The sequence below is a fragment of the Stegodyphus dumicola genome, chromosome 10 (genome assembly GCF_044657685.1).
Source record: "Stegodyphus dumicola isolate Sdum_Otavi_A_Nest chromosome 10, ASM4465768v1".
Taxonomy (NCBI): Eukaryota; Metazoa; Arthropoda; class Arachnida; order Araneae; family Eresidae; genus Stegodyphus; species Stegodyphus dumicola.
This window is the reverse complement of record NC_140777.1, coordinates 155,356,574-155,933,289: the sequence shown is the minus strand read 5'-3', so window position 1 is coordinate 155,933,289 and position 576,716 is coordinate 155,356,574. Positions and strand designations below refer to the sequence as shown.

The following is a 576,716-nucleotide window of genomic DNA, read 5'->3' as shown; positions in this document are numbered from 1 at the left end:
AAAGAACGCTAATCCGCGAATTCGCTACAATCAACAAGAGCAGTTTTCTAAACAACAATAAATTAAGCAACTCCTACAAACTGAGATGTTTTCCTCCTTTTATAAGATTTTAAAATCACGCGCTAGAATTTTCCAGCACTTTCTCGAAATCAAAAAGAGATATTTATTTATTCAACGCACGCGCTCTTGTATTTTTAATTTTTCCGGCTTAGCTTTCTTTTAATATTCGTCACGCGCTGCACTGCGCGAGAAATAAAACCATTTAATTTATAATTGAACTAACATTAGCTTTTTAAATACCAAATTCGTAACAATATATATATTATAGGATACTAGATATAATGATACTATGCTAAGGTACTATATATATATAAATATTCATTACAATATAATTCACTTAGATCTTAGGAAACACTGTTGTGCCACAAAATAGATGATGTTATAATTTGCTATGTACTGAATTATTTTGTTACGTAGCGTTACACAGTTCCTCTCTGCGTTGGGAGAGTAAGCACATCCATTATCTTGCAGATTCCCTGTATTAGATGTTACGCTTTAATAAGATATCTGCTAAATGCTTGCGGCCTGTTGTTCGGGAAAACTTTATGAAAAAGTCCTTCCGTTATTTGAAAATAATAGCTTAAAGACTTTGGTAGTAAGTAGACTGTTTTATTATACTTGACTGTGGATATGTTTAAAATGAATGCAATTTACCATACAATTATTTTACGCATTCTAGGTTGTACAAGTAATTAATGAATATATTAAGAATGTATGTATTTATGTATGTGTATATATGTGTGTATACACGCATACACATACGTACAAACTTACATACATATATGCACGCATGCGTATATACATACACTCATGCATACATACATACATTTCTGAATCCTGTACCGATAACAGAAGATACCCAAAATCACTGTTCCACTTAATTATAAGTGGGTATATCAGATAATGTTTGTCATAAGTTCTAAAGACAAAGAAAATTTAAAGAATTTAAAGCTATTAAATGATAAACTTCTTTTCATGTGAAAGGTTAAACTGGGTAACTGGAGTATTAAATTAATCTTTGAGCACACATATAAGAGTTAAAAACTTAATTTTACAACTTTGTATTATTATGATATAAATTATAAACCTTTAATAAATTTAATAATACTAGGAATTTGTGAGTCTAGACACCTAAAAAAATTATTACAGAAAAAAGAAATATATAACAATTTTAAGAGTCCAATACGTGTAATTTCATAAAACCATTTAATGTTTTTAATTATACATATAATGACTCAAATGAATTTTATTTTAAAAAATCCCATAAAAAATTAAAAACTCTATTTATTGCTTTTAACTATTTTGTTTGTTAGTTAATAATAGAATAAATTTTTAATTTAAATAGCGCACGCTTTGCGGAATGGCAACACACTTGAAAAAGGAAGAAAAGAGTATTTTATTTCTGTCAGTGGCAATATATTGATTGATTAAATTTAAATGCTTAATTTATCACTTTTTGCCGAATGTAAACACTCTTTGGCGCGACAAAGATAAGAATGGGATAAAATGCCGAAGATAAAAATTTCGTGCAATGGCAAACACATCGCTTTTTTTAAATCGCTGAGTTTGTTACTAAAATTTCATTAAATTCAAACAAATTTGAAATTAAAAAATTCAACATGCACATATTTAGATAGAAGAATACGGATATTAAAAATCTGCTGGTTCTAGGTGTCACAGATTTTATAGATAACCAGAAACATACACACATACATACTGCACATTTACCATTATTTTTAATCCTTTACTGCCTTCACAAATTTGTTATAGTCTGGTCTAGACGATAATATTTGCGCAGTATAGTAAATTTGCAGTAAACTCTTTCTGTAACTATTTTAATGCTATTTTAATGGGGATAAGCAACTTTCAAGCTAAAGCCGAAGTTCTTAGAGGTACTAAGCCCTTTTATTTACAATGGAAAGTAGTGGAGCGTAAACTTCCAGACAGTTGGTCCCTAATCCATCTTCTCGAAATTAGACAAGAAAAAGTGCTGTTAGTCTTGAAAAGACTAATAGTGTAGATCAGAGCGACATAATACACGAAATAAGGCTTGAAAGGAATGGAACTTGTAATTGGTGCCTGGATGGAGAAAAGAATAAGATTTCGCCCCACCTAGCGGAGTTGTGATGTTCGACTGGATACAAAACAAATAAAAGAAGCTTCTAACAAGAACAGAATCACACCAGGGGGAATGGGTATCATTCACAAATTAATACTTTTACGGTGTTTGTTTTTTCCAGTTTTGCTTCACATCGTTCAAAAAATAGAGATGATTGGTTACGTTACTGAATATTTTTCATGTGTAAATGCATGTCTTTGAATCCTCCATTGCGTAATTTGCGCTATGAAGTAGGAATATAATTTAATGAAGAAAAAATCTGAAAGGTTTCATATTTTAAATTATGTCCAAAGGGGCGTTTTTTTAACTTTTTGTGTGTTATCTTTATTTATTAAATACTAGCAGCTTCGCTGCCAGCATTCGTCTGACTTTTAAATGTACCGGAAAAATGGCTGAAGGGAACACCAAACGTTAAATTTAAGAACTGCGTAGAATTTTGCTCTGCAGAATAACTTCATAAAAAAGTTATTACGTATAAGAAAATTACAATGAAATAAGCAATATCCCTTAATACAAATATTAATTATCCTAATAAATAAATTAACCAACTTCCCTTTGCAAAATCTTAAGAACTCAAAATGGTATAAAGGAGGTTAAGAACTTTGTTTAAAAAAAAAAAAAAAAAAAAAAAAACTTTTGAATAGCTTAAAGACAGTGAAATGAGCAATGAATAACATAAAAGAATACACAAAACAAAAAATTCTGAAAAGCAAAGTATAATTAATGATATTTTATCTTATATTTTCAAGAGAAAAAAATTACAATGAAATAACCTATATCCCTTAATACAAATATTAATTATCCTAATAAAAAAAATTAACCAACTTTCCTTTAAAGAAAAAAAAAATCATGCAAAACTTTTCGATATCTTACAAACAGCGAAATAAGCAAAAAATAACATGAAAGCAACACAAAATATAAAATTCCGTACAGAATTTTACTCTGCAGAACAACTTTATAAAAAAAATTAAAAAAAAAAAATAAAAAATAAAAAAAATGTGTTATATATATATAAAAATCTGATGTGTACACCACATGACTTCCTCGTATTGGAATATTAAATTATACGCATTTTTTCTTGCATTTCATTTAAACTTATTGGATTGAATTAAATCTACTTCGCCGACAGCGCATAAACCACAATAGAATAAATGCATTCAGTAAAATTCACTCTAGTATTTGTTTACCATAGCGACACTCTGGCGCTAGATTCACTTAACAGTATTAATAATTATATAAGAGTTAACTTATATAATAATTATATAACGGAAACTAAGTTAACTGTTATATAATCCAATAATTATATGACAGTTAACGTATATATTTCGTTCATATTATAACTCATAATGCACAAAATTTATATCATTTAAAGAATAGAATTATCTAATCGTTGCCACATGTTCTATTCAAATACTATAATAAAGCTAAAATGATGTATAAAAGAAATTAAGCAAACAAAACAAAAAAGAAACAGTTTTTCACAGACGATTGAATATTTCTCATTCAATTAATTCCGTTCTCACTTCGCAAGAATACAGAAAAACTCAAAATATCTATAATAAAAATTACGAAGTAAATTTCAAACACTTATTTCCTCGAAAAAATTCCAGAAAGAATTAAGCATGATTTAATTGGCAATAATAAATGAATGCGTTATCTTTGTTGTTGCGAAGCTAAATGTCTCTAGATTGGCAACAAATCCACTAGTCTCCTGTTTCAAATGTAAACATCAATGGCCGCATTAAAAACAGGATTAGCGGCAATTAAACAACTTTAAAATTGCTGATAATTCTAAAAATATTGCACACAGATTTACTAAAGTCATAAAATCCTTAACCGGAAGATAAAAACAACAAAATTCAATCATTTTTAAAGCAAAAAAAATGTACAATTTACAAACATATAAACTGAGTAAAGAAACTGAGATCACTGAGCCGGGTATCAGAGTGGATACATATATAAATATATTTATATACGTTTGGTGCGGCCGATTGCAACCAAAATACGAGGTGCACATCTACATGTTATAGCAGTCCTATATACAAAATTTCAACGTTCTGAGGCTACTCGTTTTTGAGTTATGCGAGATACGTACGTACGCACGTACGCACGTACATACGTTCGTACAGACGCCACGAAAAATTCTCTTCAGAATTAATTTTAAAGCAGTTTTATAATTTTTTTGGAGGAAGCGAGTATTTTATTCTGTCCTTACGTACAGATATCACGCAAAAACATCGTTAAATTGCATTCGAAAGCGGTCAAAATGGATATTTTCGTTGAAATATGCTGCCTGAAACTTTTCGCGATTAGAATACTTCTTTTTTACTTCGTACAAGGAAGTAAAAATGACAATGAAATATGCCAATCTCTTAAAAGCAGTGACATAAGAAATACGATCAAAAGTTGTTGTCAAACCAATATTTCTAAAAGAATGAAACTATTTAAAATGATGCGATTTTATCAAAAATCCATCAACAACAATCAGACAGGAACTGCCAAAATCACATTTTTAAAGATGTGAGAAGTGTACTCGGAAGCTTCATTAAAAAAATTCTTTAAAACAACAAAATACTCGTATTATCATTTTTCCAAAATTCGTTTTGCAAAGCCGTCGCAAGGATGAAAGTTGTCCAAAAAAAAAAAAAAAAAAAAAAAATATATATATATATATATATATATATATATAAACTGTACATTTTTAAAAATAAAATTTTTTAGAAAAAATCCCGTTGAAAAGGTGTTAACCTTCCTTTGTTAAATAAAGTCGTATTTAATCGATTTATTGAAACACGAAATTTATTTTAATTTCGTAAAATAGCTAGGTGCCTACGTTTCATGACGATGTGAAAATGGAGTGTGTAGAGTAAAATCTCGCTTTCCTGCAGCCCATTATGTCTCAAAATGACGCGATTTCGTCACAAAACATAAAATAAAAAAAATTCTAATTCGAACTTCGAAAAAATCGCTTCGAGGTGCACTGGCTCTTGTCTAGATGCACCTATGTACCAAATTTCGTAGCCTTACGCGCAGCGCAAACGAAAGACGCACATACACACACACAGACAGACTCTTTCTTTTATTATGTGTAGAGATCATGTTCTTTGCACTTAAACCGTAAAACTCAGTTCAACAACAATATCGCAAAATAGTTTTAAAACGAGCATGTCTTTAGAATTTCCGATACAGAGACTCACGCGGTGGAGGCTGGAGTTTTTTTTTTTTTTTTTTTTAGAACATTGCCATTGCTCGCTTTGAAATCCTTGAGTTTGTTAATCAAAAATTCGTTAAAGTTTTACAAAATAGGAAATCGATAATAAAACAAATTCCAAATTTCAAATTTGGTCTTTCACATGCCCATATTCGTAGGAGGATAACGTGATTCAAAATTCGATGGCTCTATGTATCGTTGTTTTATTAAGATGCGAGAAATAGACCTACATTTATGCAGATTTTTCATTATTTAATTTCTTCAAGCATAATGCAGGACTCTCACATTTGGTGGCAACAGTTTTAAAAGTGAAACGGACATTTATAGTGATTCAACGCAAAATCGCAAAACGAAAACAATAGACCTTCAGGGACAAAGCCCCTTTGGACTAATACACAGATGACATAAAATATTCTAAAATGATAAATCAATTATGAGATTAATCCATTTCAGAATTAGCATTCTGACCAGAGAAATTTAAGAAATTCTCTCTCTTCTATTTTTCAAAAGTAAAAAATTATTAGCTGCGTATACGTTTATAAAGGGATGAAAAACCAAACACATTAAGAGTATAAGGCTTCTGTATGTTTATTAACAAATTATTTTATGTTATGAATCTTTACTGTCACTTCTCCCTTCCATTTTCCAGCTAGAATGCAAATTTAGTTTGCGAGCATTTACAGTGATGTTTCTAGATTGTAAGATAGATTGTGTTCTGCCTCTCGAGGCCACGTTACTTGGATTGCTAGATAAGATAATATTTGCAGTCATTAGCTTTGCATTATAATTGCCGATAGATGATACCCATGTCGGTTAAATTTTGAGCAAACTTCGCGATACATTTATTTGTGTAGCCATCTGCTACTAGCTCATTTGAAATTAAATTTTGCATTTGACTTACTGTAAGTTACTAGTTTGTCGCCCTAGTGATTGGCTGAGTTGTAAGCGAAAGGTTTGCCATCTGTTCTAATTTAGTTTTAAGTAAAGCTCCTTTTACACCCTTCTCAAATGTATGTGATTACTTTAGAGTTAGCGATAATTCCCTTAACGTCTACCAAGAGTTTGAACACTTTGAATGATTGCAAAGCACACTAAGCTCTACTGTGAGGCGCGAACAAAAGTCTAGATCACGTCTCAAGTAAGTTCAATGTTAAGATTGCCCTCCCCCCGCAACATCGCAGACTCCTCCGGCATCTATAAGTCCTTGGATAAATTGTGTACACGACGATGAGAGATACCATGAAATCCGCAGTGACTTTTGAAGGCAGGAGTTCCGTAATGATATTTTTGAAACAGCTGGACTCACATTTTTAGCTTTATCTAGTTGGAAAAATATAGGAAGTTACCATAGCAAATGCAGCACTGGAGAAGCAGGACAGAGACTGAGTTGGTACAAATGCATCGGTAAACTTCTGTTAGGAGAACCAGGCAGCAAGAATTTTAAACTCAAAGTATTTAAAACTGTCCTGGTAAAAACTTATCCTATGGCGAAGGAATTCATATTACGAAAAATACAATTGATAAACTTTATGAGGAAAAGCCCGATGTTGAAGTCATTCAAATTATACTGTCTATTGCTGCTAATCCAGCTTTCTTTTCGAATTGAAAAACCCGAGCACGCTTGAGTGCATGTTTGAACTCATACTAAAGTTTGAAAATAAGAGTGTTTCAGAAAGTACGCGCAGAACAGGATATAGCCAGAGATCGAACGGACAGTGTTATAAACCTGTAGCGCAAGAGAGACTTTGAAGGTAATAAGCATTTTCAAAGTAGAAAAAAAAATAACCGCCAGTGGCAATCGCCAAGAAAATCACAAAAGAGAAAACAGCAATAAGAAAGCAATAAAAATTTAAACTGATAAAAAGTACTGAAAGTAATTAACCAGGAAACAAGAAAATCTTTCTAGAATTCAAATGAATACGGTAGTTATAAAAAATTTATCTTCGTCTGTAATACGAATCTTGTTAAATAGTGTGCCAGCCGACGAACTATTTGACACAGGAGCTCAAAGCAGTGTTTTGGCAAAAATTTTGTTTTTTTTTTTTAAATATTTTAAAGCGTATAGAATGTTTGGGGTTTATGGAGCAGAAGGTATTACCGCCCATGACAAACAAAGTTCATGTACAGGAAAAATCGCATAACAAGTCCAAGTAAGAAATGAGCAACAGAAAGTAGCTTGTATCGTTGTGATAAATCAATATACAGGCTCCAGTAATTTTAGAAGTTGATTTTTTTAAAGGCTGCAGCGGCTAAAATTAATTTTCAAGAAGCCATGGTACAGCTCAAAAAGAATGCAGTTGAGGAAAGAGAAATGCACCTTCCTGCCATTGAGTTGAATCACCTAATGGCTGAGGAGAAGCACGAACTCGAACTGTTGGTGACAAAATTAAAGAATAAATAATTGAAAAGCACATGCAGTTGCAATAAATGTTAAAGAACTAGGTAATAATTCCCATAAGTAGCCCTTGTGTTAGTCTGGTAGTAAATATTATGCTGAAAAAAGTACGACCATATGGCGTGGCGTTTTGCAGTGGAGTACTGAAAATTAAATTAGCATTACTAAATATCCCGTTTATCCACTGCCCATAATCGAAGAAGTAATTAGGAAGACTGTTGATGGTTAAAGGCACTTGTTCTCCCTCATTTCAGAGGACTGTAAATTTTTTAAGCATATATTATTTATTTTCATTTGAAACACTCACAAAATGTTTTTAACACTAAATTCTACTAATTTATCAGAATCCAAATTTTTCGTATGAAAGCCACTCTCAACGTCCAGGGTAACTCAACATTTTCCGAGAACAGCATCGCCACTTAACATTTTGCGATAACAGTATTTTTCTTCTTAATGCCAGATGGCGCTGCTACAACAGAGCTTATAGTCAGGTACGGAACACTCAGCCTACGTTGCAATGGTTACATTCAACCTTTAAATCATGCAGTTATTTTAAATGTAAATATAAAATAAACATAAAATAAAATAATAATAACATTAAATCGTATAAAAACACTAATATAAGATTACTGAACAATAGGTAAAAAAGCGATTTTTGAAATGGATTGTTTGCAAACTCCAGGTTGAATTTTTATTTTAACTGCTTTGACCCGTTTGTCTTCGCGAAGATGAAGCTCAGCTATTCTACCTAAAGCCCATTTTGAGGCTGTAGATTTTCATCCTTGAGAAGCACCAACTCATTTATTTTCAAATTATCTTTCTCTACGATCCACTTAAACCTCTCTCATAAATTGTTAAGAATTGTACATGACATTTCTTCCAAAAACCTTGAATTATTTTTGCCAATTTTTTTCCAATCAGACAATCGATTGTCTTTAACCTCAATTAAATTTGGATCTACAATAGTTTTTACGAGTCTTCAAATTAAGAAATTGGCAGGAGTTAATGCATCATAACACACATTATCTCCTCCGAAACGGAAGCGAGTTCGAGAGTAGTATACCCCCCTGACTCCAAAAACTCATGAAAGCTAGTTTGATTATTCTCATCTTCGTACGACCTTAGTCAGAAGAAATATTAATTTAAAACTCTGAAAACACTAATTTTAGTAGTCATTTTTCCGAGTGGCTACAGTCTCGCGCGTTCGAGATAATTTTTTTTTTTTTTTTCCGAAAACTGTTGCAACTGCTCGCTTTCAAATCTTAGAGTTTGCTAATCAAAATTTGTATGTTTCACAAAATATAAAATAAAAATAGCATTGTCAAACATTAAACATATTATTATAAGGTCATATTCTGACGTTGAAGAAAGCACGCAATTGCATATGACGTCAGTGCATGTTGAGAATTTTTCTTTAATGTTAGTATTTTAAATAAATAGCTGCTGCTGGAAACGTTTACTTCCAAGTTAGTATAATTGACACGATATGTTACTGCCACGTTAATTATTTTATTGGTATTGAGAAAATGTTGTTATATTACATTAAATTTAAATCATGACTTCATACGTATTAAACTGAAGTGTCAAAAGTTTTTGTTTCCTGGTTTGGCAATAAGAAAATTATTTATGAATTGATTGTTGCTTGGAAAGAATGAACTGATTTCTTTCATATTGAAATGATGTTTTACATTCGATTTTCAGGAATGCATAAAACATAAATTTTGCTTTGGAGAAAAAATTTTGCTTTGGAAAACGAGACGGAAAGAAATTTTTTAAATATTTTTTATTCAAATAATATGATTGATAATAATGACTATCCTAATACTCTTTAAAAACATACTATATTCTAACAAGAGTTTCTTTCTAAACTAAAGTAAGTTCGCTTACTTTAATTCAGTTACTTTTTCTGTTTAAATAATTAGCATGATTTTTTTATTAATTCAATTTAAAACTTTCTGTAATATAGCTAATTTTATTACTTTGTATTTTTAACTTTTTAAAATCGGAAATTTATTTGAATGCTGAAGAAAATATACTTATATCATTAAGCCTTAAAAAATCTAAATGGTAAACAAAACTTTTTTTTATTATGTAGGCTGTTTTGGGCGCAGTAAAAAGAACATATTCACTTTTCCATTAAAGATATGTCTTATTTATTTTCTTCCTTCATCGATATCAACGAAGTATTGGAAGGCATGATAGACACTAAACACGTGCAAGGCCAGAGAGATAGCGAAAATTCGTTTAGGAAGCGAAACAAAATTAAATTGGAACGTCTGTGTGTCTTTGATACACATCAAAGATTCGTGAAATGCATAGAAAATGGATCCTTTTAAAATGCAGTTCCGTTATTCTCATACATTCGAGGAAAAACTTTTCGAAATTTTTTTCCTTTTTAAAAAGATTACAAAATTAAAAGGAAAAAAGAAAACACGAAGTTTCTTTTACTAGCTTCAAGGCTTTCAGGCACATTTTTTCCCCTTTAGTAAAGTATTTATTCTCCATATGTATTCTTTTAGGATTATATTTTTTCTTTACTCAAATAAGTTTTGTTTAATGTAAATAAAGCGAATGTTTGAGCGCACGCTATCGAACAAAAGAATCGAGCCATTGAAAAATAATTCTATCTATTAAAACGGCTGAAGCAGAAAAATTTGTGCGGGTTGACAAACATGCATGTAATAAAGAAAGTAGAAATATGATTATGAAATATACAGATTCACAATAGAATAATTGATAACATATTGAAAATACCCGTAGTTCAGTGTACTATGTATCGATTTTGAGTATCGATATTACTTACCCGATATTATTGAGATGTTAGAGATCAACAAATAGTATTGATACTTGATTTCCAATGCAGACGTTTTAATAATGATGTTGTTAAATCTGTTTAGCGATTTTAATATTGTTAATCTATAATCTGTGTTAGTGGTATCTACATATAAATAGCGTATCAATATGCCTTTGTCAATGATCTTGACATATATCTGTGAGTATATCTCAATTCAGGTTAAGGGCTCTGGAGTAGTGACACGATGACACGATCTCTCCCCCCCCCATCCAATGAATCATAGACTGGGATCATTCAAAGGTTATAAACGTGGTTGATTTTCGTGTGTTTACCCATGTTAAACATAAATAAGAACCATATTTTTTAGGAAATATTTTTTAGGAAACACGAAGGCATCCCTTTTCTTAGCCAACTAATCCTTTGAATATTTAGCTATAATCGAATAACCTAGTTTAACATCTTTTAATATGCTTTATTTTTTCAAACAGTACGTTCTTTTTGAGTGTAACGCACTGTACAATTCCTTCGAATTGGTGATGAAATGAGATTCATTGTAATAATAACGGAGAGAAAGGTACCGTACGAGGCCAGAGAATGATATACTTAGTATTTATATTAATTTTTAAGTTACTCGGACGTAAAACCTGGTTTCTTGCGGGCAGTTATGAATTAAATTGCAATTTAATTATTTTACTGAATTAGGTTTATTCGGGGTATGGTCGGGTCGCCATCATCCGCATTTATTGTTGGAACAAGCGTTGCCCTTTATAGTCATAGGGTGAGTTTCATTCCGTAGAGGAACCGGCTTTGGCCTCCATTCTAACCACTCTAGTTTTAATACTTAGTATTTATTAAATTATAATATTTATTATTATATTATATTTATTATGTAATAAGTTTAATTGTAAATTAAATATAATATCCTAGCATTTTACCTATTAAGTATGATACCCGAATACTTATATAATTGATGCTTTAAGGTTTAAACACATCACTGAACATACATAGACCTATGTGTAAATGAATTATCATTTTAGTGAAAATAATATCATTATCCTGAATGCAATTCTTTCAGTATTTTTGAAGGAAAGTATTTACGTTTTCCTTCGAGTATTATTTTCAAAAGAAGTCCTGAATAGTTTATACGTTTGTAGTTTGTAGTGTATGTAGTAAATTAAGAGCAATTCACTCTAGTGACTGAGCGGTAAAAAGCTGCTGAGTACTGGTAGTTCGTCCTGGGTTCGAACCCAGGTGAACAGGCTGCTACAAGGCTAATTTCCGCTTTTTTCTCTCGCGTGTAACGTGAAATCCAGCTAGTTTCCCTCAGAGTGTATTCTACAAAGGCATCCATTTCCTTTAGACAGATAGCCCTTTTGTGCTTTGCAATATTCAAAATACCTAACATAACCTTAGAATAATTCAGAAAACAAAAAATTTGCGAAATATGCTAAAATTTAATGTATTTTTTACTCAAACGCAACTGGTTGGAAAATGAACTAAACTATAAGTTTTCCAGTGTTTGCAATACGTCTCAAACACAGCAACTATTGTGAACTGGTGTAAGCATCGGGACAACATAGTCGTCTGAAAAGCATTCTTATTCGATTATGCTAATACTTTTCCAACTCTGGTGACAAGTGGTCCTAAAACACATGGGAACTTTACAGCAGTTTTCACTTAATCTAATCACGTAACGAAGTTTAATCCTTTGTGCGAGAAAAATTATTGATTTATGTTACGTACTTAAAACAACAATTCCTCAGCAGTATCGTTCAAAACAGCAGTTGTTTTGATGCACCGGAAACTATTTAAATTCCCTACTTGAATATAAGTTATCGAAATTTTCTTTAACAAAAGAATAAACTGTTTGAAATATTTTAAGAGCTTGTTGCTCGGGAAAGTTAAGTCTGGTTGCCGAAACTAAGACATAAGTACGCGAGAGAACCTCATACTTCACGAGAGTTCGGATTTCTCAAAGTTAATGACGAAATTATACAGTTTTGAAAGCTATAAAGTTCCGTCACGCCAACTTGCTGAAAACTGTGGATGGGTCATATTTCCTTTTGCGGGTGTTCTGGTTACTTTCACCGTCGTCTTGAGACCCTGATTAACTGGTTAAAATTTCGCTTAACTTCATTAAGATTCTTTAATAGACTGTGATTTATTCGGCGTGAAAATAAATATCCCGATGTTTATTTCGCCACGGCCGACTTATTACTTCTTCCGAACTGGCAACGGTGATTTATTTGTTGACACAGGCATGAAAGTTTAGGGTCTTGTAAGTAGAAATGTTTGGTTTAAAATTTATCCCGCTTTCTCACTTGTGAGGTATTATATGAAATAGAGATGATTCATAAGCTAGAATGGGCTGTTGGTTTCTCTCAGCAAATAAAAGCTACAAGGAGAGGATAACTTTACAATAAAAAATATTAATTTTTTTATTGAGATATGTGGCTATTGTTTCTGTTTTAAATGGCCAAACTCTTGCAGTTTTAATGCATTCACCGGGAGTGTCCAATACCCATCGGTAATTTAACAACTGATCACCGAAAACGTTGCCCAAGGTACACTACAGGGGGCTTGAGATTTTACACGCACGATAATGAGAAATTTCCGTCTCAGTTCCGTACGGTGGACGGAAATGAGGGCTTCCTACTTCGCTACCATCAAAACTCTTCAGAATATTTTTAGAATGGCAGTATTTTTAAGTGCCTACATGCCACAGAGACCTTGTACACTTACTTTAATCCGAAGCTCTTTGGGATTTGAACCTAGGTCTAATGACATAACGGGAAACAGCACTAATCATTGAATTAATCAAAGCAACAATTTTCACTACTACTACTATCAATAATTATTATATTAAACTATATTAAACAGAGCGTATTGCTATTTGAGAGACATTTATATTGCAATAATATTGCGCAAGCATTCCAGTGAAATTATTGCTAAGTGACGCGGTTGAATAGCAAAGATTTTTCTTAATTAAATATGCTAAGAAGTCCTCATGTGGCATTAATGCACGCTGAAATAATACCATTGTAAAAGTAATTTTTATACCACTTCGTTTGTCATTTTGAACAGCTCATTTTAAACACAAGATTTTATGTTGTATACCCGTAGTTTTGGGAGGACTTATTTCTTAAACTAAGAAGCTTGTCATAACTGCTCAGCTTTCAGCTATATCAGGTATTAAAATGAGATTCGTATACCAAGATTAGTTTGTTGTTTTTTTTTAATTGTGCTCTTTTTCTTAATTGTACATTTCTTGAATCTTTTTAAAGTTTTAGCACTAAATTTTCCAACTTCCTAGATTGTAATCTAAAGCTTTTAGATAAAGGTCATATTTTTCTTTCTTTATTTATTTATTCATTAAAAATTATTTTTGCACCAGAAGCATGGTTGGACATGCAACAATGGTTCTACGGTAAATTATCTAAAGTGCCAGCCGATTATCAAAACCGAAACTATTTGCGAAAAATTAACGAGGAAAAGGCCAAGGCTGCTACCAAAAAGCAACCACGGGCTATTAGGTGCTGAATTTCACTGATGTTATCATTGGGTTTATTTGATTAAACACGCGAGATCTACGAAACGGAACTATCTACGTAACGGAAAGAATGCCTGCGTGGAGGATTTTTTAAGGAAAGCTGACTCCCATCTACGTTTTATTTATAGGAAAAACCATGAAAATGTGTATGCAGTCATCCCGTTCACCTGGAATCGAACCAAGGTTGAACTACCAATGTTCAGCGACTTTACCGTTCGGCCTCTGGTGGAAAATAAAAGTAAACTGATTTATTCTGTTTAAGAAGATACTGATGCTATCGCGTTTCGCATCATATCTTTTTAATGAAAACCTTTTCATAAATGATTTAAATGATACTGTAGACATAAGGTATTAGGTATTTTTTTGGACATTAGGTATTTTTTTAGCAGGCAAGATGAAAAATTAGCAACATCTTCACCGGGAATCGAACCGCGGACTTCTGCAATACGCGCCCAGCATGCAGACCACAACACCACAAAGGCACGCTACCAAGGCAAGAGAAATACCTTATATACTCCCCCTTTTAAAGGGTGACTGTGGTTTTTTAGGGGACCCAATCTCCAAATCCCGGGTGTCGAGAATCATAATCTAACACCCTTTTGGTTCGGGCGCCACTGTAGAGACATTAGGCATACTTTTGGGAGCAGGCAAGATGAAACATTAGCAACGCCTTCGACGGTAATCGAACCGCGGACCTCGAAATCGAAAGCGTGCAGACCACCACACCACGAAGACACGCCAAGAAGGCGGGAGGAAAAACTTATAATAATTTACCTAAATAGATATTTTCTTTTATATAATGATTAGGTGTTACATAAATGCTTAAGGAAAGTATGTATAATATTAAAATAATTCAGATACTTCGTACCTTGACAAAATATGCCAGGCATCCTCTATATTACTTAGATATTCTATTAAAATGCATGTTTTACATACGTTGTGAGTAACATGTATTTCACAACAGAAGCTGTTTTCTTGCTAATTCTTTCATTTGGGCCAAAGTCTTCCAGAAACGTAAACTGTAGTCATAAATTTTATTTTTATACCTCCCCTTAATATTTACAGCTCTTTCTGAGTTCCATAATATTCTGATTCAGTCACCATAGCGACGAACTCAAGAATAGGTAGAAGTAAAACTGGGGTTAAGAGTGCAAGTTAAGACATCCAAGATAAAAGAAATCCCACAGTACCTTATCGCGTGTCCGTGTCCAAATACGACTGTCAACACTAACTTCTCAGTGGTCGGGATAAGTGAGGGGCCTCTTCACACTTGAAGTCGAGAGGAAAAGAAAAACGAAAATTTGACTAAAGAAGGTTTAAACAAAGAGTAAAAATCAATGCGTTCGAATGGAACTTCCAACAGCGTTATTTTTACTGTACGCTATGTAATTATTCTTCTTCTTCTATTTCATTTTTTTTTTTTACATTTTTTTTTATTTCGGGAATGTTTATGAAAGCATGAAGAAAAATTCTGAATTATTGCATCAAGTAGAAAATGAATATATTTTTTACTTGTGGTCCACTTTTCTCGCCTTCAATTATAAGATTTCATTCTAAGTGACCAGTTAAAGTTTTGAGTATTGCCCATTCCTTACTGATGCTTTTTGAAGTACTCAATCCCACCAGTATCCGAGGGCTTAAAGACTGCTGAATATTGGTAGTAATTCGAAGATTAGAACCCAAGTGAAAGGGCTGACAGCATGGTATATTATTTTTGTGGCTTTTCTCCATGTGCGACGTAAATACAAGCTAGATTTCCTTAAAATGTTGGCCTGATTAGTGGCCGAATGGTTATGACCCCTGAGTACGAGTAATCTGACCTAGATTCAAAGCCATGCGAATGGACTGGATGCATTGTTTGTGAATGTAAAGTGAATACAAGCCGATTTTCGTTAGAAAGTTCTCCACGAAGATATCATTTTTCTTAGGCAGACAGCCCTTGTGTGCTCTGCTGTCTTCAAATCACCTGACTTAACCTAATCCTAAAAATATCGTACATATAGGTATCCATCTCTTTAGGCAAAGAGCCTTCGTGTGCTTTACCATATTCATATAACTAACCTTCTAAAGTACTCAAGATATATGACAGGCCTACTAGCGGCGGATTGGGTTAACAGAACGGAACGCTGGTAATGGACTCGAGTTTAAATTCCAGCGAATGGTCTATTTGCTTAGGAATTTTCGTGAGTTTCTACATATATGTAAATGTAAACATGTAACGTAAACACATGCCAGTCTGTGCACATTAATTAAAAGTGTATTATAAATGGAAGCCAGTTTTCTTTAGGCAATCCTCCACGAAGGAATTCATTTGTTAGTTATTTGCTCTTATTTGCTGAACTTAAGATTTTGTATATATGATAGCAGGAACTTTGCTGCATTAAAAGGCTAGCTAATAAGAGATACGACTAAGAACTGGTGACGCTTGAATAAAAAATCGCCTTTCATATAACTAAAATTAAATGAATCCTGATATCTTGACGCAGTGTTGATATATGCATATAACTGTAATAATTCCGAATATGAGCAAAAATTACAAAGAAGCTAAATTTATTTATATGGTAATATTTTGGCACTAGCTTTAGTTCTGATTTCAGAATCTGAGAAATAAACTGAATCAGAATATTCATTTTGCTTTTGTCATAATACTTCTAATATAGAAAATTTATGACTAAATTAGGTTAGCTTAGTTAATTAAAGCAAAGCAACTCGAGGGCTATCTGTCTATTTGGCATAGCTTATTGAGGAAGGTGCAGATATTTGTCATATATGTGCGGTTAGCTTACCTAAATGTGGCAAAGCACACGAGGGCTATCTCTTAAAAAAGAAAAAGGCCTTCCTAGAGGATTTTTAAGGCATAATGGCTCGCATTCACTTCATATATGGGGTAAACCACTAAAAATATCTATGCAATCAGTGCAACATCTGCTTATAGGGGAGATACATTCGTGAAGAATAATTTATGTGAAACTACCTCGTATTCACGTTGCATACGCGGAAAACCACGAAAGCTTCCATACAGGTGACAGGTGAGAACAGGGTATGGACACTCGGGCGGCTTTCACTGACTATTCGGATCCCGCAACAGTCCAGAAAAATAATATTGCAAACAGGGGCAGACGGTGGAAGACAGGTATATTGCGGATTCCTACAATACCAATGCTTATTATACAATATATGACAATATAAAGATACTTACATCAAAAAGTGCTGTTACTATGTTGAATTACCACAGTAGTAATTATTGGAAAGCAATCCAGTGCGCATTATGCAACTTATAGCTGTATACATTATACATTAATAACACATGCATACGTCCATTACATTGATACATACATAACATAAAAGGTACATTCGATATATCAGTGCACTATACATAATACATAAATAGTGCACCCGATATATTAACACATACAATAATAAAATTTGCTAAATTTTACAGACATATTGCAGAGCAGTACCAGTGCCCATTATGTAGCTTATAGCTATGTACATTATACATTAATAATACATACATACATAAATAACATTAATACATACGTTACTTAAAAGGTGCATTCGCTATATTAACACATTATACATTAATAGTGCAAAAGCTCCCATACAGCCAACCCATTCGCCAGGCGATTTTACAGCTTGGCTAAAGGTCCAACAATTTTAGCGCTCGACTTGAAGTTTCAAGACAGGAGAGTATAAATTAATTGTCAAAAACAGTATCCAAATTTCAGGTTCTGTTTGTGAAAATAATTGAAATAATATTGCATGAAACAGAATGCATCTTGTAATCATGCATTATTCCAAAGTGATTTTTTTATTCTGACAGATCCAGAATAACAAAGAAAGCAGTTTCTTTATTTAATTTTAAAGTTCAGCAAACGTACTGTATTTGTAAACGAATTGTATTTTTAACAAACGTACTGTATTTCAAGCTACGTAATCTTCTTCGCAGTGTTCAAATATAAACGTTTCGTTACGTGTCGCTGCATTGATCTGAACTGATGACTGAAGATTCTCCACTTCGTAAATCAACAAAATAATATTTCGTAAACTTTTGAGTACCTCAGGCTGTCACTAATTTGCACTTTGTTTCGCGAAAATGTGATTCTAGTAAAATAAAGATAACTGATACTTCAGTATCGCGTTTAATAATGCCGCACGGCACTTAATGTTTTTTCAAATCAAATTAAATGCTAGAAGAGAGAAAATATAGTTATTGTTGACTTTTTCCATTTTCTTTAATTACCAAACGCCATCGAATTAATTCATTTCCCAGACGATAAACCGCGAAATTTTTCTCCCTCCGCTGATGCCAATAGGAAGCTAATAAATACTTTGTTATGATCACTGCTGTCTTCTTCGAAAGATTTTGATGCAAATTTTAATTCTACCTCCGGGATATTTTTCGAAAAGTATATATATGTAAGTGGCTACTTTCTTTCTATTTTTCAACAAGGGAAAAAAGAAATATTAATTAGGTGCCTTCTCGAAATGTTCCTGCTCGTTCTGATTATTGGTTTGCAAATGTAGGAATGCATAATTTTCTTCGTCATTACTATGCTTGTTAATGCAACTTTTTAACTTTTAATGCGGCTTCTTCCTGAGATTTTTGGAAAATATGAAATTACTTTGTTTTCCCTTTAATTAGCATTGTATTCTTCCCATGGCAATCTGTAGAGGGTTTAAATTCATAAATTCTTAGAGAAGAAACTTATACACATGGATTTTCAGCTAATTTAGTGAAAAAGTTTAGAATGAGTGCCGTGTAATTAAAAAATTAGGAGTTACACTGTTTTAAATACATATTTCTGTTAATGGAAGAATAAATTTAAAACTTTTTAACCGCATCCATGATTTTATATCTTTAAGTAGGAATATACGGTGCAAATTCCCAGGGTTTCATTTCTAATTAAAATGCACTGCATTTTTTGTTTCAAAAGCTAATACTTCAAAAAATATTTAAATATATAACCCAATGGAATGCATTCGTTGAAGCTATTTTTTAAATTTAACGTTTCTTTATTTAATTTGTTTGTTTATTTAAAATAGAAAGGAAATAAGGAAAATGCATTTTTTGTCTTAGGGAAATGTTTGTTTATTGCTTTTACTATTTGGTACAGGAATGGCAAAACTGTGGCGCTTAGCTTTGCAAATTCAAAAGTCGATTATGTATGTGATTAGTATACACAAACAAACATAACATATGTATTTACGTGTGTATAGCGCAAGTCATAGGCTTTTTAACTTACTTTTAATTACTTTTATTTTAAATATGTATATAGTATATAAGTACGAATACAAGTGTGTATATGTTACGGTGAAACGCCGAAATCTGGAGAATGTCGACTTTCACCGGTGAATGTCAATATTCACATAGTCTCCTGGTGTATGTCCGAAATATTTTCCAAATACTCTTATTTCTGACTTACACCGGTCAATGCCGACATTCACCATGTACTAAAGGTGAATGTTGAACATATAACAATATTATATTTTCTTCTCCGTAATTCAGTCGCGAATAAACGCACTTGAAACTTGAAATAAGAACTTAAGAACATGAGAACCTAAAACACACAATAAATTCAAAATGAGAAAGGAAAATAATACAAGTTAAAAACTTACTTAATTATACAGTACGTTCTAAATGAGAAAATAAAATAACAGTAATAAAAAACTTACTAAATTATGTGATTCAAATTTTTTTATTGCAACAACTTAAACTATTATGGCACTCTTTTCGACTTTCACCAGAGCATATCTGTGATTGTCGACATACACCGGTGAGGGTGCGAATATACAAGAATGTAGTGAAATATTCGGTCTTTCACCGACATATTTGGTGAATGTTGATATTCTCCGGTGAAGTCGAAATTTTCCAATTTCGGTCTTTCACGGTAACATATACATATATACATATATACATACACGTGCATGTATACATACATTTCTGAATCCAGTTCTGATAACAGGACTGTACCAACAATTTATATTGATAAAGGATTCAGTAAAATAAAATACAAAGTAAAAATTGAAAAAAAAAAGTAATTCAGCACCAAGATATAATCTACTACAATGTGACCCTAAACAAACAATACTATAAAAATAAACATACTAAAATAAGAATTCTCAACAATTCCCGAAACTAGTAACCAAAAACACGTTTGTGTAGTTTAAAGGCAATGGCTATAAAGTGTTTAAATAAATGATGAGCCAAAGGAATTGCAAAACTGCTAAAAAAATTGTAAATCAAAAGTTACACATCAGACACATTATCTAAGAAGTTGATAAATAAATTTTTTAAATTCTTGGATAAATTTAAGGAAAATAATTTAAATATTAAAAAAAATCTAGACGGTCTCAAATTTTAAATTACGTCGAAATGGGCGTTTTTTTAAACATTTTCTGTGTTACCTTTATTTATTAAATATCATGTTCTTCGCACTTAAACCATAAAATTCAGTTCAACAGCAATATCACAAAATAATTTTAAAATGAGCATATCGTTAGAATTTCCGGTACACAGTCTCACGGAGGGGGTTGGAGATAAATTTCTTTTTTCTTTGCAACGTTGCCATTGATAGCTTTGAAATCCTTGAGTTTGTTAATCAAAAATTCGTTAAAGTTTTATAAAATATGAAATCGATAATAAAACAAATTCCAAATTTCAAATATGAGCTCCCAGATGGCCATATTGCAGGAATTCAAAATTTGATGGCTCTAGGTATCTTTGTTTTATCACAATGCGAAAAACATATATACTGTTGCGTGCGTACGGGTTCGTTACGAATCGAATACACAAGTCCGATGAAAAATGAACAAAATTTATTATTATCACAACAAAAATGCTTAAATTTCATCGGATATTTGTACAATATTATAATATCTCACAGTAGTTACCTTTTAACTACTCAAACGCCCAACAGAACTTAATGCAAAACAGCTAGAGAATGCTAATCTGCGAATTTGCTACAGAGCAAGAGCAGTTTTCCAAACAAACTCTTAACACAACAAATAACTACTGGCAACTAAATTACAACAACAACAACTGAATTGAGAGGCTTTCCTCCATTTTATAAGATTTCAAATTGCGCGCGAGAATTTTTTCGAAATCAAAAAGAGATATTTATTTATTTATTAAATGTTAAATGCACGTCTTCTTGTATTTTTAATTTTCCGGCTTAGCTTTCTCATAATATTCGTCACGCACTGCACAGCACGGGAAAATGAAACAATTTAATTTATAAGTTCTGCTAACATTAGCTATTTAAATACCAAATTCATAACACTACCTTCTTCCCAAGGACTGCACGTCCCGGGCAGTGCAATCCTTGGACAAAAAGCCGAACTTGCAACAAACGAATAAATGCGATAATAAGCATTACATTACAATAACAAACAACATGAACAATCAATGCGATAACTAACTTTAAACAAATCAAATGCTATCAAATACTAAATACAAATCAAATACGCATTTAGAAATAGAAAGGACCATGGTCTTACACTATTTACAATTATTTACACTACGTACTATGGCCATAGTAATGAGCTAACCTGTCGTAATGAACGACTTTAGGTTCATAGTGTGAAGACTTACGGATCCGAACCACGACGTCATTCAACCTCTTTAGGATAGTGTACGGACCATCCCAAGGAGACTGTAATTTAGGCCTGAGTCTTTTTCGTTGAATTGGGATCCGCAGCCACACCTTGTCTCCTTCCTGGAATTGATGTCCAATAGCTTTTGTGTCGTGTCTGGTCTTCACCTTTTCCGTCGCCTAGTTGACTCGCTCTCGTGCAGAACGGTGCATCACTTCAAACCGGGCCTGGACATCTTGGATGTATTCCTCAGGCGATGAAGACGCATCCGTAGGGCAACCAAACAGGCGGTCACAAGGCTGACGAAGGTCTCAACCGAAGAGCATCTGAGATGGAGAATAGCCGGTAGTATGGTGTTTTTCTCCGACCCTAGTATGATTTAGGCAGCTTTCTGAGCTGGGCCTTTAAGACAAGGCGTTGGCGTTTCCAGGTGAGGATCCCTTCTGACGATGGATAGTCTTGTCCTCAGATGCTGAAAGCAGTTTGCTGTTTTTGAAGTTTAAGGAAAAATTATATTTATTTAAAAAGTCCAATCCGAGTATGCATGGACCTGCATTATCACCCACATATGCCGTGTGATGGTAGGCGGCACTTCCAAACGTGATGTTCACGTTTAACGTCCCAGTTATGTCAATCTTATCACCAGACGCAGTTAGAAGTGTAACACAGGATGGCGTCCAAATAAGTTTATCTTTAAACTGCTGAGCTAAATCTCTCCGAATGATGATAACATTAGCTCCTGTGTCAATCATCATATTTCAAGGAGCTCCATCGATATACCCATTGATGGACAGTCATTTACTGTTGCTACTCACTGTAGAAATACTGAGCTCTTTAAAACAAGGTTTTTCACTATCTGGCAACCTCCGTTCCTGGATGTGGTCATTAATTTGTTTCCTGCATCGTTGCTGAAAAATGACCTAATTAAAACAAAGTCGTTGAGCAAAGAGTAAGATATTTGTCTTGTCATTTTTAGACAAGTTTAATCAATGAATTCAACTATTAAAATAAATGTGTTCCATGATGCGAACTAAAATATGGTTTATTTTCCATATGCTAGTATGGTGCCATTCGGGCAAAGCAGAAAGTATTTCATTTTTTTTCCGTATTTAATATGTTTATTAAGGACTAGCCCTACGGCTAGCCTTCGATTGGCTTTTAAAAGTATTGGAAAAGTGCCTAAAGAGAACAAACATTCAATTTAAAAACTGCACAGAATTTTACTCTGCAGAACAACTTTATCAAAAAAAATCAAAAAAAAAATGCATGATATATAAAAAAAATCACAATGAAATAAGGAATATCCCTTAATTAATACAAATATTAATTATCCTAATAAAAAATTAACCAATTTCCTGTTGCCTTCTCTCGACAAACGTCCAATATCCAAGAGAAACATTAAATTTAAAAACTGCACATAATTATCGCCCTCATTTTTCCAAGTGGAAACAGTGCTGTTATCAGCAACAATGGCAACAGTGATATATCACCAACAATGGCTGCGTGCCATTACTGCTGATATAATGAGAGGGAATTATCGATTTGATGCGATTTCATCAAGAAAAAAAAAAAAAAAAAGAAAGAAAGAAAACTCATTCGTATTTTGATAAAACGCTTCAAGGTGCACTGGGTCTAGTCTAGATGAACTTATATACCGAATTTCGTAACCCTGGCTCCATTAAGTTACGCGATGCACGAACGAAAGACACACACAGACAGACTCTTTCTTTTATTATATGTAGATATTAGCAAATTAAAGCTATTTAAATTTACTTATTATATCTCTGCTATAGTTATTAGCTGTATGCGTGAAATTACACTACTGGCCTCATTAAAATCATCATATATATTTTTCGTTTTTAAAAAACTATTTCATGTACTTCACAGTTAGCTTCTAGTGTATAGAAATACAGGATGTTGGTCGAGTTTGTGAACATATTTCAAAACTGTTTTGTTTTATCATGCTACATAATAACGAAAAATGATTCTATGTTTCAAAAAATATAAATGCTTTTATACAGTTTATAAGATTTCATTACAATTACATAACACATAATTCAATCCAGGAAACAGAGTACAAATACGCCGTATTACTTAAACAAACACAAGTATGATGGAGTAAAGAATTCACTACAATCATAAACGGCTCTATGTTCATCTATTGGAGAACAATCAAATTGTTATATATAAATTATAATGTTTTTAACCCGGAAAAAGTGTGTTTTATTACTTCCTTGTACGAAGTAAAAAGGAAGTATTGTAATCGCGAAAAGCTTCAGGCAGCATATTTCAACGAAAACATCCATTTTGAGCGCTATCGAATGCAGTTTAACGATGTTTTTGCGTGATATCTGTACGTAAGGACAAAATAAAAGACTCTTTTCCTCCAAAAAAACTAACAAACTGCTTTAAAATGAATTCTGAAGAGAATTTTTCGTGGCGTCTGTACGAGCGTATGAACGTACGTGCGTACATACGTATCTCGCATAACTCAAAAACGAGTTGCCTCAGAACGTTGAAATTTTGTATATAAGACTTCTATAACATGTAGATGTGCACCTCGTATTTTGGTTTCAATCGGCCGCGCCAAACGTATATAAATATATTTATAAATATAGCCACTCTGTTACCCGGCTTAGTGATCTCTCAGTTTCTTTACTCTTATATGTTTGTAAATTGTACATTTTTTGCTTTAAAAATGATTGAATTATGTTGCTTTTATCTTCCGGTTAAAGGTTTTATGCCTTTCGTAATTCTGGAAGCAATATTTGTACAATTATCAACAATTTAAAAGCTGTTTAAGTGCGGTTAAGTTTTAAATAACATGGCGGACATACTTGTTTACATTTGAAACAGCAGAATTGTAGATTTGTTGCCAATCTAGAGAGACTAAGCTTCGCAACACAAAAATAACGCCTTCATTTATTATTGCGAATTAAATCATGCTTAATCCTTTCTGTAATTTTTTCGAGGAAATAAGTATTTAAGATTTACTTCGTAATTTTTAATACAGATATTTTGAGATTTTTGGATTTTTGCCTTGTCGCGAAGTGAAAACTGAATTAATTGAATGAGAAATACTCAATCGTCTTTGAAAAACTGTTCCTTTTTCGTTTTTTTGCTTAATTTCTTTTATACATCGTTCTAGCTTTGTTATAGTATTTGAATAGAACATGTGGCAACGATTAGATAATTCTTTAAATGATATAAATTTTGTGCATTCTAAGATATAATAGGAACGAAATATACAATGGTGGCCAAAATTGTGGACACTTTTGGAAATGTTTATATTTTTGGACTTTGTAGGCTTATAGTAAATGTTACGTTACGCAAAATGCAAATTTGTATATATCATTTTAAAGAGAATTTATTACTGAATACAATACAAAACACAAAATTCAATTAGTTGCAATACAAAAAACGTTATATGTACTTTAATATAAATAAAAAACACGGTCATGAAGTGGTTTGTAATGTCTAGCTTTCCTGGCCAATCACTATTCTTGTTCTGAGAACCAATCAAATGTTAGTAACTGCCAGTAGAAGCTGACATCGTGTTTACACTTGAAATAATTCATTATTTTGTTATGTTATGTAGAAGGAGGACCTGTTTCTTATACACTGCAATTACAAATAGGAATTTTTAAAAAAATTTTTAATATTTAGTCAAGAAGCAATGACATCAAATAAAAGAGTAGATTGGACACCTAGAAAGAGATGTAATATTATTGTGTTACGAGAAAGTGGTCTTTCCTATGCTGAAATTGCAAGACAGGTGGGTGGTTCACAGGAGAAGAATAACAGATGTTGGACTGAGAGGTAGAATTCCACGAAAAAAGCCCTATCTTAATTTTCAGCAACGAAAAAGAAGACTACAGTGGGCAAAGGAACTTATTAATTAGACAGATGATCAGTGGTCACAAGTTATATGAAGTGATGAAACGAAGATATCGTTATTCGGTAGTGATGGGCGAAAATATGTAAGACGTAGAATAGGAGAAGAGCTACATCCTGACTGCATTCAAGCAACTGTGAAGAACCCAGTTAGTGTTATGATTTTGTCATGCATGTCAGCAGATGGTATTGGTCGACTTCATGCCATCGAAGGGACACTGAATGCCAGAAAATACATTGACACTATTCTAAAACCAAAACTTCTACCTTCCATCAAAACTTTTACCTTCCATCAGAGATCTCTTTCCCAACAATGCTTCGTTTATTTTTCAGCAGGATTCTGCTCCTTGCCACACGGCCAAAATATCGAAAGAGTGGTTTCGTACAAAGAGCATTAGATTGTTGTCATGGCCAACAAACAGTCCTGACCTCAATCCTATCGAAAATTTGTGGCACCGTTTGAAAACTCTTGTCCAAATGAGGCACCCATCAAATAAAAGGGAACTAATTGAGGCTATAATTGTTTCCTGGCATCATGTAATAACGAAAGAAGAGCTTAAAACTCTTGTCAGCTCAATGAAACGTTGATGTGAAGCTGTAATCAAAAATAAAGGGTGCCCTACTAAGTACTGATAACTCACTGCAATCATCACTATCTAATGTATATCGATAACTATTATCGTTTAACTTTTTTGTATTGCAAATAATTGAATTTTGTGTTTTGTATGGAATTCAGTAATAAATTCTCTTTAAAATGATATATACAAGTTTGCATTTTGTGAAACGTAACGTTTTCTATAAGCATACAAAGTTCAAAAACATAAAAATTTCCAAAAGTGTCCACGATTTTGGCCATCACTGTAATACTGTTAAGTAAACCTAGCGCCAGAGTGTCGCTATGGTAAACAAAGTGAATTTTAAAGAATGCATTTATTCTATTGTGGTTTATGCGCTGTCGGCGAAGTAGGTTTAATTTAATCTAATAACTTAAATGAAATGCAAGAAAAAATGCGTATAATTTAATATTCCGTACAAGGAAGTCATGTGGTGTACACATCAGATTTTTTCCTATCTTGTAAAAAAAAAAAAAAAAAGAGAGCTCTTGATTTTCAGGAAGTATAAGTAGAAGAGTGGATAAATATTTTAAATATTTAGCCAAATTTTAAAAGAATATTTGCTGATGATGATAGAGCAATGTCTCTTAAGAAAAGAAGCTGTAATATACTTTTAAAGGAACTGCAATATACTAACCAGAACACCCTTTTTAAATAATCGCTTTCGATGAGTAGGAAGAAATTGATGATTTATGATAACTATTAAAGACATACAGCGCAATAAAGAGCTATAGACAGCTTAAGAAGAAAGGAACGGGAAATATCGTAAAACTAAAATATAACTCACAGAGCGAATTCTGTTGTACAGTTCTACTGATTCTCTGAATTTCAAGTCTGAGAGGTGATTTTTTTACAGGGTTCGTACACATTTCTGCATACGGAAAAGGTACTTTTAAGGACTTTTAAGGACCATTAATGAAAAACAATTAAGGACCTATAAGGAAATGGGAACTGAATAAATTCAATTGAAGATATTATCTATGCCTGAATTTCACTTTTGTAATACCATTCTAAAACTAAAATAGATCCCTAAGTAGTACGTATTATTACTAAACATGAATTAATTAACATAGTTGTTAATAAGTTTGAGAATAAAATAAACTTTATGCAATTTATCAAGTAGAATTAAATATTTTACACTTATAATAGTTGGCCATATTTGAAAGAAGATAAGTGACATTTACGTTTTACTAACAGTTAGCTTTATGTTGATTTTTTTATGTCTCATTTTGTCACATACTTGATCAGTCCAGATGTTTAGTAAGTAAACAGGTAAATTTTATGTCAAACAGCTTCGTATACAGTTCCAGGGGTTGTAACCTAGTTAATATACTTTAAGGTTCCAATAAGCCATTAAAGCACCAGAGGTGATAAGTTGTTTTGTATTATTTTAAGTCTCAGCAGATGCATAGAATATGTTTTACTTGAATTTTTACATTTTTATATTTTATCTTGTGACCACAGTGAGTGTTAATGAAAGGCAATAACTCGCTTTAATATGTAGAGATAATTTTTAAGGGTAAGCAGTTAGTTATGAATAATTAAATTAGGTAGTTTGATAACCTTAGTCATTATGGATTTACATGACCACTAGTAAATTTTATTTTTTAACAATGTTTGTTAAAAAAGCCCCATTAAAATCCAAATCTCATAAAATTTCGCAGTGTAAAATACATGTAATTTATGACACAGATTCTTAAATGATATTAAGATAATTACAAATTAAAAGCTGCAAAACATTTATGTTTTGTAACAATAACAGTCAACAAAATAGTTATCCGTCATTGTAATTTGAAGCCTTCCCAGACATTGTGGCTAGTTTATATCGATTTTCTTCTCTTTTAAGCATCTTTTCTAATAATTAAAGATTTTTCTCAATAAGCAAACCAGTGCTCCCGCTAGTTTCTGTGTGCTTTATCTCCTAACTTGTTAACCTCTCCACAATGTACCTATGAGGGTTTAATTGATCTGGCAAAAGTTAAATAGTCGAAAACCCCCGACAGACGTGAAACATATTATCGCTATGTCCGAAATTAACTACAATATCAGACAAAGGTTTAAATAAGCCTCTTATTTAAAAAGAACTTAGAACACAAAGGCATGTTCTGATGCTAACAAAATCAATCACAGCTCAGGGTGACATAATTAAACATGAACAGTCAAATTCAAACTAACAATGCGGACAAGTGATCAAAGATTATACAATTTAAATAAATTTAATATAGCTCAATAACTCTATCATATAAGAAAATAGAAATGGGAAATTGTACTAAAGGTTGAAATCATAAACACTTGGGTAATTTACATAATAATAACTACACATATCTTTGAAGAATAATTTCCTTTATGTATTCAGTTTCTTTCTTCAATACGTTTCCTTTTCATTTTAGAATTTTTGGATTTAATTAAGGATTTCTGTTATTCTGAAAAACACTAAATGCATTTAGAATGTACAGAAAAAGCGGCTAATTTTATTTCTTTAGTAATACGAACATTCAGAAGCAATATGAAATATATATAGTAAAAAGACCGTTTACAGAGCTTATGTGGCAGAATTTCTAGAATTTAGTAACATACCGAATAACAAAATCAAGAAATGGCAAAACGTTTAGAATTTAGAGCAGGCATTGGAAGCAGAATTTAGAAGGGCACTAGGCAGCAGAATTTAGGATCCACAGAGATTCCATCAGGTGGGAAAATGCCTAGTGCCAGCTACGTGTATGATGCATTAAGAAATATTAGATGAATCTTTTAAATTGTAATTTTTCATTTTCTTTATTAATAAAAAAACCCCTTTCTATAATGCCTGCCCATGTGTTAAGATCAGAAGCATTTTTGATATTTTCCATGCTTCTGTCTAGTGAAAATTAAAGAAAATAAAGAGAAGATAAACATGTTAAGATTCAGATGATTAAAATTAAGGACCTTCTGCTGATTTTGGACAAAATTAAGGATTTTTAAGGATCAAAAATCGATTCCAAAAAATCTATGGACTTTTAAGGACTCTTAAGGACCGTACGAACCCTGTTTTATTATTATTTACGTGCTCCGCCCTTAGGCATTACACGGAAGGAAGGGAAGCCTTCATGCAGAACCTTCGAAGAGAAAAGTCACTCGTATACACGTCTCAGAGCTGATTAACAACTGATTTGTCGGAGCTGCCAGAGCAATATTTATAGGTTGTTTAAAGAGCTTCTGAAAGTATCGAGAAAAATTGATCTTAGGGATTAAAAAATGCGTTTTCAAAAATTGTTCAAAAAATTGCCAAGCTCGCGAAAAATCACAAAATGTAGCCGCATGACTACACAAATTGTTGTTCAGGCCGATCAGGAGGTATTTTCTCCATACTTTATGTTCTAGCTGAGCTTTTTTTTTATAATTTAAATATTCTAAGACTCAGAACTGCTCTATAAAATCTTTAAGACATAAATACTTATAAACTAAATATGTAGTTACAAATTTAATTATACATAAAATAAACCTAAAATTATCACCTTAAAAGTTATAAATAATAATAAACAATGTAGTAAAATAAATTAAATAAATGCAGTAAATTAAATTAAATATATATTTAGAGAAATTTACAACAATACTTTGTGCTTACGGTCTGAAAACAATACCATTTGAAGAAAGTAAATCTCAGTATTTAAACAAATTTTAATAACTTCTGTATTTTATTTTAAAATACACAAACATTACTCCAGAATAACATAATTGAGGTGCGTCTCCTTACAAACTGACACTAGTTGATCAGCGTTCCAGAAATAATCCATTCTGTGATGCTTTTGTGAAGTATTAAATGGATGCGAGAATCAGTCTTTGAGTTCTAACATTCATTTAGTTGTCCTTAAAGCATTGTAAAATGGATTATTTGTTTAAGCATTCATTTCAAAAGTCTGATGGTGAAATGCTGTGAAGCATTACCATTTATGAAGGAGAAAGCGTCATTAAAACATTCGTAGAAATACATTGAATACCTAATGCAAATTAAAAAGTCAAGAAATAGTAACTTTAATAAACAGGTAAGCATCTGCTAATAAATTTCTGAATTCACGTTTATCTGATTCTAATTTTTGTTTTGTTCATAGTAGGCTTGACGCTTTAATTTTCCGCACCACTTCGTGATTTATTTATAGACATAAATATTTCACGATATTGTTATTTATTGACTTCATGTACACATACGTGCTTATTATGTGCTTTGTGCGAAAGTATAATATTTCACTCGAACAATGACTTCCCTACAATAGAAGTAAATGACTTCACAGGATTAACCAATTGTCGAGATTCTTTTCGTGAGCGTGGAAGGCAAATATTTATCTTGTCGTCTTCTATTCATACGCTTCGAAAGAGGAACAATCAACACTCGTGATCATTATATTGAAAATGAGAAGTTCATAACCCAACCCACTTTTGCTGCTATAAAAATTATATAGTTCGTTTCATGTAACAATAAATGCGTATGCATCGACTGCAAAACGAATTACTGGCCGTAAACGGAGGGGAGAGTTTAGATGTTTAAGTGCTGTCTGAAGTCGTCGCGTTTTATCGAGGGCTAGGGGGCTGGCAGAATTTAGTAGACTGTAAAATTCGGTGTCGGCCGTTGCAATTAGTGCAGCCTTTATTATTCAGAAAGTCATACTTTTATGGTTTTGCTTGGAGAGAGGAGCAGTTTGGGTTAATGTTACATAAACTTTCGAAGGGCTGCTCACAAAAGAGCTTTTAAACACCACATTTAAGGAGGTGAGCGTGATATCCCACGGCTTCGGAGCACTGATAAGAGTTAAATCATTACCTCGTGACGTGAAGTCGTTAACAAGAAGTCTTCGACATTTTATGCAAATGATTTGGAAGGAGCGGGATTGCTGAATGTTTCAAGAAGCGAATTTAGGAGCGGCTTTTCAGCTGGGTTTTAGAATCAGTTCCGTATGAGATAGAAAACAGCAAACTTCCTATCTGATACGAAACCATTTAGCTATTTTTAAAGTCCACTTAAATCTAATGTACATGCAATTTCACTTTTCCTTCAAAGTATTTTTTAATTAGTGGTTCTAGTTATCATTTAACCTCATTTTTTCAAACTAATATTATGAAACGCTTAATCGTAAATCACAGTTAATCCCAACTAATAACACTTCTCTTTTCCAATCTTTAAACTGTTATCAGATCTGAAAACTTTCCATGACTGGGCGTCCAATGAGACATTTCAGGGAATCTTAATTTTCGAGATATGTGATAACTTGACATACGTTAAGAAAACGTAGGATTGCTAACGAAACGTATTAGCCTCAGCTGCAAAATGCCCCACGTGCATAGTTTTCAACAAGCCTATTTCGAAACCCTCACATTTAAATCAATGGTAAGAGAAGGAAAATATTGTTTCTCGAAAAAATTAGTTCTAGAGTCGCTGAATTTTATAATCTTATTAATCGTTTAGGTGTTGTCCCTGTGACTATTTTATTTAACCCATTTCTGATGAATGTCGCGTATATGCGTCAGTTGGGAGCACCCTTGCAAAGACAAGGGCCGTATATGTGCGGAGAATGAAGTCTTCCATTAAGACAGATGCCGCGTATGTGCGTTACTTGCAGAACGTAATCGCTCCCTACAATTGCTATAATGTACTTTTCCATTTCTTGGTTTTCAGAATATGAATCATTCTTTTTATTTTATTCAATTTTGATTTTCTTTCTTTGTCTTCCATTTTTAATAAAAAGTAAGGGAATATGTTTAAAAATTGCTTCTTTTTTTTTAATGAGAAGTAACAGCAAACGAAGGTTCTTCACCCTCTTCGAATTACGAATTCAGTGATACCTCACATCTATGGCAGGTTACTTTCTTAGATTGTTTTATTACTTTTATTAACGTTGATTTTGGGCAAAAAAATTATCTTCTCATATGAAGCTCATTTCTATTTGAATAGATATGTTACCAAATAAAATTGTCACCTTGGGTGTGAAGACAATCCAAAAGAGATGCATGAGAAGCGCTTTCATTCACAAATGGTCATTTTATGACGTGGTTTATGACTTAATGGCATCATAGAACCAGGTTTTGTTTATTTATTTTTTTAAAGCGGGATGAGATACAATTACACAGACTGGGGAATGATACAAATTGGTAATAATAATTACTTGGGGTCATATTTAGAGGAATATTGATTTGAAGGGTACATGGATCCAACAGGACGGTAGCACATGAAATACTGCTAAAGTCGCTATCTACGTATTGCAAACAATGCTGGGTGAAAAGATAATTTCACAAAATGCAACTATTAATTGGGCTAAAATTTAGAAAACCTAAATTGGGATTTAGCTCCTTTCTTTATACTATGCCAACAAACGACGAACACTGAAGCCTCAAAAGAGCTATATTCGTAAAAATAAGGCCGAAGTTATGGCTGATTGTCATGGAATATAATGTTCATCGAATTCGCTTGTGTGCATTAAGTGTAGGTGGACATTTGAATTATATTTTATTCAAAACATACATGTCATGAATTCTACTTCAAAAATATAAAAAGTTTTGTTGTATCTGGAAATAGATTTTATTTTATTTCTTTTAAAATCATATATTCTTATTGGAAGAATTTATAATCAATGTCCCTAAAAACTCTTACATGGCATTTATTTTCGCTTCAGGTGAGGATAGATATATACTTCACGCTGAAAATATGTTTTAAATAAAGCAAATATTTATATTCTGGGATTTTTAAATCTAAATAATAAACTTTAAATAAATTATGAAATTCAGAATTTTACACTGTTTCCATGTCCCTGTGGTAATATTTAATAAACGCTTATACTCATTCTAAAATATGAAACAAAAGACATTTAAAGCTCTTTCTACAAATCTGATCGAGACATTTAATATTAAAATGGAGATGATGTTTCCCTAAAAATTAGGGCTTATATACAAATTGAAGAATGAAATATTTCGAAGGAAGTCGTATGCAGCTAAAAATTAAATATCAGTTTAAAATAGCGCCTGATGCTAATGTAAATGGATTGACAAGTATTAATTCATATGAACATTAGACTGCAAAGGTTTCATTGATAAAGATTATTTCAAAAAATGAGATCTTATATAGAGACTTCGTGTTCGTAGCGGGCTTCCAGTATTGGCACATAGCTAATTCATAACATTGTTTACATACACTAAAAATGAAAAATATTCTAGTCTAAAGAATATTTTTGTATGCCTATTAGATTATGACTCTAAAGTAATGAAACAATGTGAATATTATTAACATACTATTTTAGCGGTTAAAAGCTTATTAATAATTTCTATAACATTTTTCCCAAATACGATTGAATGATAAATTCAAAAGAGTTTCATACAAATAAATCACAAAGGAATATTACTGAAGGTTAGTAAATGAAATCAAAATCTGATGTGGACATCGCATGACTTCCTTGCAAGTCTATTAATTTATACAAATCTTTTGCACCACTTTATTTGAACATATCGAGTTAATGAATGAATTAATGAATCGAATTATTGACTTTATTGTACGTCTCTTAAATTATACACATTTTTGATACACATTATTTAAATGCATGTCCTTGAATTATTCTAATTTAAAAATTACATAAAAAATAACTGACAAACTTAAAAATTACATAAAAAATTGCAATTTTGAAATTAAATATACCGGTCAGTTTTTTTCTTACAAGAATTTCGTTATTTGACCTAAATCGCTTTTCTTCTGTAATTTGAAATTGCCAAAACATAAATATTTTTGTCATTTAAAACACTTAATGTAATTGGAAATGTACTTCTATGATATGCACCCTTTGGTATCACCGATTGATTACAATAAAAATGAGAAGTGCAAAACTAGTTGTTATAGCAGTTCCATCTACAAAATTTCAACGTTATACGACTAATCGTTTTTTAGTTATGCTAGATACTTATGTACATATAAACGTACAGGTGTCAAGAAAATCCACTTTGAATTCATTTTCAATTCGTTTTGGAATATTCGTTCTGGATTACATTACTTTCTTTACTTTGTACCAGGTAGTAATGTAATCCAGAACGAATACCTTGCACAAGGAAGTTAAAAGCGAACCTCGAATTACCCTAACTAATTTTTAATCGACTCTGGAGGCAAAGGGATAAGCTTGGGTTTTGGTATTGAAAATTCTGTAAAAATGCCAAAATTTAAAGTTAAATATGTCGGTAAAATTTTGTCGCATGGAAATCAAATGTCTTCACTGTTTACTTTTCAGAATGAGAATAAAATTTTAGTAAATATAAATATATGAACCAGCTCTCAGTATAAAACGTTAGACTTCATTATTTTTTGCAATTTGTTTTAAATTTAAGAAATATAGTAAAGTGAAAAATTGCGTCATTTAAAATATTTTTAGAATTGAAAGTATGTATCTACGACCAATGGTTACAAAAAAATTAAAGCTGCAAAAAGAATATTAAGGATATGGCTCATGTATTTTTACAATAACCCGTTAGATATTCAGTTATAGTACAGGTTTATGCAGTTGCACACTGTTACAACAATAGTGTTACACATTGTTATTGCTAACGACACTGAAATTAAAGAATTAAAACAAATGTGGTTATCTAACGAGTAACGAGTTTCTTATTGATGTCAGCATTGTATTCAATCATTTGGTAAAAACCGCTGACTATCTTTAACAGCATTGTGTCAAACTGTGCTTCGTATTGTAACGTTTAATTGTCTTCCTTCACGTTCGTACGAGGTTCGTAGATTTGGAGTGAATAAATTAGGACATCTCCAAAACACTTTTACAGTCGTCGAAGATCTACTATAAACACGCTGACACGATCAGCGATACAGCCTCCAGGTTATCAGGCTATCACGGTGGAGACAGCTTCACGGCAAAGCACTAGAGTAGAGTTCTCGACTCTTCTTGGTCGTTCTAGGAACTCCACGCACTCTCGAGACTTTCCACGCTACACCTCGCGATGCACTCGACGACACACAGAGCACACCTCTCGACTCTTTGGTGCAGTCTTTCCCGGAGCTCAACATGCTCTCTAGACGATGCACTAACCGCCATACACTAACAGACTCCTTCGGTGCACTCGAAGACCCACTCGGCAATCGCTGCCCGGCTGTCAACTCGATCGACTCCGCAGGGATTGACTCGCTAGACGAGACACCAACTCGATACTAACTAACTCGCACTCTAGATGAGGCACACACACACACACACACACACACTCGATACTAACTATCTCGCACTCTATGCGAGGCACACACTGACTCGCCCTCTCGACGGCACTCTCTCGATACTAACTAACTCTCCGCGTACCAGCAGGGTTTATATAGCTTTTGACTAGTGTTCGAGAACATTCTGTGCTAAACCGGTAAGAATTCGTTTCAGAAGGTTCTCCATCCGTCCATGGCACATTGGTCCATGGCACATCCGTCCATGGCACATTGGTCCATGGCACATCCGTCCATGGTATATTGCCAATTTTGTCGCCAAATGTTGCCAACTGCGTGATTTCTCTCCAAATATGCAACCCTGCCTTCCCTTACCATTTTATGGCAACACTAAAACTGCTTTGCGGGTAAGCCATTTTACCGCTCCTGTACATTTCGTAACAGTGTTAAAACCATTCCACGAAACAAAATAAGGTTTCAAATTTCAGGTCCTGAATAAATTTCAACTGCTATTTGTTATGGCCTTTAACTCTAGAGGTACTCATTGTAAATAGTCGAAAACGTTGTGTAAAATTCTAGTTTTTCCTTTTGTATCAATAAGTAGTTGTTATGATATGAAAGCTCCACTCAGGCCGAACTGATTGCATTCAGAAATTTTACCCCTTTGCCAGTGGTGAACACTACTGTAATAACTATTTTCATTACCATTCATTAAAACATTACATTGCCATTCATCGAGCATAAATTCCGAGGCAAATGATCCGAGGCGCTTTGGGCGTCTTGTCTCTGATGTTATTCGGTAATTTAACTTCAGTCTCTTGGAAGAGTGAAGGTGTTAACCTAATAGTAACGAAGGCTTATGCCTAATAATAATGCTTGTAACTATTGTATTATATGTAAATAAATTTGTGTGTGTTAATATCAAACGTAATAATCACTTGCCTCGGAATTTATGCTCGATGAATGGCAATGTAATGTTCTAAATGAATGGTAATGAAAATAGTTATTACAGTAGTGTTCAGCACTGGTGAAGGGATAAAATTTCTGAATGCAATCAGTTCGGCCTGATTGCAGCAGCCGCCGTGGGTTCGGCCTGAATACAACAGCAAATGCGTGGGAAGTTTCGTAGCTTTTCCCATGTGTATCTTGTGTATGCTAGTTTCCTTTAAAATATCTTACATAAAGGCATAGCTCTTGTAAATAGATAGCCCTGTAATGTTCTACTATAATCCTGATGAACCATTCTAGTTCGCATCCAAAAGACGAAATATTGCACGCAAGCGGAAATTCCATTTACAATATCACTATGTGTAGCGTATTTTAACTAATCGCTCAATGCAATATTTAATAATATATTATTCATAGTAAATAGCTTTTAATAGCTTAAATAAATATGAAGGGATTTTTCTTTTCTCTTTTTCTTTTTCCTTTCCCTTTCCTTCTCTTTTTTCATTTCTTTGTTGTTTTTGTTGCTGATTTTGAGCTTCCGCGCTACCAGTATAGACTTGTATCTTGAATACGAACGGAAGTGAATACTAGTGTAAACCTGTTGCAAGTAATAGATATTATTCATTTATTTGGATGTCGGTAGAACATGTGAAGGCTACTTTCTTTCATATATTTTGCATAATGCTTCACATACTCACATGATCTGACTGCCTTCCCATGTTTCACATGATCATGGGGATGAGTCTCATTGTTGAGGTATTTTAAGGCAAACTGGCTAATAGGCAAGTTTCGTATGGGAAAAACTACAAAAATTCAACTTCAGCTAACCCATTCGTCTTGATTTTAACACGACAAGAACTAACAGCGTTCAGCGATTTTACTGCTCAGGCGCTTGGTGGCTGGAGACATTGACATAACGTACACTAATTGCACTACAATTATGCTCATTTAACCCCCCCCCCGAAAAAAAAACAAAAAATAACCTAAGTGTTGCAAAACAAGTACTTCCTATCCCACTTTTATTATTAACAGCCTCTCAAAAGAATCTCTAGATCGACGGGTTTTTAAGTTCTCTCACACCGAAAAGGGTACAAACATAAATTTCTAATTCCGGATTGGAATCTCGGCTTTTCGTTGTAGAAGCATACTTGACGCGTTTCCGCTGGCTGCCATTACGTACACTGCCAAAAAAAAATTGGGACAGTTCTATATCTTCCGTTCTACTGGGCCGATTGACGAATTTCAAATTGCGATTTTCATGGCTCGAAAACGCAACTTAGGATATATAATACATTTATATATAGCATTAATCTAATATAGGTATTTTGAGACAAAACTGGACTTTTCCTGAAATGACATGCCAATATTTTTCCATATTTCGATTCTACGACTGAAATTATGCCTAAATATTAAATTTTGTAAAATTGGTGCAATATTTATGGAGAAATTCAAAAATTTATCTTGGTCCATATCTTTCAGTTTTCACCAAGAATAATTCACTAGGCGAACTTCTTAATTTATAGCAACCTATTTTCGTTTCCCTTTCTTTCATTGTACACGAGCAGAAAAAAAGTCATCGTTCATACTTTCAAACAGTTTTAACTAAGTGTGTAAACCATATTTGGAGTTATTGTCGCTTATAACACATGTGCAATATTTTCAAAACTCGCCAATATGTAAATTCATGTATATCTTAAAAATTTTGAATAAAAAACATTAATTTTTTGCAGGTGTGCCTAGAAATACATCTACTTTAAGGTGATGTTAAAAGTTTTATAGGTTATAATAGAAAAATATTTTCGAAAAATTTACAAAAAATATTTAAAAATACAAATTTAAAAAAATAAATCATAAAAAATGGACAAACTATATTTGAATTAAGCCTAATTTCGAATTCTGGAAGAAGGAATGAAGTAAATTTAATAATAAAAAAAATGTGTTAATAAATATATGTCAAATTCCTTTAATACTGAGGAACTAAACTTTTGAGAGCTAATTTTTTAAAAATGACTCTTGCGATTTTTACAAAACAATTTGGCATAATTTGAGTCATAGAATTGAAATATGGAAAAAAAATTGGTATGTCATTTCAGAAAAAAAATTCGATTTTGTGTCAAAATACCTATATTAAAATAACGCTATATATAAATCTAATACATATTCTAAGTCACGGTTTCGAGACATGAAAAGCACAAGTTGAATTTTGTTAATCGGCCCACTAGAATGAGAGATATAGTAAAACTGTTCCTTCCCCCTTTTTTTTGCACAGTGTACATACGTATTTTATATCATGCGTATTAGACACACTTACTGTTTACAAAGATTTTCACTCCAGATTTATGTAAAATACTTTATCATACACATTTAAAAACTTTATTTTGAATAGAATACATAAGCCATTTCTTAAAATGTATTACCAGTTCAGTTAGAAAATGTTCACGAGGATACCATTAAAGAATTTAAAACAAGCCACAGAACTCCCTGTTAAAACTGCTCCCGTTAAAGCACCAGTATGCTATAAATCTTCTACCATTTCCTTAAAAATATTTTTTAATTCATTTTCTGCTATTCCATCCGAACTCTTTCTCCGATTATCGATCGAATATTCGAGAATTTTCCTTCCCTCACGGCCGATTGCTAACCATCGAAGCGAGGAAAGCTCCAATTAAATAGTAAGATAATTAATTATTCTATTAACCTATTCTGGCAACGGGAAGATTTATTCGTTTGCTGGCATCTGGACGGGTGGCGCCATCTTAATTTGGAACAGCCACTTTCAGAAACTTTCGTCGAGAGGTCAGGAATTTCATTTATCTCGGAAACGGTCTGAACATATTACATAAAAGTAACAATATAAATATTTAGGCGCAGATGTTATCTAGAGCGAATTAATGCATGCTTACGGTATATAAGTCCTCAATAAAATCTTCTGCTATGCATAATTTTTGGGTGTAAACAATCTGAATAAGCTAAAATCGTAAGATTGGGCAAGAGTAAATCACAATGATTTTTAGATATTAAATGCGTTAAAAATTAAAGGATTCCTCCCTTGGGCTGCTTTGTTGCAAAAGCACTCGTAATTCATCAGGTAAGTCGAAAGTATTTGGATTTCAAGTATTTAAACATAGCTAATTTTCAACAATGTCGTATTCTCAGACACTCTTGTATTAACAAATGCATCAGTGCTAAAGAGAGCAGATACATACATTAGGTTGGATAATACACGGCGAAAAAAAAAAAAAAAAAAAAAGAGATAAAAGTCTGAAGGGTTTCAGATTTTAAATTACAACCAAAGGGGTGTCTTTTTAACATTTTGTCTCTTTATTTATTAAATATCACGTTCTTTGCACTTACACCATAAAATTCAGTTCAAGAGCCTTATCGCAAAATAGTTTTAAATTAAGCATGTCGTTAGAATTTTCGAAACGAAGTCTCGCGCGCTGCAGATAAAAATGTTTTTTTCTATGCAACGTTGCCATTCCTCGCTTTGAAATCCTTGAGTTTGTTAATCAAAAATTCGTTAAAGATTTACAAAATATGAAATCGATAATAAAACAAATTCCAAATTTCAAATTTGGGCTTCCACATGCTCATATTCGCAGTAGGATTACGTCATTCAAAATTCGATGGCTCTATGTACTGTTGTTTTATTACAATGCGAGAAATATACATACATTTATGCATATTTTTCATTATTGAATTTCTTCAAATATAATGCAGGACTCTAACATTTGGTGGCAACAGTTTGAAAAGTGAAACGGACATTGATAGTAAACCAACGCAAAATCGCAAAACGAAACCAATAGTCCTTCAGGGACAAAGCCCCTTTGGACTAAAAAAAAGGGACAGCTCTTCCGTTCTACAGGGCCGATTGACAAAATTCAAATTGCGTTTTTCATGGCTCGAAAGCGCACCTTATGACATATATTAGATTTATATATAGTATTGTTCTAACATAGGTATTTTGACACAAAATCTGAATTCTTCTGAAATAACATGCCAATTTTTTCCACATTTCGATTCTACGACTCAAATTATGCCTATATATTAAATTTTGTAAAATGTGGTGCGAAATTTACGGAGAAATTCAAAAATTTATTTCGGTGCTATTTTTTCAGTTTCCGCCAAGAATAATTCACTTGGTGAACTTGTTAATATCTGGCAACCAATTTTCCTTTCCCTTCCATTATGCCAGAGCTAAAAAAGAGGCACCTCGTTCCTACCTTTTTACATTGTGCATGAGCGATAAAAAAGTCACTTATCAAGAAAATTTATACATGTTTAGTTATTTTCATACTAATCCAATATGTTCGCTTATTTAATGATTTTTCCAAGTTTCTTCGTTTTAATTTCTTCGTTGAGATATTTTCATGAAAACAATGAGTACCGAAAACTCATATTATAGCTTTTCAAATAGATCTTTGTAAAAAAATAGGGCAACCCGCTTAAATTTAGTCAATGATTTAAAGTAATAGTCAATGATGTACCTATTCGTAAATACATGAATATGAATTGAAACTAACGCCTGTGTGTTTACTACACATGATTAAGGAACTTAAACCGTCACATCAAAGTTGAAAGCTGTTTGGATCTGCGCGTTTGACTCACTTTGATTATTTCCTTTGAAATTGATTTCACACAGAATCTACAGCCGTATAATCGAAGATTTAAAAATATTGAGCAACTCAAGATATACATATTTCAGAAAAAATATTAAAAGTACCCATTTAAATACAATGTGGCACCTTGCTGATTTACAGGTAAAACTGCTCGATGATGATGGTTTAAACGTTGGATATCGCTGTTGAGCCTGATCAGTTCAGAAGTCTTTGCTATGACAGATGTTAAGTTCTGGGGGTGTTTTCAATAGGAGATTCATAACATAGCACTCTTACAAATTATGCAACATAATCTCAGTGTAAAATAAAATCAGATCGCTAGTATAAGGGCAGTTGCTGTCATCATTGAATTTATACATCTGCAGTATCATTTAAGATGTAAATTGATAATTTTACAAGACCATGGTCTGCAGCATCATTTAGATTGTAAATTGATAATTTTACAAGACCATGCCCTCCAAATTTTGATATTCACAAAATTACATATTTTCTGTCTCCAGCGATTTGTGGTATGTGGTCAGTAAAATTATTCATATCCTTTGCATTTTGTGGTTCGCCCATTCACCATTTGTGGTATCAGAAGTAATGCTGTAGAAATTAAAAGGCTTATTTCTGCTTATCATCTACTTCTATTTCAACTCCTACCTCTCAACTGTTACTGAAAAGCTAATACGTAAATTGTAACTGGCAGATTAACTAAGTGTTGAAATCATATAAACATAAATATTTAACTTAAATTTATTCTATCTCACCATTTGCAACGAATAATATAAAAGATTACAAAACAAGAGTTACATACTGTACATAAATATAGTGGAACAAAAGTTACATCTAGGACGAAACAAAATGTTCCTTTAACAGTTGTTATATTTGGAAGTTTAAATACTTTCTAAGTGAGTTTTACAAGCTACGGATCGATAACTAAAAGATAGTTCAAGTCTTAGCTTACTATACAAGCTAAATTTTAGTCAGATTTCAATTTCTTCTGGAACAGCGCCTTACGCTGAACAACAAGTGTGGTACAGGTCAACCATACGATGATCTAAATACTCATACAGTTACGAGTTATTTCCCTGACTTTCCGCTGCCCTTGTCGGGAAGCATATAAGCAAAATGTACACTGCTAGGACAACAGCTTAAGTTTGGCCAATGACAATCCAGATAAGGATCACCATTAACTCCGCCCACATGAGTGATGTCACATTTCTGACGTTTGTTTACATTCTGTTATTCGGCGTTAGGAAGTGCGTTGTTTGAATGAAAAACATTTTTACTTTGCAACGTAAATTTGTTCTAGTGACACTATTTTTTAAATTTTCCTTTAAAGTATTATTTCCTTACTGTTCCAGAAGGAATATAAATTTATGTCTCAAACATTACAAAATTTCTCACTATATGCCTGAGTGTGTATACATACGCATGCTCACATACATATATTTTCAATATATAATTAATCATATGTGAATTATATCTATTAATATGTGTGTGTTTTATACATATAAATATGAGTGAGTGTGTGTGTATGCATGTATTCATTTTTCAGAATGTCAGATTTCCTAGCAAATAGTCTACAAAGCTTTTTTCTCTTAATTTTCCCATCTTCACATTCAGTTTTTTTAAATAATTAAGATTAATTAATGTATTCATATTTAATATTTCTGCACAACTTGATTTCTCAATTAAAAATGCGTTTATTTAATGTTGGATAAAGTGGGATGTTAATTCCAGTAGTATATGATTTTTAATAGTAGAATAATTTCTCTAAAGAAGATTTTGTTTGTTTTTATTTTTTAATTCCTTTATAAGAAAATTAGGCTAATCTTTGGAATATGGTAACAGGTAGTTTGGCGACATTTTGGTAAGGCGATAAAGGTTACTAGCTAGGACTTTAGCAGTGTGCATGGATAAAGTCAAGAGTGTGTGCAATGCCATTTTTGTGCAATTCTGGGATTTTTTTAAGTGGAAATAGTTCGACGTGTACATGGATGACCGTGTATGTACAATTTTTAAAAACGCGGCAAGCAGCGTAATTCGGCTAGCAGATTGTTAGAAAAAAATGTTGAGTTTAAAAAAAAAAAAAAAAAAAAAAAAAAAAAAAAAAAATATGCCTTTACTTTGTGAAAACAAAATGGTGTCCAAACAAAAACTAGCAGGTTGCTGTAGCAGGGTTGGTCTCCAAAAAATCGCCAAGTTACCATAATTCAAAGATTAACTGAAAATTACTTAATAATATTAGAAATAATTAATCTGTTACTCCTTACACATGTCTGAAATATGTTAACAGAAAATTTTCATTCAATAGCTTTATAAATTTATTTTAAGCAGTATTTTAATTTAATAAGAACTAGTGTTGATAAGTGAATTTCCATTGCTTTCTTTATACATTTAGTTTAGAATTCAGTTTTCAGTGCATGTAATTATTTTCCTTCATGGCCCTCGAGCCCACCAGCGCGAGCGGTAAAGTCGTTGAAAACTGGTAGTTCGGTCCGAGGTTTGAATCCTGTGAACGAGCTGGCTGCATAGGCGTTTTCGTAGGTTTCCCCATGTGTAACTTGTATACTAGCCAGTTTCCCTTAGAAAGTCCTCCACGAAGGCATCCCTTCCCTTAGGCAGTTAGCCCTCGAGGCTTTGCCATAATTAAATAATCTAACCTTCATGGCCCTTCCCACAAAGCCCAACAGCGGCTGAGTGGTAAAGTGACTGGAACGCTGATAGTTCGATCTGAGTTTGATTTCAGTTGGACAGGCTGCCTGCATGACCTGGTTTTCCACATGTGTAACATGGATATGAGAGTTTTCCCTTAGAAAATCCTCCACAAAGACATCCCTCCCACATAGACCTTGTATGCTTTCCATAATCAAACAAACTAAACCAACCCTCCAAGCAAAACAGCTCCTCAAAAGAAATTCTTCATATCTGTCAAGCAAATGACATTCGTTAGTGTAATAAACTGTAATCATATATACTAAATCAAACTTGGAAGTTGTTATTAATTATGCTTACAAAGTACTTAATAACAGATTTTGTTGATTAATTTGCATTTTTAGAAATAGTTGAATAAATTTCTGACCTTTAATAAATACAGTGAACCCTCTCTACGATGACCACCAGCAGTTCTACATGATTTTAATTTTGTGTAAAGCTTGTCATTTCAAAAAGATGTTCAGTATCAGAATTTGTATATTGAGGAGAAGTAGTCAGTTTCAGAAGTGATGACAAAGAAAAAGTTTTTGTGTTAAAATGATAATCTGTTCCTAACGTTTTTGCAAGGTTTGATTTGGTTTATGTGATTTATAGCAATGTATAGCTTGAGGGCTATCTGCCTAAGCAGAGGGATGCCTTCATGGAGGAATTTCTAAGGGAAACTGGCTTGTATATACATTACACATGGGGAAAACCATGAAAACATCCAAGCAGCGAGCCTGTTCGCAGGATTCAAACCTCAGACCGAACTACCAGTGTTCAGCGACTTAACCGCTTGATGCTGGTGGGCCCCTTTTTTTGTAGGGAAGGAAGTGTAGAACATAACATATCTAAATAGTCCATGTTAAGATTTAATCTAGGAAATGAATAATGTTGAAGCAGAAATTAAAATTATATAAATTTGAATGTAGTGTTAATCTCAAATTTCGTTTCCTGTGATGTGATTTTTTTTTAATGTAAAGATCAGGCTCTGGTTTATTAATATATATATATATATAAACTTTAAATATAGTATGAAGTCTTATATTTGAGTATAATACTGAAAACGGTTCGACATATGAGAAAATAAATAGATGTTTTCTTCACATGTTATGGAATATTCATCCTTGACTTAAGGGAACGTGAAGTTACACAGTTTTAAATTAAAGTTTACAAAAAAATGTACGATAGTCACAAATTTGACAAAAGATCCTTTGCTGAAATAATAAAAGGCTACGGGGAACATAGATGCTAATTAGAAATGTGTGCTAAATACGAGGCAATTGGCATCCACAAAAATGCAGTGTATTAATTTTAATACTGTTTAGGTTCTTACTATTATCCCTTTGACCGGCCAAGTAGCATGATTTAGTGCCCTTGGTTTAGTGATTTTTTGTCCTCGGTTTGGTTTGGTTTATTTATGCAAAGCACTCGAGTGCTATCTGCTTAACAGGAGGGATGCTTTTATGGAAGACTTTCAAAGGGAAACTGGCTCTTAAACACATTACACTTGAGGAAAACCATGAAAGCGCCCATGCATTCGGCAAAATTGGAACCCTGGGCTAAATATCTAGTATTCAGCGACTTTACCACTCAGGTGCTGGTGGTCTGGCCCTCGGTCCTATTAAACTAAAATTCATCTATATTTATAAACGGCTTATCAAAAAAATGCACACACTTTAATAATAAAAGAAAATTCGGTTAATCTTCGGATTATGGTAACTTGGCGAAAATTTGGCGACCAACTCTGATACAGCAACCTGCTAGTTTTTGTTTTTGGACGCCATTTTGTTTTCACGAAGTAAAGGCAGTTTTTTTTTTTTTTTTAAACTCAACATTTGTTTCCAACAATCTGCTAGCCGAATTACGCTTATGTTAGAACTTTTATGGAACAAAAGTGCTTAATCATGACGAAGATTAGGTGTGAAATTGGGAGAAAGTGCAGAATCGCTTGCCGCGTTTTTAAGAATTGCACATACACGGTATCCATGTACACGTTGACCTATTTTCACTTAAAAAAACATCCCAGAATTGCACAAAAATGGCATTGCGCACACTCTTGACTTTATCCATGTACACTGCTAAAGTCTTAGCTAGTAACATTTATCGCCTTACCAAAACGTCGCCAAACTACCTGTTACCATATTTGAAAGATTAGCCGAAAATTCTTGTGCTTTAGTATTGAACTTAATTATAATTAAATCATACATATCAGAGGCTATGCTAGGTTTAATAAAAATATTTATGAATATGTACCTGTACAGTTACTTAGATTGCTCAATCACAGCGGTAGCCATTAACAGTTAGAGTTATAGCACAATACTGAGCAGCTATTTGAACAATGTTTAGTCGATGTGTCTGAGGCAACTGCTGCACATTCTGTCATAATTTTTTGATGAAGGACCTCTAGCCTAACCGATTTCTTGTACTACGCAACGTCTCTCAGAGTCCTCCAAATCCATTTTGGTTCACTGTCATGTATTACATATATGCGAGAGTACGAACATCATACCACATATTATAAATTTTCATATCTGTTCATTTGTTTGCTTTTCATATATTTTTTTAATAGTTTTATTTTTTATGTTTCTTTACATGACGTCAATTTAAACATAAGAAAGCAGAGAACAAAAGAAATTCACACTGAAACTAAATTTAAAATTAGTCTGAAGATTACTGATGTAAAATAAATAGTGTCTAATTTATCAAAATTACATAAGAGGGCAAATAAATAATTAGCATATTCAGATATTTATTGTAAGTAAAAATTTTATATTCTTAACAGTAAAAATGCACATATTACAATGCAATTAATTTATTACTTGCAACCAGTGGCGTAGCTAGGGTGGGGCAAGAGGGGACATCTGTCCCCGGGCGCAGCATCCAAGGGGCGCCAAATTGATGCTAGGAAATTTTTTAATGAAATATTTTCCATTTCTGGCACGCAGGAAGGGGCGCAAATTCTTCAATTGTCCCCGGGCGCTAGAAACTCTAGCTACGCCCCTGCTTGCAACCACCTCAGTAGAACTCGTCAAATTTTTAATGTGCCAAACTCTAGCAATCATGCTCATAACAATCCTTTAATAGAACAATGTCGCCATTTTTGTATACATTCTTTGTGTCGTATTTCAAGTTTCAACATATTTTCAAGTTTCAACAAATTGTGATATTTTTTGCTTTAATTTTAAAATATGCTCTTTGGAATTTATCAACAATGGAAAAAACTACAGTGGAAACTCTACAGGAATACAAAATTTCTAAAAGAAAGAAAAAAGAAATGCATTTGGTAGATAGCCGATGCTGCTGAAGTTCGTGTGATGCCGAGTCTCTGAAATTATTTAATTTTTTTTTCAAGCAAAAACAAACCGCTTGGGGAAAAGAATAGGGCAAACCAATTATAGAAAGATTTGGAGATGAACGTGCTTTATTTCCTTATTTAATAATTTATATTTCAAATTCTAAAGTATGTTTTCTTTTCATAATTTGATAATCTTAGCCAACTTATGATAGATATCAATAATTTGGGTATCTATTTAAGAAAAGTTGTGAAAACCATCAACTTGCACCCAATGAATAATTTTTACATTTTCATGTGTTAAATCCAAATTGAGCTAAGGTGGTTGTGTAATTCTGTAAGTATAATTAATTTTACAGGCAATACACTGTATTCTTTTATATACTGTAATATTTAGTTTGTGCTGAAATTATGTAGTGGCAATAATTTTACTTAAGAGAGAAATTTTTCAATATTACAAGTTTACATTTTGGTTAATTTTTTATGTGATAAAAAGCAGCATGTTAAAAGTTGGAGTTCTTAAATTTTGTAATAGTACTAGGTATTATATTTTAAATTACTCGATGACTAATCCAGAAATAAATAATTTAATTCTGTATATTCGAAGAAAATCATTTCTGACTGGCATAAAAATTTGAATTTTGAAACAGTAGTAGAAAAATCATTAAAAATACTTAGTTTTAAAACTCGAATGCAATAAAAAAAGGTTAGCATGAAATGTATGAGTAAAAAATAACTTGTTATCATTATGTATATGTTACCGTGAAAAACCGAAATTGGAGAATGTTGACTTTCAGCGGAGAATATCAACATTCACCAAATGCGTTGGTGAAAGATCGAATATTGCACTACATTCTTTAAAAGCCCAATTCTTGTACATTCGGACCCTCACTGGTGTATGTCGACAATCACAGATATACTCTGGTGTAGGTCGAAAAGAGAGGAGTATATGTACACGCTATCATTGCAAAAGGAAGTGTTCCACAAATAAATGCAGTTGTAAAAGCAAGAACCTCTTGTGCAATTCAAAGAGTAATAATAGTTTATGTTGTTGCAATAAATGAGATTGGAATCACATAATTTATTAAGTTTTTAACTTCTATTATTTTCCTTTCTCATTTTGAATGTACTGTGTGTTTTAAGTTCTTATTTTAAGTCTCAAGTGCGTTTTTTCGAGACTGAATTACGGAGAAGAAAATATAATATTCTTATATGTTCAACATTCACCATTAGCACATGGTGAATGTCGACATTTACCGGTGTAAGTCAGAAATAAGAGTATTTGGAAAATATTTCGGACATACATCAAGCGACTATGTGAATGTTGACATTCTCCAGATTTCGGTGTTTCACCGTAACATATATACAGTCATTCTTATGCAAAATAAATGTTACACGATTTCTTAGAACTCCGTTTTTGATTATTTCAGTGTAGTAAATAAATAAGTTTTAATAAATGTATTATAGACATCAATATGTTTGTTTTTTGTAACATATACTTTGAACATTTTAATTAAATAATTTTTCATCAATAATGTGTGCATATATTTTACTTATGATGAAGAGAAATTAACATTTAAAAAAGGAATTATAGACTGACAGTATTTTGTAAAAGAAGATATTGGAAAAGGAAATTATTGCAATTCATAGAACTTGTAAATGAATAAATGTAATAATTAGTATTATATTGTCCTTATTTATAAAGAATGGATATTAAATTATTGATAATAGAATGGACTTCTAAATGTGAAGCACTTATGCGAACAATAATACTAATTCATAACATTCTGATCTTGATTTCAGTACTTAATGTAAAGCATTATTGACAGCTTAGTGGAACTCATATTAAATAGTTACAGTGCAATCTTAAGTCCAATGTATTTATTAAAAGATAATGAAATCATAGTCTGGATTTTAATTCAAAACTCTTTTCACATATCTTTAAAAGCCCAATTTTAACCGGTACTTTTCTGTTATTGGGACAGGATTCAGACATGTAATGTATGTATCCACGAGTGGTTTGGGTTTCATTTTAGTTTAGTATGGCAAGGTACACTAGGTCTATCTGCCTGTGGGAAGGGATGCCTTTGTGGAGGACTTTCTAAAGGAAACTGGCTGGTATACACTTTACAAATGGGGAAAACCACGAAAACGCCCATGAAGCCAAAGAATTTGCCTGGATTCGAATTCAGTGTTCAAAGATTTTACCACTCTGCCACTGGTGGGCCTATGCACGTGTGTATAAGTGTGTGTGCATACACACGTAACATGAATACATACATCCATCCATACAAAATCTGGTTCCGAAAATAGAATTGTACCTTTTAACCATATATCTTACAGTTTTGATTAATTTTATGTACTGTCATCAATAATGCATCTTATTAGATACATCAATGCATCTTATTATCATTAATTTCTTACTAACAATTCAATTTCAATTGCCATGAGTTGATGCATGACTCATACATATATAAGTTGTTTCAATATAAAGATCACAATATAAGTTACATAGCATATTTACAATAATTATTTATTATTCATACATATAATGTATAAAATCAGGCAGTAAATTGTAAAAAAATACTTTTAATGAAATTGAAAATATAATAATCTGCATGTCATTACAATTTTTAAATGCACAAACTTCACAGTTAAAAATACATACTAATGTAAGAAAATCAATATTAAATGCTTTTTCTCAAAAGAAAAAAAAAATTGCCTGTTCAAGACATATTTTATTAAGTCCAACCATCAGTGGAAACCCAGGTAATCAGTCTTTAATATGACAAAATGTAAAATTTGAAATACAACTTTAAGATATTTTTTTTAATCCATTCAGTTTTGGCTTATGTAAGTTTCACTGTATTTAACTAGATGTAAAGAACTATAAACATACATTCACACAATTCACTTGAAGGTATGTTTCCAGGAAATAAAAGTATACTTATTGGATTCATTTCAACATTACACCTTAGAACACGTAATGATACTTCATTATTAGGCATTTTCGATAGTCTTGAAATAGCATAACTGGTAACATATCTTTCTAAATTCAGTTCTTGTTAAATTATGTTCAACATCATTTAGAATTTGCAGTTTTATAACTAAATTAGATTTCAGTATGTCTATTACACTAAGCACTTACAGTTATTCAGTATTATTTTCTTTACATTTTAAAAAAACAATGAACTTCCTTTCTACGATTCCAAATATGATATATGCTTTACCAGAACCATAATTTGTCAGTTAATAGTGATTTAATCTTCATTGATAAGCATATCCAAAAGTCTTGAAATATCAGAGCTGGTAGCATATCTTAAATATATTCAGTTCTTATTAAATAACATGTTCATCATTTAACTTCAGTAGTTTCACAGCTAAATTACATTCCAATATGTTCATTAGAGTGGACACACTCTTTCATCTTTTATACTCTTTACGTTCTAATAATGAAATGAAGTTTATTTCTGAGAAAGCATATTGAATCCTGTAAAGGATATTGATTTCTTAATCAAAGCACAATTAATGTTGTAAATATTCAGATACATATATATGAAATGTATTTTAAGGATTTCTTGACACCACTATGTCAATTCATTGCAATAGTTACTGGTGGCATTTTGATTCAAAATATTTACTGCATTAATTACTGACACAAAGTAGCACTTGGATTCACTAACTTAACATTAACTTCACTTGGTTTAATTCCCGCAGGTACATTTTATATAGTAGATGATTAAAGTCATTATCACTTAAAAGTTTCTGATTATCAATATGTAGAATAATTTGTAAACCACACTTTACATGTATCTTCCAGCCATCAGTAACTTCTATTTGACTAGACCTAATTTTGTATTGGAACAGCAGAATAATCCTTAATATTCCGAAACAAACATTAAATCGTTATATACAGATATATACGCATATATATTCACTTTTATTCCGAAAAACTAAATGTACATTCAAAAAACGCACTTCGTACCTCCGAACAGTAGAATGTAAACAAACGTCAGAAATATGACGTCACTCATGTGGGCGGAGTTAATGGGGCCCTCATCTGGACTGTCATTGGCCAAATTCAAGCCGTTGTCCTAGCAGTGTACATTTTGCTTATATGCTGTCGGGAATGAACTCCAGGAACTCTTGAATAGGCGTTGCATGGTTAGTTTTCTTCGTTTTCCCCATGCGCCACCCAGTCAGTATAATGGGCCGGTATTGTGGTTAGTGGTGCTGATAGCCATATCGATGGTTCCCGGGTTTAATCCCCAAGAGGCATGGATATTTATAAGTGGCAACATGGCAACATGGCAATTACACCACAAAGGCGTGAGGAAAGAAGGTAGAAAATACCTTATATACTGTCGCTTTTAAAGGGCGATTGGAGATTAGAGAACCCAAACACCAAATCCTCGCGGTGACAAATTATCGTCCACCAACTTTTAGTTCCGACGCAACTCTCGCTGTCTTAGGTTTTTTTGAAGCAGGAGACGTCAAAAATGTGTCGTGTCCTAGCCGGGACTCGAACCTTGGACCTTTCAAATACGCTTCCAGTATGCTTCCAATTACACCAGGAAGGAATGCGGAAGGGAGGGAGAAAGAACCTTATAATTGCTAATCATTCAAATCTGCGTAATGTTTGGGGAATCAGTGCGTCTTTCACGAAATATGGCATAAAGGTTGGTTTGTTTTGGTTTATTAGATTACGGGAAAGTACTCGAAGGCTATCTGTCTTTAGGAAGGGATACCTTCGTGGAGGACGTTTTAAGGGAAACTGGCTCGTATACACGTTACACATGGGGGAAAACCACGAAAACACCCATGCAGCCAGCCCGTTTGCGGGATTCGAACCTCGGACCGAACTACCAGTGTTCAGCGAAGATACCGCTCGGCCGCTGGTGGGCCTGGCATAAAGGAAAGATGCAAATTAAATTAAATTATTTGTTAAACTCAAATTTAATGCCCACAATGCAGCAAAACGTTTGACGTATGTTTCATTAAAAAGAATATCTAGTGAATGCATTTGCGATGTGTTTAGTAACAATGTTCGTGCTTTTATTTAAAAAAATTATCCTTTTTACAGAGAGCATTACAAGAGTAATCGTCCAATCTATGAATTGTATTAGTGATTTTGACTCTCTAATGTGTAATACGAGAGTACCACTGTTCACCGAGTAGTTAAACCCCTGAATGCTGGTAGTTCGTCTCGGGTTCGAACCCAGGCGAACGGGCTGGTTGCATGATTGGTTTTCTTTGTTTTTCCCATGCGCCACCCAGTCAGTATAGTGGGTCGATATTGTTGTTAGCGGTGCTAATTGCCATACCGATGGGTCCCGGGTTTAATCCGCAGAAGGCATGGATATTTGTTAGTACCCGCATGGCAACATGGCAAGACGGCACTCAAAATTCAAGGCTACCCAAAAGTTACCTCGAGAGGTTGCTAGTAGGGGAAGAGGGACGGAAGGCCCTTGGATTGCTCCCTCTGGGATGTTGTCCCTCAAAACTGAGGGGAGCAAGCTTAACTGTTAAAGCTAGGTACAGCAATTCTTCAATCACCTATGGTATAGGTGCTGGTGTAGCTTTTACCTGTACCTGAACGTATTTTCCCCATGTGTAATGTGAACAGAAGCCAGTTTCCCTTGGAAAGTCCTCCATGAAGGCATCTCTCATCTTAGGTTCATAGCCCTCGTCAGCCTTGCCATATTCCAATAACCAACCATGTAATGTGCCATTTCGCCAACTAAGCTGAAAATATCTTACTGGAAGAAAAATAATTACATTGTCCTATCTTTCCAAGTTCTGTTAAATATAAATTCATCAGACAATTGCACACAGAGGTTTAAGAAAATTAATTTATTACTAAAAATGTGTTCTATTCACTGAATTTACAGCAATAACGTTTTCTTTATATGATCCCAAAAGCTAAACAAGGAAACTCGAATGGTGGAAAATATTTTCCTTTCCTTTTTCCTTTGGTGGTCATTAATGTAAAACAGATCATAAAAAGGAAATGGAATAAATAGATAAAAATACAAATATCCGCTAAAAATTTTCAGCTATAATTTCATTACACCCCCTTAATCTAATTTGATTTTGCTAGCTGTCAGGTTTTTATTCTGCATCCTGATTCCCGTTTCTTTTAATGTAAATAAAGCAGCTGCTTATTTTATATGAAAAACCACAGCTTCAAGGAAATTTCATATTTATTAAAGAGAATGAAAAAGTCTAATTTGCAAAGTGAAAAATTTTTTTAGTTATGGATTCCAAATAAATAAATAACGGTTTAATAAACGTAAAACTAAATCATTTATTTAACTTTTATCTTTTACCAACGAAAACGAATTTACTCATTTTTTTCTTCTTATGATAATGTTTCATAATTTAATATTAGTTTACTTTTTTATTTATCTGTACATTGAACTCAACGGAGAACAGATAGCGTTTGCAGGAGTTCTATGATGCCAGTTACTTAAATATTTTTGAGACAAACATCATATAAGTATATGTTAGTTTTTGCTTTTAAGAAAAAATCTAAATCAGAAGGAAAAAATAAATCTGAAAAGTAACCAAAGGGACAGACTAACATACAGACAGGACAGACAGGACTAAAGTTATCCTATCACATCTAGTCTTTTTAGCCATCATCCAATGTAACTAGGTCTACTTAAATGGGCGACTTCTCGTAAAGAATAACACTTAAGTAGGTTAAGTTAAGTGAAAGGATTGAAGATTAGCACAACAGGGAAAGGGGGTGTAGCAGCCCCTTTAATTGAAAATAATATTTTACCGACAGCGCGGACTTACGTCTTTACGGTCACCGACCACTTGCAATGAGAAACTTAAACGATACTGCAACACTAAACTTAAAGGTAATGCAAGATTACACAATTCACTTTAATCTAAAAAAAAACTGACTGAGAACTTACACCGGCAGAATAATAATTCAGCGGAAGAATGCGAAGCCTATATTTAAAGTTAACAGCTGATAGAAAAAACAACGTGCGCTCATAGTAGCGTAACCACGCTTTGACTAAACATTTTTCTACTGCTTAAATATATTCGTACACTGTAACTAATTTACATACTGGCGAGGAAACGCGAGGGAAATAACAGAGACAGGAAAAGCTAACAAATTAAAACAACTATTGGTAAAAATAAAGAAGACCCTACACCTACCGTTTGGTTTCTTTCTTTCTTTCTTTCTTTCTTTTTCTTTCTTTTTCTTTTTCTTTTTGGGGTTTTCATCTTAGAAATGCAACTTTATTTTACATTTCGGATCATTCATTCTAGACTATGCTATCTTCATTCTAGACATAGCTGTAGATGCGTGACTGTGAGTAATAATTACGAATTTTGACAGTCTTACATCAGTACAGGATTGATAGGCTTATGTTCAATACACGATTTCTTACAGTTGAAATTTAGGCACATTGTGACGAGCAGAATGAGGTATCATTTTATCTCCGAAGGTGGCGAATGTTTTTGATGTCTTATAATTGATAAAGTAAAAGAACAGGACAGGACAAGGATGATCGTACGGAGACACCAGGACTAACATGCCGTGAAACTTGCACGGTTCCTTCCGATCCAGTGAATCATCTTAGAGGAGCTCCATGCCTTCTTTTCAAAAAGTAATTCATACAGTTGTTGTTTTGAAAGATACACGCAATGAGATAAAGACTTATTTCATAACAGCTATTAACATTATAGCTATCTTGGTCTTGTTCCAAAAGGTACTTGACTAATCGCTTGATATTAAGATGTGTTTTTAGAGAGCTTATAGAATACCTTCAAAATGTGCTTGTGCAAATGAACCTGCTACAATATAGCAAAGCTATATAAATTCTAGATAAATATCAGAGGCATGTCAAAACGGCGGGATTCCTTAGATAAATAAACTAGCGGCATATCATGGAGGTAGGAAGTAAGATGGAGTAGTCCTAAACAAATTTCTCCCGTACCCTGCTCTGAAGCACCGGCGATCCCTACGTGGTGACCAAAACATTGGGTCATTTGCCATTCAGTTCAATGGGATTTGACGCGTTTGGATGTAAATATTTTGTAATTACGTCGTAAATATACATATAAATGTATATATTTTCTTTTTCTACAACACTTCAGAGTCCTAAGTATATGAAAACAACATATTTTTAAACAACATTTCATTCTGAACGGAATTAAATGCTATACTTTTCACAGAATAGTTTGCTCAGAATGGTTTAATTTGAATGAAATATTTTCACAAGTTTTCGTTAATTACATTAGAAAAAAATTCAGGTAATTCGATTTTATTCGGTTAAGGTACATAAATTAAGATCAAAGTTTATTGTATTATTAATATTAAAATTATGCATTATTTCCTTTCTATTTATAGAGCTTCTTCCTGAAATACTTTCTTAAATATGACATAATTTTTTGGCTTCTGAGGCATCTTTTAAATCGAAAAATGTAAGTCAATTTATAATTAATGCTCTAGTCGGTTCATTTTAAATTAGAAAATTATTAGGAATTAGCGAAAACTTTAAATAGTACTTGACTTTCTCTGAACATTTTTGAAAGGGAATAAAATAAGTTTTTTTTTAAGTATTATTTAAAACTTGTAACTGAGTTATTATAAAATGTGAGGGGAATAAGACTTTTAATTATACTTATCAGATTTTTTTACCGTCCATTACCGGAATACCAACACATATTCCAAAACTCTTTATTACGTTCTTAAGTGCGCATCTCATAGCATTTGCTTTACAATACCTTTGAACAGATTGCTTTCCAATACGAACAATTCTTGCTTAAATAGTTTTATAACGTATTTGTCAACAGAATTTCAATTTATGTTTACAATTCAATATAAATGTTATTATATATTTAGATAACATTTATAATCATTATAAATTAGATACATTTAATAAGGAGATTTCTTCACAGTACTTTCACAGTTGTTTATAAGTGAATAAATTCTTCATTTGAAATACATTTATAAATAATTTAATTACCTGCGTACGTTAAGAAGCCAGCATAAAACTCGAATTTCCGAGAAAAAAAGACTTGCGTGGGAAATATTTAACAATCTGGAATCAATAAGACGACCATTCATGATCGGACCTCCTTTGGTAGGATATACAAATGTTTTCACCTCCGTCGATTACCCTATTTTCAAATTCTTAATAAGCTGTCTTGATGATGTAGCACGTTCACATGGTCACATCATCCTGACCACACATGATACTTCCGCCAAATTCGCAAATGTATCCCTCTTCTGTTCCACACATTTGTGTAAAACTGTACATAATTTTACACAAATGTGTGGTTCCAAACTAAGGGAAAGCTAACTTATTGGCATATCTGTGTGTATATTTATTAATTTTGACGAGGATTGCAGCATTTGATGGTAATTTTATTTTTAATTAACCAAATAAGTAAAACGTGTAAGCCCAAAGTGATTATTTTTCAGATATATAAAACTAAAACGATGAGTTTAAAATGAGCAGCAGTAAAGCCTCTCCTCTAAAAAATTTTGAAAGGTGCATGTTATCTAATATATGGATGTGAAAAAAATTGTTTTATTTAAAACATTTTGGCATTTGGAAAATAAAATAAAAGTAGCGAATACTCTATCAAGGGTATCGAAAAACGTATACAATTTTAAATGTACCGTAAGGTATTTTTCATTCTTTAAGCATAACATTTTTCTTAAAATCTATATTTTTGTATTTCAACAGCTTAGAATTTTATAAAACAAATTCATAATCAAAATCGCTGTTGTTAGTTATCGAAAAATAACCAAGATGTGATTTTTGCGTAAATGTCACTAAATTATACAAATTGCTATTATCCATCACACTATGAATGTTTCTTTCATGCGAAAGTGTCCCTTTTTCGATTTGTATGGAACTGCCGTGTGTCGAAATACTATCAGAACCCTGTCAAGCTTCTGAATGTAAACAAAGAACATCCCATCTGGTGACCCAAGCTTCAAAGCAGTGCTTCACTTCTAGTGCCGGTTGGCCCCTCCTTCTTTTCCTACCTCCAAGGTACATATGCCCTGGGCAAGTGGTCGGCTTGTCACAGGACCCCCGGGGTTTAGTCCCCAAGCGAACTTGGTAGTCATTTTATCGACCCACTCAAGGAATGAAAGGCTGAGTCAAACTTGCCAAGCCCGGTGATTGAATCCGGGACCTGTGGTATAGCTGCACGATGCTCTAGCCACTTCGCTACCGGGCGGTCTTTAAGTGGATAAAGTATGAATCACTTTTACCTGTCAAAGATTATAACGAGAAAAATGAAAAGAATCATTGCAACTGCTCCACGAGGAAGAATGCGGACCCGAAGTCAAACCATTCATTTAACATTTAACACACTCCTGAATATGTATTGTAATGAAACACCGCCCATCAAAATATTAAAACTCTTCATGATTTTTTGCAGCACGTCAGATATCTCTTCTTACCTTGACCTGATAATTCCCCGGACATGTCGCTTATTGAACTTATTTTGTATTTGTAGGCCGTGGCTTTCGCTCGTGACACTTGTCTCGCAATCACAGACTTAGATGCAAGCAATATGAAATGCTGTTCTTCAAGTAAAAATTAAAAACCTGTTTGTTTAAATCCCGTGAAAAATCTTACTTCAGCTCAAGACAGATTCATCAAATACTAACTTTTGCCATTTAATAGTTTTGAACTGATGTGTAAATGTAATTGTTTCATTGCATTATTACACTTTGTATGCTGAATATATTTTCATTCAACTCTGATGATTCCTTTATGCTGCTGCAATTTTTGCAAACTGGGAGTATAAGAAATGATTCCATTCAAGTACATTTCTTTCTTTCTCCCTCTCTTTATATATACATAAGGATATATGTATATTTAAAACTGTGAGATTATCATTCCCGAAAAAGTAGAGTAACAGTCTGTTGTTTGAAAAAACTATTCTAATTTATTGAAATTTTTCAGTTAAAGTTAACATATTAAGGTAGTAAATTAACTATTGTTGGTTGCTTGAAAAAGGCTGAAGTTTCAAAGGCTTTTAGCCTTTTCCGATACAATTATCAACAGTTCAGAAAATCCGAATTGTGTTTCGTTTCCGAGACTACTTGAGTGAAATTATATTTAATAGAATATCTAAATTAAAAATTAATTCAATTTAAGCCAAGCTATAAAGACCCTATTCCCGGTTTAGATAATGACAACGATACCACTTTAGCTGAGGAATGGAATATTCTACAAATAACGTTGCATACCCCAGTGTTAGTTTTGTGGAGTTTTATTAGGGCAGATGACGATGTTGCTATATGCGGGGCAGGGTAAACTGATGTAGAGGTGTACAGGAATTTTTACTAAAAAAGGATCTGTGAATACATTTTTTCAAATTACAGTACAGTAATTTATGCAGTATAGTAGTGTTTTCTATGACGATATACATAATATACAGTAGTACATATGTAAGTATCTATACGTACTATATACTGCAAATGGTTAATGAGTAGAAAAAAGCATTCCATAAAAATTGAGTTCTCCGGTTAACACGAAATTTTTTAGCATAAACTGTTGATTTTTCGCTCCCTTGAGATTCGGGTTAACGAGGGTTTTCTGTAATAGTACTTAAAAAGTATGAAATGTTCATTTGATTGGCTGAATATAAAAGGAATTCATTTCGTCAGATATTTTAATTTTAAGTTTGAGGAATTATTTTGGAAGGGAACTTTGAAGCAGTTTCATAAAACTGAATATGACATTTTAGATGAATTTAAATTTCTTAAAAATAGATTTATTTTTTAAATGGATACCTCTTAATATTAAGAGAACTTATATTGAATTTTTATAGAAAACAATAATTGTGGTAGACCGAAATAAATTTGATGCATTGATAAACGTATGGTTAAAATATTCTTTCAATATAAATATAAAGATTACTTGTTGAAAACCCTAATGAATATTAAAGAAATAAGGCGACTATATAGAAAAAACAGATTTCTGTATGTACTAGGCAATGGATTAACATCAGAAGAGAAATCTGTGCAGATCATACAAATATTGTTGATTGTGAAGCTGGTTCTTCTACAGACATAACCATAAAAGCATTTGATTTAACAAATTTGTATCAGAATTATCTAGAAGTTAATTGTCCAGAAATTTTCTCATACCAAATAATTATATTAATGATTAGTTATATATGGACGTAAATAGATAGATAGTTTTGGTTTTTCGAAAGATGTTAAAAATCAAATCACTGTACTCGGAAACTATTTAATGGCGCAGAATGCATAATTTTTTATTTCTGCGTTAAAAGTAAATAAACAAAGTACTAGGGTACTACGTTTTTCCCTCTTGTTTAAAAGTTAATCAATGGGAGATATACCTCGCAAATCTTTAATTAAAGGACAAGCGAATGCTTATTTTGTATTAGCAGGGCATAAAAAGATCAAAAGAGGTCAAACATGCGTCAAAAATTATTGAAAGAAAAAAAAAAAAAAAAGACTGCGATTCGAACTAAAAACCATCGATGAATAGAGGCTTCCGGATTTAGTCAGCAATGTAACTATCTCATCACCGAGAATTTCGGCTAAGATGTACCACAGGGAATGATCCATTTTCATCGGCGAAAGTAAACACGTTCCATTCCAGTTTTGTTGGAGAACACTCCGAAGAACAGATCCGAAGGTATTCCACGCCTCTTCTTCACCACCAAAATACTAAAGAGGACTTTCGACTCGCCAGTATCTCCCATGCTGCACAAATACTTCACACTTAAAAAAGATCTAAGCTTTCTCGGGATTCGAACCTGGACCCACGACACGACAGTCAGCAGCATTAACCACTATATGAATCAGGGAGGCAACATACGTGTCATAATAAAAGATGAAAATATTGATTGCAAATTATTAGAACGATATTTTATTTCAATTTAAGCACTAGTTAGTCAACATTTACCTACTCGAGGGGCATGTAAAACACTGGCTTTCAGATGGAAACGGAAAAATTTTAAGTTTGTATAACTGCTAGCCAAATTTGATCGAATAATAAATAAATATATGAGAGGAATAAAAGATGGCAAGACATAATTTGAAATAAAATTCCTCTATAATACAATAAAAAATAATATTTTAGAATACATTATTGTAGAGGAAATTTTGCCATGAGGAAAGAGCGTAAAGCAGACATTTCTGTCGCGGAAAAATGAGTTCATTGTTTCGTTTTACAGATACCTGTTGCTTTGTAATATCGAAAGAGGCCCCAACTTGTCAGCAAATGTGGTAGCGACTGCTACTAAGTGTGAATTTACACAGAAACGTAAGAAGGGTTTAAGGCTCTTTTTATTCAACTTTTAAAATAACAGATGCGTCCACTTGACGCTCACAAACTACGCCGACCCGGCGGTTTAACTGAAACAGAATGTAGAACTGAAAAATAATGACTGGATGAATAAATAGCGAGATCACTATCCACGAGGCTCTGAGATCTTAAACTAACCTAACAGCGTTCTAACATTACCGCTGAGATTCAGCGAGCTTACTGATTAAGCAGTTGAAAGATCCAGCAAAATCTGCCGAGATAGGCACACAGGCCGACACGCGCGGTTCTTAAATTCTACCGAGCGACATTCACGTTCGCGATTCAAGAAGCACACCTACAATCTCGTTTCCCTTCTATTTAAACTCAACTTACTTCCGCTAAATTTGAATATACTGCGCGCTTTACTACAATTTACATATCTAGCATTGGCAATTTTAGAGGAAAGTAAAAGCTAGACAGGAAAACTTAAAATAAATGTTAGTTAAAATAAATATAAACCCTACAGCTTTTATACGTAAAAAATTAAACAATATGTAAAAATTGCAGAACAATGTATAAACAATTTAATTGGATATTTATAAAAAGAGAAATATTACTCGAGAATTTTTATTAAATAAAATACTTTACAACGTAGAATACCTTTCCTGCCTGTACGAACTTTACGAGATCATGGAAACAAAAAATGTAGTAAATTGAAAGGTAATAAGAACGGTGTGATACGACAAATTTCGAATAATAACCCATGAACATTTTAAATGCTTTTTAGTTCACATTCATTAAGTTTAACATCGATTTGCATTACTTATACATAGCTTAGCACTGTTTTTCAGCAAACTATTGTATCATAAATTATAATACGACTTTAAGCTTGAGACCGCTTCTCTTAAAGCATACGCCGTTCGTGTTGATCAGCGCGGTGATGATGTAACTCTTTATTTCGTATGCAGGTGTGTATGTATATGCCTTTTACTTCTTCGCTTTCTCTCCTGTACGAAATCATGTTTAAGTTAATCAATCTCATTAAAAATGTTTATTGATGTTATAACCTGTTTAGGATTACCCCCCCCCTTTTTTTTTTTTTTTGCTTCAAAACATACATTAATACATCGTTTAAAAGTGCATCTTTTTTCAGTCTATTTAATTCTGCTTTATCTTAAGGGGTCATCAAACGTACAGTAATATTTTAATAAATATCCTTATCTTCGTCTTGAAATTATTCCAATTTTCTTTCCATTACACTCTCATCCAAATGGAATCACTGTAATCGCGATTATCTCAACTCCAGGGTAATTATTCTTGCCAGTGATTCATCCTCCCTTATTCGAAAAGACTTTGTAGGCATTGCAAAGTCTTTAACACTTTACCGACCGCTAGCGGTTCAATAGCATACGCACGTCCAACCGGCCGTTCTGCCGCAGATTCTCGCTGATATCACTTTCGTCACCACTATCACTTCCTGAATAACTGTCAGGACAATATGATAAATCGTCTAAATAAAACTCTCCAGTACCATTTTCTTTTCACTCATCATGAACGGTAATTTTTTAAAAAAAACGGTGTGAACATGTGGGAGTTTACGAAGCAACGCACATAACGCAAGTGAGCAATGTACCTCAATACTAATAAAAAAATTCAGATGATATAGCAAATGGCAATTGTTTATCGCCATGGCTACCTATTGATACGCTGTTTTTAGGTAGCCCCGAGAAAAAAAAGCGATTAATAGGCTATCGGCCGGTAGGCGTTGGCGAAAAAAAGCCGATAATAGGCTATCGGTCGGTAGGCGTTGACGATAAAAAGCCGATTAATAGGCAATCGGTCGGTAGCCATTGGCGATCCAAAGGCTGGTTAATAGGTGATCGGTAGGTAAAATTTTAACATAAAGTATGTCTCATAGTTCGTTCCTTACTTAAGTTTTGAAGTATCCACTGGGTGCATATTTTACAGAGCTTAAGCTGCTTCATAACAATAGCATGGACTGTTTCAGCTCTCGAGCGCACAATGTAAGCAATTTTCTTTATTGCTACACAGTAATCTTGCTGAATAAGTTTATTCGCAACCCACCGCTCATTCACTTTCGCAACAGTGACATCTGTGGCATTACAACATCACGCATCATCAGCAAATTCTGACTGTTCCTCTTCGAAACCCACTCTTTCTTTAACACCTGTATCCTAGTCCTTCCAGTATACCTTTACCATCTGTCGATGATTTTCAGTACCACTTCTGTCATCGAAAAGCGTATTGCCACTTGCCATTCTTTCGATGCTTCTCTGCCCTCCAATTGTTACTAGTTCTTAAGAAGCATTCACATGAGGGCTTTTCGGTCACAAGTGGCGACTGAGAAAATGAAGTTGAAAAGCACTGTTGTATGAAAGAAGCAATACTTTATTTTCTCAATTCCCCAATTTTACTTAGTAGTAAAATTTCTAAAATAACAACCAGATAGTTTCTGCTTAGCTTTCACACACACATTTAAGAGTAAAATACTATTCTTCATTTCTTTTAAATGGTGAAATATGCCTAGATAAAAACAGGATTGCATATTTTATTAGTCTGAAAACAAAATGCATCACTTTTGCTGAGCTGTGAGCATCCACTTCGGAACGGAACAGGTGATGTATTATCTCTGAAATAAAGATGTTAATAGAGAAAGATCTCAGAATTTTGCTACAAACTTCGGAACTCGATACCGGTAATAAGAAATTTCATCAATGCAAACAATGATAAATAAAATAAAAGAATACATTTTTTCAGTTATTTAACTTATAATACATGAAATATTTATAAATCCGTTTGAACCCTTATAGAAGTCGATGCTAAAATTTTAGTAGCAAAGAACTTATTAAAGATTCTCGGCTTATACTTGGAAATATACGGTATCTGTTTTCATTATCAGCTCAAGAAAATTCTTACAGGTTTCATGTGTTTTTTACGTACAATAATACATCGAGGAATTCTTTTATTTCTTTATCTACACATTTCAACTGAAAAAAAAGAAAAAAAAAAATCTGAAATGTTTCAGATTTTAAATTACGTCCAAAGGGCCGTTTTTTAACATTTTGTGTGTTACCTTTCTTTATTAAATATCATGTTCCTCGCGCTTAAACCATAAGATCCAGTGCAACAGCAATATCGCAAAATAGTTTTAAAACGAGCATATCTTTAGAATTTCCGATACAGAGACTCACGCGCTAGAGATAAAAATGTTTTTTCTGCACAACGTTGCCATTGCTCGCTTTGAAATCCTTGAGTTTGTTAATCAAAAATTCGTCAAAGTTTTTAAAAAATAGGAAATCGATCATAAAACAAATTTCAAATTTCAAATTTGGTCTTCCACATGCTCATATTCGTTGGAGGATTACGTTATTCAAAATTCGATGACTCTATGTACCGTTGTTTTATCACAATACGAGAAATATACATACATTTATGCAGATTTTTCATTATTTAATTTCTTCAAATATAATGCAAGACTCTAACATTTTGTGGCAACAGTTTGAAAAGTGAACCGACATTTATGAGTCCGACGCAAAATGCCAAAACGAAACTAATAGTCCTTCGGGATTCAAATCCCTTTGGACTAAAAAAAAAAAAAAAAAAAACAAGTTTTCTTTATAGTTTTTTGGCAATAACAAAAAGATGCGTTTTAAATTTCAAATAGATAGTAATGTTTATTTTCTAGAAAAAAATCTGATGTGTACACCACATGACATCCTTGTACGGAATATTAAATTATACGCATTTTTTCTTGCATTTCATTTAAACTTATTGGATTGAATTAAATCTACTTCGCCGGCATCACAATAGAATAAATGCATTCTTTAAAATTCACTCTAGTATTTGTTTACCATAGCGACACTCTGGCGCTAGATTCACTTAACAGTATTATATTTTGTTCATATTATAACTCATAATGCACAAAATTTATATCATTTAAAGAACAGAATTATCTAATCGTTGCCACATGTTCTATTCAAATACTATAATAAAGCTAAAATGATGTATAAAAGAAATTAAGCAAGCAAAACAAACAAACAAAAAAAAAAAGTTTTTCACAGGCGATTGAGTATTTCTCATTCAATTAATTCAGTTCTGACTTCGCGACAAGGCAAAATACATAAAAACTCAAAATATCTATATTAAAAATTACGAAGTAAATCTTAAACACTTATTTCGTCGAAAACATTCCAGAAAGGATTAAGCATGATTTAATTCGCAATAATAAATGAAGGCGTTATCTTTGTTGTTGCAAAGCTAAGTTTCTCTAGATTGGCAACAAATTAACTAGTCAGCTGTTTCAAATGTAAACAATAAATTGCCGCCATTAAAAAAGGCTTAGTGGCACTTAAACAACTTTAAAATTGTTGATAATTCTAAAAATATTGCACACAGATTCAAAGGCATAAAAACCTTAACCGGAAGATAAAAACAACATAGTTCAATCATTTTTAAAGGAAAAATTGTACAATTTACAAACATATAAGAGTAAAGAAACTGAGATCACTGAGCAGGGTAACAGAGTGGATATATATATAAATATATTTATATACGTTTGGTGCGGCCGATTGCAACCAACATACGAGGTGCACATCAACATGTTATAGCAGTCCTATATATTTCAACGCTCTGAGGCTACTCGTTTTTGAGTTATGCGGGATGCGTACGTACGTACATACGTTCGTACAGACGCCACGAAAAATTCTCTTCAGAATTAATTTTAAAGCAGTTTTATATATATATATATATATTTTTTTTTTGTAGGAAACGAGACTTTTATTCTGTCCTTACGTACAGATATCACGCAAAAACATCGTTAAATTGCATTCGATAGCGGTCAAAATGGAAATTTTTGTTGAAATATGCTGCCTGAAACTTTTCGCGATTATAATACTTCTTTTTACTTCGTACAAGGAAGTAAAAACGTAAAGTCGCTTTCTTTCTTTCACGTTCAGGATAATAAAAACACTATAAACTCTAATTTAAATGTAAACAAGAAGAAACAGAAGGATTAAGTGCAACAAAATAAGAAATTTGAAAGTTCGCCCAAAACGTAGTTCAAATTTCCATCCATTCTTCAAATATGCAGCAGGATATTATGTCTTTTAACAAAATGCTCTTCAAAAGGTGAAAAATGATTAGGAAGAATTATTACCTTAGAATTAAAAGAATTCGAGTATACCATAAAAAGTTTATTCTTCCGCAGAAATATAGCAGGAGAAAATATTTATGTCTTAGCCTATGAATCATCCAGCAATTTTTCTTTCCTTTAATTTATATTAAAATAACTTGCATTTTTGAGAATTTTTTAGCCGGATAAATATTTATGACGAAATAACACGTTTTAAATAGAGGTTAGTATGTAAAGTTTTTATTTTTGATTAAAAAGGTTTTATTTTTTAGACTGAGGACATAACTTTAAGATGAAACAATAAAATACTACATACAGAGTAATGAAAATGTTTCTGTAAAACTGCGTTGCTGTCGTGCGTCTGACATGCTTCGTGTTTTGTGTTAGCCCATATAAAGACTGTGTTTAAGATATGGAAGCTATTTGTTACACTCATAAGGTAATTGTACGTAAATTTGTGGTATACATAAATTAAAAGTATCCTTGATACCAAATATCACTAAAGCAGAGTGTTAGAAATTTGCATTCCCTACTTGCCGCGGAGCTGTAAAATGATTTCATCAAGCTTTATGATTTAAGCGGGAGCAGTTCTTCGCTCATCTTCGATACTACAGAGGCTTGCGTGTCCGACTCTGTGTTACGTCAATGTCTTCGTTATCGCACTGAGAGTGAGTTCCCTGTATCGATCAATTAACGCTATTACAGTGCCCATCAGTGGCCGAGTAGTAGTAAGTCGTAACTAGTACCTCGACTTGGGTTCGATTCCAGACGAATGGAGTGGCTGCGTGGCATGTTATACATGGTTTTACCTATGTATAACATTGCCATCGGTGTTACCTGAGATCTTAGCGGAAAACGAGAATTCGAATGGAATGGAAAAGCCAACGATACTTCCTATGTTGGAAATTAGCAAGAAATTTCTTACTAAGTGAAGATACTAAGGACTCCTTTGGGTGTGTTATGAGCTTGTAAAGACAACTCCTTTATACTTTCTTTTATCCTATATTGACCAATATGCAATCTATTTTTGCGTGCACAGAAGGTCTTATAAACGGATCAACGTTCTTCTGATTGCAGTCCTTGAATTACATAGTGCGATTAAAGCAAGAGACCTTGAAAATTTCTACAGTCGTTTTACTAGCATGTCACTGAACGCTCACATTTGGCCCCGTCAAGAAACGTCCTTGAAGAATGATGATTGAAAATTGATGATCCGCGTGATGATTTAAAAGATCTATCTATATCTGTCTTTTTTTATGAAGCGGGTAACATATTTCTTCCAGAAGGATATCATTAACTAGGTTCATTATGGGATAATTGCTTTTAAAAGTTTCTTCGAAATTCTTAAATTGATCCTGTTCGAATGTATTGAATGAAATCTGTTATCAAAAGAGATAACATTCTTCAATTATAAAGATATCATTAAATTGGTTTATAAGTGAAACATCTGTCCTTGTATATTTACGAAATATATAAATTCATTCTATGTAGATCATTAAACATTTCTGCCTCTACAACAGTAACTTTTTTATCACTATATATACATATATATTTAATATAATAAGATAAAAGAAAATTCCTAGTTTGTACGCCAAAAAGTTGCTTAGATACTGTGATTCCGTTAATAAGAAATGTTATTAAAGGTCATGAAATTTCCCTACGTGAAAAATAAAATTGTCACATTTCAATTCTCTCTTTTCACTTTTTTGTAAATCAAAAATTGATAAAGTGCTTCATAATTGCGTAATAAATAGTTTCTTGCGCTATCCATCACTTAACCATTGCTGATAGGTTAGATGGGCGCAACGTCACCCAAACGAGTGACCAATCAATACGGCGACACAATTCTGATTAATGAACCAAAAGGGGAAAACGATAAATAAGTAAATAAAAAGTGGAAAGCAACGCAGAAGATATTGTCATCGATTTTGACTTTATCGCCAAAGTAAATAATACAGTTTTTTCCCTCACTTGCCGCCGAGTGGCGCAGTTGTTGAAACGGTTATTGGAACGGGCTTCATAAGAGAAGCAATTTATAAGTGCGGAAATTCGATTTCAGTCGCAAATTTTTCGCCTGCGAATTACCAAAGCTTGCTTAATTTGCACGCTATTGGAAAATGAATTGAGTTGCGTTATTCTGAAAATCTCATTGGAACAAGATGAACTCTTTTCCCTTTGTCAAAGCAGAATATATATCGCGTTTTTCTCTTAGCACCATTCCTAAGGTTATAAAAATAACTGAAATTATAGCTTTCTAAAACTTGTCATTTATCACTTTGATGTATATTTCTATTTCTGAAGCCATTAAAAACCATTCATTGGGCAATATGTTAAGTTTTCTGCTTTTTCCTTCATTCATCATTTTTTTATTTTTTACATCACGGTTAAAGCTAAAGAATTTTTTTAAGTTTTAGTGCTGCAAATTCTCTTTAATGTCAGACCCAATTTATGGTTTACATTGCGTTTTGAGCTGTTAGATACTCGTGTGTGAATCATATTCAAATTCCAAAATTAGCAACTGTAGAAGGAGAACCAAAATCAGATCTCTCCTTAACAAAAACCAGATATTCCCTTGCATGTGAAATTAATGATAAAGCAGTTAAGAATAAGTAGATATGACGTAGCATAAAGTATACTCATAAGATGTTCAACTTATTTAACGATAATTACAATTTAACATTGCCATGCATATAAAATGTTTCGTATTAATCAAGCACGCAATTAAAATACATAAATATTGAACCTATATAAATAAGGAAGAACAAATACACTTAAAAGAATGTAGTAAAATGAAGCATACAGAGTTCATAAAGTCTATAGTGTATCCCTCTGGGTGGCATGACCGGCTTTATCCGGTCATGAGATTTTTTGTCGCTTGATACATATTAGCTTATAACTTAAGATATTTTCCTTTCTTACTTTCTTTAATAATGTAAATGTAATCTTAGTGAATGTAAAATAACATTTAAAGCTAACATTTAAAGTTTACGTTTGGCCCCATTTGACAAAAAGACACTTAAGTTGGTACATTAACTGACTTAATTCATTGTACTACTAAGAGTTTCAAATGTAAATAAATAGCTACCACTTACATTTTTCAGTTGTTGATAATTTTATGACTATTGCATGCAGATTAACTAAAAGCATGGAAACCTTAACCAGAACGTAAGGAAATAATAATTCAATGACATTTAAAGCAAAAAATGCACAATTTACCAACATAAAAGATTAAAAAAAAAACAGAACTCGTGGAGTCGGTTAAGAGGGTGAGAGTATATATATATATAGAGAGAGATAGACAGATAAACATTTGGTGAGGCAGATTGCAACAAAAAAGCAAGGTGTCCAACTAAATGTTATAGCAGTTCCATATACAAAGTTTCAACGTACTACGGCCAATCCTGTTTGAGTTATGCGAGATATACGTACATACGTACAGACGTCACGAAAAAGTCCCTTCTGAATCCGTTTTACAATCATTACAAAGTTTTGGAAAAAAGAGTCCTTTATTTACATACATATGTCGCACATACATGTCCTTACATACTACATATGTCGCATAAACAAAAAAAAAAAAAAAAAAAATGTTCAAATAGATTTTGAGAGCGGTTTAATTATGTTACTCGAATTTTTTGCGCTTGCAGTATTACCTTTAGTATGTACAAGGAAGTAAAATCCCAAGACCTGTGTTCATAAAAATGAATTTTTAAATGAAATTCTATGCCTGCAATAGATTGAACATTATATAATTGCATATAGCAATGGAAATATCCTCATACATGCAGTTTAATACCCTGATAATATAATATTTACTTGCGTGTTTACCCCTTTTGTTTACTAATTTTATCTCAAGAAAATCGAGGGTGGAAAATTATGTGAATAACTTAATTTCGAAGGATGCGGTTTCAGTAAGAATACAGCAATGAATGTTCGTGGTTAAACTACCTGTGAATATAACAATATTATTTATTTAGAAGAAAATTGCATTCCAATAAAAATATGTAATAATATTTACATTGCAATGTCTAACAATGTATCTTCATTTTTTCTTTCCTGTATCTTTAATTTCGGTCGCTCTTATTGTTGTCCACTGCTATTTCCTGAGCCTCAAATCAGTGAGTGCTATTACAGCTATTGTGTTTTATAGCTTTTGTGTCTTTACTATCGGCACTGTGTTCTTCACCGTTGAGTCTGGCTTCCCACGATTTAATCTTCAGAACCATCTCCTGAAGCTCTTCACTATTATTGCTTCATCATTCAGAATATGCGCATTCAAAATCTACAAAAAAAAAAAAAAAAAAAAAAAAAAAAAAAAATCAGTTAATAGGAAGAAATCAATCACAGCGTGGACGAATCTATTTCAAAATTTAGGGAAGCTCGCTTTTAGAACACTATGAGGAAGGGGAAAATTACGTGACTATTTAAAAGAAATTTAAGAATTTTGTGCTAAAATGCTAGGGCAACAAACATGCGATTGGGGAAAATAGGCGAGAAAATAAAGTATTATATATTAGGAATTTGCAAATATTTAGCCCATCCACGTGCATATTACGCGACAATCATGAATTTAAGTATGTAGAATGTAAGATTCATCATCACTTCCAACTACAGTAATAACTTACAACACTGACATACTGAGCAACTTCCGACCTAAGTTAGCCTAAAGGCAGCAAACAGAATATACTTACAGCAGGAAACAAGAACTGAATGATTCGAGTCTTTTGAAATTATCAGTTGCCTCTTAAGGCATAACTTGACAGCGTAAATTCAGATTGTTGTATTGTTAAAACATTAATTTGAAGAGGAAAATAAAATTTATGTGATCTAATTATTTTGGAATGACAAATCATGAATGATATATTTTGCACATTGTCAGATTTATTTTTTAGTTCATTAAAATTCGAGCTAAGTATTTAAATTTTAGGTAAAAAAATATTTTCATAAATTATCACTTTAATTTTCTTTAGCAGAAAATTCCAAATGAATAACAAACAATTAGTAGCCTAAGCTAAAATCTAAAGAGTCTTATGAAACGAGATTAATATTTTTTCGAATCTCAATAGTCTCTTTTTTAATCATTTAAGCTGAAAAAAAAATAAACGCCAAAGAAGAAAAGGAAAAAAAAAACTAATTTGTAACTTACACTTTCTTCTAGTATTTTTATTATTTCTTCAAGAGGAAGCTTCGTTCAATAATATTCTAAGAGACTGTCAAATCTTATCTGAGTTTGAAACAAAGAAATCATAGCTTAGCGCTGTTTGGTAAAACAAGTGTAAAAAGTAAAGTTATAGGAAGTGGTAGGGAACGGAAAAAAAGTTTTCTTTTGAAATTTAGTCCTTCAAAAGAAAAAAAAAATGTGATAATGGGAAAAGTAATGGAGGGAAAAAAAAACTTAGGGAATTACTTCGGGGGGAAAACTATACACGTTTTCTGAAATTGTTTTGAATTGCCTGCTTGCCATTCAGTTTCAAAAGCAAAAAATAAACAAAAGCAAATCTCATTGGGTTTGATTAAAAATCCGTAAAGAATTTTTCCACTTGCGAATTGATTAAATGTGACCAAAAACTGGAAAAAAAAATAAGAACTAATCAAAACATTTCCTTATTTTTTTCATTTTAACTGACGGTTTCTTATCACGTTAAAAAAATAAATGGTTACAAAATGTTTTTTGACAGCATTTTTTGCAAATTGTTTTTCCATAGTTAATTAAAAAATTATGCCTCACACCGCTGCCTACATAATTGAAGCGAAAGCAGCTAATTAAGCCATATAACAACAATTGCTATTTAGTCATAAGAGTTGTAACGTCCGAATTTTTATAATTCTGAAAAATGTTTTTGAATATTATCAACTACATTTAAGGTCTATCATCTGGACATAGTAAAAATTGTTTCATTATTAGTAAATATACACTACTTCCATATATGAATGTATGTATGTATGCATATACTATTAAATACGATTATTAACCTATTGATAGTGTAGTTATTGCTTCGTTTATTATGTGATAATAACTTCAGTATGTCCCAAAAGTAATGCAGAATCTGGATTTATAAAATGAATCTTTATTTATATATAAATTTAATATTTTTTATATTTTAAGTGTATTTAATTATATTATTTAATTATATTAATATTTTAATATTTTTTATATTTAAATCACATTTATATTTTAAGTAGGACCTACTTTGGAAAAATAAACACTCCGATTCAAAATGGAAAAAAATATCCGATAAGTGATCTTCATCTCTAGATTGGAATCGAAGAATACCTGTCGAGTCACGTGCTCGTAGGACTTATGTCGCACCTGAATATTTTGCCGGTATACACGCAGATCTTTCGCCATCAGATTATCCACTTTGTCTTCGCCTCTCATGGTCTTTGGCTTTAGTCTGCTCGCTTTTCTCAACTTGTGATGTCCTGTAATCTCCCTCTTCTTCCCAATTCCAATCCTCCTGCTACCTGGTCCTGACATTACACAGTCATGCGCCCTCCGGGCTAAAGTGTCAAGGGCCGGACACGTTGCGTAACAACAGCAATATTCCGGCAATAGCGATAGTGAATGAATGAATTAATTAACCGCTGCATGACACTCCTCGAAATAAGTAACTCAAGAGACTTGTGGTGAACAGATGTTCTCGAACACTCAGCGAACGCTCACAGCGGGCGGTCGAGCATCCCGGTGCAAGGATGACCACTTATTGTCTTTCACCGAATTTATTTGTTCAAGCGGTTTAAACTACTCTTTTTACAGTCTCTTTCCACATTCCACGTAATTAGCGCATAGTTTCTTCTCAATATTCTCCGTATTTTTAACGTTTTCGTGATGGTTATGCGCCCCAGCATCATTATAGTTTGCCGTCACGACTAACTTACTTAACTAGATTACTGTACGGCATATACTTTAAAGAACGTTACTAATACAACAGGACAAAATGACCCACAGTTCTAATCCTGTGCTAATTTAAGACACCTTCTGCAGGTGCATCGATCCTACATCTATTAAGACGCTATATAATGTGAGACAAAATAGCGGATTAATCTAGATTGACGAATATTAAATTATTATGCGCAAAAAAAATCTTTATCCAATTGTCAGAGTATCCTAAATTCGATGGACAACTTAATGATTCTGGACTCTTCAGGAAATATTATTTCCACGGAATGTTTTCCTTTCTGATGGACTATTGTAAAAATATGCCTGAAACTTTGCTTGCGAGAAAAATGTTAGTGATCTTCAGCACATAGTGTGAAAGCTTATAAGAATGGTACAGAATTCAGAATTGCAGTCTGTTTATGAAACATAAAGCGAAATTCAACGTCGATTAACAAGGAAAACAATCCGACTTCCCATTTTTTTCGCCATGAAACTTTCAAAGGTGATTAAGCGTGAAACAATGCAAGGCCTGGTGCTTTGTTGTCAACTCGAATTTCTAGAATAAGATGCATATGTTAAGGCATCTTTACGCAATATTTGCTGTCAAAAAACTAACACATATAATGAATATATAAATTATAATATCATTATGTCATAATGAACTGGTAGTTCCTGGATGGTGGCATGTATGTCATACTGTGGTGACTGCTGTTTGAACAGTGTGACAGAAAGCACGGGAATATTCAACTCAAACTTAGAGAATTGCAGTGTAATACGTATGTTGTAAGGTTAATCAAATAAATTGTAATCTTCATGTTGTAACAGAGGCGTCCTAGGATTAACCATCAGTCAACAGTGTTTTGTAATAACAAGCACTTTTTATGCGATTTACGTACTCTGTTGGGGAAAGAAATATACTCAGATTATCCCCACTACGGTAGTAAAAAGTACCAAAGTACTACCCAAAGTACGGTAGGAAAACAAAAGACCGGAAGAAATGAGCGTAACAGTGCTCTACTACTTTAGCGGAATGGCTCCAGATCAAGATGTCCTCCCTTACGCAGATGCACACGCGAATGGCCTCCCATACATGGACGGGGAGCTCTAGACAGCTGTACCTAATAAGATATCGTTATATCGTTCAGTTAACAACGGTATCAAATCGAATATATACGGGGAGAGCCAAAAGTTCCTTAAAAATTTAAAACTTCATAAAAAAAGAAAGGTATTATGATAATGAATTGCGTCTGCAAGAAAGAGCTCAGCGGGAAGTCGGATTTTTTTAAGTAGCAAAAAATTATTTAATATATATTCATAGCGTGAGTCGAATTTGAAAGTAAATGTTGCGAGTTCTTGCCGAGCTTGAAAGGATCTCCGTAGAAAGGAAAGTTCTAGCCACTGTGAATGCAGTTAATTTCTCAGTGACCTATTATTTCTATTCGTGGGTGATAGATCAACCCGATTTAACTCTCCAGAAAAAAGGATCGAAGAATCTCTAAACAATTTTTTCTCACCACCAAACTCCTCGAGAAGATTTTCTCTGTGCCGCACAGATATTATACATCTTTTCCATTCCAGACGCAAATTTTGCTGGGCGTAGCATGTATCCTGTCTTACCTGCCTTGCTTGTGAGTCCACTTTGTTAGAGTTAACTTTCTTAGGAGCTCTGCTGTCTCCTAGTGCATTACCATACCACGATTTGACATATGTGTACGACAGGCGTAACCTTTTAATGGAGAACTTGAAGATAAAATTACTCAGTCCCCACCAGCCAGTGACCGAGTAATTGAGGCCGTTGGATACAAAGAATTGAACTTGAGTTTGATTATAGGCGAAATGGCTGCCTTCGTGGTGTATTATCTTGCATTCTCCTGTGTAAAGTGAAAACGAGCCAGTTTCTCTTCGTGAGTCCTCGCGAAGCTAGCCCTTCTTTATAGGCAAATAGTTTTTGAGTATTTCGCTACATTCGTATAACCAGACCTTTAGCTAAGCTAAAAGTAAACAACCCGTTTAGGGCCACTAGTTCCTTAAAAAATAATATAATATTTAAATGGCTGGAAGTACTTCATGTTTTTATAATGTCAAAGGATAGGATCTAACATATATTTATCTAAGAATGCCATTTATGTAGATGAAAATAGTAAGTTGAAAACGAAAACCTTGGTCATTATTTGTACAAAAAAATTTTGAAAAAATCACATAACTTAAGGTAACATTGTAGAGACATTAGGTATTTTTTTGAAGCAGCAAGATGAAAAATATGCAACGCCTTCGAACCGCAGACCTCTCAATTACGCGCTGAGCGTGCAGACCACTACACCGCGAAGGCTCATTAAGAAGGAGGTAGAAATACCTTATATGCTCCCCCTTTTTAAGGTCGACTGAGTTTTTTAAGGGACCCAATCGCCAAATCCTGTGTGAGGAGAATCATCATCAACACCCTTTTAGTTCGGGCGCCACTGTAGAGACATTAGGTATTCTTGGAAGCAGGCAAGATGAAAAATAGGCAACGCCTTCGCCGGGAATCAAACCGCATACCACTCAATTACGCGCTGAACGTCCAGACTACTACACCACGAAGGCTCGCTAAGAACGCGGGAGAAATGCCTTATAACATTGCTAAAGATGACAGGCTCCCATCATGGAAATTCTTGTATTAAAAAAAGTAAAGAAATGGTTCATAATTCCTTAAGAAGGATGCGCAACTCTTACTGAGCAAAATCAACTTCTTTCAATATGCCGAACGAAAATGTTGTTCAGTTAGGTGACTCTTTATTCTGTTAAATGTAGTCTCCAAATAAGGCAAAGGAATCAAAATTTATGTCCTTTTTCTATCCGAAGAAAATTTAGGCGTTACTATAAAAGAGATTCCTTTATTGCTTGCTTCTAAAACTTTCTGTATTCTCTAGGTCGAAACTGTTGAAGCATTACTTTGGGAATTACCGAAAAAGAAAACGCGAACATAAAATTCTTTAATTCAATGCGAGGTCGGACTTGGTTTTCTTGGCTTCTTTTAGGATATTTAGGATTTTAGGATTCCATTTCTGACTCTAATTATTTCTAGAAAATCATAAAACTCAAATTTCGATCCATAACGTAGCAGTTGCATACCAAGTCATTATTACCATAATTATTTGTTTCCAAGATTTAATGAAACGGCTTAAAATAAATTCTTCAAAAAAAAAAAAAAATAAAATAAAAGAGTTCCAATTCAGAGTTAGAATACATTCTAACAAACGTTAGAATTAGTCTAAATTTATCGGTAATTTTCCTCAAAAATAGTTTCAACATATATATTTTAATAAAGTTGGTTAATTTGTTTTTAAATAAACACTTACAATTACAAATTTTATTATCAGTATACCAATTGTTTTTCTTACTAATATTACCATTAAAATAAATAAAAAAATGGCATAACAGTAAGTTCATTTTACAGCTCATGCTACATACCAATAATAAATTTATAACAGAATTATTTGTTTCGCAACTCGGAAACGGAAGCTCATTAATATTAAAAAACTGGATACGTTTTTTAATTGTTGTGATCGTGTTCACCTTTTGCTCTTACGACATTCTCTATTTTCAAATAAGTAAACACCAGCAAAAATGATGAATGTTAAACCTGAAATATAGGAGCCAATTTAACTTACTACACCGATATTTTAGATAATTGTCAAGGGAATATTAAAAGATTTGGTATTCGTTCATTTTCAAGAAAGAGGTTAGTAAACGTTTTGTGTTTTCTTAATAGAAGCTGCACCTTAAATGCTTAAATATTCTTTGATCTATCTAGACAAAAACAACATTAATTTTTCATGGAGGCTTCGGTAGTTACGCTAATACGCAGCAAATGATTTCTCTTTAAGACGTGTTATTATACGCCTCAATTTATACTCGAGCATATTAGTTTCTAAGAAACTTGCTTAAACTTAAGAGCAAGAAAAGCATCTTCTAAAGAGAATCTCATAAAAATTTACTTCATAGAATTTTACTTCGCTGCCACTAATATCCAGCCTTGTAATCTTACATACTTCTGCAGATTCATATTTTATAACCTGCAAATACAAAACGGTTGTCGATTAGTTTTTCAGGATAAAATTTTTGGAAAGCTTATCGAAAATTAATGAGAAATGACTTGCTAAAGTCAAATCGACAGGGAATAAAAGGCGAATGGTTTAAATATTGAGTTTTCCGTTTATTTTGAATTTTAAAGCATGAAGTTCTTAATTCGCTTCTTATTCATCGCTCTTTGGGAAAATATTCGAAATAATCGTATTTTTCTCCAGGAAAACGTGAAGGTGTTCTTTTGCATTTTAAATTCACGTTTAATTAATAAGCGCCTAATATAGAAAGAAGATATTTCGAACTGTCATATTAAAATATTCTTGATAATTTTCTTTCTTTGTTTAAACTGTGCTCCATTAATCATTTATAAGTCTTCCCAGGGTGATTTCTATTCCTTTGCAGAACCAGTTGGATTCAATTAATAGTACATATTCTTCAGCAAAGAATTTCTAAGAATTAGAATTCTCTACTAATTTAGCATATGAAAGTTTAATCCCTTTATATGCCAGTGGCAAAAAGCGATAAAATATTCACTCGCTTAAATTGAGTATATCTGTGCTCTAAATTCGGGCTGAATAGTATCTTTTCAGAAAAATGTATTGGCCTGTGACAAAAGTTTATGACAAAAATGTCATTTTATGACAAAATGTCTTCACATTTTTGTCATAAAATCTTCAGTATTTTCTAATTAACAGGTCAAATGAAAATATCTTAACACCTAACTGCTTAAAAATTCCAAAACTAAGATTAACAAGTACAGTCGTCCAACATTGCGTTGTTTAACCAATCGCGAAAACTTTCCTGGTTAATAAGAGTGTAGGTCGCAAGGAAAAAAATAATGAAAAGTAACTCATTGTGTTAAATCAACCAAGTTGATTTAACAACCAATGAATTCTTTTGAATTAAATCAATTTAATATGAATATATGCATCACTGGCCAGTAATCTATATAATAATATTGCACTAAAATTACTGTTTTCAAAACACAATTAATATGAACTAAAACCATAAAAGATATTTCGAATTAAATGTACCTAGGAATTAGGTGTTAAATTTGAGCTAATATGTTAAGCATAACTTACAAACTTACAAGAATAAGTTAATTAAGTGTTAGTGTTATACTGCCCATTTAAGGGAAAAATGACAAACTTCCTTATTTATTCGGTAACTATTGTCAGCATCCATCCTTCCTCAATAGCCCGGCAGGTTTTCCATTTTTGGTTTTTAAGACCAGTAGGTTATTTTCTAGACGATCTAACGATCTTAGATTTGATCTTTCTTCGCCTTCCTTCGAAAGATCTAAATTCATTTAGATCTTTCGAAGTCTGCTTAGATTTTACTTTTTACTTTTTGACACACAGTACCTTTTTCTGTGATTTTCAGGTCTTTTTTTTTTTTTTTTTTTTTTACTTTGGTCAAGTCTGGAAATTCTATTAAATTTCGGGGAGTAACTTTTTTTTTGGAATTTCTCTTTATAGGCTTTGTATCCGCGGTAACTGTTAACGTGTTCCTGATCACAAATTATACCGAAGGACTTCTGTTCAGGCTTTTTAGGACAGAGTCCACTTCTGTATTCCGTCTCCATTTACAGCACCATTTTTGATTATTATAGTACTGCTGGGTGTGCTCGTAGACTTGACAATGATAACATTATGTTGCCTTTTCCGGGGGGGCGTAAATATTTCAATTTTAACATTTACACTTAATATATTTTTACACTTAATATATTCTTCTGACACCAGTTGTTACGTTACTTTCTTCCTCCACTTTTGTACGGGGCTCGTATGGATTTGGAGTGAATAACGACAACACTACTTGATGGAAAATCGAAACGCACTTTATTTAGCCAATACTAATCAGGAAAGCTCCAAAACACGTTACAGTCGTCAAAGAACTGCTATAAACACGCTGACACAATTAGCGACACAGCCTTCAGGTTATCAGGCTATCACGGTAGAGACAGCTTCACTGCAAAGCACCCAGAGTACAGTTTCCGACTCTGCTTGGTCGTTCTCGGAACTCCACGTACTCTCGAGACTCTCCACGCTATAACTCGCGATGCGCTCGACGACACACAGAACACAGTTCCCGACTCTTCGGTTCAGTTGTTCCCGAAGCTCAACACGCCCTCTCGACGATGCATTAACCGTGATATACGAAGTGATTCTTTCGATGCACTCGACGACCCACTCGGCACTCGCTGCCTGGCTGTCAACTCGATCGACTTCGCACGGACTGACTCGCTAGACGAGACACCAACTCAATGACTGACTATCAGCTCGCTAGCCGAGGCACTCACACACTCACACTCTAGACGAGACGCTCTGCATACTAACTGACTCTCCGCGTACTAGCAGAGTTTATATAGCTTTTGACTGGTGTTCGATAACATTTTGGGCTAAACCGGTAAGAATTCGTTCCAGAAGATTCTCCATCCGTCCATGGAATATCGCCAATTTTGTCGCCACAAATGTGGCAACCCTGCTTTCCCTTGCCATTTTATGGCAACCCTGCTTTCCCTTGTCATTTTATGGCAACCCTAAAAACTGCTTTGCGGGGAAGCCATCTTACCGCGCCTGAACATTTCGTAACAATATTAAATAGTGCATTACCTGCCTTATTCTTTAACTGGAGGAAAAAGATGGGTAGTTTCCCTTGAATTTCATTTTCCGATCTGTAAAATCGCTTCACTTTCAATACCGAGAACTTCCTTTATTCTACATCATTTATAAATGGTCTCTTTACTTACGGAAGCTGGTAGGTTTTTAAGGAGGACTCTCACGTTACTTTCACTTAGAAACTGATAAGTATGGAACGGAATGTCCTTTTCTTGAAGCTATTTAGTCATTTTTCTATAGCTCGTAGAGTTTTTTACATAGACAAAAATAGATTTAGTTTATACGTAAGCCTCATGCTCTTCACAAATTTCTCTGAACAATTCATACATTTTTTGCCAATCAGATGATTTTCTTGGGCAAAAACTTTCGGGGGAACCTTTTCTTCCATTTTTTTCTTTCTTTTGTTTTCTGCATTCTCCTGCGGTGTCTTTTCTGCATTTTCCTGTGGGGAGCTTTTATGCATTTTTCTGTGGTGTTTTCTCTAGGTCATCGAGTTTGAGAAAGCGATTTTGCTATGCTATTTGCATGGTTTCCGGATTTATTGGAGTTTTAGCAGGATTTTTGTGAATTTTCCAGCCATCATCTTTTTTAATGTGAGAAGTAACTTCACGAGTACATGGCTTTCTAGACTTTACTTGGTCTACAACTGCTGCTCGTTTTCCAGTTTCTGGTCTTAGAAGTTTGAGGACATCTTCCACTCCGTATTTATTAATGGATTTCAACATCATATCAGCTTTTTTCTTATCTGTGTAATAGATGATCGTTTCAGCAGGTTCTCTTGTTTTCTGTTTAACTTGTCCAGTTTTCTTTTTAAAACCAGACACTGCCTTATAGGTCTATGATTTTGAAATTACTGGATTTCTTCTTAGTCGCTGTGGTAGCTTTCAAAACATCATCTTGTCTTGTAGAAACTATCGGTTGAGATTTCATTTAAGTTTCAGAATCACTATAGTCGTCATCATTTTCAAGATCAGGAGTTTTTATGAAAGGAAATTTTGAAGTGCAACCTCGGCTTCACCCCAGCAAAACTTTTAAGAGTTAATCTATTCGTGACTACTGAAATGCGTGCTACGCTATCAGCAGCCAACTGCTCGAATCGAAGATCGAATGTGTTTTCGTTTGAGCGTACCCCGTTCTAAAGCTTGCTGACGCCACATTCCAAGAAAAACACCGAAAGCGGGAGAAAACATTGCGTCTTCGCCAAGAACAAAATAATGCAAAAAAAGTCTACTTTTTTCCCCTTCTTCAGTTCAACTTCCTCTTCGTACCGATGCCAAAATCAACCTGAAAATACAGCAAACCCTTTTTCCAAGCAATCAACCCCTCAGAAACAGGATATGAAAAAGAGATCAAAATTCCAAATCGGTCGCTTTGTGTTTAACAACGGTAAAAAGATAGAAACCAGTAAAGATAGTTGCCATTTCTAATGAAAATAATGTATTTTTTGCCAACACTGAACCTATGCTACAAAAAATATAAGTTAATCAGAAAGGCAAAATGTTACTGTATAAGGTCGCACTATCCCACAATAAAACCAAATAACAAAAGAATATTAACATAACACCCCTAATTAAAGTCCATAATAAATGTGTAGCCAAAATTTGGAATAAAATTTTAATGGATTAATTTAATTTGACTATGCGACATATGTAAAAATTAAGGCAGAATACTATTTTTAAAGTTTGTACATTTATAATTTAATAAAAAGATCTATGGCAATTAGCTCAAAAGTATGTATTCAACAGGAAGACGGTGTCTGTTTTATTTATATATTTTTGAGCTTAGATGGGATGCATGCCATAAAAGTTAAAAATAGAATAAAATGAAGTCTAGGAATTATATGAAGCTTTCGTAATGATGACTGCGATTGTTATACAGGTGTCTCAACAAAAGAACCGGATTTAATATGTTCCTAAAATGCTTTATTTTTAGAAAATGAAAAATGTTTTGGCAGACTTAAAACTAGCAAATGTTACTATTTAAGCATTATTATTATTCTTATTATAAGGGCACAGCCTCGATCTTCCTAGCCGGCACAAGCTAGTTCCTTTTAAAATCTTCCTTAAAATTCTTTCAATATTTCTCTCTTGCACTCAAGGTAAGCGTACATTCATCGACGAAGTAAAGAATGTCGAGTTTGATCTGATCTGTGAACACTAGCATTTTTTAACAGTTCATTTCTCAGCTTCGTGCAGCTTAGTCAACATGAAGCGTTACGCAGGAGAACAGCAAGTTTTAATTGCGAAAACTCATAACAGAAATGGCAAGTGTTTTTCACAAAGTGTTAAGAAGCTTTGTGCAATCTGAGGACGTGAATGTGCCCGTAATGAAACAGTAATTCGCAGACTGATTAAAAAAAAATCTGAGGATAAAGTTTCAACAGCAAACATTAAATCAACACGCTCTTGATCTAGCCAGTTTGTTGGAAACATCGCTGTTGTTGCATGACAAAAAATCTGAACTGGCAATCCTAGAAATACCAGAAAGACTAAAAACGAAAGAACAAAAAGACGAAGTTCAATGCAACGTTAGCCACCTCAATAGGCAGATATGTGAAAAAGTGGTTACGAATTCCATCCAAAGAATGCGCTGCTGGAAAGCAAATCGTAGGAAACATAGGCCAGACATTGCTTTTAATTTTTTAAATCGAAACATTTATTGGTGGTTAATATTTAAAAATATTTCAAATTTTCTAAAATAAGGTACTTTATTCAACATAGTAAATCCATCTGTTTTGTTGGAGCACTTTTTATATGTTCAGTGAGTTTCATTAGACATATTACATGTACATCATGTCATGGTTCTTAAAAATTTAATATTTAACCGTTTATGATACATATATTACACCACAATATTTTCAACAAGTATTTATCTAATAAAGGGAAATATTTTCTGAACTACGTAGTGATTCATCATTTCATTCAGAAATAAAGAACTCTTGTCGCCTATTATATTATCAGTATTTTCTGACTGTCCCAATAAAAACCAAATAGATTTTTTGCAATAATATTTAATAAAATTGTAATTATATAGCCCATAATATAAATATACTATATCTCGTAACCATTACTAGATATTAAAAATAATAATAAGATTATTTAAACCGTTAAAAATAATGTAATTTTTTATTAACAGTTATGATTTTGGAAACCTGTACACCATTCTTTCGCTAAAAAAATCATTTATTATCTTATAAAATTTAAAACACTTTTCCAGAACTCAATAACAACCTTTAAAAATATATTAAAATATCTTAAATGCTCACTTTTCCATAATTTTACCAAATGTAAATTAAAATATGCAGGAAGATTAATGGCATACCCATAGGCACGAATTATTTTACTTCAGTTTGTAATCTATTTCTTTTTGCTCAAGAACTCAGTTTCATGCAAAATATGACCTTATATTATGACTTTATTATTTGGTCTAAACATTCATTACTTTGGCCCTTTGCCTAAAAATTCTCAGCTCTGAAAGAATGAAAAGAAAATTATAAAAGGCGACATTTTAACTTTCATACCAATAAACTAATACTATGGAATTCATATATATCTAATAAAGTGATTGCCAACGCATTTATCAATCTGATTCCGAGAATTAATAGTTGCGCTGATTTTAAAGGCTTCCTGCACGAAATTCATTATCGCAAAACTGGATTTCTAATAATAAAATTTACCTTAATTTTTATTAATTTACTAGTCTAAAATGGCACATTAGGTTGTTCCAATTTTCCTGTTAGTTACCAGAGGAAATACTTGAACCAAATTTGGAAGTATTTACTGGATGCATAGCATTCGCAAATATCCATGGAATAAGCAAATATTTTCATCAGTTTATCTCTGTTACTAACAAATAGCCATTTCCATTCAAACCCGACTATACGCCTTGCAGGTGAAGACATTTTACTATTACTTAATATTTTTCTTTTTCACGTTTTCTGCTCTCCGTTACATACGATTACTTTTCATTTTAAATTATCAAACTTCAGTACTTGCCGTCTTTAAAATACAATTTCTCCTCTTCTTTTCATATATTCATTATCTTTATAATTAAGTACTTTTACAAATTTACCTAACAATTATTTTTTTCAAAACTACAAGAAACTTACAAAATAATTTAATTTATTTTTTAAGTTTTAGCCCTAAAAAGGCTCATAGTCTCGGAATGGAATTTTTCTTCGAATCCCTGTATTATAGAACGAGTCATTTCGCGTTTAATTCAAGTCTCATACTATTCGGCAAAAAGCAAGATATTTAGCTAAAACCGAATTAGTCTTTTGTGGATTAACAAACTAAACTATATAAAAGCAATAGATGCAGTTCTTAAAAGTATTCGTTTCTTACGTTTGAATCAGATTGGTTTAAATAAAAAAAAAGTGCAGAGACTAAAAGTCGATGTCGACCAATTATAACACGAGGAAGTTAGAATAGCTAGAGTAAGCATAACGTCACAAAAGTGAAGCGAAGGCAATGTCAGTAACGTACCGTCACTACGTATCATAGTCGCCGTACAACGTAAGGAATCATTTCGAAACGTAGTCTTAAATAAAATTACTCTGACTTGCAGAGCAAATATCAATGTCCTCAGGCTTAGAGAAGTGTCTTTAAGCATAAATTTACATAAAATATGATTGAATCTTTCACTGGTCTTTCAGGTTTTACCATGTATACATTTGGCTTATAATTTCCGATTACAAGTATTCATAAATCCAAATTTTATCAAATTTGAACAGTTAATTTCAATCATTGTGGTTATTTATATTAAGTATTAAAATTAGAACGGAAGACTAATAAATGATCAATAACGAATAGCTAAGATGAAGACAGCACCGACTAGAATGTAAGCAAAAAAACAGCCTGAATTCCGCTTTTGGAAGCGGCCATGATAAGTCGTGATGTCATACCGTAACTTTACATGCCTTCATTTTCATTGTTGCCATCAAATATTATCGCTCTGCATTATTTTGAAAGAAATTAAATAATGGAGAATCTCCATGTATGGATGTATTTTCCTTCCTTTGTAAAAAAACGACGGTAACTAGAGCTATCAAATTTTAAATAACGTAGTCCTCACCCGAACATGTGCACCTGGAAGACCGAATTTAAAATTTCAAATTTTGCATTCCATACTTATAAAACTTTAATGAAATTAAGTTAACAGACTCAACAAAAGCGAGCAGTGGCAATACTGTACAGAATAAAACAATTCTTTCTCCAGTGCGCGAGACTGTGTATCGGAAATTCTAAAGCTATGTTGTTTTTAAATATTTTGTGGTTTTGCTAAAAATTGAGATTCATGGGGTGTACGTGCGAATAATATGATATTGAATAAATAATGTTAATGCACGAAACGTTAATTTAATAATGTTAACACACAAAACGTTAATAATTGAAAAGCAAAAAAATTACTTTGCAAGCCAGCTTACTAAAAAAAAAACTGAATGTTGGTACGATGATCTAAGCCAAGACTGAAAAACTAGAAAACTGTATGCTAACACTTAACACTACGTAGGAAAATCTAAACATATGTTGCTTTAAAATTTTTCTAATGTTGCTGTGGAACTGTATATGGCTTTAAGTGCGAAGAAAATGACGTCAAAAATGACGACCCTTCAAATTTGAAACCTTTCAGGTTTCTTAAAAAAATTATTTCTGTTTCAGTTTAAATTTTTCTTAACTTTAAAAAATTTAATTTCTATAATTTAAAGACTGAAATTACTGTAATTAAATCCTCCGCCAATTTGATTGTTCACTTTTGCAGGCAATATTTATACAACTCAAATCAGTTTTTGAATTTTTATTTCCCATTTTATCAAACCACATTCTTATAACTCAACTTGATTCATCCCACACAAATTCATTTTTTTTTTCAGTCTTTTGCTGGGTATAAGGAACAGCTTTTCTAAACAGTTCTTTTTTAATTTTTTTCCATTCTATTCAGTTTATTATTTAATTTATTCAATTTATAATATAATGAATTCTTTTTCCAAGTTTGCTCTTTCTGCCTATTGAATTACATCTGAAATACATTTTAGTAAGATAACCAAATTTAGACTTCTGCCTTCAGTTTTTTAATTTAAATTTTTCTCTATTCACTTATTTTAGAAATTTTTGATTTGTGCCACAATTCTCTTAAAATATTCTTTTTTGCTTTATTTTTGAGTAAATTGCCTTCTAAAATGACTTGGTTTAATTTCTTGAAATTACGACGTTAAAAATTTAATTATTTTTGTTTGTCATTTCTTTGGCTTAATATTTACAGGAACGCTATTAATTTATCAGTTTGCTTTTTTAATTTCAGAATTCTAGCTTTTTACTTTACTGTTTCATTTTTGTACTGTATGATTCGTTTAGTGTCACATCGGAACAAGTTATATCGTTATGATTATTTAAAACAAATTTAAAATTAATATTTAATACATTTCTCTAATAATATAGTATAGAAGTTTTTGAATCACCTTGCATTGTTTTTTAATTACCTTTAATTCTGTTTATTATTTACACTCACTTTTTTATTTCCTTCATGAATTTGTTTAGAAAATCACCCAGATATAATTCAGAAATGTGGCTTCGTTGAAAAATGTTCCCCCGCTCCTTGGAAAAGACTTAAAAATTTTCAATTGTTAATTTTCTTGTATTATCATTGCAACAGAAATACTTATATGAAACCGAACTATTTTGTCGAGCGCCATCTATTGGCAACAAGAACAAATTACACAAAGATTCCAGCTGTAATGAAGATAGGTTCTACAATTATGTCTCTGTGACTCGGATGTTAATTCTAAATTTTAAGTGTTGTCTTTTGGTGTATGATCTGTTTTGATTTATACTTTCTTTGTAACTGTTCCTGTGCTTTATCAATGAATACTTTAGAGCTAGCCACTCTTTGTGTTTATAGAAAAACGGCTACAAATGGTGCCCAAAGAAGTGTTTAGAATTTCTGTTTACAAAATCTCTCCCAAGGAAATGTTAAGAATTTCTGTTTGGCTTTAAAAAGCCCTTACCCCCGAATTTACGTTTTGGTTGCTGGAAATCGGCTCAATCTCTTTTTAGGTGTGGATTACTGGTTTAAATAATTTTGAATCAAATTGAAAATAGTACACTTTAAATAATAATATACTTTAAAATTATTTTTAAAATATCTCCATATCGAATGAGCGCAAGTAAGAAAGAATTATTGAGAAAAGAACTTGATTCTTTTCTGAAACAGAGTATCACAGGGAAGAGTGTGAAAGCACCTTTTCCTGTAATTGTGACTCCCAAGACGGATGAAACAGTGCGGCTACGCATGGATTATCGAAATCTGAATGCTCAGACCTTTCCAGAGGCTTACCTTTTGGCACGTATATACGATTTATTGAACGAAGCAAAGCCTTTACATGTCACCTTACATGTCAACTACTGCCTTAAGGTCAGGTATCACCAAGGGTAAGTAGCTGAAGAAGATCACAACAAGACTGCTTTTATTTGCCCATTTGGTATATAAAAATTTACGCGAATGGCCTTAGGATTGAGAAATGCTCCTATCACCTTTTCTGGATTGATGGATGAGTTCTGTTCCGGATTGCACAATATACTTGCGTTTTCATATTTGAATGATATCATGGTGCTGTTCCCTACCTTCCAAAAACATCTTTTTTTTTAACTTAGCACAAGTTATTGTTATTTAAGCCCAATGCCAACCGAGGGAAATGCCACTTCTATTGTGAAAAAGGGAAATATTTAAAACATTACATTACCGAGGACGGTATAGCTATTGATCCACAGAGGACTGCTGCCATTACTGCAGGCCAAAAACTGTCAAATATCCAAACCTCTGACTGAGTTAATGAAAAAAATGCAGTGTGGATGTAGGAAGTGAAACAAGATAATGCTTTCCAAGAGCTGAAATCAAAATTAATTAGACTACCAATTCTTAAGTAAGCTGATAGAACAAAGCCTTTTGTCATTCGGACAGATTACTAGCAATGTAGCCATTACAGCAGTGTTGCTTCAGGGGGAGAAGAATGAAGAACAAACACCCTATAGAATATTCCAGCAGCTTGCTCTCCTCTTCCGAGCGAAACTACTCCACCATAGGAAAAGCTGAGCTATCATCTCATCCTGTTTGTGAACACTATAGAGATTCTTTCCAAGTATATGCTGTCTCTTTCGAAATCCCTACTATTAATACTGCAGAATTACGCCACTCACAGCTGTATGATAACGATCTTTGGAAGATCATTGAAGCCTTTGCGAGTCCGGAGAAAGGAGGAGACTGTGAAACGTGGACTGGAAGAGGATATATTATGAACAGAGGAGTATTATACCGATATTCTCCTGATTAGGAAAAAGAAAGAGTACAAATAGTTAAGAAACAATAAAAAGGGAAGGATGTAATCAAACTATTTTATCGAAGGCCATCCAGTGGCAGCGAGAAGAACTTACAGTAGTCGACCTTCAGCTGCAATGAAGATAGGTTCTACAATATTATGTCTCCGTGATTCTAATGTTAATTCTAAACTTTAGTTTTTCCGTGTTGGTGTATAATCTGAGTTGACGTATTTTTTCTGGAACTGTTCCTGTGCTCTGTTAATATATACTTTTAGAGCTATCCAGCGTTTGTACGAATATTTACAGAAAAACGATTAGATTACGTTATAGAATATGTTATTTTTGTTTATTTATTTATACTCTTCTTGTTAGTTTACCAACATTATTGTTTCAATCATTACCTCTTGTTTATTTCATTACTTGCACAGCATACTCTGCGACTTTAATAATTACCACTCCTAATTTTAAAATTTCTAAACTCTTGTTTTAACATAAAAATTTATATGTTTAAAGATGTTCTTTTATATATTTATTTTTTATAATCTATTCGCAGAATTCAATCAGTTGTAAGCATCAGCATTTTAATATTTGCAATCGTGTCAATCTTGAAATTAAATTATAGTAAATCATCTATCCTTTCCGGAAATGTCGTATACAATTCTGAAAAAAAAAATTCCGATGTTAAATTTTAAAATTGTTTAAAATTAAGGCTTAATTTTTTGAAAATTAGGGTATACATCTATACAATTTTCAAAAATTTAGGCATAGCTTCATAACGTTACATATGGGGTAGATATTCTATAGGAGTTTGTACAAGGATTGTATAAAAATCTCTGCAATTTCTAAAAGTTCCACATATACTAAAATATTATATGATATGTATAACATTAAATATAAGAATTTTACCATGAATATCAGGTATTGTTTACAGAAAATCAAGCCTTGATTCTAAAGAATTCTAAATAAGTTTCCTTATTTTAGTTTTCTGTAAAAATTCTATAGAATGTTTAGATTGCTTAAAAGCATTATAAAATCAGCAAAAGTTTTCTTTTGGGGTTAAAAAGAAAGAACTTTTAATAGAAAATTCTATTAAAAAAAGATTAAATCTTTTTTTAATAGAATTTTTCGACCTTAGTTTCGATATGATGTATGACATGGAGGGTGGATGTAAAAGCTTCTATAATGGATGTAATCGTTTTAATAAAAGACTTTTAGTATCTTTTATTTATTTTAAAACTACTTAAATGAAAGTAAATATATTTTAAGTAAAAGTTAAATTTTATTAAAATGAAAGAAGCAGTTTTCTTATTAGAGGTACATAAACAATACTTAAAAAATTAATTTCAGAAATAAAAGTTTTATAATTAGCAGCATAAATTGAATCTTTTAATTAATTTTATGATTTAAATTGATTATGCGCTTTGATAAGATTCAATAATTTCATTATATGAATAGTATAAAAATTGTACAAAATATTACATAAATTTATAATCTAAATAAATATACTAGAGCAAAAATGGAAAAACTTTCCCCTTAAATATGATAAATATGATTTATTACCTATGAATAAAAAGTTAATTTATATATGAATAAAAAGTTAATTTATATAGGTACTTCAGAAACTAAACATACAACTATAATATGAAAATATTGCAAATTTCTATAAAATACCATTCTTATGAAGAATTTAAAATTTCAATCTAATTTTTCAAAGCTACATTTCTAAAACGTTTTGTTCCGTGAAACTTTTATAAAATTTCTATAGAATTTTACAAAGAAGTATTTCTATACACAATTACCTAGAAAATTCTATAGAAAATTTTATACAGATCTGTAAGCCTTTATGAACATTTTTCGTATGGGCTTTCCAGTAGTTTTACGTGCTGTCTAGCAATATGCTAAGACAGAGTTCTTAAGCCTGAAATAATGCGATGAATAAATTTATGAATTTGAGATATGCAATGGTTAAAACTATTATTCTTAAGAAAACTGTTGAAGTTGACCTGTCTTTTCCAGCTTCGTTTCCAACGACTTTTTATAACATGTTTTCCTGAAACTGGGCCATCGAGTAATCTTTCTGCCAACACTTCTGCATTCAAAAGGAAAACAAAAAGAGGAGGAAAGATCTGAAGGAGAAAGAGGAGAGTTAAAAAAAGAGCTGGACAGGCATTTTTTTCCCGCCACTTCGATTTGGCGACCAACAGAGAGATTAATGTGTTCACTCCATTAAAAGTGATGGCAGCCATTCTTCTTAGCAGGGTCCAACGTTTATGTTATTTACGTATTCTTCTTACATTCTGTTTAATCTCTGCCACCATTTTTTTTTCAACCTTCCAACTATTCTCGTTTATTTCATTCTCATGCTTTGACCTTTTTAAATCTTAGAGGTCATGGGTAGTATAACGTCGCCCACTCGATTGTTTCGTCTCCTTTGCAAATATATTTGGCAAAGAACTGAGTTAAGTGGCAGGTTAAGTGTTAGAAGAGAATTCATTCCTTCTAATCTCGTTTCAACCATCCATGTTGATTAGGGTGCTTAAGATGAATTGGTAGTTATTGCAAGAGCAAAAAATCTTGCAGTTAGTACATATAGGGCGATGCATAATTAACGTTAAATTTAAAATGTGATTAATATTTTCTTAACAATGTTTTTGACGCTCTTGATATTAAAATCAATTTATGAAAATATATTTAAATTATATTAAAAAAATAATGTTTGATAAATATTGGCCATTACTGATTTCGACTTAAAGTGCTCTAGCTGTGTAATTTTCTACAACTTTTGTTAGAACATCAGGTCCTATTTCTTAGTGCTTGTCGAGTATTGGCCTTAACTTATTGTATAGTTTCGGACTTATTTGCCCACACCTTTCCTTTTAACTAATCCAAGAGAACATAAATTTGTTGATTAAAATTCGCGATGAGAATTTGAAATCCGAAATCCTCCACTAGTGCAGGATAAGAAAAAAAAAAAAAAACTACCAGTGTTTTCTTATTCTGGTTATTAGCCACTGGACCTAACCATCGCTAACCACTGGAGTGGAACTACAATTGTTTAGCTAGTAAGACCGATAAACACTGGTAGTTCCACTCCGGTTCGAACCTCGGTGAATTCGTTGGCCTCATAGCCGTTTCCGTGAATGTGTAATATTGACAGAGCCAGTTTTCCTTAGAAAAGCCTTCTACTGAGCTGCTTCTCTTCTCAGGCAGGTAGCCGTCGTATGCTTTGCTATATTCAAATAATCTAACGTAACCTCACACTCTAGAGCTAATATATTTTTAGAGCCAGGAAAGTTGAAAACATTTAGCAATACATTCTCCAGAATTCGAGATCCGCATCTTCGAGTTACCAGCTACCAGTTACACTATGAAGGTATTGGGTAAACAAAGAAAAAAATACTTATATTTTTACCCTCTTAACGGACGAACGAAGAGGATAAGAACCCAGTTGCCAAATTCAAGTGGTAAAGGATTATCGTCCACCCCATTTTAGTTTAATTCTACCATTAAAGATGTTTAGAAATCTTTCTGGAACGAGAATAGTGAGAAATTAGCAATGCCTTCATTCGGATTCTAATTCCAGACCATTCGAGTTAGACGAAAATGTTACCAGCTTCACCCTGACGGCAAGCGATGAAAAATAAGGATATTTTTTGTATACTTCTTCTACTTGAGCAACTGGGAAGGAATAGCAGCCAGTCCAGATAGTGACGAACTACCGTCCAAATGGATTTAGTTGGGCTTCAGGTTCGAAGGAGAGAACAAAAAATTCATCTGTGCCTTCACCGGAATTCGAACACCGGAAACTTCAGATACTAGCCGGACATACTCCCAATTATACCCCAAAAGCACGCATTGAGGAGGGAGAAAATTCTTTGCAACTTAACCTAAAGTTATAAACTAAGGATAGTCCTCGATTGCGAAAATGTATTCCTCATTTTTTATCTCTGAAAATATTGCACCAATAGGTAAATTACTGAAATACTTGACGAATGCCTAACATTAAAGTGGTTGTGGTATGGTCATTGCGTTAAGTGTCCATTTTCAAAATGAAAATAAACAAATTTTGTCCTTTACTTGGCATTGAACATGTCCATGAAATCCATGTTCCATGTTCCATCGATGATTGAATGTAAAGCAACCGATGCGTGGTTGTTTTGTGTTGGAACTTGCTGAGTGCCCTGAAAACATTCAGCAAGCTGCGACAACTTCAATAAAATGCAATAAGAAATCTAAAAGAGACCAAAAAATATAATGATCATAACTAAACGTACGAATGTGAAAATCTCTTTTTTTAAAATTCATTACTGAAGTGCTTACACGGCTGAACACAGAACCCAAGAAATAGTTATAAAAGCATTATATGAAAAATTAAACTCGAAAGATATTTTTAAACACGCTCTAAATTTATGAACGTAATGGTTGAAATACTCAAGATCATTATAATACAAAGTTTTCTCGTCTCGAATGGAAATCTTTGAACGTGTGACGTCACTGGTTCATCGTTTGTTCGGAAGCTGTGTTTCCATTTTCCCGAATTCTATTAATAAAATGATGTCCTTGAACACGAGCATTGGAAAGAGCCCAACACATTGTCTTTCTATTGACCTTAGTTATACCATTCAACAGAAGTTTCAGTGGAGCTACTAGATGATTCTGGAATTTATTACATCCATCCTATTGCTTAGATACTGAAAGGAATTGGAAAAAGAAAGGAATTGAAAGGAATTGGAATTAATGAATATGGATGTCTTTCAACGTGCTGTGGCTAATTGTGATCATGAAGATGGTATAATCTATAAATAAACAGGGAATTTTAGGCGTGCTAATTTATGGTTCTGTGGTATAAAAGCAATAATTTGGTAAAATGCATTTTTCTCAAAACTCATATTTGTGCTGAATTCCCTGACTCGAAGTATTATTATCCAATTTTTTTAAAACTCTTCGAGCTTTCTTTTATTTCGTTTTTGAAAACAAAATGCATTGATACATATGCATTTTCTAGAACAAAATACATTGCATTAGAGAATTTTATGATAAAAAGAAATTGACGTTAAATAATCACCACACCAGAAATGCCCGCTGAATATTTTAACAAAGAATCTAGGCAGGGACAAACTACATGTACTAAAATAATTCAACTGTGCGAATATTTTTTTAAATGGCCCCCTTTTTGAGATATAACGTGGTAAATATAACTGAAATTTGGTAATTTTTCTTCCATCATCTCTAATAATCTTGTTTATTAGAATATCTTTAAAAAACAGTACAAGCACTAGAATAGAGCTTCTAATTTATTACAGAGCTTTATAAAATGTTAGAAGGTCCACCAAAACCTGGCGTTAAAGTCTCTGAACACTGTTAGTCTCCGTGCCAGTTTTTGGTCCCGGCTAACGTAATTGGGTGCATGGGCGTTTTCGTAGTTTTCCCCATGTGTAACGTGATTACGAGCCAGTTTCCCCGAGACAGTTCTCGACGAAGGCATCCCTTAAGCAGTTAGCAATTGAGTGCTGTGCCATTATTAAATAAACCAAACCAAGCCAATCGATAATATGTAAATATTTACATTTCGTAAGAATTTTTTAAGTTAAAGATTTTATTGTTTAAGTTAATTTTTTAAAATAAGATTTTAATATAATTTTTAGGTTAATATAAATATTCTCTCGTTCAGTGAAAATTAAAAAAAACAGTAAAACATTGGATTACGAGGAACTTAGTTTGCTAGTAGTATTTTGCAAGGCCAATAAAAGTCTGTCAAAATTTGCAATTTTATCACTTGAAGATTGCCATGCATGAAATAAATTTTGATGATCTCTTGATGAGAATTGCACTGATCTTTGTGCATGAAATTTGAAAATAAAGAGTAATTATTTCGCCATTATAAAGTGTAATATTTTGCTTTTTCTCTACTTTGCATAGCCTTTATTTGCGTTACGGTAAATGCACAGTTTTCTAGGCAAAAAAGCAACTCTGGTATCCGGGTTATTTTCGATTATCCGGATGGGCCGAGTTTTAGTTAAAACACAACGTTAGAGTTCTACTTTACTGGAAAAGAGAAAATACCAGCAATTTTTCTCAGTGACATAGCGCTGCAAGCACCAGTCTTCCGTGGGCGAAACGGTATTTTGTGATATATGCCAGGATTTTTCTTTGCTCTAAATCCTGACTATTTGCGAAGTCGGCCAAACGGAACCACGCCTAGGCTGTAAAAAATTAAAATTCTGGAGAATGCGATGGCGCGTAGATTCCAGTGAGAGATAAGTTTCGACCTAAAGGATATTCAAAATTAATGGAACTATAATCAATGATTTGGACTTTCTATAAGACACACTCCATTATACATATTCGGAGCTGCAATGTAAAGAGACGTACTTAGAAATAGCATTCTAAAGTCATCACAAAATATACCTTGTCAATATATTAAGGTTTACGTCAGTGGTCTTAAATTCGCGGCCAACGAAGACATTTCAGTTATGTATTTGTTACTAATTTGATGATTATAAAGACGGTGTCTACACATTTTTAGAACAATTTCGGTAAAGAATGAAAAAGGAGAAATTGTTTCGGAACAAAACTTTCTGGCAACAACTTATCATTTGAAATGAGAAATACAGTTTTCTCTTTCAAATTTATTCTTCTTTTAAAATTTCGCAAGGGAACAAGCTGTGGATTGTAAGATACAGCTCTGCGCTTTCCGAAGAAAACACCCCTATTTGCTAATCCAAAAACGTTGTGAAATGCATTGCATTAAAATTTATAAGCGCAAAATAAGCTATATTATTAATTGGAAAGTAAAAAAACCGTTAATTATTATTTCTACATGGAAAGAAGACTCTAAACAAATACCCGAAAGATTTGTTTACAGTTTCTAATGTTCCTAATGTTAAACCGTTCATAAAAAGAGAAAGTTCGTCGACACAATCAGTTGCAAATAAAAAATTTGCATAAGAAAATTTTATAAAATTTTTTATAAAAATTTTAAATAAGTTTAAATATATCTGAAGCAACAGCAAATAAAATAATTTTCAACTTAAAAAAGCTAAAACATAATGTTCACCAGGCTTTGTGTGGTGAAAATGTGGCTCAATACAGAACAATTTACAGAACTCTGCATGAAAACTATTTAGCACAGATAAATGAAAATACATTTGGCCACTTGGATAAAGCAGGGGTTTACGTAAATGACTGAAACAATTAATAAAGTTTATTTATTATCAAAAACGAAGGAAAAAAAATATGTTCAAATCTGGTTCGGTTAATGCAAAGAGAGTTCCAGTAAGGGATTTATGATTGTCACAAAATTGTCTTACAATGTAGAACTAAAAATAAGAACAAAAGGAAAAAAAGTGCTAAAATCAACTTAGCGTACTATCAAGAAATATTTTTAGGTCCTATTTAAAAAAGTACCAGTACGTTCCTTGAAAAAATGAAGACTGATACAGATATTGCATATGTATCTTTCCAAGTCAAGTAATGTTTTTCTATTGCGTTAGTACAGTAATTCTGCTAGTTCGTAAACTTAACTTTAGCTGGTCATTTTATCTTTATAGGAAGTTCGCTGATTCTTTAAATATCATGCTGGAGCCTCCTTTTCGCTAAAGTCATGACTTCTTTGAAGGCGTCTTCTTAGAGCTCGCAGGCGACTCACTTCGGACGCCAGCAACAAATTCCACCACAGATGTTTTGATAGGAGAGAAATGACTTCTCTGCTTTAACACTTGGTAGAATATAGTAAGCAAGGTATCTTCAAATTTGTCGTATGCCGCATCTAGTTCTTGCCTGCTTCTAACATTGTTACAGGCTGAGATTACGTCTGGAACAAAAGGTGTCAGGATCTTTTCAAATTTCAGTGTCTAAATACATTTAATCTTCCATCTGTTTCAAGTATAATAGTGCTCCATACGTACAATGCGGAAAAAAGGGGGGCATTTCTATATCTCCCAATCTACTGCGCCGATTGACAAAATTCAAATTGAGTTTTTCATATCTCGAAAGCGCACCTTAGGATATATATTAGATTTATGCATAGCATTTTCCTAACATAGTTATTTTGACACAAAATCCGACTTTTTCTGAAATTGTATACCAATTTTTTCCATATTTCGATTTTACGACTCAAATTATGCCTACATATTAAATTTTGTAAAATGTGGTGCCCAATTTACGGCGAAATTTAAAAATGTATCTTGGCGCAGTTTTTTTCAGTTTGCGCCAAGAATAATTCCCATGGCGAATTTCTTAATACATGGCAACAAATTTTCCTTTCCCTTCCATTATGCCGGAGCGGAAAAAAGGTACTTCATTCCTACCTTTTTACATTGTGCTTGAGCAGAAAAAATGTGACATTGTTCCTATTTTCAAAACATTTTAGCACAGTGTCTAAGCCACATTTGATGTTTTATCGCTTTTCAACAAATATGCCAAATTTCAAAACGCACCAATCACCAATGTATAAATTCATGTATATCTTTGGAAATTTTGTATAAAAAGCAGTAATTTTTTGCAGGTACGCTTAGAAATAAGTCTAAATTTATAAATCATTTCAAAATAAATCATAAAAAATGGGTGAATTTTATTTGGAAAGAACCTGAATTTCGAAATGTGAAAGGAAAAATCAAATAAGATTAATTAAAAAAAAAAGAGATTAATAAATATATACCAAGCTCAGTTAACATTGAGGAGCTAAAATTTTGAGAGCTCATTTTTTAAAAACTACTCGTGCAATTTTTACAAAACTTGGCAGTTTGGCATAATTTGAGTCGTAGAATCGAAATATGGAAAACATTGGCATGTTATGTTGCCACCCAAACGGGAAAGTGACTCTAACTGCGTACCGAAGGGCTCGGGTTCGAACTCCGGAGATGGTATGGATGTAATTCGTCTGTCCCTTCATAGAAGGCAAAAGCGGACCACCCATTAGGTACCTCCATAATTTAAAGAGGCCACCTCCTTCGGCCTTAGTAGTGGCCAACTAAAGGCCTTAGTAGAAAAAACATAATCTAATAATTATGGTAACTAAAAATTTAATGTGCGCATTTGAAAATATACGCAATACTATTTTTTTAAAAATATGATGTAATTTTGTGTTAAATTTATTATTATTATTAATAATTATTATTATGATACAATGTAAATACACTGAAATGCCGCCCAGCCGGTAACACTGACTGCCATAACGATGAGTTCGGATTCGAATCCCGGAGAAGGCCAGGTTGCCAGGTATCCATCTTTCCATAGGAGGCAACGGTGAGCACCTATTAGGTGCTTCCATAATGAAATGACCACCATTACCAGCTCCTTGTATCGCTGCAAGACTAATATATGGCTATTAAATAAAGCGCTCGGCCATTTAAACAAATACACTGGAATAGGAAATTCTCAACAATTTACTAATTTTTATTGATTCGTAGTCAACGAAACATAATTATAATACACCCTATTTAATCAGTATAGTTATGATGTTAACTACTTGCTTACGTAAATAAATGAAGGCAATATGCATTTAATAACGGGATACAGAATGACAGTTATGCATACGAAATTTATCTTTGAATGAATGCCTAGAATTCAAATCCAACGAAATAAATTGCCGGAAAAGGCGTAATTTGGTCTGGAAATGAAACGTGCATAGTTTCTGGTTCGAATAAAACCGACTATGTATCCCGAAAGATTATTTGCTCCCTAATCAACATTTCCAAAATTTGTTCATATCGGTCACGCACCGCTGCGTTTGCGGATTTTACAAACTAACTGTAAGACCTCAGACCTCAGTTTCAGCTTCGGAATAAATTGCTTGATTAATATCAGAAAGAGCTTTGAAATAAACAACATTATTAACATCATATCTCCTTAGCAGTCCCTTTATTAATAGAAAGTCAAGTTGTAAGCGATGAAAAACAAACAGAATTAACAGATATAACCTTGAAAATGTCTCTCGACAGTGAGAAAATATTTAAGTAAGAATAAGCGAGAATAATATCATAATACTATTTTGACGTTTAGAAATGAGACAATAAATTTCAAACATGGCTAAGTTCTACACTTGTTAATGTAAATTTATTTGTTAAACTTACGAATGAACACATCGTATTTATATCAGCGCTTTCAGAAAATGCTATATAAATATATATCTACGAGAATATAATCTCTAATTTATTCTTGTTTGCATGGATTAAAAAAATTCTAAATATTTTTCTTGATAATTGTAAAAGTTTTTCAAGGGTCAAAAGTACTATATATTATATTATTTAACAAACGTGTAAATACTTTGTTTACAATTTCAGTACAGAAGATCTGCTACAGTAATAATAATAATATTTTTTTTTTCTTTTTGGGACTAAATTATAAATAACATTTTCATTGAAATTGTTTGATTTCAAATTCTTGAACAGTTTAAGAGGGTATATTCTTGGGTCATTTTTTTGAAAGTTTGGTTTATTTGGTTTGGTTTATTAGATTACGGAAAAGCACTCGAGGGCTATTTGCCTTAAGGGAGGGACGCCTTCGTGGAGAACTTTTTAAGGGAAACTGGCTCGTATACACGTTACACATGGAGAAAACCACGAAAACACCCATGAAGGATTTGAACCTCGAACCGAATATTGAACCAGTGTTCAGCGACGTTACCGCTCGGCTGCTGGTCAGCCTCCAATTTTTTGAAGAACTGCAAAATAGTAAAAGGGAAAAAATATTCAGAATTAGGTACAATAAAAATGTTTAAAAAACTAGAGCGATTCTGTATAAGGTACGTAACATATGCTGTTATATTTTATATCAATTAAATATATTATTAAAATGAAACAAAGTTTTAAATATTCGAAAACACTCAAGATAGCATAACAACAAAAATCGATGTTCAACTAAAGGAAAAGGGGAAATGATGTCATTGGTGCAATTTATTAACAAAAAGTGAAAGCAACTCTGAAATAATTTTTAAAAGCGGAAGGTAAAGACGAATTAGAGCTAATTCTTGCAGTTACAGTATCTTTAACATTTGTTCTTCGAAGCTAAACATTTGTTCTTTAACATTTGATCTTCGGATTTTAGATATGTTTTCAGAAAAACGTTTATGGCTTTTAGATCACTCAGTTTGTTAAGGTGCTACAGACTGACTGAATAGAAAAAAAAATTACAGGTTTATTTTGCCGAATGGCAATGGAGGCTATTATTTTGCCGAATACTCAAATAACTTATTATATGGAAAACGCATGGAACGCCAGTTAAAGACTTTATGTTTTGCGCAATGACAGTACTTGCTAATACCGTAAGTAGATGATACTTCGCTTATGGCAACGAAATGTGATGTAACTATCCTATGTAACTATTCTATAGAAGTTTTTGACATCATCAGTAATAAAAATAATAATAGTAATATTGGCAATAATAAATTATAATCATAATAACGACAGTAACAACAACTACAATAATGAAAATAAATAAAGTAAATAAATAAAAAATAAAATTTTAAATAAAAAATAAAGAATTTGATTTTGAGAAATGTGTTTATTACTTTTTAAAACTCCCATTTTATTAGTCAGCTATATGTTGATAAAATTTAAAAGTCTGATGTTTGGCAAATAACCATGTGAGAAATGTTTGGGCCTCAGGCACGTAGAAAATATCTTTAAACTGTGGTAACTCTTAGGCGAATAGATGATATATCCGCGTCAGTCTAAAATGAAGCAAAGTATTGTAACTTCAAGTTTTTAACTTGAGAACAATCATCATATAGCCGCAGTTTTAATTTCCTTGTAACTACATGCAAATGTATTTAAACTTATCGCTCTGTGTTTCCATTTAATGCAACGAAACCTGGAGTCTGTAGAACGTTCAGTAAGCAATGAATACTAACTAAACGTAAACTGCACTAATTGATTGTTGAAGAGAGATCGAAGCATAACTCTGATTTCACGAATTTTCTTTGTTTTTGACTAACGTACTTATTTTTTTTAACTTTTTTCCAAATTCCGTTCTATCAAGTTGTACGTTTTGTTCATAATAGTTCCTTGTGCTACGAGTATTAACTTCAATAAACGTTCTGGTACAGAATCGAAAAGCAATAGATGTTTGAAATCTTGCAAAAAGTTTTTTTTATTAAAAAATTCATATTTTCTCCTACTTAACATGGTTTTCTAAGCATACTTTAATAAATCCTTGAGTTTTAGGAAAACGCTGTATTTGATGGAATTCAGAAATACTAATAGCATTTTTTTCCAATTGCTACTTATATGGGATGGGGTATATGTTTTTTTCATTAACTTCTGCTCATATTTCACGCATTTGATACGTATAAATAAATACATGTCTTAATATTTTCGGTATATATATGTACACGATACAACTGAATGCCTTTTCTAAAATTCTTTCTAAATTTTAAATAAAATGTTTTAACTCAAAATTTATTATTTATACTATTACAATATTATATATATAATAATTCGGGCCGGTAAGTTTAGCTTCAAGAGAGGTATCCCGGGAGATTAAAAAATTCATGGGAAGTCATTTCGCCTATTCTCATGCTCGTAGGACTTTAATGAGATATTCATTAAAAATTCTCTAAAGAAAGAAGCTAATTTTCGCCCTTATTTTTCGGAGGGGCAACAGTCTTCCATGCTGGACTAAATATCTGCTTTATTTCGAAAAGTGTTACCAGTGCTCACTTTCAAATCGTTCATAAAAATATTGCAATTCTTACAAAATATGAAATAAAAAATTTGAAAGCCTTCAGATTTTACATTACATTCAAAAGAAAGTTTTTAACGTTTTGTGCGTCATCTTTATTTATTAAATATCATGTTCTTTGCACTTAAACCATAAAATTTAGTTCAATAGCAATGTCACAGAATAATTTTAAAATGAGCCTATCTTTAGAATTTCCGATACACAGTCTCGAGCGCTGGAGATAAAAATGTGTTTTTTCGTACAGTGTTGCCATGGCTCTCTTTGAAATCGTTGAGTTTGTTAATAAAAAATTCGGTAAAGTGTTGCAAATTAAGAAATCGATAATAAAACAAATTCCAAATTCCAAATTAGGTCTTCCAGATGCCACTATTCGGGGAAGAATTACGTTATTCAAAATTGGATGGCTTTAGGTACCGTTGTTTCATCATAATGCGAGAAACATACATACATTTATGCAGATTCTTCATTATTTAATTTCTTTAAATATAATACAGGGCTTTAATATTTGGTGACAACAATTTGAAAAGTGAACCGACATTTATATTGATCCAACGCAAAATGCCAAAACGAAATGAATAGTCCTCCTGAGCAAATTGCACTTAAACCATAAAATTAAATTTGACAGCAATATCACAAAATATTTAAAAGAGCATATTTTTAGAAATTCCAATGCATAGTCTCGCGCATTGGAGATAATTTTTTTTTTGTACAATGTTCCCATTTTTTTGCTTTAAAATCGTGGAGGTTCTTAATCAAAACTCATAATTGCTTTACAAAATATGAAAATAGGTAATAAAGCAAATTCCAGGTTCCAAATTTGGGCTTCTAGATGTCCGTCTTCGGGTGGAGACGTATGTTATTCAAAATTTGATGGCTCTAGGTACCCTTATTTTATCACAGTGCGAGAAAAATATATACATTTATGCAGATTCTTCATTATTTAATTTCTGTATATACAATACAGGGCTCTAATATTTGGTGGCAATAATTTGAAAAATGAAACGGTCATTTAAAATTTTCAACGCAATTTTGCTTGGAAAGAATGAACTGATTTCATTCATACTGAATTTGTTTTTCACTTTCTTTTCAGATGTACATAGAACTCATAAATTTTGCTTTGGTAGTAACAAGCAACTTCGTATACAGTACATTAAATTAATAGTTCATTTTATTTTTAGTTTTCCGTACATAGAATTTATAAATATTGCTTTGGCCGTAGCTATTGCCTGCTAGTTTAAGTTAATTATTGAAAGTCAAAGGAAAGAACGAAGAATACAGAATATAAAACTAATTTTGGAGTTGCAGTGTAGAAAATAAAAGCGAATGAAAAATTTAAAAAAAAAAGGCAGATATATTTTGAATAGAATCTGGAGGTTTCAGATTTTAATGGGTACTCTAGAAGGATTTACTAAGGTTTTTTACTCTCTGGTTGATCACGCAGTCTCCCAATCTGTTCTTTCATTCACTCCTGCTAACCCTCCGTTTTTTTTTTTGTTTGTTTGTCTTTTTAGTTTGATTACTAAGCCTCTTATAGCTTATTTTCTTCGCGCTCGCGCCAAGTACATTTCAACAGCAAAATCACAATTTTTTTTAAAAGCTGCATAGCAGTATATGTTTAGTGTTCCTAATGCAGTGTTACGTGTTAGCAAAGTTTTTATACTTTTTTCAGTCTTTTCTCAGTTCATCATTTTACCGTTCAGTTTTCTTAGTAAGATGATTAATAATTTGTTTTATTATTATTAACTTTTTATATGTTAACTTTATTTATTAAATACATCTTTCTTTCCCTTTAGCGCAGCATAACATTCATCAGAAAATTCGTAAAATACTTTAAAAAAGTGTGTCTTTAGAATTCTCAACATAATTTCAAAAGTTGCCATTCATACTTTTATATTCTCTTTATTATTTTTTTAAAAATCAGCCGTTAGTGCGGACAGCGGCGTAAAATAGTTTTAAAAAAGAAAAAAAATATTTAATGATAGATAAAATTTTATATAATGAGATAAAAATATATAGCGCATCAGTCTCATATATATATATATAAATATATAATGAGTCTAGCTGGTGCAATTTCATAAAAGTATTGAATATTTCTAATTAATCTATCTCGTACTTTTATTACACGCTCATTTAAATCAATCGCATTAAAGAGAAGGAAAAAATATTCTACTAATTCCAATAATCTAACTCTAATGATCTAAGATCTGCTCCTTCCAGATTTTGATCAAATGAGGATAATTTTTTAATTCTCGTTAATATTTTTTCGACTTGCTCATATAAAACTTAAATTCTGCACGCGTTTACTAAAGGGTGTCCCGTCAATAAGTTATATAATTTTCTTTGATGTTTTCGTAAATTAATGGAATATATGTACGGCTAATTGTTTACAAGATATTAAACCACGCAATCATTTTGAAACACACTGCATTTAACCAACAGACTAAATGTATGCCTCAAAATGTATGTAAGGCATAATTACCTACTTGAACGTATGCAAGATATAATTACCTTCTTATTCGTAGGTTCACATATTTTTTACATTAATGAAGAAAGGTAAAAATGGATTAAATAATCGATAAAAATTTGTATTCGCGTATAATTTATATATGTAAACGATGTTGTATACATAAGCATTAGCCTTAGAGGCAACAAGTAATGACGAGTCGTTATTTTCATACGCTATCAAAAGTAATTATAATTTTAAAGGATTTTAAGTCGAAGCTACAATAACTAGTAATTTTAGATACCATATATTCATGCGTATAACACGCACCTATAATTTTAAACTGTATTTTACAATTTTAGGTATATTCGCCTTATCACGCGCACGCTTTTCTTTACGAAGGAACTTGAAACATACATGTACGAGGCTCTTATCTTTTGAAGTCATTCATCAAAAGATATTTTTCCATGGTTCGAACAACGGTGTACTGAATTGACAAGCGATAAGGGGGAAAATGGCGTGTGTGGAAGGGACATGCTTGAGGGTGTATTTTCAGAAAAGGGGGGCAGAATTTCGGCAAGAATTCCCTTCCGACCCGAGTGAATTCGCTGGATTAGGAGTCAGATGTTTTCTATTTCTCTAGTAGTTTCAAGCCGTGTTTTTGAAGTGAGCATGTAGAGTCATTAGGTTAATTAGAAGCAGAAAAGATGAAAAATATGCAACCGCCTTTGCCGGGAATCGAACCACGGACCTCTGGAATACCGGCCCAGTGTGCTGACCACTACACCACGATGGCACGCTAGGGAAGTGGGAGAAATACCTTATAAGCATCGAAAGCTTTTGTAAATCACATTTGTTTTAGTTGAAATACAGCTGATCTAGCGTTCCTTTTAGTAGTAAATATGGCTCCAGCCAAACGAAACAACGCAGTGTTGGTTTCAAATGCAAAGTCATTCAGCTTGCGAAAGAAAATGAAAGTCGTGCTTCAGCTGGAACGTTTGGCGTTGGTGAAAATGGAACAGATGATGATTTATATATGGATGGTGGTGAGGGTGAAACAAAATTCATTGATGTACTACTTGAAGAAGTAACGAAAGACAAACATTATGAACTTTTCATGTTATCTGATAATGAAAGTTTATAATGTTTGCCATTTCTTTTAACTCAGCCAGTTCAGAGAAATTATGCACGTATGTAAGAAATTCATATTTTTTTGAAATCTTAACTGAAAAAGAAATTATCTTGGTATCTTTTGAGCATATTACTTTTTTAAAATAAATAAATATAAGCAGATAAGCTAATAAGTTAACTTTTCCATCATTTGTGCCTACATATTTGTATAAAACTGACTACAGAAACATTTTACCAGGATGTTGTGAACTACGGGTTCGTGGATTTGGAGTGATTGATGATATCACTTGCTGAAGAATCAAAACAGAATTTATTTGCCAGTATTGCACTGGACAGTTCCAAAGACAGGTTTGCAGTCGTCAAAAATATGGCCCGCCAACGGCTGAGCGGTAAAGTTGCTGAAAACTGGTAGTTCGGTCCGAGGTTCGAATCCCCCGGACAGGCTGGCTGCATGGGTGTTTTCGTTTTTTCCCCATGTATACATGTGTAACTGTATACGAGCCAGGTTCCCTTAAAAAGTCCTCCACGAAAGCATCCCTTCCCTTTGGCAGATAGCCCTAGTGTGCTTTGCCATAATTAAATACACCGATACCGTCGAAAATACTGTGACAAAAATGCTAAAGCAATCAGCAATACAGTCTTCAGACTAAAACGGTGAAGATAGCTTTACGGCAAAGCACTAAAGTACAGCTCCTGATTCGGTCGATCGCTCTCAAGCTAATATCTGAACTCAAGTCACTACTACACCATTATTACTACTGAACTGAAGATGCTCTACTCGTACAGGTAGGGTATATATAACTTTAACCTACCTTCCAGAATATTCCCTCGAAACCCGCTAAGAATGCGTTCAAGAATGTTCTCGCTCCGTTTATGACATAGGAGAATAGGAGATTTCCAAATAGGAAATTTCGCGCCAAATCTGGCAACCCTGCCTCTCCTTGCAAGTTTTTGACAACCCTAAGCTCGCTTTGCGAAGAAGCTATCTTACCGCAGCTGGGGATTTCTTAACAAGGGAATTTATCGGGCGTTGCTGAAAGGCACATGTGAAGAAACACCCACTTTCAAACTGCAAAAGCTTAGCACTATTTTTTGTTATAACTTTGGTCCCCGAGTGGATTTTTGCATTTTAAAATGATCGTAAGAAATCGTAATTTAATATAAAAATGTTCGATTTTTTTAATTACTTAAAAATATTTGACTCGTTAATCTTATAAACTAATTCAAATACATAATTAATAAACTTATGTTTACCTTAAAGTAAAGTGTTTTCCTGTCATTTATGCTTCTTTCGCATTTGTAAGATAGGTAATAAAAACTGAGTTCCTTAAATAATATTACTGAAGAGATTTAAAGCCGAAAATGAGAAATTTCTTTGTAATTTGCATTCTGGGTGCTTAACGGCTGCAGGTGTAAAAAAGAAAACTGCAATTTTAGAATCGATTTTGTATTTATCTTAGATTCCGTATCAAGTCTCCTAATAATAAAAGAATACAGAATAATTGCATTTTGCTTTTGTAGTTTTGGGGAAAGGAACGAGACTTAGGACTCCAAATAATTCCTATTTTAATAGCAATTCAGCAAAATACTGACTTTTAAAGTAATGCAGTAAATTACTTTTCCTAGTGCTCGAAAAACTTTCATAGTTTTAAGTTGACGAATCTACTTATTAAATTAGATTTGCTTTAAAACGAACGGTAAGAAGAAATGGCATGGCATTGTATGAGAATTTATCGAAACTGCTTTTCTCTATGTTATTTTCTAGTTGCATATGACTAATTTTAAGTGCTACCGAGTATCATCAGCTTCGCCATATGTGTTTGGAAAAGGTATATTTGATTCTTTTGGATTTAAACGAAAATCATTTCCGAAATTTAAACTGAAACTTAACAAAGCATTTAGCTATAAGATTAAATATCTGTATTTTTATATATTAATTTTGGCCCACATTTAATAGAAAACGCCGTAGGAGACAGTCCGAAGACTTCCTTCTGTTCTTCACCTACCACAAAATTACTCGAGAGGACTTTCGTTTCGTTAGCATTTTAAGTCCCCATGCCGCACAGAAACTAACATCCATGCCTTCAACGGAACTTGAACCCCGACCCTTGTGTACGCAGCCAATGACAAAGAAGACAGAGAAAATAAAATTAACGCTCTTCAGGTTTTTTGTGATCTTCCGATAGCTGTCTAGACATGCAAATGGTTTACGAAACAACAGTACACACAGGGGAATGCGATAATTACTTAAAATCCTCCCCCGTTACTTACAACTGGAAAGAGGCAAGACACCCAGTCTACCGGGTCCTGGTGGTGATGAATGACACCACATTTTAATTTGAGAGCCATTATTAAGATTGTTTAGGTTTTCCGGAGTATAAGACATGAAAAATCAACTACGGCTTCACTGCGATTCGAACCACGGTTGTTTTAGTTGCTAGCTGTAAGTGCTAACCTCTTACACCATGACAGCACGCATGGGATGAACGTAATTAATTGCTTATGTCTCATACTTTTCTCTTCCATAAAAAGAGGAACCACAATTCTAAGAATTTAAAAGATTTTTCTATTTACTAAATTTTTCATTACAGTACACATTATTTTATTTATTAAAAATTTCATTTCAAGAGAGAATATCAGTATTAATTCAGTCTTTACTTTCAAGCCCTTATCATCATTTGCTTTTGGATATTTTTCCGTTTGTATGTAAATTTACAAGAATTTCTTAAATCTCGGAATTTTCAGTTTTAGCATGAAAAATTTAAGGATAGAATTTTAGAAAGCTTGCATACATTTATTATATTTATTTCTTCATTACAATGATTTAAGATATAAAATAATAAAAAATATAAAATAGAAGTTTTAATTATTAAACTTACACTAGTTTAGACTAGTTAGACTAGTTAAAAGTTTCGATTTTTGTAGAATTATTTACATTTTAGAGTTTAAGAGGGCTTAAATCGAGGACACTATGTGCTCTACATACTTTTAATTTATTTTCTTATGTTGGATATAACAAAGGGACATTTTAGGTATTAAATATCATGCACTGAAGCGCTAAAAGTAAATCAATAGAGTAATTTATATTTTTTGCCTACGATTCTTTCATTGCAATAAAATCTAAAATTAGTACATTAGTTGTTGGGAAGCACAATTTCTTTTAGATATTATTCTGAAAAGCAACTATTGTGTTATTGTATTCTGCTACCTTAGAAACTTAATTCAAGAATTCTTGTTCTAGCAGTAGAAATTCCTATCGACATTGAAAACTATTCGAATAAAGCCGGGATCCTTTTGTTCCTGCCCTATAGTCCATTTTCTGAGGGGTCAGCCATTTTATCTCTTTGGCTGATCATGGAACTCAACACTTGGTCTCCTCCGAACAACAAGCTCTCCAACCGAGCAAGCCCACAGCGTTTGATGTGTGCCTGCAAGTCGGCTACTCAGGGCATGCATTTGCCAGTCACTTGTTTACGGTCTGAGAAAAGTGGTTGACCACTTCAATCCATTCCAACCTCCTCCTTTCCATTCCCTCCGCGCCCTAAACCTTTCGAGTGCTGTGCATTCCACGCACTGTCTCAGTTTTCAGAACGTTGGAATATGTGGGTTGCTCATTGGGTTTAACGGTGAAGCGTGGGTTTCTGTTATCTCTGTCTATTCAAATTAAACTTGAGCAGAAGGAAACTCCTTTAGTCGTTCTTTGAATAAGTCTTGATATCAAAGGATTCGTACAAAGATAGTGATTAACACTGCGTGTCTAATGTTTGCTGTTCAACTTGTAAACTATTACGGCTATGAGTTATGCATGTGTGTTACGGCTATGAGTTATGCACTACATATATGAACATGCCAAACAAGCACGCACGCACACACACACACACACACACACACACACATATATATATATATGTATAAAAATAAAAGAAAAAGAAAACAATAAGCTTAGTTAAGATAATAAGATTAATCTAATATAATATGCTCTGAATCAAACCCTGGAAGCTGCTAAAATTGAGTGATAATTATTTAAAATAAAATTAAAATTAAAAAAATTTGAAAATTTTCAGAATTTATATTACGCCCAAAGGGCCGTTTTTTAACGGTTTGTGTGTTACCTTTATTTATTAAATATCATGGTCTCCGCATTTAAACCATAAAATTGAATTCAACAGCAATATCGTAAAATAATTTTAAAAGAGCATATCTTTATAAGTTCCGATACACAGGCTCGCGCGTTGGAGATAAAAATGCTTTCTGTCCTCGTAGTGTTGCCATTGCTAGCTTTGAACTCGTTGAGTTTGTTAATAAAAAATTCTTTAAAGTTTTACTAAATATGAAATTGTTAATAAAACAAAATATGAAATTGTTAATAAAACAAAGTCAAAATTCCAAATTTGGGCTTCTAGATGACCGTATTCGAGTGGTGAATTACATTATTCAAAATTAGATGTCTCTAGGTATTGTCGTTACTTCACAGTGCGAGAAACATACATACATTCATGCAGATTTATTATTTCTTTAAATATAATTTTATTATTTCTTTAATTATTTATTAATTTTATTTAATTTCTTTAAATATAATGCAGGGATATAATATTTGGTGGCAACAATTTAAAAAGTGAAACGCCATTTATAGTGAACCAATGCAAATTGCCAAAACGAAATTAATAGCCCTTCTAGGCAAATTGCCGATTTGGGCTAGTAAACATTTAAAGCAAAATTCATATTCAGAAGATGCATCATATTCAGAAGAAGTAGAAGAGGAAAACACGTTTTTGAATTGAACTTAACCAACAAATAATAAGTGCTATTAATTAGCAAATTTAATGATATCCACATCAAAACTTAACTTGTTCTGAATTAAAATTCTGTCTCGAACACATTGCGCTTGTTTCCTGCTCCCTCTGCTTAGCTAAACTACTGCTTGCTATCTTCAAAAATATAAACAGTTCTTAAACAGGTTCGCGTATTCTGGCCAGTTTATATTTGCTTACGGAAATGTTTGGCCAACATAAAAAGTAGAATGGAATATTTAAATCGGCATGAGTACAAGTTTCTTCTTCGAGTACTCATTTACATAATATCTTCAACACATCCATAAGAAAAACCATACATGTATTCAGTATTAAAAAATAATTCAGTTTTAATGTTTTTTAAATAATTATCTCCTAATGCGTCTATTGGAGATATTAAAATATGAACAATTAATACGTACATTTCAATTTCAGATTTTTAAAAGTTTAAGTTTTTTAAAGTAAACTGTAACTAATTTAATTTGCTTAATACGTAGTTCAGAATGCTTTACTAGTTACATATTGTTTCATTTATGTAAATTCGCTGTTAAAATTTCCTCTAAACTTTAAAATATAGTATAATCTTTATATTAACAAATATGTTTAGAGAAATTAAGTTTTTAATCTCAAGCAGCTTAAGCGTTTGATTTTATTATATTTTATAGTCTTTATGAGTCATTAATTTATTTTTTTAAATATATATATATGTGTGTGTGTGCGTGCGTGTGTAAGATGTAACAAAATACGAGAGCTGCTTTAAAAATAATTAGCGACCTCAAAATGAACTTTCTAAATTTGGTCTTCTCACCTAAATTCATCTGTTCTCCCAAATTCGAGATTCTTCCATGTTATATAACAACCTAAAATTAACCAATCATAGCTCATCTCTACAATTGCAGCTACTTTGGTATAAATACCGCTGGCCAGTTAATTATGTCATTCTTCCTTTCCCTAACTGCTACTCTGCTAACACCGCGCTGCTTCGCTTCTCAAAAGCACGTCATTTGTTTTAAACAAACCAATGTACTACATAGAAATTTATTCTCTTTAATTATGATTGAATAAGTGTCTTCCAAACTAAGTGGATATGTGTGAAATCTCATTTAAACTCATATAAACTTCATTTAAATGATTTTTTCCGATCTAGGTTTTTTATATTATTCATTAAAAGAAGATATATGTGAAAAATCGTTGTATCATTAAATTTTCAAATATCTGACGTGACCAGTACTTGATCTTTGGCCAAATTCAATGTTTTAAATAACAAAGAGCTTTAAGTAAAGTGCCCAGTGATACTGCTTTACATAAAGTTTGTTGCTGTTTAAATTATGGAACTGGTTGATAGTTTGTAAATGAAATCTAATATATCTAATATATGTAGGAATTTTGTGGCTAAAAGTTAATTGTAAACACTGTTTATTTAATAATTATTTTCTATATAATGGAAAATGATAATTATACGGCTCGTATACACATCCGCTTTCATGTTTTAATTTGATACTGTACCGATTGCACAGCATCAGCTGGTCATACAGTGTTTCAGATTCTCAAATCAATTATTTAACAAAGATAAATATTTTAAAATCAACATGTATTTAAAATTCCCAATAGAGTGTTAAGTGTTGCGGTGTATTTCATGCAGACTTTTTCCTCAGTTCATGATATCAAATCTTAGCATAATAAAAGACACTATATTTTTATTATACTATATTTAATATTTTTTATTTGTCATTTTAATTTACATTTATCAAACATCACTTTCTTCATACTTATGTCGTATAAAAGTTTTTAACGAAATCGCAAAATCTTTAAAGGCAGCATATATTTGGAAATCCACATCGAGTATTGAATGTTGACATATATTTCTTATATTCGCTATATTATTTGTATTTGCGATATTATTTCTTTAACGCATACAGAAAACATCTGGTGACAGTAACCTTTTATACGAAAATCCAATTTTGAGAAAGTTTTGTATTATCTCGTTATATATTTTTTCACGAATATATGCTTAAAGCTTAAAGTAGAGCATCACTTCCGGTTAATCAGCTTCAGCCAAAGTCTGTAATACTGTTCTAAATCATATTCCAAGTCTCAAGTACTAAAACTGGAAAGTTTGCGATTAAATTTCAGTACAGTTTTTCCTTTAAAAATTGTTATGGACATCAAATATAATGCAACGTCCGGTTGTCCATTAAAACCTATAATAAGCTTTACGTAAAGTAACCACTTCCGGTTACCCATTAAAACTGTAATGGGCTTCAAGAAAATTACCACAGGGAAAGTGCAGAATCGCCCACTGCTTGGTGCGTTTTTAAGAATTGCACATACTCGGTATTTTCACTTAAAAAAAAAATGCCAGAATTGCAGAAAAATGGCATTGTGCACTCCCTTGACTTTATCCATGTACACATCGACCTATTTTCACTTAAAAAGTCAAAGAAAATTCACACAAATCCAATTCTTCTTACTTTTGTAAAAAGCGTCAAACAATAATAAGTAGGCGATTCCGCCACTTTAGCCAATTACCACAACCTCTTGTCCAGTTTCATTATACTATATTTAATATTTTTTATTTGTCAATCAATATTAAGTCTAATCAACTTTTCATACGAATGCAGAAAGCTTTAAACGCAAAATGGAATATTTTGAAGTTTCATTTAAGAGTTATCATGGACGAAAATAGTGTTGCGAGGATCCTGATTCGTGCTTATTCAATGAAAACTCGCTATGGAATAACTGAGACCGAAAACATTACCTCCCTCATCTGTTACTGTTACGTTGGTTCGAAGGAGGTAAAAATGTATATCCTATTTTGAAAAAAATCGATTCATTACTTTGTTATCCGCAAACAGTCTCTATTCTAAAAAAAATCAAGATCAGTTTTGAAAAAATTCTTCATTAGAATGTCAACAGCATCTGCGTCTTCCGGACTGGTTAAGTATAACTTCTCATCAAAGAGTATAAATTCGTCCTTCTGTAATTTAGTAGTTATAAAATGCTTTAAACTATATCAAGACTAAAAGAAAAAAAAACTGAGAGGTTTTTTTTTCCACTCTTGCTGACTTTGCAGTCAACCGGTCTGCTGTTACACACTCCTGCTGACGCAGCATCATTTCCTTCTCACTTACGCCATATACAATTCAACATAAAAATTACAAAAATTTTAAAAGAAGCATAGCAGTATACGTTTAGAATTCCCAACGCGTAGTTAAGTTTTGCCACACATTTTTCTGCTTTAATTTTCAGTTTATCATATCAACTTTTAATTTTCTTATTAAGATGGGTTTATAAAACTTATTTTATCTTTTTATAATTAACTTTTTGTGTGCTTACTTTATTTATTAAATATCATCCATAACATTCGATTTAACAGTAAAACCGCAAAATATTTAAAAAAGCAAGCTCTTTGGAATTTACGATAGATAATCTTTCGCGCAGGAGATAAAAATGTTTTCATCCGTGAACTGTTGCCACTGCTCGCTTTGAAATCGTCGAGTATGCTGATAAAAAATTCTCTTATTAAAGTTTTATAAAATATGAAATAGAAAATAAAACAAATTCCAAATTTCGGCTCCCAGGTGCTCACTTTCGGGTGGAAGACTGCGCTAATTCAAAGCTTGAATCGTTCTAGGTACAGCTGTTTTTTTTCACCACACCAGACACATGCATACATTATGCAGATTCTTCATTATTTAATTTCTTTCAATGTAATACAGGTCGATAATATTTGTGGCGAAAAATTTGAAACGTGATACGCCGTTTATAGGGATTCAACGCAAAATCCTTTTTCGAAAGAAGTCTTCCACGAACGCATTCTTTCCCTTAGGCAGATAGCCCTAGTGTGCTTTGCCATAATTAAATACACCACCACGCCAATACACCACCTTTTTCGAAAGTACTAGTAGTATCCCATTCAGGACGTTAACGTCCCTTTTAGGCTAAAAAGTTTCTCGTTTCATATGACTGACGGCGCTAATTCGACCTTATCGAAATCGAATCACGAACTAAATTCACTAATTAGAGTGATGTTACAACATAATAACTTGAGACAAGAGGAAGAAAAAATAGATCCCTTTCTGCTTAATGATATACATTTATAAAAATGTAGAAATTTGCTAAATAAATAATTAATTTATTATTGTTGTCTTAAAAGAGGGAGAAGTGTTTGCTTACATTCAGCGAAAATTTTAAAGCTTTTCATCCGGTACATTTTTAGATGTTGTTTTAAAATGTTTTAAAATCATAACGTTAAATAATATAAAAAATTGTGCGATTTTTAAAAAGGCACCATAAATTCAGAATTTGTGTTAGAAATTTGATACAAACTTCAGTTAAAAGAATTTTTCCACTCTATCCGATTATGCAAATAAAAAAATTTTGTTACTTTTTAGACTGTTAGTTAAACGCAGATAGGTACGAAAAATCATTTTAACATTAAAAACTTTTAACATTTAAAAATTACAATTTAAAATATTTTTAATCAAACCTTTTATAATGTAATGCATACAAATCAAAAGTACATTAAAAAAATTTTAATTCAGATTTTGAAAAGACCGCTACACCATGCTGTACTGTCATCCATAAAAATGTATACGAATTCATAAAACAATTCGTAAAACCTTTGTCTGCTAACCTTTTCCAACACCGGTTACATTACTTGAGGGCTAAAATTGTTTTAAGTATTACAAAATGTATTTATTACGCATTTTGCGTTTTATTTTTCGTACTCACTAAATTACATAGAGGTCTTTTATCAAACTTTCTTCAGTGAATCGTTTTGAGAATTAAGGCAACATTTTGTATCACTTGTATTTTTCTTAATTCAAATCAATACATCCTGATCGGCAGTTTTTTTTCGAGAAAACAGATTGAAGTACATGACATATGTAACTCAGATTGAGTTAAACTAAAGTTTTTTGTTGGGTTGCCATAGAATCTCATAGTTGCAAAAGAAACAACTAGGAGATCAGCTAGAAATATTGTGACACAAAAACATAATTAAAATGATCTCGCTTTTTATTTCAATGTTTTTCAGAAGGAATTGCATGGAGCATAAATTTCTTCTAGAGAATTTTAGAGTAATTGTCTTCAAAGTGAATGTCAAGAATTTTTTTTTATTATTTTTTTTCTTCTATCTCTCTTTTTTTTTTCGGGGGGGGGGGGTGCGTGTGTATGTATGCATGTCGCGAAAAGTTTCGAAGTGCTGTCTTCGTTATAGTACATTCGGTGGTGTAGCTAAAAGAGGGCGGAGGAGGGATTGCCGCGGGTGGAGTAGGTATATATTTTTGGTGGTAGTTTTGAAATGATTATAATTTTATAAGAATTAGAATATAAGAATAATTAGAATATAAGAATTTATAAGAATTCTTTGACACAGAAACAAGGAAGATGAACACTTAAGACCGATTAAAGGACATTGTACCTAGGGCACTGGAATGTTTCAATTAAGCCCTTCGTATGAAAATTGACATTTGTTCTGAATGCTTCTAGGTAACGCCCAAGTTACTTTACACATTATCCTGGTCCTAGTTAAGGTAAGGTGCATAGTAAGGCGCAAGATTTCGGCAATCTGATAAGCCAAAAAGATTATGGTGATAAGGTGCAAAAAATTACCTCCAAAAATTTGTCATGTTCATAATATTATTTAGAATGGAAATTATGCTAAAGTGATCTGAGCTTATAATGTCCAGTAATGAAACTCATAATGTAGAATAGCGTTTCTTAAACTGGGAACCACGACCCACAGCTTAAGACCTGCAGCAGAGGGTCGCCAAAACATTTAGCAATTTTGATATTTCTTTAACTGATTATAATAATTTTATAATTATCAAATATTTTTGTACAATATATCTGAAAATAGATAAAGCTAAGACAATGCAGATAACGGAAAAAGGAAAAAGTTTCGACGAATTCTTTTTATAATAGAAACTTTCATTTTACTTGCTTTACACGTGACGCTGTCATTTCGTCTGTTACTTATTTAAAATTTTCACATTGTTCTATGTCTTAAAATTAGAAATTAATGACCTAAAACTGCAATAGTATATTAGAGTACAAGTGAAAAAATTGACAGTTTTACTCACGCGTGTGCCAGATTTGAGCAATGCTTATGGGAACCCACAAAATTTTCGTAAATATAATGGGGTCCTGAGTGTCGCGAAAGAATCTCAGAGATAAAAAGGGGTCGCGATTAAAAAAAAGTTTAAGAAACTCTGATGTAGAATATACAAATTAAGGGAACAATGATGCAGATAAATACAAATGTGAAAAGAGATGATTGATGGAGAGATAAGGAATTTTAAATAATGTAGAAGACATTTTTAATCTTCTAACTAGGTTGATAAATATCATTCAGTTACACGTACAGGTGTTTTTGAAAAGATTCAACAGATTATCTTTATTTATGACACTCCTATTTCTTATTTGCCTTTAAATTTGAGTATGGATTTTTTAAAGTCATGAAAAGTAAGATGTTGATTAAAAATTTAATATAAGCTCTATACGTATATTTTTTCAAGATTTCAGGCGAAGTCCTTTAACTGAATTAGAGCATATTCATTCATTTTTCTGATCTCAGGGGCATAGAAAATAATAAAACTTGTCACGAAATTGTTAAGTTTATTTTACTAAGTTATAAGACAAATTTACGAAAGTAAATTCTTTTTTTTTTACATTTACCACCGTACCGAAGTAAAGCAGCTAAGTTTCTTGATGAAGAATTTCATTCAAAAAAAGATATGTTGAATTCATTTTCATAAAAATATAAGAAATAAAAAAGAAAAAAATAAGAAATAAGAAATAAATCAGAAAGCCACAAAAAAGTATTCCATATTCAGGAAACTACTGAAAATTATTTTTAGGAACATCAAACCTAGATTTTAAATAAATTTGCATAGCGGTTATATGTGCATGTTAAAACTTGTCAGCATATTAGGTATTTAAATACCGTAGCTGAAATTAATGGAATATTAGTTAATTAAGAAATTTTAGTCATAAAAATTGGATCTAAGATTTTTCTCCCAGCTGCACATTAAGTTTTCCCCCATGAAAGTGATACTCTTAACCTAAATTATTTAGCCTTCTTAGAGAAACTGTTTCCGAAATGATAGTTAACAAGTTGCTAAATAGTTAATCTTCAATAATGTAAATTAAAGGTGTTTATTTGCATCTTAAAGCAGAAAGAACATAGCAAACAACCCCAGATGAATAGAAACAACCCCAGATGAATTCTTCGAACCATTTATTATTAACAACAATGGGGAAGACACAGTTACAGTGAGATTTCAGAGATAGTTTCTATAAATCAAAAGGATTCCTGGAGGTTAATTGAAATGCATTTTGCAATGTTGACACAGCATGTCGAACACTCATGAACTCGGAATGGTATTGCGTTTACTTTTGACGTACGGCTACTACTGCTGATGATACACACGGTGATGATATAGCAATTTGGCTTTTAAGCGGCCTCTGTGTCAATATTTGGAGGGAGTTAACTGTTCTGTACTGCACGCCGAATCGGAAATTTGAATTAAAAGCGTGTGCTTACAGCTTAATGTGATTAATGAAAGCCAGCTGGGTATTGTTTTATGGAGGATAATGGCAGCTTTAAGCTAAAGTTATGAAACCAGAGATACATTTTATTATTCTATTATATTACTCGAAACATAAATAACTAAACAGTGATTATCTAACGATTGTGAAAATCATGCCAATGATATTGAAGCTATCTTGGGCAATGAAACAAATACGTGAAAGAAAAAATTTTCTGAATACTGAAAGGAGGACCAGAACAAATAAAGTACATGGTAGGGACACTGCTGTTAAGACTAACTGAATCAGAAGAGATTAGTGAACGATGAACTCGAAAAGTGGTCAGATGTTTTTCTATGCTTTCAAAATTTCCAAGCCATTTTTCTCATTTGCTTTCTCAAACTGTTCAAAATACTGCACTCAGAGGCAAGACACAAATGTACATGAATTACATTTGTATTATTAAAAAGAAATCTTTTATGCAAATTTGGTAATTTTTCTCACGACACATTTAAATTGAAGTTAAGCATTAAGTAAAATGAGTTTCAACACACTACTTATTTTCTCGTTATTACGTACAGTCTTGCATTAATCTTTAACTAATCGTCTGTATTTTTACTTACCGCTTGGAACAATATTTCTGTCATTTCGCATCGCAAGAAAATGCGAAGTACAATTTATGTTTAACAGTGCTACAAAATTGGAAATGAACTGATGAATAATAAAAACATTTTTACAAGCTCCCTATATATTTGTTCAAATGAGTCGGATGTAGACGTGAAAATAATTTCCAGCTTTTGCTGAGAATCTTCAGCTACATTATTCCGAAATTATTTCCATTCTTCAAGTCAAAATTGTTAATGAATGCAATACGTAGTGCATCTTATAAATATAAAATCTTTTACCAGAATAATAGATACCATTGAGAACATGATTCATTTGTACATATCAGCAAAAACAAAAGCAACATTTTATCCAAATCTTTATTTCACCAAAACACGATTAGTTTAAAATATCGAAGGGAATTCAAACAAAGAGAATTGTAAATTTTACCTATCCTCTCGAGGCATTCTTTATACTCCATTTCCTCAATTTGTAAAATCGTCTGCTGTGGCAATGAGTAAAGAAATTCGAGGATTATTGTTTCAGTTACCAGAACAAATTTTTACTGTAAATAGCTCTGTTTGTTTGAATATTTCAGATTTTCAAAACGAAAAGAAATATTTTAAATTGCTAAATTTAGCTATTTAGCATTTCTCCGAACTTTTCTTGATTGTTTCATCTTCCTAAATCTCAATTATTTTGAGAACAATTGCAGCCATTGCTTGAAGTTACATTACTATATTCGAAGCATCTGTGCAACGCTTTTGGTTTTTGAAATGTAGATGAAAAGCTCAAAAGAATCAATCTGAAGTACTTTCTAGTTTATGTCGAATTTATTTGGTTCCGCTTTTCGGAATTCAAGTATCCTATGAAGCCAAGAAGAGAATAAAAAAACCGGAAATCCCAGCAGACGATTCTTTCCGTGCCGTTTGTTTCGCTCGGAGCCAATCAGCGATCGTTTAGCGTTTCGACCAATAAAAAACAGTGAGTAGCGCTCGGCTTTTCAAACGGGCGGAAAACAGCTCTCTATTTTACTTTTCTTTTTGTAGAGCTGTCGTAAAAAAGCGTCAAGCATTTAATCAGGTGTAATCTTCTAGGATAAGGAGCATACTAGCATCGCTACTTTCTGCTTTTTGGCTTCTTTTCACCAAATGATTTGTAAGCTACATGGAAGTTGCGCATTTTCGAAATGAAACTTCTGTCGATTTTAGAAATGTGAAAAATTTAAAAGAAAAAAATATTTGAAGCGAAAAAACATCTTTTTTAAGGCATTAGGATAGAAGTTTAAGTCTAGCTGCATGTTCGTTACACAAATATACGAACATATTTGAAAATTAGGCAAAACAGTAACTTAATTTCAGTGTAAGTTTTTACTAAAACATTGTTGATTTCGAGGACTATGAGGCACACATTTCTTCAAGAGATTAAAAATAAATTAATAAATAAATAAAGGAGAAGAAGGAAATTCCAAAATGAGAATTTGATAACCATATGTATATTAAATAGACTGGGCGGAGCACAAAGAGCACAAGCGTAACGCCATCGATAGAGGAAAATTGTAATTAAACATGAAAAAACAAAGAAATTAGACTTATAAAAGCTTTAAGAAGGACCGGATTGGAAATAACGTCTTTAACTAAGGAAAATATTTTTGGAAATGTAGAAAGCTTCGAAAAAAGAAATTAAACGCGCGAAGAAGCCAGTATGCAGTGAGTTTAACTTTCAGGTCATTTTCTAACCTATGAATAAAATTTGTTCTTCGTTTCTTCTTTCTTCCTTCTCTAAAACCCCTTCATAAGATAATTTTTGCAGAACCAAAGTCAAAACTGTGATTGTGTTTCCAACTATGATTAGCTATAAAAGATTTATTTATTTCTCCTTTTCTAGCATATGTTTCGTGTTTCTTGATGCGGAATTTTAATGTTCTTTTAGTTTTACCGATGTATCTCAAACCATACTGCCTACATATTCCATACATTTTCCCAGAATTAAAATCAGTGACTATCTTTAAGAAACGAAAAAATAATTTTATTTATAAGTGAGAAAATGACCTGAAAGTTAGACTTTGTGAAAAATATGCTCAATTGTATAACTGATCGAAGGACAAATAGAATGACGACAAGGTTATTAATAATACTTTTATACGTCTTCTTCGATGATAAGAGAAAATGCTTTTAAATGCTTTTTCAAGCATCGTGGGAGATAATCCTCTATCAATGGCAAGAAATTTAAAAAAAACTGAATTCTTTCTGAACAACCTAATTTTAGAGTACAATATACGTAAGAGTGAAAAGAAGCGATTATTTATTTAGCATGGCGTGTTTCATTTCTAATTTTATATTCTAATATCGTATCATTAATCGGACTGTTCTAAGTTGAAAACGCTATTTGATGCTGTGGAAATTTCCCTAATGGAAGAAGCAGACATTTTTGTCTTTTGAGAATTTTTTATTCAAACTTAACAATTAGATGATATAGTAAAATTCTCAAGGAAAATATAATAATTTAACATCAAGAAAAGTTTCCACAGACGCGTCCGTTCATTACCAGATCTAAAATCATTTATTGTTCTTTTGATATTTCTCAACAGCGACAACGGGGACAGCGGGATGCGTCGAATTATCGCGTTTGGAAACTCTATTTTCGGCCATTCGATTCGATGGTCCAAAAACCTTTAGGAGGAAGTTAAAGTGCTTAGTTTCTTTCCTCACGTGAAACTGAGCCCGATACTATTATAAACATATGCTGAAATGTTACATATCTTAAGGTTAAATCAGTTAATATTATACTGTTGCGTGCATATGAGTTCGTAATAGATTTAATGCACGCAGAACCTATGAGAGCACGATAAAATTTATTTCACCAAAAGAAACATATTACAGTTCTGGAGCTTCCTGCAAAATTGCTGTACAGATCTTCTCAGTATCACAGAATACAATCTTTTGTTACACTTCAAACTACTAAGAAAGTTAAACACAGTGTTATGCAAAGGCGAAGCTCACGCGATCTCTCGATACTCCGTACTCAAGGCCGAATTAAAGAACTGAGGAACTGATGCTCCCTCCGGTCCTACAGTTTTCCCCTCGGCCGCCGAGAAATCCTTAGCACTTTCAATTTCTCGAAATTATTGGAAGGCACATAAGGGCTGGATATGGTTACAGTTACATATAGGGATCAATTACATTTATTAAATCACAATACCAAATAGGGACAGAACCAAAATGTTGTCAAATGGTCGCCTAGTTTGGCGCCTTTCAGCGATATATTGCTAAATTTAGCGGCAAAAATTATTCGCCAAAACCGTTGTCAATTGGGCGATTTCTCGCCGATTTAGCGAGATAACCATTTACTCAATGTTAAATAGACTTGCCGACTGTAATCATATTTTCAACGCAGAGCATCGCCCCTTTCAAGTATTTCATGCCACATTATACAGAAAATACTGCAATTTCACATATAATTTCACTAAACTTATTTACATATATACACAATCTGGAATATTGCCACTATTCCAAGGACCACACGTCCTGGGCAGTACAGTCCTCTGTCGTAATGAGCAACTTTAGGCTTAGAATTTGATTACTTAAGGATCCGACAGGTCGGATCCGTTCAATCTGTTTAATTATTCTGTTCAATCTGTTTAATTATTAGTTCAATCTGTTTAGGACTGTGTGAGGACCGTACCAAGGTGACTGTAGTTTAGAAGAACGCCTTTCCGTGGAATCGGTTTCCATAAGCATACCTTGTCACTTTCGTTGAATAGATACCCTGTAGCTCTCTTGTCGTTTCCGGTCTTCATCTGGTCTTCTCTGGTCTGCCGCCAAGTTTAACTTGCTCTCGAGAAAACGTGTGCATCAGTTCAGACACTGTCTGGGGATCTTGAATGTATTGCTCAGGCTACGAAGGCGCATCAGGAGGGCGATCATCACAAGGCAAACAAAAGTCACGATCGAAGAGCAACTGGGATAGAGAATAGCCGGTTGTCTCGTGAAGAGCACTGCGCTGGCTAGTAAAAACAGAGGTAACTTCTGGATCCAGTTCTGCTGGTTTCTGAAAACCGTCAGCTAGAGTTTATTAAGTATGGTTCGATTAAACCTCTCTACCAAGTCGTCTGGCTGCGGATGTAAAGGTGTAGTGCTGGTTTTGTTGATTCTGAATACTTTGTAGAATGCCTTAATTGCAGCTGAGATAAAATTACTTTCTTGATTGGAAAGGAATTAAAGAGACACTCGACCTGGAAATCCAATGCTGTATTTTTACCTCTGCTACCGTGACAGCCTCTTGATCAGAGCTAGGCTATGCTTCAGGGCATTTTGTCAAGTAATCAATAAGAACAAGTATGTATTTGTTGCCATTAGCAGATCGTGGTAGAGGTCTGAGTATATCGAAGGCAATGCGTCCAGAACGCGCTCCTACAGCTTCCTTCGGCTACGTTTCTTCCACTCTTTCCGACCCGAACAATCATCGCAAATTTGGTACTCCAGTAAAAGCTCTCTCGAACTCTATGCAGTCTTCATTTTTCCGAAGTGATTTTCTATTGGACTGCTGTAATTCTTTAAGGACGTCCGCGATCTTGGAAGTACTAGCTGCCATCAGAATACCTTTCCATCATTCAATTCGAACTTCCGGTTTAAGATGTCGGTTCGAATATGGATTGAGTTTCATAGAGTCTAGATTTTTTTTTGTCTTAGGGATATAGATCGAAATAGCCTGCCTGGTAGGTTTCCTATTTGAAGATTCCATAGTCAATCATGGGTTTAATGTCGCCGTTTTCCAAGTGATTTCTTCGTTACTCCATGGGTCTGGGTCCGAGGATGTTGAAGTTGTAATCTGACGTGCGACCGGATTAACCAGCTCGTATTTTGCTTCGATAATATCGACTGATTTCTGGGCAGGACCTCCTAGACACAGCGTCGGCGTTTCCATGTGAGAATACTTTCTATGGCAGATAGTGTTAACAATTTTTTTATAATTGTTATATATAACTGCTAGGAATAATCATTTTATTAATAATTATACGAAAACATTAAAATGTGTAACAAAAATATTGAAGCATTTACCTTTAACTTTTACTGAACTTCCAAGTACAAAAATAATCTGTAATTATTTGCTGGCCTGATGCTGATTGCAGAAATTTTTATTTGTTTGTTAAGTTTGTTGAGATTCAATAACATTTATAAAAAAATACTCTACGTCTTGTAAAAAACTTGAAGAATGCATAACTCTTATTAAGGAAATCTAATTTAGAGAGTATATATACTCAAACAAAACAAACCGATAATAACCAAAATTTTATTTCCTAAAAGACAAATCAACTGTATAACCCTTAGCTCAAATGCTTCACCAATTCCGTTTTTCTTAAATCGCAAAAATTTCAAAATTTCTATAATTCTATCAGACTTGCAAAGAGCTTTGTTTGACAGCTCAGTGAAAGAATTTGGATGGAATTAGAGAACCCATTGATGTTCTTAGGTTCAATCGTCATTAACCCCATATGAAAGACTAAGATATTCTTATGTGACTTCGTTCTCATAGAATGAGTTCATACCTGTATTACAAAGCCTTTCTTAGAACACAGATAAATGTAGGGTGAAGGTAAACGAAAAGTAACGTGAAAATGTTTTCTTTTACGGGTGGAATGTGAATCCTAAATTCTTAAATGTGGATGATTTTAAGGGTTCTTAAATTATTCTCTTAAACCTATGAAAGTATAAAATTGATTAAAAAAAAGTATAAAATTGAAAAAAAGAAAGAATCGGATATATCTATTTCTTTACTTATATCTAATTTTCATACCTTTGGAAGTTCGCTATAGCAGTATAAAATAACATGTGTGCACTGAAAGTTGGACGGGAGGAAGAAGTTCGTTCATTACAAATCGTATTCGTTATAGCGGGGTTTGACTGTAAATAGTAGTAATCAAGAAAGGAGTGAAACGCCGCAACTTGTGGTAAGACTAGGATTCTTGAAACTCTATACAAATTAAATATTTTTTCAATTACAATTCTTATTTGGAGATTGTAGCCCGGCTACACGTCACGAAAGGAAATTATTCAGTTATTTATTCATAACGAAAAGAAAATACGTGATGTAGATGCTAAAACATAATTTATTACTGAAGCATTTTCCCTATTTTTAGAAAACTCTTTTATAACTTATTTTTCCATCATATTAATGCAGATATGAATCTCTTGTTCAAAGAAACATATATGTAATGAAAGAATTAAAAATCTTTCTAAGCATGTAATAATGAAGGTTATATTCACTTCTCATAGCTTTGTTAAAAGTTAGCGCGGAAGCTTTCTGTAGGGACGTATGAAATTCCAATTCCTTTTGTAAATAAGCTTTTATAAAATTCTATCTGTCTAAAATTAAATGCAGGAACAAATAAAAGCGTCAAAGCACAAATCCTGTATCAGATGAGGTGCTATTTCTATTATCTGCAAGTTGCTTTCGGCGATTTATTTTGAAATTTCTCTTGCTTGACAACCCTCCGTGAAGTTTATTCATATGCTGATGAGCGTCGGAATTTAAATGAAAGCAAATATGCCTCGACAGGAAAGTCGGAATAAATTCGTAAAATACAAGATGTAATTAAACTACGGGATTGAGTCTATTTGATCGTGCAAATACAACTCGATTTATTATTTTGCCTGTCCCTTGCTTCTCAAATAAATTATTGGAGATTGATGATCGAGAGTTATTTTAGAATAAGTTAAAATCAGAGCTTGTAATGTTTGTTTTCAACAAGGAGAAAGGTAAAGACAACAACACTTTGGATTCAATTATCAGAAAAGGACCTGCATTGCAGTATGTCTAAAATGTTTTAAAATATAAAAATTAAGTGCAAATATGCTCTTGAAACGTAATGCTAAAATCACTATATTAATCCAACCCACCACCATAAATAACGTCTTTTACATAAAAACTCGAACCAAGAGGGAACATTCTTCAATTTTAAACAATTAAATGAAGCATGTTTGCAGGGTTACTCTCTGTAAATTGACTACAATTTCTTCAAACCTAATAAGATACACAAGCGAGTTACCGTCCTGTCTTTGAAATAATAACTGAGTCTTGAGAAGGTTTTAAGCACAACTTTTCATAAAACGTTCTAAATTTAATAAATGTATTACTTGCGCTTACAAATTAAATCTCCTCTACTTGCGGAATATTAGTAACAGAAAGCTGAACTTAATATTTAAATTAATTCGATGAAGGAGACTACAAATGCAAAGACCTTAACTATGCGTTGGCTCAATTTTTGCTAAGCGCGCGATTTACTTCGGCTAGTAAATTGGCTAATGTCGGATAATTACTGTAGTAAACCTAGTAGAGATAATAGTGCTACGACGAGCTTCACTGCAAAAAAATTCTCTGCGTAAAACTTTCAAAAACTCCGACTTAACTACTCTTAAATAATTTACAACCTGGTGAGAAGTAACGAAAACAGAAGTGACAGCAGAATTTCAAATCATAAGCAACTCTCTTAATTTAGATCATATATTTTACATGCTAAAGAGTTGCATTATGTTTACATTTCCTAAAAATGTTATGATCTGGCCGTATACGCTATGTCCACAAAATTCCCTCTCGGGCCTTTAATTTCGCACCCATTGGTAGATGATATATATTTACAATTACAAAACTGCTTAAAAGATGCAAATATTCACATTTCCGCACTTTTAAATGTTTTAGAATAATATCGGTTTTATAAGAAATACGATGTCTGACTTGTATGTTGATGTTGTATGTTTCCGCGAACCTTATTCTTGTAATCAGAAAACGTTTAGAATCAAACGTTTTATGTTTTAATTCTCATTAAAAACACACTTCTGTGCTTAAAAAAAAAATTGACGGAGATGTAACATTTTAAAATTTCAGATCATATTTAGGGCTCGTATATAAAGTGAAAAGCAAAATAGTGGCATTCGCCCTCAGATAAATATAAAATATTAGTTTAAAAAATATTTTCTGATGCAAATAGACTTTTAGATTATTATAACTGAATTGAATTAATTTTCTTTTCATATTCGCAATATGGGCAACAATGGCTGTTTCTCTACCTTTACTTTCGCGATTACGATGAAATCAGATCGTATGGAAAAATGAGAAACAAATAAGAAGGACGCCCAAAATGTTGATTACTTAAAGTAAAACCGTACAGACTAAGATGAAAGACTTACTTCTAAAAGTTCTTCTTTTTTAAAAATTCCTATTGGAAGTTCTTCAAATTAAATGAAAAATATGCTTATATTTCCCTTTTAGTAAATTTTAAAAATTTTATTTACTCCTTCTTGCAACGTTTGACTGAACTGCTCCCTTTTACTAGATTATTATTTAGTGAGTATTGTGTATAAATCCCTAAAGTACTTCCATATATAACATTTTCTTAATTCTGGTTTTTTGTATGGTTATGACGAAATTAAAAATATTTCTAAGGCTCACCTGAAATGGTGATTTTTAATCTCTTGTGTAAATAATACACTTCAAAGTGATTTTTTTAAAATTACTGTTTTATTCAAATATAATATCAGCTCTTCAATGCAAAACTTTATTAGAATTTCCATGATTTCATGAAGAAATTATGTTTTTATCTTCAATTTCAAATGTCATTTAATCTCTTTATTATTTAAAATATTTCTGAAACCAAGCATACATTGCCACTTAAAAAGATACAAATAAATTCAGCGTAATAATTTTCCTTTTTTCCTCTTAGTAGCCCGAATTTTAATATTGCTGATATGTAGAAAATATGTAGAAAAATATTTTTTTTTCCTCACCTCGACACTGAGTTAAAATATTACACATAAATTAATAAAGATAACCCATGTAAATTGAAAAATCTTATCTTCATTTGGTTATGAATTTTTAAGCGCATTAAAATCAAACTCTTCAGTCCCTTTAGCTTGTATTTAAATAATCTTTAAAGGCAAAAAGGCAAACCGAATTCACTTCGAGCAACACCCCCAAGAGAACCACATAATTAACACGACATTTCGAAGAATACTCTGCAAAAATAGCATTCTACGATAAATTTGTAAAATTTGAGATATGAAAATAAGATTTCTGTCGCAAGTTAAGCTGAAGAATGAGAAACAAAATTACAAAAATACCTTTTAAACTTCAATATGTGAATTTATTTAAAAAAATTAAATATTCAATTTTTTCTGGTGTTTATATAAAAGACTGAACTAATACTATAATGGCAGAATAAAAACAAATACATAAAATTTACGTTACAACATAAAAAGTTTGCATACATAGATATGTTTCAAAATATTTGTCAGTGTTGTGTGTGATAATTAATAAATAAATAATATTACCTAATTAATCCAACTGAGACATAAATTATTCGTTCTTATTTTTCTTATTTTTCCAGTAATGTCAAGCAACAGTCACGGAATTTACCAGGATTTATTATCGATTAGTAAAGGATATTATACGTAAACAAAGAATATTTTTAAAACCTTTTATAACGAAATAGAGAAATATTTGTATTTTTTCCTGTTTCTGCTTTGAACTGAAGCGTCCACTGTTATTAAATCCGAGTTCTTTAACGTATTTGAGAGTATAAATATGAATGATGATTAAAACCGATGGACTGCTTTCCAAATCAAATACTTTTTTGAAACTTACGAACACAGAAGTAGGAATGAAAAGAAAACTGTACAAGTGTTTTAGTTGCACGAAAAGCGACAAGCATCGATCTTGGGGACAAAGGATAATGTTTTGCTTGCAACTCTCTCTACGGGATACAAGAAAGACAGTATATTACTTTGTGAGGTCTGATAGCAGATCTGATAGCAGTTCTAGATGGCATACTTAGAGTATAGCATTTGGTCGCCACAAGATCTTCCTGATGATCTTGATAAAACTTAAATTTCAAGAATTGCGTTCTTTTTTCGATAAAAGCTTGTGCTGAATATCTATAAAATTAATCTTTGCAAAAATTTGAAGACAATTTTTAACAATTTTCTAAATAGGGATTCGCATAATTTACAAATTAATAAAAACGCTCAATTACTTAGTTTTCAAAACTGATATCTTTTCTAAAATTCGCTGAATTTTTGAATTTTGAGACCCGAAGACTTAGTCCCTAATTTCATTCACTCATAAAATTTCTGAAGGTATACAGATACCTTCAAAAGGCTCCTTTTGATCAAAATATCTTTTTATTTATTATCATTATTCTAAGGTATAGATTAACGATAACACATTTTTATATCAAACGCGAACTTTTATACTAACCGGAATATACTTGCTATAAAAACGTTTATTTATGTAGCAATATCATTAAATATCAGCATTGGAATTTATTTTTGATTGTGATAACAGTGTCTCCGAAATGAAATTTCATATGCCCCAACCCAAACAAAAGTGTGTACGTTCGCATCTGGGGAAACTGAAAACAAAAAACTAAAGGTTTTTCAGAAAAAGATAAATTAAGAGACGCCCTTTAAAAATAGACTTCAGAATCATTGCTAGATTATTTTTATTCTAATATAGGTAGTTCGTAAACCATGTCGACAAAGTACGATAGCTACTTTGTTTCGTTGTGAGTCAAGATAAATTCGTTTTTGCAGAAAGTAGGTCGTGCTATGATTAGTACGTCGTAACTTGCAGAACACCGGTAGATCATCGGATCTTCCGTTTTTTTTTTTTTTTTATTTTTTTTATTTTCCCAAATTTTAGCTTTTACTAAGGAAAATGTTTTACAGCAATAAATGAAAATTATTGACTTAATGAAACGTAAATTATACAAATTTCATCCTGCCCAGCAATTTTCAGCGTAACTTTCTCCTCATTAAATTTTACTTTATCTGAATTGTCTTAATTTATATATATATGTCATAATAAAAGCAAAGGAAAAGACAGAACACTGTAGATGCGTGATTAGACCCATATTGAATAAGATTTTGATTGCGTAGTATGCTAGTAATGCTAACTTGGTAATATCTAAAGAACTTGGCAGTCGAGGCAGTTTTAATTCCATTTTTATTTGCAACTTGATATTTGTGGCCACAATCACTTCGCACTCTAGTCGTGCCTTTCCACAGGAGATTTACATTTTTTGATATTGTTGAGATAGAAAGCAAGCCAGCGAAATTACATCTTAGCACAGTAGAGAGCAAAAGCTGAAGTGCGTAGTTATGAAGGATGGAAGCACGGCGAAGAGAAAAGTTTTGGTTTACAAGGGCAGTTTCAGTTCGATATTATTACGTCATCAGAGCTGCGCGGGCCATAGAGTGATCTAGAAATGACGCAATGCAGAGAAGTTATTACGATTTTAGAATAGAGAGGAAGAATTAATGTTTATAGTTATATTATAATTCTGATTCATATAATTTTATCTTACATATATATATGTGAAGATTCAAAGTTCATATTTCTATTCCATTTTGCTTCACATCAATGTTAGGTTAGATTATTTGAATACTCGCAAAGCCATGGGAACTCTGTTTAAGAGGACCGATGAATTCGTGGAGGACCTTTTGAGGGAAACCGGCTCACGTTTCAGGTAGCACATAGGAAACCAATCAAGCAGTTACTCCATTCGCCTAGGATTGTAACTAAACCAAGTCGAATTATCACTATTCAGCCGTCTTAACCAATCAGCCACTGGTGGGGGTCCATCACATTAATGTATGGAACGTTTATAAGCCTATCCACACAAAGGCTGTACATTATTATTAACATTATTTTCCCCATGTTATAAAAGTACTTTGAGAAATTAAATCTTTTCTTCCTTACAAGGGATTTTCTGAGTATAAAAATGTAAGAAAACTCCATAATGAAACTATCCAATGAACATAAAATTTAGCATATCGAATTCAATACTAATATATTTTACATCACGCTCATATTACAGACAACTGAATAACCTGAATTATGCATTATAAAGCCAATACAATTTTGAGCTCTCTGGAAATGGTGCCGATGCGATAGCCGAAAACATCCCTGAAATTCCTGGTTTTCTGAGCGACAACCTTTCAGTTTCTCTTATTTCAATGCTGGCAGCTGTGCAGTGATTTACCAAATAATATACTCATATTTATGAAAACAGTATATCTGAGTTATTTTCGTCAAGATTACTAGAAAAAGTTTGCGTGGAAAGGCAATAAATGCCAATAACATCTTTAATGGCGTGTTGTTGCAGAGAAAACTGAAAGAGATTTGCATTTGCTTTAAAGCAGCGAAATTAGATTTGTGTGATACAATTATTCATTTTAATAAAAGATTTTCAGGTATTTTGAAAGCATTAGCAAAACTGAAAGCAAAATAATCAGAATGTTTCACATTGAATTTTAAAATGTTAGACAACACTTGCAACTATGATTCTAAATTGCATTGTATTCACTCCTATGAAGAAAAGTGTAGAAAAGTTTTGAGGATAAAAAGGAAAAATCAAATTGTTTTACAACAGGTAAAATTTATAAATGTGCATAATTTTGAAATTCAACTTTAAATTAAAAAGTACTATCTGGTTAAATATAACATAATTTTTGTTCTTCCACGAAATGACACTTTTGACATTTTGTCATTACCCAAATATCATAACGTAAACAGTTTTAATCCAAATAAGTTAACATTTTTCACAATTATTTAAAAGTTAAAGAAGAATATAAATAATGTATACCACAGCAGGCTTGTTACTTTTCATATTTTTAATAGTTGAAATTAAAAATTCCTCTAAGTTATGATAAATTTTCTACATTTGTTATGTATAATATTTCAAGTAACTAAGCTACGATAATTAATTTTTTTTTAATCCAAATGGGGAGGCACTTACCTACTAAGCACTGGCTAACTCTAGAAGTAGTGACTATTTTATTATGGAGGCACCTAAAAAGACTCTTACGAAAGGAAGGACACTTACAACTATGCCTTCTCCGGCATTCGAACCTGAAATCTTCGGTATTGCAGTAGGCTTCCCTAACCACTGGCGGTTATGGTAATTAAGTTAAAAGTGTTTCATTTCCTAAAGCAGATTATAAATAGCATAATATAGCTCGTATAATAAAAATAAATTGATTTAAATCTGAGTATCATGTTTTTATGGAAGAAATAATGTTTTTTTATTTCTTATCTACTTTCAATCTAAAATTTAAAATAAATTTAAAAGTCAACGCATGAGTTATATTTGCTGTTTTATTCCGAGTTTTTAACTATGCTGCAATATGTGATGTACGAAAGACACTAAACTTTCACAAAAACACTTCGAAAGTTAAAAAAACACTGAAAAGTTACATCACTTAGATTTTAGATTTAAATACGAGAAATATTATTAGTTTCTAATCTCTTCAGGTTTTAGAGAATTATCGAAGTTTCTCGCAGAAATCATTTCTTAAAATTTACTAGCCGATAATAAGCTTTCACTTTTTATCGGGCTTCAAAATGGCTTCTCTCTAATGGTTCGAAAGAAAGTTCATCGTGGCATCATTAACCGCGCAGCCAATCAGATTTTCTCTTTTATGAATTCCTTTATCCCACTTGTCTCCCATTTCTCAGTCCGCTGACGTTCGAACACAATTAATAGAGCGGAGATGCTTCCAATAATTATGGAGAGCAACAAAAATCTAATAACTGGCCGCTCATCATCGGACGAATCACTGATTGACTAAAAATTCATGAATATTAAACTACCCTTACCACTAATCCCATCCTTAAGCTAAAAATTGCCCTCTGGCAATCTAATGTTGCTCAAAAGATTTGAAGGGCGAAGCGAAAACGTGTAATGAGGCTTTCTTCCAGCCCTGATGGGCGACGCCCTGAGGGTAGGGAAAAGATCACGTGACCAGGAATAAACTGGCTGACAAAAGGGCTTTAACACCTTTGTTGACAGAGTCTCTTGCGTTTCTGAATACTAAACAGGAAAAGTACTATTCATATTTTTAGCTTACTTTTTCCTGTTATTTGGAAGTAGTTTCGCAGAAGAAAGTAGATATTGAGGTTGACTTTTCCAGGTTTCGTGCCACTAAATTGAGTCCCTAATGATCTTGTCAAGCAAAACTGTTGTACAGGAAGTTGTATAGTTAATATTCTATTAAACCCTCCGCGAAGTTTTATCGAATAAATTTCTCTAACTTGGTGTTAGTTATTTGATAGAAGAAGCTTTTAAAAATATCGTAAATCAAAGAAACATAAGCTTTTGGGGGTGACTAACTTAAATTAAAGAATCAATTATGTTACTTCAAAATTACAGTGGCAAGTTTGCCCCCGACGTATTAAATGGATTCAACATGAAAATAAATAAGCCTGCATTTTTATACGGTGAAAGAGATATAGATTAAAACGCTTTTGTATTTGCAAATATATGCCTTCGACAACGGTTGCAAAAATAAAGGCAGAGTAAGAATCTTTGTAGGCATGATATATGTACAATTTTTTAGCATATCATTCTTAGTATAGCATTAATTTATCTTTACACAGATACATATTGGTATTATTTGGATATGTAGTATTTACTTTTATACATTTAAAATATTTTGACGTAATATTAGTATGTTACTGAGGTATCTGGTACAGGGAAATGACAGAGCACATTTCCTCGCAAAAACAAAACGACTGCCCTAAGAAAACCCAAAACTTTTACGAATTTCCATTTTGCTAAGAAATTGATAAATATGGCGTTTAGCAAGATTCATGACCCAGATTAATGCGTAAAAGGTGGGGGAAAGACTTTCCAATATCTCCTGTACAAGGGATATAACATTACTGATTCTCTTCGTGTTTTAGGTATGGCATCATTACGTCTTTTTAACTGGACATTATAGCCTCAATCCTCATCTTTTTTACAATAGACTCAAGAATCCTCTTTGTAACTTTGGACCCTTATACTGGTGTACAATCCTGAAGTGACCAACAGTGCGTACAAAGTTCCATGCACATTCCTTGTCCATACAACATATGAGAAAGAACACATTTTTTTAGCATATTTTTTATTTTATCACCCAAAGGCACTGGGAAGCAGGGTGGCTAATTCCAGTGCAAAAAATGCCAAAATTCAGGCATTTGATTTTTAGTTTAATTCAAAATATATATGCCGTGTCTCTTCATTTTCGATTTCTTACTTACCTCTTTTCTCTTTCATATTTAAGATATAAGTATATATTGTCTTCTAATAGTTTAATGTAAAATTTGAATTAAGTTCACAACTTCCCAGGTAATGCCCTGGGTTAGTATTTGAGTTATTTCTTATATAAAAGTAACAAAGTAAAATATGATGAGGCGACAAATCTTTGGAAACAGATAGCATATACGTAACATCTTTGATATAAAGCTACAATAAAAAATCTGATGTCTACACCACATGACTTTATTGTATTGGAATATTAAATTGGAATATGAAATTATACGCATTTTTTCTTGCATTTCATTTAAATTTATTCGATTGAATTAAATCTACTTCGCCGACAGCACATAAACCACAATAGCATAAATGCATTCTTTAAAATTCACTCTAGTATTTGTTTACCATAGCGACACTCTGGCTCTAGATTCACTTAACAGTATTAATAATTATATAACCGTTAACTTATATAATAATTATATAACGGAATCTAAGTTAACTGTTATATAATCCAATAATTATATAACAGTTAACTTATATATTTCGTTCATATTATAACTCAAAATGCACAAAATTTATATCATTTAAAGAATAGAATTATCTAATCGTTGCCACATGTTCTATTCAAATACTATAATAAAGCTAGAATGATGTATAAAAGAAATTAAGCAAACAAAACAAAACAAAACAAAACACACACACACAAAAAAAAAAAGTTTTTTACAGGCGATTGAGTATTTCTCATTTAATTAATTCAGTTCTCACTTCGCGAGAAGGCAAAAATACATAAATACTCAAAATATCTACATTAAAATACGAAGTAAATCTCAAACACTTATTTCCTCGAAAAAATTCCAGAAAGAATTAAGCATGGTTTAATTGGAAATAATAAATGAAAACGTTATCTTTGTTGTTGCGAAGCTAAGTTTCTCTAGATTCGCAACAAATTCACTAGTCTCCTGTTTCAAATGTAAACATCAATGGCCGCCATTAAAAAAAGTCTTAGCGGCACTTGGAGAACTTTAAAATTGTTGATAATTCTAAAAATATTGCATACAGATTTACTAAAGGCATAAAAACCTTAACCGGAAGATAAAAACAACAAAACAACATAATACAATCATTTTTAAAGCAAAAAATGTACAATTTACAAACATATAAGAGTAAAGAAACTGATATCACTGAGCCGGCTAACAGACTTGATATATATATAAATATATTTATATACGTTTGGTGCTGCCGATTGCAACCAAAGTACGAGATGCACATCTACATGTTATAGCAATCCTATATACAAAATTTCAATGTTCTGAGGCTACTCGTTTTTGAGTTATGCGAGATACGTACGCACGCACGTACATACGTTCGTACAGACGCCATTAAAAATTCTCTTCAGAATTCATTTTAAAGCAGTTTTTAATTTTTTTTGAAGGAAAAGAGTATTTTATTCTGTCCTTACGTACAGATATCACGCAAAAACATCGTTAAACTGCATTCGATAGCGGTAAAAATGGATATTTTCGTTGAAATATGCTGCCTGAAACTTTTCGCGATTACAATACTTCCTTTTTACTTCGTACAAGGAAGTAAAAAGAAGATCGTAAGTTGGGATATTTATGATGCCATCAATTATGTCACATTTTGAGATGTTTGTCCCAAGAAGTTAGTCAAATTTCCTGAATGAAGTAAAATCCGATGAATATGCACCAGTTTAATATGTTCCAGAATTATAAACAGGCATGTAGATAGCTATTGAGACTATAAACCCTGACTAGTTGCCAAAACATGAGTTGCCATCAGAATATGTGTTGCGTGACAAGTGTTTGACGTAAGGAACTTACAAATTTTTGTCTTCCGCTTAAATAATGCTTTTCATGTGTGAAAGATGCATTCATGGAGCCTCTATTTACAACCATATAAAATTTTGTTTACTCATACTACTAATACCTACTAATATTTTTTAGTAATTTAATTATACTACATCATGTATAATTTTTTTAATTATTCGTAGCTTTTAAATATTTATTTACTTTTGAAAAAATAATATTGTATTACACTAAAGAAATAAATGAGATTCTCGTATGAAAACCATGTTTTTCAAGGATAATTTTAATAATTTCAAGATAATGGATAATTTTAATTAATAAAACATCTCATACGTAAACATATTAGACTGAATTATAAACAAAATATAATTAATCAGATAATCCGAGGGAAAAAATAAAGAATCAACTAAACCTAGTAAGCAAAAAATACATACGTTACATTCAGAATTTTAGAGATTTTAACATAAATATTTATCGCAAGGTTTGCCGGGAAAAAGATATGAAACGGTCGCAAACGCACGATCGCCAGAGATCACGTGATCATTTTATTTTCAACAACTTTTAATTATGCTATATTATGGTTATATGCGGATTATCGAGGAGATGCTATATTGAATATATTGGAAATGTTGAAATAAAAAATAGAAAATGCAGACTGATAACTAAAGGTTGCGTTGTTTAAAAGAGAAATGTATAGCATAACATTTTGCTTAGCTTCCACTTTTTTCTGTACTCTAAAACGAAACTAAATAAGAAATTAAAAATAACAAATGCAGAAGCATTATAACTAAAAGATGAGTTCTAATTTGAGGGTGAAATAGATATAATACTTCGTCTATATCATCCACCTGGATATAATATTTCGCCCTATCTTTCCTTCTACTCCGAAATGAAGCTATGTAACTTGAAATTAAGAAAACCAAATACAGAAGCATGATAGATCATAGTTGCATTCCGATGGAAACTAAAATGCGTGTAGCTTTTTGCCTACCTCCTATAATTTTATTTACTCTGAAATAAAACTAAATAAGAGTTTTCTTTTTACATAAAAGTGGAGGAATGCATGGTAAGTAATGTTAATATATATTTTAAATATCAAACCGCTCATAAGAAATGTATAAGAAGGGCTTTTTGGGTAATCACGCCTTCACACTTCATACATTAATGTAGTATATACATATTAAAAGTAATTTTTGTATACTCTTAATAAATAAGAATTACATTCCTACTTGAATTTAAAATCTAATATAATTCTTTAAAAAACTTACGCAGAAACATTAATCCACATTTATTTAATGTAAAATTTATAAAATATTTATAAGCAAATAAATTTCGACAGTTTGAACAAAAACAACCGACAAAATTCTGGATCTCACTTTCCGATGCGAATTCAGGTGACGCCTCACGAATATGTGAAATTTTAATGATGACACTTTAAATGACTCTCATTGATTCCAAGCAATTCTTGCAAGTATTAATTCCAACTGAAATATCCTTTTTAACCTTTCTGTCGCCTTCTGCCAAACCGACTGAAGTGTTGCCAATGAACTAAGTGAAATAATTATGAATGCCCGAAGCGGAAGGAGGAAAAGGAAGCGAACAAATGTAACAGTACTCGTGGGAGTTACGAAAAAGCTCGTCGTTATAGTATCGAGTGCACGTCGTTAAAGAGTTAGAGTGGCAAAATAAAGATAAAAATGGAACCTTGTTTACAATAGCGAGTTTTATTTCTAGATCGAATTGCCAATAAAAAAATCCTTATTTGATGAAGAATAATTTGCAAAGAATTCGACGCAATTCAAACACTTGAGATGCATGCAACCTTTAATTAGATGAAATTTCTGTCACATTGGGAATACCAAATTTGGATACACTTGGGTTTCATGGCAAAGATTAAACAATATATATAACTACTAAATTTTAAAATATAAGTCTTTGTAATTGTGAGAACTGATAATTCCAAATTAACTAAATAAATAACAGAATGAAGTTAATTCAATTAAAACGAAGTTATTACTTCCTTTCAATAGTCAATGAAGCCAAAACAAACGATCCTCCAATTGTTAACTCTCTTAATATAATTTAAAATTAGGCAATTAAAAATCGTAATTTTGTTTTGGCATAGCTTCTGAATAAAACTTTATCGAGTTTGAGGATGGTTTGGTTTTGGTTTGGCTTATTGAGATTATGGCAAAGCACACTAGGGCTATCTGCCTAAGGGGAGGGATGCCTTCGTGGAGGACGTTCTAAGGGAAACTGGCTCGTATACGCGTTACACATGGGGAAAACCACGAAAACGCCCATGCAGCCAGCCCGTTCGCTGGATTCGAACCTCGGACCGAACTACTAGTGTTCAGCGACTTTACCTCTCCGCCACTGGTGGGTCGATTTTGAGGATGATCCTCTTCTTCAGAAGCAAAAAGCCCAATTTCATTTCTGCTCTTGAAAAAGAGGAACCTTTTTGATCACTTTCAAAATCAAATGTTGCCAAACCGAGGTTACTGCTTCGCTTAATATAAAATTTTACACTTTCGTTTTTCTTTTAGGATTTTATTTTTAATATGTGCTCAATACATATTTCCCATTATCATTGTTATTATCGCTTTGTTGTTGATCTTGTTATTATTATTTGTATCATCAGTCATCACCAATATCATTATTAATAGTAGAAAATCATCTTTCATTTTGTTTTAATCAATGATCTGCAAGATTTATTTAAATTAACATATTATTTGTTACGTTATTTCTTTCTTGTACTTCTGCTTTTTCCATTAACTCCACAAGAAATGAAAACTAAGCTAGTTTAAATAATGGGTAAGAATGTAAGCTTCATATATCTGTATCGGGTTTAAGTTTCTGGCTTTTGCTAGTAGTTACATTTAGAATTTGAGCTTAAATTAGGATCCTGGTAATTAGGTATGTATAAAGTATATTCATAGTCTCAGCCGCAAGAAGTGCAGTGCTTCAGTTTTATTAATGCTTTAGTTTGCATCTTTTAGTTCGTAGTACAAAAACAAAACAACAACAAAAATCATTTAGTTGCTTTTATTATTGTCTTATTCTCTTAATATTATTGGAATTAAGTTAATGACTAGACGATAATTCCTTTGCAGTTTAGACAAGTATCGAATAGCTTTAAATGCAATAAGGTTTAACCTTACACACAAGACAATGATGTACATACAAGATGATGATGCCATCATTTTATTTAAATTCTGTAAAACGAGGAAAACTTTGGTTTATCCACGTTCCATAACATGTTACTCTAATCGTATAAAAAAATAATATACGTTGCATATAAATATAGAATTTTACTGTATTATGTAGTAAAATTGTTCTTAATTAATACTTAATGTTGTATATTTCATCTGTTCTGTACTTCTACTTTTTGCGTCAACTCCACCGGAAATGCAAATTAGATGTGTTTCAAACCCGCGAGCAAAAATGTAATTTAATTTAGAGAGAGTTACCGACTCGACCAGTGGCGCTCTGTCCAGTAGACGAATATTTCTCTAAAATAGGTAGCTGCTCTTGTTTCGGGAATTTCATAGATTTTTGCTAGTGCTAACGTTTAATTACAATCTGGCTTCCGAGGAACTTAATTTAGTATTTGATCTTTGCACGTAGTTATTTATTATTTTTATTATTATAATCCAAAGAGTTAATTTGCACTGAAAGACTATTATTTTCGTTTTCGCATTTTGCGTTGGTTCACTATAAATGCCCGTTTCACTTTTCAAACTGTTACCACCAAATGTTAGAGTCCTGTATTATATCTGAAGAAATTAAATAATGAAGAATCTGCATAAATGTATGTATGTTTCTCGCATTGTGATAAAACAACGGTACCTAGAGCCATTTGAATAACGTACGTTTCCACCCGAATATGGGCATCTTGAAGCCCAAATCGATTTCATATTTTGTAAAACTTCAACGAATTTTTGATTAACAAACTAAACGGTTTAAAATTGAGCGATGGCAACACTCTGCGTTGAGAAAGCATTTTTACATCCAGCGCGCGTGGTTGTATCGAGAATTCAAAAGATATGCTCATTTTAAAATTATTTTGCGATATTGCTGTTGAACTGAATTTTATAGTTTAAGTGCGAAAAACGTGATATTTAATAAATAAAGTTAACACACAAAACGTTAAAAAAATGCCACTTTGGACGTAATTTAAAATCTGAAACCAAAAATTATTATTTAATTAATTTAAAATCTGAAATCAGTTTTTTTTATTGTTATTATTATTTGCATTTCAAGCATTCCATGTTTTATTTGCAAGTATAAGCTAGTAATAAGAAAGTTAATTTCGTTTTTATTTTTGTTGTATTTACATGGTGTTTTTGAATTCTATCTTAAAGACGGAAGGATAATTAGTCTGCAAGCTATAAAGATCAAACGTATGTAAATTAAATGCAGATAAAGTTTAACGATGTATAGTGTACATACAGGGGTCGGAATATATCTGACAAAAATTTGAAGGGAGATAGAAGGAGACCTATATAATCAGATTTAGTAGTGCAATGCATGTACAGAAATGGTGCGTCGAGGTGGTAAAGTGGTTGTGTAGATCGGTAGGCGAAATCAGTCAGCTGGCATAAGTCGTCATTCCGAAGGCGAATTTAGAGTCATATGCATCGCTACACGAATGCAAAACTAGCTGACATATATCTTATCTATGGAACAGAGGGCTGAATTGGAGTAGATGCTCAAAGGATGTAAAGAGAATGATTTCTCAGTAGAACGCTAAAAGGAATCATCAAATATTTGAGCATATTAACAATGAGTGGTGTGGCAGAAATCGTATAGTAAAAAAAGCTATTATACATATATTTTGAGGATAATCCTGCTACAAGAACAAGAACTATTGGATTTGGTGACGGGGGTGAACCAGCCAACAGTTTGGAGAACTTAATGTAGAAGTACACCAATATTTTTTGCTATGGAATGCAGTCGTTGAAACTGGGCGATAAACGTCTGTGTCATAAATTTTACACCTAGTACTAACAGCAGCTTGCAGCAAATCCCGATCTCCGTACGATTTATTTACGGATGTACAATATTTTGGAGACCTTTTGGACGTTCCTGTATGTTCAGCCAAAATTGGATACTTTAGACCCGTGATAGTTCACATGACTCGAGATAGCATGCCAATTGAGAAAGATTATCCATTAATATCTAGGTTGTCATGGTATTAAATATTTATCAAGACCATCACTAGGACCAGCAATAAAATCAGAAATTACCTCGAGTCTGCTCAAGATATCAATTGGATCAAATATGGTGGACCTGTTTCTTGGCATCCAAGATCAATGGAACTGACATACATAGATTTTTATCATCTTGGGGGGAATTAAGAGCATGATCTACGGAAGTCCCATTGATTCTGATGAAGTTGTAATGGACAAACTGCGCAAAATGCTGAGATCTTTGCTAGTTCATGCCCCGTTGCTATTAATTTTATATTAGTGTTGGTAGTCACAGTTTCTAGCACTAACTGTAAAAAGTTAAATTATTAAATTATTTGTTTCCTTTGATTTTAACTGTCTTTCTTATTTACCTCTTATTCACACTTTTTTTAAGTGTCAGCCCTTACATGAACCATTTCCACATAAGCATTCCATTGTAAAATTTGTTTCGTTTGTTCCCCTCGACTGCTCTTACATTTTTGCCATCTATTTTAAAATCGACCTGCATTTATTGAAAGACATACCTATGGCGATGGTCTATTTTTAGCAATGATATTTACAGGTAACTATCTTCCTTATCATTATCACTGTGTGTATAATCTTACTTCCTCTTATAATTATCTTTATCCTCCTTATCATTATCCTTATCTTTATCATCATCCGTATTGTAACTTGTTATTATTATTATTTATACTTATTGCAATAAATAATTTATTGGATCAAATTTTTAAGAAATCTTTTTATTACAACTTTGTTAATATGTAAGGTAGAAAAGAAATTTTTACCCCTAAAAACATACATTGTTGATAATACAATAATACTATGTAAGGATCTTAAGTTTTACTAACGTTTATTTTATTTTAAATCTTTACTATCACTTCTTATTTTCTACTTCCGGCCAGAATTATAAGCGTGAGGGATTTTATGCAAAGTTTGTCTGGCGAACGCCAAGTATTTAAGTGTGGCCTTTTTGCCAAGCGAAAGAGAGGAAGTAGTAAGTCAACGCAGGCCGCTTACCTTAGAAGTTACGCAGTTGCTGTTCGCCTTCCAGGCCAGAGGTTTTAATCCTCTTGATAAATTAAACGTATTGTAGTGTTCACAGTCTCTGTGCTACATACGCTTCCTATTATTATAAGGCCAATCTTCCACGGGTATTATTCTAAAGTTAAATTAGAGTTTAGTTTTATTTTTTATACTTTTTTACGTTAGACCCGGAGTGGAGGGTCAGTGTATTCCGAAGTACGGAAGTTATTGTATATAGAGAAAAATAAAGGGTTTTCTATACCCCTTCGTCTGTATCCTGTCTACTTACCACAATTAGTGAACATAGCTTTAGTAAGCTCTCTGTTCCGAGTCAGGTCCTTGTATGTTCCCGAAGAAGGTTAGAAGGAACATTGAACCTGATAGTGGCGCCCAACGAAGAAGAATAACCATGGCCGAGTTTCAAGAAGAACCTGTGCTGCCTGCAGAAACGGCTCAGAATCCAGAAATGCCAGCTGCCGCCCTGGAAGGGTTCGGTTACATCGTCCAGACCATGCGCGCTTCGATGAAACCAGAAGCAACGTTTAACGGAAACTGACCGGTAACCAGTTTTTTGGAAAAATTGGATGACCACTTCATGCTCTACCCCGTGCACGAGTTTCAAAAAGTTACCTTAGCTACCAGCGCTTTGAGGGGCCAAGCGCTTAACTGGTTCAAATGTATCGGCAGAAGTCTCTTGGGTCAAGCAGGAAGTCCCACCTATACTTACGAAAATTTCAAGACTGCTCTACTAAAAGCCTTCCCTGTTGTAAGGGATCGTGCGAAATTAGAAACGGAACTTTTTAGTATATATCAACAAAGAATCGAAAACCTCTCGAGCTTTATTTTAAGAAAAATTCACGTTTTCAAGCTCTTGTATGGAAACCGTCCGGATCCTGAAATAATTCAAGTGATTTTGCCGAGGTTACTACCCCAAGTGCAAGACTTTATTGAATTAAGAAATCCGACTACACTGGAAAAGTTATTTGAGCTAGCAATCCAGTTTGAAAGTAGAAGAACGGCGGACGTCGAAAGAAGACGCCAATATCAACAGCGAAACCAATTTGGTACGCCAAGACTACAGCAAACTCAAGCATACGGCTACGGAGAAAAAGCGAATCAGTGGGCAAGGAAACCCGAGCATTCAAAAACAGCCGGCGTACGTCGACAGTTGAATAGCAACCCAGGAAAAAAGTCTCAAGGCCAGGGGAAAAAGAAGGAAAGCACGGAAAGGAAAAATAATTTAAACAAAAACGGATTTCTGCTGACGAGAGGGTGCGGAAATCCGAAGGCCACGAAAACCCCTCTTCCTACAAGATAAATACAGTAATGGTGAAAAATTTGACTCTTCCGAAGATTGAAGTCTTGGTGAATAATATCCCGGCCACCGCACTCCTGGATACCGGCGCGCAGTGTTCCTGTGTGGCAGAAGTCTTTTTTAGAAAGTATTTTCGCAAATACCACATATATAATGCGGATAATACGACAGTATTAGCGGCGCAAGGAGAACAATGTAAGTGCGTAGGTAAAGTACCTTTGTATATCCGTATCAAGGACGAACAAGTAAAGGTGATGTTTTTTATAGTAAAGAATTTGCAAGCACATTTGATCTTAGGAATAGACTTTCTTTCAGACGCACAAGCTACACTGGATTTTAATGAAGCGTCCCTTAAGCTGACAATGAAACCAGTGCGTGTAGAAAAGGTTGAACCGCCAAGGTTAAATCTTGACCACCTGCCTAATGACGAGCAAGATAGAATCCGACAAGTGGTAAGTGAATTTGCTTCGTTATTTAGTGATATTCCAGGATTTACTCAGGTTACTAACCATAGTATTGACACCGGAGATGCATTGCCAGTTCGTCAAAAACCATACCGGTATGATAAGAATAAGGAAAAAATTATAGAATGGCATATTACCGATATGCTACGTAAAAAGATCATAACGCCCATCTCAAGTAGTTATGCTAGCCCGGTGGTTTTATGTAAGAAAAATAATGATTATCCTTTGGAGCATTCAAAAAGGTGGAGATTCGCTATTGATTACCGTAAAATAAATTCCATAACGAAATATCCGGTATATCCATTACCGATCATAGAAGAAATTTTAAGGAACATAGAATCAACCAAATTTATGACGGCTTTAGACTTAACGACTGGTTATTTTCAAATAGGGGTGAGGCCTGAAGACGTGTCTAAGACTGCTTTTATAACCAAGTCTGGCACTTATGCATTTTTGCGTATGCCGTTTGGCCTTTCAGGCGCCCCGGCAACATTTCAGCGATGCATGGACATTGTGTTAAGACCTGTTCTTGGAAAGTCCACATTTATCTATTTAGACGATATCATTATTACTAGTGATAATCTCGACCAACATATACAGGATTTAAGACATGTGTTTTCTTTATTAAATGAGGCCGGTCTAAAAGTTAATGTCGAAAAGTGCAAATTTACAGCCCCTGAATTAAAATATTTAGGTTACAAAATATCGCAAAAAGGGATCGAGACAGATGAATCAAAAATAATCGCTGTACAAAAGTGTCCGACTCCAAACACGGCAAAGAAGCTCTCTTCTTTTCTAGGACTTTGTTCATATTATAGGTCCTTTATAAAAGATTTTGCGGCTATCGCTGAGCCATTGTTAAAATTAAAAAGGAAAAAGGCAAGATTCTCGTGGACGACCGAAGCCAATAGTGCTTTCGAAAAATTAAAACAAGCATTAACGCAAGCCCCTGTGTTGAAATTTCCTGAAAAGGATGAAAATTTAGAAATTTCAGCGGGTGCTTCGGATTATGCGGTAGGAGCGGTACTTTCGCAAAATCAGCAGCCCGTGGCATTTTTTAGCCGAACTTTAAATCAAACACAAAGAAACTATTCCGCGACCGAGAGAGAGGCACTTGCAGTTCTGTTAGCAGTGCAAAAGTTCCGAGTCTATTTTGGAAAGGCGCCGATAACAGTATATTCTGATCATGCGGCGGTAACTAGATTGTACTCAGGGAAAAATTTATCCCCAAGGTTAATAAGATGGGCACTCAAGCTGCAAGAATATAATCTGGTAATCAAGCATACCCCCGGAAAGGAAAATATCGTAGCAGATGCCCTATCACGAATTAAATTAGACGAACAGGGTAATACCGTAAAAGTTGCAATGCTTACAGCGAGTACAATAAATTCCCGAGAAACTGTAATAACAGAACTGGGTAAGGATCCTGAGTTTGGAAGTATTTATGAGTATTTGAAGGATCCTGAAAATTTTAGCCACCAAGATATTGTGGCGATAAGAAATAGGGCGGCCCATTACGAACTAATAGATGGTCTATTATTCTACACAAAAACTACGAATTCCAACAACGAATTTCGACCTGTTATCCCAGCTAGTCTTAGATTAAATATCCTGCATGAGCTCCATGACAGCCCTTTAGCTTCTCATGCTGGTATTCGAAAAACTATCCAACGCGTACGCGAGGCAGTCTACTTTCCTGAACTGCAAAAGTTAACAAGGGCGTATGTCCAGTCCTGCCCAACATGTCAAGCCGTTAATTATATTAATTTTCGCCCGGCCGGGTTTCTAAATAGTATTAAATCCGAATTTCCAAATGAAATAATTGGCATCGATTTATTGGGCCCTTTCCCAAAAAGTCAGTTAAATAAAAGTCGCTATCTCCTTGTTATGGTTGATCATTTTAGTAATGGACCGAAATTGTTCCCTTAAAACGAGCCTCCGCGAAATTGGTTACCGATTCTAGTTTAAATAAATATATTTTAAAATACGGGGCGCCCCTAAAAGTTATATCGGATAATGGTCCTCAATTTGTAAGTAATATATTTGAAGACATGTGCCAAAAACTGGGCATACGTCATTTAAAAATGGTCCCGTATCGGCCGCAATCAAATATAGCGGAACGGGTCAACAGAAATATAGTGAAAATTATCCGTAGTTATGTTAAAAATTTTCATAAAAGCTGGGATAACTATGTCAATGAATTTGCCTTCGCCCTTAGGACCGCAAAACATGATACAACGGGCAAAACTCTTGCTGAGTTATTTCTAGGCAGAAAGATTATAACACCGTTAGATAAACTATTTTATGTGCAACAAAGAGCCCCAGAATTTAAAATGGGTGATATAGAAAAACTAATAAAAGAAGCAAAAAAGAATACGGAAGTAGCACAAAGAAAACAGAAATTATATTATGATTTGAAACGACGGGGAGTAACTTATAAAGTAGGGGATGAAGTTTTAAAAAATAAGCATTCACTTTCTTCAGCACCGGAAGATAAAACTGCCAAATTTTTTCCACGATTTGAAGGACCATATGTTATAGAAAAAATAACTCACGCTGTTGTAGTGTTAAAAGCCAGAAATGGTGAAACCTGTTCCGCAAACATTGATCAAATCAAGCCCTACTTCGATCGTAATAAAATGCAAATCTTTTCAGATCTTTTGCAGGATCCGGCACGGCAGACACCGCAGGTACAAGTTCCAGAGGTGAAAAAACGACAAGTACAACGGCAAGCCAATGAGAGACAGAAGCAAGTGAAAAGAAAATTGCCCCGCGGAAAAATGGAAGGTAACAAGAAAAAGAAGCCGTTCCATGGTCCAGAAAACAGAATTCACGAACACCCCCAGAATGAAGAAGGGAGAAGGACGACGTATGTGAAGAGGACCAGGAGAAATGACGGCAACTATAACCCGGCTTTAAAACGGAAGATCTACTCATCCGACAGAACTCTCCGCAGCAAAAGTCGCCGAACTGCGGAAGGGCCATCAGCGGCGGAGGAAAAAGTACAAGAAAAATTTGAACGGCCAACAACGAGGTCCAAGCAGGATCACGACAGAAGTTTCCCGGTTCCGCCAAGACCAGCTGCTATCAAACGGCAAAGACCACAAGCAGAGGAGAAAAGGAAAGTATTCAAGGGTGGCCGTACTGGTGAGAAAAGGAAGCTTCCAGAGGAAAGCACTGAAGGGCGAGCTCGTACAAGAAGGAGGATAAACCAAGCTACTATTTGCAGTACCTTTAAAGACTGGGCCCAGAAAAGGATGTCCGAATATTACAAAGATAAGTAAAATTTTATGTTACTTTGCAAACTTAAGTTAATCTTTCATTCTTACTGCAAGTGGCAGATTTCAAGAAGTTTTACCTCATGCGAGGTCTACCTTTATCGCCAAAAGGGCGAGAAATGAGTTGTGACCGATTTTCGTATTATGTTTTTAAATTACTCGTGCGTAAAACTAAACTTGATGTATAATAGCGTTGTGTAAAGACTTAAATATTGTAAAAAGTTATTGTATAAATTTTATTTAAAACATTCTAGCAAGAAAGAAGTTTTAGTCTGAAAGACTTTTTGAAATGTAGTATTTCAATGTAGAAAGAATTGGCACTTGCTTTGAAAAGAATAAAAGTTAACAATGTACTACTAATGTATGTTTTCAAATGTGTAAAATTAACGGCATGTTGATATGTTCTTATATACATGTGAACTGTTATTTTAAATGTTAAGAAATACCGTGATATGGTAAAAGTGAAAGTAATGTTAAAAATTTGTTATTCGTGTGACTGTAAAGATTAAATCATGGCGAATATGTGGTAAAGGTTGAATGATGTAGTTAGGCTCTCTGACGCTACACTTTAGAGTTAGCCACTTTTAGAATAGTACCTCAGGGTTTAGAGTTGAAAGTAGGGTGTGTTAAGAGGTCTCGTTATGTTGAATTTTAACACGTTAGTGTTTTGATTGTAGGAGGAAGTGTGGCACACGTAGACAGAAACACATTCGTGTTTGGTGTTCTTTTACAACACATGTCAGAGAGCACGGGGAGAGATAATTAAAATAGTCATGAATGAAATAAGAATGTTAAGAGAAATATATTCTATATGTTATTTGCATGTCATTGTGTAACATTTCATTAAACTAGTTTTCCTTCCAGATCTCTGGAAGGAACCAGAATTGAATAAAGCTCCTGTTTAGATGCAGTACAGATGAAAAAAAAGATTGTTGTATATCCTGGGAGCTGCTATTGTAACAAATTTCTTTCTTTTAAATTTTCTAGTTTCTAGAGAAGTTATGGTTGTAAAAGGTTGGCCTCGCGTTAGATTCTACAGCTAAAAGTTTCCAACAAGGTCGTTTTAGACCTCAGTTTCAAACTAATTAACTCTGGCGGGAAGTATGTAAGGATCTTAAGTTTTACTAACGTTTATTTTATTTTAAATCTTTACTATCACTTCTTATTTTCTACTTCCGGCCAGAATTATAAGCGTGAGGGATTTTATGCAAAGTTTGTCTGGCGAACGCCAAGTATTTAAGTGTGGCCTTTTTGCCAAGCGAAAGAGAGGATGTAGTAAGTCAACGCAGGCCGCTTACCTTAGAAGTTACGCAGTTGCTGTTCGCCTTCCAGGCCAAAGGTTTTAATCCTCTTGATAAATTAAACGTATTGTAGTGTTCACAGTCTCTGTGCTACATACGCTTCATGTTATTATAAGGCCAATCTTCCACGTGTATTATTCTAAAGTTAAATTAGAGTTTAGTTTTATTTTTTATACTTTTTTACGTTAGACCCCGAGTGGAGGGTCAGTGTATTCCGAAGTACGGAAGTTATTGTATATAGAGAAAAATAAAGGGTTTTGTATACCCTTCGTCTGTATCCTGTCTACTTACCACAATTAGTGAACATAGCTTTAGTAAGCTCTCTGTTCCGAGTCAGGTCCTTGTATGTTCCCGAAGAAGGTTAGAAGGAACATTGAACCTGATAACTATACCCAGAGGATCACAAATTTGATTGATGAAAATTACTTATAACAACAAAGAAAAATGTTCAGATGTTTAAGGCGGTATCTAAAGTGTGGGATGGTGGTGGGGGGACAGCAGGCATCAGAAAAAGTTTCAAATGTTTATTTTAGTTTCTTAGGACACAAGAAAGAAAAGATGAAAATAAAGTTTAATACTGGGAAAAAGAAAGTAGTCTTATTTTGGCCTACATTTTAAATTAAACTTGAGTGATTTCGCCGCAGATTAGAAATACGTCTCTCTTTCTCAGGAGCAAAATATTTTTGCAAAAATTAGAGGATCACCCGTTCCATTTACACGACAATGATAGCACATAATTTATAAAATCAGAAAAGAATAAAGGTATATTTTTAATATCGTTTTTCAAATTGATAACTTTTCTTTCAGTCTTTGTTTCGAAAATACATTTCATTGAATAGTAAGAAAATAATGAATTTAGAAAATTCGTTAGAAAAAAAATATGTACTGTATGTGTGTATACGCTTCTTACAGGAGTAATTTCGAAAACTGCTGTAGTTAGAATAGATGTGTATTCCTGCATCGCCATTCTTCAAATAACATCAGACTACAGAATTAAATTTTAGAACTGGCAGCATCTATTGTTTCAATTGTTGAAAGCTAAAAGCATTCTGTAACCCTTTGTGCATTCATAAGCGTTAGAGTGAGTAAATGGAGCCAAATATTTGCTGTAAAAGTAAACTTTCGACCATACTGGACAGACATCTTTTGACAGAATTTACATAGGTGGTCTGAAAGTTAAAGTTAGAACTGCTGATGTAGTTTAGTTTAAAATTCAAGGAACGTTCAGGACTTATTCTATTGTTTTGAGCAATATTTGCGTTATGTAGAACTTTACCTTATAAAGTACAATCTATTATTATAAGGATATCGCAAAAGGAAATTCGTATTTTTAAGGAATGTTATTAAAACTTAAATAAAATGCATTTCGAAGTTTTTTTTTTTAATTGAAGGTTTCATTTACTATACATTCTAATATAGATTCCAACAATAGTAATTTTACGTATTGTTGACGATTACTACTTTACATGACTACCTGCAGTACAGAAGGCTTACGAAAATGGTACTGAGCTAGGCAACAGTTTAGTCACTATACGTAAAACTTATACTTCAAATGCATTTGGTGGACTTTAAAATAAGGATGTATTTTAGTAAAAGTTGAAAATCTTATAGATCTCAAAGTTCTGAAAACTAAAATAGCAATTAGAAAAATTTCCTGATTGCAAGTGTAAATGTTACGGGCAATGCATGAAAAGCCGACATTCTATAGAATACCTAGGTATTTTATAGAATGCCTGACGTTTTTAGGCAGAGTATGAAATATAAGCATTATTGCATACTTTCCCTAGACATTGCATATGTTACAGGCAAAGTTTGAAATGAGGAATTCTATAGAACGCCTAGGCATAATGCCTAAAACTAGCCGGCAATGTATGAAACGATTCATATTTCACACATTTCCTAGGCATTCGGTAGAATACCAAATGAAAAACCTGAAAAGTATGAAATACATCTCCGGTTCGTTTCGAATATCACGCGGCAAGGCACTCGACTTTTAACGCGCACCTCAGGCTCAGAATGTGTCAGTTGCACTTTGAGGTTTGTTGGGGAGTGTCAAAATACGCAATTTTACTTAAATTTATTCAACAAAAAATTAGTAATTAATTTCTTTACTGGGCTGCATGAGAATAGAGGAGCAAACTGTAGTGATGGAAAATGAGTCATATTTTATGCACATGAAACAACGATTCGATGATTAACTGTCAAAAATTCGAGTTAATGCTGCAAAAAATAGTTTTTCCCTAACTGAAACTACTTATCTGAAGTTAATAAATGATGTACAGAAAGGCAAAATGACTACTAAGAAGGATCCCAGAGATTAAATATCAACTCATTTAGCTAAACTCATTTATCTTGTTAAAGAAGGCGTCAGTACTATACAATATTACGTCAAGGACTCTGAGTTATTTCACGTACTGTATGAAGCTCATCTGGCTATTCGACGTGGAAGACGTGACAGGATGTTGAAAGTTACACGTTTTTGTATTTGGTTGAAAGCAAAGATATTGAACTTTATTTTGTGAACCTTGCCAGAAAAAACAGAAAAGTCATTGTTGGTGAAACCTATCATTTTTTCCAAATTTAATTCCAGTTTTCAGATACATCTTATTGACTTTCAGTCTCAGTCAGATAGAGAAAAACATTTATTACAGTGTACCAAGATCATCTCTCAAAATTTGTAATTCTCAAGTCTCTAACGTCAAAAAGAAAAGAAATAGCTTACAACCTAGTAGGTATATTCCCGTTGCTTGGAGCGCCATCTATATTGCAGTCTGACAATGGTAGGGAATTTTCCAATAATGTGGTGGCCAGCTTGAAGGAGTTTTGTCCAGCACTGAAGATCGTTCTTGGGAAGCCTTGCCATTCACAAAGCCAGGGTAGTGTCGAAAGAGCTAATCAAGATATCGAAAATATGCTCTGTGTTGGATGCAGGGCAACAAATCTGACCGCTGGAGTAAGAACTACGTTGTGTTCAATTTATGATTAATAGAGTTTATCATTCTGGAATCAAAAGAACACCGTACGAAGCTCTTTTTGGCTGCATATCTAAAGTAGGTCTTACAACGTCTTTTTTACCCGAAGACGTTTTAAAAGTCATAAATACAGAGGAGCAGCTAGAAAGCATAATAGAAAGATTCCAAACAATGGAAAAAGGTGAAACTAATGGCATTATGCAAAAACAAAGCCTGCTTCAAAAAACGTGGATCAGATTATAGAAAGTCGATAGCGGATTAAGCCAACGTGATGAAGACGTGCTCACCGAAGAGACTTTCGTTTCTGATACCTGTTGCCTGTCAAGCAGTGATTGATGCACTCGCATGCAAAAAGTGTTGCAAAAAAATTCATACATTCTGTGGGCATGCTAGTAAAGATGATAAAATGGATATTTTGTGCATTCTTTGTTTCAAAACTGAAAATGCTATTGAAGGTAAAATAAATTCTAAAATCAATCTGGAAATACAAGCCAAAAAAGTGAAAATGAATTCGGAAAAAAAATTCCCGCTGTTTCTTTGGGAATTACTGTGTGAGTTCCTATTCCTAACGACGACAAAGGGCAAGGTCATTCCCGGAATATATTGGCAGTTGTAATGTGTGTGACAAAGGATGGTTTATACTGACATGGAAGTTCTGAAGGAATTTTAAAAGAAGTATATGCGAAATCACAATTCACTTTATGTCCTAAGAACTTGCTTAGAATTCCGGATATTCCTGACCACGAAACTCCTCTCCGGTCAGTTGAAATTGCTTAGTCCAGTGGAAGCGACCAAGGACTATTTGTCGAATGTATGTGTAAAACAAAATGCCAAAATATGAAATGTCTTTGCCTGAAAAATGTAATTCAAGTGTACCATATTGCAAAAAGTAGGTTAATATCAATTTCTTATTGTTTACATAATTTTTTTTTATTCCTTAATAAGAAAGGCATAAATTTTGTTTTGTGCAACTTTCAATTTTCTTTACGTATTTTGAATAAAATCTTTCAATGACACTCATTATATTTCAGAATAACATTTTTATTTTTGAGGAATGCACGTCATTTATATAATAACCTTATCAGGACCTTTTTTCATACTTTGACTAAATACTATTTGTTATTCTATAGAATGCCTAGGTATTATATATAGTGCCTGGGGAACGTATGTAATAATTCTCATATTTTATACTTTGCCTAAAAATATCTGGCATAATATACAATGCCTAGGAATTCTACAGAATGGCAACAGTTCATACTTTGCAGGTAACATATATGAATACATAGGCATTTTATAGACTGAGAATCGCTATTTAGGCAAAGCATGAAAAACGGTCATCATAAGACAATTATCATTATTTAAAAGAAGTGCAGTTCTCAAAGATACAAATGTTATTGTGAAAAAATATTGAGGGAATGCCGTTAAAAAGTTTTTATTCAAAACACGTAAAAAAATCAAAGTTGACATAAAATTTATGCCTTTCCTATTAAAGAAACGAATACATGAAAATGTATGAAATTAAGGAAGAAATATATAAAATGTACGGAACATGTAAGAATTTATTAAATGTATAGATATTCGAAACGAATCGAAGATGCATTTCATAATTTGCCAGTTTGTCGTTTAGCATTCTATAGCATGCTTTGGAAGTGTATGAAACGTTTCCGGCAAGTTTCCTGCATTCTATAATATGCCGGTTTTCGCACATCGTCGGTAATATAAATAACAAAACTTCCTTAGAGATTAATGAAGAGTAGATACATTTTAACAGAAAGCTGTGGACATTTTAAAAATTGGATCGAACAAAGGTAGTATTGTTTCCCCAACAAATGTGCTTCTTTACATCAGTGATCTCAATCTCAAAATTACATGCGTGCCGAACACACAATCTGAAAGAAGCTGATGAATGGAATATTTTATAAACCATCATGAAAAGTTTATTTTACTAAAATAAATTTTGTTAACTAAATTTTAAATTTTTAGCCCAAAGGAGCGTTAGCTCAGGAGAACTATTAATTTCGTTTAGCCATTTTGCATCGGTCCAGTTTCTGCTTTGTTTCACTTTTCAAACTGTTGCCACCAAACATTACAGCTCTGTATTATATTTAAAGAAATTGAATTATGAAGAATCTGCATAAATGTATGTAATTTTCTAGCATTGTGATAAAACAACAGTACTTGGAGCTATCAAATGTTAAATAATGTAATCCTCCTCCGAATGTGAGCATTTGGAAACCGGTATTTGGAATTTTTTTTTATTACCGATTTCATATTTTGTAATACTTTAACGAATTTTTTATTAAGAAACTCAACAATTTCAAAGCGAACAGTGGCAACACTGTACGAAAAGAAACATTTTTATCTCCAGCGCGCGAGACTGTGTATCGAAAATTCTAAAGATGTGCTCATTTTAAAATTATTTTGCGATATTGCCGTTGAATTGAATTTTATACTTTAAGGGCGAAGAACATGATATTTAATACACAACGGTAACACAGAAAACGTTAAAAAAAGTCCCTTTGGGCTTAATGCAAAATCTGAAAGCTTTCAGTCTTTTTTTTTAATTTATATTTTTTTATTGAGTATTTATAAAAAGATAAAACGCAAAGACTTATATATTAAACTTTCAGATTAACATTTATTTTAAATAATTCTAATATACTGAATTAACGGCTAAATAACTTACTATTAACTTACTACAAAGAAAACAAGCTACGAAAACTTTCGAAGTGGAACAAAATTTGAAAATATGACAATCTATTATCTTTCTTTTTTATTTGTTAAATTTTCTTTGACGCATACAGACAAAATATATCTATTTATTTGCATGTAAATATTTACAAACGTCTTTATTTCTTATGATAACTCATGTCGTTTCGGTTTCGATAAAGTTCATATAAGTATCGTATCTTCGTTCGATAAAGCATCGTATACAATAAGGCAGAATTTTCATATAAATATGTTATGTTCATGTTTTTCTTTCCTAAAATATTTTTTGGATTGAATTGCAAATGCAGCTTTACCATATGTATATAAATTTAGGTTAATATAGGTTGGAGTTAAATTTTCAAATTTTAAGAAGAAAATTTAAGTTTAAAATTTCCTAACAGGCGCATAATTAATATATTATTCAAAAAGGAAATAAAGTTAAAAATCATAGAAAACTGTATTTTATTGCATTGAAGAAATAAACAGATTTGAAAATATAAATTAGAAATTTCTTACACCAGAGTGATTATTGTTCTCAGTACTTGTCGTCTGCCAATCCGAGCGATTAAAGTTTTTTTCGGCAACTGGCATCCTGTACGACTCATTACAATTTAAGCAGAGTACTATAATGTGACAAAATATGGAAAACCTAGAACAATGCTTTTCAACCTTTTCTGATCCGCTGACCCGTAAAACTTACGAAAACATTTCGCGTATCTGTGGGTTTTTCAATACTCCTCCACCCCCCAAAAAACTTTACAATGTATTCAAGAATTACTACATAATTCAGAAGTCAAACAACAAAAATCAGCGTTAGATTTACAAAATTTTCACAGGACTAGTTTCGATGGTTTTACCGAACCATCGTCCTCAGCTGCAAAACCGCAAATGAACAAGATAGTAAATAATGATTAGATAATATAAGAAAGCCTGGACAAGAATAAGCAAGTGGCGCCATCTGTTGGTGAAATCAGAACTAAAACATAATTTCTTTAAAGGCCGAAGGCAAATTTGGATTGGAATTAGGATCGTTAACTAGAACAGAAAGATTTTTATGAATGTGAAATGCCTCTAGAAAATCCAGTTCTCCAATGGAAGATGTTTTTTGAATAATTTTGGCAGCAGAAAAACTAAAAGTGTGATTTTCGGACCAACAATGTTGAGCAACAGAAGACTTCTGTGTTTCCTTTTTTCTAACATATGCCTCATGTTCCTTGACGCGAAATTTTAAGGCTCTCTTAGTTTGGCCAATGTAAATTAAACCACACTGGCAAGGAATCCTATAAATACCCCAGGAATTCATATCCGGAATGGTGTCCTTCAGTATATGGAACTCGGAATTTTATTGATGGGAGAATAAACAACCCGAAAGTTAAATTTCTACAAAATATGTGCAAAAGTATCCATCAATTACCTATAAAGTTGCACATATTTTGCAGAAATTTAACCTACGGGTTGTTTATTCTCCCATCAATAAAATTTCGAGTTCCATACTGAAGGACCCCATTCCGGATATGAATTCCTGGGGTATTTATAGGATTCCTTGCCAGTGTGGTTTAATTTACATTGGCCAAACTAAGAGAGCCTTAAAATTTCTCGTCAAGGAACATGAGGCATATGTTAGAAAAAAGGAAACATAGAAGTCTTCTGTTGCTCAACATTGTTGGTCCGAAAATCACAATTTCAGGTTTTCTGCTGCCAAAATTATTCAAAAATTATCTTCCATTGGAGAACTGGATTTTCTAGAGGCATTTCACATTCATAAAAATCTTTCTGTTCTAGTTAACGATCCTAATTCCAATGCAAATTTGCCTTCGGCCTTTAAAGAAATTATGTTTTAGTTCTGGTTTCACCAACAGATGGCGCCACTTGCTTATTCTTGTCCAGGCTTTCTTATCTTATCTAATCATTATTTCCTATCTTGTTCATTTGCGGTTTTGCAGCTGAGGACGGTGGTTCGGTAAAACCATCGAAACTAGTGCTGTGAAAATTTTGTAAATATAACTCTGATTTTTGTTGTTTGACTTCTGAATTAGTATTTATTCGGCGTGTTATCGTGCTTTAATTACTACATATGTTAATTGTAATATTCTTATTACCATTTGCCCCCCTGCAATCATATTTAAATATATGTGCCTTTCATTTCCTTCTTACTCATCCTAGTTACTGATTTTTAATCTGCCTAAAGTTAAAGAAATAGTAGTTATAGCACAGTATTAAATTCAGTGGTTATTAAAAACTTACGCTGATATATAGTTTTCAGTTGTCCAAGCGTGCAGAAAAATGTAAGTAACATAAAAAGCGAAACCTAACCTAAGATGCCTTAAGCACTACGATAGATATTCAGTGTTTAACCATTCAGCGGTACTCAAGGCAGACAGGGGCACATTAACTGGTGTACTAAGTGTACGGCACGGCAATTTATGAAAGGCAGTTAGGTACATAGTTGCCAGTTTGTTATATTTCATTATCGATCATATTATTTTATAAACTAGTAAGTAAACTATTGTTATTGTAATGTTGGTGCTGTTGTAATATCGTTGTTGGCCGATGACACTTTCGGTTTTGGGCAGATAGCTGGATATTTGGCGGACCGGCAGTTGAGAAAAACTGGCCTAGAGGAGGAATGTTTATAACGCCAAAATTAATCCTTTTATTAAGCTGGCATTTAAGTGAAAAATCCGAAAATATTTTCCAACAGTCGGAAACATTTTACTTCAAATATTTGACTTGAATAGCCAAATTCGTCAATCAATTAGATGTTCCATCACCGATGGCGGTGTTGCCCACCTTCTACTTCAAGGGGCGACAAATTTTACTCTTATATCAAGAAAGAATACACAGTTAAATATATCTATTCATAAGATTTATTTCAGGGTAAAAAACATGTAAAATCAATTATAAGATATTTCTCCACCTTTTTAGCTTGCCTTCGTGGTGCGGTGGTCTGCACACTGGGCGCGTATTCCAGGGATTCGCGGTTCGATTCCCGGCGAAAGCGTCGCTCATTTTTCATCGTTCCTGCTTCAAAAAAATCCTAATGTCGCTATACAGTGATGCCTTCACTGGGACTCAAACTCCAGATCTTCTGTTTGATAAGCTGTCAATATTATACCACGAAGACAAGCGGTAGGGATGGAGAAAAGCTTTTGCACTCTCCCCACCCAATCTTAAAGGGCTGCTGGAGAAAATGAGACTCAGTCGCCAAATGCAGTTGATGACGAATTTTTATCCACCATTTCTATTGCCACTTGTAGAGTCATTAGACGTTGTCACTAGCCATTTATCATTAGCATTTTTCGGAGCAGGAAATAGTCATACCTTTACCATAATATAAACCGCGGACCACCTGATTGCTTACATACATTACATAGGCACGGGGTAAGGAAGTAGAAATTTACTTCTGGTCTTATCCTGTTCAAGGATAACTTGACTGAATAGCCAAATCCAAGTGGAAATGAATTACCGCTACATTTTATTCGGTCGCCGCTTATACTTTTTGAAGCAATAAATAAGGAAAACCAGTGAAACTTTGCCGGGATACGAATTCCAGAACTTTCGATTCTTAATCGGACGGGCTTTCCAATCATACCACGATGGTGCACTAACAGAAGGTTGGGGATTTGGACCCAGGTCCAACTCGGGAGCAAGGCGGCATTTCTGCCAGCATGCGCAGACAGCAAAAGAAAGGACGCTAAAAGAACTCTTTTTATTTGCATGTTAAAAAAAAATCGATAATGGTATGTTTACCTGGCGGTAAAATAGCTGGAAATATATTGTTGCGTAAGTACGGGTTTTTAATAGACTGAATGCAGACAGGTCCGATGATCAGTTAATACAATTTATTTTTATCAAAAGAAACCCTTCAAATTTCTGGAATTTTCCACAGAAATTCTCGTGCAAGTGCTCACAGTATCGCAGAACACAATTAGTAATTAGTCTTCAAATTACTAAGAACGTTAAACAGAACGCAATGCAAAGAGAAACCTAACACGGACATATCTCAGTTCGCGCTGAACTAACGACTCGCAACAACAGTAACTGAGAGCAGATGCTTTCTCGGCCTGATATAGTTTTTAACCGGCCTCCGAGATATTTATAGTACTTTCTGCTTCTCGAAATTACTGGTGTATTTAATTATGGCAAAGCACAATAGGGCTATCTGCCTAAGGGGAGGGATGCCTGCGTGGAGGACTTTCTAAGGGAAACTGGCTCGTATACACGTTAAACATGGGGAAAACCACGAAAACACCCATGCAGCCAGCCCGTTCGCGGGATTCGAACCTCGGACCGAACTACCAGTGTTCAGCGACTTTACCGCTTGGCCGCTGGTGGGCCCTCGAAATTACTGGAAAGCAATATAAGGGTCGAATTACGGTTGCAGCTAATTATAACGGTCAATTACATTTATTTAATTACAACACGTATTACGGTGATACAGGAAGGAACTAAAATGTCGCCAAAGGGTAGCCCAAGTTTGGCGACTTTTTGCGATTTTCTGCCAAATTTGGCGATAAAATAAGTTGCTAAAATCGTTGTCAGCTTGTCGATGTCTCTCCAAATTACCGAGATACTCATTTATTCAATGTCAAATGGATTTGTTCCTGTTTTCATACTTTTCCGGCATAGACTATCTCTTTATATTTTTTTCATATTACGTTATACAAAAGAAATAAATAATGTTAATTATAATTCCACTAAAATTAACTATCTATGTACAAAATTCGAAACAATAAAAAAAAATTATATTTAGCAATCGCATGATGTGGAAAACAAATGAAAAGTTTAGTAACTTACAAAAAGGTAGGAGTTTTAATTTAATGGTATTCATTTTTTTTATTTGGTGAATTTTTTATAATTTGTCAGATATATCCAAAACTAACTTTTTCAAAAGTAAACAACTAATTGGATTTAAAATGAAAATAAAAATCTTAATTATAATACCTAAAAATTCAGTTTTAGTTTTTTTAAGTTAGAAATGGTTTTTCAGAAATTTTTCTAAATCATAAAAGCAAGGAAAGAAAAGGTCACTTTTTTATAAGGATAAAAAACTTCAGACCTGAAGAAAAATTTTCCAGTTATTTTTTTGTACATTTATTTACATTCTTTTTGGCGCTACATTTGCATTTAGCTTTGTTTAAGGAAGTACAGAAAACTTTTTTGCGTTTTCAGTTTTATGGCGAAAATTGTGGATGTATTACATTTTAACAAATAATTACAAATAAAACTGGGGAGGTGTATTGTGAATGTGCTTGTTTAAATAACACTCAGTGCAATTTAAAAAACATTCATTGAAAATTCCTACCACTTTTTCAAATATTAATATTTGTACTCTACTATTTTTTCCGTCTGAATTCCTTGAGTTCAACTGTATGTACGGAATTTTGGAGGTTTTTTTATTAGCTTTATTAAAAATCCTTTTTTAAAGAGAGAGAATCTAACTCGTTGAATATTAAAAAAATAACTTCAAGTATTATTTCAAGCATGAATGTCAGAAAAAAATGAGCATGAAAAAAATTAATATAATTATTTAAGGTTTTCAATTACAAAAATATAACAGCAATCTGATCTACATACTAATCAGTATTTTATCAAGTAGGTAAATCAAAGTACACGTAGAGCCCAGCAAGTCCTCATGCGGCCTACTTTTGCAACTGTAGGTCATAGACCTAGAACATACATTTACAAAAGTATTTTAAAAGACGAATTTATTCATCTTTTGGCTTTTATAAATTTCAAATATCAATCTTACTAAAAATCCTAAAATTTAACTTTTCGTAGGGTACATTGGTTCTTGTTTTTATATTTCTTAAAAGTGTATACTCATTATAAAGCACAAAATGTTTGACATCCAAATGACAAAAATTGATCCAGATAGATCATTTTAAAATTTCACATCCTATGGGTTATAGACAAATTGAAAAGTGAAATGTTTGCCAGTGTACTTAAAAATGAAATACCTGTTCAGTTCGCCCAGAAACGGTTTCCCTGTTGACAGATAACGTGACGAACAGGGCTACGCAGACTGTCGGGAAAAGTATATAATTGCTTTCGAAATGGATATATTATTCGAAAATTTCATGTAAAACTTGTGTTTAAGAAAGCACCGGAAAGCTTCGGTTTTTCCCATTTAAAACTTACTTCGGGAAAATAAATGGAGACCTTGTAACAAAATTATAAATTAAAGAATATTGTATACTAGAAAAATGAAGAATATCATTGAATGACATTTTGAGGGAGCAAATTCAATCTCGAATTATTGAAATGTATTTTTTAACCAACCCCTCAAAACTAGCAAAAATGACATAAAAATTCCTAAATTTTGAATTTACGTTTCTTAGTAAATTTTTTATCTTACATAAGTCTGAGATTTATATTGCGCATAAATATAAAAGTAGGGATCAGCGAACAGATATAACAGCGGAAAATTTGAGATTTTAATATTTTTGAAAAATTCATCCTAGAAATTTTAAAATGCCCAAAACGTGTACATATCATTTAAATTACATTGTAAGTGAAAGTATATGAAGGAATGTTTCATTTATGACACCCGCTACCTATGAACTTCGCAAGAATTAAACTAAATATATTTTATTGCTAACATGACATATCGCTTCATTTCATCGGTATTTTTGCGAAACATTTTTGCGAAAATATCCTGAAATTTCTCAGAGACAATTACTTCCGATTCCAAATGATTTTAGTCGTCTGTGCAGTCATATTGAATACTAATGTTCATTTCTGTTTTCATAAAAAGTGGTGACATTTTGAAGGAGGTCATCTTAGGGAGACAATCGAGGGCAGAAGATTCACTCAAAAAGTCTGATACACTGCGAAAAAAAAGGGGGGGGGGAACAATTCTATATTTCTCTAGTGGGCCGACTGACGAAATTCAACCTGCGTTTTTCATATCACGAAAGCGCGACTTAGGATATATATTAGATTTATATAGAGCATTGTTCTAATATAGGTATTTTGACACAAAATCGGACTTTTTCTGAAATGACATGCCATTTTTTCCCCATATTTTGATTCTACGACTCATATTATACAAAACTGCCAAGTTTCGTAAAAAATCGCACGAGTAGTTTTTAAAAATCAGCTCTCAAAATTTTAGCTCCTCAATGTTAATTGAGTTTGGTATATATTTATTAATCTCTCTTTTTTATTAAATTTATTTGATTCTTCCTTTCACATTTTAAAATTTATGTTTACTCCAAATAAAATTCACTCATTTTTTATTTATTTTTTGAATTTGTATTTTAAAATAATTTTTATAAATTTTTCAAAAACATTTTGAACTATAATCTATAAAACCTTTACCATCATCTTAAATTAGATGTATTTCTAAACACACCTGCAAAAAATTACAGATTTTTATTTAAAATTTCCGGAGATATACGTGAATTTATATTTCGGCACGTTTTGAAATTTGACATATTTGTTGAAAGCGGTAAAACATCGAATGTGGTTTAAGCACTTTGTTAAAATTATTTGAAAGTGGGAACAATGTGACTTTTTTTTCCGCTCATGCACAATGTAAAAAGTTAGGAAAGATGTCACTTTTTTCCCGCTCCTATACAATGGACGGGAAAAGAAAATAGGTTGCCATATATTAAGAAGTTCGCCAAGTTCAGACTGAAAAAAAAAAATACGCCAAATTACGTTAAAATCTCACAAAAACTTCATTTAAAAGACTTTTTTGCTCTATCCGAGGGTACAAATATAAAATGCTGAAAGTTTTAATTTTTTGATTAAATTATATGTGCGAAAACCAGTTTTAACATTGAATTAAAAAATAGAAATTAAATTTTTTAAACATTGCCGTCCCACATTGTATTGCCTTTTAAAATGACAGTTTTCAAATTTGAGCTCGATAGCATTTCAGAGAATCGTTTAAACATAGATGATGAGTTTTGACTATAGTAAAAAGTCTGATGTGTACACCACATAACTTCCTTGTACCGAGTTAAAATTAAAAGCCTATAAAATGTGGCTACTTTGAAATAAAAGCTTGCGGCTTTTTTATTCATTCGTGCTCTAAAACACAATGAGTAACTTATTTTATTTCTTCTGAAAGTTTCAAATCTGTATAGCGGATGCATTATTGGGAACGAAATTTAAAGTCCCGTAAAAGGATATCATAATGCATACTAAAATAAATTTTAAAAAAATCTTATGTGCACACCACATGAGTTCCTTGTACGGAATATTAAATTATACGCATTTTTTCTTGCGTTTCATTTAAACTTATTGGATTGAACTAAATATACTTCGTCGATAGCGCAAGTAGAATAAATGCGCTCTTTAAAATTCATTACATTTGTTTACCACAGCGACACTCTGGCGCTAGTTCACTTAACAGCGTTATATTTCATTCATATTATAACTCAGAATGCACAACATTTAAATCACTTGAAGAATTATCTAATCGTTGCCACATGTTTTATTCAAATACCATAATAAATCTAGAACGATGCATAAAAGAAATTAAGCAAACAAAACAAAAAAGGAACAGTTTCTCGCAGACGATTCAGTACTTTTCATTCAATTAATTCAGTTCTCACTTCGCGACAAGGCAAAAATGCATAGAAACTCAAAATATCTGTATTAAAAATTACGATGTAAATCTTAAACACTTATTTCCTCGAAAAAATTCCAGAAAGGATAAAGCATGATTTAATTCGCAATAATAAATGAATGCGTTATCTTTGTTGTTGCGAAGCTTAGTCTCTATAGATTGGGAACAAATCTACTATTCTGCTGTTTCAAATGTAAATAAATATGTTTTTTAAAAATTAGACTTAACCGTACTTAAACAGCTTTTAAATTGAAGATAATTCTACAGGTATTGCTTGCAGATTTCCTAAAGGCATAAAAACCTTAACTGGAAAATAAGAACATAATTCAATCATTTTAAAGCAAAAAATGCACAATTTACAAACATATAAGAGTAAAGAAACTGAGCTCACTGAGCGGGGTAACAGAGTGGATATATATAAAAATATATTTATATACGTTTGGTGCGGCCGATTGCAACCAAAATACGAGGAGCACATCTACATGTTATAGCAGTCCTATATATAAAATTTCAACATTCTGAGGCTACTCATTTTTGAGTTATGAGAGATACGTACGAACGTACGTACATACGTTCGTACAGACGCGACGAAAAATTCTCTTCAGAATTAATTTTAAAGCAGAAACTTTTTGAAAACTTTCCGAAATATTAGAAATTATGCTAAAGTATCACACAAGTTTCATTTAAAAGATACTTGTCCACTCTATCCAATGGTGAAAACAGCAAATTTCTGAGAATTTTAGCACGTTTATTAAACGAAGATATGTATAAAAAAACCATTTCAATATTTTAATTAAAAAACTCTAAATCGTATTTTGTGTATTTCGCTTTACCGCATTGTATTGACAGCCACAAACAATGTGCGTACAAAATCTGAACTGGATAGCTTGAGAGGAAGTCATTTAAAATCGATGACAGATTTTTTTACCTTAGCGACAAACAATAAAGGTGAGCTAAGCAGAAGCTTATAAAAATCAATGTTTTGATCAATTTTATAGTATTGTGTACCCTTAAATTATCGCTTTTATGAGCATTACGTATGTCGTTTTTACTGTCAAGAAAGAAAATACTACGAGTTAAGTAGGTTTAGCTCTTTTGATATCCAGTATGAGCACTTTAGTTAGCGAAGGTTTTAATTTTATTGCTGTAGTTAATAATAACTACTATCTCCGAAACAAATCATGCTGCAGTGTCACCAAACGATCACGAGAAAGCAACAAAAACAGCATTTGATACCGTATTTTTTTATTATTTGCGAGAAAAGTTTTCTAATTCTGTAGAAACTTTTGATTGCATTATCTTCTCTCCGCAAAACAGATGCTTCTCACAGTGAAGAAAGTTGAGCAGACAGTATGCTCTATCTTGTTAACTCGCCAACTGATTCGCTTGGCGATTTTGCTGTCACTTTGGCGACAAGGAACGCAATTAGTCGTTTGCGTTCCATTTCCTTTGGCTACACCGAAGCCCTCTCTTGGGATTATGTCATGTCAGATATGTCAGGGAAAGGCGAAAGATATATTTTCTCTGCATTTTCTTTTCTTTTTCCATATAGGTTGTGCGTTCCGGATGCAATTTGTGAAATGGAAAGCTGTATAGATTCCTCGCACACATTTTCTACTGTAGTTTTCTTTCTTTGTGTGGCAACAGAATGTCCCCAGAAATGGTGAGGGCTTCACTTCGAGATGATTAACTTAATATTATCTCATAATTTTTGCGTTTCTATCAATCAGTCAATTATCTTTTATTTTCTTTGCTGAGTTAACAAAAAAAAAAAAAAAAAAAAAAAAAAAAATCATTACAAGACAGAAACTTCAGAGCTGAGTAATTTATTCTGTTATATACTATGCAATATAAATAAATGTAAAACAGTTATATAACTTAAATATATGTCAGGAAATATTTTGTGCAATACACAAGGAAAACAGAAATGAATGTATGTGACGTAAATGGCATTAATTATATTATACATATATTAAGTTTATGAGATAATGTGTGTGCAATATAATTCATGTTTAGTTGCATTTATTATATTGCATTTATTTATATTGCAATATAAATAAATACAATACATCTCTGTAATATATCTAACAGGAATATTATATGCAACATACATAAAAAGTCAGAAATATGATACAAAGAATACAAAGCGCTACGGAACTTAAATAACGTTAATTAATTAGATTTCAAATATACTAAGTTTATTTATAACTTAATGCAGGGTTTCTTAAACATTTTTCAGTCGCTACCCCTTTTTATCACTGAGATTTTTTCGCGACTCCCAGGACCCCATAATATTTACAAAAATTTTGTGGGATCCCATAAATATTGCGCAAATCCGACACACGCGTGAGTGAAACTGTCAATTTTTTCATTTGTACTGTAATATACTATTGCAGTTTTAGATCATCAACTTTAATTTCTAATTTTAAGACATAGAACAATGTAAAAAATTTAAACAAGTAACAGACTAAATGACAGTGTCACGTGCAAAGCAAGGAAAATGAACATTTATATTATAAAAAGAATGCCTCAAAACGTTTCCGTTTTTTCTTTGTCTGTATTGTCTTATCTTTATCTATTTTCAGGTAAATTGTGTAAAAATATGTGGTAATTGAAAAATTATTATAATATGTTAAAGAAATATCAAAACTGCTAAAATTTTGGCGACCCTTGCTGCAAATCCCGCGACCCCCAAGGGGAGTCACTACCCACAGTTTAAGAAGCCCTGACTTAATGCAGATTAATATAATTAGTATTTTGATGCATTTAATTACACAGCTACATAACATAAATATATTACGAGAGTATCATAGCAGCATACATAAAAATTCGCAAATATAATACACAAGGTAAAAGAGAGCTACGTAGCTTAAATTGTAATAATTACATTACACTCAAATTAAGTTTATACTGTAACAGTTATAGGCTTACCGCTCTCGTCGCTGAACACTGGCAATTCGGTCCGATGCTCGAATTCCGCGAACGGGCTGGCTGCAACCTCGTTTTCGTGGTTTTCTTCCATGTGTAACGTGTCTACGAGGCAGTTTACCTTAGAAAGTCCTCCACGAAGGCATCTCTTCCCTTAGACAGAGAGTCCTCGAAGTTTTTCTGTAATCAAATAAACTAATAATTATCTTATGTTCATTGTCTATAATAAGTTTCATGAGTTCTCTGCGTATTTAACACAAACATCAGTTTGGAAATTCATGTTCAAACTAAAATTCGTCAGTTATATTTGAGGACTATTCTTTTCTTTCCTTCCAAAACTCAACAATCATATGCGTATTACTTTAATGCAAGTACGAATAGCAAAAATGTTTGAGCCTTCATTAGTTAATAAAGAAACTGGCTTTTGACAACGCAATTCGGTTATTAGATTTCCTTATGTAGACGCCCACGTTTTTATTATTCATTATATAAACGTGCAGATGAATTTATTAAAAAAATACTTAATCTCTCGTAGCAATTAAATTAAGTACGTCACTTATGAGTTTTATTTTATCCGTAATAACAAATGTACCAAATACCAAAATTTATAACAAAATAGAAAAAAAAAAAAAAAAAAAAATGCTACCTTTTAACGTGAAGCAGTTACTAAGCGAAACTATGTAAGAAAACAATCTAAGTTGCCTGGGCATGAACTCTGCCCTAAAATACGATGCAAAAATTATAGAACTAATATTTTCTCACCAAAAATTACTTAATTAAGTAAGCTGAATTCAGTGATACTAACTCCAAGGAACTTCACCGTTTTTGTTTGAAAGCAAAACAACTATATTCACGCTTCCGGAGCTTCATAAAACGCCTAAAATACACTTCAACACGCAATCTGAGCAAAGAATTACTCAACTTTTAATGAAAAGCGACTACAACTTTTAATTAAATCCCTGCTTTATTTACAAGCTCGAGCAGTAAAGTGTCTTAGATAAACTTTTCCGAGTAGGTCTAAAAAGTAATTTGTAGGTTTAGTACAATCGCGAAGAAGAGGTAGAAAAAAGAAAATGTTCTCCTTTTTATCGATTATCCGATAGTGATTCGTTCCGATGTGTGGTTGGTTAGCACGTGCTTAGGTGCCCACGCCTTTCCCAGTTAGCAGAGTACTTGTCCTCAATAACAATTTGGTTAAATTCCAAGCATACCATGCTTGACATTTCTGACCACAGACTTGTCCCATGTTATTCAGACAGTGATCATTTCCTTTTATCTAACTATGGTAAAACGATTTCTTCTTTTCTTTTTCAGGAAAATACCAGTCTTAGATATTGACAATCTATGCAAGAACGCTTAGCCACAGCATATGGAAGGAAGTAAGAATAAAAAGAAAATATTTGTGTTATCTGAGTTAATAAAATTCTCTTTTTGAATCTCCTCGATTCAACTACCCCAAGCGAGAGCAATTACATTATAAGCTCAGATTATCTCAGAAGCCACATTTGTATTAGTGATGGATGTCTTTTATTATACTCAGCATTAAAACATTAGGAACTCTTACGCTGAATACAAATTATAGATTCCTATTATTAAACGAGTTTCATCAGTTTTAATAAAGCCTTAAGAAAAGCTATATTTGCGGCTAGAATTTCAAGTTTCTTAAGTATAAGATATATATTTATATGTATGTATAATAATTCTTTTAGACTGATAAATTTCTAATTCTTTTAAATTGATAAATTTGTACATGAAGAAAATGATTCGATTCAAAAATTGATATAAATCGTGTTATAAAATTACATGTGTTAGAAGTTTTATAAGCGATATATGTTATCACTTGGAAAGTAAGCTTTCAAAAACGTGATATTGTGGAGCGTAACAAGCAACCATATAATGTTTGAAAAGTCTCTATCGCAAAGATGATTCGATGCTAAAGGAAGGGAAACTAAGTTATCTGCTTTACATGCGTTGTAAGCGTCGTTGATGCAGTGGACACGGCTTAATGTGATCGCTGTTAATGTTATCATTCAGATATTGTCATCGAATCGCCGAAGTCCTCCCATTTGTACACGAAAACATGGAAAACACATTGCTCAATATGATCAACAATTCAGTTATGATGATCAAAGTATTATAGAACAAGTTTCTTAAAATATAATAAGTCACCAAATAAACGATAAATTCACCATATAAGGTCAAAAGATTGATTTGTTGGGTTGGCTATGACAAGGCCAAGTTCCAAGGAAAACTGGCTCGTATACATGTTACACATAGAAACACAAAAACGCCCATACAGCCAGCCTATTCGCCTGGAATCGAACCCAGGTCAGAACTACCAGCGTAGAACAATTTTTCCGCTCGGCCCTGATGCGCTTGAGGTCAAAAAAGAGATTAAAAAAATTGCTAGTGAACAAAGAAATGTCACCAAGTGAGAGGCCATATCTCCAAACAGTCTGATTTCGATTTGTATCAACATTTAAAATTAAGCAAAAAAATACTGTTAGTGTTACATAGATTTTGAATAACTCTATTGATTATACTATCAGACCAGTGTTGTTGCTAGATTGTCCGGTGCTTTGCAAATTTGCTGCTTTTGACAAATCTGTGCTACTAAAAGTTATGTGCATACGAATTTGAGAAATCTTTGCTAGTCCATCATTTCCTTGTATTACTTTTTGCGACTCTAAAAAATTTTAATGTATAGTAAATAAAATTAGGTTATTTAATATAATTCAATTATTAGAAGCAATTAAGCTTAAATAGTATCTGGTATTTACACATTTTTGATTGATTGCTGTATTTAATCTTTAAAGTCTGCCAATAAGCAATAGAGTATTTTTAAGAATCACTTCGTATAAAGCCACATATCGAAATGGAATGTGTTTGGAACTCATAGATTCGAATGAAGATAACCCTGGAAGAAAAGGAAATCTGCTATGTTTACTTTATATACCCTTATCCCCTATGCATACATATATCTCAGATATTTAGACCAAGAAAATGAACATGATAATGAAGAGCTATTGAATTCGATTTTCATGTAAATAACTGTAAAATAAAAAAGCGCAATTTTATGTGCTTTTTTCCTTTCTAAACACGAATAAATTAAACAAGTATGTTATGATAGTATGTTCTGTATAAACAAGTACAGGGAATCCCAATGGGTGGTAATTTTTCAAGCTCTGTCTGTGAATTATTCCTTTTTACAAAAGAATTGACCTTTGTCCTTTCACTCAGTACAGAAAAACGTATATTTTACCAACACATCTATAGATATATTGATGATGTCATTGCATTTAAAAACTACAACAAAAAAGAAGTAGCTAATATCTACCCTACATGCTTAAAACTAAATAAAACAAATACAGAACAGCATAATGTAGTCTACCTTGATTTACATATTATTGATTACAATTTTATAAAAGTTTACGACAAAAGAAGAGAATTTAATTTTTCCACACTAAAATTAACTAACTGGAATTCAAATATTTCCAAAAGTGTCATACTTAACACAATTTATTCACAGCTACTCAGAATAAAAAGAATCTGCAATACTGCAAAACACTTACAAGAAGAAATACTACGTAACTATTTTGAAAAGTAACCTAATTCCTCATAAAATAATTAAAAATACCTTAAAAAAAGCTGGCATTAGCCTTACCTATTTTTAGATTTTTTGAATTAGATAATGATATTTTATGCCTAAAGCCCAAAGGACGGTATAAGGTGGATGGCTGATTCAGAGAATCTAATGTAAAAAATGTACAGATAATTCTTGTTTATACATTATCTTTCCTCCAAAATTTTGGCACATTACTTTTAATACTATTGTTTAAATAGTTTAAAATTTCTATAATGGCCAATTTTACTGCTTTTATTAACAAATCGGGCCTTTTCGTTTTTCATAGTAGCTTGATCGCCCGCTAGCTTGAAGAATTACGACTTTTTATTAACAAATAGCTGTTTTTTTCTTTTACTCTTGCTTTTGTGGCCAAGTTTAGTAGTTTTAGCTGAATTAGCCATTTTCACTTTCAGTAACAATTTTTTCTTCCAACTACGTGCCTGACGCCATTTTGAAATCTTTTCACGTTTTTCCGAGCTTTCCGACCCCCTTCGAAAATTAGAGACGAGTTACAGCTAACGGACAGTCTTTTCGTATTGGCTGATGCCCACAGAACATCGCTCCCCCCTACTTACGTCACACGACTGAAGTACACAGAAGGGAATTACAAATACTTTTCAACTTAGTTTTAAGAGGGAGAGCTCTGTATCGCCACAGGTCAGTTTTTTCTGTTTCTTTTGTTCAAACCTTTTTCTTGGTCTTAGCAAGACCCACTATGTTAGTTTTCATCTTAATTTTCTTTTAAATTTAATTACAGATTTCTAAAATCTATAAAATTATAAATCTTTAAGCTTGCAGGCCCAGCCCGTATGTTTTTTGTATATTTAGGACTAATAGCAGACCGCTATTTATTTTCATTTTTATTTTTATTTTAGTCTTGATTTTAGATGTAATAGGAATAGTTTTTACATATTTTAACACCTTAATGTGTCATTTTGTGCGGACGCGTCGGGAAATTGGAACAGAGAATTGAGACTAATAAATTTTCCAAGACACTTTGTCTAAATTAAAAAAAAATTGTAGCGAAAAAGTTTCAATTGTCTGTTTCGGCGAAACGCGTAATGGGGTTAGCTTGATTCAACGTTCAAATCAGAAATTTCCCTTGAAAAGCCACTTTGGAAGTCGAGTTCAGCTAATTTACCCTTTTCCGCTTTCTATTTTTTTATCTGTTTTTGTTTTTAATGTTTTACTTGTTACTTGGTTTGATTTTCATATGTATTAATTTTTCAAATGGCACATCCATAGGTATTTCACTGTATTTTTTGCCTTTACTAGTTTCCTACGCTGAGTATTTTACTGTGTTTTTTTCCTTTCTCGTGTAGCATATTTCTCACCCTTCAATGACATTGTTTCTTAAAACGTGTTGAACCTTTTAGAGCCACAGCTCCTGGTAACTTTTAGGCGAGCTTACTACAATTTCTAATTTACTTATTTTGCAGCACATTGCGCAAAATGTTATCTAGACCAAAATTGGTCATACAGTATTGTAGTAACTACCTTTCTTGTTATATTATATATATATATATATACTTACTAAAGAAATATTAATTATATTATCTCCTATTATAAATTTAGTAAAATATATCGAAATGAGGTAACCCAGAAGTATGAAATTTAATTCTGAAAATGGTCTTAAACTGGAATGTAAATCAATAAAAAAATCAATTTAAAGAAACTTGAATGTAAAACATGAAAAAAATTAAGGAGACTTGAATTTAAATCATGAAAACGATTTTGAAACCAAAAATTCAAACTTTGAAGAAGAAAATTAATAAACCAAGTAATTATCGTCATTGATCGGAAATCAATTGACTTTTCAAGGGTAACAAACCAACTCCCGTTCAGTGAACAATCATTAATAAATACGAAGGTGTTTCGTCTTTTACTCAAGTAAGAATGAAGATGTCAAACTGGCAAATTTAGTTAAGGCCAAAATTGTAGCTCTGTTAAGTTATTGGATTTTTAGGAAACTTGAGACATTAAACCAAATTAGTACCAATGAACTTATTCTGAATGTAGCATTTTCGCTAAGACAACGAATTCTCTAGAAATTTTGAGTGAATAGCCAAATTATGTAGTAAAAAATTACATGATACTTGAGTAAAGTGCCCCCGACACCCTCGCTTTCATGCATGTTAATTCAAAACTATTTTTTATAAAAGTAATAAACAGTAGTAATCGTAACTGGATTTATGAAATAGAACTCAAAGTTATTGAAATAAACACGATACACATAAGAAACACAAGAAACATAATAAACTATACTATCTTTGCAAAAAAAAGAACGAAATAAAAGTTAAGAAATTTAAATATATATAATAACATATAATGAAATGTACATGAAAAAACACAAAAGGCCAGAATATAAGTTAATTAACTTACGTTCTTTCTAGTGGGATGTCGGCACTATGTTCTCGTCTGTTTCTTACTCATAAGGGCTGTTGTAGGCCAAACTATCCGAAATTCCGTTATCAGCAGTAAATCACGAAAAAAAATTTTTAAGGGGACTTTAATTTAAATCATGAAAAAGATTTTAAAAGGTATTTGTAATTAGTAAATAAATTATTATTTTCTTACAATGAATTTCAGTTCATTCTATATATATATTTAGCTCAAGTACTAGTCGATTTATATTAAAATGAAGAAAACTTTTATCAGAATTAATTATACAGATTATGCGAAGTGGAATAATTCTTCCTGAAAAATTTATTTCTCATCGACACTAGCAGATATTTCATTATTTTGATTTATATTAAAATGAAGAAAAATTTTATCAGAATTAATTATACAGATTAAGCAAAGTGGAATAATTTTTTCTGAAAAATTTATTTTTCATCGACACTAGATCAGATATTTCACAGAGGAATATGACCTACAGTAGATTTGTTTCAAATCTACTGTAGGTTATACTATCATATATATCTATATCTATATATATATATATTACAGAACATACTACTTGTTTAATTTATTACTGCTTCAAAGCGACCACATCTCCATAAAGTGGTTTGCATTTCTGAGAACATAAATCAACATTAGCTGTATAAAATGGTTACCTCCACAGAAAACGAAAACTACCTAAAATCGTAAGTCTTAGAGAGTATTCACTGTTTATTTTTATATGATATATTTTATTTCAAATGTGAGATTAATTTGAAAATGAAATATATTTAGGACTGATGCATACTGTCTGAGCAAAACAAAATTAAAGCCTCAGAAATTAAGACAGGAATGTCTTTCCATAATTGGAATAACTGTCTCATTGTATTAGTAAATTGCTAAGACACCATTCTTTATACTTTTATCCTTATTAAAATTCTATAAAAAAATTCAGTGTTAAATGCACAGGACAACTTTTATTTATTTATTTCCATTTATTCATTTATTTTCTCTTTCTATGCCAAAAAAATTCTGCTTTTGTTGAGGGGATAATATATATCCATCTCTGTATGTATATAGGGTGATACCAGACCAACAAACTTGCCGGGTGTGTATGGGGTACAGAGATGACTCAGAATCAGGAATGCAGGGTCGCAAATGACGTAGTTGCGAGCTATGGTGCAAAGAAGCAGAAAAAAAAATAGTGTTACGAATTTGGTATTTAAAAAGCTAATGTTAGTTAAATTATAAATTAAATGGTTTTATTTCTCGCGCAGTGCAGCGCGTGACGAATATTAAAAGAAAGCTAAGCCGGAAAAGTGAAAATACAAGAGCGCTTGCATTAAATAAATAAATATCTCTTTTTGATTTCGAGAAAGTACTAGAAAATTCCAACGCGTGATTTTAAAATCTTATAAAAGGAGGAAAACATCTGTTCGTAGTAGTTGCTTAGTTTGATGTTGTTTAGAAAACTGCTCTTGTTGATTATAGCGAGTTCGCGGATTAGCTTTCTTTAGCTGTTTTGAATTACGTTCTATTGGACATTTGAGTAGTTAAAAGATAACTACTGTGAGATATTGTAATACTGCATGATAATTTGAGAAAATTTAAGCATTTTTGTTGTGATACTAATAAATTTTTGTTCATTTTTCATCGGACTTGTGCATTCATTTCATAACGAACCCGTACGCACGCAACAATTTTTGGTGTCAGGAGTGGAGTTTGAATGCCAATAACAAGAGGGATGGAAGAACAATTGAGACAGCTCAATACTGCTTTTGCTGCGTTCCAAGAAAAGATGGAATCTGGCCAAAAATCTTTTAAAGAAGAAAGTAAAGAGAAAATGGATGCTGATCAAAAATCCGTTAAGGAAGAAATGAAATCCGTGAAAGATGAGATGAATTCTGGTCAGAAAACGTTGGAAGATGGTCATGTAAGTTTAAAAGAAGACATAAAAGCTGTACAAGAAAGGATTGAAGCTGATCAAGACGAAATGAAAAGAGAAATAACCTACGTAATAGAAAGTAAATTTGAGGTTATAGAAGACAGAATAGGAGCTCTCGAAAATAAAGTCGGGCAAATTGAAGAAAAGGTTTCTTCTGTCAAAGATGAAATAGAAGATAGAGTGTCGGCTGTGGAGCAACGAGTCGAAGGAAGAGTTTCGGCTTTCCAACAACAAATTGAAGAAAGAGTTTCTGCCGTCCAAGGACACATTCAGCACCAAATCGAAAAACAAATTGATGATAGAGTTCCTGCGGTCACCAAAGAAGTTGATGATTTAAAGAAATTCGTAGCGACGGCAGGGAGCAATCCGGAAGGTTTAAAATTTCTACCCATGCCTGCTCGTCCCTCTCTGAAGCTATTGACTTATGATGGGAAGACCTCCTGGCAGGTGTATAGGACAGAATTTTCTATAGTTGCGGATGCGAATGGATGGTATTCCCAAACTAAGGCCTGTCAACTCGCCGCTTCTCTGAGAGCAGACGCAGCGGATATCCTGCAGACGCTTCCCGAAAACTTGACTTCGAAGCTTCGAAGACTTGACTTCGAAGCTCTATCCGGCGCTTTGGATCTGCGCTTTGGCGAGAAATGTTTAAAAGACTACAGCAGGCTTCAATTAAAATCCCGTCGACAGAAGCCCACCGAATCACTCCAGGAACTCGCCACGGATGTTGAAAGGCTGTCCCACATCGCCTTGACGGAGTGCCCGAGAGAAACGAGGGAAATCCTGTCGCTGCAATATTTCATCGATGGCATCCGGGACCCTGAAATACAGAAAGCACTGCAAATGGCGGATGTTAAAGATTTGAAAAGCGCTTTAGTGTACGCCATAAAATTTGAGGCAGCCCAGCAAGCCACTCAGTCAGACAGAGCACCACCCAGTCAGAGACCGCCACCCAGTCAGAGCTGCTCAAGTCCAGGAGCCAGGGGATCAAGTCACCGCTCGTCTAGACGATTTAACTAGACAACTGAACGCCTTGAGACGGAATATTGGTGAGAAGAAACCGACCGTTAAGTGCCTGAACTGCGGTGCTGAAGGACACATACGACGAAACTGCAGAATACCCCAGGGTACGGCTGTTAAGACCGATCCTAACAAACAGCAGGGAAACTAATTAGTGGCCATCTCGTGGGGCGGAGGTTGCCAGATAATGAAAAGCCCTTGTTTAAAGCGGTTCAGATTTCTGCAGTGAGAGGCGGCAGTAATGGACTTTTCATAATAGGACATATTAATGGAGTTCTCTGCAATATGACGATAGATACAGGCGCCAACGTTACCATCATCCGAAAAGATTTGGCTCAGCAACTGGAAAGCAAACTTATCTGGACGCCGCCCTGCGTTACCCTACAGACTGTGTCCGGTGAGAAGATCGACATCGATAGAAAAGTAAATGTTAACATCACGTTTGGAAGTGCCGCTTACCATCACACGGCATGTGTAGCAGAGATCACTGATCCTTGCATACTCGGATTGGACTTTCTAAGGAAATACAATTTTTCCTTGGACTTTAAAATTAACGAATTGCATTCTACATCTGAGAACATAGCGTTATATGGAGTTAATGATGAAGTTAAATCTGCCCATAAAATCATAGCACAAGACAATATCACAATACCGGCAAGAACAGAAATTTTATTTCCTGGATCCATAGCCGAAAAAAGAAATTTCCGCTGCGGCATCATAGAATATCTCAATAACTGTAATAGTTAAAAAGGAGTACTAGTAGCCTCAACTCTCGTCGACCTATCCAGAACGGTTATCCCGGTGAGAGTCGCCAATGTAACTGAGAAGGGGAGAATTATTAAGAAAGGTGAAGTGGTTGCAGCATGTACTCCAGTAACCACCGTTGAAAGAAAGAGTAACATCCAAGAATCCGTGTCCTCAGAGAGCATTACATCGGAGTTATTGAAGAATGCGCAATTAAGCGATAAAGAGAGGAATGCTGCCGATCGCGTCATTAAAGATCTTCAAGTTGTTTTCTCCCGCTCGTCTTCTGACGTGGGTCGAACTAGTTTGACACAACATAGAATAGATACCGGCGATCATCCCCCGAAAAAGCAACATCCAAGACGTCTACCGTTTCCTAAACAGGAAGAGGTGCAAACACTGTTAAAAGATATGGAAGAAGGCGATGTCATCGAGCCTTCAGTAAGTCCATGGGCATCTCCCATCGTCCTAGTAAGAAAGAACGACGGCTCAACAAGATTTTGCGTCGACTATCGCCGGTTGAATGAGGTTACGAAGAAAGACAGTTACCCTCTTCCTAGAATTGACGACATTCTAGACACTCTTTCTGGAAGCAAGTGGTTCTCAACACTTGATTTAAAGAGAGGGTATTGGCAGGTAGAAATACAGCCTGAAGACCGAGAAAAGACGGCATTTACTACGGGACAAGGGTTTGGCAATTCAAGGTGATGCCGTTTGGACGGTGTAATTCGCCGGCAACATTCGAACGTCTTATGGAGACTGTTTTGAAAGGCCTTTCCTACGAAGCCTGCTTGATATACCTGGACGACATCATCATCGTCGGAAAGAGTTTTGAAGAACATTTAGAAAATCTTAGGAAGGTGCTTCAGAAACTGAAAGAAGCCAATCTGAAGCTGAGTCCCGCTAAATGCAAATTGTTCCAAAAGAAAGTGACTTACCTGGGACATGTCATCTCTGCAGAAGGTGTACGCACGGATCCTGAAAAGGTATCAGCGGTTAAATCCTGGAAACGTCCCGAAAATATCCATCAGCTGAGAAGCTTCCTAGGGCTTTGCACTTACCGTAGGAGATTCGTGAAGGACTTTTCTTCTATTGCAAGACCCCTTCACAAGCTGACAGAGAGCAAGCAAACGTTCTTGTGGACAAAAGAATGCGAGGATGCATTTAACAACTTAAAGAAAGCTTTAACAAACATTTAACATGTATTTAACAAACTAAAGAAAGCTCCAATCATGACGTATCCTCAGCTCTACAGACCTTTTATTCTCGACACGGACGAGAGCAATGAAAGTGTCGGTGCGGTTTTGTCCCAAGAAATAGACGGCCAAGAACGTGTAGTGGCATACTGGAGCAAGTGCCTGTCTAAACCGGAGAGGAATTATTGTGTCACCAGGAAAGAGTTGCTCGCCATAGTCAAAGCTGTAGAACAGTTCCATCACTATCTATACGGCAGAAAATTCCTGCTCCGCACCGATTATGCATCATTGACCTGGCTTTTAAATTTCAAGAATCCTGAGGGTCAAATAGCCAGGTGGATACAGAGACTCCAAGAATATGACATCACTATCCGTCATCGTAAGGGATCATTACACGGAAACGCCGACGCCCTGTCTAGAAGACCTTACCAAGAAAGCTGCCGATATTGTTCCAGGGTGGAAGCGAAATACGAGCTGCTGACTCCGGTCGCAAGACAAATTACAACATCAACATCGGTTGATCGAGAACCGTGGAGTGATGATGAAGTCAGGAAAGACCAGCTGGAAGACCGCGACATTAAACCCATAATTGATTTAATGGAGTCATCAAACAGAAAACCTACCTGGCAGGACATTTCTATCTGTAGTCCTACAACCAAACAATATTGGGCATTCTGGGATTCACTTCACATTCGAAACGGCGTCTTATACCGGAAATTCGAATCGAATGATGGGAAGACGTTCCGATGGCAACTTATGATTCCTGATGTCCTTAAAGAATTACATAGCAGCCATACGGGAGGTCACTTTGGAATAATGAAGACCTTACAGAGGGTTCGTGAGCGCTTTAACTGGAATAATGCAAAGGATGACGTGCAAAAGTGATGCCGATCCTGCGATGCCCGTGCAGCTCGGAAAGGACCTAGGAGACGCAGCCGAGGCAAGCTGCAACGTTACAACGTAGGGGCGCTTTTTGAACGTATAGCCTTTGACATCTTGGGACCTCTGCCACGAATTGCAGATGGTACCAAATACATACTCGTTGCCATTGATTACTTCACCAAGTGGCCTGAAGCATATGTTGTTCCTGATCAAGAGGCTGGTACATTAGCTGAGGTGATGGTACAGGACTGGATTTTCAGGTTCGGAGTGCCTCTTCAGTTACATTCCGATCAGGGAAGGAATTTTACGTCTGCAGTAATCAAAGAACTCTGCAAACTACTCGGCATTGATAAAACACAAACGACGCCATTACATCCTCAGTCGCACGGCATGGTAGAGCGGTTCAATCGAACCATCCTTAATAACCTCTCATTAGTGATTTCCAGAAACCAACAGGCTAGGGACGAGAAATTACCACTGTTTTTACTGGCTTACCGCAGTGCTGTCCACGAGACTACCGGCTATTCTCCATCACAGATGCTCTTCGATCGTGACCTTCGTCTGCCTTGTGATCTATCGTTTGGTCGGATGCTCCTTCATCCGTTACTTCATCCTTCGTAATGCAATGGCCTCCGGATGCTCCTTTATCGTCTGAGGAATATATTCAAGATCTCCAGGCCCGGTTTCAAGTGATGCACAACTTTGCACGAGAGCGAATTAACTTGGCGATCGAGAAGATGAAGACCCGCTCCGACATAAGAGCTATTGAACATCAATTCCACGAAGGAGACAAGGTGTGGTTGTGGAATTGATGAGATCATTTTTCAGCAACGACGCAGGAAACAAATTAATGACCACATCGAGAAACGGAGGTTGCCAGATAATGAAAAACCTTGTTTTAAAGCGCTCATGATTTCTACAGTGAGTAGTAAAGGACTGTCCATCAATGGGTATATCGATGGAGTTCCTTGCAATATGAGCATTGACACAGGAGCTAATGTTACCATCGTTCGGAGAGATTTAGCTCAGCAGTTTAAAGATAAACTTATTTCGACACCATCCTGTGTTGCACTTCACACTGCGTCTGGTTATAAAATTGACATAGCTGGGGAGCTAAACGTGAACATCACGTTTGGAAGTGCTGCCTACCATCACACGGCATATGTGGGTGATATTACAGATCCATGCATACTCGATTGGACTTTTTAAGGAAATACAATTTTTCTTTAAACTTCAAAAACAGCTAACTGATTTCAGCATCTGATGACAAGACTATCCATCGTCAGAAGGGATCCTCACCTGGAAACTCCGACGCCTTGTCTGAAAGGCCCAGCTCAGAAAGCTGCCGAAATCATACTAGGGTCGGAGAAAAACACTAGACTACCGACTATTCTCCATCTCAGATGCTCTTCGGTTGAGACATTCGTCAGCCTTGTGACCGCCTGTTTGGTCGCCCAACGGATGCGCCTTCATCGCCTGAGGAATACATCCAAGATGTCCAAGCCCAGTTTGATGTGATGCACCATTCCGCACGAAAGCGAGTCAACTTGGCGACGGAGAAGGTGAAGACCAGATACGACACAAGAGCTATTGGACATCAAATCCAGGAAGGAGACAAGGTGTGGCTGTGGAACCCGACTCGACGGAAAGGACTTTGTCCGAAATTACGGTCACCTTGGGATGGCCCGTACACAATCCTAAAAAGGCTGAATGACGTCGTGGTTCGGATTCGTAAGTCTTCGAACTCTAAACCTAAAGTCGTTCATTACGACAGGTTAGCTCATTACTATGGCCATAGTACGTAATGTAAATAATTGTAAATAGTGTAAGACCATGGTTCCTTTTTGTTTTTAAATGTGTATTTTATTTGACTTGTATTTAGTATTTGAATTGCATTTAGTATTTGATAGCATTTGATTTATTTGATTTATTGCATTTATTGTTCATGTTGTTTATTATTGTAATGTAATGGTTATTAATGCATTTATGCCACAGTTGCAAGTTTAGCTTCCTGTCCAGGGATTGTACTGCCCGGGACGTGCAGTCCTTGGAGAGGGGGCAGTGTTACGAATTTGGTATTTAAATAGCTAATGTTAGTTCAATTATAAATTAAATGGTGACGAATATTAAAAGAAAGTTAAGCCGGAAAATTGAAAATACAAGAGCGCGTGCATTAAATAAATAAATATCTCTTTTTGATTTCGAGAAAGTACTAGATGCTAGAAAATTCTAGCGCGTGATTTTAAATTCTTATAAAAGGAGGAAAACATCTCAGTTCGTAGTAGTTGCTTAGTTTGTTGTTGTTTAGAAAACTGCTCTTGTTGATTGTAGCGAATTCGCGGATTAACTTTCTTTAACTGTTTTGAATTACGTTCTATTGGAGATTTGAGTAGTTAACCTTTTGAAGACGCGATGGCCATTATAGTGGCCATAGAGTCCTCTCTTTGAAACGACGGGGTTGTCCATTTTAGTGGCCATGTCTTTTTCCCCCATTTTCCAGGCTGAAAAGTGGGGTGAAATGTCACATTTGACGTCCCTGGGGTTTTAACTACTTATCTCTTTCAAAGGTCTTCCTTTTGCGACAGAGATGCACCCCTCCGAGAATCCATTAAACTACACACAAGAATCTCTGTTGCAAATAGGAGGTGATTTCTTAAAGGGGGAAGCATTCGGTTCAAGATTCCCCGTCCTTTGGTAGCCTTTACTGCTACCAAAGCCCGGACCTCAAAAGGTTAAAAGATAACGAATGTGAGCTATTGTAATACTGCATGATATTTTGAGAAAATTTAAACATTTTTGTTGTGATAATAATAAGTTTTTGTTAATTTTTCATCGGACTTGTGCATTCATTTCATAACGAACCCGTACGCACGCAACAATAGAAATAACAACACATTAATGGGACATAAATCATTTTATTGAAAGGCTGTTCTACAACAGGTGTTTCAAATTAGTACCAGAAGTCGTCTGCCAGGCCTAACAGGGGCACTGCATGGAATTCCTTACGTTCTGGAAAATTCTTGGCATGTCACGTATTCTCCCGGCAGCTACAGATATTCGAGCAACGAAAGCTTCAACTGAAGGAAAGGGCATCTCGTACACCAAATTCTTCATGAACAAACTCAGAAGAAGAAATCCATGCATGATAGGCCCGGTGATCTAGCAGGCCAATGAACCGGGCTAGCACGGCCTATCTACCGCTGTCCAAAGGTTACGCTGAGGTGTCTGCGGACTTCATTCGTGTAATGTAGAGGAGCCCCGTCATGCTCGTACCACATGGAGCAGCGCAATAATGGAGGAACATGTGTTACGTCAAGAAATTTTGTCAGGACTTGTGGCAAGAAGATCAGATAGGCCCTACCGTCCAAAGAACAGAAAGTACGGTCCAGTGAGGTACCGTACCCAGTGGGGCAGAAAGTGCGGTCCAGTGAGCTAGTCTCCAAGAATGCCTGCCCAAACATTGTCCGAGAAACGCTCTTGAGCTGCACATGGTTGCATAAGATAAGGGTTCTCCAAAGCCCACACATGGGCGTTATGCTTATTGAAGGCTCCCTCCCGTGTGAATTATGTTTCATTCTTGAACAATACGGACACAGCAAATGCGCTGTGTGTAGCACTCTGTTGCCGGAAGCATGTAGCAAAACTTCGGAGGCGGATAATCCTCAAGCTATTATAATTGAGTGCTGTGAAAATAGTATGCGTTCATTTGGTTTGCTGCGGGTATCAACGAGACAATATATTCAGGTAAACCTACTTGTTGGGCTATCGCTCGAGTACTCGTATTTATATTGTCTTCTGCCAGAGGTAAGACCTTCTCCTCATTGCCAATTGTCCTCGTCGTTCGCTGTCGATTCATTGTAGCTCTCGTTATACAACCAGTCTCACGTAACCTTCTGTTCACACTTGCGATGGCTGTGTAATTTGGAGCTCGCCTGTTAGGTTAACGTTCCTGGTACAACAGCCGAGACGCGTGCCCTTTACAATCCGCAGCTCCATAAACGATTGATACCATAAACGATATAGAAATAGAAAGTGTTCTCGTTTCAGACTTTGATATCACCAAAAACAATGCCAAAGTCCTGTACCGACTTAAAGACACAATCAAGAAGTCAAATGGGTTATGGAATGCCAACCTACAGCTTTCAAGAGAACTCATGCAAACTTCAAAATTATACCTTGGATGGCGTGTCCATCGTATCACCGAATGTTTCAACACAAAAAGATGCCACAGATGTCAGACATTCGTCACACCCAGCAAGCATGTAAGAACAAACAATATTGCGCATACTATTCTGGAAGCCACAACATCAAAGACTGTGGGGGAAGAAGAGTAACCTGCATTAACTGCGCAGACTTTAATTATCTTACCAACAGAAATAACAAAATTTCAAGCGAACTCCCAACATATGCAGCCACCTGTTGGACAACGTTTATTTATTTGTTTCCATTTATTTTCTCTTTCCATGCTAAAAAATTCCAGACACCTCATAATACCCAAAGTCTTGTCAATAGCAACAACCCACAGCCTAACATTTGCAACTTCTAGTCAAACTAAATCTCAAAAAGAACCAATTAAATGCGCTCAAATAATCGTCCAACGAGCTGCAGCGTCCCAACTCATGACGCGCGTGATTACTTATGATAGACTTTCTCATACTTCAAGAGCCATATGAGAGAGAAGGTATGTAATCCGGAATGTTCTCGAAACTGAACTTGAAAACTAAACACTTCTGGAATCCGAATAAGAAGAAGAGAAACAAGAGTACTAAATTAAGAAGAGGAAGGGAATTAAAAAACCTTAAGTATTATAAATTTTAATTAAAACAATATTCGAAATCTTTGTTTTTAATGAAAATAATACTGTTTCTAAAAATATATCTGTTTTGATTAAGAAGATATAAGTGGAATTTAATGAAGTACATAATTAAAACTTTCGAAAGTTGGCACTCATTTTCACAGTATAACTGGATAAAAAAATATTTCATTAACAGTTTAAATAATTTTTATTTTTCCATAATCTTTTTAAATCAAAGTGCAGCAGAGAAAAAACACTTCAATAGTTTACACAGATAAACACTAAAATTTGTAAAGCTAAATTCTCATTCGAAAATTAAGAGAGTACCATTCAATGCCGCCACTATGTTACGTTGGTAATCATGATCCCTTAATCGCAAAAACATTCCCACACAAGCAAACAATAATTATCGAAAGTTAAAGTTTTATTTTTTAATTAAGAGTGTCTTACTCAAGACCGCAAAGATTTGGCCGTGGTAGACCTAGTTCACTAAATTTGCAACAAAATTCACACAAAAGTCAAATAATAAACATCGAAGGCTAAATTGTGATTCAAAAATTAAGCGTGTATCATTAAAGGCCACCACCAAGAGTCATTAGTAATCCTGTTCCATTAAAATTGCAACAGAATTCGTGGACGCACAAGCAATAAATGGAGGAAAACTAAATTCTTACTTGAAATTAAGAGTGCATGACTCCGCCAAAAAATAACACTGGGAATCCTGGCTCACTGAAGTTGGGACAAAATTTAATCCACACTTCTTCTGGAGGTTCTTTAAGGTAAATTCCTCAAAATGTTTAATTAAAAACTTTCAGTGATTTTCTAGATTAGGATCCAAAAGTTTTGAATTATGAAAAAAATGAGAAAATTTGCGTATAAGAATCTCAAATCCTAGTCAAGACTCGTAAGGATCAAGGTTTCGAATGTCTGATCTCTGTTGAATTGCTCTAGGATTGAAACATATCATTTTCATGGCTCCTCATGTGTAACGTGACTGTGACACAATTTATGTAAGATGTTCGCTGTAGGTATGCATTTCTTCCTAAAGCACTCGTAACTGATGTCATAAACTGATCAAGTCACTCGTATAATACAAGAATTTGTTAATCTTACCAAGTAAATAGATAATGAAGTTGATAATGATGAAATCTGGTAATAGCTGGGCTGACACAGCAAGAAGCTAACAGTCGGCGATTTTGCAGAAGTACGGGAGCAAAGAGCTTTGGAGGACCCCGACATGTAAAATCTAGATTCATAAGAAAAGCGCATGACAATTTCGAACTTGACAGGAAATCTCGCATCAGATGAAGAGTTGTTACATATTTTGGACAATATGGAATCCAAGAAGGAAAACGTCCTAGCTGCAAGACAAGGAATAAAAAATATCTGAGTTTCTAATAAAGCAATTTTCTCTGATAAAGAACAAGTGTTACTGAATCGTCAGATGAATTTTTAAATTTTATGACATCATCAGCATCGAAATAACACCGTTTCATATGTGACACATTTACTTTAATTGCTATTTGTATTGATATGTATGAAAATTACATTCTTTACTGCTGACTGCTGACGGAGGATTGATCACCATCCATTTACGATAAGTTAGACGGCTACAATTTTTATTACCTACTTTTCTTCTAAAAACGTATTTTTAGTCGTTGCTCCTATTTAACTAAAAGTCATATGCATTTATATCTAAAGGTTGACCTTGAGCTTATGGGAATCAATATTACTCGCTTTCCGGCGGAGGCACCTGTATCATAACTTCGGCGTATGAGTATTTTCCAGAATTCATTATATGTTCATTATTAGAACTAAAGCTCATATGCAAAAATCAAAAGTAAATTTAAGGGACGTCCTTAAATATTTTAAGGCTACAATCGCAGAATAGAGCTCAATCATCTCACTTGTCTTTTGAGAAAAACTAAAGATGTAGATGTATTGAAAATTAAAACAAATATAAAAGTATTCGTTTCATGGTAATGAAATCCCTTCATTTCATTCTTTGTATTAAATTTGAATTTAAACTTGTAGACCTCAGTTTATAGATCACCGTACAATCTTTTTCCAGTCAGGAATTTCACTCTTTTGTTAAACTTCGTTCCCATTAGAGTCTATCGGCCTATTCAACTCATTGCCACTGTTATTCGTCTTACAGAGGATTCCATAAAAATATCATTAAGGAATTTCCAAAATTTGAATACCCTTAGGCCTCGGATTTGCAGTTTGAGATACGGCTGAATTTTTGTGGTTCAATTCATTTTGATGGTAAATAACTAATTTGTTTCTTATTTGGTATATTTTTCTGATAATTCATTATCCCACTAGAAAACTTTCAAATGAAAAGCGAAGATCATACGAAGATGGCATTTTAAATTGTTATGATAGTAACATTTTATCCGAAGTGCTATCTGAAACAAATGCCATGTTGCTAGAAAAGCTGATCAGTTTGATAGCGTAACTTCAAAAGAATCCTCTTATTAACATTCCTTAATTAAGCTGATTTTTCCATCCCACTGAAATAACATTTGAAACGTTTAATGACAGATGCTTGGAAGGAGGACTGGAGTATACTCCACAAGTATCTTCTTCCAAAGATCATAAGAATAACATTTTTCAAATTCTACATAAGCTATTATATATTTTAGATAAAGTGACGTTCTCTTTCAGTACGGGCCCACCAGCGGCCGAGCGGTAAAGTCGCTGAACACTGGTAGTTCGGTCCGAGGTTCGAATCCAGTGAACGGGCTGGCTGCGTGGGCGTTTTCGTGGTTTTCCTCATGTGTAACGTGTATACGAGCCAGTTTCCCTTAGAAAGTCCTCCACGAAGGCATCCCTCCTCTTAGGCAGATAGCCCTCGAGGCTTTGCCATAATTACGCACACACACTTTCAGTACAAAAATCATTTTGAGGAATTTATCTGAGGAAAACGAAGATGACGAGTATTTAGAACAACCTTAAAAGACCTCATAATGAAAAAGGTGCCATTCAGGGCCTTTTAATCAAACGTTACGTTCTACGATAAATACATTTCGAATGACAATTTGTCACATTCCGCCTGAGTCTATCGTGCTTAAAGCAGCCCTGTATGATGCGTATTATCAGTACATCAGGTCTTAGTCTGATATATATACATATAATTAGCTCTGAGGTCACATATTCTTTCCGATTTCACATCATGATTGTAGATACCCTACCCACCCGACAATTTTATACAGATTATATTTTTAGAAAAATAGAGAATAGGTGGTAGAGGCTAAGCGAGCGAGGTAGCGTTTTAACGGGAAGAAAGCTGAAGCAAACGTGAGCAGTTATCTAACATGGAAGCTCACTAAGTTAAGGTTTCGGTTTATGTTGCTTATTAACAGAAAGTTTCAGTTCTCGAAATTATGAGTTGAAGTTCCAGATTACTTATGTCATTAGTGTTACTCAATTTCTATGAAATGGAGTGATCTAGAAATGACGCAGTCTTGAAAAAGGCATTACTATTTATAGCTTTTCTCTCCGCGATATTTCTACGACAATGTTTTGGTTTGCAACCTATTTATAAGAATTCATTTTTGAAAATGCGTATAGTCCTTTTTCAAACAATTCATTTTACAAGCGGCACTGATCACTCAGGCTTATGTAAAGTATTGAAAACGGGGAGATGCACAAATTAACTAGAAAATTTCGTTTCCATTTCATATTCGTTCCCTCACTATGTTGCTATGAACAATTCCCGTTATGACGTGGAAGGTTTCGTGATAGCAGATTCTTTTATTACATTAAAAACTGCAGAGAGCCTTTTTCCAAAATCTGAACCCCAGTTGAACAGCCAGTGTTTAATAATCTTACCGCTCGATCCTTGATGAGACCGTCACTCAAAGTCTAAAAGTGGAAGCTTAAAACAGTCTTAAAATACTGAACTAATTTTACAGTAATTAACTGTCCCTCGGTCCCAACGCCTACAAAGGTTTGCCGGAAACATTTTGGTGAAAAATCGCTGGTAAGGTTTTCATCATTCAATCCTACGGAAACTTCCAGAATGTCGTTAAGTTGTGGAAAAGTTGCTTAGAAAATAAAAACAATGCATGACACTATAAAAATAGAGAAAAACCGAAACGCAGTCAACTAAACACAACTTTTACTTCTTTGTGCGAAGTAAAACGGAAGTATTGCAATTGCGAAACATTTCAGGTATCATATTTCAACGAAAATATCTATTTTGACCGCTAACGAATGCAATATAACGAGGTTTTCCGTGACAACTGTACGTGAGGACAGAATTAAAGAATTCGTTCCCCCCCAAAAAAAAAATTATAAAACTGATTTAAAATGAATTCTGAAGAGAATTTTTCTTGGCGTCTGTGTATGCGTACGTACGTACGTATGTATGTATGTTGCATAACTCAAAAACGAGTAGCCTCAGAACGTTGAAAATTTGCATATAGGATTGCTGTAACATGTAGATGTATACCTCCTATTTTAGTTGCAATCGATCGAGCCAAAAGTGTATTATTTTTATATGTATATATATATCCACTCTGTTACTCGGCTCAGTGATCTCAGTACCTTTATTCTTATACGTTTGTAAATTGTGCATTTTTTGCCCTAAAAATGATTGAATTATATCATCTTCCGGTTAAGGTTTTTATGCCTTTAATAAATCCACATGCAATATTTGTAGAATGATCAACAATTTAAAAGCTGTTTAAGTGCGGTTAAGCCTAATTTTTAAATCACATGGCGGACATATTTGTTTACATTTGAAACAGTAGAATAGTGGATTTATTACCAATCTAGGGAAACTAAGCTTAAGCTTAGCAGCAACAAAGATAACGCCTTCTTTCATTATTGCGAATTAAATCATGCTTAATCCAACATGGAATTTATTCGAGGAAATAAGTGTTTAAGATTTACTTCGTAATTTTTAATTTAGATATTTTGAGTTTTTATGTATTTTTATTTTGTCGCGAAGTGAGAACTGAATTAAGTGAATGAGAAATACTGAATTGTCTGTGAAAATCTGTTTCTTTTTTTTGTTTGTTTGTTTAATTTGTTTTATACACCGTTTTAGATTTATTATAATATTTGAATAGAACATGTGGCAACGATTAGATAATTCTTCAGATGATATAAATATGCTTTCAAGTAGTTATAGTATGAATGAAATGTAACTCTGTTAAGTGAACATACCTCCAGATTGTCGCTATGGTAAACAGATATAGTAAATTTTACAGAGTGCATTTATTCTGTTGCGGTTTATGCGCTGTGGACGAAGTAGATTTAATTCAATCTAATAAGTTTAAGTGAAATGCAAGAAAAATGGGTATAATTTAATATTCCGTACAAGAAAGTCATGTGGTGTACACGTCAGATTTTTTATAATTATGAATTAATAATGAAGTAGCATGTCTTTTCATCAGTAGTATAATAATATTACATCCAGAATTTTATAATTTTTTTATTAATATGAACTAATTATTTTATAAATTTTAAATATGCTTAATTATTAATTAATTATGACTATTCTTAACGTCTTGAATTGTGTATGGCATAACTGTTAAGTTATATTAAAAAAATACTGAGGTCCGAAAGCTCTTCCGATTCGTCTAGCAAATCACTGACGGAGGCTAGCTTGGTTTCTGTATGTAACAACAGTAATTCGCGAAACATCGCAATAGAAAATGATAACAGAAAGCTGCAAACTGAATAACCTTTAGCTCAAAGAAGCTACTTCGGTTTTAATCAGCTTTTGCAACACTAGTTAGTAATTATCTGTGACAAATTACAAGCGTTTCCATTCATTTAAACTAATTAGAAACTCAATTTAATTCGAACTAATGAGACACGTATTTCTTAATTTAAATTAATAGACAGACAAAGCCTTTTTGGGTGCAATTTATTTTGTGATTCTGAAGATTTTAGGCGAGAAACAGGCTTTTAACGGAATCTCCACTTTTCTAAAAGTTTTATAGAATAATAAATATATCTGCATTCGGTTTATTCCATTGTTTTGGAGATTTTTTTTCTATCCTTTCCAAGAATAAATCAGATATTTTAAAAAGTATTTTAATAAGTATTTACCAGTCTACACTGATTTTTTTTTCTGAAGTAGAATTATCCTACTTCTGTAATATAAAATGAATATATATCATTCTCAGCCCCAAATGGGTCTAAACGTTTTCTCAAATTCTATTGAATTTTAGCCATATTTATTTAAAATTGTTGTAAGTTAAGCATAATGGTGCATTTCAATAAGCAGTATTTTCTGCCAAAACAATTAGAACTTTTCAAGAGAAGTGCCATACCAGTTTTCAGCGGAGGGCATACAAGATGATCTTAGTATTTGATTTAGAGAGCCATCATTACTATTTCAGAAATGGGTATCGCATAGTTGTTTTTGTGTTAGTAGATGAAGAAATAAAAAATTATAATAAAAATTCTGAGCAACACCTATCTGCCTTACATGGCGAACAAAAAAATCACAATAGCGCATGCGTACTTGTGCTTGTAAGAATTATGTTAATTTTATTAACAGTTAACTTTTAAGTTAAAGTTCCTTTCCTGTCAAATTCTTAACTTCAACTTACTACTTCCGACCAGAACGTAGTTTTGGAATTTGCTGAATATTTAATGAGAAGGAGCGGTATTTAAACCACGAAGTTACTTACTGAGACAGAGAGAGAAACAGAGTTTCTGAACTACGCGCGTCTGCATTTTTGGCCGCTCTCTCTCTCTCAGAGCTGTTTTACGCACGGCCGTACTCAGGCCCTTGCTAAGCTTCGTAGTAAAATAGGTTAACGGGCCAACTTTCATTGAACCTTGATAGCTTTGGCTATACTTAGTTAGTTAATCTTAGTGTTAGTTTAATTCTTAGTCTTTTAAGTTCAAGTCCAAAGTGCGGACTTTATTTGTTCACTCCCAGGCGGAGTTTTGTTAAATCTTATAGAAAAAATAAAGGGTTATTTACTCTTCTCTCTTGTTGTTTCCTGTCTTCGAACTCTAGCGATTATACGCTTATCAGTTCCTAGGTTCCTCACTTCCAACATTAACTTACAATTTCAAGTGAGGGACCTTACATGCTGATTAGGGAGACTGCTAGTAAAAACTATCTTTATATAATTTACATTTAAAACACAGCTGAATTAAAAAAATAAACACATTACGTTCTGTCTAATTTTAGAGAATCTGATGCGATTTCTATAGCATTGTATGTGGAGTGGATATTTTATGTTAATCTTTTTACCCGTAAAAAACGTTTAACTCTTTAAATGAATAAAATTAGATGACACGATGACGTAACAGAAAGAACACATTTATTTTTCATCAATTCAAATCAAATAATCTACCAGTTATTGCTGAGCAAAAATCCTATGTTGCCATCTTACGAAAATTAAAACGTACAGAAATTAAATATAAGATGAAGAGGAAACATAGAGGACGCTACACACTTTCCCTTCCAAGTGAAAACGATTAGGAGATATAAATGGGATGGAAATCTGACGGTCCTTTCACTGCGTACTATGGTTGTGATTGACCGGCGGCCAAATCCCCCTTCCGCACTGTAATTGCGGATCTGGATAATCCATGTACCTATGGGTTTCAAGAGGTTGCTCATTATTGCCTTTTATGGTAAAACATGGTTTCAGCCTATTCAACTGAAATTCTTTTGACAGCTACATTAATTTCAATGCCAGGATACTTTGGTGCTCGGTGTTTGACAATATAAGGCCCAAGATAAACTGGTTGCAAAGATGAAGTGGCCGCGTTATTGTAAACGTAAACATGTGAGCAATTCAAGAGGTGTTTTGAAACGAATACGGCTGTATTGCCATGGATAGCCGTTGCAGAACGTTTCATATTATGAATACTTTGTAGACGTTGGACGAACTCTGAGTGTGAGACATTAGGGATCGTGGTGACGAATTCTCCCGGTAAACAGACGGGACTTCTGTAAAGAAGCTCGGCTGAAGTGTATATTATATTTTCTTCCAGTGCAAAGAGTAATCCGAGTAGAACCAAAGGTAAAGCGTCTACCCAAGATTTGCTTTGTTGTGAATGACATTTGAAGCTTGCGTTTATAATCCTATGTTATCGCTGAATCAATCCGTTCGATTTTGGATGGTATGCTGCTGTTCTGGATTCTTGAAAACCGATTTATTTACTCAAAGACGAGAAGATTTGACTTTCAAACTGGCATCCTTGATCAGATGTAATACGCTGTGGCATTCCAAAACGAGAAATACAGATTGCGATCATCCCCTTTGCAATTATTTCTGTTGATTGATCCGCCATAGAAAAGGCCTCAACTCATCTAGGAAAAACGATCAATCATCGTAACCGTGACATAAGTACCTGAAACCTTGACGTGAAAAGGGCAAGAGTCCAAAAATATCAATGTGAATGTGTTGAAAACGTTCAGGTGGAACCATGAAGTCCATAAGCGCTGACGTTTTATGTCTTTGAACCTTAGATCGTTGGAATTCCATGCATTTAATACACCATAACTGACAATCTTTATTAATATTTGGCCATATGAATCTTTTTGTGATTAATTTTCTCGTGCTTCTAATCATTTAATGAGATAGGGTATGAATAGAAGAAATTATCTCTCGGCAAAAATTTGAGGGTGTGTATGGGCAGTTACTATTGGTGGGGACATCATAATAAATCGATTTGTCGGTGCCTGGAATTGGAACCTGAACCATTCTTAGCCTTAGGTTTTTTTTTTTTTTTTTTTTTTTTGAATTGTTAACTCTTCATCTTCTTAAAATTCTTCATCAGTTGCGCAATCAATTAGAGATGGTATTAATTCTGGAAAGAGCATCTGCTTTCTCCCTCGGCGAAGCAAATATCCTTGAAAATTGAACTATATAAGTAAATTTTCTTGCTTATCTGAGAAGCTTTGTCTAAATTTTGTTGAAAAGCGAAGGTGATGGGTTTGTGGTTCGTATAAATATTGAAAGACCTTCCTTCTAATATGTACCTGAAATACTTTATTGCAGTATAGATGGACTCACGATCATGTGCGCATGATCGATGCAGTATAGACGAGAGCTCACGATCATGTGCGCTGTACATTCTCTGTGTGTCAGTTAAGGAACGTGAGAAGAAACTTACTGGACGCATCTCTACCTGCTCAATTTGATGAACGACGACCCGATGGCTGTATAGAAGCGTCGCATATGAGAGATATACTAGAGACAACTGAGGGATGAACCAGCATAGTAGCGTGACAAAATGTATTTTTGAGGTTTTTGAGTGCATTGTGAGAATCGTCGATCCTTGTTAACGGTATTTTACTATTTTTGCATCTTCCACTGATTCGTGAGGTTAGAGGCTGTCGAAGCGTGGCACACTTTGGAATGAAGCGGTGGTAAAAGCTGATCATCTCTAAAAACCTGCGCAAACTAGTAGATGATGTGGTTTCGGGTATGTTTTGTATGGCATCAACGTTCGTCGGAAGAGGTCTTATTTCTTCAGTTGTGATTTCATATCTCAAATAACTAAGTTTAAAAGTGCCAAAAATAAATTTTGCAACATTGGTGCATAAACCATACCGTTTAATCTTTAAAAAACTGTGTGTAAGTGCTTACTGTGTACTCTTCGTCTGGAGAAGCGATTAGTATGTCATCTAAATAGGAGAATGTAAAATCTAATCCTGATAGCAACATATTCACGAATCGCTGAAATGTCTGTGCAATGCTTGCGTAAACCAAACGTCATAAATGGGAATTCAAACAGCCAAAAGGCGTTATAATGGTCGATATCGCTTTCGTGCACTGAAATTTACTGATAAGCTCTAATCAAGTCAATGGATGAAAAAAATCTTCTTTCCGTGTAGAATACAGCCACAGTCGGTGAGGAATGGTAGAGTATATCGACTATGAGTGGTTATATTATTAAGAACTCTGTAATCTCTACATGACCTACAATCACCCGATTTCGATTTCATTAGGGTGAGATGTAGAGGACTGGCTCAACAACTTTTTGAAGGCCTGCAAAAACCTTATTGCAGCATAAACTCAAACTCGGCTTTTAATTGCTCAGATGAGAGTCTTCTGACCTAGTCGAACAGGAGCCCTCTTTGTTTCAATAAAATGTTCAATGTTGTGACTTTTGATTTGATTATTGACGAGTGTTGGCCGCAAAAGATCTGGAAATTGTTTGAAGATTACTTCGTACTGATTCTGTGCTGCATGAACCATTGGTGAAACGACACCATAGAAGGGGTCACTAACAGAAAACAATGAGTGATTCTATCAAATAATTTACGATTTTTTCTGTCAACCAAAATGTGAAAGTGAAACAAAAAGTCAATACCTGTTATTGGTTTATTGAAATCAGCTATCACAAAAGGCCAATCAAATGCTCTTCTCGGTCACAAATCTCCTTTTAGCAACTTTCGCCCATAAGTCTTAATTTTGGTTCTATTTCCAGCGAAAAATTCCAGCTTTGCAACAGCTCTTTTTTTATTCGGTAATGGTGAGATCACGGTAATTTCGGCTCCAGTATCGATTAAAAATTCGATGGCGCTCTCCGTATCATAAATAAAAATACGACACATGTGTCCTCTTAGAATAACACAATCCCTTGGCCTTCTGTTGTCTGCGAGAGTCCGGGATTTAGTTTTCTTGCGGGTGTGTTTTGTTAGGCTAATTGCAAGGATTATTGAATTTGACAGCCTTATCGCCAAACTTCGAGTGAAAATAACATAAACTTTCATTTCCGCTACTACGCCTGTTAAAAGAAATACTTCTAGAGCGGGATCTAAACTGTTGACATCTAGAATGTATTTTATTCAGTTCGCTAACTTATAGGGTTAATTCTGAAGTTTGCTCTTGCAGTTTAACTAAATCATTCTTATCCCTAGAGCAAGTTACAGCGACATTTTGATGTAACGTGGATTTTATTTTCCATATTTTATCGGCCATTGTCGCTAGTGTGGCTAAATCATCGCCGCTGATGAATAAAATGCTCGAGATTGCCGTGGATAATCTTTAAAACCAGAGAGTTTTAAGAAAAGCTTCACCTACCTTTCTGAAGCCAAAGTCTTTATTTTAACATAACAACTATGAAGATTTTCTATCACTTAATTCCACCTCAATATTCTTAGGTCTTTTGCGTTTCGGTTTCGGCGAAGATGAAAATTAGTCTGTCATTAATAACCACGTACTTGTCGTCCCTTGGGGGTTTGATCAGAATGTCCGACACTTGTGAAAATATTTCAGCGTCAACGGAACTCGATATAATCGCATTTCGTTTCATCTGCTGTAATTACAGCATTTCGAAATTGAGCTTCCAATTAGAGAAGCTATATCTTTGGGTCCGGTTTCCAAAACACTGGAACTTTAATGCTAACTCTGACGATAGATGTCGAAGTGCGGCTTTTTCTTTCGCCTTCGTTTTTCATTTTCGATGCTTGAGTAACACGTCCAAGTAGTCACCAATGAAGTGAATATTTTACGTCAATCGTTTACCCGCAATAAACTTTTTAAATGAATAAAATTAAATGACACGATGACTTAAAAGAACACAACTTGTTTATTTTTCATCAAATCAAATCAAATGATCTACCAGTTGTTACTGGGCAAAAATCCTATGTTGTCATGTTACGAAAATTAAAAAGTACAGAAATGAAAGATTAGATGAAGAGGAAAAATAGAGGACGCTACATATGCAGAAAGCTTAATTTATCTATACAACGCGTAACATACAAAAACATCTGTTAATGCATCTTCATTGGAAACACTGAAAAACCATTATATTTTTGTACTTAATTCTCCTAGGTCAAGTGTTGTCAAACTGGCTTACAAAGCTCTGAATGTTATTAGAATTATATGCAGATTTAGAGGTAGAAAAGGAAGTATTTCATTTATGTATACGGTATAAAATGCAGATAAAATAATTTCTAATTTTAGTGATTAAAACTTATTCACATCAAATGATAGACTTTATGTATATAGTTTTATATAGGAAATAATAGACATTTATTATTTAAAATCATTTTGCTGTCTGTAATGTGTTTTACGCAGCCGTATTTCTTGCCTCACTGTTATTTTGTACTCCAAAATGGCGTCAGGTTTACTGTATCAAGTGAAAGGCGTCATCCTCCTCATCATTACGTCATGACGACGTCATCAATATCTTTTACCTCCAAAGGCATAGCTGACGATAAAAACGTAAAACGAACAAAAAAGCTCTTCTATTTTACGACATCTTATCACTTACCACTAGAAGCTTGTTTCTCTTTTAGGCTTTCATTGAATTTTCTTTGTTTTCCTCCCGTTTTAACATCATTTTTTTATTTTTGCTTTTATAGGCTTCTGTATTGTTTGGTCTCTCACTACTTAAACATTGGGAATACTTTTCCCCCTCTCCTCTTCTTGCTGATATTGAAGTTTTCTTAATCGGTCATAAAATTTGGCGAGATATTTGGCGAAGAAAATGTAGTGTGTGGGAAATTTAAGCACTTTTTCGATCCTTCAAGAATTTTTTTTCTCTCGTCCAAATATATATAAAAAATTATGCATTCAGTCTCTCTTTATGGTACTTCCACATCAGATTCTCGTAAAAATTACATGAATTCCTGAAAACAAAGTTAGGTCTGTACAATGGTTTGTCACCGAAAGAAGAGGCTACTCTTGATTACAAATTGCTTCATTAGCATATTTTTGGATAAAGTGCTATGCATTGATTTAGAGGTGAGTGAGGACGCTGTTATGAATTTTGATGAGATTATTTTTGTGAAAAATTTTAATTAAAACTCTCAGTATATTGAATACTGCTTCCTTCGGAACAAAATTTGTTTTCCCTTCCAACTGGAGATTTTATTAAATAAAAGTAGAATTCGCAAATATAATTCCGTTTTATTGACTTTTTACTCAAGGACAACCATGGGAATAAAACGCACAATAATTTAATTTCAGGAACATTCAGGAAGTGTAACATTCTGTAAAGGTGATACCTTTATGTCGTTAATTAAAATAATATGAGATACGTTTCTTAAGTAAATATGTATTTCATAAATATGAAAAGAAAGAGATCAATTCTAGATTATCTCAAAAAACAGGGCAGGGCACGAAGACTTCCACAGTTAAAGTCCTGTCGCATTATTGTTGCGGTTAAACGTGTTTTAAACATCTGTAAAGGAAATATAGCTTTAAACAGAGGAATTTTGCGTTTACATTAGAACTTAAAGAGTCTGCGAATACTTCTAAATATTTCATAAATCCATATATATATATATGCATTTGTGAAATTTCATATATATATGCATAAATTTATATGTAAATTTTATATATATATATATATATATATATATGCATATTTCACAAATGCATATATATATATTTATATATATATAATATTAAGACTCAGGCAGTTTAGGCGGGGAAGCGAAGCGAGGAGTTATTAGCAAGGTGGAAGTTAGGAAAAAGTGACGCAATTAGCTGCCAGGGGTTTTTTATACCAGAGTAGGTGCGATTCTAGAAACAAGCTATCATTGGTTAATTATTAGTTTTGGTTACACATTTCAAGCCACGTTACGTAACGTCGAAAAATCTCGAATTTGGGAAAACAGATGAATTTAGGGGAGATCACCAAATTTAGAATATGAATTTTGAAATAGCCAGTTATTTTTTATCTCAAAATTAAAGCCATTAATCTGAAAATAGCTTAAAAAGTAAGATTCGTAGTACATATTTAGGAACAGGAAATGCTTTCCTGTGCATTTTTATAAATTGGATAAAATTATAAAAAGTTCTGGATTTGTAATGAGCACATTAAGTACAAAATAATAAAAATAAATAGCACTATTTCTCATTCGAAATCACGCGGCTGATGACAAGACTTATTACAAACCAAAACAGCCAATCGCATGAGAGGTTAGGAAGCAATTTCGCTTTCAGAGCCATCTAACGTTTTCTACCTTTCTGAGCTGTCATTCAACAACTTACATTCGAAAAAAAAATATTCTTCTTTTAAAAAGAAGCAACTATTTATGGAAGCTGCCATGTCTACACTGCTCACATTTGTTTGTTTACATCGTGTTTGACGCTTCAAAATAAAATAGTTCTTCTGGTTTTCCAATTTCTATTTGCTCAAAACAAAAACATCTCAGTGTCTGCTTCATTGGAATCTGAATATCTCTTGTGATAAACTCGGAATCAACAGGCAGTCGAATTTAAGTAATGTGACACTTTCGGTCAGTACGTAATACACACCTTTCTCCTATGTGCTCATATCTATTTTTACACCGAGAAACTAAATGTCATATAAAAAGCCAAAATTAGAGTACCTTCATGGGATATATAGAGAGAAGATAGTCATGATACATATAAATTATATGTACATATAAATTAGAAGTCGCGAGTTACACTTCAAAGCACGGAAACAGAGCAGCTGAAAGCAGCTTTTTGGTCTAACCCCCGGCTAAGAAGATGACATGAAAATGGAGGATGCAGAAGAGGGATTTAGGGAATGCAGATAGGAATAAAAGAACTTGTTTATGTTCTTCTTAAATGGACAAATCTTGAGGAACATGTTAGTAACTGTATAATAAATCATAGGAAGAACAGGATTACGATTTCAATAAAAATGATTTTATAACTGTAGAAAATTAGAGATAAATATGTCTATTGACGATTTTCCTAGGATTCAGGCGAGAGATTCATGAGCAGAAATGGTCTGTGAATGTGTACCAGGAATATAATAGCACAAAAATTGCCACTTCAATACAGAAGAAAGATTATAATATTTCACAAATATGTCATGAACTTTAGAAAAAAAGACATATTTTGAGATAGGACAGATGGGAAACAGGGATGAGGTACCCTTGTCATATGTGCCATTAAATCAAAGAGAAGACGTTAAGGAGAAGACACTCTGTACTGCTGCTCTTGATTGTTGTGCTGACGGTTTATAATTCCATCCTTTATTAATCTTTAAATGTAAAACTGAAAACTGTCCTAAATGTACAATTCAAAATGGAATTAATATTCGTGGATGAATGGATGGAGAGAGTATGAAGTTATGCTTGCAGAATATGTACAGGCGTCAAGGTGAACTTCTGAAAAATGGTTTTTATAAGTGTGTGATTAGTTTAATGTCCTTATAATGAAGTCAGAAAAAATCCTTACTACTGAACAGAAAATACATGTTACTGTAATTCCTGGTCGATTGTCCTGAGTTGTAACTTTTAAAAATTTCAGTCAATAAGCTGCTCAAGGCATTTATGGACGAAGAACAAATAAAGAGGATTGAAGCGCCAGCTGATGACGTAACATTGATAAGACGAATGAAACGGCTGTCAAATCCTATTGTTTGTGAGTAGGTGAAAACGTGCTACCAAAAAACTAAAAGTGAGATATAAATGATATTTATTTTATGATAAAATATTATTATAAAAGTCTTTTAAAAAGTGTAAAAATAGCACTGCACTAGATGTAAGTGAAAATGACATTGTGCATAAGTAAAGGCAGGCATGCTCATAGCAGTCAAAAAAAGAACCGAAAACAAATAACTGCAAGCATCATTTTAGCAGCAGTGATGACAAATTTCCATGTCGATAATAAACGTTGATATGCTTGCTAATCTTTTAACGTAACAGTTCCGTTTTCGCTTTATAAAGTGTTTTAATTAAAATAGGTACTATGATGCTTTTCTGTCTGATCCAAATAGCTTTCTTAAATTCTAACCTGATAAATGATGGTACGCCTCATAGCCCAGGAAATGGTATAATGTGCATAATATGGTAAATAAATCAATTTTGATCCTTGAATGCATGAATAAATATTGATTGTGTAAATGAATAAATGCTAATTGTTTCGGATATAAGATATAGCCAAGATGTAAGGTAAAATGTAAGATATAGCCCGAAAGTAAGCTATAATGAATCTTTTAGGGTAAAATGTAATATAAGACTCGGCCTTGTGGTTAGGGAAATACGTTAAAGGGAACATCTCAGGTCTTGTGGAATGACAGCCTTTAAAATGTCAACAAACGTCCCTCTGATTTAGGAAACAACATGTTTCGAAAAATATTCTACCAGATATGTCTGCTGCACTTTTCTCCCATTCTCTGAAATTTGGAAATTTTCGTGTGACAACCTTTTAGACGTTTGAAACAAAATTCCATCTTTGTAGTGATACAAATCTTGTTTTCTTTATATTGAAATCTCAGATATCCACAGTGGCGGGCTGTTTCTTATCATGTATTACATGATAAGAAACAGCCCGCCACTGTGGATATCTGTTTCTTATCATGTATTACATGATAAGAAACAGATAAGAAACATTCATGTATTACGTGATAAGAAAAAGAGAATTACACAGATTTAATATAAGGGCAAAAATGACACAGAAAATTTGTCTTTTCCAGATATTTTCATATATGATATTAGCTTTCCGGAGATAAGTGAATGATAAATGCTCTGGTAGCATAATGCAATTTCCATATTAAGGCTTAGGTGTTTTCAACCTCAAAACGTGATATTCTGTTCAAATGAAAATAGTTGTGTTTTCAGCTTATCAATTTAAATGGTTCAGATGACATTCAAACTACAATTTATAGCTTGCAAGCAATTTCTGCTCGGAAATGTAATTGACATTAATACGTTATTCAGTTTGTAATACTATATCCCTGCACAAAATCATTCGTAGTATAATAATAAATTACTGATTAAAAGAATTACCTGAACTCAATGAAACAACGACATGGTTTTAACGGGCATTCACAGTATATCTGAATATTACCGCACTGTGGCATATTGATGCAGACAACTCTGCGGCATTCAAACGTTGAGTACTAATTTATCTCACAGACTGATGCAACGAACCCATATTTGTAGTTAAATATTTAGTTACGTGCGGAGGTCAGCTTCGATTTGCTTGCAGGAACTGTTAATTCATTTTGCATCGGTTCCAGGAAGGCTTCGTTGATTTCAATTTTAAGTCTGTCCTTGATTTCAATTGCTTGCAATTTTGGTTACTAGGTGTGAAATGTGCTTTGTAACATATATATAAATTGTATGTACATATACTATCTTATTATAACAATATATGGAGACAATAATAATTATTTTATTAATAGGGAAGGAAATAGCTGAATAATAATTTTATGACAAAGATTTAAATTAATAAAGCCTATAATTAAGACACAATAACATGCCGAACAAATACTAATTCAGAGGTCAAACAACAAAAATCAGCGTTATATTTTCTAATTTTCACAGGACTAGTTTCGATGGTTTTACCGAATCACCATCGTCAGCTGCAAAAGCACAAAATCATATCCTTTTACGCTTTTGCAGATGACGATGGTGGTTCGGTAAAACCATCGAAACTATTCCTGTGAAAGTTTGAAAATATAACGCTGATTTTTGTTGTTTGACCTCGGAATTAATAAAGCCTATGTTCAGAAGTTGAACATTCAACTTGGGTTTGTTAATATTTGTCTAACGTAGTCTGATACCATATAAATAAAATACAATTGGAATAGCTGAAATGATATTGGACAATAAGATATTAATAACGCAGCCTATAACAGTTAAGGGCATGGGTGTGATTATCGAATTGGGAGATGAAAGACTTGTGGTAATAGCTGAATGTCCTGATGGCATAATTAATTTTTATAATTAGAATAGCAATTACTAACTGTATAGAAAAGTATAAAACTTAAAACACAAATACTTTATTAAATGACTCAAGAAACTGAAGAATATTTCCTTTGAAAAAATGAAGAATTGTGTCTGAAACATTCATCAAAACAAGAATGAAATTGAGAGAAATTCTTTTGTAAATTTGATTTGTATCTCCAAATCTTTTCTTTAATAAAAGCATTATACTCGTATGAATACGAATTTGAACAGGAATTGTTTTACAGAGTTCCACTTTAGTTTCGCTGAAACTCTTTTCTCATTCAGCATCACTTCCTACGATATCTATAGTTCATTGCATACTCCTGAAACCTTGTGGACGATTGATAGAATAGTCTTTCTACTTGTTTGCCTAATTACTCTATGTATCATCGTGCAAAATAGCAGGTTTCTAGTTCTTAGAGCTTTTCCGTATGTTATTAAGATCTTTCATTGATTTGTGAAATTAAAAGTATGCACTGATTATCTAACTGAAATGATTGAAAACCAAAAAGCGTATTTCTTAACAATTTGTTTTTCTTTAATTTTTAGTAACAGTTCGAATCGATGCAATTTAATAAATGTTAGAATTTAATATTTATAGAAATGGAAACATAAGTACTAATATTTTCATGCTTAAATCATATTTAAATACATTCAAATACTTTTCAATGTATACTTTGCTCATTTGCAGAGAGAATACAATACAACATGAAGATGGAGTATCTGGTCCTCACCTCTTAAGCAGAGGTATCACCAGAACCATTAGGCTAAAAGATTTTGCAAAATTAAAGCTTAAAGCTCAAAGAAATTTAAATCCAAATTAATAATTTTGTAAAACCTAGTATGAATTTTGATGTCTTCTGACTAAAAGATGTGTTGGCCTCGCCAACCTCTTTATTGAATGTTATTTACATAATACATTTTATCAGAAGATTAATGAAAGATATATAATGAAAATGATGAAGACAAATTTTAGATGAAATTATTGTAACATTTAAAGAGATTATCAAACATTGATCGATATAAAACATAAAATTACAAATATTATTTCTAATCAATAATAGTATTAAATAATACAATAAGATATGATACAGTAAATGAATACAATTATTTGATCATGAGTACAATTGAAATTCATTTTGATAAATATATTCCGTAAAGTTAGCAAGAAGTAAACGTCCCTTGTCGTTTAATACAAGTCTTTGCAATACTTCCATAGTTAGAGTTTAATTGAAGATTTCTCGTCGCTTGGCCGAGACGCGTGGACATTCAATTATCATATAAATTGTGTTCTCTGTATCACGTCCACACTGAAATTTACAAATCGTTTCCTTTAACTTGAATCTGTTCATGTAGCTTGAGAATGCTCCATGATTGGTAATGATCTGGTTGAGAAAGAAGTCGCTAAGATGTCGTTTCTCCGAAACCTTTGGCAAGAGCATATATGTATGTCTTCCTGTTTCTTCGTTTTGCCAATTTATTTGCCAAATATTATTTGCTTTAATTTTTGATGTTCTTACAAGAAAGCTCATTGGAATCTTGCAGTTTATTCTGTTAGTAGAGTAAATCCCTTGTTTGGCTATTTCATCGGCTTTTTCATTGCCGATAGATCCTTGGTGTCCGCGAATCCAATGTAGTTTTGCATTTGTAAAGGATAGTAATTTCTTTATAATATTCTGATTATAAATATCAAACTTTTCCACTGACTTTAGAACGGCCTGGCTATCAGAATATATATGTGCAGGGCCGTGATGCGCTTTTAGCCATGATAATGCCGATTTTAGAGCTTGGGTTTCGGCTTGATACACTGAATAATTTTTGTCCAGTTGATACATAAATTGTTCTAGAATACAATACAACAGCTAGATGCAGCAGTCTTATTCTCGATATATCACTGTGAGAGAGAAGCGAATATTTCCTAAAATTCATCATCAATCAAAATTCGCGGTAAAGTAAAACTGCAAAAAGCGTCTAGATAAGAAAAATTGAAATAAATGCGTTGGTTAAAAATCAGCCAATAACAACAAATATATAAGTTATTGAAACTGTTATGGTGGCGGCACTGATTTATTTCCTTCAAAATAACTGCAGTTTGAATAACAACCAAGAGCCATTTACAAAAGTGTTAAATTTAAGCTTTAGAAAAATACTTAAATACTAAAAACAAAGATTTAGTAAGTTTTAAAATAGCATGAAAAGTACAGACATGGTGATATAAATCAAACGTTCGTAACGGAATAGGAAAATATAGCACAGAAATTATGAATATTATTCAATGAAAATTATTCAAGAAACTAAATCTTTCTATCCATCAAACTGTAGAGTCATTAAGTTTATTCTGGAGTAGAAATAGGAAAAATATGCAAGCAGTTTTCTAAGACTCAAACGCTGGTTCTCCTGAATACTAGCCAAACGAATTTTCAATTATATTATGAAGGCATGCGATAAGAAAAGAGAATAATTCCTTACATTCTCCTTCACTTAAATACTAATAGAACAAAAGGTAACCAAGCCGCCTAATTCAGGTAGTAACAAATTAGCGTCCATCACATTTTAGTTTGGAGTCCACTCGTAGAGTCATGAATGAGGTTTATCTCGGAGCAGGATAAACGAACTTCCCGATTGGCCGAAGAACCGGACTTCCCGATTGAGCTCGATATGCTTTGAAACTGTATCAAAAAGGCACGCCGAAGTCAGCGTAACTTGTGATGTTTGATTGTAGTCTCCGTAGCATTAAACATTATCTTTCAGTATTTCTTAACTCTGTACATAACAAGATAAAATCTAAATAAAAGTATTCGGAACGATACACGTATGATGAAACTTCTCGGTGTAAAACATTTACAAGAAAGGACACACAGGAAAGAAAACGTTAATTGGAATTGCAAGGTTTCAACCTGCCCAGCTTCACAGGTCTCGTGGCATTGCCTGCGGGAGATTGTTGATAACAATGGCAGGTAGCATCGCAGAAAGAATCTGCATAACTTCGCGTTTTATAGCCTCTTTCAGCTCTGACAAATCTCGTTGATCTGGTGTGTACACTTTAGATTTCAGAAAGTTGCATAACTGAAAATTCGTCCCACTGAATTCGGGGGAACACGGTGGCCATGAAACAGTCACGGGAGATGACACTAAAGCTTCGTTCAGACGGGAGCGTAAAGGGCATAAGTGGTTAAAGCCGAGTTCCGTTGCCAAGGCAACTAGTCTGTGCTACGTCACAAAATCTGGTTTAGGGCTCGTGGCATAGGGTTCAAAGTTTTCAACTTTACGCCGAGTTTGGGATAAGCGTCGACTAATCAGAGCGAATCGGCGTTCTACAGAAGATTTCGCTGTCACAAAACAAGCAGAGAGAACGCGGGAAATCAATCGAGCAGAAGAACAGCGCGAGAAAATTGTAGACACATCCACGCATGCGCAAATTTAGCTTCTCTCATTGGCCACGGCTTACACCCCGTTCTCACAAGTGTGAACAGAATTCCCGTATTTTACGCCCTTATGACTACGCCTCTATGCCCTTTACGCCGCCGTCTGAACGCAGCCTAAAGTACACTTGCCGAACAAATGTTGAGGGACAGCATCTTGCATTGGTACAATGTCATTATAGACATTTCGATGCTGTAATTCTGAATTATGTAATTTTGCAACATAGTTGTATATTGAGCACTTGTGATGGGGCACGTTTTCATACATTGGAAATGACCTCTTCGAAGAAGTACGGACCAATAATGAACGTGCTTGGGATGCCGTAACTTTAGCTTTATGTAGAGGTGCCGGTTCCACATCGTGAGGATTTTCGTCAGCCTAGTAAACGCAGTTCTTGAAGTTTACGTTCCCAGGTAAGGAGAAATGTGCCTCACCCGTCCATAATTTTCACAACGGCTACGCAAACTTCAAGAATACCGGCAGCTATTCATCGCCTGATGGTGACAGTTTACGGGGAGCAACGTGTCTCTGACAAGTCTGTCAGAAAATGGAGTGCCCGTTTTCGTGCAGACCGTGAGAGTGTGGGTGATGACCCGAGACCAGGTTAGGCAAACACTGTCATCACGAGCGATCTCGACAAGATGGACGACCTAGTGAGAAGTGATCGGCGTGTCACATTGCGAATGTGACAAATGTGACATTACGAATGTTGAAGGTGGATGTCAGCTATGGAACCATGTGGACAATTGTTCACGACAGGTTGCGATATCGGAAGGTGTGTGCCGCTTGGATTCCGAAGCAGCTCACCGACCAGCAAAAGGAACTGCGTATGGGGAACATCTGTTTCAGTATCAGAAACACCCCGATTTCATGGAGCGGATCGTCACAGGAGATGACACCTGGTACCATCATTACGAGCCAAAGCGGGACAGTATGCAGTAGAAGCATGCGTCGTCACCTCCCCCTAAAACGTTCAAAGACGTGCCGTCAGCAGGCAAGGTGTTGTCACCGTTTTTTCGACGTTGAAGGTCCGCTACTTGTGGAATTCCTCAAGCACAGAAAAGCCATTAACTCCGATGTGTACTGTGAGACAATCCAACGTCTACGCAGGTCCATCAAGAACAAAAGACCGGGGCTGCTCCCGGAAGGTGTGGTTCAGCTCCATGATAACGCGCGTCCACAGTTCTCCAGAGTCACACACATTGAACTGGCCAAGTTCAAGTGGGAGACGTTGGACCATCCGCCCTACAGTCCGGACATGTCGCCCTGCGATTTCCATGTGTTGGTCCACTGAAAAAACACCTGAAAGGGAAGCGCTTAAACTCGGACGACGTACTCAAGGACGCTGTGAAGGACTGGGTCTCGTCACGGCCACAGGAATTCTGGGAACAAGAAATCCTGCAGCTTCTTCATCAGTGGGATCGTTGTGCTCAGGCCTATGGTGTATATTTTGAATAAAGTCTACATTTGTACCCACCGCGTCGTTTCTTTCCTTTTCATTTGATCCCCCCTCTTAGTTGCGTAAAAGAAATGTACCATGACTAAGTTAACACTTTTTGACCCCGGAAATTTAATCATTAGCATAATTGGTATGAAGGTATTTACATACAAAGAATTTCGAGATGATCAGATTCTTTTTAAGGGTAATTTCCTCTTTTGCAAAAACCCTTTTTTAAAATTTTACATGATTTCTTCTTTACTATGTTACTTCAAGAACGTTGCTTTATTAAATTGAACTTTGCCTTATTAACTTGAATCTTGAGCATTGCGGATGCCAATTATTGATGCTCAAGACTTCAAGAACTTATTAAATAATTTGCATCTTGGTGGGATTCATGTAAAGTAGCAGTAAAAGTAAACTTATAAAATGAGTAGATAAGAAACATAAAAACTTTACTAGCTTTAGTTATGTATGAATTATAGTATTATCTTAAAAAAAGTGTTCATATTAGTCTTATTCTTTTCCTATACGCTATTTGTCATCAAAGTATTAAATTTTCTTCTAGTTCATCTTGCAGAGGCCTTTTACATATTTTTAGAATGATTTCAGAGCCGTTTAATTAATATTTAAAATGTTATATTTTTGTAATAATATAAAGAATATTTTTTGAAATGTTTGATCTAACTGTCTTTCTTCTGGAATTTAAGTGCGCATCATGATTTCCATAATGGAAATACATTTTTAAAAATCTCCAGGGGCATTTATCTTCATTCCTTTTTCACTATTTTCGAGAGTCCATCAATCGTGGTCAGTTTGCGCTTTAAAAAAATTATTTTCAAGAAACTAAAGGCATAAGAGTCCTCAGATGAAATGTTAGGGGGCTTCCCACGAATACATTAAAAAGGTATATATGCAACACTTGGATAAGTATTCATTTTTTGAAGGAATACAAAGTTATTTTACAAAGAGTGACTGGTCGTTTTGCCTTGATGAAGTTTCACGCTTTGATAGCCATTGCGAAACATAAATGGATATTCTTCTGTAAATATCAGACGTAACCCTTTCTCATGACGTAACCCTTTCTCATTCAAATCTTTCTGTATTTTACATCGATATCTGTTACATTCACACAACAATTTTTTAGTTATTATTTTGCTTGACTCTTCTTTAGAGTCAAGCAAAATAATAACTACAAAATTACAAACGGCGGAATGAAAATAAATAAGTACGTCATCGGTTCTAGACTATGTAGTTCCTTTAAAATAATAGGAAGAAAACATTTTTCTCTTTTGTTTTGTGTGTGCATAAAAAGCCGTTTTATTAAAAATATAAAAGTACAAAAAATATAAAGGATCTCAGAGTAAAACAATTAAATTTCTCAAAAGAATAAAACTCTTTTTTTTTTGTTTTCAATCCTAGATCATAACATTAAAGTATTTTCAAAATTTCAAAGCTTTGATCTTACGACTTCAAAATAATTCGACATACGAACATGTGAATGTATTTACCGGGCTTTAATATAATAAACGCCGAAAATTCATTTCGAACACAAATTGCATTAGCCAAACTTAAAATTAGCATGCACTATAATGATTGGATGACTTAGTTCCTTTCAAACACTTAAATTCAAATGCATCAGAATCCTTTAATGCTAATGAATGATAGTTCATACTGAAAGGTATTGGGCACTGCTTGCTTCAAAAGGACTGTTATGAATGCTATGAGAATGAAATATTTCCTTTACTTTTTTGGGTTAGCCGAAAATTTAATCGTGGTTCCGTCTTTGATGAACTCCTAATGCTTTTATCTAAGCAGAAAAAATTAATTATGGCGTTATTAAAAATTTAATTACACATTATACAGATATAAACAGTTAGTTGTTCTTTTACAATGCATTAGCGCTACGCCTCATTTATGTTACAAGTAGCATTGTTACTCGTATGTAAGCTTTTTGTTCATCACGTATAAATGATTGAATTTATAATTATAAACGTTTTATAATCTGAATTAAATAAATAAACTGCATATGTTTCTGTTGCTTTTAATTAAACTGAAAATTGAGTGTAATTTACGAATAAAAATTTAAATGCTTTTAAGCAAATATAACCTGGATTTAATGAAGGAAATTATTATCTCATTCTTTCAAGTGATAAATGCGTTTCTGTAATTAATCTGAAATTAAAAAAAATAAATAAATATTTGAGAACGGAATTAGGATTTGTGAATAAATACACAGAACTTAATAGATAAAATTATTTGAACGTTGTTTTATATAATTATGCAGAGCCTTTCAATACAAATTAGAATTTTTATGAAAGCATTATGCAGAGCCTTTCAATACAAATTAGAATTTCTATATTCTAAAACAATCATATTTTATGTGAAAAAAAGGTAAATATAACATATAAATTAGAACAACATAACGACAGAAAGTATTTTGTAAAAATGTAAAAGCAGTATTCCATTTTTCAAAGAGCATTGAAAAGACTATGCAGTATTATAATTATTATTTGAAAGCTCTGTTTATTAGCTCTTAACACAATGTCATGCGAGAGCAAGTATTCAGGTTACCGAATAAATTGTGACAGAATTAATTCGGAGAATAATAATTTGATATTACTAAACATTTTATTCTTTATTTTCAAAAAAAGTGGAAACGCTTAATTTTTATTCATATTAATATTGACGATAATGATATTTTCGAATATTTAGCATAAATATCATAAAATAAACTTCAAAATCATCGATTCAAACTATTCACTTTTATTAAAACTATGTAAATAAATTTACATGGGCCTCTAATTTTAGAAATTTTTATTGCTATTAAAGCTTTTAAATTACAAGGTATGATAATGACGGCATAGGATAAATGACGGCGTAGGATGCGTCCTCGTTGTATAAGATGAATGTTGAAGTGCAGAAAGTTATTGTACATTTGAACATGCGGAGTGCAATGTAATAAACAGATATTACGAATTTCTGTTAGTAATACTCTAGAATGCAAAGTTGCAACAGTGACTGTAAAACGGAACAGCAAATGAATTTAAAGTTCTGTTTTAAGCTTGGTAAATTTACGAAAGGAAGTTATGACATACTGAAACAAGTTTACCTAGACGAAGCAAACAGGACCTTAAATTTTCACATTTTTTTTAAACCTAACGAGAATGTCTTGAGGATATGCTGGGATATGATATTAAGCACTCGAGAGGATGTATCTGGGAGATTAAGAGACATTCTGAGATGTCCTGAGAATACAGTAAGTAGGAGTTTCATCCTCATAATAACACGTATACTGTCGATGAGACCTATGGAAGACGTACTGAAAATACGGCATGGAAGGGAAGTCAAGAGGTTATTCCGTGATGTCCTGAGCATGCGAGCTTATCACGTGATCAATATCTTTAGGATAGGATACCTCGGCAACATTTGACGAACAGAGGACGCTGCTGAAAGTGCTTCATGTTCTTGAAAATTTATTGATCTTTTGTTTAAGGATCTTTTGTTCAGAATACGCAAGTTCTTGAGAAAGGTAAAATCTTACTTGGCAAAAACGAAGCCAAGTCCTTGGTTCCATCTCCATAATGATGCTTGTTCTCATTCTCTCCTTTTTATGAAACACTCGGGCTTGTAGAGAAATCCTAGCCATCGATAATTCATCATACTCACTTAGTCTGGATTCAGGAGACTTCTTTCGGTTTCCGCATCTAAAATGAACCCTAAAAGAGAAAGATAGTTAGATATTCTAGATAAAGATTTTTAACCGTGTCGACATGTACCCTACAACGGTCGATAAAATTTTAAATAGGGTCTGTAATGATCAAGGGGTTGATTGGTTTTATATATTCTGCAATTAATCGTCATGATCAAGATCTCTTTGATCGCAAAAATTTATTAATAAAATTAGTAATTAATTTTGTATTAATCTAAAGCTTTATCATATAAATAAGTCGTTTTACTTAAAACACATGTGTAAGCTAAGTTTTGGAATTTAAAAGTCACCCGAGAGAAATATCTCAAAATTAAAGTTTTTACCTGACCAACGTTTTTGACTTTTCCTTCTCTTACCCAATGGAAGCAGGCTTTAATCAAATCAACAGCTTATTATGGGAAATAAAAGACGGGTTGAATATTTCTGAACGAAGGGATTTAAGAATTAAGTAAAGTAATTTTACGCAAAATATTCAAAAGACTGTATCATGCATCAAGCGCGATCATCACATTTGTTAAAATCAAACTTCAGTCGATTAAAATCTGTGATTTTGTGCGTATATTTGTGAATTAAATAATAACAAAACATAAGCGTAATAAACAATCTTTTTCAAAACATTCATTCATATTCTTAGTCTAATTCTTATCTTTAAGTTATTTATGTGACGTTATTGGTATTATGATTATGATTCATGTTGCATGTACGTTATACAGAATCTAAGGGTTTTCGAGGATGAAAACCATTTTTTAGAAAGTGTTGTAAGGAAAAGGCTGGAAATCCCAGTTTCAGGTATTAAAAAGCCTTTAACGAAGGTTCTGTATGCCATACCGAAAGATGAGTTTGTTGGCAGATTACCGAAGTGTAAAGTCGTTAAAAAATACATTGCAAATGACGGACGTTATTTTTAAAAGTTATAACTGTTTCCCTGATTTGTATATGAATGATTATTTTATAAACATATTCAGAGAGCTTTATGATCTTACCTTGTACTAAATGCAGTCTTTAGAAATGAATGAAGTTTCTAGAAAAAGTTAGAAAACACATGATGAAAATTATTTATACGGATAGGTTAACTTTATGAACATATAAAAGTTTTTTTGAGGAACACAAAATGTAAAAATATCATTGTAATATTTTAATTATTGATATTCTATAAATATATAAATTTCAAAACTTTTGCTCAGGAAACTTGTCAAAATCACAGGTAGGCAACTGACAAGAATGCCGAAATACTTTTTTATAATGTATTGCAATCTCTGGTGTTTGTTTTTGGTATGTATTCATGCCAGAAAATTTTTTTGATAAAAAAAACAGTTTTAACTAACATAATCAATCACTAAAAGCAATTCTGGAAATCTCCCATCGCTTCAGTTTCATTAATTGGTGTTTAAGGCATTGGGATTTTTTATTTTGTATAAATTGAGAGTCTATAGTGAGATAGTGGTACTCCTGTAGCAGAAGTTCAGTTAAACGGATTTGTACTGAATTGTAGTGCTATATATTATTTTTAAAAGTAACCATTATAAACAAAAAGCGTAAAATTAATAACTATATATATATATTCAAACTTCTGAAAAATAATTTGAGGGTTTTATATATATATGCTAGACACACCTATAATGGAATCTCTTCAGTTACTTGAACTGGTTAGTTAAATTATATTAACATTACCATGACATTTATTAGTCATGTTCTAAGGCATTTCTCCCGCCTTCTTACCACTCCTTCGTAGTGTAGTGGTCAGCACGCTAGGCGCATATTCCAGAGGTCCATGGTTCAGTTCCCGGCAAAGGCGTTTCTCATTTTTCATCTCGCCTGCTTCCAAAATACCTAATAACTCTACAATGTAACTTACCAACTACTTTACAGTACATAATATCGGCAATCTTAATTCCAAACGATTAGTGCCAGCATATAACCTTTTGGCAATTATAATAATATCGCCACCTGATATGGTTAAAATCTTTAATTTAGTTTTCAACTATAAATGATAAACTGTTATTGTTTTTACAAAAGCATGGACGAAAAAGTGCTTCTTAAAAATGTGTATACTTTTTATTTTTTGTGTACATATAACATTCATGTAATTATTGTAATTTTAATTGATGTAGTTTAGAAAATATATGCAGAAACCTTTAATTGAGATTTGAAATAGATGTCTAATCTAAATATAAACTTATAAATTCCAAGCGTGAAATAAACTTTAAATTTACTTTGGAGACATCATTTATGTTACATACGCCTTTATCATTCCTTAATATATAATGATAAAGACATGCAAAAGATAAATTTCAAATGTTTAGTCGCAATTGAACTTGAAATAAAATTGTCCTATTTCACATTATGATTAAATAAAATCGAAATAAATCTAAAACCCTAAACGACTGAATAAACTCTAAATAAATAGTACCACTCATCTGTGGTCGTACAAAATATGCACCCTCAGATATATAAAACTTTAATATATCAATGATTGTAAACACTGAACTAGATTTTTCTATCATTAGTAGTTATCTTAATATGATATTAATATGCCAATAATTTAACTTTAGCAAACATTAGTTTTCTTTAGTGTATTTTTCCTATTGATTAAAATCCCCACCATTAAGTTTCAGGACACGATTAGTAATTTTATGCGAAAGAATTTTTATGCTTTGTAGTAGAAATTCGATTTTTATTTTACGCTAGATAAAATTTTAGTGCTATTTTATATCTTTGTTTTAAAGCACCGAAACATTTGTTCGCAGTCGTAAAATTTTAAAGAATATGTTCATTTACGCTGTGTAATAAATTAAGTTCTAAAATGTTAACTTTGAAAGAAGAGTGAATAAACAAAATTTAAAAAAAAAGCGTGAAGATAAAAATAAAATTAAAAAAAATATACACTTGCAAAAGGACTGCCGGCGTCATTCTTGAGGAATAAAATACAAGTGATTTTTGGATTTAATGCATAGTAATAATTTTATCTAAACCATTAAAAATTTCACTTTTGTAAGTAATCCGAAAATGACTGTTTTAAGTTTATTATTTAAATTAATCAGTTATTTATAATTTCAGCCTTTATTATAACTTCTTCTTTCCGTTTTCTCATAAGAATGTAAACTGATTTAAAGAGGGTTTCAGCTGAGAGTTTTGAATTGTATGAAAGCGTGTTTCTACCTTTCGAGGCTACGTTATGTTGTGCCTGCCAGTTCTGATAATCAATCAATTCTTCGTCTTTGCGTTATTGCTACCGACACTTAAAAATTTGATACGCCGGTCAGAGTTAATTTAATTTACTAGTCTACGTTTTAAATTTGAATTTGTCTCTTACATTAGTTACACCGCTACATGTGATGGTTGATTCCGTTAACACAAGAAGTAGGTTTATGTTCAAAGTTCTGGTTTAATTAAAAGGTTGTTTTAACCTTTTAAAATCTCTATAGTTACTTCAGATACAGCGATAACTGTCTTTACGTCTGTTAGGAGTTTGAAATTCGCTGATGCTCCCAAAGCAAGCCAAACACTACACTGTATTTACATAAGAATCTTAACAGCGCAAGAGTACTTATCGTATAACTTCTTCCAATTATATAATGAACTATGGACTTTCTTTTCTTCTGTCACTAACTTTATTCTTTATGTGCGGTAGTTTATACTACAGGGTTATCAGAAAAGAATTCAAAGTTAAAAACGCTGAAATCATTCAAGTTTTCAAATATAAAAAAGTAACGCAAGATTTTTTTAATGTGGGGTAATGATGGGAATGAAGAAATGCCTTATGCTCATAATGGAACTTCAGTTTTTTGGAACATCTCCAGAATATTTATGTTCTAAACGTCGTTGTTCTACCTCAATCTTTTTGCAGGGATGAGCAACAGTACTATGCATGATGGAAGGAATATTGGGTGCGGCGATTCCTAATCTCAAATGCCTACCCCTTTAGCCAAAAGAAAGAGACATTCCAATGTTTTTAAGATATCTTAAAGAATATTTGTCAGATAAAAAATGTTTTTCTGCATACAATTATGAATTTCTTTTAATGTTGATACAGTTTTAAAACACTTAAGAAGACCTTTTTTTTTAAATTTCTCTTTAAAAATCGAATTCTTGTTAAAATTGCTAAGTTACTTTGTTTTACTGGAAGTTCCAGTATTGTGTTATTCCACAGAGTCGAAAATGCTGAAATTGAGAGCAATTTATACGCAAAATATGAAGATATAAGGTTCTTATTGTTCAGAATTCTATAAAACGTTGTTTTGAAATAAACAAGGAAAACCTCAAGTTGGAATTGCCATAAATCTTAAATGTTCACACTGTATTGTAGAATATACTTTAGAGCGTTTTGAGAAAACATGTTAATATTTGAGTAGAAAAAAAAACTGAGCGAAAAAAAAGCAGCATATAAAACTTAGAGCTAGAACTTTGATCCAAAAACCAATAAGAAATCATAAAAACCATTCTCGTGAGCTTAATTAGCGTTATAACTGTGAAAAGGCGACTGGTAACAGGTAGTCTGAAAGGTATAAAGACGTCATAGCCACAAGAAAAAAATATTCAGGTTAAAATGAATGTTATTGCATAAGCAGTTTACGAAGAAAGAATGATCAGATATGTTTTTACATCCTTGTGCAAAGCAAACGAAGCATTATAATAGCGAATAATTCCATGTATCATATTTCAACAGAAATATACATTTTTACGTTGCTGAATCCATGTGGACGATTTTTCGTATAATGTCTGCACAAAGGACCAGATCAAAGGACAGTTTTTTTTATCAAAACGGTTTATAAAATTGATTTCAAGTGGATTCAAAAGGGATGTTCTTCGTGATGTTTGTATGTACAGACATACATACATGTATGTCTGTATGAACTTGTATGTATGTATCTGCATGAACGTAGCTGCCGTAATTAAAAAACAATAAGCCGTAGAAGGTTAAAATTTTGTATATGGGCCTGTTGTAAAATCTAGTTGCGCATCTTCATTTTTTGTTGCAATCGGGAGAGCCAAAAGAATATATGTATTTACCCAACCTCTTACCTGGCTTAAAAGTTCTTATTTGGTCTTTTTTCGCAATCCTTAGTGATAGTCATGTACTTCCAATTACTGAAGTGTTTTAAATGTCAAAAGTATTCATGTTTTGACAATGTTAAACTAAAAAAATAATTTTCGATAAGTAACAAAATCTAACCTTTAAATACTGTCTCCCACTTCCTATACTTATATTTCGGAAACTTTTACAGTCGTTATAAACGAATAAATTTAGAAGAAGTTAGTTTTCCCATACAAAAAAAAAATTAATCGGCATATTTAACTTAAAAATTTGCATTTTTGGATGACGTTTTCAACTCGTGTTAAGAGATCAGTTAATTAATTCAGAATAATCCGAAAAAATAAGTTTAAATGAAATGCAGCAAAAAATGCGTAAACCTTAAAAGGATGTACAAAGAAATCGTGTTGGGCGCAATCAGATTTTTAATTTCTGATGAATTATACTTTAAAGAAACTTTGTGCTGCTTTTATTTTGCACAAAATTTATCTTTCAGACATGTTCAAAATGGTTTTCGGACACAAACTAGTTTTTGCCTTGACATTTAGGAGCTTAATACTTCAGGTACATCTTCTATGAGATGAAGTAAAATGTGAGGATAATAATACAGACGCTATAATTGCCACAATAAAACATATAGGAGGCAGGCAGTTAGCAGCGTAGGCAAAATATATATATGTGGAAGGTCAGGCGAAAAGCCTAAAATACATCATTACTCTTTAAAGACTCTAGAACCACTTTTTTGTAAATTATTTGGTTATGCAAATATGGAAGACGACAAATTTCATTAAAAGGGCGTCAAAATGGTCTCTTCAAACGGCAGTAGATTTTTCATAACAACATTGATGCTTCAAACTGGTCTTAATCCGAGAAAAGACCTGTGAGGTCTTTTCTCGGAGCTAAAGATACTGTAATACTTATTAACAGCCAAAGTTTCTTTTAAACGTTTTCTTGAACAAGTTCGGAATAGCATATATGTGGAAATGCGCGTAATCACCTAGTGGCTAGTATGCCCCTCAGAGTTGCTGCTGTAATACACTGTCCTCCAAGAGTTAAGGAACAACATGTTTTTTGTGTGTAATTTGAAAATGAAGCAATATAGAAACAACAAATTTCAGGGCTTGTTCATTAAACAGTTCTTTAATGAATGCGATAATGTTTCTAAAGTTCAACACAAACATGCATTAGAACAAATAATTGCACTCTTGGAAGAGAAATCCAGTCTTGGAGAAACTTTATAACTATTTTTTCAGAAACAATGGGATGATAACATTACATAAAGGGATTCGAATAAGGAATGCGTCCAACACTAACTGCAATACATTGGCAGCAGCGACGTTCCGTGTTGTCAATTAAGTTGTTGATCAGTGAAATGGGAAGCAACGACCAGACACAGATTAATCCTTGTTCAAGCTCATCTAACGACCTTGCAGGAGAACTTGAAGCAGCAACTTGTCTCCCAAGGTAGTCCCAAAGATTCTGTATCGGATTCAGGTTTGGGAATTGAGCTGGCCATTCCATCCGCTCCCTGCCGCGACCCTCAAGATATTCTTCAGCAACCCGAGCTCGGCGCAATCGTGTATTGTCGCATCAGATGAAATCCAGGACCAATAACAGCGGCATATGGGAGGACATATTAATCAAGGATCTTGTCTTCATATCTCACACCGGTCAAAGTTCCTCCATGGAACACATGCTGGCCAGTGTGACCACCGAGAGAGATCCCAGCCCAAACCATTATTCTAACCCCTCTGTAACTGTGTTTTTCCACAATGCGGGATTGGTTATATCTGGTGCGATGTTTCCTTTAAATCAGCTATAGGCCTGAATTATTCTCCAGTGTGAACCCGGACTGGTCTATGAAGATAACAGAGGCCCATCATTGACTGGTCCAGGAGACGCGTTCTCTTGCCCAACATAAATGCGCACCTTTGTGTCTTCGGGTCAAAGGGACACAAGCAACTGGTCGTCTTGCATACAGATCTGTATTGTACAGGCGCCTGCGCACTCTAGTAGCTGAGATTCTTGTTCTTGGTGTCACTAAATAATCTGCCATGAGCTGAGGCACAGTAATGTTACTCCTCCTTCGGGGCCGAAAGAGCTAAATAACTGTCTCTCGCAGGTGTTGTAACTCTAGGTCTGCCTGGAACATGTCTTCTAGACATAGAATCGTCAGATTCAAACTAATTTCATAGTCGGTGGACCTCACTACGTGAGACATTGAGACGTCGAGCAGCATCAGCGTGTGACATCCCCATTTTCATCCATCCGATTGCCTGCCACCTAAACGAATCAGGCAAACGACGTCTCATAGACATTGATAGACTGTCCTGGATATTGTCCACAAAACTGTAATAACAACTGAAGATCAACATTCGTGAACAAAAATTACAAATTTTGCGCTTTTTCTCCAACTCCTAAGTATTTATTTCTATAAAATAAAAGTGGTAGCTATTGTTTTTGCATGCAATTTTTTAAACTTCGTTACTGTATACATATGAATTGTAAATTTAAACATTCCTGACATTTTAGTTTTGGTTAGCTTTGAAAAACATTCTGTTCCTTAATTTTTGGAGGGCAGTGTAAAAACTCAAAGCAGAAACGCAAAATATTAAAACTGTGAAAAAGTATTACTTATACTAAATTACAAAATGTGTAGTTTTTATTTAACTGAAAAGTATTTTAAAATATGTACATTGCTATAGAATGCCTAATACTTTTGTTCAAGGTAGTGCACAAAAAGAATAGACAATTCTATATCTCCCGTTCTTCTGGACCGACTGATGTAATTTAATTTGAGTTTTTCATATCTCGAAAGCGCGACTTAGGATATATATTAGATTAGTATTCTTCTAAAATGTTATTTTGATATAAAACCTTACTTTTTCTGAAATTACATAGAGATTGTTTTCCATATTTCGATTCTACGTCTAAAATTATGGCTGAATGTTAAATTTTGTACAATAGGTGAGAAACTTACCGAAAAATAAAAAAAATTACCTTGTTACACTTTTTTTTGAGTTTGCGCCAAGAATAAAGCACTTAACGAAATTCTTAATTTATGATAGCATATTTTCTTTTTTCTTTCGTTGTGCATGATCAAAATAAAAAGTGCATCGCTAATTTTCTCAAATAATTTTAACAAAGTGTTAAATTCCCAAAATGACACGAAATATATTAACATTAAATTTAATTTAAACATCTTACACAGGGATATGATATAAACACAAAGAAGAGGCTTTAAAAATTAAACTGTCGTTATTGTAGCTTATAACGAATATGACAAACTTCAAAACGCGCCTCTGTATTTGTTGTCACGTATTTGTTGGGAAATTTTGAATTAAAACTAATTGTTTTCAAGGTATGTCTGTAAATATATCTACTTTAAGGTGATGGTAAAATATGATAGTCTATAACTAAACATGTTTTTGAAAAATTTACAAATATTACTAAAAAATATGAAATTTAAAAGTGAATCGGAAAACTGCGAGTTTTATTTGGATTGAATTTAAATTTCGAACTTTGAAAGAAGGAATCATGTACGTTTAATAAAAAAAAAGATATTAATAAATATACACCAAATTCAATTAACATTGAGGAGCTAAAATTTTCAGAGAGAATGTTTCTAAAACTTGTGCAATTTTTACCAAACTCGGCACTTTGGTATAACTTGAGTAATAAAATCTAAATATGGAGAAACATACTATGTCATTTTAGAAAAATTCCGATTTTGTGTAAAAATACTATATAAAAATCTGATATTTATCCTAAGTCGAGCTTTCAAGGCGTGAAACGCGCAAGTTAAATTTCATCAAGCGGCTCAGTAGAACGGAAGGTATAGAACTGTCCCTATTTTTTTGTGCAGTATGCACAAAGACATACATAAGACAAAGGATCACAAGCAAAAGTCAAATAATTCAATGGACGTTCTACGAAATTTAATTTTGAAGTCGATCTCATTGTAAGCCTTTTTCAGTTTTCAATTTTACTTTCATTTTCACATTTTTTATTCTTAGAAGCATTTATTAATTGTTTTTGCCGAAGAGGCTTACTAAGTTTATTAGAGTAAGCAGTAACATCCTCTAGAGATTTTGAGTCTTCCGTGCTGTAATTAGAATAAATATCGAAACTTACAAAAGTGAGAGAAAATATTCTTCCAATTTCAGTATTTGATTTATTTTGAAGAGAAAGAGTTCGTAATCGCATATCAGATCAAATGTTTCGGTACGAAGAAATGCCCGTCTTACTTGCCTGTTATTTAGCGAATGTCGCTGCTCGAAATAATTAGAATTTGCAGACATTAACTTTTGGAGCAAGTTAAGAATTGATCTAGATTTTACTTTGATCATTCAAAGCGTTGTAACCTTAATAAAAAAAATACTTAAATTCGTATTCAAAAGATTTTTAAATTTTAGCTTTGTTTCTCTGCCAAGTCCAGAGATTGATAATTGTGTTTTATAATATTTTAATTTGATTTGAAAGATTTTGAGGCATAATCTGTTACCCATCCTTACGTTTTTCCACCAGGTGGTTAGCTATTAACGATAGCTCGTATCACAGATTTTACGTAACACTGAGGAGTAAGTGTTTGAACTGAAACATTGTTGTTAAGTGTAAAGCCCATGTATCGTAGTTATTATTTAACAACTCCTCATTTTAAACAGTTACAGATTAAATACTTTAACATGTATAATTATTTTAACCCTTTCGCAGTCCTCACCTGTCTGCGAAAATTTCCCCCCAGCGGCCGTCTGTTTTTCGTAGCGTGTAAGGTTGTTTTCTTTGTACACTGCTCAAAAAAAAAAAAAAAAAAAAAAAAAAAAAAAAATGGGACAGTCCTATATCTCCTGATCTACTAGGCCGATTGACAAAATTCAAACTGCGTTCTTCATGTCTCGAAAGCGCGACTTAGGATATATATTAGATTTATATATAGCACTATTCTAACATAGGTATTTTGACACAAAATCGGACTTTTTCTGAAATAACATACCAATTTTTTTACATATTTGGATTCTACGACTCAAATTACGCCTAAATATGAAATTTTGTAAATTTTGGAGCAAAATTTACGGAGAAATTCACAAATTTATGTTGGCACTTTTTTGTCAGTTTGCGCCAAGAATAGTTCACTTGGCGAACTTCTTAATATATGGCAACCTAGTTTCCTTTCCCGTGAAAGGAAAAAAAGTCACCATCGTTCCTTTTTTCCAAATAATGTTCTTTATATTATATTTTTAATTATAACTTATTAAGTAATTTTTTCTTTTTCGAATTTCATTTTAATTGTTTAAGTTGCACTTTTTTTTTTTTTTTCCGAATAACTGTTTTAAAAATTTCTATTTACCTATTCGAACTGCGTAAATAAAGGTGCAACGTTTATTTTTTTCTCAAATAGTTTTCTTTATATATTTTTTCGTCATAGTTATTATTTTAGGTAATTTTTAAATTTTTATACTTTTATTTTAATTGGTTGTGTTGCATTGTCTCTTCAGATAATTGTTTTAAAATTTTCTATTTATTCCTTCGAATTGAGCATTTTTAATATATTTATTATTATAAATTTTCCAGAATTTGATTTTATTTATTTGAATTGCGTTTCTTTCGGAGGATTACTTTGTAACCCGGACTACGATGCGTTTGAAAACTGCATATATTAAAAGAGAAAATACAGTAAAGCACAATTAACACGTCTTTCAATGTTCCGTTCAGAAAAGATATATATAAATAAGAGAGATGTATAACCGACATTTTAACTTAGGATGAATTGCATACACTGCTTTAAACAGTTTTATCATTGTGCCCATTGCTTTACACAATTTTATCCTACATTTGGCTTCTTAAATATTATTCATATTTTAGTCAAATATTTTATTTTTGAAATCGTAAGAATCAAATATCATAAGATTAAAAAGTTTTAAATTAAAAAAAAAAATAGAAAAACTAAATTTTACCCAAAAATTTATTTTTTCTTCTCTTTTTCTTCAGGCATTCTACTTTATTCTTGCTCTTTTTCTTTAGGCATTCCGCAACTATATTAAAAAGCATCCAAATTTTCGGAATATCTTGATATTTTTTACAATCCTTTTAAATAAAGTTATCGCCTTCCATTTCATAAAGGCCCACACACGGCCGAGCGGTAAAGTCGCTGAACACTGGTAGTTCACTCCGCGGTTCGAATCCCGGTAAACGGGCTGGTTGCATGGGCGTTTTCGTGCATTTTCTCATGTGTACCGTGTATGCCAGCTGGTTTCCCTTAGAAAGTTCTTCACAAAGGCATCCTTCCTTTTCCAAAGCCCTGCTTTGACGTAACTTAATAATCCAATTCAATCCATTTCATCAATATTTGGTCAGAGCCTTTATCAGTCTTTAGAGGCTAAACATTTTGAAGGTATGAGATGAAAGGAAAGACTGGTTTCATAAAGAGGTTTTGGTTTATTTAATTATGACAAAGCACACTAGGGCTATCTGCCTAAGGGGAGGAATGCCTTCGTGGAGGACTTTCTAAAGGAAACTGGCTCGCATACACGTTACACATGGGGAAAACCACGAAAATGCCCATGCAGCCAGCCCGTTCGCGCGATTCGGACCTCGGACTGAACTACCAGCGTTCAGCGACTTTACCGCTCGGCCGCTGTTTCATCAAGAGGGAGAAAAAAAAAAAAAAAAAAGTCTTTAGGTGACATCCACATACATCACTGGATAAACTCCTGAATATTCAAATAATTCGAATGAGAAAATCATGGGACTCTCAATTTATGATACGATATGATGTTCTATAACGTAATTTAAATTTATATAACCATATAGTCTAAAACCAGTCGCTCTTCACTTTAATCTGCAATGATATCGTTTTTGTCTTTTCTGTTAACCACAAGCTCAATTGATGGTATTTGCTGGTGTACACGTTCAAGTGTTTTTTCTTTAAACACCTAAATTCTTTGAAATATCCTGAAAGTATATTCAAAAGCGTCCAACTTTTTGAAACATCTTGGTATGTCTGACAGCCAAATTTCCCTGCAAATTTTTGCTTACTTTTCTCCCTAATTTTCTTCTTTCCTTCTACAGTTATTTTCAGTGCACACACAAGAAAATTAAGATTTTTCGATTGCTAGACTTCCATAAATTTTGCATTCTTGTCAATTTTTAAAAATATCAATTACATGAATTGCGTTTCAGCTGAAGACAGCTTTTCATTTTCTAGTCATTTTAACTATAAATAAAGTTTAAAGCGAAGTCCAAAGGATAAATATTTTAATTAAAAGATTTTTGCTAAATGACAAAGCAATAAAACAGTCCAGCAGGGTTTATTCTGTACCACCGAGTAACCCGATTCTTATATCAGCTGAAACAATCTAAATCATATTAAAGATCATGTTTTTTATACAATCTATAACGCGAGAGAAAAATTAGCTTCTTAAAAAAAACATTCTTTCTAAGAGGATTAATATAAAATATTATATTTATATATATATTTTTAAAGCTGGGACTTGAACCAAACTGTCAAATTTTTAAAGTTTAATTTACATGGTGGTTATAATTAAAGTTCCAGTTTGAAATGACCATAAAAGGAAAATTACCGTACCAAATGTTATCAAACTTGGGAATCGTGTAAAGGAGGTTACGAGAATTTATTTTCCGCGGAAAATAAAGAGTTCAAAAACTCACCACCAGGGGGAAAATGGCGCTGTATACAAGATTGATAAATGAAATAAGACACGAAAACATCTGTTTAAAATATGTCTAATATTTTCCGAAACGTGTTACAAAGCATGTTCAATGTAGCGTCCAGCATTTTCCGAAAGCAAGTTAAATTCTGTTACTGCATTCTCAACAGCAGCTCTTAGCATATCAGGAGGAATGTTACGGATATGTCAGTGTATCACATTTTTCATTTCTGCCAAATTATTTAGATTATCACCATAAACAGTGCTTTTGAGAAAGCACTGTTTATGGCTAAAAGCCCCATAGCTAAAAGCCACAGAGGTTGAGGACTGGTGGGAAGAGGGGAAGTGTTGGCGGTTATAACAGCAGCTGTCATTCAACACTAAACAGTGTGGAATGACTGCTATGCAATCGAATGCAGTAGGAGAATGCAATGGAACTAGATATATAACATGAGGGATTTCTTTGGCCCAAATCGATTAAAAGCGTTCTGAATCAGTATCTTTATGTTTTAGGGCCAAATTCAGGCTTCAAAAATTACAAATTAGCGATCTGTAAGAAAATGATTTCCGGATTGTACGGACTTGTGCGAGTGATTTGCGATCTCACATTTTCTAATCGCTAATTCGTGGTTTTCACGGACGAATTTCTCACTTACACGGATGGCGCACTCAACGTTTATCGAATTTAACGCCTTTAAATGGTAATTTGCTTACTTCAAAGTTTCTTAAGGGTCATATTAAACCCGTGTAACAAAAGGTTAAGTTAGATTCCGACCCATATTTCTATTAACAATATTGCATACAGCGCCATTTTTCCCCTGGTGGTGAGGTTTCGGACTTCCTTTTTTTCCCGGAAAATAAATTTCTATGACCTCCTTTACACGATTACCAAGCTTGATAACATTTGATCCAGTAATTTTCGTTTTCTGACCGTTTCAATGTAACACTTTAATTATAACCACTCCGTATATTATTAAATTTTCATTTGAAGCTATGCGTTATATGTATACCATACGTAAATTTTTCGCTTTTATGGAAAAATAAAGAATCAAAGCAAATATACTTAGGATAATGGACCAAAACTGAAAAAATTTCTCCTTCCTTCGAAAATAAAATTTTGAAATTCGACCTTGAATTTATTGGGTTATCGAAATATTTAATTTGACTTATCTTCTAAGTCCTAGTTCCGACAAGAATTCCGTCAAAAATTCCGAATTACTTAAGCTGAAGTAAAAGATTTAGTATATATAATGTATGTTAGTAAAGTAATCAGAGTGTAATAAAATAGATTATAGAATTTACGCTGATGCAACATTTTGTCTGACTGCACAACATGTAATGGAAGAGAAGGCTTGTAGAGATTTTTTTTTGACATGCCTCTAAAAGTAGATGTCATACTCCTTTTGTCTCTTCAATATCAAAAAACTTTCCTTTGAGAGGCAACTTTAGTTTTTGGGAAAGAAAAAAAATCACAAGAAGACAAATTTGAAAAACACGCAGGACGATTGAGTACACATACTTATTTTCGGAACACAAGCGGTTCTCCGAGTGGTTATTGAATAATGAAAAGACGCATTGTCATGCAATACAAAACATTTGGAATACGTTGTCTGACTGAAAACGTAAGATTAAAAGTCATCCGCTTAATTCACAACCATTTACATGTCAACTACTGGGGCAATTGCAGAATCGTTTTGATCCTGAGCTTCTAAGACAAACCTTATATCACTGGATTTAAACACTTCTTTAATCTTCCGAGAACGTTCCTTCTTTAGCTCATATTCCAAGAATATTAAGTGAATACAATTATTGCAAAAGAAAATGAATATTCATTTGCACTACGGCTTGGTTGTTCTGCTTTTTGTGTCTAAGTATATAACAATATTTTAAATATTTACAAATAAAATATTAAATTGGAGATTTAATTGGAGCCTCACCAGTTGCCTAGCATTTGAAGATTGTTAAATACTAATTGTTTGTTGCGAAGTCTAACCCAGGGTTTTGCATGGTTGGTTTTCGTAGTTTTCTAGGTTCTCTTTACAAAGGTTCTCTAGGAAAGCATCTTAACCAAATAGCTCCCATGTTCTTTCTATGTTCAAATAACCAACTAACCTAGTTTAAGCGCGATTTCCAAATGAAGTTACTAGCAAAACCCGAATACTCATTAAAAATCATGTAGCTTGCCAATCGGAAGTAACATGAAAGATGCGGCGCCAATACTTGACTTGCTGTTACGGTACGCTGTTTCTAAATTTAAATGGTCGTTCCTTAATTAAATAGCCCACCAGCGGCCGAGCGGTAAAGACGCTGAGCGCTGGTAGTTCGGTCTGAAGTTCGAATCCCGCGAACGGGCTGGCTGCTTGGGCGTTTTCGTGGTTTTCCCCATGTGTAACGTGTATACGAGCCAGTTTACCTTAGAAAGTCTTCCACGAAGGCATCCCTCCCTTTAGGCTTATAGCCCTCGTGTGCTTTACCATCATTAAATAATCCAATCCAATCCTTAATTAAATATAATTGATTTGTAACTTCTACTAGAGCTGACGGTAAAAATTGAAGTGCAAATAAATAATATCGTGTGCAATCTTGATTAATATAAAATTTAAAATTTTGCATAGAAAAATATTTGCATTCAGAGAGAAAGTTTTTTGAAATATTTGCAGTTAACATATAAGAAGGATTATTAATAACCGTAATGATTACTTATTATATTACTGATGATTAGGATTCAGTTCTTGACAATTACATTCTAAATTTGAATTTTAAGGATATAATGAAAATACGCTGCGAACAAAAATACATTTTAGGATAAAAAATGAGTTGGTTTTTTATGTGTTAAAACTTCTTAAATTCATTTAATAAACATCGTATCCTCGTTGTTAATTGAATCCAGAATGTTGTGTGTCGTTTATATAATTATTCTTACTTGTCCACAGAAGCTGCTGACTTATCCAGCCATTATATAGCTGCAGATCATTTCTACATAACCATTGAACTTCCACTAATTCAGTCTCTAGAGGGTTGTATGTTTATATCATAATTTGACTTATATAAATGATTATTCTAAATCTTATGTTTCTATAAAAATATACTGTGCTTTAAAAATATGGATGGTAGTATCTGCCGCTCTTTCAGCCACTTCAAAAGCAACAGTTTGTTTAGAAATAAATTATGCAGTTAATGTCATAAAATTCAAATAAACATTAAACGAAAATTCTCAGTTTTAGACAATTGGATTTAAACGAATTAAAGTAGCAGACGATAAAACTCCGAAGGTAAAAATTTACTCTTAGAAATATGTACTCTTATTTTTTTTAAAAAAGGAAGAAAGAGAGAAATTTAAAAAAATTTTAAAAAATTTTAATAATATCATCTATAATTAAAAAAAAATAGCTTTTCATATAGTATTAATAAATATTTATTACGCCTTATTGAGGGGAAAAAATTCATATAATTAATTCTCCGTAAAATTTTACTTGAAATTTAAGGTTAAAAATAGCTGTGGCAATTCAGTGTAACAAAAATCCATAGACCACATTTGACGTTATTATCGCTCAAAAAAAAGATGCCAAATTTCAAAACGCGAAAATATGTAAATTCGTGTATATCTTAGAAAATTTTGAATAAAAAAGTCTAATTTTTTGCAGATATGCTTAAAAATACACCTACTTTATGATGGTAAAAATTTGATAGGTTATAATTCAAACTTTTTTTCGAAAAATTTATAAAAATTATTTAAAAATAGAAATTTAAAAAATAAAACACAAAAAATGGGTAAATTTCATTTGGAATGAACCTAAATTTCGAAATGTGAGAGAAAAAATCAAAAAAGTTTAATAAAAAAAGAGATATTAATAGATATTTGCCAAATTCAATTAACATTGAGGAGCTAAAATTTTGAGAGCTAATATTTTAAAAACTACTCGTACGATTTTTACAAAACTTGGTATTCTGGCATAATTTGAGTCGTAGAATCGAAATATGGAAAAAAATTGGTATGTTATTTCAGAAAAAGTCCGATTTTGTGTCAAAATACCTATGTTAGAATAGTGCTATATATAAATCTAATATATATCCTAAGTCGCGCTTTCGAGACATGAAAAACGCAGTTTGAATTTTGTCGATCGGCCCAGTAGAACGGGAGATATAGCACTGTCCCATTTTTTTTTTTGAGCAGTGTACATCATAACTTTCCATACATGACTTTCGTAGTGGATGAATGTCAATGAATATTAAGTAAAATTATAAGGAAATAAAGCATAATGGAAAAATAATAATATATCTGCTTATTTCTAACAGCAGGATAATTTGATAACATCTGATCCAGGCGGTCCACTCCTCCCATTTTGTTGTTGTAATCTTTTATAATTTTTTTTTTTTTTTTACAGTTTTTTTCCATGTTCCAACATCAATCATCGAGTTATTATGGACTGTACTCATGAAACGTACATCCTTCTTGTCTTTCCAATTCACAACCTCATTTTTTCTCTTTTTCTGCTAAGTAGATGTTGAAGCCATCTCTCACTGTCTTGTATCTTATGTAAAATGGCGCGAATATTCATAAAACCTATAATAATAAATAAGAAATAGAATGCCTGCTTAGTGCTGTTCACTAGGAACAAACAAAAAAATAAAGACAAAAACTCAAACAAGTAAACATTTAGAAAGCGTTTTAAACGTTTAAAAGTTTTAAAATGTAGAAGAACGCTTGTAGCGCGTTACGGTCGCCCTGCGGAAGTTTCACTTGAACGCGCTAGACGCGTTACGGACGACGAAGAGGTTAAAATATTTTCTTGTATATATATATATATTTTTAAGAATAAATATTTGTCATTGTAAAAAGCCTCTTCTTTGTGTTTATATCATATCCCTGTGTAAGATGTTTAAATTAAATTTAATGTTAATATATTTCGTGTCATTTTGAGAATTTAAATGGCATTATGGATATTAAACTAGTAATAAGTACACAGAATTATTCGCTGATTCAGTATAAGAGCTTTTGTATTTGAACCTGTTTTGTCATTTAAAGATTAATTTAATTGTAAAAACCTTTTTGATTTTTCGGATCAAATGCATTATTTATATTGCAGATTTAAGAATTATGCGGAAAACCTCTATCTCAAAAATAAAATTTCTTGCAGATTTAAACTGAATATCGGAACGCAGATCAACGAAAACAAACAAAAAAATGTGATTATATAAAAAGAATTTAAATTTACATATTAGCAAATAATAATGCTCCAAAACAGGAATACGACACTCTTTTACGAAATATAGCAATATACCTTACATACAGCTAAGAAGTTGTCAACAGATGAGAGGAGGATGTAATAGAAAGCAAAACAAATGAGGTAATATTTTACACGCAAGTGTTTCTGAGATTTAAGATTAAAGAGACTTAGCTAGCCCATTAATTTAACAACGGAAGGTGTAGACTTTCATTTTTAAAAAGAAAAAAATATCCCTTTGATAAATTTTCAAAAATTAATAGGGGTGTGATAATGAGGATAATAATTAATACAATTATTAATGGTTTCTTTGTGAACTGTTTTTCTGATATTTGTTATGCTAAGAAACACACGATCCTTCAGATAATGGGGATAGTTAACGTTTCCCCCATTCAGTTATTGAGAGTAAAATTAATTTTGTTTAGAGCAGCTCTGCGTATAATACTCAAAAGATAACACAGGGCTTGTTTTATTTGAAATACTATTCGATATTTGAGGTCTTTAGCTGTGGAAATGATGCAAACGTCGCTGTTTCTGGCATATTTGTTCCCTGCGATAAATGTTATATTCTTAAGTTCAGAAATACTATTTAGGTGGAGATCGATTTATTGTAGCAAAATAGCCAACCGTCACCTTATAAAACGAAGAATACATCCATGTAAGCAACTGTTTATCATTTGTTCTCCTACACGTGGAAATAATTAGAAAATAACAGTTCAACCAGTTTACTATCTATAAAGAAATCAAATCTATAAAATTCAAATCTATAAAGAAATCAAATAATACAAAAAAAAAAAAAAAAAAACTTTGTAAGTGTATCCTTAAAATACTGATACTGTGGTGAGCGCATAATCGTCCAAATCATTCCTTAGTAACACCTAATTTCCCAAACACATCCTCTCATATGCTTAATGCTATATCGTCAGAATGTTCGCCCTAGGTCCTATCGATACTATGTTATGAGACTACTGTTATGAGAATTTGAGAATTGTCCTCTTTAATACATGCTCAGGACATCCCATTATATCCCTTAACCTTCCAAACATATGTTCCGAATGCTTAATATCATATCCCAGTATATACTCAGGACATTCTCGCTAGGTGATATGGACATCTAAGAAATTAAAGTCCTACATACTGCATTATCAAGACATTCCAGAATATATTATTTTATTTTAATTAACTTTGTCATAGAACGAGTTAGTATTTAAACGAAGGTTTTAGATATTAGAATCAGGACTTGTTCTGCCTGCTTAAGGCCACGTTGTTATTTAATTCTGTTGAAAGCAGTTTATTTGAGGCGTTACGTTATTCCGGCCATTAGGTCTGTCACGCCGAAATTAGGTTTTTGAGCCAACGTACGCTCATTTTTTCTGCGTGGCCTTTCTGGCTAATTTAAGATTTACTTAGATAAGTTAAATTCGTTACTTTCGATTTACACCATAAATGTTGGCGAGTTCTGTAAATACGGCTGTGCCTTCCATTAAACTGCTTATTTAAAATAAATTGTTTCTTTACACCCTTCCCAGTCTGTCTTGTAATTTTCAAGGTATAGCGATAAGTCGCTTGCGTCTTTGTTGAGTTCTTACAGTTTATGTTATATGGTAGTTCTCCAGATTTCTTAGCGTGCCTTCGTGGTGTAGCGGTCAGCACGCTCGACGCGTATTCGAGAAGTCCATGGTTCTAGTCCCGGCGAGGGCATTGCTCATTTTTAATCTCTCTTACTTTCGGAATAACCTAATGTCTCTACAGTGGCGCTCGAACTAAAAACGGCGGTGAATGATGATTCTTCACCACCAGAATTTGACGACTGGGTCCCCTAATTCCCAATCGCCCTTTAAAAGCGGGAGTAAAGGTATTAAAGGTATTATAAGGTATTTCTCCGCGTTCTTAGCATGCCTTCGTGGTGTAGCGATCAGCACGCTCGATTCGTAATCGAGATGTTCGTGTTTCGAGTCCCGGCGAGGACATTGCTCATTTTGCATGTCTCCTGATTCGAAATAATCTAATGTCTCTACAATGTTACCAAAGAGAGGGAAACTCTACACCCTTGACTTCCCCTTGACATACTATTTAGTTAAAGTCTACACCCTTTAACCAAATATGTAATGGATTATCTTTTTTAATTTAATTTTATTTTTAACTGTATTTTTTTTGTCTGCGTCGAAGTCACCCTATATGCGGTAAGGTCGTAAATTTAGAACCCCTTTTTTCACGGGGGGCTGAAAAGGAGGGGTAATCTTGCTCGTGGTCTTGAGAAAATGTGGGGGTTGTTTAAACATGTAACTTCTCTACATTCAGTTTTTACACAGAGGAAAATACAAACTGAATTCATCGAATGAATGCAATTTTGTACAGTGAAAATGTATTATTGAACTATAAACTGTAAGGCAAATAACATCATTTTTTAAAGTAGGAGTAGAAAGACAGATATTTGTTACATCAATGAATTTGTAGTAAATATTGAGTTTTTCATTTTGAATGCTATGTTCCATGTATGCGAAGTAGCTGAGTATGTGAGAAAATAGTCTTAACGCAAATGGCCTTCACAACCTTTTCACGTCTAAGGACTGTTTTTCAATTACATTGTGGTCGCTGCTTTTTGGTTAATTTTCTAATGACATATAAACATTAAATTTTTTTTTAATTTGAGACTTATGAATAAAATAACGCAAACTAAACTGCAGAAAATTCTTCAGAAGGAAGTTAATACTGAAAAATATATTTATCCTATTATCCAATTTTATCCTATCATAAATCTTTTAAAAAAGTGTGGAATTAGCAGTGCACTGAAATAAGGACGACATTGTGTTTTAGGAAAGTGCAAATCTAGATACAGTGACAACCTAAGTGAAAATAACTATGATTTTAGCAACAGTGATGACGAATTTCTGGGATTCTAAGAAACGCTGATGTATTTGCTAATTTTTTAATGCAACAGTTCCGTTTTCGTTGTATAAAGTGTTATCATTAAAATAGGTACTTTAATCCTTTTCTGTCTAAGTATTTTCCCCAAGTTTTAACCTGATAAATCACTGAGCGTCTTACAGGCCAGGAAATTGAGGTATAGTATAAATCGCCCTTCATTTCGTATTGGTGCCGACGATTTCGAAGAAAAAGGGTACCTTTTTAAAAACGAACTTCTTAACGAAGAAAAGCCTTTTTATGTACAACGTAATGTCTAAAAATACCGTCAAATTAAACAGTAATCTTGACTTAAATGCTTTTGTATGCATTTCTTGAAATGATTAATAAATGTAAATTTTTAATTTAAAAAAAGGTATAATATTTTATTTAGTTACATGTTAGTTATCTGTGTTATAGCTTCGTTTCTGGTATAGACCCCCCTCCAAAAAAAAAAAAAAAAAAGCGTTTTGCTCCTCGATCGCGAAAATTTCTCGATTTTCCATTACTTAACCATCAGAATTTCCTAGTTTTCCCCCTAATAAAAGTACAGCTCTGCGACTACAACCAAGTGAAATATTTGCAGCTTTCTACAGCTATCTACACATAAATTGAATGTTTATTTAAAAATAAAAGATTTCTTAATTTTTATATCCCTTTTCTAGTTTATATGAAATTTAAAAATTTAACGATATCAGTTAATGAAATACTTGCAAGTAATATAATGGTTCCACAAACTATATTCTTGATTCCAAACCCTTACTGCTAGGCATCAGCCCATCGCTCTTAGAAGCCTTCTGCGCAAATTGTCCAAAAAGGCCATTTGCGCAGAAGGATTATTCATTTCATTTTGGCATTTTGCGTTGAAAGCTATAAACGGCGAATCACGTTTCAAATTGTTGCCACCAAATATTATCGCCATGTATTATATTTAAAGAAATTAAATAATGGAGAGTCTGCATGAATGTATATATGTTTCTCGCTTATGATAAAACGACGGTACCCAGAGCCATCAAAATTTGAATATATATTCTTGATATACTGATACTGAATGAGATCTAAAAACACTTTTCTTTTAAGATATATCTCCCCTTATGATCCCTGACACAGCCGTTTACTTTCCCCACCCGTAATTAACGTCAGTCTCTTGCTCTTGACCGCATTTGCAAAGCCACCGCTGTGTCAACTATAAGGCCGATTATTATCGGCCAGCAGGGTTGCAGCATACTCGTAAACTAACCTAACCTTTGAATTCCCGAAAACATATATCATATCACATCCCAGTATATCCTTAGGCATTGCTCGTTAAGTCTCATGGACAGCGTGCGAGATAGTATGAAAATTTCCTAACTACTACTAAAAGTAAAGTAACACACTATCAGAGATCCTGAATGTTGTTAAATGTTTATCAGAGATGTTAAAACAATTTATTATTAGGGATGTCTATGAAAATTACCGCTGTTTCCTGTTGCTTAAACATATCTATTTATCCTGCTTACTACATTTATGAAGACATTAAAGAATATCTTATAACCTCCCCAAAACATCATTTCTTAAATCTCAAATCCCAATATACTCGTACCTTCAGAATATTCTTACTAGGTCACAGGGACAATATGGGGTATGTTATGTGGATTTTAAGTTTGATTTACTACATTCTTAGGATATCTCAGAATAACCATAAACTGTAAGAATGTTATACTATAGAAGTTTCGAAATAATAGTTGCAAACGTTGTCAGCAGATGGTGCTGTGCTCAGAAAGGAGACGAAGAAACGAAATTCTAGTATGCCATTTATTATACTAGTTGCCTTTTCAATGTTTCTTTTCATTATACTAAATGCCTTTTAATGTCGTAAAGAAAACGAAATGCCAATCGGAAATGTATTTCACGAATTGCTTTCCAAAAAAGTAATTGCTCACTCAAATTGCATTTGTAGAAATGCCGTAGTAGAAATGCATTTGCAGAAATGCATACCTTGACTGCCTGACTTTGTCACTGAACAATTCTCACCTCCGGGTGTTGGTGCAAAGGCATCAATTTTTCCTAAATCAACGCAAATTGCCTTAGGGCAACGTTGTTAATTTACTGGTTAAGACTGTTAGAAGCTGTGCACCAGCAGCTAAGTGAAGATCAAAGCTCAACGATTAAAGCAATCAGTTCCACCGGTGAAATGTGAAAGGATGTTAGCGTACCGAAGAAAAAGGTTGAAATCGCTTATTCCTTTGGAAACATGATTTTCTGTTACCGAAAACTACAGATTAGAGCACAGTCCTGTTGCACAAGGCGCAGTTTTCAAATACGATTTAATAATCTCAAAGGACCCGATGTGAAAAATCATTCACAAGATCTTAAATTCCAAAAGACAGGAAGAGTGGCTGACGTTCTTCTTGAGAATTTTGGTCGTCGGCAAACTGTAATTAGTCCTGAAAATCTCGTAATTGTTTCTGAAATTATTCAACAAACTCCAAGGAAATCCGTTCGAAGAAGTGCAGCAGAGACTGATTTGAAGCGTCCCAGCATGCAGAAAATACCGTGAAACAACCTACATATGTTTCCATTCAAACTCCAGAGTCACCAGGGCATACACGTATGATCTGTATGACAAAGGGGTGATTTTGCGAACCAGATTCTTACAATAAACGAAAATGGTGGATTTGTTGTTGGCTGTATCTGATTCACCGGTGAAACTCACTTCAACCTGAATGGATACGTAAATGAACAAAACTGGAGATTTTGGAGTTCCGAAGATCCACATTTAGGTGAAGCGAAATCACTGCATTCTCCCAAAATTATTGCTTAGCTGCGGTAAGCAGTAGAGGCATCATCGGCCTTTTTTCATTCGAGAAACAATCATTAGTGAACGTTAGATTTCAATTCTGGAACAGTTTTCCGCTACATAGATCTAGCATTGGAAGATCGATCAGGCACCGATTGGTTTAGGTAAGGTGGAGCCCTACCATATCGCACAGAACAGGCGTTTCGATTTCTTGATAAATACTTTGAGAACAGAGTTACTGCGTCAGATTATTACAAATTTACTCGCGCAAGTATGGATTGGCCTGTGTCTTCACCCGACCTGACTCCTTGTGACTATTTGTTTTTTGTAGGACGCATTAAAATACACTGTTTATCCGAACTATCCCGCCATGCTGGATGAGCCTGAATCGTCGATGTATATGGGATCTTAATCCATTTTCTTTGAGATACTACAAGATGTGTGATAACAAATTTCATTGTTCGTTTGTGCCAGCTCTGTACCGCGAGCCGTGGACATTTCGAAAAAATTGGGATGTGATTGCAAAGACTGCTTGCAGAGGACGAATTTCTGCATATCGATACTAGCTGTACAGATTACAGCGCCATCTGTTGGCATTTTCTGTAACTATTATTTAGAAATTTCTGTATAACAATCTTTTTTAGCTTTCACAATAAATATACCGCTTGTATTCCTCTACTGATCTTTGTTTTTGAAATTTTTACTTTTCAAATCAAGGTCTGTCTTCTTGGATATTCCCGCTGTAGCGTTTTGCTACCTCATGCTTTAAAATACGTGTTGGTAATTATCTGAGTCAGCTTAAGTAATCTACTTTATGTGTAGTCTCAGACTACGTTATCTACGTTTGAATTCAGCTTTTGCTAAGTTAAATTAAATACCCACAAATAGTGGAAGTTTTGTCTTTAGTACTACAAGCTGTGTCTGTTCTGCTTAACTGAAGATTAAATAAAGAAGTTTATTTTAACATTCTTGAGTATTTTGTGATTCATTTCAGACTAAAAAATAATTCACCTTCAGTCTAATAGATCTGCAAAACGTTTTTACAAGCTTCCAATTATAGTAGAGCCCTTCTAGAAGTACTATTGTTTACCATTCATTAGTTCTGCGTTTTGAACTTTAGAACAAAATATGAAAGAAACTGCATGGAAAGTAATGTCTGAAATGCCACAGACGAAGAAATCATTATTTTTAAACGAGTCATTTTTTAGGGAACTCTAATGGGTTATCTTTGTATGTGCACTAAAGAAAATTTGATTGCAAATGCACAAATGTTTATACACTGCTTTGAATCTTCCATTAAGATAAAGATATTTTAGTTTGGCTGAACGAAGCCTACAAACCATTATGAGAAAGACGATTTCAATTATTTTTAACAAAGAATTTGTTTTATGTCTAAGTCGAATAAGGTACTCAACATATTAAAGAGTCATCTAAAGATTCTGGGCATTAGATAAAATAAATACACCTCTGAAAAATGCTTAAAACTTCACATAGCTCAAGAAAATTAATCTTTGACTTTTGAAGTCATTTAATAAAGAAACATTAAAAAACGGATTAACAGAGACAGACAAATCTTCATCTGAAAAGTTATCTTATGGCGGGTTTTTGCCTATTCAATATTGACTACTCCTAAGGCTAGAAATGGTGGCCATTTTACTATGGAGGCACCTAAATAGGCGTCCACCATTGCCTCCTATGAAGGGAGAGAGAATTCAAACATTCCTGCTCAGGAATTCGAACCCAGGCCCTTCAGTACCTCCGTAGGCTCCCCTAACCACTATTCCCGTCTGGGCGGCTCGTATGAAAAGTAAAAAATTAAATTACATAACAATTTGCCTGTGCTCATTGGGAAATAACTAGTTAAATAACATTCTAATATTAATTTTATTTAAATAATTCTAATTTTGAAATTTTAATTTCAAATTTGTCTCCCTCTTTTCCAGGTCTCAGCTTGTGCTGTTATGATATCTGCCAAATAATTACCCAAATAAATCACATTATAATAAAGGTGCAAACAAAATTCACATTTTAGTATATGTCTCAAACCATTAAAAGAAAGCTCTTCATCGGCATAAAAGAAATAAAATTCTACTTCCGGAAAATTTAATTATTAATAAACACGCTAGCTTTAGAAATATATATAAATATTATAACTTTTTACTAATATATTTTAAACTAACGTTGCTTATTATATATAATAGCATGAAATGGGATATTAGAGAATTTACAAGATCCAATACTTTATTATTAAAATTTATGTAACCATTTAATATATTTCTGTTTCTTTTTATTTATTTATTTATTTTTACTTTTATTTTTCCAAACTTACTATCCTTATTTCAGTTTTACAACATTTACTCAGGAATTATAGATATAGTATTGGTGTTTCAAAAATATACAACGCATAAGCGATAAAATTCCGCGTACTGTGAAATCACGTACATAGGCTTAACTTGTTTTATGACTTCGTTACTTATAACATTGTTTCGAGTAACCAAACTTTCAAGCAATTTCATTGAATTATAGATTTCTTATTATGAACCATAAAAGCCAAAATATCGCAATTTTATTAATTTTTAAGCATTTTAACGGAGGATGGGGACTGTGTCGCATTTTGAAACAATGTTATGGCAAAATATAATTTAATGCTTCCATACTGTAAACTATCATCTTCAAACGTAAAATGAATCAAAATCTTATAGGAAGGAGTTAGTTAAAGAAGAAACAGAGTTTAAAGAAGAAAATGAAACGCTCACCATTCGTTAATATGATATTTATTCTCACCAGCTTCATTTTCTATTAATAATATGTTAACAGTACATGTACAATACTTTATAAAATTTTAGAACTGAAAGTTGATGAAAATATTATTTTTGTTTTTAGATTCCAGTATGTGTATATGAGTCTTGTAAGTGTATAAAGTTCTTGGTACTTTAATAAATCTCTAGTTACGGTTTCCTAAATCCTTTTAGAAATAGTAAAATAATGACATTTAAGGTCAGGCTTCCCTTTAAAAATGTAACAATGCTTTGAAGGAGCAGATATGCGGAATATGGTATGTGGTTAGATATTGGATCACTTTTTTTTCGGGTTTGCGCTGAATTCTGTTCAGAAAGCTGTCCATTAAGTTGTAGGGTCTGTGTCTTTCACTCTTTTTGGCTAAAGTAAATGTTGAGGAACGTAAGGAATTGTTCAGCTACTTATCGCCGAGTTCAAATAACTAAAGGCGTAGACTCAACAAGGGTTAACTACCCCTTTTTCACTCAAAATAAGATGAACAGTTCGCCCCTTTCTCGGGTTTACAGCAAAGTCTTCACTTGGGCTTAAACTCAGAACAAGAAATGAGAACTAAATTAGAACTAACTAAGAGACTCAGCCTAAGACTAAGCTAACACAATTATCTAACGTAGTTGGCCCTTAATTTAAACTTGCTAAAGGTTGAAAATCGCTGTTTTATATTTTTATAGACTTTATTTACTGATGTATTCTGTTTTAATATTAAGCACTTCATAATTAGATATTAGACTGTGTTACTTATTATTAGATATTACAGGAAAAAAGAAAGCAGATTTTACAGGAATGAATTCACGCAAATGATTTAATTATTAAGAGCAAATAGGCCAAGTGCTTAATTAAACTTCATTTTTATATTAGCATTTAAATAAATATTTGGTTTAGAAAAGTGTTTATTTAAAAATGCTTAATTAAAATTACTTATGTTTAAAATTTTAGTTTAAGTGTTTAGAAGAGCTTCTGACATTTAATTTTACATACTATTGTTATGCTGTATAACAAGATGTAACAGGAACAAGAGAAATGCATCTCCTGAATGTTAAAGCTTTACAAAGAGAAATTGCAGAAGATTGACGAAACGCTTTTTCATTAAGTGTACAGCTTAAAATAATATTTTAAAGACATGCAAATGTAAGAAAGACCCATACACATCTCACATTTTACATAATCATAATTTAGTAAACATTTTCTAACGCTACTCTAATCAAAATGTTGCAGGAAAAAAAGTTTACTTTTTATGGATTAGCGTCTTTGGAAGTGCAAAATTTAATATTCATACAATGAATATTAAAGTGTAAAAGCAGATCACGAACTTTCCAAAATACACGATTTTAATATATGGTTACAAAAAGAACGTAATATCGGTGGAGCTAGTAATGTTATATATATATAAAGAAAAAGGAACGGGAATGCAAAAATTGAATCTTATATGAATAACTAAGCTTACTCTAAAAATGTGTATATATTTTTTACTTTTATTTCTCAAGCGAGGAATGGCAACGTGAAAGAAAGAAATTGAGAATGGATACCCATTCTCAATTGTTATTCTCTAAGGCGGGAAACACGATCAGAATTCAAAATAGCGATTCCACCTGAATTCTTTCTCACGATCTCACAACTAGGAAGGTTGCTTGGTAAGCTGGATTTCCAACTACAGTAGTGTTGCCATACCCTCTGGGAAAATTATTTTTCCTTTTTTCTTGTTTCCCCCGTGGTGTTTATTTTTAATGCAGTTTCTTTTGAATAACCTAAGAAAATTTCTTCCCTTTTTAGGCGTCAGGGTGCCTTGTTTACAGTCGTTCGAAATATCTGGGAGTTTACTTCCCATAGGTGGTTTATAGTTCAGTTCTTTTTTTATTATTATTCTGCTTTGGTGAGTTTCATTCTGTGTTGGGAAACATTAATTTGAATTTATGAAATAAGTACGAGAATTTCTTATGTTTACAGAAGGGATAATGAGTACCCAAAACTATCTATTTACATAATAGAAATACGTGTTTCATATATGTGCATTATAAATCGCAGTGTGAGCAAATTGTCAGTTGCAGAAGCGTTAGTAAATATTACATCAATATACGCGGATCATAAATTTATTCCTTGACTGTTATTATTTTTATTTAGTTCTTTTAGTTTTGTCTTAATAATGCTTAACTATCTAAATTATCTATTTCTATGATTTACAAGTATTTAAAATATTACCTTTGCAGTTTAGTAACAATACCTTTTCAACCAATGTGTATTTTGCATATTATAATTAATTTTATCGCATTATATTTTAAATTCCCATGAAATCGTCAGTAGACATTTCATTTCTGAAGAAGGAAGATTAACCTTAAATCAATTATGCTATTTAGTGAAGGATGTACCAATGGATATCTTGAATGTGTACCTATCATAATTTTCGCTTTAGCTAATTTGAAATGTATTACATTTATTACAATTAAGATGAATATACAACTAACATACATATCACGTAATTGGTATGGAGGTAAAAAATGTTAGTTTCATAACAAAGAAATCACATTCTGATCACGGTTAAATGCAAAGGTGTACAAATTTAGCGTCTGTGTCAATAAAAGGAACCTAAAATTCATCGGTGCAATAATGTCTTGAGAGGCTAGATTCAGACGAAAAGGGATGCTGTTTGCAAAATTTTAATGTAAGTGATACATTTAATTAATGGATAAATTAAGTAGGATTTGAAATTTAAATAAAATGGTTTAGTTTAGAGCAGCAAGCATTTCTGGCTGTTAAACTCTTAGCCTTTGATAGAGTGGGGTACATTTTGAACATCTGGTTTGAGAATTAAATTGCCGGTGTCAGTACAGCAGTTGCCGCTGTGAGAAAGGAAATAAAACTTTAAATAAAATATTGGAATTTTCGCAATCAAGACGTATTTTGGATATTCACGAGATTTGTTTTTAACCTGTCCTTTTTTTCTATAGCCTGCGGTCAATAGAACATAATGGCTAAAAACGTAACTTGGAAATATCAAATAGAATATGGTGAGGAACTAGAACAGACTTAGAATATTCATTAGCCAATATTTTTTACGTATAATAAGTTTACGTATTATAAGATCCTTAATATCTATATCCTGCAATTGATAGAATAAGGCTGATACCTAACCTGTAACTAGGAAATATAAAATAGAACAGGTAGAGCTTAAAGCATTGAGGCTTCTTTCACAAATTTATTTAACTAATTTAGACAAAGTAACCAAATTATTGAAAGGATAAGTGTTGAAATATTTACCCTGAACTTAACACTTCCACACAAAGAAATGAATTATCTTTTCTGGCAGTTACTCTTCATCTTTCATTAGGATCACTTAAATGAAGGTATAAAGAAAACTTCGTTAGTGTTTGTGTCAAACTTCATTAGCGTTTGAAAGAACAAAGAACCATCCTATTTTTTACATGGTAAAACTCTTCTCTTTTAGGATAATATATTAGTCTGCTTTTAGAGTATTCATTATAGTCATAACTTTAACTCTTGTAAATGACTGTCTTCTTCGGTGAAATTCAAGATACTTTTTCGGTTTGATACCATGCTTACATTGTGAAACATTTTATTAGTATGGAATCCGCGCAAATAATAGAAGGGTAATGTAAATTAAACTAGGCTTCCCATTTCTGTTCATTTATTTCAAAGGAAATTTAAATAAAAAATACAAAAAGTGGTATTAATTTTGAAGTTTTACTTAATTTGATTTCTCTCTTTGGTGGGTAGTTTGTTTCCGGTTAAAATCTCAAAAGCACTGAAAGTTTCTGAGGATTCAAAGAGTATTTTGTTCGTACTTTAACGATATTATGTGAATTTAGAACTTTCTATATGATGTGCTAAAGTTATGCTTTTTATAATAATGTTTTTCAGGACGTACATTTCGACGTAAAATGATGGTATTTATTGAAAGGCTCCCAGCATATTCTTTAAAGTACGTTCTGCACGACACGTGCTAAAGCGGTTTGTTACATTAATGTTCTTAGGACCTGTATTTCAGTGTACAGCAATGGTAATTCTCGAAATATTTTCAGCCTGTGCTATACATATTATATTACACACGTTATAGTTAGAAAAATTATCTAGCTTTCAGGTAAACCATCAAATATTTAAATATAGCTATAGCAAGCATATTTATTAAACATTTATTATAGAAACAATTTAATTCTTATAAAGTACTACAAATGCAAAAGTATTTGTTACAATACTAGGCATTGTTGCGGGTTCCTGGATTTGGAGTAATTGATGATAATACTTGATGAAAAATTAAAACACAATTTTTTCGTCGGTATTACACAGACGACTCCAAAAACACCTTTACAGTCGTCGAAAACTAGCATAAACACACTGAAACATCAGCAACACAGCTTTCAGGCTATAAGTTAAAGACAGCTTCACAGCAAAGGACTTAAGTACAGCAACTCGGTCGATCGCTCATAAGCTAATCTCTGAACACAAGGACAGGCAGGGTATATTTAGCTTAAATTTTATTTCTTCTTGACTCTTGACTTTCCCAGGACAGGCATCGTATATTTAGCTCTAACCTACCTTCGAGAATATTCTCGAGAAAACCGCTAAAAGTGTGTTCTAGGATGTTCTCCGTCTATGATATGATATAGCGCCGATTTTGTCTCCAAATAGGCGCGCCAAATCTGGCAGCCTGCCTTAAACTGTCAATTTCTGGCAACCCTAAGCCCGTCCCTATAGCTATATCGCCGCATTTGCAGCAATATTATTATTTAAAAATTTTATAATGCATATTTAATACAAATTGCTTAGAATTTAAAAAAAAATCAATTATTTTTTCAAATGAAATGGTTTTTATGATTTTCAAGAACTGAGTTAATCATACAAACAGTACTAGTTATTTTAAGGATAAAATTTTAAATTTTCTCACTATAATAACCAGCTGGATTGGGGGGGGAAACTATTAATTTTAACATATTGAAGACTTTAAAGCAAAAAGTAGCATTTTTTTAATGATTTACTTTAGAAAATTAGAAGTTTAACTAATTCTCGCAAATAAAAGAGTTTTTTTAAAACTACAGGAAGAAAATACTTTTCAATTATGTGCAGCGTTATAATTACTGAATATAATAACTGCGATAGTTTATTTTCACAAATTGTTCCAGCTCTAATTAATCTCATTTTTTCAACGTCTTCCAACTTTCATATTTACGATAATTATACTCAGGAACTATATATTAATTTTATGCAGATTTGTTTAAATTTAGGGCTGAATATTTTTCCATACCTTTGTTTAACGGTTAAACTAATCAAAGAGAATTTAGCATTTTGCAGCGTCTGATCAATCAAACTATGACGGTTTTATGAAATCTTAAAAATGAAAGCTTTATGGATTTTCCAAGAAAATCTGTTGTTTTAAAAGTTAGTTGCTTTTCAAAAATTTTCGAATTTCCTTAGCCATCGAGAAGATCCTAAAAACGAAACACTTTTAAAACAAGTTTTCTTCATTCAGAGTTAACTGCTAAATAATTTTAAATACGAGTTTATTGTGGCTTTTAAATCAAACACAATTTTGAGCATTTTGCATGTAATTTTAATCTTCTGATAAATCCACAGATTTCGAAAAACTTTTAACGTATTTCGTTGCTATTTGATTAGTGGTGGATAATTTTCCTATGTTAAGAGATGATTAATTTTTTATTATTTTTTTCCACTTCAGGCCATTAGCAAAATTTTATTTAATTGTAGAAGTAAAATCATATATGCATGACATATATACGCGAATGATTATACAAGAATGATTGCATTTTATTCGTTTAAATTTCACTTAAGAAACAGTTTCGCTGTAATATCCAACATTGCTATCAGCCCTAGGATTTTAGTTTTCTTGTATATGGCCAAAACTTTTATGATAAACTAAAACGTTATTTTAGTAAATTTGAGTAAAATTGTGAAACTTGAAATGCTTGTTATGTATCTTATTTATATGCCATTACACATTTAAAAAGGATTTGAAATTTGAAATAGAAAGGAAACTGAAACAGTTTAGGAATTGTGCACTTACAGAAATTATTCTGACACAGAACATTTACTAACAAAATTGTTAAGTAACAAAATCGTTACAAAGTCCGCAGTCTATATAACAAATAGTTCAGAAATAACTAATGGGAGAGAATTCTTCGTTCAAGGGGGGAAAATTATAAGTCTCTATCCCCAGCAAGAAGGAAATTTAACGGATTACACAGTCCTATCGAACGAAGTAACACACTAATTCCTTTAATGTAGCGCGCGTCGAAGGTTTAAAGGCTTTTATCAGACGCGCTTTGTTTTCGGACAAACAACTGTTTTAATAAATATATTTCAATTATTTTTCTGCCGGATTAAGCTTCGCAAGAAAGACGTTCCATTTTTTTCATGTCTCCTCAAAAAGTTGTACATTGTACGTTTTCCCCCAATCAGCTTCGAGTTAAAGAATTCGAATATTGAACAACAGCCAGTCACCACGTCATTTTGGTGTTACCTGGAAACTAGTATTTCTCCATTTCAAACACAGTGACTACCAACACAAAAATTCCTATTAAAGATCATTAGTTTGATGATAATTGAGTGAAAACGTACATCAAAATATGACGTCTGACTTGAAGAATTAAAGCTCTTATCTGGGAACTAGAGTCTCGTTATTTATCGGAATTAACCAGAAAAATCGCGTTAAGCACCACCTCCTCCAAAATTAAGCAAAAGCTGTTAAATCTGTCTATCCTATGTCAGCGGTCGGGTAGGTTTTCCCGCATTGAGTCAAATTAAGCAGCAGGCCAAATTCCTGGCAATTCCTTCCATCAGTTCCTTTACATTTCAGTTTTGCAACTGTATTTCCCTCGGAACCTAAATCTTTGGTTTCTAAGAATCTGTTCGGCAATGAAAACAGAGCAGGATCACCGGAACATCGGTTTAAAAATATAAATCTGATTAGAAAACTAGGAAAGTCAATTTTCCTCCCCACTTGTACTCTTAATCAGTGTCTCAAACTGGAGACACACGAAGAAATTTTACGCGGCTGCTAAATAAATTTCAATTATTTTTTACAAACATAATACTTAATAATACATAGATTTTAGTTATTTAAAGTCTAAGTTTACATTACGTTCATTATCATTAAAAAAGGACATGAATGGTCACAAGGAAATCTATAAATGAAGCTAGTTAATTTGTAGTGTTACATAAATCTTATTCAAAAATTTGAAGATACAGATTTTCTAAACTTTTATTCGTATTTCTATCGAAAGGTAAATAAGCTCTTACGAATTTTTGCAGCATGAGTCATCGTTGTTTTGGGGTGGGAACACATTCACATGTGAAAAGTACTTTCAGAGTTGAAAACTAATAAGAAAAGAACTCGATTAATCGATAAACAGTCATAATCCTTGATGAAGATAACTTTTAGTAATTTCTCTCCACGGATAAAACAAATTATCGGAATCGAAACGCAATCAAGTGTCAAACAGCGACAATAAATAAATTTATAATTGATTGTATACTGTATACTATCATATGTATACATTTATTTATAAGAAACCGTTTTTATAGAGAAGACAGAGACAAGGTTATAATTGTTTATTTTCAAGTTTAGTCCCACTTGGAAAATTTTCTCTGAAAACTTATGAAGTTTTCGTAATAAATTTAAATAGAAGTAACTTATTCAATTATTAATTAAATATATTGGGAATATTTTAAATAAATGTCAGTCTGAAAATGAAATATTTAGCAAAGACTATCTTTTAACAACAAGTGTAAGTAACAAATATGCCTTGCAGATACAAAACATTAAATTTCAGATAGAAAATAGATAAAAATTTAAATTTTTTCTTTTGCCATATTATTATTATTTATATACTGAGGCGCCAAAACATTGTAACCATTCCCATGTTTATCAATGGACTTGTCTGGATAACGTGGACGGCACATGATTAAGTAAGAAATGTATTTAACTGCTGCTGGAGAAAGTAAGGAATCATTCTTAGGCTTACTTTTGCGAGTGATGGGAAAGGCTGCTGATCTAAACGAAATTGATAGAGAGAAGATTGTAATGCCCGAAGATTGGGAACGAATATCTCCGAAACTACACGACTGGTAGGTTGTTCACGATCTGCCATAGTTAGTATTCATGCAAAGTGGATAAATGACTGTGAAAACAGGGACAGGGAAAAGTGGACGGAGCACCCAGAAATTCGTCAGTGACTTTTACAGGTATTGCTCCGCCGCACTACTGTTCCCGCTGGGCTTTCGGTGGCCCGCATCGGATGCCAGCCTAACAAGACATTTACATAGAAACTTTACATTAATACTAGACTTACGTATTGAATATGCAATTACAAAGGCACAGTATACAATTATTACAAAGAAATTAACCTATTAACAAAAGTTGGATTATGGCAGATTAATATAACATAATTATTTCGAACATACATCATACAAACTTTCATTGTACATTGTACTTCATACAAACAATATATTTACATTAGCATATCTAATTACGTCGAATTACATTAAACATCTTTTTCAGGAACTAATTGGTGAAGAATTTTTTGTGCATCTCATAGTACTCAGTTGTATTCCTAATGCAAATTATCTTGTTAATACATTTCTGTTCATTTTTTAACTTGTTACACACAATTGCATCAGCACTGAAGTCTTACATTATTGTTTTTTGTAAATTGATGTATCATAAACACAGAAAATATACATCAGAAAATCACATAGTACTTACATTTATACTAATATAAAGTCGTATATTATTTTTTAATTAATGATTTAATTATTACAAGATTTTTCCCTCATTCCCTAATGCAGTCCAAATTCTTAACGTAATTATTTTGTAAAAACAATTCATACCATATTTAGCCTGTTTCAGAAATTTGCAATATTTCTGAAATCTTGCATTTTTTTTGTAAGCTATGAAATAAGAGGTATTTATACAGATGTGATAACATCTTGATATATGTCTTTTATATGAGGAAAGTTTCTTCATAATCAATGAAACCTTTGGTTGTAATTGAGGGATCGTTAGTAAGCATTTAATGTACTCAGGCGTAATTTGTGACCTTTCTTTGCAGTGTAGCTCTTTTGTGAGCAGGCACTTGAAAATATAGTGCTCTGGGTCTCCGTTTTCCCCACATACGCACCTGTCTGAATCGCTCGAATTACGTGCAAAGTAGTACGTGAGGAAAGGACCATGTCCAGATAAGAAGATGCTGATGAAGAAATTATAAGAGATTGGATCATACAGGGTGATCAGCAAATAAGCCCTGATATCAAAATTAAATATCTCTACAACAAAGATCGATAGAATTATGCGGTAAACTGTACGTTTATAAGCAAAACTGTAAAAATGGTGTACAAAAGTTAAAAATTTAGTTATGAAAATCGTTAACAGTTGGCGCTCTAATCGCAATGACCTATCATAAGCCTTTAAAATGTGCTTCGAAGTCGAAAGTGATCAGTACAACTATTGGCTAGTGAAAAGAGGCTAGCGTAGAAAGTGAAATAATGTATTTCATTGAACAACGTGTATTTTGGTTCTGGAATTTCAAAGATTAGAACATAGTCCCACGGCAACACGTCGCAGTTTTCAAAACCAATTCAATGTTCCAGTTGGACCCGATGCGAAAACCATTCGCATGCTCTTCGCGAAATTCGAATGGACTGGCAGCGTGGCTGATGATCGAAAGGGAAATGTTGGGCCTAAGCAAACTATAGTCACTCCTGAAAATGCAGCCAAAGTTTCTGGAATTGTTCAGCAAAATCCTAGGAAAAGCATCCAACAGATTGCTTCAGAGACAGGTTTAAAGTACACGAGCATGTAAAAAATATTAAAAAATAGCCTACGGCTGTTTCCATACAAAATCCAAAGTCATCAAGCCATACCCATGAAAGCTGTGCAACAAAGGGTTGACCTTGCGAATCAGATTATAACAATCATCGACAACGGCAGATTTGATGAGCTGCATCTGGTTCACAGATGAGGCACATTTGCATTTGAATGGAATCGTTAATAAACAAAACTTGAGATTTTGGTGTACCGAAAATCCTCATTTGTGGGAAGAAAGAGCACTGCATTCGCCAAAAGTTACGGCATGGGCTGCAGTATGCGCCAGAGGCATTATCGGACCCTTTTTCGTACGAGAAACGATAACTACTGAACGTTACGTTACAATTTTGGAACAATTTGTCAGCACTCAACTAGTGTTGGAGGATCGACTGGTTTCTGCAAGATGGGGCTCGAGCACATCGAACAAATAAAGTTTTTCACTTTGGGGATAGAGTAATTGCGTTAGATTATCCTCAATTTATTCACAGAGGAATAGCTTGGCCTCCATATTCTCCTGATCTGAGTCCTTGTGACTTATTTCTGTGGGGCACATTGAAAGACGCTGTCTATAGAAACAATCCTGCTACTCTAGATGAGCTTAATCGTTGATTGGTGTTGCATGTGATTCCATTTCCGTCGAGACATTGCAAGACGTGATGTCAAATTTCATTGTTCATTTACGCCACCTCATTGTTTCGAACGGTGAACATTTTGAAAAAAATTGTATTTTGATTGCAAAGGCTGTTTCACTTTATTTTTTTAATTAATGTTTTTTTGAATCCTTTTCATTGAAAGAGTTTTCAGTACAGAACGCCATCTGTTAACGATTTTCGTAACTAAATTTTCTAAACTTTTGTACACCATTTTTACTGTTTTGCTAATAAATGTACAGTTTACCGCATAATTCTATCGATTTTTGTTGTAGAGATATTTAATTTTGAAATCAGGGCTTATTCGCTGATCACCCTGTATGTGGGTTTCTTGTAGAAGTTAAAAAGCCTTCTACGAACTTCTGCATTTTCCCATTCAGCTTGCCATTTCTTTAATGTAATGTTTTTCAAAATATGTTTCTCATACGATTTAGGGAAGGGAACATTGATTGAAGGTAGAGATGGGTCTTGAGCTGCATTCTTAGCAAACACATCTGCCCTTTCATTTTGGGCTTGTCCTGCATGCGCGTTTACCCACTTTATTTTTATAGATGTTTTGTTGTGCTGTGATATTAAATCGTAGATATCTTGTACTATTGATGATTTGTTTCTTGCATTATCAACAGCTTTAATTGCCGCTTGGCTATCACTGTAGATGGTAACATATGTTAGATGCTTTTGCTGAGACCATAGAATAGCGTGTTTTATGGCTGAAAGCTCAGCTTGGAAAACGCTGTTGTTGTTTCTTAGGTGTCCTTTCCATTATGTTGTTTCTTGTTCTGAGAGTAGTGCTAAGAGCGAGCATCCTACTTCTTCGTTCTCTGACTGTGAAAACAATGGTAGACTCCAAGGTATTGGACGTCCGCACCTCATCAAAAATAAATGACGTCAGAGACTGTCCCGCTTGGTACAGCAAAATCGGCGGTAGACAGTGGCTCAGCTGACAGCACAACACAATGTATGTCAACGTGCAGGTGTTTCGGAACACACAGTTCAGCGAACACTTTTGGATATAAAACTGCGCACGCCAACAGTGGGCCCGGGAACTATGAATGGTTGGAAGACAGTTGCCTGGTCGAATGAATCATAATTTCTCCTTCATCACGTCGATGGCGTATCAGGGTACATTACCTTCCAGGCAAACAGTTGCTCCCTCCTGTACAGCAGGCCATACACAGGCTGGTCGTGGCGGTATTATGAATTGTGGGCGTTGTTATAGGCGGCTCTTGGATCCTTAGTTGTGGTACAGCAGACCATGAAAGCTGAGAACTATCTGAACATAACTGCGGATCATTTGCACCCTTACATGGCGTCTGTCTTCCCAGCTGGAAGTGGAATCTTGCAGCAGGACAACGACTCATGCCACAAGGCTTTAATTGTGTTGGAGTGGTTTAAGGAGCAAAAGGATGAATTCTAATTAATATCTTGGCTACCTAACTCGCCGGATCTTAGCACGATAGAGCACATTTGAGGAGTCATGGAGCGACAACTCAGAACTCAAATACCACCATGTCGGAATATCTCGACTTTCCCGCTGCTTAGACATTTGGTACAACTTGTCTCCAGAGATCTAAGAAGAACTTGCGGCATGCCAAGGCGAGTTATCCATGCCAAGGCGTCCATGCCAAGGCGAGTTACAGCTGTTTTGTAGGCCACAGGTCGCTCAACGCGTTACTGAATCGGTGGTCATAATAGTTTGGCTCTTCAGTGTATATGTTTTGATAAATATTTAATAAGTGTGACCTAAGATTTATTTAAAATATTTTTTGATTTATTTATAAAAGTTTTCATTTCGATAAAAAAAAATCTGGCCCATGAGCTGTTTTTGAATTGTGCACTCGACCTGTGTGCAATTTGAGTTTAAACTATAATAAAATTTCCATATGTACAAAGAAATCTAAAACTCGATTAACACTAAATACTACTGATGGAAATCGACAATCTTAGGTTTGCCGTAGATTTAGTCAAGATCTGAAAGGATTTCGAGAGCAAACAAGTACAGGTCCCCCTTCATCAGAAGCAAATAAATCTCAAGACTGGAGAGTAGGTATGATACTAGGATTGTAGACCTTAGGCTAGAGTCAGCGTGAATTATATCACTCTATTATCAGCACCTCAGACTATCCTGATCTGGAGAGACCACACATAGCTTACGTCAGAACTGAAAAGCAGCTTTGATATTTTGATACTGATCTTTACGCTGGTGTCATGTCAGCGTGAATTTATCACGATACTACCAGCACTTCAGGTAACCCCAGCTTGGGAAAACTCACATGGACAGCCTCAAGTAACAATTTCGCAAGACTATGTTCCATTTAAGAATCAGTTATTTTATTGTGAAGACAGAATATGGTTATGAATTTTGCATATATGCAAATAATTTTAGTGAAATTATATGCAAAATATATCTCTTGTTTAATGTAACATAAAATGCCACGCAAAAAGCGAAGGTCTGCCGGAAAAGTAAGATTACAATGGCAAGTCTGTTTAATATTGAGGTAAATGGCTAGCTCGCTAAATTGGCGAGATAATGTCAAGTTGGTGATAGATTTGGCGACTAATTTTTGTCACCGAATTTGGTGAGAAATCGCCGGGCATCAGTTCTCAGCTTTTTAATTCAGAATCGACTTCAGAATATTGAGAAATATTCATGTGAGCTTCGTTCTTAGCATTGTGTTTAACGTTTCTAGTAGTTTAAAGTGGTAACTGCTGATTGTGCTCTGTCATATTAAGAAGAGCTGTACAAGTGTATTTGTGGAAAGTTACAGAACTGAAAAGTATTTCCTTTGGTAAAATAAATTTTATCAAGCTGTATCGGTTCTGTATGCATTTAATCAGTTACGAACCCGTATGCACGTAACAATACTTAATTTCGCTTGATTTCACTACCGACTGAAAACTTTCGAATTGGATTTAAAAAAAAGTAAAAAAAAAAAAATGTAGATATATTTATCCTCTCAGTTGCAAAACAAATCTTTTTTGGCGATGCTAAACAAAAAGATTCCTTTGACTGTCATTAGACAAGTAAATCTAGTTCACTGAAAATTAAAGCTGAAAATCTGAAGCATCTGGAATCTTTTATTACCAAAATTATTCTGAAAACGTTTAAAAGAAAGAAATTGGTTTTTACTAAGATTAATTTTCCAAGATTTTTCATTATATCTGAAGTGTTTCCTGCTATGTTTTGTAATTAAAAAATATTTCAACGTTCTAAGACGCAGATATGAATTTAAGAAGCCGTTTTGTAGTTTTCCAAATCAGATTGCTTTCTTATAAAAAGATCTTATAAAAGGACTTTTCTTTAGCGAATATTGGAAATATATCCCTGAAAACGCATTTTTATAAACAGCTGTACTATTGTAAAATAATTTCTTGTACATTCCTCTGCTCATCAACTAAACTTTACACATTGTTTAGCTTAAATAAACATTACAAATATTGAAGAAACATATTTTTGATCTTCTTAACATATTTTATATTTCATGGATCTTAATGTGGAACTTAACATGTGCAGACCGTGGCTATTTGGATTACTATATTAGCTAATTTAAACTTTAATTTTTAGGTAACAAATATACGCACATTTTTAATTAATATATATCAGTTTTATGAGAAATGCAATTTATACAGATATTTCGTTTTAATTCTAATCTTCTAGTCTTCTGACTATTTTTTGCGTTAGTAAAAATTATAGTTTTTAACGAGCATCACTTTTGGCAACTTTATATCAAAATGTATTGTTACAGCTTTTTGTATTTAGTTTGCTATTTTTTGCAGAATTGTTATTAAATTGTTCCATTTCCCCATGATGCAATGCTGCGCGCAACACGTTTTAAGAGAAATCTACGCAGAAAAAGTAAATATACAAGAGCACGCGCATTTAACAATTAATAATTAGGTATGTCGTAATTGTACTCTTTTGCTATCCAGAAAAATCGAAAAAATGACAGAATTTTTTCGTGCATGATTAAAAAACTTATAAACTCCGGATCGAAACGTCTCAATTCAGTTGTTTATATAGCGCTGTTATTGATTGTAGCGAATTCGCAGTTAGATCGCATTAGCTTCTTTTTAATTTGATTCTATTTAACATTTTAGTCGTTTAAAATATAACTACTGTGAGATGTTGCGATATTGTACGAATATCTCTGCGAAAATTTCAGCATTTTCTTTTATTTTTTGAGATGAGAATAAATTTTATTAACTTTTTATCGACTTGTGCATTCAATCCATCAAGAACCCGCACGCACGCAACATTTATTTAATTTTACTGGTATTAATACTCGAATAAAATATAGCGAACTTTTCATGTAACTACCATAATTTCATTCATCGCAAGTATTTATCATATTAAACATTTATTATTTATTTCGCTTAAATATATGCCAGTTATAATTCACAGGAGTCACAAAAATAGCCTTTAATATAGTGACAAAAGTATTAAGTAAATCCCTTTAAATTAAAATTTTTAAATCCACGTTAGAGCGTAAAATAATACATTTTATTTCGTGAAAGGTATTTAAGCATGTCTTGATGCATTACAAATAGTCATTAAAATATTTTAAAACAGTTGTAACACATATTTAATATTTCAAAAGAAACTAATCGTAAAAATTCCCAAACTCCGAACTTAAAATATAAATAATTCAATCGAACCGAATCGGAGAGATAATAAAATGTTATTCAAATACAAAAAGGTAATAAAATGTGATTCCATATGTTTGCATGAATAATATTTACTATGTTTTACAATACTTAACGCATGTTTGATGATACGTACAGCATTTTTACAGTAGTTTCAAAGTTTATAGCTATTATTTATATCTGCACGTAGATGATGAGGAGCGAAACGATAGGTTGAGTTCCCATATTTCAGTAATTTCTGTAATATACTTTGAACCTCAGCTTTTTTTTGTCTCAAAGTGATAAAAAATATTTAATATTTAATGTTGCTTGATAAATATTTATAGATACGCAGAAATTGAAAGCATAAGCTATTTAAATCCTCTTTGCGATACAGTTAGCCTATGCGACGCAAAAGGTGCAGTCAAAGCATCAAATGCTTTATTTATGCAAAGAGTTTAAATAGTGAATTTTTAAAGTAAAAGACGACGAGTTGCTAACACTTTTGATGCGAAGCAAATACTTTAAGCACATGCTTCATTGGAATGATCGCACTAACTTGTAGGTTCACTTATAATACGCTATTCATCTTTACGGTGAACCCTACGCATCCTTAAATGCTTATTAGATTTAATAACAAGTTTTGTCCTCTTTAAAATGCACAGCATCTGTTGCATCGATTTCATCAAATATCTTTGATAAAATAGCAACAGAATTAGATTTCTGTATTTGCGTTTGAGTGCTTTGATCTTCTGGCATGCATATAAAAGTAGATAGAAAAGTAAACTTAAATTGCCAAAATTGTGAATAAAATTGAATAAAACAAATTTAATTATGTTCGATATAATGTACTTAATTGAGACTCAATGAAATTAAAATAAAATCAGTGAAATGTTCAATGAGAGAAAAACGTTTTTATCAAATGTACGCCAATTTATGCTTATTCTTTTGCTTAAATTAAAATTTTATACGCATGATATGATATATATTCATTCTCAGAATTTGTACATGATGATGTAATATCAGAATTACTGAATGGTATTTGAAACATTACATTTTATTCAAATATTTTGAACATTAATAATGAAAAAGTACATTTGTGATAAAAATCATTCATAACAAAAATGTATGGATTTACCAAAATGTATGAAAAATTTAAAATGTGTGGATCTAATCTAGAACATGAGTCTGTCAATGACTGAAGTTGATATAAAGAGTTTGTAAAGAACAATTCCCCTGAAAAGATCCCGCAGTCGTACCATTTTGGAATTGGGATGTTTCTTCGTAACAATAAATGTTAGTTATCACACTTTTCATAGTCCTAAATAGTAAAAACCATAAATTTCTTCACATCTGATGAACAGAATCTAAGCCGCAATCAGAGAGAGTCATTTGGAAGGGGTGTTGATCGCCAAAAATCTTCAAAAAATAGTGATTTCGGATTTTTACATTAGAAAATTCTCTACACTTTTAACTTTTTAAAAGTACCGTTCTTTAATCTCTATAAAAATTAGAATTGTAAAAAATCTAGTTTTAATTTGTCATCGAATGCTATAAATGAGGATTTTTACATAAAAACGCGTTTTTCTCCAAATGTGATTTTTTTATACTCGATGTGCCTTTTCTCAGGAATTACTGCTCACAGATATCTAAAACATTTGTGGCTTATTTATTATGTTTCCTAATATTTACTGAAATGAGCTTTTTGTGATAAACTAAGAAAAAATTGTGAAGAAAAGTGCTAAATTTTAACAAAATATTCTGCAAATTACTCTAAAATTCAAATGTTTTAAAAGCTCATTTTGGTATAAATAGGTAGGTATACTTTAATTACACAAAACATTTCAAGCGTGTATCTACAGCACATTTTGAGAAACGGTACATCGAAAATGGCCAATTTTAACATTGTCAGTATAAGGGTTTCCAACACCCTTTGAAGTCGAAGTATTGCCAATTGTCAATCCTTGTACCAATTTCCAGGATGAAGTGTCGTTGTTGATTAACAAAACTCTATTTTGCTCTCCTCTTGCGAACATTACGCTATCGTGCAAATGCTTGCTTAAAGAACAAAGAATAGTGTCATCTTGTTAAATGCATTAATCTTCGTTCGACAGGGAGAAGTATTTGAATAATGGGTATTAAGATTAAATAAAATTAAAATAATATTTTTCAATTTTTTAATTTTAAGGATTGAATTTATTTGTAAAAAATTTAAATCTGAAAAGGTTCAGATTATAACGATCGCCACAAAGTTTAATATGGTTTATAAGTAGACGTTATCGATAGAGATGGCCCATGTGGAATAGCGAAACATTTTATATGATACTATATGAATATACATTGAGATTAGCAGGAGAATGTTCTATACCTTCTGTTCTGAAAAGTGACAGATATATATAATAAATTTCTATAAAAATATTAAATGTTTTTAATTAGAAGTATCATGAATTCAATAATACATTTTACTTCCTTGTACGAAGTAAAAAGGAAGTATTGTAATCGCGAAAAGTTTCAGGCAGCATATTTCAACGAAAATATCCATTTTGACAGCTATCGAATGCAATTTAACGATGTTTTTGCGTGATATCTGTACGTAAGGACAGAATAAAATACTCTTTTCCTCCAAAAAAATTATAAAACTGCTTTAAAATTAATTCTGAAGAGAATTTTTCGTGGCGTCTGTACGGACGTATATACGTACGAACGTACGTATCTCGCATAACTCAAAAACGAGTAGCCTCAGAACGTCGAAATTTTGTATATAGGACTGCTATAATATGTAAATGTGCACCTCGTATTTTGGTTGCAATCGGCCGCACCAAACGTATATAAATATAATTATATACATATATAGTCACTCTGTTACGCGGCTCAGTGATTTCAGTTTCTTTACTCTTACATGTTTGTAAATTGTACATTTTTTGCTTTAAAAATGATTGAATTATGTTCTTCGTAACTTCCAGTTAACGTTTTTGTGTCTTTAGTAATTCTGTATGCAATATGTTTAGAATTATCAACAACTTTAAAGTTGTTTACGTGCCGCTAAGCCTAATTAATTTTTTTTTGATGGTGGCCGTTGCTTGTTTAGATTTTAAACAGCAGGATAGTGGATTTGTTGCCAATCTAGAGAAACTTAGCTTCGCAAGAACAAAGATAACGCCTTCATTTATTACTGCGAATTAAATTATGCTTAATCCTTTCTGGAATGTTTTCGAGGAAATAAGTGTTTAAGATTTACTTGGTAATTTTTAATACAGATATTTTGAGTTTTTATGTATTTTTGCCTTGTCACGAAGTGAGAACTGAATTAATTGAATGAGGAATATTGAATCGTCTGTGAAAACTGTTTCTTTTTTGTTTTGTTTGCTTAATTTCTTTTATACATTGTTCTAGCTTTATTATAGTATTTGAATATAACATGTGGCAAAGATTAGATAATTCCTTAAATGATATCAATTTTGTGCATTCTAAGTTATAATATGAACGAAATATAATACTGTTAAGTGAACCTAGCGCCAGAGTGTCGCTAGAGTGAATTTTAAAGAATGCATTTATTATATTGGGGTTTATCCTCTGTTGGTAGATTTAATTCAATCCAATAAGTTTAAATGAAATGCAAGAAAAATGCGTATAATTTAATATTCCATACAAGGAAGTCATGTGGTGTACGCATCAGATTTTTATTTAAATCAATCCGATTCAAAAGGAAAAGAAAATATTCTTAAGACCTGCGTCTATTGATTTTAAATATCTTTGTATGTTAATCCATAACTGGCAGATTCAATTTGAAAGATAAATATCTTATATATTGCCAAATGGAAACATACTTGAATGAAAAGCGAAACAACTCAATATCGTATTTCGGTAGCAATAGCCCTTAATACTCAAGGAAAAGGCGATACCCAAAATTTCAGCATTAAAATATTTACCAAAATTTCTCGGTTAGACACGGAAACGTACGGTAAGTGCTTAGCATTCTGTTTGCCGGAAATAAAATTTATATTTCAGGAAGTATGCATTTAGTTTACAGGAAAAAATCATAATGCAGTTATATGTATGAACTGTATTCCCGTTAGCTTAAGTAACTGGATATTCTCTTTACAAGAAACGGATTAAATTATTCAAAGAAATTTATCGCTCCTGATTAAAAAATTCCGAGAAATTCTTTTATTAGGGTAAAGAAGTAACATTATTTTAAAACTTAAATGTGCCAGAAAATGTTAGAAATTCATTAAAAAAAACAAATAAATAGCAAGTAAAGATTGAAATATAATACGTAAGTAAAATATAATAAGTAAAAATTAGAAAACAATTTTTAAAAATCAGCTTTGATTGATTCTACTATTTCTAATTTGAAATGTCTCTTTATTTTAAAAATTTCCATAAAGGAGAAAACGAATAGAAACTGAAGGTGCAAAAAAGTGTGTTAACAGTTACATTAATAAATAAATACATTTTTAAGGTTCCTGATTATTTAATTGGTACAAATTACTATGGTGACTGATTCAGAAAATGTTTGATGGTGTAAGGTAATATTATTAGTAATTATTAATATTTAATTTTGAATTTTTCAGTCTCATTACTTGTTTATACTACACATAAAAAATAAACTGTTCATTACCTTCAAAATATATAACTAACATATGATGATATACGGGTATATTTTTATCCTATAAATATTATAAGTATTCAAAAAATAATTCTTTTCCAATGCCGTGTTATTGCAAATATTTCTGTCATATTAAAGTCTCCTTCTAATTTTTATATTCGAGAACTGTCAAAATATTTTAAACGCAGGTAAGTAACTGAACTGAAAAATAGAAATGAATATAAAATAACGACATCAAATGGATCAAATTTTATGTTTGATTGTTTTGATTGCGGAAAATTAGCTATTTGAAAAAATACTTTATTATTTTTAAAAGACATGTTTTAAAAATTTTTAGTTCAAAGCAATACTGCGTTGACTTATAAAGAGAACCAAAGATAATTAAGAAATACATATTATAGTTTAACGAAGAAGTAACTAGTAAGAACGAAATTAGAGAATGAAATTTGGATAAAAGCTTATTTAAACACGTTGTGATATGCAAAAATGCTTGCTTTCAGTAAAAAAAATTAATTAATCAATTAATTAAATAAAACAAGTAATAATGAGCATAATTTCAATGATAGAGGATATTTAATAAATTTAAAAAAAAACGAAAATATTTTTAACATAACCTTAATAATTATTTTTAGCGGTTGGTCACAAAAAAGGCTACCTTATACAAATTTTAAAAGATGTTATTTACGATTTCATTAGAAGCATCTCATATAAAAGAGGCCTGAAATTTGAAATTTGTGTGGGGGTCCACCATCAATCCAGTACAGTATTTTCTGCTGTTTAAGTTTAATCGAGGATCAGAAGAAAAAAAAGAAGGAGAGAAATCAATTTGTGGTAAATTAACAGTACTGTTGAGAGTACAGTAAGGAAATAAGAATTACTTCTGTTCCGAAGCAAAAGATTTGATTTATTCGACGATCCATGTTTAGAAAGACTGGCAGATTCTGACGAAGATTTGTGAAATCGTCAGATAATACTGAATGGCATGACTTACGAAATTTCACTACTCAACTATTGTACGCCATTTGCATTCGTTAAATGAGATATAACTTATAATTAACCATTCGAACTTATGCAACGCTGCCAATAATTCCCGAAATGAAATTTTCTAATGTGAAAAGTGGTAACCTCTACATATTAACCTAACAAACAATCTATAATAGTAAGGTATTTTGCACTTTTTAATTCATAAAGCATGGATTTATTTGTGTAGAATAAGAGGAGGATATTTCTTAAATAATTTTTAAATGTTATAATTAAAAATTGCTAGCATGTATAAATTTTAAAGCTAAGCAAAGTAATAAAAAGCAAACTCTTCGCTTATTATTTATAATGCATTAACTACATCCATTATTACTTTTTAAATTTTGTATGCAATGCTCACACATTAAAGACGTTATCTTTGCGTGGACATCACAATTATGTTTCAGCTATCGTATTTAATTTTTGACGATTATTAAATATGCTGAAATGTTAGTAAATAATAACTTAAAGATTCTGTTAACCCAGAGACGCAGTAGTTAGAGAACAAAAGCCTTTTGTTTGTTTATCCTTCGTTCTGCTGCACTCAACCATTTTTTTCTGTTTGTTAAAGTTTTGTTGCTGTAGAAAACATAGAAAATATTTTATGAACTAAATATTCCTTGGAATATGCTGTGTCTTCATTTGTTTTATATTTATGCTTTTCTAGTTTTAGTTGAAACCATAACTCATAGTTAGAACATAATTAAAGATTTAATTTGCAGCAGCTTGAAACGGGATTTAGGTTTTACCTCAACTCTTTTATTTTTGAACACTTCGAGTCTATCTTGAAAAGATCATAACGAATGTAAACAATCTCTCTCCTGATTTAAAATAAACATAAATCTAAAAACAGTTGGAAGCCATCTGGTGAAAGAAAAAAATACAGCAGATTACCTAAAGCGTTAATTAAAATATTATCATACGGAATGCTTCTTAAGTAAATTATCTGTTCCTTTATTATAAATAACCTCAACGAAAATTTCATTAAGAAATGTCATGCAAAATACTCCCTCTTTTAACTAAAGCGTATGTTACTCAGCATTTCTTTTCTTTCTTATTTTCCAGAGAACTGTCAACATCCTCTTCAGGGTGGAGGAATAATGCGCAAAAAGCTCCCAAGGAAAGAGAAAGTAACTACGATGAAGTAATCGGAATTCTACGGCGCTCGCACTCCCAAGAACGTTCCTCCAAACACCAATCACGTAATTGAGTTGACCAATTAAACACCGACACACTAATGAGCTCAAAAAAAGAAGCTTCCGAAGAACACTGAAAGAATGAGATTAAAGGAAAAAAGAAGATTTTTAATCTCATAATAGGGAGCGCGCAACACATATCTTTATTTGCTCGCTTCCTAATCGTTTCTTTCCCCGATTCTGTCAGATGATAAGAAAGAAGTTTTCTCTCGCTCTTTCTTGAGGACTCGAGAAGAGAGTATCATTTGCAACCTCGGGGAGTACTACCGAAGTTGTCTTTACTATAGCATTAATAACCAAATGCAATAAAATGTTAACATCCTATAGATTATAGCATAATAAAAAATAAACGGCTGCGGTAAGATTACCAAGATACTACTAAACTAATTAAATTTAAGTTAGTTCATCAATAAACACGTTTTAAACTTCTTTCCTGGGTCTAGGGAAAGATCGACGTCCATGTTTTACTTCCTTGTACGAAGTAAAGGAAGTACTGTAATTAGTAAAAATTCCAGGTATTTTAGTTCAACGATAATATCCATTTTGACCTCTATCTCATGAAAATTAACGATGTTTTCGCGTGAAATCTGTACATAAAGACAATATAAAGGACTCTTCTTCAAACAGCGAATTATAAAAATGATTTAAAATGGATCCAGAAGCGATTTTCTTTCGTAATGCTTGTACGTATGTATGTATCTTGTATAACTTAAAAATGAGTAGCCTCAGAACGATGAAAATTTGTATATAGGACTGCTATAACATTCAGTTGAGCACCTCCCTTTTTGGTTGCAATCGATCGCACCAGAAGTATACTCACTCTGTTATTCGGCTCTATGAGCTCAGTTTTTTATCCTCTAGGTTGGTAAATTGTGCATTTTTTGCTTTAAAAATGATTAAATTATATTACTGTTATCTTCCGGTTAAGAATTTTATGCCTTTAATTGATCTGTATGCAATAGCTGTAGAATTATCAACAATTTAAAAGTTGTTTAAGTGCGGCTAAGCCTAATTTTTTTTACCATAGCAGCCATATTTGTTTACGTTTGTTGCTTAGCAGACTAGTGAATTATGTCTTTCTGCAGCTTCAGAGTCTATTTGCCGAGTAGGACCAAAAGGAAACTTTCAGTTTTATGCACCAAAAAATATGTCTTCTTGCCTGCTGGCCGAATTGCTTGCTTTTGCGTAGAAACTGTAAATTTAATTGTAAAAAAAATATTTTTTTAAATTGTTTTAACTGTATTTGGTGTTTTACGTTTTTCTATAGCTTTCAATTTTTGATGACGATACTGTGAGATTTTTATGTGTTTCCGACTTGCCAAGAAGTGAGAACTGAATTAATTGAATGAGAAATATATCTCTAATAAAATTCGAGAAAACAAGTTTAAATGAAATGCAGGAAAAAATGCGTATAACTTAATATTCCGTACGTGGAAGTCATGTAGTGTACACTTTAGATATTTTCCCAAAAAAATTAATATACATCTATTTTGCACGAGTTTAACGAACTTCTGATTAAAGACTCAGCGATCTGAAAGCGTTACCACTCGGGAAAACGCAATTATATTAATTTTTCTATATTTAATTATATTAATTTAATAAAACAATTCGACTATTCAAGAGAAATGTGTCGCACTGACCAAATTAAAATATTTCGAAGTATGTTTTCGGTCAGCAAAGCGTAACATATTTAATTTTTCACGCAATAACAGCAACGCATCAACATGCTTTGCATCACACGCATTTTCGTTGCTTTTGAAAGTGTATTTGTAATATTCGTTACTTTTGCTATGAAATCAATTATGCCATTAGACCGAAAATCGGTTGCTTGATTTGCACCTTAAGCACGATAAAAAAGGACATCACGAACTTCAGGAACATTGGCAACGGGAAGCAAGACTGGAGAACGTTTAAGTATGTACTGCTCAAGCCCGTTCGTATGAAACAAACGAGCAACGGGAAACAAGATTGAAAAATATTCGAGTACGCACTGCTCGATCTAGGCGAACATTCCACGCCGTTTTAAATCTTGGTGCATTCCATTACAATGCTAATTACGATTAGTCTTCATGCAAGTGTGGTCGTTGGAAAGATTGATAAATTATAATGAGAGCCCTCAAATTTAAGAATGAAGCACAAGGAATGTTGCTATTTGGGTAGAAATGTGAAACTGCTCTCACCAGATGAAAAAAAAAATATTGCGTATCCAAAAGCATTTCATTAAACAGAATTAAAACACAAATACTTTCTTTCCTCTAAGTAGCACAACGCATGCCGGGTAACAGCTAATATACAGATATATTATGTAAATTAGCCAATTTTTCTGACAATAATTCTGAACAATAAAGTTTTCTTTCGTTAGCCCTCATTAGAATTCAAAATGTCTATTTAAGCGAATTAGTTTATTTAAGGGGAGAGCTATGAATGTTTAGAAATAGAGATTTTGTAGTTATACACCAGTTTTACTAGTCCAGTTCGCCTAGTTGTGCAAGTTAATATTTTGGTACTAACCATTTGCTAGCCAAAGTTAAATCGCATTATTACAGTTCGGCCCACTATAGTTAGACCAAATATGCTTAGTTTCCGGCTATAATGCTTATTAGCCCAAATGAGCGTTAGCCTAGAAGGGCTATTAACTTCGTTTTGGCATTTTGCATTGGTTCACTATAAATGTCTGAATTACTTTTCAAATTGTTGCCTCCAAATATTAGAGCCCTGCATTATATTTAAAGAAATTAAGTAATGAAGAATCTGCATGAATGTATGTATGTTTCTTGCATTGTGAAAAAACAAAGATACCTAGAGACACCAAATTTTGAATAACGTAGTCCTTCACTCGAATATGGGCATCTGGAAGTCCAAATTTGGAATTTGTTTTATTATCTACTTCATATTTTGTAAAACTTTAACGAATTTTTATTAACACAATGATTTTAAAGCATTCTTTTAATATTAAGGGCTTACCAGCGACCGAGCGGTAAAGTCCGAGGTTCAAATACCGCAAACGGGCTGGCTGCATGGCACTTTTGTGGTTTTGCCTATGTGCAACGTATATACGAGCCAGTTCCCCTTAGAAATTCCTCCACGAAGGCATCCCTCCCCGTACGCAAATAGCCGTCGAGGCTTTTCCGTAATTACAGAAACCAAACCAAACCATTAACATTAACATTGCGTGCATCTTCAAGCATGGATATTTTATGCGCAAGGTTTCTTACTGGTGTTATGATGGTTGCGTAACAACACAAAGACGCAACAATGTCTGAGGGTATTTTGCGTTGAATGAGTTTGAATGTCTGTATCACTTTTAAAATCGCGTTATGAGACCCATGTGAAAGAAACGCCGCTTTGGGCGTAATATCAAATCTGAAAGCTTTCAGATTTTTAAGAGTTTTAAATTCAAATATATGCTATTTTTATACCCGCAATTGGTGAAAAGTTTATCTTACGCACAAGTGGTGCTTTCTGTTTAAAGTGAAGTTTAATAGAAGGTTTATTTCAAAGATTCACAGTGGCAAAAGCTCCCAATTAAATTCACTCATTTTTTGCAGCGTTGTTCGAGCCGTATGCGGTCTAGCGTTATCATGATGAAACAACACTTTCTCGATATTCACCAATCGTGGGCGTTTTTTGATCCATTCTCAGTTTAGACGACAAATTTGTTCTCTATAAACTTCTGAATGAATTGTTTGATTTGGTTCTAACAGCTCAAAACGTCCTAAACGGTGTTCATCATCCATGCTACTTTTTCCAGCTTTGAATTTTTTAAACGATTTCTGGGCAGTCCTTATACTAATAGTGTTTTCACCATGTACACTATTAATTTTTATCGCTGCAAACCTCGCAGATTCACCACACGAAAATAAAAAATGCAGCACAGCATGTTTGTACTGATTATCTATATTCAACTTCTATGAGTACTAAAATGCGTTCGATATTTACGAAAGCTGGTGATGAACTGAATAATATGTTAGTCAAACGATGGCAAGTTTCAACAGGTTCAAAATTGTGTTCTTTTAGTAAATGCGTCATAGAAAAGAAAAAGAAAAGTGTGCAAAGTGTAAAGAAAAACTTCGCATTAAGATTTATTACATTATTGTTTGTTCTCGAGGCTTAAATCACTTTCATATAATTGTTTTAAAGATAGACTTTAAGTTCTGCACTTTAGGGCGCGAAAATGAAAATTTTGTGTAATGAGAGGAATAAATATTCATTTAATAAATTACCTTAAATCTACGTCACAATTTTGTAATGACTTCGAAAAGATCGAGTATTTTTCAATTAATAATTAATTATCTTACGATTAGCATAATGGTCGTTTTCGTTCTTTAAAGAAACTACTTTACCTTCAGTTATAACGATTTTCCGAAGTGAACAAATAACACTCTTCAAATATCGATTTTGCGTCGATAATTTTAACTTAAATTATGTTCTATGTACTACAATCTGTTAACCTTAATTATTCCTGCGAAAATTGCTACGCATCACATGAAAGATTTTAGTAAAATTAGGTTATGTAGGTGTTTGATAAAGCAGCGATCCCCGCAGTTATTGTGGACAAGAAAATCTCGTTAAAATTTCGTAATGAAACGATAAACAATCGTCTTTTGTAATAGCTTTATTGAACATTTGCGTAAAAGAGGAGCCATTTTTAAACCGTTGACAAGTCTCGTATAAGCGCCCTGATATGTTGACTTTAATTAGATCTAAATGATGGTTTGAGGCGGAGATGAGCTCGTGGTGGAAAAGAACTTAATATTGCTCTATTAAATGAATGTCCATGAAGTAGTGACTTCATTCTCGTGCTGTGTTTAAAAGTTTAAATCCCATATTATCGAAGTGGTGCTTTAGAATCATTGAAACGAATGCAAGCATTGAACGTCAGAATCAAATTTTATTATTTATAATATTGCGTAATATTTTTATACTGATGCTAGAGTTTATAAAAACATCAACCAGTTAGATCAACTTTAGAATCAGATAAATCATCAGCTAATGGGGCCATATAAATTAGATGTAATTTAAACTAGAAAACGAAATCAAGTTATATATTTTGAAGTACATGCATTTGCCCTTAAATCGCTCGTTATTAAAGCAACATTTCTTTTTAATTTGACAGATATAGTAGCAATATTATGGACCATCGAATGGCAAGATCGCTGAGAAATGATACTTTGCTTGACCGCGTAGATTACAGATGGTGTGGAAACGTAACTTAGTGTTACATAAAGTGTCAAGAAATGGAAACATTTTATAAATATTAGCTAATCTGAAAACTAAAATATTTCATTCATAATGTAATCTTTGTTTTAACGCATAAATTTAATAAAAGTGGAAATATTCCCTTAATTTTTTTAATCAAGCTTTGCCGAAATATAGGTCAGAGAGAAATCAAGAAATATTTCTTATCTTATAGGGTCCTGTTTAGTTTAACTAACAGTTATTTTAATTTGTAAGCGTTTCCTGAATTCTCTTCTTTTCCCTCGCATTTCTTCGCCAGGATGTAATTTAAGTAGGTAAACGAGAATTTTTAAACGGTTGAAAACGAAAAGGTTAGACAGAGCGTGATTTCGCCATTGAAGTGCACGTTTGCTATTTTGTATGTCTGCTATTAATCTATTAGATGCTACGCATTCTGGCCGTTGGCTAGTATATCGCCGGTGTAGGTTCCTGAATCAATCTGTTGAACTAAATTGTGTAGTCTAGCACTACACCTTTTGAAATATTGTTATATTACCTTTAAGTTCTTACGCAAGTAATGGGTGCCTATCTGTCAAAGAGTAGTGATTAACAAAAGGACGTTTACACTCTTTCCTTGTTGTGTTCATCTTCACGCTTGTACGAGGTGTGGCCAGGTTTTGATACCGACATCTAGTCACATTGCATGACAGCAAATAATGTTAGGTCTTACAACTGGCCTCAGAATAAATCCAGATGAATGACCAAGAACCAGCCAACATACTGGCTGGCTCCATCAACGTCACAGACCCCACCGACTCCTGCAAACCCAATGAAAGAATTTGGTTTCCTAGTAGACACAATGCGGGCTTCATGAAACGCGCTCTGACATTCGATGGAAGAACGTCGGTTCCCAACTTTTGGAACAGTTAGACAATCACTTTTTTGCTGTACCCGGTCTTGGAAGTGCAAAGAATAACGATACCGACCACTGCTGTATGAGGACAGGCACCAATTTGGTACAAAGGGATCGGGAAATTTGTATTGGGAGATATATGTAATGAGACCTACACTTTTGAATGATTCAAAACCGCCCTTATAAAAGCATTTACCGTGATCAGAGACAGCGCAAAGTTGGAATCTAAATTATACGGAAAGTACCTAATTAAAGTCGAGGAATTAACAGAATTTATTTTAAGAAAAATTCAAATCATTAACTTACCGTACGGGAAAAGGCCCGATACCGAGATCATTCAGATTATTTTCCCCAGCCTACTGCCTTAGATTCAAAATTATATTAAACTGAGAAACCCTAGCACCTCGGAACAATTGTTTCAGCTAGCGATTTAATTCGAAAGTCCAAGAGTAGCTGAAAGTGTTGAAAGGTAGATTACGGCTAATGAAGGAGCATACAGTTCTGCAGGCCGAAAGCAGTAAATAGGAGAAATCTTAATGGCGGTAAAACTTTCAAGATAGGAAGAAAAATGTTGGCGATTGCCAAAGTAAGCCGCAAGATTCTAAACAAGTGGCTGAAAAGTAGGAGTTAAGCTAATCCGGGATTGTTGAAGAAAGGAAGGTACATTCACTTCTTTTCGTGCAAACATTCCTCTAAATTGCGGTTAAACACGGTGGTAATAATTTGTCCTCACCAGTCGTTCAAAGTTTGCTAAATAAAGTGCCACCAGAAGTATTATTAGACACAGAGGCGTAAGCAAATTTTATTTCTGAAAATTGTTTTCGAAAAAAGTTGAAAAGATACCGACTATTTAGAGTAGAAAATGCCAAAGTTATTGCTGCTCAGAGAAAACATTGCACATGTATAGGCAAAGCCACATTTAATGTCCAAATTAAGAATGAGTCTCAAAATGATTTGAGTCCTAAATTTTTTGTTGTTAGAAATTTGCTGGCCTCGGTGATTTTATAAACCGATTTCCTCAAAGAAGCCAGAGCACATATCAACTTCCAGCACGAAAGGTTCACGCCGTAAATGCCAGCCAGGCCCGAGGGACCAGTGAAATTATCGATGTTCGAACTAGATCACATGAAATTTAAAGGCAAGAAGAAACTGGAAAACCTTGGTGAGAACATTTCTTGATAAATCGGGTATGACTCAAATAGTGCAATATAAATTGAATTAAAAAAATAACAGCTCTGTAAAGCTAAACCATATAGATATAATAAAGTGAAGGAGGACATACTTTAACAGCATATTCAAGAGATATTAAAAAATAAAATAATTCCCATTAGCAGTCCGTATGCTAGTCCGGTAGTGCTATGTCAAAAAAAATAAGGATTCACCTCCAACGAATTTTAAATAGTGGCGATTTGCTGTTGACTATAGAAAGCCAAATAGTTTAACAAAATAATTCGTTGTCCACTGCCTATAATCGAAGAAATTATAAGGAAGATACAATCAACTAAATTTATGACAACCCTAGATCTTACCTCAGGGTTCTTTCCTATAGCTATGAAACCCGAGAATGTCCAAAAAACTGCATTCATAACTAAATCAGGCACTTACGTCTTTCTCAGAATGCCTTTCGTCTTATGTGGAGCCCCGGTGACCTTCCAGCGCACCACGGATATCATTTTAAGACCTGTTCTGGGAAATTCAAGTTTATTTATATCGCCGACATAATAGTAACTAGTGAAAATATCCACGAATATATTAAAGGCTTGAAGGAAATTTTCAGGTCAAATGTAAATTTGTGGCAAAAGAGCTTAAGTACCTAGACTATGAAATTTCTCATGGGAGCAAAAAATCTGAAGATTGTAAAGTAGTTGCAATAAAGAACTACTCACCGCCAAACACAGCCAAAGAAATTAACCTCATTTTGGAGTATGTGTTCTTACTATCGAACATTCATAAAGAACTTTGAACAGATATCCGAACCGCTGTTAAAACTAAAGCGAAAGAAAATACGGTTTTCTTGGTCAGCTGAGGTCAATGCGGCGCTTGACAAGTTAAAAAATGCATTAATACAAGTACGGTTTTAAAATTTGTAAAAGGGGACAAAAACATTGAAATTTTGGCGGGCGCCTCAGATTACGCTGTATGCGCCGTTTTGATGCAGAATTGCCAGTCCATGGCCTATTTTTCCAAAACTCTCATACAGCGTAATTACAAAACTTCAGTGAGAGAAACATTGGCTGTACTTTTAGCAGTGCAGAAGTTTAGAGTATATTTCCGCAAGACACCGATAACTGTATATTCGGATCTTGCTACTGGGGGCCGATTACACTTTGGGAAAAATTTTTCCCAAAGATTAAGCATATGAACCTTAAAATGACAAAAATGCAAGTTAATAATTAAACATATACCTCAAAAGACAAAGATGGGGAAGGAAATAAAATAAAATGCTTTATCTTAAAGTTGAAAATCTTAGACTCTCGTAAAACTATTATTGTCGAATTCGAAACTGTTCCAGAATTTACGCACATCTATGCATATTTAAAAAATCCGGAAAGAAAATTTTGAATATCCATTTATAATAGCCATTAGAGACAGAGCATAAAATTATGAGATAATTGGTAACCTTTTACTAATACGCTGAGAAATACGCAGAAAAATACCACTGAGAAAAAGACGCAAAAGGGAAAGTCGTCGTATAAAACATAACAAGCTCGCCTAAAGAGATGATATCCGCGGAAAATATTGCTGAAGAAAAAGTCGCTGAGAAAAAGACACAAAAGAAAAAACGTCGTAGCACAAAATGTTGTAGGAGAAAATAAAAGCTAGGAAAAAACATCACGGTTCTAAATTATCGTGCTATAAACAGTAGTGCTAAGGAAAAAATCATCGCTAAAACTTCGAAGATTTGAAAGATTTGTCATACAAAATGCAGCTTTAAAAAGCGTAAACCTCTAACAATTGCTATATGTAGCACAAATCTTTACCTAATGCACGGATTGTTAATCCTAGTTTACTTTTCGCTTTTTCAATAAACATTTATTATTTAATACAAAAATATGAAATATATAGGTCAGAATATTACTCATTTCTTCTTGTGCTCACAAATCCTTACACGAAAATACACTTAATATTCTTTAGTCAAAAAACGTCTGTCTACAATGTTATCATTTTATGTGATATTTATAGGTGCTTTATTTTTACCATGATAACCATTTATTCTTGATCATGTATAACGATACTATAAAACTGCGAAGTTTTTGCATCTTTCATTTTCTATCACGATGTTTTATATCACTATATTTCAAAACTGCCATATTTTTCTTTTTACTTTCTTTTCTCCTACGACATTTCGTACGACGACCTTTACATTAATTGCTTTATTATATCCGCAACATTTTAGTCCTCGATGTTTTTGCGGCAATGTTTTTAACCTGTAACCAATGGGCGAAATCTGCTATAATATCCTGATGCAGCAAGTCGTCCATGTAAACTTTCGAGCTGGCAAATTTTTTAGCTTCAAAATCCCAAATTTTCCAAACTTCTGTGAAAATGAGGTGTTTTTTTTTTTTTTTTTTTTCCCATTAGAATGAAAAACCTTTTCTTGGTACTTCACATCTGGAATCTTTTTTTTTTAAATACTGCTTTAATTTCTTACATATATTTCAAGATGCATGTATATATACTTATTTCAAGATGTTATATGTTCTAGGTAGTATAAGTGGAGCCTGCCGGACTGGAAGAGAATGCGATGAATATTTCATTATGTTATGCTGTTAAAAAATGCATTGTTAAGTTTTGAATGCATTGAAAGTTTCCATGAGTTAAAATCAGATTCGTTTTGCTCGGAAAGGACTTTTTATTGCACAAAATAAAAATAAATACGAGTAAAACTAAAAAATGAAAATTCTATAGGGGGCAGGAACACAGATCGAACGGTGCACTTTATCTAAATAGTGTAAATTACTGTAATAGAAATAATACAAGACAACATATAAATAGTACAATACAATGACGTAATCTAAATAAATAACATAAAATTTAAAGTGAGCATTAAACATTTGCAAGCGTTAACATCCTTGCAAGAGATGACGGCAAGCATTATTACTTTTATAAATGTAATTTGCCGTAATATAAATAATACAAGATTATATATTTATTCAAATAATGAAATAAAATGTCGCAATCCAAATAAATAGTACAGTAATTTAAAAAAAAAACATTAAAATCTTACAAGCGTTCATTTTATTTCATTATTTCATAATTCTTTTTTATCGTTGCCACTCAGACGGGAAACTGATACTCAGACTGCCGTACCAGAGGACCCGGGTTCGATTTCCGGAGAAGGCATAGATGCAATTTGTCAGTCCCCTCCACAGGAGGCAGCGGTGATTCGATTAAAAAAACAGATTACTGCTTGCTACCTTAGTTGTGGCCAATGCCTATAAAAGGCTACAGCCGGCCAGTGAAAAAAAAAAAAAAAAAAAAAAAAAAAAAAATATTTCCTCCGCGACTTGTTCTACAGCACTTTAAAAAAAACTCTTCATCATATTAACATCGACATGCATTACTAAAATTTCACAAAAAAATTTTATCGTTAAAAGTAAGCATTAAAACGTTATATACTTTGTAACGTTGCGCGCCTCCAACTTGCACGCAACCAAGAGGTGACTGTGAAAACTGTATAAAACACAGAGTCTTGTGAAGGGTTTAAGTCCCTTTTTACTCAACGTAAAAATTACAATTGCGTGCTCTTGACGCTCACAGACTGTGCCAACTCGGCAGTCAAATAAAATTAATAACCTGAAAAGAAACTAAAGACAAGACTCTACTACGAGGCTCTCTAAAATAACTAACTCACCGCGTTTTACAACACCTCTGCTAGTTCAGCAGACTTGAAGCTCACTTGAACGATTAACACTACTTCCCGCCAAGCACATAGGCCGAAACGCGGGGTTCTTCAATTTCTCGCTAACTACCTCCGCGCTCGTGAAGTAAGAATCTCACACACCGAACTTGTTTCCTTCCTATTTAAATCATAATACTTCCGCAGATAATTTGAATCCTTGCGCGTTCTACTAAAATTTACATATTCTGGAATTGGCAGTTCCAGGGGAAAGTAAGGCTTGACAGGAAAGATAGTTTAAACTTAAAATAAATCTTAGTTAAAATAAATATAAACCCTACATTTGCCGCTGCCAGAATTTGGAAAACTTGGAAGCAGGTCCTACAAACGACCTGTTGTAAGTTTCTCTAATTCTGAACTAACTGGCGAGAACCTCGTTTACACAAAAAAATCTTATGTAAGAAATTGTATACTAAAATTCTGTTGATCGTTATAAAGCTCTCTTCTTACAGCAACTTTTCCTGGACTTCATCAATCAATCTTGGTCTTTCCTTCCAGCATCTGGACGGAATAAGTATCAGTATCTTTCTACATACATTATAATTTACACTTTCTTGACACAATAAATTTTTGTTTTTAACGATTCGTTTTTCTTACTTATTGCTTAATTCACATTCATTCAATTTTTCAAGCATTAATTTAACTTTACCCTGGCTCTCCACCGTGTGTGGTGTCAAACGGGAATATTCGTGTTTTAGTCTTACAACACTTCCCCTAACCACCATGATTTGTTAGAATTCAACGACCAAATAGACACACCTTACTCGACATTCTACAACTCAATGAGCTACTTTAATAGTCTTAAAAATTCAAATGTAGGTGGAGAACCCTACAAAACACATTCATTCTAACTTCCCCCTCATTCATCTTAAAACATGCAGGCTTTCGCTCTAAAGCATGACTTTATCTACAATTTAATAGTTAAATTTTGACTTCATTGCTTTTAAGCATTCACTTTTTGCATCTACAATTTTATGCTTCTAGACTAAATTCTACTTTTACATAACATTCAAGTATTTACATACATTTACAAACTTTTAATACATATGCTTTTTACAATTTACCATAAAATGAATAAGAGAAAATAAATTTTTACTTTACTCATTCTTCGCCAAGCTGGCGGCACTGAAAGTAAAATTCTTATTAATACAAGAATACGAAGTTATTTTTATCTTCGGCCAAATTTTGGCTTTAACATAACAGAATTAGTCTTTCGACCAACAGAAAATGCTTGTTTTTAGCTTTTACACTTAAAGAAAATAATACTTTTGCCTTAGCTAAATGAAGTAAAACAAAACTAAGTCTCAACCGAGACATATTGACTTTCGTCAAAACATAGAACTTCGTACTTATGCATAACATTTCGGAACAAAAGAGAAAAAAAATTATAGAAGGTTTTAACTTATCTTTGAGTTTTCGATGCTTGAAACTCCGTCATTCGTTTTTGGCAGAATTGGTCCCAAGTTAGAGGTTTCATGGATGTTAATCTTCTCCTTACTGCCCTCCGCGTGTCGTCCACCTGACTTTTTCTTTTGCGTCCTCTACATGCTGGCCTCTTGGCGGAGTAATCGTCTGGTTGTTGGCCTTTCCGTTTCTCCCTGGGACGGCTGGTCTTGACGTCCTCCGGTCTGGAGTCCTTCTTGAATTTCTTTTGTTCCTCGTATTTTTGTGCCTCCTGTTGCCGTTTCAGTTTCCGGAACGGCGGCCTTGCTGGCACCTGACTCTGTGGCCGTGTGCGCGTTCTCCTTGATGTATAATTTTTCCTGCAATCTTTTGTAGGTAGTGTTTTTCTCTTTACCACGGTTTCTTTACCCGGTGCATCTGTATTTTTGTTTTTCTTAAACGCTGGAGTTTGAAAATTATTTTTTCTTTTTGATACCGACGTCCGGGTTGTAGAAGGGCTAGGTCTCTCTTCAGTTCTCTGTTTCTTGGGTGGTGGAATAGTTGTTGTAGTCTCTGGACCTTCTACTTCGTTTAGACTTGAGTCCTGCAAGAAACATTTAAGGATTTCAAAATCATTTGGATTATAGTATTTTTTCACCTGGTCGGGACTTGCTTTACAGATTTCCCCTCTCTCGTTCTTAAGATATAAGACTACTCCTTTGATTTCCTGAATTACATAGGGGCCTTCAAACTTTGGAGCTAGCTTTGCCGTAAAATTGTCTGGGGCACTTGATAAAGAAAATTTCCGCTTCAATACTTTATCCCCAACTTTAAAATCTGCTTCACGGCGTTTTCTATCATAATATATTTTCTGTCTATTTCTTGCCGTATCCGAGGTTTTAAGCGCTTGATCAATTAGCTTTTGCACATCTTTTTGTTTAAACTCCTGCTCTCTTTGTTGCACAAAGAATAATTTATCTAAAGGCGTAATTAATTTTGGCCTAAGAATAATTCTGCTGGAGTTTTTCCCGTAGTATCATGATGTGCCGTTCTTAAAGCATAAGCTAATTCATTTATGTAGCCATCCCAGCGCTTGTGATGTGTGCTCACGTAACTGCGAATTATTTTTACTATATTTTTATTAACTCTTTCTGCTATGTTAGCCTGTGGTCTATACGGAACCATTTTGATATGGCGTATGCCAAGTCCATTGCATATGTTTTCAAATATTTGACTAATGAATTGCTTTCCGTTATCGCTAATGACTTTTATCGGTGCACCGTATTTTAAAATGTATCTGTGTAAGAATGCATCTGCGACTGTTTTGGCTGACGCGCGTTTAAGAGGAACAATTTCTATCCATTTTGAAAAATGATCTACTATTACTAAAAGAAAACGATTTTTATTTAACTCGCTCTGGGGGAAGGGACCAAGAAGATCTATGCCTAAAATTTCATTCGGAAATGTAGCGCGAATGCTATTTAAGTACCCGGCCGGGCTGTAATTAATATCATTTATTAACTGACATTGATTGCAGGACCTGACATACGCCGTTACTATTTTGTATAATTGCGGGAAATATACCGCCTCGCGTACCCTTTTTATAGTCTTTCTGACCCCTAGGTGGCCCGCTGTTTTTGCTTCGTGCAACTCCTTCAAAATGCTTAATCGAAGCGAGGCTGGGATGACTGGCTTATACTCAAGATTTTCGTTTGTTGTTTTCGTATAAAATAATAAATTATCTATTATTTCATAGTTTTTTGCTCTATTTCTTATCGCATCGATATCTGTGTGCTCGAAGCTTTCGGGGTGTTTCAAATAAGCATAGATATTTCCAAATTCAGGATCAGCTTTCAGTTCAGTAATAACCGTATCTCTAGAATCTAAAATTTTTGAAGTCAACACAGCGCATTTAAGTTCATTTCCTTCATCGTCCAGTTTTATACGAGAAAGTGCGTCAGCTACGTTGTTTTCCTTACCCGGTTTATATTTTATTGTGATATTATATTCTTGGAGTTTTAAAGCCCACCTTATTAACCTGGGCGTTAGGTTTTTTCCCGAGTAAAGTCTACCAACAGCCGCATGATCCGAAAAGACTGTTACTGGCGATTAGCCGAAATAAACTCGAAATTTGTGTACAGCCATTAATACGGCTAATGTTTCTCTTTCTGTAGCTGTATAATTCCTTTGTGTCTGATTCAACGTTTTACTAAAAAATGCCAGCGGATGGTTATTTTGCATAAGAGCCGCCCCACCGCATAGTCTGACGCATCTGCTGCAATTTCCAGGTTTTCGTCCCCCTCCGGGAATTTTAAAACAGGGGCATTAATAAGCGCTTCTTTTAATCTTTCAAAAGCTGTGTTAGCTTCCGCTGTCCACGTAAATTTCCCCTTTTTTCTTTTGATTACTAAGAGTGGTTCAACAATATTAGCGAAATCTTTTATGAAAGATCGATAGTAAGAACATAACCCAAGGAAGGAAGAAAGTTTCTTGGCGGTGTTGGGCGGTGGGAAATTCTTAATAGCTTTTATTTTTGAATCTTGCGTTTCTATACCCTTTTGCGAAATTTTATAACCGAGATATTTAAGTTCTTTAGTTGCGAACTTGCATTTTGAGGCGTTAATTGTAAGACCGGCCTCTTTTAATAATTTAAAAACTTGTTCTAAATCATTAATATGTCGTTCCAACGTACTACTCGTTATAATTATATCATCTAGATAATTTAAAGTTGACTTTCCTAGGACAGGCTTTAGAACAATGTCCATAGCTCTCTGGAATGTTGATGGGGCCCCACACAACCCAAAAGGCATGCGTAAAAATGCATAAGTGCCCGATTTTGTTATAAACGCAGTTTTATGTATATCTTCGGGTCTCATAGCTATTTGATAGTAGCCAGACGTTAAGTCCAAAGTAGACATATATCTTGTCGATTTGATCTGTCTAATGATCTCGTCTATAACCGGCAAAGGGTAAACTGGAAATTTGGTAATACTATTTAGTTTTCTGTAATCAATAGCAAACCTCCAAGCCCTTTTATCCGAAGGAGGAAACTCGTTCTTTTTCCTACATAGTACGATTGGACTTGCGTACTCACTATTTATGGGCGTTATTATTTTATTCTTTAACATCTCCTGAATATGTTCTTCGATGATTAAGTCTTTTTGTTTGTCATAACGGTATGGCTTAGTCCTACAAGGTTTTTCGGCATTTAATTGAATCTTGTGCGTCACTATTTGGCAGTTTTCCTGGTTTTTCTGAAAACAAATGAGAAAAATTACTCACCACTTGCTGTATTGCTTTCCTTTCATGGTCATTCAGATGGCTAAGGTCCAATTGCGGTGTCTCCACAGGTTCCACCACCCTCTGGTCCATCTCCAACACCACGGAATTATCTTGAAAATTTAATTTGGCCCTCGCGGCCCTTAAAAAGTCCATACCTAAAATAAGAGAGTGTTACAGATCTTTCACCACAAAAATTAATACTTTGAGACTTTCCTCTTTTACCTGTAAGTTTAATGATAATTTCCCGATGCAGTGACATGTTTTTCCTTGCGCCGCTATAATTTCCGTATTTTTGGTTTTAAATAGTCGTACCCTATAAAAATTCTTTTCGCTCATAAAATTTCCTTCTGCTCCTGTATCATATTTTCACTCATAAAATTTCCTTCTGCTCCTGTATCGATGAGGGCTTCTACTGGTACATCGCCAACCAGGACTTGTATAATTAGTAGCTGTGAGTTTTTTACGATGACCGTATTTAAATGTCTATTTGAGGGTTTTTTTTAAAACTTCCGGGGTCTGGACCCTCCCTTTCACAGGCCCCTCTACTCGTTTAAAGCTTTCCTTTCAATCTGTGTCTTCTGGGTACGCGGATGCTTATTTTCAAATTTTCTTTTTGGGCCTTGACCTTCGAGTTTCGATGTGTTAGCTTGATAGCTTTTTCCCCCATAAGAGCGATTTCCATTTCTGGTTTCCTCCTTTGAAGATTTCTTTCGGGTACTTTGAGAATATGTTTCCCCTCTCGCTTTTTCCGCTATTCTGCGATTTCGAAACTTCACCGCCAATTCGAAAAGTTCCTGCAATGTGCTTGGGTTTCTAATTTCAAAGTAGTCTTGAACAGCGGGTAACAATCTTGGTAATATTATTTCAATAATCTCCGCATCGGGTTTCTTTCCATACAGCATATCCGTTAGCTTGATTTTTTGCAGAATAAAGTCCGTCAATTCTGCTGTATCCCGTTGATAGAAACTATATAGCTCGGCTTCCAGCCGTGCGCGATCTTTCACTATGGGGAAGGCTTTTACTAACGATTTTTTGAAATTTTCAAATGTATATGTCTGGCTTCCAAATTCCCCTACTAAAAATTTACCTATATTTTTCCACCATAGCGCGGCCTGTCCTCTTAGTGCTGATGAGGCGATGGCAACTTTTTGTCTTTCGGGAACAGGGTAGAGCTGAAAGTGGTTTTCTAGACCTTCTAGAAATACCGCCACCGAATTTTTTCCGTCGAAATGGACGTTTGGCTTGATTGACGCTCTCAAAGTCTGGACCAGGTATCCAAATCCTTCTAACTGTCTTGTCATTTCTTGGTGTTGTCCAGCGGCTTCCATCCAGTTTTCGGCCATTTCAGTTCGATAAGTGTTCGGGCGCCAATGTAACGCTGCGCGCCTCCAACTTGCACGCAACCAAGAGGTGACTGTGAAAACTGTATAAAGCACAGAGTCTTGTGAAGGGTTTAAGTCCCTTTTTATTCAACGTAAAAATTACAATTGCGTGCTCTTGACGCTCACAGACTGTGCCAACTCGGTAGTCAAATAAAAATAATAACCTGAAAAGAAACTAAAGACAAGACTCTACTACGAGGCTCTCTAAAATAACTAACTCACCGCGTTTTACAACACCTCTGCTAGTTCAGCAGACTTGAAGCTCACTTGAACGATTAACACTACTTCCCGCCAAGCACATAGGCCGAAACGCGGGGTTCTTCAATTTCTCGCTAACTACCTCCGCGCTCGTGAAGTAAGAATCTCACACACCGAACTTGTTTCCTTCCTATTTAAATCATAATACTTCCGCAGATAATTTGAATCCTTGCGCGTTCTACTAAAATTTACATATTCTGGCATTGGCAGTTCCAGGGGAAAGTAAGGCTTGACAGGAAAGATAGTTTAAACTTAAAATAAATGTTAGTTAAAATAAATATAAACCCTACAACTTAAAATATACTTTACCGTAATCTACACTCATGTCCATAAGTCACGCGGAAATCGAACTCTAAAATAAATATATCACCTGAAAAATCACTACACACATCTTCAAGAATCATATGCAAATTTCAGGAAGTAACCAGATGACACCGATGGTACATCACAATGACGAGACTGTAAGAGAGTGATATATAAGGAATACAGGCAAAGTAGTAAAATTGTTCGCCGGCGCTTTATAAGAATTTCAGCGCAATAACCGAATAGTTATGACACAAAGGACGCATTTGGATGATTTTTTACGTGGTAGAATTATCGGCCGTTTGGAATGTGGGCGTATTCAACTGGAAGTATCAGACGAACTTGGAATTGCCCAGAGTGTCATCTCCAGGCTTTGGCAACGATTCCAAGATGATGGTAATGTGAGTAGACGTTACAGCACAGGTCGCCCCATAGTTACAACACCGAATGAGGACTGGTATTTGGAAGATACTGCCAAAAGAAGCAGGCGGAGTACAGCCTCAGACCTGTCTCGTCAGCTCTCTTCAGCCACTGGTACGACAATTTCAAGGCAGACCGTGTACAGACGCTTAGAACAGATTAGTCTGTATTCTCGTAGAGCTGTCAGATGCGTTCCACGTACTGCAACTCACTGTCGCCTGCGGTTATCCTGGAGTTGTGACCATGCATTGTGGACACCGCAACAGTGGACTTGTGTGATGTTTTCCGACGAGTCTAGCTTAAGCTTGCAGTCTGATTCTCGCCGGACTTTCATATGGAGAGCTCCAGGTACCAGTTACCACCAAGAAAACATCATTGAACGACACCGTTACGTTGGTGCAGGAGTGCTCGTTTGGGGTGGAATTATTCTGGGTTCCAGAACTGACCTGCATGTTCAAATTGGAACCATATTATGGATCTATCTGGACAAATCTACCGGGAAACAAATCTATCGGAACGTCATTCTGGAACAACATGTACGTTTGTTATGGGGCGTCATGGGCGCACAATTTGCGTTTATGGATGACAACGCCCGTCCTCACCGTGCAAACATCATAAGCGAATGCCTTCAATCGGAGGATATCACCCGTATGGACTGGCCAGCATTCTCACCGGACTTGAATCCAGTAGAGCACGTGTGGGACATGGTTGGCCGACGAGTTGCAGCCCATCAACCTCCTCTTACATGTCTACGGGAAGTTCGGAGAGCATTGCTTTTTGAGTGGTGTAATATCCCTCAAGATCAGGTCGATAATTTTATACTCAGCATGCCTAGGCGTAGTACGGACTGTATTGCATCGTCTGGGAGACATACAGTGTATTTATTAACAATCATACCAACCATGTAATATTGTTTTTTTGTAAATTGCTTTTTTTTTGTAATTTGCTCCAGGAAGAAAAAATCGCTAATTTTTTTAATAATATCAAACATATAGCATCTTTTTTAGCTCTTTACCTTTTGCATAATAAATAAGCTTTAGAAATAAGTGAAATTTGTTTTGCTTTTAACTCTTCCTTTGCGTTATTTTGCATTATCCTTAATTTATGGACATGAGTGTAAATAATGCAATACGAGATTATATGCATTTAAATAACAAAAAAATTGCCATTACTTAAACTAAAATGTCTTTTGTGTACACCACATGACTTCCTTATACGGAAATTGTACGCATCTTTTTCTGCATTTTATTTAAACCTGTTCCCTCGAATTTCATCAGAGATATATTTCTCATTCAATTCATGCAGTTCTCATTTTGAGAAAAGGCAAAAAAACCTCAAAATATTTTTATTAAAAATTGAGAAACATAAAACACAAATACAGTTAAAACAATTTAAAGAAGAATTTTTTTACAATTAAAATAAGAATTTCTACTAAACAAGGAATTCGGGCAGCGCGCAAGAAAGCAGATTTTTCGGTGAACAAAACTGAACGTTTACGGTTAGTCTCCATCAGCAAATAGACACTGAAGGCGCAGAAATTGACTTAATTTGCTGTGGACGCTATAAGGAGTGAATATAGGGGATTATTTAATAACTTTATAAACCAGAATGGATTAATCACGATTTAATTCGCAGTAATAAGAGAAGACGTTATCTTTGTTGTTGCGAAGCTTACTCGTCTAGATTTGCAAAAATCCACTATTCTGCTAAGTTTCAAATGTAAACAAATATACCTGCTATGGTAAACAAAAATTAGGCTTAGCCTCACATAAACAACTCTTTAAATTGCTGATAATTCTACAATTATTGCATGCAGGTTAACTATAGGCATAAAAACCTTAACCGGAAGATAAGAACAACATAATTCAATCATTTTTAAAGCAAAAAATTCGCAATTTACCAACCTATAAGAATAAAAAAATCTGAGCTCACCGAACCGAGTAACACAGTGGTTATATAGAGATATATATATATACTTTTGGTGTGACCGATTGCAACAAAAAATGGAGATGCACAATTATATATTATAGCAGTCCTATATACAAAATTTCATTGTTCAGAGGTTACTTGTTTTTTGAGTTATGCGAGAGCAAGCTTAAATGGCAGGCATTAAAAACTTTTTCAGTGGCCATTTTGTATAGGATTAACACACTAATCCGTCTTCTGAACTTCTGAGCACATTTGCGTGCAGATGGTAATGTTTTCTTACTTAAGACATGAAGTAGAGGCGGAAATATTCACATTTTGAAAAACAAACGGAAATTTCCTGTACTTAGAATATGAAGTACCAAAATAGTTAAAAAACCAACATATTTTCTCACCTATAACTGTAAGTCAAAACTAGGTGAAAATTCACAAGTTGCCTTTATGATATTTTAGCTTGGCACAAAAAATTCTTGACGCTGTATTTTACATATTTCTTGCCTAAAACTGGTACTGAATTCAAAAATGAAGCTAGTTTTGTTTAGTAGAAACCTTCGAAAATATGTCTAGAAGCATTTGTTTTCCCAAAACTTTGCATTCTGTGTTTGCTATAAGTATTTCAGACCAAACTTATAGTGTTTGAATTTTGTAAGTATTTCAACCAACAGCACTTTCTTTAGGTATAAATTCGGATCTTTATGTAAGACGAGAAAATGTAAGAAGTAAAAACACGCTATGAAATATAAAATGGAGTCTATATACCTCTTACAGATGGCATTTATTGAGAAAAATCATGTTTTATCTACTAGTTGAAAAGGTATCCCACAAGAAGCTCAAAATATTGCTTACATTTTTAATGCTAATGTACCTCAGAACTTTCGAAAATATCTGAAGCAACGATACAGTCAATATTGGACTGATTTCCATGTATTTATATATTGATATAAGTGTTAGGTTCTAGCGTGCTAAGATATTTGTAGAAATAAACGGAAAAAAGTATTCTTACCTGTCTTTCTTCTGATGTTTCTTAATAACCAGACATTATAATATCATAGTATCTACTATCAATATATGATTTTTTAATTATTACAAGAACACATATTTTGAGCAAAAAATTGAAAGGGTCCAAATGTTAATCAAGCAGGTAATTCCATACTGAACATATTTAAAAACGCTCATTCTTTGTTACACGACAAAAATGTGGATAAAATTTATAGTGAATTTTAGTGAAAGAAAAGAAAATATATAAAATACCTTTATATAAATTTAACCTGAATTTAACAGTATATTGTTTTAGAACTTTCTCGTAGCATTTTCTTTCTTTCTCTGTTCGCCGGCATTTGAATCCGGTAACTAGTACTTGTTACCTGCATTATATTGATGTTTTGTGCTCCTACTTACTAGTTACCTCGTTTATTAAAGGTTTACTGCATACTAATTCATTACGTGTATTCTATAGCATTTCCGCGCGTGTTTCTTAAACAGGATGATTCAAACATATCTGGCAAAAATGCAAAGGCAGTAAAAGGGGAGCGAAATAAGCAGATTTTACAAGGAATATGTGTGCGGATGTGGCGCGTTGAGGTGGTATATGGCGCTGTTCAGAAGTAGATAAAAATGTTTTACTGGCGTAAATCATTATTCCCCATGCGGATTTCTAGATGAGTGCATTGCTACACAAAGGCAGAGCTCTCTCAAGGCCCTTCCACACGAGGACGCTCCCGACGTAGTTGACGTAACTTTTTTGACGCCGGCGTTAATTCGCATGACGCAGAAGACGTAAAACTGAGGACGCTCCTGTTCAGCTTTTTCGCCCGCGACGCGCGCGTTTAGCCAATAGCTGACTGAATTCGGATCACGTGTCATGATCTGCTCCAAAGTTTTGTTTACAGCTTTCAACATGAAGGCTGCGTTTAACGACGAAATACTTATCAACGAGATTCGACAATACCCACTGTTATGGGATCACAAACTCAAAGATTATCGCAATAAAGAAAGAAAAGAACTAATCTGGATAAAAATATCGAATAGTATAGGATACGACGGTAAGTCTGTTTCATATATTTCAAGGAGCATTTTTGCTTATATTATATTTTTTGTGATATGAAACGTATGCTTACTGATGATTATAATATGCTTATTTTCAGTTAATACAATCAGACATCGATGGAAATGTCTGCGTGATAGATATGTTAGGGAGTGCAAGGCTCAAAAATCAAAAAATAGGAGTGGCTCTGAAGCTACAACTCCAAAATTTGGATTGTATGAGGAATTATCTTTTTTAAGAGATACAGTTAGTCATCGACCGTAAGTATTTCTAACAACTTTTAATATTTTAAAACGATTACTATATTCTGTATATTTAAAAATATCACAGCTATACGATATATATTCTCTACTTTTGTAGTTGAAATAACAAAATTAAATTACATCTTTAAATGTATAGTTCTGATATTCTTTATTATATAAATTTGCTAAGGGAATTTTGTAACTACATTAACAAGTGAGAATACTTTTTGTAAGGCTCAAAATATTCCTGAAGTTGTTAAGAATTTTATAACTGCTTTTCAAAATGGTATTTATTTAAGGAAATTTATATAAAATTTAATAGGTTGCTTACAGATTATTTTAACTAAGCTATATATGTAAAAGAGAAACACCTTGTAAGTGCAGTTTTGAATAAGAGAAAGACACATGTGGAAGAAGCCACGAAAACTATTTTGGAAGGTCCTTAAATGTGGCTCATGCTATAAGAAACGATTTCATTTTTTTATGACATGCCTTGTTTTCAATCATCAAATTAATTTTAAATTACATTGTGTTTAATAGCGTTAAGCAATTTGAAACTGCTTGATGTACACTTGGCATCAAATTAATTTCCATTTATGGAATTTACTACTGTGCATATGCTACATTTCATATAGACATTGTATGACAACAGAAATGACATGTACTATTAACAGATGTTGCATTCATATTCTTAACAGAACTATGAATATATGTAACGTATACTGGAGGAGAGGGAGGGGATATCTTCTGCTCCAGTTTGTAAAATAATTTAAAGCTTAAGTTAATTGTTTCAGAAAACTAAACTACTTTTTTTATGCAAAAGCTCTTGTGCAGGGATTCCAAACTTTTTTTTTTTGCTTTGACTTCCTTTAAAAGGATGGTTTTCTTCAATGCTTTCTCTATTATATGTGGCATGAAACATAATCATAATACAAATAACTGCACAAGCATAACTGGTAAAATCCTAGTATACGCTACAGCCTTGACGCGATTTTAAAAATTATCGCCAACACCAAAAATAACCCAAACAACGTTCTATGTATATACTATATATAACTATATATATTCTTTAAATGACCCGTTAATACTTCATCGTATATGCCCCGTTTTTACTGCTCATCATAAATTCGCCAAATCCCGTGTGAACAGGATACTAGGATTAAACCATATAACTTAACGATAACATATTGAAATATAAACAAAAGTTTCAAGAAAAATTGATACATCTTTATTATAGCATTTTCCTAAATTTAATTGGTAATCAATGCACTTATATATCTGTGTTGGCTTATAGTACCTCTAAATTTAATTGGTAAACAACTGAGATGTAATATGCAGTGAGGTATAAGAACACACGACAAGATTTCCAGAAGATATTTCAGTCGATTAGTGATTTATGTCTTGGGGGGAGGCTGCTGTAAGACCGATATACCAAAATTGTTTATTAGATTTATTTTATATTATTTTCTGTATTATTATTATATTTAATTTTACAAATGTAAACAAGTTTTTAGAAACAACATTACAGAAAAGTTCCATTTTAATTAATGCAAATGCTGCACTTGATGTAATGATGCATTTTTTTAAGTGTTCGGCATAAAACTGCTTGGTTCTTATTAAGACTACTTCTTCATTCGAAAATGCTCAGCCTATTTCTTTTTTTACATTGAAAATTCTCATCTTGACTAAAGAGTACATCTACTACGTTAAAAAAAAAAGGAAACTCGATAACATTATTTGATAACTTTTATTTTGGAATATTTCTCTTTGATAATATTTAATTCCTAAACTTCCATTTTGAATAAGACTTCTGCTTGAACATCCTCCTTCAATATAATCAACTCTTCTTACATCATAATATCTAGATCAAATATTGATCTGAAATTGCAATTCAGAGGTTCCATGAGCCACTGACAAATTTAAATTTCTAATTTTGCAAGCATCTTGTATATAACAATACGTTTTCTGAGAAAGTTTGCATTTTTATATTTTTGGTTGTGTTTTCTTTGTTACTGCATTTATTCTTTTATACTGTACTTTTGCATAAATAATTTATACATTTTGAAAATGGGATTTTAAACTTTTATTAAGTAATTTTTATGTATTTTTTCCCTTATATTTATTTTGTATGGTGTTCTTCCTTACCACATGTGTAGTTTTATATCAATAAACAATTAATTATACATTTTTTATTCAATGGGGGCTTGATTATTCCTATAAATTGTTGGTGCATATTTGCAATCGACCCTTTTGATCCTCATTGACCTCTGTGGGTTCAATATCAAAAATTATAAATATCTAGTTATGGCTTCTTAAAAACTATAAATATCTAGTTATGGCTATTAAATGATTCTTAATTTTAATATGCAGCTTCTTCCAACAAAGTTTGGCTACTTTACATGAAAATTTTTTACATCCCTAACTAAAACCACAGGCACTCTTTGCACTGATATATCTGTGTTGGCTTATAATTTTTTCGAAGAGTAAAAAGAAATACAGTACAACATCCATAATCCGTACTCGTTGGGACTTCGGCGATTCCGGATTATAGATCAATTTAAATCTTGAAAGATGGCATGCAGAAATTATACAATTAAAATATGAAACTGTAATTTATAAAATAAAGAGCCAATTATGATCTAAAGGGTATCAAAATTTACAAAAAAAAACCCTTAATATTTATGTGTTTACTTTATTAAACATTTCTTTCAATGTAAGTTGTTTAAGTTGCTTCGTTTTTTGTGCTAATACTTTCTCTTTAATTCTATAAACAGACATAATTTCTTGTTCAGTTATAAAATTCCACTGTTCCTGTAATTGCTGTGTTGAGAATCCCGACTAACTTGTCAATCGAAATTTATTGTTTTCAATAATCTCTCTGTCACTTTTTTCACTATCTATCGGAAGCGGTATTTTCTGGATTTAGAACCATACTACAGATTTCACCGTCCGTTAATTGATTGATGGTTGGGGTATTGTCCTCGCAATGAAAAACTTCTGTTATATCATCTTCATTTATTACCGCTTCTCCGTATTTCTTTACAAAATCCAATAACTGGAAAATTTCACCTTTAGTTTGCGATGTCCAAAAACCTTCAAATTCGCGGCTATCATCTTCATCGTCCTCACTATGAAATATGGTAGCTGACCATAAATTATGTCAATCATTTTTTAACGTATCTGGAGACACATCCTCTACGATCTTGCGATGCTCCACACGGCAGATTTTATGCTAAAAAATTTCCTTGTTCAAGAAATTTAACATAGATTTTAAAAATGCTACTTTGTATTTGCTGATATATATAATATCAGTAAAGATAATTTTAGCCTAGCTTATACCATCTGTTTAACATAAAACACGCATGCATAAAGCATACAAAAAAAGTTTGTGGCTTTGAGGTCCGGATTATAGATCATTCCGGGTAATGGATGTCCGGATTATGGACTTTGTACTGTATTAAATTGCCCGCTAAATCTGCTATGCTATCGGTATGTCTTCAGTATCTAAATTGTTACACACACACAATGTATATGTTTATGTATATATATTAATTTTATTTATATTTTCTCTTAATGTTTTCTCTATTTACAGGACCACGAGCAATATAATTGATGAGCCTTCACTCCCTATCGAAGACACAATGGAGTCATTTAATGACTCCATAAATTTTGATGAATCATTAAATGAAGAAGCTGCATGCAGCAGCCAACTTGTAGATGGTGAAGAGATTTTAGAACCTCCACTTAAAAAGCAAAAGAAAAAAGACGTCGATTCAAAATTGTCGACTTATTTAGATTTGGCAGCAGCACGATTAAAATCACGGAGCCAAACATCAGATGATGAACACTTTCTACTAAGTCTCCGTGATGACTTTGGTGCTGTACCACGGGGGAAAAAAAATGAATTAAAAAGAAGAATGTTGGAATTAATTGCAGAATATGTAAAATAAAAAATTATGTTTTTAATTTCTGTTTTATTATTTAAGACTATGTACTATGAGCATCATACTTAACATGACTTTAAAATTATTATTTAAGTGTTATGCGTATTTTCTTTAAATAAAAACTAATTTTACATCATATTAAATTAAGTAATGGAAACAAAAAATCTACTTTAAGCGTGTACACAGCATAGACATTTCAGGAAAATATAAAAGTGCATCGTACATTACAGAATAAGACAACAAAATGCCTCGGCAATAAGTATAAACTAAATTTTTAGCAATGATAAAAGCTGAATGATCTGAAAAAGGTATACGGAAAATAGATGTCAATAATGTCAGCATAATGATACACATCTTAACTATTGTAATGAATCTACATTCATGCCTAATTTGTCTATGTTATACTTATGGAATAACGTTTACAGCCAGGTTTCGTATTGTAGCAGATCTCTAACAGAAAATTCATTACTGTAAGGTACAAATTTATTTCTTAGCTAATATTTTTTTGATAATTTTATGCTTTCTGGTGAGAGAAATCTTATTTTGTTAATATACATCATATAGTCTTTAAAAATATTCATAATGCAGAAGTTTTATATACTTCAGGAAATAAATCAGATAATAAAGAAATAAATAATATAGAAGTACTGTGAAAGTAATATACACTTTGAAATTATTTATAATAATCACAAAAAGTATCAAAGTGAGCTGTGCAATGCTTACATGTTTTTCCAACCTGTTTTATTTTTTACACATTCTACATGTATATTTATTTTGAAATAAAAAAAATATTATTTACATACATTTATCTTTAATTTGGGTGCACTGTCAGACCTATTCTTTTATTTTGCCAAGAGAGTGCTCCTTCATTTTCAAAATAACTACAAAATAAATCCCGAACAGATCCAGAGGAAAATGAATAGTTATTGTTCCCTAATCTTAGAATTCTCACTAGACCATTGTTTGGAGATGTATCATCTCGCCAGAGTCCATTAGCTGTCTCAAGCATGGGTCTGTCAGCAAAATTAGGTGGGCAGTATTTATAATTATGAGATATAGACTCGTATTTCATTAAGAAATTGTGCAGGCAGCAACATGCCTGAACAACTAATGTTGCTGTCTGAGGCTGCGCAATAATTGGATTCCGTAAAATGCTCCAGCGAGCAGTCAAAATACCAAATGTGTTTTCTATACGTCTTCTTGCTCTGGAGAGCCTATAATTGAAAATCCTTTTTGAATTACTTAAGCTTCTACCTGAATATGGACGCATGAAATTTTCTTTCAGTCCAAATGCTTCATCTCCAACGAAGACATGTGGCAGACATTTGGAGCTTTTTGGTAACGTTTTGTACCCAGGCAGAAATTCTTTATCACGAGAAAGCTTTTTCCCAAGGTTTGAAGCTGAGAAAATGCCTCCATCACTGATTCTGCCAAAATTTCCAATGTCCACCATTGTAAATAAATATGAAGCATCACATGCAGCCATCAAAACGATGCTGTGTGACCCTTTGTAATTGAAATAGGTAGAGCCAGCATGTGCTGGAGCCTGAATGACAACATGTTTGCCATCGACAGCTCCAACACAATTTGGGAAGTCCCACACTGTGCCATATTCTACAGCTATTCTCTCATAATCACTTTTCTCTGGCTCTTTTAGATATACCGGCTGAAGAGCTGTCCATATAGCATTGCATGTCTCAGGCACCATAACTCCTACAGTAGATTTCCCAACACGAAAACTATATGCCAAAGAACTGTAGCTGTTTCCAGTTGCAAGGTGCCTAAAAAGAATATATATCACAAAGATTAAATATATGTAAAGTATAAATCACAACACATTTATAAACATATCAAATTGAAAGCAAGTTATTTTAAAAATACATCTACCAATGCATTATTTCACAGTTTATCATTTCAGTATAATTGGCAAATAAGTACTTCGATCAGAGTTTATATTCTTTATTGAGTTATGCACTAAAATATTTACTTTATGTTTAATATGGTAGATGTTTCTAAATAAAAAGAATGACTCTTAATATTAGAACTGCTGATGAGAAATAAATATATATTTCAATCAAGAAAGAAAATCTTCCATTTTGATGAATCATTTGCTTTTATTTTAAGTAAATCAAGACCTGTTTAGTGACTGATGAGTATGGCGTATAAAAGCGCTGTCCTAGCTGGATTCTTCGTTTTCCGTATGGATCTCGAACAGCATGCATCGTTACACCAAAGCAGAGCTTGCCAACATGCATTTCATGTATGCATAAAGAAATGAATTAACTGTTCAAAGAATGTACAAGGAGCAATGTTACAGGGAGGTCTTACTTAAACCAGCTGTTTACAGACAAATGTGATTCCAGCATGATGGAGCCCCAGCTCACTTCAGTGGGAATGTCAGGATTGGATAGGATGGGGAGAAACTGGCCACTGTGTTCTCCTGATTTAACCTGTTTGGATTTCTTCTTTTTGGGGTCATATTAAAGGCTTCGTGTACAGGAGTCCAGTCACATCTGCAGGTAATCCTTGTTTCCCACTTGTCTGTTGTTGCTGGACATGTGCTCGACATACCTGACGTCTTTTCTAAAGTACGCTGATCCATGTGTCGCCACTGAATTTTGTGTCTTTGTTGGTAGCCACTCTTTCAAATGCCTATTGTAAACTATTAATAATTTTTTTCTTTTGTCTTTACTTGTCTTTTCAGTTTCCTGTGATTCATACTGCTTTACGTGCTAGTCTTTAATGCGACATTACCCCACATGCATTCCTATATGAAATCTGCTTATTCAGGTCCCCTCTGCCTGCCTTTACATTTTTGACATATAGTTTTGAACCACCCTGTATATGTACTCAGAAAAAGCTGTAATGTAACACAAGATAATACTCTTTTTCTAAAAAAACTACAGAGTATCATAAAAATTGTTACATTGCCTATTTTTAAAAAGACGTGTTTTACAAACATTGAAATATTTATTCTTGTATAGTGTTTCTGAAAAGGCATTCATATTAATTCATTTGCATAAATTACCAATGGACTATGTACCTTTCAATAATAAAATAGTACTAAATACACCATTTGAAAATTTAGAATCACATACATAAAAATTCAAGTTGAATTATTTATTTACATTTTATTTACCTCATTCATCATCAATAAACACTTAATGGTATATCTGCCTATTATGGGAGGGGGAAAACTTTCATGAAGAACTTTATAAAAGGAGTTCGTTTGTAGTTCTAATAATTATGCAAACACCCATGGGGAGGGGGAAAAAACATGCACCTAATAAGTTCCACACCTCTGGAACTAAGATCAGCATTTAAAGGTTTTAGTCACATAGTCAGTGACAGGCTTGAATGACTGAGAGTGTTTGGTTTAAAGGTCGGTAAGCAAGAAATAGAAATATAAAAATGATTATCTCATTTGACATTCATATAAATATTGCATAAAAATTGAAATCAAATGAATGATAGAATTTATGCTTTTTTAACAACAACAAAAATCCTGCAATCAATAATAAATAGCGATGTTTGATATTCTAAATAAAAAACAAAAAGTAAAGGGTATCATGCATTAGAGTGTTTGCCAGAACAACTGCTAGAAGTTAAATTTTTAGAGAAAAACTTTTAATTATGAAATCTATTTTTCTTTTATTTTCCTTATTGCTAATAATTTATTTAAATTACAAGTCCATTATTAGTTGATGATAAACAAGAATAAAACTAATAAATAATTAATGTACTGCAGTTTCTTGCTTAAAGGGTTTTTTAAATTTCTTCTTTTAATCTGATTCACAATTTAGCACGGCTTAAAATCAGCTGGAGCCTGGCTTCAGTACTCCTCAATTTTTTAGTGAATTTTTTTTTTCCAGGCAGAGAACCCAAATTAAATAAATTTTTTACTTTAACATATTTTTTATTATATATCATACATTTATAGGATATATTTTATAATATTTTTCAGTATATTTATAGGAAATGCAAACTTACCTCAAACAAATGCTCAGCCTTTCTTCTGGACTCAGTGGAGCTCTCATATTTGTCTGATTTTTAATAAGCAAGGTGCTTACTAAAGCTGCAAGTCTGTCAAACTGGTCGATACTCATCCTGAAGTAATTAAAAAATAATTCAGGATAATCGGTTCGCATACGAGGCAGTAAAGAAAAAAAATCTCCTTGAACAGGTCGCTCTAAATAAATCTTTCGAACCCATTCTCGCCGTTTTTTGCGTTTTTGCCGCTGCTTAATGACTGTACTTAATAGTAATGTTTCAGCTATCCAAAAATCATCTGAATCTGACATCGTGTAGCAAACTTACAGAAAGACAGCTGCTCCGTTTACCCGGGAAACAACGCTATCTGACAGCGTCACGTGATTATTTTGCGCCAAATAATTCTATTGGTTAAACGCACTCGTCGCAAGCGTACTCGTTTGGACGCTGTTACGCAGGTAACGTAAATGCGCTTGCGTTATCTACGTCGGGAGCGTCCTCGTGTGGACGGGCCTATACATGCTTTCTGTATGTGGAGGTGCGGATAGAAACGGAGCTACTGCTCAAAAGATGTCTGGGGAATCGCTCTCTGTACCTTCTTAGAGCCGTATTAGTGATTAGTGACGGTGACTGCCGTACTATGGAACAGGGGTCCAATATTGGCAAAAGCATGAATGGTTTTAAGCGTATAGTGTCTGTGCGGGAAAGGGACATTCAAAATAGACGACGAAACGAAAGTTCAGAAGCGAGGTTGGTGGTAGAGAGAGATAATGGAAGACCCTCTGTCTGCCTTCTCAAAACTGAAATTTTAATAGTTAGCAAGCCAGGTCTTACCTTAAATATACCTATGGGAATGCATTGGTGCCTGCCTTGCTTCAATAGTATTCATTTTATCTACGAAAATGTAGCTGTCTAGATCTACCCAAGCTGTATTGCCTCTTCACAAATTCCAAATTTTCTCCGAGCATGTAACTAAATCCGAGATGTCAGCCACGAACGCGGGACGTGTCGATAGAATTGGTCACTCAACAAGTCATCTACGCACATGATTATAAGCCTAAATTTACGTGAACAGCGACTTTAATTAATGTTCTCTGTAACTTTCTAAGAAAGAGACGAATCAAATGTGAGCTGCTCTGAAAATCCGGGAATATGACCTCCAAAGTTCATTCAGTCATTAATACATAAAAAAAGATCTGGAGCTCATTTTTATATTCTAGATAATTTTTTGGTTCGTTGTTTGGATAGGACTTGTTACAAGAGGACGTCAGCAACACTTTTTTTTATCTCATAAGTCTGAATTTCCGGTTTTAATGTTGCCTTTAAAAATGCGTTATTTCGATATTACCGGTTAACTGGATGCTAGTTACGATATATTTTACTGTATAACACATTCATACTAGGCGTGAATGCAAGTATTAGCTAGAAAGCTATGAATAGAAAAATTGAAATTAACAACTTAACTTCTTCCGCAAGAAAAATAGTAGTTATGAAAGTTTAATGAAGTCTGATGCTTGACCGAGCTAATACTTTAGACCAGCAATTCTCAACCGGTGGTACGCAAAGAAATAAATATTAAGAATTAGATTAAAAAAATCTAAGATTAAAGACAATTAATAGAACATTCCAGCAATCGAACTTTAACAGAAGATTTCAAAAATAACACACTTGTTTACTTTTGGCTGAATCAAAAAATAAAATAATAATAATAAATAAACAAATAAGAATTTAAAGGGATTTCAAAAATAGAGCTATCAAATTTTTATTGTCTTTTTGCACAACCTATTTGTGTGAACAAGGAATTTCTTCGAAGTTATATTTGAAAAATAAATACAGAACAAAATTAAAAGTGGATCTTAATTTACGGTTAAAATTAAGGAAAATTAGACCAGACATAAAGGAAATGATCTCTCTAAAACAGACTCAAATGTCACACTAAATTTTAGAATTAAAGTATTATAACATAAATTTTGATAATTAAAATGGTAACTAATTTTAAATCTAATATTTTTATGTGGGCATATTTAATATAAATAGCCAATGGGTTGTGCAAATGGCAAACTAATTTTTTTTTAACATTTCTATTGAGAAATTGAAAAACAAAATCATTGTAACATGTAGTGATGGTATTAAAATATTTCAGTTTTTGCTTAAATTTTATGCTTCAGTCAAAAGGTTGAGAACCGCTGCTCTAAACCATGTCAGTTATCGAAAGCAAATAAAATGGCCCTTACATAAGACATGTTACCTTCTTTACAAGGAGTCGTCCAATAAAATGGTCAACTCATATGATTCCTTCTTTTGGGAAGGTTTTATTTAGACATTATCCTAAAAATAATGATGGAACTCAAATGAAGACATTTCAGCATTGCAGAATTATTCTTTGAGAATTGCTTACCTTTGAAAATGAAAGCTCACTGAGTTATATATTGTTACGAATTGTACAGGCGCAGTAAGATAGCTTCCCCGCAAAGCAGGTTTAGGATTGCCATAAAATGGCAAGGGAAGGAGAGGTTGCCACATTTGGCGATATGCCATGGACGGATGGAGAACCTTCTGGAACGAATTCTTATCGGTTTAGCCCAGAATGCTCTTGAACACAAGCCGAAAGCTATATAAACCCTGCTGGTCCGCAGTCAGAGAGTGCCTCGTTGAGAGTGCGAGATAGTTAGTCTCGAGTTAATCAGTCCGTAAGGAGACGATCGAGTTGACAGCCGGCCAGTGAGTGCCGAGTGGGTCGTCGAGTGCATCGAAGAGTCTCTTAGTGTATCGCGGTTAGTGCATTGTCGAGAGAGTGTGTTGAGCTCCGGGAACGACTGAACCGAAGAGTCGGGTGCTGTTCCCTGTGTATCGTTGAGTGCATTGCAAGTTGTAGCGTTGAGAGTCTCGAGAGTACGTTGAGTTCCGAGAACGACCGAGCAGAGTCGGGAGCTGTACTCTGGTGCTTTGCAGTGAAGCTGTTTCAACCGTTATAGCCTGATAACCTGAAGGCTGAGCCGCTGATTGTTCCAGCGAGTGTATAGTAGATCTTCGACGACTGTAAAACGTGACTTTGGAGCTGTCCTGATTAATATTGGCTAAATAAAGTGTGTTTCGATACATCATCATCAAGTGCTGTCGTCATTATTCACTCCAAATCCTCATGAACTCCGTACGAACCCGTAGGACGAAAATAACATAACAATGTTTTTTCTATGTATCCTAAACTTCTAAATAACTGTTTTGTAGGTATATTTAAATAATCCCCTTGAAGCAGTGTATCAGTGATTCAACTACATCTCAACTACTCTAATGCAAATAAATTAAAATTATATCATAAACCGAGCACAATTAATTACAGATACTAATTAACATGTCATTAGCGATAGATGCTGCGTTGCAAACTTTCCTGTTCGTCCATCTGTGTATATGCAAACATATCAGAGTTCTTACCCCCTGAGGTGTTAATAACTAGAAGCATCTGTAATTGAGTGCGGGCACTGAAACCCAGATTCTAATCGTAATTTCCATTTACGATATGAACTTCTGAATTTTAAACTAACTCTGAAGGATTATAAAACTCGAGATATTTCCGTCACCCATTTCCTACATTCGCGAGAACCATTAAAATTCACCCTTACTCCATTTCACACTTGTGAACTAATCACTGAGCCTTTGATACCCGTTTTCCTTTAACTCTTTTATTTGTATACGCTTTTAAAAGTGGCAACGGTAACGAATTCAAGATGGATGCTTAACGGAAAATATCGTCTACAGCAATAAATGAAGTTTTAAAGCCGTATTCAAACACTCGCTTATGATCGATCAAAGCGCAAGAGAGTGGTATTATAAGTTAGATTTTAATTTTATCTTCGAGTACCAAAGTAATTAATCGTAATTATACAACGCGGTTAGCTTGCTCCTAATCGATTAATTAATTTTTATTGCTCTATTTCAGGGCAGAATAATGTTGGATGAATGTAAGAACCGTTAGATTAATGACTTATATCGAATCTTGGTATTATTTTGATAGAAGCGCAGGATTAATGATTTTAATCGGATCTTAGTACTGTGTGATGAGTTTAGCGGTTATGAAAAGAAATCTGAAGACTATTGTTCCGCGAATTTATATTACATACAGTTTAAAATAGCTCGGGAAATGACTGAGGTTTTTAGCTCCCTCCAGCTTATATTTATATTAGTAAAGGTGGAATTGTTTTTGGTCCCAAAATTTGAAAGTAAGCTCTCAATTAATAAGAGTGAATCAGCGTATCCACAGCACGTTTTTACTATTCTTAAAATCATGTTTGTCTGTCTGAGAGCATATATGATGATTTTTTTACAACAACACGTATATAAAATTTTTCTTTTGCGTATTTATGCTTTCTGCATTCATATAGAGTTGATTAGATTTCGGATAAAATTGGACAACAGGAAGTGGAACTTTGCTTGAAGCCTGTAACAGTTTTTATCAAAAAATAATATTGAAAAAGAATTGAATTTCTGAACAGGTTTTCGTAAAAAAAAATATATTATGATATAATCCGTGACTTCTCAAATTTTGAATTTAAAATTCGTATATGTCTGAGAACAACATATTAGATTTTTGACTATAATACACTGGTGTGCAAAAATTAAGGACGAAGTCAAAAAATTAGCACATCAGCTGAACGAAGAGGCAGAGCGGACAGAAAGACCAATCAGGAGATTAAGTAAGATGATGTACGGTAGCACATGCGCAGATATGCAGGTAAATGTAATGGGGGAGTGTCTGAGTAGTATAAAGCATGTTGTCGGTGTAAGATCGGTATTTCTGGCAAAGAGATTACACGCCGTATAGCAGTTAAAATCACACCGAGTTGCTGCCTCAGCGAGAAATGGCGAATAATCAATCAGTTAGACGACACCTGGATGCTTTTACCCGAGGTCGAATCATTGGGAAGTTGGAGGAAGGCCGCAGTGTGACAAGTGTGGCTGCAGAGTTCGGAATTGCTCACAGCATCGTTTCACGACTTTGGAGACAATTTCAAACTACAGGAACAGCTATCCGGGGTTTAGTAGTGGTCGTCCACGAGGAGTCACACCCGCAGATGACCGGTATATTGCCTTACAGGCCAGAAGAAACAGGCGGCAGACAGCGGGAGAAATCGCTAGACACACGACACAGGCGGCTGGACGACGAATATCGCGTTTTACCGTGGCCAGAAGACTGCACGGTGGTGGTCTGTTTGCAAGACGCCCTGTACGGTGTGTACCTCTAACGCCTGCTAATCGGAGAAGGCGTTCTCTGTGGTGCCGGGAACACCGGAATCGGAGAGACAATGAATGGGGACGAGTACTCTTTACAGACGAGAGCAGATTCAGTCTGAGTAGCGATTCTCATCGCATACTCATCTGGAGAGAGCGGGGAAGCCGCAATCATCCCTCGAACATCGTTGAAAGGGACAGGTATGGAGGTGGCGGTGTTCTCATTTGGGGAGGCATCATGCTTGGTAGTCGTACAGACCTTCACATCTTCGACGCAGGTTCAGTCAACGGGACCCGTTGTTGTAACGAGATTCTTCTTCCATATGTGCGTCTTTTTAGAGGCGCTATGGGTCAGCAGTTCCTTTTCATGGACGAAAATGCACCATGTCATCGCACAGTAGCTGCCGAACAGCTCTTAAAGAGGGAGGATATTGAAAGGTATGGATTGGCCGGCACGATCTCCGGATCTCAATCCCATCGAGCATGTATGGGATTTTCTAGGCAGACGCTTGGCAGCTCGTATCTTACCACCAGTAACGATTCCGGAGCTTCGATTGGCGCTGCAAGACGAATGGGACCGAGGACTGCGGTATTGAGCGCAAAGTATTTGCAGTATTGGAGTTGAAGATCAGTGAACCAGTGGATTACCTTTTTTGAATGCATTAATTCATTATGACTTTATACCCAATAGACGATTTTCATGTTTCTGTACCAAATTTCGTTTCTGCAAGGGAAGGCAGAGGAAGACGGGATGCCGATTTAAAAGATGACACTTTTTCAGGTTCTATGGATTTCTGTTCTAATAATTGTGATAATGTTGTCAAAGTGTAGTATAAGCCATTGCGCGTTAGGCCCATCAGCGGCCGAGCGGTAACGTTGCTGAACACTGGTAGTTCGGTCCGAGGTTCGAATTCCGCGAACGGGCTGGCTGCATGGGCGTTTTCGTGGTTTTCCCCATGTGTAACGTGTATACGAGCCAGTTTTCCTTAGAAGGTCCTCCACGAAGGCATCCCTCCCCTTAGGCAGATAGCCCTCGAGGCTTTGCCGTAATCACACACACGCACACCATTGCGCGTTACATTTTTAGATTCTGCCGGCTGCAGTTAAATGCAATTCTTCTTCTTTGCGGTCTCTCATCGCTGATATACTTAAGTCTGACACATCGGTAAATTATTGAGCCAACTTCTAGCTCAATATTTCATTGTATAGTTTTAAACTACTGAACAAAGTTCAAATTTATTGACCTTTGTAATTTTAATTTGCATTTCCACAAGCTGTGTTTATTGTAGCACAAAGTCGTACTTTTATGTTCCAAGTTCTGATTAAATAAAAGGGTTGTTTTTATAACATTTCTAAGACCGTCGTTCTGTCTCAGACATAGCGCTAACTCTTTGTCACGGTTATAGGACTCAAGAAACCAGTGAAACCCTACAAAGACTCTAAGTATATTTTTATTTAATGAAGCATTGTTGCAGTTCCACTTTCCTGAAATTTGTTTGAATATCGCGAAAGAATTGGATTTGGAGAAAGGATGTCTTCAGGGCTTCATTTCTGGTGCCTTTATTTGATACCTTATTGTAAATGATTTGTTCCCTGATTTGAGAAAATTTGAGGATTGTCACCAAGTCGCTTTTACAGATGGTTTACTTGTTATTGCATAGTGCAAGAGCTTTAACGATGTCAATGTTTATTCTCAGAATATCTTAAACTATATTTATGAAAACTGTACAGGCAAAATTGTACAAGCTTCTTTTTAATTCTTAAGTCGAAAGTTATGATGATACATAAAAAAGTCAATATCATCATCTCATAATATTGATTTAACTCTCGGGAGTGAGCTTATTGAAAAATTGCAGTGGATGAAATATTTAGGCGTTTTTGTTGATATTAAACTCCAGTGGAAACAACATACTTAGAATGCGTCCAATAAAAGTGAAAAAATTCTTCAGCGTTTACTGCGAACTTCAAAAAACATTTACTAGGTCGCGACTGATATTCTCAAACTTATGTTTATAACCAAAGTATTATGCTAGTGATTTGTTATGTTTCAAAAACTTGGTGAAATTCTTTAAAGAAGAAAAAATACTAAACTTCTCAGATGAGTTATATAATAGGCGGGCCGGAAAGTAATGTCGTTTCTGCGCATGTCGACAACAACATGCAAACGGCAGAAGTGGAAGCAAATGTCAAACACTCTTAACCAACCTTGGTCGACCATCCAAGAACATTTAAAGCAGAATGGAAAAATAAGCAAAGCAGGTGGTGTTTGAGCCCCCCATAATTTGTCCGAAAAGAACAAAGCCAACCTATCCATCACATGCAACATATTGCTTCAACGGCACCATACAGATCCGTTTTTTTAACGTTTGATAAGTGGAGGCAAAAAAATAACTCCCATATGATAATCTAAAACCCAAAAGGCAGTTTTAACATCGGTTAAAAGGGTTTATATCCCGAAAAGGCGCTTCTGGGTGTTTGTTGGAGTATTCGCGGAATTCTTCATATTGAATTGCTGAAACCTGGAAAAACTGTAATGTAGACCTTTATTGTGAACAATTAGATCTAGTGAACCAATCTTAAATTGAAAAATATCTGGCGATTGTCAACAGAAAAGGCGTCATTCTGCAACACGACAATGCAAGGCCGCACTGTGCAAGACGAACACTGGAAAAATATAATGAATTGGGGTGGGAAGTACTGCCTAACCAACCATATTAGCCCGATATCGCACCCTCCGATTTCCATTTATTCCGATCCCTACAACATTTTCTTAGTGACAAAAAATTTGAAAACTTGGATGATGTCCAAAATGTTATCTCGAGATATTTTACTCACTCATGTCCATAAATTAAGGATAATTCGGAGTCACGCGGAAATCGAACTCTAAAATAAATATATCACCTGTAAAATCACTACACACATCTTCAACAATCATATGCAAATTTCAGGAAGTAACCAGATGACACCGATGGTACGTCACAATAACGAGAGTGTAAGAGAGTGATATATAAGGAATACAGGCAAAGAAGTAAAATTGTTCGCGGGCGCTTTATAAGCATTTCAGTGCAATAACCGAATAGTTATGACACAAAGGACGCATTTGGATGATTTTTTTACGTGGTAGAATTATCAGCCGGATGGAATGTGGGCGAACCCAACTGGAAGTATTGGACGAACTTGGAATTGCCCAGAGTTTCATCTCCAGGCTTTGGCAACGATTCCAACATGATGGTAATGTGAGTAGACGTTACAGCACAGGTCGCCCCAGAGTTACAACGCCGAATGAGGACCGGTATTTGGCAGTTACTGCCAAAAGAAACAGGCGGAGCACAGCCTCAGACCTGTCTCGTCAGCTCTCTTCAGCCACTGGTACGACAATTTCAAGGCAGACCGTGTACAGACGCTTAGGGCAGATTGGTCTATATGCTCGTAGACCTGTCAGATGCGTTCCACGTACTGCAACTCACTGTCGCCTGCGGTTAGCCTGGAGTAGAGACCATGCATTGTGGACACCGCAACAGTAGGCTTGTGTGATGTTTTCCGACGAGTCCAGGTTTAGCTTGAAGTCTGATTCTCGCCGGACTTTCATATGGAGAGCTCCAGGTACCCGTTACCACCAAGAAAACATCATTGAACGACACCGTTACGTTGGTGCAGGAGTGCTCGCTTGGGGTGGAATTATTCTGGGTTTCAGAACTGACCTGCATGTTCAAATTGGAAACATGACAAGCCAAATCTATCGGAACGTCATTCTGGAACAACATGTTCGTTTGTTTCGGGGCGTCATGGGCACACAATTTGTGTTTATGGATGACAACACCCGTCCTCACCGTGCAAACATCGTAAGCGAATGCCTTCAATCGGAGGATATCACCCGTATGAACTGGCCAGCTTTCTCACCGGACTTGAATCCAGTAGAGCACGTGTGGACATGCTTGGCGGACGAGTTGCAGCCTGTCAACATCCTCCTACATGTCTACCGGAACTTCGTAGAGCATTGCTTCTTGAGTGGTGTACTATCCCCAAGATCAGATCGATAATTTGATACTCAGCATGCCTAGGCATTGTACGGACTGTATTGCATCGTCTGGGACACATACAATGTATTAACAATCATACCAAACGTGTAATATTTGTTTTTTCTAAATATATGTTTTTTGTAATTTGCTCCAGGGTGAAAAAATCGCTAAATTTTTTAATAATATCAAACATATAGCATCTTTTTTTGCTCTTTACCTTTTGTTTAATAAATCAGCTTTACAAATAAGTCAAATATGTTTTGCTTCTAACTCTTCTTTTACCTGATTTTGCATTATCCTTAATTTATGGACATGAGTGTATATGGCAAAAGGTTGCTGATAACGAGGATGATTATATTATTGATTAAAAATAAAAACTTGTTATTCGTTTGAATTTAATGTTAAAAAGAGACATTACTTTCCGGTTCCCCTATTACTATAAATTTAAAACCTGATGGTTAAAATTAACACTATTTTATGACTGCTTAAACGAACTGCAGACATTCATTCTTTTTACGTTGGAAGTCAGAGTAGTATTCTCGATAATGAAAGATCTGACCAGTTTGCTAAGTAAGCAACGTATTGTAATATTGATTTCATCCACTCGCCCTTTAAATGAGGAAGTATATGAAGTATTTCTTCCTCCTTGTTCCTATCGCGTGCCTTCTTGGTGTAACTTGAAGAACAAATATTTAACATCTTGTCGTCCGGACTTCGGATTTTTGCCAGGTCGCTTTGTATGTTTCCTATTTTGAAAACCTAATCACTCTCATCTTTAAATAACTGGTAGTTTGAAACTATATTTCTTGATATGTTTCAAATTTTAAATATAAGTTTTTAAAATGTATGCCTCACGTTTCATGATTAATTTAATGCTTTAATGCCCCTGGAGATAGCTCACCTGATGCAAATCCTTCATTCGCTTCACTGTTGTCACGGCTTAGGTATCCACAATTATCTTTAGAGCAATCGCTTGAAAAATGTTTCGTGATAATATTTTTAAAGCTTCAAATAGCATTTTTGGTTTAAAGCTATTCTTTAAATGTAGGTGTGAATGCAAATCCTGCATTTACATTTAGATTCAAGAGAAAACAATTTAAACAAGCTATAATATTTATAGTAGCCATTAAAAGTTTCCTTCAAAAATGGGGCAGTATTAAACCAAATTTTTTAACTAAAGAGTGTCTGGAAATTCCTAGCATTCTTTAGATATATTATTATTTTAAGCATTTAGAAGTAAGCTGCAAAAAGCGATTATTTTTATTTCAAGTTCGAAAGGCTGATTAATATTATATTAATTATAGGTTTTTTCTCTGTATTAACGATAATTAATCCTTTTTGCTACAAAGTAGAAGAAAGAGTTTCATTCATTCATTTTTTTTTAAAAGATTCACATTTTACCACATGTATTAATCCTACTTCTTCTTTAGGCAATTGCTCTTAATTAATATGTCTAATATATACTTAGTTTGCCGTTCGTGTAGTTGCAGATTTACATCATTAAGTTATAAATAAGTTATAAGTCTGGGAGTTAAGTAAAGTTAGGGATAATAAAGTTAAATAAGTTAGGGATAAGTTAGGGAGTCTGTATTAAAGACAAGACTCAGCTGTATGTAACAGAATATTTTAACTAAAATTTTGAAAAAATGTTTTCTTAACTATAGAAGACGGGTTTTTATTAAAGCAAAACGAATTTTAACACAATTTCCGTGACATATAAATACATTAAGAATGCATGAAAATACATACACATATATTGAAAATATACGCCAAACGAAGGCCCCCTTTTTTTCTTAATTTTGAATTTCACTTCGGCGCATTTCTTTCTTAGACAAAGGAGTATTGTTTTCAGACAATGACTCGTGAATAGTTTTGTTCTGCTTATGACAGTGAAAATTTGTATGCTTTGCATTTCTTTATTATAAATTAGTATTTCTCTTGAATACTATATATTGAACTTTATATATTAATTATTATACATTTACGCTAATGATATTTATCATATTCTAGTTTGTAAGCGTTTTACTTTTGTATGTAACGTTGAAATCTTGTAGCTGTAAATTTGAGATGAGCCCATGTCCGAATCTTGGAGAAGACATGGCTGTAACTGTCCATCTTCTCATAGGAGGCAATGGTGGCTACCCATTAGGCGCATCCATAATGAAATGCCCATCCCTTCCGGCCCTTGTAGTGCCGCAAGGCTAATGGCGATAAAATAAAGTGCCTGGACTTTAAAAAAATGTTTTTTGTTTAGCATTATAAGTTAAAGATTTGGCATTTTAAGTATAACTGTCTGCAACTGTTTTGCTTTTACTGTGATTTATTTTAGAAATGACACTTAAAATTGATAGATGGCTCGAAGTTACGTAAATGGATTTTCTGAGGAAAAATCTTCATATCAATAAATTAGCTGTAATAGCTCCTGTAAAACGGTAGGTAAAGTTTAGAAGTGGACGGGATACCAGAAGTTCATCAGTCGGTGGTACGGGTTCAGTTCCAGCGTACGAACTGTACAGCTTCAGCATCGCAAGAGCCGAGCTCGTAAGATCTTCCATACCTTACCAAAACACTCGAGAAGACTTTCGTCTAGCCAGTATTTTAAACACTGTTATGCCACTCCCACACTTTACATTTACAAACATTCATGCCTTCTACGGATTCGAAACCGGATCCAGCAATACGATAGCCAGCATAGCTAAATAGTACATTTATTAGCACAACCATGTAAAACGGGATCTTGAAATATTCTATTCTTTGCTGCACATTTTGGTGAAATATCGACAAATTTTTGTGACTTTGACACTGCCAGAGGTTTCTGGCTCGTGGCTCATAAAGGCTACTGGAGTTACAGAAAGTCGTTCGCACTTTATGAAAACGACTTTCTAATTAAAGTTTCTGTCGCCTAGCCGGTACGCATATTTCACAAGTGCACATCAGCGTAGCCACTGAGGGAGGGGTTTCGAAAATGTACCAATGAGCTTCTATTGCTCTTGTGACGCTAAATCCTTATGCATGTGAGCATATGTTGTTTACGTTTTAATCTGCATTTGTTTCGCAGTTATAAATGTATGGCGTATAATAGAAAATCTCGTAGTGCTTTCGTTTTATGAGTTTAATTAATCGCTGACATTTCACTTTCGCGATTTTTATCACGCATTCATATTTGGATTGAAGTTTACTGCATAGCATCGCTGTTTACATCGAAAAAATGACTCAATCTAAAATTAGCCTCGAATATTATGCATTTACTAGCACCTGTGGATTAAAAGAATTCAAGCGTATATATATGTATATATATATTTAATTTTGCTGAGAAGGAATGGAAGTGTTACAATGAATCTAGTGTTTTCTTATTTCAGTGCTTGCATTCTTTTGGTTTTTAAGGTGTAAGATTCAGAATACATATTGAGTTTGATCTGATTATATCCATTGTTAACATTCAAAGTTACAAGTTAATAAATTGAATATATTCGTTGTGAATCAAATAAATTCATTCTGTTTGATAAGTATTTCTTGTGTTTGATGAGTATTCAGTACATTTAAAAGTAGTTATTAAATGTGAAATTTAATACACTAAATGAATACGAATGCAAATTAGTAAAGTTCACTTTGAATAAAATTCTGCATTGGCTATTATTATAGAACATCTTTTTCATATAGACTGCAATAAAAAGTGCTGATTTCTATTTACTTATATAATTGGTGTAAATATTTTTCTCACATGCAAACTTTTATGTAAATATAGCATTTGGGCTCAGATGTTTATTACATATTTCTTTCTTCATTTTATTTTCCTCTTATTAAATAGTATTTCCCCTGGATACTTTTTCGGACTATCCTACATGTTTGTATTTATTTCAGTTTCTTTCAACCAGGTAGTGAAATCTTCACAATTGCTTATATTTGATATAACTTCGCAATGAAAATTTTCAGAGGGAATCGACAATGCTTTTGTACAGGAAATCGCGTGAAAAATATTTTCAACCATCTTGCTTAAATCTTAAAGCACGCGAAAGGTCATGTGACATGACAGAAATATTACTGGATTCCCATTGGTTCATCCTAGAAGCCACTCCCTCGGTGGCTACACAGATGTGCACTTGTGAAATATGCAGCCGCTACAGTGATCAATGACCCTAACTGCAATAGCGATGAGCCCGTGTCCGAATCTCGGAGAAGACATAGCTGTAACTGTCCATCTTTTCATAGGAGGCAATGGTGGCTACCCATTAGGCGCATCCATAATGAAATGCCCATCCCTTCCGGCCCTTGTAGTGCCGCAAGGCTAATGGCGATAAAATAAAGTGCCTGGCCTTTAAAAAATGTTTTTTGTTTAGCATTATAAGTTAAAGATTTGGCATTTTAAGTATAACTGTCTGCAACTGTTTTGCTTTCACCGTGATTTATTTTAGAAATGACACTTAAAATTGATAGATGGCTCGAAGTTACGTAAATGGATTTTCTGAGGAAAAATCTTCATATCAATAAATTGTAAAGCCGTGCAAAAAATCTAGGTGACTGCATTTCAAAGAAAGGTATTTTTAATACCACGGTAAGAATTGAGCAATTAACAATTAATACCGCACTTATAGAACAATTAGTACCACAAAATTTAAAAGAGTGCGGTACCCTCATAAGTCGCAATGTAAAAGCAGCCGTCATGCTTTGACACTATAGAAGTAGTACTTTGTTCAACATCTGACATCACCTAAATCATAATTTCCAAACCAGAGTTACAGAAATTTAGCGATGTGCACTGTATATACCATCAAAGCATCTCGATTTCTGAACGCTTACCTAACAATGATTGAAAAGGACATTTTGACATTGTCTTCAACCATAATGATTCTGAAGACTTAAAATACGAAAAACAAACTAAGAGAGAGTGACAAATTCAGTCTGTGAAATATATAAAAAAAATTTAAAATATTTAAAAAAACGATTATTATTACCTTGCTTTTAACCGACTTTATGAAAATTTTAATTTCAGAATTTTTCTATAAACCTGATGACAGTTTAAGATTGAAAGCAGATTATTTTTAAATTTCCTTGTATTACTTTCTTAACAATCGCGAACGCAATTGAACATGAATTATCCATTTATTCCAGGTTTAACTATGCATCAATGCAACATCTATTTAAGTTTCATGTGCAGCTCAACATTTTAAATAAATTATATATTAACTAGAGATTGCGACACTAACATTTATAATGACTTAGAGAATGTAAATATTTTATGATAACTGCTAGATGCTGCATGTAAAAGTTTGGAATCTTAGGCATCATTTTTAAAATGCAATTTTATTAAAATCCGGTTTCCATTTTTGAATAAAAAGGAACAAAATGTTACTTCTAGTATTTATTTATATTTAAAAGTTTTAACTTTTGTATATTTTTTTAAAAATAAAATGCCTTTTACAGAATTTTGCAGATATTTCTGCTTTTTTTAGAACAACAAGCAAACAGGTTATTTCCATGCATAAACTTGTCTGAATTTTAATAGTGTTTTTAGAACAGGAAGCAATAGCTCTAGTATGCCGAATTTTTTTGTCGAATATTTATTTTTTAATAAAAGCTTCATGCAAATACGTAGGCGAAGATATTCAAATGAATCAGCCAGGCGAAATCACATTCTTATGACAGAAAGCCTTTAACAAACATACTAAATAATTCTCAAGAATATACTTTCAAAGTGCTCTCATGGTCTAACCAAATATTTGATGATACTATAGTTTAGCCAACAGAATGTGTGTTTATAATTAAAATTCTATTAATAAAATAGTTTGCACTTGTTAATAACCAATTTGCAGCCAATCTTTTATTTCTCAGGAAGTTACCGTTTTAGCTAGTTAAATCAAAAACCAAAGAAAAGTTTTAAATTAATATATAACTATAAGCGCATTTATTTTAACCGCAATTTGTGTTTTGGGAGATAAATGCTCAATTCGCATTTCGATGACGCAGATAACTTTTCGCAGTTACTATTAATAAAGGACTGAATTCAATTGAATGTGGAGGGTTATTAACACAAATAATATTTAAACTCCAATAAAGTACACTAGAATTTCAATTATTTGAACTTCAAATATCCGAAACCTCAGTTATACGAATAGCTTTCTCCTTTTTTCGAACCCATTTCATATTAAACTTGATATTTTACGTATTTAAAATTTTTTCATAGATATAAATCTTTAGAAATTTACATAGTATTCATACTAACTCTATTGCTTTTTAACATGGGGAAACGTCATTAATACATTGCGCGTATAAGCAAAAATAGCGTTCCTCAAAGTTAATGTTTATGGAAAAAATGTGTTAGGCATGATTCAGATTGAGAAGCTATGCATAATTGAAACAAATCTAAGTAATGTTGAAGTTAAGAGGATAAACACAAATGTTAATTGAAAGGATTTTTTACTGCTACTCCATAAGCACGTATTACAATATTTTTCTAAAAAGCTGGTGACTATTGTTTAGGACACTGACGGACGGTACAATTTCTCTGGCCTTCTTTTCAGTTGACTGAAATCCCATAAAATTGTTGACAACTTCTGGCCAGAGCTAATCAGCGAGTGCTCGGTGTTGATGAATTCCCTTGTTCTCTTGCTAGTTTAATCATTTATTATGTTGAATTTGTTCTAAATTTCTATTAGCATGCCGTATTACCTCTATCTAGTGCTTTATTTGCAGAGGTATAGGCATGCTTGACATAATAGGTTTTGAATAATTTTACGATCCTTTGATCCATTAATTGAATTAAAGAAATGGTGGTAAGGTGGAAAGAATAAATCCTCTATATCAGCGGACGTCAACCCTTAAAACTCCACGGACCACTAATAATAATTTGATATTTGGCGGACCACTAATATGACTTTTTTTTAAAGTAAATACATTTATACAGTAATAATCAGCAAACTACACATATTTCTTTCACATTGAAAAATAAACATGAAAAGTACATAAATCTTATCTTCTTGTACAAAAAGCTTTGCTTTTCCATATCACTGAAAATGAACTTTACGAAAAGCAACAACAAATTGACAAACGCAAAGCGATATCAATAAACTGACAGTGTTATGCTGCCAATTTTTAATTATTGTAAACTTAATAATCATCACTAACTCAGCAATGGCGCCATCGAGCAACAGTTAGACAAAACAAAAACGGAAACTTCCAGTGATCATGGACCTTATAAGAAATAGACTAACCCAAATGGGTTTTTCCCCTCGTCTGACGCGTTTCTGGCTGTCACCTTGATCACATCCGTAGGAGTAGGGACTACTTGCAGAAATTTAACAGTCGTTGCCTATTGCAGCGTGTATAATTGTCAAGAAAAAACTGGTTGTAGCGCCTCATTTCACAAATCAGAATTTCTACATATTTTTATTTTTGAAACTGAGATTGATTTTTAACAATTTAGCATATTTATCAAGCCTAATTAGCGTTCCAAATAATAATAAAGCTATTGCATGCTTTCAGGGCTGGATATTTTTTTAGATTTTTCCTGTGCTGTTTCCTATGCTACTATGCTGTTCCTATTTGTAACTACTTCTTTTAGAAAATAATATTTTAAATCTGAACTAATAGAAAATTTCAAACAAGCAATTTTCTCTTGCAATTTTTATGCTTTTTATTGGTGTAAATAAGTAAAAAATACTAAAATATTTAAAAATGAATTTTTGAAAGTTTTGTTTAAAATTCTAAATTGTGCTGCTTTTTTAAAATTACAGCTGAGTATTATAGCACAATTTCTATAAACGAATTTTATTTCAGTTATATTTCATAATACATCATGGTGATAAACATTTTTGGCATCTTAATTTTTATACATTTAATTCTAATATTAAAATTGTATTTAACCGTAATAATTAATTTTGCTTGTATTTTATAGTCATTATTTTTTAAATTTATTTTTTGTTCTGCATAAGATTTTTTTTTATTTACTGTCAATTTAATTTATTAGCTCGAAGCGGCATTTTCGCTGTTTCACTATAAATTTCCACGTATCCTTGCAAATTGTTACCAAATATTATCGCCCTGTATTATATTTAAAGAACTTAAATAATGAAGAATCTGCATGAATACATGTATGTTTCTCGCACTGTGACAAAAACGACGGTATCTAGAGCCATCAAATTTTGAAAAATGTAATCCTCCACTCGAACATGGGCATCTGGACGGCCGAATTTCGAATTTGTTTTAATCTATTTCACATTTTGTAAAACTTTAACGAATTTTTGATTAATAAACTCAACGAGTTCAAAGAGAGCAATCGTAACACTGTACGAAAAATGACATTTTTTCACACAAAATGTTTGACACAAAGATATGCTGTTTTCAAACGTATATGGTTTACGGGCGAAGAACGTGATATTCAATAAATATAGGTAACACACGAAACGTTAAAAAAAAGGTTCCTTTTGGGAGTAATATAAAATCTCAGTACTTCTAGATTTTATTTTATCTTTTTTTTTCCCTTCAGAAACACACTCAGAAACCACTCCTTTCGCACTCAGACAATTTTATGCTCCGAATTTTATAAATTACTAAAATAAATATTCCACTTTAATGTTAATAATTTAATGATGATATAATCAAATAAATGATCGTTTTGTAATGTTATTATAGTTTTTAAAAATCACAGCCTGAAAATGTTCATTAAATGTTTTTAAAAAATTATCAGATCTTGTTTAATTTTACCTTATTTATTTCAAAGCATCACGTACTATCAATCTTATTTAATTTTACTTTATTTTTACGCAAAATTAAGTTCATAAATTTTGTGCTTAGATTTTTTACCGTTTTACAAAAGTAAAGATGTTTGTAAAAAAATTACGCGTGGAAAAAAATGCCGAAATGCAGTAAAAACTGCTTTAACGAGATATATTAAATCCTATTTGAAAAATCTGTGACTTTCATAATCTCATCACTATACAACGTATCACAATTAATAATTAAAAACAGATATGTGATACAAAAGCCATAGGTTTCAGTGTTAAAGTAAACCAGATCGTCCCTACTGTTTCTTGCGAACATGTCGGTGACGTGCGCCCCGCCCTATAAGGTCCATTCCTGTGATGCAATTATAAACAAGAATGCAGATGGTTCTCATAAAAATCTATCAAGTTGCCTATTGATTCGGAGAAAACCTGTGTTATTAACGACCACAATAGCATATGTTTGTAATTCAAAAGAATAGAAAATTGCAGTTCGCGCTATTATTGATAACAGCAGTATAGCCATAGATGCCAAGTGTCACTTTCAAATGTCGCTAGATACACCTGCAAAAGTAGTTAAAAAGTCGCTAAATTCAGAAGGAATTTCGCTAAAAGTAGTAGCTAAAATTAAAAAAAAGGTATAATCCATATTCCATAATATGGTTTGTTACTCATCATTTTTTGAACTGAATCATCATAAAAATATAAATAAAGTTTTAATCTTTCTTCGGACCATCAAAAATCTTTCACTGACCACCAGGGGTCCCTGGACCACCGGTTGGCGATAGCTGCTTTATATTGCTGTGAGGGCTAGCATCGTGTCCTGGAGCGTTATCGAGGATTACGACAAATTTACAGCTCAGGTTTCGGTATTCTAGACAATGTTTGACATCTTAAACGAATTAGTTTTCATTAAAGAAGGCGTTTTTATCATATTCCACTTTCGGGCATTTGTTCAAAATGTTTTCTTTATAATGCAGTACGAGGCATTTTAAATCCAAAAATGAGTCTAGGCTTGCATCGGAGCCATTTCCACAAGAAAGAAAGTATCTATGTTAATAAACGTTAAAACCTGGGGCAACCTTTTATGTCTCTCTGTTGTAGGTTCATTATCGCTTTCGAGTATAAAATAGGTCCGTCTGATCTACACTGGAAACTTGTTACGGGGCTTACCCCTTCACTTCAATAAATTTCAAAAATTAAGGTTTGAATTTCTTTCCGGCCTCTTTATCTGCACAATCAGCTTCTACGTCAAGCTTTACATCGATGATGCTAATTACAACGATGTTTTGATTTTCTCAAGTTCTTATACCAATCTTTGGTTTTTTTAAAATTCAGTTTTCTCTGGCGACTAGACATTTTTATTTAAAAAAAAAAGAAAACTAATATAAAGCTTTGCTTCGCATGTACAGAGAAGCTTATAGTGGCTTTAAAACGATCTACATTTTGTGTAGAGGCCTTTTACAAAGTAAGCGACAACATCAACTATGCACATATTCCCTTTAAATCCGTACAGTGCCTATGAAACATATGTATTCATGCTATCTATCAAATCTGTTGATGCATGAGAATGACAAATAACAATGATTTAAGCTATTTTCAACGGTGTATCATAATTCATTTCGACAGGGTATCAACAGAACAGAGTATATACCGGTACGCCTGCGAAATATGCCGTAGTATTTCGGCTGACAACAAGTGGCCCTGTGGCTTAGTTAGATATTTCAAATGTGCATCCTGTGTATAAAATTTCTGTAAAATTTACGACTTACGACACGATTGCAATACGAATATTATTTTGCAATTATTAACGCCTGTGGATTAAGAGCATACAAGAGCATAATTGTTCTTGCTGAGCTGGAGAATAACTGGAAGTGTTATAATAAATCTACTATTTTCTTATCTCAGTGTTTGCATACCTTTTATTTCTTGGGCACACAATACATTTAAGAATGAGCAGTTATTAATATGAAATTTAACATCCTAAACCTGTAGGTATGCAAATTAGGAAAATTCACTTTGAATAAAATTGTGCATTAGGTATTAATATAAAACATCTTTATTCGCTAGACTGCAATATAATATGCTAAGACTTAATCCTATTTACATATGTAATTACGCTTATACTTGATCTAACTTCGCAATGAGAATTTTCACAAGAAAGCCACGTTGCTTTAATTCATTTTCTTTTACAGGAAATTGCGTGGAAAAGCATTTTTAACCATTTTGTTCAATGCCCGGCAAAGGTCATGTGAAATGACAGAAATATTACTGGTAGTACATAAGTCCGTTCGAACCACACCCTCAGTGGCGATACAGATTTGTACTTAAATGTGCTTTCCGTACGAAAGAGTTCGCCGAGAATGGAAGAGTAAAACCTAGCTTCTTTAGCATTATTTAAAATTTTATATATATGCAATTTTTTCCCATTATTCATCCGACACTAGGAAACTATAACACTGTAAGTTACGTATTTACACTGAATTGGTACTAAAATTGTATACCTGTATTAAAAAATACAGTTACATACAGCAGGATACAGTAATATAAATAAGCAATAAAATACAACAGATTCCCGCTTCAGAGCATGATCCCACGTCCGCCGCTATCACGTGGGGGAGTATCCCGAAGGGAACAGGCGCCGCTGGTGGGCAAACAAAACCCAGCTTCGTCAACATCATTTAAATCATCATATATCCGCAATTGTTTTCCCCTTAATCACCTGACAAAAAGAAGCTATAACGCTGTAAGTTATATATTTACGCTGAATGGGACTGAGATTACATCTATAATAATATATAAAAAGAATAGAATAACATAAAACGTAAGAGATTTCCACATAAGGGGTATAACATTTTAAGAGCGTTAAGAATATACAGCTGGTATATAGTTGTATGACTAAATTAATAAATTTGTTTCTTCATTAGGCGTAAAGTGTTGATTATGAGAGAAGGAGTTAAGGCGACCAGGCTTCATGCCAGAGTAAAATCCACCGATCAAGAAAAAACACTTTGCAGCATGTCACATGTCCTGCCTGATACGAGAATGAACCACAGTGGCGTAGCGACGGGGGGGGGGGCAAGGGGGTGCATGATGCCCCGGGCGCTGCTCCTAGAGGGGCGCCAAATGGTTTCCAAACAATACTTTCCGGAAAATTTCAGTTTTTATTTTGATCGATTTCTGGAAAATATATTTAAAATTAATAACTATTGTAATATAATTAATTATTTATTTTCTTGATTTGTCTGATAAGATGTGTAATAAAATGTTTGCAGTACATCAACCAAAACGTTCTTTCTGACCATTTTATTTCTCCAAAGTAGAGATATATTTTTATTTTTTTAAACGAAATGACGTATATCTCCCGCTTTTTATTTTAAAACGATAACACGACCTTGTCCCGAATTTCTCAAACATATCCAGTTTCCAAAATCCGATTCCATAATCTGGAAATAACATTTTTTGAAAATCCTAACGCTTCCGCTACAATGGATTGCGTTTGACTCTCCTGTAAACGACTGATGGCCTTCCAGTCTACCGATTCAACTAAGTCATCTTGCTAAAACATCGGACTGACTGCTACAAACAGTCAACTCTTTTTCAATTGTTGCCCACCAGCGGCCGAGCGGTAAAGTCGCTGAACACTGGTAGTTCGGTCCGAGGTTCGAATACCGCGAACGGGCTGGCTACATGGGTGTTTTCGTGGTTTTCCCCATGTGTAACGTGTATACGAGCCAGTTTCCCTTAGAAAGTCCTCCACGAAGGCATCCCTCCTCTTAGGCAGATAGCCCTAGTGTGCTTTGCCATAATTAAATACACACCACACCACTTTTCAATTGTTTTTAAATCTCCTACTACAAAAGGAATGCTGCAGGTCGCTTGTCACTCCTTATCTTAAACACATAGTTTTCGACGTCACAGACTAAATTTGCCTATTCCCAACTTTGTAAACAATATAATTTTCCTTTATAATCTATTCTATTTCCTTTTGTTCAAAAAGATTGTCGATTATATGGTTATTTCATACCGAACCCACAACATCCCCTAATTATTTTTGAGCAGTGCATGTGACTGCATGACGTTACTCCGCAGTAGAAAAGAAACGGAACCTAAAACTCCACTACAGATCTATAGAGAAAATGTTTTTCCAAACCTAAGAGTCTCACTTCAAATACTACTTACTATTTCATTATCAAATGCTAGCTATGAACGTTCGTTCAGCTAATTAAAATACATTTTCACATATTTATAATCAACAATGGGACAAGATCCCCTAAGCCATCTAGCATTTTTAAGTGTGGAAGGAAAAAAATTTGAAAGGATCGACTTTGATGAAGTAATGATAAATTTGCTTTTCAAGACTTTGATGAAGTAAATGACAAATTGATGGAAGATATGCTTTTCAAGAGAAACCCTCTCAAGAGAAAACCTGTAGTTCTGAATCCAGGTGTTGTTCATCCGCAAGGGCAGCAAAGTTTATTCGCGAAGGAACGGCTAGTTGTTCAATACGAGACAAGGTGTCTGCAACAATATTCTGCGAACCCTCAATATAACGGATATCTTTTGAAAATTGCCCTATGAAGTCTAGGTGTCTCATTTGACGAGGAGAAGCTTTATCCTAACGCTGTTGAAAAGCATAGGTTAAGGGTTTGTGATCTGTTACGATCATGAAAACGCGTTCCTCTAGCATATGTCGAAAATATTTGACAGCTTCATAAACTCCTAACAATTCATGATCGTGAGTGCTGTATCCGGTTTGTGCTGGTGAAAGTTTTTTTTAGAAAAATGTGAAAGTGGTCTCCATAATTCTTGATCTTTCTGTTGTAAAACTGCTCCTATAGCTGTTGTTGATCCACGCTGAGCAACGTCAACGTGGAGAGACATTAGGTTATTTTTGGGAAGCAGAGGATATGAAAAATATGCTACGCCTTCGCCGGGAATCGAAACGCGGACCTCTGGAGTACCGGCCCAGCGTGCAGAACCACTACACCACGAAGGCAGGCTAGGAAAGAGGGAAAAATACCTTATAAACGTAGAGTGATAATAGTTTAGATGCGGAAGGATACTGCAAAATTTGTTGCCGAAATTAAATCATTTTTGCATTTTTGGAACACTTCGCGGGATTCTGTGGTCCAGGTTATGTAACACGTTTATCGTTTTTCTTGCTTCAAATAAAAAAAGAATTTAGAGGAGCTTGTATGGTCGCTGCATAAGGTAAGAAACGTTGATAAAAATTGAGCATAGCAAGATTCTTAAGTCCTTCACTGAAGATGGTACGGGTATATCGGGGATAGCGGTGACTGTCTGGAAGCGGTCGAACACCATCAGCGGAAGTTTCATGACCAAGAAAGGATACTCTCGGTTGGCCAAAAACGCATTTAGAAGGATTAAGACCGACACCGTACCTTTGAAAACGTTCAAAAACTGTCCTCAAATGTGGTAGGTGTTCTTGCTCTGAAGAGGAGGCGATTAAGACATCATCAAAATAAGGTACACAAAAGTCGAAGCCGATTAACATCTGATTCATGAAGCGTTGGAACGTTTGAGCAGCATTGCATAAGCCTAAAGTCATGACCCGAAACTCAAATGGTCCAAAAGTCGTAATAACCGCAGTTTTCGGAATATCAGCTGGGTTAACGGGCAATTGGTGATACGCCCGCCCAAGATCAAGGGTTGTAAAAATAGCTCTTCCCTCTGAAACTTGCATACAGTCTTGAATGTGAGAGACTGGGTAACGATCAGGAATTATAGCTGCATTTAACCGACGATAATGGCCACACGGGCGTCAGTTACCATTTCGTTTCCGAATTAGATAGAGCCCATGAACTTTTTGAAGGACGGCAAATTCCCTGTTCTATCATGTATTGAAATTCTTCTTTGGCAGCTTTAAGCTTGTCCGGAGGTAAGCGTCTTGGTTTAGCTGCAATTGGAGGTTCGGTAGTTTCAATATAATGTAGTACATCGTGCTTGGGTTCGAAAATACCTATAACTGGGCGCGTGTTTGTAGGGAATTCTCTGAGGAGTTGATGCCATGGGGAGTTACCCGAAATCAGTTTAATGCTCAAATCTTGACTAATGCGAATTACTCTCGGAATATATCAAACGGTGATTCTTAAGATCGACAAGCAGAAAATTTTTGAAAAACGTCAGCGCCACTAATAGGACTTGAAACAGTAGCAATAATGAATGGCCATTGGATGTTGCGGCGCAATTCTAAATTAACAGATATCAGGCGTTCATCAAAAGTTTGAATAGGAGTTCCATTTGCTACATAAAGTTGTAAGTTGGTAAGGCGCTTTTGTTCGTGAAAATGTGGTGGAAGGACAGAAACATCAGCCCCGGTGTCTACAAGAAACCTCAAGTCCGAATTCTTTTCGATAACGAAAAGGCGTGCAAAATTCCGGCCGCTGTCGTTCACAACTTCGAGCAACTTCCCTGGTCGTTATAACGACACGGTGGGCGGCATTTGTTTGCCTTGTTTCCAAATTTGTGGTGGTTAAAAACAAATACTCGGGTTATGAATACCAGGCTTTCATAACGTTTCCTCAGTGGGCTACGACGTGTATTTCGACCACGTGATGTGGAGCGGTTGCGCTGAAATGTTTCAGCTTGATGGCTACTAACTGAGCAACCTGTTTGGACAAATCATCAATTTGAGCCTGTAACGCCACAATAGCAGGAGCCTGCACTGCGTTTATTTGAGCTGCAATTGTCAGCTCGTGAATTTTATCAGCGGTTTCGGGAAGATTTTTAAGTGGCTTCGTACTGGCTGCTAAAATGGTTTGCATGTTAGATGGGAGTCTATTCATCCATATTGTTTTGAGAATGTTATCCGTTAGGTTACCGGCGGCTAGACATTTTACATTTTAGACAGCGATTGAGAAGGCCTCATATCACCCAACCGTAAATCGTGCAATAACTGCTTGATTCTGTCTCGGATTCTTCATAAACAGAAATTAATTTTTTTTAAAAGATTTGTATTTGTCCGTCGCCGGTGAATTCAGAATTATTTCACAAGCTGATTGCAGTACCTCTAATTCTAACGCGGCGATCGCTGTATAAAATTGAGTTTCGTCGGCAGTAATGTGACTCAACTGCGCATAAAATTGAATGAACCATAACGATGGGTCTCGGCGACAAAAAGGCGGTGGCTTGCGACTCGCGAAAATTGTAAAGCAGCATCGTTGTCATCCACTTTAGATCAATCAAATATGCACAGTAATAATATGTATAGAAAAATAATCACTATGTATATAGTGACACAGTTTCTTGGTACTTGAAATCGGAGAAATTGGCGGCTCAAATACAGTAGACGATACATATATCCGCTGAAATTATGACAGAAATATGTTGAATCGCCGGAATGCGGCACAACGCTTGAAATGACAGGTGAAATGTCTTACTTGCATCTCATCACACTGGATAACTTACTGCTGCTCAGAATTTTGACATATAAACTCCATATTCGTGCAACATTGAAGGTTGCTATTCGTAATAAATACGTGTCACCAATTATGGTAGTACAATTTTTTGAGACAGATCGTTAAATAATTATAACAATTGAATAGAATAAATATTATTTTGTTTTTGGTTGCTATGGGTTACCAGACTGGCAGAATTGAGTTGTAGTAGGCAAGTTGCCACATATCTATTTATCTATAATGTATATTAAACTTTTAATTGTTTAAAAACTGTACTTTTTAAAAACACTTATATAAATATGTAAAATAAATAACACCTTTTTAACTAATTCTAGATCATCGTACGTCTGATTTTTGTGCCGACACAGATGCATTTCCTAATCCAAGGCTAGTAGTTAGGTAGTGATTATTCTTAATATATTTTTGAGTATTTTATGGCAGATTCAGCATTTTATTATTATTTGCATTATTTTCTTACTGAGAATATATTCTATATATTATATTACTGAAAGTTTTTAAGGGGGGCGCCAAAAAGGTATTTTGCCCCGGGCGCCAGTTATACTTGCTACGCCACTGATGAACCATAGTATCTTTCATTAGACGGACCGGGATAACAATAATAATTTAATTTAACACACGAAGTGAAACATCACTATAATAATCAAAATCGTAAAAACAACCTTGTATATAGCGTAAGTATATTGAAACACTCAATCGAGTTCGAGGGCAGCTAAAGGTCCCTCCTCATCAGGAGAAAGAAATACCAAGAAAGAAGAAAAATAAAGGGGGAAGGAGTCTCAGAAACACGTGGTGCTTATCAGCACTGCACGTGGTTATAACCGGATTTTTAATCAGAGTTACACTGGCCGCCTACTTTTACTGAGCCAGGCTATCTGATCGAACATGTAACAAAAGGACAAGAAAATTAGCGAAGTTAAAAATAGGGGGCGAGGGGCAACTGCACCTTCACGCTCAAAATCTGAACTTCGAATCACTATAATAACTGGGTATCGCTTTTCAGTCAGAGTAACCATACACCATAGGTAAAATTTCTATGCATCTTTAAAACGTTGTAACACTAATGTTTTTTTATACGCTTTATATTACATTTCCTGTCTTCTAATTTAAAATGTATGCCTTAAATAAAAATATAGGTATATTTCCTATCGTATATTCCGGTTCTGCATTTAAAATAAATATGCTTTATTTGTCAAAAAAAAGTATTTCCCAAGTTTCATGTTTCCAGCTATAAAATAATTCAAGTTACATGTAATGGTGTATTTAATTATGGCAAAGCACACGAGGGCTATCTGCCTAAGGGGAGGGATGCCTTCGTGGAGGACTTTCTAAGGGAAACTGGCTCGTATACACGTTACACATGGGAAAAACCACGAAAACACCCATGCAGCCAGCCCGTTCGCGGGATTCGAACCTCGGACCGAACTACCAGTGTTCAGCGACTTTACTGCTCGGCCGCTGGTGGGCTTCAAGTTACATGAGTTTTTATAGTTCTTCCTTTATATTATTCTGCAAGTGTATTTACAGTCAGGTCAGAAAGACATAAATGTATACTTGAGGAGAAAGATGTAAGTCAGTGCTTAGGTATACCTTATTTGATTGGTAGAAGAAAATCAAAAATTCATAAGTAAATTATCAAAAATATACGAAATCTCAACCTATGAATATTGAAAGCTTATTACAAGTAAAATGTGTCATGTTGACATTACGCCTTTTGAAAAGACCTCAGAAATAGCTCTGAAAATGATGCTGACGTATATATACATTCTTCTTCGTTTCCTGCTACAGTTATTTCCCGTAGAAAGGCCGTCTTCTTAAACGTTAATGTCATAATCATCTAGATATAAAAAGCGAATAATGTTCTAATAAACTCCGAGCTTGAGGGAATGTTCATTATCAACAATGACCATGTTACCATTTAATGACTATTAAGGCAAAAACGTTCCTATACTTAGAAAACATAACTTTAATAATTTAAGATTTCCTGACCTGATAAGCGTAATGGAAACTAGCAAATGTAGCAGAAAGTTTCTTGATTCAGCGTTTGGTGATAAGGTTAGGTACTACTCATTGCAATTTGAATGAAATTACTGCGCTGGAATTAAGTACATTGAAACATCGCGGTAGAAAGTAGGGTTGAGCTATACTATATATTTGCTTTGATTACAAACATGTTTATTTTGTTTATTCTAGTTTATAAATGATAACTTACGCTTCGATACTCTCCTATAAAAATATCAAATATCTTAAATTTCATTTGCTCTTATTTAATTTTTGTTTTTAAATCATGAAAGGATATATTTAAAATTCAATTTTTTAAATACGCAATTTTTTCTTTTCTGAATTCAAAATAACTTTTTTTTGCTGATAATTTATTTATACATGTGTCTAAACTTGCATATGAATCTATTTTCATGCAACACGATAAAATGCAAGAATAAAATAAGATTTTTTTTTAGATGATCCAAGAAAATTACTGATACAAATGTAAACATAATAAATAATATACTGAGAAAAATATCTCAAGTAGCTTTTATGAATATTATTAAGCAAATGAAATCAAGAATTTGTGAATTAGTATGTATTAAATTAGAACATAGCTCACAATGGTTTTCTCTCAAAGTTCTAGTTTAGGTAAATTGATTAAGCCAAAGCAACTCGAAGACGGTCTATATATGGGGAGGGATACCTTTGTATAGAAATTTTCAAAGGAAACTAACTCGTAACCATGGCACACATGGAGAAAACTGCAAAAATATCCAAGCAGGCAGCCCGTTCTCCAGGAATGGAATCTAGGTCGAACATTTCGTGTTCAGCAGCTTTACAGCTCGGCTGCTGGTGGGCCGTTTGTTCGCCATTTGAATACAAATTTTCAAAGGAAACTAACTCGTAACCATGGCCCACATGGAGAAAACTGCAAAAATATCCAAGCAGGCAGCCCGTTCTCCAGGAATGGAATCTAGGTCGAACATTTAGTGTTCAGCAGCTTTACAGCTCGGCTGCTGGTGGGCCGTTTGTTCGCCATTTGAATACAAATTTTCAAAGGAAACTAACTCGTAACCATGGCACACATGGAGAAAACTGCAAAAATATCCAAGCAGGTAGCCCGTCCTCCAGGAATGGAATCTAGGTCGAACATTTAGTGTTCATCAGAAAGCACCAGCAGCCGAGCACCAGCTCGGCTGCTGGTGGGCCGTTTGTTCGCCATTTGAATACAAAACAAATATTCTCGAAGAAAAGCAGAATTACTTCTAATTGCCAGTAAACAAATGGTAAGAATACGTAAGAGACAAATGGGTTTGTTATTTAAATATGGCAAGGCTCCCACGGGTCATGTGCTTAAAAGGATACCTTCACATGAGGAAATTCAAGAACAAAGATCAGGAAACATTAGCATAAAGGATTAAGAACAGGTTCATATAGCCAGCCGGTTCACAAGAGCTAACAAGAGCTTAAAAGGATACCTTCACATACCTTGAGCCGAGCTACCAATATTTAACAGAGTTATTCGCTCGAGCCGCTGATAGGCTTCATATATTTAAGTAAATTTTATTTCTATTTTTCTTTCTATCCTCTTAAATTTATTAATTTTTTATCATTATTTTTGTGGAGTTTACTTTTATCTTTTTTATTGCACATTCCTCTAAATTTCTTTCGCACGGTGCTTTATTCTTAATATGGGGGCCATAATTGGATATGCAATTAGTTGTTTCGTGCCTTCATGGTGTAGTGGTCAGCACGCTCGAAGCGTATTCGAGAGGTGTGTGGTTCAAATAACGGCGAGGGCATTGCTCATTTTCCCCCCTCCTGCTTTCAACAAATACCTAATTCTCTACAGTGGCGCCCGAACTAAAAAAGGTGGTGGATGACGATTCTCCACCACCAGGACTTGGCGACTGGGTTCCCTAATTCCCAATCGCCCTTTAGAACGGGAGGTATATAAGGTATTCCTACCGCCTTCTTAGCGTGCCTTCGTGGTGTAGTGCTCTGCACGCTCGGCGCGTATTCGAGAAGCCCGTGGTTCGATTCCCGGCGAGGGCATTGCTCATTTTCCATCTCACCTGCTTCGAAATAACCTAATAGTTCTACAATGTAACTATAGAAAAGTTACAAATGCTATATTTCAAATGCTTAAATATACAGAGCTTTAGTGAAAGCTGCGAAATATTGCAAGATTTGGGGCAGTTTCTAATTAGTTTGAGAAAATTAGTCAATCTATTTAACGTAGCAGCATTTTCAAAGATTTCATCAGGAAATTCTAGTTCTCATCTACTCCAGGGAAAATAATGTAAAAATAAATAAATAAATAAATAAATAAAATTCTTTTTAGCAAATTTCAGACTTTTTTATTTTTTAAGTTTATGTAATTAATCAGCTATTTTTATTCTACTTCTTTCCTGCTTTACCCATTTTTCTGTCAGCCTTCAACAGAATTTAAATAAAGATTGAGTTTCAATAGCAAGGTCAATTAGTATTTACAGAATCTGGAATATCACTGCTTGGGCTTCTCTTAACTCAGCGATACAACGAGCTATTGAAGGCAAGGACAAGACTGGATTGACTCTTGAAATAACTGTCGCGTTAAGATAGTTCATGTGTTATTTAGTTATCGGATAAAAGTTAGTGACTGACTGAAGATAGCTGTGTTAGAGCCGAAGTTTTGTAGACAGTTATATCGGCACACTGTGGAACTTTGTTTCAACTCAGACCTCAAAAATAGCGGTAGGCATATTTTTTTAATTTTTTTAATTTTAGTTGTAAAGTCGTTGCAACAGATATTTAAGTGAACTTTTATCTTAATGCATTAACTACTGTTTTATAGATAAAATTTAGTAATTTTTGTCCGAGCACGATAAAGTTACGTTTTGCTAATTACCAGCTTCGTCAAGAAAACTTTCTAACCTTATTTGGAGTGAATGAGAAATAATGTCAAAATGCTGAGAAGAACTTAAATCAGAAATAAGTTTCTTACTCATAAAATTCGAAAAATTATGATTTTTGAGCATAAGCATTTTATTAGAGATTTTTCTACTGATAAAAAGCAAAGTTTAGTAGTTTGCTAAAGTCCTGGTCTGCTTCTCGTCTGACGCTTTATTCCATGCTGGCGAAAGGCTAGCTTTTTTTTAACCCATTACTGATGTAAAAACCTGAATATTTTTCAGGTTTTCTTAGGAAGTTATAGAATTTGACATTCTTTGGGAGCATTAACTGCATCAAACTCTGAAGAAACGTTAAGCAAAATATCTCGATGTCTGAAAAACTACAGAGACTTGAAAAGATTTAAATCATCCTTCGTATTAAAACGGAACTTAGAACATAAAAATGCTTCTCGTGCTCCAATGATCAGCTGCCACTTTTGGCGATAAGACCAAAGGAATATTCAAATTCAAAATTTAAAATGTATACCAGTAGTGAAAGAATACACAATTAACTTTATTTCTAAGTTGGCTCAGAATTTGTCACCAGCATAGCAATTTAAGTAACGGCAGTCATAATTCAAAGCGAATAATTACAATCTTATCAGAGATAACAAAAGTAAGTAACGTAGCCTTTTCTTACAGTCTGAAAACCTCAGCTTAAACTTGTAGAGACATTAGGTTATTTTGAAAGCAGAAAAGGTGCTTTCACCGGGACTCGAACCACGGACCTCTCGTATACGCGTCGAGTGTGCTGACCACGACATCACGAAGGTATGCTAAGAGGGCGGGAGAAATACTTTATAAAGTCTCTAGAATTACAAATCGCTGGTTAATGAAACATAATAGTATCTTTACAAAGTCCTCAAGGAAAATAAACCTCTCTACTCTGATAAATCTTGAGTTCTTGTCAATCATTAAATCCTCCAATTTTGAGGCGAAAGGTTTCTGAGATGAGGTTTTCTTGGAAAAAATAAGCCTCACTTTTACCAGGGACCGAAGTTGAGACATTCGATACAAGATTGGCATGTTGACTGTTATTCCACAAGTGCATATCGTAATGAGTTGAATGAATCTTGGTTTTACTGGAATTAGTGCTAGAAAGAAGTTTGCTGTTTTACTGGAACAACATAATTCGCTGGTAAGTTAAATGCGCTGTGAAATATTCCCATATAGAAAGTGAGATATGAAAACGATGATGATTGAGTAGTCTCGTCGGACATATACAAGCAAGGTAAAAAAAGAGAGAGGCATAATCTCTAAAAAAACTTACTAAAAGTGTCCTAGATATGAAGTGTAATATCGAGTTAAAGATTCAATTAGAACATAGTTAAATAACGAGGAAAATAAGAAGAGATGAAAGAGCTCCTTTGATCTTAGGTGGTTATACTCATAAGTGTTATAAAGAAATTCTCTTATAAAGAAATTCAAGATGATGTTTCTCAAAAAAATAAGCCTTGCTTTCGTAAGGATCTAACTCTGGAGATTCAGTGAAGGAAAAACCACATAATGGAATACTTCAGTTCCTTTTAAGCTAACTGCAGATTTAATTGCTTTTTAAACCCCCCTTGCAGCATGTTTATAGGACAATGCCTCAGCAATTTTTAGTTAGAAGAAGTTTTTTAGTCGTTAGTGTTGGTGTTGGTGTATTTAATTACGGCAAAGCGCACGAGGGCTATCTGCCTAAAGGGAGGGATGCCTTTCGTGGAGGACTTTCTAAGGGAAACTGGCTCGTATATACGTTACACATGGGGAAAACCACGAAAACGCCCATGCAGCCAGCCCGTTCGCGGGATTCGAACCTCAGACCGAACTACCAGTGTTCAGCGTCTTTTTTTTTTTTTTTTTTTTTTTTTTTTTTTTAGTCGTTAGCTCTAAACCATAAGGAAACATGAAAATAATGGCTTTAGTTTTTAAACTTTTCAACTATACTATTCAAATCTTAACAGTGTGTATATGCGATACGCAAGAGCAAAAGTAAACATTTTTTAATCATATGTGCTGAATCATTTTTAAAGGGAAATATTTGCCTCTTCCCCTTCTATCATAATTATTTTGCGCTTATATATTTATAAAATACTTTGAATAGAATTTCTTACATAATGCAAAAATTGAAATCTTGTGAAAGCATAAAATCAATTTAAATTATGAAATTAATTAAAAGATTAAATTTTTTAGTTAATTATAAAATATTAATTCCTAAAATTAATGCTTTTAATTACTGTGCATGTACCTAAGAGAAATGGTTTCTTATTTCCGATTAAACTAACTTCTATTTAAATGTATCTATTTTTATTGTAGTACATTTTGAAATCGAAGCGACATTAAATGTTTTATTGGGAAAAACAAATCACACTGTTTCCGAAATTTTTATTCCCATCCCACTCTATGTCACAGATCATTTCAAAATTTAGACTATGTTAAGTTATAAGGTATTTTTCCCGCCTTCTTAGTATGCCTTCGTAGTGTAGTGGTCAGCATGCTTGACGCGTATTTGAGTCCCGGCGAGGGCATTGCTCATTTCTCATGTCTGCTGCTTCCAAAAAAAAATTACCTAATGTCTCTACAAAGTAACTCAATTTTGAATTCATTCTTTTTAATTCCAAAAGAATATTTTATTTATTTTATAATGCTTTTAAAAATCAATGATTTATATAGAAACTTTTATAGAAAATTAAAGCACGGAAACTTTTATAGATCTCTTTAAAATTATTCCTAATTTTCCATAAATTTAACGTGATATATTTTCATTAGAATTCTATTAATTTCTTCAAAAAGATAAATCTAATCTTCTAAATCTATGTAAGATTCGAGGGACATTTAGAAACGTTTCGAATTTTACCCAAATCTCTATTAACTTCTATACACAAGGTCTTGAAGGGTATATTTAAAAGTTTATAAAGTTCTATAGATTTGTACCTAGTTTATTGAAAATTGGCCCATAATTCTGAAGGGTTCTAATAAAGTTTAAATTTTGTGATAGACTTCTAGAAGATATTTTCATGTCAGTTTCAGTCAGACAAATCATAATAGTCATGAATTATAGATTAGCACATATTTAGTTGGTTTCAGCTTGGGTTAATAAATAACCTATAGCATATATGTATTAATTTTAACTTACTCAACTATAAAGTTACGTAAAACTACTCTTTTGTAGTACACTCAAGAGTGATTGATATTCATAGTGGATGTGAAATTACTTCGAAGAACAGCAATATTTTCAACAGTCATTCGTAAGAACTGACGTGGATCTGCAGGAAATGACACTACTCTCTATATATCTTCTAAGAAATGACCCCAGACAAAGAAATAAAAACTGATCTTTTCTTAAGAGCTTCCCAAGTCTGCCAATATTTCATCAGAATGTATCTTCCAATGCCGGAAGATAGTACCGTAAAACTACGTCACTAGCGCCCAACTAAATAAAGTTAGAGCACAAAAGCAGGCAGTTGAGCTCGGAAAATAACTGAGAAGGCAAGTTCTGCGTTTCTTTCTAAACGATTTACTCCTCAGATCTCATCGCGTTCTTTTACCTTTTCCTTGTTTTATTTCACTTCTGATTTTGGCAATTCCATTCACGACTTGTATTCCATTTCCTTTCCTTTTAAGCCTACTTTCTTTATTAACCGATTGTTGGCAACGATAAGCTGGCGCCAGGATATCTTCCACCATCGCCAAAGGAGCAATTAAAGTCGCCAGGATTGGCGAGTATCTCTCTGGGGAATGCAATGAATCGTTTGGGTATCCGTTACCTCTGCTGCCTTTTTCTTGTTCTAGTTTATTTTCTATATCCATTCTTTTACCATCGGAGACTTAAGATCCATACCGCCCTAGAGAATACTCACCAGCCGAAAATGATAAATAAAATAAACGCATAGATTACTGTATCCGCGCAGAGAAAATGCCTGTTTTTGTCGTTTGAATTATTACGCTTTTGTTCGGAAAGTAGTTTCCGGAACTTTTTTCCGCCCTTCCACCCTGTGGGACTCACCTTCATCTTCTTGAAACAAAACGATTTTTTGCCCTTTTTCGTCCGATTATCTTTTGTGAAATTTGTTGTAGAAGCCCTTGAGGAGGATTTCAAGCTTATATATATTTCTACTGGACGTTCAAGGACAAACTGAACATCAGCACGTATTGGTTAGTTCTCAAAATGTGAAACATTGCATCGCTCATTTTTATTATTCTGTTACGAGAACTATTATTCAGAATCTATAATATTGTCAATTACCTCGTTATAACTCTTCTGAAACAAATGGTACTTTGAGAGAACTTAAAGGTACCAGAAAGCGACAAAATTACCGATTTTCCAATTTTTTGTTAAAATATGCTTTAATACATTTAGTACATTGAGAAGAAATTTTGAAATGATCTGACTATAATAAGTGGCATAAAAAAGCTTTTAAATCTTTTGACAATCCTTTAAATGCAACACTCACCACTGTGATGCTTATTTTCATTTACTTCTTTCTCCCATTTATTTATTAAAAATGACTAGAAGAAGAGGAATGTAATTAGATGTGACAGCAACTATCAAAAACTTCTCTTTATACGAGTAATCTGATTGATTTTAAATATTACCTTAAGTTAAAAAAAATCATTTTTCTGATACTTTTAAACTTGCTGGCTGTTTTTTTTTTAAATACTTAGCTCCGCAAACTGGTCTATGTGTATTATAAGCAAATTTTATTATGCCTTTTCAGAAACCGAAGTTATTTGTGATAGACAAAGAACAGAAAGAGATGACATAATTAAAGCACTCAAATTCCTGACTGCAGCATTATTGAAAATCGTGCTGGAACAATATTAAACTCTTTAAATAAATTAAAATGCTCCTAAAACAATTAAAGAGGCAATTTATACGTGAGAAAAAATGCCTAAAGGAAAATAAGAAATAATGTATGCTCCTGAGTAGTTTTAGATAAAAAGTTTTTATGTCTGTTCAAATTTTAAATTTTAAATAGTACTTCCTGAACAAAGGAATTCTACAAAAAATTCATATTATTAATATTGATTGTAATTGTTTTAACTATATTCTAATTAATTTATATATTAAAAATTTTTAAACCTGTTTCACAAAGGAAAAACAGGTGAAGATAAGCAAGTATTCTACTTACATTTTCTGATTTTGTTGACATATTTCTGGTCAGGTAATGTTTCAAATAAAAGCTTGTAAATTTGTGTTTATATTCACCAACTGAATATTAAAATGGCTTAATTTCAGACATCGATGTATTGTAACGTCTTTTTCTCTTTGCTATCATAAAATGTACTCGACGCTGAAAGCTCTTTGGTGAATTATCATCAAGTCCTTTAAAGTGCTGCAAAGTCAGAAGGTTGTAAAGAACCCTTTATTAACTCAAATAAGATTTGACAGTCAGCACCAATTCGTGCTTACAAAAGCTAACACTTTTGGCTTAAATCAAAAGGTAATAGAATAACTTAAAATTAAGGAAGTTAAGTATAGCCCAACGGCTTCGCACTTTAACTAATTCGCAAGCTGGCTTTGACTCTAAAGTCGGCCTAAACAAGCCTAATGGCCAGAATAACTCACCGCCACAGAATTCTAATTGCTCGAGAATCGAAATTAGAAACTTGGCAATCAAGCCGGCAGATCCCGCTCTGATTTCACCTTCAAAACCTTCCCTTAAATACTTCTTTCCGTTTACCTAATCTGAATATCACGCGTGCTAGATATTTGCATTCTTGTAGGAAAGTGAATTGAGAATTAAAAGAAAAGGTACTTAAAATAGCGAGTAAGAAAATTAAATGGTACCCTACAGAATATTGAATTTTAGTAACGAAAATATTTAATAAATTGTAAATATTTTAATAACCATTTTAAGAGTTTGCACTTTCTCTGATTTCATATTTCCTGGAAATGCTTTTACTTAAAGTTCAAAAACTTACACGTAACAAAACATCATCTTAGTCACACAGCGAAATTGAACTTCAGCAATTATTGGTTAATTCAGAAGTCAAACAACAAAAATCAGCGTTATATTTACCAAATTTTCACAGGACTAGTTTCGATGGTTTTACCGAACCACCATCTTCAGCTGCAAAACCGCAAATGAACCAGACAGGAAATAATGATTAGATAAGATACGAAAGCCTGGACAAGAATAAGCAAGTGGCGCCATCTGTTGGTGAAACCAGAATTGAAACATAATTTCTTTAAAGGCCGAAGGCAAATTTGGATTGGAATTAGGATCGTTAACTAGAACAGAAAGATTTTTATGAATGTGAAATGCCTCTAGAAAATCCAGTTCTCCAATGGAAGATTTTTTTTTTTTTTTTTTGAATAATTTTGGCAGCAGAAAAACTGAAAGTGTGGTTTTCGGACCAACAATGTTGAGCAACAGAAGACTTCTGTGTTTCCTTTTTTCTAACATATGCCTCATGTTCCTTGACGCGAAATTTTAAGGCTCTCTTAGTTTGGCCAATGTAAATTAAACCACACTGGCAAGGAATCCTATAAATACCCCAGGAATTCATATCCGGAATGGGGTCCTTGAGTATGGAACTCGGAATTTTATTGATGGGAGAATAAACAACCCGAAAGTTAAATTTCTGAAAAATATGTGCAACTTTATAGCTAATTGATGGAAAGAAGGGAATGACAACAGAATTTTTATAATCTCCTAAAACAAGATTGTGCCTTTTAGTGTGTTGAGATGAGAATTTTTTAACTGCTTGATTAATAATGTTGGGTGGAAAGCCCCTGTCAATAGCTATTGCTTTTAAATAATTTAGTTCTTCATCAAGGGCTAGTTTGGAGGAGCAAACTTGAAGAACACGGAAAACATAGGAATAAAATGAAGCTAACTTTTGTTTAGTCGGATGACATGATTTAAAGTGTGGTGGAAGGCAAACCGATGAAGGTTTACGGTAAACCGTAGTACTGAAGTTGGATGTGTTACGTGTGACCAGACTGTCGAGAAACGGAAGAGAATTGCAAGTCTCAAGTTCAAAAGTGGACTGAATAGCAGGATCAATAGAATTCATTGTTGAAAGAACTTTATTTAAATCATCTTTATTACCTTCAAACAGAGTAAAAGTATCGTCTACGTAGAGGAACCATGCCGGGAAGTTTAAAGTTTCAAACAATTTTGATTCATAATAATGCATGTAGATATCAGCCAGGATGGGACTGAGGGGGCTTCCCATGGCTAATCCCTCAGTTTGCTTGTAATATTTATTTTGGAAAACAAAATGTGTTTGTTTCAAACAGAGTTGAGTGAGAGAAATTAGCTCATCAATTTCGATGCAAGAGAAATGAAATTCGCGAAGTCTGGTTTCTAGACATCTTAATGCACCCTCCACTTGGACATTGGTGAATAATGATTTTACATCAAAACAAACCATGAGTAAATTACTAGGAGAAATGTTTTTAACTTTTTTTACAAACTCTATTGAATTTTTTATGGTGTAAATGTTATTGTCTAAAAGAGTTGAAAATCTAGAAACTAAATATTTAGCTAATGGATACGAGGCAGTACCTAAATTTGATACAATAGGGCGGAATTTCCGCCCTATTGTATGTATCCCTATTGTATGAGGCATATGTTAGAAAAAAGGAAACACAGAAGTCTTCTGTTGCTCAACATTGTTGGTCCGAAAACCACACTTTTTCTGCTGCCAAAATTATTAAAAAAAAAAAAAAAAAAAAAAACATCTTCCATTGGAGAACTGTATTTTCTAGAGGCATTTCACATTCATAAAAATCTTTCTGTTCTAGTTAACGATCCTAATTCCAATCCAAATTTGCCTTCGGCCTTTAAAGAAATTATGTTTTAGTTCTGGTTTCACCAACAGATGGCGCCACTTGCTTATTCTTGTCCAGGCTTTCGTATCTTATCTAATCATTATTTCCTGTCTGGTTCATTTGCGGTTTTGCAGCTGAAGATGGTGGTTCGGTAAAACCATCGAAACTAGTCCTGTGAAAATTTGGTAAATATAACGCTGATTTTTGTTGTTTGACTTCTGAATTAGTATTTATTCGGCGTGTTATTGTGTCTTAATTATAGAAGCCCCAAACAGGCTTATTTTTTGCTTTCTTTTTTGCACGTGGTGTGGCCGCCATTTTGTGATTGCATGAGTTTCGGTAAGTACTTTTTTGCAGTTTTCAAGTTATGTTTATATTTTGTATATTTGGATATTGTGCTTTGCTTATCTGATTTCATGCATTTTGCTTACAAACGTTTTGTTTTCTATTAATTTCAGTGAGGGATTTTTCTGCTGTTTTGTGTGTGCTTTATTATTGTTTAGTTAATTTAGCTTGATTTTCTGTATTGTTTATCATGCCTTCATCCGTTAATCGTTTCACTAAATTACGCCTGAAACGGCGAAAATTCCTGAATCATCTTGACTTTTTACTTAAATGTAAATGTAAAAAATTGATCCCAAATTTTATTCAAATCAAATCTAATCAAAAACCTTCGAGTCGCGTTTCAAGAATTCTGTTAAATTGCAAGCTTGCCTTACTTCGGTCCGTCATAAGGGATACACGTCTACAATTGTCCAAAATTGAACGTGAATTCTATAAGCTTCATCTGGAACTCGCTAAATCATATCCAAAATTCACTGCCCTTGAACAAAAGTCTTGGTCTAGAACGGAGAATGCAGTTAACCGTCATAAAAACACCCTTGCAGTTAAATTCGAAAATCTTCTTTTACAATCTTCCAGTTCAAGTAGTTCAAAAAATCTTCCCATTGTAAACATCAAGCCAATAGTTAATATTTCTAATGTTAGTCTTTCAGAAGAACAAGAGAGAATTCTAAAATATAATTTTAACTTCTCACAAACCTGTAAACCCTCGATTCCAAAGATTTTGGCTCCTATCGAAAAAGCTTTCAAGTTCAGTAAAGTTTCTGATTCACAGAAAGAAATGATTAGGCATCTTATCGCTCATAATGTGAAATTCAATAATAAACCTTTCAAACCAAATCTAACTGCGAGAGAAAGAGCTACATTGCGTGAAATTCATTCTAACCCGGATATTATTATTTCAAAGGCCGACAAAGGTGGCCAGATAGTCGTCATGGATAGGAACACTTACATCGATGGTGTCACTAAACTCTTAAACGAAGGACCATATAATCCGATCCCTAAAGATCCTTCACCTTCGGACTTGTCAAAAATAAAAACTGCAATCAAATCTTCGCAAATCATTTCAGGCAACTTAAAACATTCACTTATCCCATCTGTTGCGAATTGTGCCAGATTATATGCTCTTCCCAAAATTCATAAAAGTGGTATTCCTTTCCGCCCTATTGTATCAAATTTAGGTACTGCCTCGTATCCATTAGCTAAATATTTAGTTTCTAGATTTTCAACTCTATTAGACAATAACATTTACACCATAAAAAATTCAATAGAGTTTGTAAAAAAAGTTAAAAACATTTCTCCTAGTAATTTACTCATGGTTTCTTTTGATTTAAAATCATTATTCACCAATGTCCCAGTGGAGGGTGCATTAAGATGTCTAGACACCAGACTTCGCGAATTTCATTTCTTTTGCATCGAAATTGATGAGCTAATTTCTCTCATTCAGCTCTCTTTGAAACAAACACATTTTGTTTTCCAAAATAAATATTACAAGCAAACTGAGAAATTAGCCATGGGAAGCCCCCTCAGTCCCATCCTGGCTGATATCTACATGCATTATTATGAATCAAAATTGTTTGAAACTTTAAACTTCCCGGCATGGTTCCGCTACGTAGACGATACTTTTACTCTGTTTGAAGGTAATAAAGATGATTTAAATAAAGTTCTTTCAACTATGAATTCTATTGATCCTGCTATTCAGTTCACTTTTGAACTTGAGACTTGCAATTCTCTTCCGTTTCTCGACATTCTGGTCACACGTAACACATCCAACTTCAGTACTACGGTTTACCGTAAACCTTCATCGGTTTGCCTTCCACCACACTTTAAATCATTTCATCCGACTAAACAAAAGTTAGCTTCATTTTATTCCTATGTTTTCCGTGCTCTTCAAGTTTGCTCCTCCAAACTAGCTCTTGATGAAGAACTAAATTATTTAAAAGCAATAGCTATTGACAGGGGCTTTCCACCCAACATTATTAATCAAGCAGTTAAAAAATTCTCATCTCAACACACTAAAAGGCACAATCTTGTTTTAGGAGATTATAAAAATTCTGTTGTCATTCCCTTCTTTCCATCAATTAGCTATAAAGTTGCACATATTTTTCAGAAATTTAACTTTCGGGTTGTTTATTCTCCCATCAATAAAATTCCGAGTTCCATACTCAAGGACCCCATTCCGGATATGAATTCCTGGGGTATTTATAGGATTCCTTGCCAGTGTGGTTTAATTTACATTGGCCAAACTAAGAGAGCCTTAAAATTTCGCGTCAAGGAACATGAGGCATATGTTAGAAAAAAGGAAACACAGAAGTCTTCTGTTGCTCAACATTGTTGGTCCGAAAACCACACTTTCAGTTTTTCTGCTGCCAAAATTATTCAAAAAAAAAAATCTTCCATTGGAGAACTGGATTTTCTAGAGGCATTTCACATTCATAAAAATCTTTCTGTTCTAGTTAACGATCCTAATTCCAATCCAAATTTGCCTTCGGCCTTTAAAGAAATTATGTTTTAGTTCTGGTTTCACCAACAGATGGCGCCACTTGCTTATTCTTGTCCAGGCTTTCGTATCTTATCTAATCATTATTTCCGGTCTGGTTCATTTGCGGTTTTGCAGCTGAAGATGGTGGTTCGGTAAAACCATCGAAACTAGTCCTGTGAAAATTTGGTAAATATAACGCTGATTTTTTTTGTTTGACTTCTGAATTAGTATTTATTCGGCGTGTTATTGTGTCTTAATTATTGGTTACTTCAGAAAATGTGAAACATTGCATTGTTCATTTTTATTGTTGTGTTACGAAACCTGTTACTCAGAATCCTTAGTTTTGTTAACCATCGGTTTATAGCACTCAAACTTAGACATAGCAAATATGTATTAAATTATTTAATAGTTTTACTGCATATTTATCATTATATTGTCTCGTAGATAAAGGGATCGTACAAATGAACAGGCACGTATTCAAGACTTTTTATTAACTCGAACTGAATGAAGAGCTACTGATATACAGCTGATGAACCTGCTGGAATATTCCGGAACATTCCATACTCGAAATGTTTTGGAAGAATAAGGAGGAAATTTACATAAATAAGATAACATTAACAAGAAGGAAATTTAGATCAAAACTAATTATCAGGCATCTTACCGCTGATGGGTTTTGAACTCGGGACCTTCGAGTTTCGAATTCTGCGTCTTCTCCGCTAAGCTATGAGGTGCTAGGTCGAAAAAAGCAGTTTTCGCTACATTTCCGCCTTCTAAGGAAAAGGCAGCGTCCTGCTGCGATCTGGTCTGGCTTCTTGTAACAGGTTTCCTAGAAATATTGGGCTTTCTTTTCAACGTCTAGTTGTACTTTTGGATCAAGATAGGGCTTCAATATCAATACGTGAACGATGTCTTTTGAATTACGTCGTTTCCTATTTTGTTCTATACTTTCTAACGGTCCAAAGTAACGTCTTGAGAGCATATCGGATAACCCAACCTTTCGTGCTGGAGTGAAGAACCAGACCAAGTCTCCGGTGTTGTAGCTGACAGGTCGATGCCTCTCGTCGTATCGGCCCTTGTCTGTGGTTTGCGCTTTAAGAATATAGAGTTTTGCAAGCTGTCTAGCTTCGTCAACTCTAGTGATCAGATGTTGCCCATATATATCGTCGGAATCTTTGATACTGTATGGAAAAATTACGTCGAGAGGAGTCTGGATATCTTTGTCATAAATGAGAAAGAATGGGCTGAAACCCGTTGTATTTTGTTTGACTGAATTATAGGCATAGGTTACAAATGGTAGAATAGTATCCCAATTTTTCTGTTTAACGTATACTTACATGGACAACATGTCTTACTGAATCTTTCAGTTAAGCCATTTGGTCTGAGGGTGGTATGCAGTCGTCAGAAGATGAGACGTCTTGCATAAATGAATTACTTCTTTAACAACTGTGGATAAAAAGTTGCGTCCTCGGTCACTTATCATTGCTTTGGGGGCATCATGCTTCAGTACAATTTCTTCAACTATAAACTTGGCAATTTCGGTGCCCCAGCTGTCGGTATTGCCTTTGTGACTGCAAATCTGGTAAGGTCATCTGTGCAAACTATAATCCACCGGTTTCCATTTCGAGTAACAGGAAAGCGTCCAAGTAGATCTATTCCAACTGGTGGTTTGGTAAACGGTGTGTCGGGGGTTTTATCGGATGAAACTGTTCTGGTGGACGTTGCGGCGGAGATTTCCGTCTTTGGCATTCGTACGTTTTGGCAAATCCGAGATGGCCAGCCGTTGGAGCATCATGAAGACTTCTTAGAACCTCGCTACGAAGTTGCTTTGGTACCACCAAAAGCTATTGCCGTCTCATAGGATCATAGATTCTTTTGTACAGTATACCATTTCTTATTTAATAGTTTTGATATGCGTAACCTCTCTTGAGAGTTGACTGGAACTATTGGAAATGGAAATGTAATTGAAATCATATTATTTCAGTGCACAACTTAAGCAGCAAATCCATTTTTTAACTTAAAATCATAAATTTGTTGAAAAGGACCTTTTGCAATCTGTACAATGAGAAGCCAATTCAACAGAAAGCTGAGGCCATCATGCCAGAGGGTGCCTCAAGGCACGCAAAACGAGAGGAATCAACCCGTAAGCAGTAGAGCATTAGCAAGCTGGAGGAGTGGCGTAGTTTGACGTTTGTCCCTTAAGAGTTTGGAAATGACGAAAGTGTTATTTCACGAGCTTAGAAACCTACCAAACGACAAATACAGCTATACGAAAGATTGATGATGGACGGCGAAGGAAAGCAACGGAAACAAATGATGATCGATGTATCGCCCTGCAGGTGAAAAGACTTCGAAACCAGCTGGCTTACAACACTGTTCAACATTTGCGCACGGCAGCAGGTGTCCCGGTTTACTGTGGTCAGAGGACGTCATAAAAATGGCCTATTCCTCCACCGTCCTGAACGCTGCATAACGTAATGCATGGCACCGTTAACAGTGGTACAGAGAACACAAAGACAGGAAACCTCTTCAATGGAGTAACGTCCCTATTGCCGATGAGTGTCGTTTCAGTCTGGCAAGTGACTCTTCGCGCCAGTCGATATGGAGAGAGGTAGGGGCAGTCTTCCATCCCACTAACATCGGGAAAGCGACTTCTGGGGTGGTGCTAGAGGGCTTGTATTGGGAGGCATTATGATGAATGGAAGAACGGAAATCCATATTTTCGACAGAGGTTCATTTCGACTGGAGATTGTTATTGCTATAAAATTCTCCCAAGCGTGCGTCTTTTCCGGAGTGCTATTGGTCCCCACTTTGTTCTTTATGGATGACAATGCTTGGCCGAACAGGAATTATGCTGTTGAGGAGCTCCTGGAAAGTGAAGATAGCCACAGAATATACTGGCAAATGTGTGTTCACTAAACATGTGTGGGAGTCTTTACGTTGACGCCTAGTTGTATGATCTGACCTTGCAAAGAACACCATACAACTGAAACAGATGTTCCTTGAGTTCCCTCAAGAACTGTTCGATGAGCTTTTGTTGAATATCTAAGTGAGGTGTATGAGTAAGGCATTCCTCTAACTGCAGTGGCTGACGGTGTAACGCAGCCAATGCAATTAGGAGAATCCCTTGTTCACATCCCTTACTAAGGCATTTTGGTGTGTTGTTCTGCCGCTAAGCCAGACAGTGTTTTTGAACAAAGTCATTCTGTTAATAAAGCCTTTTGCTATTTATTGCGTACTGTATGTGTCCTATTCATTTTTTGGTACTATACGTTCCTCATCCTTTAAATACTATATTGTGCCTTTCTAGTATGGGTTTAATTTCTGCCTGTTGATTTGTGCGGAATTATCCCCAAGATCAGAAGATTTGCTTAAGTTTTGCGTACTGGTGTATAAATATGCTTTTAATTCGTTCTCTAGGAAAAAAATTCATTAACTAAAAGGTTGGTCCTTAAAGTGTTCCATACCAAATACACATGACACTAAATGTTAGATACCGTGTAAACCGGCACTGACAAGTTAAATAACTAGTGGTTAAATCAAACCAACTCAAGCAGTAACAATAGGAAATGTAAATAATTTAAAATTAAATATTCAGGGAAAGATAAGGGTACCCCGCAACATTGGGTATGAGTGAGATTCAGAGTGGTAAACTGTAAAGAAACACTACGAAGATTTAACCCAACGTATGAAACTAAGCTGCGTTGTGACATTTCTTTTTTGTTTGAACAACTCGGCGAGGCCAGTAAGAGTCATACACACACAATTTAAAATATACATAAATTCAGTCCACACATATTAATTTTTAAATTACCTTGTGAATTATATTTATAGCTAATATATGCAAAACAGATACAAGTTAGGTACTTTCGCTACTTTCCAGGTAGTTGAGAAATTCAATAAAATATTAAAAACATTAATATAAACCAGTAATTTAGATAACAATCACTCACATTCTAATACTTAATGGAGTTTTTAAAATGCTATTGAGTTACAATTACAATACCAAATGCTATTATTTTGTATAACAACAGGTAATCGGTACATCTATAAAAATATTTTTATTGCACTTATCTCAATTTTTTACGAGCCCAAAACTAACCGGAGGGGTAATCAAACCACCGTAGCCCAAATAATTAAGCAGAAACTATTTTTAAACGATTATACACAAGTAACTAATTAAACAAACACAGAAAAGGTAGACAATTTAGTATTGCACTACTTCCCTATTAAGAAAATAACTTCATCACCCGGGCATTCCTATCCTAAAGATAAATATTGCACATATACAGGAAATGTGGTCGTGCATCGAATCCGGGTTTTAGTTAAGGACTTGTTTCAAACATTATTGCAAATAATCGTGATTAATAAAATTCATTTTAAATGTTAAATATTTTAACTCCCTTTCCTTTAACTTAAATTTTTTTCCCTTTAAAATTTAGTCATCGATTTCCAGAGTTATAAATTAACCTAATTAAGGAAGTAGAAAAACTTATCTGACTTAACAATCCGGGAGTCTGCGCACTGCTGCAAATTCCACTTTGAAGAGACCAGTAACTATCGATACAATTCCGAGTAAAATGGGTGAATATAACTAGAGTCCTATCTTTTTGGATGAACTGATGATAATAAAGACAGCTGTAGGTGAAGCCTGAATAGAAATTGACAGGAGTTTTCTTTTTACAGGACAAACTGCAAAGCTTGCACACTTGCAAGTTGACGAAACGGAGACACTCATCATCAGCCGCCACACGAAGAACTTATCCATGAGCGAAAAATACGAAGAATGGCCCAAACTGGAGAAAAACCAAAAAACCGAAGAGATGACATGGTTTGGAAAGCCACTTGAATATTTTAACCGGACTCTTTTTGGCAATTCGTTGTAGGAAGAAGCAAATTATATTTAGGAGTGGAGAAACAACTATACGCTGGTTAGCAAGAAGATGGCCGTGCGGTGAAATTATTAGTGCAAGGCAAACGTTATTGAAGAAACCGTAGAAGGAAAATATTGTAGAAGCTGCATTACGTTATTTCTACCATCTTCAATCTTTTACCGGGCGTGAGCAAAATCAGCCGCGAAGAAATAAATACAGTTACGTGAAATAGGAAAAGAGCTTTCAGAGGGCTGCAGCTTGGTTTTAATCCAAAGAGCCGCACATTCCTAAAAATTCTACCAATTTTGAAACCCCCAATTTGCAGAAAAAACTCTTCAAAACGAGGAACATAGTACAAAATTCCACTTCTTCCTCAGTAGTTCAAATAAGTTCACGTGTCATCCCCCCACCCGCCAAGTTGATCCTGAAAAAGCAACAACACCTTTTCACGCGCAATTCACCCCTCCGCTGGACAAGAAATAGGAGCTTGTCACGTAAACTATCCAAAAACTAGCGATTTCAACACCCAGAGAAATTTTAACGAGATTAATAGAATTTAGACAATTAATTGGGCATAACTCCAAATCTAATAAATGTATCTTAATAAAAGTAGACTCATAAGAAAGCTAATTATTTTCTGCTTGAGCAGTGTAAGTTTCAAATACCAGCAATAATCTTAAGTATTTTTAAATCACAATTTTACGCAGAAATTTGACCAGATGCCATTGTCTCGCCCACGTTACGCAATAAGAATATGTGAAGAACAGAGTTTAGACTTTGCTTACAAAACCCACTTCATGAAAACTAAATAATACATTTATTAAATAAAATAATCCTCGTGTAGCCGAACTTTTCAATAACTGAACTTTTCAATTAGTTCTAATTAATTAAAACCACTTAAATTGACTATCACAACAAAGGTTTTGAAGAACATACTAATAAATTTAATAAAAGAACTGGGCTAAAATTATTGAAACTTTTAGAAGAAAAAAGGTACTTTAATTATGAAATTTTTCTTCAAAAATTTTAAGTTTAAAAAATTACCAACAAAAATTGTTCTGATCTCAACAAATTTCTCAGCTTCAGATCATTTTGTCACAATAACATATATGATATTCACAAAAATAAATGAAAGTTTCCAAATAAAAAAATTATTCAAATAGTACCAAGTTCCCTTAAAAATTATAAAAATGTTTTTTGAGCGTCTAGTAAATAATTTGCCTACCCCGAGTATTTCACATAGGGACATTCCAAACATCTCTGGTTAATAATAATAATGGCACGTACTTTCATCATTAAAATTAATAATATTTTTTAACGTAGGATTACATTCCTTCATAATGGTCTGATAGAAAAGCAAAAAATTAAGACGATATTTGAGGTGTGCACGAATGCTTATGTATATCTTTGAAACCACTGATTTTATGATCAGTCCAAATGCATCATTAGACAGACCAAAGAGGTTACAGGCAAGCACTCTTGCAGTAATGTTTAATTAAAACTTTGCATATTCCACAAAGTGAAACATATGTAATCATTAACAATTTTTAAATGGAAAACATTAAAAATATGCTTTTTGAAAAATGGCAAATAATATTAAGTACACTGCTAGCCAACCAAATTGCAACAACAAGAAAGACAAGAGATATCACAACAAAATTTATTTAGTAGATAACATGTTGACAAAGTATCAAATGATTAAATTTATAGACTTCTGCGAAGTGTGGTTCCTTCCAGAACCAGTAGCCAGAGTAGCCGCCATTGTTGGAAATCACCGCTGCCACACGCCTCGGTATTGATTCAAAGAGACTTTGGATGTATTCTTGGGGTACAGCAGATCAAGCAGTTTCCCCACGTTGCCAAATTTGATCTGGTGTGGCAGCTTGGTATGTAATCTGGGTCAATCGTTCAGCAACCATGGACCACATGTTTTCTATCGGCGAAAGATCCGGAGAGCGAGCCGGCCAGGGAAGCAATTCAATCTGGCGATTAACGAAGAACTCTTGAACAATGCGCGCCACGTGTGGTCGCACATTATTCTGTTGAAATATGGCTGTGGGAAAGCCCTGAAGTTAAGGAAGGACAACTGGCTCAAACACCTCTGAGATGTAGCGCTAGCTGTTTAAAGTACCGGCAATGCGTATTAGAGGAGTGCCAGAGTGATATCCAATGCCGCCCCATACCATAATACCCGGTGCAGGACCAGTGTGGAGGTGCATAAGGCAGCTTTTCAGCATCCTCTCTCTACGGTGTCTCCAAACTTGAATCCGACCGTCGTGGTGTTGCAGACAGAAGTGTGACTCGTCAATAAAGACAATTCATTCCATTCTGCCGTCCACATCCTTCTTTCATCGCACCATTAGCGGCGGACACGTCTTTGGTTGGACGAAGCAATGGACATCTTGCAAACAGACCACTCTGTTGTAAACGGCTTCGAATGGTACGCGCAGACACTCGATGATGCGTTTCAGACTGAATGTGCTGTGCTATGGTTCGTGATGTGATTGAGCGATCTGTCACTGCCATGCGAACAATATTCCTGTCATCACGTGAAGTGGTGCACTGAGGTGGATGCGATCAAACATGTCGGTCCGTTGTACCCTCCTGCATCCAAGGGTCACATATTCTCATTACAGTTGTTTGGTTTCGTCCAACACGACTACCGATTTCCTTGAAAGATAATCCACACTCTCGGTAGGCAGCAAAGAATCCTTCCTCTGTCGTACTCGGATACTTGATCAAACGATGATCGATGTTTACTAGAAAGCATATTTGATCGTTTTTTTTTTTTTTTTTTTTTTTTTTTTTGAAAAACCACAAGAAAAACACAATTGCCGAACTTGAAATCGTCAAAATCTCAAAGTCTTAAATAGCGCTTTGAAGTGGCGCCACAGGCGCGCATGATGTGCGTCTGCCTGAAATTCTAATCATTTGCCTATCTCACCTCCGCTAATGCATGTTGTAAATTTCATGCTAATTTGCATGCTTCCTTCAGGGTGTTGCATTTATGGTGGCCGGCAGTGTAGTATAAATAAAACATCTGCTCAAAACCTTATGGCATAAAACCTTATGGCATAAACTTTTCAAGCATTATTATAATTTAATTTTTCTTGCTATTAAAGAAGCAAAATCATCAATATTTTTTTCAAAATCTGTTTGACTACTTAACTTACGTTCTATAGAGAGAATGGCCATGTGTGAAGGTTTTCCTTGGCCTAGTGAAGATATTACACAGTTCTTTATTATTTTAAGTTTGATAAAGTTTCTTTCGCCGTTAGCTACAGTAATTGGCAGCGTTAAAAAATTCGTAACGCTGCTTCCAAATTCGGATAGGACTGAACTAAATTATAATCGTGAATTATTTTTAAAAGTTCTAAGCTTGTAGCTGCTTTTGTGTCCGGAATTATTGAAATAGCATGGTTTTTAAAACTAGATATTTCTGAATAAATTCCTTCAGAGTTCGTATCATTCCGATGTTTAAGTGCCAAGTTATAAGCTCTGCCTTTAAATTACTTAAATCTAATAACATTAATTGTTCACCAGTTAGAAATTGAAATTCGGAAGAGATTTCATTTAACTTTTCGTATCACCATTTAAACTGTGAAATTTAAACGTCGAACACTTCTTTAATTTCTACAAAAATATTATTTTTTTGAAAAACTACAATTTATATCAATTTTGATTCCTCACAATTTGATTTATTAACTTTTGGTTTCTCTTCAAATTCTGATGATATATTCATCTTTAAAGCTGAAATTTTACATTTTTCAAAAATGCATTATCCTTTTTTTTTAGCTGGATTGTTTATAACACAAAATTCTTTTAATATTCACTGATATATTCCGAAATGAAAACTTAAAAATCATAATTTTGAAAATAAATTTCTGAATTTTTGATCGAATAGCTAATTTGGCGGTCCTTTTATTTGTTCACCTGAGATAGTGCCTCACCTGCCTCTTCCTCGTCCCGGCCCAGGTCAATTTATTTTAAAAGTAAATATTCTGTATTTCTACTTAATTTACTTTCCAACCTTTTGTTATAATTTATTCTGTAGGATTATGTTACGTTAACAGTACTGTATGCTTGCATTTTTATCTTCGGTTTTATTTTACTTAATTTACACCCTTAAGGGATTGTGGCTAAACTTTGCTGTAAATACTAATTTATATCTCATGACAATGATAAAATAACCTAATTCGTACTTTGAATCGTGTAAGGAGTCGTTTATACCATATTCTTGGGTAACCAACTTGTACATGTTTCTGTGGGCATACATAAATAAAATTATAAAAGTAACCAAAACAAACTTTTATATAGACTTCATCACAGTTGTTTCTAACATTAAAATTCATAGCATTTAAGTTGTAACTTACTTTAACATTTTATTCTTCTAAAGTACTTCTTACTAATCAACTCTTTGAGACTGCAGGGAATTTATCCAGTAATTTAATGTATTGTACATTTAAATTGAATTTCATTACAAATTGTACTTACAAACATAATAGTATCTGTTAAAATTTTCTCTTTGTGAATGATATGTGAATTTTACTGTACTGATGTGTATAAACCTCATCTGACCTTTGCTAGCAATGAATGGCGAACTGCGGGACCGAACTTTGTGGTCATTTCTGTTAACTTGACATCAATAGCTATGGAAAGCTTAGAAGCGTGATGGTTGTTGTGCTCACAGTGTTAAATCAGACGCTTTAAAAATTACATAAGTTAGCTGCTTTACAAATCACATCAATCACATATATTATTAAAAACATAACATAACGGTAGAGATTATTAAGGAGTACTCACACCCATATTTAATTATCCATATCATGTATAGTTTAATTTAAAAGATGAATTAAAAATGCCGTTTTCAGTGATAATCCTTTGATAATAATCTGTTTTCGAAGTCATCAGCATAATAAAAATACATTAGCCAAATTTACCTACTACAGCATGTTACGAAAAATGAACTCGCTTTTCTAACTTCAGAATATCCAGCAGGAAATGGGGGAGGGGACCGGAAATTAGAGAGAAAAAGTTTTGCCAAATTGCATCTTCACAACTATGATTTCACGCAGTTATAATCATCGTCTAGTGAAATAAATATACTTATTTCCCCAGACGATCTAGTAAGTATTTAAACTTCCAACCGATAGAAAAGTGCTTTAAAATTTTTACGTACAATGTGAGGAATTAATTCTGGACATTTTTGTTAAAGTGTTATGTCGCGAATTTTTCTACAGTGTTTAACTTTCCTTGGTAATATAAACTATCATTAAACTCCGAACAGACTTGAAGCGAATCATCGCCGTGTCTGAAGCTGACAGAGACTTAAAAAGGTTAAAATAACCTTTTTATTAAATCAAAACTTGAGAGAAAAATGCAAGTCTCGTGCTTGATAAATGAGCCATCACTTGTGCTGATAAAACTTAAAGTAACAGTCATATTCAAGAGTTAAACTAAGCCTATTTCTTAAGTGATTTTATATTCGAAGTTAGCTCAGACCTTCTTATTACAATTAAATGTCGGAGCAATAACGCAAAGCCGACGAAACCTAGTAACTGGCCTTGAGAGGCAGAAACATGCTCTGTCTTTCAATTTGAAAATATTGGCTTAAATACTGTCTAACTGATTTACAATTCTGGTCAGAAAATGAAAAGAAAAAGCTAGAATAAAGGATGGCATTATAAATAACTGGTTAATGCAACATAATAGTAACCTAACAAAGGTACAGATTTTACCATGTAACATATAGGCTTGAAGATATATATTTGTCTCATTTCATTTGTTTGTGATTAAATATTGTTTATATAAGTCATTTTGCAAATCTTATAATTTATTTTTTTCTTTTATAAACGACTTTTCTTGTAAAATTGAGCTAAAATTTTCTGTTTCTGTTATTTGTGTTTTTCAATTTGGCAGCAAGTCCTTAGGCTTTCTTCAAAAACTAATCAAAAATCGTCACGCAAATTTCCATACATTTTCTTATCCTTAGCATATTTACTGTTTTTCTTATTATACATTTTTCAGGCTCCTGTGTTGCGTGTTCTGACTTATCCCAGTTCTCGAAAGTAATACCAAATCAAATCCACGAATTTTAGCAAGACTCACGCCAGACGTTCACATGAGAGAACGCAAGGCCCAAGGGCTACGTCTGACGTTGGCACGATTTTGCTTGCATCTGGTCTTGAACATGTTGTAGGTGATAGTAAGAATTTGCCCAGCTCCGTTTCAGATTTACTAAACAGCAGACAGATGTGAGTGTATTCCTAACCTTTTCCCCTTCAACCAGCCTCTTAAAAGCTTTCGACAAGATTATAGAGACAAGGTTGTTTTGATGCTGAAAGAAATGAAAAAATGAACTATGCCCTCGCCGGGACTCGAACCATTATAGACGCATTAGGTATTTTAAAGCAAGAAATATGAAAAATGAGCAATGCCCTCGCCGGGACGCGAACCACGGACCTCTCGAATACCCGCCGAGTGTGCTGACCACTACACTAAAAAGGCGGGAGAAATACCTTATAAAATAACAATTGAAGTTTCCCTATGCTGCAAAGATCTTAGTAAGCATCTATGTATTTCTCCGAGAATTAGATCAGGCCTAAGGCAAAGGCAGCCGACTGATCTACCATGCCACAACATTGCAAGCTTCTGTGTAAATCAGTATACTTAAAATTAATGTTTGTGATGTAGCCGTTCCTCAATAGACACTAATGCCGGCTAGCTTTAAACGGATTTATTAACAGAGCACACAGGAACGGTTACAAACAAAAGAAATCTACATAAAAATGAAACATAAACGAAATGGAACATCAAACATTTGAATAACATAACATAGTAAACTATCGTCATGGCGGCTGGAGGTCGACTGACGTTTTTTCATATCGCCACGAGATGGCATTTAAATAAAATAGTTCGGTTACAGTTCATGAGTTCATGGCGTGAATAAAATAGTTCAATTACACTTAAATAGGTCTGTTACATGTTTCATTTAAGTTTTGTCTAGACCATAACCTAGCTTTTTAATTTTTTATAAGCACCCTATACGGTTCTGAGGTTAGAAGAAGTTAATGGTTAGTCCGAAACCGGGGATGTGAGTTCGATTCTCTACCACCCAAACAGGAAAGTGGTTAGTGATACCACTTTCCCGTACTGAAGTGCCGGGGCTCCAATAACGGAGAGGGTATGGGTGTAAATTGTCTCTCTCTTCATAGGCCATAATGGTGGCCGCCTATTATGTGACTACATAATAAAATGACAACTTCTTCTGACTTAGAAGAGGCCAAAGCCTTAAATGACTAGTGCCCTACATAAAAAAAAAAAAGTTCGATTCCCTCATAAGGCTTAGGAACTGTATATTGTCTCCCCTCTCTGATCGATCGACCAGTGTGTAAAATCGAGCGACCAGTGTAGTCTGCTCTGGCTGAGGCTCTCAATAATGATGGTTAAATGACTATTAATTAGATTAATCCACTTTCCAAGAATTTTTAACAAGCGTCAAGCCAACGGAAAGGGCTTTCTATAAGTATTTTTTTCCGGTTCACAAACTAAGCATTTAAAAATTTTCAATGTTGATGTTGTTGTGAGTTGCTTGAATGAGTTATCAGAACAAGGTCAACGAATTCTTATCGTTTCGATAAGCGCAGGATTATATTTATCATTGGCATCGGCCGTGGGCTTTTTATAAGCGAGAATACGACGTTGCCAAGCTCTTTCCTTATTTTGAAAGAGAGTACCCCACTGGACGGATCCAAGGGTACCTCACTTCTCTTATTTTACGATCAAACCACTCGAGAGACTTTCGTCTCACTGCGAACTTTAAGCGCTTCCATAAAAAAAAAAAAAAAAAAAAAAAAAAAAACATATTATACTCTTATAACATCCAGCCCTTCTTCAGGATTCGTTCGAATCCTGCGAACGGGCTGGCTGCATGGGCGTTTTCGTGGTTTTCCCCATGTGTGTATACGAGCCAGTTTCCCTTAGAAAGTCCTCCACGAAGGCATCCCTCATCTTAGGCAGATAGCCCTCGAGGCTTTGCCATAATCACACACACACACACACACACACACACACACACTTCTTCAGGATTCAGACGACAGCCAGTAACGCTAACTACTGTACCGATCAAGGAAGTATAGTGAATAACGCCACTTGCTACAGTACGTGTGCTAAAGTTTTTATTTCGTGCGTAGTCATAATTTTATTTAGCGTTTTGTTTTTTAATTTTTCTATTTAATGCCTTATATTAATGCTTTTATTTAGTGCTTTTCGATGTTGCAATGTATTAACAAAGTGAACTGATCCGCACCATTGGCTGAGCGGTAAGACATTTGATTTCTGGCAGTTTGCTTTGGCTTCGAACTCAAGAGAACAAACTAGTTGGCTGCATAGTCGGTTTTCATGGTTTTTCCGATATGTAACGTAAATACGAGCCTGCTTCCGTTAGAAAAGTCTTCTATGAAATCATCGTTCTCTTAAGTAAATAACATTCCTGTGCTTTGCCATTTCATATAACGTAGTATAATGTTTTATGTTGTTGTAATATGTCAATATATTTCTTTATTTTTTAATTTTTTAATTTCTCTTGACAAAATTTAAACTCTTTGCATGTATTAGTTTTTACAATTTCACTTTTTTTCGAGATCGTTATTAACTTAAATAGCTGATTAATAGGTGAGTGTACTTAATTTGCTCAAGAATATACTAAATAGCTCAAAATAACATTAAATGCCTCAGAGTTCACTTTAAAAAATTAAAAAGAATAAAAGCAAAAGAAACAAAGAAAATTCTACTCAGCAAAACATCTGGAGGCAGTGTGTGGGGGAGGGGATAACTCTCATTGAAAAGAAACCTTATACGAATATAAATTTCGAAATTATCTCAAACCTCCTGCACACTTTTTGCAGTTCGTTTTTGACATATTGTTTGGAACATATTTTGTTTAATTCGCGAAGTTTATTTCGTGGAAAAATACTTGTGATTACAATAACAGAACCACCCTGAACCTTTATTCCTAAAAACATTTAAACCAGCTATAAAACTTATCGTTATATTTGGTTTTAGATCCTTTGAGCGTAATATATTTTAGCAGCATATTAAAATAAATTTTCGCAGGGAAATGCTGGCAAAGACGACGAATTTTGTTTACTATTCAAGAGAGGTTTCGCATGTAGCCTTTCCATTGCATTGTAATAATGCATATTTTTGGCATAAACATATTAAAAAATATTCAGATTTGCTTCAAACCAATACATAGGTATGAAGAGTTATCGCTTACCGGAGTAGAATCTATGCTAACAGTCTTGAAGTTGCAGACAAAAGGTATTTAATATTTTAATATTTTCTTCATTTATATTCTAAACATTAGCCTTTTTTCGTCAATGATGTATTTCAAAACTTTCATAAACCAATGATAATTATGCTGCGCTGTACAATGTTTATGTTAACTAACCCATTATCTTTTTAGTTGATTCTACAGCCACTGCTAGTACTTTTCGCTAGCTCTCACCAGGATGTGAATGAGATGTATGCATATAGGAACAGAATACTTGGAAATTAGTGACTCTAGTGACTATTGCCTTGTCCATAACTGAAATTTACCTTATCTGGTGTTAGCCGTTTTGCTAGCCGAATTACGTGAACATTTAGCTCAACGATTGTTAAGAGTTTATACAGTAAATCTCCAACATTTATTTTACTTTTAATTTTAGTTTGCTTTCTAGGTTATCCAAATTTCCGCAAGCTTTGGAGATTTAGATAAGCACAAACTGTGCATCTGTTAAGATGTTTTTTTTTTTTTTTTTTTTTTTTAATTGGTGGTTTAAACCTTTTTGCTTTGACTCAGTTATTACTTTCATTAGATAAGGCGATACACTGACTGACATTTTCAGCTAGGGTCAAGAAATTAAGTTAATTAAGGAGTGGAACCTTCCAGGATAAACAAAGAAATTAATACTTAGTTCTATACGTATTTCGTCAGGTAATCCTCTCATATTATGCAGAATTATCAGATTAAAGTTCCGGTACAAATGAACGGAACATCAAAAATTAACGACTGGACATTCAAGTATGTTCCTACCGTTCTGAATGTGCAGCTCCACTCCAATTTTGATGGAGAATACTTCAAGAGATGGTCTGAAGGACTTAAAGAGATGGTCTAGAGATGGTCTAAGGAGCGATGGTCTAAGGAGCGATGGAGCGAGTAACCATACTCCTTCATGAGTGCTGTTGTAGAGTAAATAGAAACATTTCTGCTTAGTAATTTTAAGCTACATGGTTTGAATCCTGGAGGAGACCTAGCTGAATGTCCATGTGCTCTGCTGCAAAAACATAATGTCCCTACTGTAGTGTTCAAACTGAAATGAGTTGGACAATAGTTCATCACCACCTGGATTTGGAGACTGAATTTCGTACCCTTCTCCAGTCGTTCTTTAAGGAAAAGAGAATGTAAGAAATTATCGTACCCCCCCTGAATGCTAATGTGGACTAAGTAGCAGTAAGTACAATTGGTTAAAAGCTACAAGAAGGTGCATGATTCGATACTCGTCCAGGGCGGGGGCTGATTTATCATATTTCCAGCTTCGAAAAATCTAATGTTCTCTACAGTATAAACAAAATGTACGTATATTATGTATTCTATGTATATATGTATACATACATACAAAAGTAACCTTCAGCTTTTAAGTTATCTTGAGGTCTTGTGAAACGAGTAACTGTGATTATATGGTAAAAGAATGATTGATTTTAAAGTCTGTAGTTCGCTTTCAAACCTTAGCCTTCCCTGTAGAAGACTTAAGTAATACAGTGGAAAATAATTAATGATGGAATTTGTGTTACCTGAATGCCAGTGGCGATAGTTCCTTCAAGTAATGAGAATGGTGTTATTTTTGAGTTATGAGATATTTTGACTTACGTACATATCATGTGTCAGTGTACATTGTATTGAAGAAAAATATGAGAGTGTGTTTGGTAGTACTAACCTACAAAAATATCCTATATCCTGCTTATAAAGATGTGTAACCGCTTGTAAACATAAAAAAATAAATTAATTAAAACAACAATATTTAATTTTTATTTTCCTAATAAGACATTGTAAATTTGATTGCTGATAAATTTAATGGTGACTGACTGTACAAAAGTTCAGAGTGACAGACATTATTTGATTCATTGGTTCAATGTTGTGCACCAAAACTTACACAAATGCTCTTTAAATTTTAATGCAACATTCCCACAGAAATGATAAGGTTCATATAGTGTTTCCTAAAAATAAATATCTAGAATATTTGAATAAAAAAAATTAACTCTTTTCTTCCCACTTTCATTTGCATTTAATGTAAAAATGCTTCATGGAAGTCTTGTTTTCGAAATTAGCTCTCTAGATTTCGCTCTTGAATTATGACATCTAAAATTAGATTTTAAAAACTTGTGAAGATACAGAGAGCATCCATAATAAATTTAAATTTAATAATTTTAAATCGTCTAATTTTTCTGGTTAAAATTTTTAAATAGATTTCCAAGAACTTTTTCTGTGGAAAATATGACGAAAAGTTCTGAATTTTAGAGTACAACAAAAGAGGTAGTAAGTATTACGCGAGCTTTCATGATCACATATTATGAAATGTTAGTTAGTTAATTAAGTGAGAAAAAGCATATTGAAGCTACAAGCCTAGGGTTAGGGATGCTTTCAGAGAGGAAGTTTTAAGGAAAACTGTCATATATTCACTATATATTCGGCGAAAACCCCTAAATCGCCCATACAACTATTCCGTTAATTAAGACTCGAAACCGGTGAGATTATCAGTGTGTTATGTGCTTACGGGTTCACAATGGATTACATGCAGCCGATGATAGCCGAATGAAATTTTATCCCCCTCAAAATTAAAGTGCTTGAACTTTTCACAAAAACGTATTCATACGCTCTTTTCTGTATGACTGATCACAATCAGTCGTTGCCACTTCAAATTACTAAGAATGTTGAACACAGCAATGCAAAGCGAAAGCTCGCATGCTGATCTCTCAATGATCTGAACTCTGTACTCTGAACTAAACTGAAACTAATGTTTTTCCCGGTCTCATATAGTTTTTTCCTGTCAGCCAGAAACATTTCCATTAGCTTCCATTTTATGAAATTACGGTATTCATACAGTTACATAGGGCTGAATACAGTTACAGTTACATAGAACCCGATACAGTTGCAGTTACACAGAGATGAAACCAAAAGGTCTTAAAACAGACGTCAAGCTTGGCGGTTTTACGCGAAATTTGGAGGCAAATATTAGTCTCCAAAACCGTCGCAAGCTTAACTCTGTCTCGTTCATTTGACGAGATAAGCCCCTGTACCTCGGAGATGCTTCGCTTTCTCAGGCATTTCATGTTATATTATACAAGCGATTCTACAATTTGCATATAAATGCACTAAAATTACTTAGGTAAACACTAAACACAAAATTCGTAACATTTGAGCTTCAATGACTGCAGGTCCCGGCCAGTACAAATCCTGGACATGATACATGCTTGCAAATAAAGAAATCAATAACAAAGTTCTAAATGCAGCACTAAAATAATAATAAATTCAATAAACAAGATACCATTAGTAAAATAAAAATCAATAAATAAATGCATGAATTTGCAAATTTAATTACATATACGACAATGGCCCAATAAAACGTTATATACACTATGGGGACTACATTCTATGCCCATAATAAGGCCTAACTTGTCTTAATCAACATCTCTAGACTTAATTTGATGACTTACAGATCTGAATTACGACATTGCCCGTTAGGCCCGTTTAGAGCCATGTAAGGGCAGTTGCAGTGTGACTGTATTTTAGTAGAAAGGTCTATTTTGTCGAATCAGATTCCATAACCACAACTAGTCCCCTAAGTTGAGTCGATGTCCTCTGGCTCTTGAGTCATATCGGGTCTTCATCTTCTCCGTCACCCAGTTGATTCGCTCTCATTCAAAACTGGGCATCATCTCAAACTGTGGCTGGAGAAGCTAAATGTACTCCTCAGAAAATAAAGGCTTATCCAGAGAGCATCCAAACAACAGATCACAAAGTAAACGAAGGTCACGAAGAGCATCTGGGATGTGCAATAGCCGATAGTCTCGTGGATAGCACTGGGATATTCCAGTAAGAGCAGAAATAACTTCTGGTCTCAGTCCTATTGGTTTTTAGAAACCATCACCAAGAGTTCATAAAGGATGGTTCGATTAAACTACTCAAGCATGTCATCTGACTCTGGATGTAAAGGTGCCGTTTGGTTTTGCCTAGAGTTCTTTAATTACTGCCGAAATAAAATTACCTCCTTGATCAGAATGTAACATGAGAGGCATTCGAAACCTAGAAATCCAGTGTTGTATCATTACATCTGCTACCGTGACAGCCTCCTGATCTGGGACGGGATACGCTTCATACCACTTCGTAAAGTAAAATTTGATGATGCGGATGCACTTTTTGCTGTCAGCAGATAAAAACAGATGTCCCAGGATGTCACAGCGTATTCGAATTTCCGGTACAAGAAGCCGTTTTGAATATGGAGTAAGCCCCAGAGAGCCCAATAAGCCCGTAAGACTGTAGATCGAAATGTCCGCCAGGTAGGTTTTTCTGCTTAAAGACTCCATTAATTGAACTATGGGTTTAATGTCGTTATCTTCCAGCTAGCTTTTCCTGACTTCTTTGTCAGTCAAGGGATCTGGATCAGTCGATGTTGATGTTCTAATTTACCGTGCGACGTGTTTAAGCAGCTCATGTTTCTCTTCGACCCTAGTATGAAATCAGCAACTTTCTGAGCAGGGTCTTACAGACAAGGTGTCAGAGTATTCCTTCTGATGAAGGATAGTTATGTCCTCAGAAGCAGTTTGTTGTTTCTGAAGTCCAAGGAAAAATTGTATTTCCTTATAAAGTCCAATTCGAGTATGTAAGGATCTGTAATATTCGCTACATATGCCGTGTGATGGTAGATGACATTTCCAAATGTGAAGTTTAATTTTAACTTTCCATCAGTTGTGGTTTCACCACCACACACAGTCTGATGGGTAACGCAAGATGACGTCCAAATGAGTTTATCTTCAAGCTGTTTAGCTAAATCTTTACGAATGATGGTAACATTGGCTCCTGTGTCTCGATGGTCATATTGCAAGGATCTCCATCGAATGGTTTGTTGAGATAAGGGTACGTCAGGATTGGAGCAGATGTTAAGGACTACTTCAGTTTGTTAAATGCATCCTCATATTTTGTCCACATAAACGTTTGCTTTCTCTTTGTCAGTCTATGAAGGGGTCTTATAATGGACGAAAAGCCTTCGTAAATCTTTCATACTAGTTCAAAACCCCAGGAAACGTCTCAGTTGACTGACATCAGGGCGTCTCCAGTCTTTAATTTCCGAAGCGTTTTCTGGATCGGATGACGCTCCTCGATAGGTTGATAGTGGTCAAAGCTTTGATAGGCCTTCGTTTTGGACTGTAACACTTTAATATGATGTTACATTATGCGGTACTAGAAATTTCTGTTTACATCTATGGATCCAAGAAACACAAATTCTAAGTAACAAAATTGTTATTGGTTGGACATGCCCTAGGTTGGAAAAATGCAGTTAATTACTTTGAAAATTCAAGAAAAAAATTGTATTTTCTTAGTATACTCAGATAGAAAGTCTAATCCGAGTATACAAGTCTCTGGAAATATCTGCCACATATGCCTTGTGGTGAAAGGCGGCACTTCCAAACGTGATGTTAATGTTTAACTTTCCATTGATGTCGATTTTATAAACGGCTACAATCTGGATAGTAACATTAAGTGATTTCCAGATGAGTTTAGCTTCTAATCATCAGTTTAGAAGCGGTCAGATCTGTTCGGATGATGATGAAAATGGCTTGTCTATTGAAGGGCTCACTGTAAGGAGCTCCATTTATATGCCGCATAATAAACAATCCATTACTACCAACGCTCATTGCATAAATCTAAAGTGCTTTAAAATGGGGATTCTCAATATCTGGTAACCTTCCAACATATTTTTTTTATGTATTAAACACCCGCTTTTTGCAATTAATTTTTAACTACAATCATGCCCATAAATTAAGGATAATGCAAAATCAGGCAAAGGAAGAGTTAGAAGCAAAACAAATTTGACTTATTTATTAAACAAAAGGTAAAGAGCAAAAAAAGATCCTATATGTTTGATATTATTAAAAAATTAGCGATTTTTTCTCCCTGGAGCAAATTACAAAAAAAAAAAAAAACCTATTTACAAAAAACCAATATTACATGGTTGGTATGATTGTTAATACACTGTGCGTCTCCCAAACGAAGCAATACAGTCCGCACAACGCCTAGGCATGCTGAGTATCAAATTATCGATCTGATCTTGGGGGATATTACAACACTCAAAAAGCTCTCCGAAGTTCCGGTAGACATGTAGGAAGAGGTTGCGGGCTGCAACTCGTCGGCCAAGCATGTCCCACACGTGCTCTACTGGATTCAAGTCCGGATAGAATGCTGGCCAGTCCATACGGGTGATATCCTCCGACTGAAGGCATTCGTTTACGATGTTTGCACGGTGAGGACGGGCGTTGTCATCCATAAACACAAATTGTGCGCCCATGGCGCCCCGAAACAAACGTACATGTTGTTCCAGAATGACGTTCCGATAGATTTGGCTTGTCATGGTTCCAATTTGAACATGCAAGTCAGTTCTGGAACCCATAATAATTCCACCCCAAACGAGCACTCCTGCACCACCGTAACGGTGTCGTTCAATGATGTTTTCTTGGTGATATTGGGTACCTGGATCTCTCCATATGACAGTCCGGAGAGAATCAGACTGCAAGCTAAACCTGGACTCGTCAGAAAACATCACACAAGCCCACTGTTGCGGTGTCCACAATGCATGCTCTCTACTCCAGGCTAACCGCAGGCGACAGTGAGTTGCAGTAAGTGGAACGCATCTGACAGGTCTACGAGCATATAGACCAATCTGCCCTAAGCGTCTGTACACGATCTGCCTTGAAATTGTCGTACCAGTGGCTGAGGAGAGATGACGAGACAGGTCTGAGGCTGTGCTCCGCCTGTTTTTTTTTTTTTTTTTTTTTTGGCAGTAACTACCAAATACCAGTCCTCATTCGGCGTTGTAACTCTGGGGCGACCTGTGCTGTAACGTCTACTCACATTATCATCATCTTGGAATCGTTGCCAAAGCCTGGAGATGACACTCTGGGCAATTCCAAGTTCGTCTGATACTTCCAGTTAGGTACGCCAACTTTCCAGACGCTCGATAATTCTACCACGTAAAAAATCATCCAAATGTGTCCTTTGTGTCATAACTATTCGGTTATTGCACTGAAATGCTTCTAAAGCACCTGCGAACAATTTTAATTCTTTGCCTGTATTCCTTATATATCACTCTCTTACACTATCGTCATTGTGACGTAACTTAGGTGTCATTTGATTACTTCCTGAAATTTGCATATGATTCTTGAAGATGTGCGTAGTGATTTTACAGGTGATATATTTATTTTAGAGTTCGATTTCCTCGCGACTCCGAATTATCCTTAATTTATGGACATGAGTGTATTTAGGACTTTTTCAAGCAGTACTCACTACGAACAGTTCGCGGGAGAGTGACCACCTCAGTGACTCGCCTCCGCCAATCAGGTACTTGCATCTTTTCAATGATTTTTACAAATTTACCTAGTATATATGTAAACATTGACTCGTGAACTTGGTTTTACTTATGTATATTTTATGTTGTATGTCATTAATTGAGATGCACAAGTTTGTTACTTCTGCACATATTCTTAATCATATTTACCTAGACAGCACTTACCAGAGATTGTATCACGTGATTTTGCTAAGCGTATCCGACTTAGTGACTGCCATCACATATACATGACCATTATTTTGTAAATATTGTATATATCTTAATCATCATGCTCATCTCTATTCATACACTGAAAGGTATTAACTGATTTATTTTATTTTGCTGCATGCTTACGTTGCTATGAATACTCTGATATCATGTGACCTTCCATTTTTGACATTTACGACGACTGCCCTCACCTGTTGAATTCTGCTGATGTTTTAGCTTGTCAGCTACTTCTATGAATGATTTTTGAAAATTTATTTTTACTTTAATGCATTTGATTATTTTATTTTATGCTCTTAATTGTAAAGTTCATATTTTTGTTAAAATTTTACCCAACCAATCAAACGCTCTCATTGGACCACGTGACAATTGCTCACACACTCTTCAGCACCTATTATTCTGACTGCGGTCTCAGGTCAAGTATTAGTTTACTTAGGCGCCCTTAGAGGCACTACTTCATGATAGCCGGAACAAGTCGTGCTATCTAGCATGATAATCGCAGCTTACCAGTGACACTTTGAACTTGGATCTGGTAACCTCCGCCGTGTGAGATGGTTACTAATTACTTTCCCTTTCTGGTTGAGTAGAGTGGTCTTGGGGTGTTCTACAATACCTTTACCATCGCAGTTACAGAACTTTAGGATAGGTTTTTTTTGTCACTCCGGCTTATGTCGTTACCTGTTCTGCTTAAATTGTTCAGCATAGCAGTCACTTAATCTATATCAGGACATGAGCAACATCTGGATATAACAATTTCTATCTGTGAGCTAATTGTGATATTCCTGTGGTTTGGATAATAATTTCTCACATAATGAACTAAAATAATAGTAAAATTGCTATCACCCCAATGATCAAAATAAGTAGTAGGCTATAAATTACAATATGGATTGCGATATAAATTAAAATAAAAAGTCGTTATAAATCTGCTATTTTAAAATAGGCGTTTTGAATAATCTGCTATTTTAAAATAGGCCTCTCATTTTTACCATCGTCATGTGTGTTTCAGCATCATTGCAATGAAGGAATTACGGGATTAAAGAATTTGACCTTTTTTGCTCAGACCGCAGACATCATGACTCAAGATTCTGGAGGAAATGGCCTTGAAGTGCATGTTCAAAAGTAACAATAATAAACCATAATTAAGTGGTTAAAAAACAGGAAAATTTCGTAAATTTGTTAGAATGTGCGCCGCACGCTTGAAGCCGATATTCCATGGAAATAATTCAGGGCAAGACGGGAAACATATTCATCACCTAACAGAAATCTGTAGCAGAAAACATTACGGCGAAGGCCTGGCATAAAGTTTGCTGAGTTTCACTTTCATTTCGCTATGAATGAGAAGTTAGATAATTTAGAAAATTTTAAATCTTCCACCTTCACTTCTCTACCTCAAATTGAGATACTGATGTTACTCAAGTTTCTGTTGCTTTAAAAAATTTCACAGTTCCCGCATTTGGTCAAATGATTGAAACTTTAGCCATATACAAGGTAACAACATCTGGCTTAAATCTGATAATTTAATAGTTTCCTAAAGTCGCTCAGACGGTATAGTAGTTAGAGGAGCCGATAGCGACAGAGAAGTGCCCGGGTTGTATTTTCCACAAATTCTTCTTCTTACTGTAAATATGTCTATTTGCAGTCTCCACATAAGTAAAACTAATTTAATTGCTTCACAATTAGATAACTCCTAACCTAGTTATAATTGAAATTGTCGTAACAGAGAGACTAATGGCTTCATACATGCAAGGCTGAACTAACTGCAGGAATAATCATACAGCCAACTACGCGCACTTCACGTGACATTATTTCTTCTTACTTAAAATGAATTAGTATCTTTGATAAATAATGGAATAATCTTAGAAATGTCAGACACAAAATATAACATAAGTATATTACTTGTTTATTAAAAATAAATTGAAATATTAAGTATATCACTTGTTTATCAAAAATAAACTGAATCATTACAGAATTCTGTAATGTACAGAATTCTGAAATGTACAGAATCTTACATTACATAATATAGAATACATTTACAGAAGTCTGTAATTCTGTCATTTACTTGTGAAAACTATACGCTTATTTTAAACGATTTCGCAGAAAATTGTTATCATGAGCATGAAATTAGAATTCGCATCTGGTACAATATAACCTTCGACATACGACAAGTACGATTCCTGTTGGCCTGAAATGGATTTAGATTTAAGTCAGGAACTTATTTTATTCTCGATATCTTTGATAATGTTTGTACAAATTAAACTTTCATGTGTTTACGAATGTATAACTTTAAGCTATATCTTCCAACAGTTTATTTGTATATGTATATACTGTAGAGACGGGCAGACCTCTTTTCCATGCGATCGGATCAGAACCATTCGCTCGCTGCAGTTTGAATCTAGAGAGGCCAGAGAATATAGAGCGAAGAGGGGAAAGAATCGAAAGAACTGTAGGATCAGGATCGGTTAGTGAAGAGCGAAAACAATGGAAAGAGTCGGTCGCATCGAAAATCTTGACTCAAACAAATACTAATTTACTGAAGTTTTTTCAATCAGAGTTTTGAGATTACCTAAAATCTTCTTTCAACACAGAACTAACAATAAAATTCTCGAATACAAAATTTTCAAAAATTAGAAAATGAAAATTATTAAACTCAGTCTTAACATGGGAAGATAAACACTCATTTTCGCTCCTAAAATAGGAATTAACTTTCCTGGCACACTTCCAATGACATCTCCTCTTTTTCGAAGAGTATTGCCGTACCGTAAGGGCCCGGGACCAAATCCCAGAGAAGGCACGGATGTCAGTAAATGTATAATGTCTGTGCGGCATGCAGGCACTCTAAATATGCGGCGAGCTCAAAGTCCTGTCGAGAGGCGATGATGGTAGGGGAAGAGATGTGAGCGACCCGCGGACCCATCCCTTCGGAATGCTCTCCATCAAAACTGGAGGCGGAACTGAGCCAATCGTATTGTCGCCTGTATAATGTTCAAGGCACTTGCCAACGACCGGCGCAGTTTTTCAATCCTTGCCACGATGAATTTCGTGGGCTTGTGCTGATGTTACTGTGGCATGTAAGACAAGTGAGATATGTCGCAAGATATTATGTCACAGTAAAGTGAATCATTAGCATTTTCGAATAAATCAAATTTTTCAAAGTGATTGATGTCCATTTTATGACAGATATTAAAGATGTATGCTACCAATGCTTCTGGAAAAGAGAAAGAATGAGAGTGTGTTCTGATGGCTACTGTTCCGAAGTTAATTAAATACTGCAGCTATTTAGGTGCATTTGGCTGAAAGTAAATAGCGCTACAATCCGATCTTAAGACCATGTTTGATTCATTAAATAATTACTAGCTGAAAATCATACTCATCTTATATGGAAAGACTAATGTTTGAATATAAATTTACCACTTACTCCTTAAATTCTCTTTAAAAAAAAGCATGCTTGCCGAATCAAATCTCAAAATATGATATATGCACAAAGCTGTCCCATTGGCAGAGTGGCTGGGAAATGCCTACCGTACCCTTGGCCCATGTTCGAATCACGGATAGAAAACATTCATAGTGATGCAGTGTGAGATTATTTAAAATAACATTGAGCCAAAGTCCAAGTCAAGTGGCTGATGGTAGGGAATAATCTTTTAATCCGTCACCTCGGAGTAGTCTCTAAGAAACTGGAACGGATCTCCCTTTCTTTCGCTGGTGTAAGCTCCTAGTGATGCACCTTGAGCAACGTTCTCTGTGATCAAATGGCTAAATGACAGAACGATTTGGGTTATTCCAAAGAATGTATTAAGTTGCAAGTTCCAGCCCACTTGTAACATTAAATCGTGGTATTTAGATCATTCATTTAATTCTACTTGTTAGCTCTTTCAGAATACCAAGTGCTTCCCAAAAGAGTCTTATGTTACATATACCTTTGATTCCTTGCATCATCAGATTATTAGGATCATATTAAACGTAAGACTACTTTTGTGTTTTTGAATATATGCATATTTTATAATAAGACAGATAAGAATTGATTTAAAGCACAAACCATAATTCGATGCAGTACAGAATTACTAATCGATATGAAGTAAAGAAATATTTCTCTCGAAAACTGGAAACTAAAAGTATTTTTCTCACTCTTACCCGGTTTTTTAAGTTTGCAAGTATCTGTTCAGTCTTTTATCTCAAGCAAAACTTGGGAAGACTCTTAACACCAACTCTGTTCGTAAATACTTTAAATCCATTGACTTGACTTAGGAAAAAGAATGGATTTTTTATGCATTTACACATTCTACTCCTTGCGCTTTTTTATACTTAGCTGGATTTCCAAGTTTTGGATCACAAATGTTTGTTTACAAAAAGAAAGTCGAAATAGAGACTGGGAGGAAAAAAAGAACTCAGAATAGAAATGAGTTGAAATCTCTGGATGTTCTACTTTTACCATGAGAATAAAGGGGTACAAGAAATGTGGATTCCGAGAGAGGATTCGCCAGATGAAAGTTATTCTTTTTTTTTATTATTCCTTCTGTTTATATTTCGTATATATAACAAAAGCGCATATGAATCACTGGTAACGAAAGTGGCTTAGAAAGTAAGGTAAGAAGTTGTCCGCTTTCGCGTGCGTATTTCAAAGATTTTGCTTACGCTGCATAGATCTTCAAGGATTAAGGTCAACCAGTTTCTTCTAGTCTTTGTTGAGCTTTCAGCTCTTGAATTTAAATAGGATTTAAGTAGACTATTTTCTCCAAAGAAATTGTCTTTTCGGTGCGAAATGTTTGACATATTTTATTGATTAAAAAGGAGGCGGGGGGAGAATCAGTTGCAGAGTAGGAAAAATAAATTTTGCATTTCATTTTATTTCGTTTTCTGTAGCAGTTTTTGATCTATTAGAAGCTGAATGAAATTTTCAGTACCTGCTCTGTTGAAATTAAGCTGGTCAATGAAATCTGTAACACCCAGCGGGTTTTCAAATTTTATGGTTGGATATTTACCAGCTAATTCCAGTGGAGTTGCCAAACTTACGACAATAAATCAATTTGCATTTTATAAAAGTGCCCTTTGCTTACAGGGAAAAGCTTAAACGGAGTGTTTCTATTTGACTTTATGTAGTCGATATCTGTTGATATAAGTTCAAGGATTCAACAACAGAAAGTAGTAAAGTTTTCTTAGGACAAGACACTATCAAAAATTGCACAACAAAGAAAAGTTTTAACTATTCTTAGTCATCTCCCTTAGTGTCCAGATTTATCATCTGTGGACTGCTTTCTTATTGTTAGTTCTAAAACTTAAAATTATTTCATTTTCAAATTAAAATCTAAATCTAATTTTGCTTAGATATAATTTGGAATTCATAAAAGTTCATAACTCTAGTTGAAATGCAGAACAAAATGTGCATTTTAAGAAAGTACATCAGCAAGTTTTAAGAATAAGCGTATAAACATTTCAACCTAGAATACCTGTATTTGATGATTTTGAATGCTATTTCTTAATTTATTAAATCAAAGTTTCAAATATTGATCGACAGAATTTTATCCAAACATTCAAACTAATTTAAAAATACGTATACTCTATACATTTGCAACACATTTTTAAAAGTTTCACAAATAATATTAAATGTGTATGAAATCGAAATTCAACAGCACACACTGTACGATGGCCAGGTAAACCTGCTTTACGCTGAAGAAAGAGAAAAAAAATTGGGTTCAAATCTCGTACGAGGCAGGAATGTTTGTGCTTTCAACACCTATGAGAAATGGGTTACTTATATTACATTCTCCAAAAATCTTCGTAAATGAACGGTGATTAGAGAAGACAAGAATTATCCTTTGAATTCAATCATCAGGAGTATTCTCAACTACAGCTGAAGCAGATAAATATAGAAGTCGTTAATTTGGACGCACAAGATTTATGACTGACCGGTAGATCACGGGATTCCTTTCTGTAAATGGGTTGTACTATCTTCCAACAGTTTTTTTGCACACCAGTTGTTGGAAAAGTAACCATTTATTACAATGTAAACAATGAATTTTATTTTTTTTGGTATGTTTCACAATATTCTCTCCTTGAAAAAATATGCTGTTAAAAAGATATCGTTTTTGAATGTACCAAAATGCAAAGTAGACATTCGTAAAAGCTGAAACTGGAATCGCTTTTCATTCACTTGCTGTTGGTGTCTTGTCCATAAATTTCACGGACGAATGGTTGCCAGAGCCTCAAGGAGGTTGGACCTCTACTCCGAGCCCAATTTTGAGGAAAAGCACACCGGGGGAGGGGCGAAATCCGAGTATCTCGCACTCCTCTCTCCTTCCACCAAACCACACGAGAGGGCTTTCGTCTCGCCATGTATCTACAGTGCCCCATGCGGCAAAGACACTGTACATTTACAAACATACAAGCCTACCACAGTAGGCTCCCCTAACTATTATACCGTCTGGGTGGGTTTTCATTCACTTAATTTTGATTATGATTAACGGTTTTAATTAGAATAACAAAATTAAATTTATGGTTCACAGTAAAATATGTGTAAACTGCTTTTTCCGGTTCCTCTATTTTATACAATCGACAAGAGCTTGATTAATCATCGATCCTCTCTATTGGGAACCTGAGCAACATAGAATCCACCAGTTTTTCGGCGTAACTCGCAAAATATTCAGTACTGTGATAGGATGTTGCAGGCTTTACTCTTTCTCCATGTGAACGGATTTTAGTTCATGTCCACAAACTTTTCAGGTCTGCTTCCTCACTTATTTGGTTATCGGATTAAATGTGAAGACTACACATCTCTCTTTCACCTATTACAGTCAGTAGTTGTACTTTCGTATAGACTGAGCTTTTTCCACCATTTTATCGATTAAGTTCCTTTGATCAATGGTAAATAGATCTCCACGATGTTACAAACAGTATTGAAAAAGCAATAAACCAGCTGTCATAGTATTCTGTCCCAAACGGGACAGTGGTTAGTGACGCAGACTGCCATATCGTAAGTCCCGGTTTCGAATCCCCGAGAAGGCATGGGTGTTTGTAAATGTAGAGTGGCTATGTGGCATGGGGGCACTCTAAACATGCGGCTAACCGAAAGCCTTCTTGGGAGTTTGTGGTAGGGAAAGCGTCTCGGACCTGTCTCCTTGGGATGCTCTCCATCAAAATTGGGGGCGGAACTGAGCAAAATAGTGCTGTCACCTGTAAGATGCTCAAGACTTTTACCAACTACAAGTGCAGTCTGCACTTCTTGCCACGATGAATTCCATGGGCTTGTTCTGATGCTACTGTCCGACAAGTGAGATAAATCACAATAAGAACAAGATGTTTTCATTAATTTGTAGTTTTATTAAATAGTATTTTTCAAATATTCGAATGCAAAGTAAAATGAATTTTTTAAGGGCATAGGATGAGAAACCTCCATATTCCTCAATTTTTGGTGAATGAAACTATTTAACTAATTTTTGTAAAAATAAAATATACATTGACACAAGTCCCGGAGCTCAACACGCTCTCTCGACGATGCACTAACAGCGATACACTACGAGACTTTCGGTGCACTCGACGACCCACTCAGCACTCGCTGCGCGGCTGTCAACTCGATAGACTTCGCAGGGATTGACTGACTAGACGAGACACCAACTCGATACTGATACTAACTCGCACTCTAGACGAGGCACACACACTGACTGCGGACCAGGGTTTATATAGCTTTCGGCTTGTGTTCGAGAACATTCTGGGCTAAACCGGTAAGAATTCGTTCCAAAAGGTTCTCCATCCGTCTATGACATATCGCCAATTTTGTCGCCAAATGTCACTGTATAGGCGTTTTATCGCCAAAAGTGGCAACCCTGCCTTTTCCAGCCTTTATGGCAACCCTAAACCTGGTTTGCGGGGAAGCCATCTTACCGTGCCTGTACATTTCGTAAGAATATTTCTTCCCGCGAAAACAAAATGTATGACTATTTTATTAATTTTTCTTTATTGATTGTAGATTGCGTAGTTTTAAGAATAGTCAGTTTACGTGTTATAGATTTTCAAATTACTTAATTCAATAGCGTCTTTTAAATATGCATATTACAAAAATAATTTTACATTACTGAATGCAAAGGGAAAATACAGAATATATAGTAAATAAAATAACAGCAAGCTTAATTTCGCATGACACTGAGATAAAAACTAGTAATCGGGATTATTTGCTCTACGGATTTAAGAAGTACGGAAAATTGGAGTTATGCAACGTAATAAATAGACTGAAAAATTGATATGTGGTTTTAAATGAACACATTTACTTATTTTTAAAACATAATAACATATTCATCAGCATTATTTGAAGTCCGAAGTTATGAACGGGGATATTAAAAGCTTCCGATAATTAGGTGAAAATGAGTCACGACTTTTGCTACCATTTTTCTTAATTCCGGAAATATTTATACCTAAAAATTGAAACTTATCTAACACTTCCTAGTTTCTAAATCCTTAATCAACTGTTTGTAATGTATTCAAAGCATAAAAAAATTCATTTTCATTGAATTTTATTCCAGAATTATACTCCAATAATATGAACAGGAAAATCGATATACTTTTCCATAATATATATGAATAAAGTACAAAGTTTGGTTTTTCTTTTCATTTATAAGTTTAGTGATTCTAGAATTTAGCGATTATTTCTAACAATGGCTAAATTCCAGAAGAGATAATTTAGTTTATGATATAATAAATATGTCAATTAAGTTTGTTTGTAGGACAAAAGAATTCTGAAAGACAAAAAAAGTAAAAAATACGTATTTGAAATTTAGAACTTCAATTTTCAATCTACTTGGGGAGAAAAACGCTATAAAATATGGTTTGGTGAAACTTTATTCTTTTATTCGCACCAGATATTCAACCAAAACTGGTCGTCACTGGATTCTAAATGCGAACATATTTCATCGAGAGGTATCGTAAACGACTTTACCCAGTCCAGCCAGCTCGCGGTGACGTTGCCACACAGAAAATAAAAAAAATCAGGAGTTAAAAAATCCCTTGACGATAGAAAAATTGTTTTTATCGCCTCTTGCGTTTTGATGGACGTATACCACTGGAGAAAAAATGCTTGAAGAAGAGGCACTCGTATAAGACCAAAAGTGTCAAAAATGCAACCACTGAATTCTTTCTTTCGCAAACGATTTCGTAGGCATTTTGGAATCTGGCAGCCGCAAATACAATGATGGAATAAATCAATGCCTCTGCTGACTGTCTGAAACAGTTTTCTGTGGAAAAAAATGCCAAAAAGTAGGAGACAAAGAAAAGTCGCTTACGTATACAAATCGATATATTTTTCTATAGTTTGTTTTCATAAGATCTACATATCGTAGTTGGAGTTCAACTCCGAAAAATTTGCGTGGAATAAAAAATACCCAAAATCTTTTGGGAAAAGATATCCGAAAACTTCTCAGAAAATTTGTTCAAATAGCTGACAGAAAAAATATTTATATTTTATTTATTTTTATTCTAATTCTGTTAAATGTCGTAAGATGAGTTTAGTAAAATAAAATTTTAAAGCAGAAAAATACTCAGAGTTTGAATTTTGAGAGTTGCTCATACGTAGTTGAATTGTGTAATACATTACGTTCATTAGTTAATTTTGAAATAAAGCTAAAAGCACTTACTTCGCTACAAACATATTTAATTTTCGGCAAAAAAATCCGTAGATTAACAAAAGTTTTTAATAAATCACTACTGATTTCGACTGCAATCAAACTCAGGAGCAACATGTTTTACTACTGATAAAGAAAGGTCTATAATAGTTCAAATTTGTTTTACGGCATTTGTGTTTATTTGCAAATATTAGCTATTGAAAAGACTTTACTTTTCTTTCACTATTGATTATCTTTTTTAAAATCTGCTTGTTTTCGGAAAAGTTATTCGAAACATTTTTTAAAACAAATTTTAAAAAATCTGAATTCAGATTTTATATTACGCCCAAAGCGGCAACGTTTCGTGTCTTATCTCTAATTATTAAATATCATGTTCTTCGCATTTCAACCATAAAATTCAATTTAACAGCAATATCAAAAAAAAAAATTAAAAGAGCATATCTTTAGAATTTCCGATACACAGTCTCGCGCATTGGTGCTAAAAATGTTATTTTTTTTCCTGTACAGTATTCCTTGCTCTCTTTGAAATGGTTGCGTTTCTTAATAAAAACCCCATAAATGTTTTACAAAATATGAAATAGATAATTAAACAAATTCCAAATTTGGGCTTCCAGATGCCCATATTCTTGTGGAGACTTACGTTATTCAAACATGGATTTGCTCTAGGTATCGTTGCTTTATCCCAATGCGAGAAACATACATACATTTGTGCAGATTCTTCATTATTTAATTTCTTTAAGTATAATATAGGGCTCTAATATTTGACTTAAAAAGTGATTCGCCGTTTATAGTGAATGAACGCAAAATGCCAAAACGAAATTAATAGTCCTAGGCAAACTGCCCCTTTGTGATAAAAAAAGGACTTTATTCAAAACAGAAAAGGAACTCATATAAGTATTCGAACACTTTGAACAATTAGCTTATATTAAAAGAAAACGTGAAAATATTGGGTTATCTAACACTTCGTTAGATATGTTTTAGCTAAAAATTACAAGTTTCATGCTTCTTGCTACGGTGTTTGAGTAAATTTTTCGAGTACGACTATTCCATTTTGTTCATTCCTCCATAAGAATTCTTTTAACAGAGCTTTCGAAAATATGTCATGTTTATTTGTTCTTTTCTCCAGCCTTTTCAATGTTAGATTAGATTTAAAGCCGAAGAATATGGAGGGAGTTTGATAACTTTAGGATAGTTTTGTAAACACAAGCGAACATTTAGGGCTGTATTCTTAGAATACTTATTCTGATAGAACTTGAAGCCAAGTTATCTAGCAGACGCTTTTAGATTTTTACTAAAAATATTTTTATTTTTATTTTACCTATATTATTTCTTTAAAAATCAGCAAATTTCCTATCTCAGAGGCAGTGAAACATAATCAAACCATTATGCTTCCACCTTCATGCTTAAATGCAGGCAGCATGATTTTCGGATTCAACTTTTCATTTTGATTTTGCGTCATAAGAATTTGACCATAGGACCGAAATATATTATATTTTGAGTCTTCTAAAAACGTAATATTTCTTCAATATGTTACATCTTTGCTTACAATGTACTCTGCGAACGTCAGACTTATTTTTGTTGTTTTCTTGTTGACGAAAGGTTTCTTCTTGCTTATCGCCCACTGTTGGTGCGCTTTTGTCACACCAACATTATTCCATTACAAAATCTGCATATCTGGATACCGTCTACCTGCCATTTTACTTTTTCCAAATGTTTTTGAATCACCCTACATATTATGAATCTATAGTTCAATAGTTAATGTAATGTTACATTAAATTGAAACTTGGATTATACTTAAGGATTTCTTTCAATACCATGCAGTTAAATAGTGGCCTTATATATTTTGATTTTTTGGAGCGCCAGACGTCGAAAATAAACTGTGCCGTTGCCAAAACTCTAACTACGGAAATTTGAATTTCTAGCTGGACGAGCTGACCATTTATAGCATAAGTGCATGCACGAAGGAATATGATAATTCATTACATCCCCGCCCACTTAAAGAGGTGCTAAAGATTAGCACAAAATTCCAATCCACCGATTCTATATGGTGATATTGGCGCCTACCACAACTTCGTTCAACCGCCAAAACAGCCAATTAGTTTTTATGAAGTCAAAAAATATGAGAAATCAATTTACTGTCTTCAAGATTTGAGCCCTAGATCTTCCGACTGACAGATGGATAATCAAAATCCTAAAAACAACCTTGTATTTAGCTTAAGTATAATGAAACAATCGATTTCGAGAGCAGCTAAAGGTCTCTCCTTATCAGGAGAAAGAAATACCAAGAAAGAAAAAAATAAAGGAGAAGGAGTCTCAGAAACACGTGGTCCTTATCAGCACTGCACATGGTTATAACTGGATTTTTAATCATGTTTATGCTATCAACCGGCATTTTCGAGGAAATTCTACTTTTTATCGGTTTACCACGTGCACGATTTTGACTTTCGTTGCTTCTTTCCACGTGGCTATTGGTTTTCAGTATTGGATGTTTCTCTCCTTTTGGAATGTTTTTGTCATATGTTGATGAAAATTGTCTTCATTATTTATTGGTGTTTTTTCATGTTATAAGTAATTACTTGTTTGGACTTTCGGAATTATATTTCTTTTGTTCACTTGTTTCTTGCTTGTACCCTTTTCACAATATGTCCACTGACAGGAACCGATTTTGTAAGTTACGCCTTAAGCGTACGAAATTCTTGAATCATCTACAGTTTCTACTTAAATGCAAACATCAAAATATCATTCCCAAATTTATACATGTGAAATATAGCCTTAAAGCTTCCGTTCACGTTTCAAAAATTTTGCATAAATTCAAATTGGCACTTCTTCGTCATATTATAAGGGACACGCGCAAATGTTTATCTAAAATTTAATTTGAATTATATTACCTCCATTTAAAAATTGCTAATTCAACTGAAAATTTTTCCTCATTTGAACCTACATTCTGGTCTAGAACCGATACCGTTTGTCAACGGCATAAAAATGTGCTTATTTCTAAATTCCTTAAACTCACACACCAGTCGGATAGTCTCACCTATCTAGCTGATCTTTTCACTGTAAACGTTAACCCCATCGTTAATATCTCCAATATGAATCTTTCGGAGGATCAGTTAAAAGTATTAAAATATAATTTCAACTTTTCAAAGACATCTAAACCTTCAATTCCTCAAATCATAGCTCCTATAGAGAAAGCCTTTAAATTCTCCAAAATTTCGGAAACGCAGAAGGATACAATCCGCCACCTAATTACTCATAACGTTAATTTTAACAACAAATCTTTGGGTTCGAATATTAGCAAAAAGGAAAATGAGATCTTACGTGAAATTCATTCTGATACTAATATCATTATCTCTAAAGCTGATAAGGGCGGACAGATCATTGTTATGGACAAACACACATATACTACTGGAGTCTCTAAACTGATAAATGAAGGCCCATACTGCTCGATACCTAAAGATCCTTCAACTTCGGACCTCCCGAAAGTTAAAAGTGCTATTAAATCTTCCCACATTCTGCCAACTCAGTTGAAGAAATCACTTATTCCACCTATTACTAATTGTGCTAGGCTTTATGCTCTTCCAAAAGTCCACAAAACCGGTATTCCTTTTCGACCAATTGTTTCCAACATAGGTACTGCTTCATATCCTTTGGCCAAATATTTAGTTTCCAGATTTTCTCCTCTACTTCCTAACAATATTCACACTGTTAAAAATTCTGTTGAAGTCATTGATAAACTTAACAATATTTCTCCACTTCGTTCCATTATAATTTCATTTGATGTCAAATCACTGTTTACTAGTGTTCCGGTCGAAGGAGCACTAAATTGTCTTGAAACTAGGCTTCGGGAATTTCACTTCACACAAACTGAAATTAATGAGTTGGTTTCGCTTACTAAAGTTTCTTTAAGTTAAACCCACTTTGTTTTCCAAAATGCATATTTTCGTCAAGTTCAAGGATTGGCTATGGTTAATCCTCTCAGTCCGGTACTTGCTGACATTTATATGCACTATTTTGAGATGAAATTATTTGATAAACTATCTTTTCGTCTTTGGATTCGGTATGTTGACGACACTTTCGCACTTTTTGACGGTTATAAAGAGGATTTATCCGAGATTCTATCTATTATGAATTCAATTGAACCAGCCATCCAATTCACTCTTGAAATTGAATCCAACAATTCTCTCTCCTTCCTTGATATTCTTATAATCCGCAATGAAACTGATTTTAGCACCACTGTGTACCGTAAACCCTTTGCAGTTAGTTTACCACTCCATGCCAAGTCATGCCACCCTGTTAAGCAAAAAATGGCTTCTTTTTACTATTATGTATTCCGCGCACTTAAAGTTTGTTCCTCTGAATCTTTGCTTACCAATGAACTTAATTATTTGAGAGCAGTTGCGATTGACCGTGGATTTTCTCCCGTGATTATTGATAAAGCCGTTAAAAAATTTTCAGATTTCCATCAAAAAAGACATTCCACTGTTAGAAATAATATTAATGACCTTGTCGTGATTCCATTTTATCCTTCTGTTAGCTATAAAATTGCACGGATTCTCCAGAAATTCAATTTTCAAGTCGGTTTCTCCCCTATTAATAAAATTCACACTTCGATTCTAAAAGATTGAGTTTCTGTCTTGAATTCTTGGGAAATTTATAGTATATCGTGTCAGTGTGGTTTAAGATATATTGGCCAAACAAAAAGAGCGTTGAAGTTTCGTATCAAGGAACGTGAATCTTATGTCAGAAAAGGCGAAATTAACAAGTCTTCAATAGCGTATCATAGTTGGACATTTAACCATAATTTTGACTTTGAGTCTGCAAAAATTATCCAAAAGGCTTCCTCCATAGGTGAATTGGATTTTCTTGAGGCTTTTCACATTCACAAAGATTTAGCAGGTTTAGTTAATGATTTGAAGTCCAATCCAGTCCTTCCTAATGCCTTTAAAATTCTACTATCTTAATTCAGTTATTTTTGCCGATAGATGGCGTTACCTCCTCTCGTTTGGTACTACCAGAGGGTATAAAAATCCGTTCAGTGGTTGCTTTCCATTATTTGAAGTTCAGATTTTGAGCGTAAAGGTGCATTTGCCCCTCGCTCCCTATTTTAACTTCGCTAATTTTTCTTGTTTTTTATGCTTGATCAGATAAAAAGTAGTAAACGTAGGCGGTCAGTGTAACTCTGATTAAAAAATCCAGTTATAACCACGTGCAGTGCTGATAAGGACCACGTGTTTCTGAGACTCCTTCCCCTTTAGTTTTCTTCTTTCTATGTATTTCTTTCTCCTGATGAGGAGGGACCTTTAGCTGCCCTCAAAATCGATTGTTTCATTATACTTACGCTAAATACAAGGTTGTTTTTACGATTTTGATTGTCACATTAGCGTGTTTCTCTTCTAGTCTAGACAGATGGATAGTTTAGCCTCTTTCACTACGACAGCACAGAAAAGAAAAGTATACGGGGACAAGAAGCAAACTGCCCCAGCCATATGACTTCATTTCATCAGAAAGCATGTCCATGAAAATTGAACCCTTGTTTATTATGGCGAATTTGAGTCATTTAAATTAGTAAATTAGCATTATTAAAATAAAACTGAAATATTATATTTTGTTATTAATCAAAAGAGAAGTTACATTGAAAATGGTTGTACTAGCAATGCTAATAACGATTAAAAGTCCAAGTACGTTTTTATTGGGTCATCTCGATTGTTTCTTACAGGCCACGGCCCATCAGCAACCGAACGGTAAAGTCTGTAAGCACTGGTAGTTCGGTCCGGGTTCGAATCCCGGCGAACTAGCTGGCTGCACGGGCGTTTTCGTGGTTTTCCCTATGTTGTAAACATGCATATGAACCAGTTCCCTTGGAACGTGCTTCATGAAGGCATCCCCCTTTAGGCAAATAGCTCTTGAGGCTTTGCCATAACCATATAAAACCAAACCAAAAACAAATCCTACATTACATTCTTAAATGATTATACTCTAGATCCAAGTGGTTTATCGAAAACATCGCTGTTGTACATGACAGTATTATCTCGAGCCCCGAAGAATACGAGCCTAAAGAGTAAAAATAAAAACCTAAAAAAAGGAAACGCAATGTATCATTAGTCATCTCGGTAGATAGATTTGAGAGAAAGTGTTTACGAATTTCAAGGAGAGAGTATGGAGCTGTAGAACAAATCCCGGAAGACATTCTTGTTTTTCAATGGCGGGATCTATCCGTTTACAGGCTTTTCCCACTCTTAAAAGATGAAGCACCATTGTCGTCTATGAAATGACAGACAAATCATATCCATGCCATCCGGGATTTGAACACGCGCCCTTCGATACGGTAGGCAAAGTCACTATTCACTTTCCCGTCTAAGCAACACGAAGAACACATGCCAAGCATTTTTCTTTACTTAAACTCGAATATTTACTCGTGATTAGCATGTAAAGATATGTTTCATTTTCAAAACATTTAATACATTAGTGGGCATATTGAATCCAATGTTTTTATTGGGGCACCCTTTAGATGGGCTTACATACTACTTTAACTGGCTGCGTGCGTAGTTCTATATCGAAATTTTGTATCTCGCATACAGCGGTGAATTATTCAAATAATGGCAGCTATTCGCGTCCTGGTAAATGGTATTCACCACGAGCACAATATATTCTCGCCAATGTAAATAGCAACTGGAGACAGCCATGAGATTTGGTTGAAGACTTCCAAGTGAGGGTATTACATTTTCATTCGAAACCACAGAGGTTGTGGTTTCGAACGAAAATGAGCAATGGTTTTAAGAGCAAAAATCAAAAACAGTTAGCAATGTCCTTACCGGGATTTAAACCACGTATCTAGCTGGACATGCTAACAACTTGCCCCATGCGAACACAAAAGCAGGCAGATATACACTCGTAGCTTCAGAACTAAATTTTTGGACCTTTTCTTTATATTCTCGTAAGATTATATTCCTTTATATAAAATCTTTAGTTTTTAAGTTTTATCTTGCAATATTACGTAACTGTACATTTCTTCTAATAAAATTAAATAATAATCATAGTATCTGAAAGTTATAAGCTTCAGTTACTAATTAAAATTAAAATAATATTCTCCCTACTCTGCCTTTAGTTAATTTCGAAGTAAAAGGAGAGAGAAAGAGGAATACAAAATACATTTCTGGCAATATTTAAACTAGTACTTAATCTTTTACGCTCATATGGATATTGAATGTATAGGTTGAGTAATTCCTCAGTGAACCTTGAAGAAAACTGCTTCCATTGAAGGCAATACATTGAATAAAATGAGTCTCAAGAAATTAGATACTATGTACAGCAAATCGGATGAGCAAAGATGTTCACTTGCATTAATTCTTCATGATCTTAAACCTTCAAGGCGTAGCGGAAACCTAAATTACTTAGAATTTAAGTCTTACGATTACGGTATTTCTAATTAAAAGATGATTCGGATGTTTATGCGTGAATTTATTTTGTTATATCTCCGAATGGATTCAAACTGGGAAGGAAAATTATTACACAAAGATAAATTCCACGAGAAATCATTGTAAATATATAATCAGTTGGAAATTGTACCGATTAAAAGGACGTTTCATGCAAAATAACATTCAATAAGTGCCTTCGTTGAATAAACTAGTAATCATTAATTTCAGGTAAAAAAATGAAAATAAATGATACAAAAATCTGAAAAGTTTCAGAATTTAACGGTTAAGAGTTTGTTAAGGTTTTTTTCAATGCTCTCGCTGATGTCGCAGCTTACCAATCTGCTGTTACACTCCTTCCTACCAAACCATTTTAGCTTTATTATTTTTTTCGCACTTATGTCATATACAATACAACTTCAAAATTAGAGAAATTCTAAAAGCAGCAAAGCAATATATGTTTAGAACTGCCGATGCATCGTAAGGTGTTGCCATACATTTTCCCGTTTTTTTTTCTTTTTTTTTTCAGTATTTTCTTAGTTTATCATATCAATGTTAAGTTTTTTTACTAAGATAGCTTTAATAAAATATTTTTATCTTTTTATTATTAATGTTTTGTGCGTTTACTTTATTTATTAAATATCACCGTCTTGGCGCTGACGCACATAAAATTCGATTTAACAGCAAAATCAAAAAATATTTAAAAACAGCATATTTTTAAAATTTCCGATAGACAGGCTCGCGCACAGAACATAAAATGTTTGTACAGTGTTGCCATTGCTCAATTTGAAATCGTTTAATTTGTTAATCAAAAATTCTTTAAAATTTTACAAAATATGAAGCTGATAATAAAACAAATTCGAAACTCAAAATTCGGGTCTTCAGGTGCCCATGTTTGGTTGGACAACGTTATTCAAAATTGGATGTCTCTCAGTATCGTTGTCTTTTGACAATGCGAGAAACATGTATGCATTCATGCAGATAACTCATTATTTAATTTCTTTAAATATAATATAGGGCGATAACATTTGGTGGCAGCAATTTAAAAAGTGGTATGCCGTTCATAGTGATTCAAGGCAAAATGCCATTTCAAGGGCATTATCGCAAACGGCACTAACGTTACTTTTGAGCTAAATGAAAATTAAAAAGACATATTAAATGTTTAAAAAAATTGCGTAATTAACAAAGAAATGCATAAATTCTACGTAATTCTGAATTTTATAATGAGCACATTTTTAATTCAAATTCAGACTACTTAAAGGCAAGTAACATGCATATTTATATTTTTCTTAACAATCTTATTTCATTCATGACTATTTTAATTATCTCTCCCCGTGCTCTCTGACATGTGTTGTAAAAGAACACCAAACACGAATGTGTTTATGTATACGTGTTCAACACTGCCTCCTACAATCAAAACACTAACGTGTTAAAATTCAACATAACGAGACCTCGTAACACACCCTATCTTCAACTCTAAACCCTGAGGTACTATTCTAAAAGTGGCTAACTCTGAAGTGTAGCGTCAGAGAGTCTAACTACATTCATTCAACCTTTAACACATATTCACCATAATTTGGTCTTTTTACAGTCACACGAATAAGTTAAAAATTTTTGGCATTACTTTCACTTTTACCATATCACAGTATTTCTTAACGTTTAACATAACAGTTCACATTGTATATAAGAACATATTAACATGCCGTTAATTTTACACATTTTAAAACATACATTAGTAGTACATTGTTAACTTCTATTCTTTTCAAAGCAAGTGCCAATTCTTTTACATTGAAATACTACATTTCAAAAAGTCTTTCAGACTAAAACTTCTTTCTTGCCAGAATGTTTTGAATAAAATTTATACAATAACGTTTACAATATTTAAGTATTTACACATTCCTATTATACATCAACTTTAGTTTTACGCGCGAGTAATTGAAAAACATAATACCAAAATAGGTAACAACTCATTTCTCGCCTTTTTGGCGATAAAGGTAGACATCACATGAGGTAAAACTTCTTGAAATCTGCCACTTGCAGTAAGAATGAAAGATTAAGTTTGCAAAGTAACATAAAATTTTACTTATCTTTGTGATATTCGGACATTCTTTTCTGAGCCCAGTCCTGGAAGGTAGGGCAGATTCTGGTTTGATTTATCCTCCTTCTTGTGCGGGCTCGCCCTTCAGTGCCTTCCTCTAGAAACTTTCTTTTTCCCTCAGTTCGGTCACCCTTGAATACCTTCTTTTTCGCCTCTGCCTGTGGTATTGGCCGTTTGATGTAAGCTGGTCTTGGCGGAACCGGGACACTTCTTTCGCGTTCCTGCTTGGACCTCGTTGCTGGCCGTTCAAATTTTCCTTGTAACTTTTCCTCCGCCGCTGGTGGCCCTTCCGCAGTTCGGCGACATTTGCAGCGGAGAGTCCTGTCCGATGAGTTAATCTTCCGATTGGGAGCCCGGTTATAGTTGCCGTTATTTCTCCTGGCTTTCTTTGGATTCGTCGTACTTCTCCCTTCTTCAATCTGGGGGTGTTCGTGAGCTCTCTCTTCTGGACGGTGGAACGGCTTCGTTTTCTTGTTACCTTCAATTTTCCAGCGGGGAAACTTTCTTTTCAATTGCTCCTGCCTCCTAGTGGCTTGTCCTTGTGCTTGACGTTGTTCCACCTCTGGAGCTTGTGCCTGCCGTGTCTGCCGTGCCGGATCCTGCAAAAGATCTTTGAAAATTTGCATTTTATTACGATCATAGTAGGGTTTTATTTGATCAATGTTTGCGGAGCACGTTTCACCATTGCTGGCTTTTAACACCACTACAGCGTGAGTTATTTTTTCTATGACATATGGTCCTTCAAATCGTGGAAAAAATTTGGCAGTTTTATCTTCTGGTGCTGAAGAAAGTGAATGCTTAATTTTTAACACTTCATCCCCTACTTTATAAGTTACTCCCCGTCGTTTCAAATCATAATAAAGCTTCTGTTTTCTCTGTGCTACTTCAGTATTCTTTTTTGCTTCTTTAATTAATTTTTCTATATCACCCATTTTAAATTCTGGGGCTCTTTGTTGCACATAAAATAATTTCTCTATCGGCGTTATAATCTTTCTGCCTAAAAATAATTCAGCAGGAGTTTTGCCCGTTGTATCATGTTTTGCGGTCCTAAGGCGAAAGCAAATTCATTGACATAGTTATCCCAGGTTTTATGAAAATTTTTAACATAACTACGGATAATTTTCACTATATTTCTATTGACCCGTTCCGCTATATTTGATTGCGGCCGATACGGACCATTTTTAAATGACGTATGCCCAGTTTTTGGCACATGTCTTCAAATACATTACTTACAAATTGAGGACCATTATCCGATATAACTTTTAGGGGCGCCCCGTATTTTAAAATATATTTATTTAAAATAGAATCAGTAACTAATTTCGCGGAGGCTCGTTTTAAGGGAACAATTTCAATCTACGTACTAAAATGATCAACCATAACAAGGAGATAGCGACTTTTATTTAACTGACTTTTTGGGAAAGGGCCCAATAAATCGATGCCAATTATTTCATTTGGAAATTCGGATTTAATACTATTTAGAAACCCGGCCGGGCGGAAATTAATGTAATTAACTGCTTGACATGTTGGGCAGGACTGGACATACGCCCTTGTTAACTTTTGCAGTTCAGGAAAATAGACTGCCTCGCGTACGCGTTGTATAGTTTTTCGAATACCAGCATGAGAAGCTAAAGGGCTGTCATGCAACTCCTGCAGGATATTTAATCTAAGACTAGCTGGGATAACAGGTTGAAATTCGTTGTTGGACTTCGTAGTTTTTGTATAAAGTAATAGACCATCTATTAGTTCGTAATGGGCCGCCCTATTTCTTATCGCCACAATATCTTGGTGGCTAAAATTTTCAGGATCCTTTAAATACTCATAAATGCTTCAAAACTCAGGATCCTTACCCAGTTCGGTTATTACAGTTTCTCGGGAATTTATTGTACATGCTGTGAGCATTGCCACCTTTACAGTATTACCTTCTTCATCTATTTTAATTCTGGATAGGGCATCCGCTACGATATTTTCCTTTCCGGCGGTATGCTTGATTACCAGATTATATTCTTGTAGCTTGAGTGCCCATCTTATTAACCTTGGGGATAAGTTTTACCCTGAGTACAATCTAGTTACCGCCGCATGATCAGAGTACACTGTTATTGGCGCCTTTCCAAAATAGACTCGGAACCTTTGCACTGCTAACAGAAATGCAAGTGCCTCTCTCTCGGTCGCGGAATAGATTCTTTGTGTTTGATTTAAAGTTCGGCTAAAAAATGAAACCGGGCATTTTTTAGCCGAACTTTAAATCAAAAAATACCTAAATAAATTAATAAAGAAAACACCTGTCTTAAATCCCGTACATGTTGGTCGAGTTTATCACTAGTAATAATGATATCGCCATTTTTTAGCTGCAAAATCTTTATAAAGGACCTATAATATGAACAAAGTCCTAGAAAAGAAGAGAGCTTCTTCGCCGTGTTTGGAGTCGGATACTTTTGTACAGCAATTATTTTTGATTCGTCTGTCTCGATTCCTTTCTGAGATATTTTGTAACCTAAATATTTTAATTCAGGGGCTGCAAATTTGCACTTTTCGACATTAACTTTTAGACCGGCCTCATTTAATAAAGAAAACACCTGTCTTAAATCCCGTACATGTTGGTCGAGATTATCACTAGTAATAATGATATCGTCTAAATAGATAAATGTGGACTTTCCAAGAACAGGCCTTAACACAATGTCCATACATCGCTGAAATGTTGCCGGTGCCCCTGAAAGGCCAAACGGCATACGCAGAAATGCATAAGTGCCAGACTTGGTTATAAAAGCAGTCTTAGGCACGTCCTCAGACCTAACCCCTATTTGAAAATAACCAGTCGTTAAGTCTAAAGTCGTCATATATTTGGTCGATATTATGTTCCTTAGAATTTCTTCAATAATAGGTAACGGATATACCGGATATTTAATTATGGAGTTTAATTTACGGTAGTGAATCGCGAATCTCCACCTTTTTGAATGTGTCAATGGATAGTCATTATTTTTCTTACATAAAACCACCGGGCTAGCATAACTACTTGAGATGGGCGTTATGATCTTTTTACGTAGCATATCGGTCATATGCCATTCTAAAATTTTTTCTTATTCTTATCATACCGGTATGGTTTGTGGCGAACTGGCATTGAATCTCCGGTGTCAATACTATGGTTAGTAACTTGAGTAAATCCTGGAATATCACTAAATAATGAAGCAAATTCACTTACCATTTGTCGGATTCTTCGTTGGTCTTCATTAAGCAGGTGGTCAAGGTTTAATATCGGCGGTTCAGCCTTTTCTTCTCGAACTGGTTTCATCGTCAGCTTAAGGGACGCTTCATTAAAACACAGCGTTGCTTGGGCCTCTGAAAGAAAATCTATTCCTAAGATAATATGTGCTTGCAAATTCTTTACAATAAAATCATAACCTTTACTTGTTCGTCCTTGATACGGATGTATAGTGGTAATTTACCTATGCACTTACATCTTTCTCCTTGCGCCGCTAACACTGTCGTATTATCCGAATTATATATGCGGTATTTCCGAAAATACTTCCTAAAAAAGTCTTCTGCCACACAGGAATACTCCGCGCCTGTATCCAGGAGTGCGGTGGCTGGGATATTATTCACCAACACTTCAATCTTCGGAAGAGTCAAATTTTTCACCATTACTGTATTTAACTTGAAGGAAGAGGGGTTTTCTTGGCCTTTGGATTTCCGGACCCTCCCGTGAGCAGAAATCCGTTTTAGTTTAAATCCTTTTTTGTTTCCATGTTTCCTTCTTTTTCCACTGGCCTTGAGACTTTTTCCCTGGGTTGCTATTGAACTGTCGACGTTCGCCGGCTGTTTTTGAATGCTCGGGTTTCCTTGCCCACTGATTTGCTTTGCTTCCGTAGCCGTGTGCTTGACTTAAGCCGTGGTCTTGGCGCACCAAACTGGTTTCGTTGTTGATATTGGCGTCTTCTTTCGACGTCCGCCGTTCTTCTACTTTCAAACTGGATTGCTAGCTCAAATAACTTTTCCAGTGTAGTCGGATTTCTTAATTCAATAAAGTCTTGCACTTGGGGAAGTAACCTCGGCAAAATCACTTGAATTATCTCAGGATCCGGACGGTTTCCATACAAGAGTTTGAAAACGTGAATTTTTCTTAAAATAAAGCTTGAGAGATTTTCGATTCTTTGCTGATATATGCTGAAAAGTTCTGTTTCTAATTTCGCACGATCCCTTACAACAGGGAAGGCTTTTAGTAGGGCAGTCTTGAAAATCTCGTAAGTATAGGTGGGACTTCCTGCTTGATCCAAGAGACTTCTGCCTATACATTTGAACCAGTTAAGCGCTTGACCCCTCAAAGCGCTGGTAGCTAAGGTAACTTTTTGAAACTCGTGCACGGGGTAGAGCATGAAGTGGTCATCCAATTTTTTGAAAAAACTGGTTACCGGTGAGTTTCCATTAAATGTTGCTTCTGGTTTCATCGAAGCGCGCATGGTCTGGACGATGTAACCAAATCCTTCCAGAGCGGCAGCTGGCATTTCTGGATTCTGAGCCGCTTCTGCAGGCAGCACAGGTTCTTCTTGAACTCGGCCATGGTTATTCTTCTTCGTTGGGCGCCACTACCAGGTTCAATGTTCCGTCTTACTTTCTTTGGGAACATGTACAGACCTGACTCGGAACAGGGAGCTTACTAAAGCTATGTTCAATAAATGTGGGAAGTAGACAAGATACACAGGAAGGGTATACAAAACCCTTTATTTTTCACTCTTTACAATAATTTCCGTACTTCGGAATACAGAAACCAACTACTTGTGGTCTGAACGTAAGAATATAAAAATATTTAACTAAAATCTAACTTAACTTTGGAATAATAAACGTGGAAGATTGGCCTTATATTAACAGGAAGCCGTATGTAGTACAGAGAACTGTTAACACTACAATACGTTTAAAATTATCACGAGGATTAAACCTCTGGCCTGGAAGGCAAACAGCAACTGAGTAAAACTTCTAAGGCAAGCGGCCTGTTTCGACTAACTCCTTCCTCTCTCTCGCTTGGCAAAAGCCACAACTTAAGTACTTGGCGTTCGCCAGACAAATTTTGCATAAGTAAGTTAACGCTTTTAATTCTGGCCGGAAGTAGAAAATAAGAAATGATAGTAAAGATTTAAAATAAAATAAACGTTAGTAAAACTTAAGATCCTTACAAACTGATGGATCATTTAGTCCTTCCTATTGTTCATTATGGTAAAAGATGTATTTGTATATGCGAAAGATGAAAGCAACGCTAAGAGGGAGACAAAGGTTATTATACTACAAGCTTTGCTCGTGTGTCACGTCATTGACTCTCAAAACTGATGACAAAAATCACTTTCACTGATTTTTAGTCTTCTCAAAATCAGCTACTCCCTTTGTTTTTCCGATTTTCCATCATATGTAACCTATGATAGCGTTGCGAAGAGCCTAAACGTTTTTGTCTGCTTACCTTAAGTTAGGCAACAACTGACAATTGATTTGTAAACATGTTTCCAAGGATAAAAAGGTGTGAAGACAACTCTCAAAATGACGTTTCAGAATGAATAAGTATAAAAGACAACATATAAGTAATTTTCCCCTTCCTCACGGCAAGCCTTTGTGGTGTAACTGGAAGCATGTCTGGCCAGCAGTCGGGGAACCAGAGTTCGAATTCCGATAAGAACATTGCTGATTCTTCCTATTTCCCGGCTCTGCTAAATACTGGCGATCTATATAAGTGACATATGAACCAAAATGTGACGGGCTATAATTCGCTATCATCCATGTTTGGCGATTAGTCTGTTCTTTATGTGAACCTTTTACACCCTTTATGTGAGGCATTATATAAGACATTTTTTTCTTTCCTTGCTATATGTCTTCGTGATGCGGTTGTTGGGACATTCATTTAGATACCAGGAGGTCTAAAGTTCAAAACCTGGCCTCAACATCGTTGATTTTTCATGTTTTCAGCCTTTAAATGGCACCCGTAGAGAATTAGGGTAAACGATTAAGTCATTAACACCTGGATTTGCCAGCTGGATCCCTTTTCTTCCCAGTCGCTTATTTAAGTTGGACGAATGTAAGGTATTTTGTTCTCCTCACCGCGTTGTTCGTGTAGCTGGAAACAGGTCCGCTGATAGTCGAGAAATTCGTAGCTAAAATATTGGAGAGGGCATAACTTATTTCTTAAATTTCCTGCTCTAATAATCTAATACATCTCCAAGATTATAGTAAAAAATGTTTTTTTTTTTTTTTTTTTTTTTTTTTTTGGGTAATGGTAAGTGCACAAACACAAGAACTAGCTGCCTAAAAGGAGGGATGCTTTCGAGGAGGACGTTCTGGGGAGAAAGTGACTGGCATTCACTTTGCAAATGAAGAAATTCTCAGAAACACCCACGCAGTTGGCAAAATCGCCTGAGTTTGAACCCTGAAGAACTACGAGTATTTAGCGAACTTAACCACTAGGCTACTGATGGGCCGATTAATGCACAGGACTCCAGGCCATTCTGCCTAACGCAAATATACGACATTTTCATAAATAAGTCTTCACTGCAGTAAGTACATATTCAATAATGATTCTAGATTCTGTTTCTGATTTTCAGTCTGTGCTAAGTCAAATTTGTAATATTATGCTTTCCTGAAAGTGATAACATAATTTATTGAATCCAGAAATTTGTATTTCACATTTTACTATTCTTTAATCCCTTAATGGATGAGTGTTATTAGATAAATGCATTCTGCTAGCGTAAATCGTCGCTGCCCTTGTGAATCTCGAGCACGGAGCTTATCGACAAGTACACTGCTGGCCATCCAAATTGCAGCACCAAGAAAGACAAGAGATATTACAAAGAAATTTATTTAGTAGATAACATGTTGACCAAGTATCAAATGACTAAATTTATAGACTTCTGCGAAGTGTGGTTCTTTCCAGAATCAGTAGCCAGAGTAGCCGCCATTGTTGGAGATCACCGATGCCACACGCCTCGGCATTGATTCAAAGAGACTTTGGATGTGTTCTTGGGGTACAGCAGACCAAGCAGCTTCCACACGTTGCTAAAATTGATCTGTGGGCAGCTTGTGATATAATCTGGGTAAATCGTTCAGCAGCCATGGACCACATGTTTTCTATCGGCGAAAGATCCGGAGAACTAGCCGGCCAGGGAAGCAATTCAATCTTGCGATTGACGAAGAACTCTTGGATAATGCGTGCCACTTGTGGTTGCGCATTATCCTGTTGGAATATGGCTGTGGGCAAGCCCTGAAAGTAAGGAAGGACAACTGCCTCCAACACCTCGGAAATGTAGCGCTGGATGTTTAAATTACCGGCAATGCGTCCTAGAAGAGTGCGAGAGTGATATCCAATGTCGCCCCATACCATAATACCCGGTGAAGGACCAGTGTGGCGGTGCATAACGCAGCTGTTCAGCATCCTTTCTCCACGGTGTCTCCAGACTCGAATCCATCCATCGTGGTACAAATAGGGCGCAGCCCCATCCACGTAATCGACAAGATTTTATGACAAACAAGGGCTGCGCCAAGCAAAAACCAAAAAAAAAAACATATAAAATACATATAAAAATACATAATTATACATGAAATTACATATTACATGAAATACATATAAAATACATAATTATATAAAAGCATAAAATACACCACATAACGCACTGAATAAAATTATGTTAAAATTCCATATAAACACCAATATCTCAATTTAAATTATTGTAACACAAAATTTAAAAACAAACTTTTATCAAATAAAAATACCAACATCAGAGCGATTATTATTTAGAAAACACATAAGTTCCCTTGCAAACTCGTATTCCACCAATACTTGACCTTATTTCCACGCATAGTCAGGTACCTCTTAGCCCTCTGGACAATTAACCTTTCAAAGTCATCCACAAAATTCTCCAAATTATTTTCCTCATCTATTGATCTCTGTCTATCCGTCATTAATTCCATATCCAGTTTAAGTTTTTTACAAAATTTATTTATTCTAACAAGATTTTTTTTTAAAAACAGTACTCTCATGTCTCACAGGTTGAACATCTTCAATATCAACAGCAACATATCTATGGTCGCTAAGACTCTCTTCATGTATCTTGAGCTCAATACGAAACGGGGAGAGAGAGAAAGAACTGAGAATCAAGTCTGTCCAACCTTTCCCTACTGCGGAAACAAAAGTTGGTAATGAGTCTGATTGATTATATAAAATAATATTATTCTGTATTAAAAAATCCATGGTTAAAACACCCCTATCATCCACAGTCCTAGAACCCCAATTAAAATGTTTCGAATTAAAATCTCCAGCATTAAAATAAAATGCATACTTGCTCAAAACGTCTTCAAGTCTTGTCAAATGTAAATTCAAGTTTTCCGCAGGGGAGAAGTATACCGACACAACACCCATTGTATAGTTCTCCATTCTCAAGGAGATGGCTATTATCTCATTTGTTTTATAATCTATAATAAATTCAATCTCTTCTTTGGTAACAATTATGGCAGAACTTCCCCTTACATCATGCACCGCTCTCCAACCCTTTTTTAAATATGGGATTTCTATATTTACATAATAGGGCTCCTGGACAGTTATCAAGTCAAACTTCTGTTCCAAAATATCCTCAACAGCAGCCAAATGGCAAGCTGCCACCGCACAGCGATTCAAGTTTATATTTAGCACTTTCATAATCAAGGGAACAGTACAATAGCTAATAATAAGAAACAAAAAATTATACAGCATAAGATAATGATCAGTATAAAATATAATAAAACAGCCCAATCGCATTCTAACCCTTAAAACCCAAAATAAATCATTCCATTAAAAGTATATGTTCTGAAATAAATCTAACTTCACGTTTGTATAGTTCACAATCTCGTGATAAAACATGGTGATGAACATCCAAATGAGTACCATATTTCGAGTTAGAGTTCTTACAGTTTACACAAATCTCTACATCCATTTTACATTTTTTAAATTCATGTGGTTCAGAACATCTAAAACATACAATTTCATTTTTACAATTTTTGGTAGTATGTCCGAATCGAAAGCAACGCAGACACCTCTTCGGATTAAGATAGAGCTTAGCCGAATATGCCTTCCAACCTATACGAACTCTGCAGTCTTCCAGGACTTCACCTTGACATCGAGGGTCTACACGGAAAACGCGATGAGAAATCTCGTCGGACTCTTTACATTTTTGTCTAAAGAGAGGACGAACACAACTTCCATCACAAACGCACTCCTCCTTTATTTTATCCATAATCTCCTTATCATCTATTAAATTGCATACGCCATATACAATAATCTTCGGTTGTATAAACCTTTTCTTCCTTGTATAAAGTTTATCCCTTAAATTTTTCCTGGATTCAATAACATTCTGTACCGTGTCTACTTCTGTGCTATCTTTAAACCTCATCACCATTCTTTCTCGTATGGGAGCTCATTATTTTTATATCAACATCCTCTGGTCTAACGTTAGCAATTAACTCCTCGTATACATCAACGCCATTCGCAGCTGGTTTAACTATTAATTCATTTTCTCTCCAATCATTTACATCCAATACTTTATTCTTTCTATCCATCATTTCTTATGTATCTTGATCTTTCTGCAAAATAACCTTAATTTCATCTATATCCTGTTTAATATCAAATAAAATATTGGTTCTTGGTTGCACCATGTCCTCTTCAATAGTCTTTAAATTCTGTGAGACAAGCAAATCCAAAACTCTATCTGTACCTCTAGCTAGACCATCGGTAATTTCCCGTGAGACTCGTCTAGCTTTTAACTTGTCTACAAAATCATATAATGATCTAACAATAGCGAGTACACTCTCAATTTTTCCTTCATCGTTAGGTCTATCATTACCACAGCCCATAACTTCTTTTATTTCATCCGAACTTTCCAAAGTCTCTCCCTCAGCTTCCACAAGTTTACTCTGCTTATTACTCTTCAGTTGACTCATCACAAAAAGTCCACACTATTATTCACAAATATAACTGCGACGGGGCCGTATTAAAATTTTCAGAATAAAAACATATGTACAAATGTAAGATTTACAATAATTACAATTTAAAGTTAGATAAAATGACAAGAACTCTCATATGTACAATAAAATTCAGTAAAATACAGAGTGGTTTGTATCACATAAACAGAAACACACACAAAAACATATTATACATTCTACAAAATTAAGATGATTGCAAAACGCATCAAAAATGTTTTTACAGCACAATTAAATCCATCCAGCTTTAGCATCGAACAATCCAATTTTATAAATATCAGGAGTAAATAAAACTAAAAACGCCTTAAAAGCTGAAAATATTGAGATTTACAAATTAAAATAATCAAAAATACTTAAAAACACCTCAAATCTCAAAAGCATTCATAGTAAAATATAAAATCAATCTTACATGCGAAAAATCCAAAAATTGTCCAACGGGCTGAAGAACATATATAATCAATGCACCAACTTATATATAAGTCTCTCCTGGCATAACATTTAAAAATCCGAATTTGCAATATTTTAAAGTTGGCTAAAAGTTGTCATGCCCGCTGTGCAAAATCACAAAGATTCAAACGTAAACAAAACGTAGAATCAAATTTTCAAATACAAATAACTTTAAAAATAGGCCATGAAATTGAATCAAATTCACCATACAGATAGCAAAAGATGTATAGAAACTAAATATCAAAACAAAAGTACTTCATCAAGTCGATGTAAAAGAATACAGGCCAAAACTCCAAAGTCATATGCAAATGAGCCCCTAAACACGCATGAATCCTAAAATGCCTGTAACTCGGTCAAAAACCTCGAATCTTCAAACTCAAGACATCTTCACAAACCGAAAGGCCTGTAGATTCCAAATACAGCACCTTTAGATACCAAAAATCAGTATGCACAAATATATAAGCCCTTCTACACAAGCGCAACAAACACAGCAAACATCACGGCCGACAGTTACGGTTAGACCCCAACCATCGTGGTATTCCAGACAGAAGCGTGACTCGTCAGTAAAGACAATTTCATTCCATTTTACCGTCCACATCCTTCTTTCATCGCACCATTGGCGGCAGAGACTTCTGCGGTTCTGCGTCAAGGGTAGACGAAGCAATGTACGTCTTGCGGATAGACCACTCTGCTGTAAACGGCGTCAAATGGTACGCGCAGAGACTCGATGATGCGTTATAGACTGAAAAGTGCTGTGCTATGGTTCGTGATGTGACTGGGCGATCCGTCACTGCCATGCGCACAATGTTCCTGTCATCACGTGAAGTGGCGCATTGAGGTGGAGGTGATCGAATACGTCGTTCCGATGTACCCTCTTGCATCCAACGGTCACATATCCTCATTACAGTTGTTTGGTTTCGTCCAACACGACCACCGATTTCCCTGAAAGATAATCCACACTCTCGGTAGGCCACTATCCTTCCTCTGTCGAACTCGAATACTTGATCAAACGGTGATCGCTGTTTACTACAAAGCATTATTGATGGGTTTTTTTTTTTTTTTTTTTTTTTTTTTTGTTGAAAAACCACAAGAAAAACACAATTGCCGAACTTGAAATCGTCGAAACCTCCAAGCCTTAAATAGCGCTATGAAGTGGCGCCACAGGTGCGCGTGATGTCTAATCATTTGCACATCTCACCTCTGCTAATGCATGTTGTAAATTTTGTTATTTGCATGCTTCCTTCAGGGTGTTGCATTTACAGTGGCCAGCAGTGTATTTTATTCCCGGACGGAAACGGAAAAACTACTCACAAGGTATTCGGAAATTGTTTTCTTTACGATAATTATTTGGAGCAGACGCTACAATTTAGCCGCAGCCCCATACATTAAATGCATACCAGTGAACTAAAATGGATATCATTTTTTGAATTCGAAAAGAAAATTCTGAAACAGTTTATGTGAGTCTGAAAAATGAAATTCATTTTGAACAGATTTTTAATTTTATTTAATAGTAAAAATATTGGTTTGTGAAATAACATTAGCAGGTACTTTTTAATCACATTCTTTCTTCCTCAATATGAGTCATTCCATTCGTTCTTTTGATAAAATATTATTTTCCAAGCAAACCAAAGGTCCCTCTATTTCTTCAAAATATGACGATAACCCGTAAGTGGCTGAATGGTAAACAACTAAACACTATAGTTCGATCTAGATTCAAAGTCCGGCAAACTGGCTCGCTGCGTAGCAGTTTCCCCATCTGGAATGTATTCAGCTTCCAATAAAACGTCTTCATGAACGCATACTTCTCCGTAGTCAGATACCACTCGCATGCATTTTTATAATCCAAAAACTGTCACTCAATTATACAGGGTCGAGTGACATTAATAGGACAAATTTCTCACGTCTGACAATACTGATAATAACCAAATATAAGGTTTGTGTCAGCAGCACATTTCGTAGGTATATCAAGCATGTTACAGGCATTCGGGAAACAATATAATTGTTGATGACTTGAATAACTGGTGCAAGTTATCAGACAAGAAAGAAAGAATAACTATTAGCCTTCGAGCAAATGCAGGCAGCCTTTTAGAAATTTTGTTTTTGAACAGTTTGTGAACTTATTTTATTCTGTTGCATTGAAAAGATACCATAAATGGCAAAATGACACTACAAAAAACCAGCAGCGTGAAAACTGCGCAACATCAACAGCTATAGATGGAAGTCTAGACCTACGGTTAAAGCGATGCGTTCGAGGCGGACGACGGGCTAGAGTGTAGCAATTTGCTACCCAAATGAACCAGGGGGCTATCAATACCAATAAAAGAACCTGAGTATGGTGCTCAGCAATAAACAGCACATGATAGCACCAATGCTAATGACTGTTCATGAGAGAAAGAAGCTGAAATTTGCATAACAGTATATGGACCTCCACTGATTGGCAAAGGGTTGCCTAACTTGATGAATTTCGGTTTCTCCCTTTGTCGGACCAATCGGCGTTGGTGCATATGCCGTTATAGAACTTTGGAGAACAGAAACCAGTTGAGTATTTGTGGACAAATGCTGACTGAGGTAGTGTTACGGTATGAGAATGCTTACAAGATATTCTCCAGATCCACATATTGTTGTGAATGGCATTATGATAGCATTAATGATGGATTCCTTGCAGACCATACATACATATTTGTTTCTGTGGCAAAATGACATTTTCCAGCACGATTATAAGGCATTTCAAGTGAGTGGTATGGTAGGAAGAGAGCGAAGAAGATTTTACTGTACTTCTCCTAGCCTGTAAATTCTTCATACCTAATTCCGAATCTCTAAGACCACCTCGATCGGGTTGTTTTCCGTGCGGATACTCCGTCACGCACTGTCCAACAATTGTCAACTACACAGCAGTCAGCATTGTTCCATATCCACGTGAATGCTTTGCAACACCTAAATCAGTCCTTTCCAGTCGGTAAGCCATTGTCAGAGTTGCGTACAGTGGTTTATTTGGGTAGAATAAATGATTATATTAATGTAGATTAATTGTATATGTTGAACTGGAGTTTTCTCGATTCATTTATCTTTGAAATCTTAAAATGACAATTTCGACAAAAGGATCCGCTTTTAATACATTTTTATGTGTTTTTTAAGACGATTCAAGCAGTCAGAGACTTTAATTTTGTATTTATTATGAGGTAAGACAAAACTAAAATACTTTATTATGATAATGTTTTATTGCAAATTTTAGTCAAGATTTCGAGTGAAAAAATAATAACGAAATTAGATTATTATTAAATTTCAATGGGAAATATTGCTTGTGTAATTTTTTATCTACAAATGAAGTAAAAGAATAATCGCATCAATTATCTGAGACAAAATTTTCACTTTCACATTCATTTATGGAAGCTATTTCTCTTAGATCTAGCTATCTTTAAGTTATATATTCCTGTCTTTTCCATCATTTGTTAAATAGTCAGTAGAAGAGGGAATAATTTTGAAAGGGTAGTTAATGTAGTAGTAATTAATGGTCTGCGATGCGCAATTTTGTGATACTAGTGCTTTAATGATCTATTTACCGACATCAGAACAATTACAGAATTAATTGCTAATTCAGACAGATTTAATAATATTGAGGAAGGATAATTTTAATTTATAGTTCACGTTAAATGAGATACTGAAGGATGTAATTACTCAAAAGGTGATTAAATTCGAAGCGGTAAGATACTGAATGTAATTCCATGAACTTAATTTATACTTATTCTTGAAACGATTGGTTTGATAATGAAAAGTTGAAATAAGTTACTCGAATGCATGCACTGCATAAAATTAGTATTTTAAAGAGATCAGCTGAAGTCTTTAATCTTGTAAGGAAATTTGATTTGCTAATAGTGGCTATGCAACGTGGATTTCTTCCGTTCTCGAGATTGTGGAAACTAATAACTATGCAGAAGAATTAAAGAATATTATAAAACTAAATACATCTTAAAATCGGTATTCTTAAAATACCGATTGTCTTTTAAGAAAGGAATTCCAATTCGAGATCAACTTGTAGTGATAAGTGAAAATATAAAAAGCGATTGGCTTAACCTTCTTATAAGAACAGGACAAGACATGAAGAAGTGGATGGGGCATTATATCAACAGTGGTCTAGTAGGTAAAACTTACACTAGGACGTTGTTCCAATTTTTATGACGAACGCCCAAGAAACGTATCCGAGGATCTCACATCCATCTTCTGGCCCACCAGCGGCCGAGCGGTAAAATCGCTGAACATTGGTAGTTCGGTCCGAGGTTCGAATCCCGCGAACGGGCTGGCTGCATGGGCGTTTTCGTGGTTTTCCCCATGTGTAACGTGTATACGAGCCAGTTTCCCTTAGAAAGTCCTCCACGAAAGGCATCCCTCCCCTTAGGCAGATAGCCCTAGTGTGCTTTGCCGTATTCTCAATACACCAACACACATCCATCTTCTCTACCAAAAAACCATTAAAGAGAACTTTGAGGTGGAAAATATTTTAAATGTCTCCAAGCCGCAAATATATTATACACTTACAAACACACCCATCTTCTTCCAGATTCGAACACGGGCTTACCAGTACGGCAACTATCACTGCTATCCACTATATGAACTGGAAATGGCCTAACTGCACACTGTTATTGCAGCAGTGGGAGGAGCTTTTCACATTGGGCAATGCGTAGTGTTATTGCTTACAGTCAGCTATAAAGTTCTTTTGTTTCGCGAAAATGTTTCCACCGATTTAGAATCGAAAAAAAAAATTGTGTTGTTTAAATTTATTTTTGAAATGTTTAAAATACGAGTTGGTCGTATAATCAAACCTAGAAATATAATAATCAAGGAACGAGACTTTGTAACACCAAACAGAACATTTATTAAACTTAACAATAACGTAACGTAAAACAAAATGAATAAAAGGAGTGGTAGTCCATAGTAGTTCTGTGCTACCTACAGTAAAGCCGGTACCCACGTTTTGGAACAGCAGCACTACAACTGTAACAGCTTGGCTATTTGTAATAACCGCAGCACTTAAAGCATGAAGCTGCAACGAATAGAATTAATAGATACGTTACACGGTTTTGAGCAAAACGACATTTTGATGGCTTAATGGTCAAATCTGCCGCAGTTATTTTTTCCGAAACGCAATTTAAATGCTTCATATGATCTTCCCAAGTACTGGAAAAAATAGCAACATCGTCCAAAAACTGTACAGCAAAGCCTTCACATATTTACATATTTACATGATAAATATGAAACTTCTTCCCAGACATTTTTACAATGTAATTTGTATCCGATATTTTGTTTTCGATAACTCCCGGCCCCAACCACTGGACTGCCAGCTTTTTCGATGTAGCGAAAACCAACACTAAATCCCCTTTTTTGAATTCACGCTCCACGGCGTTTTTGTCATACCATAGCTTACGTTTAATTTGAAGTTCTTCCATTCTTTGCACTGCCGTCTCCTGACACCGTTTTAATTTACTCATCAATTCGAAAACATATTCAGTTACTGGATTTTCTTCATTCTTGTTCTCCGTACAATATTCAAATAATAAGGTTTCGGGTGTCCTTAAATTCCTACCATGCACTAATTCGGCAGGTGAAAACCCAGTGCTTTCATGAGTTACAATTCTTAAGGCAAACAACGCTGAGAGAAGGTGTTTTTCCCAATCCGTTCCAGCCTCCAGACATAGAGCTCGTAAGAGCCGTTTGATTGTTTTATGGAAACGTTCAATTGGATTCGATTGGGGGTGACTAACCGAACTATGACTAACCTTAATCCCAAACCTGTCGAAAAATTCCGTAGTAAGTGCACTTATGAAAGACATTCCGAGATCACATTGGATTTCTTTCGGAAAACCCATACGACTAAAATTATTAATCAGGACATCCGTCACAGAAATTGAATTCACATCACTCACTGGAATAGCGTCAGGGTATTAAGACGACAAGCATATGGCTGTTATTAGGTAACGTTTTCTTGTTGAACTGACCGGCAGGAGGCCTACTGCATCAATGTTTAATTTGGAAAAATTTCTTGAATGACGGGTACTAATTTCAGAGGGGCTTTTTTAATTTCATTTGGTCTCCCAGCTTGTTGACATTTGTCACAGGAACGAACGTAATCTTCAATTTCCTTATACCGTAAAATACCGTAAAAGCTTATCCTTCGATTTTGTAACCCCCAAATGAGCCGAAGTTCCTTCGTGGCATAATGCTTGGATTTTCTTACGAATTTCTATCGGCACTACCAACATTTTTTTCCTCATTTCCATAACGATCTCTTTGAACTCGAAACAAAAGATCGTTCTCAATACAGTAGGTATGTTTCGATGATTAATTTCCATTTTTTGAGCTAATAGGGTCGTAAATCGCTTTTAACGTTTCACACCTTTTCTGGGAGTCACTAAATATTCTTCGGTCAGTCTTTATTAGAGAAATTTCTCCCTCGCTGCTCTCTGCTTGCGGTAGCAAAATCTCCCTTCTCATGGTAGGGTCATGGATTGGAGTGGGGGACTCACTGACCCCATCTTCCCGATAAGTCGCTTTTCTTGAAACCCGATCCGCCACTTCCTGTGGGTTTTGACTTTTCTTTCGGGTCACAGCCCGCGTTCCTACGGCGTTTAGGGAATTTGGAAGTAGTGATTGCAATCTTCCTTCGGTTTGATTTCCGAGAATATACATACCTCTGTCTAAATCCTTTCCAACGATTGCGGCTTGAGTTTGGATGAGCCTAATTTCATTCATCTCAAGCTCTACGCATGCTAATGGTAAACATTTCGCTTCCATATCCAAAGGACTTCTCACCCATACTGTTTCTCCCGTAAACATTTCCAAAGTGATATAATTACGACTCACCAAATCGAGGATTGCTCCGGTGTCCTGCAGCACTTTAATAGGATGAACATTTACTCGTGCGTCCGGGATAAACTGAGACAACAATTCCTCTGCGGTTTTATATTGGTATATGGTGTTTATCATAGCTGGTGATTTATCCTTTATGAGTTTTGGGCACTGGGGCCTAAGATGATTTTCTTAGTCGCATTCGAAACACTTAACTTGTCGCATTCGAAACACTAACTTGAACAATTTCCATGGGCAATAGTGCTAACAAATAAGCTACCCAGTCGTTCTCCTCGATATCAAATCTCTTCGCTTGTCTCTCAAACATAGTCAAATACAAACTAATATCTCCACTTTATTTATTTCTCCCACTTCCCTAGCGTGCCTTCGTGGTGTAAAGGCAGCACGCTGGGCCGGTATTCCAGATGTCCGTGGCTCGATTCCCGGCGAAGGCGGTTGCATATTTTTCATCTTTTCTGCTTCCAATTAACCTAATGACTCTACAAGTGGCGCCCGAAATAAAGGGTTGTGGATGATGATTCTCCGCACCTAGGATTTGGCGACTAGGTCCTTTAAAACCCTAGTCGCCCTTTAAAAAGGGGAGTATATAAGGTATTTCTCCCACTTCCCTAGCGTGCCTTCGTGATGTAGCAGCAGCACCCTGGGCCGATATTCCAGAGGTCCGTGGTTCGATTCCCGGCGAAGGCGGTTGCATATTTTTCATCTTTTCTGCTTCCAATTAACCTAATGACTCTACACACTATCCGAATCAAATTGTTAAATAATGTTTTGTATCTCACGATGAAACTGGCTATTACTCGATCTTGAATTTTCCGATACCGCAGGCGACGATCTACATATTGCCTCAATCCTTAGCCGTTCTAATTAAAATTTTCTTATCTCCCTAGCCCGGTAGTGCTCTCTCTCTTGTTCTCTAAGTCTCTCCTCTCTCTCTTTTTCTTGAAGTCTCTCCTCTCTCTCTTTTTCTCGAAGTCTCTCCTCCTCCAACCTATCATTTACCATTCCCTCGAAAGCACCCTTAACGAATTCTTCGTCATACGCTGCACTTTTTTGAATCAGGGATTTTAGCTCCACAATCTTTAGACTCATTGTAGCATCCTCCCCTAATTAGATTGCTAGGTTGTATAAGTCAATCTTTTTTCCTTTTCCCAAGAAAGCCATTTTAACCAAAGTATTTGAGCTTTGTGACACACTCAATTTTTGTACTTAGAATTATCACACACTAATCAAAAATACAATGCTGCTGAGATTATCATTATTAATAGTAACCATTAATACACAGTGATTTTGCAACCATTGTAAATGATCTAAATCTTAACATAACAAGAATTCAGTATACTCAGTACTACAATTTTCAAAACGCTTGAAATTCCTTACTATTATTAAAATCTAATACACACTATGGCTAACATTTACAGAATTAATGAATTGAGTTTTAGTAAGTTTTTACCTGAGTACATACTAATAAAAACAGTTAGTAATTCAATCACAACTTCAATAACAATTAGTACAAAATGAACCCACCATCAGTAACAATCCAATTAAATAAATTTCAACTGTACTTAATTTAGTACTGTACTTAAACTCAGATTTCACAACTACAGTAGTGCTGATGTGTTTTCTGATACATTAAAAAAACCAATATAAAATTGTCAATAATTCTTATACTGTTAAATAACAATAAAACCAATATACATTAATTCCAAACATAGTTAATTTTTGTTGGATCTTACATTCAAAAATCTTAAAACAGGACAAATGAATAACAACAGTAAAAAGACTACAGAAACGAATAACAACAGTATTTTCTATGCTACTGAATTTCTACCTTATTATTTCAACAATTATGCAAATTGTTATAAGAAATCATTATGAACTAACACCATAACATACGCATACATACGAGTTAATATGCATAGCAAGGAAGACAATGTATCAACTTTTAACAAAATTAACTACTTAAGATAAGTCACTGCCTTAATGTAAAAATCAAGGTACTTACGCCGTTTGATGACTTGTTAGATGAAGATTCATTGACACTATATCTATTCTATACAATCTTCGAAATCACAAGATTCCAACAAACACAGAATGTATGTGATCAACTTCTGTAGAACGCGCTGACTCTTCCTTCGCGACATGGAACTTTAACGTTATAACATAAAAATCAGGATGATTTTTTTGATGAAGAAAACTCGTTGTGCAGAACCGTGGCGGTTCTCTAAAATATTCTCTTAGATCAAACGAATAAACTGGAATTGGTATGATTAAAACACAAAAATCGGGATGATTTTTGATGAAAAAATAACTCGTTGTTCAGAACCGTGGCGGTTCTCTAAACTATCACTTAGATCAAACGAAGAAACTGGAATCAGGATGATTCATACAACGTGAAAATCAGGATGATTTTGGTCTCTCAACTTATATAGATCAACATCAGAACTTGAGCAGATTTCTAAGCTGCACAGAATCACGAGGGTGCTGTCAAAACTTCATTGAACCAGTATGATTCGTTCAAAACTGCAAACCTCATAGAATCAGGATGATTCCACTCAACTGCGTCGAATTGAAGCATCACTTCTTCGTTTGACTAGTGGGCCTTTTAAAATCCCACCGCTGCTGCCACCAGTTGTACCATAGTCGTATCTCCGTCAAAGAAACAAGACCGGTTCTAGGCTAAATATTTATCTTTATATACAACTATGTACAGATTACAATTTAGAAAAACTTTAAAATACATTTTCACTACAGTAGAGCGCGCAAACCAGCGTCCGCTCTTTTCTCTTTCACATCTCAATCTCTTCTTACTCCCACCTGCGACTAGGGGGAAAGTCCACTCCCCTCTTCCGGCCGAGACAAGCAGAGGGTTCTATGTCCCTTCTTTTAGAATAGGTGACCAAGGGGTCTTCAGAGAAGGGAAACGTTACAACTGCTCGCAAGCGGAGCAGCTGCGATGCGGTGCTTCACTCCCCCGCTAAAGAATAGGATTTTTGATACTTAGACAAGAGGATCAACTTGTTTAAGGGCCTCTAGAGCACGGATTTTATGTTATAAGGTGGGAAGTTCGAGTTCTCGCTACATGGACAAATCCATGTGGTCCTGGATATACCTCCACTATTCTTCCCAAGGCCCTGTAACCTTCTCTGACTTCACCGTTCAACAAAACGATACCCCATCTTCCGGAATAATAGAAGCGCCCGTCCCCAGTAATTATTTGATTTTAATCAAAATAACATATTATTCTTTTATTTTCAGAAACTTCAAAGTTCAAAAAATAATCTTTACTTTTGCCCGAAATGTTCCACTTCTCTTTCCAGCAATCATAATAGAAATCCTTGATTTTACCAATAATAATTCTTTTTGATGCTTGAATAACGCACGCATTCCGGGCATTACCCATAGCCGCCTCTCTGGCCAGCATGTCTGCCTTCTCATTGCTTATAACACAAATCTGGGTTTTCACTCAATTCATTTTCTCCTTATGTATTTTCTCAACTTTTACAAGGAGATCTTTTATATATGACTAAAATAATGGGGTTATCAACATCTGCTTTCCAACCAGATAATGAGTCTGTATGCACATTAATATATATTTTTACAGTCAGGTTTTCATCAGTCCATTTAAGAGCAACATGTTAAGAAAAAACATGGTAACATAAAGGAATTATACTGACGCAATTAAGGGTTTAGATTTGCAGAGAATTTGATGAACTTTATAAATGGCAATAGAACAATATTAGGAATTTCGTTTTGTTTTTGACTGCATTTCTGTTTTAAACTATGTTTTAATCTTTTAACTGTATCTTAGTTTGTCTGTGATGGGTGTGCTGCGTTAACCATGGATTATTATCAGCCAGGAGGGTTGAAGCATATTCGTATATTACATTACATTACCCCAGCTTCCGGATCCCTTGTTCATTTTGACTTTGGCTGCAACATACGTAGGAACTCACTATGCCATCTCTTCCAGAATCCCTGCTGTATTTTTATAGCAGATTCTTCCTGGAGCGAATGACTTAAAAGACTGGTACAGCTATGTTTTGGAACACCTGTAATAGGTTTGGGAACCCCTGTAATTCTACAGGGAAATGGGGAGGAGTTACTACCTTTGAGCTTGATATATGTGAAGCAATGGGAATTAGACGCCTAGAGTTTAAAATAGCCTCTACTTCTGCAAGTAAAAGCGCTTCACCAAGTGGCGCTCCATGAAATATACGAGTACAAGAAGATACAAGTACTCCATATATGAGTATAAAAAGATTTCAGTATCTGATTGACTGTGAATTATAAAAGAAGATGAATACATGCTAGATAATTAAGACACAATAACACGCCGAACAAATACTAATTCAGAAGTTAAACAACAAAAATCAGCGTTTTATTTTTAAATTTTCACAGGACTAGTTTCGATGGTTTTACCGAACCACCATCCTATCTCGTTCATGGGATGGTGGTTCGGTAAAAACCATCGAAACTGTCCTGTGAAAATTTGAAAATATAACGCTGATTTTTGTTGTTTGACTTCTGAATTAGTACATGTTAGATACTTTGACGGAATTTCATAAAATGAATTCTTGTATACCATTTTCAGGGAACATCCTGCGAGCTAAGTTTGCAGTTGATGACCATTGGCCCACTTACTCACTCTCAAGGTTGCGATACGAAAGTGCAGTTTTGAAGTACGAACACCGACTAGGGTGGCTTGATTTAGACTATATATCGTTATCAGGTTCAATGTTTCTTCTAACCTTCTTCGGAAACATACAATGACCTGACTAGGAACAGAGAGCTTACTAAAGCTATGTTCACTAATTGTAGTAAGTAGACAGGATACAGACGAAGGGTATACAAGACCCTTTATTTTTCTTTATATACAATGACTTCCGTACTTCGGAATACAATGACCCTCCACTCGGGGTCTAACGTAAAAGGTATAAAAATAAAACTAAACTCTAATTTAACTTTAGAATAAGATTGGCCTTATAATAACAGGAAGCGTATGTAGCACAGAGACTGTGAACACTACAATACGTTTAATTTATCAAGAGGATTAAAACATCTGGCCTGGAAGGCAAATAGCAACTGCGTAACTTCTAAGGTAAGCGGCCTGCTTCGAACTCACTGCTTCCTCTCTCCTGCTTGGCAAAAAGCCACAACTTAAGTACTTGGCGTTCGCCAGACAAATTTTGCATAAGTAAGTTAACGCTTTTAATTCTGGCCGGAAGTAGAAAATAAGAAGTGATAGTAAAGATTTAAAATAAAATAAACGTTAGTAAAACTTAAGATCCTTACAAACTTCCCGCCAGAGTTAATTAGTTTGAAACTGAGGTCTAAAACGACCTTGTTGAAAACTTTTAGCTCTAAAAACTAACGCGAGGCCAACCTTTTACAACCATAACTTAGCTAGAAACTAGAAAATTTAAAAGAAAGAAATTTGTTACAATAGCAGCTCCCGGGATATACAACAATCTTTTTTTTTTTTTTTTTCATCTGTACTGCATCTAAACAGGAGCTTTATTCAATTCTGGTTCCTTCCAGAGATCTGGAAGGAAAACTAGTTTAATGAAATGTTACAGAATGACATTGCAATTAACATATAGAATATACTTCTCTTAACATTCTTATTTCATTCATGACTATTTTAATTATCTCTCCCCGTGCTCTCTGACATGTGTTGTAAAAGAACACCAAACACGAATGTGTTTCTGTCTACGTGTGCCACACTTCCTCCTACAATCAAAACACTAACGTGTTAAAATTCAAGATACGAGACCTCTTAACACACCCTACTTTCAACTCTAAACCCTGAGGTACTATTCTGAAAGTGGCTAACTCTAAAGTGTAGCGTCAGAGAGCCTAACTACATCATTCAACCTTTAAGACATATTCACCATGATTTAATCTTTACAGTCACACGAATAACAAATTTTTAACATTACTTTCACTTTTACCATATCACGGTATTTCTTAACATTCAAAATAACAGTTCACATGTATACAAGAACATATCAACATGCCGTTAATTTTACACATTTGAAAACATACATTAGTAGTACATTGTTAACTTCTATTCTTTTCAAAGCAAGTGCCAATTCTTTCTACATTGAAATAATACTACATTTCAAAAAGTCTTTCAGACTAAAACTTCTTTCTTGCTAGAATGTTTTAAATAAAATTTATACAATAACTTTTTACAATATTTAAGTCTTTACACAACGCTATTATACATCAACTTTAGTTTTACGCGCGAGTAATTGAAAAACATAATAAGAAAATCGGTCACAACTCATTTCTCGCCCTTTTGGCGATAAAGGTAGACCTCGCATGAGGTAAACCTTCTTGAAATCTGCCACTTGCAGTAAGAATGAAAGATTAACTTAAGTTTGTAAAGTAACATAAAATTTTACTTATCTTTGTAATATTCAGACATCCTTTTCTGGGCCCAGTCTTTAAAGGTATAGCTGGTTGATCCTCCTTCTTGTACGGGCTCGCCCTTCAGTGCTTTCCTCTGGAAGCTTCCGTTTTTCACCAGTACGGCCACCCTTGAACACCTTCCTTTTGTGCTCTGCTTGTGGTCTTGGTCGTTTGAAGGCAGCTGGTCTTGGTGGAACCGGGAAACTTCTGTCGTGATCCTGCTTGGACCTCGTTGTTGGCCGTTCAAATTTTTCTTGTACTTTTTCCTCCGCCGCTGATGGCCCTTCCGCAGTTCGGCGACTTTTGCTGCGGAGAGTTCTGTCGGATGAGTCAATCTTCCGTTTCACAGCCGGGTTATAGTTGCCGTCCGTTCTCCCGGTCCTTTCCACATACGTCGTCCTTCTCCCTTCTTCATTCTGGGGGTGTTCGTGCACTCTGTTTTCTGGACGGTGGAACGGCTTCTTTTTCTTTTTACCTTCAGTTTTTCCGCGGGGCAATTTTCTTTTCACTTGCTTCTGTCTCTCATTGGCTTGCCCTTGTACTTGTCGTTTTCCCACCTCTGGAACTTGTACCTGCGGTGTCTGCCGTACCGGATCCTGCAAAAGATCTGAAAAGATTTTCATTTTATTACGATCGAAGTAGGGTTTAATTTGATCAATATTTGCGGAACAGGTTTCACCATTTCTTGCCTTTAACACTACAACAGCGTGAGTTATTTTTTCTATAACATATGGTCCTTCAAAGCGTGGAAAAAATTTGGCAGTTTTATCTTCTGGTGCTGAAGAAAGTGAATGCTTGATTTTTAAAACTTCATCCCCTACTTTATAAGTTACTCCTCGTCGTTTCAGATCATAGTATAACTTCTGTTTTCTTTGTGCTACTTCCGTATTCTTTTTTGCTTCTTTTATTAGTTTTTCTATATCACCCATTTTAAATTCTGGGGCTCTTTGTTGCACATAAAATAGTTTATCTAACGGTGTTATAACCTTTCTGCCTAGAAATAACTCAGCAGGAGTTTTGCCCGTTGTATCATGTTTTGCGGTCCTAAGGGCGAAAGCAAATTCATTGACCTAGTTATCCCAGCTTTTATGAAAATTTTTAACATAACTACGGATAATTTTCACTATATTTCTGTTGACCCGTTCCGCTATATTTGATTGCGGCCGATACGGGACCATTTTTAAATGACGTATGCCCAGTTTTTGGCACATGTCTCAAATATATTACTTACAAATTGAGGACCATTATCCGATATAACTTTTAGGGGCGCCCCGTATTTTAAAATATATTTATTTAAAATAGAATCAGTAACTAATTTCGCGGAGGCTCGTTTTAATGGAACAATTTCGGTCCATTTACTAAAATGATCAACCATAACAAGGAGATAGCGACTTTTGTTTAACTGACTTTTTGGGAAAGGGCCCAATAAATCGATGCCGATTATTTCATTTGGAAATTCGGATTTAATACTATTTAGAAACCCGGCCGGGCGGAAATTAATATAATTAACGGCTTGACATGTTGGGCAGGACTGGACATACGCCCTTGTTAACTTTTGCAGTTCAGGAAAGTAGACTGCCTCGCGTACGCGTTGGATAGTTTTTCGAATACCAGCATGAGAAGCTAAAGGGCTGTCATGGAGCTCATGCAGGATATTTAATCTAAGACTAGCTGGGATAACAGGTCGAAATTCGTTGTTGGAATTCGTAGTTTTTGTGTAGAATAATAGACCATCTATTAGTTCGTAATGGGCCGCCCTATTTCTTATCGCCACAATATCTTGGTGGCTAAAATTTTCAGGATCCTTCAAATACTCATAAATACTTCCAAACTCAGGATCCTTACCCAGTTCGGTTATTACAGTTTCTCGGGAATTTATTGTACACGCTGTCAGCATTGCAACTTTTACGGCATTACCCTGTTCGTCTAATTTAATTCGTGATAGGGCATCTGCTACGATATTTTCCTTTCCGGGGGTATGCTTGATTACCAGATTATATTCTTGCAGCTTGAGTGCCCATCTTATTAACCTTGGGGATAAATTTTTCCCTGAGTACAATCTAGTTACCGCGGCATGATCAGAATATACTGTTATCGGCGCCTTTCCAAAATAGACTCGGAACTTTTGCACTGCTAACAGAACTGCAAGTGCCTCTCTCTCGGTCGCGGAATAGTTTCTTTGTGTTTGATTTAAAGTTCGGCTAAAAAATGCCACGGGCTGCTGATTTTGCGAAAGTACCGCTCCTACCGCATAATCCGAAGCATCCGCTGAAATTTCAAAATTTTCATCCTTTTCAGGAAATTTCAACACAGGGGCTTGCGTTAATGCTTGTTTTAATTTTTCGAAAGCACTATTGGCTTCAGCCGTCCACGAGAATCTTGCCTTTTTCCTTTTTAATTTTAACAATGGCTCACCGATAGCCGCAAAATCTTTTATAAAGGACCTATAATATGAACAAAGTCCTAGAAAAGAAGAGAGCTTCTTTGCCGTGTTTGGAGTCGGATACTTTTGTACAGCGATTATTTTTGATTCATCTGTCTCGATCCCTTTTTGCGATATTTTGTAACCTAAATATTTTAATTCAGAGGCTGCAAATTTGCACTTTTCGACATTAACTTTTAGACCGGCCTCATTTAATAAAGAAAACACCTGTCTTAAATCCTGTATATGTTGGTCGAGATTATCACTAGTAATAATGATATCGTCTAAATAGATAAATGTGGACTTTCCAAGAACAGGTCTTAACACAATGTCCATGCATCGCTGAAATGTTGCTGGGGCGCCTGAAAGGCCAAACGGCATACGCAAAAATGCATAAGTGCCAGACTTGGTTATAAAAGCAGTCTTAGGCACGTCCTCAGGCCTGACCCCTATTTGAAAATAACCATTCGTTAAGTCTAAAGTCGTCATAAATTTGGTTGATTTTATGTTCCTTAAAATTTCTTCTATGATCGGTAACGGATATACCGGATATTTCGTTATGGAATTTAATTTACGGTAATCAATAGCGAATCTCCACCTTTTTGGATGCTCCAAAGGATAATCATTATTTTTCTTACATAAAACCACCGGACTAGCATAACTACTTGAGATAGGCGTTATGATCTTTTTACGTAGCATATCGGTAATATGCGATTCTATAATTTTTTCCTTATTCTTATCATACCGGTATGGTTTTTGACGAACCGGCAATGCATCTCCGGTGTCAATACTATGGTTAGTAACCTGAGTAAATCCTGGAATATCACTAAATAAGGAAGCAAATTCACTTACCACTTGTCGGATTCTATCTTGCTCGTCATTAGGCAGGTGGTCAAGATTTAACCTTGGCGGTTCAACCTTTTCTACACGCACTGGTTTCATCGTCAGCTTAAGGGACGCTGCATTAAAATCCAGTGTAGCTTGTGCGTCTGAAAGAAAGTCTATTCCTAGGATTAAATTTGCTTGCAAATTCTTTACTATAAAAAAACATCACCTTTACTTGTTCGTCCTTGATACGGATGTACAAAGGTACTTTACCTACGCACTTACATTGTTCTCCTTGCGCCGCTAATACTGTTGTATTATCCGCATTATATATGCGGTATTTGCGAAAATACTTTCTAAAAAAGACTTCTGCCACACAGGAACACTGCGCGCCGGTATCCAGGAGTGCGGTGGCCGGGATATTATTTACCAAGACTTCAATCTTCGGAAGAGTTAAATTTTTCACCATTACTGTATTTAACTTGTAGGAAGAGGGGTTTTCGTGGCCTTCAGATTTCCGCACCCTATCGTCAGCAGAAATCCGTTTTAGTTTAAATTATTTTTCCTTTCGGTGCTTTCCTTCTTTCTCCACTGGCCTTGAGACTTTTTTCCTGGGTTGCTATTGAACTGTCGACGTTCGCCGGCTGTTTTTGAATGCTCGGGTTTCCTTGCCCACTGATTCGCTTTTTCTCCGTAGCCATCTGCTTGAGTTTGCTGTAGTCTTGGCGTACCAAATTGGTTTCGCTGTTGATATTGGCGTCTTCTTTCGACGTCCGCCGCTCTTCTACTTTCAAACTGCATTGCTAGCTCAAATAACTTTTCCAGTGTAGTCGGATTTCGTAATTCAATAAAGTCTTGCACTTGGGGTAGTAACCTCGGCAAAATCACTTGAATTATTTCAGGATCCGGACGGTTTCCATACAAGAGCTTGAAAACGTGAATTTTTCTTAAAATAAAGCTCGAGAGGTTTTCCATTCTTTGTTGATATATACTGAAAAGTTCTGTTTCTAATTTCGCACGATCCCTTACAACAGGGAAGGCTTTTAGTAGGGCAGTCTTGAAATTTTCGTAAGTATAGGTGGGACTTCCTGCTTGACCCAAGAGACTTCTGCCGATACATTTGAACCAGTTAAGCGCTTGGCCCCTCAAAGCGCTGGTAGCTAAGGTAACTTTTTGAAACTCGTGCACGGGGTAGAGCATGAAGTGGTCATCCAATTTTTCCAAAAAACTGGTTACCTGTGAGTTTCCATTAAACGTTGCTTCTGGTTTCATCGAAGCGCGCATGGTCTGGACGATGTACCCAAATCCTTCCAGAGCGGCAGCTGGCATTTCTGGATTCTGAGCCGTTTCTGCAGGCAGCACAGGTTCTTCTTGAAATTCGGCATGGTTATTCTTCGTCGGGCGCCACTATCAGGTTCATTGTTTCTTCTAACCTTCTTCGGAAACATACAATGACCTGACTAGGAACAGAGAGCTTACTAAAGCTATGTTCACTAATTGTAGTAAGTAGACAGGATACAGACGAAGGGTATACAAGACCCTTTATTTTTCTTTATATACAATGACTTCCGTACTTCGGAATACAATGACCCTCCACTCGGGGTCTAACGTAAAAGGTATAAAAATAAAACTAAACTCTAATTTAACTATAGAATAAGATTGGCCTTATAATAACAGGAAGCGTATGTAGCACAGAGACTGTGAACACTACAATACGTTTAATTTATCAAGAGGATTAAAACCTCTGGCCTGGAAGGCAAATAGCAACTGCGTAACTTCTAAGGTAAGCGGCCTGCTTCGAACTCACTGCTTCCTCTCTCCTGCTTGGCAAAAAGGCCACACTTAAATACTTGGCGTTCGCCAGACAACTTTGCATAAAATCCTTCACGCTTATAATTCTGGCCGGAAGTAGAAAATAAGAAGTGATAGTAAAGATTTAAAATAAAATAAACGTTAGTAAAACTTAAGATCCTTACATCGTAACAAAAAATAATCCTTAGCACGTGAAGAAGAGAGGTAACAATCTTGTTGACCACAAACACGAAAAGAGACGTCGGATCCTGAATCAAAAACACGTTTCCCTTTACTTTGAAAATCAAAAGAAAACGCTGATCATATATATTCTACTGCATCTCGAAACAAATGATCTATTATTCTTTATGTTAAAACGTTCAATAGCTTTAATCAGCGGATGTAGGGACTTCATCCACAGCTCCAAAAATATAGGCAGTGGAGGAATAGAGTCGGGGAGCAGGTACTCTGAAAATCCGAGAAGCATTAAATACCGGTTCGATACGCCTTGGGTTCAACCATCTGAGATAATTGACGTTTGCTTGAATTTAAATCAAACTTCATGACGCCATTTCCAGCTTCTCGGAAAGTAAATACAGATTTCTAAGAAATAAGATATATTTTTCACCCTGTGCTAATTGTAATCAAATGACACTGTTAGTAAAAGTATAAGGAACTTAAAATTTACCAAATTTATTCTTCCAAATTTTTTTGCCAAAAAAAAAAAAAAAAAAAAAAAAAAAATCGAAGAAAAAGCTTTTTATTTGAAAAACAACAACAGAAAAAAAAAAGAAAAAGAAAAAAGAAAAAAAAAAGGTCATGCGACTTAGATTTCACATAATACCATTTATCGCATTTATTTATTTTCTCATAAAAAGCTGGCGACCATGTACGTATTGTACGAAAGCCGGTTACCCACGTAATTTATAACTTTTATATATTGAATTACAGTTTTCGAATGCGGATTTCTAAAAGGAATCATTTGTGCCATGGAAACACGAAGATATAAACATGATTTAGAAGTTCCTTTTTGTAAAAATACTAAATTGAAGAATTTTCCTGTAAGCAAAATAAATTTTTGAAGAACGCTTGGAGAATTAAGATTTTCTTCTTTTCTCAGTCACGCAAAAATAATAGAAACAGAATGGAAAAATAAATAAATAGTCGTTTTTCTTTTCCTTCTGTTTAAAGAAAGACCTTTAAGAGGAAAAGGAATAACTTACTGATTAGAATTTCTTTTGCAATGGACTTATATAAAATTAAAATGTTGTGCATTTTTACTTAAAGATTTCCTGTACTCTACGGATTTGTGATGTGAACGTTTATAATGCTTATTTGTGATGTGACGTTTATGAACGTTTATTTCTGATGTGAACGTTTAACACTTAATTTTGAACTATAAGTATTTGACTTATCGTCCAAGATGAATTCAATTGGGCAAGAGTTTTTAAACATTCTGTATTTTTAACACATTTAAAGTCGAAGTTTTTATTCTTTTAAAAAAAAAGGGACTTGCATACTTTCATTCTATTCATTTCACAGATAAACCTTGAATTGCAGTAAAACCTCAATCTTTGATTTTAATTATTTCCTGAAGACTGTTCATCATCCAAAATCTCTGCGAACCGAAACATTTTTCTTCATAAGAATTAATGTAAAATAATTTCATCTATTCCTGGGTCACATTTGATCGCTTATTTGAAGTTATTAAACAATATTACTTCGCACACAAGTTCATAATATAAAACTAATAGAAATAATGAAATCGGAATACAATATTAAACAGATGAAACAGATTAAAAATTAATTTAATTCTTCCGAAAAGAGAGTGGAAAGCATGAGCATCCTGTTCCGTAAAATTATCAGATAATAGTCTTTCTACGGCATCTTCGCATTTTCCTTCATATTTTCTTGCCTCTTTTCACTTCTGTGCTCTGCCCGAGATTCATTGGGTCTCTGTTTTATCCAAAAGTTCTTATCCACTGTGCTTTGTTTATGCAATATAATTTGTTATTTATTCTGTATGATTTGTTTATCTAGCACCCAAATTTATCTAATAGGTTTGCCTACATTTTAAAATGCTTCAAAAGGTATATATGACATTGACATTGAAAATGCATATACTGTAAGTTGCTATTGCTTTATCAAGATGATACTTCTATGAATCATAGCACCTTACTCCATTTTGTAAAAATTGTAAGGAAGAAAGAACTTGGTTCACTTTCACTTTTGTTCCTTTTCCTCTGAAGACACTTTCTCTGGCATGACTTACGAAGCCGTTTTAGTTCTTTCTCGTTGAATTGCCTTTTATGGTGTTCTAATAATTCCTATACTTCTTCATTGTTAACCGAGCATATGGGTTTGCTTGGAGCCCTTATATCTTAGATAACAAATATAAATTGTACTCAGTGTTAAACACATTACCTGCTGCTCAATCTGGCGATTGAGTGCATGGTCCTATAAATCATTTGTTGTACATAATGCATGTATGTACATAATATTCAAGTATCATTCATAAATCTGAGATTATTATTACTAAATTATTCAAAATTAGATATTACTAACAAAACAGCAATATATTATCAATTTTAAATTATAAATTACTTCCAAGAAGTTATAGCCTATTTAACTAGCAGTGTACTCAAAAAAATTACTTGGATTTTAAAATAATAGAGTTTTTTGTATACTGCATTGTGTATTGTTGCGCCCTACAATGCTAGAGAAGAAAGTAGGAATTTACACTTTATTGGAAAAAATCACAACTCACATGAAGGAAATAGCTGTGCATATCTATGCGGGAACAGAATTTTTCATTAACTCACAAAATATATCATAAATCGACAAAATCATTGCACATGAATAATCATCATACAAAGGAAAGTCTGAAATTCAGTAATCTTAAGTTACACCATTCTAAACTGAATCATCAAACTAACTGATTGACGGTTCTAAACCTAACCATATTTACAAAACTGCTCAGCACTGCTGCAAACTTTAGGAAAAATCGCTCTAGAATTTCAATTTTTTTTTTTTTTTTTTTTTAATTTTCCTCTGAAAACTTCCAAAATGTGGCCAAGTTGGTGAAAATTGTTAAATGTTCCCAGCTTGACGAAAACCATGCTAACCAAGAAACTTCAAATCTGTGTTTGTTCATATCTTAGTATCTCAGTGAATTTTTCATAATTAGAGGATTGATTAATTAATAATTACATGACCAGAAACGTAATTCACAAATTAACACAATCACTATAAACAAAAATTGTGAAGAACATAATAGGTAGGGACTGTTGGAATAAATAAAAATACACAGTAAAATTATTACATTAAATGCTTCAAAAAATAAATAAAAATAAGAAATAATACTATTAAAATGTACAATAAACCATGTAAAACCAATAGAAAGGTTTATTTACGTAAACTTCTAGTAATATTCACTATATTAGTTTCTCATTTTAATTTTCGTATTATTCTTGAAAGTTTTTAACTGGATCACCACGATGCAGAGAAAATATTATATGAGGAATTATATAATATTATGTACATTTTCACAGTATAAACTATTGAGCTTTATATCGCATTTTAATAAATATCACCGTCTCCCATTAAATCTTTCCATATGCAAAAAGTCAAAAGTTTTAATTGTGGGTGTGTATTTCGGTTAATGTTCAAAACTGTATTGTTGTACAAAGGTACTCTATAAGGTTCGTTCTTGTAGGAAAAAAATATAGATTTCAGAGTGTTCAAATGCAGCACTGGGCTGCTGCATCTCATCGTATTATGTTCCAGTCTCCTTTGTCATACTTTCGTAACCTGTAAATATTTCTTTTTTTTTTTTCTCTTTTTAATTTACAAAATACGCTTTGCGCTTTGATTTCCAAATATTGAATTACTAGATAGCAAGGCAAGCCTGTATATTAAACTTTTATCATATTTTATGAAATTTTTCAATTAATTTAACAGATTTCATTTTTTATAAGTTTTAAAAATGACGCATAAGAGGGTTTGTATCCAAGTAAATACATATTCTACATTAAATATTAACCTAATTTTTTAAATGTTAATCGCTAAGCAAATTCTTTTTTGCACAATAATATAAAATTAGGATTTCATACGAAATTTAAAATTCCTCACAGCATTGCATTTATTTAGCAACACCCCCAAAGTGAAACATACATTACTATGCAAACAGGTTACAAATTAAACTGAAATTTTATTTGACACTTATCCTTAAAAATGCCAACTTGACTCTAATCACTTAAATAACGTCTAATGAATGCAGTTAAGAGTAACCGTATTTTTTCGCTTCAGCTATCATTGAGGGGAAAAAGATTACGGAAAAGAGATTTAGATTTAAAAAAAGAGGATAAAATAAATGATGGTATCGAAATTTTGTTTTTACTTCCCCTATTTAAGCTTCCGTTAAAAAAAAAGAAAAAAAAAAGCCCTTCTATCTGCTTTTAAATAAAGTAATTAGAAATACAGAAAAGATCCTAAGTTCCGTTGATGGGGCTTAATTTCGGAATGTATTCAAAACCTAATATTATCGATTAATTTAAAGTCATTAACTGCTGAGCTTTCCTGAATAGTTATATATTTTTTCCGTAAATGCACCACTTTTTATCGGGCAGGTGATAATCAGCATCACAGCGAAAGAATTAGTTATGATTAAAGCCGAAGATACTTTCAAATCAATTACCAAGTTAAAAACGCAAAATTAACTTGACGCAGATCATAATGGCATAATCTCAAAAATATTTTTATCGCAATGACAAAAAGAGCGGTTTAGGAATAAAAATGACAAATATTTTGATACCTGTGAAAAGTGTCGGAAGGAAAAGTAATAAACATTTCATTTTTAATTTTTTCAGTCAATTATAATAAATACATAATGATATATTACATATGTTTATATGCAGAATGACAAAATATTACCTTTAATTTGCAATATCATTTAATTATCTATTTTATTTTGGTTATTTTCCCTTTTCTATTTTGAAAATAGTAACTGCATAAACTAAATCTCTTTAAACTGAATCCTTTGAAAACTAATCACTGTATATAACACTTGCACAACGCTAATGGTGCCCGAATTTACATAACGCTACAGCTAAATATAGTTTCAGTTTTAGGAACCGATGCTTTGATTAACTAGTAGGAATAAAGTTTAACTAAAACTAAATCATTCTGAAGGTCCCCTTTTCCGTTATCCCAAACCATTCAAGTAAAGTATGAAGGAAAAAAAAACACTATACACTTACCAACATTCAGCGTTTCGAATCCAGGAGTAACGATACAGCAACCAATAACATTGACCACTATACCTGCCAGGGCGACACGGAATTTGGTAACCGCTTATTGTAATACAGAGAAACCATTTATTCTACTAAGTATTTTATGGACAATTTTCTGAAAGATATTTTAAGTTCATGAGCTATTATTTGAAGAGACAAGTGAGGATTCTTCAGCAGCAATTGCTGAAAATTTTCGATGTTCTCATTCGTCCGAAACTGCGAAGAGTGATTACTTCTGAGGTTAGCATTACCGATTTCGCCTCTATTAGAAAATTGTGAGTGTTATCAAAAGCAGTGGCATTAATGTTTGCTTTTCTCACGCTTTACATAACATTTCAAATGTCTACCTTGCTATTATTCCAACTTTGTAGAAATACTTGATTCCTACTCATTGCACAGATTTCAAATCTATGACAGCAGATGTTCGACTGATCAAAGCAAACGATAAACTTCGTTGAGAATTCTATCTATAAACAGTAGATATTTTAGGAAAAACAAAGTGAAATGGCATAATAAAAAATTTCTGTCAATTACTATGCTGGCAAGAAGGCAATTGAGAAACGAACAAGAATGCAAACTGGCAAATAAAGCTAGCACAAATGACTTCGTAAAGCACTTAAGCGATAAAAATATTTATGCTGATATTATTTAAAACATTAATTATAAAGCATTGTAGATAGTTATGTTCTGTAGAATATGATACATAAGAGGATACATACCAAATATTTGTGAATTGTAAACCCATGTTTTCTTTTTCTTACGGATTAATAAATTTCTTTTTGTTGTTAAAATAAGAAAAGAACAGTTTGAAAGCTTTATAGTTTTTAATTATACATGAAAATAACTTTGACTTCTTTTATGACATCTTCTGAGCTAAGGTTAGGTACAGAACTTACAGATTATAATGGTAACAGACATATTCTGAGGGTAACTACATTTACCTGTTTCTTCTAAGCGACCTTTCTGCACAAAGTTTAATATTCTCAAGAAATTTGAGGTTTACTTTACACGTACATTTCCCGAAACATTCTTCATCCAATATCAAAAGGAGAAGAAAGACATCCTCTATCCTACTCTTTTAAAATAAGCTCTCTAGAGGTACTTTAACTCCAAGAAACCTGCCCCCACGAAAAAAGACGAAAATGGCCTGAGGTTCTACCATAACTAAATATAGAATTTCGTGGGATGTATTGAGTGTGGAATTTTATGAATGGAAATATTTCATGGAAAATGTGGGTTACAAAATAAAAATGGACATGAGTTAAGAGGTTTTCATATATAGTAATGTATTTCCAAAATATATATTCAGCCACATACACACATACAGACAAAAAATCTTCTTCCAATATGTTTTGTTAATTTACAAAGAAGAGGCATAGATAGCCGGTATTGCACTTTTAGTAAACGCTTAGTCACGCTAAGAAATATCCATTTCACTTGCAAAAAAATGTCATATAAAACACAAATAAAATAAAGTTCAGTTTGATAAAGTATAAAAGAAATGTATTTCTGATCAAAATATACAATTATTTTGGCCTCTGCTATTACAATGTTAGAAATATTAGAAATTATTTCCTTTTTGTTTAAAAATTTCTTTTCCAGAGCACTTTGCATCTGTTATAAATTTGTCAGTAACAGCAGTAAATAACAGTGAAAGTAGCAGTAATCTCATTCGTCCCAATCAAAGGACAAAATCTTACCTTGTTTCCTTTCTCTGTAGCTCTTGTTCCTCTTTCAAGATAGAGTAAAAGTAAAGTTGCTGTTACTTTATTTACAAATATTTAGATTTTTCGTTGATTTAAGTACTATAAAACGATAATACAGTATTGAACATAATTTCAAAAATTCAATGTACAATTAATTTTAGCGAATTGGAATTACATATAGACTGTGACGTGTATTACATTATTAATTTTAACTATACCTATCTTTTTGTTAATTTTTATATTAGACATTATATTTCAAGTTTTATTATATGGCTTTTAATAGTTTGTTACATCTAACCAGTTGCTTTATATTCGAAAAATATTATTTCCGTACTTTATAATTTAGTTGAAAAGAAATTGGCTACGCGTTTTGTATTTTAAAATAGCTCAGAAACGTTTACATTAAAATCTTTATAAAGTCTTTATTTCTTTATAAAGGATACTCACAGTAAGTCTGAAGTTCGTATAAAGGCAAAATACGCTGGGATACCAAAATGAATATGATTGCAAGCAAGAATAATCCAGCATTACAATCAAGTATATACGCAGTACTTTGACGAGCAACAGTTACATTATTCAGGTTTTCAATGCTCCTGTTCTGCCATATCTTCAGGATTTTTTACCGTATCTGGAGTGAGGAACGTATTTATAAACTAATTCAGCTCGAGCTTGGAAAGAGAGCTGATTCTGACCATCTATTCGTTTCTACTTATTAAACCGTTTATAAACAAGAAAAATATAACTCAGAAACCAAGAAAGGTCAAGCTGGTGTCCCACAGGGATCCATTCTTGGCTCTAATTTATACGTTGTTTACATCTGTGATTTTCCAGGCTTTCCTGGAGTGTCCGAGTAGTTAGAACGCTGAATAACAGGAGTTCGATCTAGTTTCTATCAAAGGTTAAAGGCTTGGCTGCATAACGGGCTTTCTTGGTTTTTCACATATGTAGCGGGAATATGAACCAATTTCTCTCAGAAAGTCCTCCAAGAAGACAGTTCTGCTCTTAGACAGATAGCCGACCTAGTGTGTTTTGCTATATTCAAATTGTAGAATCTTTTAATGTGTTTTGGAATCATAGATTGTATACCCTACTGAAGACGAAGTAGAGAAATAGAGAAAATAGATAGATGTGTACACAAGCAGAAGAACGGAGAAAAAGATTACAGATTGATATCGAGAAAAATTAGTTTTATTTATTTACTTATTAAATTTTTATCATTTAATCCTTATTTAATAATTACAATTTGTATTTAAAATTTCTAAAGTATGTTATCTTCCAAATGATAATGTCTGACGACTTACAAAGAGAAATAGTCTTTTCAAAAAAATTATGAAAACTATCAATTTGCATGATAAGTAATTTTTACCTTTTCATCTGTAAAGCCTCAAGGTAGATGTGCTAATACGTAAGTACCTTTTTATGAATGGGTCGGGCTTCGAGGAAATCAAATTCATCAACTGAAGTATTCGGATGTTCCACTAGTTAAACTTTTATGTCATTTTCTTACCTTTTAGTCAAACTCGACGCTCGATTTTTAAAAATCTGCTATCTATGAGCTTGATTCTTGGGGAATTTATACCACATTTTCTTAATCAAAGTAAAAAAAAAAAAAAAAAGTTATAATTTCATCTTAAGGAATATGAATCTTATGTTTGGAAAAAGTTAATAATCGAATCTTTTATAGCTAAACATAGATAGATGGTCTTTTAATCGCAATTTTCACTAAGAACTAAGAACATTTTTCATCATAAAGTTTTTCATCATAAACTTTCATGCCCACCAGCGGCCGAGCGGTAAAGACGCTGAACACTGGTAGTTCGGTCCGAGGTTCGAATCCCGCGAACGGGCTGGCTGCATGGGCGTTTTCGTGGTTTTCCCCATGTGTAACGTGTGTACGAGCCAGTTTCCCTTAGAAAGTCCTCCGCGAAAGGCATCCCTCCCCTTAGGCAGATAGCCCTAGTGTGCTTTGCCATAATTAAATACACCAACACCATATTAAATACACCATCATAAAGTTTCTTCTTTTCGCAGATTGAATTTTCTTTAAACCGGCCACATTTACAAAAAAGTATCATCTTTAATGAATGATATTAATTCCAATCTAATTCATCGCAAAGCTTCTAAAATTCTAATATCTTAGCTTTTCAACGTTTCCTTACTCTTTTCCTTAGTAAATGGCACTCCGTTAGTTTCGTATTGCTCCGCTCATTGCATTCGTTATATAACGGTCGTCAGTCCTCCTTTTGCAAAATTTTGGAGATATCTATGTCTGATAGCTTCAAATTATTTAAATTTAGCATTTCATTTTATTTAAATGTTAAATCGGATTTGAAGTCCTCCTTACTAGTAATATAGTACTATAATTAAGACACAATAACACGCCGAATAAATACTAATTCAGAAGACAAACAACAAAAATCAGCGTTATATTTACAAAATTTCCACAGGACTAGTTTCGATGGTTTTATTTTGCGGTTTGCAGTTTTGCAGCTGAGGATGGTGGTTCGGTAAAACCATCGAAACTAGTCCTGTGGAAATTTTGTAAATATAACGCTGATTATTGTTGTTTGTCTTCTGAATTAATATAGTACTATGTTTGAACGATTTTAATCACTTATCCATACCTAAATACTAACTGCATTCCATGCTCCCCCCCTTCAAGTAAACTTTCACTTTTCCTCTTCTAAGTGGTATTTTTTGGTCTTGCCAATGCTAACATTCCGGAAGTTTAAAGAAATTTAAGAAGCATTTCTTTTTTTCTATCTCCCTCATATTTATCTATGATGTTACAAGAACTTTTTTAAAACCAATAACTGTATCTATAACCTATTATCCTCGTTCGGCCTTATCGTTCTGACATCCACAAGGGGGCGCTCGCTATTTTAAGTGCTTTTATCACTACAAAGTTGGGTGGTCTCGTAATAATGGCTTAAAGAACATTACAAGCTTTACTAAGAGGGATGCTATCTATAATTAACGTGATTCGAAGAACTCTTTTTGGCCCCAAATAATGGATTTTTTTGTACCTTTCAGGAGTGCCGACGCCCTGGTTTGAAAAGTATGGGGAAAAAAGGCATTTTCTTCTGACTTTCCTTTTAAAACGTTTTTTCTTTAATACGAAGTTCTGTTCTTTTCTTTGAGAATATATAGATTTATGAATGGCTTTACTTAGATTTCAAAAATCCCCTAAAATTCTAAAAGTACAATGCCTTCGTGTTATAAAACACGTTCTTTGAGTTTAGAATTAAATCCATGTTATACTGAAAATTCTATCTCTAATAAAAAAAATGGAAATTCATTAAAAGGGCTAAAACTTTTGGCAAATATTTTTTGAATGAAAATGTATTTAATATTCAGCAGCCCATTAGGCATAAATTATGCTCAAATTTTTATCCCAGCAAAAAAATAAAAATAAAAAAAAATAAAAATTAATTAAAAAGGCCTAAAGAATTTTAGCACTATTGTATTTAGAAGAAAAGTAAATTTAATGTTCAGTAGTCAGATAGACGTCAGTAAAAAATAGACATTCATTAACAAATCTAAAAAATTTTGTCACCAAATATTTTTTGAACGAAAGTAAATTAAATATTCAGCAATCAGAAAGACGAAAGTTAACCAGAATGAAATCGGGGGAAGATATGAAAAAGGAAAATACAAAAGCAATGGTAAAACATAATGGTGGAAACAGAATGGTATGGAGGAATATGGTTAAAAGGTTTGCATACCTGATGATATTTTAAACGAAAAAAGGCTAATCGAAAATTTAAAAACAAACTTGAAAGATAATTTCGCAATACTTAGATACTTCGGAGAATATTTACATTCAAGAAGACAATAATCCCAAATGCAAAGTTCGAGCTGTGATGTAGTGGGTGCTAGAGAATGTACCACATATTCTGAAAATACCCCTAAGGTCACCAGACGCTACTCCAGGAGAATATATTTGAGAAGACATTAAAAGGTAACTTTCACAAAGTTCAATATTACACAAATATAACGTTAAGTATATTTCAATGGGAAAACATTAAAAAATTACATCTGAGTTAGTTAAATTCAATGTTCATTAAGTATTAAAATTTCTTTCCTCTTATATTAAAATAATGTTACGCGTATGAATACGTTACCACAGAAATTTTTCATTATATGCAAAGTTACTTTTTATTTAATACCTATGTTCATTGGATCAAACATATGCTGAAATATGTTTCAGTGATGATTCATTAATTTAAATGTGAATCAGTAAATTTTAATTTGAAATTTTTCATGGAGTTTTAAATGTTTTCAGATCGCGTAAGTGTACTAGGATAATTCCCCTCCCCCTTCGCTCTCACTGAATAATCTTACTGTAACTGGTTTTAAGTCGATTATCAATTAAAAAGAAAAAAAATATCCTCATTCAAATTTTGGAAAAAATAAATGAACAAAACGAAAAAAAAAATTAATCATTTTATCAGATCCCCTTCTAGGGTTGCACATTCATGGAAACTAAATTTAGTGATGGTATTTTAGGCGTAGCTTCAGTGCTTACTAGCTAGAACACAAGTACTAAGTACTCTTTTTTTACTTAATTTTAAATCTTGCATTGGCTAGCTTCTCTTCCAATTAGATAATAAACATTCTATAGTAAATCAAAGAAATAAAAGCAAATTTACGTAAATATTTACGGACTTACCTATATATATTATAGCAATATTTACAGCATACCTATATATATTATAGCAATATAAAGTTTATTTACACTAAAATGCTACAGCTATATTTTCAAAGAGGATTCAGGTTATGCCGCTGTAGTATCGCTTAGAATGCTATTACACTTAAAGTAAATATTGATAAAGAATGAAAACAATGTCGGTTAATAATAACGCCTCAAAATTCATTCATGGTTCATATTTTGGTTTTACTTCATTTGCATTCCACATAACTAATGCAGCTAATATGCACAAAAAATAAATAAATAAATAAAAAAGTAAAATAAGAGCGATTAGAAAATAACACAAAAACAAAAAATAAACATTTCTTTCTGGTAAACGAAGTTTATAAGAAATAATGCTTAGCAGATATAAAAAAGAATTTATCTTAAGAAAACACATTTTCGGTTAAACTCAATAATTTATTCCTAAGTTTTTGTATATTTTTTAATTCTTAAATTTTTTAGAAGCGCGATAAAATACCTTTCGGCTTTACATAATGAAAACCTTGCACCATATTTATTCAAACAAAATCTCTCAAGTATAGCAGGGTAAAATGCACTTTGCAGAAGTTTTTAGTACCTTTTTAATGAGTTTGATGACTAGTCAAGCGATCTTTACTTTTCCAAAATTTTTATGCCTAGCTAAGTTGCGTAAATAATTCAAACGCCAGCAAGCATAACTTCTTATTTGCATGTCTATAAAAATTTTACTATTTTAGTTTAGGTATTAACAATGGAGTGGGAAGGTAATCGAAAATATTTCCAGCATACCTATTATATTTTCTCAGAAAATGCATTTATGAATATTTAAAAAATAAACATTGTAACATTATAAAAAATACAATTGCAAATACACGAAACCTCATTCCTAAGTTTAAGTATGGCCGAAAGTTTAGTATATCTGTAGAGACATTAGGTAATTTCTTGCAAACAGGTAAGATGGAAAATTAGCAATCGCCTTCGCCGGGAATCGAACCACATACCTCTGGAATACTGGCCCAGCGTTCAGAACCACTACACCACAAAGGCACGCTAGGAAGGAGGGGGAGAAATATCTTTCAGTTAGATCATTTTTAACAACACTGCGCGTAATAATATGGAATAAGTGTTTGTTCACTCATATTTGAATGACCCACAGTTTTAAACACATTCATTGAAAAAATATGCGATATATGAAATAGCTCTTCTGTATAAAACATGGCAGGAAAACACTAGCAAGTTTTTTTGATAAAATTATTTTGTCCTAATATTGTTCCAAAAATTAAAATTATAGGAAGTACTTACTTATTTCAGCCATTTCCGTGCAATTAGGCAATTTTTTGCACAAACAAAAGAGAATGATGACTTATAATTGAAACCAATGCTTGCATATATATATATTTTACGTTTAAATTATGTAATTATTCCAATATTCAAACAATAAACTTACTTTTGTTTCTTTTGTTCTAGTAAAACATTCGCAGAGATTTTAAATTCGCGGTTCGCAGGCCATATGTCGCAGGCCGCACATTTTAATTTATATATTTGATGATGTTGCGAATACTTCAAGATTTTAATTATTTGATCTAGCGTTTACATTACTTTCATCTCCATTAAAAACGAACATGAGTAACGCATCAGGAAAGCTACAAATGAAGCTAATTAATTTACAGTGTGGTATAAATCCTATTCATTTCAAAGATATGAAGATATATAATTTGTTAACATTTATTTGCCTTGTAAAAAGTTAAATATGCTATCAGTTACGAATTTTTACACTAAGAAAAATTGCTTTGTTTGCGAATACATTGATATGTGAACAGCATTTTCACAATTGAAGATTAATAAGAAAAGTACCCGTTTAAAAGATGTGCATTTCAATCCGTGATGAAGATAAGTTCTAGTAAATGTTTACCAAAAGCTGCAAATTTTATCAGACTTGAAACGCCATCAACTTTCAAGATGTAGAAAGAAGTTGATAATTACTTAAAATTAATTACTAAAAAAATACTAAAAAAAAAAAAAAAGAGCTTGCAATTTTTTTTTTAATTTACCACGTCGGCTCGATTGTAACACATGTGGTGAGTTTCTAATACTTTAGCTTTGTCAACTACCATGGAGTGTTACGTCTGGTTCATGCAATGAATTGTTCTGTTATCACCACCAGAGTATCTAACCATCAAACAAACAGACATAAAATTAAAATGCTGCTCATTTATTCTGTCACACCCCTCGTGAGTGTTTAAGTAAAAATGTTCAAATATAAAATTAGCAGCCTATCTTGATCTATTCTAAAACAAAGCAAAAAGGTATAACTCAAAAATTTAAAGCTAACCTAGGCAGATACTACAAGATGTCCTAGACCACAACTAAATTTCGGATGCGTTCTTACGAAGCAAGATCTAACCTCAATCTAAAGATTTTTAGCAGGAATCGTCTTTCGGCTAAATCGCAGAATAGGCTGCATCAGTCGATGCTGTGTTTACTTCTCTTACGCTTGGACACGCCTTTTTATGACGTAATATTGGTTACGCCTCTTCTTAAAAACAAGTATGCTATATTTAAAGAAAACTTAAATTATATTTTAACTGAGTTGAAATGGTAGGTTTATAATGTTCTGCGCGAGACTTTTTGAATTATAAATCAACTTTTATGCGTTGTGTGGTAGTGTTAGCATTTAACGCAACGAATTATCTCTCACAAATGTATTACTAAGATACCAAACGATTGAAAACGATCATTAGCAAACGATTGAAAATATTGAATGCATGAATTAAAAATTATAACCGTAACTTCTGAAAATACAGAAAAGAATTCTTTTGCTTAAAGAATGTTTTGATTATTGATGAGTGTGTCAAAATCCGTGCTTACTGCAGAATGGATGAATAATAATAATAATAATAATTATTCTTAGCCTGCCTCGTCTCTCATTGGGCACTACAGGTCATTCGTTATTAATTAATTACAAAGCAAATTACATTTATAAATACAATTTGATGTTGGTTTTTCCAACTTACATTGAATAGTTATATTAGTGAAAAAAGTTTGAATAGGCATTTGAATATATATATGAAAAAGTGAGTTAATTACATATTTATATAAGGCATGCTGCCTTTTGCATATCGTAAGGTTTTACCCTGGTATGACTTGTATGATGGTCTTGTTGTCATTGACGAAGCTGACAATCTGTCTTACTTCCTGGAGACCGTAGAAATCCGTTAGGTAACCGCTGAGACCTTTACTTTGGAGTAGGGCGGTGTTGGCTGGAGATCTAAGCGACTCGGTGAGTGGGCATGAAGTGATGTAATGGACGGCATCTGCTGTGCTGGCGGGTGATCCACAACTGCACTTGACGTGTAAATGTAGAAACCTCTCTAAATATTGGGGAAACCTTCCATGATTGGAAAAGGCCTGAACCGTGTAGTGGTTCGAGTAAACTCTTGACAGCCTGACGATCGGGAAGATTGCGAAGGTGTATCTTCCGGTGTCCCCTTGTTCCCATCTTTCTTGCCATTGTGACATGAAAGCCTCTTGGATGTGATGCTTGGCTGCTCTCGTGGAGATCGGAAGGGAGATATCTAAGTCTTGGCGAGATGTGGCTGCCTTTGCGAGAGTGTCTGCCCGTTCGTTCCCTCTTGTCCCTTGATGACCTCTTACCCAGTGAAGGGTGACTTGCTTTGTATTACTCAGAGTAGAGACAAGCTCTTTTAGAGATTGCAAGAATGGATGAGTATCTGATCTGGACTTTTTTTTATTAGTTGGAGCGAAGAGGTAAAAAGAGCGTTATTGAGTGGTGTACGCAGAAAAAAACTGATTGCAATATCGTATAAGTGCCCAATTTGTGGAACAAACATGATACTAGTAGAGCGAAAAAACCGTATAGACGGTTTTGAGTGGATGTGTAGAGTTACTGGAGGCGAATATAGGCATCGAATTTCAAGGTCTGTTCGAAAGAACTCATGGTTTGTGAAGAGTAAATTCCACAACTCAAATCAATGGACGCGAGAGTTTCTGCAATTCTCTGATTTTTTTAAGTGAAAGTAGATTTCTGAGTATATGAGCAATTTATTCAATGCCTGTTTTTTAAGTAAAAATAGATCGATGTGCATATGGGCAAAGCCAATGTGGTGCGCAATGCCGAGGTTGTGCGCGATGCCGAGTTTGTGCAATTCTGGCATGTTTTTTTAAGTGAAAATAGATCAAAGTGCACATGGACAAAGCCGATGTGATGTGCGATGCCGAGTTTGTGCAAATCTGGGATGTTTCTTTAAGTGAAAATAGATCGATGTGCACATGGGCAAAGCCAATGTGGTGCGCTATGCCGAGGTTGAGCGCGATGCCGAGTTTGTGCAATTCTGGGATTTTTTTTAAGTGAAAATAGATCGATGTGCACATGGGCAAAGCCAGTGTGGTGCGCAATGCCGAGTTTGAGTAATTCTCTGATTTTTCTTTAAATGAAAATAGATAGATGAGCACATGGACACCGAGTTTTTGGAATTCTTTGATGTTTTTCGAGCGAATACTGATTGTTGTGTAAAAGGGAAAACGAGGTTGTGTGTGATGCCGAGCAGTAGTGGAACTTTATTTATGTGCATTAAATTTGTATTGTTGTTTTAATTGTGAATTATATTTAAGACATCATTTTTCATTTAAATTGTATTTTTAATTTTTTGGTTTTGATATGTTTATAACGCTTTCCGACTTACGATACATATCGATAGCCCTACGATCTACTCAACAGTAGAAAAACTGTAAACTTTAACGCTTTAAGTAACGTTTACCTCATATTTTAATACGTAGTGTTTGGTATCGTAATTGCACTTGATAATACGAGTTCATTGATAATATGTGTGTGTGTGTGTGCATATGTGAAGCATTGCTTAGTGTTCCAAGTTTGTAGTATTTATTTTATTATATTATTTTCTTTCATTCTGAGAAATTAGATTTATTTATTAATGCGTAGAATTCTAGTATGCCTACACATAATATGGCGCGACTTGCAGAAATTTAACATTGGTTGCCTATTGCAGCGTGTATAATTATCAAGAAAAAACTGGTTGTAGCGCCTCATTTCACAAATCAGAATTTCTACATATTTTTATTTTTGAAACTGAGATTGATTTTTAATAGTTTAGCATATTTATCAAGCCTAATTAGCGTTCCAAATAATTATAAAGCTATAGCATGCTTTCAGGGCTGGATATTTTTTTAGCTTTTCCTATGCTGTAAGGAAATTTGTAACTATTACTTTTAGAAAATAATATTTTAAATCCGAACTAACAGAAAATTTCAAACAAACAATTTTCTCTTGCAATTTTTGTGCTTTTTATTGGTGTAAAAAAGTAAAAAATACTAAAATATTTAAAAACGAATTTTTGAAAGTTTTGTTTAAAATTCTAAATTTTGCTGCTTGTTTAAAATTATAGATGAGTACTATAGCACAATTTCTATAAAGGAATTTTTTTCAATTATATTTCATAATACATCATAGTGATAAGCACGTTTGACGTCTTAATTTTTGTACATTTAATTCTAATATTAAAATTGTATTTAACTGTAATAATTAATTTTGATTGTATTTTATAGTGATTATTTTTTTAATTTATTTTTAGTTCTGCATAAGATTTTTTTATTTACTGTTAATTTAATTTATTAACCCAAAGCGGCGGTAGCCTAGAAAGGCTGCTAGTTTCGAAGCGGCATTTTGCGCTGTTTTACTATAAGTGTCCGTGTTTCCTTTCAAATTGTTACCAAATATTATCGCCCTGTATTATATGTAAAGAAATTAAATAATGTAGAATCTGCATGCATACATGTATGTTTCTTGCACTGTGACAAAAACGACGCTATCTAGAGCCATCAAATTTTGAATAATGTAACCACCCGAACATGGACGGCCGAATTTCGAATTTTTTTTAAGCTCTTTCATATTTTTTAAAACTTTAACGAATTTTTGATTAACAAACCCAACGTTCAGAGCGAGCACTGTACGGAAAATAACAGTTTTATCTCCAGTGCGGAAATTCTAAAGATATGCTGTTTTCAAATGCATATGTTTTACGGGCGAAGAACATGATATTCAATAAATATAGGTAACACACAAAACTTTAAAAAAAGGTTCCTTTTGGGCGTAATATAAAATCTGAGTGTTTCTAGATTTTATTATATCTTTTTCCCCCCCGTCATTAAGTTCAGAAAATTTTATGCACCGAATTTTCTGAATTATTAAAATAACTAATCCACTTTAATTTTAATAATTTAATTATCCTATTATCAAATAAATATGATCGATTTGTAATGTTATTAAAGTTTGGAAAATCACTGCCTGAAAATATTCATTAAATTAAAAAAAAAACATTTTATCAGATCTTGTTTAATTTTACCTTATTTATTTCACAGCGTCGCGTACTATTAATCTTATTTAATTTTACTTTATTTTTACACAAAATTAAGTTCATAAATTTTGTGCATAGAGTTTTTACCGTTTTACCAAAGTAAAGATGTTTGTATAAGAATTACGCGTGAAAAAATTGCGCGAAATGCAGTAAAAAGTGCTTTAAGGAGATATATTAAATCCTATTTGGAAAAAACTGTGGCTTTCATAATCTCATCATTATACAACGTATCACATTTAATAATTAAAAAGAGTTATGTGATACAAACGCCATAGGTTTCAGTGTTAAAGTAAATCAGATCGTCCCTACTCTTTCTTGCCGACATGTCGGTGACACGCGCTCCGCCCACTGGGTTAGTCTATCTCTTATAAGGTCCAAGGAGACTACATTGTGACATCACAAGCTTAGTCCCATTTATGGACGTCACACAGCTCTGCCTTCTGAACTTTGTTGATGCAGCCTATTCTGCGCTTTTATCTAGTCTTTCTTCTGTCGGCATCGCAAAGAAATCAGGCCAAAACTCCTTCATTTCTACTCGTAATAATCTACATCTTATAGTCAAGCTGCTTGCCGCACAAAATCTATAATCGTGGTTGAAAAGAGGCAGAAAAGAAATAATTAAATTAAATAACATTTTGTGAACAAAATTTAAATATAAAGCACCGGACAAGCCCTCCAGATGAGCAGGCTACGGCCACAGCAATATTTTTAAGTTCTATGTACTGAAAAACTTAAAACAAAATGAACTATTAATTTAATATACTGTATGCAAAGTTGCTAGCTGCCACTAAAGCGAAATTTATGAACTCTATGTACACCTGAAAAGAAAGTGCATAAAAACGTTTCAATAAGAATAAAGTAAGTTCATTATTTTCAAACAACAATCAATTCGTGAATAATTTTTTGTTGCCATACCAGGAAACAGAACGTTTAAAACAAACAGTTCAGGTTAATACGCGTACATATGATGTCATGATTTAAATTTAATGTAATATAACAACTTTTTCTCAATAACAGTAAAAGAAATAACTTAGCAATAACATACCGTGTCAATTATTTTAACCTGAAACAAAAACTTTAACAAGTTTCCAAGCAGCTGTGTATTTAAGATGCCGACATTAAAGAAATATTTTCGACATACAATGACGATCGCGTATTTTCTTTAACATTGGAACATGACCTTATATAACAATAATATATTTAATGTTTCAATACTATTTTTATTTTACATTTTGTAAAAATTACCAAATTTTTATTAACAAACTCTATCATTTATTTGAATGTGAGCAGTGGCAACACTTTTCGAAACAAAGCAGATTTTTATTCCCAGCTAGTCAGACTGTTGCCACTCGGAAAATGAAGTGCGAAAATTAGTGTTTCAAGAGTTTTAAATTAATATTTCGGCTGATTAAAGTCGTACAAAGATTAGAATGGTCGAAATGCCTTCACACGAATTTTTGTAATCCGAGGGGGGTACCTTTCTCGAAACTCAATCCTCCGCCTTTTCGGAGGAGATAATGCCCCAAACAAACAAATAAACCGACAGACGTGCACAGAGTTTTAACAGTATAATTGCCAGAAAATTTATTTCTCTTTGTTCAATAAATCACATTTCCTTTGCTACTGCTGCTGTACTTGTGTATTGTAACGAACTATAAGTTAGTTAAAGTAAAAAATGTAGGATTTTAAAAGCTTCATAGATTATATTATTTTATAAAAAGAATCAATAGACATTTCCTACTGTAAGGCAAGAAAAAAACAACGAATAGAAAAAAAAAAAAAAAGTCTGGAAGGTTTCAGATTTTAATTACGGCCAAAATGGCATTTTCTTATCATTTTGTGTGTTACCTTTATTTATTAAATATCACGTTCTTTGCACGTAAATCATAAAATTCAGTTCAATAGTAGTATCGCAAAATAATTTTAAAATGAGGATTTCCAATACACAGTTCCAAGCGCTGGAGATAAAAAGATTTTTTTTTCCTGTAGAGTGTTGCCATTGCTCGCTTTTAAATCGTTGAGTTTGTTACTCAAAAATTCGTTAAAGTTTTACAAAACATGAAATCGATAATAAAACAAATTCCAAATGTCAAATTTGATTTTCCACATGCCCATATTCGTAGGAGGATTACGTCATTCTAAATTCGATGCCTCTATTTACCGTTGTTTTATCACAATGCGAGAAATAGACATACATTTATGCAGATTTTTCATTACTTAATTTCTTCAAATATAATGCAGGACTCTATCATTTAGTGACATCAATTTGAAAAGTGAAACGAACATTCATAGTTATTCAATGCAAAGTCGCAAAACGAAAACAATAGTCCTTAACGGGCAAAGTCCCTTTGGACTAAAAAGAAAAAGGTTAAAATAATTGTGTCTTTTTTGAGGGGGAGTTACCGGTTTAATCTTTGTCATGCAGCTCATATGCTTTCTGAGATTCCTTTTATATTTATGCGCATCATCACAAAAAAGGTAAAATAAGGCAGCAAAGGAAGAAAATATTTTTAAGAAAGTGGCAGGGCGCTTTTTTTCAGAAGAAGGAGAGTTGAATTCCTCTCCCCCCTTCAACATGAAGTCGGTTTGTGAGACCTTTTGAACTCAGATAAATGTTTCATCCTTCTCAAATATTGGACCCTCTGGCTTCTCCTTTGGTAGAATCAGATTCATTGATGTCGTTGATGATGCTCATGATGTAAATATTTATTTCTGTCCCATTTTCGGTATCAAATATTTTCAAGATTCTTATACATTTTTTGTATATGTGTATGTTCTATGTATACATATTTATAAGAGTGCATACATATATGCGGATCCTTAAAGCGAAGGATATGAAAAATGTCATGTTCCGTGCAAGGATATGCAATTTTCTCCTCTGCGTATGCGAAAGCTGCGTAGCTCAATTTTGGCATAATACGCAAATCCAAGAAATCACAGGTGCATGCAAATGAAACAAATCACAATCATCTCCACAAGTGGATATAAAACAAGAACTATTTAATGAAAGAAAGGATGGTGTTCTGTTTTTATGTGTGAGGGATTGCAAATATGAAATATCCAGAAATCTTTTTATTCGAGAGTTGTATTATCAGTTCTGTGTAGAAAGGAGATTTCAGGGAATCTCAAATCTGGTACCTGAAAATTAGCGATTCGATACAACCGATACTTCCTATCCCACTGTTTATTCGAACCTTTCCGCTCTTCGCTTCAATGCTTAGCATTCTCTATTCACTTCCCGTTTCCGATCTGATTTATCAAACTCACTGACAGTGAGCGGTGAGTCGAAATGCTGTTATCATTTCTAACTTCCTAAAAGGGACTTTTCCTGAGAAACGAGATTCTGGTAGCACTGGTTTAAACAGGAGGATTCATCGAAAAAAGAACCCCCCTGGAAGCAAAGTCCTGCCTAGCTACGGAAACGATGTTGCGGCTACCCAGAAGTTTTTCAAATCTCACCGAAAATGTCTCGGCTGGAGCTCTCTCCTGGGTAGAGTCGACCAATCAGACGAAATTTCTGCTTCTGAAGGATCGGGTGATTCCAATCTGAGTCATAAACGATTACTGTTTGGAGTTCAAGTCTTTGTAGTAAGTGAAAATGGTAGACTAGCTACGTGGGTTTCCTGGAAATGTACGGGTTCTGAGAATTGTCCCTTTCGACGTCCAGCCCCGCGTAGCCGCAACATAATGTGATCAGAACTTAAGAAAGAAACGATGCAGTTCAATGAGCGAAAGGCTCTGATTTGATCCCATTAAAATACCATATTGCCGAAAAATATTTCAGTGCTGAATCAAAATTGTATTTATTTTAATTATCTCATATACTGATTTCTTCCTATTACAACGCGAACGCCTTAAGATAAGACAAGGAAGTAACTAGAAAATAAGTGTATCATTGCTAAAGAATCCACCACCTAAGTCCTTGGGAATATTTGGTATCAGTTTCTTACACAGAGTGATCACATTTGTCAGAGTTGGCGAATCAAAAAATCATCAAAATATCAAAAAATATTTTCCAGTATAGGTATTGTTTTTGGGTTCTAGGTGATAATGCCACATACCCATCAAGAATTTTAGACCTCCAAAGGCTAATGGATCATTATAACAAACGTTTGCTTCTCTCATTGAAGCCACTATATCGAGCACATTATGGTCATACTTTGCTCACAAGTTAAATCATCCTTCACAACTATCAAGGCCTGAATCTTTCCTCATCTCTTGAAACGTCTAATTTCGGCACCAAAAAAGCAATATACACCTAGTATCTAGATTAGATAAGTTGTTCTGAAAATCCTTCCCTACCAGAGTCCTAAAGGCAAAATCGACGAACACTGTTAGTTAACCAGCTTGCATATAACTGCGAAGAGAATTATTGCATGAGAGCTTTTATGACTTTCTTTAAGTGCAACATGGATACCAGGGAGCTTCTCTTAAGAAGTCATCCCCGATAGAATTTGTTTTCTTAGTCAGAAAGCTCTCTCGTCCATTGCCATAACCTAAATAACAGAATCCTTTTGTTTTATAAATATTGCTTCAAAATAATTATAGGTTGAGCATCTTTTCAAGAACATGATACTATAAGAAATGAATTAAACAATATAGGATTTTAGACTCTGTTATTTTATAGCTTTACAGATTGTGATATATTATAGTTTTACAAATGATACTTGCATGAAACATATGACGTCTTTTAGAATATATGTATGAAATTTAAATCTTAGTTTGAAATTGAACTTAAAATTTAAATAATTTGATAAAATTTTATATTTTAATTAAACTATCTAGTCATTTTATCTTGACCTAAAGAAAGCTGGGATCATCAGTTTTAGAGAAGACTTTTTCCTCCCTCCCTGATACTTCCATCTATAATGTTTTGGAGCAGCAGAATTTTCTCCTTGTTTTATTTGTTTACCAGGATGTTTTATGCTTTTTTCTCGCATTAATTTTTCTCCGACGTTTACACCAAAATGCTTTCTTCAGACATGCTTTTTCTGATGTTTTATTTGCAAAAATCACTCAAATTAACCAAAATAATTTTAATAAGCATTAAAAGTGAAATTGTGCGTTTAAATTTTATTCTTTGTTTACATATCTCATACGCTCGTTTCGAAATAATCACTTCATATTAAAAGTAACATTAATTTTCATTTAATTAAAATTATAACGTGATACTAACCACAACAAAAATTAATTGCAATCTAAACTATGTATTCTTAATTAAAAAAAAGATAACAAAAAATAATGAAAATATATAAGCATTGCTTTTACCGACATTGAAGTTTCTGTCTAAATAACAATGCTGAGTAATACAGTTTTACCTCGAAGCCAATCTGTGGAAACGAAAGAAGGTAGCATGCAAAAAATTAATCGCTAAACATACTTCTACTTTAATTTCCATTGACTTGAAACGTTTAATCTTAGAGATACTACTGGTTTTTTGCTGTTTTTGAATAATGATATTGTTTTTGTCAAAAAATTAAAGGAAAAAATATGTATCTATGCATTAATATATTAAAACGCACTTTTCAATTACTTATGATTTCAAAGCATTCCATTGGTATTTTAAATAAATAAGTACGACAGAAAAAAATTCTTTATCAAAATAAACTGTTCCATTACTTCATTTTTTAAGAATAGGATACATACTGCACAATGAAAACAAGTCGTCTCTGTGTACCGCATGTAGGAATAGGGAATTGCGAAATCTCTCTTTATTTCAAAAATATGTATGTCATTTTCAAGGGATAATCTAATTTCACTGAGGGATAATGTCAGATGAAACTTCCGCTGCTGGAAAAGAACTCGCTGAAAATGGCTTCAAAAAAAAAAAAAAAAAAAAAAAAAAAAAAATGATAAATATTCATCTAAGAAAGAAATAATTCCCAATTAAAAAACGGGGCGCATTAAATGAAAAAAATCTATAGTATACCTGAAGAGAAAATCTACTACTCTGTAAAAGTAGTTCACTGCCTTAACTGTTGGTATTCCCGAAAAGGATTCACCGAAGCGACCAATTTAAATGCATACAAATTTAGCTTAAATAATACTATTAGAGGTGTTCTATATCAGGAGTAACTTTGTAGAGTGGTTTGGGGTTTTTAATGCCGCAAACAGTCATGTTTCCTCTGGAATTTGAACTCCGTACCTCTCGATTCTGGATGTGTTTTCCAATTAAACCACGAAGACACACAGCGAGATGGAGAAAATGTTTACATTCTTTCCCGCTTAAAGAGCAACTGGGAAGGAGGAGATCCAATCTCGAAATCCTGCTAGTAACGTATTGTCGTCAGTGACCTTGATAGATAGGTCGCCATTCTAAAGTCTTTTAGAGTTTATCGAAGCCAGAAAACGGAAGAAATCCACAATATCTTCACAGGGTCATATTCAGATGCTAAATCTAAATGAAGTACTTTCCTCAGTATTTTATTTATGTCACCAATTCAAGAAACCTTTTACAAGTCTTTTAAAGCCGATAACACCAAGAAATCAGAGATTTCCCTCAACGAGATTTGAACTCCATACTTTCTGACTGCTAACTGAATGTGTGTCCAATTAACAAGAAGAGCCAATAATGAGGAAGAAACACTTGTTTTAACTAAAACTAAAATTTAAGAAAACTATGATTGATAGGCAGAGGGCAAATTAAATAAATATAGCAGAAGATTCAAAGCTTATGCACAAACTTCAATAAATTGAACCAAGAGTCTGAATAAGATACATTTTTGACTCTGAGTGTTACAGTAATTTCCCTGTATCCTCAGATAATGCGTTCAGATCCTAATGTGGTACATGAAATCGAGTCTAATACGAAGGGTACTTAAAAAAATTTGAACTAGTAGTTATATCTTAAAAGGTTAGTTGCAGGCCCATAATTTCAGTTTTTTAAAAAAGTAATAAAATCAGGGATGTCTCCATAACATAAAGGCAACTTTGATTGAGCTACACATGCTATGGAAATATACGCAGTGTGAACCTTTATGCAGGGCCTGAAAGGCCTAATTCTCAACTTATTTCTCGTTATATTAAAATCATATAGGAAAACTTCCTGTCCATATTATGTAAACGTTCATATATTGAAAACCATCCACATTATGTACAGTTCCAAAGTTAGACTTCAGAAATTCGTACATGGAAATATGTGTATCTGTCTTTCATGACATTTGCATACAATTTTACAATTAAGTTTAATTCTTAATGTTCATGTGATTTTGATCTTGTGAGAAGGATTCTTTTGGAAAAGGCTACCAATTCGAGTGCGGAAAAGTATTTTACTAGTTGTAAATTTTTCCCCTACTGGACTTACATACCATTTAAATTTCATACATGTTTAATAATATATATTCTATTTGTTCGTAATCCGATGGCCTGCTTCTTCAAATCGTTTCTATAAAATTAAATGATGGAATAAGACCATTCATTTGAAGGATACTTTACCCAGCTAAGTATTTTTTTGAAATACTCTGCATAATACGATACTCTAACAGCAAGCATAAACGTAGAAATGATATTTTCATAAATCATGTGCCACAAAATGTTGCAAGCGTTAATAAAATGTAATGCGAATTGTAAATTTCTAGTAAGCATTCTTTGTCGTTTTCACGAACGTTAGAGATTCTGATGCTTTAACAGTGTTCTCACAAGGGAGTGGAAAAACAGTAGGCTTGAAAATTTCAGCGATTTATTTTAATATAAACAAATAAATAAAATTTAATCGTCAACAGTCAATGTGAGGTTACCTTCATATTGACTGTTGACGATTGACTGTTGACTCATATTGAGTGTTGACTCAATCCTAAACAGATTTAGGTGAAACATTCGCCCAATAATCGTGCACTAGTTTCTGTTTCAGGTCGAACACAGTAGAGGAAAGGTTAAGCCGCGAGCAAATCAGAAATTCGCTTTGTCTGTCCGGGATAAGTACACCAGTGTCAGACTGGTAAATTCGTTGGGCACTAAAAGTTCGATTTGGGTTCAGGTCCCTGCGGACAGGTCGGCAGTATTTGATTTTTCATGGTTTTCCCTCTGTGCAAGGTAGATACAAGCCACATTTATTTGGAAAGACCTCCACTAAGGAAGGCAGATGGCGCTCGTTGCGCTTTGCCGTAACCAACCAAATCAAACCTGTCCAGGATAGATGTTATTTCTTGCTCTGATCGAAGAAGGATCATAACGAATCTATTGAGTGTAGTTCGGCTGGCTGTTAAAATATGCTAGCTTGGCTTAAGTGCGAGGAGTAGTGACAGTTAAATTATAGCTGAAGAACTGCTGACCTTTTCAACAACCATACTGATACTAAAGGATATTATGTCGAAATGTCTTATAATCTAGGTGTTTGCATATATAAATTAGATGGAACTGACGGCCATGATAAAGATGGTACAGCTTCTAAAATCTCAGACGTGGATGCTACGGAAAGTAAATCATCGATCGACAGTGAACCAGATCACTTGAAGTGCCCGTGCACAGGTGTTGTAGCAGTTTAATCTATAGCCAAAGAGGTTGTGGATTATTGGTGGAGACAAAAGGGAACTTTTGTCCTAACAGTATTGATTTCAACGAATATTATCATTCATGCAACTTAAATAAAGGAAACAGCTATTAGAAAGTCAACTGAATTTGCCAGTTAAGGTACATTGCAAAAATTCATTATAATCCTTTTTCAACGGAATCAGAACAATAAATGACAGCTATCTTCGCCTTGCAAAATTAAAACCGCATTGTTGCAATAGTTAGCTCTTATTCTATCGTATTCGCCTATACACATAAAAGTGACCCCAGTCTTTAGGGTCTATTTACCACCTTTATAACTAAATGTTTAATGTTAAGGAATACCCCAATCTTTTTTCTATGCTACTGTGAAACAGCTCGTTGGAAGTTGGAAGTGAAACAAGAGAAAATAAATGAAAACAAGAGAATTAAGAAAAAAAAATTTCGGCGTCATGCAGTTTTAAAAACTGATTAAACAATAAAAATGTTTCTTTTTTTTTTCTGTTCATGTACTGTATAAGATGCTTCGATTCGAATGCTACATATGCATATTATGTGATTAATGTAACCATGGTAAAATATTACATTGCTGGGCAAGTTTTAGGTTGCAATATTTTATCATGCCACGTTCTATTTTAGTCTCATTTTAACTGGAGTTTTAGAATTCATGTCAACTGATTAGTTCTTTAATTTGAATGAAAAATAGTGTTCCGAAAGCGGCTTATTGCCATTATCATTTCTGGGGATGCCATGGTAAGTACATCTACAACAATTTCAAAATGCACAATGCATCGTTCGTTTCTCACCAGCATTGATAGATGCTGCTTTTGGTAATTTTTTGCAAAATTGTCAAGTGAGAAAAATTGGGTAGCCATTATAATAAAATATCGGCTGTTACTCCCGAGCTTTCTCGCTGTCTATTTTTTGCACTGCTGAAATTAATATAATATTCCATCACAGTTTATTATGTAATGATCGCCCAACTAGCTTCTTATCGGTAAAGTTGATGAACACTGATAGTTTGACTCGGATTCGTATCTTGGTGAACGGGAATGCTGCATGGAAATTTTGCCGATACTTTCATATGTAATGTGAGTAAATGCTAGTTTCCCCTTGAAAGTCTTTCAAAAAGGTATCTCTCCACAGACAGATAGCCCTAGAGTTGCCTTCCCTTAACCTATCATAATAATAGCATACGTAGATAAAAATGTCCCATTTATGGCCTCGCATTAAAAACTGCAAGCGAACTCATCACACATTTAACATGGAGCCAGACTTGTTTTACTTTCTGTTTCAGAGGTGCGTAACCCCCCCTCCCCCCAAAAAATCATCTATACCGAAACAAAGACAACTGCAAAGGAGAAAAAATTCGTGGATTCTTTACTCAACACGCACATTTTTAGAAGGAATGTGAAGAGATCTCAAGCTGCAGCCATCTAGTGGCATTTCAGTGAATCTGATACAAACATATTATCTGGTTCATTAAGTGACAATTGCACGCTCTAATGTTAGATCATCCTAAAGACAACAAAGAAGCAGAATCGCATTAGACGCTCGAGACTGGTTCCTGACAAGGGAGATAGATGTACAATACAGTTACGGACATTTGAATCTTCCACGTCTAATGTAAATACTGTTACAATAAACTGAATTCAAAAACTGTTTACGCTGTGTTTATAGATAATGGATATAAACATTTTCATAACTAATCAATCAGTAAATACCTGTTATTTGTAACATAGGTATTATTCTTAACGTACTCTAAAATTGTTGTACAATATTTAGTGATTTCGAACTGGATTCAACAGTTAACAAAATTATTGCTTATATTATCTGCCTTATCTCTTAGAATTAATTTAGTGACGTCCAGCATAACAAAAGATTTACATAGCGAACACCACAGTGAAATTATTTTGTTCGCTATCTTATACCTTCGCTATCTATGTGAACGAAATTTTGCTTTTTATTCTTTTCTTTAGTGAGGTGAAAATGAAAGTAGAGACAGAAAGGGATAAATTAAACCTCAGACTGGTTATTATAAATAATAAATGACAACTTTACAAACTATTACACCGATTTTCTTTCAAAATAATATAAACAGTAGAGGCAATGTTTTTCTGAACTATTACAACGATTGCGATACTGCAATACTGCATGTTTATATTTTTATTTAAAACTGATCTGTTCTTTGTCTAGACTGTATGCAGTATTTGATTCTTGTAAGTTATAAATTTTGAAAAACACAAGTAAGAAGGAGATAAAGCATGAAACTTAAGATTTTATTTACTAATTTAGCTATAGAAATACAGTTTAAAGGAAGTGAAATTCTATACCTGAAGTTTAATATGATTATGAAACGAAAACTGCAATCCGTTGATTTTAAATTTTTGAGTAGTCGGCGGAACAACAGGCTAATATTTCATGAACAATTTCATCATTAACAATTTGATATTATGGTTGAAAGACCGGAAAGAATTAATGTGGATTTTAAACAAAGAGTTTGAGCTATAAGCATAATTAATTATCTAGCATTCTTAAATGAATGAATTAAAACATAATATTGATTATAACCGAAGCATTAACAGTGTTGTTAATGTATTTTCCCAGCACATATTAACTTCTGCAAATGCTTTCTGAGAATATATTTATTTTATTATCACATAATAAGGAAATGCTCCAAACCTTCCCGACAACAATAACCGCGTAACTTTCAAAATTGATCAAACATGTGAACTCAATAACAGGCGAAAAGTGTCGCATTTTGCAATCGCCTGCAGATTCTAGGATTGGGCATGTGAAGTTACAGCCTGAAAGTATATAACTAGTTAATGAACTGCCAAGTACCTAACTGCTTACCTTTAGAAATTATCTGCATTGAGTTATTGATATTTTCTGTGGGCACAAGATACATCTCAAGCGATAAAAGTTAGCATAAGACTTTATTCTCCCCAACTTGTGGCTCTTAACATAATAAAACTCAAGTCATTCCTTCTTGTTGACAACGACTCGCAGAAGCCTTACATCATATTAGTAGAGATGCAAATCCAATAATCCTACAACAGCAACTAGATCGGACAGAAAAGAGGAAGTTCAGTTCAATTAAGGTGACGATAAATCGGGACACTTGATCTTTAAAGAGTTGTCAAGATGTATTGCCCCACATTCATCATTAACTAGATTTATTTTAATTTTTATTAATAGTTTCCACACTTATTACAGTTTTCATATTACAAAAATAAATTTCATCATTTACCAAACGTGACATCAGACGTTCCTTTTGCTCAAACGCGCGGTTCTCTAGGCAAGCAATAGCACTATAGGTTAAACTTTCTACTTAGAATCAATGATATCGTTTAGGATTTCCTTCTCATTTTAATTTATATCACTCGCACAAAATGACATAGACCTCTGGACTGATGCAGTATTTGAAGAAGTAAGACAAAAAGATATGAATTAACATAAAGATCTGATAGTAAAACTTAATTCAAATATCAAAGCGGTATTCGCAGCTCTGGATTGGCAAACGTAATGTATCTGGGAATTACAACGTCGTTGTTTGATATTGAATTTCCGGCAATGTGTTATGCGTGTCGCAAGGCAGTAACGATTGCTAGAATATTGCGATACAGAGCACGAGAATATTCGACATTAGCAAGTATTGCTTTGGAATCATAAGTGCAGTGAACCTTGATTTACGAGTTTAACTTGTTCCTGAAGTCTGGACGAGTAAAATGTTAGTGATCCAAAACAGTTTCCCACAAAGGAATTAATGCAAAATGAATTAAGGCTTTCTGATACCACGATTGATTGCTTACTGAAACTTAATAGAGAACTTAGAGACAATTTCAATGAGAACAAACACAAGAAAAACAAATATCTGGCTATTACTCTAGGTCGAATCTATGGCTATGTAAATTACTTACTGCAGCTCTTTTAACGAGAATTAAGCAATGAAAATATTAATAATGTTTCTAGAAGTCCTTTAGAATTTGCTATGTGGTATAGGTTACCTCAAAACAACTTTGAAAATCACTTGCAGACTTGAATGTTCGTACATCGAGACACTATTCGCCACCCAAGGCTGTTTTTGTTTAGATAATTTATTGGTGAACCAACCTGTTCATGAAGCAAAGTTTAATTGTATACTCCACAATTAGTCAAACGGTTTACAATTTTAATGTTTTGGTACAAGTATTAGTGATGTAAAATTACTCAACAGACATGCTACCAACGGGATTTCTTTTAATCGTCAGATCAACATTCCGTAATAGCAATTGCTCGAAAATACAAAATAACACCGAATAAATTAGAACAATTATCACAGATCTTAAGGCAGGTTGTACAATAGAACATAAAAGAGACACAAGCGTAAGTCGTTAACTATAGAATGCCTCAAATCCTAAGTATATTATTATTTAAACTATTAACGGTATTTTTTAAACTATAATTGCAACTACCGCAGACGAGCTTGCCCCTTTATGCAACATTTTTTGGGGGTTGCAGTCGATTGTTAAGTGCCACACTTTAAAAATATTGCTTGATCACATGCTTAATCATGTCTGAAAGTTTCGTGTAGTTGCCTTAATGAAGTGCGATAGCTTTCCTTGTAAGTGTATTTCTTTGCGGCTGAAAATATGAAAACCTGGAAAATGATATACCCAACTACATGTGTGCAACTACAAAAATGGGCAGTTAGTTACATACAAAAGTCACAAACATAAAAACAAAATTCTATGGATGTTAATGCAAGAAAATTTAAATATAATGAAATTTTAAAAAAATAAAATTAGTCATTTTAATAAAAAATTGTGATAATAAATAGTACTTCTTATAAACAGAAAAATAAATAAATATTTATTTTACTACAATAAAATTTTCTCGAGTAAGATAATCATTTTATTCTTTCATGTATGTAATTTTAATCTGTGTTATTCAAATGCTCTTTGAGTGTAAGCTGTTTGGACCCTTTAACGAGCAAGCTGTAGTAGATCAGCGAGTTATTATAAAATTCAGTTTTACAGTTCCTGTATCATAATTCTAATTACTTAATGTATATTTATATGCGAATTACTCTGCAGATTAATGCTTGAGCGAGACCCTTTAAGCAAAATCAATTTTATCCATAAACATTCCGCTCCAGGCAAATTTTTCCTGTTTTCTTATTTCCGTCTCGCGCATATCAGGGAGCTGACATTTTAAGCGAAATATTTGACTAAGAAGTTGGCAACACATCGCAGACAATAAAGACAGGAAGCGATGTTGAGACCCAGAGATTATGTAGAGTTTAAACTCGGGGCTGCAATAACTTATCTGATGAGACGAAGCCCAGGGCATGTTACGTCAAAACTTTTTAAAACGGCAGAGTGATCATTTTAGGCAACTTCTTCTTTTCTTCTGAAAATGATTAGAATGATCTCAAAATGATTGTATTAGTAGAGAAGTATTTAAATAAAAGTTAATGGTGTTAAAACTCAGTGTGCTATGTGTAAAGAAAGTAGGAGACAGAGGGCATTTAAAATATAAATCTAGTATTATTTATGTATTTAAGTACAGCTGGCATTAGTTAAAAAAACTTTTCAGAAGATAAAAGCTTAACAAATGCAATAGAAGCATACTTCAAACAAGCATCGCTTAGTTCAACTCACCGTAATGGCATTGCATCAAAACTATTATTATTACTATTAGTAGAGAATCGAAAGATATTATTAATCATAGTGCTCAATTTTGGATTGTCTCACCTTTTGTCCGTATAAATTTTCAAACCAAATGTTGGCCTGATATATTCCATAATATATATGTAATTATTAGTAATTTAAATAGCCGAATACTTGCGCTAAAGCTGCCATGTATTTTATCAATAATTGATTTGATATCCATGATTGATTCAAAATCACAATCAATCAAAGGTCAGTTAAAAAGACTAACCAATAAGGAATAATACATATTATTATTAATAGAAAATATTATTAAATATTAAAAATATTTAATAATATTTTTAATAGAAAATATTTTCTTATATTTTTAAGCAGTTTAATCTTGAGAATAAGTTCATTTGACTTGTAAATTAAATCATTATTTAAAAAGTTGTGTTTATTTATATTTCGATGGAAATCGCTGTGAAACAGATTATTAACGACTCTACACTTGCTTTATTTTTACCACTAAACAATTTATTTATTTAAAGGGTGATTTAACAATGTTTACACAGTATTTTAGATTTCGCATAGTTAAGATGCGTACTGTTGTAAATAAATACAATTCCCAAACACTATATAATCATTTACTATTATAATCCATGAACACTTCTTTTCCTTTTTTTTTGCTTTGCAGAAAGTTTTGTTCTACACTTATGATTATCACAGTAATTTTTCTATCTTAGTTCAGAAAACAAGCTGAACAAAACATCTGGTAAATCGGAAGTTTACTACTGCTGATTGATTCATATTGCTGTCCAAAGATGTATTAGGCTGAAAGGCAGGTATTTTTCTTGTTTCTATAGCAGAATTGGTATAATTGTTAGCGAGACTGACTACTGTATCTTTGGGATCGGATTCCAATCCTGGAGAAGGCATGGATATTTTTAAGATTATAGTATCTGTGCGGCATGGGTACATTTAAAATACACGGAGAACCGGGTGTCCTTTAAAGTGGTTTGGTGGTACAGGAACAGGGTGAAGGATCCTTGGATCTGTCCCCCAGGAGATTTTCTTTCAAAATTGAGACCAAACAGTGCGAAGAATTATTGCCACCTGCCAACGCTCATGCCGATGCTCATGGTGTCCAACGCTCATGCCGATGCTCATGGTGTCCAACGCTCATGCCGACAGACGCAATTTAACTCTCTTCGTCGCGATATTCGTGCCGAAGTAACTCTTGAGTGGTTGGTGATAGGAGAAGATGAGAAGAAGATGATCAGATTCGCACGCTCGTGTATTTTACATCATTACCGGGAATCCGCACAGTTATTCTCCACGGTTAAATGGCGGATCCGCATATAAGTGTTTTTCCCATTTCTATATGTAGTACCTGTTAATACCGTAGGAACTCTAATGCCAGGCGAAGCATTTCTGTTTCAGGCTTGACTAAAATTTTGCGAATAAACTGCATATTCTTACAGCAAAATAGGATCCCTTATCTACTGCTTAGTTCAAGGCTGAACTTTGATTAATATAAGACAGGATTTCTTTTCAGCACATATTGCTCAACACTCATCTTAGCCTCAGGATTATGTAAAATCTATCCTAAGACTAGACAAAATTCGTCTTGAAAGAAAGTACTATAGACGTTTAAAAGTAAAATAATTATTTGTTCATAAGGAAGAAAGCGTTAAAAAAATTCTGGAGAAAATCCCCTACTAAAAATGCCCCATAGAAACCAGTAAAACTTTTTATGGGTACCCATAAGATTTTATGGGTTTTATTGACTTTTACTGGTTTCTGTTGGTTTTTGTGGGTTTTTTTTACTGGTTTCAAAATGACCCATAGAAACCAGTAAAACTTTCTACTGGTACCTATACAATTTTTGATGGTCTCTATTGACTTTTACTGGTTTCTATTGATCTCTGTGGGTTTTTCTTACTGGTATCAATTGACACCCATACAACCAACATTCAATGGCAAAACTTTGTACTGGTTTGTATAGGTTTATATTGACTTTTACTGGTTTTCTTACTGGTATCAATATAATAATAAATCTTCTGTTGGTTTATATGGATTTATGCTATTCTTTTATCTGACGTTAATATACTTGTAAACAATAAAATTAACAGAATGAAAATATGATCTCTTTAAGACCACCAGAGTAATCTGGAAACGCAGGTGGTCATTTTAGAGAGGGTTTTTACTAAATATGCTTATTTATTTGATTAAAATTTTTTTTTTCGGAAACAATAACAGTAATCATATACACCACACACAACAAGGTCTCTCCAAGGCGACCAGCCGCAAATAAAAATTCATCTTTGCAAGTGGTCGCCTTAGAGAGGTGATGCTCAATACCAATAGATACTCACGTTCTCAGAGATACGTTTATCTTTTAGAGGTGGTCGTCTTAGGGAGATTGCATCCACGGAATGAATCTCTCTAAGGCGACCAGACACTCTTGCAGAATTTTCTTTGTGAATGGTCGCCTTACAGAGGGAATATTCAATACCAAAGTATACTTATGTTTTCAGAAATACTGGTCTCTTTCAGAGGCGGTCCTCTTAGGGAGGTGGTTTTTGCTACGAGTTGGTTCTGAATACACACACATAAGCACTTACATTTCTGATATTACAAATAAACACCGGTATCAACCAACATCTCTTTAACGCGAACAAGTGCATTCAGAATCGCAAAACTTTTCTCCCTGTTAACGCTGACGTGAAAAAAAAAATTCGCCCTCCCTCCCCCACTCTCAGAAGTTTCCCAAACAAGCAATATGGCGCCGCTCTAGTTATTGTTGTGCGATGGTGGTGTTATTTTCTTCGTGGTTGTAGTAATGCAATATATTATTTACTAGGATTTACTGTATTACAAATTTTACTATGTTTTACTGTTTAGAAATTAGTAATAAATAATAAAATACCAGCACTGACTATGAATATACAACTAAAGCCATGCACGTGTAATCGTGTCTAATGTTTGAGAGAACGTTGCTGATAACTGACTAGTTGTGAAATGGAGATTCTGTGCGTGAAATTGATTTTCCATCTTTACTTTTAACCTGAAAAACAATGTGCTTAAAGACTGAAAAGTGATAATTTCAGACTTGATAATTTGGTTCAGTGTGCAGATGCATCCTACTGAAACTGTATTTTGGAAAATTTATTTTTTTTTGATTACAGTTTAGAAATACTTTTTTAAAGCTTGTTCATGTAGATGCTTTATCATTTGAATATTATGTACTAATAAATTTGAGCATACCTTACTTAAAAATGATCTTGCAGGATTCAATTTTTCAACTAATGTGATGTGGCCGAGCAAAAAGAATGTTTTTTTATGTTTTAAAAAATGTATTAATTATATTTCGCGAGCAAAAATGGTAAGTTTTATTAATGAAATAAACATTGAAATATTTAATGTGTTTATTACTTACTGAATGGGGTAGACAAGACATACAAGCTTAAGAAATCTTTTTTCTACTACTAAAATTATGTGAAAATTTAGATGATCATAGTAGCTTACATTGTTTTTTCTTTTTGGTCTATTTTTCTTTACAAGTATGAGACTAGAACCACATTTTTACATTAAATATTTTGTGCTATTTTGTTAAAACACATATAATCATTTTTATGCATACTTTAATTTTCATTATTATTAGTTTGATGAAGAAAATTTCAAATGTGTTTTTCATAAATTGCTTTTGAAATAGAAATAGATTTGTGAATAAGATTTATGTAATATTAAATGTACTAGTCTTGGGAGTATAAAAAGTGAATTATTTATTTGAAAAAATTTACATTAAGTTGAAACCTCATATAGTGGTTATTTTCTTAAATGACCACCTCTGATAATGGCACATTTGTCAGGACAATAATTAAATAACAGAACTTAAAAAATCATTCATAGTTTTGTCAGGCTACAGGAAACTGGCATTATCTCGAATTGTTGAGTTGATTGTTTTAGGAACTTTTGCTGTATAATCAATTGACTTTGGTGTAGTAATGTTTACGTGGGTATGAATTTTGCAGAAGTAATTGAACGTTTTTACGAGACATTTAAAACCAAAGCTTTTCGGATCATGAGTCTTATAAGGGCGCTGTTATAGCATTGCTTTCAAATATAGTTAGAGTAATATTTAAACATTTTTTTCGGAAGCACTTCCACAGGAAATCCGGTTGTTCTCTGCGTATGAAAAACCCATATAAATAAATCTTCTGTACAGCCTTATACAAATGCAGTTAAAATTACTGTCATTACAATTAAGCGAATATAGCTACATTTGTTTACAAAAAGTTATTGCTAAATACTGCACTATATCAATTTCATTTGGCATTGTAATTTCAGAAAATGCTCAGCATGAGGTATTTTTATATTATATAATCTACTGTCAAAAACAATAGCTACCTTTTCAGTACTTTAAATTTTACTATTGAGAATTTTTATGGTTCAAAATAATATTTCTATACATTATTTCAAGTATTCTTTCTACAATAGAAATCTAAATAACTTGCACCTAAAACACTGACTCAAATTTATTCCAATAATGCATCGCTTTAATTAAATTTATGTTCCTTTGAGATGATATATGAAAAACCTTGTGTAATAATAAATTATTAATATAGATAGGTAAATGGTATTTTTATATATTTTATCGGGTAAAGTGCAGAATCGCCCACTTATTTATTTGGCACTTTGTACAAAAGTAAAAGGAATTGGATTTTTGTCAATTTTCTTTTGACTTTTTAAGTGAAAATAGGTCGATGTGTACATGAATAAAGTCAAAGGAGTGCACAATGGCATTTTTGTGCAATTCTGGGATGTTTAAGTGAAAATATGTCGATGTGTACATGGATATCGAGTATGTGCAATTCTTAAAAACACTCCAAGCAGTGGGCGATTCTACACTTTCCCCATTTTTCTATAGGAATTTAGTTTCATTAAATTAGTTATTTAGTATAATTATGTGTATATGAGTACTTATTCTCATAGATGGAATTTTTACAGTACGAAAGTTAATCTTTTTTACATCAAGAACTATATATACTATAAATACCCATTATGTTATAGATTTTATTTATATAAAATTTGTGGAAGATTATATAGCACTAAAAGTGAGATACGGAATAAAACATTATACGCTATGAGATATTTTCTTAATTCCCGAACTGTGCGTTAAGAATTGGTATTTGTTGAAACTTGTAAATTTTTTTAAATTCATTTTGTTACAATATAATTTATTGTATTTTGGGTACTATTAAGTTTATTATATGTTATCTTCATGTTTCATTTATTTTTTGAGAGATACAGGTAACATTCAAAGTATTGTAATAAGGGGTCGTACCCGTAGGCCAATTCCCCGTAAAAAATTTTATGGGTTTCTACGGGGCATTTTTAGCAGGGTCTCGATTAACGGATTTCCAGTTAGTAGTACTACTGCCTATAAGTTGATTTCTGTCGATAGTTTTACGCGTTAATGCTTAAATCAGACAACTTAGCTTATGAATCACAGTAGGATGAAAATAAAACAATATCCAAAGATGAAATGTAATTTGCTTACAGTTCATAAATATTAATTGTTGTATCCAGATGGAGCTGGGGAAAATAACAGAGCAAAACTAAATTAATAAATTAACAGTCGGACGCGAGAGAAAGAAGTTTGATTTCTCAATTTCCTTTCTGTGTGTTTCCTCATCTATTACTATTTTAAGAAAGGAATGGTTGCAGTAATGCCATACATTTTATTTCACATATTCTCAAGTTCTCTGGCGCAATTTCTGTTATCCTATTTTCTTATATTTAGTTAAGTGTATCATTTTGTAACTTTTCTCATATCAGTTTTAGTTAATTCAAAAACTTGCATAAATGCACGAAATAGAGAAAACTTAAATGAACAAATTTTAATTTAGCTGTTAAGTTACTTATATTTATTACAATAAAAAATGCATGAATATTTAACAAATTCACAGAATGTTCATACTTCATACCAGGAAAGATTAGAAAATACTTAATAATGCATTAATTAAATAATATTATCATCTTATAAAATAGTATTCTGAAAAAAAGTATTTTCTCAGTAGGTTCACATTCTTATCAGGTTACTGAAATAAAGGAATATATATTTATGTAATTTATGTCTTGGAAAAAATTATTTATTAATTAATTTGGATAACAGGAACCTGAACCTACATCAGCAAACAATTGAGCAAGTTAGTATCTGACTGAGAGTGAGCATTCAATTTCCATTTCTTCAGTGTCAATTTCCATAAAATTAAATTAAGATGGCACCAACAAAACATTCTAACCTAATTAATAAGTAGCAATTTCCTTCCACCTTACACCTCAAATTATTAAACCGAAGCTGAATGTTATTAGAACCAGTAGTGCTTAAGTCTTTCAAGTACGCTAAATAGGAACTTTACTAGTGTTGAGTTAGTACTTTCCTAGTGTTGAGTTAGTGTGAACACTAGTAAACTAGTGAGTTAGTGTGAACACTAGTAAACTAGTGAGTTAGTGTGAACACTAGTTACAATTACATATTGTTGAGCGAGTGTGATATGCAGTCGTCTTAAGTGGTCGATAAGTGCCACATCTAAGGGACCAATGATTATCGTTAACCTTTATACCAACCGGCGTTTACCATAAAGGTTCATGTATCATTATGTACGTCCGATTTTCGTTTCATTTATTGATTAATGAATTATGTTGGGCATTAAATAAATCTTGAGAACCTTTATGAAAAACAGGAACATATATAAGGGTGCCCGCACCTTTATGAAAAACGATGAATTTTTATGAAACTGCCAACTCCTTAATGCCAATACAAAAACGCCGAATTCGCATAAAAATGCCGAGAACGTGGACTTTCAAGAAATTAAACTTCATTTTCATCGAAACTGCCAACTGCTATGCACATAAAGAATGAAAAGTATTATTGTATCTATTTTTAACTGGAATGAATAGAACTTTAATAAAAATATCTTATAATAAATTTAATTTTTTCAAAGCCGCAATTTCGCATACGTTCTATCTAAAGTAATTTGAATATCCTAGCGGATTTTCCTTCAGCTGCTAGTGCACGTGTTGACTTCAGGCAAAAACAAGAATTTTTACTTTAATAATTGAATAATTAATAAAAGATAATAATTTAAAAATTCAACAGTTGTTAATAATTGAATATTTCAAATCATCCTCCCATTTAATATTTTCCAAATGTTTTAGTATCGCGATTTACGAGCTGTCTAGAAAAACGAAATTCACTATCAAAGAGAAAGAGGGTATCAAGAATTTTTTTTCTTTACCAAATTCATTATGAATTCACGACAAATAAATGAATAACTATCAAGAATACATTAAAACGATTTGTTGAGATATTAGGTTATTTCGAAGCCGGAGAGATGAAAAATGAGCTATGTCCTCGCCGTGACTCGAACCACGGATCTCTCGAATACGCGCCGAGCGTGCTGACTGCTACACCACGAAGGCATGCTAAGAAGGCGGGAGAAATACCTTATATACTCCCCCCTTTTAAAGAGTGGCTGGAGATATCCTGGTGGTGGAGAATCATCCTCCACCACAATTTTAGTTCGGGCGCCACTGTCATTAGGTTATTTCGAAGCAGGACAGATGAAAAATGGGCAATGCCCTCGCCCGGACTCAAACCTCAGACCTTTCAATATGCGCCGAGCGTGCTGATTATTACACCACGAAGGCATGCTAAGACTGCGGGAGAAATACCTTATAAACTTTACCATAACATCTAAGTTCATTCTCAACGTGATATAGTCAAAGTTTCGGCACATGGAAAAAACTTTGATATACTTTTGACCATCACAAAAATTTACAGCACTACCTTTTACAGGGTGCTCAAATTAATGTGTTAAAGTTGTCCAGAGACTTTGTGGATACCCTATATTCTATTCTTTTTCGCGAATTAAAAAAATGGATGGGAATTAAATTTAATAAAAGTAGCTTTCAAATGAATTAATAAAAGATATTTGGCTCTAAATAATAAAAATAGCTTTCATATTACATTCAAGTGGAGTGATGGCTCTGGTGCTCTAATAGAGTTCTTCCATGTAAGGATTGCAAGTGACTAGTTTGTGTTTGGTTAAATTGTTTATTGCTAACCGCATATAAATCTATTATATATATATATGTATGCATATAATGATCTGCATTCATTATAAATCCACGAGAATAATAATACAAGTGACAATTAATACCGAATGCATATGTAGCGAAGCGGTATCTTAACTTTAAATTAATAAACCTAAGAATACATCACTGCGAGTGGACTGTAAATTCAACCTTTATTCGCGGTTTGAACTTTCGAACACAACACAGCACAAAGTAAAACGACAGAGTTACAATTAGCGGTTTTAAGAATGCAAGAACAAAATGCGAACTACGCATACAATCTGCGCATTGCGAAATAATATCTCACAGACAGGCAGAGAGCTCTGGTGGCTGAAACATTCCGCCCGGCGTTGAAACATCGTTTCAAAATAAATAGCTTTTACAAAATGAAATTATCATAACAATATTAAATTATGCAAAAATGTATCATCAAAATATTCACAAGAAAACATAATATGAAATTATGCAATGAAACTAAATTATTCTCAAAACAGATGCACAGAAGCCTTGATACAATTCAGGAACTTATATAGCTAAAGCAAAGTACAAAGTTATAATGCTTTAGGAAAAAAACTTAATCATTGATAGGCAAAACACTAAGTTTGTGAATTTTCCTTTTGAAAACTCCGTTAGCGGTTTTGATCTTCACGATACGCACAATATTATCTGAGCTAGGAAAAACTTCCTGGTTTTCCTCTTCGAGACACAAAGCGCTTTAAAGCGGCAATAAATGATTCTGATGTAAGATTACCTACTAATTCAATATGTATAGCTCTTGTAGTAAAACACACGAATACACAAATGTAGCATTTCATTGGTTTTACTCTTCGACCTTGCCTGGGCTTCACTTGAAATGGCCCGGCGTAGTCAATTCCAACTTTGGAGAAAACCTTTGACGGAACGACTCTAGACGATGGTAAATCAGACATTATCTGGGTAGATGTTTTAGCTCGTACACGATGACATTTCACACATTTCCAAATCTGTTGTCTTACAATTGACCTAGCGTGGATTATCCAATATTCTCTTCTAATTACTGATAGCAATAGCAGGGGGCCTGCATGAAGATGGAATATATGAAAATGATTCACTATAATCTGTGTTATGTGATGTTTCTTGGGCAACAAAATAGGATATTTTCTGTCCTGCGCGATGTTGGATTGTCTTAATCTTCCTCCAACAAGTATAAGTCCATTCTTATCGATAAACGGGTTCAAAGAAAGGATCTTACTATTTGAGTTTAACGGTTGATTCTTTTTCAGAAGATTATATTCATTAAAATACTCATCCATTTGAACTACTCTAACAATTGCATTTCTAGCGTATTGCAATTCTTCGGTTTTAAGGTAACCCTTAAGTCTTGTTGCGGTAGATTTAGATGAATTATTCGCAAACCGAAAACACCATGCGATGATTCTTTTAAGTTTCAAAAATGATGAAACTTCATTAAGGACTGGAATTTGCGAAGCGACTGTTCCAATTGAACAAGAAATATTTTTCCGTTGTTCCCTTAAAGACTCTTCTGAAAATGGTAAGTTGATAGAGAATGGAATATTATTTGAATTAAGCCACTGAGGACCTGTCCACCACAAGTCATGAGTAGAAAGCTCTGAAGGCAAAAGACCTCTTGATGCGCAATCAGCTGGATTCTCCTTTCCTTTTATGTGATTCCAATGCGATGAAGGTAAGACTGATTGAATTTCTGAAACGCGGTTGGCTACGAAGGTTTGCCAGCGTGTTGGTTCTGATTGTATCCAGGACAAAACTATCATTGAATCACTCCATGCGTAAATACTGTCAACATGAATTTGCAATGAATTCTGCACAGCTTGAACCAAATGCACTAATAGAACTGCAGAGCAGAGTTCTAAACGAGGAATAGAGATTACTTTCAGGGGAGCTACGCGAGTTTTTGATGTTAGTAGCTGCACCGAAATTGAAGAATGATTTGAAGACTTTAAATAAATCACTGCGGCGTAAGCTTTCTCTGATGCGTCACAGAAACAATGAAGTTCTACATTTGTAGATTTGGGCAATAATACTCTCCTAGGAATATGAATGGATTCAAGATTTGCGATATCTTCACAATAGATTTTCCATCTTTGATTGATTTCATCTGGCAAGGGATCATCCCACGAGATTTGTAATTTCCATATGTCTTGAAGCAAGATTTTTGCTGCATTTATAAAAGGTGCTAACCAACCAAGTGGATCAAAGATTTTCGAAATAGAAGATAAAATTATTCTTTTAGTAGAACACCCTCTGTTTTCGAGATTTCCAAAGTGGCAAGTAAACTCGTCTTGCGTTGGATACCACTCCAAACCCAATAATTTTATTGATTTAGTATCAACTACTGCACATGAAGAATTTGAGTTCCGAGCACTCAAAGCAGTTTCCAAAATCGAGCGATCATTAGTACACCATTTATGCAATTGAAAGCCACCTTTTTGTAAAAGTTCACTCAGTTGTGAAATTAACTCTACTGCGTCTTCTACTGTGTCTGAACCAAATAGGACATCATCAATATAACAATTGTGTAATATTATTTCAGCTGCCTTTGGGAATTTAGTTCCTTCGTCAATTGTTATTTGTTTGAGTACGCGAGTAGCCAGGTATGAAGCGGAAGTAGTGCCGTACGTAACTGTGCACAACCTGTAAGTTTTAATCGGCTTCGATGGATCATCTCTCCAAAATATTTTTTGGTAATCGCGATCTTCATCATGAATTTGAACTTGTCGATACATTTTCAATAAGTCGCTAGTAATGGCTATGGGATAGCATCTAAACCTCAAAAGAATAGTAAATAAGTCGTCTTGTACCTTGGGACCATTCATTAGCGTGTCATTAAGCGATATCCCTGATGTAGTTTTGGCACTAGCATTGGAAACGACGCGTAATTTTGTGGTAAGACTGGATTCTTTTAGCACGTGATGATGAGGTATATAATAATGAAAATTTACTTTATCTGGATTATCATCGGATAATTCTTCCATGTGTCCAAGTGATAAATATTCGGACATGAAGTCTTTATACTGTTGATATACTTCAGGAGTTTTTATTAATTTTTGTTCCAGACTAAGAAACTTGCGAAAGGCTGATGGTCTGGAATTACCCAACTCCTTTCTTTTAGGCTTGAATGGCAGTTTTACTGAGTAACGACCCTTTTCACTACGCACGTGATTTTCCACGAAATGATATTCACACAATCTTTCCTCTTTAGTTAAAGGTTTCGATGTGGGAATTTGTTCCAAATCCCAAAATGATTTAACTAATTCCTCCGTGTTTACGTTTAGCGTATTGACTGAAACCTGCTTACGGTTTGGGAATTCAAAATGTGTAGTTCCAGCAATTATCCATCCTAACTTAGAACAACATGCAAATGGAAGATTTTTGCCCCTTTTAATTACCTCGCCATTTATTAAAGTAAGGAATACGTTAACTCCAAGTAAAATATCAATTTCTCCCGATTCATGAAATGTAGGATCTGCTAAAGTTAAATCCTGGAAATTTTCATATAAATTCAAAGGTAAAGTTACACTTGGAATGTTTCCTGTAATTTTGTCTATTATGTAAGCGGATGTTGAAATTCTGTAATTAGTATTAAAATGAGGTGTAAACAACAAGTCAACTTCTCCAGTAGTAGTTGTATTGAAAGTACCTAAGCATGACACTAATATCTTCGAATCCTTTATGCTCAATCCTAAATTGATAGCTGTTTTCCGACGAATGAATGATTTTTCACTACCTGAATCTAGTAAACATCTACAATTTATGAATTCCTGGTTTGAGTTTTGAACCTTAATTAAAGCAGTACACAAAAGTACATGACTACGTTTACCATTAGCATGAGCTCCAAAATGTTTATTTTCATAGTTGTTTGCACAAACAGTTGGAGAAACCTCACTCAAGTTGTTTTCTGGTTTAATTTGCGATTTCGGAACAAACACTTGTGCTTCCGGTGAAGGGAATCTAGATGCATGTTTTGGTTTGAAATTATTTTCTAAATGCAAAATGCTATGATGATGCTTAAAACAATGCTTGCAGGTGTTTGCACTCTTACACATTTTAACTTTATGGACATTAGACAAGCAATTAAAACAAAGTTTATTAGCCTTAACAAACTCTATTCGTTTTTGCACTGGTAAATTTAAAAAATTAGAACACCTGTATAAAAAATGATCTTCTTTACAAAATAAGCAGGTAGAATTAGAAATCAGAGAAGTAACCCTATTATACACTGGTTTATCTGATTTATGCGTTTTACTAACTAAAAGTTTACTGTTCTGTAATGTTCTAGCGTAATTCTTCAAAAATTCTATCAAGTCATTCAACTTTGGTATTTCGTCTTTTTTTAATTGACGCTCCCACCACAACTTTGTCGAAACGTCAGGTTTTTGCAAAATAATATACAACAACAAAGTATCACTAAAATTATCTATCCTTTGATCTAATATTTCCAATGAGCGAGTTATTTCGTTTACGTTATCTATTAAACTTAATATCGAGGATGCAGATTCCTTTTGTATTTGTGAAACGTTAAGAATTCTTTTAATAAAGGCAAATATCTGTTCTCTCTTATTAGAAAATCTCTCTTCTAGTAAATTCCAAGCAATACTGAAATTTTGATCAGCTATGGGAATTGACTACATAATGCGATAAGCATCATTTTTCAAAGAACTCTTTAAATATTGTTATTTTTGAGCTCCAGAAAGATTTGGATTGTTGCGAACACTAGCGTTAAATAAATCTTTAAATGTTATCCATTCAGTTAAATTTCCGCTAAATGTGGGTAAAGATAATTTCGGTAACTTTAAACTTTCAGAGATTGATTCAGGTACGACAGGTTTGTGGCCATTTGCATTTACGACCTTGTAAATCTTTAACTTACGAATAATTTTTAAGTGAACCTCCTCAATTTTCTCTAAAATCGACTGTTCTTCCTCAACGAAAGTGTCTATTTTTTCATCATCACAATTTGTATAAATTTCTCTAAATAGAGATTTAAAATCTTCCTTAAAGATTTTACATTTTTCTAAGATTAATTCAGCTTCAGCATTATCTAAGTTATCATAATCTATTCTCTCAATGAATTTAGTTAACTGTGTTTTCAAAATTTTCTTTCGTTTTTTTTCTATATCTGACATTTTGAAAATATTCTAAATTCTCGATTTTACTAATACTTTAAACAACAATAGTAGCAATAAGGAAATCTCAAATGCAATTAAAATGCGTTAACTATTTCACTCACCTCGAACATTGTATGCATTCCGTAAGTCTTGAGAATTCTAAACCGAAATTTCATTATCAACTCCATTACGGACACGTAGAATTCTTATTCACAAGCGCAGGTTTTTCTCGAAGCTCCGGCGTATGACGACCAAGTAATGTAGCGAAGCGGTATCTTAACTTTAAATTAATAAACCTAAGAATACATCACTGCGAGTGGACTGTAAAATTTAATCTTTATTCGGCGGTTTGAACTTTCGAACACAACACAGCACAAAGTAAAACGACAGAGTTACAATTAGCGGTTTTAAGAATGCAAGAACAAAATGCGAACTACGCATACAATCTGCGCATTGCGAAATAATATCTCACAGACAGGCAGAGAGCTCTGGTGGCTGAAACAGCATAACAGCCAATTATTTATAAGTAAATTTAATGTCCTCATTATGTGAGGATCTCGTTAGCGGCAAGAGTCTTTCTAGTTGAGAGTCTTAAAATGTTTTGGGTTCTTCCTCTGCCTGAAACGGTTTGCAGACTGAATTAATCACACTCTTTTTATTTTCGATTATGTTTTGCATCGTCTGATTCTTTATAAACGAAGACGATTTCAAAGGTACTAAAGAGGTCGTGAAGTTATGTAATGTCAAGTGGTTGCATTACTGAACAAGTAACTGATTCCGTAATGTCAAAGACTTTAGTCTCTCACCCCCTAGTAGCTCGAAGACTGCGACTGTGAGAGGACTACACACATGAATCTCTTATCTTTGCGTGGTCTGCAGCACAAGATTCAAAGGATAAAAATTGTTAAAAAAAGAGCTATATGCATTATTTTCATACCTTATGTGTATAGCAGTTTGTCGCTTCGGTGAAAATAAAGTTTAATTTGAAGAAGAACCAGAAAATTTGTTGTGATTGACAGAAAGATAGGCTCCTTTGTGCCAATCCGCAGTATTTTTATTGTGTTGAGGGCAGATTTATAACAATTCAGCTTTTTTCATAAGTATATAAATAATAAGTATTTCATAAGGGATATATAATAATAAGTATTTCATAAGTATTTCATAAGGGCATTCTTATGCAACATCCTCGTTTTTTTATAAGGTACCGAGGATTTATTTCATCTCTTGCTTAATTAGTTAATGAGAAAGTGGAAATAAAATCGGACTAAAGGCTGCGCTCCTCTTTATGTAAAACGCTAGATTGAAAAAGGGGGGCGAAGACTGGTTTCAAGCGAAAAACTGATCTTCGATTTGCGCACGCTTCCTTATGAAGATTTCTTGTCTTTTCGAACAGTGAGTGATTTACATAAGCGTGCATACATACCGTTATGTGGGGGCACTGTTAGGAGGCCCAATAAGTCCATCTAGGTTCCAGTAATAAGAGGTCCAATAAGTACTCTACTATGATAGGAACCGACGAACTTGGGTACAACATTAGTAGACAACAAAATTAGGATTTTCCCAATGCTGACATCATTTACTAACAGAAGTGGGAGAATGAAGCCTCAAAAGGAGTATTTGCTTTTGAGCAGACGAGAAGTCACTGACGTCACACAAGAGTATATCTTGTAGTACGGTAACCTTGCTTGGATGTTGTAGAAAGTCTGTGAATGTTAATTGAACCTATTTATTCGCAAACTGTGATGCTGCAGAACAAGGTTTCCAGAATTTTCGTGGAATATGAAAGGGAAAATGACCCCGAAATGGGAAACAATGTATCAACTCGAAAGCTTTTCTTGAGTAATTATGGAATTACAAACTGTCTATATTTCCTCTTTTCTGTGAAGTGAGCTCGGGGAGTAGTTTTGAAACCAACAGAGCAGTGGCCCGAAAATGATCCAACGTCATGAAATCTGTTATTGTATCTGTTTAGAAGTAATGATATTCAAGTGAGAAATGATTTCGCTCAATGTTGTCTAACTTCTGTAACTATTATGTAATATATGTGAAATGAATTAGTATGCAGTTAGTTAAGTTAGCACTGTTGGTAAGAGAATACTTTCTTTCCATTATTCTGATATTCTTTTTTTTTATTTATTACGTGCTCCGCCCTTAGGCACTACACGGAAAAGGAGGCGTGCCCGTGGAGGACTTTTGAAGGGAAACTGGCTCGTATCCACATAAACCTCGAAAACACCCATGCAGCCAGCCCATTCGCCAGGACACGAACCCCGGACCGAACTACGAGTGTTCAGCGGCTTTAACCGCTCGGCCGCTGGTGGGCCTTTATTCTGATATTCGAGGTAGGAATTTGAAATTTGTACTTTTGGACGTATAAAATATTAACATGTTCTTTCTTAACTTTCACGAATTTTTTTTTAATTTTTCAGAAACAGGTTTTATAATTTCGTTTTGGTACTGAAATGGCCTCTTTGGTCTAAACTATCTCTCTCTTTACTCCTCTTCAAGTTTACGTGTTTGAATAAATTTAAATATTATATGCATAACAAGTTTAATGCATTTGATTGCTTGGTATGATGGATATATCTTCGTTTATTAGCATTAATTTCTAATTTTTATTTTACAATAAATATGTTTTATACATTTTTAATATGTTTTCAAAAATTAAACCTAACTACTTTCCTAGGGAGTAGTATATGTTTATACTATTATGTTGCATTTTAAGATATCAAACAAATATCTAAATAGCCACAACTGTCGTCAAATACGTAATAAATAAAGCGAAGAATTCTGATGGAATAAAACATTGTACAATCTGTACTGAATGAAGAAATGTTTATTTTTTAACTATGATTTCACCAATATTGTGCTAGTATTGCTTTTCTGCACTAAGTATTTACAATAGGTTTTAATAATATAGATTTTAATAGCATGTTTTTATCTTGTTTCGAACATTTCCCTTTAAGAATGCATTGAACTCACAAGGCAAAATTTACGAAGTCTCCTTAGTCATATTTATCGTATTCAAAACAATTCAGAATTACCATTTAACTTTTAATTGAATAATTTTAATTATACTAATTTTAATAAATTAATTCTTTTTAAATTTAACATAATAAAAGTGTAGAAACATTAGGTTATTTCGATGCAGGAAACAGGAAAAATGAGCAATGCCATCGCCGGGACTCGTACCTCTCGAATACGCGCCGAGCGTGCTGATCATTACACCACGAGAAATACCTTGTAAAAGTACAAATGATTATTTACGCGGTATAAAGGTATCTACGACATAAGAAATTTCATTTTATATCACTCCATATAAACGAAAGAAATAACATTTGTACCAGAGGAATTTACTTCTCACCGAAACTTTCTGTACACACCTGTGTATTAAGATACTCTCATAGTACGCTATATTGAATATTGTTTCCATTTAATATGTAAACTAAATTTGCACTCTGACGAAAATTGATGAAAAATAGAAGAATTAGCATAAATAACTTATTTGCTAAAGCAATCTTAGCTATTGACTGATATATTTATATACATTAGATGTTAAAACAATAATATCTAGCGCTGCTTTGGAGCGTATTAGACGCAGAATTCTTCCACGGAGAGCTTTCAACTCTGACACTCTTACATGATATCAGTCTTTATGGTATCATTTTGCGTAACTCTCTACACACATTTTTATGCTTATAAAAATTCGCTATCCAGGAAGAAGACAAAGAGGATCTGAGATTGACATGCAGTGGGCGAGGTTTCGTCCGATGTGAATGCCTCCCTTTCTTTTACCCCTCTTCAGTTCCAGGCTGCACTTCTTATGGGGCGATAAAGTACAGAAGAAAGTTTTTACTCTCTTTTGAAAAGGGTTTTGGTTGTCAACTGATTCTGATTTTGTTTCCTAAACTTTGAAGTTTAAGTACAGGGACTGGCTATCAATAAAATAAGTAAGGTAAACAAAGCAATTCGTGAAGGGTTTTCAAACGCAGTAATTTATTACTGTTTATTGTTACTAATTTATTTACTGTTTTATTTTATCATAGGTAATTATTTAAATGCATGCTATGTAATGCAATGTTCTTTCGGCTGTTACTAAATTTGATATTTATCATTTGACGTTTTGATCTGAAAATTACTGATCGTAAAGGATTTTAAAGGTAACTGGAAAAGCCAGGGCACTCTGAAATTCTCTAGCAAATACGTTTTGTTTTTACATGAACAACTATAAATCGAACTTTTCAGATTTCTAAAATTGTTAGTGAGAATAAATAGCCTCCATACGCCTGAGTAAACAAAATTCCATGTAATTCTTGAACTATTTTATGCTTAAAACGTATTGGATTTCTACATTATTTAACTCAGAAAGGCAATAATAACACAAAGCAAGCAGTCTGACTGATGAACTACTCCTACTTGGATCTGGCAACTCGTCCTCTTCCCCAATTGCTTTTAAAGTTAGAAGAGAGTGTAAGGAGTTTTGTCTTTCTTTGCTGCATGCCTTCGTAATGTAATTAGAAGCACATCCGTCTGCAATCAGAATCCCTCCAATGGTTTTGGTAAGCTTTAAAGTTACCTGCTTCGATAATCCTAACGGACATTTACAAGTGTACGTAATTTCAAGCATTTTGGTTCAGTTGTAGGATATCTAGTTTCCAGCCTGCTGTGCTGACAGGCCCTTTTATTTTATTTAAAATTAAGGATTTCTAACTTAAAGATTGTAACTTCTGATTTAAAATATGAGAAGTGTGACTCATTTTCTCATTTGAAGTAATTTTTATAATCATGACTAATCATAATTCCAAAACAATGTTAATAAAGGAATTGAACGTTGCAAGTGTAATCATAATTCCAAAACAATGCTAATAAAATGAACGTAGCGAGATTTAGCAGGCTGCGAATTAAAAATATGAGATATGAGATTTATAGAAAAATGACTATGCTCTGGTAAAGATGCGCTTAAAAATAGAAATTATTAATATCTAATAATAATCTGAATAAATTTGTGTATGGTCCCTATTACTCCATCACTTTTTATGCCACAGAAAAGACTAGAGAATGAATGTGCGTAGCAGTCCGTCATATCAGCGATGATACACCAGGGGAATTTGGTACAAATAAATGCGTAAAAAAATAAAAGAAATCTCCAATCCCCTTTCCGCAATAATCTCCAACGTCATGTATTATGGATAACTCTACCTGGTGGTACAGTATATGGGGAAAGACATATATTTATTAGTAAGCATTTTTTCCACCTGGTAGACATTCAGAGTTATGCTCAAGGGAGTAGAATTTTGGTTTCACAAAATACAATAACGAATAATTATTTTTAGTTTGCGTGATCGTTCGGATGCGTGATGCGGTTTTCTTTTTTATCTATTTATTTTCTTTTATGTATATTAGGGAGCAATAATTTTTGCAAGCGTATGTTTTCGGTTTTCGAATTCTTTTGGATTATTTTTTTGTTAATAGCGAGTTAAATCAGGTTAAGTCTTAACTAATTTAATTTTGCTTTAACCTGCTAATAATATTATTCTGATAGACGTTTAAAATGTTTAAACCTATGTGTATTTCCAAACATATTTAAGACTTTTAATTGTAAATTCGGTTATTTAAAGCTTAGAATATATCTGGATTTGTAAGGTTAAACCTAATTCACTATTAAAACTAACTTTCTTGTTCTGTGGATGAATTCTCGTCCTCGTACTTACCTATTCCAAAATATTCAAATACCTATAACTAGTACTACTCATTCCAGAAACAAAGTATACAAATCTTCAAATCTACCGTTTACTACCAGATACAAAGTATAAAAATCTTAAAATCTACCGTCTAATCTTAAAATCTCGCAACGTTCATTTTATACCTAGTACTACTCATTCCAGAAAAAGTATACAAAATCTAAGCTTAACACTACGCGCTAAAATACAGCTAAAAGTTAACGAAATTTCCACATGCTACTTTGGACGTCTGATTAATACAAATGCCTAAATATATGCAGAACAACAAATACATTCGGAACCTAAATAATTTTGCTCCAGCGATTCACTTCTTCTAAGCCTAAGCACTAATAAATAGAAAAAAAAAAGCACTCAACTTAGGCAGACCGGTAAATAGAAGGAAGTCTTACAAAATTACGTTACTTGCTGAAGCACTGCTAAAGTTATCTCGCTAAATTACACTTAAGCTCGCTACGTAAATCCGCTTAATTTTAATTCTGAAAAGGCTGACGGAAAAAATAGAAATTAAAGGAAAGATTTCACATAAATAATAATATGTTATGTAGGGGGGAGGAAACCTTGCATTCCTATTTTAAAAACCTTTCATGTAATAAATTGAATTCTATCTGTAAATAGCTTTTAGTTACGCGAAGGCGCGTATTTCATCAATCCGAAAAATATATCTGTCAAAGGGGAAGGGAAATTATATTTCTACCCATAAGTAAACATATTTATAAACTAGAAAGGCTTTTAACAGTTCATGAATTTTAAAGAATTATTAGATGTTTGTCTAATTTAAAACAATGGTAGGAAATTTCCCATTAACGTTACAGTAGTTTGGATAAGTCGAAAATACATACAGCAATTTTGTTTCAATCTCAGAATCACAGGACTCATAGCAGACCCCCAGATGCTGCTCGTAAACCAAATATGAATTTGATTGATTTGTCTGTTCCCCTTCTTCAATTATTACTCAGAACGACCTGAATATCACGGGGAACTGATAATTCTCAGTTTTAGGGAGGATGAGCTGAACCCTTTCGCTTGATAGTTGGTTCATTGGTTTCCAATGTTTTTCTGTGTAAGGATAAACAGGATAGTTCCTGCAGCTAAGTGTTTAAAATTAATGAACTTGTTACTTAAGTTTCTTTCCTTTGCTTTGTAGATCTGCCTTGAGTTTAGGTATACTAACAGAGCTTCATAGTCTTTCGGCGAGATCAAGGTAATTAATATTCATAATGTATGTATTTGAGAGTTTATTTAAAAAATTTGAATAATGTTTTCTATGGAAATTTCTGTCCAAATTAGGTAATAATCCCTAAAAAGCAACTAAATCTGCTTGGAGGAGAACAGGTTAGTGAAGGGTAGGTTTAAAGGCTCTTTTATGATGTCGTTTGTTTTAAAGTAAAATTGCACACAGACAAATAAATGAATAATTATTTAGAGCATTTCATTCTTGACAACATTAAAAGAAAACGCCTTACGTTTTTCTACTTGGAAAGTTGTCGATTCAAATTAATGCATTCGTCGGTAATGACGAATACTCGTCTGTCATTTAATTATCTCATCATCGAGAGTATTTCTATGGTGGGTCAGAGAAGAGGGAACCGAATTACATCCGAGAGAAAAGTTAATCAAAATGGGAAGTTACTTTCCAATTTGATAAAGAGCTCCTCAAGGGAAAAGAGCCAAGTTTCTGCTGCTTATCTATCCCCACCTCCAAACTTCACCAGTAAAATTTTGGCTTCTTAATGTTTTAAGTGCCTTCATGCCGCACAAGTACTATACACTTATAAACATTCTCTGGAAGCAATCTGTAGAATTTTAAAACGGACCCAACGTAACGGTAGTCAGCACTGCTAACCAATATACTGATCAGGGCAGCGGAAATTAGCATCAGCCTTTTCATTTCAGAAAGAGCTAAAATATACGGATTTTCACGGTTTAGCAGCCGAGTCACACAGTCAGGATTACATAAAAAAGTACCAAGATCATGAGTTGTATAGAGTTTGTCACTACTGAATTGTCGAACAAGGAAAGAATTCCATAATTCTATTCCATTATGTAGCAGTTCGGTTGATGAATCAATGAAGTTAAACCTAATTAAATATTAAAACTAAATACGGTTTAAATTTCCTGTGCTTCCGGTAACCACTCGTCTAATTGAACAAAGAATCTTTTAACTAAAAGTACAAAATAGCTAGGGAACTTAACTAAAAATTTATTAACGTTGCCTCTTATGAATACAAATCCAACTTACCAGATCTCATCCTAAGCAATCTAAACAGCATGTTTCTATTAACAGACTAAACAACTCCTCTCCAGCTATTCATGATTTTTAGGCTAAACAATAAACAAAATCTAACCAGTAAAAAATCCTCGCCAAAGCTAGATCGACAAGCAGACGGATGGCTGATGAACTAAAATGCATTCTGTTACGTTGTCTAAGCTGTATCTTTTAGATTTAACTTTTATTGGTTGTATGAACGGCATCCAAACTGCATTGTACTGAATTCTGAAGGAAGATATAGAAGATGCTGAAAGATTGGGTTACCAGGGCTATGGGAGGTATACATTTATGGAAGACTTTCTAAGAGGAAATGTCTCGTAGTTATGTTACACATAGAAACAAACATGAAAATCAATCGTGAGTGTAGTCGGTTAAGTTAATTCCAACCCAGGTCAAACTCCTAATGTTCAGAGGCCTTATTCTCTTGACCCAGGTCAGAGGTTACGCCAAAACAATTAATACACAAAGCAGACTTTAAGAGCGTTAGAAGCATTTTTGCTGCTTTATCCTGCTTCAGCCATTGGAAAATCAAATTGGTACTATAATTTGAGGTTATGCATCATGTTTTGATCTTGCCCCTGCATTTGTTATGATTAGATTGTTTATGCTTGAGACCTATGCAAATATTCTAGGCAATTTTATACTGCTGGAAGAAATATTTTTCGCTAACAGTATGATAATGCAACCGTCCACGAAGCACGTTCACGCAAAAATCCTTAATTAGGATGGAGGTGAAGATCTTGATTAATCTTCATGAAACCGCCCCAACCTCAAACTCATCGATCATATTTGAGACGAATTGGAACTCCAGTAATAAGCCAGTCTAAATTATCCATTATATGCGACTGATCTCACTAACGTTTTTGTTGGACAAGTGGATAACTATTGTGGCCGGACAGAATTCGACAAACATTGTGCGAAAGTCGACAAGTCGCTGCAGAATAAAAAAGTTGAGATTTTTTTGTGCTTCTATTCCTTGAACAAAGTTTTGTTCGAAAGAAGATATGTGCCTGTACATCTTTGGTTATATAAAGTAATTCAAATGTTCATTAAATTTCAGTGAGGACATTAAAAGGTATACTATTAGTTATGTATACTGCGCAAAAGTAAATAAATAAATAAAAAAGTTTTAAAAAAATCTGAAAGGTTTCAGATTTTAAATTACGTCCAAAGGGGCGTTTTCTTAACATTTTGTGTGTTACCTTTATTTATTAAATATCACGTTTTTTGCACGTAAACCACAAAATTCAGTTCAATAGCAGTGTCCCAAAATAATTTTAAAATGAGCCTATCTTTAGAATTTCCGATACACAGTGTAGCGCACTGGAGATAAAAAGCGTTTTTTTTTTTTTTTTTTTTTTTCCCATAGTGTTCCCATTGCTCGCTTTTAAATCGTTGAGTTTGTTACTCAAAAATTCGTCGATCATAAAACATATTCCAAATTTCAAATTTGATCTTCCACATGCCCATATTCGTAGGAGGATTACGTCATCCAAAATTCGGTGGCTCTAGGTACCGTTGTTTTATCACAACGCGAGAAATATACATACATTTATGCAGATTTTTCATTATTTCATTTCTTTAAATAGGATTCTAACATTAGGTATTTATAGTGATTCAAAGCAAAATCGCAATACGAAAACAATAGTCCTTCAAGGGACAAAGCCCCGTATTTTGAGACAAAATCGGACTTTTCCTTAAATATCACACCAATTTCTTTCCATTATTTGATTCTACGAATCAAATTATGAAAAACTGCCAAATTTTGTAAAAATCACATGAGTAGTTTTCTTTTTTCTTTTCTTTTCTTTTCTTTTTTTTTTTTTTTTTTTTTTTTTTAACTAGCTTTGAAAATTTTAGCTCGTCTATGTTAATTGAACTTGGTATTGCATTTATTAATCTCTCTTTTTTTAATTAAATTTATTTGATTCTTTCTTTCACATTTCGAAATTTAGGATCATTCCAAATCAAATTCGTCCATTTCATATGATTTATTTTTAAAAGTTGTAATTTTAAATACTTTTTATAAATTTTTTGAAAAAAAATTTAATTCTAATCTATAAAATGTTTACCTTTCATCTTAAAGTTGACGTACTTCTAACCATACCTGCAAAAAATTACAGTTTTTTATTCGAAATTTCATAAGATATACGTGAATTTATATATTGGCCCGTTTTGAAATTTGGCATATTTGTTGAAAGTGATAAAACATTAAATGTGGTTTAGACACTTTGCTAAAATTATTTGAAAGTAAGAAAGATGTGACTTTTTCTGTGCGGTTCTTTTGTTTCAGAAGCAATTGGCTTAGTTAAATACTTCCAGTTACAAAATGTTTTAAATGATGAAAATTTCCATATTTTGGCATTTTAAAATTTCATAAAATAAATTTTGTAAAAAGTACAAAATCTAACATTTTATACATTCTCCCGATCTCCCTACATATATTTAGCAAAATATCCTAGTCATTATAAAAAACTAAAACCAAATGGTTTGGATCCCGTACCACAAATGCTGACCAAAGAATTTAATTTAAAAAATTTGAGATATTTGACGCTACTTAAAACTTGACTTCAAGGTTCAATGTAGAACGTCATTAGGCTTAACTCGCTACTTAAGCAGCAAAAACTCTTGAAGTAAAAAAAAAAAAAAAAAAAAAGAGAAAATGTCAAAACCATGATTAATTATTAAGACCCTTCTAGTCTGCAGAAAGAAACTACTTTGTAATTTCAGAATTCGAAATAAAATAATATACATCAGAAAAATTATTTGTACTTAAACAATTAAATTTCAACATTCCGTTAAAATAAAACACAAAGAAGACGTTCTCAAAACAGAAGCAGTTTCTGACATTCGACTGATTATAATGTTAAATCACATTCAAATTTCATAATGGACATAAAAATATTCAAAATATTTATTAATGAAATTATTTTAAGAATGGAAATAAAAGGAGATAAAATTACGCTATAGTCCCTGAATATTAAATCAGACACAAACATACCACATGATTTGTCATATTTTTGACGTTCTACAACGAAACTTGGTTTTAGGAAGTTTTTTTTTTTACGAACAAAAGCCAACATAAGTATAATACTTTAGTGCCATTAATCTTACAGAAATATCCCAGGTAATGATCCCAGGTATCGTCAATTATTTACAAAATTTACAAAAATATTTTTTTTAAATTTATTTTTAAGTTCTAGAGACATTAAGTATTTTTGGAAGCAGGCAAAATGAAAGTTGAGCAAACGCCTTCGCCGGGAATCGAACCACGGACCTCTGGAATACCGGCCCAGCATACAGACCACCACACCACAAACGCACGCTAAGAAAGCGATAGGAATACCTTATAAAATAATTAAAAATGAGAAATTGATGTTTTTCTTCTCAAAAGGACACTAAAAATATTTCTTTTTGTCACTGAAATTTTAACTTGAATGTAATTTTAATCTGATTTTACAAACTGCCATAGATTATAAATTTAATTTGAAATGTTTCTAATAGTCGCATGTAAATATGAAATATACTAATAGACAATTTAAGTAAAATATTTCAGGAACTATTGGAAAAATGACCAATTTTGGATCTGTTTTAATAATTTTAAAATTGTTTAAATTTTCTGAGTAATACGTTAATACGAAAACTTAGGACACTAGATGTTGAGAAATTTCAGAATATATTAAGTGACTGTCTACTGAAAACTACAAATAAAGGCATAATATTAATGTTAGTTTTTATGCTATTTATTTCCTAAATGGTTAGTTTAAATTATAATATGAAAACTACAAATTAAAGGATTAATTATGTAATACAATTTATTACGGTTTAATTTTTCTGTTTTACATGATTTTTATTAAATAAAACCGCGCGATGCTAGTTTTTAAGTAACTAATTAAATAAAAGGGACATTAAGTATTGATGGTGTATTTAATTATGGCAAAGCACACTAGGGCCATCTGCCTAACGGGAGGGATGCCTTTCGTGGAGGACTTTCTAAGGGAAACTGGCTCGTATACACGTTACACATGGGGAAAACCACGAAAACGCCCATGCAGCCAGCCCGTTCGCGGGATTCGAACCATTAAGTATTGAAATTTTAATATTTCTTCTGCTTTGCTTTATACGAAGACTTTTAAAAGAATTCATTCAAAAGTTTAATTAAAATTCCTGTTTTTATCTAGATCTGTAAGTTTAAAAAGTATATTTTCATGTATTATAATGAAATTAATTTCAAACATTGGATAAAATCAATCAAACATTCTCTAATGCAAAAACATAATTCATTTCAAAATAACAGAAAGATTTCATTTCTAATTATTAATACTGAAAAATTCATTACTGACAAAACAAATCATAACAAAAATGCTATATAAGTAACTATTACTATTAAAATGATTAGTAACTGAAACAAATTAGATTGTAATATGCTTTTTCAAAACACGAAACCCCTTTTTCAGAAAAAATTAAATATTACAGTTTGTCTTTAATAATTTCCGAATGTTCATTTAATGATTTTAGATAAGAAGCTATTTCAGAGACAACAAAGTACCAGCGTTGTAGTATGAAAGTGCATTTGTATGTAATTAATAATAACATTTGCTGACACTTTGGGCTACTTATTGCTCTCTATTTTACTACTAGATAATACAAACACTCTATTTTAGTCAGGAAATGGGTTCAATTATCAAAAATATTGCTCAAATATCAGGGCACATATTCTATGTCCCTTTCATGACAATAAACATATTTATCATTTTAATCTTAATCTAAAAGCCACTACAACTTTGGCATCATGCAGTTTTAAACAAATTTCCGGAATAATCAATCCTCGTCTGTCCTTGTATCATCTATAGTTGGAGATTCCATGACGATAAACACCGAATTTCCTAACCGCAAATGTCGAATCTTTTTCCCATGACAGCGTTTACTTTTTTATGGCTGATAGACTGACAATGGCATAGAATGGAGAAAAAAGGAAGAAAAAAAAGAATCAGCTTTCAGAAATAAAACGCGGTTTAACTCTTTTTAAATTCGTGATGATAAACGCTTTTCTTCCAGCATTTTTTGTCCAGGCGAGGTTTGGATTTTATTTTGTCCCAGAAAAATTATCCGCCCGGGGATCAAATTCCTGATATTGGAATGTTTTTTTCAGGTCAGGAGCAGTATCCAAAATGCGAGTCTTCCCACCGCGAGATTTACCAAGATTTTATTTAGGCATTTATTATCCCAAAAGTATAATTTTTTCTTAGATATCTCTTCATTTTTTATCTCTACACAACGATGCTGTGACAAATATTCGGTTTTTTATAGGATATGAAGGAAGCATTTTTTAATATTTCAAATCCTTTTTTGTCATTATTCTGGGATTTAGAGAAGCCTAACCTTCGTGGAATATCTTTTCTGAGCTAGGGTTGGGAATATTTCGTTTCGGATAAAAAGGGCGTCTTCCACTACTCAAGGTTTAACTTCATTCCAGTAATCTTAAAAAGTGTAAATTATAGTTTTCATAAAATGATTTCCTCTAATAAGATACTTAAGTGGACTTCGTCCCTCTATCTTTAGTCTGTGTAGTGATAGAAAGCTCTTCTGCAGATGCCAGATATGGGATTTCAGTTTCAATAAAAACGACAGCATTTATTAAGACACAATAACACGCCGAATAAATACTAATTCAGAAGTCAAACAACAAAAATCAACGTTAATTTACAAAATTACAATTTAATTTCAATTTAAATAATTTAATTAATTCAAATTTACAGAAAGAAATGATTAGGCATCTTATCGCTCATAATGTGAAATTCAATAATAAACCTTTGAAACCAAATCTAACTGCGAGAGAAAGAGCTACAATGCGCGAGATTCATTCTAACCCGTATATTGTCATTTCAAAGGCCGACAAAGGTGGCCAGATAGTCGTCATGGATAAGAACACTTACATCGATGGTGTCACTAAACTCTTAAACGAAGGACCATATAATCCGATCCCTAAAGATCCTTCACCTTCGGACTTATCCAAAATAAAAACTGCAATCAAATCTTCGCAAATCATTTCAAGTAACTTAAAACATTCGCTTATCCCATCTGTTGCGAATTGTGCCAGATTATATGCTCTTCCCAAAATTCATAAAAGTGGTATTCCTTTCCGCCCTATTGTATCAAATTTAGGTACTGCCTCGTATCCATTAGCTAAATATTTAGTTTCTAGATTTTCCACTCTATTAGACAATAACATTTACACCATAAAAAATTCAATAGAGTTTGTAAAAAAGGTTAAAAACATTTCTCCTCGTAATTTACTCATGGTTTCTTTTGATGTAAAATCATTATTCACCAATGTCCCAGTGGAGGGTGCATTAAGATGTCTAGAAACCAGACTTCGCGAATTTCATTTCTCTTGCATCGAAATTGATGAGCTAATTTCTCTCACTCAACTCTGTTTGAAACAAACACATTTTGTTTTCCAAAATAAATATTACAAGCAAACTGAGGGATTAGCCATGGGAAGCCCCCTCAGTCCCATCCTGGCTGATATCTACATGCATTATTATGAATCAAAATAATTTGAAACTTTAAACTTCCCGGCATGGTTCCGCTACGTAGACGATACTTTTACCCTGTTTGAAGGTAATAAAGATGATTTAAATAGAGTTCTTTCAACAATGAATTCTATTGATCCTGCTATTCAGTTCACTTTTGAACTTGAGACTTGCAATTCTCTTCCGTTTCTCGACATTCTGGTCACACGTAACACATCCAACTTCAGTACTACAGTTTACCGTAAACCTTCATCGGTTTGCCTTCCACCACACTTTAAATCATGTCATCCGACTAAACAAAAGTTAGCTTCATTTTATTCCGATGTTTTCCGTGCTCTTCAAGTTTGCTCCTCCAAACTAGCCCTTGATGAAGAACTAAATTATTTAAAAGCAATAGCTATTGACAGGGGCTTTTCACCCAACATTATTAATCAAGCAGTTAAAAAATTCTCATCTCAACACACTAAAAGCCACACTCTTATTTTAGGAGATTATAAAAATTCTGTTGTCATTCCCTTCTTTCCATCAATTAGCTATAAAGTTGCACATATTTTGCAGAAATTTAACTTTCGGGTTGTTTACTCTCCCATCAATAAAATTCCAACTTCTATACTCAAGGACCCCATTCCGGATATGAATTCCTGGGGTATTTATAGGATTCCTTGCCAGTGCGGTTTAATTTACATTGGCCAAACTAAGAGAGCCTTAAAATTTCGCGTCAAAGAACATGAGGCATATGTTAGAAAAAAGGAAACACAGAAGTCCTCTGTTGCTCAACATTGTTGGTCCGAAAATCACACTTTCAATTTTTCTGCTGCCAAAATTATTCAAAAAACATCTTCCATTGGAGAACTGGATTTTCTAGAGGCATTTCACATTCATAAAAATCTTTCTGTTCTAGTTAACGATCCTAATTCCAATCCAAATTTGCCTTCGGCTTTTAGAGAAATTATGTTTTAGTTCTGGTTTCGCCAACAGATGGCGCCACTTGCATATTCTTGTCCAGGCTTTTTTATCTTATCTAAACATTATTTCCTATCTTGTTCATTTGCGGTTTTGCAGCTGAAGATGATGGTTCGGTAAAACCATCGAAACTAGTCCTGTGAAAATTTTGTAAATTAACGTTGATTTTTGTTGTTTGACTTCTGAATTAGACAGCATTTATGTTTTCGCTTTTTAAATTAGAATTCCCAAATGAGTAGAGCGTGGCCTTTCACCAATGTTTATGGCTATCCTAGCAATAATTAAAACTCACAGAAGGATAACTTATATTCTTTCACGAAGATCGATGTATATGCGATCATTGTGGTGCGGAAAAAAAAAGAAGGAGATCATTGCAATACAAAGGAAATAGTAACTGTAGGATGATTCAGATAAACATGTACAAACCTCTGGAAGCGGTAAGTTGCCCAAAAGCAGACCAAAATAATGTGGGAATGCAGGTCTGGAAATGCCATTTTCATGCATTCCCACATTTCACATTCATACGCTCGTTTTCTATAAAACTAAGTTCTAAAGCACGATATTTGGACATCCCGTTCACTGGCCTGCAAATCATGAGACTCAAAGTATCTTCACTACATTTTCTGGAGTTATATCAAAGAACTGTTGTTTGATATCTTCTTTGTAAGTTATATGGGCCTTGTAATCTGTATCTCTGTTGCTGCTACGAAAACCTGATACATGTCAGGAACTTACACAAAGTGTATATGACTCCATACACCGACGATGTCAAGCGTTTATTGTAATTCGCGGTTGCAGTTTTGAACTTGTTCATGCAATGGCAAAGCATTTCGCTAATGTCGAGAGGCTCACAGCGTTTTATTCTCTTACATGATGCGAGTCTCGCTGTCTATATACGTAAATACATCGGGATGGTATTTTCGCTTCTATAATGTTTTCCGATTTGTCTTTGTGCAGATTACGGCTCTCAGAAGTATATGCACGCTCATTGAATATCAGTCTTATTGGATTAATCTCTAAAATAAGTATGTGTATTAGGATTTTTCAACTTTTGTAATTCCATAAGAATTGCTAAATTTCCTTCTTGCTTGCTAATCCTAGACATGGTTTCGTCTAAAAATGCCAAGTTATACCGCGTTGTCTTTAATATCAGCATAAGTACCAGCATTTATTTGGAATAGATGAGTTTTTTTTTTATTTACTTATCTTCATGGTTACATCTACATACACATATACAGAATTGTTAAGATAGAGTTTTCCCAAAGACTTGACGGAACCCTGACGGAACTTGGTGTCAGACAAAATGAGGTATCTACCTTTTGATTATTATTATGTATTTTTTCATGTCTACGACACACTTTAAAATTTTGAGTTGGAAACCTGGGTGCGTCTTATGCAACAGTTACGCCACCGAAAGAAGAGAAGTTTACACCTGGACAAAAGAACTCTGCAATAATATCAAAACTGGGATTGGTGTAAAGTCATTTAAGAAGTGTGGTATCTCAGATCCCACAGGTGATACTGAGGATCAGGCAATATATGAAAACATTTTGATTCGTCATCAGACGCAGATGAATTTCAGCTAAGGAATACAAGTCTGCCAGTCTGAATATTGATTTCAACATCATCATGTGATATTTTTCCCTATTAAATTGTAATCTAGCAGGCCAATAAAACCAAATCGTCAACCAAATAATTCCTTATTATTTTTAATTTTTGTATTCCAAAATCAAGATTTGTGTTACATAGGAAATACGGTAATTCCATTTCAGATGACTATATAGTAGACTGTTTTAAGATAGTATAGGGTAGGTTTGTATAAATGGAAGCTTCTAAGAAAAAATATGCATAAAGAGAAATGAACACCAAGTGAAAACATATTGTTGACTAGGGCGTAACTCGTTTTGACGGTAGAGGCACAGTTGGCGTGATATTATGCCTCATATTTAAAAGGTATGACTTAAGCGGTGGTAAGACAAGTAATATTGAAAAAGGGGTGGACAGTAATATTAAATAGTAAATTGGAAGCGAGGTATTCGATGAATAGCAAGGAGATACTGCCATATTTAAGTGTAGATAATGCAGATGTAAGGAGATTCTGCGAAAATTGGACATCATTGTTTTATTCGATATGTATTTACAAAAAAATGTGCAGAGAGAAGTAACTATTTAAGCTAGAAACTTAACACATGTTGTGGAAACTTCAGTTTGTTACTAAAGACAGAACACAAGCTTGTGTATAGGGATTCTACAGGGAATGAAATATATGTATAGTGAATGAAAAAATCAAATACAAAAAGTATGACCGTCTTACGAGAAAAATTACTGAGAAATTTCACTTTAAATTTGGCAATCATATTTAGAGGGCATATAAAAATTGAAGAGCGAAATCTTTCCATTTGTACAGAACTAAATTAAAATATCAGCTTGATAAACGGTTTCTGGCGTTAATTGATAAAGTGACTAGTATTTCTATGCAGATTGTGTAGAAGTATTGATCAACATAATTTTTTTCTAAAAGAGGATCGTATTCATAAAAACTTATAAATTAGTATTTTAGAAAATCCTAGAAAACTTCAGTGATGACAAATAACTAATTCTTAAAATTATTTGCATCAAATAAAAGTATTTATAATTTTATAAACTTTTTGTTTAATTATTGGAGTATAATTCTGAAGTAATAAATTTTCACAGGAATATTAACAACTTATATTTAGTGCTTCAATATATGTAAATTAATTGTGCGAAAATTTTTTCAGGATACTCCTTGTAACCAACTTTTGAACTAAATTATGTTATACACTAGAATATCACAAAACCCACCAGCGACCTAGAGGTTAATTCTCTAAACACTGGTAGTTCGAGCCGGATCCGGTTCTAAGCAAACGTACCAGCTGTATAAAATTCTTTTTTTTTTGTGTGTGTGTGTGTGTAACGTGAATACAAGCCAGTTTCTCATAGGAAGTCCTCCCCGAAAGTTCTTTCGCGGAGGCATTCTTTCCCTTAGGCAGATAGCTTTTGTGTGCATTTTCATAATGAAGTAAACCAAACAGTAAATCAAAAAGGAATTAATGACATTTGAAGAAAAAAAAAACTTCGAATTTTTATAATTTATTTATTAACTACTTCTTCGAGGCAACTGAAAAAAAAGTCTATCCAAATTTTGAAATTTACTCTTTGGACCAATGCTTCTCGTATGGGAGTCAATTATTATTATTATTATTATTATTATTCAGAAACATGATAATTTAATAAATGTTAGTATAGAGACTGAGGAGAGTATAAAATGTTATATTTCGTAATTTTTTAAAAAGTATTGTTTTTAATTTTAAAATGCCAAAATATCTCTTCATTTAAAGCAATTTTCTTATTGGAAGAATATGTCTACAATTAATGGTTTCGAAGACAATGGCGGAGTAATAGCGCAGAATAATTATTTACTCAAACAAAAATCAGCCTTGATAGATTAACAGAAACAGAAAAACTAAATGAAATTACGCTGTACCTATAAATCTGATTTCTCCAGGCGTTTAATCCTTATTTTTGCTAAAACATATTAGTAATATTTTCAACTATTGCTAAAACCATATTAGCAGAGTTTTTTTTTCTTTTCATAGGGATAGTGCAATCATCTTAAATGTTTTCTCTGTTCAACTTATTACTATTTATCAGCTTCAACATTTTATGATTAGATTCTGGCCTCTTACGTATAGCATGCTTCCAATTCGAGTATCTAATTAAACTACTAATGACAAGTTGTACAGAATCTCATTTTGTTTCCAAGAGAATGAAGCAAATAATCGCATTATTTACTACCTTATTATTGGTTATTATCTAAAGCTTCGGGTATCATCTCGGCAAGCAAATGTCGCAGGCTTTGCCAACGTAATCCCATAAATCGAGAATTATCAAGGAAAATGAAATCGGTATTTCCAAACAGAGTAGATTGGATGGAGTCCAATAAAGCTACTTACGTTTTAAGTATAATACAAAGAGTAAAGGCGACAAAAGGAAAAGCAAATAGAGAGGAAAGTGTGGGTTAATGGGATCTCAAAATAACATTCATAAAAGTGTTCGTTTCAGATCCGTACAAGGTAATTTAATGAACTAAAACATTTGTTTTAAGACAGAAAAAGGAAAGACATATCATTTGGCAAATGAGATAACTCATTTTAGGAGATATTACGAAATAAGTCTTCGTATAGTATAAATATTGATATTGCAGTCTAGAATAAGAATTGTAATATAAATATTTTATGCAAATTTTGCAGCTTGTTTTGCAAAGAATATAGACGTCAGATTAATTTAAAAATCTTTTCGAATTATAGTATTTTATGGGTTATAAGATTATTTCTCCCGCCTTCGTGGTGTGATGGTCTGCAGCCTGGGCGCTTATTCCAGAGGTCCGTGGTTGGATTCCCGGAAAAGGCGTTGCTCATTTTTCAATCTCTCTTGCTTCCAAAAAATCCTAATGTCTCTAAAAGGTTATGCAAGTGGTTTTGGAGTTATGCCACGTGATGTCATCCAGTTATTCGTCTAAGAATTGACTTTGTTCTAACACTATAAGCTTTTTAAGATGAATATCGCTGGCGTATCAGAAGAGAGTAGTGCATAGTGTAGCATATAGTCACAGGAGTATCAGAAAAAAGAGTAAGCATGTATTGCCATTAGGTTACTTTCAAACAGGAGACATGAAAAATGTGTAGTGCCTTCGACGAGATTCGAACCCTGGAGCTATCGAATACGCTTCAAGTATACTTCCGATCACACCACGAAGGCATGCGGAAACGTGGGAGATAATACCTTATACACTCCATCATTTAAAGGGCGCCTGGAAACCCAATCGCCAATTCCAGGCAGTGACGAAGTATCGTCCACCAACTTTTTAGTTCGGGCGCCATTTGTAGAGTGATTAATTTTTTTTTTTTTTAATCAGAAGGGGGTGAAAAATGTGGTATGCCTTGGCCAGTACTCGAACCCCGGACGTCCCGAATACATGTCGAGTGTACTTCCAATTGCACCACAAAGGCATGAGGAAATTAGGAATAGAATGTCTTATAACTAAAAATGAGAATAACATGACTTTTTGAATAAGCAACTCATTATGAATAATCTTAATGACTATTTATCGTTGTAAACAAATATTCCTACTCTAGAGAAACGGATAATTTTTTTTTCGTCTTTCGTAAAATTATATCTTTACGAAAGATTAGCCAATTTTTTTAGGATTTTATTTATATTTCCCTTACACTCAAAAATAAATTCTAGGCAATAATTTTGCCGAGAAGTATCAGTTCCGGAAGACCAGAAATCACATGGATATCGATGGGAAAATCAGACTTAATTTTTTCGGATATTCCTAGTACGCCTCTGAGCATAACATTGTCAAGTTGCATAATACGATTAAAAGAGATAGTCCTACGTACAGTCAATGTATCATAAATGTCATAAGCCCAAACTGAAATTATCAATATCTGAATAATGAATAACAGATAAATTTGCCTTATAGAGACACTGCGCATTTTTTGGAAGCAGGAAAAATGAAAAATCAGCAAAACCCTCCCCGGGAATCGAACCACGGACTTCTGGAATACGCGCTGACCAATACACTATGAGGGCCTGCGAAGAAGGCGGGAGAAATACCTTATATATCCCCCCTTTTAAAAGGTGATTGTAGTTTTAGGGGACCCAATGGCCAAATCCTGAGGTATGGAGAATCATCATCCAACACCCTTTTTGGTTCGGGTGCCACTGTAGAGACATTAAGTATTTTTTTTTTTTTTGGAAGCAGGAATGATGAAAAATAAGAGACGCCCTCGCTGGTAATCGAACCACTGACCTCTGGAATACGCGCCCATGGTGCTGACCACTACACAACAAAGGCCTGTTAAGAAGGCGGGAGAATTACCTTAATACACAACGCAGGTTCAGTTTAGGTCAAAGTTTAAAATTCCTTAGAATAACTCAGATATTTTATTTCGTAACATGCATTTAAAAGTACCGTTGAAAGTAAAAATAAATAAATAAATAAATACTTCGTCATTGCAATGTAAATAATCATTTGGCATATAAATATAATCTTTAAAGTGCACTTAAGAGCGTAATGTCCATGATGCGACCGAATATTCTTCGTATATGTATCTCCTCTTGACATTTTTGACGTAAAACAGAAATATGCCTGCCAGCACAAGTAGAGAAATAATTGCTTAACAGAAGACGTATTTTTGTTTGTAACCGACCTCGTTCGAAAGGCGTTTTTCAAAATGTTTGTTGTATTTTTGAATTTAAGTGATATTTTAATTAATTGTACTCGAACTTAAATATAATCACTGCAAAAGCAATAAAAACATCATTATTTTGAGAAATGTGGGCAAAACACTGAAAATTTTATATCAAAATTAATAAAAATATCAACCATCACAGACAAGAAAATATTGTTGATAAAAACCTATTTTGGGCTTTATTTTATACACACTACTTAGAAATATACATTGAACCAGAATAATTTGAAAATATTGATTCACTAGCAAAATATGGTCAAATATCTCAGTAAACACTATTTTTTTAAAAACATACACACGCTATTGAATAAAATATTATGTAACTTAAATTCTATGGGATTAAATTTTTAACTTCTAGTCTACATTATGCATAATAATGTATTAAACGTGTGCAAAATTTCAAGTGATTTTATAATGAACATTTAGAGTTATTATGGCTGCTGTGAACAGAAATCATGAAAAAGACAACTAATCAAAAATCACGTTTAAAGTTTTCAGATTCTTACATAACATTATATACACAAATATTCACTAAAAATTCTCCTGCATTATACGTGACAAAGTGAGAGTATAATATTTAAAAGAATAGAAACCTCAACATTATGATTGCCTTTTCATTAATCAAAATCACTTTTTTTCATTTGCAATAAATGTTCCAGATAATTTCATAGACAGCTGTTTAAGTTTCATTGTGATTACCAGTATCAGCAGTCACATATTTTGTGTATTAGTCGTGTAAAATTTTCGCTTTTTTGAATGACTACGTATAAATTTTGGCATTCTCGAACTTTCAGTTATAAAACAGAATAAAAAAAGTACAGAAAAATTAATCTTTAGCTAATAAATTAGCGCAGGAAATTTGTACACAAAACCGAAATACCGAAAGCTCAATGTAAACAAAACAAGAAGTTTGAAATGTTGTTGCCAAACGTAAAAGAGAAAATGCATAATGAAAATACTTTACCAGATTCTCCAAACATATCGAAAGGCTTAAAATTATTTAATTTATAAATAATACAGAAAAAAAGTGGAAGTTGCACCTTTAATTTGTCCTTTAAACTTTAACTTCCGGTGTGGCAGACAGTTACTTCCGGTGTGTTGTATCTCAGAAAAACGGGTATATCTCCAGTTCTAATCAACAGATCAAGAAGAGAAAAGTTGTTTTCGATAACTAAGAATATGGCCTTAAAAATATTAAATTTTAAAAAAGTGACTTTTTCAGTCGAAATGGGCCTTTTGAACGAGGTCGGTTACTTTAATCACTTAAAATAGGTTCCTGGGAACTGAGAGCACATAGATCCAACGCTTCTCTTACAGTATTTTAAGGCATTGAATATAAAGTAATTTTAACCATTTAAGACCTAAAGTTAATTTGGCAAACAGTTTAGGAAATGTCTTTGCTTATTATTCAACTGGTGATAATTACCTGGCTGATAAAAATTCACCCGGAGAACATTTATCGCTGTAGTATCTAGCACAGTTAAGCATAAAATTTCATGCAGACTTAGAGGGTTATTTGAAAATATATATGAAGCATCTGATTCATAAGATCACGCCTCTATGGACGTATAATGTAAAATAATTTCGATTTTGAATTATTCTGTTGTTTCTTTGTCATAATGTGACGTATTTAGAAGAAAAATACATAAATTTGTTATTCCACTGCAAATGCAAATCCACTGCATCCCAGTGATTAAGTTGAGATTGTCAAGAAATACATTTACAGTAACATTAACATTCAATTTAATTGTACTGACTTACATTGTCTGTTTTAAAATGTAAGGAGAGAATTAAAGCAGCTTGTGCTGGCTAAAAAATTTGTCACATGGATTAAGAAATGATTGTTTGAACATTTTCTAGAATTTTGAAACCAAAGTTTTATTGAATCCGTTGAGAAAGCTGGCTCAAATACTGCATGAAAAAATATGTAACTGCTTCAACATCAGACCAAAGTTTCTGCATAAATATTTTTGAGACTACGGAATCGAATCAAAACGCTAAATATCATCGAAATTAATGTGAATGTCATTGAGAGTATGGATTTTGACCAAAAGAATTTAAAATTTTATGATTGGCTATTAACGGCCAAACTGTGTATATACATTAAAATATTAGAGATGGTATCTTCAAGTAAGCAAACGTGAAACTTGAAGTGGGATCAGACTATTAAAATAGAATACATATTTGAAGAAAGAAGGCAGTATACAAATTGAAAGGATCATTTCAAAATTATAATCAAGAAAATCCACCTAATCGTTGAGGGATTTGGGTCCAAAACTGGAATCACTTGCAAGCATATGAAATTAAATACCATCTTAAGTTAGTATGGACACCTTTGAAAACACATTATTCAAATAAAAAGAGAGAGGAAATAAGTATAACAGGAATAAAAAGCATTCAAAACAGCAGGACAGAATTATGCTAACCAACTGTAAGGGACTTCTAAAAGAACAATGAAGAACTGTTTTGGTTAAGAATTCAGTACGAGGCTTAGTCTTCGGGAATTCTATCATGGTAGCAGGATTAGGTAAAATGCAGTTCTTATATTTACGCAATTTATGAAATTATTTTTATTCTTATATAATAATATTATTCTGATCAGTGAGTATCAATAATCTTTGTATCACTCGAAATAACAATAAATATTAATTCTAAACATATTGAGATCCTCATTAAAGGCAAATCAATATAATCCCCATTTCTTCGGTGAAGAGTAACTGTCTCTACGAGCATTACTATTTGAACGTGTGCTTACGTAAATATTTGTCTAGGATTACATCGTCTTGAATTTCGTCGTCAATCTACGAATGAAGTTCTAGGTAACTTCGAGGTATTACTACTGAAGAATTACTTCTTTCTCTTGGCAATAGTTTAAAGATTTCCTTTTTCTTTGTCAAAAACGAAACATCTAATGTTAGAAATGTATTTTATGGTCATCCAATGAAGTTCTTTCATTAATGCCAACGTAAACGCTGATAATTGCGCAAATGGTCATCCAATGAATTGTCAGTGTTAGAGAATATACCCAAGGAGTTGATAAATTATTCTGAGGCAAAGAAAATGCAAGAGAAGTTCAATCAAGGTTTTATGAATTAATTGGAATCCCCCGAGAAAACTACTTAAAGTTTTCCGTGTTCATTTCTGGAGAAAAGTTTAAATGCACGAAAAGAGATATCCTTTCTGATTTAGCGAAAATATTTGACCTATTGTGTTGGCTTGCTCCTTATATTATTTATGTAAAACTCTTGATACAAGATACGTGGAAACTCCAAATTTTCGTGGGAAGAGCCTGTTAGTGATGAGATTGCTAACAAAGAGTTTCCGAAAGGATTTACATCTTATTCAACAATTAAAAATACCGAGATTTGCTTTGATTCCTGACGTAAACTATATTGTTGTGCTTTTTTGTGATGCCTCCGCTTCGAAAAAAGCTATTGTGCAACAATTTATTTGCGCTCGGTATCACGTAATTTCGACATCAAAGTCTCACTCTTAACATTAAAAACAAGAGTTGCTCCCCTGAAGGTGCAATCATTACATCAATTAGGGTTATGCACCGCAGTTTTGTTAGTGGATTTGTGAGTGGATTTACTTAAATCGGTATTAGAACATTTAGGATTTCTTATACGTAAAGTTTTGGCTTGGACAGATTCGACTGTTGTACTGTCCTTAATTTCTTCAGAACCATATCGTTGGGTTTCCTTTGTCTCAAACCGCATTGCCAAAATGCAGAATGCATTTCTTAATGTAAGGTGGAAGCATATCAATGGAAAGCTGAACCCAGCTGATTCAGGTACAAGAGGAATGTTTTCAGCCGAATTTCTGAATTGTGAGCGATGGTTCCTGGGGCCTATTTGGTTATATTCACAAGATTTCGAAACATGTCCTGACAGTGAACAACTTTTTGTTGATGTAGATTATGACGGAGATCGTAGAAAAGAATGAAGAATGTGCATTTAAGTATCTTGCACAGTAAAACAAAATGACATTTTTAAACTTGGATAAAATTACGTCGTCTAGTTGCTTTATGCCTTCGTTTCATTTACAACTGACGAAACTCCCCCGAAAATCGTCTGAGAGGTTTTTTTAGAACTTATGAGCTTCGATTAGGTACAAAAGCAGTGATAAAAATTTTTCAAGACCCTTATTTTCCTCAAGAGCTCTCTTGTTAAAAAATATCGAGAGAATTAAAAAGTGTGAACTGTAGAGTAATACAATTAACACCTTTCCTTGGAGAAGGCGTCATACGCTTAAAAATGCAAACATTCCTGAAAATAGCAAACATAATATTTTGTTTCCAAAGGAAAGCTATGCCACTAATCCCATCATAACGCATTACCGTATCAATTATTTGCATGCTAGTCAAGATTATTTATAAGTACTTTACGAATGCAGTTTTGGGTTCTTTCGGTAAGAAATGTAGCATGAAAGATAATTCACGGATTTATTCCTTGTATTAGAAATCGAGGCAAGACTGTGACCCAGATAAAGGGTGATTTACCCTTACCCAGAAATAACCATCAAGAACTTTTGCAGTTACCGGTGTTGATTATGATGGTCCATATTTAATTAAGTTAAAGTTCGGAGAAGAGCTAAAACATCCAAAATGTTACGTATCTATTTTTGTGTGTTTCTCAACAAAAGCTGTTGGATTTTGTCAATTACCCGTCAACTTCAACGATTTTAGCAGCTTTAAAACGATTTATCCCCCGACGAGGCAAACCATCTGAAATTTCGAGTGACTTGCGACTAACTTCAAAGGTGTTAGTAAGGAACTGAAAGAACGTTGGTCTCTAGTTCAACAAATCTGCAACATTTTTTGAAACGAATGTTGCAGAGTATTTAACAACCCTTCAGCATCGTGCTAAGTGGTTTCATACATCTCCAAATCTAAAATGTGGCGACTAGGTTTGATCAAAAACGAACAATTGCCTCCAAACCAATGGACAATAAGGAGAATTGCCTTAATTGATCCAGGCAACGACAAAAATGTTCGAGTGATCCATACAGCCGGCTGGTGATTTCAAACGAGCTGTTACTAAATTGTGTCTTATCCCCAATCATGACTTATATGAACTATGAACCATTGACTTTTCTCATACCATTGAACTTTAATTTAAGTTGAATTTTCAATTAATTTTTTGTTAATGTTATTATACGTGCTTTAACTATTTATCTTTTTTGAACATTTAGAAGGCTTTAAGGCCGGGGGCTATGTTTAGTATTTTTTCTTACCAAACAAATTTCTAGTGTGTCTTTGCAGCAAAAGTTGGCGATACTGCCTCATGATTCAATTATGGTTGCTATGATAACGAACCTGTCAAGTATGTATTTTTTTTTTCTACAGTGGTTTTGAATAATGTGTGCATCGAAAGTTGCTGTGACGTCTCGCGAATGGCATTTCTTCTATTTTAAAGTTGCTTGAATAAATACATTAAGATAAAGTTACAGTCCATTAATCTTATTCTTAATCAATACTGAAGATGGGTAAATGGTTGAATAGTACACATTTTGCATTGTGTACCGTCTAAAATTTGCATTCGTGATACATTGAAAGAGCATTTAAAACGGGAGTTGGGTATTAAACGTTTTATCCTCGACCCAAGAGAGGCTCTTGCTAGGTAGTTTTGTAGAAATGCGTAAAATCAGAAGAATAGTGAATTTTACCATAATTTATGGAATTGTTGCTTTACGTTTTTCAGATGAAGTTCTTTTGATCACCATAATATATTTTTAAACAACTTTCTCTTACCTTACCCGTTATTACTACTGGATGAATTTTGCCTCTGTTCTGGTTATACAGATATAATCCTGAATATTATGGCCTTTGATACTTCAAAAAAACTTTTGTCCCAGTAAAGCATAAACAAACCAAACGAGAACCAATCATCTGTCTACTTTCAAACTACGTTATATTTTCCTTTTAAGTGCAATAATAAAGCGTTCACATGATGCTCTAACCATCACTACTGTCATTGTCGTAAGACGTAAAGGTCATTAGCTACGTTCACACCTACTGATTCGAAGCCAGAAATACAAGCTTTAGCTTCAAATAATGAATCCTATAATCGATAAAGATTCCTATTGCAGTGACTAAACGTTTTAAGCACCAGTAACTTAAAATAAAAGTGTGCCACGTAACCAATGCGATGTATAAGCATTTTATGGGCACAATCACACTACCGATTAATTTTTTTAGACCTTTTATTTTATAAGGTATTTCTCCCACCTTCTTGGCGTGCTTTCGTAATGTGCTGGTCTGCACATTGGGCCGGTGTTCCAGAGGTCCGTGGTTCGATTCCCGGGAAGGCGGTTGCTAATTTTTCATGTTGCCTGTTTCCAAAATTTACCTAATGGCTCTACAATGAAGCCCGAACTAAAAAAAAGGTGTTGGATGATGATTCACCTCACCCACAATTTGGAGATTGGGTCCTCTAAAAATCTCTGTCGCCTTTTAAAAGGGGGAGTATATACGATATTTTTCCCATCTTCTTGACGTGCATTCGTGGTGTGGTGGTCTAAACACTGGGCCGGTATTCCAGAAGTCCGTGGTTAGATTCCCGGCTAAGGTGGCAGCTAATTTTTCATCTTGCCTACTTTCAAAAAATACCTAATGGCTCTACAACGTTATTAAGAAAGAATAATTACATGAATACATAACAAAAGTGATATTTTTTTTTTTTTAATTTCGGTCACAACTTTTAATTACACGTTTCCTCGTTGAAGAGAAAAGTAATGAAAAAGATAGATTTAAGAACCTATACTTTATAATTATTAATAAATAATTACCTTTCACTGCTTATCGGTTTTTGTTTTTGTCTTTATTTGAACCAATCATATATTAATATGTTCCGAATATAAGTATTACGCTGAAAAATTATGATACATCATAATTTTCTGGCAAAATATTTTACTTTTTTTTAAGCAATTTTTAAATTTTCTAATTATAATTACTTTTCTTTTCATGAATAGTTATTTAATATCTCAAAGACATGAACAGTTATTCATTGAGAAATTAATTGCAATGAAAACGAATGGCATCAAAATCTTGTAAATGCTTATAAAATAATATTTTAAGTAATAATATGATTAGCATCGATATTTTCAGAAAGAATTAAAACGAATTAAATTTATATTAAATTTTTTAATATAAGTTTGATAAGAACTGCAATAAACTAATTTGCTTCATATCTGGAAAATAATAAAAAGATAACTGTCCTTTATCTTACTTTACATTTATTTGGCATATGTCTTATCTTGCACTGTTTTGCATCTTATTCTGCAAAAGAAATTTTCTAAGAACTGCAATTAAAATAATTTGATTCATTTATTTCATTTGATCAAGATAAGTTAAAGCACTTCGGAAACATTTAAGTCAATTTAGACATTAAGCAGCACATAATTAAATTAAAGTTACATATACGTAAGCTTTAATTAAATATGGGACACATTTTATATAAATAAATATTAAATTAATTAGCAAGTCTGTTAAATGCCCATACTTGTTTAATATTTTTTCATTAATAGCAAGAATGAAAAATGATTCTTTAAATTTAATGAAAATAATAATGTTTGTTTTATTAAAAGCTGTTTACTTTAAAGTCCATTATTACATTGCAGTATTGCATTCCTCTTGAGTCATTCCTTATGCGAGTACCAAAAAAATATTTATAATTAATTTTTTATCTCATAAGATATGAGGTTTTAGAATAAATTTCAATCTTTCTTTTCTCTGTGTCAAAAAATGACGTTTTAAAGCTAAACCAAAAATTATTATTATTATTATTTCTGAAATGGAAATTTGATATTTTGAATAGAAATTCGTGAAAGAACCAAATAAATTTGTAAATAGTTTGAAAGATTTACGGAAAAATGACAAACTTCTATAATTAATTAATTTAATTTCATATTTAAAATGCAAACATTAAAATAATCTCTAAACTTGTCTGAAGTTCATCAACATACATATTTCACCCATTATGGATTTAGCTTATAGTTGCTTTAGATCGAATAAACTGGGTTAGCTAGTTAAAAGAACACTTCCAGATCGAAAGAGCTTCAATTAAAGAAATAAAGACAAGAAAATTTATTAATTCACAAAAAAAAAAAAAAAAAAAAATCTTAGAAGTACCATATTTTGTATGAGTTATAATAAATCTGTGAAATTATTTGTGAAAAATATTCCTTTCTTGGAAATAATTTATCTTCTTTCAGCCCAAAGAGGGGTTAGCTCAGAAGGGCTATTAGTCTCAAAACGGCATATGATCACTTAAATGCGATGTATCACTTTTCAGATTTTACCACCAAATATTATCTCCCTGTATTATATTTAATGAAACTAAATAACCAAGACTTTACCTGAATGTATGTATGTTTCTCGGACTGTGAAAAAATAGCGGTACCTAGAATCATCAAATTTTGAATACCATAGTCCTCCGTCCGAACATGGGTACCTCGAAACCCGAATTTCAAATTTCTTTCATTGTCAGTTTCATGTTTTGTAAACCTTTAAACGAATTTTTGATTAACAAGCTAAAGGATTTCAAAGCGAGCAGTGGCAACACTGTACGAAATAAAATATTTTTATTTCCAGCGCCCGAGACCGCCTATCGGAAATTCTAAAGATATGCCGCTTTTAAATATGTTTAGCTCAAAGTGGCGTCAGCCCAATTGCTCTCGACAGATGTATGTACCTGTAAATGAAAAAAAAAAAAGACCTTTGGGCGTAATATAAAAATCTGTCAGATTTATTTTTTAAATACACATACTTTCTAAAAATAAATTTACGATTTTACCTATCATTTAAACAATGCGTTTGGCTTAATTAATAAACAAGGAGCAAAAATATGTTCGCCGCCCTTTAAATAATGATAGCTTCTCTACTGTGTTTGTGTGCTTTGTCTTTGAACAATAATTCCCACATCATTTTGGTGCAAATCGAAGACAGGAATTGTTTGAGCTTGGGCGTATCCTCTACTAAACTTGTCTCTAACTATTAAATATTCATAATGAGCCCATTATCACGAGATATACATTATGTATCATTTTTGCATTTCTCTGCATCTACAATGTTTAGCAAAGTTCTGCTAAAGCATTCTTAACAATATTTATTTGTCCTCTTCCCTGAAGTATTTATTATTACAGAGAATAGAACGAATAAATAAATGTTTTATTCTGCCATGTTTAGACTTAAACACAAGATTTAGAAATTACTTCTTTTGAGATGCCTGCAAGTTGTAAAAATAATTTCATTCGGCGATATTAAGTGTATGAATACAAATTTTTAAATATGTTGTACATTAATCTTATGATATTTATAGTTTTCCATAAGATAGCTCTGAATGGAAAGATTCAACACAGACAGTTTAAAATTTCACATCTAGACAGCATCTGATTGTATAATTCATCTGGAATTATTTCATGCAAAAATAGCTAGGAAAGCTGTTTTCCTTGTGACGTAAAACCAGAATCAAATTTGAAGTATAGTTAATTAATAAAATGGAAGAGAAATACGCCAATATGAAATAGAAAATTTAAAAGGTGTTATTTTTTCTCGGCTTTTGAAGAAGAGACGCCTGTGTCTAACCACTTTCGAAATCGATAATTTTATTCAAAAACCACACCAACGCAAGCTTGCTTATTGGCTTTGAAGAAAGCCGTATTAGGTTGAACGTATATTTTAGATCATATTTCAAAATTTGTGAAAAGATCTATAATACAGCTGAAAACAGAACATGAATTTCAGCTCGGAAAATGTGAATATACATAACTCATATTAAACATATCTGATATAGCTCAAAATAACCGCAAGCGAAAAATGCAAGAATATGCAGAAATATCTCTTAAAGGATAAGTCTTTTTGATCTAGTTAAGAAGAGACAAAATATGAAGGCTTTCAAATTTTATATGACATCCAAGAGGGCGTTTTTATAGCGTTTTGTGTGATAAATTTATTTATTAAATATCATGTTCTTCGCAATTAAAACACATTAAATTCAATTCAACAGCAATACCACAAAATATTTAAAAACAGCAAAGCAGCGCATCTTTAGAATTTCCAATACACAGTCTCACGCGCTGAAGATAAGAGTGTTTTATTCTTTACAGTGCTGCCACTGCCCACTTTGAAATCACTGAGTTTGTTAATCAAAGATTTTAAATTTTTTAGAATTTTACAAAATTTTAAATAGATAATAAAACAAATTCGAATGTTAAAATTCGGGTTTCCGAGTGCCCATATTCGGTTGGTGATGTTATTCAAAATTTGATGGCTCTAGGTATCTTCACAATGAGAGAAACATTCACGCATGTTCGATGAAAAATGCCGTTTTGAAATTAATAACCCTTCTAGGCTAAAAATTCGGCAGTATTAAAATTTTGTAGCATGATCGGCTTCTGTTTGAATCGAGCTGACCATTCATTTGGCCAGGCCGTTTACCAGTTTCGTGAAGCAACTATAAGCTTTCATGTGTGGATTAATAAGAGATAACTTTTCAGTCGCCTGTTAATCTGTAGACAGTAATCAATGAGTTCATGTTAAATATCTATATCCATTGGTCATGGTGACATTCGCTATTTAATTTATTCTTTTCTTGGTAACTTATCTTTATATTGTTTATTACAATGACAAGTTTTGGCATGATTTTTGAATTTGTTAAAATTTTAAATTTGTGCTTCATTACATGCGTATTAAAATACTAATTTAGCATTTTGAAGAACCTTCGTAAGTTTAACTATTTAAGTAAATGTTAATATATTTCCTAAAACAGAGAGATATGTATTTAGCTCATTGGCCTGAATACTTTCACTGCCTTTTATACCGATATCTTTTATCTTTACACTGATAATGGGACAGCCACCCACCAGTTTGATTTAGTATCTCTTCCATGAAATTCCGTTATCAAAACTACTGTGGAAACTTCAGATGCATGATTTTCTCCTTTTGTTTGTTCCTTAACGACAGTGCAAGAATATAAATATTTACCATTTAGAGCCATTAGGTATTTTTTCGGAAGCAGGGGATGAAAATGAGCAATCGCCTTCGCTGGAAATCGAACCAAGGAACTCTGGAATACCGGCCCAGCGAGCAGACTACTACACCACGAAGGCACGCTAGTAAAGAAAAACGCTAGAAATACCTTACATACTCTCCCTTTTTAAAGGGCGAATGGGGTTTTTAGGGGATCCAATCGCCAAATCCTGGGTGTGGAAAATCCTCATCCAACACTCTTTTAGTTCGGGCGCCATTGTATAGACATAAGGTATTTTTTAAAAGCAGGCAAGATGAAAAATGAGCAAACGCATTCGCTTGGAATCGGACCACGGGCCTCTGGAATACCGGCCCAGCGTGCAGAACCACTACACGCTAGGTAGCACGCTAGGTAGGCGGGAGAAAAACCTTACAACTAAATGGATAACCACTCAACTAGGTAATTGATCAAGGGTCATGAAGTGAAAAAAGGAAGATAAATTGTTAGTGCTACGAATCGCTTTTTAAATAATAGTAACTTATTTCAGCAATTGTGTAGATGAGGGTGCATGTATTTTCATGAATCAAGACCAATCCTGACCGATCCTGACCAATCCTGACCGATAACTAATTCTTTTCTATCGAATCGAACCTACATTGTTAACTAATTTTTTGGAGTCTATTAAGAAATAGATTGTGTATTTATCGTCATTCTAAGAAGCGATTATATACTAGCTTTGTATAAATTTATGTAAGAAAGTCCAATTCGAATAATAAACAAACAACGCTGATGAACTTAGTCTTCCAGTGAAGTAACACCGGACACATAAGAAGGCTTAGAACAAACAATTTTAATAGTAAATTTAATAGTAAATCTTCAGCCTAGCACAGGCATATCTCATGTAATAACATAAGATTTGCGTTGCTTGCGGGATTAAAAGAACACAGCGTTAAAGAAAACTTAATTATTTTAAAATATAATATTCTACAAAACAAAGTCGGCCTATAGATTTTGACTCAGACACTCGAATCACGACAGCAAATACGGTAGCAAAGGCTAAAGCCGATTCAAATAAATTTATGTGCTGGTAGAAAATGGTATCGAGGTGATGAGCTGTCACTTCCAAAAGCTCACTGCTAAATTCAAGAACTCCATGCTTAAATGTAATAACTAATTTATATCCTGTTGAAAGACGACGAAAGTGATAGAAAAGATAAAAATAAGATGATGGGTTAATAAACATAAATTTAAAGCGTATATATATTCCAAATATGTATTTGGAAATATTCTTATTAGTAAGCTATGACATTAGGAATAAGGAAGTAAATTATAAAAGGAGGAACCAAATTATCAAGCTTTTAATTTCTCCATGAAAAAATAATTTAATTTGACCATGAACAAAAAGGAAGTAAATTAAAATAGGAGGAACTAAATTATCCAGCTTTTAATTTCTCGTAAATATTATTACAATAGCTATTACTGAATAATAGATTGTTTGCATTAAAGTATATTCCTGTTGGAAACGAGCCGTTAGGTTTCAAATAGTTTCGGTTTTAGACTTAACCAGGTATATACTTGTTGTTTATACGAGAATATACTTGTTGTTTACAGGGACAAGAAAATATTTGCTGCTATCCATTATGTTGCGAATGATGTTATTAAAATTTAAAATGAAAGCAAATACAAAAAGCTGATAGCTATAAGACTAGTCAGTGAAGTACCATTCCTTTGTTGTTGTTCTGACTTATCTCATTTGTCTGACAGTACCATCAGAACAAGCCTACGAAATTCATCGTGGCAAGGAGTGCAAGACTGTGCCCGTCGTTGGCAATAGCCTAGAACACCATACAGGTGACATTACGACTTAGTTCAGCCTCCAATGTTGATGCGAACACCCCGGAAGAACGGGTTCGAGGATATCCCACACCTCGAGGATATTTAAGTACCTCCATTCCCTACAGACAATATACATTTATCCCTGCCTTCTCCGAGAGTCCATCCCGGCGGCACAAGTTTTAATCGTAATCTTTATCAACCACGGTACGCATAAAAAATAAAGAGAACATGATATAATAAAACTTATAGAAAAATTACGCGAAAAGGAATGAGCGGAGACTATACAAGACAGTACTTAAAAATACTGTGATTCCTTAAATTTTGGCTTCAGACAAAAGTAAATAATATAAAGAATTTCAGCGATTTAATGAGAATGTCTTCGAATATGCTTAGAAATTAATAAAAGAAAGTTTTAGAACTTTGCATTAAAGCATTTTAAACAATAAAAAAATAAACAGTTTATTCTTACTTAAAAATAATTGCTTGTACGACATTCCGAATACGCTTATCGCGAGAAAAATTAAGACATTCTAAAGAGTGGTAAATTTTTAGTATCATAACTTAAAACAAAACCTTTTAAATTCTAACCATAAAATTTAACTGGAATTTTTTACAGACAGGAAGCAAGATTAATAATTAAATTACATAAGAAAACCCGCATTTAAGAATAATACCATTTCCAAGCTTAAAATGCTTTAATACAGAAGTGCGCAATGAAAAAGTTTTAATACAAAAGTAACGTAATGAAAATTTTTTAAATTTTATCTCCGTAAATTAATTGAACCGTTGTCAAGACTCTATTTTGTATCTTAAAAAGATATTTGGTTTTTTAGTCCATGGAATGTTGGAGTTTCCTATTTAGCCATTTTAATTACTTAAAACTATATTAAAAGCAAAATTTTCATCTGTATTGTTTATTTTTCAAAACTAAGTTAAAATCAGCAAAACTTTAGTACTGTAATGGAATAATTATATTTTATGAAATTAACTCAGAAAATGTATAAAACGATAAAAATTTGAGTACAATTTGTATGATTCCAGTATATGATATAAGACTTTCGAATAATTATCACTTTCATGTTTTTTTATTGTTTTGTAAGAAGACAATCTTAAAAATTTCCCCATCGACATATCTGTTAATTTGTATATAAATGATTACAAAATCAATTAAAATACCAAATGCAATTTTTGGAGACTCAAAAGAAACTAAATTTTTAATTCCATAAAGTAGCTTAACATAAAGTAGCTCTGCTGCTCTGTTCTTAAAAAATAAGCAATATTGAAACAGTATTTAAACTATAATAATACTCAAACTGCAACTCCAGGAGTGCAACGAATGCACTAATGTTTCCATAAATATTCTATGACTACATGTTTTTGCGAAATGCAACTTTTCTTTTATGACAGATCAGATGATATACTAAGGAAAGGTCTTGCCGCCATGTTTAATTCTTTCTGACTACTTCAACCATAACTTCATCGCCATTGGTTAATTGCTTCAAAGACTGTTTCTGGAAGCATATGACATAACGAAGAGTCAAGAGATAGCTGGTAAGCTTAAGCAGGCTACCAACTTTGCGGTCAGGATGCTGTAATTTATAATACTGAGAAGATGCTTTACATTTACGTATAAATATTTCATGCGCACTGAGTCTCACTGGTGTCATGAGTGCTCGCATAAATTAATATCACAGTATATGAATGTTGCATTGTCCACATAATAGCTTTTGTCCAAAACGCTCATGCACTGCTGTTGAATTTTGAGCTGCTTACTGAAATCTAAAAGCGCAGCCAAACGTTAAAGTCGCTGAACACTAATAGTCTGATCTGCTTTCGATTCCAGCGAACGGGCTGACTGCATGAACGTTTTTGTGATTTTCTCTTATGTGACATAAATATAATGTGGTTTCTCTTAGAAAAGCTTCCAAGAAGGCATCCCTCTCCTTAGGTTAATAGCTTATACCCTCGTATGCTTTGAGTAATCAAATAAACAAAACTTATTCGAAATCTGAACTGCTATTGAAATGACTTTGTCAAATTATTATGAAAGTGAACCTCAAGAACCTCAAGAGAAAAGTGAACCTCAAGTTTCAAAAGTGCAACTTACATATTCATACTTACATAACTTACATAACTTACATATTCAACATTACATATTCATACGTTATATTCAGAAGCATGAGGCAGAAAATTAAAGTGACAGTTATCCATTGCTTAGTTTTAAAATTTTTACTAAATTTCATTTATATCTTCTTAATAAACGGTGTAATTTTAAAAGTTGCCTTAAATTTGTCTTTTATTAACGCCTTTTTTAAATTTTGCATTTTTTAAAATCTTTTGATATGAGGTAACAGAATATTTCCCTATCCTTTTCATTCCCACTTAAATTCGAGAGCCTTTTCAGATATGAATTTGAGAAAACGTTAGTATTACATCCTCCTCTGTAATTTATGGAATGAATTCAAACAACCACTTCCAGAATAGAAAACCTTTTTATTCATTCAGCATTTCAAATGCTAAGCAAATAAATATTTTATACGCAAAAAATTATTCAACTGAAATTGCATTAACCGAAGCCAGTTCATTTAAGGCCTCCAAACATTACATATTCATACGTTATATTCAGAAGCATGAGGCAGAAAATTAAAGTGACAGTTATCCATTGCTTAGTTTTAAAATTTTTCAATAAGAGGTTTTAGTAATGTTTTTTAAATATTCTTCATTAGGAAGTTTGGATTTTAATGTATTACTGAAATACTGCTCTTTGCAGCAATACATATCTACGCACATATTTAAATTTGCGGCAAGCTTTACATAAGTGTTTCGGAAAGAACACGAATGTAATCAGTTAATCAAGAACTGAAATAAATGACCTAGAACATGACAGCAAATTGATTAAATTACAGAATTTTCTAAACAGTGGTGAACAAATATGTGTCTATAACGGTTTCAGAATAAAGAGAGAAACTATCCACATTAGTGTAAAAGTCCCTTCGGAGTGCCTTGAAGATATTGCTGACGGCTTTAGAAATAAATTCTTTGGACATTCCGGAATATTCTTCTAACGTCGCAAACACATCCCTCCAAGTAGTTAACGTCATATTCCAGTAGATCATAACGTAATATTCCAGTAGATCATCAAGATATCCTCCCTAAGTCCCCTCGAGAACGAATGGGATGTTGGAAGGATATAAATTTCTATTAACAACAGCTTATTGCAGCCCAGAATATCCTTCTAAGTTCTTCTAAGATCCTTTCAAAAGTTCAACGTTACAACCGACAATACCCTAAAAATCGTCGTCGTTAATACTTCTCAACAGTTTACATTATATGTTATAGATTAAAACTGCTATTTACAAAGTATTCGGGTAGTCCAAAATATCTTCCTTAAGTTCCCAAACACATCCTTAAAAGTCGTTTACATTACATCAAGTGTATATTCAGTTCATCCTGGCCAAGTCTTCTGGAAGGGATGTTCTGAGGATTTAAAACCCTACTTACTTTATTCTTAGGACGCACAGAATTATCCTCCTAAACTGCCAAACCTGGGACCTGGGTGTTTAATGTTACATCCCACCCAGTAATCCTCAGAATACCCTCGTTAAATCCTTCGAATATGTACGAGATGTTGTGAGGATTTAAATTTTTACTAGCTACAACTTCAGGATATCCCGAGATATCCCTCTGAGATGTTTTCCCGATGTGTCCATGTCACATCCTAATATAGCCGTAGGACGTCCGTTAGCAAATTCAGAAAACCATATGAGTTGAGAAACATAACAGAATGTTTGACATTGTTATGTTTGTTATTAGAATGTATTATTGTTATGTTATTAGAATGTATTATTGTTATGTTATTAGAATGTATTATTGTTATGTTATTAGAATGTATTATTGTTATGTATTATTAGAATGTTTGTTATTAGAATGTATTATTGTTATGTTATTAGAATGTTTGTTATTAGAATGTATTATTATTATGTTATTAGAATGTATTATTGTTATGTTATTAGAATGTATTATTATTATGTTATTAGAATGTATTATTGTTATGTTATTAGAATGTTTGACATTGGAAGTTTCCGGAAAATGCCGTACGAATTTCCCCAGGATGTTACAGGTGATGAGAACCTGAAGTTATCTCAGCATCAACATCTTCAGCCCGTTTTCGCATTCGTTGGGATAGAGTGATTTAAGGAAAACGTGCACAGATGTAAATTACAAATTCCTCGGGTCATCTGAGAATCAGCATTTCAGGCTATAGTTAGTGTACCTGAAGATACTGCAAGTTAATTATGACCTTCTGAGGTTACCTTTGAGGCATTATATAAGAGAGAAACCAAATTCACAAGAATGACAAAAATTAGGAGCAATTTAAGGAATTATTTAGGGAAGTCTATTCTAAAAATCTTATTATATTTTTACTCTCCTGTTCAGGCACAGGAAATTAATTATTATTTATTGTTTGAAATAATATTAACAGTACAGCGTCTCGTGTTCTTAGCAAGCATAATCTGACGAGATGCTAGAAAACCATGCGAGGAATTATCCCCAAGTTTTAAGTACGACAAAGTCTAGAGAAGGGTGTAAAGAACCCATTATTAACTCTGTATCCTCACAAATGGCACCGAATCGTTCTTATAAAAGCCAACACTTCTGCCTGAGCTTGAAAGATAACAAATAACAAAAATAGAATAGTGTTAAATTAGCCTAACTGCCTTTCGCAGGTTACTTAACGCGCAGGCAGGCTCGGTCTCATAGAAATCGGTGTAAACAAGCTTAATAGCTAGAAGCGCTCAACGCTACAGAAACCTAATCGCTAGTAAATCAAGGTAGCAACGTTCCTTTTAGGTGGAAGAACACGCTCTTCTCTCTTTAATCAATTCACCTTTCAAAACCTCCCGTTAAGTACTAACTTCTTTCTACCTCATTTGAATACACGCGAGGTAGCGTATTTATACTCTGGGAAGAGTGGGTTGAATAAGGAGAATAATAGGAAAGGTTGTTTCAAAAATTAAATTAACTGTTAGATAAATTAAAGAAATCTCTATAACAGTATTTTTTCGATTCCAGGCTGAAATCTTTATTAGAATATTAAGATTTTAATTTAATATATTTTACTTTATTAGAATCAAAATCTTTCCTCTGTTACGAAATCTGAAATTAAAAAGCTCGTTTACAAGTCCAAGTGTCTTAAAGTCCAAGAAATATGATAAATTCACTTAATATAAAATCATCCTTCTATTGGTAGTTTTCACAATAATTCTAAAATGAACTGTGATAACTTAACATCTTTTTTTAAACATATTAAATTTTGCAATATTTATTATTGATTAATTATTTACACGGTTAAAGCAAAAATCAATAACATAGTGTATTATCAAATATGAAAACGAATGATTTTGTTGTTTTGAAAACAAATAGAACATGAGACAAAGGTGGATTTTCAGATATTTGAAAATAAGAGAAGAACTTTTAGGACAGAAAACAAATTCACAATTAATAAACATATATATATCTCCCAAAGTACAGAAGAAAGGAAGATTACGCAATGTAAAATAAGACACAGATTTCTTCAGTATTCATTTTTATTTAGTAAATTTTAAAATGCATTTGAGTCAAGTCACTTGTAATTACTGGCTGTCATAATATTCTGTGGGCAGAGAACTTCGACAGGCTATGCTGTCAAAATGTGGTCCTTTGGAGACGGAATGTAACTTATCACTGTCTGGCTTAATGAATCATAACAAGAAGCGTCATAAAAAACGACAAAAAAAAGTCCCCAACTCATAGTTTATCTGTCTTCTGCTGTATTAAGTATCGTTAATGCGGCTTGTACGACATACTACAAGGAGATGGTATACGACTTGAGACAAACCTGTTTAATATCAAGAGCGCAAGCAACGCCTGCTTAGTTCCACAGATGACAAATGTACTTCTCGCTCTCCGGACTTTCCTTCCCTTCCCACTATAGTTTCTTTTTAACGGTAACTGTTGGACCGAAAGTTTCAACTGACGTAATCAGCGACTTGGACAACTGACGGGAAGAAATGGATGTGTTTGAAAGGTGAACGGAGAGCTTTTCTGGCAGATGAAGACACTCTCTTCCCCAACCCTCGTTTGTTTGTGCTTCGGTGAGCGTGGCAAAAAAGTCAACGAGCGTGTCAAACGCACCAGGTTGAGGCTTACTGGAGTGCATGCGACACATGACTCATATAACATAATAGAAGAGCTAAAATAGAGGATTTTTTTTTTTTTTACATTCTCTTAAAATTTCTCCGTTAAAAACCTGGCAGCAACTGAAGGAATTTTCAGTTTTTTTTTTTTTTCTGTTTATGATTAAGCTTAATTTTAATTATGACGCAATATAAACTATATTAATAATATTTAATTACTAACATAAATCATTTCGTAATATAGGAACAATTAGTAAACAGATGATTGTGAAATATGTGGCTCTAAAATATGAAAATTGAGAATATTTGATGCACGGAATCTGAGCATCCAAAATTTGCGAATAAATGCTTGAAGCAAACAAGAAAATAAAGGAGTTTTGGAATATGGATTATCGAAATTCACAAAAAATAATATAGTTTCAGTTTCAAATGACCATACAATTGTAATGAAATGAAGTAATTTGTTCTTTTAGTTTAAGTAATGATTTACTAAATTCCTAAAGTTTTAGATATTTATAGAACTGTTAAACATGACGACTATTATTAAATATTAAATAATACTTAAGTGCTGAAAGTGAAATTTGAAATAAATATTTTAAGGTTATATCTATATAAAACTGTTGCTTTAAAAATTGAAATTATTTTTAAATGGTTTGACAACTCTATGGCCATATGTGACTATTTATTTATTTATTATTATTCCGACTACTTCACTTCTCAATGGGCAGTACAGGTCAGTCACATTATTCTGAAAGTTGCATCAGCAACGTTTTTTGGTTGTTTATCTTTTCAACCTTATTATTAATAAACATATTTAACATTAGTATATTACTTTTGTTGGGTGCTCCAACTTACAATGAGTGGGTTTGTTAGTATAAATTAGCAAAACGGGTTAGTGACTTCAGAGATATTTACAGATATACATGAAGCAGGGGTGGTCAGTCTTCATGAAAGTAATAGCCGCATGTTAGATTTCAGGAAAGTTCGACAACCGCAACTAGATTTTCCAAAGGCCACAAGTCCATTTTATATCGTTTTTAAAGTAGGCAAACATGTTTCAAATGGAAAGGAATGTTTGATTCTAATGTCTGGTCATTCAATAATAGTTTGCTTCAGCATGTGATAATGCGTCAAAGACAATGCGAAGATTCGTGGTGTGTTTGTTTCCTTTGATTATAGTTCGACTATATAGTAAACAGTCTTTTTCAGATTGTGATTCTTCCACGATAAGTTCTTGTGAATGCTGATCTATCACAGCCTTATAATACTCATAAAACCGGATTCATTTTTAGTTTGGCCCAAAACGAAGCAGATTATTCTTCTGCTACGTCAAACTTACCCGTGATTCCTCTGTATATAAAGGATCTTTCATAATTTTATTCTTGAAATTAATATGGAGGACATTCTCTATCACTTCCTTCCTTTTGACAAAATCAGTCACGACAAAGTAGATTGTGACTATATCTATCGTTTCGTTATTTTGAAGTAATAGAAATAAATTTAGCCGATGAGAATAGCAAAACGAACCTATATAGCATGAATATATTAGCGAAGATATACAGCACGTGATTTACATACACAATTTCATTAGCTGTTGCCAGTCAAGTCACAAGTAACTTTGTTTCCCATCGTACATACTGTCCTTCTGCTGTGAACGTGACCCTGCGTCAGCGGTGTATTTCCCAGTGTAAGACGGATTGTTGCAACCGCTGTAGACTTCAAAAGAAACTTGTGGGGACATATGTTGCAAAATAAGAAACTTTTAAGTCTTTAAAAAATAAATATTATTATTTAAGAAAACTTAATTCGATTGTTTAAAAATGGGTTATTTTAATTATACATTATGTTTCTAATTTGAAATAATAGTCAGCTAAAAATAAATATTTTTATCGATAATGCTGCGCGCAGTACCTTATACAAGTTTATGTCGATGGCGATGAAGGTATGTTACTTAAATGTTTTCTAATACTCTAAGAGCTGAAACATAAAATAAACTAACAAATACTATATAAACGATAACAACAATATTGGCTGCCCCGCCTCGTGAACTCAATCACATTACGGGTCCACTCTTCCTTCGGGCACTTCGTGGAGGTTCAACCTCCACTATTACCCTTCCAAGGTACCTGGATAAGACACCAGAAAGCACCGGTCGTCAAGATATAACGATATAAACGATATCAAAATAAGTATACAAACGATATTAAAATATTATATTAAAATAACTATATAAACGATATCAAAATAAGTATACAAACGATATTAAAATATTATGTTAAAATAACTATATAAACGATATCAAAATAAGTATACAAAGTTTCACGATCACAAATATCACAAAGTATTTTATTATTATTATCGCGCCTATCTTAAGAGAAATCGCGAAACGTTCAGAATATCCCAAGCTCTCTCCCACACTCGTAACAATTATTCAGTAACCATGCGCATGATAAATATTCGTTTTCCAACCTCACCATTTTCGTATTGTATTCTGAGTTCCAACGGCTTTTACATAAAAATAATGATTATTTGTTGTCTTAAATTAGATTTTAAAATTTGTGCTTGTAGAGTTTTCCTATAATAGAAAAACAGAGGTGAAATTCCTGCAGGAATGTATTATTTTGTCGCAAAATCGCTAAAGGAACAATGCTTCGATATCTTTCTCAGTGCGACTGTTACAAAATTCCTACCACAACAAAAACACAAATTCGTTTGTAACTAGGTTTACTGATTGCTGTTTGGAATAAATATATCATTGAAACATACAATATGAAAATTAAAAAAAATATATGTAATATATAGTTTTTATGATAAAAGTAACTGTTAGTTTTCTCCCTAAAATTCGCCAAACTTCGCCAAGGTGGTTGCGATAATGCGTAAGTACCTAATACTTTTAGTTGGAAATATATTGAGTTTTAAAATGAGTTATATTTTTTGGCCTATTTTCTCATTTTGAAGATACATGATTTTTATAATATTATGAAAGCTTTCATTCAGTTGCTCTGCAGGGAAAGTAGGGGGTTAATAACGCCTTTACTAAGTAATAAACGAGGGTGTCCGCCGAAAACGTTGCGGCAAAAACATCGTGGACGAAAACGTCGCGGAGAAAACAAAGCAAGGAGAAAAAGTCGTGGGAGAAAACATCGCAAAGAGAAAACATCACAGTTCTAAAACATCGTGGTACAAAATATCGTGGTCGAAAATAAAGCGGTTCAAAAACTTCGCAGTTTAAAAACACCGTCGTCAAAAATATCGTGGTAAAAAGTAAAGTATATACAAATCATCGCATGACGATAACATCGCACATTTTCAGGTTTTGAAAGTTGTAAATGCATGTTCGTATAAAGATCACAGAATACAAGAAGGAAAGAGGGATTCTTTTACAACTATACTTCATATTGTTACGAATTTGCTATTTAAAAAGCTAATGTTAGTTCAATTATAAATTAAATGGTTTTATTTCTCGCGCAGTGCAGCGCGTGACGAATATTAAAAGAAAGCTAAGCAGGAAAATTGAAAATACAAGAGCGCGTGCATTAAATAAATAAATATCTCTTTTTGATTTCGAGAAAGTACTGGAAAATTCTAGCGCGTGATTTTAAAATCTTATAAAAGGAGGAAAACATCTCAGTTCGTAGTAGTTGCTGCTTAGTTTGTTGTTGTTTAGAAAACTGCTCTTGTTGATTGTAGCGAATTCGCGGATTAGCTTTCTTTAGCTGTTTTGAATTACGTTCTATTGGACATTTGAGTAGTTAAAAGATAACTACTGTGAGATATTGTAATACTGCATCATAACTTGAGAAAATTTAAGCATTTTGTTGTGATAATAATAAATTTTGTTCATTTTTCATCGGACTTGTGCATTCTTTTCGTAACGAACCCGTACGCACGCAACAATTTTTGGTGTCAGGAGTGGGGTATTGAATGCCAATAACAAGAGCGATGGAAGAACAATTCAGGCAAATGATGACTGCATTTGCTGCTTTCCAAGAAAAGATGGAAGGAGCCGTCAACTCCGTTAAGGAAGATATAAATGCTGTACAAGAAAAGATGGAAGCTGGCCAAACATCATTTAAAGAAGAAATTAAAGAGAAAATGGATGCTGGTCAAATATCCGTTAAGGAAGAAATGGAATTTCTTAAAGACGAGATGAAAGCAGGTCAGGACGAAATGAAAAGAGAAATTACTAACGCAATAGAAAATAACTTTGAGGCTATGGAAGGCAGAATAGACGCGGTTGAAATTAAAGTTGGACAAATTGAAGAAAACGTTTCCTCTGTGAAAGCGCAAATAGAAGACAGAGTTTCGGCCGTGGAACAACAAATAGGTTACAAAGTTGATTCAGTCAAAGAAGAAATAGAAGGAAGAGTTTGTTCCGTTAAACAACAAATCGAACAACAAATTGATGAGAGAGGTTCTGCAGTTGCCGAAGAAATGGATACTTTAAAGAAATTCGTAGCGTCGGCAGGGAGCGGGAGTGATGATTTTAAATTCTTACCGATGCCTGCTCGTCCATCTCTGAAGCTATCCACATATGATGGGAAGACATCCTGGCAAGTGTATAAGACCCAGTTTTCTATCGTTGCGGATGCGAATGGATGGGATTCCCAAGCTAAGGCCTGTCATCTCGCCGCTTCTCTGAGAGCAGACGCAGCGGATATCCTGCAGACGCTTCCCGAAAATCTAAGGCTAGATTTCGAAGCTCTACCCAGCGCTTTGGAGCTGCGCTTCGGCGAGAAATGTTTAAGGGGTCACACGACCCTTGAATGAGTCGAAAGATGAATTTTTTTACCTTTTTTCAATCTTGTGCAACTTTTTTAATTCTTATCAAAAATACTCAATATTTTGTTCATTATTAATTTAATGTCTATTCTTTCATTAGATGTACTTGAAATTTGAAAATTATAATAAAAATTGTAAAAACAAATGTTAAATTATAAGACATTTTTCTCATCTAATTAATCTGTACGCACACTGCGCGCACATGTACAAGAAATGTTTTGTACCAAAATGTTTAATTTTTCTTTTTTTATGCAGAAGAATGTTTGAGAATATAACTGAACTAAAAATATTACACAATTCATGCATTTTTAATTTTTTTATGATATATATATTAAATATAATTTTTTTGCTATATTTTGATTTTTACATACCTTATAAAATTGAAACATTTCATTAAAATACCAAAATTTTAGTTTAATTAATTTAGTGTAACATGATAATACTATGGTACAAATTTCAGAAAGATATATTAAAAAGTTTTTGAAATATGATGCGCGACGCATTAAAAAAATACGTTTTGAGATAAAGACCTGTAAAGTTTACATCGCTATAAAAATGAGTAACATTGTGACTTAATGAGTCTTAACTCGTACTACTCGTATTTGGTACCTAATTTGTATTTTATGCTTTTTGTTTGTGTTTTGAATAAAATTAATGACAGAATATATATTTAATAAGGAAACTGCATCTGAAAAACAATTAACAATGCATTGTTTAATGAAAGTGATGACAAAGTCAACCGTTATCAGGGATACATTATTGCAGATAAAGATATATTTTTCATATACATGAAAGAGAATGCAATGTGCAAACTGTGTTATAAACCTATAAATATTTCTGAGAATAAAAATATATTAATAATCAGTTTCTTGAACAAGATGTTTAAATTTTTGTCGACACACATAACTTATCACAAAATACTATTACTATTCATAATATTTATATACACAAATTAAAAACCTCCAGGTTCATACATTATTCCTTCTTGATCAATTTGCTGATGTTCTAAACTTGTTTTGGATCTTTTCCTTGCTTTTCGTGCTTCTATAGTGTTTTGCATTGCTCTCTTCTTAGCAGTATTTACACGTTTCATATCACTGCGAAGTTGAGATTTTATTGCATTTATACCTGGATGGATACCCATTTGCCTCATGACAGATAGCCTACCCTTTTTGCCCATGTTAAATAAAATTGCTGCTTCATATACAGAAATTTCTGCAATTCGTTTCCCAGATCCAGAAGTTTTCGGACACATCTGCCATATGAGGGAATTAAAAGATTCATTCGGATTCTGAGTGAAGCTACCAAGGCATCGTTTCAAAAGATCTGGACTTGATAAAGCTTTAAAAACAGGTTTTATAACATCCATGACTGAAGATGGCAAAGTCACTTTATGATGAAATTTACCCACTGAGCCATTTGAAACTGCTTGTTGATATTTACACCATGAGTCTGCACCAGCAGGACAAAATGTATGTAACGGTTCAGCATCAGTTGATCTCGTATGAAAATAAACTGCCCAAATACCCTTACGCATTTCATCAACTGACAAAGCATTTGAGCGAATTGCATTTCCATAATACTGAGTCAGCCTATTTATCATGGTGTCTGTCAGTCGTCCTTTGCCTGATAAAGGTTTACCGTCCTCCAGCTTTTTACATCTATAGTCTTGTTTTAGCTTTCTCAGTCGAGTTCCCATTCTTTTTTGTACGTGACCAACACATTCAAGTTTTGAAACAGTTTCATCATCATATGGTTTGCTGTCACGTATAGCAGGGAATGTTCTAGAATCACCATCACCAATATAATTAATATATTTGAGACCTCTTTCAGCTTCTGATCTGTGAAAAATTTTTATCATACCATCGACTTCCATTTTTCCTGAAGAACCGATATGATTTTTCTGACAATTTGGCAAATGTTTCATTTGCCACTCTTCGAAAGCTTTCCCAGATTTTTTTGCTTTCCATAGATCACATCCTTTACAAGTGGACGAGAGAACTTCAACATCTAAAACCTTCCCTGTTTCAGCACCTATTACAGAATATACTCCAATATGTGAAGTATGTCCTCTCGTTTTCCATGTTCCATCACCACTTACGGTGACAGAATTTGATGCAGTTTTGCATGCCTCTTCTTCTGCAGCAATTTTCATACTTTGAATGGCGACAGTTTTTGAAGCTGCATTTATATGTTTGCAGATTTTGTCATAAGCATTCTGTGTCACAGGTTTACCCAGATCCATTACACCACAAAATGTTTCCAGAGGTTCCAGACCTTGACCAATGCATCGCATAGCATAAACAATTCGTCTGTTTAATTCAGGAACATTTTTGTGTTCACCAATCAACTTTGAATTATTGAATTCTGTTTTAAAACTACACTTTTCACATTTCACAGTAATTGTTGAAAATAATCCAAACGGTTTTCTCTCAGAAATATTGACAGAATTACAGCACAATTTGCACATTACATTCTCTTTCAAAAATGTAAACAATATGTCTTTATCCATAATTATATAGCCACGAAAACGATTCATAATCTCAGTATCACTTTCATTAAATAATGCATTGTTAAGCTTTTTCTCGGATGCACTTTCTACATGTTCAATTTGAGTATTATGGTCATCACCTGATGAAACCAAGCTTTTATCAGAAAGTTCAGATCTGATATTCGTGTAGCGGTTGCCGTGGAAGCGACGTTTTTTAGCTCGCTTCCCAGAAGCTCTTTTATTATTTGCCATCACAAATATAATATATAAATATACTTATTATTGCAGCAAAAAGACTAACGCATCAAAAATTCAATATACACCAAATAAATGCTGCAAACGTCAATACAACTTTGCAGAATCAAACAACGTAGTAATAGCTTACGGAAACACGATGTAAACATTCAGAATAAGTATTAAGTTGAGTAGAATCATTGCTACTGATTGCTGACGAAATAAAAATAAGACTTGTAGGCTAGAATGTAGCAACACTCAGTTATATAACGGCTATGACAGCTGTGAGCAAATGACGTGTCCCTTTAAATGTTTATTTACATACGTGATGAAGGATTCTCGTGTCAGTGACCTTTACGTTTTTAATGATATCTCCTAAACTACACGGAATATTTTAACACGGTTTTTTTAAAGTGCGCAGAAATGTTCAAACTAAAATATATATGTTTTTCAAAAAATCGATATTTTTGAAGATTTAAAGGTCGTGAGACCCCTTAAAAGACTACAGCAGGCTCCAATTAAAATCCTGTCAACAGAAGCTCACCGAAACACTTCAGGAGCTCGCCACGGATGTTGAAAGGCTGTCACATCACGCCTTTTCGGAGTGTCCGACAGAAACAAGGGAAATACTGTCCCTGCAATATTTCATCGATGGCATCCGGGACCATGAAATACAGAAAGCACTGCCATTGGCGGATGTTAAAGATCTGAAAAGCGCCTTAGTGTACGCCATGAAAAAATTTGAGGCAGCCCAGCAAGCCACTCGTAGAGACCGCCACCCAATCAGAGCTGCTCATGTCCAGGAACCAAGGGATCAAGTTACTGTTCGTCTAGACGATATAACCAGACAACTCAATGACTTAAGAAGAAATATCAGTGAAAAGAAACCGACCTTAAAATGTTGGAACTGTGGAGCTGAAGGACACATACGGCGGAACTGCAGAACACCCCAGGGCACGGATGTTAAGACCGCTTCTAGCAAGCAGCAGGGAAACTAATTAGTGGCCATCTCGCGGGGTGGAGGTTGCCAGATAACGAAAAGCCCCAGTTTAAAGCGCTTCATATTTCTGCAGTGAGAGGCGGCAGTAATGGACTTTTCATAATAGGACATATTAATGGAATTCCCTGTAATACGACGATAGATACAGGAGCCAACGTTACTATCATCCGAAAAGATTTGGCTCAACAACTGGGAAGCAAACTTATGTGGACGCCGCCCTGCGTTACCCTCCAGACTGTGTCTGGTGAGAAGATCAACATCGACGGAAAAGTAAACGTTAACATCATGTTTGGAAGTGTCGCTTACCATCACACGGCATATGTAGCAGAGATCACTGATTCTTGCATACTCGGATTGGACTTTCTAAGGAAACACATTTTTTCCCTGGACTTTAAAAATAACGAATTGCATTCTACATCTGAGGACATAGCCCTATTCGGAACTAATGATGCAGTGAAATCTATCCACAAAATTATAGCTCAAGACGATATCACAATACCAGCAAGAACTGAGTTTTTACTTCCTGGATCCATAGCCTAAAATAGAAATTTCCGCTACGGCATCATAGAATATCCCAATAACTGTAATAGCCCAAAAGGAGTACTAGTAGCGTCAACACTCGTCGACCTATCCAGAACGGTTATCCCGGTGAGAGTCGCCAATGTAAATGAGAAGGCAAGAGTTATTAAGAAAGGTGAAGTGGTTGCTGCATGTACTCCAGTAACCACCGTTGAAAGAAAGAGTAACATCCAAGAATCCGTGTCTTCAGGAAGCATTACATCAGAGTTACTTCAGAATGCGCAATTAAGCGATGAAGAGAAGAATGCTGCCAATCGCGTCATTAAAGATCTTCAAGTTGTTTTCTCCCGCTCGTCTTCTGACGTGGGTCGAACTAGTTTGACACAACATAGAATAGATACCGGCGATCATCCCCCGATCAAGCAACATCCAAGACGTCTACCGTTTGCTAAACAGGAAGAGGTGCGAACACTGTTAAAAGATATGGAAGAAAGCGATGTCATCGAGCCTTCAGTAAGTCCATGGGCATCTCCCATCGTCCTAGTCAGAAAGAAAGACGGCTCAACAAGATTTTGCGTCGACTATCGCCGGTTGAATGAGGTTACGAAGAAAGACAGTTACCCTCTTCCTAGAATTGACGACATTCTAGACACTCTTTCTGGCAGCGAGTGGTTCTCAACACTTGATTTAAAGAGTGGGTATTGGCAGGTAGAAATACATCCTGACGACCGAGAAAAGACGGCATTTACTACGGGACAAGGGCTTTGGCAATTCAAGGTGATGCCATTTGGACTGTATAATGCGCCGGCAGCATTCGAACGCCTCATGGAGACTGTTTTGAAAAGCCTTTCCTACGAAGCCAGCCTGATATACCTGTACGACATCATCATCGTCGGAAAGAGTTTTGAAGAACATTTAGAAAATCTTAGGAAGGTGCTTCAGAAACTAAAAGAAGCCAATCTGAAGCTGAGTCCCGCTAAATGCAAATTGTTCCGAAAGGAAGTGACTTACCTGGGACATGTCATCTCTGCAGAAGGTGTACGCACGGATCCTGAAAAGATATCAGCGGTTAAATCCTGGAAACGTCCGAAAATGTACATCAGCTGAGAAGCTTCCTAGGGCTTTGCACCTACTAGAGGAGATTCGTGAAGGACTTTTCTTCCATCACAAGACCCCTTCACAAGCTGACAGAGAGCAACCAAAAGTTCTTGTGGACAAAAGAATGCGACGATGCATTTAACAACTTAAAGGAGCCTTTAACATCTGCTCCAATCCTGACGTATCCTCAGCTCGACCGACCATTTATTCTCGACACCGATGCGAGCAATGAAAGTGTCGGTGCTGTTTTGTCCCAAGAAATAGACGGCCAAGAACGTGTAGTGGCATACTGGAGCAAGTGCCTGTCTAAACAGGAGAGGAATTATTGTGTCACCAGGAAAGAGTTGCTCGCCATAGTCAAAGCTGTAGAACAGTTCCATCACTATCTATACGGCAAAAAATTCCTGCTCCGCACCGATCATGCATCATTGACCTGGCTTTTAAATTTCAAGAATCCTGAGGGTCAAATAGCAAGGTGGATACAGAGACTCCAAGAATATGACATCACTATCCGTCATCGTAAGGGATCATCACACGGGAACGCTGACGCCCTGTCTAGACGAGCTTGCCCAGAATGCTGCCGATATTGTTCCAGGATGGAAGCGAAATACGAGCTGCTGACTCCGGTCGCAAGACAAATTACAACATCAACATCGGCTGATCGAGAACCGTGGGGTGATGATGAAGTCAGGAAAGACCAGCTGGAAGGTCGTGACATTAAACCCATAATTGATTTAATGGAGTCATCAACCAGAAAACCTACCTGGCAGGACATTTCTATCTGTAGTCCTACAACCAAACAGTATTGGGCACTCTGGCATTCACGTCACATTCGAAACGGCGTCTTATACCGGAAATTCGAATCGGATGAGGGAAGACGTTCCGAAGGCAGCTGATACTTCCAAGATCCCGCATTCCTGATGTCCTTAAAGAACTACATAACAGCCCTACGGGAGGTCACTTTGGAATAATGAAGACCTTACAGAGAGTTCGTGAGCGCTTTTACTGGAATAATGCAAAGGATGACGTGCAAAAGTGGTGCCGATCCTGCGATGCCTGTGCAGGTCGGAAAGGACCGAAGAGACGAAGCCGAGGCAAGCTCCAACGTTACAACGTAGGGGCGCCTTTTGAACGTACCGCCTTTGACATCTTGGGACCTCTGCCACGAACTGCTGATGGTAACAAATACATACTCGTTGTTATTGATTACTTCACCAAGTGGCCTGAAGCGTACCCTGTTCCTGATCAAGAGGCTGTCACAGTAGCTGAGGTAATGATACAGCACTGGATTTCCAGGTTCAGAGTGCCTCTTCAGTTACATTCCGATCAGGGAAGGAATTTTGCCTCGGCAGTAATCAAAGAACTATGCAAACTACTCGGCATTGACAAAACTCAAACGACGCCATTGCATCCCCAGTCGGACGGCATGGTAGAGAGGTTCAATCGAACCATCCTTAATAACCTCTCGTTGGTGGTTTCCAGAAACCAACAGGACTGGGATAAGAAATTACCACTCTTTTTACTGGCTTACCGCAGTGCTGTCCACGAGACTACCGGCTATTCTCCATCACAGATGCTATTCGGTCGTGATCTTCGTCTGCCTTGTGATCTCTTGTTTGGTCGCCCTCCGGATGCTCCTTCATCGCCTGAGGAATATATTCAAGATCTCCAGGCCCGGTTTAAAGCGATGCACAACTTTGCACGAGAGCGAGTCAACTTGGCGAAGGAGAAGATGAAGACCCGCTACGACACAAGAGCTACTGAACATCAGTTCCACGAAGGAGATAAGGTGTGGTTGTGCAATCCGACTCGACGGAAAGGACTTTGTCCAAAATTACAGTCATCTTGGGATGGTCCGTACACAGTCCTAAACAGGCTGAACGACGTCGTGGTTCGGATCCGTAAGTCTTCGAATTCTAAACCTAAAGTCGTTCATTACGATAGGTTAGCTCGTTACTATGGCCATAGTACATAATGTAAATAATTGTAAATAGTATAAGACCATGGTCCATTTCGTTTTTAAATGTGTATTTGATTTGATTTGTATTTAGTATTTGATTTGCATTTAGTGTTTGATTTGTATTTGATAGCATTTGATTTGTTTTATTTATTGCATTTATTGTTCATGTTGTTTAATATTGTAATGTAATGCTTAAAATGCATTTATGCCACAGTTGTAAGTTTAGCTTCCTGTCCAGGGATTGTACTGCCCGGGACGTGCAGTCCTTGGGAAGGGGGCAGTGTTACGAATTTGCTGTTTAATAAGCTAATGTTAGTTCAATTATAAATTAAATGGTTTTATTTCTCGCGCAGTGCAGCGCGTGACGAATATTAAAAGAAAGCTAAGCCGGAAAATTGAAAATACAAGAGCGCGTGCATTAAATAAATAAATATCTCTTTTTGATTTCGAGAAAGTACTGGAAAATTCTAGCGCGTGATTTTAAAATCTTATAAAAGGAGGAAAACATCTCAGTTCGTAGTAGTTGCTGCTTAGTTTGTTGTTGTTTAGAAAACTGCTCTTGTTGATTGTAGCGAATTCGCGGATTAGCTTTCTTTAGCTGTTTTGAATTACGTTCTATTGGACATTTGAGTAGTTAAAAGATAACTACTGTGAGATATTGTAATACTGTATCATAACTTGAGAAAATTTAAGCATTTTGTTGTGATAATAATAAATTTTGTTCATTTTTCATCGGACTTGTGCATTCTTTTCGTAACGAACCCGTACGCACGCAACAATTTTTGGTGTCAGGAGTGGGGTATTGAATGCCAATAACAAGAGCGATGGAAGAACAATTCAGGCAAATGATGACTGCATTTGCTGCTTTCCAAGAAAAGATGGAAGGAGCCGTCAACTCCGTTAAGGAAGATATAAAAGCTGTACAAGAAAAGATGGAAGCTGGCCAAACATCATTTAAAGAAGAAATTAAAGAGAAAATGGATGCTGGTCAAATATCCGTTAAGGAAGAAATGAAATTCTTAAAGACGAGATGAAAGCAGGTCAGGACGAAATAAAAAGAGAAATTACCTACGCAATAGAAAATAAATTTGAGGCTATGGAAGGCAGAATAGACGCGGTTGAAATTAAAGTTGGACAAATTGAAGAAAACGTTTCCTCTGTGAAAGCGCAAATAGAAGACAGAGTTTCGGCCGTGGAACAACAAATAGGTTACAAAGTTGATTCAGTCAAAGAAGAAATAGAAGGAAGAGTTTGTTCCGTTAAACAACAAATCGAACAACAAATTGATGAGAGAGGTTCTGCAGTTGCCGAAGAAATGGATACTTTAAAGAAATTCGTAGCGTCGGCAGGGAGCGGAAGTGATGATTTTAAATTCTTACCGATGCCTGCTCGTCCATCTCTGAAGCTATCCACATATGATGGGAAGACAACCTGGCAAGTGTATAAGACCCAGTTTTCTATCGTTGTGGATGCGAATGGATGGGATTCCCAAGCTAAGGCCTGTCATCTCGCCGCTTCTCTGAGAGCAGACGCAGCGGATATCCTGCAGACGCTTCCCGAAAATCTAAGGCTAGATTTCGAAGCTCTATCCAGCGCTTTGGAGCTGCGCTTCGGCGAGAAATGTTTAAAAGACTACAGCAGGCTCCAATTAAATTCCCGTCAACAGAAGCTCACCGAAACACTTCAGGAGCTCGCCGCGGATGTTGAAAGGCTGTCACATCACGCCTTTTCGGAGTGTCCGACAGAAACGAGGGAAATACTGTCCCTGCAATATTTCATCGATGGCATCCGGGACCATGAAATACAGAAAGCACTGCCATTGGCGGATGTTAAAGATCTGAAAAGCGCCTTAGTGTACGCCATGAAAAAATTTGAGGCAGCCCAGCAAGCCACTCGTAGAGACCGCCACCCAATCAGAGCTGCTCATGTCCAGGAACCAAGGGATCAAGTTACTGTTCGTCTAGACGATATAACCAGACAACTCAATGACTTAAGAAGAAATATCAGTGAAAAGAAACCGACCTTAAAATGTTGGAACTGTGGAGCTGAAGGACACATACGGCGGAACTGCAGAACACCCCAGGGCACGGATGTTAAGACCGCTTCTAGCAAGCAGCAGGGAAACTAATTAGTGGCCATCTCGCGGGGTGGAGGTTGCCAGATAAAGAAAAGCCCCAGTTTAAAGCGCTTCATATTTCTGCAGTGAGAGGCGGCAGAAATGGACTTTTCATAATAGGACATATTAATGGAATTCCCTGTAATACGACGATAGATACAGGAGCCAACGTTACTATCATCCGAAAAGATTTGGCTCAACAACTGGGAAGCAAACTTATGTGGACGCCGCCCTGCGTTACCCTCCAGACTGTGTCTGGTGAGAAGATCAACATCGACGGAAAAGTAAACGTTAACATCATGTTTGGAAGTGTCGCTTACCATCACACGGCATATGTAGCAGAGATCACTGATTCTTGCATACTCGGATTGGACTTTCTAAGGAAACACATTTTTTCCCTGGACTTTAAAAATAACGAATTGCATTCTACATCTGAGGACATAGCCCTATTCGGAACTAATGATGCAGTGAAATCTATCCACAAAATTATAGCTCAAGACGATATCACAATACCAGCAAGAACTGAGTTTTTACTTCCTGGATCCATAGCCTAAAATAGAAATTTCCGCTACGGCATCATAGAATATCCCAATAACTGTAATAGCCCAAAAGGAGTACTAGTAGCGTCAACACTCGTCGACCTATCCAGAACGGTTATCCCGGTGAGAGTCGCCAATGTAAATGAGAAGGCAAGAGTTATTAAGAAAGGTGAAGTGGTTGCTGCATGTACTCCAGTAACCACCGTTGAAAGAAAGAGTAACATCCAAGAATCCGTGTCTTCAGGAAGCATTACATCAGAGTTACTTCAGAATGCGCAATTAAGCGATGAAGAGAAGAATGCTGCCAATCGCGTCATTAAAGATCTTCAAGTTGTTTTCTCCCGCTCGTCTTCTGACGTGGGTCGAACTAGTTTGACACAACATAGAATAGATACCGGCGATCATCCCCCGATCAAGCAACATCCAAGACGTCTACCGTTTGCTAAACAGGAAGAGGTGCGAACACTGTTAAAAGATATGGAAGAAAGCGATGTCATCGAGCCTTCAGTAAGTCCATGGGCATCTCCCATCGTCCTAGTCAGAAAGAAAGACGGCTCAACAAGATTTTGCGTCGACTATCGCCGGTTGAATGAGGTTACGAAGAAAGACAGTTACCCTCTTCCTAGAATTGACGACATTCTAGACACTCTTTCTGGCAGCAAGTGGTTCTCAACACTTGATTTAAAGAGTGGGTATTGGCAGGTAGAAATACATCCTGACGACCGAGAAAAGACGGCATTTACTACGGGACAAGGGCTTTGGCAATTCAAGGTGATGCCATTTGGACTGTATAATGCGCCGGCAGCATTCGAACGCCTCATGGAGACTGTTTTGAAAAGCCTTTCCTACGAAGCCAGCCTGATATACCTGTACGACATCATCATCGTCGGAAAGAGTTTTGAAGAACATTTAGAAAATCTTAGGAAGGTGCTTCAGAAACTAAAAGAAGCCAATCTGAAGCTGAGTCCCGCTAAATGCAAATTGTTCCGAAAGGAAGTGACTTACCTGGGACATGTCATCTCTGCAGAAGGTGTACGCACGGATCCTGAAAAGATATCAGCGGTTAAATCCTGGAAACGTCCCGAAAATGTACATCAGCTGAGAAGCTTCCTAGGGCTTTGCACCTACTAGAGGAGATTCGTGAAGGACTTTTCTTCCATCGCAAGACCCCTTCACAAGCTGACAGAGAGCAACCAAAAGTTCTTGTGGACAAAAGAATGCGACGATGCATTTAACAACTTAAAGGAGGCTTTAACATCTGCTCCAATCCTGACGTATCCTCAGCTCGACCGACCATTTATTCTCGACACCGATGCGAGCAATGAAAGTGTCGGTGCTGTTTTGTCCCAAGAAATAGACGGCCAAGAACGTGTAGTGGCATACTGGAGCAAGTGCCTGTCTAAACAGGAGAGGAATTATTGTGTCACCAGGAAAGAGTTGCTCGCCATAGTCAAAGCTGTAGAACAGTTCCATCACTATCTATACGGCAAAAAATTCCTGCTCCGCACCGATCATGCATCATTGACCTGGCTTTTAAATTTCAAGAATCCTGAGGGTCAAATAGCAAGGTGGATACAGAGACTCCAAGAATATGACATCACTATTCGTCATCGTAAGGGATCATCACACGGGAACGCTGACGCCCTGTCTAGACGACCTTGCCCAGAATGCTGCCGATATTGTTCCAGGATGGAAGCGAAATACGAGCTGCTGACTCCGGTCGCAAGACAAATTACAACATCAACATCGGCTGATCGAGAACCGTGGGGTGATGATGAAGTCAGGAAAGACCAGCTGGAAGGTCGTGACATTAAACCCATAATTGATTTAATGGAATCATCAACCAGAAAACCTACCTGGCAGGACATTTCTATCTGTAGTCCTACAACCAAACAGTTTTGGGCACTCTGGCATTCACGTCACATTCGAAACGGCGTCTTATACCGGAAATTCGAATCGGATGATGGGAAGACGTTCCGAAGGCAGCTGATACTTCCAAGATCCCGCATTCCTGATGTCCTTAAAGAACTACATAACAGCCCTACGGGAGGTCACTTTGGAATAATGAAGACCTTACAGAGAGTTCGTGAGCGCTTTTACTGGAATAATGCAAAGGATGACGTGAAAAAGTGGTGCCGATCCTGCGATGCCTGTGCAGGTCGGAAAGGACCGAAGAGACGAAGCCGAGGCAAGCTCCAACGTTACAACGTAGGGGCGCCTTTTGAACGTACCGCCTTTGACATCTTGGGACCTCTGCCACGAACTGCTGATGGTAACAAATACATACTCGTTGTTATTGATTACTTCACCAAGTGGCCTGAAGCGTACCCTGTTCCTGATCAAGAGGCTGTCACAGTAGCTGAGGTAATGATACAGCACTGGATTTCCAGGTTCGGAGTGCCTCTTCAGTTACATTCCGATCAGGGAAGGAATTTTGCCTCGGCAGTAATCAAAGAACTATGCAAACTACTCGGCATTGACAAAACTCAAACGACGCCATTGCATCCCCAGTCGGACGGCATGGTAGAGAGGTTCAATCGAACCATCCTTAATAACCTCTCATTGGTGGTTTCCAGAAACCAACAGGACTGGGATAAGAAATTACCACTCTTTTTACTGGCTTACCGCAGTGCTGTCCACGAGACTACCGGCTATTCTCCATCACAGATGCTATTCGGTCGTGATCTTCGTCTGCCTTGTGATCTCTTGTTTGGTCGCCCTCCGGATGCTCCTTCATCGCCTGAGAAATATATTCAAGATCTCCAGGCCCGGTTTAAAGCGATGCACAACTTTGCACGAGAGCGAGTCAACTTGGCGACGGAGAAGATGAAGACCCGCTACGACACAAGAGCTACTGAACATCAGTTCCACGAAGGAGATAAGGTGTGGTTGTGCAATCCGACTCGACGGAAAGGACTTTGTCCAAAATTACAGTCATCTTGGGATGGTCCGTACACAGTCCTAAACAGGCTGATCGACGTCGTGGTTCGGATCCCTAAGTCTTCGAATTCTAAACCTAAAGTCGTTCATTACGACAGGTTGGCTCGTTACTATGGCCATAGTACATAATGTAAATAATTGTAAATAGTATAAGACCATGGTCCATTTCGTTTTTAAATGTGTATTTGATTTGATTTGTATTTAGTATTTGATTTGCATTTAGTGTTTGATTTGTATTTGATAGCATTTGATTTGTTTTATTTATTGCATTTATTGTTCATGTTGTTTAATATTGTAATGTAATGCTTAAAATGCATTTATGCCACAGTTGTAAGTTTAGCTTCCTGTCCAGGGATTGTACTGCCCGGGACGTGCAGTCCTTGGGAAGGGGGCAGTGTTACGAATTTGCTATTTAAAAAGCTAATGTTAGTTCAATTATAAATTAAATGGTTTTATTTCTCGCGCAGTGCAGCGCGTGACGAATATTAAAAGAAAGCTAAGCCGGAAAATTGAAAATACAAGAGCGCGTGCATTAAATAAATAAATATCTCTTTTTGATTTCGAGAAAGTACTGGAAAATTCTAGCGCGTGATTTTAAAATCTTATAAAAGGAGGAAAACATCTCAGTTCGTAGTAGTTGCTGCTTAGTTTGTTGTTGTTTAGAAAACTGCTCTTGTTGATTGTAGCGAATTCGCGGATTAGCTTTCTTTAGCTGTTTTGAATTACGTTCTATTGAACATTTGAGTAGTTAAAAGATAACTACTGTGAGATATTGTAATACTGCATCATAACTTGAGAAAATTTAAGCATTTTGTTGTGATAATAATAAATTTTGTTCATTTTTCATCGGACTTGTGCATTCTTTTCGTAACGAACCCGTACGCACGCAACAATTTTTGGTGTCAGGAGTGGGGTATTGAATGCCAATAACAAGAGCGATGGAAGAACAATTCAGGCAAATGATGACTGCATTTGCTGCTTTCCAAGAAAAGATGGAAGGAGCCGTCAACTCCGTTAAGGAAGATATAAAAGCTGTACAAAAAAAGATGGAAGCTGGCCAAACATCATTTAAAGAAGAAATTAAAGAGAAAATGGATGCTGGTCAAATATCCGTTAAGGAAGAAATGAAATTCTTAAAGACGAGATGAAAGCAGGTCAGGACGAAATGAAAAGAGAAATTACCTACGCAATAGAAAATAAATTTGAGGCTATGGAAGGCAGAATAGACGCGGTTGAAATTAAAGTTGGACAAATTGAAGAAAACGTTTCCTCTGTGAAAGCGCAAATAGAAGACAGAGTTTCGGCCGTGGAACAACAAATAGGTTACAAAGTTGATTCAGTCAAAGAAGAAATAGAAGGAAGAGTTTGTTCCGTTAAACAACAAATCGAACAACAAATTGATGAGAGAGGTTCTGCAGTTGCCGAAGAAATGAATACTTTAAAGAAATTCGTAGCGTCGGCAGGGAGCGGAAGTGATGATTTTAAATTCTTACCGATGCCTGCTCGTCCATCTCTGAAGCTATCCACATATGATGGGAAGACAACCTGGCAAGTGTATAAGACCCAGTTTTCTATCGTTGTGGATGCGAATGGATGGGATTCCCAAGCTAAGGCCTGTCATCTCGCCGCTTCTCTGAGAGCAGACGCAGCGGATATCCTGCAGACGCTTCCCGAAAATCTAAGGCTAGATTTCGAAGCTCTATCCAGCGCTTTGGAGCTGCGCTTCGGCGAGAAATGTTTAAAAGACTACAGCAGGCTCCAATTAAAATCCCGTCAACAGAAGCTCACCGAAACACTTCAGGAGCTCGCCGCGGATGTTGAAAGGCTGTCACATCACGCCTTTTCGGAGTGTCCGACAGAAACAAGGGAAATACTGTCCCTGCAATATTTCATCGATGGCATCCGGGACCATGAAATACAGAAAGCACTGCCATTGGCGGATGTTAAAGATCTGAAAAGCGCCTTAGTGTACGCCATGAAAAAATTTGAGGCAGCCCAGCAAGCCACTCGTAGAGACCGCCACCCAATCAGAGCTGCTCATGTCCAGGAACCAAGGGATCAAGTTACTGTTCGTCTAGACGATATAACCAGACAACTCAATGACTTAAGAAGAAATATCAGTGAAAAGAAACCGACCTTAAAATGTTGGAACTGTGGAGCTGAAGGACACATACGGCGGAACTGCAGAACACCCCAGGGCACGGATGTTAAGACCGCTTCTAGCAAGCAGCAGGGAAACTAATTAGTGGCCATCTCGCGGGGTGGAGGTTGCCAGATAACGAAAAGCCCCAGTTTAAAGCGCTTCATATTTCTGCAGTGAGAGGCGGCAGTAATGGACTTTTCATAATAGGACATATTAATGGAATTCCCTGTAATACGACGATAGATACAGGAGCCAACGTTACTATCATCCGAAAAGATTTGGCTCAACAACTGGGAAGCAAACTTATGTGGACGCCGCCCTGCGTTACCCTCCAGACTGTGTCTGGTGAGAAGATCAACATCGACGGAAAAGTAAACGTTAACATCATGTTTGGAAGTGTCGCTTACCATCACACGGCATATGTAGCAGAGATCACTGATTCTTGCATACTCGGATTGGACTTTCTAAGGAAACACATTTTTTCCCTGGACTTTAAAAATAACGAATTGCATTCTACATCTGAGGACATAGCCCTATTCGGAACTAATGATGCAGTGAAATCTATCCACAAAATTATAGCTCAAGACGATATCACAATACCAGCAAGAACTGAGTTTTTACTTCCTGGATCCATAGCCTAAAATAGAAATTTCCGCTACGGCATCATAGAATATCCCAATAACTGTAATAGCCCAAAAGGAGTACTAGTAGCGTCAACACTCGTCGACCTATCCAGAACGGTTATCCCGGTGAGAGTCGCCAATGTAAATGAGAAGGCAAGAGTTATTAAGAAAGGTGAAGTGGTTGCTGCATGTACTCCAGTAACCACCGTTGAAAGAAAGAGTAACATCCAAGAATCCGTGTCTTCAGGAAGCATTACATCAGAGTTACTTCAGAATGCGCAATTAAGCGATGAAGAGAAGAATGCTGCCAATCGCGTCATTAAAGATCTTCAAGTTGTTTTCTCCCGCTCGTCTTCTGACGTGGGTCGAACTAGTTTGACACAACATAGAATAGATACCGGCGATCATCCCCCGATCAAGCAACATCCAAGACGTCTACCGTTTGCTAAACAGGAAGAGGTGCGAACACTGTTAAAAGATATGGAAGAAAGCGATGTCATCGAGCCTTCAGTAAGTCCATGGGCATCTCCCATCGTCCTAGTCAGAAAGAAAGACGGCTCAACAAGATTTTGCGTCGACTATCGCCGGTTGAATGAGGTTACGAAGAAAGACAGTTACCCTCTTCCTAGAATTGACGACATTCTAGACACTCTTTCTGGCAGCAAGTGGTTCTCAACACTTGATTTAAAGAGTGGGTATTGGCAGGTAGAAATACATCCTGACGACCGAGAAAAGACGGCATTTACTACGGGACAAGGGCTTTGGCAATTCAAGGTGATGCCATTTGGACTGTATAATGCGCCGGCAGCATTCGAACGCCTCATGGAGACTGTTTTGAAAAGCCTTTCCTACGAAGCCAGCCTGATATACCTGTACGACATCATCATCGTCGGAAAGAGTTTTGAAGAACATTTAGAAAATCTTAGGAAGGTGCTTCAGAAACTAAAAGAAGCCAATCTGAAGCTGAGTCCCGCTAAATGCAAATTGTTCCGAAAGGAAGTGACTTACCTGGGACATGTCATCTCTGCAGAAGGTGTACGCACGGATCCTGAAAAGATATCAGCGGTTAAATCCTGGAAACGTCCGAAAATGTACATCAGCTGAGAAGCTTCCTAGGGCTTTGCACCTACTAGAGGAGATTCGTGAAGGACTTTTCTTCCATCACAAGACCCCTTCACAAGCTGACAGAGAGCAACCAAAAGTTCTTGTGGACAAAAGAATGCGACGATGCATTTAACAACTTAAAGGAGCCTTTAACATCTGCTCCAATCCTGACGTATCCTCAGCTCGACCGACCATTTATTCTCGACACCGATGCGAGCAATGAAAGTGTCGGTGCTGTTTTGTCCCAAGAAATAGACGGCCAAGAACGTGTAGTGGCATACTGGAGCAAGTGCCTGTCTAAACAGGAGAGGAATTATTGTGTCACCAGGAAAGAGTTGCTCGCCATAGTCAAAGCTGTAGAACAGTTCCATCACTATCTATACGGCAAAAAATTCCTGCTCCGCACCGATCATGCATCATTGACCTGGCTTTTAAATTTCAAGAATCCTGAGGGTCAAATAGCAAGGTGGATACAGAGACTCCAAGAATATGACATCACTATCCGTCATCGTAAGGGATCATCACACGGGAACGCTGACGCCCTGTCTAGACGAGCTTGCCCAGAATGCTGCCGATATTGTTCCAGGATGGAAGCGAAATACGAGCTGCTGACTCCGGTCGCAAGACAAATTACAACATCAACATCGGCTGATCGAGAACCGTGGGGTGATGATGAAGTCAGGAAAGACCAGCTGGAAGGTCGTGACATTAAACCCATAATTGATTTAATGGAGTCATCAACCAGAAAACCTACCTGGCAGGACATTTCTATCTGTAGTCCTACAACCAAACAGTATTGGGCACTCTGGCATTCACGTCACATTCGAAACGGCGTCTTATACCGGAAATTCGAATCGGATGAGGGAAGACGTTCCGAAGGCAGCTGATACTTCCAAGATCCCGCATTCCTGATGTCCTTAAAGAACTACATAACAGCCCTACGGGAGGTCACTTTGGAATAATGAAGACCTTACAGAGAGTTCGTGAGCGCTTTTACTGGAATAATGCAAAGGATGACGTGCAAAAGTGGTGCCGATCCTGCGATGCCTGTGCAGGTCGGAAAGGACCGAAGAGACGAAGCCGAGGCAAGCTCCAACGTTACAACGTAGGGGCGCCTTTTGAACGTACCGCCTTTGACATCTTGGGACCTCTGCCACGAACTGCTGATGGTAACAAATACATACTCGTTGTTATTGATTACTTCACCAAGTGGCCTGAAGCGTACCCTGTTCCTGATCAAGAGGCTGTCACAGTAGCTGAGGTAATGATACAGCACTGGATTTCCAGGTTCAGAGTGCCTCTTCAGTTACATTCCGATCAGGGAAGGAATTTTGCCTCGGCAGTAATCAAAGAACTATGCAAACTACTCGGCATTGACAAAACTCAAACGACGCCATTGCATCCCCAGTCGGACGGCATGGTAGAGAGGTTCAATCGAACCATCCTTAATAACCTCTCATTGGTGGTTTCCAGAAACCAACAGGACTGGGATAAGAAATTACCACTCTTTTTACTGGCTTACCGCAGTGCTGTCCACGAGACTACCGGCTATTCTCCATCACAGATGCTATTCGGTCGTGATCTTCGTCTGCCTTGTGATCTCTTGTTTGGTCGCCCTCCGGATGCTCCTTCATCGCCTGAGGAATATATTCAAGATCTCCAGGCCCGGTTTAAAGCGATGCACAACTTTGCACGAGAGCGAGTCAACTTGGCGAAGGAGAAGATGAAGACCCGCTACGACACAAGAGCTACTGAACATCAGTTCCACGAAGGAGATAAGGTGTGGTTGTGCAATCCGACTCGACGGAAAGGACTTTGTCCAAAATTACAGTCATCTTGGGATGGTCCGTACACAGTCCTAAACAGGCTGAACGACGTCGTGGTTCGGATCCGTAAGTCTTCGAATTCTAAACCTAAAGTCGTTCATTACGATAGGTTAGCTCGTTACTATGGCCATAGTACATAATGTAAATAATTGTAAATAGTATAAGACCATGGTCCATTTCGTTTTTAAATGTGTATTTGATTTGATTTGTATTTAGTATTTGATTTGCATTTAGTGTTTGATTTGTATTTGATAGCATTTGATTTGTTTTATTTATTGCATTTATTGTTCATGTTGTTTAATATTGTAATGTAATGCTTAAAATGCATTTATGCCACAGTTGTAAGTTTAGCTTCCTGTCCAGGGATTGTACTGCCCGGGACGTGCAGTCCTTGGGAAGGGGGCAGTGTTACGAATTTGCTGTTTAATAAGCTAATGTTAGTTCAATTATAAATTAAATGGTTTTATTTCTCGCGCAGTGCAGCGCGTGACGAATATTAAAAGAAAGCTAAGCCGGAAAATTGAAAATACAAGAGCGCGTGCATTAAATAAATAAATATCTCTTTTTGATTTCGAGAAAGTACTGGAAAATTCTAGCGCGTGATTTTAAAATCTTATAAAAGGAGGAAAACATCTCAGTTCGTAGTAGTTGCTGCTTAGTTTGTTGTTGTTTAGAAAACTGCTCTTGTTGATTGTAGCGAATTCGCGGATTAGCTTTCTTTAGCTGTTTTGAATTACGTTCTATTGGACATTTGAGTAGTTAAAAGATAACTACTGTGAGATATTGTAATACTGTATCATAACTTGAGAAAATTTAAGCATTTTGTTGTGATAATAATAAATTTTGTTCATTTTTCATCGGACTTGTGCATTCTTTTCGTAACGAACCCGTACGCACGCAACAATATATTTGAAAGAACTAATAAATTTTTGCTGAAAAAATAAGAAGAAAACTTAAGCTTTTAAAAACTGAAAATGAGTAGAAAATTAATGCAACTTAAAAAGCTTAATTGAATTTTAAATTTATATAACTAATTAACAAAGGTCATTAATAAATTAAGCATTTTTAAAAAAGTTTATAATAAATTAAGCTTTTTATAAAAGTTGCTGCATGCGCTTTTCACTTTTAACTGACAATTGTTCATGAAAAATACAGTATAAAATGCTTAGAAAAAGAAAAATAAATAACTGCGTGAGGTTACCTCTATAAAAATTGCTTATTTAATGATCAAATTATTTTCTTTTACATTTGTTAATCTGATATTGGTTTTGATGAAAATTGCATATTGTGTTTTTTTTCGTTTATTCTTAGATTTTAACAGTTTAATATATGGCGTGCAATCAATTTTTTGAAGGTCGATTTGTTAGTTATGACGAAAGTCAGTTACATAATATGTCACGATGCGATTTGAAAAACGCATGCATGCGAAGCTATCGTCATGCGATGATTTGTAGGTACTTTATTTTTTACCACGATATTTTCGATGACAATTTTTTCAAACTGCGAAGTTTTTGAGCCGCTTTATTTTCCACGATATTTTAGAAATGCGATGTTTTCTCTTTGCGTTGTTTCCTCCCATTATGTTTTCGGCTGTAACCATAGAGGAAATGTTCGCTATGCATCAATCCTAACACATTTTATGACATAATAATAGTTAAAAAATCCTCTTTTATTTTCTCTGTAGTTCCATTTGACTTCAATTTACTTTGTACACAGGTTGTTGGGCATAGAATTCTAACATGATTTGCTGCAGCTTTCAGACCATTTCTGAATGGCAACTTTCATAGCGTCATCATGGTTATAACGTCAACCACACAAATATTATTATATTTGTGTATAATATTATTATATTTGTGTATATAAATATTATTAAGATATTTAATTTTTGAAGCAGAAAGATAATTTGAAGCCAGGTAAATTGGGGACAAGTTGAAATCCACATTGCTGAATATCAATCTGTGGGCTGGAGCGTTATCTTTTACGAATAAATATTGCTACATATTTTGACGTGACATATTACTTTTATAACTTGTGAACTTTGAATTATTAGATTATCCGTAACAAATAGCTCTTACAATGGTATGTAATGTGTAATCAATAAGGAGTGGCTTTTGTTTTTATTCCAAACATTACGCCGCAAAATGTGAATTCTTAGGTTTAGGATCTTGTAAAGTTAGAAAACTCTACTGTATTTCCATAACATGCACTTTTGTTTATTTTCTGAGGCAATAGTGGTAGAGTTATATTCATCTTCTGTCATTCGCTGTGAATAACAATTTTTTATCAGCGTCTATCAAAGAAGTTGTTCTCAAGAAATTCCACATCGCTTGTTTTTTTCTTTTTTTTTTTTTTCTTTCTTTAGATGACAGCATTCTGGATACCCATCTGATGTAGACTTTTGACATCTACAGCTTTTTTACAAAGAATGTTTTTCTAGTAATCCAGCAAGAGCAGTTGATTTGGCTTTCTTTTCTGTAACAATATGAAAAACCATCACTCATTTTTTACTCTATTTTCATCATAAATTCTTCCAATTTACACATTTCTTCAGCTGTGACATTCACACTCATGGGAGGGGATTTAGTGGAACTACAGTGATCTGGACCCTTCTTCAAGTGGTTCTTTCTGCTATCTAAATATGGCAATCCCTCTGTTGACGAAAGTATTGCATCACTATGAATTATTGTACATATTTTTCTGTGATATGTCTTCTTTTGTCAAGAATCTTTTATTGAACGATGTTTGATATTTTCAATATTAACAAATTTAACTGATTGGCAGCAATTAACAATCCTTGAAAAATCCAATAATCTAAATAATCCTAACGGTTGCTGTATGCGCTTTTCAATGGATGATGCAATTATTTCACTATGTTTCCTTAGCTCACAACTATTACGCCAGACGTATTCTAAGAACTTAATAAAGGATTATTATTTAAAACAACGAAAGATTACGAATGATTTCTAATAAGTACATACAGGAATAACTTACTGCTATGAGAAAAATACGAAATGTTTAGTCATTAATTGCAGTCCTGATACTGCCTCCCAGATAAATCTTAATCATCTGTTAACAGGTGCATCTAGCACTATCAGTGTCTGGAAATTCTTATAAATAAGATTTGTTAATTGAAATACAATTGTCAATGCAGTACTTCATTATCCAGTCTCAATGTATTTATTGCATTGTCCTAGTACATATCTCTCTTCAACTCCTGCCTAAAAACGCAGAATTTTTTAATTATAATGTAGTATAAATTTAGTTAATTTGCAGTGCTTTTAATATGAATTAACAAATGAAAAGTTTATTTGTTCGATATATTTTAAATTAATTATTAGTGTTGTGATTCATTTATTAGTGTCGTTTAATGATGGCACTATAATTAACGGTAAGTAGAATTAATTTTATAAGAGAAATACTATTGCTATATACATCGTTTTAGTTTAGTGAAATAAAAATCTCTATTTATCTTGAAACAGATTGTTAAAATAACTTTGTTTCGCAGATAGTAACCAAAACTTCTGCGTTCCGCGAGTTGATATGTATTTGAATTCCTTATTTTCTGCGCTTGATAATAGTGTGATAACAGAAATATTATGCAGAGCAAGAAATGCGAATATATGCGTTATTTGTAGAGTTTAACTTATTTAAACTTATATTTTCTTAATACAAATCATATTTGCTACATTTCCTCAAATTTTGTTGATTATTTTCGAAGATAAGTTGTTACTTATTCTTGATTACATTTTAATGCTAGTGCAATAACCAGGAAACATGTCTGTAATGTTTTAAACTGTTGGTGAATTTATGTTTTTATTTTATGGCAACGAATCAAATTGTAAATGGTGTTTTCAGTATTAAACTTTGTTAGGTTCCTTTATGTTAATTTAACTATTTATTATGATTCAGATTTTAACTGTCACTTCTTCCGACTAAAATACAATTTTTTTTTTCAGAGTATTTAAGCTAGGTTTTTAAACTGTAAGACAGAGCGTGTTTCTGCATGTAGAGGCCATGTTACTAGGTTTCGCTAGCTGAGAGAAGATCTTGGCTTTGCATTACAGCTGCCGACTGTTAACTTTGTTACTTCGGTTAGATTATTGTGAGATAACTTTGCTTTACGTCATGTCTTTGGCTTCGATGACTTCTTGAAATCTTGAAATTGACATTTACTTTAAGTTCCACGGCCACAAGCGGTTTGCAGATTTATGTTCCAGTTCTGATTAAGTAAAATGCATTTGTTTCAAAACCTTTTTTCAGACTCTGAAGTTCTTTTTAGATCTTTATAACTCTGTAGAGACATTAGGTATTTTTTGGAAGCAGGAGAAGTGAAAATTTAGCAACCGCCTTCGCCGGGAGTCGAACCACGGACCTCTGTAATACCGGCCCAGCGTGCAGAACCACTACACCCCGAAGGCACGCTAAGAGAGCCAGAGAAATACCTTATAACTCTAATTTTAATTCTTCGTTTTCCAAAAATATAACACTTGTGCTATAACTAGTAAATAAATTATAACGCTAGCAAAATAAATAAACAAGTTTTGCTGCTCCTGGACATGATGAATACACTCAAGAAGAATATGCTTTACATCTTCATTACCGCTACCCCAGCTGCACAATGCAATTCAACCATGTCCAGATTGCTTTAAATAGCTCTTAAAATTTCCATGTTCAGTCAAAAATTGAATTACTTTAAAATCTGTTGAAACTTTACTCTGCGAAAAGTTGTAGGAAAACACTTTTGGTCCATTGGCTTTTTCGTTTTAGATTAGCTGATTATTCACTCCATGTCTGTTAGGAGTGTGGACTTAGTTTATACAATGGTGGCCAAAATTGTGGACACTTTTGGAAATTTTTATGTTTTTGAACTTTGTATGCTTATAGAAAACGTTACGTTTCACAAAATGCAAACTTGTATATATCATTTTAAAGAGAATTTATTACTGAATTCAATACAAAACACAAAATTCAATTATTTGCAATACAAAAAAAGTTAAACGATAATAGTTATCCATATACATTAGATAGTGGGAAACAATTATAGCCTCAATTAGTTCCCATTTATTTGATAAGCGCCTCATTCGGACAAGAGTATTCAAACGGTGCCACAAATTTTCGATAGGATTGAGGTCAGGACTGTTTCCTGGCCATGACAACAGTTTAATGCTCTTTGTACGAAACCACTCTTTCGATATTTTGGGCGTGTGGCAAGGAGCAGAATCCTGCTGAAAAATAAACGAAGCATTGTTGGGAAAACGATCTTTGATGAAAGGTAGAAGTTTTGGTTCTAGAATAGTGTCAATGTATTTTCTGGCATTCGGTGTCCCATCGATGACATGAAGGCGACCAATACCATCTGCTGACATGCATGACCGAATCATAACACTAACTGAGTTCTTCACAGTTGCTTGAATGCAGTCAGGATGTAGCTCTTCTCCTATTCTACGTCGTACATATTTTCGCCCATCAGTACCGAATAACGATATCTTAGTTTCATCACTCCATATAACTTGTGACCACTCATCATCTGTCCAATTAATGTGTTCCTTTGCCCACTTTAGTCTTTTTTTCGTTGTTGAAAATTAAGATAAGGTTTTTTTCGTGAAATTCTACCTCTCAGTCCAAAATCTGTTAATCTTCTCCTAATTGTTCTTGAACTGACAGAAACACCACTATCATTCAGATCACTTCTGATGACCGCTGATGACATTTTTCTATCTTGGAGACATAGTCTTTTTATTCTTCTGTCATCAATAGATGTGGTGCACCTTTTTCGGCCTTTTCCTTCTTTGTTTTTTATTGAATTTGTCTGCTGATATCGTAAACAAAACTTTTGGACTCCAGATGTAGTCACTGAACCAACCACCTGTCTTGCAATTTCAGCATAGGAAAGACCACTTTCTCGTAACACAATAATATTACATCTCTTTCTAGGTGTCCAATCTACTCTTTTATTTGATGTCATTGCTTCTTGACTAAATATTAAAAAATTTTTACAAAAATTCCTACTTGTAATTGCAGTGTATAAGAAACAGGTCCTCCTTCTACAGAACAAAGCAAAATAATGAATTGTTTCAAGTGTAAACATGATATCAGCTTCTACTGGCAGTTACTAACATTTGATTGGTTCTCAGAACAAGAACAGTGATTGGCCAGGAAAGATAGACATTACAAACCACTTCATAACTGTGTTTTTTATTTATATTAAAGTACATATAACATTTTTTTGTATTGCAAATAATTGAATTTTGTGTTTTGTAGTGAATTCAGTATTAAATTCTCTTTAAAATGATATATACAAGTTTGCATTTTGCGAAACGCAACATTTTCTATAAGCATACAAAGTTCAAAAACATAAAAATTTCCAAAAATGTCCACAATTTTGGCCACCACTGTAGTTCCAATGATGAGTAAACTCTATGCCTACAACATGGAGTACATTTTCTGTTTGTGATTAAAATAAGTTTGCATTAATGGAACCATTATCTACCTCATTGATAGGTTTCAAAATTTAAAATATTGCTCATTGTGGAAATGAAATCCATCGGATCTAGTTATACTTTTAACTATTACTGCGCTATTAACTAATATATATATATATATATATATATGCCACTTTATCATATTTCATGTTAAACCTGATTGTAAGTTGTATGTAAAAAATTTTAAATTGTTCGGGATTTCGTTTAATTTCAGCAGTTATTGCTTAGCTTTGTCATAATTCAAACCAATTATGGGATCACTGAACATATAACTGTTTAAAGAATTTCTCAGATCTTTCATTTTACAAAAACTTCCAATAAGTGAAGTTTTTGAAGTAATTATCATTCTAGACTTATTTTTCGCACTGATAAATCTTCTCCAAATATATGTGTCTCAGTTTCAACCACTGTAGATGAAAATCTTTATAATAATGCTCAACTAAAGGAGGTTTCTCGAAGAAATAGGCCAAACTCTCTTGTCAACAAATGTAGCCGCAATATATCTCGCTCTATATAGTATAGCGAAGGATATTATAAGGACGTCCACGCGGCAAAATTCAAGTGGAATTGAACACAAGTTGGTCAGCAACGTAGCGCAATAATAATAAAAAAATCTGATGTGTACACCACATGACTTCCTTGTACGGAATATTAAATTATACGCATTTTTTCTTGCATTTCATTTAAACTTATTGGATTGGATTAAATCTACTTCACCAACAGTGCATAAACCACAATAGAATAAATGCATTCTTTAAAATTCACTCTAGTATTTGTTTACCATAGCGACACTCTGGCGCTAGATTCACTTAACAGTATTAATAATTATATAACAGTTAGTTTATATAATAGTTATATAACGGAAACTAAGTTAATTGTTATATAATCCAATAATTATATAACAGTTAACTTATATATTTCGTTCATATTATAACTCAAAATGCACAAAATTTATATAAGAATAGAATTATCTAATTGTTGCCACATGTTCTATTCAAATACTATAATAAAGCTAGAATGATGTATAAAAGAAATTAAGCAAAGAAAACAACAACAAAAAAAAAAAAAAAAAAAAAAAAAAAAAAAAAAAAAGAAACAGTTTTTCACAGGCGATTGAGTATTTCTCATTGAACTAATTCAAATCAAAAATACATAAAAACTCAAAATATCTATATTAAAAATTACGAAGTAAATCTTAAACACTTATTTCCTCGAAATTCCAGAAAGAATTAAGCATGATTTAATTGGCAATAATAAATGAATGCGTTATCTTTGTTGTTGCGAAGCTCTCTAGATTGGCAACAAATCCACTAGTCTCCTGTTTCAAATGTAAATATCAATGGCCGCCATTAAAAAAGGCTTAGCGGCACTTAGACAACTTTAAAATTGTTGATAATTCTAAAAATATTGCATACAGATTTACTAAAGGCATAAAAACCTTAACCGGAAGATAAAAACAACATAATACAATCATTTTTAAAGTAAAAAATGTACAATTTACAAACATATAAGAATAAAGGAACTGAGATCACTGAGGCGAGTAACAGACTCGATATATATATAAATATATTTATATACGTTTGGTGTGCCGATTGCAACCAAAATACGAGGTGCACATCTACATGTTATAGCAGTCCTATATACAAAATTTCAACGTTCTGAGGCTACTCGTTTTTGAGTTATGCGAGATACGTACGTACGCACGTACGTACATACGTTCGCACAGACGCCACGAAAAATTCTCTTCATACTTAATTTTAAAGCAGTTTTTAATTTTTTTGAAGGAAAAGAGCATTTTATTCTGTCCTTACGTACATATATCACGCAAAAACATCGTTAAATTGCATTCTATAGCGGTCAAAATGGATATTTTCGTTGAAATATGTTGCCTGAAACTTTTCGCGATTACAATACTTTCTTTTTACTTCGTACAAGGAAGTAAAAAACGTCTTTTCCAGAATGGGGAAGCCTTTACAAGTTCTTATAAAACGAAAACTGGCGTGAGTTGTGCGACAAAAAATTCAAAATAAAACTCTTCTTCTTTTACGAAAATATAATCTTAACAAGAATGATACGTTCAAAATTAGATTTGGCCTTTGGCAACTCGGCATATTTCCATAGCGGCTTGACGTGGTTCGAGTAGAGGTACTTAAAGTGCACCAACCCTTTTCTCAAAATTGCTGCAGCATTCTTCCCACGCTCGGCTAATGGAGTTGGGTGTAGTTTCGCTTAGAAAGGCGCCACAACGAACGGCCGTTTGGCGCGCGCGAACCGATGGATTGGAACCGAGAGGAACGTCGTGGAAGGAGAGAGGCAGCTTTTGCATCGACTCTCCTCCTGCCATTAAAACCCAATCAATCAACCAACAGAGCGTAGCGAAGGGGGACGAGAAGTCTGTTTTGAAATTTGTGGGTTTCGGCTTTCCCTCCCGCAGCTTCATAATTTTGAACAGAGAAAGGGATTATCTACGCGACCGCTAGAAATGACTAGTGTCGTCTTAATGTCATCATTATAAGTCGGAGATTTTTCTTCCTTTTTTTCATCCAAGAGGACAAATTGAAGCAATCCTGTAATTTAAATTTCCAGTATTTTTTTTCTCTCCATTTATTTGATGCAGAAACTGTTTTACGTATTTCTGCTGAGCAAGCGTTGTTACTTCTTTTATGGTTGTCTTCCCTGCTTTGATCGGTATAGCGGTTAAAATTGTTGGTTGTCGTATCATTCGGCCCAGACTCGAATTCCAGAAAATGCATGAATGCTCGTGATTTGAGGCATAAGAGCCCTTAAAATACACGGCTAATTTAAACTCCTTTCGAGTGTTTTAGTGGTAGAGACAAGAGGGTGAGAGATATTTGAATCCACTTCCTTGGGAAGTGGATTCAAACTGTCCTAAATCATTCCATAAGGTGACCGAGGCGCATGCCAACGACAAATGCAATCCTGCGCTTCTCGTCAAGTTAAAGTTTGTGGATTCGATCTGATGTTCGTGTCAGACAGACAACACTATGAACACTTTCAACAATTTTTGTCTGTAGGAAAACACATTTCCTGTATTTAAAAGCACCAGTGAAAAGCCGTACCAGTGGGCGGGCGGTTAAAGATAGCTAAATTCTGGTAGTTTGTCTTAGGTTCGAACTCAGGCGAAGGAGCTCGATGCGTTGTTTGTTTTCGGGGTTTTCCTTGTGCACAAGGTAAATACCAGCAACTTTCCTTTACAAAATTCTCCACAAAGGTTATCCCTCCCTTTAGGTTGATAGATACCCTTCGTGTCCTTTCTTATTTTAAATAACTTAAAACATGTTTCATTGAAAGAATTTGTTGCTTACATACATCACATAATTGTTTTAATTATTTTTTTAATTCTGAGCATTATGACTGAAAGATTTCAATTTAATAACCCAATGTACGACATTTTGTGATATTATTGATTTACGTTTTACATCCTCTTAATTTTAAACTTCTCAGACAATTAATTGAAATTTGACTGAATTTATTAATTATTTTCATTTAAAGATTCGTCACATAGTATAATAATAGAATTTCCAGTAGTTTTAGATTGTCTATGCCTTTTGATGTGTTGATGTTTAGTAAATTACTTTGAATTCCTGATATATTCCCAAAAAAAGGTTTGATTTATTTAACTAATGTAAAACTTAGTGTTTCTACATTAACAGGCCCAATAAAATACAGTTTTGGAAAATAGAAAAAAAATCAGATAGAAAAGAATAGCATTTGCGTATAGGAAACGAACTAATTCTCTGAAAAATTGAAATGCTACAACACCAAGGTCTTTAAAAATAAACTTACTATAAGAAGTAAAGCAAGTAGTTTTAGCAAACAGGAGACATGTTCTTTTAATTAAATAAATATTTTTATATGTATAACTTATCTAATGCACTGAAGATAATTAATTTCTTTCCGCTTGAATATAAATCTTTTTCTGTGCAATCAACTACTATATTTATACACTGTATATTTCGTCCATGAATTAAGAACATTTTGTTACTGAAATTTAGGGAAAGTCTTATATAACAGTTCAAGGTAACATAAATGATTCCATCATCAAAAACCAATAATTTAAATAACTGAAATTAATCGACAAACTATCATTTTTATTTTATTTAATCCCGATTTTTAAACTTCTTAATATCAGTATCTGACTCGGAATTTTCTAATCAAATTGAAAAAGAGACACGCTAATGTAAAAGTGAAGACAACATCAAGCTTAGTTTGGCGTAGGTTCTGAGTTAAAAAAAACAAATAAATAAATAAAAATAAAATAAAACTTTTGCCGAAGAGAAACCTTCGGTGTGTGATCGTCGTCGAAGTAGATAGTTTTCTTTAAAACCTACTTTCGTCTATAGCATTGTTATTTTTCGAACGATCAGGCAACTATTTCTGGCCTATTTTTTTACTTGATACTTACCTTGAGCAGATCTGATATGCATATCTAAATTAGGCCACTAATTAATCGGACTTTTGGTGATATGCCACAGCTCATTTACAGTAGTGCCTTACGACGATAGATATTAGTCACTGAAATCGCTTTTGGAAAAATAACGTCAATTAATGCGTTGTTCTCAGCTATAAACCTACTAAGTTGTTCTCAGCTAAAACTACCTTATTAATAACTATAACGTAGTTTTGGTAGAAATTTAGCAGTCAAACTTTACTTCTAATCATATACATGGGTCAGTTTAAAGAGAATTTAATATTTGATTTTGAGAAATGTACCGGGACTTTGAAAGTATAGTTGAGAAATCCATAAAATATAGAAACTAAAATTGGAATTTAATTCGGATAACGCTGAAATATTATGCATATTTAAGTTCATAATTCTAAATTCATTAGCAAAATTGGACAATACATTATAAGGTATTTCTCTCGCCTTCATAGCGTACCTTCGTGGTGTAGTGGTCTGCACGATGGGCGCGTATTTCAGAGGTTCGATTCCCGGCAGAAGTGTTGATCATTTTCCATCTGTCTTGCTTCGAAAATAGCTAATGTCTCTACAATGGCTCCCAAACTAAAAGAGTGGTGCATGATGATTCTCACACCCAGGGTTTGGCAATTAGATCCCCTAAAAAAAACGTAGTCGCCCTTTAAAAGGGGGAGTATATAAGGTATTTCTCCCGTCTTCTTATCGTGCCTTCGTGGTGTAGTGATCTGCATGCTGGGTGTGTGTTCCAGAGGTCCGTGGTTCGATTCCCGGCGAAGGCGATGCTCATTTTTCTTCCTGTTTCAAAAATAACCTAATGACTGTAAAACATATCCACAGAAGTTTCACTCTGTATTATACATAGTAACTCCTTTATATGTAATGATATTATATTTACTCCATTTTATATAAAGGAACTCCTTTAAGGAAATTTATTACATGCACAATGCTAGATTCTGAATGAGTTTATCGTATTTTACAATTTGAAGGAGAAACATAAAGGTCAAATTTTTGAAACACACAAACATATCCACAGAAGTTTCACTCTGTATTATACATAGTAACTCCTTTATATGTAATGATATTTACTCCATTTTATATACAGGAATTCCTTTAAGGAAATTTATTACATGCACAATGCTAGATTCTAAATGAGTTTATCGTATTTTACTATTTGAAGGAGAAACATAAAGGTCAAATTTTTGAAACACACAAACAACCAACCAGACAGAGAAGGCAGTTCTGCTATGAAGGACATTGGAAGCAGAAGATTTGAATCAATTTTTCAGGAATTTTTCAGGATTTTTTCAGGAAATGAAATCGTTAAAGTAACTAGAATCAATCGTTAAAGTAAAGAGAAACTGAAAAGCATGTGTGTCATATGATAAGAATACTCGTGAATACGTGAATTGATTTGTCTTTAGATTGGATGAATTTTCAAAGAAAACAGGTGCTGAAGCCTCCTTCCTCAGCTCAATCAACGTACTTCCGCGTTATACACAACGTCATTATATTCAGCTTCCAAATCACTCAAGAACTGTTTAAATTGCCTGTTTTTAAGTCCTTGAGACCGAATGAAATTAACCAATTTTAGAAAAGAGATAAGAATATATCCTTTTTAAGGAATTGAGATTTTATGCGTAGTTAAATTTTTAATTTTAAAAATTACATAACATAAAGTGAAATTTTACTCGTCATTTTCCAAAAAAATTATCTCGAATAATATCGGGAATGTTAATAAAATGTTTTAAATATCAAGAATAAGAGAAAATGATTTTTTTTTACTACAAAAAGCTGACAAGGCAATTTTTCTTGAAATCAATTTTTTTTAAATTCTTCAAATTGAAATGTGGGGCCTCTAAAATGCCTTCAGCGGGTCACTGATTGAAAACCCCTAATCTAATCGAATACACTAAACATGCAAATGCCTTAAATTGATTTCCTATGTCTGCATGACGTAGAAGTTCGCCTACCATGAAGGCAAACTCTTCAAATGCAACAGCATGCCTAATTGCTTGTCACATTTAATCGAACAATTATGTATAAACATTTAAGTGAATCTTTTTCGATCATTCATCGGTTTTCAGAATTGAAGCTAAATGCTATGTTCATATTTTGTCTTTTTTTAGTATGAACGTAAAAATTTCGAGATTTCTTTCCAGTATTGAAATTCAGTATTTGTGTACAATTTTTGTAAACGTCAAGTGGAGTAAACGGAAATTTCGTACAGTCGGGGATACTTACTCCTATTTAATTTCATATTTTGTATACATTAAACCGGTTTAATGAGACTTCCTTTAAATATTTGATTGCCCGTGCCTTTTAAAAGATCTGGAAAATTTCTTGTTAGAAAATACTGATTGGTCCTTCTGAAACCTTCAATGTGCTTCGTTTAAAAATCGTTTAATCAAAGTTGAGAAGTATCTGCTTTTCAGGTCAAATTTTACTCTCTGATATTCAGAACTTAAAGAAAAAACTAAGAAATGAAAATTCCTGGATGCTGGATAAATTAAACTATCCAAATGCGTTTTCTCAAGAGTTTGTATCTGATTATGAAGTTATTCAGACGCTAGAATCTCATTACCGTCTTTCGTCGAGCCGAAGCCTGAGGCTGTGCTCGTGCCCCAGCATAAGTTAAAAGTACGATTGGAAATTCTTTATGCACTGTCACGGTTCAAATCAGAGTTGTTGAATAAGTAGCATAAAAAAGGAAGCTCTAATTTGATTCTCAATTCGGAAGTGTTTATTGCCCGGCAAAAATTGGATCGTAATTTGATAGGAAAATCCAGCGCCTCAGATTTACATAATAAAGCTGGGTGATCGTGCTGATGTTAAAAATATGACTTTTCATGTTTACTTTTTTTGTTATTATTGCTATTATTATTATTATTATTTACCCTCCAAGATATTTCTTTTGAAGAAAATTTTGAATTTATTTGAGAACATCAAAGTGTAAGGAGGCTTGTTCTTAATTTTGAAAGTAATAATAAAGTGCGCACGAATTTACAGTATTCTAGAGCAAAGCCTTTTAAATTTTAATACAGTTCGAACATTCTAACGGCTGGCCAGAAATTTTATGTTAGGCATAGTATTTGAATTTTTTACAAAACTTCTGGATTTAAAGAGATTTTGATACACACACACATACATACATACATACACGCGAAAATGAATAAAAAAATAGAAAAGAATTGTACAACGATGTAAAGCGAGAAAAGTTATTTTTACTTTTATATTATTTTACGCGAGATTTATATTTGTTTATATTTATTAAGCGAGAAAAGTCACTTTGGTGTGTGCCGCCTAGACGGTATAGTGGTTAGAGGTTACGACTGCGATACTGAAGGCTCTGGGTTCGAATCTCGGAGAAGACATTGATGTAAACTTGTCTATCCCCTCATAGGAGGTAACGATGGCTGCCTATTAGGCGCCTCTCCATAATAAACTGACCACCAGTTATGACCTTAGCAGTGGCGAAAGCATTAAAATGGTTAGTGCCCGCCATTAAAGAAAACGTTTGGGTGTGGATTCGAATCTCGGAATTGAATTATCAGAGAGAAAGAATAATAGATTTAAAGAGTGAAAGGAATAAATACCGTAATTTTTAACTAAGTTACTCTTCTAATTTAAAATTTGAACAAAAAGATACTTTTCCATTAGGATAGTTTTAGTCACACGAGTCTTGTAAAGCTAAACGAATGTTTACACATGCCTTTTAAAAGGAAAAGATATAACTTACCCGTTAGCTGCACCACCCCAAGAAGGTGCTGGCGCCAAAGAGCAGAACATTGCTGAATATGGTTATCAAAGCATGATATAGTTTACTTGATAATGCAAAGTACACGAGTAGTCCCTGCCTAAAGAGAGGGATGTCTTCGTGGATGAATATTCTAAGAGAAAGTGGCTCATATCCATGTTACACATAGAAATAGTTCATTTGCCTGGAATTGAATAAAGGTCGAATTAAAAACATTCAGTAACTTTACTACTTGGTCACCATTGGGCTCTGGTTGGCAAATGAGAAAACTTTTCAAAAATATTTCTGAAAAATATTAGTGCTAAGCGATGAATACTGAGCAAAGTATTTCACAGAACTTCTTATTACCTTTTGGAAATTTCGCTGTGAATGGAAAAATAATTGAACATTTTAATTAATAAGTTATTCCTGATCTTGTTAGTAATCTCTTAGAAAAGAAACAGTAAAAGACAAAATTGGCCGTCACAATTTGTAAAGATTATGCGACTAAATTATTTGATATAAAGAAAACCAATAGCGCCAACATTAGGCTGCATTTCCTTAACTGTCCACAACTCAAATCATTGAACGGCAGATTATTTGCATAATTCCAACGGTAATGAACAGAAAATGTTATATCCTGCTGAAAAAAAAATAACTCAACAAATAAAGTAATTACAAACAAGCTAAAATAAAGGATGATAATAAAAATATTGAAAAACTTACAATGAAACAAGATACAAAACAAATAATACACAATAATAACTGAGCAAAAACAAATATAATATAATAAAATAATTAAAAACAAACAAACGCGGAAATAAAAAAGAAGCATACATTTACAATAATATTCATTTAAGAAACGAAATATCTTGTGTAACTGGAACCATATAGTATATTAAGAAATAAACAGATAAACCTTCATTTAGAAACAACAGAGGATTTTCCATTTATTCAGGATTGGATATCATTTATTTCTGTAAAGAACGAAATATGAGCTTGCATAATAAAAAGTCGAATTAGAAATTATCAGTTTCAAGTGCGAAGTAAATGATATCAAGATTTGGAAAGGACCATTCGTTAAGCATAAAGTCTGTTTTTCTTCTTTTAAGTAAAATACGAATACTGTTCACCAGAAACAGCTAAGCTGAGCTAACCTGAAAGCTAAGCAGAGCTTAATTCAAGGACCCACCAAGGACCGATGATAAAGCCGCTGAACATTGGTAGTTCGGTTCGTGGTTCGAATCTCGGCGAACGGGCTGGCTGTATGGGCATGTTTTTCTCCTTGCGAAATGTATGTACAACCCAACTGGGAGCAACTCCGGCGTTCTGGCTAGGTTAAGTTCTAGACAGACTCGACTTACAAGGTCGATATCGAGAGTTGTCCTTTGTCATTCGGCTCCCTTGGTCAACTCCATAAAGGTAAGAATGAAAGGAAAAGCCAACCCCACACTACGAGTGAAGCACTGCTCCCAGGCTTCGGTCTCCAGATGGAGTGTTTTTGGTTTACATACAGAAGTTCCCTTGACAGCGCTTTGATTGCATTTCGAGGCACGACAGTTCCATACAAATCGGGTAACGGGACACTTCCGCATTAAAAAAAATCATTATGTGACAGGAAATAGCAATTTGTATAGTTTAGTGACATTTACGCAAAAATCACATCTTGGTTGTTTTTCGATAACTAACAATAGCGATTTTGATTATGAATTTGTTCTATAAAGTTCTAAGTTGCTAAACTACAAAAATATAGATTTTTTGCAAAAATGTTATGCTTAAAGAATAAAAAATATCTTACGGAACCTTTAAAATTGTATGTCTTTCGATACCCTTGACAGAGTATTTGCTACTTTTATTTTATGCTCCAAACACAAAAATGTTTTAAATAAATAAAAAAAAATTTTGCCATCCAGATATTATTGTAACATGGACATTTTAAAAAGTTTTAGAAGAGAGGCTTAATAGTTGATCATTTTAAACTCATCATTTTATATTAATGTAACTGAAAAATAAACACTTTGGATTAACTAAAAAATAAAATTATCACCAGATGCTGCAATCCTCGTCAAAATTAATAAATATATAGACAGATAATGTCATTAAGTTAACGTTTTCTTGATTTCTAACCCCAGATTTGTGTAAAATTATGTACAATTTTACACAAATGTGTAGAACAGAAAACAGATACATTTTACGAATTCGGCGGAATTACCATGTGCGGTCAAGATGATGTGACCATATGAACGTGCCACATCAGCAAGACAGCTTTTTAAGAATTGAAAATAGTTTAATCGACGGAGGTGAAAATATTTGTGTATCCTGCTGAAGGAGGTCCGATCATGTATGGTCCTCTTATTGATTCCAGATTGTTAACTGTTTCCCACGCAAATCTTTTCTTCCCGGAAATTCGAAATTCATGTTCGCTTTTTAACGTACGCAGGTCTCATTCATAGACAAAAAATGGCTAACTGGAGCATACTACAATATTTGCTCGCAGTATCGTAAATAAAATATTAATTATATTTATGCATATTTCTTATGTAAAAATTTCTGGTATATGCTAAATTATTGAAAATTTCTTTACTCAAAAAATTTATTTATTTGTCAAATGCCAGTTACATTGCCCGTTAGGCCATTAAACTCCTTGCTTGCCAATAGCGCTGAAATCTACAAAAAAAATTTGTTAGTGCTTCACACTCGTACAAATGTTCCGCCGTCATTGGTCGTCCACTATTACATAATACACACAACGGCGAATCAGCTAGTCCAATGCGAAATAAACGATTCTGTAGACAGTCATGTCCCGTCAATAGTCTAAAAGATGCAACCGCAACTGTTCGCGGGTAGTCAGAAACAAAAGCTGGGTTTAATGAGAGAACACTCCGAGCCTTGCCCTCACTAGCCCGAGTGGCAAAATCTCTTAAAGTCTTTTGATATCTTGAGTGAATGCACAGAAATTAAAGATTTGCACACGCCGAAAATTAAAAATATGAAATATGTATGGTATTTATGCATATCCTTGAAAAAAGCATATAAGCATGCCTTTAAAAAATACGTAAATATTTATTAAATCATTTATAAATGTCTTTGAAATGAAGGATTTATAAATGTATTTGAAATGAAGGAAGAAGAGTTGTAGAGTATGTTTTGTTGAAATTAAGGGTAAAAAAGTTTGAGACGTATTAAAAGAGTTATTCCCTTACATTTTATAATAACTCAGTTACAAGTTTTAAATAATATTATAAGTTTTAAATATATTAAGTCCTTTTTTTTATTCCCTTTCAGACATATTCAAAGAAACTTAAGTACATGGAAATGAGCACCATTATTTAACGCATTTCGCTATTAAAATAAAAGGTGCTCTAATTTGAAATGGACCGAAAAGAGTATTCATTATAAATTGACTCAGATTTTCGATTTAAAAGATGCCTCAGATGCTAAAAAATCATGTCATATTTGTGAAAGTATTTTAGGAAGAAGCTCTGAAAATAGGAAAGACATAACGCGAGATTTTAATATTAACTATACAATAAACGTTTATCTTAATTTTTGTAAGCTTTAACCGAATAAAATCGAATTACCTCAAAAAATTTTCCCAGCTTAATTAACGAAAACTTCTGAAAATACTTCATTCAAATTAAACTGTTCCGAGCAAACTATTCTGTGAAAAGAATAGCATTTAATTTCGATCAGAATGAAATTTTGTTTAAAAATGTATTCTTTTCATATACATAGGACATAAATATGGTAGAAAAATAAAAATAAATATATTTACGACGCAATTACAAAATGTTTACATCCGATCATGTCAAGACCCATTGATTTTTTCTAATGGTAAGTGACTGAATGTTTTGGTCTCCACGAGGGGATCACCAGTGCTTCAAAGCAATATATGGGAAAAACCAGCTAGGGCCTCTCCTCTTACTTCTTACCTCCATAGTCAACACTGTAGGACGTCGATGTCAAAGTATGTTCTAAGACGTTTTTTGGTGGATGCCAGCCGTTCAGCAAGAAAAAGGTTAGAACCTTGTCTTTGAGTTGCATTTCCCAGACTTTGTGAAACAAATATCGTCTCTCTGGGTTGATTCCGGGGAGTGTATGTATTCTTGGATGGCCTCTAGGGGTTGGGCGTTTAACTGTTAATGGCTTTCTCTTATAAGCTGGGTCTGGGTGCCCTTTCCTTCTAGTAATCTGTGTATACAAGTCAGTTTCCTTTAGGAAGTCCTTCATGAAAGCAAGCATCCTCTTCGGCAAATAGCCTTTGAGTGCTTTGCTATAATCAAATAAACGAAACCAGACTAAATTCTAGGTTAATATTAAAACTGCATCAGGATTAAATAATGAGAGTTAGCTGCATTTTTAGATGGAATCTTTATATCAGTACCAAAACATTTTCAAGGAAACAGCTAAAGGTATTTTTTAGTTAGTGATGATAGTTAGGATTTCCCTCCATTCAAATAATTGCTAGTTAAATATATTTTCTTATAGCACACTAAACATTTGTACGTGTTTTTATCAAAAGAGAGGGAAAAATATAATCAAGGTTTTATTTATTATGAACCCCATTAAAAGAATTATTTTTGTAATAACACAGATGAAATTCAATTTCTGAGTTTTTACGTTTGAATATTCTAAACCGTCTTATTAAAAAGGGGCGTACCTTCTTGCAACATATACGTTGGCATCAAAATAAAGAACAATAAATTAAAATTGTCTTTCTTCTTCGAAAATTTATAGCACTAATTTTGAATTCTCTCTTCTACTGACTATTAACGCTTTGATACAATATTAGGATCTTCACAAAGTACAAATGTGTGTTCTGAGTTTGTATGTTTGAATATTCTAAAACCTCTTATTAAAACGTGGACGTACGTTCTTGCGACATATACAATGAAATCAAAATAAAGAATAATAAATTTGAATTTTTCTTTCTTGAATTTTATAGCACTAATTTTCAATTCTTATTTCTTCTACTCACTATCAACGCATTGATACAATATTACAATCTTGACAAAGTAAAAATGCGTGCTCTGGCAAAATAAGTTCTTGTCAATCGACTGTGCAAATTTAAGATATTTTAGTTATAATTATAATATTTTTTGTCACCAGGATAAAGTGTATGTTTGTCAGTGACATTTTTCAACAGCGTTACTGAGGGTTTATACCAATAGTTTAATTTGTCTTTTAAATCATCGTAAGTATATTAAAGCCCGTTTTGATTGCATCGCTATTTTTCTCTATTGTTTTACTTAGTTATCGTTATTTGTTTCTTATAATGATAAGTTAAAGGTATATTTTGAGTTTAATACAATTTTCGGCCCTATGTTTTGTATTTAAGTGTTTATATCTTATACAGAATTTTAGATCTTTTTCTGAACACTAACACGCTTGAATTGCGAATATAGATCAAGTATAACGCGAGATTGGGAAAATTCGCTCCTAACGACCTTGGAGATATGATTTTTCATCAATTTGAAGACTTTCTGGAAAATTCTGGAAAAGACAGTTTCGATACCCTTCTACTGATTCGTTCAGAAGCGCATGCTGCAATACATAAATACGCTTCCGAGAGCAAAGGTCCCACTAGCTGCTGAGCGATAAAATCGTTGAACACTGGTAGTTTCGACCTGGGTTCGATTCCAGGCAAACAGGTTGGCCGCATGGGTATTTTCGTGGTTTTTTCTATATGTAAGGTATATATGAGCCAGTTTCCCTTTAAACGTCCTCCATGGAAGCATCCCTCCACTTACGAACACAACCCTACTGTGCTTTGCCATAATCATCTAAATCAGACCAAACTAAGAATTAAGGAGTTTACTTTTTAATTATCTGCGAGATTTAGTGGTTAGCGGAAATGTGTTTAGAGTTTACTCTGAGAAGTAGCCCAGACGGTATAGTGGTTAGAGAATCCGACTGAGATACCAAAGGGCCCGGGCTCGAATCACGCAGAAGGCATGACAGCAAGCGTCCATCCCCTCATAGGGGAAAAGGTGGCCCACCTATTAGGTACCTCCTTAATAAAGTGATCCCAATTTCTGGCCTTATTAGAGGCTAAGCCGAAGTTGGCTGAGGGCCTGCCAGTGAGGAGTAAGTTTACTCTGATAATAATTTTGAGACGGTATTTGTCGTTCGCCGGGGAGGAATTGCCCAATCTACGTTCTCATTAAACTATTTGCAGTTATTTATTATGCTGCGTGTAATTAATTTTTGTAATAAACTGTTAATTTCTTCCTGCTTATAAGGAGGGATTATTTAGAGAGATACCAATTAACACGGACTTCTAAAAAAAAAGTGTGCTGTGCATATAAAGTTATAAGTCTAATACTCAATGTAGAGAATTATTTCCAGTTGCAAATTTCTCAAAATAAGATGCAATGTATCGTATCGTGAAAACAATTTCAATGCTGAAGGAAGAAGGATTTTGTTGATGCAGCCTTTTTTTTTTTTTTTTTTTTCCCTCTGCAGCAATTATTAAAATTAGTAAAATATTCATTATATAGTTAATAGAAAAATGTTCCTTAAATGTGCTCAAAATTTTAAATTGGGAATCAGGGAAAGAAGGAAGTCCTTCTGAATTCTTTTATAAATGTATACATAACGGAGAGAAGTCAGTTTTCATGCAGTATGTTTGTTTTATCACAGAACAAAATATGTACCGAATACAGCATTTGAAAAATCTTAAAATTTATACAGTACCCCTTAATTTTAAATGCTCAATGGCGCGATTTTTTTATCGGTTGAATCATCGTTTCTTTTTTTGTTTGTTTTTTGTTTGCTGACAGCTGAAAAAATACTCCCATAAACAATAGCACTGCTTTTAATTATGGCTTTGTCCGTTTGATGGCGCTGCAAACCTGCCTTTTTTTACTTCTGCCCCCCTTCTTCCCTTGGCCACTTGTTTCCGGACGCGCTGGGCGAAAGTAATAACAGAAGAGAAAGGAAAAAAATAAATAAGAAGAAATAAAAGTGAAAATAAAAAGTCGTCCGTCATTTCTCTTCTTCTAGAAGGGATTTTTCGAGCGACTTTTTTCTCTTGATGCGTCTGGAAACTTGATCTGGAAAATTATGAGGAGTATAGGGAAATAGTTTTAGATTGTTTTTTGTTTATTTTCGCAATTATTTTACTTTATTTCATTCTCTCCCCTCCGCGCGGTTTCTGGAAAAATTAAATGGCCGGAAATGACGTCGAGAATGTTTTCGTCCGTCTTTGAGTTCAAGCGAGCGTTAATAAAATATGCCGAACACTTTAAGCTAAGATTATTTCTAATTTCGTTACTCTGATGGGAATATTTTTAAACCCGTCTTACACTTCTTCTTTTTATCTTGGCAGTGGTAGCATAAATATTTTCACCAAGAACTTTCCTGAATGAGATTCCGAGGTTTTTAATGCTTATTTTATTTATTTATTTTTCTCTAGCTGGCGGAATGAAATTCTTAAATCACTAAATTAATTGTGAAAGTTAAAATTTCTCTTCACTTTTCAGATGAAGTTTATAAGTGATCGCTTTCTGAAGAGGAAACTTTTTAAATGTTCAGCAGTTTCTCATTATTTTTGTCGTTTCATGAAATATGAGAACAAATTTGAGAATATTAAAGCTTTAAATTTGCTTGCAATGTGTCTTTTTACGGATCTCATTGGCGTTGTTTACATATAGGGGTAGAAAAAAGGGAATTTACGCACACAACCATAATGGGCATATACTGAGAAGAAATCTTTCCCCCCCCCTCTTCTTTGCATGTGGAAAACTTTGTAGTAACATTTGCAATACGACGAGATAGTTTTAGCCAGTAAATATGAATGCTACTATGAGTAAATCTCATATGCTTTCTTGCGCTGAATTTTTCACATTAATGTGACCTGTCACATTTTCATGCAGATATTTTATGATTCAGATTACATGTATATGAATATAGGTATGTATGTGAGGTAAAAAATAGATGAAATACAATATATTTCACAACAGTCTCTTAACTCTACATCTTTTTTTATTTCTCCAGTCTGTCTTAAAAATAGTAATTACTTATAGTAAATCCTTCTAAACTACATCATTTAAAATTAATCTACTTCATATGATTCGTGTATAATGGTCATGACGCAGATACTTACATGACGCTTCAGCTAATAACGATTTCCAAAGTGGGAACTGGGAACCAAAACTTATAATTAGCTAATGGATACAAATCTGAAATATACTTATCTGAACCAAGCTTATCTTAGAATGGAAGCATTTTCTGAATAAAATGTGTTTAATCGGTCATGAAGTTGCATTTTGTTCAGCTGCATCAGCTCCTAAATCTGTGGTCTCAAACTCCCCAACAGTGAGCCGCATGCGATCCCAGAAGCAATTTTAGGCGGGCCACAAATGTATCTCAATTATATGTTTATTGCCAATACGACGCTTATCGTTTTACAGACATAAAGATACTGACTGGACATATGAGCGTGACTGTTGTGGAAAGAAAAAAGATAGAATGAATAGGTTGCGGGCTTTATCTCTGTCACTCCACGCTTGTACGAGAAGACACGTGACTAGAATAAGGTGAGAGAATTTTCCACATTGGAAATTTTCCACTCTACCCCAGTCAATTAATTTGACAGCCAACAGCTGATAGCGCTTCAATATTCTGAAAGTTCAGGTTTTCCGAAGCTTTTTGGTGTCAGTTTAACATACTGAAATTAACTATCATTAACACAATTTTTTCACAGCTACTTAGAATAAAAAGAATATGTAATACTACAGAACACTTACAAGAAGAAATCCTTTACTTCGTCACAATTTTGAAAAATAACCAAATTCCTCATAACATAATTAAAAATACGTTAAAAAAGCTGGCATTAGCCTTACCAGTTTTTAGATAATTTGTTTTGGATAATGAAATTTTATGCTCAAAGCCCAATGGGACGGTATAAAGTGGATGGCTGATTCAGATAATCTAATGTAAAAATTGTATAAATGTACAGATTATTCTCGTAAATACATTTTCTTTCCTCCAAAGATTTTGGCACTATACTTTAATACTATTGTTTTAATAGTTTTAAATTACTTAGATGGCCAAATTCTACTTTTATTAACAAATCGGGCCCTTTCATTTTTCATAGTAGCTTGACCGCCCTCTAGCTTGAAGAATGACGACTTTTAATAACAAATGACTTTTTTCCAATTTACTCTTTCTTTTGCGGCCAAAAATAAGTAATTTTAGCTGAATTAGCCTTTTCCACTTATTTGTAGCAGTTTTGTTCTTCGAACAACTTGACTGACGGCATTTTGAGTTCTTTCCGTGTCTTTTCACATCTGTCACACTCTCTATAAAAAAGGGGGAAACAGGAGTTTCTGCCAAAACTACAATCTCAGCCCATTGGCCTATGCAGTTTAAATTGTTTCCTCCACCTACGTCACACGACGAGAAGGAAGGTTAGTAGGACACGGAGGGGATTTGCACCCATTTCAAATTTTTTCACGATGCAAAGGACGGCACCTTCCAGGTCAGTTTTTTCGTTTCTTTTGTCTGTTTTTTTTTTTTTTTTTTTTTTTTTTTTTTTTTTTTTTTGTCCTAATAAGACCCAACGACGTTTGTTTTCTTGCTAATTTAATAGCATGTTAATTTGATTATAGCACCATTCTCTTTATAAAAGTTCTATCTTTTTTAAGCTGTGCAGTACCAGCCCGTACGTTGTAATTTTTTGACTAATAGCAGACCGCTATTTATTTTATTTTGATTTTAATTTTACATTGCTCGGAGTAGCAATTACATTCTTTACACCCTAATGTGTTTTTCAGCGGACGCGTCGGGAAAAAGGAACAGAGCAGTGAAGCTCCAAAAATGATTTATTCGGGACTATTCATTTTTTTATTAAAAATTTTTTTCGCATCAAACAAGAGCTTCAATGGTCTATTTCGGCGAAACGCGCAATGGTATTTAGCCTAGTTCGACATTCGGTCATTTTTCCCTTGAAAAGTCTGGCAGAGGGTACGATTGGGTTAATTTACCATTTTCCGCTTTGTAATTATTGTATTTTTGTATTTTTGCAATTTATGTTTTCATTATAATTTTTTGCATTTTATGTTTTGGTATATATTTTTTCCGTCAAACTATTTTTTATGTTTATTAACTTTTCATATATATTTTTTCCGTCAATCTATTTTTTTATATGTATTAACTTTTCACATATCACAACGGTCATATATTTTTTCGTGCATTTGCATGTCTTCCAACATTAATTTTAACGGGTTTTTTTTCGCGTGTTTACAGTTTTTTTTTCAGTTTTTCCAGATAAATTTTTTTTTTAAAATTCTTTTTAGTTCATATTTTAATCATACAGCGTTGTACTATTTCGTGGAGCTACAGCTCCTGGTAACTTTTTAGCAAGATCGCTGCAATGTTTCTACCTACTATTATTTCATACCTTTTTACAGCATTATGCGCAAAAAAAAAAAAAAAAAAAAAAAAAAAAAAGTTTTTTTGAGACCATATAGGTCTTACGTCTCATCACTAGTTAGCATTACAATTGTTATTTCAATTATGTATATATATATATATATATATATATATATATATAGGTTATATAGGTTCTAATGAATGTTCAGTAAGTCATTATTTTTTGTCAGTTTTTTAAAAACATTTTAAAATTTTGTTTACAACTTTTTTTCTGGTTTCGTCAGTTGCTTTCAGATCGAGCATTCGTCACTCATCCAATATGAGTTTTGAGACAGTTGCTGTAAATGAAGACATGCATATATCTAATAATAAATAATCAAATATGTTTAGCGTTAACGAATAATTTCTATTACTATAGGAGGGAGTGCCATAACACTCGTCAAAGAAATAGCAATTTGGCTTGTTTCAAAAATAAAGACTGCTATATTTCTACAACGTTTTACGTAGTTGTATGTTACATTTATTATAAGCAAATGCAAAAGCTAAGGTTTAATACAAATGAATGCGCATATCGATTGCAATATTTTATGTAAATACATTTAAATGTAAATGCGTAAGGTTCCGCGACAAGCTAATCACTAGGGCATATGCTTACGGCCAACGGTCAAGAAAGGAAATTTCGGATACTGCAGCCCTTGACCCATTACGGCTGTTACGCCACTTTGTTTATTTTATTAGCTTAGTAGATGCCATATTTTGAAAATATTATTATTTTTTGCTTTTTATATGATTGATTTAAATAAAAATTAATTTAGTTCATGATAAATCTAATTAAAAACACTAAGTATTTTTATAGAATTATTTTGCATAGTTTCTCAATTTTTAAACAGTCAGAGGATGTATAAAGTTCCCATCTTTGTCTAAATGAATATCCATCTAATATCCTATAAGGTATTTCCTATTCTACCTGACAAACCTATACCGTTAATCGCTATTGATATACCATATTCAGCTTTTAGAGAGCAATCTTTAAAATTTAAACCCTTCCAGTTTATTTATTTATTTATTTATTTTGTAAGACTAAAATTTTTGTAATTTCAAATGAACTTAAATTTTTAAATTTAGTAAAAATTTATAATATAATATGACCTTACTTATTTTAGTATTGCTTCTGAGAAATTATTTATCCGGACACTGAAAATGGTTTTGGAAATAATTAATACGCAATTTTATGGAAAATTATCTTTTAGAAATGATTAAGTATGTATTTCCAGTGAAATCAAAGTTTCATTAATATCATTCAAGCTTAGACTTAGAAGCATATAATATTTATAGCAAGGAAAAAATAATCTGCTTATTCAAAAAGCAGAATAAAATTTTATTTCTCAGAATAGTTCAAAATTACCTGCAGGCAAAGGAGTTTTAAATTTATATCCTTGTTGCCGGAAATATATCAGATTTTTAAATGAAATTGAATGTAAGAGTTAATAAGCTTGTATCTCACGAAAATAACTTGTAAATATAATTGTGCGAATATGAGTGAAGTATTAGAAAGTGTAAAAAGGAGATGGATTACATGCAGAAAGTTTAAAGAAAATGTAATATTCCTTCAGAATATTTTTTACCTCAATTTTGCATCCGAAAATAAGTGCTCTTGATTCAAGTGAGGTAACGGTACTGAAGGATTACCATATGTACCATGAAAATTTTAAAGCTATTTGTGTACTACAACAATCCGAAGCTTACTTAGATTTTCACAATTCACCACGACAGCAAAGCTACTCAAATTCTTCCATAGCATTTCTTGCTAATCTATGAAACAAAAAATATGAAATGAGGATATTTGATGAGATATCGGCAATTTTAAACTTTTTTACAACCTGAGGAAGACGTAAACTTCAAACTTGTGTCTTCTCGCTGTAGGAAAAGAAAAATTCTAAACCAGATCATATACAGCGTTCAGCAGACATAATGACGGTAGTCTTCAATTTTTATAATGAAACTTTCCTGTTTTAAAAGCATCAAAGCTAATGGCAATAAGTAATAAATTTATCCAGAGGCTAAATTAGGTACTTTTTTCCAAGGAGCGGGTTTGTCATTGTGGTGCGTTTTAATGCATGATGATACTTAAAACTTTCCTGGAATGATGTATTTTTATCCCAGAAAGGCTTGAAACTCGGGATGGGCTGTTAATAAATTTTTTCTCCTTGCTTTCAGTTCAGCCGTTTGAGCAACTGGGGAATTTGAAGGATGTTATACCCGACAATTAGCTTAAACTGATATCTTCTTATTCTTCAGTTGCCTATTTACAGGCCAAGGCCGTCTCAACAAGCTTCCTTCAACGGATCAGATACGTCGCTACGGTCCACCAACGATTGATTTTTAAAGTCTCGGACATACCTCCACACAGTGTATCCATCTTTTCTTAAGTCTTCCTCTTTTCCTGAAATCTACTACACTTTCAAAGGTCACCTGCTTAGAGTTCCAGTTGTCGTATCTATCCAAGACACTTGATGCGATAGAATTTGATGACTCGGACAACATTAGGCCGTTAGTATCTCCTATAGATTTCATCGAGAATTCTCAATCTATTATTTTCTTTAACAGGACAATTTATTTTTCCGGAGTATTTTTCTATCAAAGATTAGAAGTCTTTCTTCATTTGTTTTCGTTAATAGCCAGCGTTCACTACCATACAATATGAAGGTCTAATAAGAGTTAATTATTGTCTTGATGTTTAATAATTTAGACATGAATAAATTCTTTAAACTAGAAGTTATCAAACATCTACTAGATCGAAACAATTTAGTGTCAATTTCAGGTTTAATACTGTTATTATTAGAGATGATAGTATCGAGTATGTTAACTGAGCAGCGCCCTCGAAACCTAATTTCTGTATTATATCAAACTTAAGTTCACAAGATCGAACGTGAAATACGTGATATGTTGCGCAGTTTGATTTAAAAACGTAGCGTTTGGCTAGGCTCCAGAACAGACGGTCGAAGAATAAACAGGAACTGAAATTTTAAGAAACAAAAACGCATGCAAAATAAATACCATATCACTTAGCCTAAGTGCAAATTCAACGATTTTGAACACATATGTTGAAAAGTATGGAGGAGATGTGCATAAAAGCTTGACTTTAAATGAAAAAAGAAAGGAATAATCGTCTAAACTGCTTGCAATTGTAGCTCAGAAACACATTTTCAACTGTACTCTGAGATTTAAAATTATCAAAAAGGATGGTTTTTTAACTTAATGTTTTTTTAGAATATCATCGATATATTAATTCAGTTTCATCTAAGACAGAAACTTTCTTTAAAAAAGAAAAAGTCTGAATCTCAGTGGTGGAAAAATACTCTTTTCAAGCTGCATTTAAACTAAATTATCGGATCATTTTATTTTGCCTTAAGAGCTAAGCAGATAAACAAGATTACAATGATACCAATGAGCTGCACTTGAAGAAAGAGGATTTGTAAAATATCGAAAATAAAAAAGACAACTTAATCTTATAAGCTTGCTGTCACGGGCCACTTTTTTTCCTTCCTAATAGCAGCCTTACGAGCAATGAATGCTAAGGATCTACAGTTTGTTTAAGCAAACTTACTGGGAAAAAAGGCTTAATCTTATAAATGCATATATTTATGCTTTTTAAGAAACTTGCTGAGATTTTATACAAGAAGAAAAAAGCCTTATTTAATTAAAGTTGCACTATAACACATATTCTTACGAAATATGAAGATGCAAACCGAATAATAATTCGTGTATTATTACAAGAAATTCGCAGTGCGCATAAATAAACTTAATTAAATCGAACTTTAAAATAGTACAACTAAAAACTGAATTTACGAAAGTCGGAATGAATATGCTGTCAGAAGTATGCAAGAAATATTAAATAATAGCAAAGTTAAGTAGCAAATTTTAGCAACATAGCTGTGAAATCAGCTTGAAGGATATATTCGTAGAAATTCTTGTTTGTTTCTGAAATTATTAATCCAAAGAAGGAATGAAAATTGGTTTATTATGTTAGATAATGCTCAGTGTAGTTATGTTTATTAAGAATCATATGTTTCGTATAGCTTCAGCTCGAGCTGAAGGTATTGTTAATGCAAAGTTACCTTATTTCTTGAAAGTTAAATTAACCTAATAAATAAATATATAAATAAAGTAGAAATATAACAACAAAAATAAAACTTATTTACCGTCAAGTAAATATTTATTAAGTTTAAATATAATATGAAAATTTCAGAAAAATAAATAAGTTCTATTTTAAAAATAAATAAATAAAACTTATATTTAACCAGATAGTAGAGTTTATTATTTCAAACATACCATGCTATTTATCGTGTATTTATTATTTACATCCGCAAAGCTAAATTTAATTTTTTGAAAAAATTAACAGGATTTCTTGAAAGAGTTCGAGACTAGCATGAGCAATTAAAGCTAATAATTTAATGCACTGGAATTCCGGAACAAAAACTTCTAATTAGTTTGGATAAAACCTTTTAAAAGAATATGAGATTTTAATCGTTTCTATATTAAAAGGCATTTTTAAATAGCAAGCAGCAGACGTAAAATTCTTATATTCCTATGTGACAAGAAGCTTTTTCAATTTCATCTCTTTAATCACACAAAACTCTTTTACTTTTAGGTTTTTATTGTAAAAAAATAAAAATATTATGCATTTTAGTTATAATTATTTGTACATAAATTACGCGAAGGGATAGTTGATCATTTTCGCTCCGCGTACATCTATAACCAATATGAGCCCAATATCTAACTTACAAAAAATTCTTCTTATTTCTTGTTGAATTTTGTATAAATGTTAGTTTTAGCCATCCTTCTCATTCCTTTCAAAATTTTATTGAGTTAGTTCCACGTTATGCAATACAGTTTTATCGCCTGAACATAATATCTTGAGAATTTTAGTATTGTCGCGTTCAAAAACCAATTGTCTAGACCAGCGGTCGCCAACCGGTGGTCCACGGACCACTGGTGGTGTATGATAACTTTCTGCTTGTCCGCAGAAAAATTGAGACATTATTTATATTTTTATGACGATTCAGTTTAAAAAATGGCGAGTAACAAAACCTATTATGGAATATGGATGATACTCTTTAAAAATTTTAGCTACTACTTTTAGCGAAATTCCTTCTAAATTTAGCGACTTTTATTTACTTTTGCAGGTGTATCTAGCGACATTTAAAAGTGAGAGTTGGCATCCATGGACGCGATGCTGCTATCAATATTAGCGCGAAGTGGAATTCTCTTTCCTTTTGAATTACAAACATATGCTACTGTAGTCCTTAATAACACAGTCTTTCTCCGTGTCAATAGGCAACTTGATGGATTTTATGACAACCATCTGCAATCTTGTTTATAATTGCATCATTGGAAGTTTCCGTTTTTGTTTTTTCTAGCTGTTGATCGATGCTGACTGCTGAGTAAACGATGATTATTATGTTTACAATAATTAAAAATTGGCGGCTTAACACTATCAGTTTATTGGCATTGCTTTGCTGTTTCAGATTTCTTGCTTTTCGTGAAGTTCCTTTTCAGTGATATGGGAATGTGAAGCTTTCTGTACAAGAAGGTACGATTTTTGTACTTTTCATGTAATTTTTCAATGTAAACGAAACATGTGTAGTTTGCTGATTATTATTGTATTTAACTTTTTTAAATCCATATTAGTGGCCCGCCAAATATAAAATTATATATGTAGTGGTCCGCGAAGTTCTAAGGGTTGATGACCACTGATCTAGCCTACTGAATTACTAAATCCTATCCGCCATATATGACCTTTGGAAGTTCAAGAAATATTCTAGTCAGAAGAGATAGAAAATTCGTATTTGGCCTCTTGAAAGCATCCCCGTACTACTAAAATTATTCTAATTTAGTCCACTGGAAACACAGTAATACGTTACTGGATTTTTAAAATGCAGGCATTTTTCTAAATTTTATTGTACGTTAGGATCATGAAGAGAACATTTAAAATGCAAACTATCCATACTAAATGTCAATTTACTGCAGTATTTCTAGTAAGTTACAAAATAAGTAAAACTAATTAGTTTAATTTTTAATAATAATGAGAAAAGCTAGTAACTCGGAAGTCACAAATATTTTTATGCCTTTCGTTTGCCAGTAAGACCGTAAGACAAAGACTGTGCGTTTATTACGACAGATTGTATTAGTGTAATCATGTAAATATAATCTTCATATTTAGAAAATAATTAATCATTCGTTCATCTAGGACAGCAGTCTCCGAATATTTTTGATCGCACACTGCTAGAACAAAAATAGCTAATTGTAAGTTGTACAGCAGTGAAAGACAGCAGTTGAATATTCAAAGATCTCTTCCCTCCAAAATTAGAGTAATTTCCTTCACAATGTCTGCGTACCCGTGCGTCTTAAAGCTGGTTCGTTTATGATATTTAGCTTCCAGACATTAGTAAAACCCCAAGTAGTTGCAAATGATCATGAGCTTATTTCTTTGACGTCCCTCTCCTACTTTGCCTTGCCCTGGGGTACGTGTGGCCCACTTTGGAGACTACTAACATAGAATATAGCCGAAGGCTTCCAAGAGATTTCAATAAACTAGTTTAAAAAATATTCAGTAAAGAAAATTTTGAAATATTAAAATACATGGTAAGGACTCAGGAGTTGCATTATCGACAAAAACATCATGCAGGTAAAACCGAAAATTATTGAAAGCTAATTGGATATAACAACATTATGTGTTTACTTCAGATAAAAAAATTAGCAGGCTTGTTGTTAATAATAATTCTCTCACGTGGGCTGAGTTAGCCTCATCCTGTATGTTCGTGAACAGCTAAATTTAGGAGATGGTCAGCAGATACTCGCTTTTTGTTGCTTTATTGTTGTTTTCAAGGATTTATATAGGACGATGTCGTTTTATTCTTTCGAACATGCTGTTTGTTTAGATAACTAGGAAAGCATTAGTTTACAAGCACAACACAGTAATGAGACGTTTTTCATTTCCGTGTTAACTAAACAAACGTTTTCCAACAATCAGTAGCGCATGTTGGTTAGATTAAGTTGTTTAAATATGGCATTGCTTGACAACCGGCATAGTGGTTAGTGATCCGGACTGCCGTAGCGATGGATGTTCAAATCCCGAGGAAGACATGGTTGTAACTGTCATATAGGAGGCAACTGCGACTACCTATTAGGTGCTTTCATAATGAAATGGCTGCCACGTTTGGCTCTTGTATTGGCGCAAAGCTAATGACTATTAAATAAAGTGTCCGGCCATTAAACAATATGGCAGCGCACGAGGACTATTTGTCTAAGAGGAGGAACGCGTTCGTAAAGGAACGTCTAAGGAAAACTGTTTCGTATTCACATGATATGTGGAGAAAACCATTAAATACCGACATGCAGCTAGCTCATTCATCTAGATTCGAAGCCTGGTCGAACTACCGGTGTTCAGCTGTCTTAACCACTCTGCCAATGGTAAGCACACTTTGGGATGCGATCTAGTATTTAAAGGACTGTGTCATCAAAGTTTGTACCACGAATACTACTTTACTCATCCACAATAAGTCTATCCCAATACCATTAGGATAAAGATGAAATAAGTAAACGGGAAATTATATATATATACGAGGGCCGTCCAGGAAGTAGATTACGTTTCCGTCTGTGTCCGCTAGGGGCGGGGCTAGCGCGGCCATCTTGGGGTCAGAGCGTTGCGCAGCTCAGTCTGCATCTAGCCGTGCTAGTGAGAGGTTCGTGCTGTGCTCCGTTCAGATACTGTGACGGTTTGAAATGTCTGCGTTAATTGAAAATCCCGCGAGCTGCGAGGTGCGCTCAGTAATAAGGTTTCTGACTGCAAAAAACTGTAAACCGATAGAAATCTATCGGCAGCTTCGTGAAGTGTATGGGGACAACATTATCACTGAAGGTGGAGTGCGTCAGTGGGTCATAAGATTTCAAAATGGCCGAACCAATGTTCACGACGAAGATCGAAGTGGGAGACCCAGCATAGTGACCGCCGAACTTCTCGAAAAAGTCGATGCTAAAGTCCGTGAAAATCGAAATTTCACAATAACGGAACTTTCTTTGAGTTTTCCACAAATTTCGCGAAGTTTGTTGCACGAAATCATCAGCGAAAAGCTTGGTTACCACAAGTTTTGTGCAAGATGGATTCCAAAAATCTTAACAGAGGACCACAAAAATCAGCGAATGGCTGCAGCGTTGAACTTTTTGGACGCTTACCATAAGGATGGTGACTCTTTACTCGATCGCATCGCTACTGGTGACGAAACATGGGTGAAACATGTGAACTGTGAAACGAAATTGCAATCAATGCAGTGGGGGCACACAAGTTCTCCCCAAAAACCCAAGAAATGCATGCAAACAATGTCGGCAAGGAAGATGATGGCGACTGTTTTTTGGGACAGAAAAGGTGTAATTTTGGTGGACTTCCTGGAAAGAGGCACTACAATAAACTCTCAAAGGTATTGCCAAACTCTCCAAAAACTCAGAAGAGCAATTCAAAACAAGCGCAGAGGAATGTTGAGCTCTAAGATCTTGTTGATTCACGACAACGCCCGGCCCCACACGGCAAATGTCACTCGTAAAGTTCTTGAATCTTTTAAGTGGGAGTTGTTTCCTCATCCGCCGTACAGTCCCGACCTGGCACCGAGCGACTTCCACCTATTCCCAGCAATGAAGAAGTGGCTGGCTATGCAGCGTTTTGATGACGACGCACAGCTGCAAGAAGAGGTAACGAAGTGGTTGAAGGCGCAGGCGGCCGAATTTTTCGACGAAGGAATTTCCAAGCTCGTACATCGCTACGATAAATGCCTTAATTTGTATGGTGACTATGTAGAAAAGTAGTATTTGAGTGTGGCTTTCATCTGTATATAATAAAATTTGTTTCCTATACTTTGTTTATTTTTTTATTCCAAAACGTAATCTACTTTCTGGATAGCCCTCGTATATATACCACTAAAATCAGGTATCATTCCAGCCTTTGCACTAGTCAAAACCTCCAACACCCACTAGCCACTCCCCCACCGCCCTCCCATGGTAATTCTCTCCTCCATCGTTCAGTGCGCGCAACATACCTCCGAGCGCCTTTAGCATTTGGAGATGTTAAATAAAAAAAAAATCGTATAGCAACCTTAGGCAATGAAAGTTGCTACATTCGCATTTACCTTTTACTTCGATTTAGTGGTCAGTGATGCTTACTACATTATCGTCGAGTCCGGGTTCGAATTCCACAGAAGGCAAAGAGGTTTGTAAGTTTATAGTGCCTGTATGGCATGGAGACACCTAAAATATTGGCGTACCAGTAGTCTTCTCAAGTGGTTTGGTGTTAGAGAAAAAGAGGAGGCTCTGGGATCTGTCGAGCGAACTGTTCGCCATCAAAATTGCAGCGAAGGTGAATAGTTGGGTTATACATGGAAGACAAATTTCAGTATTCTGGTATCCCGTCTACTTCTACCTATTCTTGTACATTCGAATTTCCGGTCATCATGCGGCTTAATTCTTTAACAATTTACATTCGAAAACTCTGGGCAAAAAACGAAAGGAACGTTGGTTTCTGAACCCTGCTTCTATTGTTCAAAATGCATCATCATTTGTAAATTTGTAAATCGGTTGTTCAAACTTTAAGATTTATCAACTAAACTCATTCTCAAAAGTATTATTAAATATAACAGTATTTATATTATTAAAACGCAGAAAAATAATTTCTGAAATGTAATTCTATTTTACAATTAAAATTGAATGTAATTTATTAAGAATAAGGTATTCAATTAAATAATTACACTGTAATAAAACGTAAGCTTTTACTACACGAAAATTCCTATCACAAAAGAATGTTTAAATAGCTTTTGCAGAGAAAAAGGAATAGAAATACATACCTCATATTAAATCAGTTGCCATTTCTTACAGAGAGCTTTAAATTATGAAACCTAACTTATTTCCCTTCAACAAATATATAACTCTTGCACACATACATGAAATATATACATGTAAATATGCCTAGCTAAGCAGAAGCGGAACGGATTAAAAAATAATCAAAACTTTGACATCGAAATACTCAATGACTCTTAAAACTTTTTTTAACTTTATGAGAAGAGGATAAAAAATATATATTTATTTTCTAAGCCACTTTAATGTAAATACGTAAAACTGTAAGATTTATAGTGCGTGAAAACCCTAGTAAAAAAAGTTAAAAGTATAAAGCCAAAGCTTTCAGAAATGAATGAAGCGTTAACGATAGGTTTCCATTTGCGTGCACTACTCTTACTTTCCACCAGATGGCGTAGCCAAAATTTTTGTTGATGTCTTTTATTTATTTTTTCTACCTACTTTGATGGTAGACGGTATTCATTACGATTTTTATCACGTTGGTTATTTATAACTTTTTTGGGCGATATTCTTCTCTTTTCTGAGTTTAGAGTAAAGAAAAAAAAGACCAATGCATGAATTGAACTACCATAAAATATAAAATGGATTTAGAAAGTTTTCAAACGGACCCAGTTAAGTATATTCAGGGTCTTCACACTTGGTTGTAAAAGGCAGAAAGATGCAAGCTTTATTGAAATAGATAGATTAAAATTCACTTAAGAGTTTTCTTTTGCCAGTAAAATATTTAAACGACCACAATGAATCTGAGTTTTAGAAATGCTAAATAATTTGAAATGCATATCATATAGAAAATATAGTTTTAGAAATGCATACCATATAGTCGGGGATGATTACCTTTCTTGCAAAGAAAATCTCCGTTTTTGTGAATAAAATCTGTTTTAACTAAAAATTATTTTAAATAAAAAACTTGTCTCTAGTTTTGTGTACTTCTTTGATCTGTTCAGCTCAATCGGTTGCAAAACGAAGAGTCATAGTACGTTAAAGTTCTATACGATTTCTACAAATATAGAAATAAACGAATGGCAAGTAATTGCATTTTAATTGTTTAAATTACGCAATTACAGCAATTCAGATATTATTGTCATTCAAAGAAACCGATTTTGTGTTATTCTAAAACGTATCTTTAAGTATTTGTATTCGCATTAATTTTAATTTTTGTACTTAATGTATGAAAAAAAAGTTACAGTTATTTTATTCTTCAATAACACAGTAGCGTAGTGTATCCATAAAAAGTCTAGAATCTCAGTGCAGGAAGTAAATGTTTTATTTATCCAAAATTGATGTAATATAAAATTATTACAGCATTTTTGTAAAAATCACTTGAACAATGCTAATCTATTTTCTTCCCACCATCCGTTAACATATGACTTTTACAGGTACAGATATGCTCTTGTAAGTCTTTACAGTAACGACTTTGTATTTCAGGACACTTTTTCACTGCCTTCCTGTAGCAATTAACTTCATGCGCAGAGGATTACAATATATTTTATCGTAAGAATGGAAAAGCAAATATTCATATTACATTTCAACTACGGAAGATCAGAAGTAAAATGGTAGGCTGCCAAAAACAATAACTTTGTAGCTTACGTCGCAGAGCTATGATAAAGAATAAAAAGGAAAGCTAGTAAACAGAAGACATTGTATTAATCATTGGATCTCGGGACAATGCGGAAGTTAAAATATAACAGCACTGCCAAAGACCAGTAACCACTGCCTGGACCATTTGAAGTGACGTTGATTCTGATCTCTATGAAATAGTGCCCAAAGAGTCGTAAAGGTTTAAGTTATGAAATTCATTTTACACTGAGATCCAGCTGCCTTCGTACGTAGACGATCCGGTTAGCAAATGGAATTTGCCTTTATTGTAAAATGCTACACGTCTCTCACACTGGAGTGACTGTCTGCTGGAATACTATAGTGCCTTACTATAGTCAGACATCTTCGGCAGTCCTCTGTACATCACCGTGCAGGGCAATGTGCTGAAGATATTCTGTGAAAAATTTTGATGTGAAAAATTTTGATTTTAGTCTTATGCTATCATTTCCAAGCCAGATTTCATCACGAAATCCTGATTATATGTAGTTACGGCATTGCCAAAATTTCTCAAGACTCGTCATGTTTCCATAGTTAATTCATACATATCATTTATCAAATGCGTGTCATCTGATGTAACGCAGTGGCCACTCTAGAACGTCAACGAACTGCCCTAACAGGGGAATTACATATGACACAGTGTACCTCAGGACACTGCCCATGATATATATTCCTACATTTCATCCTGATGATGGTTGTCTCACTTAGAGTAGGCAGTACAGCATATCGATGGTTTCTTTGCCTTCGGCAGTACCTTTATACGAATAAATGGCCCTTCTATTCTGGGATAACATTTACGTTTTCCGTTATTGTATGTATTTCACATACTATTACCATGAGACATGAATGATTCTTTAATGGTGGTATGATTTTTATCTTTACTTTTCTTGTGTTTTCTTCTAACCCATCTAAGAGTTTTAGGCAGTCAACTTATCTACTTTCATATCTTTTGAATTTTTAGAATAAGACATTAGACTATTCGAGGTGAGTTTTGTTATCAAAGGCCCACTGAACAAATAACGGTCTTTCTCTTCATCAGAGGCCTGATGGGAGTGAAAGTATCTAGGAGAGCACACAAGCCTAACAATGCACCTATCTGCTGGAGGACTGGATCAAAAACTCTTAATGCTGAAGTTAGATAAATGGTCATATATGCGACTGTTTAATTAAAATTCTGAATGATTTGGTTATAAACTATTCTTACCATTCTTAAACTGAGTGCTAATAGAAGACATGATTCGTTAGTAAAATTAATTTTATTATTCCTTTTTCTACAAAATCCCAGCTATGTTCCTTTTCCATTGAAATTTTCCTCACGTGTAGATAAAATCGTGTCTCTGCAGTTGACTGACCTTCCATCAATGAAATATTTTGTTATTTATAATGTTTGAAGTTCTTCAGTATTTAGCTCCTTGAGTAAATTCCTGTTCAAGAATAATAACATTATAGCTTTCATTTTGTTTACATTAATTGTTAAGTATAGCTGGGTAGTCTTGAAGAAATTTCCAAGTGGAATTTTGTAAATACTGTGTGATTATTCTTCGATGAAAATAGCCTAGCTTCATTTATCTTTTCGTGAGTATTTAACATTTTTTACCAAATTCAATTTCAGTGTTGAAAACTAAAGTGCCTTAGGGTTTCGTTCAATGCTTTATAATTCATTTCATAGTTATGTTTTACACTTCTGTACAATGGAAGTTTGCGTATCTGTTAGAAAGATTTTATGATTTTTTCTGCTTCCTTGTTGAGTTTATCCTTATAATTGTATAAATAAATTTTAGTTTTGCGCATATAAGACGTATATGCTGTGAATTTTAATTTAGGAATACATTTTAGTTTACATATCACTTACAAGTATCAAGAACTATTTGTTGTTAATAAATATTTCCAATTTTTTTATTGTTTTAAGTATCTACACAGTAAAGAATATTATTTTTATACTTTTTGCTTTTGGTATAATTTTAGATAAATGTCGTTTATTTATTCGCACTAATATCTGATGAAACGCATATTTTTATTTTTAAAAATGAAGGAAGTTTTGACATAGAAAAATTCAAATATTTAATCTGCCTTTTGGCAGTACTGAATTCACTTTAATACAGCATTTAATATTTACGTTGTTTAGCGCTGTATTAAGTAAGCATTACATAAATGATTTTTGCGACAAAAGATACCAAAATCTATCTCTTGGAGAGCAGATTTATTCAAACTGTAACCTTGTGATAAAATATTATAGATTGTTGATTTTTTATCCTTTAGAATTAAATGTTGGAAATGTAATTATATTTATGATTACGTGCTATTCGGTATTCAGATAAGGATATACAAGAAAGAGAAAAAGTAATTTGAAATATAAAGAGCTCTGATTCTTTCATCTATCTTATTTGAGTACATACATTTTTACCCACGCTTTATTTAACCGAAACGAAATAGTCTGCAAAATGCCAATTATTCTGCAGAGTATGAAAACCTATATAAGCATACTGTATTTTTCTGAGTTTTTTAATCTGAATAAAAGAGATAATTTGAAAGCAAATGCACATATTCTCACTGAATGTGATGCAATTAGGAGAATGTTCATAAAAATATAATTTGTAAACATTCAGGAATGTTGAGAAGAACGTATAATTTCAGACACAAACTTATTATATAATTTTTTTTAAATTTTATATACGCTAGAAAAGTGTTGACGTTTCATACATAAATTAATCACTCTATAGTAGCCCTTATGAAGATTTAATATCCAAGTATAATGATGAAACAAAAGCTGGACTTTTCTAAAGGTTCTTTTGTGCTTGTAATCACAATGTAGAATTTCCTATCTGCGGCCAGAATTTTAATTCACAATCTGTTGTACCAAATGTTCAGGTAACTTTTACCCACTGAGCTTCCGAAGCCGGAGGCAATCTCTGGAAAATTTCCGCTCTGGGATAATATTACGTCGATTTTTTTTATCATTCTGGATCTGATTGGTGTCGCAGTGGATGCGCCCTTCAATAAACTATTAAAAATATTCGTTGAAAAAACTCAACCAAAGTTTTTTACTATAATTTGCATTGTAATAAATTTTCATAAACATTCGTGCTTATTTAACTGTATGCGGGTTTTATTAAATTTTAATATTAAGTATTGTTTTTATCTAATGAACAGTTTAAATATTCACTGCATTATACGCAAAGTTTCAATCTGTATGTTTATTTAATTGAATTTGTTGCCAATTTTTGAGTTTATGAATCTTTGCTCCCTCAATTATATTGCAAACCTTCTAATTTGTAATCGATAGCCTTTTGAATTGTTTATCTAACTCATATTAGATCGGAATATGATAAAAGTTCTGCGATTTGGTATTGACAACAACAATCTATTATACGGACAATTAGGCTCCTTATATTGCTTTGACAAAATACCGATGTAAATAACTGTTATGAGAACCATGACATTACATCATCAAATAATTCTGTACTGTTCGAAATTAACTTTCGTTTGAAGCCTTTTACTATATGCACTTCCTCAAGTATTTTTACCAATTCCTGTAAAAGCTACAAAGGAACAGACTGTTGTTCTCATGGTCATATAAATGACGGACAGGAAATCACAGAATGAATAGCTGTTCCGTCTGAAAGACTTTTCTGCTAATTTACCGGCTTCTATAAAAATTTCTTTGGATACAAAATTTTGATTATAGTAGTGATATAAATGAATTATACAGAATCTTTTACACTTTTACGAAGAATGTTACATTTTATAGAGAATTTTCTGTAAAGTATAAAATTTTGTTACAGGTATAACATAGATGTTATAAAGGACATTGACACTGTAAACTTTTTGACAAATTAAAGCACTGTCATAGAATATTTTACCAAAGGTAATGTAAAGTTGATGAACAGAGTTGTTAGTGGATGCTTTGGGACATAAAGTCTGAGATTCTGAGATTTTACAATTCTGCGAAAGTATTTTGCAAATTCTGAGAAAATTAAACAGTTTAGAGAAATTATTTAACAAAATCAAACAATGTTATAAAAGTAAAAATGAAACTAATAAAATAATATAAAAATTAAAATGAAACTAATAAACTAAATAATGAATAAATAATAAACTGAAAAATAAAAGTGAAACTAATAAAATAATAATAATATAAAAATTAAAATGGAACTAATAAACTAAAAAATAAAAGTAAAACTAATAAAATAATAATAATATAAAAATTAAAATGGAACTAATAAACTAAAAAATAAAAGTAAAACTAATAAAATAATATTACAAAAATTAAAGCTATTATCATTAAGATTGTAAGCACCTTTTGGGACTGCTGCATTAACAGCTAAAAAATTATAAATAAAAATGAAAATTATACCACTTTGAGATTGTCGCTGTTTATAATAAGATAGTTAATTAGATTGTGGTGAAGCTTCTGGCGAATAGATTTATTACTGAGAATCTGCTGAAACCATTCACGAGCATTAGACAAGTACACAACTGGAAGATGAAATACAGAGGTAACGAAATTGCATATCAGGTAGAGCGGAAGGCTGTAGGGCATGTCATAATATATGCCAAGAGCTTTTTGCCAATACGTAGTACAATATTCTCTGATTCCGCTTAGAAATAGCTTAAGTTAGAAATAGACAAAGTTTCACGTTTTCTATGCCTAGAAAGATTAAACCTCTGCCTGTTTGGGTATTATCACATACCTGTCGCTGATTAAAGGGGCCATCCGAAGTGTTGGCCGTACGAAGTTTAGATGTCATCTATGATGGACATCAGTGATATAAACTCTGCAGTGATATAAACCTAGTACAGTGATATAAACTCTGCAGATCTTATGGGCCATAGCATGGCAACAAGTTCCTGATGATAATATATGATAATTAACACTTGAAAACTGACGAAAGGAGACGACACCATCATTCTATCAAGAGGTTAGGTGATACTGTCTCGCGTCCCCGAATATTGGCATTAGGAGCTATATCAAATAACATTGTAATATATTGTTGCCGTCATGGATCAAGTAACTGTATCAGGTATTTCTCCCGCTTTCCTAGCGTGTCTTCGTCGTGTAGTGGTTCTGCACGCTGGGCCGGTATTCCAGAGGTTCGTGGGTCGATTCCCGGCGAAGGCAGTTGCTATTTTTCATCTTTCCTGCTACCAAAAATATACCCAATGTCTCTACAATTGTTACTGAATTTATGTAATTATTATATAATTTCAGATATTCAGATTATTTGACAGCAGAACATATAGTTTAAGATAGCACACATTATAAATAGGCTTTAAAAATACAACACTTTACAAACTTTACAGAATTTTAGAAACGTCCAGTTACTGTCGTATTACAGAAGGCTAAACTTCTAAAAGCAAACTGAGTGAATATTAAATTATTGTTCTAGGTGATGTGCCTATTTAAAAGAAAATACATAACAAGGCATAGGTCGGAACCAAATTTCGCAAGCTCGTCTCTAATCTCAGTGATCCTTGCCACTCTGTGAAGTTGTTTTATCATAAACATTCATGATGCTTGTGTATTGTTATAGGGGATTTTAATCTGGCATTCTGAGATAAGTGGGCAGATGTTAAGATAATGGCTTAGAGGATTAATTTCTCCACAAACAGAGAGATCAGTACCCTTTCTTAGATTAGCTGTGAATAAATTAAATATAATAGAGGTCAACTGAGTTAAATCTGATGAGAAAGTTGACAAATGCATTCGTATGATATCTTATGTTTCTAAGTATTATGAAAGCAGTAACGTTCAATTTGGATAGGCATCGTTATCCATTAGCAAAACAATAGTAGCCTTAACAACTTTACGTGGGTTCAAATTCCAGAATCTTTATCAAAGATGTACAACTCAGTGCATCTTTGATAAAGATTCTGGAATTGTTTATAATTTCACATCAAGGAGTAAAATCACTTTTATGGAAATGGGATCTTTATGAAGAAGGCAATGTAAGATACGTATTCCTGTATACCTCTCTCCTTCCATCTCCAGCATGTACAGAATCACAGTTCAGGCTATATCATGACTCATTAATAAACTGTAACCCCCCATTCTTCTTGCCTCCATTCAACAATGACAAAGATACCACTTTAAACGGGCACATTTGGAAGACGAAGTGAGAAGGTCATAAACTGTTGCGGGATGCAGTTGGTTTCTTGATCAGGCTCTCTCTCTACAAACTTTTTTTTTTTTTTTTTTTTTTTTTTTGCCTATACAGCGATTCAAAGTTTTTGAAATGACAGGTAATCAGATTTTGGGCTCCCTTATTGCATTTGCCTTTTTCCGAGTCTACCACTTAACCGCCATTTTTACCTTTCATTTAACTAATAACTTTGGGTTATATCTGATGAAAAGTGCCCACTCTCAAAAATCACATTTACGTTAAGCACTAAATTACACACTAAATTACAACGTGCTTCTCTTGCATAACTCGTTTTCAATCACCTAATTTGCAAACATCGTGCACTAATCTACGCCCAGAAACCGCCCAGTGTCACATTTAGCTGCAGATAACTGGCGTAAATGATCATACCAATGGACATTGGTCAAAGGTTCATACGTGAGCAGGTATTTTAAGATTATTCTTTAAGTCTGACAAGCAGTATTAAAGTGGCATTTTATTTGACAAGCAGTATTAAAGTGGCATTTTATTTGACAAGCAGTATTAAAGTGGTATTTTATTTAACAAGAATGTGTTTATTGTTAGTTTTTATGAAGCTTTGTCGATATATAACTTCCGAAGTTCAATACATTTAAATCAGAGATAAGCAAAAGCAGGCCCTTCTAATTGCTTAATCTGTTTCGTTATGAAATCCTATGTAACGACATTTTAATCCCTTTCTTACTCGATTTTGTACGCTAACTACAGATATCAGTAGCAGGAGTGCATTACAGTGTATATGCGCATATGTAGGCATGACTTTACCAACGATTAATGTAAGCTGAGAACACTAGATGTATTAGAAAGCATGCGCATGCACAAAAGAATTAATTTAATTCTAGCATTCTTAATTAAGAAATTAAACAATTAAATATAAATATCTTTGATATAATAAAAAAACTTATCAGAAAACGGAATTTAGGGAAAGAGTACGTCATACCTAAATTTTCATTTAAAAATTGAACAGTATATAAATCAATCATTTCATGATCAACAGCAACGGATTCCATTTTGGGCGTATCTGGGCGTATTTACTGGAAATTGCCAGCAGACCAAACCATACTCCCTCTTTAAGAATAAAATAATCAATTGCCTTCCACCTGAAGAAGGGAAAGAAGTTGTCATGCAGAATTCTGCTCATTTCCAACTTCATCGTACACCCGGCAAAAAACAAAACGTAAATGACAGTATCTTTAGAATTTCCGATACACAGTTCCGCGCGCTTGAGATAAAAATATTTTTCCCCCGTAAAGTGTTGCCATTGCTCGCTTTGAAATCCTTTAGTATGTTCATCAAAAATTTGTTAAAGTTTATAAAATATGAAATCCATAATAAAACAAATTCCAAATTTCAAATTGGGGCTTTCAGATACCCATATTTGCAGTAGGATTACGTCATTCAAAATTGGATGGCTCTACTTACCGTTGTTTTATTTATCACAATACGAGAAACATACATACATTTATGCAGATTCTTCATTATTTAATTTCTTTAAATATAATACAGGGAGATAGTATTTGGTGGCAACGATTTGAAAAGTGATACAGCTTTTTAAAGTTTTCAACGCAAAATCGCAAAACGAAAAAATAGCCCTTCAAGGACAAAGCCCCTTTGGACTAAAAAGATTGCTGATTTAACTTGCGAAATTTGGCATACGACTGCCAAATGCATACGAGTATTGAAAAATTCGGATATTCACGAGTGCATAAAATGCTCTTTAAAATTGTATTTCTTTAAAATTTATATTGGTGATGAGAAGTCTCTCCCCCACATCGCGTCCTGGCAAACAATAGGGGCACCGTAAAATATCGTTATAAAAGCACCATCGCATCTTTCCACAATTCTGCCCGCATGATGCATTATACCTTTTTGACCCGTAGTTAAAAGTATTTGCCCATTCCTGATTTAAATGATAAAATATACAACAACAGCGTGCTATTCCACTGCAAGAAATATCAGATTTTGAGCGACCAAAAAGTGAGAGAGTATCTATTTTGAGCGACAAAAATGTATTGTCTATTTTTAGCTGAAGAAATATACCGAAAGGTAGTTCAAAATTGCAATAAAATTGTGCTACAGGTGATTGGCTCATCATTAATGGTGTTGGTCCCCCTCTCTTTTTGTTTGAAATACCGCCGCATTCGAACTCACTGATGAATAAACATGAATAGAGCAAGGGAGTGGATCGTCATCCCACTAAACCTTTTGTACCCACTGACGGCGAAAATATTCTGTGTAGAGTTGCTGTTCAGTTCATACAGAAGATGTACCAAAGAAAAGAATTCAAGCTCTTCTCATCTCTGTTTATCTACAAAAAATCGACTTATTCGCAAACAAATTCTAAAACACTCCTGTTTCCCCAAAACGTCTCCTCCTCTAAAGTGCACTAAAAAGTTATAAATGCCCTATATTCGACAAATAGTAGCCAAATATTATAACTAACATATTATCTGGCATTAATAAACACAATAATTAGATATATTGGTGACTTTTTACTAAATGGCTAAAACGTTTATCATAATTTTTGATTTCTTACGGAATTCCGAAATCTGTGTTTAACACTTAAGATGAGAAAAAGAACGAAGACATTCATATGATTGAACAGGTAAAAATATTTCGAAACGATTGAGTATAGTTAAAAAACTAGCTCATACCTCCTTTCCGAGGCCGCAGATTGCTTTTCATTGATTTTTTATTTGATTCTTGTAAAGGAGAAAATTAAGTATTAACTTTTTGAAGGCTAATAGAAATCGAACAATTTCAGTCCGGCTTAAAGAACACTTTAAGTGAATACACATTAGAAAAAATTAGCATATTCTTTTAATAAATAGAAAATTATTTATCATTTAAAGAATTATTTTTAAGAGAAAAACTAGGTGTTGACTGAAAGAAACAACGCAGATGCTTATTTCATTAAATCGAAGTAAAAAAAAAAAGACTAGAAAAATGCAACAGACGATAATGTTTAAAAAAATCCTTGAGCACTGAAATGAAGCGAGGATAGTGCAACGGGGAAAAAAATGAAAATAAAAATAAAAAACACGAAGAAAAATATGTATAATCGCATTAACGTTTTCCTTCAGTTCTTTGCACTTCTGTTGTTTTTTTGTATGTGTTCCTCAAAAAAACATCTGCTTTCACATTAAATTGGAACAAAGCTCTTACTCTGCATCATTTGCAGTCGTGTCACTTAATAGAATTTTTGCTAAACATTCGTTTTTTCATAGAATTCCTTTGCCGCTCTGAGATAGAATTTATTAAAATATGCAAATTCGGTAGTTGTCTTTTTGAATTCCCAACTAAATCGCTCACCGTATGACTGTTGGTCTAGAATATAGTGCATGTTAAAGAAAGAGAGAATAATACACCTTGCATGTGATTTGTTTGTATGAATCATATACAGAATCTTATCCTTTTCGTTTTATATGGTAATTCCATTTATTTTTAATTCTGCATAAAAGCAACGAGTTTCATATCAGGCATACCAGCGTTATAAATTGAAAACATTTCGTTCAGTAGGGAAAAACAAGGAAACATTAAATAATCGTTAACTTCATAAATTTATGTAGCGCTTTAATTTCGAAGTTGTTATTTACATAATGTTTTGAATAAAAAACTTGAATGAAATTCATCCATGTTTCATGTGCATGAATTTTAATACTTTTCCCAGTTTTCTAGTGGTAAAATCATTTTTAGAGTACATGCTGTTGCCAGAAGCAATTTGGCATGAAACATCAGTTTCACTCAAGAATGAAAAAATTCTATGATGCAAAGAAATGGATTTAAACGGTTTTATTTTGAATTAATTGTACTTGATTTAAAATAAAAGAAACTGGTTTTCAGTTGAAGAAGATTTGATTAACTTTTTATTAAACTACACGTTTTATGCTACAAAGTATCTTTTGTCCATTTTCCAAAATCTGTAGTTTTTTTTTTTTTTTTTTTTTTTGGTTAGGTATAAAAGTGTACTAAAATGGGATTGATTTGGAGGTTATAGACGTTCTTGAACTCTCATAAAAACTGGCAAAATGCAATTTGAAAATTATTGATTTTCAATCAATAAATAAAATTAAAGCAAACAAATAAACAAATAGTAAAGTGTAAAATAAATATATAAATAAAATAAAAATAAATAATACACATATACTTAATAAATAAACTTTTAAAAGATTCGTGCAGAAACATAAATGAATAATAAATTTATGAATTTCTTACGTTATGTAAGTTAATTTAATCATGAGATTTAAAATCTCAGTTTCGTCCAATTAACTTTTCATGTATTTAAACCATAAGATTCAGTTCAAGAGCAATATTGCAAAATAATTTAAAATTGAGCATAGCTTTTGAATTTCCGATACATAGTCTCACACTCTGGAGATAAAATGTTTTTTTCTGTGCAACATTGCCATTGCTCTCTTTAAAATCCTTAAGTTTGTTAATAAAAAATTCGTTAAAGATTTACAAAATAGTGTGTGTGATTATGGAAAAGATTCGAGGGATATCTGCCTAAGGGGAGGGATGCCTTCGTGGAGGCCTTCCTAAGGGAAACGGCTCGTATACAGATTTACAAAATAGAAAATCGATAATAAAACAAATTCCAAATTTCAGATTTGGTCCTCCACATGCCCATATTGGTAGGAGGATGACGTCATTCAAAATTCGATGGCTCTATGTACCGTTCTTTTTTACCACAATGCGAGAAATATGCATACATGTATGCAGATTTTTCATTATTTAATTTCTTTAAATATAACACAGAGTGATAATACTTTGTGGCAACAGTTTGAAAAGTGATTCGGCGTTTGTAGTGAAAAAATTTTTCGTACATATCTTTGTTTGCTGCAAAAACTAAACATTTCAGAATTTTACTGTTTGCACAACTGGAAAGAGGGAAAAAATCCTTTCATAAACCACATTTGGCGGTATTACCGTTTATAAAAAATGCCAAATTTCAGAACGAACCAGTGTATAAATTCACGAATATCTTGGGAAACTGTGAATAAAGAACTCTAATTTTTGCAGATATTCCTAGAAATTAATCTAATTCAAGGTGGTGATAAAAATTTTATGGGTTGTAATTAAAAATGTTTTCGAAAAATATGTAAAATTTACTAAAAAATAATTCAGAAAATATCTGTGAATTTATTTGGATTGAATCTAATTTTCGAAGAAGGAATTCAGATACGTTTAATAAAGAAAGGTATATTAATAAATATTTAACAAATTCAGTTACCGTTAAGGAGCTAAAATTTCGAAAACTATTTTCAAGACCTACTCATGCAAGTTTTGCAAAACTTGTCCCTTTGGCATAATTTGAAACGTGGAATTGAAATATAAAAGAATTTTTATGTTATTTTAGGAAAAAGCCGATATTGTATCCGAATATCTATGTTATAAATCTAATATATATCCTAAGTTACATTTTCAAGACATGAAAGACGTAAGTTATATATCGTCGATCGGCCCTGTAGAAGGGGAAATTAGAACTGTCCTCCCCCCATTTTTGCGCAGTGTGTGCAATAAAGAAAAACATTAAAAGCTAACATGAAATAAGGTTCTTAAATAAAAGTTAGAAAAATCAAACATTTTTTAATTTATGCTCAACTCTTTTTTTTAACGATGGAAATCTTAAAAAATAATCAAAAGATACCAAACGGCCTGTAAAATATATTTACTTCGATCTTAGTTAATACAGAGACTGAAAATATGTTATCATTACGTGAGGGCAGGATTCTTCTGGAAAATTAAAATACTTTTTTAAAATCTAAAGTTTTGATCACTCAAATCGTTTTGAAGCCTACAAAATTGCAAGTAAGGACAGGGTTGTCAGATTTGACGTAAAATTCTTCATTTGGTGAGATTTTGCGATATGCCATAGACTGAGCGAGAACATTCTAGAATGAATTTTTACTGGTTTTCCCAAGCATGTTTTCCAAGGTAGGTCACAACTATATAAACCTTATCTGTACGCGAAGTAGCAGTATATCGTAGTGTATCGTAGTGTTGTATCTTGAGTGTATTGAGCTCCAAAAGCGATCGACCGACTCAGGAGCTGTACTTTAGTACTTTGCTGAGAAGCTGTGTTCACCGTTATAGCCTGAAGGCTGTGTTTCTGATTGTTTTAGAATATTTGTCGTAGTTCTTCGACGATTGTAAGCATGTCTTTGGAACTCTCCTGGGAAGTACTGTGGAATAAATTGTGTTTTAGTTCTTCATCAAGTGTTGTCATCAGTCACTCCAAACCCGCGAACCCGTAGAACGCAACACTTTTTACAACACATCTTTTATTGTCATTAAATTTGAAGCAATCGTAATCTTAAAGCCAGAGATTTTTGGTATAACATAATAATCAAGTTTTCTGTCTTTCAAGACTACTATCTTTGTCTAACTGTCCTTGATAATCTGTCCTGTTAGATCTTTGTCTATATATATAGTCCTGTTAGATCTTTGTCTAACTGCATTTGATAAAACAGATACTTCAACATCGTAGCCACCCTCGTTTCATTAACGCACAGAAGGAATGAGGGATTTTTAGCAAAATGTAGGATTTGACCTTTTTTTTCACAGCTATCGTTAATAAGGTTTTGAGACATGGTTGGGGAGAAAATGGCTTTGAAGCACTAATTCTAAAGTAAAAGACTACAGTAAATGATCCAATATAGGACCAGATTCCTTATAATTCGTTACAAAATATTCTGTATAAATAAAGAATTTGCGCTAAGGACGATATTCCATAGTAATAATTTAGTGTAAGACTGAAAATATATCCATCATCTAACAAAATATAGTCTTTGCTTCGCCGATTTTGCAAAATTTCTTTTGCTTCTGTAGGAGAGGGATCTTTGTCTAACTGCTCCTTGATATCGATAGAGTTTTACTCAAAATCAGTCAAAATAAGGTTGTTGTACTGCCTAATATTTTGAAAAAAATACTTATAAAAATTTAACATTATATTATTAATTTATATTATAAATACAGTATTAATTTATAAATCGAAATTTCAATAATGACGCAGTACGCTCTACACTGATGACGCAGACAGGTAAGCCTCTTTGTTATAATTGCTAATTACATAAAGGTCACAAAATAAAATTTTCTAATAAGGAGAAGCACATATATACGAGTAATTTTAACTACCGTCACTGAGACAGAATTATAAAATATTATCTATGGGTATATAATTTTATTAATAGTTTTATTTTAAAACAAATAAATTTAAAGCAAACATTAATTCTAATAGAAATTCACTCAGGTATTTAATAGGAGTTTAAACATGAAGAATTCTAGTTTAGTTCTGTGCCGTGTAAATTGTTTTTATTTTACACTAATATTCATTTTGAATTATAATTGTTAAGGCGTAGTGACTTATTTTAAAATTAATTCGATCCCACCTGCTGTTGTACCAATATAATATTTCAAACGTGTGAGGCAATTTTATGTCTTAAAAATCCAGTCTAGACTGATGTCTGTGGCGAGCCATTTTGATCTCCATATCGGAGGGTATCAAAATTTAAAAGTCAGTCATCAATATTACTCAACTAGAGTTAAAGAAAAACCACACTGCTTGAACTTATGGATATTCTCAAGTACTGAAGGACTTCATTTTCAGAACTTTTTTCGCTTGACCAGACATTAAAGATATAAATCAAATATAATAAGCTGGGCGTCGGCAGCTATGAAAGGTGAAAGTTCTGTGATTTGGCAACGGAAACGAGGCAGACGATATTTCTTATCTTTCTGTATAAAAATGGGATATTAGATTGGTGAAAAAATTGCGAAATTCCAAGCACTTTTCAACGTTTAATGCTGATGAAATGTTGAAAGTTACGCTAAGGATTTTCATTGCAATATCTGAAACATATGAATGAAAAATTAAAACAAGTCTGCGAATGTTTTAAAAGAAAGAGCGGAAGACATAATTGACTAACTATTTACTTAAAAAGCCGCCTCCTCTAGATTCTATAAATAGTTTAGATGGCATTTTTTCAGGTTTTAAATGAAATAGAATATTTCAAATGAAGCACTCGCTCAATTATTTACTAAATTACTAAATTACGAGGAATTCGTTTTCGGAAAGATGCATTCATGAATGGCTTCATGAAGTAAATAGCCTCATGCAAACGGTTTTCTATATAACGGTCACTAGCCATTTTAGGTAGTAGTAATTGCTAAAGTCTGTAACGATTGCTATTTTATGGAAGTACCTAATAGGCGGTTACATTTACCTGATATGAAGGGACAGACAATTTTACATACATGCCTTCCCTGGGATTCGATCCCGGGCCCTTTAGTGCGTGAGTCGGAGTGGCTAACCACTTTCTCATCTGGGCAGCACCTCATGTAGAAGTTAAACGTAGGGAAGAAGGAGAAAATTCTACAAGATTAGTCTGCTCTGGCTATATGAAACGAACCCGAGACAAAAACACCGAGTTTATTAGCCTTAAGGCGGAAATGTTTAGCTTTAATAGTCTTATGACAATATCTCGAAGGCAAGATGAACAAACTATCACACTTCTAAAACTTTTATAATTTTTTTTCATATTAGTTGTAGAAGATTTTGATTTCTCTTAGAGAATGTTTCATTAAGATATCACTCTTTATATGGCATTTAGTGGTTTTCCCGTAATAATCCTGACAATAGTAAAACATCCATCTGACATTTTACATTATTTTTCGAATATAATAATAAATTGATTAATATTGCTCTATCAAAGAATTATTTCATTTTATTTATGCAAATAGTGAAACGATTACATGTATAAAAGTGATTTGCCTTGATATAACGAATTCGTCGAATAGATTCAGCAATTCAAGGGCTAAAAAAACCAATGGCCATTTTTATTCCACAAAATTATTATTAGATAAAGTTTAAACTTTTAGGTAAGTAAAACTCTTCGGAAAACCATAATATTCCAAATTTTAGAAACGTTTTCCTAACTTAAATCAGTTAAAAGTATTTTTAGTATTTTTATTAAAAACGTGAAACATGCATTTATATTAGTTTTTCTTCCACGAAACGTATAACTAACATATTTAAATGCCTTCAAGTAGTTTATAAAACGCCCAGAAGCAGGGCCATTCTCCAGTGAGTTAAAATAACAGATAAATTTGTAACAGAATTATTTAAATACGAGTAATTCAGTTCACTTTTAGATTTGAACTATGCTTTATACGTTCATAATCAAGTTGTTATTGAATTGCATCTTGCTTTCTTCAATAAAAATGTGTCATTTTCTTAATTTGACTAATAATTATTTTCGAAATCTCATTCCAGAAACTCGAATGGGATGATGAAAAAATATGAGTTATAGATAGAATACTCCCTCATTATGCAGTGAAACTTAATGGCCATTGCATTTCTATTTTTTAATAAAACTAATGCTTACCTGCAAAAAATTAAAATTTTTCAATTAAATTCACGATTTAATACAATGCTGTTGTCATTTGCGACCTAGTCCATGGTTATCAGTTACCGTCAGGGTCATTGTTGAGCTAGTTCCCCCTCTAGGTCACCCGTGGCGAGTTAGTAGTTTAGTGTAATTTTTTATATTTTGGAAGGATATTCTTAGCTTCCAAAAAGAGACCGAAACCAGTCAGAGGAAACCCAGTAAACTACTAACACTAGAGCATGTTTCGTCAAATGCCATAAATTTACTCCAACTGCATAGCTCTTTAAAGATAAAGTGTTTACTCAGCAGCCAGTAGGCAATGTCATTTCATCACGTAATAGAGCGGCTCTCAAAATTTTGACTAACGCAGACCATCTAAACAAAAATTGAAAACAATTTAGTACCACCTCTACATTTTACAATGATTATTTTTCATTTTCTCAACATAAATAATAAAAATATAGATATATATTGCCATTTGTACAACCTATTGGTTATTTGTATTAAAGATGAACATATAAAAAATTGTAGATTAAAAATTGGTTACCATTTTAATTATTTTTAAGGTTTTAATTTAAGTTACAATACTTTAATTCTAAAATTTAGTGAGAAAATTTGGCCTCTTTAAGAGAGATCAATATCTTTATGTCTGGTCTTATTTCATTAAGTTTTAACCGTAAATTAGGATCCACTTTTAATTTTGTTCTGCATTTATATTTTAAATATGAAACGGAAGAAAGTCCTTGTTCACACAAACAGATGCTGCAAAAAAGCAATAAAACTATAGTAGCTTTATTTGAAATGCCTTTAAATTCCGGTTCAGCCAAACGTTTGTGTGTCCTCTAAATCTTCAGTTAGAATTCAATCACAGGAAATGTTTATCAATTGTTCTTTTTCTTCCCGAGAATAAAATTTCAGGTACATTTGAAAAGAAAAATGGCTTTCTAATCCATTTTCTTTTTCATATTTTTATAATTCTTGAGAAAATACATTTCAAAATTATTTATTAAAGAAAAACAGTAATTTTAATGTCGGATGCTAATTCTTCTTTTATTTTCAAATAATTTTCGGTTAGAAAACTTTGTGAAAGCGGTAAAAAACTTAAACTATTATTATCTAATTCTTTAATTATTGGCTCCAGTTTTTTGGCCTTACATTTGTTTTAACTCTAATTTTAAATAAATTAACATTTTGTTTTGTAATCCTAAATATATTTCACTTAATTTATATAAAAAATTATCAGCTAACTTTACTAAACTTTCCAACCATAATTCCCTAAATAATTTTGCAATTCAAATATTTAATCACAGAGGAAAATTTAAAGTTCAGAAAGACGATTTAAAACTTCTGGATAATTACCTTCCTTCGGAATATAACAAAAGAGTTTCATGTTCACTGCCCATCTGTTGACATAAAATCGTAAATATTCTTGTATTCAAAGCTCAGCTTTTAATATAATTAACAATTTTAAAGCTTGATTCAAAACGAATTTCAGGTACTCGGGGATTGGTTTGCCTACTGAAATTTCACGATGTTTGGAGTAGTAAGTAAATTTATTTTCAGGCGCGACTTTATTTGAGAAATAATACCGAAAGGTTTTTCCGTTAAAGTCCGAGCTCTGTCACTGTATTTGGCAATGCACTTATTCCAAGGAATATTAGTGTCAGACATAAAATTGTCAATTACTTTGAAAAGTTCATTTGCAGTTCCTCTATCATGAAGAGAGGCAATTCGTTTATCTTCTTTGAAAGGTTTGTAAACTGTTAATTGAATAAAGTTCGTTACATTAGTATTTTCATCTAATTGTAATACGAAATAATCACTGTGTTTAAATTTTGAATAAGTGTCCCATTATAGAATTTGCCATTTTATGAATTCGCCGAATTACTATATCATTTGATAACAGAATTAAGTTCATTAGCATTTGTTTCGTTAAATAATATTAAAATATCTTTAGCTGATGGTAATGTAAGGTTTTGTCTTATAATGTGAGTCTGCCCAGTCTTGGCAATTCTTAGGCTTATCAGGTTCTGTGTTTCTCCTTACTTGCTTGGTGAACATTCAAGAACCTGACTCGGAACAGGGAACTTACTAAAGCTGTGTCCAATAAATGTGGGATGTCGACAAGATACACAGGAAGGGTATACGAAACCCTTTATTTTTCACTCTTTACAATAATTTCCGTACTTCGGAATACAGAGACCAACTACTTGTCTGAACGTAAGAATATAAAAATATTAACTAAACTCTAACTTAAATTTGGAATAATAAACAAGGGCCTACGTGGAAGATTGGCCGTATATTAACAGGAAGCCGTATGTAGTACAGAGAACTGTTAACACTACAATACGTTTAAGATTATCAAGAGGATTAAACCTCTGGCCTGGAAGGCAACCAGCAACCGAGTAAAACTGCTAAGGCAAGCGGCCTGCTTCGACTAACTCCTTTCTCTCTCTTGCTTGGCAAAAAGCCACAACTTAAGTAATTGGCGTTCGCCAGACAAATTTGCACAAATAAGTTAAAGCTTTTAATTCTGGCCGGAAGTAGAAAATAAGAAGTGATAGTAAAGATTTAAAATAAAATAAACGTTAGTAAAACTTAAGATACTTACATACTTCCCGCCAGAGTTAATTAGTTTGAAACTGAGGTCTAAAACGACCTTGTTGAAAATTTTTAGCTCTAGAATCTAACGCGAGGCCAATCTTTTACAAACATTTCTCACTAGAAACTAGAAATAAAAAAAAATTGTTTTTACATTATCAGCTCCATGGACAACCACTTTTCATCTGTACTGCATCTAAACAGGAGCTTTTAGTTCAAATCTGGTTCCTTCCAGAGATCTGGAAGGAAAACTAGTTTAATGAAATGTTACACAATGAAATGGCAAGTAACATGAATATTTATATTTCTCTTAACATTCTTATTTCATTCATGACTTTATTTTAATTATCTCTCCCCGTGCTCTCTGACATGTGTTGTAAAAGAAAACACCAAACACGAATGTGTTTATGTATACGTGCTCAACACTGCCGCCTACAATCAAAACACTAACGTGTTAAAATTCAACATAACACACCCTATCTTCAACTCTAAACCCTGAGATACTATTCTGAAAGTGGCTAACTCTGAAGTGTAGCGTCAGAGAGCCTAACCACATTCATTTAACCTTTAACACATGTTCACAATACTTTTCTCTCTCTCTCTCTTTTTTTTTTTTTTTTTTTTCACACGAATAAGTTTAAAATTTTTGGCATTACTTTCACTTTTAAAATATCACAGTATTTCGTAACATTTAAAATAACAGTTCACATTGTATGTAAGAACATATCAAGATGCCGTTAATTTTACGCATTTTAAAACATACATTAGTAGTACATTGTTAACTTCTATTCTTTTCCAAGCAAGTGCCAATTCTTCTACATTGAAATACTACATTTCAAATGTCTTTCAGACTAAAACTTCTTTCTAGCCAGAATGTTTTAAATAAAATTTATACAATAACTTTTACAATATTCAAGTATTTACACATTCCTATTATATATCAACTTTAGTTTTACTCGCGAGTAATTGAAAAACATAATACCAAAATAGGTAACAACTCATTTCTCGCCTTTTTGGCGATAAAGGTAGACCTCACATGACGTAAAACTTCTTGAAATCTCCCACTTGCAGTAAGAATGAAAGATTAACTTAAGTTTGCAAAGTAATATAAAATTTTACTTATCTTTGTGATATTCGGACATTCTTTTCTCAGCCCAGTCCTGGAAGGTAGCGAAGATTCTAGTTTGATTTATCCTCCTTCTTGTGCGTGCTCGCTCTTCAGTGAATTCCTCTAGAAGCTTTCTTTTTCCTCCAGTTCGGTCACCCTTGAATACCTTCTCTTTCACCTCTGCCTGTGGTCTTGGCCGTTTGATGGCAGCTGGTCTTGTCGGAACCGGGAAACTTCTTTCGTGTTCCTGCTTGGACCTCGTTGCTGGCCATTCAAATTTTCCTTGTAACTTTTCCTTTGCCGCTGGTAGCCCTTCCGCAGTTCGGCGACATTTGCTGCGGAGAGTCCTGTCGGATGAGTAGATCTTCCGTTTTAGAGCCGGGTTATAGTTGCCGTCATTTCTCCTGGCTCTCTTTGCATACGTCGTCCTTCTCCCTTCTTCATTCTGGGGGTGTTCGTGAGCTCTCTTTTCTGGACGGTGGAACGGCTTCTTTTTCTTGCTACCTTCAATTTTCCCGCGGGGAAACTTTCTTTTCACTTGCTCCTGCCTCTTAATGGCTTACCCTTGTACTTGTCGTTGTTCCACCTCTGGAGCTTGTGCCTGCGGTATCTGCCGTGCCGGATCCTGAAAAGATCTTTGGAAATTTGCATTTTATTACGATCATAGTAGGGTTTGATTTGATCAATGTTTGCAGAGCAGGTTTCCCCATTCCTGGCTTTTAACACTACTACAGCGTGAGTTATTTTTTCTATGACATATGGTCCTTCAAATCGTGGAAAAAATTTGCCAGTTTTATCTTCTGGTGCTGAAGAAAGTGAATGCTTAATTTTTAATACTTCATCCCCTACTTTATAAGTTACTCCCCGTCGTTTTAAGTCGTAATACTGCTTTTGTTTTCTCTGTGCTACTTCCGTATTCTTTTTTGCTTCTTTAATTAGTTTTTCTATATCACCCATTTTAAATTCTGGGGCTCTTTGTTGCACATAAAATAATTTATCTAACGGCGTTATAATCTTTCTGCCTAAAAATAACTCAGCAGGAGTTTTGCCCGTTGTATCATGTTTTACGGTCCTAAGGGCGAAAGCAAATTCATTGACATAATTATCCCAGCTTTTATGAAAATTTTTAACATAACTACGGATAATTTTCACTATATTTCTATTCACCCGTTCCGCTATATTTGATTGCGGCCGATACGGGACCATTTTTAAATGACGTATGCCCAGTTTTTGGCACATGACTTGAAATATATTACTTACAAATTGAGGACCATTATCCGATATAACTTTTAGGGGCGCCCCGTATTTTAAAATATATTTATTTAAAATAGAATCAGTAACAAATTTCGCGGAGGCTCGTTTTAAGGAAACAATTTCGGTCCACTTACTAAAATGATCAACCATAACAAGGAGATAGCGTCTTTTATTTAACTGACATTTTGGGAAAGGGCCCAATAAATCGATGCCAATTATTTCATTTGGAAATTCGGATTTAATACTATTTAGAAACCCGACCGGGCGGAAGTTAATATAATTAACTGCTTGACATTTTGGGCAGGACAGGACATACGCCCTTGTTAACTTTTGCAGTTCAGGAAAATAGACTGCCTCGCGTACGCGTTGGATAGTTTTTCGAATACCAGCATGAGAGGCTAAAGGGCTGTCGTGTAACTCCTGCAGGATATTTAATCTAAGACTAGCTGGGATAACAGGTCGAAATTCGTTGTTGGAATTTGTAGTTTTTGTATAAAATAATAGACCATCTATTAGTTCGTAATGGGCCGCCCTATTTCTTATCGCCACAATATCTTGGTGGCTAAAATTTTCAGGATCCTTTAAATATTCATAAATGCTTCCAAACTCAGGATCCTTACCCAGTTCGGTTATTACAGTTTCTCGAGAACTTATTGTACATGCTGTGAGCATTGCCACCTTTACAGTATTACCTTCTTCATCTAATTTTATTCTGGATAGGGCATCTGCTACGATATTTTCCCTTCCGGGAGTATGCTTGATTACCAGATTATATTCTTGTAGCTTGAGTGCCCATCTTATTAATCTTGGGGATAAGTTTTTCCCTGAGTACAATCTAGTTACCGCCGCATGATCAGAATACACTGTTCTTGGCGCCTTTCCAAAATAGACTCGGAACTTTTGCACTGCTAACAGAACTGCAAGTGCCTCTCTCTCGGTCGCGGAAGAATTTCTTTGAGTTTGATTTAAAGTTCGACTAAAAATGCCACGGGCTGCTGATTTTGCGAAAGTACCGCTCCTATCGCATAATCCGAAGTATCCGCTGAAATTTCTAAATTCTCATCCTTTTCAGGAAATTTCAACACAGGGGCTTGCGTTAATGCTTGCTTTAATTTTTCGAAAGCACTATTGGCTTCGGCCGTCCACGAGAATCTTGCCTTTTTCCTTTTTAATTTTAACAATGGTTCAGTAATAGCTGCAAAATCTTTTGTAAAGGACCTATAATATGAACAAAGTCCTAGAAAAGAAGAGAGCTTCTTCGCCGTATTTGGTGGCGGATACTTTTGCACAGCGATTATTTTTGATTCGTCTGTCTCGATTCCTTTCTGAGATATTTTAATTCAGTGGCTGCAAATTTGCACTTTTCGACATTAACTGTTAGACCGGCCTCATTTAATAATGAAAACACCTGTCTTAAATCCTGTACATGTTGGTCCAGATTATCACTAGTAATAATGATATCGTCTAAATAGATAAATGTGGACTTTTCAAGAACAGGCCTTAGCACCATGTCCAAACATCGCTGAAATGTTGCCGGTGCCCCTGAAAGGCATACGCAGGAATGCATAAGTGCCAGACTTGGTTATAAAAGCAGTCTTAGGCATGTCCTCCGGTCTAACCCCTATTTGAAAATAACCAGTCGTTAAGTCTAAAGTCGTCATATATTTGGTAGTCGTTATGTTCCTTAGAATTTCTTCAATAATAGTTAACGGATATACCGGATATATAGTTATGAGGTTTAATTTACGATAGTCAATCGCGAAACGCCACCTTTTTGGATGTGTTAATGGATAGTCATTATTTTTCTTACATAAAACCACCGGGCTAGCATAACTACTTGAGATGGGCGTTATGATCTTTTTACGTAGCATATCGCTAATGTGCCATTCTATAATTTTTTCTTTATTCTTATCATACCGATATGCTTTGTGGAGAACTGGCATTGAATCTCCGATGTCAATATTATGGTTAGTAACTTGAGTAAATCCTGGAATATCACTAAATAACGAAGCAAATTCACTTACCACTTGTCGGATTCTTTGTTGCTCTTCATTAGGCAGGTGGTCAAGGTTTAACATCGGCGGTTCCGCCTTTTCTTCTCGAACTGGTTTCATCGTCAGTTTAAGGGACGCTTCATTAAAATCCAGCGTTGCTTCTGCCTCTGAAAGAAAATCTGTTCCTAAGATAATATGTGCTTGCAGATTCTTTACTATGAAAAACATAACCTTTACTTGTTCGTCCTTGATACGGACGTATAGCGGTAATTTACCTATGCACTTGCATCTTTCTCCTTGCGCAGCTAACACTGTCGTATTATCCGAATTATAAATGTGGTATTTCCGAAAATACTTCCTAAAAAAATCTTCTGCCACACAGGAACACTGCGCGCCTGTATCCAGGAGTGCGGTGGCTGGGATGTTATTCACCAACACTTCAGTCTTCGGAAGAGTCAAATTTTTCACCATTATTGTATTTAACTTGAAGGAAGAGGGGTTTTCTTGGCCTTCGGATTTCCGCACCCTCCCGTCAGCAGAAATCCGTTTTAGTTTAAATCTTGTTTTTTCTTTTCCATGCTTTCCTTCTTTTTCCACTGGCCTTGAGACTTTTTTCTTGGATTGCTATTGAACTGTCGACGTTCGCCGGCTCTTTTTGGATGCTCGTGTTTCCTTGCCCACTGCTTCGCTTTGCTTCCGTAGCCGTGTGCTTGACTTTGCTGTGGTCTTGGCTCACCAAATTGGTTTCGTTGTTGATATTGGCGTCTTCTTTCAATGTCCGCCGTTCTTCTACTTTCAAACTGGATTGCTAGCTCAAATAACTTTTCCAGTGTAGTCGGATTCCTTAATTCAATAAAGTCTTGCACTTGGGGAAGTAACCTCGGCAAAATCACTTGAATTATCTCAGGATCCGGACGGTTTCCATACAAGAGTTTGAAGACGTGAATTTTTCTTAAAATAAAGGTGGAAAGATTTTCGATTCTTTGCTGATATATGCTGAAAAGTTCCGTTTCTAATTTCGCACGATCCCTTACAACAGGGAAGGCTTTTAGTAGGGCAGTCTTGAAATTTTCGTACGTATAGGTGGGACTTCCTGCTTGACCCAAGAGACTTCTGCCTATACATTTGAACCAATTAAGCGCTTGTCCCCTCCAAGCGCTGGTAGCTAAGGTAACTTTTTGAAATTCGTGCACGGGGTAGAGCATGAAGTGGTCATCCAATTTTTTCAAAAAACTGGTTACCGGTGAGTTTCCATTAAATGTTGCTTCTGGTTTCATCGAAGCGCGCATGGTCTGGACGATGTAACCAAATCCTTCCAGGGCGGCAGCTGGCATTTCTGGATTCTGAGCCGCTTCTGCAGGCAGCACAGGTTCTTCTTGAAACTCGGCCATGGTTATTCTTCTTCGTTGGGCGCCACTATCAGGTTCTGTGTTTCTCCTTACTTGCTTGGTGAAGATTCAAGAACCTGACTCGGAACAGATAGCTTACTAAAGCTGTGTCCAATAAATGTGGAAAGTAGACAAGATACACAGGAAGGGTATACGAAACCCTTTATTTTTCACTCTTTACAATAATTTCCGTACTTCGGAATATAGAGACCAACTACTTGTGGTCTGAACGTAAGAATATAAAAATATTAACTAAACTCTAACTTAAATTTGGAATAATAAACAAGGGCCTACGTGGAATATTGGCCGTATATTAACAGGAAGCCTTATGTAGTACAGAGAACTGTTAACACTACAATACGTTTAAGATTATCAAGAGGATTAAACCTCTGGCCTGGAAGGCAACCAGCAACCGAGTAAAACTGCTAAGGCAAGCGGCCTGCTTCGACTAACTCCTTCCTCTCTCTTGCTTGGCAAAAAGCCACAACTTAAGTACTTGGCGTTCGCCAGACAAATTTGCATAAATAAGTTAAAGCTTTTAATTCTGGCCGGAAGTAGAAAATAAGAAGTGGTAGTAAAGATTTAAAATAAAATAAACGTTAGTAAAACTTAAGATCCTTACAGGCTTACTAGGTAACTATCTTCCAAAGCTTTTTCACTTGAAGTAACACAATTTTTCATTGGTTGTTTAATGTTTTTGAACTCCGCTGATTTTCTCTTAAAATATTCTTCAGCTTTATCTTTTAAATTTGCATGCTTAGATTCAAGATCTCTTTAGTACTTTAATTGGATAATAATTAACCGCAAACAACACACTGAGGTCAACACATTTCATATTCATTTAAGATATCAAACCCAAAAGATAAGATAACTTTCATTATATTTTCTATAAGCTATTTTTCTTTTCTTTTCAATATTCTTAGTGCTAGTAGATTGCCCTGGATCCATCAACTGCCAAAAAGCCTAAGCATTTTTCCATTTTTAAAATCTTGGTTTGATTATTATTTTTTTACAAATATTTAAGTGCACAATATATTACGAATTCTTCAAAAATAAACGACGATATTCTCAAACGCGTAGAAAATAAGGAATACAAAGTAACAAGAAGACAAAATATATGGTGTTAGAGATAGCAAAGGGACACAAAATATGTTTCTAATTGAAAACAGAAGCAATATGAACCCGGAAATGGTAGTTCTAATAAATTTAACAAATCGATCAGCTTTAAGAGAATTATTATATATTATACTATTATCTTTTTTATTAAAACTTAGTTTGATTTCCTATTAAATACAACATCCATTTCTATTACTCCTTTTAAAAACATCATTTATGACAATTTTGTTTATCTATGGCTAAAAGAATATTTGTGAAAATATTTTGTTAAAGTTCTAGAACAGAAGTTCAGATCGCATAAAATTGAGAGAGAGAAGAAACTTTAACAGTATGCTGGAGTATTTGAATTTTAAATCTAATAGTTAAAAATACTTTGTTCGTTTGCGTACCACCTATTTTTCTCCTACCCGTATTTCCACCACGTACGACCAGTGGTACGTGTACTACCGATTGAGAACAACTGATCTCATATATATGGCTGTTTGAGATACCGGGTTCTTTATAAATCTGTTATACTATATTTCAACTTTTTGGGGGCCATAAAGAAAGTGGGGATCCTAAACTATCGCTTGTGTAGCTTATACGTAAATCCTGCATTGTATATGTCAAATATTGCCAGCATTTGTTTATTATCATAAGTACAAGACAATAACGCGATATGGCCACATTTTATTTACAAGTATGTTCTGATCCTAAGCTGGTATTGTAGAAGTCAGCTTACTTGACAAATGTTAATGCAGGATATGTACCTGAAACATTCTGCAGAGCTGATCCTAGACCGTCGGACACTCACGTGTAAATTAAAATTTGCTGCCTTTCTTTTTAAAAAAATACAATATGTTTGGTAATCATTTCCCCGCCCTTAAATTTGGTCATCCACGTGCTGTACACCATCTTGACCCCCGCTAGTATCGGTCCTGCATTCTCGAAGGAGGCAGGTGTATAGTTCGAGTTGCATTTGCTGTATCGAGGTAAGTACCACGACATGACCCCGGTCATAATTGCATCTTTTCTAAGGTGTCATTTATGTTGAAATTCTCTTTATGAGCAATAATACGGCATTTCAATACACTCCAGCCGTTAGTATATTGTTGAAAACTAAGAATATCGCTTGAATTGATTAACGCACATCTTCGACATTCTAAACTCCATTTTGTACATTTAGCATCCTCTAGGCATATATCTTGTGACAATGTACAATACCGTCAAATCTTCAGCAGTTAAAATCTGTACTGGATGAGGTAGGAAGAATAGATATCCTAAGAATTGGTCCACACCCTTATTAAAATATGGACTTATAATACAAAGAATTAAATATCCATACTTCCCTTTAACTGTGTTTGATCTTACTGCTCTTAATCTGCTTTGATACAAACTCATTTATCAGTTGTTTATTTATCTGTTTCATGAGAACCAAGCCAATATAAGCAGTTTTGAATAAGGTTTATTTTTCTTCTCTTTCATGTGGGTCTTTCCTATTCACTTCGATATGGACAGAAGTGGCTTTTGTGAGATTCCCAGTCAGTCATCTACTATAGTGAAATACGAGTACTTTAGGTGCAAAAATAGTACGAAATTAATTGGAAGAAGACACGTGGCAGATTTGTGTCAGTGGTGGTGTAGAATATCAGGTTTTTCCAAACAAAAATTCGAAAGGAAGATAAGAAAACGCTCTTAGTTTTCCAAGAAACATACACCTGTGTGTTTGATCCTTCAAGTAAGATTTTTTTAAATGAATTTTCTCCACATGTTTAGAAGTTTTATTTAGAATTGCAATAGTCAAAATCTCAAGATTTCTCGAGTTGGCGTTCGTTTTAAGACTTACCCTAATATACGCAGTTTTGCCGAAAACTAGACAATTACTCAAGCTCTGTATGCGAATGCGCTATCACTACTCTGTGGGTATCAAAAGGCCACGCTGAAATACACTCATGTCCATAAATTAAGGATAATGCAAAATCAGATAAAGGAAGAGTTAGAAGCAAAACAAATTTGACTTATTTGTAAAGCTTATTTATTAAACAAAAGGTAAAGAGCAAAAAAAAGATGCTATGTGTTTGATATTATTAAACAAATTAGCGACGTTTTCTTCCTGGAGCAAATTAAGAAAAAAAAAAAAAACACTATTTACAAAAAACCAATATTACATGGTTGGTATGACTGTTAATACATTGGATGTCTCCCAGACGATGCAATACAGTCCGTACAACGCCTAGGCATGCTGAGTATCAAATTATCGATCTTATCTTAGGGGATATTACACCACTCAAAAAGCAATGCTCTCCGAAGTTCCGGTAGATATGTAGGAGGAGGTTGACGGGCTGCAACTCTTAGGCCAAGCATGTCCAACACGTGCTCTACTGGATTCAAGTCCGGTGAGAATGCAGGCCAGTGCATAAGGGTGATATCCTCCGATTAAAGGCATTCGCTTATGATGTTTGACACGGTGAGGACGGGTGTTGTCATTCATAAACACAAATTGTGCGCCCATGGCGCCCCGAAACAAACGTGCATGTTGTTCTAGAATGACGTCCCGATAGCTTTGGCTTGTCATGGTTCCAATTTGAACATGCAGGTCAGTTCTGGAACCCAGAATAATTCCACCCCAAACGAGCACTCCTGCACCACAGTAACAGTGTCGTTCAATGATGTTTTCTTGGTGGTAACGGGTACCTGGAACTCACCATATGAAAGTCCGGCTAGAATCAGACTGCAAGCTAAACCTGGACTCGCCGGAAAACATCACACAAGCCCACTGTTGCGGTGTCCACAATGCATGCCCTCTACTCCAGGCTAACCGCAGGCGACAGTGAGTTGCAGTAAGTGGAACGCATCTGACGGGTCTACGAGCATATAGACCAATCTGCCCTAAGCGTCTGTAAACGGTCTGCCTTAAAATTGTCGTACCAGTAGCTGAAGAGAGATGACGAGACAGATCTGAGGCTGTGCTCCGCCTGTTTCTTTTGGCAGTAACTGCCAAATACCGGTCCTCATTCGGCGTTGTAACTCTGGGGCGACCTGTGCTGTAACGTCTACTCACATTACCATCATCTTGGAATCGTTGCCAAAGCCTGGAGATGACACTCTGGGCAATTCCAAGTTCGTCTGATACTTCCAGTTGGGTACGACCATATTCGAGATGGCCGATAATTCTACCACGTAAAAAATCATTCAAATGCGTCCTTTGTGTCATAACTATTCGGTTATTGCACTGAAATGCTTATAAAGCGCCTGCGAACAATTTTACCTCTTTGCCTGTATTCCTTATAAATCACTCTCTTACACTCTCGTCACTGTAACGTACCATCGGTGTCATCTGGTTACTTCCTGAAATTTGAAAATGATTCTTGAAGATGTATGTAGTGATTTTACAGGTGATATATTCATTTTAGAGTTCGATTTCCGCGTGACTCCGAATTATCCTTAATTTATGGACATGAGTGTAATATGAAACTAAATGCAAATGGATGTTTGCATTTAATTCAGTTTAAATAATTAATTTAAGTTCGAGCATAAAAGCCATATATTTGGAGAGACTCAATTGCTAGTATAAAGAACTGTGACTCTTTGTAAAGATCAATAATCTGCTTAGAGAATGCGAGCCAACTCTGGCACAGATGTATCAGTACTCTTTATATATGCTTGTAATTATAATCAGAGAAATATCTGTTATTAGCTGGAAGAGAAATAGTATAATGAATATTTTAATGTCAAATTAATTAGATTAAATAAATTAAAAGATTTGAAAGCAACCAATTTCACTTAATGCATCTCGCCAAGAATCGCTGCTTACAAATTCATTCCATCACTGAATAATAAATAGGTGCAGAAAGCCGATCAAACTTTCGGTGCTTTAATATAAGGCCATTCATTGGGTGAGAATGAATGATGCTGCACTAATGGGAAACGTTCACGTTTTGAATTCAGGTGCTCTAATTTCTAACACTAACGTTCTAATCGCACGATAAAGTAAGAAATAGAATCTTAAATAAAATTAAAATAAAATGTATTTTAAGAAATATAAGAATGTATATACCAATGACGTCCAAACTGGTGCATAATATAAATAACTATTAGCAACTACATTCAAGTACTAATAAAATACATCAAAGTCAAATTTATTAAGAATAAATCACTCTGAAATTATGCCATCTGTGTTATTCTCGCTTCGACCTTTTGTAAACATTTATCATATACAGGAATCTACCATTAAAAAACTGTTATTCCTTATATACACTTTTATGTTTGTAAAATTACCATGATTTCAAATATTATTTGTTTTTGTTTACATATGACGGCTTCTGCCATAATCCAAATTATTCTTACTTGAGGTATTCTTTCTTTTTAGTGTCCCTGTTTTGACTTTCTCCAAATATCGGTAGCATTTTTTCTTTTTCACATGTGCTTCTTTCCACCATTGTCAGAGTTATTATACATATGGTCAGATTAAATAAGTTTTACCAGGATACTCATCTACCAGGATCAAAATCTTTGCTCTCATTTGCATATACTAACTTTTATCAAATTGTTTTATGTTTAAGCTCTCCTTTTCGTTTGATATATGCAATCTTTCAAAATTATATTCTTTCTTTTTGCACGAGATTGCTTCTGCTAACTTTACTGCTTGCATATGTTAGCCTCTAGCATTTTTAATCCAAAGGGGCTTTGTCCCTGAAGGACTATTGATTTCGTTTTGCGATTTTGCGTTGGTTCCTATAAATGTCCGTTTCACTTTTCAAACTGTTGCCACCCAATGTTCCTGCATTATATTTAAAGAAATTAAACAATGAAAAATCTGCGTAGATGTATGCATATTTCTCGCATTGTGATAAAAAACTGTATGTAGAGCCATCGAATTTTGAATGACGTAATCCTACTGCGAATATGGGCATATGGTAGCCCAAATTTGAAATTTGAAATTTGTTTTATTACCGATTTCATATTTTGTAAAAGTTTAACGAATTTTTGATTAACAAACTCAAGGATTTCAAAGCGAGCATTGGCAACGTCGTATATGAAAATCATTTTTATCTCCAACGCGCGAGACTCTGTATCGGAAATTCTAAAGGTATGCTCAATTTAAAACTATTTTGCGATATTGTTCTTGAACTGAATTTTATGGTTTATGTAAGAGGAACGTGATAAATAAAGGAATGTAATAAATAAGGGTAACAGACAAAATGTTAAAAAAACGTCTCTTTTGACGTAATTTAAAATCTAAAAAGTTTGAGATATTTTTTTTCTTTTTTCTTTTTTATAGCTTTTTTAAAATTTTTATTAAATTTATTCTTTTTTTGTGTATGCTGGCTTCTGTAATTTTGAAATGATGTTTCTTTGCTTACATACGTTGGCTTCTAGCATTATCAAAGTTATCCAATTTAGGAAGTATATTATTTCTTGCTTTTATATATTCGCTTTTGTTATTTACTTTTTTCTGTTTGCACATGCTTGTTTTTGATGGCATCAAAGTCTTTTTTTCTTAAGATATTATTTCCTGCTTGTGTAAGCTGACTTCTGATTTAATGTATATAGTTGTTAGCGTTTATCATTCGCTACGGATTCGAATTCCGGAAAAGGCTTGGATGTTTGTAAGTATATAGTATTTTTACAGCATGAGGGCATTCAAAACACCCGGTGAGTATAAAGTCCTCTTGAGTGGTTTGGTGTCAGGACAACCTTCGACCGGTACCCTAAGAGATTCTTCAAAACTGAGATGGAAATTAATAAAGTTGTTCTGCCACTTATAAGGTTCCCAAGGTCTTTACTAACGGCAGACACAATCCTGTCTTCCTTGCCATAATAAATTTAGTAGACTCTTCTGATGTTACTGTCAGACAAGGGAGAAACGTCCCAACTACATTATGTGCTGGCTTCTGTCTTCATCAGCACTATCTGTTTATTAATTACGCATCCTGGCTTCTGCTTCTATTAAAGCTAATTCTTTTATTTTGATTTTACCGACTTCTGTCATATTAAAATTATTTACTTTTGCGTACCTATGCTAATTATTGCCATTATCAAAATTATCCTTTTAATTCTAAAGTATTCTTTGTTGGTTACAGATGCTAGCTTTTTTCATTTACACGTAATATCTAAAAGTGTCTAACTACGCAGACTAAGGTACTTGCTCTGCACCTAACAGCTAATATTTAAACGACTGACTCTGCTGATTGGCAAGTTAGTGTCACTCTTAATGCTTGCTATGGACACAAGTTAAACTCAAAGTTTGAAAACTAACATTAATCTTTAGGAAGCATTCATATAATGGTCTGTATGTCATTATTGTCATAGTTCTAAAACGCAAAATTTATTAACTGTATTTACTCGTTTAGAATAGAGTTTGATATGCAACCACTCGGGTAAGGTAAGATTCCGCATGGGTGAATATAAGCTGACTCGGCTAAACTGTCAAGCGAATGCCGATTAATGTTTCCTTAGCTATGAATGGTATGAATGGTTTTCTAAATATTAAAACAATGAAACCATTTAGACAAAATCTTCATACCAGTTTACGTGACGTAGTAAGGTTTTATTGCCAAGCCACAAAGTTTGGTTTATGTGACTTGTACCTCCAAACCCCTCGTGTGAAGCCTTCATTCATTTCTATGTCTAAGTCTAATACAGCTAAAAATAGTACGCAACGTTTATTTCGAATTCTAGCTGACAGCAACTTGCTTCTAATCCAGAAGGCTGAATAACAAATACGGCAAAAGTTTACATGGACAGCAGCACTGTCCGATCACACGGGAGAGCAGAATAGGCTTCTATATTTAACGAATGTACCCAGAGACAGACAACAATATCTGTTTGGTTGGATGGTTATTTAAATACATCAAATCACACGGGGCTACCTGCCTGAGGAAAGGCATGATTTCGTGGAGGACAAATTAAGGGAAATTAGCTCATATTCATGTTAGACGTGAGAGAGGTCGCGAAAATCAACCCTGACGCCATCTTATTTACCTTAATTCAAACGCTGGACGAACTACCAGTATTCATCAGTCTTTAACCGCTCGACCGGTGATGGGGTTCTCTTCTATTGAGTGAATCCTACATCAGTTACGGTTATACATACATAAACCTCTGGGCTGAGGAAATGACGAAACGGAAAGGAAGGAAATTAACATAAAACCAATTCTAGAGAAACTTAATTAGAAATGTTACATATAAAGCCATTCTTTCCAATTTACATTCGTCTGTTTCCACCAGCACTATAGTATTATTTTCCTGGATTAAATATATCTTTATTTTTAAAAGATCTTGATTAATTATCATTATAAGTTTAAAAGAAACAAATCATTTCTTCTGTTTAACTATGAAAATTTCTGTCGAGCTATAAAATGCTCTGATAATTGTAGTTATTTTTGAAAAAAAAAAAAACGTTATTTTCTAGCTGCTTTTTATAATTTTACTATTCGCTAAAGATACATTTTTCTGGGGTAATTAATGCAGGGACGGACTGAAAGGATATTTTTTAAGTAAATTAAAACTATTAGTTGAAAGCTTTTAGAAACTTAAGTTACTTTAGTTAACTTCGAACATAGTACATAATAAAATGCATAAGAAATCCAAAATGAGTCGAAATTCTATTATGAAAATACGGGCTGTACTTCTCAGTGAAAGTAATGATTTAAAAATAAGTTAAATTTAATTAACTGCGTGGTACGAATAAATTTAAGAACAAGATATAAAACAGAGAATAAAAGAAGAGGACTATAAAATATAAGAGATATTTAACATAAGAAGTGAAAAAACGAACAACAGAACTTACTATTCTTTACGAGAGGGAAAAATGAAGCTTCATTTGAAAGCCAGAAGAAATGATAAAAGAGCTTACCATAACTTTAGAAATTTCAGTTGCTAACAAATGAGATAGCATTCTGTTAAGACTAAGTTCTCTGCAGAAAAACGTTTTTATCATTCGTTGATAACAAGTTACATATTGTTGGTAGATTCGCAAAAGTAGCATATCCATTGAAGAGAAGTTTGTGATTCAGCTATATTATTGCAGAGCATTTGTGCATAGATCTCGGACATAATTTATCACGCATGTGAATGGCTGTCATGAATGAAAGGTACTAATGCTCCAGAAATGTATCTCCACTCTTGGTGTGAGGTGGCAAAACTTTCTATACGTATATATATATGCAAGTAATAACTCACGGCATTCAGACATACTGGGGAAGTTCCCAGACTGCTTTCATGAAAAGTTCAGTTATGTTGATAACAACTCAACTACTCGAGTAATGTATTTCGAATCTCAGACTGCTTTTCTGTATCTCCATAACTATTCATAGTATGTTTGTACGAATAGTTATCTCGTTATACTTATTTCGACAAACATCCTTAAAACAGAAAATTGTGTTTGTGGCAGAGTTAGTTTAAGTTCAATGAATTATTCATTTTAAATTGAAGTATTTCACAAGATTTTATGACTTATGTATTATACTTGAAACTGCATTATGAGGTTAAACTCACTTTGGACTGAACACTTTATATCCAACTATACGGAACATATTGTTACGAATTTGGTATTTAAAAAGCTAATGTTAGTTAAATTATAAATTAAATGGTTTTATTTCTCGCGCAGTGCAGCGCGTGACGAATATTAAAAGAAAGCTAAGCCGGAAAATTGAAAATACAAGAGCGCGTGCATTAAATAAATAAATATCTCTTTTTGATTTCGAGAAAGTACTGGAAAATTCTAGCGCGTGATTTTAAAATCTTATAAAAGGAGGAAAACATCTCAGTTCGTAGTAGTTGCTGCTTAGTTTGTTGTTGTTTAGAAAACTGCTCTTGTTGATTGTAGCGGATTCGCGGATTAGCTTTCTTTAGCTGTTTTGAATTACGTTCTATTGAACATTTGAGTAGTTAAAAGATAACTACTGTGAAATATTGTAATACTGCATCATAACTTGAGAAAATTTAAGCATTTTGTTGTGATAATAATAAATTTTGTTCATTTTTCATCGGACTTGTGCATTCTTTTCGTAACGAACCCGTACGCACGCAACAATTTTTGGTGTCAGGAGTGGGGTATTGAATGCCAATAACAAGAGCGATGGAAGAACAATTCAGGCAAATGATGACTGCATTTGCTGCTTTCCAAGAAAAGATGGAAGGAGCCGTCAACTCCGTTAAGGAAGATATAAAAGCTGTACAAGAAAAGATGGAAGCTGGCCAAACATCATTTAAAGAAGAAATTAAAGAGAAAATGGATGCTGGTCAAATATCCGTTAAGGAAGAAATGAAATTGGGCCAGGAATGCGTTAAGGAAGAGATGAAATCCCTTAAAGACGAGATGAAAGCAGGTCAGGACGAATTGAAAAGAGAAATTACCTGCGTAATAGAAAATAAATTTGAGGCTATGGAAGGCAGAATAGACGCGGTTGAAACTAAAGTTGGACAAATAGAAGAAAGAGTTTCTTCGGTAAAAGAACAAGTAGAAGAAAGAATTTCTTCTGTAAAAGAACATATAGAAGAGAGAGTTTCTGCCGTCGAACAACAAATTGATGATAGGGTTTCTGCTGCCGTCGCCAAAGAAGTTGACAGCCTAAAGAAGTGCATAGCGACGGTAGGAAACAATTCTGAAGGTTTTAAATTTTTATCGATGCCTGCTCGTTCCGTTCTGAAACTATCTACATATGATGGGAAGACCTCCTGGCAGGTGTATAGGACACAATTTTCTATCGTTGCGGATGCGAATGGATGGGATTCCCAAGCTAAGGCCTGTCATCTGGCCGCTTCTCTGAGAGCAGACGCAGCGGATATCCTGCAGACGCTTCCCGAAAATCAAAGGCTAGATTTCGAAGCTCTATCCGGCGCTTTGGAGCTGCGCTTCGGCGAGAAATGTTTAAAAGACTACAGCAGGCTCCAATTAAAATCTCATCAACAGAAGCTCACCGAAACGCTTCAGGAGCTCGCCACGGATGTTGAAAGGCTCTCACATCACGCCTTTTCGGAGTGCCCGACAGAAACAAGGGAAATCCTGTCCCTGCAATATTTCATCGATGGCATCCGGCACCCTGAAATACAGAAAGCACTGCGAATGGCGGATGTTAAAGATCTCAAAAGCGCTTTAGTGTATGCCATGAAATTTGAGGCAGCCCAGCAAGCCACCCGTCGAGACCGCAATCCAGTCAGAGCTGCTCAAGTCCAGGAGCCAGGGGATCAAGTCACTGCTCGTCTAGACGATTTAACTAGACAACTGAACGCCTTGAGACAGAATATTGGTGACAAGAAACCGACCGTAAAGTGCTGGAACTGCGGTGCTGAAGGACACATCCGACGAAACTGCAGAACACCCCAGGGCACGGATGCTAAGACCGCTCCTAACAAACAGCAGGGAAACTAATTAGTGGCCATCTCGCGGGGCGGAGGTTGCCAGATCATGAAAAGCCCCAGTTTAAAGCGCTTCAAATTTCTGCAGTGAGAGGCGGCAGTAATGGACTTTTCATAATAGGACATATTAATAAAGTTCCCTGCAATATGACGATAGATACAGGAGCCAACGTTACCATCATCCGAAAAGATTTGGCTCAACAACTGGCAAGCAAACTTATCTGGACGCCGCCCTGCGTTACCCTACAGACTGTGTCCAGTGAGAAGATCAACATCGATGGAAAAGTAAATGCTAACATCACGTTTGGAAGTGCCGCTTACCATCACACGGCATATGTAGCAGAGATCACTGATTCTTGCATACTCGGATTGGACTTGCTAAGGAAATACAA

The 576,716-nt window shown here is 34.0% G+C and overlaps 1 protein-coding gene across 1 annotated transcript; it reads left to right on the top strand.

Moving 5' to 3' along the window:
* Nucleotides 1-276,032: 276,032 nt before the first annotated feature.
* LOC118201567 (uncharacterized) lies at nucleotides 276,033-280,606 on the top strand. Its single transcript, XM_035373686.2, has 3 exons — nucleotides 276,033-276,177; nucleotides 276,280-276,439; nucleotides 280,014-280,606. Exons 1-3 carry the CDS (start codon nucleotides 276,033-276,035, stop codon nucleotides 280,369-280,371), a joined length of 663 nt encoding a protein of 220 aa, XP_035229577.2. The 3' UTR covers nucleotides 280,372-280,606.
* Nucleotides 280,607-576,716: the final 296,110 nt, after the last annotated feature.

Excerpts from the sequence above, each read along its gene's own strand:
- LOC118201567 (XM_035373686.2), top strand. The coding sequence starts at position 276,033 with ATGAAGGCTGCGTTTAACGACGAAATACTTATCAACGAGATTCGACAA. Across the intron at positions 276,178-276,279 it reads GAATAGTATAGGATACGACG|TTAATACAATCAGACATCGA; the intron begins GTAAGTCTGTTT and ends GCTTATTTTCAG. Across the intron at positions 276,440-280,013 it reads GATACAGTTAGTCATCGACC|GACCACGAGCAATATAATTG; the intron begins GTAAGTATTTCT and ends CTCTATTTACAG.